Raw genomic sequence first — 576,716 nt, 5'->3', positions numbered from 1 at the left:
TTTAGGAAAACATGAATGAGAGGAATGTGGAAAAATAGACTGGAAAAAGAAAAGCTGAATTCATATCTTAGGATAGAACTACTCAAAAATAACACAGACTATGGGAGTAGAAATTGGATAATGTTAGAGAAAGAGGGGAAAATTAAAAATAGCTCTAAGCTTACGAAGTGATACTGTTTGACTGCTCAGTCCCTGAGCTTGCACACACATGGGATATGAAAAAATTTGAAAAGAACGGCCTCTGTTATTTTTAGTTTTGAGTAAAATCTTCAAATCAAAGCACTCAATTTAAAAAGCAAATTTTTATTAAATAAGAATCGCTACTAAAATGATGCTACAGTATTTATTTCTTGGAATTACAAAACCAGGGGAGCTGTTATTGAAGTCACACTACTTCTTGTATCTGATATGCGAGATCCCTTCTGGTGAGACATCTATGGACATGAACTCTAAGATTCTCAGGGTCTCAGCAGTTCTAGAGGAGAGAGACGGTTAATTGAGATTAAATATAGTTGTTGATCATTTAACGTGACCAGAAACTTAACTTAGCAAATGTAGTGAAAGGAACATTGAACCAGAAATCATTATGCCCCATATGCCATTGATTGGTTAGTAACCTTGGGTAAATCAGTCAATTTCTCATCTGTGAAACCAGAGCCTTGGGCCTACTCAGTGATTCCCAAATACTGGTTAGGCCCATGAAAGAGTTTTCATGAGTATGAGACCAAATAAGTCAAAAAAAGAAGAAGAATGAGGACAGATGGTTACTAGACTTGTCATGGTAATCATTTCATAATGTATGCAAATATCAAATCACTATGTAGTACACCTGAAACTAACATAATAGTGTATGTCAACTACATTTCAATTTTTAAATTGACAGAGACAGTTTTGTCTGGGATTTTTGGCTGGAGTAGGGCAATTATTGTGTCAGTGTCCTGTCTTGCCAGGACGCCCCTTCCTGGTCCTTTAGCTGGAGAGAACAGGTTCTAGTGGGCCTTTTGTGTCTGCACTGTTGGAATTTCTGAGTTGCTGGCTTCCCCATTTCTAAATCAGGGATACAGAAGGCAAAGAGAGAACCAGGGAACTTACCACTGGGCCATTCCTTGGGTCCTGAATGGACCTAGATGGTCTGCCTTCTTCTTACCACCTTTCAGACTTTATAAAGTCCAGGGATTTTAGTTGTACTTAACAAGCAGAATAGGGAAAAGTATGTATATTCCACTTTCCCAGAAGTGGAAGTCAGTTGCTTACATCTGATATGAAATTAGTTAAAAGACCCATCCTTCTCCTTGCATTGTTCATTTACTTGCTCAGTCACTCTGGAGCGCTGAGTGGGAGCCGCACATGTCAGTACAGGAAGGCTTCCAGCTGGGAGGAGCGGCCCTGGGAAGCGGGGAGGCCATGGCCTGGCCTCTTTCTTCCCAAGCTTCTCCTCGGCATCTCCAGCTCTGTCACCAGATGCCATAGTGACTCGGCCAGGTTTCCCCAGACTCAGCTGGAACCAACAGGATTATAGTAAGGCCATGAAAGTAAATATTAAATACCAATTATAGTACATAGCTAAGCTTGTGAATAATACATGAAAGAATTTTCCAGAGGAAAATGTTCTAACAGAGTTTTTTCTTTGTAACATGCCATTTAAAAAACTTTTATTAGAAAATAATCTCCAACTTACCAAAACGTTGCAAAAATAAGAATAATAAAAGGGCACCCATATCCCCTTACCCAGGTTCACCTCTTGCTGTTATTTAACTTTATTCTGTTTTCTTTATTATTTGCATGCTCTCACGTTCTACAAACACACACACACACACACTAATTCCATATGCCACCTGCACTCCAATTGTGTCAACTGATTCAATAATGTCCTTCATAGCACTGTCTGCTCTGGTACAGGGCCCAGTACAGCATCAAGTATTGCACATATTTGTAGAGTCTCTTTAGTGTCCTTTAATCTGGAAAAGTACCTGTGATTGTTTTAAACAATAAGGTGGTAAAACTGTATCTGTCTCATATCATTAATGTTACTTATAGGTACTCTCAGCAGATTGTGAACTTATTAACATGCAAAAAGGTAGAAGTTCAGTACTCTGTAGCAGAAAAGAGGATCTTTTAGCAGCATGTAACTAAATCAAAAAGTGAAGCCACAGCAAAATCATAAAAACCATAATATGGTTGACCCAAAATTAGAAAGTTGTTTCTGTTATTAAGTCAGAATGGAAAGTATTGTTCTTTCATCACTTAAAAGCTTCTGGGGTGAGTAATGAAAGTGCATCTGTACAATCTACACAGAAATTAAATGCTCAGAAAGTTCTAAAATGACAGGTTTTAAAGCTTAGCTAGAAAATTGGTTTTATTCTAACTTGAACAGTCAAATATTCCTAACTTGCCTCTCATGATAAATCCCCTTTGGACATGCACCATAAAAGTATAAGTGAGAGAAGCACAGTATCTTTACTTATTCTAAGCATTGAATTCTGAACTGCCTGTCAATAAAATTATGTTCAAAATTGGAGGTACCATTAGTCTGCAAAAGAATCTTCACCTTTATGTGTCAGGGACAAGCTCCATTCCCTGAGACTTCAGTGGCACTTCTCAACATGCTTTGAAAGTACACGTTTGAAAGTGCAAACGTGTATTCTTAGTATGGAGCAAAACCAAACATTTGCAACCACACTTTATCTTATGGTTCTCATGTGTCAGTGGCTTGCACTGGCTCTTTTGTGGTCTGGACAAAGATCTCTGGACAAAGCCCAGGTTTTTCTTCACAATCAGGACCCGCTGAACTCTGGTTTCATCTCCCGAGGGGCCAGAAAAGCACACTGTTTCTTATTCACTTGAATTTCCATTTTAAAACAGAGGCCTCGCCCTGCTCCTTAGAGATGAAGAGAGAGTACTCTTCTCAATACCTTGGACTGATGAGGTGTGGATTAAACCAGATATTGAAACATCTTTCCTGTTGGGGAAGCATCTTAATCTCTATACTATTTATGCTAGGATCTTAAGCAATGTGACACCTGTCAAGATATTTTCAAAACTGAGTAGTGATTATTTTGGATGAATTATAGCTTCTTTAAACCATATCTCATTTCAGTGATTTTGAAAAAGTTATCTCACTTTTATTTTATATAGATATCTCTGGGCTACTGTATTGTGTTAGGGACAGGCTCCAGAGGCAAGAATGCCCTGATTTCATCCCATTACTAGAGGGCAAGTTACAGAACCCTCTAAGTCTCAGTTTCCTCATCTGTAAGCCGATAACAGTCACAACTTCATGGGATTTTAGGAGCAGTAAAATTTAAAATTAGATGATACACTTAAAGCCAGTATACCTCAGACCCGGGCACGAGGCTCCCATCCTGGACCTTAGACTCTAGGGGACTCTACTCTAACCCTCCTATAGCAGGGTTCTTTCCTACAAAGAGAGGAATCTGGGAAGGGTGGAGGGGTGGCAAGGAAGTGGCCTCTCCCCTCCCTGTCTCCAGTTTACACTATCCCACCTAGAAAAAATTTGAGCACCAAGATTTGGCAGGGACCCAAATGTCCCCACATCCCCTTGCAGGGACCCAGATGTTCCCACATCCCCAGGGCCTTTGCAGCCTTCTTTTCTGCACCTTTCCTCCTGAAGGCTGAGCTCTTGCTGGTGTGAGCATCTCCCCTCCTGAGGGGGCCCAGAGAGTGGCAGTTAGTAAGGCTGGAGGGACTTGGCCCTGTGATATGGGATATTCATATGTCTCACAGTGAGTAGGAAGGGGGTGAGCTAGGAGCTGACTTTTCCTGGACTTCCACGTTCTTACACAGAATGTCGGGGAGCCTGAGCCTTAGGTTCTCCAGGTTGCTATGAAGGAATATTTGTCAAATAGGAGAACAGACTTATTTTAAGTGTTTAGCTTGAATAGTTTTTTTAATATGCAAACACAGAGCATATGACCTCTGTTTGTACACTTGCCCTGGGCCCCGCAAATGTGGGGCGTGAGGATGTGTTGAGGCAGTGACTGACACGTAGTGAGAACTCAATAAATGCCAGCCACCACCATCGTCATTGTCATCGTCATTGTTGCCTCTGCCATGTATAGCATGTAGTCATTTCTCTGAAACGGGTGGGAAACCAGCTTCTTCCCTCAGCCCTGCATCGTGAGATGCCAGCTCAGTTTCTTACAAGAGGCACTAAAGAGACTTTAGACTTTACGGATGGAGTCTTTGGGGCGGCGGCAGGGAAGCAGTGTAACAGTAGCAGGGGTGAGCAGATCACCCAAGACACCTCATGCAGCCCTTTGCTGTTGGCTCTGTTCAGTCACTATCATCCTACAGGTCCCCACTCCGCACAGTTCTCACAAACTCTAATGGCCTCGTTCCCTTAGACCAGGGGTCCCCAACCTCCGGGCCAAGGACCGCTACAGGTCCAAGGTCTGTTAGCAACTGGGTTGCGCAGCAGGAGGTGAGGCCCGGGGAAGCGAGCGAACCTTCATCTGCCTCTTCCCATCACTCCCCGTCACTCCCCGTCGCTTGCCATCACTCCCTGTCGCTTGCATTACCGCCTGAATCATCCCTCCCATGCCGTCTGTGGAAAAATTGTCTTCCACAAAACTGGTCCCTGGTGCCAAAAAGGTTGGGAACCACTGCCTTAGACTATGCATTAACCAAGGTCATTCGGTAAACACAGGTGCGCTGACATTCAGCACTTCAACTTCCTCTTAGCCTCTGCTTCATTTTTCTTTCATCTTTTAAATGTTAGCAATTTTTAAAGAAACTTGAAGGTCGTTCTGTCCTGGGGCAGGCTGCTGCTTAATAAAAGTACCCACAGTCTAATAGCAGCATTTCCATGGGGACTGTATCTTTGTCAGATAGCATTTTATTTCAAGGATTAAGGATTGGTGCTCAAACCCTCCACAGATGATGCCAACAGCCCAAAGATATCTCACTGACTTGCATCTAGGATGGTCTGTACTGGAAGCAGTCTTACAGAATGTCCTAGCATAAGCCTTTGTGTTAGAGAAAACACACATTTTTTTCAAGTCCCAGCTTTTTCAAATGACCTTCTTTGTACGAAAGAAATCCTACCGTCTGGTGCATTTTCAGGAGAAACAGATACAAGGTCTGTCTCCTCAGCTTTGTGAGTGATGTGCCTCCATTTGCAAGAACAATGAGGACCACAGGAATACAGCACTTGGGTTTCATCAAGCTGGGTAATGCTAATGACAGAGACCATTTATAAGGGTGCCTGCCAGCATTCTAATCAATGATATACATACAGTGTTTAATCAATGAGGGCAACTAGTGGTCCAAATTAACAAAGCTAGTAAAACAGGAAGCCAAGATTTGAACCCACATCTGATTTAAAAGCTAAAAGATGTTAAACTCCACCCCATTTTTGTTTGGGAGAGAAGGGCATTTTCCAACCTAATCTATGTCTAGTATAAATAAGACATGTTTATAATTATATCATCAAGAAATTAATTTCTATTAACAAGAAGAGTGTTATATCCTGGAAACAGTGATGACTGCAGTGTCCAGCCAGGGACAATTACACTTTATAGTACTTTACATTTGTTTGCAATAAAATAACACCATAACAATATGATTTGATAAACTCTCTCCAACCTTCAAAATACCAAATAACATGGATTAATACATTCTCAATTCTTTCCACTATTTTATCTTCCTTCCTGGCTGTTCTCTTCACTACCTCAGTCCAGGCCAGGGAACAGATTGTAGAACCAAACTCCTTGGGTTGGGCTTCCAGCTCTGCTGCGTACCAGCTGTGTGACCTCAAGACAAATAACTCAACATCTCTGTGTTTTTTCGATCAGTAATTTGGAAATTACAGTACATAGTTCATAGGGTTACAGAGATGAAAGAAGATAGATAATAAATTAAGAGTACTAAAAATAATGATGATACACATAAGGCTACTGTCATTAGCCTCAGAACTACATTCTTGTTAAATCAACTACCTCCTCAGAGTCATTTTCATTTTCACCTCATTTTGTCAGGAAAATTATCCCAGACTTATAAATGGGCAAAAAGATTTGCTACCTATCCTTTCAGTGGAGTGCTGGTATCTTGTCCAGTGGACCCTCCAGGGATTATCTGACTCTATAGCTGTGGACAACTTTGACCATCTTTGCCTTGATTAGACTATTTTACAATATTGCATGGATAAAGGTTATGAAAAACTCATAGTAATCCAAACATCTTTGTCGTAAAAAATGCCCTCAAATTTTGTGTTATGAATATACAATTGACTTCTACCCTGTGGAAAAGAAAACCTCAAAATATTACATTTTCCCACCCTATATGGTACCAACCACTTTTGCCTGTTAGCAAATATATTTCATCATCCCTAATTTATGGGTATGTGTCTTTGTATGTGTGTTCATGGAATTCTCCTTTGAGATATTTTTAACATCTACTAGTACCTTCATTAATTATTGAGTTAAATTACATATATATATATATATATATATATATATATATATTTTTTTTTTTTTTTGCGTTATGAGGGCCTCTCACTGTTGTGGCCTCTCCCGTTGCGGAGCATAGGCTCCAGATGCACAGGCTCAGCGGCCATGGCTTACGGGCCCAGCCGCTCCACAGCATGTGGGATCTTCCCAGACCGGGGCAAGAACCCGTGTCCCCTGCACCGGCAGGCGGACTCTCAACCACTGAGCCACCAGGGAAGCCCTAAATAAAATATTTGAAATGCGCAAAGCTCCCAAACAAAACTCAGCCAAATGAGTGCCTCTAATATTAAAAATTTTTTAAAACTTCTCTTTTTCTCATCATTTTCTAAACCCGAGAAAGGGCCCCAAGACGGACTTAAGGCAACACTGAGAACTGATAAACTTGTTGCTAGTATTTCCTTCTCCCTTTCTCTTCTCTACTCTTTCCTGCCAACTAAAAATTGGCACTTGTCATCTGCCTCTACAAAAATTAAGTCACAAGCTGCTGTAGCTGCTGACATTCAACACACCCTGAAAGGAGTTCAGAGTGGAGACCAGGAATGACACACTCTGTGTTCTGGAAAAAACTGGCAGAACATGCCTTCAGATAGTTAGATATTTTCAGGAGAAGATTCTATGAGTCCAATTCTTCCATCTCCTCATTTAGAAAAGCACTAAAATCATTAACAGTGACATCTGTTCCTCATGACAAGCAGCAAGTCTCTGCCAAAATGTGTGCTTGACTGCATGTACCCCCTTCACCAAAATCATATATACTACTACTTTCTCCCCCTCCCTCTTCGGAGCAGTTTTTCAGAGCTATCTGAAATACTATCTCCGGGCTATAGCTCTTATTTCACCCCAAATAAAATTTAATTCACAACTCTAAGGTTGTGCTCTTTTTTTTTCAGTCGACATTCTAATGCCGCCGCCTCACCATCATAACAGGTGCCCAGTATCCTATGGGGCTGGAGAACATCCATTCACTGCAGCACCCCCTCTACCCAAACCCCGCCATATGTTCCTCCATGATCCTCACCTTAATAGCATTTAAAAAAAGTTTTTAACATCTTTATTAGAGTATAATTGCTTTACAATGGTGTGTCAATTTCTGCTTTATAACAAAGTGAATCAGTTATACATATACATATGTCCCCATATCTCTTCCTTCTTGCATCTCCCTCGCTCCCACCTTCCCTATCCCACTCCTCTAGGTGGTCACTAAGCACCGAGCTGATCTCCCTGTGCTATGCAGCTGCTTCCCACTAGCTATCTATTTTACTTTTGATAGTGTATATATGTCCATGCCACTCTCTCACTTTGTCCCAGCTTACCCTTCCCTGTATCCTCAAGTCCATTCTCTAGTAGGTCTGCATCTTTATTCCCATCTTGTCCCTAGTTTCTTCTGACCATTTTCCTTTTTTTTTTTTTTTAGATTCCATATATATGTGTTAGCATACAATATTTGTTTTTCTCTTTCTTACTTACTTCACTCTGTATGACAGTCTCCATCCACCTCACTACAAATAACTCAGTTTTGTTCCTTTTTATGGTTGAGTAATATTCCATTGTATATATGTGCCATATCTTCTTTATCCATTCATCTGATGATGGACACTTAGGTTGCATCCATGTCCTGGGTATTGTAAATAGAGCTGCAATGAACATTTTGGTACATGACTCTTTTTGAATTATGGTTTTCTCAGGGTATATGTCCAGTAGTGGGATTCCTGGGTTGTATGATAGTCCTATTTATAGTTTTTTAAGGAACCTCCATACTGTTCTCCATAGTGGCTGTATCAATTTACATTCCCACCAACAGTGCAAGAGTGTTCCCTTTTCTCCACACCCTCTCCAGCATTTATTGTTTGTAGATTTTTTGATGATGGCCATTCTAACCGGTGTGAGATAATATCTCATTGTAGTTTTGATTTGTATTTCTCTAATGATTAATGATGTTGAGCATTCTTTCATGTGTTTGTTAGCAATCTTATATCTTCTTTGGAGGAATGTCTATTTAGGTCTTCTGCCCATTTTTGGATTGGGTTCTTTGTTTTTTGATATAGAGCTGTGTGAGTTGCTTGTATATTTTGGAGATTAATCTTTTGCTTCATTTGCAAATATTTTCTCCCATTCTGAGGGTTGTCTTTTGGTCTTGTTTATGGTTTCCTTTGCTGTGCCAAAGTTTTAAGTTTCATTATGTTCCATTTGTTTATTTTTGTTTTTATTTCCTTTTCTCTAGGAGGTGGGTCAAAAAGGATCTTGCTGTGATTTATGTCATAGAGTGATCTGCCTATGTTTTCCTCTAAGAGTTTGATAGTGTCTGGCTTTACATTTAGGTCTTTAATCCATTTTGAGTTTATTTTTGTGTATGGTGTTAAGGAGTGTTCTCATTTCATTCTTTTATGTGTAGCTGTCCAGTTTTCCCAGCACCACTTATTAAAGAGGGTGTCTTTTCTCCACTGTATATTCTTGCCTCCCTTAGCAAAGATAAGGTGACCATATGTGCGTGGGTTTATCTCTGGGCTTTCTATCCTGTTCCATTGATCTATATTTCTGTTTTTGTGCCAGTACCATACTGTCTTGATTACTGTAGTTTTGTAGTATAGTCTGAAGTCAGGGAGCCTGCTTCTTCCAGCTCCGTTTTTCTTTCTCAAGATTGCTTTGGCTATTTGGGGTCTTTTGTTTCTCCATACAAATTGTGAATTTTTTTTTTCTATTTCTGTGAAAAATGCCACTGGTAGTTTGATAGGGGTTGCATTGAATCTATAGATTGTTTGGGTAGTATAGTCATTTTCACAATGTTGATTCTTCCAATCCCAGAACATGGTATATCTCTCCATCTATTTGTATCATCTTTAATTTCTTTCATCAGTGTCTTATAATTTTCTGCATACAGGTCTTTTGTCTCCTTAGGTAGGTTTATTCCGAGATATTTTATTCTTTTTGTTGCAATGGTAAATGAGAGTATTTTCTTGATTTCACTTTCAGATTTTTCATCATTAGTGTATAGGAATGCAAGAGATTTTTGTGCATTAATTTTGTATCCTGCTACTTTACCAAATTCATTGATTAGCTCTAATAGTTTTCCGGTGGCATCTTTAGTATTCTCTATGTATAGTATCATGTCATCTGCAAACAGTGACAGCTTTACTTCTTCTTTTCCGATTTGGATTCCTTTTATTTCTTTTTCTTCTCTGATTGCTATGGCTAAAACTTCCAAAACTATGTTGAATAAGAATGGTGAGAGTGGGCAACCTTGTCTTGTTCCTGATCTTAGTGGAAATGCTTTCAGTTTTTCACCATTGAGGGCGATGTTGGCTGTGGGTTTGTCATATATGACCTTTATTATGTTGACCTTTATTACATATGACCTTTATTATGTTATTATGTCTACTTTGGCCTGTGTTTTTAATTGGATTGCTTGTTTATTTGATCAGGTTGTATGAGTTCTTTGAATATTGTGGATATTAACCCCATATTGGATAAATTGTTTGCAAATATATCTAAAGGTGCAGCTGAATCCAGGTGAAACCCCTGACTGAGTGAGCCACCTCCTAACAGGCTGAGGAGTTAAGGATGTTCACAGGTGAAGTCCAACAGCTCAATACAGGGTAAGAAAGGTCTGCTAAGAGCAGGAAAATGAGGTGGATTAGGGCCCAAGAGGTAAGCAATACATATTTAGATTATTGTATTGGACAAGTCAAAAGATAGATAGTAGAAAGTGAAGAAAAATCTGAGCAGAACTGATGTCTAAAATGAAATGGGGAACCATGGCATTATGGCGTGTTATGCTATTCAAGTATTTAGGTTTCCCCAACACTGTTTGACCACTGAGGAGAAAGCAGAAAGTTGGGCTGTTTCAGAGTTTGTGACTGGTCAGGCTTGTGCTGCAGAAAATCAGGCGGGAGTTTTCTGCTTATGCCACAGTGTGTGATTTCAATGTTTAGTGTTTTTTTAGGTGGTGGTGGCTACCTTCCCATAGCCACCCTAGATAAAGCTATCTAGCTGTATTAGCGTGAATGTGTGTGATTGTGTGTGACAAAAAAACTCAAACCGACTGAGATAATAGAGGCAATTTGTTTATTTACACAACAGGATTCAAGTTGGCAACATACCTTAGAGGATTGTTATGGGGATTAAATAAATTAATCCTGTAATGTAAATAAAATAGCTTCTAGCACATAATGGGTGCTCAATAAAGGATTTGTTACATTAACATTCTCATCCAGAAGCCATATCTTTGCCTTCTGCCTACCATGTTGTTAGCTTCCTCCTTGTTCACATCCAGTAGGAAGGTACCTGCCTTCTAGTTTCTCTCCCAGGATGGAGAACCATCTTTCTCAAACATCTTACAGCTCATTGGTCTGATTTGGGTCTATACTAACTTCTTTGGCAAAGGGAATGCCATTTACTTATTAACATAGTCTGCCTTTACTAGGACAGTAACTGTGGTTGGAGAAATGGGTTTTCAACCTGGATAGGTAAAGAAGAGCTTACCCTAAGTTTGGGGATGGGGTCCACTTTCTTATCCAGATTACATGTCTATTACATCTCAGGGAGCAGTGGGATATTTGCTACAGAGACAAACACAAAATTCACTCTGATCACTGAAATAGTCAAGAAAAATATATAGTTACCTTAATTAGGATTGAACATTCTCCTAGGCATCCAGGGAATTGTTTTATAGTCACAAGACAGAGATAGGATTGTTCTAAACACACAGCTGGTCCTGCTGCACAATTACTATCAGGAAAACTTGTATTAGTTTTCTTTGGCTGCTATAACAAATTACCCCAAACTTGGTGGCTTAAATTTATTCCCTCATAGTTCTCTAGACTAAAAATTCAAAATCAGTATCACTGGGCTGAATGAAGGTGTCAGCAGGGCTACACTCCCTCTGGAGTCTCAAGGGAAGATTGTTTCTTGCATTTTTCAACTTCTGGTGTCTGCAGGCATTCCTTGGCTAGTGGCTGCATCACTTCAGTCTTCAAGGTCAGCATCCTCAAATCGCTCTCTGCTCTGTCTTCACATCAAATCTCTCTCTTATAAGACTACATGGGTTATATTTAGCCACCCCCCTCCCATACCCAGTTATTCAGGGTAGTCTCCCTGTCTCAAGACCATTAACTTAATTACATCTGCAAAGATTTTGCCACATGAAGTAATATTTACAGTTTCTAGGGATGAGAATCTGATATCTTTGTGGGCCATTATTCAGCCTATTAACTACCTTTAGATCAATTACTCTAAAATAATTATATTCAGTTTCACAGAAACTCTTATATAACCAGTAGCCCAGTATAGTAGGACAACTTTTAGAAAGACATTTCATAATTACTGTATTTCCTTAATTGTAAGACAACCTCAGCTGAAAATAGATTTTGAGAGGAAAAAACTAATAACTATATTATATGTTTACATCCATCCTGATTTTAGAAACATTACAGTGTGGGGAAATTGTGCATTTTAGAATTGAGGAAATGTGGTAATTTATCTTGGTAATAGCACCAGGAAGTTACATCATTTAAACCTAGATGTTTTATGGGTAATTACTGAGATTCTTCTGAAGAGTTATCAAAGATGAGTGGTAATGTTTCCTTGAAAATTTCCCGGAGTAAAATCATCATGACTATGAGTAAAGCATAGAAATCACTCCCTTGTTAGGAATCTCAGAACTATTTCTAGAGATAAATTTTGCTCATTTACTCAGATTTTTCCTTGAGCCACTTCTGCTCTGATCTCTTTTTCCCCTTTTGTAATGATTCATTTCTGTCAGCCACCTTGATTTTCTTTCCCTCATATACTGTAAGGCTATAGGTGAATGAAGGAAATAAGAGAGGACAAAAACAAATTGACTGAGCATACAAGGTTGATTCCTGAGGAAGCATTTATCACCAAGTGGTATTACTTCAGTTTCCTGAATATCTCCTGAATCCTTCTCCCAGTGCCCACTGTGGCGGACAGGATAATCATCACCCAAAGATGCTGACATCCTGATCCCCAGTCTTTGGATGTATGTTGCATGGTAAGGGGAGATTAAGGCTAAAGATGAAATTAAGATTGCTAATCAGCTGACCTTAAAATAAAGAGATTCACCTGGATTATCCAGTTAGGCCCAATGTAATTACAAGGGCCCTTAAATGGGAAGAGGGAGAGAGAGGATTCAGAACCAGAGAGATGACAATATGGAAAAGAGTTGATCAGCCATGCTGGCCTTGAAGATGGAGGAAGGGGGCCATGGCACAAGGAATGGGTCAGCCTCCAGAGACTAGTAAAGGTAAGGAAACAGATTCTTACATCAAGCCTCCAGAAAGGAACGCAGCCCTGCTGACTGCTTGCTTATAGCTCTAGGGGACCCATTTTGAACTTCAGACCTCCAGAATTGTAAGATCATACATTTGTGTGGTTTTAAGCTGCTGAGGTTGTAGTAATTCTTTATAGCAGCACTACTGTGGTTCTGGACAGTCTCCCCCTTTCCTAAGTTATGGAAACACAACCCTGATACGACTTCCAGTCTTGCCTCCTTCTGCTCTGTTTCCGCTCGGCACTCAAAGCTGTCTTTCTAAAATGCTATACAATTGGTCTCACTCATCTATTTATCACCTTCCAGTGACTTTCCACTGCTCTTAAAACAAAGCCCAAGGTCTCTAATGTGACCACAAGGCTCCTTCATGACTGTTCCACTTCCAGACTTCCCTCTATGAGCCAGCCAGCCTGAATTTCTCAATCTCTCAAAAGCCCCACACTCTCTTCTCTCTGGATTCCCTGTTTAGGGGATACTTCTCCCTCCCTGGGTGCTCCTCCTTCTCCAGAGGCTAATTTCTACCTATTCTTAGAGTTTCAGCTTAGCTATCACTGCCTCCTGAAAGATTTTCCTGGTCCCCTCATCTAACTAGATGTCCCTCTCTTTGCTCCCATTAGACTCTGGTCACCACTCTTACAGCCATGTTGTAGTTGCCCAGATTTTCTGCCCTCCTGTAAGCTCCTTGAGGGCAGGAACTCAGACTGTCCCCAGTGCCTAGCACAGTGCTTGGCACATAGCAGGCCCTGCAAAAATATTGGATGACTATACCTATTACTCAGATCACAGAAATGCTTGAAATTAATTTGACCAAAACATTTCAGCTCAGGAATTTCAACTTTTAATGGTTTTGTGTTGGCTCACACATACTTTTTTTACCTTTTCCCCTCCTTCCTCCATTACTTAGAACTGTACTCTCCCCACTTTTTCCAGATCAGGCTTGTGATAATTATCTCAGCTAAGCCCAGCTCTATCCACCATCATACTTATGTGCTTGAAGAGTTTTACAAATCCCCATGCACAGCCTCCAGGTCTCAAATGTGTTTTCCTTCCAAGCACGAACCCCCTGAGATTTATGCAAACAAAAGTGAAAACATGGAGAGAGGGAGAGAGTCCTTGAACCTCCAAATATGCCAACTGAATTGAGTCTAATGTTGAAGGAACTAGAATGGAGGAAGTAATGAAGGTAAAGAAAGCAGAGAATGAAGACATACTGCTCATTTTTAGTTTGCAGAGGAAGTTGTGATTTTAGGCTATTTTCATGTTGTAAAAACCAATTAATCCTCTTTTTATTGTGCTCACATTGTTCAACTGGGGCTATTCTTCAAAGCTCCATAATTAAAAAGCTATCCTTTTTAAATGGATAGATATGAAAGGAAGAAAGGGTTTGCCTAAGGCTGGCTCCCCTAGCAGGATGAGTGCCTGTCATTGTCCTCTGTGGGGTCTAGCTTTGCAGCAGTGCAGACCCAGTGTCATCATCACATTTTCTGCCCACCACACCCTAAATCAGGAAAGCCAGACTGGCCAGATGATTTTGAGTTACATGTTTCCCTGGTTGCATTATGTGCCCTCGGTTCTCTAATTGGGCCCTGCTCTGCTCCTGAAGATGCTCAGGAGATCCTTGGGTGAGACAACAGAGCCCTGAAGAGGCTCCAAGTGTGTTTCTGGCACATACAAACCCTTTTGTTTTACATGCTAACAGCATTTGTTTCGTATGCACTCAGCATATTTGTTCAGATGGGTACTCTTGCCTTCTCCATAGTTTTGAGTATAGGTGTGTTTAATAATTCATGTAGTTCACTTCTTTTGGAAGACTTGCCTTAAAGATAATGAATCATTTCAAATATAAGTTCACAAAGCCATGAATTTAAAAATGAGGTAAAATGACAACTTCCTAATTTCACTCTTTGTTTTCATTATTTTCAGCTCAGAAGTCAATTCTGCCTCACAAGGCCTAGGTATACTACTTATATGATAATTTCCTGAAAGCTCAAGGTTGGAACAGCAAAGTAACCTTCCACTATCCTCAAATAAGTACATGATACACATTAATGCTTTTCAGACATTATTTCACTTGTCTCCTATCAGTCTAGGAGTGGTTTTGTTTGTTTCCCTTGGAGATGGTATAGTTCTTGGGCCCCAAGTCTTTTGCTCAAGTTTCAAGCCTGTTATTAAATACAGCAACTTTAAATTGTATTTTAGTTCTTTATATTTACTTTAAAAAGCTTCTGTAGTTCTATCTTAAGAAATGAAAAAGTAACAGTTTAATATATGGAAGTAAACAGAAAGCGGTTGTCAAAATATTTTGGTGAGTTCTTAGGACATTTTTTCCGAAAATCACTAATGACACATATCTGATATAGTCTAGGCTTCCACAGTTTGAGAAGGATTTCTGTGGAGACATTTAAAAGCAATTGAAATATTCTACCTTGTTAGTTATATTAAATTGAGAATAAACTGAGACAGCACTTTATTGCCATGTTGGGAATGTGAAACTTAAAAATTTATATTTACTCTTATAAAAATACATAATTCTTATACTCCCCTTATATTCTTCATTGGGTGGCAGGACACCAAGCATGCTCTGACTTTATTGGGGAAGCAAAGATTTAAATACTGTGTTAATCCACAGCTGGATGTAGTGGTTGCAGGCACCTTGCTCACATCACGACATTGACTTTTCACAATGATCATCTCAGAAAGGTTTCAGATTAGAAATATATTTACCCTTAAACATGTTAGAGACTTGGTAAATAAACTTTGCCTCTGGATCTTGCAAATATGAGCAAGACAAAGCAAGGTAAGTCCTCTTCTGTACTTAACAATAATAATAGTATATGATAAGTCATCATCTATACCTAATAATAATAATAATACATGTATATATGGTAAACAGTAGAGCAGTCCTTAAAAGTGAAAAACAAAGAGCTAACATGCCAAAAGAGGAAATGCAGTAGAATTCAAAAGAGGATCGATTATTTCAACAGAAAGCAGGAAAAGTTGGGGGAGGAGAGCAAGGAACAGAAGAAACAAATAGAAAGTATAGCAAGATAATAAATTTAAATCCAAAAAATGATAATCTCTAGAGGAAAACAGTCTAAATACTTCAATTAAAAGGCAGATATTATAAGATTGGGCTTTTGTTAAATCAAGGCAAACTATATGATACCCATTAAAAACCTACTCTGACTATAAAGATACAGGTAGGTTAAAAGTAAAAGAATGTAAAGAGATGTACTGTACACATATAATCAAAATAAAACTGGAGTGACGTTATTAAAATCAGACAAAAGAGTTTAGAGCAAGGAATGTTACTAGAGATAAAGAAGGAAACTTCAGAAATGATAACTGGATCAATTCAGAAGACATAAAAAATCTAAATGACTTTGCACCTAATAAAAGAAAATTAAAAGAAGAAATTAGATGAATCATAACTTCAGCTGGAGACTTCAGCTCTCCTCTATCAATCAATATTTGTTACAGTAAATAGACAAAAAATAAATTCTTGATAGGTAAAATGAAAAACACAATCAAGCAATTTTATATCATGGACATTAATAGTATCTTTTCCTCAGCAATAGCAGAAAACAAATTCTTTTCAAGTGCATATATAAATTCTCTAATAAAGTACATATTCTGGGCCATAAAATGATTCTCAAGAAATTTAAAATAATCAAAATTATATACAGTATGTTCTTTTACCATATCAGAATCAAATTAGATGCCAATAGCAGAAAGATATCTAAAATTACCTACATATTTCAAAATTAAATGATTTACTTCTAAATGATCTATGTGTCAGTTTTTAAATATTTCAAAGCAAGTGATTAAGAAAAATAAACAGCACATCACAATTTGTGTTAAATGGGAAATTTATAATGTTAATTACTTATATTAGAAAAGAAAAAAAGTCTAAAATTAAATATCTAAAATTTCACTTTAACAAACTATAGAACATTGAACCCAGAAAAGGTAGAAAAAAATAAGAAAAATGAAAAGAAATATCAATGAAATAGAAAATGAACCAAAAAAAAAAAAAAGGTGGAGAAGTGTCAGAGAAACCAAAAGTTAGTTCTTTAAAAAGATCATTAAAATTTATACACATCTAGCCAGACTAATGAAGGAAAAATGTGAGAAAACACAAATTACCAAGAATGAAAGAGAGGGTATCATTTACAATCTTAAAAGACTATTAAGGGAATATTATAAACAATTTTATGACAAATAAATTCACAAATTGTATGACATGAACAAACTTCTTGAAAGACACAAACTATCAATGTTCATTCAAGATTAAATGGATAATTTAAATAGCTCTATATTTATTACAGGAAATGGATTCATTGCTTAATATCTTCCCAAGAAGAAACCGCCAGGCCCAGATGACTTTACTGGTGAATTCTATATAAAAATTCGTATAAAAATATATAATCTCATTTCTTCACAAAATCTTTCAGAAAAATAGAAGAGGACGGAATTACCAACTTATTTTATAAGGTCAACATTTCTCTGATAACAAAAGTAGACCTAGACTGTTCCAGAAAAGGGAACTACAGTAAATATCCTTGTGAATATGAATGCTGTATATTAATTTTTAAAAAAATCAAACTAAATCCAACAACACAGAAAAAGACTGATGCACTTAGAACAAGTGGGGTTATCACAGGTATGCAAAGTTGGTTTACAATGTATAACTAAATCATAGTTCAACATTTTAACAGACTAAGAAAGAAATGTCATACAATCATCTCAATAGATACAGAAAAGGCACTTGGCAAAATTCAACACTTATTCATGAAAAAATTCTCAACAAACTAGGAACAGAAAATAATTTCCTCAATTTGATGAAGAATATTTAAAAAAAAAACACAGATAACCACCTAAGAGTAACAGACTGAATATTTTCTTGATAAGGTCCAGAAGAAGGTCAGGATGTGTGCTCTTTCTACTTTTATTCAACCTTCTCTGGAGTTCCTAGTCAGTGCAATGAGGCAAGAAAAAGAAATGGCATGCATATGTATTTGAAAGGCAGAAAAGGTGACTGTCTATGTACAAAATCCTAAGAACTAAAAAGTCAGTTTATCAAGGTAATGGGACACAAGATCAGTGTACAGAAATCAATATTACTATATATTAGCAACCAATATTTGGAAATTGCAATTAAAGAATAACCTTTATCATAGTACCAAAAATGAATAATTAGGGTATATTTAACAAAATATATGCAAAACTTGTACATTGAAAATTATAAAACATTGCTGAGAAAAATTAAAGTAAACCTAAAGAAATGGAATAATATAACATATTCATTGAAGAAGGGTCAATTTTATTAAGGTGTCATAAATTCCCAGATTGATTTATAAATTTAATGCAGTCACAATAAAAATCTCAGCAGGTTTTTCTGAAGAAATTTACAAGGTGAATGTAAAACCTATATAGAAATACAAAGAACCTGGAATAGACAAAATCATTTTGAAAAACAAGAAAAAAATTGGAAGAATTACACTACCTAGTTTAAAGACTTCTGTTGAAGTCACATTAGTTAATAGAGTGTGGTATTGCTTTAATCATGGACGTATAGATCAGTGAAACAGAATAAAGCAACCAGAGATAGATCCAAACATATAGGGTCAATGGATTTTTGATAAAGGTCCACAGTAACTGAATGATGGAAAAGTTCATCTTTTTGATAAATGGTGCTGGTAAATTGGGTATCCGTATGAAAACAATGAACCTTAACCTTTACTTCACACCATATATAAAAATTAACCAAAGAAGAGATATCAATGGCCAATAAGCACATGAATAATTCTCAACATCATTAGTTGTTAGGTAAATTCAAATTAAAACCCTAATGATACAGCACTATACACCCACCAAAACGGCTACAAGTTTGGGGGAGTATTCTAACAAAATAGTTCTGATGAGAATGTAAATGGTTTGTATCATTTTGGAAAACACTTTGGCAGCTTTTTATCTAGTCAAACATATATTTACCCAGTATTTCCACCCAGCAATCCCACTCTTAAGTATTTATTTACCCAAGAGAATGAAACACATCTCCACACAGAACTTTTTACACAAATGTTGATAGTAGCTTTAAACATAATAGTCCTAAACTGGAAACAACCTAAATGTCCATCAACTGGTGAATAAACAAACCATTGTATAACCATATAATGGACTACTACTTACTAATGAAAATAACATTGTACTGCTGCATACAACAATATAGATGAATCTCAAAACTATTGTTAAGGGAAAGAAGGCAGACACAAAAGATCATATCCTGTCTGATTCCATTTATGTGAAACTCTAGAAAAGACAAAGCTATAGCAATAAATGGCAGATCAATTGTTGCCTGGTGCCGTGGATGAGCAAAAGAGATTGGCTGTAAAAAGGCACAAAGGAATTTACAGGCATGAGGGAAATGTTTTATGTCTCAATTGTGTTGTGATTACATGAGTATATCAAGAGTTATCCTCTTCCACCATATTCCACACAGGGTGTTGCTCATCACTAGCTTAACACTCAGCCTGGCAAATAATTTAAAATGGCATCCATCAAAAACTTTCCCAAAGATTTCAAGAAATATAAATTACAAAGAGATAATCAGACCAAAGTTTGATGTTTTATTGAGGAACAGAAGATATGCTTAAGATTGAATAAACATTCATATTCCTTCACTGGGAGACAGTTTACCAAAATTTACAGTGATTATCTCTGGGTCATGAGACTATTCTTGACTTTTATTTTCTTTTTAAGATTTTCTTATCTGCGAAATGTTCTATAATGAATGTCATTACTTTAGCTATTGGAAAATGTCACTTTGAAGTGAAAGGACACAGATTAGTGATGTTGATCTTAACAATTAACATTTAGTAATTTTAGATGACATTCTAGAATGAAAAAAGAGTTCTAAGTTTATCTGCAAACTATAGGATGGAAAGAAATGTTTTAGTAATTTCTTTTTATTCTAAAAGTTTATTTTTCTGTTAGACTCAAACAGAAAAATAAAACAGTCCTTAAAGCAAAGCTCAGAATAAGGATATGAAATGAACAAAAATCACTGGCAGTTAATTTTACAGAATTATTGAAGCTGGCTAGATACTTCCATCTCCTCTCTGGTGAAATTATAAAAATAAATCATGTTTTATCAACTGTGCTTCTGGAAGAAACACGTCTCTTGAGAAAAGAAAAAAAATAAAGCTACAAAAATACTGCATAGTAATTTTTGAAATATTTTATCTTCTCATACCAGGCTGAAAGCACTTTCTGCTTTGAAAATATTAGCATTTTGGTGTGAAGACCCCTTCTGCAAATATTCAAAGAATGTTGGTCATTTTTTAAATAAATTGTCATTTTTTAATGTGCACTGGAGAGAAAGGGGAAAATGCAGATGGTTCAACATTTTAATGATTATTTACACAAATGATTGGAAGATTGTTTTTACTTCGATATTGCTGTTTTTTGTAGCAGTTCCTGAGGGAGGGATTCCTCTTCTCCCATTTGTCCCATTCCCACTCTAAGTGCAGGTTTCTAGCGTTTTCCATATTCATATACAGCAGGGGGGAGAATAATTTGGGAAATACAGGGATAAGGTGATAGTATGAAATCACTTCTAACAATGGTCTTTTGCTGCTGCCATGAGCACATTGATTCCAAAGACAATAGTTACATTTGTCATCAGGGCTGTATTTATCTATAACAACCAGTCTGTTTTGTCTGACTTATATTTTTCAAATGAGTACAGTATTAAATTGGTATTCATAGATTACCTAACTGTTCTGCTTCTTCGTCTTTTTGTTTTACTTTTAAAATAATGTAGAACTAGCACTGCACTTTCTCTTTTTAGCGTAGCATATTTTATTTCTGCAGTATGAGCAAAATCATCCCTGGAAAATGCTGCTTCTAAGGTTATAGATTTAATTTTAAGCCTGAGTCAAAGAAAAATGTCAGAACCCCTTTCTTAAAGCTTCAACAAACACGAGTGCTAGCTTTCTTTTTTAGTGTGGAGGCGGCTTTCTTATTTTTACTATAGCTGGTGCATTAAGGCTTGTGATCATATATTTCTGGACACCAGAGAAGAACTGGGACATCTGCCATCGGCTTCCAAAGTTTTGTGGCCATTCAGTTTTGTGACAGTTACTTATTATTGTGTAACAAACTGTCCCCCAAATCAGCAGCCTAAAATAACAACAATCATTTATTTGCTCAAAATTCTGCAAACAGGCGGGGCTCAGTCAGGCAGCTTGCTTCTGCTCCATGTGGTATCAGCTGGGCAAACTCATGTGTTTGCAGTCAGCTGGTGTTGTGACTGGGTTTGGAGCATCCAAGATGGACTTAACACGTATGTTTCACATCTCATCTGTGATGGCTGGAACAAATGGGTGCTGGTTTGGCCTCTCTTTCTTCAAACAGGTCTTTTATCTTCCAGACTCTCCCTCTTTACATGGCTTGCAGTCCATGAGAACGCTGGCTTGGGCTTCCTTGTATGGTATCTCGTGACAGCAAGAGAACAAAAGGTTTGAGGCTTCTTAAAGCCAAGGCCCAGTTGTGCAGCACTGCTTTTGCTATATTCTGTCTGCCCAAGAAATTAACATTGGAAAATCGTTACACCAAGGGTATGAAATCAAAGAGGAGTAACTCAGTTGGAGCCATTTTGTAACAATAAACCCCCGTTATCTTGAGGAATGTTTCTATCATTTCATTAAAGTGGATGCAAATCAGAAGTTATACATATTTTCTCCTTCAGTGACCAGACAAAATCAGCTCACTATTCCTACATGGAGCAGTCCTCCAACAAAACCACAGAAGAAATTCAGTGAGGCTGCCTGAATAAAGTACAGAAATAACCTCTAAGTGAATGGGTACTTGGCTGATTAATTTTAAAAGTCAGTTAAAAATGAAGAATCATAAAACAAATTGCACATAATCTTACACATTTTGTTTTAAACTAAATTGAGCAAATATGCATTCATTCATCAATATTTTAATGTTAAACCAAGGGCTTTTCTCTAAGAGCCCACTGCTTAGAATACACTTCGTCTTTCTTGTATAAACCCACTAATAATGATAATTAGTCATTATGAATCTTGATAGCTTTGAAGCAGAAGGAAAACTTAAACACAGTTGCATATCAATCTATTTAGAGAATCTGAGATTTTTATATTTTCTTCCAGTTTCTTACAGTTGTTTTCCCCATACCTTATTCACTAGCAATTATTTGAGCAATCATGACCTTATCTTTCCACATCACTTACGTAGTTTTTGTAAAAATAACAACTAGTCCTTTTCATACGTGTATTTTATCAATTTATAGATCCTTTAATTTATGCAATTTTGATCAAAAAGTACAACCAGGATAAATTTGGGAATAAACTCAGCTGCCACTGACCAGTCATGCAATTTTGGGAGCAGAAGTGCACAGGCTACTAGAGAATGTTTACTAGGTTGTGGATATCCACTGATACGTTTTACAGAGGAAATGGGGAATGTTTATTAACCTGGTGACATGATGAAGTGGAGATTGTTTAAAAGAGTTTCTGCTGTAGGTGAAATATATCTATCATAGGTAAATTAGTACCAACTGTGAATTTTACTATTATTCACACTCCCTGCATGACTTAATTATTGATTGATTAATGTGGGCTGGTCATCAAAAACCCTGCATCTAAGAATGTAAAATAGAATTCTTTATTGCCTGGTGGTTTGGAGGGTCTCAGTGCTGTCACCAGAAAATTATCCATGTTCCCTTGAATGTTTGTTCACCTAGACGCCCTTTCTCCAACCCCATTCCCATATGGCCTTGCTGCACCCGGTGGTCTGAGGCCTGCTGATGTGTCCCAGTTGTTTGGTTACCAGCCATGTGCAGGATTCCTACCTGATAAAAGGGCTGTGATCCTCAGTTAAACTCGAAGGCCATTTTCTTCTGCCAAAGTATTGGTTTTAGGATTAAAATGTATAAATCAAATAAGATTTCTTTCCTCCTTGCTGTTTTGGACAAACAAGATGTTGCCACGTCCTGAAGGAAACACAAATGTACTTACACAGTCATCGGACTGTGGAAATGACTGGTCAATTTTAGTAGAAACTACAAACTGAAAGAAAAATGTGTTCAAAGAGTTTGAAATTCTTACCTTTCTATTGGTAAACTAAAGGAAGGAATGTGCTTCTGCACAAAAGGAATCCTCACTCAATTTTTAATTTGCTAACCCAGGGGAAAGGAAAGGATTCAAAGAGTTTTGATTAAAACTCATTTAATACATAGAGACTTCTCCTGAGAATGGTATCTGCTAATGTCCTATTGTGTCATCCCTCCTGTATGGAAACTTCACTAGACTCTGATAAATGGACTTTGAGTAAACTAAGTAACATATAAATGGATATTGAAGAACCACTACTGTTTGTATTGTAATGAAATCCACAAAAACATACCTAATCTCAGCTATATATTACCCTACTGTTCAATTATATCTTATGATATCATTTAATAAGATTATTTTATTATAATTCCAAATGGAAAGTGTAGTCAATAAAATTAAAAATAAAATTAGAATTTATTGAATATTACAAAAAAGCACACTTCTTTACATTGCTTATTTGAAAGAACATTTGAAATAGCTCTCTCATGGTTACAGGTAGCCTTTGAGACCAGCTGCCATATATTTCTGGAAGAATTAAAATACCGATGCCATTTGTTACCTGTGTTTAATAAGTAGAGAGAGGTTCCTCTGCTGGAGTGGTGTTGTTATTTTGGGACTTTGTGATAGAGTCCCCAAAATATCCTTTTAATATCACAATTAGAAACTTGAATTTATTTGTCTCTTCTTGTTAATAAAATTACATTCTCACTATGTATGCTGTATTAATTAAGTCAGTAAAGTAACAAATGTATGTTCATTAAATCAAAGAAATTAAATATTATTTAATTTTAAAAATGTACAAGCATTTTAATTCATAGTGATCATATTTATAAATTAAATTTCAAAATCAAAGCACAATTATTTTTATTCAAAAAGGATTTTGTCCATAATGGAAAAGAATATGAAAAAGAATATATATATGTATAACTGAATCACTTTGCTGTACAGCAGAAATTAACACAACATTGTAAATCAACTAGACTTCAATAAAATTTAAGAAAATAAAAAAAAATTTTAAAGTGTTTTGTTTTGTTTTTGGCTTCATACCTCTCGTACACTTCAAAAATAGCTTAGTTGATATTCTGTTCTGTAAGTCAATATGGCAGTTTGGGCAGGATATTCTTTAGACTGTTAAAATGGAGTTAGTTGTGGTACCCACCTCACAGAGTTATTGTGAGAATTAAATGAGTTAATTCATGGGTAGCTCTGGGAAGAGTCACTGGTACTAGTAAACTTTGTGCAAGTGTTAGTTATTACTATTTCCAGAATCCAGACCCATCTCCACCACTGCCCCCACTGGAGCCGCCAGGATCCCCTGCTGGATCACAGTATAACTTCTGCTGGTCTTCCCACCTCCCACTTTTGTCTCTACCCCATCATTTCTCACCTGGGCAGCCTCAGAGATTCCTGGGTCCTTGGTTCAAGTCACTCGTCTGCTCAAAGCCTGGTACCAGTTGATGCCCTCACAAGGTCCAGCCCATCCTCTGTCCCCACCGCCTGTTGCTCCCTCTTGTTGCTTTAGCTTCAGCCATATTGGACTCCACAGGCCCTGCCTATCTGGGTTTTGGTGCTTAATGTTCCCACTGCCTAGAGGGCTTTTCCCTCACATCTGCATGGCTCACCACTTCCTTCTCCATGAGGCCTTCCCCTACCACCCTACAGAAATCACAACTCCCCACCCCCAGCACTTCCTCCCCTTCTTCCCTGATTTGTTATCCTCTGTAGCTCTCATCACCCTCTTACTGTTTTGTTAATTATCAGACACTTTTGTTTATATCCCAGTACATAGGACAGCATCAGGCCTACAACCAATATCTGTTGAATGAATGAATGTTACACATTACACACATCACTAGTACTGTTTTGATTTTGTAATGTATGAATTGTCTGAAATAAGAAGTGTGTTTAACTGGTACACCCAGGGAATCAAAGTCATTGTAGGAGGAGATCCTCAGCTTCCTCATGGCAAATCCATAAATACATCCGCCTTCATTGCTCTCCTCCCCTCCTCCCTCCTGTGCTTAGGATTCCAAGGTCTGGGTTCTGGGGAGGGTAAGGGGGGGCTCACTTAGCAGTTCTACTCCCCCCTTTAAAATTGAATGGCTCCTTCCCATTAGTATTTAAATACTCTCAAGTTTCCCTCATCTTTAAATGAACAAATAAACACAGGTCTCTGCACCTCTTTCTTCCCTCCAGCTACTCCTCCACCCCCTCTCTCTTTTTCTATGTCGTGTCTACCTTTCTGGGGCGGTCGACTCTTCCCTGAGAGAGTTGCAGTGTCCTCTTCCTCTGTTCCTCTCATTGCTCAGCCACCTGCAGCCTCACTCCTGTTCCCAGCCCACCTCTGAAATGTCCCTCCAAGGGTCCCAGCTATCCCTGGTTGCTGAATCCAGCTGACACTTCCTAGGAATCAGCCTCCTGACTGCTTAGCAGACTGTGACACCATTGACACTCTCTCCTCCTTCAAACTCCCTCTTCTCTTGGCTTAAGATACATCACAATCTCTCCAACTACTGTTTTTTTTTTCTTTTCCATTCTAGTTTATTACAAGATATTGAATATAGTCCCCTGTGCCATACAGTAAGACCTTATTGCTTATCTATTTTATATATAGTGTTTGTATCTGCTAATCCCAAACTCCTAATTTATCCCTTCTCTACCCCCTCCCCTTTTGTAACCATGTTTGTTTTCTATGTCTGTGAGTCTGCTTTTGTTTTGTAAATAAGTTCATTTGTATCATATTTTAGATTCCACATATAAATGATATCATATGATATTTGTCTTTTTCTGTCTGACTTATTTCACTTAGTATGATAACCTCTAGGTCCATCCATGTTGCTGAAAATGGCATAATTCCATTCCTTTTTATGGCTGAGTAATATTCCATTATATATATCTATATATCTATCTATATAGATATAGATAGATATAGATATACCACATCTTTATCCACTCACCTGTTGATGGACACTTAGGTTGCTTCCATGTCTTGGCTATTGTAAATAGTGCTACCATGAACATTGAAGTGCATGTGTCTTTTTGAGTTAGAGTTATCTCCAGATATATGCCCAGGAATGGGATCAGTGGGTTCTATGGCAACTCTATTTTGAGTTTTTTAAGGAACCTCCATACTATTTTCCATAGTGGCTGCCCCAATTTACATCCCCACTAACAGTGTAGAAGGGTTCCCTTTTCTCCACACCCTCTCCAGAATTTGTTATTTGTAGACTTTTTAATGATGACAATTCTGACAGGTGTGAGGTGGTACCTCATTGTAGTTTTGATTTGCATTTCTCTAATAATTAGTGATGTTGAGCATCTTTTCATATGCCTATTGGCCATCTGTATGTCTTCTTCTCTCCAACTACTCTTAATCCTCTTTCTCCGTTGCTTTGTCAACTGTCTTTTCTCACTCTAAAATTCTTCTTCTCAAGCTTGTTTTTCTTGAGAGATCTCTTTAGTTTCAACAGCTTCTGTTACAATTTATGTGATGACCAAATTTCAAATCTTTATTTTCACCCCATAACTTTCTCCAAATGTCAGAGCCATGTATCCATCTAAAGTTTGCCCTCTGCACTTCAACCCAGAATATCTAAAACTAAGCTCATCATCTTCTCTCCAAAGCCTGCTTTTTGTCCTTTGTTCTCCTCACACCTACCCTGTGCCTCACCAGAGTGAAATGTTTTCAGTTGCCTGAGTTTTGCTTGGGTGTTGCTTTCTCTTTGGAAAGCCTTCCTTCCTCCTCCTCCTTCTCCTTTTACTCCCTGACCCTGCCCTAGCTCCAACTCTTCTGCCTCTCCTGGTCCAGCATCATCTCCTCCGCAAAAACCTTGGTGAGTGCCTGGTCTTCACCTGTGTTACTCTCTGTTTCAGCCTTCATCACACTGTGTTGAAATAAATTGGTTTTCTTGTTTTTCTTCCACCATGGATGCTTCTTGAGGACAGGGACTGCATTCTTTTTTCTTCTGTGTCCTTTGCACCTAGCAGAGGCCCACCATTTTGTAGGTGCTTGATAATTGCTTGTTGAAAGAAAGACTGAATGAGCATGAATGCATAAGGGCCACATGGCCCTTAGGACAGAGGACAACTTGGTAATATTAAGCAGTATCTCAATGGGACACCTGTTGACATTTTGGGTGGAACAGCTCTTTATTTGGTGAGACTGTTCAAGTCACCCGGCTGCTCAGAGCCTGGCTCCTGTCCTAAGCATTGCAGGATGGTTAACACTACGGGCTCCTGCTCACTCTATGCTAGTCATGCCCCCAAACACTGGAAAACCAGAAATGCCCCCACACATTTCTGATGCTTCTTATGGAGACAGCTTGCCTTGGGCTGGGAAGCTCTGAGCTAAGATTGTACTCCAGGTGGTGGAGTGGGAATACTTGGAGAATCAAAAAGAATTAGGCCCCTCATTGAAACTATCAGATTGTATAGATCTCAACTGCTCTACTAGAAATCGGAAGGCTGATGCTTAAAGAAAAAAATGTACATCTCCACTAGAAATTGATAAGGACATTAAACTATCACAGAATTAGTTAGTTATTGGCACATATTAACCTTATGAGACCTGGTCTCAGAAAAGGCATCTGTGATTGTGCCTTTTCTCTTCCCTGAGTCTATCCACCAACCAGAGAGCTAGCCATGCTTTGAAGTATTATAACAGGGATTCCATGAGCACCTTGATCAATCACACAGGCACCTCACAGAACTTTGAATGTTATTATAACCTTAGACGTAGATATTTAGATTGAGCAGGCCTGTAATTCTATTTGCTGTTGGCATTTCAGAGAGTCTTTAAGAAAAACCACTCAACTGTCCATAAGATCATCTGCCCTGGATGATGAAGGATGACAAATTTTGGAGTGAACTCTCAACACGCACTTTCTTACTGTCATGAAATAGAGACAGTCACTCATCTTTCACAAACAAAAAGCACTTAGTAGAAGAGAAAGTTGTCTTGTGTGTCACTGGGTTAGTGTTGGAGAAATAATGGATGGTACCTTGACTGATGTGAGCAAGTAGAAGGTCGTTGACAGCAGTGAAGAAAATAGTTTGGGGGAAAATAAATAAAGACTGGGGGAGAAGCAGAGCCAGGTGTATCAGCCTGGCACGGGCTCATCAGTGCTGTGGAGTCAGCTGAGCACCACTGCCCAGGGGTCCTGCAGTTGTCCAGGTGACACAGCCAAGTGTCTTCCCACTCCCGGGGAGCAGGTTCAGAATGAAGACAACCACATTTAATGCACAGATTGTAAATGTGTAAGAGGGAGTGGTTTTACATAAATCATTTCATTTGTTCACATAGCAGCCCAATGAGATATCATTGGCCCTATTTTTCAGGGAAAGGGTCTAAATCACAAACATAAACCCAAATCATGCAGCTATTAAGTGCCATAGTCAGAAAACTCACTTAGGACTTCAGAATCCGAATCCAATTTCCATTTTACGTGTTTATTATGCATTTAAGTTTTCTAATGTTTTAATTAAAAGGCTTAAAATTCTCAGTGGATTAGAGATTATTTCCATGACAACTAATTTCTTCCTTTTCCCTTCAGCACATTAAACTATATTTCTGTATTTATTTTGTCTTTTAAACAAAAATTAACTTTTTTCGACCTCAGAACTACTCAAAACATCAAACACAGCACTGTATAATGAATTTTAAAAATTCAATTTACAGAAAAAAGTGAAAAAATAATAGCAAGAGAGTCCCCATAAACAATACAAATGCTGAATAAGACTGTAAGGTGGAAAATACAGTGGCTATTCACACTGGTCTTCAAAAGAGGGCGTGAAAACCTCCAGTCTGCTGCAGTTCGGTGAAGCTTATGTTGAGTTATATCAATGAGGCTCTGTTCTTTTGTGATGGGGTAGGAAATAAGTAACAGCAGGAATTTTTGTATGACACACCTATAGAAATCAAAATCAAGATGAGCTTAAATGTATTCAAAAGATATCTCTTGAATTATTCATCTTTCCAAAAGAAAATACCCTTACTTGACTCTTCTTGGAGACCTCAAGCCCTACTCCAGCTCAAACATGTTTAAAAGGGAAACACACAAAGTGTGTTTTGTTTCTGCCTGAGTCTGTGGTAAATAAATAAATGTATGTATGTATATGTTTTAAGAAAACATTACTTTATAGAAAATTTTAAAAAGTGATACTTTTCCTAAACTGATAGTTAAGAATTATTTTAATGAGATAGAGCTTGGTTTCATAACTAATGCAATGCTTTCACATGATTAGATGAACCCCAAAGGAATTTTCACCTAATGAGATACCTGGTAAGAAGCCATTGCTTCCAGACATTTACAATTACCAGAAACAAAAAATATCTGCACTTTATCCATGTGGAGAGCTACACTTGATAATAGAATCAGTAAGTTGCTATGAATACTAGTAATTCCATTCTTTGACACTCTGAGGCTATTGAAACAAGTCTCTCCTTCACTGTGACCATCCTGAAGTCCTCTCCCTGTAAATTTCATGATTCTGCAGCTGCAGACAGAATCTTTGTGCATAGGTTACATGAAAGGCCTTCTCTGCTTTCAGAGTTTATATTTGTTTCCCTCTCCTAAGGAAAGGATCAGGCTTTAAGAAATTACTTCTGTGATGAGGGAGCAAAAGGTCCCAGGTAGGCTTGTATTACTGCTTGTCATCAAGGAAGCTGTCAGCATGGGAATAGCCTCACTGTGTTCACTGAACATTTCTTAAATCTGTCATTGGTCAGAGAGCTTAGCCTAGCTAGGTAAGTAGATTGAGATAGATAGATAGATAGTAGATAGAGATAGATAGTTAGATAGTAGATAGATAGATGATAGATAGTTAGGACAAACTTCTGAATTGCATTCCTGGCTGTGTGGTGTTCTTATAACCACTTCCAAGATACAGCAAAGTAATTCTTAGACATAAACTGTCCAGGAGAGTTTCTAGGGCAAGGCTTGAGTGGTTTAGCACAAGGGTATTTTGTGCTACAGTCATAGTTATGATATCCACTAGTCGCCTCTCAAAGACAGCACCTGAGATTTGCTGTTCCCTAGTTACTGCCTACAGTGTGATTGGGAGAATAAGAAGGCTCTTGAACTGTCTTTGTCAATTAAAGATGTCCAGAGAGAAGCAGTGGGGCCTTCTGAGGCTCAGTGTGCTTTCTTTGTCCAGCTGCCCCTTATATGTCTCTCAAAACGGTTTCCTAAGCTTTTGTGGGGACCTTTCAAGCTAATGCAACATGTCTTCCCTGGACTTTCCATAGAAACTGGTTCTGCTCCTTGTTAAATTGATCCTCTTAGATGGGGCAATACAGGGGAGCAAGCTTGGCATTTAATTGTCCAGAGACTTGACAAGCACTGATGCTGTTTTTATTACTTGGTCATTGTCTGTCTTGGCTTGTCTACATTAAAAGCCTTATTTCTACTACCTTGAGAGAGAGAGAGAGAGATGGGGAGAAACCATTAAACGCCGAATATGTCTACACTAAATGTAACAAAACAGCTAAGTCATGTAGGAGTGCTGATTTGGCTTTTTTATAGTTTAGAATTAAGGAAGTAAGCTAATTCTCTTCCTTCCTTAATTGGTACAAACTTTCTTTACTGATGTACATACAACCAGTCCTCCTTTGCAACTGCTTCTGAACTTGGCGAATGTTGACCTAGTTTGGGTTTTGTTTTTATTTTTTTGGTTTTGTTTTGTTTCCACATAATTGTGCATTGCTTAAATATTTTTAATAGTGTTTTGCCAGGATTTCAATGCTAAAAACTATATCATGCCAGGCAGAGTCTCTTGGCAGAAGAAGAGGGAAATAAAACAAAACAGAATAGGAAATCAAGAGAAAAGAACCATTTTGGCAGAAACTTTGGCCATTTTCTTTTCTTCGTAATATACTTTCTTTACCCAAGGAATTTCCACCATCTTGTGCAAACAGAGAGCACTGTATGAACAAGTGGCCAGCAGCCCCCAAAAGCCAGAAACTCAGAATCTGAGGCCAGGAGGACTTTCTAATGAAAGAACTTGATAGTAATTTTAACCCCAAGTGAACTAAAATTTATTTAATACTGGTAACTTTGGCCAAGTAGCTCCAAATCATGTATTATTGGATGGTTATTTAAAACTGTAAAATACACAGTATTTTAAAACTGTGTCAAAGGTTTTCTTATTGAGGGAAAATTTACCAATGTTTGATTTTAATAGTGGAATATCTGGGGACAAAAGAACAAGCAAACCGTGCCTAACTTAGAGCTTTTTGTACAATCAAATGACTTACCATATTTATTTTTTCAGGGTATATCTCCCCATGCAAGTGCCCTGAACAACCATGGACACCTTAGAGAAAAGAAGGTACCATCAGAGAGCTCCCCAGCTAGATCCATAGCACGACCAGGCCATTTAAATCTTGCAAATATCCTTCAAGAAGTGGAAGGTCAAGGGGAACTGTAATTTAAACACCTTTTTAGTTACGGCGACACAGCCTCTTCCTAGGGCAGAATAATTGGGGTTTTCAAGCTTTAGGAGGATGTGATGTTCATCTGAATTTATTCCTTCCCTTGTGGATCAGTGACATTTCTCAAAATGTCTTTCTGAAAATACTAGTTTTGAGGGATTTCCATAGCAGTTCTTTAAGGGGTGGAGTGGGATGGGGGAGTTCGCCTGTCAAAGAAAGTTAGAAAATGTTGGGTTAAGCAAAGACAAGTAGATTCCTTTATTGCAGGAGCCTTTAGAGTGTTAATGAACTGTGGAACTTTAAGAAATAGAGACACAGGGTTTCCTGAAGAGTGATTTTTTTTTAAAAAAAAATCTTTATCGGAGTATAATTGCTTTACATTGTTGTGTTAGTTTCTGCTGTATAACAAAGTGAATCAGCTATACGTATACTTATATCCCCATATCCCCTCCCTCTTGCACCTCCCTCCCATCCTCCCTATCCCACCCCTCTAGGTGGTCACAAAGCACCGATCTGATCTCCCTGTGCTATGCGGCTGCTTCCCACTAGCTATATGTTTTACATTTGATAGTGTATATATGTCCATGCCACTTTCTCACTTCGTCCCAGCTTACCCTTCCCCCTCACTGTGTCCTTAAGTCTGTTCTCTATCTCTGCATCTTTATTCCTGTCCTGCCCTAGGTTCTTCAGAACCATTTTATTTTTTTAGGTTCCATATATATGTGTTAGCATACGGTATTGTTTTTCTCTTTCTGACTTACTTCACTCTGTATGACAGATTCTAGGTCCATCCACCTCACTACAAATATCTCAATTTTGTTTCTTTTTATGGCTGAGTAATAATCAATTGTATCTTCCTTATCCATTCATCTGTTGATGGACACTTAGGTTGCTTCCATGTCCTGGCTATTGTAAATAGATCTGTAATGAACATTGTGGTACATGACTCCTTTTGAGTTATGGTTTTCTCAGGGTATATGCCCAGTAGTGGGCATACTACTGGGCTGGGTCATATGGTAGTTCTATTTTCAGTTTTTTAAGGAACCTCCATACTGTTCTCCACAGTGGCTATATCAATTTACATTCCCACCAACAGTGCAAGAGTGATCCCTTTTCTCCACACCATCTCCAGCATTTATTGTTTGTAGATTTTTTGATGATGGTCATTTTGACTGGTGTGAGGTGATACTTCACTGTAGTTTTGGTTTGCATTTCTCTAATGATTAGTGATGTTGAACATCCTTTCATGTGTTTGTTGACAATCTGTATATCTTCTTTGGAGAAATGTCTGTCTAGGTCTTCTGCTCATTTTTGGATTGGGTTTTTTGTTTTTTGATATTGAGCTGCATGAGCTGCTTATAAATTTTGGAGATTAATCCTTTGTCAGTTGCTTCATTTGCAAATATTTTCTCCCATTCTGAGGGTTGTCTTTTGGTCTTCTTTATGGTTTCCTTTGCTGTACAAAAGCTTTTAAGTTTCATTAGGTCCCATTTGTTTATTTTTGTTTTTATTTCCATTTCTCTAGGAGGTGGATCAAAAAGGATCTTGCTGTGATTTATGTCATAGAGTGTTCTGCCCTTGTTTTCCTCTAAAAGTTTGATAGTGTCTGGCCTTACATTTAGGTCTTTAATCCATTTTGAGTTTATTTTTTTGTATGGTGTTAGAGAATGTTCTAATTTCATTCTTTTACATGTAGCTGTCCAGTTTTCCCAGCACCGCTTATTGAAAAGGCTGTCTTTTCTCCATTGTATATTCTTGCCTCCTTTATCAAAGACAAGGTGACCATATGTGCATGGGTTTATCTCTGGGCTTTCTATCCTGTTCCATGGATCTATATTTCTGTTTTTGTGCCAGTACCATACTGTCTTGATTACTGTAGCTTTGAAGTCCAGGAGCCTGATTCCTCTAGCTGGTTCTTTCTCAAGATTGCTTTGGGGCTTCCCAGGTGGCACAGTGGTTAAGAATCTGCCTGCCAGTGCGGAGGAAACGGGTTCAAGCCCTCATCTGGGAAGATCTCAAATGCCATGGAACAACAAAGTCTGTGTGCCACAATTACTGAGCCTGTGCTCTAGAGCCTGCAAGCCACAGCTACTAAGCTCACGTGCCATAATTACTGAAGCCTACGCACCTAGAGCTCATGCACCGCAACAAAGACCCAATGCAGCCATAAATAAATAAATAAATGAATAAATAAATAAAGATTGCTTTGGCTATTCAGGTTCTTTTGTGTTTCCATATAAATTGTAAAATTTTTTGTTCTAGTTCTGTGAAAAATGCCATTGGTAGTTTGATAGGAATTGCATTAAATCTGTAGATTGCTTTGGGTAGTATAATCATTTTCACACTGTTGATTCTGAAGAGTGATTTTTAAGGAAAGACATTTCTCAAGACCAGCATTCCATGTGGGGAAACATGCAGGATTATAACTCATTTATAATGCCTAGTTTATGCCATAAATATTCTGCTTTATCTACAAAGAGGAAAAACTAAAATTAAATTTTTTCTAAAATATTTTAAGTTTAAAGTTTCAGAAATAAAAATTAAAACATTTTGAAAGATTTTCTTTTGAAATTTGAAAGTTACTAAACTAATTTTAATGAGACAATAAGATTACTTTTCATTTTTTGTTTATAAATGCTTTTGTCCCATCGGCATGAGATATAATCCTAAACATTCTGGTTATTCTAAACAGACATAATCCTATTTTATTGTTTCTTATAAAGTTACGGTTGACCAGCTGAGCATATATATACGTTGTTTGACATAGTTGCCTTCAGTTCTGTCTTTCATGAATGCTTTGTCAAGGGCTCTCTTCAAATAGCCCTTAAAGTTAAAAGGTTACTTGTGTTCTTCTAGCCTTTCTGTAATAGAACTGGGTAACTGCAGTATAACGCATCTGCCAATTTACCCTATGAATCTTGGGGTCATATTTACAGAGAGACTTGTGCCTTTTTATACATGTATGTGTGTCCATGTTTTTCTTTAATCCTATCAAATAGAAGCATTGATTTTGGTCAGTTATGGGATAATTGTAACATAGTATATGGTGATAACATTCATCATGGGTATGAAGTAAGTTGTATGCTCAGAATGACCTTAGGTTTCATGATGGAATACAAAATGAAGGGGACTTACAACACAAAAAGTGAATGCCATTATTGTTTTATTGAAGAATACTTTAAAAGTAAAAATCAGTAAAAAAAACTTTTTTAACTTAATTTGAATACTAGGTACTAATATTTAATAGAAATTGCAAAAGATGAACGCTGAGGATGATTGAAGAAGTAGATACTGAGACAGAACTGCCATTTTAGCACCATGAAGCTCCTTAAGAAAATAAAAAGAAATCAAAAAATGAAAGAAAAATGAGTATAGGTATTATAGTATTGACTTAGAATTCAGGACTAGATGGTATTTATTATTTTATTCCACTAGTTTTGGATTTTTACGGTCACTTATTTCTTCATGTGTAGTTCTAAGGACTCATTTTTTTAAAGTTATTACTGTTTTTCAATCTGTTTTACTTAAAGCTGAAATAACAGAAAGTCTGGGAAAATTCCTTCTTATACCTTTTTGGGTCCCTGGATCATATAATACAATAAAAACTGATTTCAAGTATCATGTAGATGTGTATTTTTTTTCTTTGCTAATTTTTTTCAAGAAAAGGAGCCTGCCTACAAAACGATGTTTCATTCTTATGAAAGATACCCTGCAGTTATGTTATAACATTGTGCTGAATGTGGCTCTACACAAGAAGAATGGCAGAGATTCTTTTAAATTTCATTTTCCAAGACGTAAACAAGATATCAACACAATAATCTTCCCTTTTCAAGTCACATAAGTTTCCAGTAACTGTTTTGTTGAATTGGTACATATGAGTTCAATTTAGGAAAAAAAAATCATTTTGAAGGGTGGAAATGACTCCTTTTCGCAATAAAAGGGGTTCAAGAAAAACCAACATAGGAATTCTTTTCTCCAGTTCCACTGCAGTAAGGTCAACTCCTGATGACTATCCCAGCTAATGACTATGCCTTACATTTGTTTGGTACTTTGTTTTCAAAGTATGGTCTTTTCTTTATTTCATGAGAACTGCACAATGAGTGTGTGAAGCAGATCAGAATGAAGAGAAAGTGAAGTCCTGAGAGATGAAATGGCTTGTAGAAGGCCACACAGCTAACTGATGACAAGACGTGGATTGTCACCCTGCTTTAAAGTCTGTTCTTTTGTTTGTTTGTTTGTTGCAAGCAGAATGGCTACATTCTAGGGTAGTTAATTCAATTCAGTAGTTTAAAATAATTATAATTGTTAACATCTGTAAATACCTTCCACTTTACAGCATTTGTCTTATTTAATTTTTAGGGTAACTTTAGCCATACCTATTTTTATCATCCTCATCCCCATTTTACAGATGAGGAAACCAAGGTTCAGAGATCTCATATGACCTTAGCCTAGGCTAGAGCAGAGCCAGGGTTGAACTCCTGCCCTTAAAACTTCTGTTCACTTTCCATTACCCATGCTGGCCAATAGCTCAGCAATCCAAAAGGTGCTTCTGGTCAAATTTAATGATTTGTGTTTCCCATATTGGAGAAAAGCACACTCCTAACTGTGTCTCTCTGAAGGAGATATTAAATTTGGTTTACATTCCTCTGATCCAGTATCTCTAAGTGCAGAGAGGAGTGACCCAGAAAACAGCAGGGCTAATCCACATTTAGATAACTTTGAGCTTTACTTCCACTTTCCTTAAGATATTTATGTTTCTAAGTAGCAGTGGGTCAAAGTCTGGAAGCAGGGAATAATATTTTAACTTTGACTTGATTTGTTTTAGATGTGTTTTGTCTCCCTGCCTTACAACACCATACTGTTTTATTTTTTTTAAGTATGTCCTTTAAAATCATTGTTCTTTTTTAAAAATTTTTGAAACAATGTTCATTCCAAGAATCAAAGTTAACTCTTTTGATGTAAACAAATTAGATTAGATGTGGGCACCTCTACAAGGTAGAGACTGTCTTTATTCCTATTCTGTAAACAAGCAAACTATTCCCCAAGACCCCAGAAAGAAGACCTGGGAATGAACCCAGACCTGTTCGCTCTGAGGACTCATATTCTTTTTTTTTTTTTTTTGAGGTACGCAGGCCTCTCACCGCTGTGGCCTCTCCTGTTGCGGAGCACAGGCTCCGGACGCGCAGGCCCAGCGGCCATGGCTTACGGGCCCAGTCGCTCCAGAGCACGTGGGATCTTCCCGGATGGGGGCACGAACTAGTGTCCCCCGCATCGGCAGGCGGACTCTCAACCACTGCGCCACCAGGGAAGCCCCCTGAGGGCTCATATTCTTCACCACCTCATTCCACTGCTTCCCGGGAGCCACCTCAGAGCTGGAGTATTCCCCAGAATCCTTTATTAATGACTCTCACTGAAATAAATGTGAGATCTTTGACCATCCTAAAACCTCTAAAAATAAGGGGCTAACAGAAAGTTCCATTCCTGTGGGGAAAGTGCTATAGTGCTGGGGACACATTGTATTTGAATCCTTGGACCCATAAGACAGTTCACTATGTTTGAGTCTTTTCACATCAAAAGAACTCTCTGAATCTTAGTACTTTGACTTCTTCCACAAACATTTGTGTTCTTCCATGAAACTGGAAGGTGATCAGCCAAGATTCTATGCAGCATAGTTCCTGTGGAGAGATTGATAAGGAATAAGCTTTCATGAGATATTCTTAATTTATATTAATTACCATTAGCTTTGTTTAGAAATTTAAATATAAAGGTTTTTTTCCTGAAAATAGGCAAAATTAGGATTAGTTTTTGTAGATGAGCAGAAGTCCGTAAATGCCCAGATTAATGTAATAGAATATTGCACATTGGGATGCTAGAAAAAGTATTGTTGTGGATCCTTGGATAAAGTGTTGATGTTTGTTTTTGAAACCAAAGATGAAGAGTTCATGGTAGCATCATATCTTTCCCCATCCCTAAAACTATCTTTTCACTACATGAAATGTGGTTGTTATAATAAACCTTAGAAGCAAAACTCAGAACGAAATGTAGTAGTTTAATAATTGAAAAGTACAGGCATACCTCATTTTATTGTGCTTTGCAGATATTGAAATTTTTACAAATTGGGTTTTGTGGCAACCCCGCATCGAGCAAGTCTATTGGCACCATTTTTCCAATAGCATTTGCTCACTTCATGTCTCTGTGTTACATTTTGGTAATTATTACAGTATATCAAACTTTTTCATTATTATTATATTTGTTACAGTGATCATGATCAATGATCTTTGATGTTACTATTATAATTATTTTGGGGGCACCCTGAACTGCACCCACATCTGATGGCAAACTTAATCAATTTGTATGTGTTCTGACTACTCCACCAACTGGCCATTCCTCTGTCTCTCTCTCCTCCTTGGGCCTCCCTATATCCTGAGACACACAATATTGGAATCAGGCCAGTTAGTAACCCTACAATGATCTCTAAGCATTTAAGTGAAAATAGTTGCACATTGCCCATTTTAAATTTATTTATTTATTTATTTTTGCTGTGTTGGGTCTTCGTTTCTGTGCAAGGGCTTTCTCTAGTTGCAGCGAGTGGGGGCCTCTCACTCTCATGGCCTCTCCTGTTGTGGAGCACAAGCTCCAGACGTGCAGGCTCAGTAGTTGTGGCGCACAGGCCTAGTTGCTCCGTGGCATGTGGGATCTTCCCAGACCAGGGCTCAAACCCATGTCCCCTGCATTGGCAGGCAGATTCTCAACCACTGCACCACCAGGGAAGCCCCCAACACATCGCCCATTTTAAATCAAAAGTTAGAAATGATCAAGTTTAGTGAGGAAGGCCTGTCGAAAGCTGAGATAGGCTGAAAGCTAGGCCTCTTGCACCAAACAGTTAACCAAGTTGTGAATGCAAAGGAAAAGTTCTTGAAGGAAATTAAAAGTGTTATTCCAGTGAACATACAAATGATAAAAAAGTGATATTGTTGATATGGAGAAAGCTGTAGTAATCTGGATAGAAGATCAAACTCGCCACAGCATTCCCCTGAACAAAAGCCTAATCCAGAGCAAGATTCTAACTCCCTTCAATACTATGAAGGCTGAGAGGTGAGGAAGCTGCAGAAGAAAAGTCTGAAGCTAGCAGAGGTTTGTTCATGAGGTTTAAGGAAAGAAGCCATCTCCATAACATTAAAGTTCAAGATGGGACTTCCCTGGTGGCACAGTGGTTGAGAGTCCGCCTGCCAGTGCAGAGGACGTGGGTTCGTGCCCCAGTCTGGGAAGATCCCACATGCCGTGAAGTGGTTGGGCCCGTGAGACATGGCTGCTGGGCCTGCACGTCCGGAGCCTGTGCTCCGCAAGGGGAGAGGCCACAACAGTGAGAGGCCCGTGTACCGCAAAAAAAAAAAAAAAAAGAAAAAAAAGAAGTACATTTCAGTAGTCTAAAGCTGCCATTGATAGTGATTCTCTGATGGATCTGGGCAAAGTAAACTGAAAACCTGGAAAGGATTCACCATTCTAGCTGCCATTTAGAACATTTGTGATTCATGGGAATAAGTCAAAATATCAACATTCACAGGAGTTTGGAAGAAGTTAATTTCAATCTTCATGGATGACTTTGAGGGGTTTAAGACTTCAGTGAAGGAAATCACTGCAGATGTGCTGGAAATATCAAGAGAAGTAGAATTAGAAGTGAAGCCTCAAGGTGTGATTGAATTGCTGTAATCTCATGATAAAACTTGAATGGATGAGAAGTTATCAATACTTCTAATGGATGAGCAAAGAAAGCGGTTTCTTGAGATGGAATCTACTCCTGGTGAAGATACTGTTGAAATGACAATGAAGTACCTAGAATATTATTTAAACTTGGTTAATAAAGCAGTGACAGGATTTGAGAAAATTGACTCTAATTCTGAAAGAAATTCTACTGTGGGTCAAATGCTATCAAACAGCATTGCATGCTACAGAGAAATTATTTGTGAAAGGAGGAGTCAATAGATGCAGCCAACTTCACTGCTGTCTTATTTTAAGAAACTGCCACAGCCACCCCAACCTCCAGTAATCACCATTCTGATTGGTCAGCAGCCATCAACATAGAGACAAGACCCTCCATCTGCAAAAAGATTTCTACTCGCTGAAGGCTCAGATGATGTTTACCATTTTTTAGCAATAAAGTATTTTTAAATTAAGGTATGTATGTTATTTTCTTAGACATGATACAATTGCACATTTAATAGACTATAGTATAATGTAAATGTAACTTTTATATGCACTGGAGAACCAAAACATTTGTCTGACTCACTTTATTGCCATATCCACTTTATTGTGATGGTCTGGAACCAAACTCGCAATATATCTGAGGTATGCCTGTATAGAAAATTGATTTGATAATGAGATATATTTAATGTTTCTTAATCTAATTCTTTGGCAAATTGATTTTCAAGCCAAAAGATTGTGAAAAGAATGACAACCATTATATTTGGGGGAATATTTTTCTTTATATCTTTGGAACAAGCCACACAACTTTTCATTCTAAAAATGGATATTCAGAGACTCAAAATAGCAGATCTCTCTTTTCCAGCTCTCTTCCCAAAGCCCCAAAGAATCTAAAACTCCAGTCCCAACTGATATGACCACGCTGTAATGTTGATACTCCAATTAGAATCTGGGGTTGGCAAGTTATGCACACGTGCCACCCCTTGATGGTAACACATTAATATTAAGGTTACCTCCTTCCTTATCCTTCATCTCACCCTCATTATGTTCTTCTCATCTCTTCCCTGTCCAAATTGTACATGGCCCTTTCCAGGGCTTTTTGCCCAAGTTTTTGAAGATTGCACCCCAAAGCACACCCACCATCCTCCTTGATGTCACCTCACAGTGTCCTGAACTTTCTCCCATATATTACAGCACTTAAGCCACAGGGCCACCATTTTCTGTTGTTATCTATCTTATGCTGTTGTCCTTGGTGACTGTCAATACTGATCCCCCAGCTCCTCTTCACACTTCACTCTGGGGCCTTTCATTTCTATTCTTCTTCAGACACTCACCAGTATGGCCAAACCATTGACCTCTTCATCACTGAGATCTTTTCTTCTTTTAATACCTGAATATTGAAATGTTCCTTTTGACCATAACATCTTTTCTTTTTTACTCTTCCTTTCCTTCACTCCCTATCCCCTATATACTCTGGTCTTTGGGTCATGATTAAGATTGCATCTTCCATCAGCATGACAGACCTCAGCCGAGCTAAGATGGTAACCCCATGCATGCCTGGAGACAAACTGAAGCAAATAAGCAATATATGTAAAATGTCAGAAATACTTGGAATTTGGACATTGGATTTATGAGTGCACAGGAAAAAGAGTACCTACATAGGTCTTTAAGAAGAGCAGAATTAGAGAGATCTTTAAAAGAAAAAATTAATAATTGTTATAACAAAGCATTAGAAAAACTAATGTAGAAAGACTAAGAAAAAAGGTCTAAGAGTATAACCAGTCTCCATAGCAACTGCAGTGACAGCTCACTTAGTGATTCTTCATTAGATAGTGAAGAAACATCTACCTCATTCTCCTCAGAGGACAGTGACACCAATGAAATCTCCTCTAGTTCATCATCTTCAGCCTCCTTCACAAGCTCTTCTTTCTCCTCTGATTCAGACTCAGATTCCAGCTCTTTCAGTAGCAGCAGTACCAGCATGGATGGCAACTCCAAGAATAAACCAACAAAGAAGAGATAGAATTACTCCATCCATATTGGACTGATGAACTGCAAACACTGATGTGATTCTTAGAAGGGAATTTAGGATGTGCTAAGGCCAAATAGGTAAACTGGTCAAAATTTTTAGAGTTTAAAAGTTTCTAAATTTTTGCATTGTAAGAACACAAAAAATATTAATAATGGAATATATATTAAAAATTTTAATTTTAAGGGTGAATCTTGGTTTTCTTTTTAATCTTTAAAATGTATCTTTAGAACTTAATCAAAACTGAATTCCAGAAAACTTGTTTTTGGGATGAATTATTATCTTTTATCCCTGTGACTCAAATGCCATACTTTGGTATATGTTAGTGGAATGTATCAGACATGTTTCCAGGATAGTGCATCAGAATTTCTGGCAGTGAATTTCTAATGAAAGGTTGAAAGCTTTTTTTCTAAAATCAGTAACAAGACTAGGGTGCTCACTTTCACCACTCTTGTTGAACGTAGTGCTGGAAATCCTAGCCAGAGCAATTAGGCAAGAAAAAAATAAAGACATTCAAATCAGAAAGGAAGAAGCAAAATTGTCCATTTGCAGATGACATGATCTTATGTATAGAAAAGTCCAAAGACACCATCAAAAAACTGTTAGAACTAGTAAACAAGTTCAGTAAGGTTGCAGGATACAAAATCAATATACAAAAATCAGATGCGTATCTATACACTAACAACAAACTATTTGAAAAAGAAGTAAAGAAAACAGTCCCATGTGCAATAAGATAAAAAACAATAGAAATACTTAGGAATAAATTCAACCAAGAAGATAAAATATCTGTATATTGAAACTATAGGAAAATTGATGAAAAAAATTGAAGAAAGCACAAATAAATGGAAATATATCCCATGTTCATGGATTGGAAGAGTTAATATTATTCAAATGTCCATAACAGCCAGAGCCACCTATAGATTCAATGCAAACCCTACCAAAATTTCAATATAGAAATAGAGAAACTATACCAAAATTTGTATGGAACCACAGAAGACTTCAAATAGCCAAAGCAATGTTGGAAAACAAGAACAAAGCTGGAGGCATCACACTTCCTGATTTCAAAATCTTGCAAAGTTGTAGTAATCAAAACAGTAGAGTACTAGCATAAAAACAGACACATAGATCAATAGAACAGAATCAAGAGTCCCAAATAAACGCATGCATATATTGGGTTGGCCAAGAAGTTTGTTCGGGTTTTTCCATAGGATGCATAGCAAAACCCGAACGAACTTTTTGGCCAACCCAATATGATCAATTAATATTTGACGAGGAAACCAAGAGTACTCAATGGGAAAAGGATAGTCTCTTCAATAAATTGTCTTGGGAAAAATGGATGTACACATTTGAAAGAATGAAACTGGACCCCATCATAAGCCATTCACAAAAGTTAACTCGAACTGTATTGAGGACTAAACATAAGACCTGAAACCACAAAACCCTTAGAAGAAAACATAGGGAAAAAGCTACTTGATATTGGTCTTGGTAATGATTTTTTTGGATATAACAACAAAAGCACAGCAACAAAAGATGTATATCTATATATACACATCTGTATATAATGGAATACAGCCATAAAAAGGAAGGAAATCTTGCATTTGAGACAACATGGATGAAGCTTGAGGGCATTATGCTAAGTGAAATAAGTCAGACAGAGAAAGACAAATACTGTATAATCTCATTTACGGGTAGAATCTAAAAAGTCAAACCTATAGAAACAGAGAGTAGAGTGGTGGTTACCAGGAGCTGGAGGGTGGGAGACCGGGGGAGATACTGGTCAAAGGGTACAAACTTTCAGTCATAAGATGAATAAGTTTGGGGGAATCTAATGTAAATCAGGGTGACCATAGTTAACAATACTCTATTATATATTTGAAATTTATCAAGACAGTAGATTTTAAACATTCTCACCACCACCACGCCCCCCCCCCCACACACACACAAATGATTTAAGGAGACAAGCAAACTTCCTAGATAATTAGTTTTTTTCAGGAGTTACTGAAATGAGAAACAGGAGAGGGTACTAAAAAGACATACAGGAAATTTCAGATAATCATTATGCTTTTTCTTAATATGAATGGCCTATTTACTCTGACAACAGAGATCACCCCTGAGATGGCATCAGCAATATTAAAACTTCCTAATGAATGCATTTTGACTGTGTAATAAATAATTTAGGGAAACTGGAAGCCAAGTATTGACTTCAGCTCCATCTATAAAGGAATATCGTATGAACCATGTGAGCTGGATTGACAGGTATATTCAGAAAGGAAAAATAGTTAGTAAAATATAGCTTTCCCTGAATTGGCCAGGCAATTGTGATATGTAACAAAGCGTGCATGTTGTTTTTTCATATTATATTGATGAAACCTGAAACCCCAAGGTCATTTGTGTTGAGCAAATGAATAAAATAAGAATGGTTGAATCTGCTGTACAACTAGGTAACATGTCAGTACGTATTCTGTCCAATTAGCCACTTTAGTCTGAAGTCAGAGAAAAGAATGCTTGAGTCCCTTGTGAAAATCATTTGATATTGAGGGCAACACAATAATGACTCTCAGAACTTCTGTTAAGGGTGTTGCAGTTGACACTGGATGGAACTAGGGAATTCTGGTTGCTATGGTCTGAATGTTTGTGTTCCCCTAAAATTCACATGTTGATATCCTAATGCCCAATATGACGATATAAATAGATGGGGCCTTTGGGAAGTAATTAGGTCATGAGTGAGATTAATCCCTTATAGAGGCCCAAGAGAGCTCCCATCCCCCTTCCACCATATGATGATATAAGAAGTCTGCCACCCAGAGGAGAGCCCTCACCAGACCACACTAGCACCCTGATCTCAGACTTTCAGCCTCCAGAACTGTGAGGAATATAGTTCTGTGGTTTATAAGCTACCCAGTCTGTGTTGTTTTGTTATAGCAGTCTGGACTAAGTAAGATGCTGGTTAAACGAGATGAGCAGAGAAAAAATTATTCTATTGATAGGATAATGCAGTATCATTTTCCTCTAGAAATCTGTACTTCCTTAGTCAATTGTGTAAATAAGTACTGATTCTCTATGACCTTTCCCCTAGATCTACAGTTGTCAAATCTCAGTGTCATAAGTATTACTTAGAGTACTTATTACAATTCATGGCCCCAGGCCTTTCAATGATATAGTGGGTGTGGGGCAGGGCCCCGACATCAGCATTCATAAAAAGAACCAAAGGGGATGCTGCTGGAGGTGGTATTTAGGCTACATTTTGAGAAACACTAGTATGTGGGATTTCTTGATCACTTAGTGCTTGATATCATACTAAATGTATCAAGATGGTAAGAGCAAACACATTAAAATAGATTTCCGGGGACAATTTGAGCCAAGGTCACAGCAGCTGGCTCACTTTCCATTATCATAATAACTGTGGTTACTTCGTGAGGTGAGGTGGCTGGGTATGAGATGATACTGGGAAATGTTGCAATAACAGGAGAAATTTATCTTTGCCGTAAATTTCTCTTTGTCCTGATTGTCCACTTTGACTTGGAAGCAACCAGGTCCTAGTTTTCAAGGGTCCAAATGTCTATCACAACATGAACAAAAATTTTTAATGTTTTGCAAGCAAACCCTGCAATCCACCTCTACATTTCTTGCAGGAACCTCCAAAAGGTCACATCCCTCAAAGAGGGATACTGGGACCATGAACAGCTTCATCATAGATTTTTTTAGGAAGAACATTTACTAGAATTCAAAGTGTGTACATTTTCCCAAGGAACATTTGTGGCTTCAAAGGGAATTTTCCCTTTGCTTATCATTACTGACACTTCTTTCTCATGTGCTGAATAAAAGCATTTGTATCATCTCAGTTGCTGGCTCTATCATAAGGAGAAGAAATTTAGCAAAAGCAAATAAAGATTTTACTACATTTTTTTCAGTAATTAAGGACTTGTTAGTTTATCAATTTAGATCAAATTTTCAGCTTTCTATCTAAAGTTTTTGACACATTTATTTAAAGTGAAAGCAGATGCTTGTTTTGTAAAATTATTGACATTTGGGGAAAATTTAAGAAATGCCAGTAACAGAAATAAAGGGCTTTGGTGGTTCACTTAGCAGCAGTGATCCTGGTGTGCTAGGAACTCCCTTAATTACTATGCCCTGGTTGGTTTTTGTTATTGTTGTTGTTGTATCTCAAAACAACATCTCTCTCAATTGAAAAAGATTATTGTTTTCTTTTGTCTGACAGGCTAAGTTGTAAATAGAATTAGACATTACCACTTTTCTAAAATAACAAATTTTCAGAATTAAATTCTAAATAGTCTGACAAAGAATATCTTTCTAAAGCATCCACTTTTTCTACGACTCGACCTCGCAGTTTGAATATGTTCTCCCACTCAAAAAGAGGAAAATTGGATCATGTTCTGTGTAGCTTCCTTCAGGTTGAAGTTTACTGAGTGCATTTCTGGGCAATGCAATGGAAATACAGCATTTGCCCCCATTTTTCTGCTTGACGCTTTACGGAACTGTCTTGAGGACAGGTTCGTGTTATGCGGTGGTGAAGATCGCAAAGCCACACTCACTATAGTTAGAATTATGAGTAGATCCCCTGCAATCCCCCCTCCCTCTCACAGTGGTTTTGCAGGACTAGTCAGGTCACTCACCGGAGAACAATGGGAGGTAGTCGGGTGCCTGCCCCGCCCTGTGTGGTGTGCCTGGCCTTTAACACCTCTCTCCCCAGCTGAAAGCTGAGGAAGGGAATGAGGGACAGTTCTGACGCTGTCTCGTCACACAGCTGCAGGCACGGAGACAGAGCTCACACAAAGACCTCACACAGGGGCTGGCACGGAAGAGGTCCTGAGGAAAGGTTCCTCCTGAGTCCCCTCCTCCCTTACTCCTTTGGCACTTGAGGTCTTCATCTGCTTGGTGAGGTCCCTGCCCTGGACGCCGGCAGCAGAACGCCTGCCCCCCGATGGCCTTGCTCCTGCACCACGTGTGCATGGAGGTGGGCTGGGAGGGGTGGGGGGACGAGTTCCAAGCCAGCATCTCTTCAAAGCACACAAAATATTTATGCCAAGCTTTTCCGTGATTTGAAGGAAAGCGTAGAAACCATGTCCCCAGGTTGGAACCTAGAAGAGAAGGCAGCTGAGACTAGCCTGGTTTAGCCAGGATTCACCTACCCCGTAGATAAAGAGTCATTTTGATGATGCAGTGGAATGCACTTCCCTGGCTTTGGCTCAGGCGGGTTGCTGTCTAAATCCCAGCTCTGCCCTCACCAGCTGTATGACTTGGGTTAGATGTTCCACCTCCATAAACCTCAGTGGCCGAATCTGTGAAAGGTGCACATTAATCCCTCCAGGCTCCTGTAAGGATGGAATAAACACACACAGGCAGTGAGCTTAACAGAGCAACAGGCATGTGGGACGATGCAGTAAATGTTAGCTCCCTGGGCTCCTCCCCGCCCCTTCACTAATTCTCACCAAAAATTTCTACCAGAAGCTTCATTAGCTGATCTCTCCCACAAAAAGGAGGAGCTATTACTATAAAGACAGACACTGTGAAATGCAAATGTTTCCCCTTGAAATGGGATGAATATTCCATTTTTTTCTTGTTCCTGTGCTAATAATACATAGCTAATGCTTATGGTATCTTAACTATGTTTCTGGCATCTGAGCCAAGCATTTTACATCCATTCCTTTTTTTCTTTCTTTCTTTTTTGTTATATTCACTAGCTTTATTTTTTAGATTCCATATATAAGTGATATCATACTGTATTTGTCTTTCTCTGTCTGACTTATCTCACTTAGCATAAAACCCTTCAAGTCCATCCATGTTGTTGCAAATGGCAAAATTGCATCCTTTTATATGGCTGAGTAGTATTCCATTGTATGTATGTATGTGTATATATATATATATATATATATATATATACCACATCTTCTTTATCCACTCATCTGTTGATGGACACTTAGTTTGCTTCCATATCTTGTTAACTGTAAATAATGATGCTATGAATATTGGGGCCATGTATCTTTTCCAATTAATGTTTTCTTTTTTTTCTTTTTTTGAATATGTACCCAGGAGTGGAATTGCTAGATCATATGGTAGTTCTGCTTTTAATTTTTTGAGAAACCATAATGTTTTCCACAAAGGCTGCACCAACTCCAAAAGATGTTAAAAAAAAAAATGGGTGGAAGACCTGAATAGAAATTTTTCCAAAGGAGACACACAGATGGCCAACAGGCACATAAAAAGATGCTCAACATTGCTAATAATCAGAGAAATGCAAATTAAAACCATAATGAGATATCACCTCCCACCTGTCAGAATGGCTATCATCCATTCCTTTTTAATACTTATGAAATTTTTAGGATGCAGGCATTTTCACTATTTCCTTCTGTCTACTTTCTTTGGGCTCTATTTGCTGTACCTTTTTTATTTTCCTGAGATGAAAATTAAAATCACCAATTTTCAGTCTTTCTTCTTTTCTAACGTGCATTTAAAGCTAAAATTCCAAGCACTTCATTAGCTGCACCTTAACAATTTTAATCTGTCAATCTTTATTTTTACTGACCTCAAAATATTTGCTAATTCCCAATGTGATTCTTATTTGAACCAACTGTGAAATTTAGACATACATGCTTAATTTCTAATCAGTTGGAGATTTCTAGTTATGAGATATCATTAATGATATATACCTTAATTTCATTGTTATCAGAATAAATACTCTAAGTGATGTCAATCTTTTAAAATTTGTTGATGCTTGCACTATGGCTTGGCATATGGATGGTTTTGGTAAATGTTCTATTGTGTACGTGAAAAGACTGTTTTCTGCCATTGTTGTCAGCTTGGTAAATTTGCTAATGTGTTATTCTGACTATTTGTATTCTTCCTGATTGTGTGTGTATATGCTTGTTCTATAGCTACTGAGAGAAATGTGTTAAAGTCTCAAGTTGAGGTGGTGTGTCTGACTTTTTCAATGTAAGTATCCTAGTGAGTATGAAGTGGTATCTCCTTATGATTTGGATTTACATTTCCTTGTTGACTAATGATTTGGGGCATTGTTTCATGTGCTTATTGGCTATTTGTACATGTCCTTTGGAAAAATATCTTTTCAGCTTCCTTGCCCATTTTTAATTGTTTTTCTTAGAGTTTTGTACAAATCTTCCTTGATTTATGATGGGATTATATCCCAACAAATCCATTGTAAGTTGAAAATGTCATAAGTTGAAAATGTGTTTAATACTCCTAACTTACCAAACATCATAGCCTACCTTAAAAGTGCTCAGAACACTTACGTCAGCCTACAGCTGCACAAAATTATGTAACACAAAGCCTACTTTATAATAAAGTGTTAAGTATCTCACATAATTTGTTGAATACTGTACTGAAAGTGAGAACAGAATTGTTGTATGGGTACAGAATAGTTGTAAGTGTGTGAGTTGTTTATCCTTGAGATCTGTGGCTGACAGGGATCTATGATTTTTATATATGGTGTGAGGTAAGGGTCCAACTTCATTATTTCCTGTGTGGTTTTCCAGTTGTTTGAGCAACATTTGTTAAAAAGATGATTGTTTCCCCATTTACTTGTCTTGGCACCTATTGAAAATCAATTAACTGTAACATAAGGATTTATTTCCAGATCCTTATTCTATTCCACTGATCTATATGTCTATTCTTATGCCAGTACAACACTGTCTTAATTACTATTGCTATGAAATTAGTTTTGAAATTGGGAAGTGCGAATTCTTCAGCTTTGTTCTTCCTGTTCATAATTGTTTTGGTTACTTTGGATGTCTTGAATTTTCATATGAATTTTAGGTTCAGTTTGTCATTCTGTGCAAAGAATTCAGCTGAAATTTTGATAGGGTCTTCACTTATCTGTAGATCAATTTGGAGAGTATTGCCATCTTCACAATGTTGAATCCTCTGATACAGGAACATGGAATACCTTTTCATTTATTTACGTCTTCTTTAACTTTTCAACACTGTTTTGGGATTTTCAGAGTATAAGTTTAGCACTTCTTTGTTCACTTTATTCCTAAGTATTTTATTCTCTATTATGCCATTTCAGTGGTTTTGTTTTCTTAATTTCATTTTCAGTTTTGCTCATTGCTATTGTATAGGAATACAGTTGATTTCTGTATATTGATTTTGGTATCCTGAAAACTTGCTGAACCCATTTATTAGTTCTAATAGATTTTTAGTGTATTCCTTAGGATTTTTTTATGTACAAGATTATGTCAGTTTAGTGTAGAAAAATGTATTTTATTTTCTTGCCTAATTTCTCTAGCTATCATCTTCAGTAAAAGGTTGAATAGAAGTGGTAAAAGCAGACATCCTTGTGTTGCTACTGATCGTAGGGAAAAAGCATTCAATCTCACCATCTTAGTTTTTTCTTAGCTAAGTATTTGCATTTAGTAATAATCCCACAAAATGTAGATTTACTCCCTTGATTATCCCTAAAATCTGTTCAGGGAAAAGTCATTCTGAAGACTTACTTAAATTTTCTGTAGGGTAATATGAGCTACAATATTCTTCTTGATTTTATAAATTAATTAAGAAATATGTTAGGTTTTAATTGGTGATATTTAAGAATTTAAATAAGATAATAATAACAAAATTGCCTTATATGTACCAGGCACTTTTCTAAGCATTTTAAACTGTTTAATTTTCAAGAATTATGTAGGTACTATTATTACCCCATTTCAAAGATCAGGAAACTGAAGCAAGTGCAAATAAAATAATTTACACAATAAGCTCAGCTAATAAGTAGAGGGAGGATTTGAGTCCAAGAAGTCTGATTTTAGAGACTGTGCTTTTGACCACTAAATAGGAATAGGCAAATAAATCACTTAGTAGAGTCTGTTAGGTAATAAATGCTCAAAAATTGGAGACGTTAACTGTTATTATTATTCTAAGTTAGGCTTAAGATTATTCTATTTTCTTTAGGAACATGTTTCTATGATTTGCAGTGCTACAACAATCCAGACACATGAATTATTAAAATGTTTCTCAATAGCATTCAAAAACAGGAAAACTTAGGGAGGTTTATAAAGAGCTAGAAATATGTAAAATTATAACACTGTGTTTTATTTGTTTAGCAAATTTTTATTGAATTGCCACTACATGCAGATCACTGGAATAATCTCCGGATTAAAGAGGTAGATGAAATTAATATGATATGGGTCTTTCCCTTCTCAGAGTTTATAACCCAGCAAGGATCACAGATCAGTACATAACAACATAAGAGAATAAATGAAAGAAGGGGATGCTGAGTGTGGCCTACCCATAGCATTGGCAAGATGTGATGTTGCAAATGAGAACTGTGGTGCTATAGTATTTACAGAGTTAGTGTCATGCAGTGGTTGAGGAATTGGAGTCAAGTGTGTCCAGATTCAAATCCCAGCATTTTCACTGGGTAAGCAGCTGGGCTACTGGGAAAATGCTGTGACCTCCTAAACATTTTAATTTTAGAATGAGAATAATATTGCCAACTTCAATATGTTTAATGAGAATTAAAACATATTATGCATCATTAAGCATGATACCTGGCAGAAAGAAAATGGTCACTGAATAGGGAACTTTCTGGAGTGCTGGAAATGACTGGGGTGATGGTTACATGGAGATATATATATATATATATCTCAAAGCTCATTGAACTGTACATTTTGTTGCACTTAATTGTATGTAAATTATCTAAATAATTTTGATTTTAAAATTCATCAATTGCCTCTTACAGATTTCTTGGGCTTGATGGCTTTTTTTTTTTTTGTGGTAGGTGGGCCTCTTACTGCTGTGGCCTCTCCCGTTGCGGAGTACAGGCTCCGGACACGCAGGCTCAGCGGCCGTGGCTCACGGGCCCAGCCGCTCCGCGGTATGTGGGATCTTCCAGGACCGGGGCACAAACATTTGTCCCCTGCATTGGCAGGCGGACTCTCAACCATTGCGCCACCAGGGAAGCCCGATGGCTTCTTTTTAAAAAAGTTTTTAAACACTGCTTTCAAAATGGCATGGACCAAACTTGTTAGCCTGAGTCTTCAGTACCTAATGACTCCCCAAAACCTCACAAGCAAAGATAGAGTCTTCCTGCAGTTCAGAGCCTCTGTGCCTCAGGCTCTGCATCTGGTAATATTCCTATACTGCGATGGTTAATTTTATGTGTCAACTAGGAAAGTGTTTTTGGATGAGATAACATTTAAATTGGTTACCCTTGAGTAAAGCAGATTGCTTTCCATAATGTAGTTGAGTCTCATCCAATCAGTTGAAGGCCTGAACAGAACAAAAGATGGGCTTCTCCCAAGCAAGAAGGAGTTCTCCGACAGACTGCCCTCAGACATGAACTGGAATGTCAGCTCTCCGGGGGCTTTAGCTAGCTGGCCCACTCTGCCAATTTTGGAGTTGCCAGTCTCATTACCACGTGAGCCAATTCTCCTCCTTTATATGTGCACACGCTATTGGTTTGTTTCTCTGGAAAACACTGACTAATCCATATACTAAATTAACTTACTTGATGAGATGCATTTCTTTGTGGTGGTTCAGACTTTTAGAGGTAGAGCTTCCTGTGAAAAAGCAATTTCCAATGAATGACTTTGATGACACTTTATGATTTGGCCAAAAAATGTGAAAGGGGGACCGGAAATACTTAAATTCATCATTTGTGTTTATTGCCACGTACTCTAGTGGGGTCATTACATAAAAGGTCAGTAATGGTATAAAATCAAATAAATTAAGCACTGTTAAATCTTTACTATCAAATTGCTGTCTTTTTTTTTTCTGCTGATTTTGAAAAGCACACAAATATATTAATATGAAAACAGTAAACCCTAGGAATTTTCAGCCTTTGTTTTCTAAGTCTACCCCTCCATGGGACAGATTTCCAAGGAAAAAATTGATTAAAAGTTTTCAAATACTTAAGTTGGAAACTCTATTAGCCATAAAATCCATGATCAACTTACCAACACTTCAAAAACAGTAACAACAAAACTTCATTACAAAAGGATATGACCATTGAAGAATTACTTCAGGGGATATTTTAGTGTAAAAGCTGAGTATGTATAAACATGCTGGATTTCTACAATGCTTTGCACACACTCTTTAAATATTTGTTGACTAAAGAAATGAACGACTCAACAAGAAAGCAACATTAAGAGAGCTTATCTTTATATATATATACAGATCTTTATATTTTCTTCCAAAATTTCATGAGTGTCTAGCACTATTGTCTTCAATATCAACAAACTACTAACCAATATTACAATAACTTAAATCAGTGCAAATATGTTAATATATTAAAATACAGTTTATGTTTTAATAACAACCTGATGTTCTAATTGAACAATTGGTCTTGGAATGATTATAGGTTCTAAATTGATCAACTCCAAATTCATGAAAAGTAAACTATTTTTAAATAGCTTGAACAGTTTAGTGAACTCAAAATTAATTTTAGTGTCTTTCTGATGGTCTTTGGATTCATTCTTACTTTGACAATTTTTATAGGAGATGGAAGTTTAAAAAGATTATATATATATGTCTTATATATTTAATAAATAAATTTAATCTTAGTAAATCTCAAGGGAAAGTTGATGTGAAGTTACTGCATTTCACATATTTGAGGTTGTTATTCATTTTAAAGAAAAACCAAAGTGTAAGTAAAATCACGATCTTGTCCTACATCCAAAGATCATGTCCTTTGCCAGTCTTGTTTACTTTAAATGTGATTCTAAAATGCTATGAGATCTGAGAAATAAATTGAAAGTTTGAAAGATTCTTTCTTCAGCATTTTAGGTAATTGATTTTAGCATCAAAGAAGCAGAGTAGCTGGTGGGCATTACTCAAGATTGTTCCCTCTCTGACTTTCATGATCTCATTATCATACTTTGAATTTTATAATGACAAGCACATGATCCTACACTCATGCAAAGTTCAGACAATCTGTTAACAAAAAACCCACTTGACTCAGCATTCTTTAGCAGCAAATTCCTTTTGTGATGACATCATTGTATCATCCCAGCACTTCAGGCACCCACATTGTATGAAATCATTGTCTACAAACCTTTGTCAACTTGTCGCCGCTTATGAAACCCTCTGTCAAACCACCTGTCACTTTTCAGTGACACCGTCTATCCACATGTAGGGTCCATGTTTCCTGTAGATGAACATATTGAGTTATGGGGAGAAGATGAAATAAGCAGCAGCACACATTAGCTGTTATCTCCCTTTCTCAACCCAACATCCTACAAAATGCAGGAATCCCCATATATAATACACATCCCAAAGGGAATTATCTAACAACTGTCTGAAAACTTCTGGGAGAATGTATCTCACTCTTACACAAGAAGACATATTTTATTTTGAGGACAATTGAATGGCTAGAAATGCCTTCTCTACGCTGAGCTGAAATCAACCTCTTCGTAATTTGCCCCTGATAGGCCCTGTCTTCCCACCTGAGAGCCTGTTAAGTGTATGACCATGGCTACCATGTACTGTCTCTAGTTACGTCTTTTCTAAACCAAACACCCTATTTTTTTCTCTAGGTGTCCTCATTTGCCAGGTTTTTCATACAGTTATCTTTCTGATAACAATGCCTTGCCTAGTCTTCAGATTATCTATGACTCCCATTGAAACATGACACTCAGAATCTGAAAAGGGTTTTTGAACTGTAGATCAGTAACTTCAGTGTAGGGAGAGAATGTTTACTTGCCTAACACTGGATTGATCCCGTATATCTATAATCCAACCTGAAATAATACATGTATATTTTTACATTCAGATGACTTTATAACTCATATTGAAAATGTCAGTCAAGATGAAGCTCTGTTCTTACAGTTGTTTTCTTAAATGTGAACATTTGTTAAGTTGTGTTTCATTCATACTGATATAAAACTGAAAGGACCCATACATGTATTTAGTTTCACCTTCTTGCTATCAGCCTGAAATTTTTGGTTTCCTGGAACGACTTCTTTTTTATAGAAGTAGAGTTCACTTACAATATTATTTTATTTTGAGGTGTAAAATACAGTGATTTTATTCTTTTTCAGTGTTGTATATTTTTATTACTACTTATTTTTAAATTAATTTTTATTGAAGTATACTTACTTTAAAATGTTATGTTCAGTCCTCCTGCCGATGCAGGGGACACGGGTTCATGCCCAGGTCTGGGAGGATCCCACATGCCGTGGAGTGGCTGGGCCCGTGAGCCATGGCCGCTGGGCCTGCGTGTCCAGAGCCTGTGCTCCGCAGCAGGAGAGGCCGCGGGAGTGAGAGGCCCACGTACAGAAAAAAAAAAATAATAATAATAATAATGTTATGTTCATTTCTACTGTACAGCAAAATGAATCAGCTATATTTATACATATATCCACTCCTTTTTGGATTTCCTTACCATTTAGGTTACCACAGTGAATTAAGTAGAGTTCCCTGTGCTATACAGTATGTTCTCGTTAGTTATCTATTTTATACATAGTATCAATAGTATATATGTGTCAATCACAATCTACCAATTCCTCCCACCCCCCCTCCTTTTCTCCTTGGTATCCATACATTTGTTCCCTATGGCTGTGTCTCTATTTCTGCTTTGCAAATAAGATCATCTATACCATTTTTCTAAATTCCACGTATATGAGTAAACATACAATATTTATTTTTCTCTTTCTGACTTACTTCACTCTGTATGACAGTCTCTAGGTCCATCAAACGCTCTACAAATGACCCAATTTCTTTCCTTTTTATGGCTGACTAATATTCCACTAACCACATCTTCTTTAACCGTTCCTCTTTGATGGAAATTTAGGTTGCTTCTATGTTGTGGCTATTGTAGACAGTGCTGCAATGAACATTGGGGTGCATATATCTTTTTGAATTATGGTTTTTCTGGGTATATGCCCAAGAGTGGGATTGGCTGGGTCATATGGTAGTTGTATTTTCAGTTTTTTAAGGAAACTTCATACTGTTTTCCATAGTGGCTGTATCAATTTACATTCACATCAACTGTGCAAGAGGGTTCCCTTTTCTCCACACCCTCTCCAGCATTTATTGTTTGTAGATATTTTGATGATGACCATTCTGACCGGTGTGAGTTGATAGCTCACTATAATTTTGATTTGCATTTCTCTAATAATCAGTGATGTTGAGCATCTTTTCATGTGTCTGTTGGTGATCTGTTTGTCTTCTTTGTAGAAATGTCTATTTAGGTCTTCTGCCCATTTTTCGATTGGGTTGTTTGTTTTTTTTGATATTGAGCTGCATAAGCTGCTTGTATATTTTGGAGATTAATCCTTTGTCAGTTGCTTCATTTATTTTCTCCCATTGTTAGGGTTGTCTTTTCATCTTGTTTATGGTTTCCTCTGCTGTGCAAAAGCTTTTAAGTTTCATTAGGTCCCATTTGTTTCTTTTGGTTTTTATTTCCATTACTGGAGGTTGGTCAAAAAAGGATCTTGCTGTGGTTTATATCAGAGAGTGTTCTGCTTATGTTTTCCTCTAAGAGTTTTATAGTGTCTAGCCTTACATTTATGTCTTTAATCCATTTTGAATTTACTTTTGTGTATGGTGTTAGGAAGTGTTCTAATTTGATTCTTTTACATGTAGCTGTCCAGTTTTCCCAGCACCACTTATCAAAGAGGCTGTCTTTTCTCCATTGTATATTTTTGCCTCCTTTATCATAGATTAGGTGACCATAGGTGTGTGGGTTTATGTCTGGGCTTTCTATCCTTTTCAATTGATCTGTATTCCTGTTTTTGTGCCAGTACCATGCCATCTTTTTTTTTTTTTTTACATCTTTAATGGAGTATAATTGCTTTACAATGTTGTGCTCCTTTCTGCTGTATAACAAAGTAAATCAGCTATATGTATACATATATCCCCCATATCCCCTCCCTCTTGCACCTCCCTCCCACCCTCCATATCTCACCCTCCATATCCCACCCCTCTAGGTGGTCACAAAGCACCGACCTGATCTCCTTGTGCTATTCAGCTGTTTCCCACTAGCCATCTATTTTATATTTGGTGGTGCATATATGTCAATGCTATTCTCTCACTTCCTCCCAGTTTACCCTTCCCTGAGCACCTCTGTCTTCAAGTCCATTCTCTACATCTGCTTCTTTATTCCTGTCCTGCCTCTAGGTTCATCAGAACTATTTTTTCTTAGACTCAATATATATATTTTAGCATACGGTATTTTTTTCCTCTTTCTGACTTACTTCACTCTGTATGACAGACTCTAGGTCCATCCACCTCACTACAAATATCTGAATTTCATCTTTTTTATGGCTGAGTAATATTCCATTGTATATATGTGCCACATCTTCTTTGTCCATTCATCTATTGATGGACACTTAGGTTGCTTCCATGTCCTGGCTATTGTAAATAGTGCTGTAATGAACATTGCAGTACCTGACTTTTAGAATTATGGTTATCTCACGGTATATGCCCAGTAGTGGGATTGCTGGGTCATATAGTAATTCTATTTTTAGTTTTTTAAGGAACCTCCATACTGTTTTCCATAGTGGCTGTATCAATTTACATTCCCACCTACAGTGCAAGAGGGTTCCCTTTTCTCCACACCCTCTCCAGAATTTGTTTGTAGATTTTTAGATGATGGCCATTTTGACTGGTGTGAGGTGATACCTCATTGTAGTTTTGATTTGCATTTCTCTGATGATTAGTGATGTTGAGCATCCTTTCATGTGTTTGTTAGCATCTGTATATCTTCTTTGGAGAAATGTCTATTTAGGTCTTCCACCCAGTTTTTGATTGGGTTGTTTGTTTTTTTTGATATTGAGCTGCATGAGCTACTTGTATATTTTGGAGATTAATCCTTTGTCAGTTGCCTCCTTTGCAAATATTTTCTCCCATTGTTAGGGTTATCTTTTCATCTTGTTTATGTTTTCCTTTGCTGTGCAAAAGCTTTTTAGTTTCATTAGGTCCCATTTGTTTATTTTTGTTTTTATTTCCATTAGTCTAGGAGGTGGGTCAAAAAAGATCTTGCTGTGGTTTATATCAAAGAGTGTTCTGCTTAAGTTTTCCTCTAAGAGTTTTATAGTGTCTGGCCTTACATTTAAGTCTTTAATCCATTTGTGTTTATTTTTGTGTAGGGTGTTAGGAAGTTTCTATTTTCATTCTTTTACATGTAGCTGTCCAGTTTTCCCAGCACCACTTATTGAAGAGGTTTTCTTTTCTCCATTGTATATTCTTGCCTTCTTTGTCAAAGATAATGTGACCATATGTCTGTGAGTCAATCTCGGGGCTTTCTATCCTGTTCCATTGATCTATGTTTCTGTTTTTGTGCCAGTGCCATACAGTCATGATTACTGTAGCTATGTAGTATAGCCAGAAGTCAGGCAGTCTAATTCCTTCGGCTCCGTTTTTCTTTCTCAAGATTTTTTGGCTATTTGTGTCTTTTGGGTTTCCAGACAAATTGTAAAATATATTTCTCTAGTTCTATGAAAAATGCCCTTAGTAATTTGATAGGGATTGCATTGAATTTATAGACTACTGTGGGTAGTATAATAATTTTCACAATACTGATTCTTCCAATCCAAGAATACTGTATATCTCTCCATCTGTTTGTCTCATCCTTGATTTCTTTCAGCAGTATCTTATAGTTTTCTGCAGACAGGTCTTTTGCTTCCTTAGGTAGGTTTATTCCTAGGTATTTCATTCTTTTTGTTGCAATGGTAAATGGGATTGTCTCCTTAATTTCTGTTTCAGATCTTTCATTGTTATTGTATACAAATGCAAGAAATTTCGTTATTAATTTTCTGTATTAATTTTATATTTTGTGACTGAGTAAATTCATTGATTAGCTCTAGTAGTTTTCTGGTGGCATCTTTAGGATTTTCTAAATATATAGTATCATGTGATCTGCAAACAGTGACAGTTTTACTTCTTCTTTTCCAATTTGTATTCCATTTATTTCTTTTTCTTCTCTGATTGCCGTGGCTAGGACTTCCGAAACTATTTTGAATAATAGTGGTGAGAGTGGACATCCTTGTCTTGTTTCTGTTCTTAGAGGAAATGCTTTCAGTTTTTCACCATTGAGAATTATGTTTGCTGTGGTTTTGTTATATATGGCCTTTATTATTGAGGTAAGTTGAGGTAGGTTGAGGTAGGTTCCTTCTATACCTACTTTCCGGAGACTTTTTATCATAAATATGTTTTGAATTTTGTCAAAAGAACATTTTTCTGCATCTATTGAGATCATCATATGGTTTTTATTCTTCAATTTGTTAATATGGTGTATCACATTGATTAATTTTCATATATTAAAGAATCCTTGCATCCCTGGGATAAATCTCACTTGATCATGGTGTATGATCCTTTTAATGTGTTGTTGGATATGGTTTGCTAGTATTTTGTTGAGAATTTTTGCATCTATATTAATCAGTGATATTGGCCTGTAATTTTCTTTTTTTGTGTGATATCTTTGTCTGGTTTTGGTATCAAGGTGATGGTGGCCTCATAGAATGATTTTGGGAGTATTCCACGCTCTGCAATTTTTTGGAAGAGTTTGAGAAGGATAGGTGTCAGCTCTTTTATAAATGTTTGCTAGAATTCGCCTGTGAAGCCATGTAGTCCTGGACTTTTGTTTGTTGGAAGAATTTTAATCATAGTTTCAATTTCATTAGTTGTGATTGGTCTGTTCATATTTCCTATTTCTTCCTGGTTCAGTCTTGGAAGTTTGTACTTTTCTAAGAATTTGTCCATTGCTTCCAGGTTGTCCATTTTATTGGCATATTGTTGCTTGTAGTAGTCTCTTATGATCCTTTGTATTTCTGTGGTGTGAGTTGTAACTTCTCCTTTTTCATCTAATTTTATTGATTTGTGTCCTCTACCTTTTTTTCTTGATGAGTCTGGCTAAAGGTTTATCAATTTTGTTTATCTTCTCAAAGAACCAGCTTTTAGTTTCATTGATTTTTGCTTTTATTCTCTTCATTTCTATTTCATTTATTTCTGCTCTGGTCTTTATGAGTTATTTCCTTCTACTAACATTGGGTTTTGTTTGTTCTTCTTTCTCTAGTTGCTTTTGGTGAAAGGTTAGATTGTTTATTTGAGAGTTTTCTTGTTTCTTGAGATAGGATTGTACTGCTATAAATTTTCCTCTTAGAACCGCTTTTGTTGCATCCCATAAGTTTGAGTCATCGCGTTTTTGTTGTCCTTTGTTTCTAGGTACTTTTTGATTTCCTCTTTGATTTCTTAAGTGACTTCTTGGTTATTTAGTAGCATATTGTTTAGCCTCCATGTGTTTGTATTTTTTACAGTTTTTTTTCTTCCTTTCATTAATGTCTAATCTCATAGCATTGTTGTTGGAAATATGCTTGATATGATTTCAATTTTCATAAATTTACCAAATCTTGATTTGTGACCTAAGATGTGATCTATCCTGGAGAATGTTCCCAGGACACACTTGAGAAGGAAGCATATTCAGCAAACAAATAGCTGCAACAACAACACAAAACACACACAGAAAAAAGAAAAAATAATAGAAATAAATTTAAAAACAACAAGAGAACAAATAAAACAATCCAGAAATGAGAATAGTCAATAAATACTAAGCTAACAAAAACAAAATATTAAAAATAAAACAGAAAGCAAACAAACAACCAAAAAAGCAAAGAAAACATAAAATGTACACATAAAAACAATCAAAAACTAAAGAAAAAAGTAAAATAAATAACAAAAACAAGAAAAAGCCACAAAACAACAAAAAAGTAAAGTAAAAATAGAAAAAAATATATATATATTTAAAAAATTAAAATTAAAAAAGCTAAAAAATAATAAAAACAACAGCAACTGAACAAAATAAACAAAAAAAGAAAAATAGTAATAAAAATATTTTCCTGGGGCCTTCCTCTGTCAGTGTCCTTGCTCTCACAGTGAGCTACAGCCAATCCCCACCTCCATAGGAAGCCTTCCAATACCTCTAGGAGGTCTCTGGACCTGCTGTGGGCACTGTGGGACAGCTCAGACTCTGACCTGGCCCAACTTCCACGTGTACTTGTCCCAAAGTCTACTGTTGCAAAGGCTAGACCCGTCTCAGTTGTGGGAACACTCATTGTCTATTCAGGTATTCCACAGATGCAGGATTTACCAAGCCAATCTTGGGGATTTAATCCTTAGCTTGTGCAGCTGCATGGAATGATTTCTGTTCCTATTGCTTAGTTGCACTGCCCCTGGGGCTCAGCTTTGGTTTTGATCCCACCTCTGTGTATGTGCCACCCTCAAGTGTCTGTTCCCCTCCCAGGCAAGAGGGAGCAAAAGCAGCAGCTGCTTGAGGCACACTTACTCACTCAGGCCTGAGTGGGTTGTGACAGCCACAGTTGGGGTGTGTACGAGCTGTCTATGCTGGTGGGACCAGCAGGCAGTTGCAACAGACTGTGGAGTGCTTGCTCCAGTGGGAGTCCCTCCCAGTGCTCACAGAGGCAGCAGCTGGTGTGTGCGGACAGTGGCAGCCCTGCCCCCTGCACACCTCTCAACAGTGGTTCCTCACTTTCCAGGCAGACCAGTCTTCCTCTAGGGGCATTCCCGGCTGCACATCCCCTCACTCCCATCCCCTCTGCCGTATCCAAGCAGACAATAGCACTCCTCTCCCTGGATCAGTTCTCCCAACCCCACGCTTCAACACTCAGCCCCTGCCAGCATCGGCGGCCTCTCATCCAAGGTAGGGCTGCCCTGAGCTGATTCCCAAGGAGGCTTTGGGCTGGATGGCGCTCAGGCCCCTGGAGCCCACTCAGGTTGGAGGAGACCCCAGCCTGAGGGGCAGGTGGGCTCACTCAACTAGGAGCACCTTCCAGTGTCTTCAGAGGCTGAGGAACCCAGAGGGTGGGGAAAGGGATTGTAATGGAAGCTCCACCCCTTCCACGTCCCTCAACAATGATGCCTTGCTTCTATGGTGCCTGGGCTTTTTCCACAGACTTTCCCAGTTGTGGAGGTCCTTACTCCTGTCCCTTCAGGCTGTCTTTTCACAGCCAACTTCTGTCCCTTGCCTGGGTCCACACTCCAAACCCCACTTCCCAGCACCCAGCCCCCCTTCACAACAGGTAACTTACAACTCAGTCTGGAATGCTCAGAGCTGCGGGGTACACCATATGTGCAGTTCTTACTTTGTCCTCCCTTCCACAGACCATCCACTGTGTTCTCCTTTGATCCCCCCAAAGGTCCTTTTCAGTCCCAGCTGATTTCCCCACCATGAGGGAGTTTTTCTGAGTGTGGGGACCTCCTCTCACCTTCAGCTTCCCACCAGGGTTGCTGGTCCCTTTTTTGATTCTTCTTTTCTTTTTTTCTTTTTCTTACATCCTACCCAGTTGTGAGGGGATTTTTCTTGTCCTTTTAGGTGTCCAAATTCTTCTGCTAATGTTCAGCAGGTGCTCTATGAGAATTGTTCCATTTGTAGATGTATTCTTGATGTACTTGTGAGGAGTGACGAATTCTGCATCCTCCTATTCCACCATCTTGACTCCTCCCCCATAATGATTTTATATGTTTATAGATTATACTCCATATAAAGTTATTATAAAATAGTGACTATATTCCCTGTGCTGTGCATTACATCCTTGTAACTTGTTTATTTTATACCTATATACCTCTTAATCCCCTTCACCTTGCCCTTCATCTTACCCTTCTCACTATGCCTCTTCCCTCTGGTACCCCCTCGTTTTTTTCTGTATCGGTAAGCCTGTTTCTATTTGTTATATGTATCAATTTCTTTTATTTTTTAGATTCCGCATACATATAAGTGAAAACATACAGTATTTTTCTTTCTCTATCTTATGTCATGAAGCATAATACCCTCCAGGTTCATTTGTGTTGTTATAAATGGCAAAATTTTATTGTTTATGGTAAGTAATATTCCATTGTATGTATGTATGTATGTGTGTGTGTGTGTATATATATATATATATATATATATATATCACAGCTTCTTTATCATTCTTCTGTTAATGGTCACTTAGGTAGTTTCTGTATCTTAGCTATTGTAAATAATGCTGCAATGAACACTGGGGTGCATGGATCCTTTTGAACTAGTGTTTCTATTTTCCTTGGGTAGATACCAAAGAGTGGAATGGAAGTTCTAGTTTTAACTTTGTGAAGAGCCTCCATACTATTTTCCATAGTGGCTGTACTAGTTTACATTCCTGCTAACAGTGTACCAGAGTTCCCTTTCCTTCCCATCCTCACCAACACTTGTTATTTCTTGTCTTTTTGACAATAGCTATTCTGACTGGTGTGAGGTGATGGTGATACCTCATTGCAGCTTCAATTTGTGTTTCCATGATGATTAGTAATGTTGCGCATCTTTTCATTGCCTGTTGGCCATCTGTATGTCTTCTCTGGAAAAATGTCTATTCTTTTCCTCTACTCAATTTTTAACTGGGTTGATTTGTTTTTGATATTTAGTTGTATGAGTTCTTTATATATTTTGGATATTAACCCATTATCAGATATACCACTTGCAAATATTTTCTCCCAATCAGTAGGTTGCCTTTTGGTTTTGTTGATGGTATCCATCCCTGTGCAAAAGCTTTTAAGTTTTATTGGGTCCCCTTTGTTTACTTTTGCTTTTGTTTCCTGGCCAGAGGAGACAGATCTGAAAAAAATATATTGCTAGGACCAGTGTCAGAGTGTACTGCCTATGTTTTCTTCTAGGAGTTTTATGGTTTCAGGTCTTACATTTAGGTCTTTAATCCATTTTGTGTTTATTTTTGTGCATGGTATGATAAAATGTTCAAATTTTGTTCTTTTACATGTAGCTGTCCAGTTTTTCCAACACCACTTATTAAAGAGACTGTCTTTTTCCCATTGTATATTCTTGCCTCCTTTGTTGTAGGTTAATTGACCATGCTTGCATGGGTTCATTTCTGGGCTCTCTATTCTGTTCCCTTGATCTCTATGTCTGTTTTTGTTCCAGTACCATACTCTTTTTGATTACTGTAGCAGTGTGATTCCTCCTGCTTTGTTCTTTTTTCCGAAGTTTGCTTCAGCTATTCAGGGTGTTTTGTGGTTACATACAAATTTTAGGATTATTTGTTCTAATTCTGTTATAAATGTCATGGGTATTTTGATAGGAATTATGTCAAATCTGTAGATTGCTTTGGGTAATATGGACATTTTAACAACATTATTTTTTCCAATTCATGAACACAGGATATCATTCCATTTATTTGTATTGTTTTCAATTTCTTTCATCAATATCTTAGTTTTCAGAATATAGGTTTTTTACCTCCTTGGTTAAATTTATTCCTAGGTACTGTTTTCTTTTTGATGCAATTGTAAATGGGATTGTTTTCTTGCTTTCACTTTCTTATAGTTCATTATTAGTGTACAGAAATGCAATAGATTTATGTATATTAATCTTGGATCCTGCAACTTTACTGCATTCATTTATTAGTTCTAATAGTTTTTTTGGTGAAGTATTTAAGGTTTTCTGTATTTAGAGTATTGTGAAATCTGCAAATAGTGACAGTTTTATTATTTTCCTTCCAATTTGGATGCCTTTTATTTCTTTTTCTTGTCTGGTTGCTGTGGCTAGGACCTACAATACTGTGCTAAATGGAAGTATTGAAAGTGGACATCTTTGTCTTGTTCCTGATTGTAGAGAAAAAGCTTTCAGCAGTTCTCCATTAAGTAAGATGTTAGCTATGGGTTTGTCATAAGTGGCCTTTATTATATTGAGATATGTTCCCTCTATAACAACTTTGATGAGAGTTTTTTTTCATGATTGGATGTTGAATTTTGTCAAATGCTTTTTCTGCATCTATTGAGATGCTCATGTGGCTTATATTCTTTCTTTTGTTAATGTGGTGTATCACATTGATTGATTTGCAGATATTGAACCATCCTGCATCCCTGGGATAAATCCCACTTGATCGTGGTGTATGGTCCTTTTTATATAGTGCTGAATTCAGTTTGCTGATATTTTGTGAGGATTTTTGCATCTATGTTCATCAGTTATATTGGCCTGTAATTTTCTTTTATTGTAGTGTGTTTGTCTGGTTGTGGTATCACATGAATGCTGGCCTTGTAGAATGAGTTTGGAAGTGTTTCCCTCTCTTTTATTTTTTGGAATAATTAGAGAATAATAGGTGTTCACTCTTCTTTAGATATTTGGTAGACTTCTCCTGTGAAGCTACCCAGTCCTGGACTTTTGTTTGCTGGGAGGTTTTTGATATCTGATTCAATTTCAATACTATTAATAAGTCTGTTCTGATTTTCTATTCTTCCCAATTCAGTCTTGGAAAACTATGTTTTTAGGAATTTTATTAATTTCTTCTTGGTTGTTCAATTTGTTGACCTATAACTGTGCATAATATTCTTAATGATTGTATTTCTGTAATATCAGTTTTAACTTCTTTTTCATTTATAATTTTGTTTATTTGTGGTCTCTTTCTTTTTTTCTTGATGAGTCTGGCTAAAGATTTATCAGTTTTTTTTATCTTTTCAAAGAATGAGCTCTTAGTTTCATTGATCTTTTCTATTTTTTTTTCTTTTTTGGTCTCTATTTTTATTTGTTTCCACTCTGATCTTTACTATTTCCTTCTTTCTGCTGACTTTTGGCTTTTTTTTTTGTTATTCTTTTTTTAATTCCTTTAGCTTGAAAGACAGGTTGTTTTATTTGAGATTTCTCTTGTTTCCTGAGGGAGAACAGTATCACCATAAACTTTCCTCTTAGAACTGCTTTTGCTTTTTTCCCTGGGGTTTTATCTTGTTCTTTCATTTGTAACATATTCCTCTGTCTTCTCATTTTGTTTGTCTTTATGAAATTAGGCTAAACAGTTACTTATCCCAGTCTTGAAGGCATGTCCCTGTGTGGGAGCATCCCAATGCAGTGCCTAGTGACTTTGGTTGGAGAGCTGGATATGAAGTAAGCACAGGCCACTCTTCTCTCAGGTTGTGCTGGCTACCACTACCTTGGTGGGAGGTATGGCTGGAGTCAGAGGGGTGAGACCCAGAGCCAGGTGTGAGCCAGGTGTTCTCCCAGGCTCAATGGCAGTTGCTGCCATGTTGTGGGGAAGGGCTGGGCCCCAAAGGGCTGGAGCAGGAGCCTGAGGTAGCTGGGATTCTCCCTAGGGTGATGTCAGTCTCTACCTTGGTTAGGGGTGAGGTCAGGGCTCCAGGGGAGGGAGAAGCATTTCTCAGCTCATTACCCTTTTCCCTGGTGCATGCGTGTACACAATTGATTGTAATGGTGATCTCTATCTTAGTGGGGAGCAGTGCTGGAACAGGAGCTCAGCATGGGATGGGGTGGGGTGCACTGGCAGGTCAGCCAGAGCAGGAGGAAATTTGCTGTCTGTTGCCTCTGTGCTGGGACTGGGAGCAAGGAATTCTGTGCATGCACCCTTTAAGAGCTGGATCTCAGTTTCTTACAGCTCTCCAGTAAACTACCCTGGTTTTCAAACCAGATAAAGGGGTTCATCTTCCTTCTGCCAGACCCCATGGCCAGGATGCCTAATGTGGGGTTTGAACTCCTCTTCCTTAGAGAGGATACGTGAGCCTGTGATATCCCCTTCCTCTTCTATGTCACCCACTTAGGGGTGTGGATTCTGACTAGATCAGTTCTGCTCCCCTCCTATGAGACTCCATGTGCTTTTTTCTTTACAACCTTGGTAGAAGAGCAATTCTGCTAGTCTTCTAGTCATTCTCAGCAAGAGTTGCTCTATATGCAGTTGTAGTTTCATTGTGTTTGTTGGGGGAGGTGAGTTCAGGGTCTTCCTGCTCCACCATCTTGATCCCACTCATTTGGAACTTCTTGTTTTTTCTGCTGCTAATTGTCTCAATATACTTTTCCAGGTATTTTAATTGACAAAGTTGGTAAGAACACCTTTTATATTTGTTCAAATCATTGATAAATGTGTTAAGCAATGCAGAACTAATGTTAAGCCTTGTGGCATGTCTGTAAGACCCTCTCTTCAAGTTGACTTCTCTCTCAATCAAGATTCTTGGATTCAGTTATTCCATTAGCTATGAATTTACCTACTTTATTATCATCCAACTCACAGTTCTCAGTCTCATCTACAGTGATATCATGATTCTTTGTCAGGTATCTTGCTGAAAGCATTTGCCTGATCAAGGCTAATGAAATCTATTAAAAATATGGTTAGTTCTGTTAATAATACCTCAATAAAGCTGAAAAAATATACTGTTAGTTTGGAATAACATTCTTATTGTTTTACTGATCATATTTCTTATCCTTAGTGATAGGGTGTTCTAATTCCTTCTAGTAGTTTGCCTGTGATTGATATTATGTTCACTAATCTGTTATTTCTGGAATATGACTTTCCAATTCTTAAAATTTGGAAAATATTAGTTTTAAGTTTTCTTAGACGTTTTCTATCAACTATATATTTTTAAAATAATTATGCTATCCTATAACAATATCTTGCATAATGGCTGCATATCTTCAAATACTTTCTCCTATTGATCCTTACTAATATTTAGAAATTCCATGGAAATAAGCATCAAGAAGACCTAGAGTAAATTTTCATCAAATTGGCAGATTTGAACAAGAGGAGTCAGACAGATGGGTGGGTACATATCATGGAGGTGAACCCAGAAAATGTTGCTTAGCCGAAGTAGAGAATTTGAAATGGAGACATTTTCAAAATAAGGTAAGAAGTTGAAGAAAGATTATATAAATGGAGTAGTAAGATACACACTGGAGGCCAAATTTGAATTAGTAGAGAATAAAAAGCAAAAGTATGTTTTGAGGAGGTAATTTTGAAGCACTATGTGAGGAATAAGACCCTTGTGGAAATATGTAGAATATGTGGAATTTATTAAATACATTCTGGTGAGAGTAGCTACAAGTCTGGAGTTGGGCAGAAAGTGTTGAAATGGATTGAATCCATCATGAAAGATTTGGTTGCACTTGGGAACTGTTTGAATGTGAGGACAGAAAGAGTAAGATATAGAAAATTAAAGACCTTAGGACAAAGAAGGGACTTCTAGAGGACTGAGAAGAAGTACAGCCACTGATGTCACTGATAGGGAGACTGGGGAGAGACAAGATTTTAGGAAGCAATGAAATAAAATCAGATCTGTTTTTCATTTATACAGTAATATAAAAACATAAAGAAATATTTGAAAAAAGAGAAAGCAAAATAAATAAATAAATAGCCCTCCCACCAACCACTATATATATATATATATATATATATATATACATACAATTTATTATTTTAGTTCTTCCCTGTAGAATATATGCTTGTGTATTATCATTAGCCCTACCATCTGAATCAAATTTTGCATGGGGCATTCTTCCGTTTTCCTCCCTTTGTGGGGAAATAAAGCTAGCTAGCTAATTAGTCAGGGGTTCTCCAGAGAAAGAGAACCAAGAGGATATATAGAGTGATATAGATAGATTGACTATGAGATACTGTTATAAGATATTGGCTCACACTATTGTGAAGGGTAAGTCCCAGAATTTGTCCTCTGAAAGCTGGAGATACAAGGAAGTCAGTGGTGCAGCTGGAAGGCCTGAGAGGCAGAGAGCCAATGGTGTAAATTTCAGTCCAGATCTGAAGGCCTGAGAAGTGGGAGCACTAAGGGCGGAGGAGATGGACATCTTGGCTCAAACAGTAAGGGACAGAGAGAGCAAGTCCAACCTTTCTTTGCCTTTTTGTTCTATTCAGGTCCTCAGTGAATCAGATGATGCCCACTCACATTGGGCATGGCCTTCTGCTTTACTTCAGTCCATCTATACAAATGCTAATCTCTTCTAGAAACATCCTCACAGACACAGCCAGAAATAATGTTTAATCAGCTACCTAGACATCACTTGGCCTGTCAAATTGACACATAAAATTAACCATCATTCATAGATAGATAGATAGATAGGTAGATAGATAAATAGAAAGAATTCTAAACATGGCCCTGCTAAGGTGCCCATCCCCTGCTTATTTAGTCAAACACTAATCTAGGCACCGCTGCTGTCTAGGAATTTTGCAGATTTAATTAAAGTCTCAAGTCACTTGACCTTATGATACAGAGATTATCTGGGTGAATCCAATCTAATCACATGAGATCTTCAAAAGGCAGAAGGCGAAGTCAGAGAGATTTGACACGTGACAAGGATTCCATGGGTTTGAAGATGGAAGGGATCACATGAGAATGAATGCAGCTGGTTTTCAGAGAGCAAGGAGATGTGACATTGGTCCAATAAACACAAAACCTGAATTCTGGCAAAAACCTGAATGAACTATAAGCAGATCCTCTAAATAAGAACCCACACAACCAACATATTGACTTTGACCTCATGAGACTCTAAGCAGAAAACCCAGTTGAGCCCCAGGCTTGTGACCTTACAACTATAAGATAAGAACTGGATTATTTTCAGCTGCTAAATATGTGCTAGTTAGTCACAGTGCAATATAAACCAAATATTCTCTCTATATATGCAGACACATATTAAATTGTTTACAAATTTATATTCTTTTCTAGTTACTTGTCATCATACTATATAAAATATTGCATGTCTTTTATGTTACTACATGGCCTTCATAAATAATATCTTTGTAACTGCTTACTAGTTACCAAATTCATGTTTCAGAGATTATTTAATAATTCCCCTATTGTTGATCATTTACATTCCTTTCTCTTTTTTGTGGAAATGAATATCTTCATGCATATGTTGACTGAAAAAAATACGCAACCTAAAAGTTGAGAATTATGTTTTATTTGGTGAACAAAATTGAGGACTTAAGCTCGGGATGCAGCCTCTCAGATAGCTCTAAGGGACTGCTCCAAAGAGGTCAGGGAGGAGCTGGGATATATAAGGGCTTTCGTAACAAAGACCTGGTAGTCAGAACATCAAAAGATTACTGTTAATCAAAGAAAATCAGATATCTCAAGTTTAAAAATTTAACACTTTTCTATACATGGAAAGATGCAAGAGTGTGGGCTCACTGAAATCATTCCCTTGATATGCACCTCAGCTATCTGGGGCCAGTATCCTGTGCTTTCTCATCCTGAGTCTCCTCAGGGTATACCACTGGGGGCGGGGGGAGGGTAGTGGCTGCAGCTACTGACTGCTAGATGGCAGGCATCCTGTTTCTATCCTGAGTTTTCTCAGGGCTCACCTTCTAGGCGGCTGTAATGTGATGGCTTGATGGCTGCAACATAATTTGTCTGCTGATATGACAGGCAACATTGTTTCATTGACACATATGACTTCCTTTTTTTTTTTGGTATGCAGGCCTCTCACTGCTGTGGCCTCTCCCGTTGCGGAGCACAGGCTCCGGACACGCAGGCTCAGTGGCCATGGCTCACGGGCCCAGCCACTCCGCAGCATGTGGGATCTTCCCGGACCAGGGCACGAACCCGTGTCCCCTGCATTGGCAGGCGGACTCTCAACCACTGCGCCACCAGGGAAGCCCCACATATGACCTCTTAAAAATGGATTTGGGATAAGCATGTTAAGATAGATTCCTAGTTGAATTCTTGGGTCAAAGGTAATAGGTATTTCATAGTCACCCATACCATTATATGAATGACCAGGTCAATCTAACTAATTCTCAGCTGAAGGTATCCAGGAACACAAACAGTAACTGTGCCTGAAGGTAGAATGAGGGTGAAAATGTCATGAGATGAATCTGGAGAAATAGGAAGCTGCAACTGTATGCAAACTGCAGAAAGTTGTTTTTGTTTTTTCCCTTTTCATGGACTCCTGACAGTGCTATAGTCTTGTGCTACTGGCTCATGTTAAACTTTTTCTTCAGCTTCTTTTCAGTAATGTTTGGCATTTCCTCTTTAAAGTGATACTTCTTGCCTGCTTAAATTGTCACAGTTTGATATTGATCACACCCTGCTAGCTGCTGAGAAAACCCCAGATTAGAAAAGAACCAACATTTGATGAGTAGGGGCATGGGGAGAATGCCAGATTAAATGGTTCATTTCAGCCGTATGTGAAAGATGAACTAGAGAGGAGATACAGAAACGGAGCTGCTCACGAAATGCCTGTATTGATCACAGATGAGTGTGAGAGCTATTCTGTAAAGGAAATAAATGCAAAGGTAGAGGATGAAAGAGGATGCGTGTCTATTGGATCATTTGAATTAATGGGTCTTGAGGGTATGTTTCTTAAAAAAAATTTTTTTTTAGTAAACAAACATTAATTCCCATTGGTCCTTGTTCTAGTTTCCTGTGGCTGCCACAACAAATTATTGCAAACAGTTGCCTTAGAAAAACTATAATTTATTTTCACAGACTTCTGGAGGCCAGAGTCTGAAATCTAGTGTCAGCAGGGCCATACTCCCACTGGAGACTCTAGGCAAGAATCCTTCTTGCCTCGCCTAGGTTCTGATGGCTCCACGCACTTCTCGGCTTCCTTGACTGGTGGTTACATGGCTTCAATCTCTACATCTGTCTTGACCTGAACTTCTCCTCTGTGTCTCCTTCTCTTCTGTAGCTTACAAGGATACTTGTCATTTGATTTAAGGCTCACCCAGGTAATCCAAGACGATCTCATTCTAAATTCTTTAACCAATTACATATGCAAAGACTTTTTTTTTTTCCAAATAAGGACATATTCAAAGATTCTAGGGATTAGGATATGGATATATCTTTTGGGGGCAAAGGAGGTGGGGGCACAGTTCAACCCACTACAGTCCTTAATTTACCAGAGGTCAACTGTTTCAGAAAAGAATGTTTATGGGAGATATTTTATGACTCATCACTAACTAGGGTGAAAAATACTTCCAGAAAGTGGTTCGGCACTAGAACAACTTCCCAGTGATGGTAACCCAACTCCATCTCCCTCTCTATAGCTCCTTCATGGCTGTGAAATACCACCCCTCCTCTTCTAGGCAGGAAGCATGTGTTACCAGAGAGTATCTATTAAGCAATGTTTATATGTTAACATTTCTGGGTATAGCATCTGTCAATTTCCATGGCATAAGCACTCCCACTGTGGCTCATTTCAAGCCACCTGTGTGATGTCACTGAACACCAAGTTGAAAGAATATGCCAGGTTGGATCCAGCACACCACTATCATTAGACAGTATTACTATCAGAACCAGCTTCTATGTCACATGTATTTTTAATTCAAGGTGACTTGTAAATATTTTATCTTCCTTTTCTTATGAAATCACAATGTCTGTAGAGACCAAGAATGGCCACATTTAGTTCAGGAATGTCTAACTTGGTAAGTTAAATGGAAGAAGAGCTGCCTGAAATCAAGCTTCAATGCTTGATATTAGTACTATTTAGGATAAATGCACTGCCTATAAAGCAATAAATTGATTTTCAATATATTATATATCATGTCTTTTCTTCCTGCAGTAATTTCTCTCCATACCTTTAAAAGTGGAGTCTTAATTCCTCCTTGAAATTCAGAGTTATAGGTGAAAGGATAAGAAAGACAAACATGGAAGACGCAGAACTGCAAGACTTCTTTGGGTCTAAGGAAGTTAGAGGTGTAGTTACACAATATTGATATGTGTATTAATTTGAATTCCCTTGTTAATATTTTGGACTTCAAAATTTGCATCTCTAGTTAAACTTAGCTGAGTAACTCAGTAGGAGAAGTTTTAGATGAAAAACAGTGCTCTTTTTGACAATTTCAGAGCAACAAAAAAGTCAGGGAAGTAAAATTAATTCAGGTAGGAAAGTATTGCACTATTGTTTACTGTCATATTCTGTCTCCGGAAGTTACCTTGTGAGGGAATTGATTTCTATCCTTTCAGGAAAAACACCTCCCCTGAGTTTATTTATAAGGCTGTCTTTGAGACCTAAAGTGTTCATGGATTTTTTAAAGCATGTGTTTATACTACACATGATGCTGGAATTAGTGCGCGGGAGAAAAGGGAGATGGTTCTCTGAGGAGTTTGGTGTCACCTCTGTTCCTTTCTTCTAATTGGTCTGGGCAGATGTGGGAGGTGACTTCTGGTCTCCTCCCACTGCAAGCAGCATACAGGAGTTTTCTCCTATTTCTCTCCATCATCTCTCCTGTGAAATCCTAGTAGGATCACTACCTTGTCCTAGTTATAAAACTGAAAAAATCTCACATCTTGGAGTCCCCTTCTGTCCCAGGTAAACCAGGAGAGGACATTTGGTCACCCTAGAGCCTGGTGGGGTTCCTGGAGGGAAACCCAGCAAGGTCATGGGGCACTCCCCATGTCTGTGGTCTCCAGAAGCACCACACTCTCCCAGCTAGCCCACACTCTGCCTTCAGCAGTTTGCTAACATTTCTGGTTTAATATTCCTACTGGTTTATATGGCGTTTGGTAGCGTCTTCCCTGACGCTGCAAGCATCCGTCTCTTGGGTTGGTTGTTTGCCCTGTGACCTCAGTCATCTGAGAGGCTCAAAAAAAGTCATTTGCAGTTTGTCCAGGTTTTTTCTCATTGTAACAGTGGGAGTGATGGTCTTTCCAGCTCTGCATCTTCCAGCTGAAACCGGAAGTCACCTAAGGGTTTAACTAACTAAATCTGAAGTGAACATGGATATGAATTGTAGGTATCTTTGCACGGTTAAATTGACATCAGTGCGTCCAAATATTTAAAGAGTGAATCATCATGCCTGGCGTACAGTAGATGCTCTGTAAGTGTTAGTTCTCTTCTCATTTTACCCACACCCTCAGTGGAGATTATAATATTAAAATTTTTAATCTCTCGTGCATTTTCTTTGTTATTCTTTTTTTAAAGTAATTTAAGGAAGATGAAGAAATGAATTATGCTGGAATAAAGAATTGTCTAGGGAGCTCAGACTTTTACAGCTATGGACTTTCTTAGTTGGCACTGGCAAGGGAGATTAAGGAGATCCTGTTGTGTTGAAATGAGATCATGCTGATCAGGTCTACCTATCAAACAAATGACAATAACCCAAATAATGCCTCAGAAATCAAATTCATTGAGCCTGGCAGGAAGCTCAGAATGCTGACAGCCATATTCAACCTTGGAACTGTGATTTTTTCGAGCTCTCCAAATTCAGCTCTGTGAAATCTGCCCAGTGTTTATAATCATATCTCTAAGGAAACCTCTCCAGGCTTCAGAAAGTAGTACTGATGATTTATTGAGTAGCAGACTTCTTTTTACATCACTTATACAAGCTTTTATAAATCCACAATGAGGAAATGTTCCCCTACAGTGATACAGAAATTTCATCTACACTAGATGCAGGGTGGACACCAGCTTTCTACAGATGATCCAAGCCTCCATTATTGTTCTTTCTTTACTTATTTAATATACATGATATAACCACATTTATGATTGACAGAATGTTCTTATATGGAGGCACTCTGTAAAATGCCCTTACTACAGTTTATTCAAACCAACACTGTTTGGAAAGGGATTTTTTTTCCTTTATTATCTGAGCAGGACCACAAATAATGGCATATAATGAGTACTTACAAATAGTAAAAAGAAAAACTTTAGGTTTAATGCAAAAACATAACAGCATTCTCCTTGCCCAATAGACTCCCTGCCCTGCAGTATGATTCTTTTTTTAACTATTTTTCCAAACTGAAATGCACACAGGATTTTTATTTTCTGGTAAATTTGAAACTCTCTTGTTTTCAAGAATATGTTTATATCTTGAATTTATTTAATGCTGACCTGCTTAAGAAGTTTTCTTAACACTTAAAATTGTTCTATATTTCTGTTTGCTGACTTGTTAGCAACATAATACAAATTAGGTGTTACACACATTAAGAAATTAACAAAAAACAGAAGAGAGTTTAAGAGGGCTTAGCCCTCTTCTACTTTATTGACAAACAACGCCCCAAACAGTCCACTAACTGCTCTACTTATCTTACCAACAATATTCTTTGTCTTTGTGCATCCATTGAAGTTCCCCCAATTCTTCCCCTGCCACATACTGTATATCTATATATAGATTTGTCTCTTGTCACCTGCCAAACTTGCATTCGAAAATGGCAATCCTGATAAGATTACTAGGTAGAGAGTAAACTTTTCACTAGGGCAAATGTACATCAAGTTCAGTTATTTCTGTATAAGTCCACTTGGATGCTAATTTGGAAGAAGTTGTCTAGACTAGAGACACCTGATTCTGCTTTTCCCCCGAACCTCTTTTGCCCTGAGATCTTTGTCAAGACATGTAACCTCTTTATGGTTTAGCTTCTGTGTTTGTAACATGGTAATTTTGTTTAGGCAGCTAAGTGATTTAAAAAAGAAAAAAAAAATTGGATTTTAAGAGATCACACAAATGAAAGGTTTCACTAGACAAATGCAAGGGGGCCTATCGTATGGCTAAAAGTCCTATTAAAGTAAACACCAGCCAAACAAAAATGTGTGATTGGAAAAGAAATTTTCAAGCTTCAACTTACATACATTTATTTAGAGCAATGCATCAATTACTGTGCCCCAGCTTAGTTATTGAGGCAAACTCTTAAAATTTGCTGCAAGATGATTTTCCTTCTAGAATACTCTATTATTTATCTTAATTTAAGGCAAATTTGGATAAATAATGGCCACTGATAATTTCAAAATATCATATTTGCTAGAATGTTGGTGAGTAAACATTTTTATTAAACTTCCACAAATAAAAAGAGATATGAGGTTTTGTGTTTTGTTTTATTTTTTGTTATTATATTCTTTGATGACTGGAGAAAATAGTGAATGGCCCAAAGTTAGGCATTAACAAGAAGAAACTCCTTGTTATTGGGTGTGACCCTCTAATAACAAGGAAGCATCTTATAACAAGAGAGATCAAAGAGTTGTTTTTATAATTAAGAGAGCTCTGGTATTACCAAACCTTCACTGATACAATTTCCAAAGAAGGCAGTGGCCCCTTATCAACGGGTCATCAACCTTAGCTCAAGTCAACACGACGCTGTCACGTGACCGGGGAGGCTACAGGCCAGTGGGAGAGAACCACATGGCCGAAAATGGTGAAGATCCTTTTCTTCACTTTACAAGTTGCTCAGAAGCCTGCACAATCGCCCATTAACTTTGACCAGCTTTTTAAGTGTTAGCAAATTTCAAAAATTTAGGTGGCACTGAATCTCTTCCTCAAAAAGAAAAATAAAACACTATAAACACAATCCTAATTAATAGTGCTTGGCCACCTTGCTGATTACAACATGGAGTTAATGAAGCTCAAATTGGAATTTGTCTATATTTCATACAAGCCCAAAATCCTCAACAAAAACTAGCAAGTTTTAAAATGGGAGTAGATGAAAAACTGTGTATTAGTTGACAAGTCTATCACTGCCGATGGGAATGACGCTTGGTTCCTATTAGTAGTCACCCAGTAGAGGGAGGCATCCTTATATCCAGAGAATAGTACCATAATTATTTTACCTTTTACTCTTTTCTTCATATAAACTCAAGCATCATGTTAAAGCGTAGTTTCAGTCTCTAGATAGTCTCCCCAAATTTTTAACAGCTTTTAGAAATGTACTTTTTGAAAGAAAAGTATTGATTCTTAAAATTTGTTGCACTGAAGGTGATACATAATTGGGTGATATTTTCTCCGGGAGTGCTCCACCACAGCACTGGCAGGATGAAGCAGCTTTGCAGATTTACTAGGAAGCTGCAGCACACAGGGACCTTGGTCTGGTACTGTTGAGTGGAGAGACTGCAGAAAATAAAGCTGGGAAAATGAGTAATATAGGGAGGATTTGATGAACCTCAAAGCTGGAACCAAAATGTTTACCGTATATATCTATTTAATACTGAGGTGACACCAGTATTACATCCATTCACCAAAACCACAGACACCAAAATTGCTTTTTTATCTCAGTTTTCAGTTCCATGCACTTCCTCCTCATTAAATATGCAGTTTATGAATTTTTTCACCTACAAATATGCTGTTCTCTTGAAAGCATGTGAAAGCCTTTGGTAGTGTAACTCTGGATCATGATTTGACATACTTAGGCATTTTTTAATTGAAAAGCACAAGTGATTTCTCTGAGCTTCCTTTGGGCATCGTTACAGTCACACACACACACACACACATACACACACACACTGTAAACTGTGGTAATTCAACCCTCGCTAGAGTCACAAATAGATGCTGAGCATTTTTGTTGGGAGTATTTCCTGAATGCCAATATTCAGGGATGCTTTATTTGATAAGGTGATAACCAAATGTTTTCTAAGCCAAGGTCAGTGTGGTTTTGCAGGCTCAGGTTTTGGCCGTGATGGGTCAGACAAAAGAAGCTGGAAAAATGACCAATCACTTTGTGTGTCAGAGGAAACTGTATGTCTTGAATGCTGTTGCCTGGTGTCTGCCATCTACAGCAAGCAGGAGCAGCACAGCAAGCAGGAGCAGCACAACAAGGTAGAGAGGACACTGTTTGGAGCTGTTTGGGTTCACAAGTAGAAACTAGACTGCACCTGAATGACCCTCCAGCCCACACGCTCACAAGGCTGAGCAGTCTTGAACAGGGTCAGTTGGCAGAGCCTATTTTATGAGCACTTTTGACAGATACCCACTTAATTCCTTAGACTTCCATGTTGAAATCAAATTTTCTTGGCTTATTTTATGGGTTATTATTTCAGTTTGTTTTTAGCTATTTCCATTATGAGAGATTCTCATATTTGTGTGCTTTGTCTTTTGCCATGTTCCTCCTAATATACTGTCTCTTGTTTTCCTTGTAAAAGACAGATAAAACCCTTGTTAGGCAGATGAACCACCTTGTGTAGCAGCTATTATAATTATCTCCACTTTAAAAGGCACACAGCCATTAAATTCATGAAATAATTCAACAAATGTTTTCTGAACAAATGTTTTCTGCTGTGCGCTAGATACTGTGAGAAGCGATAGGAATAGAGGAGTGTTAACAAGAGCAACAAAACAAATGGCACGGCACTTGTCCTCATGGAACTTACAGCCCAGATAGAGACAGATGTCAACCAAACAATCACACCATAACTTATATAAAATTGTAACTGCACTCAACCATGACATGAAGAATAATGTGGTCTCAAAAAGGCAGAGGCAGGGATAGAACATTCCAGGCAAAGAAAGAGTCCACACAATGGCCTGTTGGAGGAACTGAGGGTGAGGGAGTTGAGATGCGAATTCAGGGCTGGTCAGGGAGTGTGTGTGTTATCCTGGCAACAATGGAAAGTTTAGGAGTTTTAAGAAGAGAAGTGTGAGCAATCTGTGCTTTGAAGGGCTCTCTGGCTGCAGGGGGTAGGGCAGTGGGTGCTGGGGGCAGAGCGGGCACCAGGATCCCCAAGGAGGCTGCTGGAGTGGTCCAGATGGACACATGGCCAGGGCAAGATGTCCAACCCCAGATCTGATTTTCTTTCAATTTTATAACATGACCCCCCCCCCTGTAAAGTTATCAGAGACATGTCATTGTCACTAATTTATAAATGGAAAATCTGTGAATTTGTGTCAGGACCATATTATTTCTCAAAAAGAATGCCAGGAACAGTATGAGTGTTTTGATTCTCACCTCACTGCATTTATTTCACAGCATACCAACTAATTTATTTTCTATACAGGAGATTATATGTATAATATATTAGAATATATAGAGATTTCTATATTAGGATATTATATGTGTAATCATATACATTATGATTAAATGTATAATATAATATGTATAATGCCCTAAACAGGACTGGAAGTTCCATGAGGAGACAGACTGCTTCTTTCTGTGTTTACATCACTGTTCTTGAATCTTGCAGCTCGGCATTCAACATATACAGCATTGAAATAAAACTCATACACAGCTTGCATGTTAATATGATATTTACAAATAAATGTAAATATTATAAAAGACCATACCTTTTCTATATTTTTCTGGTAAAGCATCTAGCTGGACTTATTGAAGTCACGAGAACACACAATTATGTTATATGCAAGGTAAAATTCCAAATGACAAAACTATATCATAAAATTAATTATTGAGTTACTTTTAAAATATTATTTAAAAGAAAGTACAAAGACTTTTGGTAAAATGGATTTAAACTTGAACGCTTAAGACAGAACACCATGACAGACTTGAAACAGAAATTATCTGAATATTCCTTCCCTGAAAAATCTTTTTAACACGTGCCTTTTTAAGTTATGTTCTATAACTAACAATATAATTTTCTTTATAAATATGTATATACATACATATATACACACATATTGCTAAGTGCATTAATACATTGATTTTGAAAACAGGGATATTAATGATCATTATGTAGAGGACAGATATATAATGATTAGAATATTGGGCTATTAATGATAATGTACACGTACTGTGTTTCAGGCACTATTCAAAGAGTTTTACATGCATTAATTAATCTAATCTTCACAACAGTCCTATAAGATCAGTACTACTGTTAACTCCCTCTTAAAGATGAATCAACTTATACATAAAGTAACTTGTTCAAGGTCACACAATAAGTGACACAACCAAGGTTTTAACCCAGGATTTTGCCTCCTATATTCTACCCCCGCCCATGTTCAATATTAGTTAATCTGCCCTACCACGTGACACGCTGGCCACAAACCCCACGGAAGCTGGGGCCCAACACTTGCACTGGGTAACACAGACCTTGGAGCCAGATTTCCTGGGTTTGTACCTTAGCCCCAACATTTAAGCGCTCTATGGCTTTGGGAAACTCAGGTAGCATGAATCTCATCAGTACAGAGAGAGAGCTTCACTGAAAACTGATTGCGGAGCGGCAGGGGAAGCCAGATTCCACGATGGCTGCAGCAGTATTCATGGCAAGAATCATGGCTTGCAGGCTGCCCCAGGCAGTCTCGTCTTCCTGCAGCTTGTAGACCGTCAGGCTTACAAGCTGTTTCAAGCACACCACCTTGAGAGTGTAATGTGTTTTTGAGACCATCTGTACCAAATCTGTGACTGAACCCAGTGAAGGCCTCAATACAAATGTTTAAGATTCGGGCAGCACATGTGGAGACCTACTCTTTTAGTCACCAACTGCTGGAGATAGCCTCATAGACAAAGTGCTCCCAAGTCAGCCTGTTCTAGCTAAACAGCTATTGCAGACCCTCATAATCTGACTTCAGAATGGAGACCACCACATTCACTGTCGTGCAGTTGACAGGGTCTTAGTCCTCCAGCCGGGTGTCAGGTCTGAGCCTCTGAGGTGGGAGAGCTGAGTTCAGGACATTGAACAACCAGAGACCTCCTGGCCCCATATAATATCAATCAGCGGGAGCTCTCCCAGAGATCTCCATCTTAACGCTAAGACCCAGCTCCACTCAACAACCAGCAAGCTACAGTGATGGACACCCTATGCCAAATAACTAGCAAGACAGGAACACAACCCCACCCATTAACAGAGAAGCTGCCTAAAATCATAATAAGGTCACAGACACCCCGAAACACACCACTGGACACAGTCCTGCCCACCAGAAAGACAAGATCCAGCCTCATCCTCCAGAACACAGGTACTAGTCCCCTCCACCAGGAAGGATACACAACCCACTGAACAAACCTTAGCCACTGGGGGCAGACACCAAAAACAACAGGAACTATGAATCTGCAGCCTGCAAAAAGGAGACCCCAAACCCAGTAAGTTAAGCAAAATGAGAACAAAGAAACACAAAGCAAATGAAGGAGCAAGGTAAAAACCCACCAGACCAAACAAATGAAGAGGAAATAGGCAGTCTACTGGAAAAAGAATTCAGAGTAATGATAGTAAAGATGATCCAAAATCTTGGAAATAGAATGGAGAAAATACAAGAAATTTTAACACGGACCTAGAAGAACTAAAGAGCAAACAAACAATGATGAACAACACAATAAATGAAACTAAAAATTCTCTAGAAGGAATTAATAGCAGAATAACTGAGGCAAAAGAACGGATAAGTGACCTGGAAGATAAAATAGTGGAAATAACTACTGCAGAGAAGAATAAAGAAAAAAGAATGGAAAGAATTGAGAACAGTCTCAGAGACCTCTGAGACAACATTAAACACACCAGCATTCGAATTATAGGGGTCCCTGAAGAAGAGAAAAAGAAAGAGGCTGAGAATATATTTGAGGAGATTATAGTTGAAAACATCCCTAACATGGGAAAAGAAAGAGTCAATCAAGTCCAGGAAGTGCAGTGAGTCCCATACGATAAATCCAAGAAGAAACACACCAAGACACATTTTAATCAAACTATCAAAAATTAAATACAAAGAAAAAATATGAAAAGCAGCAAGGGAAAAGCAACAAATAACATACAAGTAATCCCCATAAGGTTAACAGCTGATCTTTCAGCAGAAACTCTGCAAGCCAGAAGGGAGTGGCAGGACATATTTAAAATGATAAAAGGGAAAAAACTACAACCAAGATTACTCTACCCAACAAGGATCTCACTCAGATTTGACAGAGAAATTAAAATCTTTACAGACAAGCAAAAGCTAAGGGAATTCAACACCACCAAATCAGCTATATAACAAATGCTAAAGGAACACAAAAGAAGGAAAATACCTACAATAACAAACCTACAACAATCAAGAAAATGGGAATAGGAACATACATGTAGATAATTACCTTAAATGTAAATGGATTAAATGCTCCAACCAAAAGACATAGACTGGCTGAATGGATACAAAAACAAGACCCATATATATGCTGTCTACAACAGACCCACTTCAGACCTAGGGACACATACAGAATGAAAGTGAGGGGATGGAAAAAGATATTCCATGCAAACGGAAATCAAAAGAAAATTGGAATAGCAATTCTCATATCAGACAAAATAGACTTCAAAATAAAGACTATTACAAGAGACAAAGGAAGACATTACATAATGATCAAGGGATCAATCCAAGAAGAAGATATAACAGTTGTAAATATTTATGCACCCAACATAGGAGCACCTCAATACATAAGGCAAATATTAACAACCATAAAAGGGGAAATTGACAGTAACACAATCATATTAGGGGACTTTAACACCCCATTTTCACCAATGGACAGATCTTCCAAAATGAAAATGAACAAGGAAACACAAGCTTTAAATGATACATTAAACAAGATGGACTTAATTTATATTTATAAAACATTTCATCCGAAAACAACAGAATACACTTTCTTCTCAAGTGCTCATGGAACATTCTCCAGGATAGAGCATATCTTCAGTTACAAATCAAGCCTTGGTAAATTTAAGAAAATTGAAATCGTATCAAGTATCTTTCTGACCACAACACTATGAGACTAGATATCAATTACAGGGAAAAAACTGTAAAAACTACAAACACAGGGAGGCTAAACAATATGCTACTAAATATCCAAGAGTTCACTGAAGAAATCAAAGAGGAAATGAAAAAATACCGAGAAACAAATGACAATGAAAACACAATAGCCCAAAACCTATGGGATGCAGCAAAAGCAGTTCTAAGAGGGAAGTTTATAGTAATACAATCTTACCTCAAGAAACACCTCAAATAAACAACCTAACCTTACACCTAAAGCAATTAGAGAAAGAAGAACAAAAAAACAGCAAAGTTAGCAGAAGGAAAGAAACCATAAAGATCAGATCTGAAATAAATGAAAAAGAAGGAAATGACAGCAAAGACCAATAAAACTAAAACCTGGTTCTTTGAGAAGATAAACAAAATTGATAAAACTTTTGACAGACTCATAAAGAAAAAAGGGAGACAACTGAAATCCATAGAATTAGAAATGAAAAAGGAGAGATAACAAATGGCACTGCAGAAATACAAAGGATCATGAGAGATTACTACAAGCAACTATATCCCAATAAAATGGACAACCTGGAAGAAATGGACAAATCCTTAGAAAAGTACAACCTTCCAAGACTGAACCAGGAAGAAATAGAAAATATAAACAGACATTCACAAGCACTGAAATTGAAACTGTGACTAAAAATCTTCCAACAGGGCTTCCCTGGAGGCACAGTGGTTGGGAATTTGCCTACTGATGCAGGGGACACGGGTTTGTGCCCTGGTCCGGGAGGATCCCACATGCCGCAGAATGGCTGGGCCCGTGGGCCATGGCCACTGGGCCTGCACGTCCGGAGCCTGTGCTCCACAGTGGGAGAGGCCACAATGGTGAGAGGCCTATGTACTGCAAACAAAATAAAAAATAAATCTTCCAACAAACAAAAGCCCAGGGCCAGACGTATTCACAGGCAAATTCTATCAAACATTTAGAGAACAGCTAAAACCTTTCCTTCTCAAACTCTTCCAAAAAATTGCAGAGGGTGGAATACTACCAAACTCATTCTACAAAGCCATCATCACCCTGATACCAAAACCAGACAGAGATACTACAAAAAAGAAAATTACAGACCGATATCACTGATGAATATAGATGCAAAAATCCTCAACAAAATACTAGCAAACAGAATCCAACAACACATTAAAAGGATCATACACCATGATCAAGTGGGGTTTATCCCAGGAATGCAAGGATTCTTCAATATATGCAAATCAAGCAATGTGATACACCACATTAACAAATTAAGGAATAAAAACCATATGATCATCTCAATACATGCAGAAAAAGCTTTTGACAAAATTCAATACCATTTTTGATAAAAAGTCTCCAGAAAATGGGCATAGAGGTGACCTACCTCAAGTTAATAACTGTCATATATGACAAACCCACAACAAGTATCATACTCAATGGTGAGAAACTGAAAGCATTTCCACTAGGATCAGAAACAAGACAGGATGTCCACTCTTTCCACTCTTATTCAACATAGTTTTGGAAGCCCTAGCCATGGCAATCAGAGAAGAAAAAGAAATAAAAGGAATGCAAATTGGAAAAGAATAAGTAAAACTGTCACTGTTTGCTGATGACATAATACTATACATAGAAAATCCTGAAGATGCTACCAGAAAACTGGAGCTAATCAATGAGTTTGGTAAAGTAGCAGGACACAAAATTAATGCACAGAAATCTCTTGCATTTCTATACACTACTGATGAAAAATCTGAAAGAGAAATTAAGGAAACACTCCCATTTACCATTGCAACACAAAGAATAAAATACCTAGGAATAAACCTACCTCAGAAGACAAAACACCTGTATGCAGAAAACTATAAGACACTGATGAAAGAAATTAAGGATGATACAAACAGATGGAGAGATATACCATGTTCTTGGATTGGAAGAATCAATATTGTGAAAATGACTATACTACCCAAAGCAATCTACAGATTCAGTGCAGTCCCTATCAAGCTACCACTGGCATTTTTCACAGAACTAGCACAAAAAATTTCACAATTTGTAAGAAAACACAAAAGACCCTGAATAACCAAAGCAATCTTCAGAAAGGAAAATGGAGCTGGAGGAATCAGACTCCCTGACTTCAGACTATACTACAAAGCTACAGTAATCAAGACAGTATGGTACTGGTACAAAAACAGAAATATAGATCAATGGAACAGGATAGAAAGGCCAAAGATAAACTCATGCACATATGGTCACCTTATCTTTGATAAAGGAGGCAAGAATATACAATGGAGAAAAAACAGCCTCTTCAATAAGTGGTGCTGGGAAAACTGGACAGCTACATGTAAAAGAACGAAATTAGAACACTCCCTAACACCATAAACAAAAATGAACTCAAAATGGATTAAAGACCTAAATGTAAGGCCAGACACTATCAAACTCTTAGAGGAAAACATAGGCAGAACGCTCTGTGACATAAATCACAGCAAGATGCTTTTTGACTCACCTCCTAGAGAAATGGAAATAAAAACAAAAATAAACAAATGGGACCTAATGAAACTTCAAAGCTTTTGCACAGCAAAGGAAACCATAAACAAAATGAAAGGGCAACCCTCAGAATGGGAGCAAATATTTGCAAATGAAGCAACTGGCAAAGGATTAATCTCCAAAATATACAAGCAGTTCATGCAGCTCAATATCAAAAAAACAAACAACCCAATCAAAAAATGGCAGAATACCTAAATAGACATTTCTCCAAAGAAGATATACAGATTGCCAACAAACACGTGAAAGGATGCTGAACATCATTAATCATTAGAGAAATGTAAATCAAAACTACAATGAGGTATCACCTCACACCAGTCAGAATGGCCATCATCAAATAATCTACAAACAATAAATGCTGGAGAGGGTGTGGAGAAAAGGGAACCCTCTTGTACTGTTGGTGGGAATGTAAATTGATACCACCACTATGGAGAACAGTATGGAGGTTCCTTTAAAAACTAAATATAGAACTACCATACAACCCAGTGATCCTACTGCTGGGCTTATACCCTGAGAAAACCATAATTCAAAGAGTCATGTACCAAAATGTTCATTGAAGCTCTATTCATGATAGCCAGGAAATGGAAGCAACCTATGTGTCCATCAACAGATGAATAGATATAGAAGATGTGGCACTTATATACAATGGAATATTACGCAGCCATAAAAAGAAACAAAATTGAGTTATCTGTAGTGAGGTGGTTGGATCTAGAATCTGTCATACAGAGTGAAGTAAGTCAGAAAGAGAAAAACAAATACCGTATGCTAACACATGTACGTGGAATCTAAAAAAAAAAAAACAACAAAATGGTTCTGAAGAACCTAGGGGCAGGACAGCAGTAAAGAAGCAGACGTAGAGAATTGTCTTGAGGACACGGAGAGGGGGAAGGGAAGCTAAGATGAAGTGAGAGAGTAGCATTGACATATGTACACTACCAAATGTAAAATAGATAGCTAGTGGGAAGCAACCACATAGCACAGGGAGATCAGCTCAGTGCTTTGTGACTATCTAGAGGGATGGGATAGGGAGGGTGGGAGGGAAGGAGATGCAAGAGGGAGGGGATATGGGGATATATGTTTACGTATAGCTGATTCACTTTGTTATAAAGCAGCAACTAACACAACAATGTTATGCAATTATACTCCAATAAAAATGTTTTAAAAAATGTTTAAATTTAGAAAAACAAAATTTTAAAAATAATATTAGTTAATCCAAAGATACACAGTCTATTTTAACAGTTACTTTTAAGGGAATGTTTTCTCATTTTGTCTTATATAAAACTGAAAGATAATGGACTTGATTTTGTTTATTTGATGCATCTGTTCAGTTGTAGTTTGATATTTAAAACAATAAAGAAGTTAAAGTGTATTACTAATTTTTTAAATGTATAATCTATACTTCAATTCACAGCAGCTATTAACCTTTGGCTTTAATCTGAGCTAATATGTTTATGGTGTTCATGTTATTGAAATTGAATATTGTTTGAATTTCTTTACTGCAAATCAAACTATTTAAAGAAAATCCTCATAGATATTAAATTTAATATACTTCTTCTTTAGATTAAAATTTAAGAGGCAGATACCACATATTTCAAACATTTGAAGATGTTTCATATGGCCGGAAAAACTCATTGTGTATTGCTCTAGACTAATCAGTAAATTTTACGTTAAAATTAAGATATCCTAGTAATTCAAACTTCCACCGGTGATTAAACAGGCTCCCAAAGAGTAAAGAGCATCCAGACGTGGAGATAATTGTGCACAGACTGGATGACCATGTCAGTGGTGATGTAAAAGGCGTGACTGCATTGAGTGCTGAGCTGGGTTAGGTAAATGCTCTAAGATTCTATGGTAATAAGAAATTATTCTTACAAACCCCATATATAATGAGAACAGCTGAAACCACAGTTTTCCTGCAGGTCAAAGTCGGTGAGAAATGATGCACTATAATAGAAATCACCTGCATTCCCTGCAGGCCTCTTCAGCCTCTTTTCATCCACAAGGTTATCTCTGCAGGGAAATTACACATTTCAGCTTCCTCCACTTTGGAATCAGCAACTTATGCTGTATGTGGGACTTTAATAAATAATAGAAAGAAAATGGGTCATTTTGCGAGCTGGTAGTGGCTGTTTGCATGATGGCAATGATTGCAATCATCATTTTAAGTTTTGCATGTGAAGAGAGAGCTTTCTTCAGACATGCAGGAATCTAGTTTTGTGACATGATCTTCGTGTATGTATGTTTTAAAATTTTTATTTAGAGCTATAAAGCAGTCACGGAAACAAATCAAGATCAAGCACAAACCTGGATGAGCATGGGTAGACTCCAACACATCAGAGGTATAAGAAAGAATTTTTAGATGGAATGAGTTTTCTTGGTTTTTCCTTTTATCTTTCTTCTCTCAAATAATTTAAGGCAATAGGTTATTTTCTCTTTGAATTATTTTGAAACAAAAAGAGAGATTTTTGAAAAGTGAATTTAGTGTGGTTTGTGTTTTGCCAAATGTTAACTGAGTACTGAATATCATGACTCCCTTGTTTTGTTTTCTTTTTAATATGTCTTTGCAAATTGGGTACCAGGGTACCATGATTTTATTGATCATAAAAAGAATTATATGTACTTATGGGAAGTATCATTTAATATCAGTTAAATGGAAGTTATTGAACTAAAGTCCTGGTTGGGCATTAATGGGGTTTTGCCCCCGAGGGAACGTTTGGCAATGTTTGGAGAGAGTTTTGGTTGTCGTACTTGGGAGTGCTAGTGGAGTCTAGAGTGTAGAGGTCAGGTATGCTATCAGACATCCTAAATCACACAAATACACTTATCCAGCCCCCAACATTAATGTGACCAAAGTTGAGAAACCAAGTGTTAAGAGTCCAATGTGGTTCCTTTTCTTCACTTCTTAAGTGTCAAGACTTAAGTGTTACTTCAAATATTATTTTGTCATTTCTCATGCATAGAACACTTGTTCTTCCTGGTAAACAAGCTTCCTTTATTCAATAGTAAAAGCTACACTTGATGAATCTTTCTGTCCAGGAGAACTGAAAACAGGAGGGCCACATTGGTTATATCTAATAAAAGCCAAGATTCCTGATTCATTTATTAATCCATTTATTCAACTAACATTTATGAAAGGTATTCTAAGTGTTAGGTACTCTTCAAGGTATGGTGAAGACAGAAATGAACAAAATTCTGACTCCATGGGGCTTTTATTTAATAGAGGAGGGCCCATCGATCAAAACATATGTAACATATGTGCATGCAGACAGACGTGCTTATAGAGATACAGACATGAATGCTGCAGAGAGGCATAAACAGAGCAGGGGGTTGGGGAGTGATGGAGGTAGAGGTTGCAGTTAAAAGTAGGGTGTTTGAGGAAGGCCTCAGTGAAAAGCACATCTCAGTAAAGATCTAAAGGCCACAAGGGAGCAAGGCACTTGGCTATCTAGGAGAAGGGCATTCCAGACAAAGCGAACAACAAGTGCAAAGGCCCTGCGTTACAGCAAAGTGCCACGTGGCTGAGGCAGAGTAAGTAAAGGGTTGAAAGTAAATCAGGGGTGCAGGAGCCAGATCACCGAGGGCTCTGAAGCAACAGCTTTTACGCCAGAAGAGCTGGAGACCTTGAAAGGACTTTGAGCAGGACCTCTCTGGGTCCAACCGAGCTATTGTGAGGCTTCATCTCTCTCAGCCTCTGTGCTCTTCAATCATATTCAAAAGTGTAAGCAGATGAAATGGCAGGGCAAAGATTCGAATGTCAGCCTTGGCTTCTAGCTGTGATGAATACAGTGCTCCCTGGCCGACAGAGCTTATTCATGTGCAGAAACTGGACACTCTAAAGAACATGACACAACAAAACCCCCAGACCAGAAAGGTAATTTATAGCACTGGGGATGAAAGGGAGGCAGGTGATGTGGGTGTGACACTGAGACTGGCAGGCCATGATCAAATAGGGAGCGTGAGGGTGCCGGTGAGCAGAAGCTTCATCAGACTTGCTGAACCAGAATCCTGGTCTCAATGATAGTAAACCTGCAGGACAGGTGCACTGCATCTGATATGGCCCTGTTGATGCCACCAATGGATGGGAGTTATTCTCACTTGACATAAAGGTTCCCTTCTGTCTTGCCCTCAAGTCCTCCTCCCTCCTTCCCTGAGACGGAACAAGGCTTAGGATGAGTTAAGGGCTGAGGAAAAAAGGTGAGGGTGCAGATTGAAGTGAAGCTGAAGGTGAGGGAGCATGATGGGGAGCATTGATGTCTCTGGTTCAAAATGTTTGGAAATAAAAAGAAGTACTTTTACAGTTTGGGTTAGAGTTAAATACCAGATCAAAAAACAGCACCAACATTCTTCATGAACAAATGATAGCATCAATCTGTTCATATCATATTTTCTTCACAAAATATCCTATAACAGTAGTAATATTACCTAGAAACAAGACTTAATTTCTTAGGAAATAGGGAATAAAGATATTAAATCAAAGGTTCTGAACCTACTTTTAATGGCTTCTGTTAGGGAATTTGGGGAGAGAAAATACAAAAGGGACATTTGGGAAACTAAGTAATGCCATATTCAGCCTGGATTTTGAGTGAGGGATCAGAAGAGAGAATCCTGGGGTGACCAAAGGAGATTCCAAGGCCCCGCACTGGATCCTTCAATTCAGGGGAACTTCTTGGAAAAATAATTTGATGACCAACTGCGGCAGAAACATGTTTTGAAAATTCTCAGTTTACATGTGTGTGAACCTTAATAAATATCAGAAGCTAAATGTATGACAAATGTTTGGGTTGAAAAAATGTAATGAAATGTGCTGTCCCAAGTTCTCACTTCTTCAAGATTTTGTTAATCCTCCTCCTTAGACTAAATATTAATAATAAGAACAAATTGTAACTGTGCTTGGTCACATAGAGAAGCTGAGGATTCACTCAATCACAAGGGCAGTTCTCTGTTCGTTCTTTCCTTCTCTCCTTTTCACCTTCTTGACGAGTGAAGCTATAAGGAACAGACACTTTGACACAATGCCTGGGTGGTGATCATAGGACCAATAATGACCGCAGAACACTGTGTGGTCTCTGTGACTCAGGCTCTGCTCTGGCTCTGGACCCTCCCACAGAACACAAGCTTCAGTAGATGTTAGTTCTTAGTCGCAGAAAGCACTTTTACTCCAAGAGATATTTTAACCTAGGATTGAAATACAGGAAGTTGGGCTTCCCTGGTGGTGCAGTGGTTGAGAGTCCGCCTGCCGATGCAGGGGACACGGGTTCATGCCCTGGTCCGGGAAGATCTCACATGCCGCAGAGCGGCTGGGCCCGTGAGCCATGGCCGCTGAGCCTGCGCGTCTGGAGCCTGTGCTCCGCAACAGGAGAGACCACAACAGGAGAAGCCACAACAGTGAGAGGCCCGCGTACCGAAAGAAATACAGGAAGTTAACATTTCTCATCCATAGGTGAGCTTTTTTTTTGGCCACACCACGCGGCATGTGGGATCTTATTTCCCCCACCAGGGATCAAACCCGTGCCCCTGCAGTGGAAGTGCGGAGTCCAAACCACTGGACTACCAGGGCAGTCCCCATAGGTGAGCTCTAAATAGAGAAGAAAGTGGAGAGAACTCATCTTTTTGGAATAGGGAAAACTAAGAGGAAAACTTTGAGACTGTGAAGGAAATGGAGGGTGAATCAGATAAGGGAGAAAATGGATTTACAGCTGTAAAGGGTTTGGAGAAAATTAGTAGTTGACACTGATTGGCAATGACCTAGGGCCTGGTGGATATGATGATGCTAGTTAGGGGGTTAGTTAGGTGGGACAAACAGAGGGTAGGACAGTGTGTTTACCAGGTCAGGAGACAGACAAGTGGGGCTAGAGCACCGTGTCTTCCCTCCAGCATTAAGCATCACATAGGTATGTACTGCCACATGTCTCAGGGACTGGGTAAATTTGCTACTGTTAGTCTTACTTATTCTGTTCATTTTAAAAAACTGAGATTTTCTATTAAACTATACTATGTAAGAGGTACTTATATGTACATAGTTTTGTAAGAGCTACTTATATGTACGTAGTTTTAAGTAAGAAGCTTTAGAATAACTCCACTCACTAGGTATGATACGCTTAGACTCTTTCATTAACACTCTTGTGGTTTCAGAAAACTATTTCCTTCCTTCCATCCTTCCTTTCTTCCTTCCATCCTTCCTTCCTTCCTTCCAATAATTTGAGTCTCTAGCCAAGACTCTAGCTGATGAGAACACTATGAAATTTTAGTCCAGCTGTTACTTCCAGAAGGTTCAACTGATGTCCTCATACCTTTAGAAAGCAGAATAAAAATCTGCTCCTCTGCTATTTAACCTTGTGGTACAACTCTTTTCCTTCACATTCTCCAGCTGGTCAGGGACTTAAAACTGACAATGAGTTTTTCAAGACATAAACTGGCCAGGATAACATAACTCATATAGACAGTGTTTTCTTGGTTCACCCCATTCCATTCTGAGAGCAGTCTTAGGGATCAGGATATAGCTGTTCTCTTCCTCTTCTCTCAAAGGGGACTGGGCGTCTACAAGGGCTCATTATGAGAAAATCTTACCACTGGTTTCAGATGGCAAATTACTAAAAAATCTTGCCAAACTGGAATGCCTAGGAAGAAAAAAACAGTTGGAGGAAATTCAAGAAAAGGGTCATACATAGCAGTTCCTGTACCCAATCCCATGAGACAAAGGGATAGAAGGCCTAATTCTGACATGGGCAAGAGCATAAGCAATGAAGATTTCTTCTCATACTGAGTTCAGGATGGTATATTTTGGAACATGTTCCCATAATCCTGGTGCCAAGAGATTTACATTTCCATGGCAGAGTATATAAAATGCAAGAAAAGATAAAGGATGAAGGAGGAATAAAAACAAATCTTTTAGCATGATTTATGCTTGATTTAATTTCTGGTTTACCATCAGACATTGCTCTGCCCTTGCAAATGGAACATGGAATTCCATTTCTGAGTAATTTGTGTCCAAAAATGCAAAAGCTTACAGAGCTATGGAGGCTTGAGCCTCTACTCTTTATGGAGTAAGATATTTCAAAAATGGCAGATCCTCCAGGGATAAGACATTTGGGAAATGCTATCAAGAGGAAGTGCATGCAGTTCTCCAGCACCAGAAGTAAGGTGTCTGTAGTCTTTGTAGAACCTTTGGGATGATGTGGAGAAAGGGGATGATATTAATTGAGCCAGGAGTATATTATTAGAGCCCTGTTAAGATGCAAACTAAATTCCACTCTAACAGAAGCTTTTCCATTATCTCAATATATCAGAAGGAAACTACAAAGTCATAAATGGATGTCTTTGCCCCTAGGAAATATCAAAGAACTTGGTACCACTAATTCTTTTTTTTTTTTGGGGGGTACGCGGGCCTCTCACTGTTGTGGCCTCTCCCGTTGCGGAGCACAGGCTCCGGACGTGCAGGCTCAGCGGCCATGGCTCACAGGCCCAGCTGCTCCGCGGCATGTGGAATCTTCCCAGACCGGGGCACGAACACGTGTTCCCTGCATTGGCAGGCGGACTCTCAACCACTGCGCCACCAGGGAAGCCCTACCACTAATTCTTTATGAAAACATTTAAACTTATTTTAGGTTTATTACAGGTATCACTAGAATATTTTTTTCTCATCTGAGGTTTTAAAAGTGCTTTTAAAATCATAAATGTTTCTCCTCCAACATATTATGTTGAAGGAAAAATAGTATAATTCTACAACAAAAATATTATACTATAAACTATACCTATAGTTATGTCTCTGATTTTGTTCCTGATACTGTTTCTTTGGACCTTCTTTGTGTTTTCAAAATTATTTTGGCAGAAGACATTAGTCTGCCTTAATCTTGATTCAAAAAACTATCTTTTATTTGATCCGATTGTGTAATTTTTTCCTGTTTTATTAATTTATGTTCTTACCTTCATTTCTCATTTCTTTTGAGTTAATTCTATTGTCCTCCTAACTTCTTGAGTTGGACTTTTATCTCATTAACTTTGTAGCATTTCTTAATTTCTAATACAATCAACCTCTAATATATTAGTCTTCATTCAGGGAGTTTTAGTGTAAAGTGATGATTTTTTTCCAAATTTTATATATGAAGATGCTCATATATACATTGTTCATTGTTACAGCAGCAAAAAGATATAACAATTAGGAAATTGCCTTGCATATTTTGTATTCACCTACTAAAGCATTATATAATCTAAAATGATCAGAAAGCCCATGTGGTAAAATGGTGAAATGATTTAATTGAAAAGTAGAGTACTAATTAATGCTTACCTTTATGAAAAAGAAGTTCAAATGGACAAGGAATTAAAAGAACCAGAAAAATTGTCTCAATGAATAGAAATTTAATTTGGTTTTAAATCTTTTTTGTTATAAATTTTAGATGAATAATTTTCAGAAATATGTGGAGAATTTTTGCCTTCAAGAGGAAATGTTAGTTATATGGACAATCAGTTGTTATAGTCTACTTCATTTTTCCAAACACAGACAAGTGCATTATTGTTATTCCTTTATATGGCATTAGAGTAGAGTGGGTAGAAGGACTTTTTATTTTGATTTTCCTCTTTTGGGTTGGCAAGACTATGTGAGACAAATGCTTCACATAAAGTTGGTTAAGCTGTATGTAATACCACTCACTGCTGGACTAAATTATAGTAACCACTCAGACGTTGAATGAAGATAAAAGAAAAGATGCAGAATGCACATACTAATAATAGGAGACTTGAAAACATCATTTGGCAAGTGGATAAAATATAAGTATAGATATAAAACTTCTTAAAAACTTAATAGGACAAATCTTTTGGATTTATCAGACTACACCTTGACAATAGAGAATATACCTTCTTCACTGTTAGGGAAAGAAGTTACAAATACAAGAATGGGGAATACTAGAATGAACCCTTTTGAGGGCTGGGAAGAGTGATGTCCAACAATAATCTGCGTGGTCTGGGAGGCACTGATCTAAATTCTTCCAATTCCGTAGGCTTAGCTTGAATTCCTTCTCCATAAGACTTCTTGTGGAACCTCTTCCTCCAAAATTTTTCTCTTTGGAGCTGATAGCTCTTATTGCTTTTACCAGTCACCTGAGAAAATATTACCTGCTCATTATTTATTCCTGTGAAATTTGACTCTCACTCCAAACCTCTATTAAAACTCTTTTCTTGGAAGTTTTCACCATCACCAAATTCAAGAGTGTTTTTCTCAGCTCTTAATCTCTTAACCCCATTATTTCTCAGGGCTCCTTGTAAAGGTGGCTGATTCCAGACTGGAAAAGTGTAAGTATAAGATAGGGAATATTTTGTTATACCACAGAGTAAAGAAATATTCAATAAATTGATGGGAAATGTTGTGAGTATAAGGGGTCCATTTTGAAGAGACTCTTGCTGACCAAATATGGTACAATTTGAACAGCAAAATAATTAGGTACAACAATGAGTTATAAACTATTAAAAAATTAAAATTAATGCGTTCATACTGATGAGAGGAGCATAGGAGAGAAGAAAGAGGCAGAGGAGGATGAGGAAGAGATGGCAAACCCTTGCTCACCTTAGAATACCATGTGTCGATGGTAAATGTGGAGAGAGTGCTAGAGCTCAAAAATCATTTTACAAATGTCATTGTAAAGCTTGGGTCAGGCAAGGATCATCAATGAATGGTAAACCCAGGGGGAAATTTTTGATAATGAGTGTAATATTTGTATAGTATTAAAGTGTCTCTCCACAGACGTCTCATTAGTTACAAGAGAAAAAAAAATAATTATATATTGGAGACATCCAGCAATGCTGATAGGTGATCAAATTACATCACCAAAAAGGAAAACGTAGACATCATGTACCTATCCTCAGATGTGATACCTGAAATGGACATGACATTAAAGTCACTTATGCAGTTTTCTGGGAGAGGGAATATAAAGTGAACATTTCTAGGTATATATTTTATATAGAGGATACATAAAAATGTATACTTTATATATATATGGAATACATATATATATTCCATGTCTTTTTTCCCAGCTTTATTGAAATATAATTGACATATAACATTGCATATCTTTAAGATGTACAACATAATGATTTGATACACATATATATTGCAAGTGATTATCAGAGTAAGGGTAGTTAACACATCCTTCACCTCACATGATTACCATTTTGTTGTTGTAGTAGTGGTGAGAACATTTAAGATTTTCTCTCTTAGCAACTTTCAAGTATATAATACAGTACTGTTAACTATAGTCACCATGCTATACATTAGACCCCTAGAACTTATTCATCTTATAAATGGAAGTTTTTGTACCCTTTCACCAACCTTATCTCATTTCCCCCACCCCCTGACCCCTGACAACCACCAACCTACTCTCTGTTTCTACAGGCTCAGTGTTTTTTAGATTCCACATATAAGTGAGATCGCACAGTATTTGTCTTTCTCTGTCTCACTTATTTCACTTAGCATAATTCTCTCAAGGTTTATCCATGTTGTTGCAAATGGCAGGATTTCCTTCTTTTCATGGCTAAATAATATTCCATTTCATAGGTATATTACACGTTTCCTTTATCCATTTATCCATGAGTGAGTGAACACTTAGGCTGTTTCCATGTCTAGACTATTGTAAGTAGCACTGCAATGAACATGGGGGTACAGATATCTCTTCCAGATAGTGATTTCATTTCCATTGGATATATATCCAGAAGTGGGATTGTTGGATCATATTCATATGGATTTATTTCTAATTTTCCAAGGAATCTTTAATGTTCTCCATTAGTGGATACACCAACTCACATTCCCACCAACGCACAAGGGTTTCTTTTTCTCTACATCCTCACCAACACTTGTTGTCTTTTTGATAATAATTATTTTAACAGGTGTGGGTGATAGCACGTTGTGGTTTTGATTTGTATTTCCCTGATAATTAGTGATATTGAGCACGTTTTCATGTACTTTTTGGTCTTTGGAAAAATGTCTATTCAGATTTTTTGCCCATTTTTTAATCAGATTACTTTTTTCTATTGAGTTGTATGAATTCCCTGTATATTTTGCATATTAACCCTTTACCAGATATATGCTTTGCAAATATTTTCTCCCATTCCATATGTTGCATTTTTGTTAATTGTTTTTTGGTGTTTTGTTGTTCTTGTGTAGAAGTTTTTAGTTTGATGTAGTCCCAGTTGTTGATTTTTGCTTTTGTTGCTTGTGCTTATGGTGTCATATCCCAAAAGTCACTGCCAAGACGAATGTTAAGGAGATTTCCCACTATATTTTCTTCTAGGAGTTTTACAGTTTCAGGTCTTATATTTCAGTCTCTAATCCATTTCAAAGTAATTTTTGTGAGTCGTGTAAATAGGGGTCCAGTTTCATTCTTTTGCATGTGTGTATCCAGTTTTCCCAGCACCATTGATTAATGAGACTATCATTTCCCCATTGAATATTCTTGGCTCCCTTGTCAAACATTAGTTGCCCATATTTGTGTGGGCCTGTATCTGGGCTCTCGGTTCTGTTCTATTAGTCTATGGTCTCAATGTCACTACTATGCTGATTTGATTACTATAGCTTTATGATATAGTTTGAAATCAGGAAGTAGGATGCCTCCAGTTTTGTTCTTGTTTATCAAGATTGCTTTCACTATTCAGGGTCTTTTGCATTTCCATACAAATTTTGGATTGTATTTCCTATTTCTGTGAAAAATGTCATTGAAATTTTACAGCGATTGCATTGAGTTTATAGATGGCTTTAGGTAGTAGGAACATTTTAATAATGCTAACTCTTCTGATCCATGAACATGGGATATCTTTCCATTTATTTGTGTCTTCTTCAGTTTCTGTCATAATGTCATAGTTTTCATTATATGACTCTTTCATCTCCTTGATCAAATTTATTCAAAAGTATTTTATTGTTTTTGATGCATGGATTGTTTTCTTTACTTTTTTTCTGAGAGTTCATTCTTAGTGAATAGAAATGCAGTCAGGGGAGAAGCTTCAAGATGGTGGAAGAGTAAGACACGGAGATCACCTTCCTCCCCAGAAATACATCAGAAATACATCTACATGTGGAACAACTCCTACAGAACACCTACTGAACGCTGGCAGAAGACCTCAGACTTCCCAAAAGGCAAGAAACTCCCCACATACCTGGGTAGGGCAAAAGATAAAAGAAAAAACAGAGCCAAAAGAATAAGGTTGGGACCTGCACCAGTGGGAGGGAGCTGTGAAAGAGGAAAGGTTTCCACACACTTAGGAAGCCCCTTCGTGGGCAGAGACTGGGTGGCAGAGGGGGGAAGCTTCGGAGCCACGGAGAAGAGCCCAGCAACAGGGGTGCAGAGGGCAAAGCAGAGAGATTCCCACACAGAGGATCAGTACCAATCAGCATTCACCAGCCCGAGAGGCTTGTCTGCTCACCCACAGAGACGGGTCGGGGCCGGGAGCAGAGGCTCTGGCTTAGGTCGGACCCCAGGGAGAGGACTGTGGTTGGCTGCATGAACACAGCCTGAAGGGGGCTAGTGCACCACAGCTAGCCGGGAGGGAGTCCGGGAAAAAGGCTGGAACTGCCGAAGAGGCAAGAGACCTTTTCTTACCTCTTTGTTTCCTGGTGCGCGAGGAGACGGGATTAAGCACGCTGGTTAAAGGAGTTCCAGAGACGTGAGCAAACCACGACTATCAGCAAGGACCCCAGAGAGAGGCATGAGAGGCTAAGGCTGCTGCTGGCACCACCAAGAAGCCTGTGTGCAAGCACGGGCCACTATCCACACCTCGCCTCTCGGATGCCTGCAGCCCACCACTGCAAGGGTCCCGTGATCCAGGGATAACTTCCCCAGGAGAACACACGGCATGCCTCAGGCTGTTGAAAACGTCATGCTGGCCTCCGCCATCACAGGCTCGCCCCAAACTCCATACCCCTCCCTTCCCCCGGTCTGAGTGAGCCAGAGCCCCTGAAGCATCTTCTCCTTTAACCCCGTCCTGTCTGAGTGAAGAACAGATGTCCTTAGGCAACCTACAGGCAGAGGCAGGGACAAATCCCAAAATGAATCACAGGAGCTATGAGAACAAAGAACAGAAAGGGAAATCTCTCCCAGCAGCCTCAGGAGCAGCGGATTAAATCACCACAGTCAACTTGATGTACCCTGCATCTGTGGAATACCTGAATAGACAACGAATCATCCCAAATTAAGGAGGTAGACTTTGGGAGCAACAATATATATCTTTTTTTCCATTTTGTGAGTGTGTATACATATGCTTCTGTGTGTGATTTTGTCTGTATAGCTTTGTTTTTGCCATTTGTCCTAGGATTCTGTCTGCGCATTTTTTTTGGTTTGGTTTGGTTTGGTTTTTAGTATAGTTTTCAGCACTTGTTATTATTAGTGGAATTGTTTTTTGCTTTGGTTGTTTTTTCTAACTTTTTTTAATTACTTAAAAAAATTTTAATAATTATTTTTTAGTTTAATAATTTTTTTTAAATTTCTTTCTTTCTTTCTTTCTTTTCTTCTCCCTTTTATTCTGAGCCATGTGGATGACAGGCTCTTGGTTATCCAGCCAGGCATCAGGGCTGTGCCTCTGAGGTGGGAGAGACAAGTATAGGACATTGGTCCACCAGAGACCTCCCAGCTCCAGGTAATAGCAAATGGTGAAAATCTCCCAGAGATCTCCATCTGAATGCCAAGACCCAGCTCTACTCAATGACCAGCAAGATACAGTGCTGGACACCCTATGCCAAACAACTGGCAAGACAGGAACACAACACCACCAATTAGCAGAGAGGCTGCCTGCAATCATAATAAGGTCACAGACACCCCAAAACACACTACCAGAGGTGGATCTGCCCACCAGAAATAAAAGATTCAGCCTCATCCACCAGAACACAGGCAAGAGTCCCCTCCACCAAGAAGCCTACACAACCCACTGAACAAATGTAGCCACTGGGGACAGACACCAAAAACAATGGGGACTACAAACCTGCAGCTTGAAAGAAGGAGACCCCAAACAGAGTAAGTTAAGCAAAATGAGAAGAGAAAGAAACACACAGCAGATGAAGGAGCGAGGTAAAAACCCACCAGACCTAAGAAATGAAGAGGAAATCAGAAGTCTACCTGAAAAAGAATTCAGGAGAATGATAGTAAACATGATCCAAAATCTTGGAAAGAAAATGGAGAAAATACAAGAAACATTTAACAAGGACCTAGAAGAACTAAAGAGCAAATAAACAATCATGAACACCATAATAAATGTAATTAAAAACACTCTAGAAGGGATCAATAGCAGAATAACTGAGGCAAAAGAATGGATAGGTAACCTGGAAGAAAAATAGTGGAAATAACTACTGTAGAGCAGAATCAAGATAAAAGAATGAAAAGAATTGAGGACAGCCTCAGAGACCTCTGGGACAATATTAAATGCACCAACATACGAATTATAGGGTTCCCAGAAGAAGAAGAGAAAAAGAAAGGGACTGAGAAAATATTTGAAGAGATTATAGTTGAAAACTTCCCTAATATGGGAAAGGAAATAGTTAATCAAATCCAGGAAACACAGAGAGTCCCATACAGGATAAATCCAAGGAGAAACATGCCAAGGCACATATTAATCAAACTATCAAAAATTCAATACAAAGAAAAAATATGAAAAGCAGCAAGGGAAAAACAACAAATAACATACAAGGGAATCCCCATAAGGTTAATAGCTGATCTTTCAGCAGAAACTCTGCAAGCCAGAAGGGAGTGGCAGAACATGTTTAAAGTGATGAAAGAGAAAAAACTACAACAAAGATTACTCTATCCAGCAGGAACTCATTCAGATTTGACAGAGAAATTAAAATTGTTACAGACAAGCAAAAGCTATGATAATTCAGCACCACCAAACCAGCTTTACAACAAATGCTAAAGGAACTTCTCTAGGCAGGAAACACAAGAGAAGGAAAAGACCTACAATACAAACCCCAAAACAATTAAGAAAATGGTAACAGAAACATACATATCAATAATTACCTTAAATGTAAATGGATTAAATGCTCCAACCAAAAGACATAGCCTGGCTGAATGGATACAAAGACAAGACCCATATATATGCTGTCTACAAGAGACCCACTTCAGACCTAGGGACACATACAGAATAAAAGTGAGGGGATGGCAAAAGATATACCATGCAAACGGAAATCAAAAGAAAGCTGGAATAGTAATTCTCATATAAGAAAAACAGACTTTAAAACAAAGACAATTACAAGAGACAAAGAAGGACACTCCATAATGATCAAGTGATCAATCCAAGAAGATATAACAATTGTAAATATTTATACACCCAACATAGGAGCACCTCAATACATAAGGCAAATACTAACAGCCATAAAAGGGGAAATCGACAGTAACACATTCATAGTAGGGGACTTTAACACCCCACTTTCACCAATGGACAGATCATACAAAATGAAAATAAATAAGGAAACACAAGCTTTAAATGATACATTAAACAACATGGACTTAATTGATATTTATAGGACATTCCATCCAAAAACAACAGAACACACTTTCTTCTCAAGTGCTCATGGAACATTTTCCAGGATAGATTATATCTTGGGTCACAAATCAAGCCTTGGTAAATTTAAGAAAATTGAAATCGTATCAAGTAGCTTTTCTGACCACAACGCTATGAGACTAGATATCAATTACAGGAAAAAAATCTGTAAAAAATACAAACACATGGAGGCTAAACAATACACTACTTAATAAACAAGAGATCACTGAATAAATCAAAGAGGAAATGCAAAAATACCTAGAAACAAATGACAAAGAAAACACGATGACCCAAAACCTATGGGATGCAACAAAAGCAGTTCTAAGAGGGAAGTATATAGCAATAAAATCCTACCTTAAGAAACAACAAACATCTCAAATAAACAACGTAACTTTACACCTAAAGCAATTACACAATGAAGAACAAAAAAACCCCAAAGTTAGAAGGAAAGAAATCACGAAGATCAGATCAGAAATAAATGAAAAAGAAATGAAGGAAACGATAGCAAAGATCAATAAAACTAAAAGGTGGCTCTTTGAGAAGATAAACAAAATTGATAAACCATTAGACAGACTAATCATGAAAAAAAGGGAGAAGACTCAAATCAATAGAATTAGAAATGAAAAAGGGGAAGTAACAACTGACAGTGCAGAAGTACAACGGATCATGAGAGATTACTACAAGCAACTGTATGCCAATAAAATGGACAACCTGGAAGAAATGGACAAATTCTTAGAAATGAACAACCTTCCGAGACTGAACCAGGAAGAAATAGAAAATATGAACAGACCAATCACAAGCACTGAAATTGAAACTGTGATTAAAAATCTTCCAACAAACAGGGGCTTCCCTGGTGGCGCAGTGGTTGAGAGTCCGCCTGCCGACGCAGGGGACACGGGTTTGCGCCCCGGTCTGGGAAGATCCCACATGCTGCAGAGCGGCTAGGCCCGTGAGCCATGGCCACTGGGCCTGCGCGTCCGGAGCCTGTGCTCCGCAACGGGAGAGGCCACAACAGTGAGAGGCCCGCGTACCACACACAAAAAAAATCTTCCAACAAACAAAAGCCCAGGACCAGATGGCTTCACAGGCGAATTCTATCAAACATTTAGAGAAGAGATAACACCTATCCTTCTCAAACTCTTCCAAAATATAGCACAGGGAGGAACACTCCAAAACTCATACCATCACCAGGGTGAGGCCACCATCACCCTGATACCAAACCAGACAAAGATGTCACAAAGAAAGAAAACTACAGGCCAATATCACTGATAAACATAGATGCAAAAACCCTCAACAAAATAGTAGCAAACAGAATCCAACAGCACATTAAAAGGATCATACACTATGATCAAGTGAGGTTTATCTCAGAAATGCAAGGATTCTTCAACATATGCAAATTAATCAATGTGATACACCATATTAACAAACTGAAGGAGGAAAACTATATGATCATCTCAATAGATGCAGAGAAAGCTTTTGACAAAATTCAACACACATTTATTATAAAAACCCTCCAGATAGTAGGCATAGAAGAAACTTACCTCAACATAATAAAGGCTATATATGAAAAACCCACAGCCAACATCGTCCTCAATGGTGAAAAACTGACACCATTTCCTCTAAGATCAGGAACAAGACAAGGTTGCCCATTTTCACCACTAATATTCAACATAGTTTTGGAAGTTTTAGCCACAGCAAGCAGAGAAGCAAAAGAAATAAGAGGAATTCAAATCGGAATAGAAGAAGTAAAGCTGTCACTGTTTGAAGATGACATGATACTATACATAGAAAATCCTGAAGATGCTACCAGAAAACTACTAGAGCTCAATGAATTTGGTAAAGTAGCAGGATACAAAATTAATGCACAGAAATCTCTTGCATTCCTATACACTGATGATGAAAAATCTGAAAGTGAAATTAAGAAAACACTCCCATTTACCATTGCAACAAAAAGAATGAAATACCTAGGAATAAACCTACCTAAGGAGACAAAAGACCTGTATGCAGAAAATTATAAGACACTGATGAAAGAAATTAAAGATGATACAAATAGATGAAGATATATACCATGTTCTTGGATTGGAAGAAGCAACATTGTGATAATGACTCTACTACCCAAAGCAATCTACAGAATCAATGCAATCCCCATCAAATGACCACTGGCATTTTTCACAGAACTAGAACAAAAAATTTTGCAATTTGTATGGAAACACAAAAGACCCAGAATAGCCAAAGCAATCTTGAGAAAGAAAAACGGAGCTTGAGGAATCAGGTTCCCAGACTTCAGACTCTACTACAAAGCTACAGTAATAAAGACAGTATGGTACTGGCACAAAAACAGAAATATAGATCAATGGAACAGGATAGAAAGCCCGGAGATAAACCCATGCACATACGGTCAATTATCTTTGATAAAGGAGGCAAGAATATACAATGGAGAAAAGACGCCTCTTCAATAAGTGGTGCTGGGAAAACTGGGCAGCTACATGTAAAAGAACGAAATTCGAATACTCCCTAACACCATACACAAAAATAAGCTCAAAATGGATTAAAGACCTAAATGTAAGGCCAGACACTATCAAACTCTTAGAGGAAAACCTAGGTAGCACACTCTTTGACATAAATCACAGCATGATCCTTTTTGACCCACCTCCTAGAGAAATGGAAATAAAAACAAAAATAAACAAATGGGATCTAATGAAACTTAAAAGCTTTTGCACAGCAAAGAAACCATAAACAAGACGAAAGGACAACCCTCAGAATGGGAGAAAATATTTTCAAATGAAGCAACCGACAAAGGATTAATCTCCAAAATTTACAAGCAGCTCATGCAGCTCAATATCAAAAAAAACAAACAACCCAGTCAAAAAATGGGCAGAAGACCTAAATAGACATTTCTCCAAAGAAGATATACAGACTGCCAACAAATACATGAAAGGATGCTGAATATCATTAATCATTAGAGAAATGCAAATCAAAATTACAATGTGATATCATCTCACACCAGTCAGAATGACCATGATCAAAAAATCTACAGATAATAAGTGCTGGAGAGGGTGTGGAGAAAAGGGAACCCTCATACACTGCTGGTGGGAATGTAAATTGATACAGCCACTATGGAGAACAGTATGGAGATTCCTTAAAAAACTAAAAATAGAACTACCATACAACCCAGCAATCCCACTACCGGACATATACCCTGAGAAAACCATAATTCAAAAAGAGTCATATACCACAATGTTCATTGCAGCTCTATTTACAGTAGCTAGGGCATGGATGCAACCTAAGTGTCCATTGACAGATGAATGGATAAAGAAGATGTGGCACATATATACAATGGAATATTACTCAGCCATAAAAAGAAATGAAATTGAGGTATTTGTAGTGAGGTGGATGGACCTAGAGTCTGTCATACAGAGTGAAGTAAGTCAGAAAGAGAAAAACAAATACCATATGGTAACACTTATATATGGAATCTAAAAAAAAAAAAAAAAAGGGACATGAAGAACCTAGGGCCAAGACGAGAATACAGACGCAGACCTACTAGAGAATGGACTTGAGGACACAGGGATGGGGAAGGCTAAGCTGGGAAAAAGTGAGAGAGTGGTAGTGTATATATGGACATATATACACTACCAAATGTAAAATGGATAGCTAGTGGGAAGCAGTCACATAGCACAGGGAGATCAGCTCGGTGCTTTGTGACCACGTAGAAGGGTGGAATAGGGAGGGTGGGAGAGAGGGAGATGCAAGAGGGAAGAGATATGGGGATATATGTATATGTATAACTGATTCGTTTTGTTATAAAGCTGAAACTAACACACCATTGTAAAGCAATTATACTCCAATAAAAATGTTTTTTAAAACCCCAAAAAACAAACAAATGAGAAAACTAATCTGCCTCACAATGAACCTCCAGGGACTTCCCTGGTAGTCCAGTGATTAAGCCTCTGTGCTTCCACTTCAGGGGGCATGGGTTTGATCCCTGGTTGGGGAACTAAGATCCTGCATGCCAAGAAGTGAGGCCAAAAATTAAAAACAAAAAACCAAAAAAAAAAAAAAAGAAATGCAACCAGTTTTTGTATGTTAACTTTATATCCTGCAACTTTACTGAATTTGTTAGTTCTAACAGTTTTTTAGTGGAGTCTTTAGGATTTTTATATATAATACTATGCCATCTGCAAACAGAGACAATTTTACTTTTTTTATGATTTGAATAACTTTTACTTCTTTTTCTTGCCTGATTGCTCAATTTACATCTTTTTATATTGTGTATCCATTAACAAATTGTTGGGACTATAGTTATTTTCAATACATCAGTCGTTTAACCTTTATAGTAGAGTTAAGTGACTAAGAGTCCACCATGTTACAGTATTGGAATATTCTGAATTTGACTATGTACTTACCCTTACCACTATATTTTTTTTTTCATATGTATAATCCATGTCTTTATCTTCATGTTCTTTTTGTCATTTCTGGAAGATTTTCCTCAAATTTATCTTCCAGTATTACACTGAATTTTTAATTTTTGCCAGCATGTTTTTAACATCCAAAGTTTTCTTGGTTGTTTGATAATCCCTTTATATTGTCTCCTCTTGCTTCATGGATGCAATATCTATTCCTATCTCTCTGAGGACATGATAGATGTTTTAAATCTATTTTTTTCTCCCTGAACTATCTGTTTCCTCCATGATCCTTTCGTTTGCTTGTCTTGGTCTGTGTCTTTCATATTAGAAGCTTTCTTTTCTATGGTCTCAATTGTATCCCACAAAACTATCTCATTGTGAAATATTTTCAACATATTATTGAGCACCCACTCTGTGCAGTACACCACAGAGGATATGAGAGAGAGGAAGGGACCTAACCTCTAATCTAATGCAGTGGCTGGAAACCCAAGAAAAGACACATGTAAACCATAAACCAAGAGGTTACACAGGAAACTTCCCTGCATCATATGTTTCATTTATTAAAACGTAGAAGGAGGGGGAAGTAAAGAAAAGAGAAGAGGAAAAAGAAGGAAGGAGAAGAAAAAGAGCTTTTAAAAAAGAAAAGAAAGCTATGTATAATGTATATGTGACAAATGAGTGATAGAATATCTACTATAAGAGTCAAAAGCTGAAAGAGATTTGTATGGCTTGGATGATTGGGAGAAGATTAGGAAGCAAGCCAGGCTTGACCTGGTCATTGAAGGACAGACACATATCAAGGCAGAGAGAAAAAGGAAGGATAATACAGAACTCGGGGGGAAACAAGCTTATTTACGAATATGGGATTAAGAAGTGTGTGCTATAAGATGGTGGATTCCAAACACTGGAATCACTCAGGAGGCTTTTAGATTTTGGGTGAGGCCTGAAAATGGGTATTTTAAAAATATACGTCAGATGCTTCTTAGGTAGTCAGCCAAGAATGTGTCCTTGTTAAAGAATAGAATGGAATTGGTTTGGAAAAGTAATCTGGGGACAAATTGTAGCATGCTTAAATTCTGGACTAAGGTGACCTTATGCCTTATCCAAGAGAGTATTGATTATGCTTTTCCTAAAGGTGGTGACTTTACACCCTTGTGAGTGACCAGCAATATTATCAGGCAATTATATGCGAGAGGAGCTAAAGTGGGTAAACTCAGGAGCCAACAGCGAGGAGGTTACTTTATTAATTTAAGAATGAGCCAGTAAGTGTCTGCCCTGGTTTTGGAAGCATGGTTGATGGGAAGAAGCATATAGGAGAAAGACATTTTAAAAATCAAGATGAATGATTGTGGAGAGAACATTGTTGAAGATGAGAAAAGTATAGATTAGTTGACTGGGAGAACAATAGAAATAGTGATGGAAATGGGCAGAAAAAGATGATTTTTTAGGTAAAATGTTGAATCTGGGTTTAAATGAGCTGAATTTCAGGTAACTAGCCAAACCAGAGTTAACTAGCATCACATTTCCAAAGTGAAGAAAAAAATGAATTTTAGACTCCTTATTGGTTGGTGCCCCAGGCCACACCTTAGTTGGCCAGCCTTATATTTGGGCTGTAGTTGACTTTATAAACCCTCCATCATTAAGAGGCTGAACATCATTTCTTTTTTTTTTTTTAACATCTTTACTGGAGTATAATTGCTTTACAATGGTGTGTCAGTTTCTGCTTTATAACAAAGTGAATCAGCTATACATATACATATACATATATCCCCATATCTCCTCCCTCTTGCATCTCCCTCCCACCCTCCCTATCCCACCCCTCTAGGTGGTCATAAAGCACCAAGCTGATCTCCCTGTGCTATGTGGCTGCTTCCCACTAGCTATCTATTTTATATTTGGTAGTATATATAAGTCCATGCCACTCTCTCACTTTGTCCCAGCTTACCCTTCCCCCTCCCCATGTTCTCAAGTCCATTCTCTACATCTGCATCTTTATTCTTGTCCTGCCCCTATGTTCTTCAGAACCATTTTTTTTCTTTTTCTAGATTCCATATATATGTGTTAGCATACGGTATTTATTTTTCTCTTTCTGATATTTCACTCTGTATGACAGACTCTAGGTCCATCCACCTCACTACAAATAACTCAATTTCGTTTCTTTTTATGGCTGAGTAATATTCCATTGTATATATGTGCCACATCCTCTTTTTTTTTTTTTTTTTTGTTTTGCGGTTCGCGGGTCTCTCACTGTTGTGGCCTCTCCTGTTGCAGAGCACAGGCTCCGGACGCGCAGGCTCAGCAGCCGTGGCTCACGGGCTTAGCAGCTCCGCGGCATGTGGGATCTTCCCGGACCAGGGCACGAACCTGTGTCTCCTGCATCGGCAGGCGGACTCTCAACCACTGCGCCACCAGGGAAGCCCGATGGCACCATCTTCAAAAGTCGTAAGTCAAACTGTTGTTACTCCTTTGGAAGCTCACTCTCTTAACTACTCACTGATACAACAGAAATCAACAGAATGTGCATGTTTTCAAATCTTAGGTGGACTCTGTAAATCAAGGTAAAAGCAATGATATAATTGCCCAAAAAATCCATTTAAAGCTTAATTTAGTTAAAAAATAAAAGTGAGATTACTGTAATTATTGTGTAATTACACTAGAAAATGAAAGCTTTTACATTTTAAGTTCAGAATTAAGCTCTCTTTTGTACTTGATTAGGTCCTTTGTACCATTTGTGGAAGAAGCTGGTCTCAGTACAGTCGGCTCTTCCGATTCGGATGCGGAACCGCAGATACCAAGGGCCCGAGCACACTACGTCATTTTATATAAGGGATTTGAGCATATGCAGGTTTTGGAATCCAAGGGGGCTCCTGGAACCAGTCCCCCCAGTGGATATGGGGACTTAAATAATGCATTTGGAATAATCTTCCCTGTAGGCCTGCTAGTTTTATCTGAGCTGTTTCCCTTACTTCATAGTTTCTTATCCATCATGAACCTGTGGGTTCTCAATAAATGCCAGTTGAATGTATCTGGATGTTAAAGGCACCAAGTGAAGGAATCAAGGCTAGAAATTGTCTCCCTGTCTTCTTTGTAGAATAGATGCTCTTGGAGTAGGTGCTCATTTGACAAAATGAAATCAGAAGACACCACACCACATGAATTTGGTTTGGTTCATTCTGACAAGAAAATTTCCAGTGATTCATCTGAGCAATATTTCTCCTTTTATCAATCATAGCTCTGATAAATGACAGTTTCTATTTATAAATGTTTTTGACCCCCTTGTTTAAGCAGTGGTGTGCTCAGAAAGAATGCTATCAAAGGTATAACATCTCAGAGTGTAGTACGTTCATCCATCCGTTAGCTTTACTAAAGCTTTTCCTACCCTTGTTAGAAATTATAAAAGGCACGAATGGAAAATGTCTAATTTAGAATCAGAACCCCATAGAGGTCTAAATAAAGAGTCCTAAATTGTTGCCAATTTTAAAAACAAAGCATAACTCAGGGCAGGAGAATTAATCCCTTCATAATAATCTTACAGAGGTTTTGTGGAGCCTAAAAAGCAGGATTCATTATTCTAATTTAATGGTTCTTAGTACAGCAGAATAAATTAGCAACTAAGTGCCAGGGATCGTCCTAGGCCTCGGGGCTACAGCAGGAAACAAAACAGAAAACTCCTGCCCTTTTCAAGTGTACCATCTCATACAAGGAGATAGGCAATAAACAAATAACTAAAATACCATACTTTATTTTGAGGTACACACCTCAGAGACTTGTCTTACAGCTGCTGTTGGCCTGGCGTCAATCAAGATGTAGCTGTTACTGTCTGTTCACATGCCTCAAAACTGATGAGTGAAGTTAGCATTTTGGGACAAAATCCTGGAGACACCAGCAGAGCACGCTGAGAATGGTGCAACACCAAACTCCTGATGGCACAAAATATGGTGCTGAGTGGAGAGATGCCATGTCAATGGGTGTGAGTTACATGATCCAGGGCATATTTAACTTCGTCTGAATATGACGAAGTTTCAGGAATATCTTAAACGATGTATTTTGCTGATATTTTCCTGTTTGGTTTGCACAAGAGTGATATATAATAAAACCAATGTGTAGATAAGTCTAAAACAGCTCCTTCAGTGAGTGTAAAGTAATTCTGAAGTAATAAAAAAAAGCAACATGTCAGTCTTATAGGTAGTAATTTTTAATTTAATTTATTTCATAATTAATTAAATTAACATAACATTATAGTGTTTCTTGTAACTGATGGTTTCTTTGGTGTGAGGAAATATAATATTTGTTTATTACATGGTAATAGGTGCTTTAAAGAACACTAACTCAAGGAAAAGTGAATAGGTAATGTCATTGAGTGGGGCAGTTTGCAATTTTAATCAGGGTAGCCAGGGAAGCCCTTGAGAAAGTGATCTTTAAATAAGCCTTGAAGAAAGACTGAGCTGTGCAGACAGCTGAGAAGAGTATTCCAGGTGGAGTAGACAACCAGTGCAAAGGCCCTAAGCAGGAGCATGCCCAGCTTATTCGAGAAATAGCAGAGCCATGTGGCTGAAATGGAATGAGAAAGGGCTGAAGTGGTAGATGAGGCTGAACGTTAAGGGGGACCAGCTCACACAGGACCCTGTAGGACACTGGAAGGATGTACTTTGAGATAATAAGGATTTTCACGTTTAACTCTAAATTATACAGGGATCCATCACAGGATTTAAAGGATCACTGAAACTGCTAGATAGAGAAACAGACTGAAGGGAGACAAAGACAGAATCAGAGAGAATGGTTAGGAGGCTATCACCATGAACCAGATGGAAAATGATGGTGGCTTGGACCAGGGTGGTAACCTTGTGAAGATCATGAGAAGTGATGGAATTCTTGACTCATTCTGAGGGTAGATCCAAAAGGTTTTGCTGATAATTTGGATAAGGAATGTGAGAAAATGAAGATTCAAGGTGACTCCAAGTTTTGTTGTCTTAGCAACTGCAAAGATGAGGTTGGCATTAACTAAGATGGGGAAGACATCTAAAAAGAACAGATTTGGATTGGCGTCTCTGGCGTTTGAAGCCGAGGCTTACAGCAGTCGAGCTCCACACCGTAGCAACAGGAGGTGGCTATGAAATTATCACAGGACTACGGGAAATCATCTTTGGGGATCTTATGAAGAACTTCCTATGCATCCAGTTCTACCAAGCCAGGCAGATCAAAGTTTTCCTGTGTTTGAGGCACTTCATTGAACAAAAAGTCCCAGGAACCACACGTTCCACCTGTTTCTACTTGCCACTTCCCCCAAAATTCACCTGAATTAAAGGGATGAATAACAACTGCTTTTGATCACACATCAGAAAAGGACATCGTATACGAAGTCTGGGGTAAGACCTGCAGAAATTTCCCTTAAGCACGTGAAAGCTACAGGCAGCCTACATGTGCAAGTATTTACTATGGTTGGGAATAAGAGGAACAAAACAGAGTTCAAGGAAGTAAATGCATTGCACTTTATAGAATTTAAAGTAAACGTTATATAAAGAGGACACGAGGCAGGAAGATGGCGGAAGAGTAAGACGCGGAGATCACCTTCCTCCCCACAGATACACCAGAAATACATCTACACGTGGAACAACTCCTACAGAACACCTACTGAAGGCTGGCAGAAGACCTCAGACCTCCCAAAAGGCAAGAAACTCCCCACGTACCTGGGTAGGGCAAAAGAAAAAAAAAGAATAAACAGAGACAAAAGGATAGGGACGGCACCTGCACCAGTGGGAGGGAGCTGTGAAGGAGGAAAAGTTTCCACACACTAGGAAGCCCCTTCGCGGGCAGAGACTGCAGGAGGCGGAGGGGGGAGCTTCGAAGCCGCGGAGGAGTGCACAGCAACGGGTGCGGAGGGCAAAGCGGGGAGATTCCCGCACAGAGGATCGGTGCCGACCGGCACTCACCAGCCCGAGAGGCTTGTCTGCTCACCCGCCGGGGCGGGCGGGGCTGCGAGCTGAGGCTCTGAGGCTCGGGTTTCGGTTTCGGACAGAGCTCAGGAAGAGGACTGGGGTTGGCGGCTTGAACATAGCCTGAAGGGGTTAGTACACCACAGCTAGCCGGGAGGGAGTCCGGGGAAAAGTCTGCACCTGCCGAAGAGGCAAGAGACTTTTTCTTCCCTCTTTGTTTCCTGGTGCGTCAGGAGAGGGGTTTAAGAACGCTGCTTAAAGGAACTCCAGAGACGGGCGCGAGCCGCGGCTAAAAGCGCGGACTCCAGAGACGGGCGCGAGCCGCGGCTAAAAGCGCGGACCCCAGAGGAGGGCGGGAGACGTTAAGGCTGCTGCTGCCGCCACCAAGGGGCCTGTGTGCGAGCACAGGTCACTCTCCACACCCCTCTTCTGCGGAGCCTGTGCAGCCCGCCACTGCCAGGTTCCCGGGATCCAGGGACAACTTCCCCGGGAGAACGCACGGCGGGCCTCAGGCTGGTGCAAAGTCACGCGGGACTTTGCCGCCGCAGGCTCGCCCTGCACTCCGTGCCCCTCCCTCCCCGCCGGCCTCAGTACGCCAGAACCCCCGAATCAGCGGCTCCTTTAACCCCGTCCTGTCTGAGCAAAAAACAGACGCCCTCCAGCGACCTACACGCAAAGGCAGGGCCAAATCCAAAGCTGAGCCCCTGTGAGCTGTGAGAACAAAGAAGAGAAAGGGAAATCTCTCCCAGCAGCCTCAGAAGCAGCGGATTAAAGCTCCACAATCAACTTGATATACCCTGCATCTGTGGAATACATGAATAGACAGCCAATCATCCCAAATTAAGGAGGTGGACTTCGGGAGCAAGATCTATGATTTTTTTCCCTGTTCCTCTTTTTGTGAATGTGTATGCGTATGCTTCTGTGTGAGATCTTGTCTGTATAGTCTTGCTTCCACCATTTGTCCTAGGGTTCTATCCGTCCATGGTTTTTTCTTAAAATTTTTTTCTTAATAATCAATTTTAATTTTAATAACGTTATTATACTTTACCTTCGTCCTTTCTTTCTTTCTTTCCTTCCTTCCTTCCCTCCTTTAGACAACGAATCATCCCAAATTGAGGAGGTGGTCTCTGACAGCAAGATTTATGATTTTTCCCCCTTTACCTCTTTTAGTGAGGGTGTATGTGTATGCTTCTGTGTAAGATTTTGTCTGTATAGCTTTGCTTCCAACATTTGTCCTAAGGTTCTATCCGTCCCTTTTTTTTTTTTTCTAAATAAGAATTTTTTAATTCAATAACTTTATTATACTTTATTTTATTTTTACTGTATCTTCTTTCTTTCTGTTTTTCCTTCTTTCCCTCCTTCCTTCCTTCCTCCCTCCCTCCCTCCCTACTTTCTTTCCTTCTTGCCTTCTTTCCTTCTTCACTTCTTTCTTTCTTCCTTCCTTCCTTCTTTCCTTCCCTCCTTCCTTCCCTCCTTTCCTTCTTTCTTTCCTCATACTTCTACTAATTCCCTCTACTTTTTCTCCCTTTTATTCTGAGCCGTGTGGATGAAAGGCTCTTGGTGCTCCAGCCAGGAGTCAGGGCTCTGCCTCTGAGGTAGGAGAGTCAACTTCAGGACACTGGTCCACAAGAGACCTCCCAGCTCCACATAATATCAAATGGCGAAAATCTCCCAGAGACCTCCATCTTAACACCAGCACCCAGCTTCACTCAACGACCAGCAAGCCACAGTGCTGGACAACCTATGCCAAACAACTAGCAAAACAGGAACACAACCCCACCCATTAGCAGAGAGCCTGCCTAAAATCATAATAAGACCACAGACACCCCAAAACACACCACCAGACATGAACCTGCCCACTAGAGAGACAAGATCCAGCCTCATCCACCACAACACAGGCACTAGTCCCCTCCACCAGGAAGCCTACACAACCCACTGAACCAACCTTAGCCACTGGAGACAGACATCAAAAACAGGAGGAACTACGAACCTGCAGCCTGCAAAAAGGAGACCCCAAACACAGTAAGATAAGCAAAATGAGAAGACAGAAAAACACACAGCAGATAAAGGAGCAAGATAAAAATGCACCAGACCTAACAAATGAAGAGGAAATAGGCAGTCTACCTGAAAAAGAATTCAGAATAATGATAGTAAGGTTGATCCGAAATCTTGGAGATAGAATGGACAATAGAATGGACAAAATGCAAGAATCAGTTAACAAGGACCTAGAAGAACTAAAGATGAAACAAGCAACGATGAACAACACAATAAATGAAATTAAAAATACTCTAGATGGGATCAATAGCAGAATAACTGAGGCAGAAGAACGGATAAGTGACCTGGAGGATAAAATAGTGGAAATAACTACTGCAGAGCAGAATAAAGAAAAAAGAATGAAAAGAACGGAGGACAGTCTCAGAGACCTCTGGGACAACATTAAACGCACCAACATTCGAATTATAGGGGTTCCAGAAGAAGAAGAGAAAAAGAAAGGGACTGAGAAAATATTTGAAGAGATTATAGTTGAAAACTTCCCTAATATGGGAAAGGAAATAGTTAATCAAGTCCAGGAAGCACAGAGAGTCCCATACAGGATAAATACAAGGAGAAATACACCAAGATACATATTAATCAAACTGTCAAAAATTAAATACAAAGAAAGCATATTAAAAGCAGCAAGGGAAAAACAACAAATAACACATAGAGAATCCCCATAAGGTTAACAGCTGATCTCTCAGCAGAAACCCTACAAGCCAGAAGGGAGTGGCAGGACATACTGAGAGTGATGAAGGAGAAAAACCTGCAGCCAAGACTACTCTACCCAGCAAGGATCTCATTCAGATTTGATGGAGAAATTAAAACCTTTACAGACAAGCAAAAGCTGAGAGAGTTCAGCACCACCAAACCAGCTTTACAACAAATGCTAAAGGATCTTCTCTAGGCAAGAAACACAAGAGAAGGAAAAGACCTATAATAACGAACCCAAAACAATTTAGAATGGGAATAGGAACATACATATCGATAATTACCTTAAATGTAAATGGACTAAATGCTCCCACCAAAAGACACAGATTAGCTGAATGGATACAAAAACAAGACCCTTATATATGCTGTTTACAAGAGACCCATTTCAGACCTAGAGACACATACAGACTGAAAGTAGGGGGATGGAAAAAGATATTCCATGCAAATGGAAACCAAAAGAAAGCTGGAGTAGCAATTCTCATATCAGACAAAATAGACTTTAAAATAAGGACTATTAAAAGAGACAAAGAAGGACACTACATAATGATCAAGGGATCAATCCAAGAAGAAGATATAACAATTGTAAATATTTATGCACCCAACGTAGGAGCACCTCAATACATAAGGCAAATACTAACAGCCATAAAAGGGGAAATCGACAGTAATACATTCATAGTAGGGGACTTTAACGCCCCACTTTCACCCATGGACAGATCATCCAAAATGAAAATAAATAAGGAAACACAAGCTTTAATTGATACATTAAACAAGATGGACTTAATTGATATTTATAGGACACTCCATCCAAAAACAACAGAATACACATTTTTCTCAAGTGCTCATAGAACATTCTCCAGGATAGATCATATCTTGGGTCACAAATCAAGCCTTGGTAAATTTAAGAAAATTGAAATTGTATCAAGTATCTTTTCTGACCACAACGCCATGAGACTAGATATCAATTACAGGAAAAGATCTGTAAAAAATACAAACACATGGAGGCTAAACAATATGCTACTTAATAATGAAGTGATCACTGAAGAAATCAAAGAGGAAATCAAAAAATACCTAGAAACAAATGACAGTGGAGACACAACGACCCAAAACTTGTTGGATGCAGCAAAAGCAGTTCTAAGGGGGAAGTTTATAGCAATACAAGCCCACCTTAAGAAGCAGGAAACATCTAGAATAAACAACCTAACCTTGCACCTCAAGCAATTAGAGAAAGAAGAACAAAAATACCCCAAAGCTAGCAGAAGGAAAGAAATCATAAAAATCAGATCAGAAATAAATGAAAAAGAAATGAAGGAACCAATAGCAAAGATCAATAAAACTAAAAGCTGGTTCTTTGAGAAGATAAACAAAATAGATAAACCACTAGCCAGACTCATCAAGAAAAAAAGGGAGAAGACTCAAATCAATAGAATTAGAAATGAAAAAGGAGAGGTAACAACTGACACTGCAGAAATAAAAGAGATCATGAGAGATTACTACAAGCAACTCTATGCCAATAAAATGGACAATCTGGAAGAAATGGACAAATTCTTAGAAATGCACAACCTGCCAAGACTGAATCAGGAAGAAATAGAAAATATGAACAGACCAATCACAAGCACTGAAATTGAAACAGTGATTAAAAATCTTCCAACAAACAAAAGCCCAGGACCAGATGGCTTCACAGGCGAATTCTATCAAACATTTAGAGAAGAGCTAACACCTATCCTTCTCAAACTCTTCCAAAATATAGCAGAGGGAGGAACACTCCCAAACTCCTTCTACGAGGCCACCATCACCTTGATACCAAAACCAGACAAGGATGTCACAAAGAAAGAAAACTACAGGCCAATATCACTGATGAACATAGATGCAAAAATCCTCAACAAAATCCTAGCAAACAGAATCCAACAGCACATTAAAAGGATCATACACCATGATCAAGTGGGGTTTATTCCAGGAACGCAAGGATTCTTTAATATACGCAAATCTATCAATGTGATAAACCATATTAACAAATTGAAGGAGAAAAACCATATGATCATCTCAATAGATGCAGAGAAAGCTTTTGACAAAATTCAACACCCATTTATGATAAAAACCCTGCAGAAAGTAGGCATAGAGGGAACTTTCCTCAACATAATAAAGGCCATATATGACAAGCCCACAGCAAACATCATCCTCAATGGTGAAAAACTGAAAGCATTTCCACTAAGATCAGGAACAAGACAAGGGTGCCCACTCTCACCACTCTTATTCAACGTAGTTTTGGAAGTTTTAGCCACAGCAATCAGAGAAGAAAGGGAAATAAAAGGAATCCAAATCGGAAAAGAAGAAGTAAAGCTGTCACTCTTTGCAGATGACATGATCCTATACATAGAGAATCCTAAAGATGCTACCAGAAAACTACTAGAGCTAATCAATGAATTTGGTAAAGTGGCAGGATATAAAATGAATGCACAGAAATCTCTGGCATTCCTATATACTAATGATGAAAAATCTGAAAGTGAAATCAAGAAAACACTCCCATTTACCATTGCAACAAAAAGAATAAAATATCTAGGAATAAACCTACCTAAGGAGACAAAAGACCTGTATGCAGAAAATTATAAGACACTGATGAAAGAAATTAAAGATGATACAAATAGATGGAGACATATACCATGTTCTTGGATTGGAAGAATCAACATTGTGAAAATGACTCTACTACCCAAAGCAATCTATAGATTCAATGCAATCCCTATCAAACTACCACTGGCATTTTTCACAGAACTAGAACAAAAAATTTTGCAATTTGTATGGAAACACAAAAGACCCCGAATAGCCAAAGCAATCTTGAGAACAAAAGAAGGAACTGGAGGAATCAAGCTCCCTGACTTCAGACTATACTACAAAGCTACAGTTATCAAGACGGTATGGTACTGGCACAAAAACAGAAAGATAGATCAATGGAACAGGATAGAAAGCCCAGAGATAAACCCATGCACATATGGACACCTTATCTTTGATAAAGGTGGCAGGAATGTACAGTGGAGAAAGGACAGCCTCTTCAATAAGTGGTGCTGGGAAAACTGGGCAGCTACATGTAAAAGTATGAGATTAGATCACTCCCTAACACCATACACAAAAATAAGCTCAAAATGGATTAAAGACCTAAATATAAGGCCAGAAACTATCAAACTCTTAGAGGAAAACATAGGCAGAACACTCTATGACATAAATCACAGCAAGATCCTTTCTGACCCACCTCCTAGAGTAATGGAAATAAAAACAAAAATAAACAAATGGGACCTAATGAAACTTCAAAGCTTTTGCACAGCAAAGGAAACCATAAACAAGACCAAAAGACAACCCTCAGAATGGGAGAAAATATTTGCAAATGAAGCAACCGACAAAGGATTAATCTCCAAAATTTACAAGCAGCTCATGCAGCTCAATAACAAGAAAACAAACAACCCAATCCAAAAATGGGCAGAAGACCTAAATAGACATTTCTCCAAAGAAGATATACAGACTGCCAACAAACACATGAAAGAATGCTCAACATCATTAATCATTAGAGAAATGCAAATCAAAACTACAATGAGATATCATCTCACGCCAGTCAGAATGGCCATCATCAAAAAATCTAGAAACAATAAATGCTGGAGAGGGTGTGGAGAAAAGGGAACCCTCTTGCACTGCTGGTGGGAATGTGAATTGGTTCAGCCACTATGGAGAACAGTATGGAGATTCCTTAAAAAACTACAAATAGAACTACCATATGACCCAGCAATCCCACTACTGGGCATATTCCCTGAGAAAACCGAAATTCAAAAAGAGTCATGTACCAAAATGTACATTGCAGCTCTATTTACAATAGCCCGGAGATGGAAACAACCTAAGTGCCCATCATCGGATGAATGGATAAAGAAGATGTGGCACATATATACAATGGAATATTACTCAGCCATAAAAAGAAACGAAATTGAGCTATTTGTAATGAGGTGGATAGACCTAGAGTCTGTCATACACAGTGAAGTAAGTCAGAAAGAAAAAGACAAATACCGTATGCTAACACATATATATGGAATTTAAGAAAAAAAAAATGTCATGAAGAACCTAGGGGTAAGGCAGGAATAAAGACGCAGATCTCCTAGAGAACGGACTTGAGGTTATGGGGAGGGGGAAGGGTGAGCTGTGACAGGGCGAGAGAGAGTCATAGACATATACACACTAACAAACATAGTAAGGTAGATAGCTAGTGGGAAGCAGCCGCATGGCACAAGGATATTGGCTCGGTGCTTTGTGACAGCCTGGAGGGGTGGGATAGGGAGGGTGGGAGGGAGGGAGATGCAAGAGGAAAGAGATATGGGAACATATGTATATGTATAACTGATTCACTTTGTTATAAAGCAGAAACTAACACACCATTGTAAAGCAATTATACCCCAATAAAGATGTTAAAAAAAATAAATAAATAAAAATAAAAAGAACAGATTTGGTGGGGATAGCAGGAGTTCATCTCTAAACATGTTCTGTTTCAGATGTCTATTAGTCATCCAAAGGAAGATGTCATGGAGATGATCAGATGTGTGAAACTGCAGTTCTCACCACCAGTCCTTTGTCAAAGTTTCCCCAGTCATCTATGCATTGGCTGCACTGTGTCTTGTAGTTTCCTTTGAAAGAGTAATTGTTCCACTGGATACCATGTTCACATGAACAATATTCCCTGAGCTCTTACATATTCAAACTATCTGATAATACCAAGTCCTGGAGAAAATATCTTACAACAGGATCTGTCAATTTCAGCTTACAATGTAAATTGTTACAACTACTGTGGAGAGTGGCTTGGTAAAATAGTTTAAGATTGAACTTTCACAAACTCTGAGAGCCAGCAATTTCACAACCACATTTCCATCCAAAAGAAAATCTTGACAAATATATTTGAAGACAAGTGCAAAAATATTCATGATAGTATCGTTGCAGTAGCAAAACCTGGAAACAATCCAAAAGCTTTCCAATAGAAGAATAGATAAATCACAGTATATTCCCATAGTGGAATGTTATACAGCAGTCGAAGTACCTACAGCTAAATCCAATAATATGAGCCAATCAGCAATGTACCATATTTCAACTATTCTAACACGTGCAATTTTTCTCATGACATCTCAGAAATCTTAGCTTCCTTGGCAGAACTTTTTTGTTGTTAGTGGTTGTGTCAGGTATAAAGGTGTTTTCCCTTAGCTCCAAGTTCACTCTTCTACAACCAGCCTTGTGACATAGACACTGAGAGACTGCAAAGCCCACTGCTTTCCCAGCGGTCTCCATTAAAAGCTCTGTCAACAGGGGGCAGTAGATGAGGCTTCAGTTCCAGGGGAGGAAGAAGGGGTTCCCTCCTCCTGTCGGCTTCCCCTTTCCTGTCCCTGCAACCTCACCCCCAGCAACCCTTCTTCACAGCAGCAGTGGCAGCTCATTCCTGAAGCAGCAGCTGAATCCAGCTTGTAGTTTTCCCATCACTTGCAGAACCAGTTCGGTAAGAGCACCTCAGCAGAGGCAGCCACCCCTCCTCAGAGGCCTGGGGCCCCTCCTCTGGGCTCAGAGAGGCCTGCATCACCTGAGCAGTGCTGCCTCCTCAGAGGCCTCTGTTTCAGGCCCAGGAGACCCTTCTCTAAGTTTGTCCCTTAGTTTCCTTTGTTTTCTTAGCCATAGGGGACAGTAGCGCCTTCCTACAGTTTCTACCTCTGTGATACCTCAGAGTTCTCATTTTACCCTTTCAGTGGGAAACAACTTTATACCTGGTACCAGTGCTTTAGATCAAATCTCTCTCATCAAATATCTGGTGTGGTTTCTGTCTGACTAATAAAATGGTATATGGACTAACTGTACCCGTTATCATTCATGGGGTATTAGATTTGAAGTTTCAGAAGATCATATACAGCAAAATACATTTACACAAAGTTAAAAGCAAATAAAACATTCACACACACACAATTTAGGATAGATCTTACGTCTGGTCTAAGGAGGCAGAGCTAATCTCATGTATACAGCTGTGGATGCACACATGTGTAAGACAATGTATTGAACTTTGATAGGAGTATAAAAGAACTCTGATTAATCAGATTCCCTAAAGATGACTTCAAAATAAAATTAAAAATTTCCCCTTTTTACTTAAAGTAAGCCTTGGTGGAGTTAGAATTCTTGACTCACTTTCTTTTCTTGAACATACTGTAGATGTTTCTCCACTGTTTTTCATACTGAAACTTTCTGTAACAGAAGTCTGATGCCTTCCTGCTTTTATTGCCCTCAAAAGTGAGTTCATCCTATTGCCTGGCTTCCCAAAAGGCAACGATTCTTTCTATATCTTTAAAGGATTCCAAAAGTGCTTTGTTTTGTATCTTTAGACAACAATCTCACCAAAGTGTGACTTAATGTTGATGGTTCTGGGCCAACTCTCTGTTGCTTAGTATGCCCTGAACTTTCTTTAATTATATGTTAAAATATTCATTCTGTTGCTGTCTTTTGGGTTTCTTCTTTGGAATTCCAATTAAGCATGTAGACTATGCTTTGTTTCACTTCTTCACTTCTGTAGCTGTGATTTGTTGCTAATTCTGTCTCTTTATTTCTCTTTTATTTTGCTTGTTTTTCCCATTTCTCTCCTCTGTGCTCTTCACTGTTGTCAAATCTCCCTCGTGCCGTTTCCAATTTTTTTGTTATTTCTGTAACTTTGTTTTCTTTCCTGAGTTCTGCCATCATCTTCTGTTGTCTGTTCCCCTCTTCCTTGAGTTTATCTATCTCGGCTTTGATATTTGGGATTCATTTAATTTTTTTTTCAAATTAATGATATAGTGTTTGATTATGATTCTTGTCTGCTCTATGGCAATTTTTCCTGAAAACTTTTCTTTGGCTATAGAAATACCTTGCTGTTCTTTCCCACGTATTTTCTTAGAGGATTTTTGGATGACTACTATTTCTATTCTTATAGGGATGACTTCCCTATAAGTTTTGTTGTTGCATTGTCCTGAACCAGCTTTTGTAAGAGGTTAGAGGTGGAGGGATAGATGAGGAGGAATAAGGGCCAAGGTCGCTTTCCTGCCTTAGCAACTTAGAGCGCTACCTCCTCTGTGTATGGTGAGGAATGTCTCCTTTTAACAATGGCACTCTTGTGTAGCCACGTCCTGTCTGCCTCCCTGAACTTACCCTGGTTCAAGGTGTCTTCTGCAGCCAGCTCTACACTCCCCTATGTTCCCTCACCAATTACTGCAACCAGGAGACAGAATCTGCCTTCCACCTTCCAACGTGGTCCCCACACTTTTTGAGTGTCTATTTTGTTGACGCTTTCTGAAATGTGCCAACTTTGGATCCCTCAGGCACCTTCCACACCTTTCTTTCTCACCCTTTCCCAGCATTTCTAATCTCTTTGATCTAATCCTTACTTGCAGCAGTTCCCTGGTAGGGTAGAGCATTCCCCTGCTGAGGGAACACTTCTCTAGAGACTTCTGAGATTCCCTTCCACTAAGCCCCCTGCATCTCCCATTCTTCCCTTGATGTGTCCCACCTGGATTCCTGTGGCCTTGTACCGGTCTCAGCTGTTCTTGGCAGCTCTTCACATGTAAATGGAGTGGATAGGTTTTCTCTGTCTCCTGGCTTCGGTGTAAACAAATTTTGTGACTTTTCAAAAAATTCTTTGTGTGGTTTCTAGGAGGAGTTGAAGCAAGATTCAGAATTAAGCTGGCAGCACATCCTTAACAGAAGTTCTACAACTGTATTTAAAACAGAAAAAAAAAAAAACACCCTGCCATTGTATTCTCTTCAAAATCTGTTTTCGATCTTTCAAAGAAAGATGTGAAAGACAAATTAGGCCAGAGGTTTGAGGCAGACATCGTGACTGACTTGTGTTCATCTCCCAACTGTTTTTTTTTTTTGAGAGTTTGGGAGCAGATAGGTGTGGCAGGAATTGAGTGGGAGTGGCTAAATGGAGTGTTGGGAATGCTTAGGCAAATGCCTTCCCAGGACCAAATTTAGTACACAATTATCATGATTTCGTGGTGATTTTCTTCAATTAAATATGGTGAGAGAAATCAAAGGAGCAGAGAAAGAGGGAACAGAGTGGAACTTTGCCACTGAGCCTGTGAAAAGGAATAGAAGTAGAAAGGTGCCTGAGGAGATTGGGTTCTGAGCCTCAATGCAGCCAGAAAAAAAAAAAAATCTCCCTCAGACAAAAACAGTTACATAAAATTTGGTTCTGAAATATAGTTTCAGAGCTGTACAGTGTTAAGGAAAATTTCACCTTAATTTTGGATGCCTAGGTAAGTAAAATTTCAATCTTAATGTAAAGAGGTATCATGTTATTCATTTATGTCTTACTAAATGAAGTAGCTCTTGCATTTAGCTAGTATGTCTTTTTTTTTTTTTTAAATCAAATGGTGGGACAGAATTAGCCACCTAGATTGTTAACCTCATCACACCTCGGGGTCGTCCAGGATGAAATCATTGCATTACTCAATTATATGCTTATCATATATCAGCATATATCATATGCTTAGTTCAAGCGCCATCCATCTAGTGACAGCAGTCAGAACCGCAAGTCTTGTGCCTTGAAGAAAGAACCAAGTCTCTTTAGCAACAGAAATGTTGAAAAGTCTGAAAAACCCTTAAGATCCAAAGGCCCATAATCCTGTCAGAGGGCAGAGGATATGATTTTGGTTTAGAGACTATTTCCAGAATCTCCCAGATCACAGTTAGGTGGTCACTTTCCACCTCTAAGTCTGACCCCTAATTATTCTGACATCCCTGGCCAGATGCACTGTTAAGTCATTCCAGGGGCCACTGTGAGTAGGTGTCAATGTGACCGCAGGAAAGTGCAGATGAAATGGATCTCCCAGTCCCAGGATGTTGTTCTGCTTTGCAAACACTGTAATGTTTGACTTTATTGTAGGGATTAAGACCTACGATTTAAGTGGTGTAACATCAACAATCCTCTGTTAATCCAATAATGATTCAACGTCTGCTCTTTAGATCCTTTGATTTAGCCAAATGTAATGGGGTTGTTTTTAGATTCCTGAGTTCCAACTACATTAATTGCTATACTTAGACTGCAGCTGTCAAACCTTTAATCCCTCTTTACTGCAATGATATTTAATGGAATTGAATTATATTAAATTACCCTGAATGTTCTAGTCACCGTTCATTTGTACTATATTAATTTTTTAATTTTTTTTATTTTAAAAGCAAACAAACTTTGAGCTACTGACCAGGTTGCTTCATGTTTTCTCATATAAACCTAAAATATAGGAAATAAAATAACACACTGGTAAGGCAAATGGGGCAGTTTCTAAATATTGCTTTTTTTCAGAGAAATTTGTCGCTCCTTAATGGTAGGTAAGTTGTACTGTATGTATGGCACTTTCATAGTGCCAGCTCCCCATTCTCAAGGGCCTCTGGGAAAGAAAGTCCCACGTTCCTGTTCCCTTTCACTACTGTTTCATAGGAATGGGGTGTTTATCTCTCAGCCCATTATCCTGACCGGTTCACCAATCAGTGAATCCTTCTCTGGGGGAGTTGGAGGGGACAGAAATGAGCAGTGGCAAAAACAGAGCCTAATTTACTTGGCAGAAATAAAAGCTGGGAACACTCACCTAAGCTGTCATTTTAATCCTATCCCATGTAGAATAACTGTACGAGGAATAGCCAAGTTATTATGTTCCTACTGGGACTTGGGCTCTAGTAATGACATGATAGAATTGGGTTAACTGTCCCTGTCCTTGAAAGCCTTGTGTCTTAGTGATCTGCGTAGTGCCTTATACGTGGCCCAGAAGGTACCATATAGGCTCGAGAGAGTGATGATAATGAGGTACTTTCACAGGATCAACCTGGAAAGGGTTTTCCGGGAGCAGGAGTTGATGAGCTCACAATGATTTCTGAGAATCTTTAGAGAGCTGGCTGATGCCTGTGACAAATACGTTTTCACTGGGGGTAAAGAGAGTCTGCCTTGTGTTTGGCAAGCAGAGAGAAGAGAAACTAATTTGGTTGAACTAGAATTCTATAAAAGTTTGGCATCTGTCCCTCTATAATTTGATGTGTGGAGAAATGTAAATTTTTTGGACCAGAAGCTGCTGAACCATCATCTTTTTGGTTCCATTTGAATAAATTTTGCAGCTTCTTCATAGATGGTACTCAAATAGAAGTATTTAGAATTAAAGAAGAAAGTGCTAAGGGAACAAATGTCTTAGGCTGAGGACCTGTGCTGGTAGCATCCTTCAACTCAACCAATTTTGTTGTAAATGTGTTCAAGTCAAGTAAATTCAGCTAGAACTGATGAAAGGTTCACTTTATACCCAGCACTACGGAGATGCTGAAATACTTTCTTCTTTATAAACTGGGGAAACTGATACTTCTCAACAATAATGTGACTGAGAGGATTCAAAGGATAATGAACATAAAATGGTAAGAACAGTACCTGATACAGAGCAGGAGCCCGATAAGTATTTGGGGGAACTCTCTGGCGGTCCAGTGGTTAGGACTCCGCACTTTCACTGCCGAGGGCCCGGGTTTGGTCCCTGGGTGTGGAACTAAAATCCCACAAGCTGCCCAGTGTGGCCAAAATAAATAAATAAATAAATAAGTAAATATTTGGGAACAAATGAATGAATGAATTATAGGAGTGGATTAGCCTTCTTGCTCTCTAAGCTATAAATTTTTCTGATTCTCTGAAATAAATCTGGGACTGAGGAGTGAAGAGTCATGAGTTCTGAACTGAGATCAGCTTAGAAAAGTTGGTTTTGGACTCAGGTTTCCTGGTCTGAACCCAGCACCCAATATTTATCAGCTCTATAACCAGGGGCAAGTTACTTTATTCCTTCCCCCTTCACTCTCCTCACCTGTAAAGAGGAATAACAACAGAGCCTACCTTGTAGCATTATTGTTAAAAGAACTTGGAAGGTCTACCATAATGAAAACTCCCCTGCCCATTTGGAGCAATTACCATCCCACCCAACCACTGCTCTCTTCGTTTCCCTGTCGGGTCCAAGTGCCTTCCTCTCAATCATCAGACATGAGCACCATGTTCACAGTCGAACAGGACCCTCTGCTGCTGTAATATTTTGCCTGGAACACAGAGCTCTGAGCCAGTAGCCTGGCCTCAAAGGCCCTTGGTCTCTTACACTCTGGTGACCTTCACCTCTGCTCCATGTCAGCTATCCATTCCAATGGTCACACTGTGGACATTTTTATACCCAGCTCTTGCCCTCTGAAACTTTGAATTCCAGTAGTCCCTCACAGTCTACCATATTTTACTCTCCAAAGTCTCTAACACCCTCCTCCCACTTTACCCATCATTTGACTTCTAACTAGTCTCAATGAGCTTTTCTCCCCATTTATTCCTAGTCCATCATTCATTTACTCTGTCTCATGCATTGAGTCCTCAATACATGTCAGCCCACTTAACACTGGGCTCTCAGAGATGAATACCATGAATGAGGCCTCTGTACTCCAGGAGTTTACATTACTAACAAGGAAAGAAAACAAATAAACAAATACAAAAATATCAAGATATTTTCAAATAATGGTTTATGCTGTGGATACAGTAAAACTCAGAATGGTGAGGCCTAAGAGAGGAGAGAGATTTAGGGAAAGCATTGTCCAGGAAGTACAAAGGCTATGAAGTGGAATAAGCTTGATGGTTCCTAAAACTAGAAATAAGGCAAACATGTGGAGTGTGGTAGATGAGGACGAGGGTGGTACAAGAGGAGGATGAGAGGTGATCATGATTCTGGCTTGCACGTACCCAGGGATTAATCCTTGAGTAGTCTCTCTGACTCATCACCAACACTGAATCCACAAGTCCTGCCAATTTTACCCACATCCCCAGTAGTTCTCAGATATGTCCCCTCTACTCCATCCCTTTGATCATTGTCCCATCTGAAGCCCTCAACCCTCATCATCTCTAATCTAAACTCTTGGAAGAATCTCCTAAATTGCTTCTTGCTGTTAGTCTTCCCTTCTCAAATCCAATCCGATAGTCAACTGCCCTATCTAAAATAAAAATCTGATCCTGTTACTTTCCAATATCTACAGGATATAAAATCCAACCTTCTTCTAACAGTAGAAAGCTCTTCATAATCCAGTAGTAGAGTATAGTGATTAAAATTATGGGTTTTAGAATCAAATGGACCAGAATTCCAGCTCTTCTCCTTACTTGTGAGGGCTTAAGACAAATCATTTAACCAGTCTGTGGCCCAAGTTCCTTTTCTGATGAATAGGGACATAATAATAGTACTGTGGTGAACAGACTCCAAGATTGCTTCCACTTGTTCCCACCTCCTGGTTCTCCCACCCTTGTATAATCCACTCCCTTGGATGTAGGTGGGACCGGCAATGGTTCTAACCAATAGAATATTGTAAAGGTGACAAGATGTCATTCCATGATTACATTACATAAGATATCAACATCAGCCTTTTTAGAGATTCTATCCCTTGCTCACTTTGAAGAGGGAAGCTGCCACGCTGGGGAGGCCCAAGTGACAAGGAACTAAGGGAGGCCTCGGTTGAACAGCCAGCAAGAAACTGAGAACCTCAGTCAAACAGTTCACCAGCAACTGGATTCTGCCAACAATCATGTGAGCTTGAAAACAGACCCTCCTCTAATCAAGCCACAGATTAGACCCCAATCCCAGCCAACATCTGGATTACAGCCTTCTGAGACTCTGAAACAGAGGATCCAGCTAAGCTGTGCTTGGACTCCTGACCCACAGCAAGTGAGATAATAAATATGGATTGTTTTGAGCCACTAGATTTGTGGTCATATTATTTTGCAGTGATAAATAACTAATTAAAATATTTGCCCAAAGCAGGAACAGTTAGTGTCACCAGATATCCATGTGCTTCTCTGCACTTCCCAGCCTCTCTTGCAGTGAAGTTGGGGCTATGTGACTATTTCTGGCCCATTGACTGCAAGTGGAAGTGACTATAAGCAGTTAGGAATGAGAGCACCTCCCCTATCTTTCTTTTCCTCTGCTGTGTGGCCCAGGAGGCTACACGTTCCAGATGTCATGGCTGCTAGAGATTAGAAAGGCTGCCTGACCCACAGTGAAACTTATGAGATGGAAAACAGACTTTTATTGCTTTCCATCCAAGGAAGCAACAGCAAACTGAGAGTTCAGGGTTTATATATTATGGCTGAATTAATTACCTTGACTAATAAAATTATCCCACAAATGTTATCATAGGGTTAACCATGATAATGTACAAAAGTGAATAGCATAGATCATACAAATCAACACTTAATAAATTATACTACTTTTTACCCTGTCTTGTATCTACCTGCCTCCACTTTTGAGCTGTTTTTTAGTTCTGCAAACATACCATGTCATCTCAATCCTCCATGCTGTTCCTCTGCCTGGAATGCCCTTCCCTGGCTGACACATTCTTCAAAATAGTATCTTTCTTGAGTTAGGTTCCCTTTTCTTTCCATAGCAGAATGTTCAGTCCAACCCCTAGCACTGACCACATTGTTCTCACCACCTCCCTGGACAGGTGGTGAGCACCTTGAAGGGAGGGGTCACTTCTGGGCACTTCATAAATGCTTGTTGCTTACCATGTCAGATTTACATCCTTCCTTATTACATATATAGTTAAACTGCATTTTTTTAAAATTTAAACCATTCTCTTTCAGTATCTTCCTATAAACCACCCCCCAGGCACTACTCATAGGGCAATAGCTCTTTATTCACATGAAGAGTATTAATTTCCCATTTTCTTCCATCGCTCTCTACGTTAGACTGAGTTCAATACTCCTTTTAATCTTTCTGTCATAACTTAAATTCTCAACACTATAATCATCTTTCCAAACTCTCTCCTTGTTTGTGAACACAAGAATCACACAGATTGTTCTAGAAAGGGTCCATCATGACCAGGGGGACTGGCAAGCCTGTGTACTCTCTGTGACTTTTTTGTTCTTGAACTCCAGGTTGCTCTCTTAGTCAGCTGCTTGCCTCTGGGGCCCCAGCACCTATCTGTCTTACATTTGTGTGCCCTTGTATCTTCTCCCTCCAACATTCCAGGCTCAAGGTCAACTTGTTGAGAAGGAAATTAATTCTATCTCTCCATTTTCTCTAAATGAGATATGTAATTTGAAATTCTAGCTCTAACCTTTAGTGTGCTCCTTCCATAATGATCCTTGATAATTATGAGCAGAATCTCATTAAAAAGATTTAGCTATATTGAGCTCAGTCTCTCTGTGTCTCAATTTTGCACCTCAAAGTTGGCATAACAGTAAGTGCTAACTCTTGTATAAAACTCACAATGTTCTCAGGAGCTTGAAAAACAAAACTTGCACATGAACCTCACAAGCTTGTTAATGTGTTTGCAACAGATTCACAACAAGTAGAAGTCAAGACAGCTGTTCTGATTTTTTGCTGCATTTCATTTTGGTCTTGGACATCACAATATTTTCCTCCTTAAGATGCATTCATTTTCTTAGTCACTATTCACATCAGCTGTGCATGTGAAATAGAGTTCTCTGTAGACCTGCCATGGCCAGTGACCAGGGAAAAGAGAAAGTATCTCTCATTTAGAAAATTGCACTCCAGATATGATAAATGACACTCAAGAATCAGTGAAGGGCTGAGATGTATCTAAAAGCACCTACATCATGCTCCAGGAGCTTAATAAAGGTAGGATATTATCTTTAATAATATTAATGAAAATGATAACTTTAAATAGCATTGCCCAATTTTCCAAGCATTTTCACCTTATTGCATTAGATCATTGCATAAATCCTGAGCTTAGGCATACAGTGTAATTCCTATTTTAAGATGTGGACTCAGAGAGAGGACTTCCTCATGTTCTCACAGCCAGAGCAAGTAGAGTTGAAAAGATCACCCAGTATTCTCCATCCTGAAGCCACTTCTATTTTCACACAGTAGAGTATTTTTTTCACTATCTTCTCTAGTCACTAATAAAACCCTTTCCAAGTTGTGTTTGATTTTATTGCACAGGAACATCTAAGCAATGATTTCTCATTGGAGGCTTTACATTGGCCAATTGTTGTGCTCAGGGCTACAAAGTGGGGGCCACCCTCAGCTTCTGGAGACTTCTCTCTGGTCCCTGCATGAGGTCCCTATACCTCAGAGCCAGCATGTTGAATCTTTCTCATTCCAGTCTCTCTGACTTACCTTTCTGACCCATCTCTTCTGACTTCTTCCAGCATGAGACTGTCCTGTGGTCTTAAGAGCAGAAATTTTTCTTTGGGTAGGCTCTTCCAAGGTTTCAAAAAGAGAGCAGGGAGTATTAGCAAGTCCACCTGACTAGCAGATCCAAGCCCTGTTCTCCAATATCTACTTCACAGGTAATATGTTACATTAATATTGTCGTCTCTTTATATTTTTAGCTTCCATCTGCTCAACTCCTATGTCTAACTTGCAATTGGCTCTGAACTCCAGTGAGGAAAAGATTGTTATCTATTGGTTTCCCACAAATAAAACATGAACAAGACTAGTAGCTTCTTTAGAATTTTTTTGGTGATTATTTTGTTTGTTTGCTATGCCTTCTGTATTAGTTTTCTATTGCTGCTGTAACAAATTAGCTCAACCTTAGAAGCTTAAAATAACAAAGATTTTGTGGCCTACCTAAGAATTTTTTGTCTACTATGAGGTCATATATATTGTCCCATATGCTTTCTTCTAGAAGTTCTATAGTTTTCATTTTTATATCTAGATCCATGATTCCTTTTAAGTTGATTTTCATGTATGGTATGAGGTAATGGTATGGTTTGGCAAAGGGCAAGGTACATTTTTATTTTCGTAATGTGTATCTAGTTGTTCTATCACCATTTATCGAAAAGACTACTCCTTTCCTGCTGAATTACCCTGGCAGCTTGTCAAAATTCAATTGACTAAAATACAAAAGGTATGTCTAGTATGCCACCCTTTAAGTAAGAAAAAAGGGAACATGAGAAATTATACATGTACTTGCTCACTTGTACAACAGGCACACAGAAAGGATAAACTGAAAACTAATGAGATTACCTACAGGGAACAGGAGACAATGAGTGGAAAAATTGAGGAAATGGGAACAGGGCAGTAGGGACTAGAGGGAGAGGCCTTTCTAATCAGGAGTTTCTACATAGCTCTGACTCTTAGAACCATGACCGTGTTTCACATACGTAATGAATACGTAAGTAATTAGAAAGCAAAGAGGATATAGGAGAACTCAAAATGGAATACGAACAGTAAAAACTCAAACTTAACTGCATTACAAATGGATAACATAGTTACACTAAGGGGATAGGGAAAAAAAACCTAAGCAACTTTGAGAGACAGTATTTTGACTGTTTACTATAAAGCCAAAATCAAAAAGAACAGGAACTGTACACAAATACTGAAAGAAGTGACAGATTAAAAAATGTAAGACCCCATGGTGTAGGATTAGAATTACAGATGTCAGAATGTGAGTTCATGGTTTTTAATATACACACATATAGAAAGATATAGAAATAAATATATGTATGCATGTGTTAGTATGTGTTTGTGTCTATATGTAAGTATATATATGTGTATGGGTGTACATATGTACGTGTGTGTGTGTGTGTGTGTGTGTGTGTGTGTGTGTACACTTCTGGAAAAGGACAGGATTGGGTTTGGGATTTGCACCTGGCCCTCTCACTGCAGGCCCCACTCCCTCCCTCTATTGCCCTGCAACCCACTATCTGCCTGCTCCTTACCCTGCTTTGTGTTTTCTACCATGTCCTTGGCGATGTGAACAGATCTCCCGGACTCAAATGCTAAAGAAACAAGGGTGGAGGGTGTTATGGGGGGGGGATTTTTGCCATGTTTTTGGAGTAAACTCTGTTTTTCCTTAGATTGATTAGCTGCGAGTTGAAAAGTTCCAAATATAATTGCCTTTAAAAATTGGTTAAATCTGGAAGGGGGTGGGAGTCTTCAGCAGTCTGGCAGTCGTTTGCAGATTGTTTGACTTTAATATATTTAAAGAAGCTGTGGCTGTCACCAGGCCTGTGGGAACACTTGTACTATTTAAAATATAAATTAGAAAAATATGCTGATGTACTTGTCTGCCCTAAGGAATTTTCCCCTAATCACAGCCTTCATGCCAATGTAAAAAACCCCACTTGACTGTTCCTCTCTAGACAAATTGGAGTACGCAGATGAAACTTAACTTATGCCTGAAATTCTCTGTCCCAACACAAGTTCATTTCAGAGCTCCCAATAGACAGCATCTCTATCCTTCCTTCTCCTTCTGCTTTTCCCCAACCTGGAGCCGGACGCTCTGCCCACTCCCCTTCCCCACCTGCAGGCATCTGTGGCTTTGCTGTGCTGTCCCTTCTTGGAGTCTTCAGGGGTGTCTCGTGCCCACCCCTGAGGCCATAAGACCCCATCAGGATCTGGATCCAGCCAACTGTCCTGGCCTCCTGTCGTCCCCTCCTCCCCTAGGGCGCCCCTGGTCCCCCCACATTTGCGTCTGCGTTGTCCTGGATCCACCGCACTGCGCTCCCGGGTTTGGTGAGGACTCTATGGAACCCCTGTCAGAGGTCACCTGTTCTGCTTCACGAAGCCTGAGGTACTTTGTTTGTAAGATCGGGGTCCTTTTATAGCATCCTCGCTATTATTGATGGCACGTTGTTTATATTCCCTGCTAACCCAAAGCTCTAGGAGAGCACAGAGTCTGAGACAGCAGAGGTCAAGCGCCTGGCACCCCACCTGGCAGGCCCACAGAAGGCTTTGATAAATAGCAGTTTTCACTGTTTCTCCTTCTACATAAAAAAAAAACAAAAAAAACAAACAACAAAAAAACAGTTACCCACAATGTCTGGCTTTTAGTAGATGATCAATAAATATTTTTAAATAAAGAATGTGTTGTGGCAGAAGTTACTAGAGAGAAATTTGAAACAAGTATTTAAAAAACATCTCTGGACTCAGATTTTCTATTTGGGGAGTCCAGAGCCTGGATATGAGACAAGGACTCTTCTCAACACAGCAGTCATTCAATGCTGTTAAAATCACAATTTTAGGCAGATCACAATTGAGTTTGAACCCCAGGACACACCAGTGACTATACATCCTTACAGTGCCTACAGACCCCACCTGATTTGGTCCCCTACCCTCTCCAACCTCATCTCCTACTTGTTGCCCTCTTTCCCAGTCTGCCCCAGCCATTCTGCCTCTTTGATGTTCTCTTAACCTGTTAGGCATGGTTCTGCCTCAGGGCCTTTGCACATCCTACTCTCTACCCATAATAAGATATTTATGTGGCTCTTTCCCTTCCCTCAGTTAAGTCTTCTCTCAATGTTACCTCCTAGTGAGGTCTTTCGTGATTTTTCTATTTAAATTTGCACACACACATTCACACACACACACACACACACACACATTCCTTATCCTCCTTCCATGCTTTTCTCCCTAGTGCCTTTATTTTCTTCTAATATACTACATAATATATTTACATTGCATATTTTTTCTTTCCTTTCACTTCTATGAAGGCTCTCTAAGAGCAGCGATTTTTTTTTTCACTTTATTATCTTCTACCTCTCTAACCTAAAACAGGACCTGGAATGTGGCAGGTCACATATAAATATGTATTTATTCCATATATATGAATGAAAGGAATGAAAGCAATCAAGTAGAATACCAATTTCCCCTAATCCTCTAAAGAGATGCCCCTGTCATTTATGGCCTTCTCTGTTTGACTACTGTAGTCTCCCAGACGCATTGACTAATGAGCAGCATTTGCGTTGCATTAAGATAAATCACTTTAAATGAATTAATTATTTTAAATTAATTTATTTTAAATTAAAATAAATACTTTCTCATCTCCCTGTGTCTGAACATTGTTGCACAACTTTATCGTTACAATCATAAGTGCTGAAATAGAAGTCTGGAAAATACCAAAATTATAGAAAAAGTTATAATTTGAAGGAAGATTATAAACACATAAAGCAGAATAAAATGTATACTATAGACCACTTTAATTCATCAATTCAAAAAATATTTACAGAGAGTCCATCATGGTCCAGCCCCAGTTCTGGCTGGAGTCGCAGTGGTGAACACAGCAAGTCCCGTCCTCGTGGAGGTATGTCCGCAGACAGTGAACCAATGTGATTCAGGTCAAGGTGAATGCTGGAAATAAAATTAATGTGACGTAAGAAGATAGAGTGTGATGGGATCTATTTTGTACAGGTGGGTCAGGAAAGGGAGAATAGAGAGAATCTGAGCAGAGATCTGAATGAAGTGAGGCAGAAAGTCATGTGATGATAAGGATAGAGTTCTTTTGTTTTGTTTTGTTTTTTATGGCTAAAGGAGCAGCAAGTACCAGTTCCTGAGGCAGGAATGAGCTTGATGCATTTGCCAACCTCATCTCATTCACTGCTACTAGGAGTTTTGTGAGGTCGGCACAAAAGGTTAAGGGACCTGCCCATCTCCAGGGTAGAAATTGAGCTGGTCTCGTCCCTCATCTTTAAATAGATGAAATCAGTACCTTTCTAATGCAGTCCTAGGACTTGCAGCATCAGGAAGATCTGAGAGCTTGCTGTAAAACAAATTTTGGGGCCACACTCCCTACTTAACTGAATCAGAAATTGTGGGGATAGAGTTTTTTTTTTTTTTAATTTAAGTATGGTTTACATGTGATTCTGAGGCACCAAAGTTTGAGAAGTTTTGAAATAATCTCAAATATCTAAGTTTCAATGTTTTTATTAAAATGAAGCAAAGACAAAAAGCTAGATTGAGGCAGCCTCCATGCTAGGATGGCAGAGAGGAAAATATGGAAGGCACTGTTAATTCCCAGCTATCATTTCTCTGCCCCTCTTCTCAAGAAGCATCCTGCAAATCGTTTCTAGCCAGGCACTTCCAGTGTCGTCCTTTTAGAAAACCTCTCTAAATGCACAAATTATGCAAAGATCCATAAATGCTAGGAGCAGCTTTAGGAAATGAACAAAACTTAAAGGGTCAGAGAAAGTGGTATCTGTGGAATCAGCTGCCTTCTTGAATAATCCTCGGCATATACCTAACCTTTCATATCCTAGAGGTTCTGTCTTGTTTTGTTCGTTTGGGTCCATGGTGGTTCAGGAACATGATAAGCTCCTTGAAATTTTGGGCAAAATGGTGTGTGTATGTTCATTTTTCACAGGAGAGGGTCAATAGTTTTCATAAAATTTTCAAAAGTGTCCGTGACTCAAAAAAGATTAAAAAATACTGTATAAAAAGGGTGGTTACTGAACTCTGGCCAAATTGTAAATACAACTTGAAAACCAAAAAGATTGGCTTTCTTATCCCAGAGCTTCTCCGCTTAAACTCAAACATGGAAAATAATCACTTCTGTGGGTGGCATTTTTCTTTGTATACACTGTATATCCTTTCAGGACTTATAACCTCATAAATAGCAATTTCATGCCTGTCAGTATTGTTTCGGCTTAAGAGGGTGGGGTTACGAATTCTGCTGGCCTCATTCCAGACCCATCATCTTGTTTCCAAGGCTTTTGTAGATAACAATAGTCTTTAGAATCCACCTTTTTAAAAAATCTATGTAAGGACACACAGGCACACAAAAATTATAAGTTCTTTTGGTGGTAAATGCTCCTTTCTTTTTTTTGTTCTCCATATATAAACCCCCTTCCTTCTCTTATTCCACGGGCTTCCCTCTGTTCTAATTCTGCTCATAGTGTTTCAGAGTTTTCACCCTAAAATCCAAGTGTCATAAGCAGGCTTGGTGCTGCCATGTGGTCATATAAGAATTCTTTTTTAGGTCATAGAGTCAGGCCACCAGAGATGGAGTTATTGGAAAAATAGTAGTAACCTTTTAAGGGGACGATCTGTACCGTTTGTGGTCTGATCCAGACAGCTCTCATTTAATGTCTTAACTGGGCAGATTTTGTGCCTTATTCTTCTGTCGAATTCTTCTAGATTTCTGGGAAGACAAACATGGTCAGGCTATCAGTTATGGGTTTTTATTGTAGAAAAGAACAAGGAAAAAATGGAAGCTGCTGCATACGTAGGAAGCAGAACCTCATTCATAGTTGTTTATTTGTTTACTTGCAAAGGTCTAATGGTCCAACAACCAATTTGGGGCAGGTGTTGGGGGTGGAAGGTAGCCAGCCCAAGGTATCGAAGTCCACTGTATCTCTGATGAGTTCTTGGGTCTCTGGTCGTCCACCTCCTGCTTTGCCTTTCTTCTGGACTACCTGCACCTACCCACTCTTCTCTCAAACTCATGGCTTCTGTTTACTGCCTTCATTCCTTGTACCTCCACATCTTCACCACTCTACTAACAGGCCATCTTCTTTGTGTGTCTGCAGTTCAAGCACCTCAAAGGACAGGATTTGACTGGCTTGAACTCTCTCCCTCTTGAATACAATGTCTCCACTGGGAAGGCCTCTAGAAGCAGTCCTTTGGACGGACAATCACTGAGTCAAGAGGCCCATTCCTAGGTGAGTGTGGCTACATTTATCACAATTAAAACACCTGTGAATACTTTTACAGGCCCAAGAAAGAAGTTATGAATGGGACTAAGTGCATGGCAAGCTATGATAGAACAATGTCCCCCAAAGATGTCCATGTCCTAATTCCCAGAACAATGAATATATTGCCTTAAGGGGCAAAAGGGACCTTGCAGACTTGATTAGGTTAAGGATCTTGAGATGGGGATATTAGGCTAGATTATCTGAGTGAGCCCATTAAGAGAGAGATTTAAAAATGCTACCCTGCTGGCTTTGGAGAAAGATGGAGGAAGGGGCCATGAGCCAAGGAATGCAAGCAACTTCTAAAAGCTGGAAAAGACAGTGTCCCAAAGGAATGCAATCCAGTGAGACTGTCAGACTTCTGATCTCCAGAACTGTGAGATAATAAATTTGTGTTCTTTTAAACCACTAAGTTTTTGGTAATTTGTTACAGAAGCATTAAGAAACTAACAGAGAGGGCTTCCCTGGTGGCGCAGTGGTTGAGAGTCCTCCTGCCGATGGAGGGGACACGGGTTCGTGCCCCGGTCCAGGAAGATCCCACATGCCACCGAGCGGCTGGGCCCGTGAGCCATGGCCGCTGAGCCTGCGTATCCGGAACCTGTGCTCCGCAACGGGAGGGGCCGCAGCGGTGAGAGGCCCGCGTACCGCAAAAAAAAAAAAAAAAAAGAAAGAAACTAACAGAGAGACCCTCAAAACATTCTCTCTAAAAAAATTTGCGTTTATGAAAAACAGCTTCCAAGGGAATTATAGATGAATACATCTTCATTCCATACTGGACATAGCTTATCTGCCACTTTCCTGCCTATCCACACAGACTTTTCCATTATCTGCTCTCATCTATTGTCTTGGTTCTTACCCAGTGGGGAAACTTTGGAGTCATTTGAAGTTTGGCTGGGGCTGACACTGCCTTCCCCTCCCATTTTCCTGTTCCTGCAGGGAGTGGACATATATCCCAAACTTGGCCATAGTTGTTGACCTAGGGAAAAACACAGAACACAAGCAGCAGTTTCTCTGACAGAGCCATGGGAGAAGATGTTCTCTTTAGTTAGTTGGTGACATATGCGCCATCAGCGTAGGGCTTTATGTAAACATCATGCCTGTGGTGTACAATGAGCCATCTGAGAAATGAAGAAGGATGGAGCCCTGACTTTATTGTTTTAGCCCCTGGACTGAGCTATGCCTGATGTCTGTTCTATTCCTGGTGTTTCTAATTACACAGTTCCACATTTAACGCATCAACACATCTTGTTAGCTTTATTTTCAACATGTATCCACTTGTCACTACCATGATGCTATTCCCTAGCCCAGCTCATCATCGTCTCCCTGGGTCACTGCAACCTATTACCTGGACTTCCTGCTCTGCCATTGGCCCTCTTCACTCCATTCTCAGCCCAGCAGCCACCAAGATATTCTAAATTGTAACTCAGATCACATCACTCCACCATCATGTCCCGTTTTTACTCAGGGTCAAAGTCCTTGCAGTGTCCACAGGACCCCATGTCATCAGCACTCCCCTGCCTCTTACCTCTCTGACTTCACATCCTTCCCGTCTTTACTCAGAGGCCATGTTGCTCATGCTTTAACTTTCTTTACAGTTCTCTTATGATCTAACACACTCTATATTTCATTCCTTTGTCTTAAAAGACATATTTGGTGTCTCGCTGCAAATTACAAAACAGTGACCTTTCCTCCAATCCAACAATGCAGCCCACTGGAATTCAAGTTGTGACTGTGGAGCTCAGATCTGATTTCAGCCCCGCTTGCCCGCTTATCTGAGTCCTCTATTGGGCATCGTGCAAACTGTACAGTGTGTAGTCATGGATATAGAGCTAGAGATAGACATAGATATCGACATATATATCAGCCTGTATCTTTTTTTATTATCTGTTTCCCTACTAGAATGTATACTCCATGAGATCAGAGGTATTTGAATTTTCTGTGTGCTTTGTTAACTACTGTATCCCCAGTATTTAGAACGGGGCCTGATACATGGTAGGAACTCAAGAAATGCTTGCTAAAACAGTATGTTTGTAAGTTTTCTTTTTTGCTTGAGCTAGCCTGAATTGGTTTTCTGTCACAACCAAAAGAGTCCTAATATACCCACGAAATACTCAAATATTTATGTTGAACAGCAGTAGTGACCTAAATTGCTGTCCTCCTGAACAACTAATTTCGTGTTTCAATATTTATGCTTCTTTGAAAATTCTTTCTGGTATTGAAATGAAATCTACCTCCCTGAAAATTCCATACATTTCTTACTTACAGATTAAGCAACACAGAAGAAATTTAACTCTTCTACCACATGACAACCCCTCCAATATTTGAAGGAACCCCTTCAATATTTGAAGGCGACTATTATCACTTTTGTATCTTCTCTTTCCTTGATTAAAACCCCCCAATTTCTTAGCTGTTTCCCCTACAATGTTGTTTTAAAAAATGTCACTCTCCTTATTAACTGTCTTTGAATGTCTCAGGTTTTTTTTTAATTCCTCCAAATCAGAACTGAATGTAATACTCTGAGTTGGATTCGACCACTATAGCAAAGAAGAACAGAATTATCACCTCTGATCTTGAAGATATTCTGCTTTGATTAATGCAGTCTATGATTGAATTAACATTTTTGAAAGTCAAAACGTAATAATAATTTATGTTGAGCTTACCATGAATTAAAACCCTGAAGTCTTTGTCAAGAAGGCTATTGTTGAGCCATGCTACATCCCATGATTGAACAATTGACACTTTGGACCAGAACCATCTGCAGTCAGGTGCTTGAGCTTCTCTCCTTGCAGCTTTCTGTCAGCTTCGTATGTTAAAAAATTCTTCCATTATCTTCATCCAAATCCCTTCCCCCCTCTTCTTCCGACCATCTTTCTTTCACTTGACGGTTCTGAGGCAGAAGGCACCTAAGCTGTTCCAAGCTCACATTCTGGAGCTGGATGGCAAGTCACTCTTACCTGTTCTCTCCCTCATGTCCACCTCATGTCCACCTCATATCCAAGGCCCAGTATCCTCCATGCAGCACAAGTTACTGGTTTTCTGCCTTGGTTCTATGGAATTTGCCTCGAGTCTCAGTTTTCTCCTCCCTGTCCTGCTATGACCTTTCTGGGGGGTATTGGAGCCTTTCTGTTGATCCTCCTTTTGATGAAAGAAGACCTAGTACACAATGGTAAACCATAAGATGCCAGCACCTGCTTGCCAAGACTTGTGAACGTTAGCCAACCCCAATGCCCCACAATGATATTCTGTCTTCCTATTGGGATACTTGATATTTCTACTGAGAACTATATTCAAACCATAATTAGAAATTATTGTTCTTATATAAAACATGTTAAAAACATGAGTAAGTGGAAAAGACAGAAGAAGACCCAATTAGAAAGGTAGGAAGATAGATTACATCCAAGAGAGAAAACCGTTTTAAACAGAAAATTGTCAGCAATGCCAAATGTTGCAGAAAGACCAGAGAATTTGAGCACCACGAAAACAGAACTGTGTTTGGTAGAGTGTCTCTGATAACAGCAGAGAGAAGTGTTAATCCCAATCTTCAGTACAATGGGGCACAATCATCGCACATGTTGAATACCAGTTCAAAGCTGTCACCTTTGTTGGATTGAATGGATCTGTCTTTGGTACCCAGCTACCATGACCCATCCCAGGCCATGCAGGTCTCCAACAGCAAGAGACTGAAATAGAAAACTAGAATTACTGTTCGTACTGACTACCTGCAATTGACAGAATGAGTAGAATCCATTGCTTGCAGGAGACAGAAAATACTCAGAAACTCTTAGTCTTATCCAACAGAATTAGTACAGTCATGAGACTGTGAGAGATATAGAGGCTTCTCAGGACTTCTCAGATCTATGCACAAAGGAAAAGTCAGAGAAAGAACTACTTACTAGAGGTTTGGCATGATAAGCGCTGCTCTCTGGGAGATGCCTCTGGAAACAGGATGTAGTGGGTATTTATCACTTTTCTGCTGTGCAGCATCTAGTCTTTGATTTTAATAACACTAACTGTCTTTAAAAGTGCCCTGCCCTCATCTAGCCAAGGGTGGAAGAGTGACTCATACAAAACAGTTTGATTTTTTTTCCTGGAATTTTGAATCTTGAATGCAGTATAGCAAAGATTGAAGAAAACAAACAAACAAAAACAGCTGATGTTCAGTCACTGCTGTGATAGACTTCTGGGGTTGTCCACCCTCTCTACCCTCTCTGGTTATCCCAGAGTTACCTACTGTCCTACTAATATAGTTCCTACATGATAGTCAGAGTTGGTTCTGTTGCTTGCAACCAAAGAACGCTGATTGACACAAACACCACACCGAGAAGCAGACCAGCTCCTTTTTCATCCCCCAAACTCCAACTTGTACTTCCCTTAAGGAAGCCTTAGAACAGAAAATTCTGAGCACATGCTCCCTCTTTCCTCTGATGGTAGTATTAAAGCAATTTTTCCTCCTCTGACATTGTTTCTCTTCAAGCCACTCATTACCCACAATCTTTTCTCACATGTTGTGGCTTAAGCCACAGCAGAAAACAGAAAGCCTGAAAATCATTTAAACATAAATAGAATTGAATTTGTAAATGAGACAAAATTAGACATACACACATGCTATATACAAAAGTTGGTAATGAAATAAGAACAGACCACATGAGACAAAAACAGTATAATATGTCCCAGAAAGAAATGAGGTCATAATTTTGCCAGAAAACCCCAGCTATAAGGAGTATCTCTTTATTATCACTTCTCTAGCCACACCAAACTTTGAAGGAATGCTGTATAGAATATATTACACTACTTTCTCTTTGTATTTTAGTCTGACATTGTTTCTGTTTACAATTATATTTTTGGCTGGCCTTATTAATTAGCACTGCCAAAACCAATCATGTAACCCCAAATCTGATCAAGTTACAGTCTACAATTGTGGTAGGTGCTGGGACATGCTGACTTTCCATCCAAGTTACCCTAAATTAAATGGCATCTGTTTGATCAGTGAACATCCGGAGGGCATAACCAATGCTCAAGTTAATTAATGTTTGTATGTTTCATTTTTTCCAACAAATTTGTAAGTTTTGAGAAGACAAGAACCAGTGTAGTGGAAAAAGCACAGACTTAGGAGACAGACCTGAATGTGAGTCTGTGTTCCATGCTCTGCCACTTATCACCTGTGTTAAACTCAGGCAGTTTACTTAACCATCTAAGCCTGTGCATCTTCATCAGGAAATGGAGAAAACAGTTGTCAGATATGTTACTGTATGTTAATCCCAATCCTATTTCTTCTGTTTTCTTATCACAATGCCTGATGTAGTGTTCTGCATACAATGGACACTAAGTAAATATCAGGCATCATCCATTCAACATTTATTGAATACTTTGTTCCAGGAACTGCAGTTGGTCTTGGGGACACATCCATGAAAATAGCAGCCTTTGATCAGCCTGCATTCTCTCTCCATCATTGGGAAACATGGCTGCTGCTGGCTTGTGGCGCATGGCCTTACATAACATTACAGTCAGAATGGACTGAAACTTGTTCTCTGTGGTGAGATTCAAAACATCCAAGAACGGGACTTCCCTGGTGATCCAGTGGGTAAGACTCTGTGCTCCCAATGCAGGCATCCGGGGTTCAATCCCTGGTTGGGGAACTAGATCCCACATGCACGCTGCAACTAAGAGACCCCGCATGCTGCAATTAAGACGTGGCACAGCCTAAATGAATAAATAAATCTTTAAAAAAAAATCCAAGAGCACAAACTGATTAAATTTAAGTAGCGTTTCCACCCGGTTCCAATTACCTGTGGCTAGAGATTTCAGCTTCTTTACTGACTGTCTCAACTTGGATCTGTTCCATACTCCAGAGATAATTAGTGTCTGTGAAAGAGCAGATTCCATAAGAAAGCGATGCCTCCATTTGATTCGTTCAGTGGGTAAAGGGACGTGTCCCAGAAGAAAGGGTGTGCATGAGGAAAATATTATTCTAGGGTGATAATACAGCGCATGTCCATGTCAGCATTTCTTAACAGTAGGATTTTGTCTTGCTGGTCTTTTTCATCTACATTCATTTGCACAATGACACATACATATGTGGATTTGTAAGTGTATGTGGAATGGAAGAATATTAAAAAAACAGAGAAGAATTAATTGCTAAATTATAGGGTGATGGTTGTAACTGCAATGCGAGCTCAGAGAAAGGAAGAACAGTGTGGGGTTGGACAGATCAAGGATGGGGTAGGACTTTTATTGGGCCTCCAAGAACAATGTAAGTAAGGTTTGATTAAGTGGGCATGAAGGAGAAAAACAAATATCACATATTAATGCATATATGTGGAATCTAGAAAAATGGTATAGATGATTTGTTTGCAAGGCAGAAATAGAGACACAGAGGTAGAGAACAAATGTATGGATACCAAGGAGGAAGGGGACGTTGGGATGAATTGGGAGATTGGGATTGACATATATACACTACTATGTATAAAATAAATAACAAATGAGAACCTGCTGTATAGCACAGGGAACTCTACTCTGTGCTCTGTGGTGACTTAAATGGGAAGGAAGTCTAAAAAAGAGGGGATATATGTATACATATGGCTGATTCACTTTGCTGTACAGTAGAAACTGACACAGCAGTGTAAAACAAGTATACTCCAATTTTAAAAAAAGTGGGCATGAGAGGAGAAGGCATTATAGAAATAAGCACACTGTACATGTTTACTATTTCCTCACTGTTCCAGTAAGGCCCATCTGCACCATGATTGCGTTCCCCCAGCAATCATGGTGCAGATGGGCCTTACTGGAACAGTGAGGAAATAGTGAAGAAAGATGAAGAAATTGTTGGAGACAGACTATGGGAACACCAAGAAACAGGCAGAGGCTTCTTCTCTGAATGTATTAGCGAAGAGGCAGCCATGTAGTTTCTTGAGCAAGGGAGGGACACATAAACAAATTTAGGAGGAATTACAGTTGCAATGGTGAGGAGATTGGTCATGGAGACATTTATCTGCGAAGTTAACAATTGAGCCCTGAGGTGAGGCCCTGAAACAATTACTGAATTTGGGACAGATTGTATGTCTATAGTAGACGTTCTATTATTTCAGCAAAGGGAAACCCAAAAATAAGTACAAGGTTTCTATAATAAACATGATAACATGGGAATGAGTTAGATGGCATGGAAGGGAGCCATCTGCTGTGGGTTGGTGGGAATAACAAACTTCACTTTTGACATGCTGAGCTCTAGGAGGTGACAGAGCACCTGAATGGAGATCAGTAGATAGCTGGAAATACTACCCTGAATTTCAGTTAAAATCTGAAGGTTTATTTTAGGAAGCCAAAATTATTTTGATTTTTTTTTTTTTTTTGGTCACACAGCATGGCATGCGGGATCTTAGTACCCCAACTAAGGATCAAACCCGTGCCCCTTGCAGTGGAAGCACAGAATCTTAACTGCTGGACCTCCAGGGAAGTCCCTTGATAATTTTATTTAATAAAGATGCATTGAGTCTTTATTACATGGAAACTTCTGGACTAGGTGTCCTGTCAATACAAGAGGATACAATCTCTGCCTTTTAGCCACTTCCCTTCAGTGGGGGCGATGTGACCAGAAAATGCATCACCATGATACTAATAAGCCTTTGGCTTTAGGCGTAGGTTTGTGCTTCTTAATATTTTTTAACTGAAAAGTGGGATTCTACACTAAAGACAATATTAGAAAGTGTTCCTAAAAACAATGGGGCAGCAACATTTGTTTTCATTAGTTGCCATGGCAATTGAGCTTAGCATTTCCTGGGAAAATGTGTACTTAAGACTCTGAGCTAGGCAATATTAAAAAACAAACAACCCAATCAAAAAATGAACAGAAGACCTAAATAGACATTTCTCCAAAGAAGACATACAGGTGGCCAAGAGACACATGAAAAGATGCTCAACATCACTGATTATTAGAGAAATGCAAATCAAAACTGCAATGAGGTATCACCTCACACCAGTCAGAATGGCCATCATTAGAAAATCTACAAACAACAAATGCTGGAGAGAATGTGGAGAAAAGGGAACCCTCTTGCACTGTTGGTGGGAATGTAAATTGATACAGCCACTATGGAGAACAGTATGGAGGTTCCTTAAAAAAATTAAAATAGAACTACCATATGACCCAGCAATCCCACTGCTGGGCATATACCCAGAGAAAACCATAATTCAAGAAGACACATGCACCCCAATGTTCATTGCAGCACTATTTACAATAACCAGGTCATGGAAGCAACCTAAATGTCCATCAACAGACGAATGGGTAAAGAAGATGTGGTACATATATACAATGGAATATTAGTCAGCCATAAAAAGGAATGAAATTGGGTCATTTGTAGAGACATGGATGGACCTAGTGACTGTCATACAGAGTGAAGTAAGTCAGAAAGAGAAAAACAAATATAGTATATTAACACATATATGTGGAATCTAGAAAAATGGTACAGATGAACCGGTTTGTAAGGCAGAAATAGAGACACAGATGTAGAGAACAAAAGTATGGACACCAAAGAGGGAAATGTGGGGGGGGGATGAATTGGGAGATTAGTATTAACATATATACACTAATATGTATAAAATAGATAACTAATAAGAACCTGCTGTATTACAAAATAAAGTTTAAAAAAAAGACTCTGAGCTAGGGCATCCTGAGGTGGCCTTTGTTTGGCTCCAACGATTTCTTAGATTTACTATTATCTTTCACATCATGACCCCAAGTAGGTGAGTTACTCTGATAAAGACAGCTTCCATTTATTAAGCTTGTGATTTTTGGAGCTATACACTCTATGTACATTATCTCTTTTAATTCTTGGAATAGCCCACACAAAGTCTCAAAGTGATGAGTAGCTAGGTTTAGATTACGCAGATAACCTTTCATTCATCCACTCACTCAGAAGATATATATTAAGCACCCACTCCCACCCAGGCACTATATTAGGCCCTAGGGTTAGACGGTCCCTGCCATTGCAGGGCTTACACTCTCAAGGGGAATGAAGACACTAAAAAAATTATTTACAGTATTTGTCATACTGGGAACATATATGTTCCAGGGAGCTCTGGGAATATATATCAGGGGCAGTAAAAGACTTGCTGAAGAAATAAGTAACCTTTAAGCTGAGACTTGAAGGAGAAGTGATATTAGCTCAGCTCAGAGGGGACAGAAAGAGTATTCCAGGCAAATACATTGAAAAACATGTCTGCAAGCTTGGATGTGAGAAAGGACCTAGCTGATTAAAGGAAATGAAAAAAGTTCTGTGTATTTGATCTTAGCATTGGAGGGGCACAGTGGGCCCAGCTGAGCCAAAAAGTTACTGAACCAAGATGAGAATTCAGTCCTGATGGACACCAGTGCCTGCTTTGGACACCTCTCCCCTAAGCCCATTAAAGTTTATAAAGAATCTGGATTAAACTGCCATTTTCAGATATCCCCAAAGCCCGAAAGAAATGGATTTCTCATTTCAGGATCGCAGTGAAGCCCTGTTCAGGTCTGAAGTTCTGAAAAGCAAGAATGGGTTTTTGAATAATGCTTACTCTGGTCAGTTAGGATTTTCCACAAGCAACCATGCTTTAAGATTCAAAGAAAAGTCCAGTGAGTTGTAAGAAAATTCAGAGGGGAAATGTCCAATGTTTTCTCTGGTTGATCAGTTGAAACAACTTGCTGTCAATGTTCATTGTATAAATGACTATATTAAGACTGAAGTTCTAGTTAATATTTTTTTCCCTGTGAAAATTATTCCCATTTTCAGAGTGGTCCCTCTAAGAACTGATATTGTATATCAGACGCCATTATGGTGTCTTTAACCTAGCGAGGGGGTTTAATTTGTAATGCTAATATGATACTTTTCACAAGCAATGTTTTTTTTTTTTTTACAAGCAATGTTTTTATCTCAAAAGTATAGATAAAATGTTTGTGTACCATATAGAACTGTTTTATGTATTATCATTAAAAACTGATTAAACTGAGATTTCATTTTTGTTTTGCCCTTATAGTAAATGAATAAGCCTAATACTGCAAATTCTCAAGGCAGCTTTGGGGAAGACAAGGAAAGTTCAGTCATTAATCATATTGTGAAACTAGACATAGCAGAAAAAGAATTGAAACAAAACTCACTGGACCAAAAATAATCCATATTGGAAGGTGTAGATCTGCCTAGTCAGATGTGAGCATCAAGTAATATTTGTTTTTCTGAGCCATCTCCTGATCTAAAATAGATAACCATGGTGAACAAAACATTATACATTTCCCTTCTGGGCCCAGTAAGTTGGAAATAAAACAACATGCCTCATTACTTGGGTTGGGTTAGTCGGTTGGGTGATTGCTTTGGGTTGGTGCGGGCAAGGTTAGCTGGGTAGAGCTAGTGGGATGGGATAGGTTACTTGGGTTTCTAGAACTGGGCCCCCTTAAGAGAGATTGGGTTGGTTGGCTTGTCTGGCTTGGGATAGGTTGGCGTGCTGGGCTGGGTTGTAGGCTGGCCTGGTCTGGCCTGGGTTCCAGCTGGCTGGGGTATAGCCACAGCGCTGTGAATTCTGCTCCGTCTCCAGTTCTGAGCCAGCGTGTGATGGGGGCGGGTGGGAGCCTTGGCCACAAATAGCTGTGGGGAACACAAACAGTTTGGTCTTCAAAGACCTCAGTGGTGTCGGCTGTAACTTTCCACACGGCCCATCGAGCACACCTCTAGGCTTCGTGTTCAGGCCCAGCTGCGGCTTCCTCTGTGAGCAAACCGCAGTGTGGGGGGCGGGAGAGGTAGGGAGCATGGGAGCTCCGAGCCCCTCCTTGCCAGGCATCCCCCAGCTCACATGCAAGCTGCTCTCTGCCAGGGAGACGGAGATTGACCCCATGGTGGGCAGCATCCCCTCCCTACAGGGGGCCCGCACAGTGTGTGTCAGACCTGGCAGGGGAGGGTGAGACCAAGAAGGACTGCAGGGAGGTAGGAGCCAAGGTGGGGTGATGGTTAAACTACAGGCCTGGGAGATCTCAGGGGTGCCTGGGACTGGTTCCTGCACAGCCGTGGTGGGAGTTGGGCTGGAATTCATTCATTCATACATTCATTCATTCAAAAAACTATTTCTTGAGCACTAGGTGCAAAGACCTGGCAGGAAGGAGTCAAAGGAAGGAGTGTGGGTGATGGCTACGAAGACAGACTTAGTCTTCCTGAATGGCTGGGTCACCCCACTGACCCCTGTTCTCTTACCCCCTCTGCTCAGCCCCCTCTGTTCTCCTTTGAAGGCACCCACTGTGAGCACCTCAGAGCCCCCCTGTGCCCCGATAAGATACGCCTGTGAGCAGACAGACACATGATGGTGGCCAAGCCCAGACAGCAGGGCTTGGCACTCAATGCCCGGTAACCACCCCTGGCCCCCAGCTTCCCTGCCCGTGCTCTTGCACCACACCTCACCTTCCCACCCATGCCAGCTGAGCCGAAGTTAGAGCATCTAAACCCAAGGGACCGCAGAGGCTGTCAAATCTAGAGATGAGGATATTGGGCCCCAGAGTCAAGGAGAGCCTTGCCTGGGACACACAGCAAAATTAAAAAAAAAAAAAAAAAAAAAAAAAACCCTCTTAAATTGGAAGCACTTCTTCAAAACTTCTTATAAAATTCAGCAGTTTAAGGTTAAGGTGAAGTGATCGTTCATATTGGCAGAATTAAATATTACGAGGATTAAATAAAAGCAAAGATTTATACTCTGAGTTTATATATAATATAAATAAAGTGATGGATAAAATCTGAGATTACTGAAATAATTGAACATAATAAATGGATTCTTCAGAGATTTTCATCATCAATGAGCTTTAGAAATTTTATCTTTAAAATTGCTGGAAAGGATTTCTAGATAAAAGTTTGGGTTATTTTAGGAACATGGTAAATGTAGAAGAGCTTGATAAAACTGGGGCTTGCCATGAATAGGTTTCTTTTGAAATTCCTAATAGTTAAGGTGCTCAAGAAATAATACATCAAGACCTATTTGCTTTGCTCCCTCCTCAGTGATGGTCCCTAAGACTCATGAGATCATGGTGAATTGTTCTATTTCCCGTTTCTTTTCATTCAGCCCTTCCCCAAACCCCTGAATTTTCTCCCAGAGAATGTTTCTGCCTTGAGCCTCCTTGTCAAACCGCATAGCCCTGGCCGCTCGCATCAGCCGACCCTGGAGGGCAGCCCCCATCCCTCCCTCCTCCCTCTTTGCTGGTGTGTTCTACACTAAACTCCTGGAACTACTGTTTCTCAGACAGTTTTTATCATGTCATTTCCTGGCTCAGTCTCCACTATTTACTTTCTCTCTCTCTCTCTCTCTCCCCCCTACTCCCCTCTCTGCCACCCAACCCCCGGCTTTGTTTCACCAACAATCAGTTCTCTAACATGGATGGACTCCAATACACTTTTCATGCATTCATTTAGCAAATATTTATCAAGGGATTGGCGACATCAGATTTGTCTTTTGGAAGAGACACTCTGGCTACAGTGTGAAAATTGCCTTGGACGGGGGTGAGGCAAGGGACCCCACGGGGTTTTCTGCTGGGGGCCAGTGCAGGAGCCCCGGCAGGAGGTGAGGGTGGCTTGACGCGGGGTCTTGGTAGTGGAGATGGAGTGAAACAATCGGTTTTGCAATCTGTTTAGGGGGTGGGCATCCCTTATTCCTACTGAATGTGACTTTCCAGACATTCAGTAGTTGTCTCCCAAAATGTTTACCTCCAAGCTCCACTTGCTACTAGATGCATGACCCACTATTCTGTGTAATCTATGGAGAGGACTTTAACCCTGCATACCTAGTTTCTTTATCTGTAAAGTGAACCTAATAACAGAACCCGCTTCATAGAACTGTTTTAAGGCTTAAATGAGATGATTTTAAAGTATTACGCTCAGTGTTAAGCCCATAATAAGAGCACAATCTGTGTTAGTCTCTGTGTTACCACTGCAGCCATTCTTTCCTGATTAATCCCCAACATCCTCAACGCTTTGTTTTTAATGGCTTCAACTATATCTACTCTATATTAATTCGTGTTCTTAAAACATAAAATAAAGCAACTTGGAGGTGTGGCCTCTCTTCTGGTGGTTGGCCCCGGGCTCAGACAGAAGCCCACACGTATCTACAGCCCAAATGGTAATGTGGAAATGAATTCTGACACCTTATGCTACAAATTAGGTTAAATGGATTTAGGGGCTAAGCCATTTTCAATTCCTGCTCACCTTATAATGAGAGAGATTAAAGCACCCTAAACGATGAATACTTTGTCTAATGACCATCTTACTAGGAGTTCAAAGTCTTCTTAAAATAATCATCTAACACTCTCAGAATTGAACTATTCCTTGGGCAATTCTAGAACTGCAATAATACTGTTAAGGTATTCTGTGTACTCAGACCAGCACTTCCAAACGGGCTCTTCCCGCTCACTGGGGAGAATCGGGCTTCTGTCTTTCCTTTGGCGAAGCCCCTTTGGAACCAGTCATCACAAAACACAGACGCACGTCCCATTGCGCTGGGGCAGAGGCTGCTTTCTAACACGCTTAACTGTTCAGCTTCTTTCAACCTGTCTGGAGTGTCTTTTCAGAAGTTTCAGAAGGAACCCAGTGGCAGGATTCCTCCTTTTGAAACTTTTGTTTTTCTAACATAGTGTGTTCTTCTTCTTTGCCGTTTGTAACCACACAAAACATCTCTCTTAAGTGGCGTAATTGGAATCTTAGAATGCTTACTTTCCCAGTGACCACAGACCAGGAGGTGAGCTTCACTGGCTCAGTTACCTAAGACTCAGCAACACTGAGTTCATGGCTTTGAGACTCATGGTGAAGAAATAAATATAAATACAATGTCTTCTTGGAACACCTGTAGACCACAGTTCACTACATAATTTTTATATTATTCATGTATCTGTTTTGACCACCTCACCCATCTTTCTTTCTTACTCTCAGTTTCTCAGTTTTTAACTTAATTTTTCTTTTACTTTTTTACTTTTTCCTCACCATTTTTTAACAATTTACCCTGATGAAACTTTGTTGTTAAGAAATTCCTCTACTACCTCCAAAATTACAATACCAACTAAAACAGGAAAATAAAAGTATCATCATCTTATTATTATAATATGTGACTCAGGGAATGTCCATTTACTTAGAATCATAGAATTTTAGAATAGGAAAGAGCCTTAGAAAATTTGACAATTAAAATACAATTTGGGATAACTAGAATGTTTTATGAATAGCTCATTTTAATTCAGTGAAGAAGTTTTATTTCATTTGTCAGAAAAGTTGTCAAAGCCTTGGAAATGGGCAAGAGAGATGACTGAGGTGTCCATGAAGTACTTATGGAATTGCCTAGCACAATTTCCAGGGATCTGATTCTATGGGGTGTGGACCTTTGATTGTCTTTGACCAGGCTTTTCACAAATCTGTACTGATAGAGTTTTACTTGGATAGAAAACTGATGCTAAGGTAAGTATTTCTTGTCCATAGCAAAGCAAAAGATTGCTATTCCTAGTGATGCACATGAGTTTTATCCAGTAGAGAATATAAATATTTGTAACCTAATTTCTCATTTGACTCAGTTTTAATATCTTACTGCTTTCCTCATTTATCAATGAATTGAATAAAATATTTAAAGAAGCTCATTTTGTACTTATATAAGAATGATGATTTGGCCATTTTGAAAGTTATGCTTTAACACAATTTGTTCCAAATAAGTATACTCTTTAAGATTTTTAAGGATTTTGCAATGTTTCAGGGTTTTCATGATAGACACCACTTTGCAGCTACCTAGGAGAAACAGTACAGTGTAATCTCTGGTTAAAATCCAGACTCTGCCCCATAACAGCTGCTCTCTGGCCAGTTGCTTAGCCACTCTGTGTTCCAGTTTCTTTACCTTTAATATAAATTTGATGTGAAAATTAAATATATGTAAAGCACTTGGGACAATCACACACCATTTTATTGTGATCTGTATTAAGTCACTGTCGAAAACAGTGGAGTCTTACCAAGCATTGTAGATGTTTTTAACTTCTGAACGCTCAATCCTGTCATCAGCAGAGAGAAAACCATTTTTATGATGCGAGCGATTCTTGCCTACCCAGCAGTGTGTGAATAAGTGTGTCTGACCAGAATCAGGGGTCAGTGATCAGGCAGTGCTTGGGTTCTCACCCTGAGCTACATTCCAACTTGGCCTCTGAGATAGCTTTGCAATGCGTCCAGTTGGCTTCCATGAAATACATATCCAAGGATTCTTCTTGTGTATTTCTGGATAAGGAAGGTCCCAGGGGAGAAGCTTGCAAGAGTTTTAGCAGGCAGAAGGGAAGCTGCAGCCATTTGTAGTTAACACACATGGTTGCTGATCTGCTGACTCCCCTCACTCAAGAGAGACAGCTCCTGGGCCTGTAGAAGCTCTACCATCCCCTGAATCCTCCTTCAGTTTTCCTGAAGGTGTATGTGTTCAGTTCTATGCCAAAAGACCCCACCTTCTGCAGGATACACTCATCACCAAGGAGAGGCAACAAGGACAGACACAGGCTTCAGTTCATCCTTGTGGGATCCCAGCCTACTGGTGAATGGCCTTTCCTGACCGTCTATCTTGTGAACTTAAACTCCAGCCCCGGTCTGGGGGTTGCTTAAACAGTCTCTGTAAGGCTGTATGCCTGTTTAAACAAGCCTTGGAATAGCATAAGCCAATCCCTTGTAACAAATCCCCTTATTTATAGTATATAGATGGCAGATAGATGGATGGATAGATAGATAGATAGATAGATAGATATAGTTGGATAGATATACCTACTGATTCTACCTTTCTTGTTGAATTGTGACTCATGCAGAATTTGGTACTGGGAATAGGAAAGCCAAGAAGAGCTCATTCAATTATTTATCTATTCACTTAAAAATGGAGTCATGCTATACATATACATACATTACACCTTTTTCACCTAAAAATATATCATGAACATTTTGTTCTGTGTAAGTACCTCATCAAATTTTAATGGTCAGATAACCCCTTGAAAATAGGTACCATAATTTACTTAATGAAGTAACACTTCCTGAAGCATTCAGTTTGCTTTTAATGACAATATCACAACAAACAATTCTATATATCTATCTCTGTATATTTTTCTGATTATACTCTTAGAATAAATTCCTAGAAGAGAAATTATTTAGTAAAATGATGTGCACAGTTCAGTTTTTGATACATTTGATCAGAATAGTTGTTTCAATTTACTCTTCTGTCAGCTGTGTATAAAAGGACCTAATTCTTCAGAACATCCTTGGTATTTTAAACCAGGGCATCCCCCGGTAAATTTCAATGGTTTGTTTTGTGGACCAAGCTGGATTTGCTGGTGCTTTTAGAGATCTCTAATTGTCAAACGCTCTTCATCAAGCCAATTGCCTGCTTTCCCACTCAGGTCACACCTCCATAACCAATCCTGGAACTCTCCGCATCAGCGAAGGAAGCCAGAACCACTCCAGTTCCAGTTCCTGCCCACCTACAGGAACCTCCATCAAGGCCATCTCTGAGCCTTGGAGACTGTGCTCGTAGTGAGCAATAGCCCATTGCTAGCTGAAAATGTTTGCTGCAAGCAGCTTACTTGGGGTAGCGCTGGTGTGCTTTCATTCACCAGTGTTTGCGAAGTACTAAAGTAACTGGGGATCTTTAGCAGAAAATTCTTGCTGACTGAGAGAGGTGGAACTGCTGAAATCCTCTAAACTTCCACCGCACTTACTCAGAAGCATCCTAATGCATTTAAAGTATTTTCAGAGGATGCTAAGAGGAGTTTGAAAGTTGTCACCAGAGCCTATCCAGATGGCAGTGCTCACACAACTGTTTATTTTCCATCCTGTTCAAAAGGATGTTCTCACACTGCAGGTTTAGAGGAGGCAAGGGGGTCTCAATATGACATAATCCATTTTAACTGTAAGCCATAAGTATCCATTAGAATCTTATCTCAGGGACTTCCCTGGTGGCGCAGTGGTTAAGAATCCGCCTGCCAATGCAGGGGACATGGGTTCGAGCCCTGGTCCGGGAAGATCCCACATGCCGCAAAGCAACTAAGCCTGCAAACCACAACTACTGAAGCCCGCACACCTAGAGCCCGTGCTCCGCAACAAGAGAAGCCACCACAATGAGAAGCCTGTGCACCGCAACGAAGAGTAGCCCCTGCAATCTGTAACTAGAGAAAACCTGAGAAACACAGCCAAAGACAAATAAATAAAATAAATTAATTTAAAAAAATCTCATCTCACCCATACTCTTTTCCTTTCCAAATGTCAAAGAAAACAAGCCTCCTCTTTAAAAAGAAATCACTGTGAAACCTACTCCACAATAAGAACAGCAGTTGAAATGGCTTTACACCATAATCCATGGCCTTTTCTCCTCAATCTTTCTTCCCTGATTCTTTTTTTTTTTTCTTTTCTGGTACGCGGGCCTCTCACTGTTGTGGCCTCTCCCGTTGCGGAGCACAGGCTCTGGATGCGCAGGCTCAGCGGCCACGGTTCACGGGCCCAGCCACTCCGTGGCATGTGGGATCTTCCTGGACCAGGGCACGAACCCGTGTCCCCTGCATCAGCAGGCGGACTCTCAACCACTGCGCCACCAGGGAAGCCCCTCTTCCCTGATTCTTGATTCAGGTGAAGAAACTCCATATCCTTTCTACAGACAGCTACATACAGAAGAACTTCGCATGGATAATGGCAGCATTTCAATGAGTAATGGCTTAAGGAAGTACTGGTTATCCCATAAGTACAATTAAGTGATTAGTCACCAGTATCGGTGTTAATATTAGATGAATAGATTTAAGAGGTTTTATATCTGGCTTGGAGACCAGGAAGAATACTGGAACTGGTGGACTAGGGGACTGAAAACTAATTAAAATAATGGATATATAACAGAGATACAGTAGCATTTTTTATTTCAGAAATGTGAAACTGAAAGAGTCTTAGCAAGTGAGATTTATTTAAGAGACCTGGGAAGCGTACTACTCCTAAGTGGCTTCTTGGATGTAAGATTGCTGTCTACTTATTAAGAAAAATGTTAGGGCATAAAACACTGTGTGTTTGCATGTTGGCAGCCACTTAGGTGAACGTGCCTCTGTTTATCAACAAGGAAACCTCCTCCATCATTTGGAATCACGTGAAACGTTTTTTGGTTTCCTTAAAAATTTCTGATTGGGCTTCCGTGGTGGCGCAGTGGTTGAGAGTCTGCCTGCCGATGCAGGGGACACGGGTTCGTGCCCCGGTCCAGGAAGATCCCACATGCCGCGGAGCGGCTGGGCCCGTGAGCCGTGGCCGCTGAGCCTGCGCGTCCGGAGCCTGTGCTCCGCAACGGGAGAGGCCACAACAGTGAAAGGCCCGCGTACCGCAAAAAAAAAAAAAAAAAAAAAAAAAAAAAATTCTGATCTCTGTTATCCAAGTGATCCAGAAATGACGTTCTTTTTCTCCTAACAGCTTCCCTACTGAGGAGCTCCTTTATAAGCTGCCATCTCTCAACAATACCAATTATTTTTAAGAAAGAAAATTTTTGTCTATAGAAATAAAGTGTGTCCTTCATGCTCAGATATGCTGTGCCTGGCAGCTGGTGGTTATCTCTGGAGACAAAGCAGCTTCTCATTGTCTTGGTGTCCTGCTTGTTAATAGGTAATAATCATTAGGGTATTTCAGGATCTGGATCCAGTAATATGTTAAGAAGGAGAGTTGGGCAGTAAGAAGGAAATGGGTTGAGAAGAGGGGACTTTAGATTTTTTTTCTTTAACTTAGGAGTTTAGCTAACTTGACCAATCTGAAGGCAACTTAGGATGCCTAGGATGAGTACTTGAAACAGATGTCTAACTCTGTTAGGAAATTTTAGAGGCCACTCTAGCTCAATTCCCTCATTTTATAGATAAGTTATGGAAGTGAGGACTTTGACATTCCATTCATCTATAAGCTTTGCCTATTCACTCAGTAGGTGCTCAGTAAATACATGTGCAGTGAATGAGGACACGGATAGAGAAATTGGCTGGATGATGGAACAAAAGAAATACAGAAAAATGTGTCAGGCCTGGCTAGGGGAACTACTCAAGTTAATGAAATTGTTTTCTAAGAGAGTGCTGCTCTGTTCCAAGAATACACAAAACTGAGCAGTGGAAATGATGTGCACTCTTCCGGTTTGAGGAGGCGGTGTGATTGCGTAATCCTTCAGCACATTTGTGGACATCCACCGCCACTCTACTGGTGGGGCTCTGCAAGTGTCATTGGAGACATTTCTGCTACACAGGATGTCGGGTCAGAGTTAACTATCAAACCAGAGCATTGCCCTTTAGGAGCTGACCAACTAAGGTGGGTGACCTCAGTAGAACCATTTATTCAGGATGTGTAAACATCGGCCACCAGATCTGCTGCCAATGACATGGACTCACTGTTTAAGCAGGAAACAGGTTCTACTAAGGCACCTTCAATTTCTGACCTGGTGCCATTGGCAAGATGGTACTGAATGGTGGAGTGAGCACAGCCTGTGACTTTGGGACAGAGTGTCCCTATTTGCAGAACAAAGTAGGGAACAAAGCTATAGTCCTGATCTGTAAACAGCAATGCTCTAACCTCATGATCGCCAAACTTTTTTTGATCATGTACCCTTATCATGCTTCTTTAGCATGAACCCTGATGTATGTACATTTATCTACTTAGAAATTATAGGTGTCTTGTTTTACTAATACAAAATACGCTTCCAAATCAGAAGTATAAAAAGATAAGATAAAAATAAATATAAACATAGAGCTACTGCATTTCTGTAACTCACCACAGGCTGTGGCTGATATTTATAACTTCCTTCTTCCATTACATAGCTCATGTTTCCTTCCCCACCAGTCAGGACATCAGCTTGTCAGGGCTCTTTACCTAAAAGTCTGAATCGTCAGTGGCTCTTTCCTTTATCGGTTGATGTAGTTTTCAGTTAACTTTTATTATAGGAAATCATGGTACTAAGAGCTATCCCAGAGAATCCCCCCGGGTTCCAGAGATGGTCCACTCTGTTCACATTTTCTAGCATCAGTTGAAATTCCTCTTGGCAATCAGGATCAACCACCCTCTCAGATCAACGCCTTTCTTGGCCTGCTGGTATAGTCGTAAGAGGAACTCAAAAAGATGCAACAGCAGAGCCAAACTCCGGTTGCACAGAACCACTGTTCTAAGGATTTCTCTTTTAGAAACCAAGATTTCCAAATCTCAGAAATGAAATTGTATGATAGTTATGGATGTAAAAACTCTGCAAAATGTGTTATTTGGTGTGATAATGAGAGGAGCCATTCCCTCTTCAACGCACTGATTCCTGGACGATCCACGTAGTCTGACTGAGCAAGACAGCACTCCTGATTGTTCCCTGATCAAAAGTATGTACAGGGCTTCCCTGGTGGCGCAGTGGTTGAGAGCCCGCCTGCCAATGCAGGGGACGCAGGTTCGTGCCCTGGTCCAGGAAGATCCCACATGCCGCGGAGCAGCTGGGCCCGTGAGCCATGGCCGCTGAGCCTGCGCATCCGGAGCCTGTGCTCTGCAATGGGAGAGGCCACAAGAGTGAGAGGCCCGTGTACCGCAAAAAAAAAATTTTAAAAAAGTATAGAATCATAACACCTCAAGGTTTTGATGCTATCGTATATGGAAGTCTTAAATTTAATTTTCATGTTGTTTGCTGTAGTATGTAAAGATAAAACTGATTTTAGGGTACTAACCTCCATCCTGTGACTTTGACAAGTTCATTTGTTAGTTCCAGTAATTGTTTTGTAGATTCTTAGGAATTTCTATAGAAGCAATCACATTATTTACAGAGAGAGAGTGTTTTACTTCTCCCTTCTTGATCATTTTTCTTTTGTATTTCTTTTATTTCTTTTTTATGTTTTGCCTTATTGCGATGGCTAAGACCTCCAAGATGATGTTGAAGAGAAGTGGGGAGAGTGAGCATGCTCACTTGGGTCTGGATCTCTGAGCTCAGAGAAGGGGTCTGGGACCCAGACCCATAAGGAGGGCGGGTGCTGATTGGCCGGCGCAGGTGTCTCCAAGGGGTCTTATGAATTTGGATCTGCAGGTGTTACAAACTTACAAGGGGAAACTGCCACCGCTAAGGTCAAGCATTTGGAGAGTGATACAGGAACAGGAAAATTGGTGGGAAGCAGACAGAAAGGAGCAATCCTTTCTTCCTCCTCAACCTTTCATCTCCCTCTGGTGCCCCCTGCTGGCAAACAGAGTCTACCGTGTAATCAGCCAGCAAAACAGAGGTGTGGTTTGCAGAGTCCCAAACCCAACAACACAAGGCAACTACAGGCAGGTGGATTTGAGGCCAAGAGACAATACTTTAAAAACAGGCACCCAGAAAGTACACCTATGGGTTGTTTGATTCAAGCATGCCTTCTCTTCCATCCCAGAGTGAGTCCCAAGAGTCATTAGAACTTTACCTCTCTTCTGTTTTGTTTTCCTTATTCCGAGATTTGTTTGAGAAAGGCTATCATGTCTGCGACTAATGTGGTTTCATTCAGCCCCAAAATCTGCCTCCTAATGAGATGCGAGGAGCTGGCGCTGTGGATTTGAGCTGGCCACCTGAAGCCTCCAACCACTTTCACTGCTAATCTAAATTCAGAGCCTCCCAAGTTTTTTCCTTTATTTCCCCCCCCCACTTTCCCTGACTCATTGTAACTCCCTTTCATTATTCTTGGCCCTGAAAAATGAAAACATTCTTTTTAGCAATTCCTGTGTTAAATAGTATGTTCCATTCAATATACTGTTAGGGCGACCATTCCACCCCTCCCTCCTTCTCACATATGCGTGCATACACATTCACATACATCTCGAGTGTACACACACCTGGGAACATCAGTATATAAAGCTTGACAGGTTTTGTTCAAAGAGGTTAAGAGAATTTCTCACAGTCACACAAGTACAGAGAGGCAGAGTTGATATCCAGCCTCCAGACTGATTCTTAAGCTCTTACCCTTCCCATTTCCTTACACTGTCTCTCTTCTTTTCTTTCTAATACTAAAAATAATAACTCCACTTACATCATTTCATTCTTTGAAGTGTTTTCACGTATCTTCCTGTCTGTGACAATCACAACTCCTCTGGAAAGTAGGGCAGATCATATTATTTTGTCTATGTTGCAATATAGGAAACTTGGCTTATAACATTTCCCAGTAGAAAAAGGAAAACATTTCTGAAAGGAAACATCCAAGTAGCTGTTGATTCTGTCTCCATTTCAATGCACTTTTCATTAAAGCTCATTTAAAATTTTAAAAAAGTAATCCTACATTTATAATACCTGTAGTCTCTTTTACTTTCACTGCTTGTATACTACTGACCACTGCTTTTATTTTTATAGATGGTTTTATTTTCAGGGGAGGGTAGGGGGGTTGCATGTGTAGGATGTGAATATCTTTGCTGAGCTCTTCTGAGTCTGAAACATATCAGTCCAGGCAAGAATCATTATCAGTAGTCAAGTCAGAATGAAATTTGTGTTCAGTTTACTAGTAGAAAACTTTAGCATTGTAAAAGTTTGTTGCCCATAGTGTTCATCAGTGCATTTATATTTTTATTCTGGTACTCTGTTCTCTGCTTGCACTATTTGGGGTCATATCTTTTGGAATATCTTTTTGGTTGTTCACTTTGTGAATGGTTTGGAAGAGAAAAATACAAAATGAAGAGTATGCACTTATTTCTTACTATGGTGTTGGCCTTGCATTACTCCAGAGCTAGGAGAGTGCAGCTATTTATCATTGATGAATCATCCTAAAAACCTTCTCTTTTTCTTATTGAAGTACAGTTGATTTACAATATTATATTAGTTTCAGGTGTACAACATAGTTGTTCAATATTTGTATAGATTATACTCCATTTAAAGTTATTATGAAATTGATATATTTCCCCATACTGTACAATATATTCTTGTTGCTTATTTATTTTATACATAGTAGTTTATATCTTTTAATCCCCTACCCCAACTTGCCCCTCCTCCCTTCTGTTTCCCACTGGTAACAGCTAGTTTGCTCTCCATATTTGTTTCTGTTTTGTTGTATTCATTTGTTTGCTAAAACTCCTCTCTTGTTTTACATTAGTGAGAGTTTGTAGTCCCAAATCCTTCCAGGGTCTTTTGTTTTTCTTTGTGAAATAGGGTAGTTAACTTGCTGCTTTACAAACAACTCTAGTCTTAAACAGTAAATTGGCCATCACGCCACCTTTTCTTAGCTATATACCAGCTGATCCTTATCAGAAACTTTCAGCCAAAAAAAAAATTTCTCTTAAAATCAGCAATGTTACCCTCATCCTTTATGCCACTGGAATGCATAAAATAATGAGAATTTTGTATTGAATGCTTATTACTCTCTGCCTCTCCCTCTTTGCAAATCTTACTGCACTGTGAAGGTTCATTTTAATATGTCAACTTGGCTGGGCCACAGCGCCCATATATTTGTTCAGTCTTCTGGATGTTTCTGTGAAAGTGGGTTTTTTTTTTGGTATGAAATTTTAAAATGTGTACATTTTGAGTAAAGCAGATTACCCTCCATAATGTGAGTGGGCCTCATTCAATCAGTTGGCAGCCTTAATAGAACAAAAATTGACCTCTCTCAATAAAGAAGGAATTCTATCATAAGATTGCCTTTGTATTTGAACCGTAACTCTTCTCTGAGTCTCCAGCCTACTGGCCCACCCTTTCAGATTTTGGTCTCTCTCTCTCTTTCTCTGTATGTACATATATGTATACATGTCTATATATACATATATATGTCTATACATACTCACACACATATATATATTCTCTGTCTCTCTTTATATATCTCTATATATATACATATATAAATATATATATATTTGTATATATAAATATATATGTGTATTTCTCTCTATATATAGATATGTATATATAGATACAGATACAGATATTCCTGTTTCTTTGGAGAATCCTAATACACTCACCTAATTCTTAAAACTGGTAGGTATTATTATCACATTTTCATACGGTGAAACTGAGGCTCAAAGAGATTATATAAATATACCCAAGATCATACAAGTAATACGTGGCAGGACCGAGATTTAAACCTATGCTGTTTTCAAAGTCAGTGTTCCAACTATTACTCTATATATTTGTTCTATGATGCTATGCTATGCTATATTACAATACTAAATCAAATAATCCTCACTAAAACTTAGAAGTGCATCCAAAGAGCCACTGGCATCTTACCTTTCAGAATAATTTTTGAGTTACATGATACAACCCACATGCTGTTTGGCATGAAGTGATTAAACAGTAATATCAGAGATCCTGTTGCCCGAAAATGCTTAATGGTGTTGCTCAGGAAATGCCACATCACTTGGCTAATGGGAGATCCACTTTCAGCTTAGACTCCAAACAGAAAGAAATGAATTCCCCAAAGATTTTAAACATCACTCTTCCTCACAGCTTTGAAAATACACTTAGTACCATCTGTATATAAGAGTATACTACACATTACATTATACTAATCATACTAAACAAAATTATAATAACACAGAGAAAAATTTTGCCACTCCAACACCACAAACATTTCATTTTATGGTTTTCTTTTCAGTGTGCCTCCATAAACATTGTTTGCAAGTTATAGTGATAGTAGTGATATAATTTTATATTCTCCTTTTATCCAAAAAAGTATCTCAGTAGTGGGAAGAAAAATGTTTCTCTTTTCCTGAATTTCAGAAGGAAATTCCAATGCCAAAAAGAAAAAGTTGGTGTTGAAACTTGGATACTCTGTGTAACTAGGCATCTAGGGATAACAATAAAAACAAATTGACCTCATTTACTGGTTCATTTTCTTTGATTTAGTTCACATAATTAGAACTTGATTTACACTGGGAGTGAGTAAAGAAAAGTCAGGAAACCCCAGCAAACAGTGCCTGCTCTACAAGCCATTGAGAACTTCATCTTCTCTAAAGTTAAATTTTAGCCACCTATGCAAGCTTCACAGCCATTCAGTAACCTACTTATCTGCATAAATCTTCCTAATGCTAACCAAGTAAATGAACTGCAATTAGAAGCTTCTGTCAAATTGATTCACTTTACTGTACACCTGAAACTAAGACAACATTGTAAATCAACCATACTCCAATAAAAATTAGTTTTTAACAAAAGAAGCTTCTGTCAAATAGAAAAGGTAAATCAATGGAAAACTGTGATGCTGGAAAGGCATAAAAGGTGTATAGGATTATAGCAGAAGGATATAATCCTTCTGTTCTTCCAGAGACAGAAGTGAATGGATAAATGAGGCTCCTCTCTCTGGTTAGTGGGGACTGAGGTTTTGTGGCTGTGTGTATTGTGCTGTATCATGTGGCCATCTGTTCTGATTCTATGAAAATTAGGGATTCCTTGGGAAAGCGTTAATTTTTACAACATCCTAAGTGTTTCTTGCAAAATAAGTTTAAATTGGTTTGGAATAATGAAGGCACCTATATGAGAGTGATGAATGTCTCCCCGGGGAGCTCTCAGAGAAGCCAGCATTGAACCCTGGGAACTGGTATTAGGTCCCGTCAAAAGCTGACATCTTCACTAATGATCTGGAAGAGGGAGTCAATGGCTCATTAATGAAATCCACAGTTGAAATGAAATGATTGATTGGATGCAAGAAAGCAAAGAAAGTAGTTATGTTGGTCAAATGAGGTGCATCTTATGGAAATTCTCATTCATCCTTTAAGCAGAAAATCACCATCTGAAACTCATTTAATGGGACTAATCAGTCCAGAAAGCACCACTTCCAGCAGAGGCCTGGAGGTGATGCCAGGAAGAAGATTAGACGGGATATGGGAGGCTGAGCCAGCACAATCAGAGCTTCTCTCTGGAAAGACCTCAAGACATTTGGCCAGTGTCCACGTGCTTCCCACAGCTCCTGACATCGAGCCACAGCCTCCGAAGTCCACTCTGCTGCTGTCTGGTGGCCAGCCTGTCCTCTGCCTTCTAGTTCTGGCTGGAAAAAATGGCTCCAGATGGGCTTTCTAGCATTGCATTCAACAAGGCAAAGTTGACAGTGTCCAATACTTTGTTCCTTTGAGGGTAATGACTGGGCCAAGGCCAGAGGTGTGGGTCCAGCAACAGAATGGAAAACTGGTTAGTGTTGCAGTTTGGATTGGGAATTGTCATCTTCATCTCTGGCCCATCCTCCATTCTGAGATGGGTGTGTGTTCTGTTCACTGTCCTTCTGCTCATGGCATTTGCTGCTTCCAAGCTCCCAAGGGTAGAGCATTGTGAGTTCGTTGCCCTGGATTCATGTGCACCCCTTCACTGTCCTGTGACCTTCTGAGGCAATGTGTAAGATTGAAGAATGTAAGTGTCCATCAGTGAAAACCTGTGAGTTTGAAAGGCCTGGTTTCAACCATCTGTTTCCTCCAGTCTCAGGAGAACCCAGTTCTGTTCTCAGGTCTGGCTTTACCCCTCCCTCTCATCTCCTTGCTCCTTCCCCATCTTGAGTGTGAGTTTGACACAGGCTCCTAACCTTGCCCTGAGGTAAAGGGAGCTCAGGCCTCCTGGATTAATAGCCCTTTTACCATCTTTAATAATGTCTCCACCCCATGTAGGGTTAGGCACAGCAAATTTCTCTATCACATCACAGCATCATATAAGTTAATCTTATATTAGGTTTTTAAATCATGAAAATATAGGTTGTTTCCTCATGAGAGCCAGAAATCCATTAAAGGAGACTTTTCCAACACTATTTTTTGGGGCCATCCAGAGACCTTATTTAAGTTTATAGCAATAGCTATTTAATATTTGGAATAGTTACGGATTACTGGCTGAAACTTGGAAGTAAACTATTACATGATTGTTAGGTTACCAAAGAAGAAATAGCAATGGTAGGCAAAATTTTCATCATTTGATGCATTTAAAATCAGACAGTATCCGATGGGCTGTGGATTTGGATGGGGGACCCAGAAACTAGGTTCTTCAGGGTTACAGTTAATTGATTACTGTTACAAAACTGTCTTGGGAGACCAAAATCTCACTTGTAACCCCTCACATCACTTTGGTCTAAATTTCCTTAGCGTGAATCTCTCTTTAGGGCACTGAGTCCGGGATGCACATCCCTTCTTGTAACATAAAGAGACCCATTTTCGAGGCACAGCCCTCTGAGAATGCAGTAGAGTGAGAACGCCCAATACACATTTCAGTCTGGCTCAGCTGTGATGGGCTTAACCGGGGAGGATCCTTCCCTTGGTTTGTAGCTGCTACTGGAGCTAGAACCATTGCTTGTCAAATCATGACTGGATGACCCCATCCAGCTTTTAAGAGAAAAGATCTGACATTTCCCAACCCCTGCAGCCTTTGCTTCTGTTGTTCATGACACGAAGCCTCCACTCTGGCCAGACCGGAGCCCAGTTCTCTGATTCCTGCTCCAGTGGTCTTTCCCTTGGAGCCATCACAGTGGCTGCTGCTGAGATTACATTTAATGTCACCCTCAATTAAACTGACAGGATCCAGTCCTCCCAAACCCCTCCTGGACTGAGAGAAAAGAAGAGGCTTTGGGTGGGAAACTGAAAAAGGCTCTTGTGTTCCTGGCTTTTTTGCAGGTATATCTCTCAGAAAATTGCTGTTTTGTTGTTTCTAGGCCCTGAGCTCACATTACACCAACTGACGCCTGGAAGGATCTGTCAGGCCATCCATCAGCTTTTACGGGGTGAAGAACTTTGAGAAACATGGAAAGCACTCAACAAGTTGGAAATGTTAATGACGTAGTCCAAGTAAACACCAGATCTTCATGTCTGGACATTACCTTCCAATTCCTTCTTTCAGATAAAAATATCATGGAACTCTAATGCAACAGAAACAAACAGGATAGTGTCAGAGCCAAATGCATGGGGAATTTTCCAGAGGAAATTAAAATGTAGTTCCTGTCAACGTTTTTCAGAGAAGCCATTCTTTCTTCTCTGGAAGTTGGATCATATGCAATCCAGAATCATTACAGTCTTTACTGAAGTAATGGGGTATTGGATATTTCATCATATACAAATGAGTTTTTTACTTAATTACTTACTTTCTACCCATACAACGAGTAACATTTGTTATCCAGAAAACAACATCAACAATATAACTGAAACATAAGAAAGGAACCCTCCTAGCTTGTTCAACCCCCTTTTAATTTAGGAATACATTAAGTATATTTTACAAAATCCCTGATGGCTTTTGAACTATTATTTCACTGAGTTAAATTAATCATTACAAGAGCAAGAGATAGAGTTGATGGATAAAGCAAATAAAAATACAGAGCACCCAGATAATTCTGCCTTTCAGATAAGTAACAAAGACTTTTTAGTACAATAAACAAATATTGCATGGGATATACTTATAGTAAAAAAGTTTATCTGAAATGCAAATTTAACTGGTCATACTGTATTTTACCTGGCAATCCTACAATGTATTTTACCTGGCAATCCTACAAGAAACCAATTTCATCAGAAATGCTTCTAGTGTATCAAATATACTGGCTTGTCCTTTAGAAAGTAACCACTCTTTGACAATTAATCTAACTACTTGGAAGTCAGCAAGGAAAATACTAAGAAGGAATTTAAAAAGAGCAAAGGCTGACTATGTAGTCATTGTTTGCCAGGCTGTCACAGTCAATTTACTTCTCTTAATTCTTTATTCTATTTTTATAATAATGCACCTTGATAGTTTTTTTCCCAGAAGGATTTCTTTTTTTTTTTTATTTTTTATAATTTTATTAAAGTACAAATTGCATTTTACTCCCTTCTTAACTGTCCATGATTGTTCCCTGCTCCCTGAATGTTCAACTATCTCACTATCGCGGTCTCTCCTGTTGCGGAGCACAGGCTCCAGACGCGCAAGCTCAGCAGCCGTGGCTCACAGGCCCAGCCGCTCCGCGGCATGTGGGATCCTCCCAGACCCGGGCCCGAACCCGCGTCCCCTGCACCGGCAGGCAGACTCCCAACCACTGCGCCACCAGGGAAGCCCCCCAGAAGGATTTCTTGACCACAGTAAAAAAGTAGAAACATGAGCACAAAAGGACAAAACAACATGAAAAATAAGAATTTCATGCTGATATTTGAAATTGACTACATTGATTGCATTGTTGTAATTTTGTCTGAAAATCTGGTTTCAAATGAGGCAAGTAACATTGTTTCACTTGCTGTCAACAAGGGTACCTTAAATTTGATTTTTAAATGCTTTTTATAACTCTTGTTAAGAAGTTTTCTGAAGATTGTTTTCATCCAAAGAAATTAGTATTTCTAGTTTTCTACTAAGGAAAAAATAAAAATATATTTTTGACTTGTAAAATTATGGTTTTAAACCATCTTCTGACATATTCTTGAGGGTATTATGTTTGTTGAGTTAAATTGCAGAAGGTGAGGCTACATCACTCTGTTAGAGTTGATCAGAAGTAACTAGGTATGAGAGATCCTAAAACTTACAATAAAAATAGCATTTAGGGCTTCCCTGGTGGTGCAGCAGTTGAGAATCTGCCTGCCAATGAAGGGGACATGGGTTCGTGCTCAGGTCCGGGAAGATCCCACACGCCGCAGAGTGGCTGGGCCCGTGAGTCATGGCCGCTGAGCCTGTGCGTCTGGAGCCTGTGCTTCGCAGCGGGAGAGACCACGGCAGCGAGAGGCCCGCGTACCGCAAAAAAAAAAAAAAAAAAACTAAAAAAAAAACGAAACTAAGTGGTCCTTCCTCTTCTACTTTCTGAAAGACTTTTTACAGTGTTGCTATTATGTCACCCATAAGTATTTATAGAGTTCACTAGTAAAATCCTCTGGCCCTTGAGTTTTCTTTATGGAAGTGTTTTAAATTACATATTCATTCAATTAATTTGATTTATTTTGATCTATTTCATTAATTTCTGCTACTATCTTTATTATTTCTATCTACTAACTTAGGGCTTAATTTGTTTATGGGTTTAGTTGAGAAGTTTTCAGGGCAGGATAGCAGAAACTGGCTGAGTGTTCTTAATTTTGGGTGATTTCTTAAGTCAAGGATTAAGGCAGGCAAGATGAGGTTCTGAGTGAAGAAGGAAGTGTTAGGTGAATCACAAGACATTCTGAGACTGCAATTGCACAACTAATAGAGATGGTACTGTAGTTCTTAGGGCCCCCTTTTAGCCATTCTCCAACTAGTCCAGAGCTTGACCACAAAAACAATCTCACTCCAGATCTATGTTACTGTCAGAAACTCTAGATGATTCTGCATCTCAAAATAAGAGTTTGGTAGTAGAATGGGATCTGGCCTTGTTGATCTTTTTGTCAAGTGACAGTAACTGCATGGTAGCACTTAAAACTCTGGGGCTCTATGCTAGGGAATTGTAATATACATGAAGAAGATGGGCAGGAGAATGATTAGCCTTTGTAGAATGCCTTGCAGACACAATCCCAAACTAGTGAACCCAAGCCAAGAACACCTCTCCCAGTGTCCATTTGGGTTTCACCTTGGAGATCCAGACACCATCTCCCTTAGTTTAGAGGTGGTTGTTCTATATGACCAGTGCATCACAAATTGTTAGCAAAGGTACAGGTGCTGCCTAGATTAGCTAATAGGAAGTCAAAAGCAATTGGATTATCCAATACTATGTGGTTAGCTGTGAAGTATCTTTTATAACTTTGGCCAAGTTAAATAATATATTTCTGACAACTTTTCCAATTGTATCAACCCTAATGTAGAATTGTGCATAAAAAGTTGGTAAATCTCGGGCTTCCCTGGTGGCGCAGTGGTTGAGAGTCCGCCTGCCGATGCAGGGGACGCGGGTTTGTGCCCCGGTCTGGGAAGATCCCACATGCCGCGGAGCGGCTGGGCCCGTGAGCCATGGCCGCTGAGCCTGCGCGTCTGGAGCCTGTGATCCACAACGGGAGAGGCCACAACGGTGAGAGGCCCTCATACCACGAGAAAAGAAAATAAAAAAAAGTTGGTAAATCTCTAGAGTATATAATTCATTCTTCATTTTGTAAGTTACTGAATACACACTTCAATGCGATATGGTCCAGAGAAGGTGGAGGGATCTGGAATATGGGAAAGTCTCCAAAAATTACCTCACAGTCATAAATCAGATTTGTGTGTAGTAAACAAGTAAAGACTTAGTGTCCACCTAAGAATAGTAGTCTAGAGGGGTATAGGTACTGTCGGGGTTATAGGTGTTGTTTAAGATGATTGAAATTTGCCAGCTAGACAGACGTTCCTTGAGGAGAGCAGAATTCTTGGTAAAGCTGAAAATCTCTCTGAGGATAACAAGTGGAGAAAAGATAGTCTCAATATGTATTCCTTACTTCTGTGTTGTCCCTAGCTCCAGAAATAGTACCGTAATTTTTTTTGCAGTATTTTGCTGTTTGGGGCCAGGGTCCAGTATTCATATGTTTGGAGTGTAGAGTTAATAATATGGAGGCAGGAGTGTCCGAGGACAGTTACAGACACTTATCATTTGGTCTTTGATTGATTTTGAGGATGAATATAGCAGTTGGGTTTATTATCAGCAGTGTAACACTTATAAGAAAACTGTGAGTTTGACCTTAATAGTTTAAGAGAAAAAATTAAAGTCAGGTGCCACATTACTGAATTTACAAAGACATTACCTCATTTTGCTTTTGTTCTAAGAACATCTCGAAGCGTTTGGTCAAATCTGGTGGGTATATTAAAGAAGCAATTACCAATTCTAGCCTTTGCTTGTGTATGAAATTCCCTATTTCTAGCTAGAGGCTATGAGCAAAATTGAGGGTAATGCAGCAGAAGCAACTGCCTGTGGATCTATCCAGCATGCTGTCAGAGAGAAGTGAAAAGATGTTTTTCAAAATTTCCCACGGATTTACCCTTTCTTTGCTTATAAAGTATGTTAATATCAACTCAGTCTTTACTGAAAATGCAACAAGTGTGGCTCTAATAAATAAGCCTTGTCCCTCATCTTATGTTTTTTATTGTTTTTATTCTATTAGAAGAAACCAGGAGTAGCTAGATCCTTTTCTGAGCCTTTCAGTCCATATTTTAGAGCCAGATGTTAGAATCTCAAGAACCTACTAATGCATTCTAGTTGATTTAGTTCAGGAGGCTGGTATTCTTCGTTTCCAGTAGTGTAGAATCTTGTCTTTTCTCTTGGGACTTGAGGAAAGCCTTTTGCTTAAAATCTACCTGTTCCTCATCCTATTTTGGTGGACTTATTTTTAGAAGAACTTGTACTATGGGGATGGAAACACAGCAGAAGTATATGTTAGAATAGCAGGCTTTGGGGGAAAGGGAAAAGCATCCTGGAAGAAGTGAGAAATAGGAGTTGACACCTGGGGGCAGTATTCAAAGGAAGAAGAGTTAGGGTGGGGTTAGGAAATGACAAGATTTTAGAGGAACCAAAATGTCTTAAGTTTTTCCACATTTTTTGTTATCTTTGTACAAAAAAAAATGCTTTAATGAAGTTATATTGAAGTCAGAATTTCGGTTAGAAGCTTTTTACCACTAAAAAAAGGCAACACAGTGAATACTAGAAATTGTCTTGCCCTTTTGCTCTAAGTTATGTTTAAGATGAACAATTTTGATTATATTAAAAGTTCCCCAAAGTGACCACTTACATTCCAAATTATCTTCAGTGAAATTGCTCCATTTTGTAAGATATGCACAAAAATTTAGGTTATCATGAGAATACATATCTGATGAAGACATTTGGCCTGGGAGGTGTTAATATGTCATGAGATGATTCCATTAGACTCAACAGAGACTAGTCGCAGGTGTCGCCTCTTCGACCCTGTGTCAGGCCCCCATCAGTCTTCAGCCATCTCTGACATCAGACCTGACAACTGTCAGCCTCCAGTAGGTGGAGTTTTTGGAAATTTTATCTCCCAAATCAACTCTCAGGAACACAAAGATAGGTCAGAAAGACAAATAGAACTTGTAAGGTTTCCAGATAGTAACCCAGAACAAAGTTTATTAAGGGATGCTGGCTTGACAAAACCTTGAAATGGTCAGTTATCACAACAAGTACTGAAAAATAGTGACCGGTGTTCATATCACTGAGTTTTGGCTGGGACTTAACTAGAGGGACTTGTGAGAGTTCTCTCTGTTTTTTTGTAGTTCATATACTGATGCTGCAGATATGTAGTGTGGTCAGGTGGGTTAGGGCTGGACTAGAATAGAGTTGGCAAACCCATGGCACTTATTATGGCCACTACCCTTTCCCTACCCGTGGAGTGCACTGTTAATCAATCACTGTCATTTTTTTTTCTGGTCTGGACAGTGTTCCAGATGACCACTATCAATAGATTATATTGGCTCAACTGAGCCCTTACTACGTGCCAGACAGTCTTCTAAGCACTTTATAGGAATTAACTCCCGTAATCCTCACCTCAGTGCTCTTTACAGATTATGTAACCCTGCCCAGAGTCACACAGGTAGTAAATGGCAGGTCTGGGGTTCAATCCCCAGCGAACTGTAACCAGAGCTGATGTTATCAGGGTGCATTGTAAAACAGGTTGTTAAAATATTTAAATACTTCCATAAGGTATTATAAATAGCATCCCTCTGCTGCCTTAGCCTGGTCCCTTTCTTCTGACCTCCTCTCCTAACTCTCTAGCAATAAGGAGTTAATGCCCAGCACAGAGGAAGGCTTCCAGAAGCCAGATCCAGAACCAAGGCTGGGTTCTGTTCTGGTTGGACAGTGTTGGCCACTGCCCATGTCTCATGAGTCATTAAAGATGGAATTTTAAATATCATCTCTGGGTGCGACCCTTTCAGATTTCGGCTGATACAATGTCAGTATTATTTACATAAAATATTTGTAAAGTAATATTAATTCACACATCATACTATAGTAAATAAAACCATAGCAAAATATAGAAAAAAGGTAAGTAAACATATGATAACAACATTACTCTTTTCTAATGAACCTTTAATTATGTTTTTCTAAACCCCTTTTCTCATCACTAGCCAAAGCTCCTTTTCCATTGATGATATCATTCTTGTCACAAGAATGATAAAATTAGGCACCTTTGCTTAATTTTTTTTTTTAAGTTATTTGTCCAAGGTCAAATCACCAGGATCTCACAGACACAGAGTGCTTTTTTTTTTTTTTAAGAAGATGTTGGGGGGTAGGCGTTTATTAATTAATTTATTTATTTTTGCTGTGTTGGGTCTTCGTTTCTGTGCGAGGGCTTTCTCTAGTTGTGGCAAGCAGGGGCCACTCTTCATCGTGGTGCGCGGGCCTCTCACTATCGCGGCCTCTCTTGTTGCGGAGCACAGGCTCCAGACGCTCAGGCTCAGTAGTTGTGGCTCACAGGCCTAGTTGCTCCGCAGCATGTGGGATCCTCCCAGACTAGGGCTCGAACCCGTGTCCCCTGCATTAGCAGGTAGATTCTCAACCACAGCGCCACCAGGGAAGCCCCTGCTTAATTTTTTTTAAGACCAACCCTCTGATTCCATATTCCTCAGTGGAATGAAATCTCACTTTTATGACTCATTTCTGGTGCAGACTATCTTGTTCAGAACAACTTCCCCATCTATCTCTGAGCTGTGTCTTATTGCTTATCAGAAGCTTCTGGGTATCTTTGAGATGCCCCAGGACCAGAGTCCCTGCACAGACCTGGCAGGTCAGTGAAGGTCGGTCTCACCACAGCCTCGGGGAGGCGAGGTATATCCTGGTGGCAGGTACTGGAGTTCCCTCTGTTTCTGTCTTTCTGCACAAACACCCAACTCCTTTTCTATTCCAACATTCCACTTCTTTCCAGGACTCTGATTTTCTGGCTCCTGCATTGAAATAACCACTGGCATTTCCCCCTGTGAACCTTGGCTGTGGACCCATTCTCTGTCTCAATTCCTCCATTCCTCTCTCTACTGCAGACCCCACCTCATGGCAGCTCCCACCACTGACCCAACCAGGCCTGGACTCCATTTTTGCCAAGCACCGTGGGGCAGAACTGGCATTCTTTGAGTTAGTTTCTTCTGAGATATAATTTAGATACAGTAAAGCTTATGAGTTCAAACTCCTCAAGTTGAAGCTGAGCTGTCTACTTGGTAAAATTGAATTTTACAGGGACCAAGTTCATTTTGACATTCAAGCAACATTGTTAAATAAGCAGAGAACCACTTAACAATAACTAGGAAAACAACAAAAAAATGTATATTAGAAATTGTTCTCTTTTCACACTTGAAGCGTAATGAGAAGTGGTCTTAAATTGTAGACATCGATTAATGTTAAAATTTCTCTTCTGTAAGTTTTTCTTTTGAGTAAGAAATTGTGAGCTTTCCTTCTTTGGAGGTCTTAGAACATTTGCAGTAGTTTTAGGCAAGGCTGTCTGGAGGAAGAGCGCTGACCTTGGGAGATTCCTTCCAAAAAGCAGGTAGAAGTGGTTCTAAATCAGAAGTCAGGATTTACATCACTTAGAAGAAGTAACAATGTAGAAATCAAATTGCATTTCTAGTGATAACTGTTACCTACTTCCAGAGTGTGAATCAATTCAATTTCACTTAGAAATTTATAAAATTCTATAAAAGTGTCACTTTTGGTTTTTTTAAGCTTTGAAGATATTTAAAATATACATTGCAATAAAAAAAAGTAAATTTCCCTCCTTCCTGCAGAAAACCCTGAACATCCAGCTTCAGAATATCCTGTCTTCTACCCATTTATGAATGCATTCAAACATTTAGCCATTCCATCAATTAACAAACATCTGATTTGTTACCGTGTGCAGGCAATTTGTTAAGCTCTAGGGGCAGACAGAACAGAGCTGGTCCACCCTCTTGCACTGTTGGTGGGAATGTAAATTGATACAGTCACTATGGAGAACAGTATTGAGGTTCCTTAAAAAAATAAAAATGGGATTACCATATGACCCACCAATCCCACTGTTGGACATATACCCAGAGAAAAGCATAATTCAAAAAGACACATGCACCCCAAGATTCACTGCAACACTATTTACAATAGCCAGGTCATGGAAACAACCTAAATGCCCATCAACAAACGAATGGATAAAGAAGACATGGTACATATATACAATGGAATATTAGTCAGCCATAAAAAGGAATGAAATTGGGTCATTTGTAGAGACATGGATGGACCTAGAGAGTGTCATACAGAGTGAAGTAATCAGAAAAGAGAAAGACATAACGTATACTAATGCATATATGTGGAATCTAGAAAAATGGTACAGATGAACCGGTTTGCAAGGCAGAAATAGAGACACAGATGTAGAGCACAAAAGTATGGACACAAAGGGGGGAAAGCGGGGTGGGGGTGTGGTGGTGGGATGAATTGGGAGATTGGGATTGACATATATACACTAATATGCATAAAATAGATAATTAATAAGAACCTGCTGTATAAATAAATAGATAAATAAATAAATAAAATGAAATTCAAAAAACAAAAAAAAAACAGTGCTGGTCCAGCTTCTGGTAATTAAAAGCCAGTGAAAATGGTTTACAACAGTAAAACATTTAAAAAATGGTTAAATATTTGTAAAGTCCTACCCTTCCTACTGTAAGTCAGTTGTATCATTTAAGACTTATTTTTTCATTGTCTGGGGTGATCTGTATCTACTTTTTACTAAGTTTATTCATACTGTACAGTGGTACATTTACCATTACCTTACATTTACCATTACCTTACATTTACCATTACCTTACATTTACCATTTTAGGCAGAAAACAGGAGAATTTTATCTTTCCACTCTGTCTGCCTGGAATCCACATCACTCTTTTGTTAGGGCTTCTTTAAGAAGGAACTGACTGGAAAACTAGACTGTTTGTTAGCATTAACCCCTTTGGCTCAGTTGCCTCTCATTCTTTTCAAAAAAATGTGTGTGTTGGGCTTCCCTGGTGGCGCAGTGGTTGAGAGTCTGCCTGCCGATGCAGGGGACACAGGTTCGTGCCCCGGTCCGGGAAGATCCCACATGCCGCGGAGCGGCTGGGCCCGTGAGCCACGGCCGCTGAGCCTGCGCGTCCGGAGCCTGTGCTCCGCAACGGGAGAGGCCACAACAGTGAGAGGTCCGCGTACCGAAAAAAAAAAAAAAAAAAAGTGTGTGTGTGTGTGTGTGTGTGTGTGTGAGAGAGAGATATGACATGACACTCCTATAGAATGAGAATAAAACATAATTGTAAAGCCTAATGACTAATTCCTAATTTACCCTCTTTCCAGATAATTCAATGATCTCAGAACACTTCAAGTCCATGTACCCCTCTCACTTCACATGCTATTGATGGCATACGTTTTGTCTTCTTTTTTTTTAAAAAATGTTTCATTGAGAGATAATTTACCTACCATAAAATTCACCATTTTAAAGTGTAAAACTCAATGGATTTTAGTGTACCCTCAGAATTGTGCATCACCACAATATAATGTTAGAACATTTTCATGACTCTAAAAAGAAATCCTGTGCTCATTAGCAGTCACTCCCCATTAACCGGCTCCCCAGCTCCTGGCAACTGGTAACCTACTCTCCGTCTCTATAGATTTGTAAGCAGGTAATTTTCAACTAGATTTAATCACATAGTACCACATTTACAATTTAGATTGCATTCTTGTTCTTCCTCTGTCTCTGTACTTTCATCTGGAATTATTTTCATTCTGCTGGAAGACCACCCATTAGTGTTTCCTTTAATACTGGTCTTCTGGTGATAAACTCTTCCTTGTTTTGTTAGTAAAAATTTTTCTTTCACCTTTACTGAGATGATCAAGATCCCTGGAAGCTGGACTGGAGTTAGAAGTGGTGGTGGACTTCCAGTTCCTCTTATTTCTAGGGTGTGTTCTACAGGACCCCACCCCTATGCCTAGCTGGGGTCACTTTGTACCTATTCTCGGTGGAAACTGAACTCCTTCTTGGTCCCCAGAGGGTGTCAATGCTGGGCTCTGCCTCTTGCTCATCCCTAGGGCAAAAAGGGCCCCAGATGCTGGGCTCATCCTTTATCTTCTCCTGGCACTTCTCTACTCTTAAAAATCTGCTGTTATGAGGCAAGTGTTCTTGCTTAGTCTTATTTTCTATGTATCCTTGGATCTAGTGCTCCACTATAGGGAGGAAAAGTCTGTGGTTTTTTATACCCATGACATTCCTACTTACTCCAGGCTTAGTACAAGGATATTGGTTCACTGTCTCCTACCTCAGAGTTACAACAAATAGAGCAAAGGAGTGCAAGTTCCAGACCTGCAACTTTAAAGGAAGGAAACCAAAGATTTCCTTGAAAATCTAGGAAATAAATATTCTGGGAAAAATAGGTCTTTTCAATACCTTCCTATTTTTTCGCTAGTTCATTTTCACTATAAATTCAGCTTCCAAGGATTTAAAAAAATGTTTTAAGAAGATTAAAGAAAGGGATACCCATTAGTGATAAAATAGCCAAATAGTTTTGCTAGTGATTTCTTTGTAACCATGGGGAAATCTAAAAAAAATTCCTATGAAGTAATTGTTAAAAATTTATGTCCTGTGATGTTAAAGATTAAAGTTTTGGAAAGAAAAATGATTAAAGTTTCCTTGGGAAGCAATTTGATCCTGGCAGTCAAATTACAAAAAAACAGAACAGCTGGGTGACTCATTGGTGATGGAGGCATTCTCTGGCATCAGGAATTGAGAAGTTTCATAATCTTGATCCCATGACTGCAGTGAGGCAATGGTGAGCAAGACAGACTATGGTTGTCCAGAGTTAAATCCAAGTTAGGCTGATAGCCCCATTCTCAGAATGAATGAATGAATGAATAGCTGCTTAACAGCAGATTTTCTATGTTTCCATAATGGAGAAAAAATAGAAGTAGCAAGATATTACTGAGAGAAAAGAGAGAGAAAAATCACCACCACCATTATCATAATCTTTCATCATAGCTAACTTCTACTGAGCACACTTACTATGTGTCACTATGTCAGGCACTTGGCAAAGCTCTTAACTGAGCTCATTCAATCTTCACAGTCACCCTCTGAGGCATTTTCACAGGCTAGGAAGACGGAACCCTGTACAGTACTGGTCAGACAGAGAAAGGCCCAGTTTTCTGTGCACATCCTGACTTTAAACCATTCGAAGCAAAATAGAGTGATTCGTTCAAGAGCAAGTGTGAGTAGTTGGAACATCAAAACTTTGCTACTTCTAGGGAACGCAGATTAAATGGAACCCTCCTTTATTCAAAAACGAGTAATTTTCAATTTGGGGGCAGACAATAAAACTCAGGATTAGATTTAATGATGATAAATTATAGCTAAAACTGTATTAGCCGTTAAGGCACTTATCTGTGCCTAAATTACCGACTTCCTTTAATAAATGGCTCTAAATAGCATTTTTTCATGGATTTTTCACATTTTCTAGGCATCTTATTCATAGAAATACTCTAATATGGCAATTTAATTCTTGTGTGGTAATTTTCACTTATTTGGTAATTTACTTTCAGAATAGTGAAAATTCTTATGGGAGTTTCCTAAAAAACCCCCCAAAATACAAGAAGTATAATCTTCTTAGACCTACTTAAAACTTAAGCAGAAATACATTTATTCATATAGAAGTCTTAACATCTAAAGCTAAAAAATTATATATACTCATTTCATGTGTGAGATTATATATACTATAAAACATATTCATATATTCATCTTTGTATATAAATATGAAAATGCTTTGTAATGCCAAACTTTTATTTTTATGCTTTCGCATTACTTCTTTAGTTTCCATGCCTCCCGGCAGACATATTTCACTGGCTCAGGGATAATAGAGGGATTTCAACTCACAGGCCAACCTGTCCACAGAGTGGCAGTCTGGAGGGTTGTCTTGAGAAGGATTCTAAGACTGCGTCTGGAGTTCACGTGCAAAGCTCTCACAATTGATTAGTCACATTTTTTCATGAGCATAGAAGGGAGGAGGATTTATGGCAAGTTTCCTGGGTTTGGCATCACTGTCACTCGTGATACCACCTCCCAGTAGCTGTTATCTGAATTTTGGGCCACGTATGAAAGAAAAAAAAAACAGCATTTGGGTGTTTCCATAAATACAAATCGGTCAGCAATTCAGCATTACCACGACACTCTGATTCTTAGATGGTGGGTGTAATTCTCATTCTCTTAAAAAAAGTTTGTCAGATGGATAAAACACTCTCCTAATCCCTCCAACTGCATAAGAGGGAAAGAATGAAATCACTGAACAAATGGGAAATGAAAGTGACAGGGTTTGTGAAATAGATTGCAAAGCAAGTATCTCCTACCTTGTCTTCTGTCTGACCGAACAGGCCACAGTATTCAGCACTCATCCAAGAGGTACAAAGAAGACTTAAAATTCCTTAAAACTCCACCACCACCACCACAACAACCTCTGGTTATCTCATTCATAGAAACAAGGTCAACAATAAAATCCTAAGGGCATTTTTCATTTTTTTTTTGTAAGCTGCAGTGGGGCCTGAAAATATTCATTCATATCTCTCTCGATAAATTCACATGTGGAAAAATAGGCCAAGAAATAAGACTTAGCAGCACAGCGAGGAAAGATGGGAGATTGTTATTTCTCAAGGGAAATTGTTTATCTCCAGACAAAATCTTTACTGCTTGGCAAAAAAAAAAAAAAAAAAAAAAATTGGCTTGGTAGGTTCTCCAACTTCTTTAATAATATAGGATGCAAGTCATTGGCTTTTGCAGGTATTTTATCAAGTCCCTTGTGCCCTGAGACTATTAATTTTGGCTGTGCCCAGACCCTCTAAAGAGAGGAGTGGGGAGCGGACCTCAGCACTGTCTGTGAGGCAGGGAATTTCTTAGCAAAATAATTCTACAATTTAATAAAATAAAAATAAATGTTACGCATTAAACACTTTAAAACAAAATGTTACTGTACTACATAGAACATAAAACACTTAATATTGATGACTAATAAATATTTCATATAGACCAGGCAACATTCAGATTCTTCACGTTATTTGTTCTCCTTTTTTGAAAATAATCGTTAATATTGAGCCTCATTCCCTACAAACTGACAATCACACGTGAGTTCCTGAACTTAATCCCCCAGCAGCATTTATGCAGTGGATCTGGGTTTTTATGGGTTTCTTTATTCATTCCTTCTCTTCCTTCCTTCCTTCCCTCCCTCCTTCCTTCTTTTTGTTTTGTCTTGATTTATTCTTATAGCCTTTAAAGATTTTAAGTGGGGGGAAAAAAGAGTTTAACATTACAGCTTTGGGGGTGCCTATTGCTTCTTCCATTCTTCTTGGCTGACAGCTATTACGATTTTTAAAAGAAAAAAGTTTGCATTAAAGAAAACATTTTAAAGTAGAAAAAATAGTATTAAGGGGCATTTGGGCCAGTCTTCACAGGAATGCCCTCACTTCTGATACCAATTGCAAGTTTGGGGGGGGTTCCCAAAACCACCCCCAATTTCAATAATTTGCAAGAGGATTCACAGAACTCACTGAAAACTGTTATACTCAACAGTTCTGGATTATTACAGGGAAAGGATGCAGATAGAAATAAGCCAAGAAAGAAGCGAACAGGACAGAGTCCAGGAGAAACACCAAATGGAGCTCCTGTTGTCTTCTCTCCGTGAAGCCAGGACACGTCACACTCCTGCCATTAATGTGTGACAATATGCACATCGACTGCCAACCAGGGAAGCTCACTCAAGCCTTTGGTACCCAGAGTTTTTATTGGGGCTCATCACATACTGCCTGTATCGCTGACCTATGGGCATCAGCCCCTCCCAGAGTTCAGGCTAATATCTTCGAGGTCAGAACTGATACTCCGTGACCCAAGCTCCCATCATAAACTGCATTGTTTGCCTGTCTGGTGCCCAAAGCCCTCAGCAAAGACCCTCCTGACAGTCAGGATATTCCAGGGGCCTAAAAATTATCTCCTAGTAGCCCAGGGTAAAGGCCAGACCTCTTTAGGTAAGGTTAATTCCTCACTACACAAGTATAAATGACCTCCCTGCCCTTGCCCATACTTATCACTGAAATTTAAAATAATAATACCAATAGTGGCCAATCTTATTTCATCTGAAAGTGTGCCAGAGTCAGTTCACACTAGTTCACAAAAACTAATTGTTAAATATTTAAGAATTTTGTAAGCTGGTTGTTAAACACAGCCATTATAAAAAGTTTAGTTATATACATTTATATAAATTAAACACAAAGATAATAAATGTTCAAAACTCATCATTTTCTAATTATTTTACTGTTAATATACTCTTCATCCCATCTACATCTACTGTATCTATATGGTGAAAATTCTATAGAATGTCATGCATCTCTTCCCATCTCTGTGTTCCGTGATGGTAGCATGAAATTGACTGTGGTTAGAATATTTACACTGTGAAATTCAGCAAATGCTATGAATCAAGACTTTTTTGGATACTCTTTAATTTTGAGAAGCATCTTTCTGTTGATCCAACTATTACTAGAGCTGTTAAGAATATTTTATAGGCTGTGACAACACTGGGATAAATTTCTGATAAATTATTTCAAAATATAGTATTTCTAGAGCTGATGATTCTGATAGAATAATTTTTCTAAAAAAATTAACTCTTCATACAAATCAGTTTATTGTAAGTCTGAATTTAATTTTAAATGTAAATTTATACAATGGCATTTTAGTGTTTCCTCTGACATTTCCTGTAAATTGTGGAAGTTGTACAAGAAACTAAAAGTGACTTTTTGATTTGTATATAATTAAAATGTAAACTAAAAATGTATGCAATTAAAATTTCATTCATATGAAAATATTGTTTTTCTGTTGTGTACAATAATCTTACATTTTAATTTCCATTTCTAAGACTGTGGATATATGCTTTCCAATGTTGTGGCAGTTTTCAAAACTAGAGATTGTAGACTCTGAAGTCTAGTAAGCACTTCATGTGCTTTATTGCAATGTACATGTGTATGCTTTTGTCTTGTAGTAATTTGTTGACAACATTTATTGCCTGAGAGCCAGAAATTGCAAGATCACAGGTAATGTTTTATACTCTTTCGTTTTAATTCTGTGCAGATGCCACAGAGACAAGTTCTGGGGATGAAAGGGAAAGCCAGTTTACCCTCACTAGGAGCCAGCCCCTCCTCTCTCCTGAGACTGCTGCCACCGCTGCTGCCACCAGTCAGGACCCAGGTCTGGGCGCAGCCATTGCTCAGCTCACGTGGCATCCCAGACTCCAATATTTGCCCTGCCAGGTGCTGGGTAGCTTCTTAGAGTGCATGTTGCCTATCTTGCCATGGCCCAACGGGTGGAGTGGTAGGTATATTTCAATTTCCTTTTTTTCCCCCCTATTTCTCTGTATTTTCTTCAAGAACAGGTAATAGTTAAATAATTAAACAAGAATTTATTTTTTGATGTAAATTATGTTATTAGCACTTTTCCTGAATTTCTGTCTTGTAACATTGCATTTGTCCTGCCAACTAAAGAATGTTGCCCACCATCCAGTTCTACAAAAAAATCAAGTCGTTAGCCACTATAGTCTCTGACCTACAATTCACCTTGAGAGGAATTCAGGGTGAAGTTCAGGATGAGGCACTCTGTGTTCTGGGAAAACTGGCAGAACAAGCCCTCAGAAAGTTAGATATTTTCAGGAGAACATTCAGTGAACCAAGATTCTTGCATCTCCCCATACTTAGAAAAGCACTAAAAAGATTAACTGAGATACCTGTTTCTTGTGACTAGCAGTAACCTTCTACAAAGATCTGTGCTTGATTGCACGTACTCCTTTTTTTTTTTTAATTGATGCCTTTTAATTTTTTTTTTTTTTTTTTTTTGCGGTACGCCGGCCTCTCACCAATGTGGCCTCTCCCACCGCGGAGCACAGGCTCCAGACGCGCCAGCTCAACAGCCATGGCTCACGGGCCCAGCCGCTCCACGGCATGTGGGATCTTCCCGGACCGGGGCACGAACCGTGTCCCCTGCATCGGCAGGCGGACTCCCAACCACTGCGCCACCAGGGAAGCCCGATGCCTTTTAATTTTTATTCTTTTCTAATGTTATTGAAGCATAGTATTGATTTACAATGCTTTGTTAGCTTCTGCTGTACAGAAAAGTGAGTCAGTTAAACATACACATATATCCGCTCCTTTTTAGATTCAATTCCCATATAGGTCATTACAGAGTATTGAATAGAGTTCCCTGTGCTGTTCAGTAGGTCCTTATTAGTTAAATATTCTACATATAGTAGTGTGTATATGTCAATCCCAATATCCCAGTTTATCCCTCCACGGTCCCCTTTATTCCCTGGTAACCACAAGTTTGTTTCCTACATCTCAACCTCTGTTTTGTAAATAGGTTCATTTGTACCATTTCTCTAGATTCCACATATAAGCAATATGATATGATATTTGTCTTTCTCTGTCTGACTTACTTCAGCACATACTTTTTTGCCAAAATCACATGTATGCAGACCTCCCCACCAGCTTTTCCGAGCAATTACTCAGAACTATCTGAGAGGCTATAGTCCTCAGCAAGTCCCCAAATAAAACTAAAACCCAGGGCTTCCCTGGTGGTGCAGTGGTTGAGAGTCCGCCTGTCGATGCAGGGGACACGGGTTCGTGCCCCGGTCCGGGAAAATCCCACATGCCGTGGAGCAGCTGGGCCCGTGAGCCATGGCCGCTGAGCCTGCTCATCCGGAGCCTGTGCTCCGCAACAGAAAAGGCCACAACAGCGAGAGGCCCGCATACCGCAAACAAAACCAAACAAAACAAAACCCACAGCTCTCACATTGTGAGTTTTTACTTCAGTCAACAGTTTCTTTATATCCTGGTACCTGAACAGGGTGTATTGGGCTGAAATTGCAGTGGGCAGTAATTTGAAATTTGTTTTATTAAATTATCTACTTGCCCTTGATTTATTTTTAGTTGTGTCCCAATTTCTTTCAGAGTTATGGTCCACATTAATTTGTATGAGCCTCAGAGAAGCCCTTCATAATAATTTATGTTTTAAATTGCTCTGAGGGGACAAAAGGTGTCTTAGAAGGTAGTATTGTTCTAATTACAAAGCCTTTAAAAATAATCAGAGACAAAGTAACAAGAATTAACTTAATTTGCTTTGGGGCCTCTTTGTTAGGCAAGGTGAGTGCTTTACACCTTAAGCAGAGGGATAATGAGGTGCCATATCAGTGTAGACCTTCTCTCTCTGACATCAATACTTTTACACTATTTTTCTGTAACACAGAACCGTATTGGATCAGGAAATGATGGGGCTGCAAAGGAATGGTTTACTTTTATTTTTTTATTATTTTTTTAACATCTTTACTGGAGTATAATTGTATTACAATGCTGTTAGTTTCTGCTTTGTAACAAAGTGAATTAGCTCTATGTATACATATATCCCCATATCCCTTCCCCCTTGCATCTCCCTCCCACCCTCCCTATCCCACCCCTCTAGCTGGTCACAAAGCACCAAGTTGATCTCCCTGTGCTATGCAGCTGCTTCCCACTAGCTATCTATTTTACATTTGGTAGTGTATATATGTCAATGCTACTCTCTCACTTTGTCCCAGCTTACCCTTCCCCGACCCCGTGTCCTCAAGTCCATTCTCTATGTCTGTGTCTTTATTCCTGTCCTGCCCCTAGGTTCATCAGAACCATTTTTTTTTTTTTTTTAGATTCCATATATATGTGTTAGCATACATATATAGTATTTGTTAGTATTTGTTTTTCTCGTTCTGACTTACTTCACTCTGTATTACAGACTCTAGGTCCATCCACCTCACTACAAATACCTCAATTTCGTTTGTTTTTATGGCTGAGTAATATTCCATTGTATATATGTGCCACATCTTCTTTATCCATTCATCTGTCGATGGACACTTAGGTTGCTTCCATGTCCTGGCTATTGTAAATAGTGCTGCAGTGAACATTGTGGTACATGACTCTTTTTGAGTGATGTTTTTCTCAGGGTATATGCCCGGTAGTGGGATTGCTGGGTCATGTGGTAGGAACTGTTTACTTTTAAAAATTAGTTACTTATTACTTTGTCCTTGAGAGGACTTGAGGTATCTCATTATTTTAAAGTACATTCATCCCAAATTCATCATCCGAACTAAATAGAATGGAGATGCCAGTCAGTCTACAGCCAATCTTGATGAAACTCTCTGTGCTCAGAAACCTGGAATCCTACTTAGAGGTTTCCTTCCTCTTTGCTCCCTTTTATTGTCTTTTTGGAGTCCAGCTTTGTCCTTCTTCATTTCTCTCTATTGTCATGGAGAATTCTGATAAGTGTTTTCTTCTAAAAAAGATAACAACTCAGAACAGAACAGGGTGGGCAAGCTGTGCCTCCCACAAGGGTGATTTAAGGGAGAAAAGGCCTGTTCTCTTTAAAAATCTACAATTAGAGGCACTCTTTGGGAGTAAGATATTGTCTCAAGAAAGCCTCTATTAATTGTAGGTAAGGACTGATACATTGGCTTATTACACCTACTATCATTTCAGCAAGGACAAATTCACTGTCTTAGTCAGCTGTTAACTCAGAAGGTTGTTAGACTTTTATGGTATTAATCTTACACACACACACTTACACACGTACACAATTTGAGCAGCTTTGGTCATCCAGCCCAGTACTTAGCATATTGTAGCACAACATATACTTTCGTATATTTTTATTAAGTTAATGGGCAGGTGAAGAAGAAAGGCTGTAGTGTGTTCTTTGGGGAGATGGTTGACACAGGTGTGTGTAGGGTCTGGATATGAAAGCTACTCAGGGTTAAAAAGTTTTGATGCAAGGATGAATACATTTCTCAGTCACTAATTTCTAAGTCACTAAAAAAAAAGTGAAACGGATAAAAACATCCTGACTTGGAATATATTCGTCTTATTTCATTGAGTTTTCAGCTGCTCAGATATATCTTAAATTTTTTAATAAATAAATTGGTGCCCTAAAGAATCACAAAAACATTCAGTGAGTGTAAGAGTGATTTCTGCCTTTTTTTCTACTCTCTTTTTTTTTTTTTTTAGATCATCAAAACTCTTAAGGATTTTGGAAGGATGATAATAATATGGCGAATTTTGTATATATTTTAAGTTTCTCTATCTGGATGCATCAGATTCCAGGTAACTTCAATGACACACAGCAATAGAAATTTACAAGGGCCTCAAAGAGTTAACAGATTTTTCAAACCTGGACAAATTCTACTGATCCTCATCTCAACGGTATACTTAGCTTATTTACATATTATAATTAGTATTTTTTAAAAAAGAAAACAACCGTTCAGAAAAACTGGAAGATGGGAAGCCAAAGCCAGAGGCCTTAAAGCAGTTTGGTTTTTTGTTTTTGTTTTAAATCGTATTGACTTAGCAGGAAGAGTTCAAACACGCTCACAGCGTAGGAAATAATCAGACCCAAGTGACCCACTTAGATGGGAAGAAAAAGTAATTTGCTTGGCATCTCCCAGATTGTTTTAAGAACCGTAGTAAAAAACAAAACGAGGAGGAATGTTTCAGAAGCCAATTCGGAGCCCAAACCCAAACCAAAAATCGAACCTGAGACTTTATAAGGGTGAGCAGAGCAATGGGCGGTAAAGGAAAACAGCCGATGGTTCCTCGGAACAAACCTGGGCAGGGCGGGCAGGAGACGCCCCCGCCAGGGAGACCCTCGCTCGGTTTTCAGAAAGATGCTTCAGAAGCTCCATTTCCCTGCGGTTTCCACCCCCGGAGTCTGCAACCTCTCGTCGCGGGGCGGTGGGGACCGAAAGCCCGGGAAAGAGACCGTGGAGGGGACGACGGGACGCGAGCGCGAAGCGGGGCGGGAGAGCGTGGCCCGCGGGCCGCCCCTGCTGTTGTCCGGGGTGCTGAAAAGCCGGGGACGTCCTGGGCGGCGGCAGCCACTGCTCCCTCCCTGAGGGCGGGCGGGGGGTTCAGGCTGAGCACTTGCTAAGCCCGTCCTGGCCCGGGGCCTGGAGGTGCCCACCAGGAGGCCCTTCCCGGACCCTGCTGGGGTACATGTTGGGAGGCGGAGAGCATCTCGGATGCCCCTTCCCCGCCGCTCCGGGTAGCCCCGCGCGGCGACCCCGCTCCACCTGAGCGCTGACTCTCGCCGCCCGGCGCCGCTGCGCCCGCGGGCTGAGCGCGCAACCAGCCGGGGCGCGGGGGGAGGGTGCGGGACATGGGGGCGAAAGCGGCGCCGGTCCCGGGATTGGGGGGTGGAGGCGATTGAGAGCGGGGCATGCGCAGTGGGGCGGAGGAGGTGGCGATGGCCAGGGGAGGCGGGGGGACTGCTGTTTATTTGCAGCTGGGCCAACTCGGCGGCGCAGGCGGCGGCGGAGCGCGGGGCGCTAGCGGCAGGTCCAGCTGCCGCCGACTATGCCCGAGCCCACCTCCGGGCAGCCGCCGCGCGCCGCCCGGTCCCCGGCTGGGGACGATGCCAGACGCCCGGGAGAGGCCAGGGCAGCGGCGGCGGCGCGATGGTAGTGACAAGCTCTGCCCGAGGCGGCGGCGGGGACCGCGCGCCCTCCAGGCGGCGGGGCTGCGGACTTTCGGCGCCTGGGGCCGCGGCGCTGCTGGTCGGGGCGAGCTGCCTGTGCTACGGCCGCTCCCTGCAGGGCGAGTTCGTGCACGACGACGTGTGGGCGATCGTCAACAACCCCGACGTGCGGCCCGGCGCCCCGCTGCGCTGGGGCATCTTCTCCAACGACTTCTGGGGCAAGGGCATGGCCGAGAACACCAGTCACAAGTCCTACCGGCCGCTCTGCGTCCTCACCTTCAAGTGAGTCCCTCACCCCTTGCTCGCGGCCGCCGCCGTTTCTCCTCAGCCCCAATCCGGGCTGGGAGAAGTTGCGGGACTGGCTTGGGGGCCGTTTCTTTTCTCGCCGCCCCTTCCCCTCCATGCCTCCCTCCTCTCCAGGCTGCCCACGCCCCTCTGCTCAGTGGTCCTCCGCCCGGCTGCTTGGGGCTCCCGGGGCGGTTCAGGAGGCGCGGGCCGGGACTTGGAATTGAGTTTCTCGAGAGTCTGCACTCTGGGCGGGCTGGTCTCTGGGGCCAGGGCTGGGAGGGGTCTGGTGGAGCCCACCCGCCTCCGCACAGCTCACCCCCGTGGTACGGTGGCCAAATGAGACCAGCGCGGGCCCAACGAGCTCCGGGCGGGTGGCTGTGGTGGTGAAGCTTCGAAGTTGGGGGTTTCTCGGCGGCTGCTGGTGAGCTGTGCAGACGGGGAGTGTGTCAGCTCCTTGGGAGTCGTGAGCTGCACAGCGTTTGGGGAGGAGCAGCACAGCGGGCAGAGGCGCTCTCCCGACCTGCAGACTTGGCTGCTCCTGGAGCCTCGCAGATCTTCGGGAAGGGCTCCAGATTTAGACTTTAAAAGGTGCAAAGGAAGGCAGGAAAGCGTGGGATCCTCTGGGGGTCCTGGCGTCCCAGTTGAAGTAGTGTTTCTTTTACAATCTCGGAGTCATGATTCAGCATTTCAAGTGTGAATAAGGTGCAAAGGGAATCGGGAGAACGCCAGGGTTTTGCGAGCTGGAGTATTTTCTTCAATTTAAAAGACGGCTAGCTTCAGGTGGAAGGGGAGAAAGGCTGATGCCAGGGGAGTGCTGGCTCGCGCGTCATGAGCTTGACTCAGCTCCTTATAATTTGGCTCAGCATTTAAGCTTAAAATGTGCTGGACAGAACTGTTGAAATAATATTGGTTCAGTAACATCAGCGTTTTAAGCATTTTCCAACGGGTGTAATATGAACCCGTCTTTGTGGTACTGGTCATTCGAGACAGGGTAAACAGCTTGAAAAGCCTGCCCAGGCCGGGAGGCCGAGGTCTCTTGACAGGTGGCTGATAACTTAGAAAAGGAAACCAGAGCGATTGTACTTAATTCTTCAACTGAAAGTTGAATGTTTTAAGGCGGGTGAGGAAATAGCACATTTGACTCTGAAGAGAGTATTTTATAAACATTTATCCTTTTGGAAAGCGGTTTTGTTTTTCAGCTGAAAGATAATCTCAGCTACTAAGTTGCTCAGTCCGTTTTTTCCCTAAATGTTTCTTAAAATGGCACATTCTTAGATGGCACGATATGTGTATAACTTCTAAATTGACCTGCTTTTTCATTTATTACAGAGGTTTGTTGATTAGTTTAAGGTGTGGTAGCTCACAGCATGAGGTGTGCTGGGCTTATAACAGCCACGGAGACCATCTAGGTCCCTCCTCTGAGCTTTTTCCATGTACAAAGATCAGGGTCAAATGCCTGTGCCCACTTGGTGGAGGGTGGGGAAGAGTGTCTTCACTTCTTGACTTTCTAAAAAAAAAATTTTTTTTTAATTCGTGCAGGAGGTGGCAGGGACAGAAGAGAGAGAAGGGGAGGAAAGGAGTAGACAGTGAGGCAAGGCCGTTGATGAAGAGGAAAGCAGGCGGTTGTGCAGAACAGGGGCAAAGGAGAAGGAGAATTGAGGGGGCAGGGGGCACCTCTTCATTTATGATGCTCACTGGTTATAAAAAGCAGCCTGGTTGCTAAGATGCATTGCTCTTTGCAGAGTGTGTCTTACTGGCTGTGTAAGATATACCTTTTTTTTTTGAGATTGAGTTACAAGTCTAGGGTGCACTAACTGGAAAGTAATAGTGCCTCTTCAGAAAGAGAAATTTAACTAACCTTTCTGTACTCACAGGCATTGATTCGAATAAGATGTGGAGGCTTTCTCATCACAGTCACCTGAGGTGAAACTGCATCTTCCAGCGCAATAGCATGAGGATGGGCATGTATAAGGGACTCCGTTAACGATGTTAGGCCCACACAACTCTGAAGATTGTTGTAAGGAAGGACAGAAAATCACATTTATTAACTATTCAGTGTGAACCAAGCATTGGCCTAGGAACTTTACATAGATCATGACTTTAATGATTTTTATTTTAGGTAATCGGTGAAAACACAAAGTGGCCTTTGAAATATATTCAAACTATCTTAACTGTATCTTAAGCTTGTTTGAGCAGAAATTTTGAGAATTGAAAACCATTCAATTAATTAATGATTAATTTTGTTGTAAGAACACCTAACGAGATCTGCCATCTTAAATTTTTAAGTGCACAATACAGTATTGTCAGCTATAATGTTGTACAGCCGCTCTGTAGCACTTATTCCTCTAGTATAATTGAAACTATATACCTGTTGAACAGTAACTCTTGGTGCCCCTCTCCTCTCATCCTGCCCTTGGCAACCACCATTTTACTATCTATTTCTATGAGTTTGACTACTTTAGGTACCTCACATAAGTGGACTTCTGCGACTGGCTTATTTCACGTAGCGTAATGCTCTCCAAGTTCTTCCATGTTGTTGCACATTGCAGGATTTCCTCCTTTTTAAGGCTGAATAATATTACATCGTGTATATATATCACTTTTCTTTATCCATTCATCTAACGATAGACACTTAGGTTGTTTTTATATCTTGGTTATTGTGAATAATGCAGTGAACACGGGAGTGCATATATCTCTTCAAGATTCCGATTTCAATTCTTTTGGATATATACCCAGAAGTAGGATTGCTGAATCATATGGTAATTGTATTTTTAATTTTTTGAGAAAACTCTATCCTGTTTTCCATGGTGGCTGCACCATTTTACTTTCTAGCCAATAGTGTACAAGGGTTCCAAATTCTTCACATCCTTGCCAATGCTTACCTCTTTTTTTTCATAAAAGCCAACCTAACAGGAGTGAGGTGATAACTCAGTGTGGTTTTGATTTGCATGATTAGTGCATGATTTGCATGATTAGATTTTGATGATTAGTGATGTAAGCATCTTTCCAAGTACCTATTGGCCATTTGTATGTCTTCTTTGGAAAAATGTCTATTCAAGTTCTTTGCCCATTCTAAAATCAGGTTATTTAATTTCTTCTGCTTTAAGTTGTAGGAATTCCTTATGTATTTTAGATATTAACAACATATCAGATATTTGGTTTGCACATATTTTCTCCTCTTCTGTAGGTTGCCTTTTCACTCTGTTGATTTGTTTCCTTTGCTGTGCAAAGGCTTTATGGTTTGATGTAGTCCCACTTGTCTAATTTTGCTTTTATTGTTTGTACTTTTGTTATCACATCTAAGAAACCACTGCCAAACCTAACATCACGAAGTTTTTCCCCTGTGTTTTTCTTCTAGGAGTTTTATAGTTTCAGGTCTTACATATAAATTTTTGATACATTTTTGGGTTGATTTTTGTGTATGTTGTAAGATAAGGGTCTACTTTCATTCTTTTGCATGTGGATAACCAGTTTTCCCAATACCATTTATTGAAGAGACTGTACTTTCCCCGTTGTGTATTCTTGGAACCCTTGTTAAAGATCATTTGACACATATATGTGGGTTAATTTCTCTATTCTTTTCCATTGGTCTATATGTCTGTTTTTATGCCAGTACTGTACTGTTTTAATTACTGTAACATTGGAATATATTTTGCAGTCAGGAAGTGTGGTACCTTTAGCTTTGTTCTTCTTGATCTATTCAGGTTCTTTTGTGGTTAGTATGAAATTTATGATTTTTTTCTTTTTCTGTAAAAAATGCCTTGGGATTTTGATAGGGATTACATTGAATCTGTAGATGGCTTTGGGTGATATGGACATTTTAACAATATCAAGTCTTCCCATTCATGAACATCGGATGTCTTTCCATTTATTTGTGTCTTTAATTTCTCTCATCAGTGATTGGTAGTTGTAAGTGTATACGTTTTTCATCTCTTTGGTTAAGTTTATTCCTAAGTATTTGATTCTTTTTGATGCTATAGTAAATGAGATTGTTTTCTTAATTTTGGATAGTTCATTCTTAGTGTATAGAAATATGGCTGATGTTTGTATGCTGATTTTTGTATCCTGCAACTTTACTGAATTTGTGTATTAGTTCTGATAGATTTTTGGTGGCATCTTTAGGGTTTCTGCATATAAGATCATGTCATCTGTAAACAGTGATAATTCTACTTCCTCCTTTCTGATTTAGATATCTTTTATTTATTTTCCTTGCCTAATTGCTCTACCTAGGACTTCCAGTTCTATGCTGAATAGAAATGACAAGCGTGGGCATTCATGCCTTGTTCCTGATCTTAGGAGGAAAATTTTCAGTTTTTCACTGTTGAATATGATGTTAGCTGTGGCCTATTCATAAATGTTCTTTATTATGTTGAGGTAAATTTCCTATAAACCTAGTTTGTTGAGAGTTTTTTTACCATTAAAGTGTGTTGAATTTCATCAGATGTTTTTTTCTGCATCTATTTACGATGATCATGTGATCTTTATTGTTCACTTTGTTAATGTAGTGTATCACATTAACTGACTTGCGTATGTTGAGCCATCTTGGCACCCCAGTGATAAAAGCCACTTGATCATGGTGTATGATTTTTTTTAATGTGTCGTTGAATTTGGTTTGCTAGTATTTTGTTGTGGATTTTTGCATCTGTGTTCATCAGGGAAATTGGCCTATACTTTTCTTTTCTTGTAGTGTCTTTATCTGGCTTTGCAAACCCATTTTTTAAAAAACACGTTGAATTTTGAGATAATTGTACATTCCCATGCAACTGTAAGTAATAATATAGAAATCCGTCATATCCTTTATCCATTTTCCCTGGTGGTAACATCTTGCATAACTATAGTACACAGTCACAACCAGGGGGTTGACATAGATACAATCCACAGTTTTTATTCAGGTTTCATCAGTTTTACATATATTCTTTTTCTTCTTGTTGAATGTATATTTAGTCTATGCAGTTTTATCATGTGAGCCTACCATCGCAGTCAAGATATAGAACAGTTCTATCACAAAGAGCCTTCATGTTTTCCTATCATAGCTATAGACACCTAATTGATAACAGCTACTAATATGTACTCCATCTCTATGTAATTTTGTCATTTCAAGAATGTTCCATTTAGAACCATACAGAGGGTAAACTTTGAGACTTTTTTGCACTCGGAATAATTCTCTGGAGTTTATTCAGATTGTTGCATGTATCAGTAGTTCATTCCATTTTATTGCTCAGTAATATTCCATTGAATGCATGTATCACAGTGTGTTTAGTTATTCATCTGTTAAAGGACTTCTGGGTTGTTTCCAGGTTTTAGCTATTACAAATAGTGCCACTACAAACATTCATTTACAGGTTTTTATGTGAACATAAGTAGTTGTTTCTCTGGGATACATGTTCAGGAGTACAATTGCTGGGTCATATGGTAGTTGCATGTTTAGTTTTTTAAGAAACTGATAAACTGTTTTCCATCCATCCTATCAGCAGTGTATGTTTCTCTGCTTCCTCACCAGATTTGGTATTGTCACTGTTTTTTATTGTAGCCATTCTGGTAGGTGTGAAGTTGTGGCTTTAATTAGCATTTCCCTAATGGCTGATGGTGTTAAATTTTTTTTCATGTGTCTATTTGCCTTCTGTATGTCCTCTTTGTTAAACTTTCTCTTCATATTTTTTGTTGATTCTCTAAATGGATCTTTTTCTAAATGTCGAGTTTTGCGGTTTCTTTATACATATTAGATATAAATCCTTTGTCAGATATGTGGTTGGTAAATATTTCCTTCTACTCTATAGGTAGTCTTTTGAGCTTCTTAACAGGGTTTTTCCCTGTGCAAAACTCAAACTGATTTTTTTTATTAAAAGTATTATCTTTGATTTAGTGAATGAATGTCACACATACTAACGGCTAGAAATTCCCTTAAGAATAAACAATAAAAAAATTATTTATTTATTTATAAAGATGTGTAATGCTTTTTTTTTTCTTCTTTTTAATTTTTTGGCTGCACCAAAGATCCGTACTGGGGATCTTAGTTCCCTGACCAGGGATCAAACCTTTGCCCCCTGAGGTGGAATCTTAGCTGCTGGACCACCTGGGAAGTCCCTGTAATGCTTGTTATTATAAAGGTACTTACTTGTGTAGAAAGAGACTATTCACAGTTTTTCTCACATAAGAAATGGGCAGCAGTTGAAGTGAGGAAATGGATTATTAGAATGTCTCCTTTTACCAGTTTGGAGGGCAGGGCACAATGGAAAATGAAGGCAGCTTATGAAGGTGCAGTGATTTGTATCATATCAATTTAGCTAACTGGAACTGCGACTTAGAAATTCCTTTCCTGTGTTGTACAGGGCAAGGGCTGGACAGGAGAAATTTCTTCAAGGTTTGGAAAGTGAAGGTGAAGTGGTTACCGACGAGGATTCTTGGCCTCCTTAATCAATAGAAATTGAACTGAGGCCAGACAAAGTCAGGCAAGGCTTTACTGGGGCCCCTGCTGCAGCAACAGGTTCCCTTGCCTGTTCTCGCTTCCAGAGGTAGGCCAGCTTGTTCCTTACAGGGGGTGAGGGTAGGAGTGTGTCCAGGGGTCAGGCCAGAGGGGTGACTTAGGTGGTTTGCCCACCCATTAGGTGGTGTCCGGTGCAGGGGGCGTGCGCAGCGTCCTGCTTGTGCTCAGGGCCCTTCAAAAGTGGCAGTTGGGTTTTTGGTCTCTTTGAATGTTTTATCCAGAATTTGCCCCAGCTGGGCATGCAAGCAGTTATTTTTAGTCCCATATAGTTTCTTTGTATTTTGTTGCTCAAGGAGAGGTTTCTCCAGGTGCAAGCATTGCAGCACTGCAGCAAAGGGTCTCAGGTTCCAGCCTGTCTCAAAGTGGCCATGTTCCCGAAAGTGCAGTCCCACTGCTCACCGCTGGAAAGCCAGTACTTGAGAGGAAAGGTTGGTGGAAAAGAAAGTTTGCTTATTTCGGAGGCGACAACTGGGGGAGAAGGTGGACCCATGTCCAAAGTCCAACTCCCCACTGACAATCAGCGGACAGGAGCTTTTAAAGGGGTGTTTCAGGGATGTATAGGCGGAGGGAGGGGGCCGTGTACAGGAACAGCACAATCAGCTCTGACAGTCATCTTGAACTTGGTCATGCGGTGGTGGTCTGATCAGCATCATCTTGATTGTTTTAAACACAGGGTCAGTCCCAGGGTTGGTTTGTGCCCATTTCTTTGAGGCCAGTTCTTGGAATTGTGGCAGTTTATGTGATGGCTACAGTCTGGTCATCATGTAGTTAACTTCTTCCACCTGATGGGGGTTTCAATATTTACAAAACAGCTCAAAAGATATGGCTCAGGATATTATCTATAGCCCTTGAGGAGGAACTAAAAGTCCTTGACTTTGCTTAATGACTAAACTATTTAGTCTTGTTTGACTGCTTTCCTTTGCTTCTGCATTTTCTCACTTCTCTGATTAAATTTTTTCTTTGACTAAAGATTTTCTACAGACAAAAGGCGTGCGGAGGACATGGGGTCGGGGTGGGGTGGGGTCTGTCCTGGGAAGGCCACATAGGGTCCTGTTCTGTTTCAGCCATGTACCCACTCAGAAGGTGTGTGTAGGTTTGGTGTGTCGCAGCTCATGCTGGTTGCCCCAGGCTTGCTGAGTAACCTGCTCTGGTGTGCAACAGCAGCTAATTCTGCAGCTCCTCCGGAATTCTTCAGATCTCCTTTAGCTACTTGGAATCATAGTGCAGGTATGTGTGCAGCACTGTGGAGACTGCTGGCCTGTTTGCAAGCCACTCCCATAGTTAAAGTTGGAGCCTAGGAGGCTGCAAGAAACAGAAGTGTATTCTAGTTAATCTTTGTGGGTTCCAGTCCCTCCTTCCTTTCCCCTACTTCAAGTCCATCCTTCCTTCTCGAATGCCTGCCCTGCTGGCGTTCCACTTGTTATAGACACAGGAGCAGCAGCCTTGCATAGGCTATGTAAGGAGTTCCCATGATTGTGGAAGGTCAAAACTCTGCAGCAAATTCCTGCTGCTGTATCATTCCTGATCTGCTTCTCTGGTCAAACTTTAACTGATACAAATAATAATTTCTTTGTGTTGCTTGAAGTGAATTTAGAATTCTAATGAATTTCTGTCTCAAGTCAAATCTTCTGTTCAGTCTTTTCATAATCTCATTTCCAAGGACACACAGGAATATTTTTGGACTGTTGTAGAGCAGAATCAAAACATCTGTGAAAACTTAATCTGCAGCAGTAACCTTTTTTATTTTTCTTCTTTATCCTTCACTGGCCATGACATGTTTTTCACTGTGGAATCAGGTGAAGCACATTAAGTCACTTTGTAGACACTGAATTGACACAGAACCAAACCTCGTAATGCCCGTAACGCCCACCTTGAAAAATGGTCCTGATTGATATAAAAGGTGCTTAGCTTTTAAAATTTTATTTCCTTTCTACCCCCCTTTCTCTTGAGGAGAAGCTCCTGCTGGATTGTTAGCAGTGCCATTCCATATCAAGAAGCAAGGAGAAGCTTCCTTCAACAAGAAAGGACCACCGGTTTTTCCATGTTAATGATGGGGAAGCGAAGGCAAATTAAATGACCTCAATTCTCTTTCCAGGTTTAGGCTGTTGAATGATAGTATTCTACTAGTTCGCTATAAAGTTTTATTTTATTGAAGGCTCTGATGGTAATATAAACCAGATGAGTGAAAGTGGCTGGTTTAAAATGTCAGAGTTAAAAAATAGAATATCTTAATATGTGCAGCTGTAAGGATTTGCAACATTTTAATGTTTAGATCTTGAGAGTTTTTTTGCATCAGTTTGCATCTTCTAGTCACAAATGATATGCCAACCATGAAAATCAGCTCTAACTGCTGTGCCCAAAACCTAAAAGAAATGGTTTGATTTGACCTCTATGGGAATTCATTTTGAGATAGTCTATTGCTACAAGACATAATTCTGTTTTCTAAGTCTGTGATAGGAGACAAGTGAAGACTGTTTAGGATGTTTGACTAGATTGTCTAGGATGTTCAGTGATGGATGTAGTTAAGAAAAAATGTGATTGGAGGCAATAAAGATTTTATAGAGAAAAATGAATTAAAAAAGTCCTCTGAAAATTTCATGCCAAACTAAGTTTATCTTAGAAACCCCAAGACGAGGAGGTTAGCATCCTTGCCTGTTAGGATATGCTTTAGACGTAAGATAGCCTTTAGGCTACAGTCTGTCTGGTGGTGTAGGAGGGATAGAAAATGAGAGGAATATATTTCTGTATCATGAGGGTATTTTTTTTTTTTTTTGCGGTATGCGGGCCTCTCACTATCGTGGCCTCTCCCGTTGCGGAGCACAGGCTCCGGACGCGCAGGCTCAGCGGCCATGGCTCATGGGTCCAGCCGCTCCGCGGCATGTGGGATCTTCCCGGACCAGGGCACGAACCCGTGTCCCCTGCATCGGCAGGTGGACTCTCAACCACTGCGCCACCAGGGAAGCCCCAAACATATATACCTTTGAAAGAAAAAAACATTTGCTAAAAATTGACAGCTCAGTTATAGGTATAACTAACTATATTATATTTGGTGTTGATCTGTTCATTTTTGTTATTTACTGCCTCACTTCTGGAAGATTTTTCTTCCGGGACTTGCTTCCTTCTGTGGTCACTGATCTTCCTGCCCTCAGTTTCCTCACCCTTTCTTTGATGCAGTCGCTACTCTGAGTACTATGTGACAACAGAGACTGTAACGGCCTCCTCCTGACCGGCTCCCTTTTGCCTGACCCCTCCCTACGGCTTCCTCAGAGCCAGGTGAGGATGAGTTTTGCTTTGGCCTCAGGGCACCATCTCCCTGCTGCACTTCTGTTTACATTGGTGCCTTGGAACCGCATCCTTTGGTTCTTTATATACATGAAGTGATGACGATTTGCTGATTTATTCCTGGTCCTGGAGGGAATGCAAAAGAAGAGCAACTAAAATGATTAAGGGCCTAAGGGATTCTCCTTAGAGGAAAAACGAGAAGAACCAGATGTCGTTGTTTATTGGCTGAATGATCTAAGACTATGGAAAGCATTTAGAAGTATGAGAGCTGTAATGAAGGCAGGAGGTAAGAAGAAGAAAAATGAACGGGGATATAGGAAGACGGGAGAACTAGAACCGGGCTGTGGAAAGTCACCCGGAAGGTGTTGGAGAACCCATCATTTGAGACACCAAAAACAGAAGATGAGGGGTACATTTAATTTTTTCTTTTCCCAGGTTTATAGTCTTACTGGAAAAGAATGTATGTTGTGTTGCTGCTGAGAAAACTGGATATTTTCTGGCAAGCATGGCAACCATATGCAGCCTTACCTTAAGCTTTGAGACCTGGGTATTGTTGTTCTGAGTATCACCTGTCTTGAATCGCTGGGTTGCTTAGGGCAGACCTCTGGGCTCCATCTCAGATCTGCTGGCTTAAAATATCTTGGGATGGGATTAGGAAATCAGCGGTTGCAACTAGCACACTGGTGATTGAGAATCCAGGGAAGCACTGGGACTCAGTGGAAGTCTATGTTTAATGAGGTTGAGATGCCCAAATCTGCCTGGCATGGCAGAGAAAGGACTCCAGAAGCTCATTGAGATAGGAATGTTGGGGTGCATTTATCACCTCGTCTGCACACACCTCACTCCCACCCTCTGCTGCATTCCCTGAGAGGGCCAGGTGCTTCTCCCTTCATTGAGACATTGAGAAATACATTAGTGAGGGAGTGCCTGCAAGGTTGGGAAGCTCTGTGTCGGCTCTTTTCTGTAGGCCGAGTGTGATGTGGGAGATGCTGCCATTGAGGTGGGTTTTCCGACTCCACTGGGGGTGATGGGAACCTGGAGTTCCAGAGGCCAAGTGACAGAGCTTAGCTGCCAAAGACTAGGTGAGAGCATTTGCTATGACAGGCATGAGGATGCGGTGATAATCAGAATGTTTTGACCCACAGGGATCATTGGTGGTGGCATGAAGTAGTCAGGCGGCCCTCTTAAATGTTACTTGATCTATATACCAGGAAAATTGCAGGTTCAGGGCCCAGAACTAGACACGAGTCACGGCGATGGAACATCACGACCTCTCATGCAGTTTCCAGACCCCTGCCAGTTCATTGACGTACGGCTGTTTGACTGAAATAGAGTTGGGGTCCCCTTGAGGAGGGACCCTAGTATATTCCCTAGTAGAAGTCTCTTGCAGAGATACAGGCTGTTTTTATTTTTTTCCTAAACCAGAGGTATTTTTCAAAGAAGAAAACTAAAAGACAGTAATGGGCTTTACCTAGAGCTCTAGGCTGTGAGGTGTGCATTGCTGGATGAGGGACAACCAATGACTTTCTTCTCCTCTCCTACCCCTCCTCCTGTGGCTGCTTGATGCCAAACTGTGTGACCCTGTGACCTTTCCTGGGAACAGGTGCCTTCCAATTGCTGTGAGCTCAGTATGGCCCACCCCCTTTCTGGGCACTTTTACGAAGAGGCCGAGGATTTCAGACAGAGACGGGGCTCTTTACGTTCTGTTTGCCAAAATCTGGCAGGCTTTCAGCCAGTAGGCATGACTATTAAGATTATTTTAGAAAAAAACGTTGTTTTACTTCCTATTGCTTGGCCTACCTTTATATGAGAAAGGAAGGCTAAATCAAATAAAGTTAGAGATTCTTTGAATAGAAAGAGAAAGATGATCTTTTCCAACTTCCAACTTCATGTAAGTTTATTTGTTCGTCCAGTAAACCTTCACTTAGAATCTACTGTGTGCTAAGTGAGATGGATACAGTGACAAAAAATTAATTTCTAAAAATGTATGAAAATGCTCATAACATTTGAGGAGTGTAGTAAAAGAGTTTTAAAAAACTGATTAAATTCTTTGATGGAAGTACGTTCAGGGTGACGTGGAACCTGAGAGACTGTCCTCTTTAGGTGGTGTTTAAGGTAGGCTGTTATCGCATCTCTGTGTGGACATTTCTGGTTATCCCAAACACCGATTCTAGTTTTAGATCTTACATCTTTCTCTGAGCTGAAGTCTGCCTCTCAGTAGTTAGTTAGCAGGCCCCGTGGCAAACTGTGAGTACTTGAACCACCTAAATGGGCACCCAGGTGTGTCCATGCAGCCACGGAGGCCCAGAGTTGCCAGGTCTTCTAATATTTGAAGAGAAGCTGGAAGTTTTTATATGAAATCACCTGTTTTATTGTGTGACGAGCATGCACCAGGCACTGTGCTAGACACTGGGGATGTAGCTATGAATATGTCACAGAGCCTTTCCCCTGGAGAACTTGGTATCATTTCTGTCTGCCACCTTTCTCCAGGCTGAGTGTCCCCCATTTCCTCAAACCTATCTCCCTGAGACATCACTTAGAGACCCTTCCCCCAGCATCCTGGAGCTGTCCTGTGAAGGTGCTCTGGTTGAAGTAGCGCCCTGAGGGGCTGCTGCCCCACACTGGACACCACCCACGTTCCCTTTCCCACTTGCACAGAGAATGCCTCCCTCTTCCTTATCTCTGTACCTGGTAGGTTCTCCTACTGCTAGAATTCTCTCACTTTTAATCATCTTTCTCTGTTTCTCCTCTCTTTCACCTGCTATGCTGTTAACTCTTCAGTAGCCAATGCTGTGTCTTCTCTTTGTATCTCTGGGCTCCACGTTATACCTGGCATCTAGCAGTTGCTCAATAAATATCTGTTGGAGTGAATTGAAATGAAAAATATTGACTTAGGCGGTTCCCTGACTGTCTATTGGTAGTTTGGTCTGTTTTGGTAACCAGGACACAGTAACTCGGAGCTTAGGATAGACTAACAGCCCTTGGACATACCATGTGTAGAGTTTTAATCTGGATTGCGAATATCTTGTTCTCTTTTATGTCCAAATGTGGGTCTTTACTGTTACCCATATTCTGTCGAATCCTCTTAGAATGAAGTAACAACTTCAAGCATTTAAATTCTTTGTGAAACTCAGTCTCCCAGTACAGTAACTAACTCTCCTTCCCAGATACAGGCCTTCTGCAGGTTTGGTTAGCATATACTATAGATTCGTTTAAGATTTTGGTAAAAATATTGAACAGCTCAGAGATATTATCAGAACCTGTGACGTACCCTGGAGGTCTCCATCCGAGGAGACATTGATTTATTATTCACCACTCTTTGTGTGTGCTCAAACCTGTCTTATTCTATCTTGTATGCAAGGAGATCCTGAGAGAGTCTGATAAATGTCTTTGTTAAAATAAAGATGTCATGCATCTATCACATCCCGTCTCCTATTAACATGTGAATTAGTCAGTTAACTCCCTTTTTGTGAACCCCTGTTGGCGCCCAGAATCAGATTCTTTTTCCAGGGCTCACAAATAGAATAAGTTCTAAAATTTTGTCATCATTTCATCTTAAGCTCACTTGTCTATAATTTGGAGAGTTCTTTCTCCATCTTTTAGACATTTAGAAAACTCTCCTAATTCTAGATTTTTGGTGATTTCTCAAAGCTTAGATTCACTAGTGTCAGGTACCATGTGAGAGGCTTTCACACTGCTACCTCATCACTGCAGTGGTTCCCCATTCAGCAATTAAAAAAACATATTTTGGCATCTACTTGAATTCACTTAAAACACCAGGCACTCTGTCCTAACCAATTTCCAGATATAATCTATATGGATAACATCTGCATATTTTCAGATATGGTACATATGGACACAAAGGTGACTCATGCCTACTATTTTATATCATTTTGGAAGGGGAAAGGAATGTATGTTAATTACCTCATAAAAGTGTGGTAATATAGTACGGTCAGTCGTCTTCAGTGATGCTTTTTACTTTCCAAATGGTTGAATAACAAATAAATTAGAAAAATAATAGGTCTTTTGTTTTCTTTTTAGAAACAGTGCTATTATTTGTAATCCAGAGTTATGATCTAAAGTATAATATGTGTGGGAATAGTCAAATCCATAAGGGTTTTGGTTTATTAGGTGTCTTTCCTTCTCTGTATTGCCGTTTTTGTAATTAACACAGTGAGGTGCATCTTTTAGATTGACAGGGCCATTTCCATCTCTTCCTCTACTCACACTCACAAGACTTCTTGTGGGAGTTTGCTCCCACACCAAGCAATTCTCCGACACCTGCTGGGTGTCCTAGAATTCGATTCAGTCCTGACACTCCCTACCTGGAGTTAGCATCAGATCCGCCCAGGGAAGGGCTTGGTTCTACACGATTGCCCCACTTCAGACACCAGTCGCAAGTACTGGGTCCCCAGGTTACCCCCATTTATGTCTGACCTGGCTACAAGTTGGGGGTTCCCAGAACCCCCTCCTCAGCTTTGATAATTTGCTGTAATGGCTCACAGAACTCAGAGAAACACTTATGTTTACCAGTTTATTACATAAAGAAGGGTATGATAAAGTGTACAGATAAACAGCCAGGTGAAGGGATGCACAGACTAAGGTCTGGAGGGTCCTGAGTGCAGAAGCTTCTGTCCCTGTGGAGTTGGGCTGCATCACTCTCTGGGCATGTTGATGTGTTCACCAACCTGGAAGCTCTCTGAACCCCATAGTTCAGGGAATTTTATGGAAGCTTCATCACGTAGGCATGATCGATTATTAACTCAGCCTCCCTCACCTATGCCCTCCCTGAGGATGGGGGTAGGGCTGAAAGTTCCAAGCTTATAATCGCACGTGATCTTTCTCGTGACCAGCCCCCATCCTGAAGCCATCCAGGAGCCCAGTAAAAGTCACCTCATTAGAACAAAAGACACTCCTATCTCCCAGGGAATCCAAGGGATTTAGGAGCTCTGTGTCAGGAACCAGGGCCAAAGACCAAGGATTAGAACAAAAGGTGCTCCCATTGCTCTTATCACTTAGGAAATTGCAAGGAATTTACGAGCCCAGTGCCAGGAACTTGGGGGCAGAGACCAAATATTAAAACAAAAGACGTTCCTAGCACGTGTATCACTTCGGAAATTACAAAAGTTTTAGGGCCTCTGACCAGGAGTTGGGATGAAGATCAAAATATATATTTCTTACTATATCACAATATCACATATATATGTATATATATTTTTGAATACTTTTCTGGTTATTTCCTTACAGAAAATTCCTAGAAGTGGAATTTTTGGCCAAAAGTTGTATAATTTTTAAAGCCTTTGATACATGTCGACAACCTAGAGACCTTTCAGTTTGGGCACCCACCTACCACATGTGAGATTGCCTGTTTTCTCTCATTGAGATGGGTGTGAATGAATTTTAAATGAATGGCTTAGCTGGTCTGGAAAACTCAGCCTGATGAAGTGAGAAACAGTGTAAAATCAACCTCAGGGGGATGGACTGTCAGGGAACTGCACCCCCGTTCCCCGAGGATAGGGACTTAGTCTTGTCCTTCTCAGAGCTCCGCCATCCTGAGCTTTCTGATTTCCGGCAGCTCTATCGGCCTGTGGGCGTCCTCTTTTACTGGAATGGGAGGGATGCTGTTCTCCCTTCTTTAGCTGGACGTGCCAGTCCCCTAGTTCACTGCCCTTTCCTCTTTCCTTCTGAATGAGGTATTTCACACTGGGCTCCTATCTTAAGGATCTTGGGGGTGTGCGCAGACTCATGGGTCTGTCAACACAGCTGTCTGGAATCTTGCTTTGGAGCCCTGGAGTTGGATCCCTCACAGCAATTCATTTTTCTGGGCTTAGTTAGGACCATGATTACTTCAGTGGGAATGAAAATTGAGTTGATTAAGTGACTATGACATTTAGATTCATATGTCCAAATAAAGCCTGAGATGTTTAAAATTCTGTAGGTTAAAGCTGTGTATGAATCAAGTCAAGTGTTTAGAATATGCATATGCCATCGCTAAAGTTGACTTTTAGATTCTTCATTGTTTTTGGCAAACAGGAGGTGTTTGTGTAGGAGAAGCAGATCAAGAGCATGAGAATAAAGATGTGGTATTACTGTTTTGGTAAACTGGGCTGGAGTCTAGACAGCTATAGGCAGTACCACTTAGGGTGTGTATGCTCTCCCAAGAGAAGAACCCTTCCCTATACAATTGTATCTTTTCTATAACCCTACAGACTCAGTTGGGGACATTCTGTCCTGTTTTTAAATTAAAGGCTACCTTCAGAAGTCTCTCTGTTGTGCATTTCTGTCTTAGGAAAGTGTTTTTTAAGATGTTGAACAATTAATTTCCCTTCTCTTTGTGGTTCTCTTTTTAGTTTCTTTGTTGTAATCCTAGAATTCAGATTCTGAGATCTATAGGAATTTATGTTAGAAAACATTTAATACAAATTCTGAAATGCTATGTTCTTTCTCATCCTTATAATTTCTGCTACAGCTGGTAATTGTGGATAGGTGCCCTGAAGATCCCTTGTGGAGTGGTAATTAACGATGATTCCTTGTGCGTAATCTGAAAATTTGGTTCCTGGTGGCACCGTAGGTGAGAGAACACAGTCATACCTGGTTTGTCTCAACCTTGACCACAGCCGCAGTTTCCTGCTCTCTTTCTAATCTGTGGTGGCCATAGCTCAGACCCACAGCGCTGTGGACTTGCCTCTAACACTCAGCTGCTTAGGAAGAGGTGGCCATGATACGGGGGGGTGTTTGCATCAGCCAGGGAGTGAGGGAAAAATGGGTGGCATGCCTGTCTGCCTGCCTTCTCAGTGAGGCCACAGTTTTCTGAAGTAATATTGTATTGCATTTGCAGTGATTTCTGCAGATAGCAAAATTTTTAGATAGGAAAAAAGTTACACTCAAATGTACAGAATCACCTGATATTGGGAATCATTTAAAAATAATTGAATAACTTATCTTTTAAAATGATGGATTTCCTTTGTTTGTGCTTATGTTCTGTTTGTAGCTAATTCAGTTTTTGTTTGTTTTTACAGGCTAAACATCTTTTTGACTGGCATGAACCCATTCTACTTTCATGCAGTAAATGTCATTTTACACTGCCTAGTGACCCTTGTGCTGATGTACACCTGTGACAAAACTGTCTTCAAGAATCGTGGACTTGCTTTCGTTACGGCATTGCTTTTTGCTGTGCATCCTGTTCACACAGAGGCGGTGAGTGTCATTGGAACTCAATGAAATAATGAAGCAAAAAAGTGATCCTGGGCTTCCTGGTGGCGCAGTGGTTGAGAATCCGCCTGCCGATGCAGGGGACACGGGTTCGTGCCCCGGTCCGGGAGGATCCCACGTGCCGCGGAGCGGCTGGGCCCGTGAGCCATGGCCGCTGAGCCTGCGCGTCCGGAGCCTGTGCTCCGCAAGGGGAGAGGCCACAACAGTGAGAGGCCTGCGTGCCGTGAAAAAAAAAAAAAAAAAAAAAAAGTGATCCTTTTCCCCTTTCGAAATCATGTGAATTTAAAGCTCTACTAAAGTGTTTATCTTTATATATAAATCATTCTGCATGACAGCTTTTCTTTCTGAATGTTCAAATGGCCTTTACTGCACCTTCAGGATTTCACACCTGTTTTTCACACCTGTTATTATTACAGGTGGCAATAAATGACCACAGTTCTTTATCTGCAGAAAATGTAAGTCCTAATGTGTTTTAAACAGCAAGGGGCATTTTGAGATACTTAACGCTGAGTCATTGTTCGTGCTCTACAGTTTTTTAACCTTTTCTCACTCTGCTTTATGTTTATAATATTCATGATGCACAGCTGTAAGTGCTAGGTGAGAGACTATAAAAAGTTGAACTAACGTTCCTCAAGTTAGACACATTTAGGAGACTTACCATCAGTTTTCCAAGTTATTTAGTATGAATTGTAGTTATTTGGTGGATAATGAGAAATTTATTTAGAAAATATAGATAGTTTAGATCTGTGCTCTTATTTAAAATATGGACTTAATCATTCACCAAGATGGCATCATCCAGCTAACCTTGTTTCACATCTCAATAACCACAGTTGGTGTATTTCATGTGTATTGCTAAGGGTGGATGAAGACTTTCCAAGGGGTATGTGGGTACCACAGTTTTAAAAGAATTGTTTCCAGAGGCTCGGATTGCATGCGGACACTTTCCTGCAGCTCACATCTGGGTCTGAGTGCACACCTGGGGGAAAGGTGTCAAATTGATTCTCCTCTCCCTGTTCCCCTTTCAATTGCCTTTTTCTTATTTAAAGAAAAATAAGGAATGTCTTGCATACATTTACTATGCCCCAGGGGTACAAACAGGCACCTTACAATGAAACAATTTGATATATTGGTGTCAGCCAGGTCTCCTCTAATTAAGGCATCATAAACCCAAAGTAGGGCTTCTTGTCTTTTTCTGTCTTTACATATTTCTGTGAGGAATGCAGCATGGCATTAGAAGTAGGCTGTGGTGGCCTGTGAGATTCTGGTTGTCATGGGGATGTATAATATGTTCATTTGATCTGACACAAGAAGTCTGATTTGGCCAATTGGCTTAATAATGAGAAATGGTTAGGCCATATGATGGACGTTTGCCACAAACAAAATTCTAAATCTGTAAGCTCAAGGTTTTGACACAAGTGAGAGTGATAAAGAGCGAGTGATAAAGAAGAAAATTATTTTATAAAAAATTACTTTCTTAAGGGTACTTTTTCCAGCCCTTTCTGGGTATTTTGGACTGAACAAGGTACCTGTAAGTGGAAGACTATTAAGTATAAGTAATAGTCCTTTGCAATTAAGTATAAGTAATAGTCCTTTGCAAAGTCTCAGTCAAGCCTTTTTGCTGTACTTCTGAGAAACTGTGAAAGCAAACGAAACTAATAACAGGTAACTCTAATGATGGGTACACTTCATTTATTTGCTTTCAGCCAGATTAAAGGAGAACCTGATAGAATTGTCTGCTGGTAGATCATTAAACATTATGCAAGATGATAGATCACCATGATTTTTCAAATAACTTGGGTGTTCAAAGAATTAAGTCACTGTATAACATGGCTACTTCTGTCCTCATTTATGTAAGCAGTGTTTAAATACAAAAGCTACGGATAGGACTGATGCCGCATGCTTTCTTATTCTAACAAAAAATAATATTCAGTCATAGATAACTGAATTTATTAAAAAGAAAGCTACAACTGTATTATTAAGAGGTGTATGTTTTATATTTAATAATTATTTATCATTTTTTCTAACTTACGATGTATTTAATAATTGAAAATAATAGTAATTGGACTAATAATACAAAATTGAAAATTAGCACTTAGGTGTTTTGATCACAGGAAATTTAAAAAATAAATTTAATTGCATATGTATTTTTACTACAGAGAGAGATAATAAGTAGAATATTTAAAAATGTAACTATAACACATTAAGAAAAAATGCTGAGGGGGAAATAAAATGGAAATATGAGTTTAAGGGGAAAGGGTGTAAGATGTCTATCATTTAGAGAAGAGCCTGTTCATATTTGTGTAAGGGGGACATGATGAGCTTCAAATTGCTGTGGTATGTTTCAGGTGCATTTGGTGCATTTAAAGGAGTAACATTATGGCGTTATTTTAAAATGCCAGTTTCTAAAATGCACAGGAAGTTAGATCCTTTGAATTATTAAAATTATGATGAAAAATTTTAGATGTGAATTTTAAAAGATGAGAGCAATGCATAAGTTTTCAATATGATTGTTAGATGAAGAGAAATAATCAAGGACCACTACTCCTAGCCATATAGAATATATGACACCAGGTCAGTGGCAATGTTTTAATCTAAGCCCATCAACAATATTATGTTTCTGACAAATAATTTCATAAGTAGAGTTAAAAATTCGTGCTTAGAGTGTCTTGGAGAAAATTTTTGTAGGAAAGAACAAATGAGTAGAATAAGAATGGTCCTAATTCTGTGCTTGCAGAGAGGGAGAGCCTAAAATGCAGGTAATCTCGGGCAGTGTGATCATGAGCTAGCTGGAGTTCTAAGAAAAAAGGAAAATCCTGTTAGCAAAATGACCTGTAAGAAAGGGTTTCACAAATACCGTATGCTAACACATATATATGGAATCTAAAAAAAAAATAATGGCTCTGAAGAACCTAGGGGCAGGACAGGAATAAAGACACAGACATAGAGAATGGACTTGAGGACGTGGGGAGGGGGAAGGGGAAAGCGGGACGAAGTGAGAGAGTAGCATGGACATATATACACTACCAAACATAAAACAGCTAGCTAGTGGGAAGCAGCTGCATAGCACAGGGAGATCAGCTCAGTGCTTTGTGACCACCTAGAGGAGTGAGATAGGGAGGGTGGGAGGGAGACGCAAGAGGGAAGGGATATGGGGATATATGTATATGTATAGCTGATTCACTTTGTTATACAGCAGAAACTAACACACCATTGTAAAGCAGTTATGCTCCAATAAAGATGTTAAAAAAAAAAAGGTTTCAAGCAGCTTTTGTACTAATCGGAAAAAAAAAAATCCATGGTAACACAATTATGGGGACAAAGGAGCCTGAGAGCTAGACATTTATTTGGGGAAAAATCTTAAAGAAACTATTTGCATTCACAAGGAGATGGGGGAGGCATAAGAAGGCAAAGAAATTTGACCTGTATAATAAACTATACTGGAAAGTAAAATCAAGAGACTGTTATTTAATTATAGATATTAGTTCAGGTTTCTAGAAAGGAGGGCAGAGAAATAGAGAAAAAGAAATGTGTGTTATGAAAACATAGTGATACATTATTTAAGAAAAAGAAAAACAGACCATAGTGTGATGAAAGAGGAAGTTAGTAGGATGTGTCTCCTCTTTGTTAAACAAGAACAAAAATGAGACCATAAATTACAGCAGGAAGGATGGAGGGCTTAACTTGCGGGGGGAGGGTTTAGTGTAAACATGTTGATATGATTAAGGATTTGCTTTCTTAATTACGTAACCAACAAATTGTTAAATGAGTGCTTGCTTAGTACAGGCCCTCTGCTAGGTGCCAAGGGGGTATGTGGGTGGGGAGTGGGGTCCCTACCCACAGTTTGTTCATAAGCTCCTAGAAAAGCCAAAGAGTGTACACATAAATACATACAAGACAAAGCAATATGTTGTAATAAAACTGAAATTCCAGAGAAGGGAAAAATTATTTCCAGTTTAAGTAGAGAGGAATAAATTCATTTAGTTATGTAATTTTTCAACAAATATTTGAGTGACTATAATACAGTCAATCAGTGCAGGGCTATAGCAGTGAATAAGGTAGACCTAGAGCTTTCCTCATTGAAGGCCTTGTGATTCTTGGGTTTCCTGACAGTATATTTCTTGGGAAATTTATGTTTTTCTGAATCCCGAATCATGAGAAAAATCAGAGAAATTGGGGAAATGGGGAAATCATTGTAATTCTCCTATGAGAATTAAAAGTTAACAATCATCATAGAGACATTACTGTTTGAAGGAATGCACTTCTGTCCAGTCAAAAGCAAGAGCAGGAAATGCTGACACATGGAGTTGAAGGTTAGGGTTGACGTTTCCACAGCTGGGACAAGAGTACTTAGGAGAAAATTGGTCATGATCTAATCAGCCAGTTTGGCTTTCAGCTGTTGCCATGTGTTAAGTGTGTGTTCCTGGCTCAGTCTGCCACCAACAGAACTCATTTTGCAGGTAAAATAATTAATAAATATAATATAATAGTGATAGTCCAAGAAATAACAAGTTTTGGGGGCAAATTAAGTCCTTACTTGGCAGTTTCCACATGTGATTCTGTTAAGCCTGCTAGGAGATCTGAATGTTACATTATTTGAATTCTACTCAATTATGTTCACTGATTTTTTTCAAATATTTGAATATTTGTTAAAGGAATACGGTTCCCAGGTTACAGCTACCTGCTTGGTGATGGAAACTTGAAGCTTAAGGGAAGAAATACATGCTCTCCATCTCTTTGTATATTTGACCAAGTCCTTTTGTACTTCCCAGCACCCTAGGTTCAGCCTGCATTGTCACGGGATCAAGCCCAAGGGGTGACAACTTGATGTTCCATCTTTGCTTCTTGTTGCCCACTCCCACCCCCTTTTCATTTATTCCATGCTCTCATCACTTTAACCTCCCCTTCCAGGAACACCCAGTATGCTTTCAGGACTCTCTTTCCTCTGCCTGGAATGCTTCTGCATTCCCTCTCTGGCCCAAGATTCACATCCCCCTGTCTTGAGTTTCCTGAAGTCCTCCTTGCTTGACCTTTAAGTCTCAGTGAATAAGGCCAGCCTTTCCACGAAGCCTTCCCAGATCCTACAGTCCAAATTAATGCCTTCAGTCTTCTCATGGCAGTGATTTCTCCCCTTTACAATACATGCAGTTTCCTTGTAACCTCTTAATACCCTCTTTGACTCCTCACCAGATGTTAACTGCTTGGGGCAGGTTTAATCCCTCCAGCTGGCATAAATACCTGGCAAATAGGAGGCACTTGTTAAATGTTTGTTGACCGGCGTGAAACATGCAATTACTGAACAAGATGATGTTGACAAATTGACTCACCGTGTGGCTAGTCTGGCCAGATAGTAGTTGATGACAAGCACCTTGTTTTTAAGACACTAACCCCCTTGCCGCAGAGACCCCAGCTTAACAGGGATACAGAGTAACTGTTCAGTGACTGCTTGGTGGTTTGGAGCTGGCAGCAGAGTCTCTCAGTGTTAGCACTGACATTTCAACCCCCGCTCTGAGCTTCTGCTCCAAGGGACACTCCATTCTTCAAATCTGGGCGCGTCCAGCTGGCACACGCTGCTATTGCTGCTGCTGTTTCCCGGCAGAGCTAACTGACTACAGTTTGAGAAGCAGGGCTTCAGGCGCCTTGAAGGCATTAGTTATGCCTGCCTAGCTTGTGATTGCCTCATTCCAGCTTGCCACACCCAATATCAGCTTGCCAGTCCTGCTGTTGTCTGGGTTGGCCACAGCAGTAGTGCTGTGTTGGGTGTTCCCCTGGGCCCAGACGCCTGGGCCTTATCCCAGGACTTTGTTGCTGGCGAGCTGGGCTCTCTGTTTAACCTCCCAGAGGCCTTGCTGGTGATGCCGCGCTCAGTGCTCAAAGGGGCGGTGCCTGTAGCCTGAGCAGGCCTGGGCTTCACAAGTGAACCATGTGCAGTTGTTGCTTTATGTACTGTGAGTCTGAGCTGGGCCTTGACACCGAGGTGAAACCACACTGTCACTAATAGACATATTGGATTATCTAATAAAGTTAACATAAAATATCATACATGTAAACCTTAAAGTAAAAAGATGGTTTCCATACATCACGCAGAAAAACCCGTCTCACTGTTAAGAGTCTCACCCCCTTTCTCTGCAGGGAAAAGGAAGAAAGAAGGGCATCAACAATGAGTGGGCACTTTGTTACTTATTACATCTTACTTATTACAACAGTAACGTGAGTTAGGGGGTATAATACTCATTTTAAAGATAACAAAACCAAATCTCAGAACTTAAAGATAACAAAGTTGAATCTCCCTCAGTTGGTTAGGGGAGCCTGTATTCAAGCCTTGGATGGTCTAGCTCAGCGGTCCCCAACCTTTTTGGCACCAGGGACTGGTTTCGTGGAAGACAATTTTTCCACAGACCTGGGGTGGGGAATGGTTTCAGGATGATTCGAGCACATTACATTTACTGTGCACTTTATTTCTGTTGTTATTCTGTTGTGATATATAATAAAATAATTATGCAACTCACCATCATGCAGAATCAGTGGGAGCCCTGAGCTTTCAGTTGCTACTCACTGATAGGGTTTTGATATGAGTCTGCAAGGAATTGATTTATTATGGTCTCTGTGCAGTCAGACCTCTCTGCTAATGATTATCTGTATTTGCAGCCGCTCCCCAGCGCTAGCATCACTGCCTCAGCTCCGCCTCAGATCATCAGGCTTTAGATTCTCATAAGGAGCGCACAACCTAGATCCCTCGCATGCGCAGTTCCCAGTAGGGTTCGCGCTCCTATGAGAATCTAATGCCTCCACTGACCTGACAGGGAGCAGAGCTCAGGCAGTAATGTGAGTGATGGAGAGCGGCTGTAAATACAGATGAAGCTTCGCTCACTCACCTGCCGCTCACCTCCTGCTGTGCGGCCCGGTTCTTAACAGGACACAGACCACTACCATCCGTGGCCCGGGGATTGGGGACCCCTGGTCTAGCTCCATGTGTGTGTCATTGCCTCTCCTTTATGACTGCAAAATTTGCTTATTATATGAAGAGATTTATAGGTATATTTCCCAGAAATCTATTTTCCACTATTAATTGTTGATTGATTCTCCAACACACCATGGGCTTCACGTCTTCTGTGATTCGGGTAAGGCTGTTTTCTGTGCCTGAATGTCAAGTCTGTTTATTTCCCTTGCGAATTCTTCCTCATGTGTGACCTTTTCTTTGAAGCATTCTTTGAACCATACCCCGTTTTTTTCCTTTACAGTTTTATTTCCTGGATTTCAAAAAATTAAGAGAAATGTACACGTTTGGAGTAGTGAAATAATACAAAGATTTATAAATAGCCATCTGTCCCCACCCTTCTTCCATTTCAGTCCCTTTCTGAAGTAACACAATAAAAAAATAATTTCAAGCTTAAAAAATGTAGTGACCATACACTCTTTATCCAGAGTCACCAATTTTTAACATTTTGCAGCAGATGTTTTATCATCCTTCCACTCTTTCTCCTTCAATATATAAAAATATTACTTGCTTTCTGAAGCATTTGAGAGTAGGTTGAATAATTCATGCTCCTTTACCCCTTAATAATTTCGTTGTCTATTTTCTAAAACCAAGGCCATTAGTCACTGTTTCTTTTTAGCCTCTTTTAGTCTTAAGTTTTGAACAGTCACCAGTCTTCAGTGTCTTTCTATTATATTATTTATATCTTTAAATGTAACTTAAAATTTATATTAGGAGTATATATAATATACAGTGTTATTAATATATTTGTCTTAATATTGTAATTGACAGTGGTTTATCATTTATTGCTGTCCTTATTTATTATGATGTTCAAATTGTTGCATATTTGGTCAGTGGGAGCCCATTGTTACTGGCTTCTGTGTCCTATTGACATGTACCTGTCATTTTTTGAGCACTTACTTTCTGACGTGAGACGATGATCCAAGTGCTCTTGTATCTCCTGAGTCTCAACCCTGGAATCAGCTGCTTCTCCAAGGGGCCCATGTTCTCTTTAGTGGATAAATGGCCTGTGGTTAGTGTCAGGATGGCTCTTTGCTACTGGGGTATTTTGCTTTCAGACCCTTTTGGTGATGTTGCTAAGAAACACATAGACGCATACATGTACACTCACACATAGTGATGGTGAGTTCATACTCCTTCCCATTCTTGTCTTATTTTTTTCCTAGTGCTCTGTAAACATCCTCTGTTCCATTAGCACTCTGGTGCCCAAAGACTAGCACAGTGTCCAGAACTCAGTCATTGCTCAAAAAAATATTTTTGAAAAAAACCAGTAAATGAATATACTTTGATGCTGTGAATTGATCTTCAATAGAAGAAAGGTTAAAAATGAAGTTAAGCATGAAAATCTTGCCCCTTCCTTCCTCTTTTTCTCCTTCTTTAAAATTATTGTTAAATATAACCAGAAGTGGTTAGTCATATATCAGAATTTAAAGAATAATGTGTTTTCTAATTTATTATTCCTTTCATTCCTCTGAAAACAAATAACATTTCTGTAATGCATTTCTGAAAGTGGTTTTCTGAGGTTTTTATTTTTTCACACTTTCTAGGTGGCCGGAATTGTTGGCAGAGCTGACGTGTTGGCATGCTTGCTGTTTCTGTTAGCCTTTCTCTCCTACAGTAGGTATGTATGTCTAAGAATGCCCTTATCTGTTTACAGTCATGCTGTCCCCTGGGAGTTTCTGGTGTGTGTGTGTGTGTGTGTGTGTGTGTGTGTGTGTGTGTGTGTTGACTCTGAGCTCCTGCCTGAGAGAGGAGGGAGGCTTCTTGGCAGTGAAATGCCCAGTGAGCTTCCTGGAGACCTGGGATAGGAAACCGTCTCCTTACCAAAAGCTAGACTGTTCTCTCTTCCAGCCGCATTCTGAACCATGTCATAGCCTTTTAAAAGGACTGCTCTCCCAGTGCTGGGAAGATAAGCTCTTGCTTCTTGATTTCTCTTACTTGTAGTTTCTTACTGAGAATGGAATTTGAAATCTTAGCTCTGAGCCAAAATATACTGGGTCTAGTCCTCTCTTCTAGTTAACTATGATTTGTTTAATTTCTCCTTTTCATTTTGGTCCTACATTTTGTTTTGTTTTTTTCCTCTTTATTATCCTCATTAAAGTAGCTCAAAGCTTAAAACAACAAGGCTGAATTGAAAGTAGTATTTCTCAACTGTGATTTTCCAATTTGCACATCCTTTCATCAAAATACAGAAGCTTCTTGCTTTGGTAGACTGAAAAACAGTAAAACAATTTCCCATTATTTTGCCCCTTTCCCCCTAACTTGATCAGATTCTCACCTGAGTCGTGACATATCCACATAGGGAAAGGGGTGGGTAAAAAATGAAGGTAGGGCTTCCCTGGTGGCGCAGCAGTTGAGAATCTGCCTGCTAATGCAGGGGACACGGGTTCGAGCCCTGGTCTGGGAGGATCCCACATGCCGCGGAGCAGCTAGGCCCGTGAGCCACAACTATTGAGCCTGCGCGTCTGGAGCCTGTGCTCCGCAACAAGAGAGGCCATGATAGTGAGAGGCCCGCACACCGTGATGAAGAGTGGCCCCCGCTTGCCGCAGCTAGAGAAAGCCCTCGCACAGAAACAAAGACACAACACAGCAAAAATAAATAAATTAATAAAATCCCTGTTTCCACTTCCCACCTCACGTCATTGTAGTCATTGTTTATTTAAAAAAAAAAAAATGAATGTAATGGGGGCAGGTGACTCAGAGGGTGGCCCAGGAGAAAGGGGGCCAGTGAGCCACATTGCCCTGCTTCCTAGAGGGATGCCTGGTTAAGGATTTGTGAACCTTGATCTCTGGGTCAGTTCATTGGCCTATAATCTTATAAAACCCAGTGACTCCAAGGAACACTGTTCTAAACCGGTGGTTCTCAGTAGGGGGCAAATTTGCCCACCTTGCCCCAGGGGGACATTTGCAATATCTGGAGGTACTTTTGCTTGTCACAACTGGAGAGGTACAGCTGGCACGTGAGTAGAGGCCAAGGATTCTAGAGTGTGCGGGACAGCCCTTGTAACAAAGAATCATCTTCCCTAAAATACCAGTAGTGCTGAAACTGAGAAACCTTGTTGTAAACCAGTTTAGAGCTTGGGTCAAAGATGGACTGAATTAAGCTTTATGAAGTTTTGCTTTAAGACCAGAGTCTCTTCTTAATATAGTACCAGGCTTCTAGTCCTGGCTTTGTAATCTCCCACTGCATTGCTAGGTATATAAAAGAGTGTTGTGAAAATATTAAAAATATAAACCCAAATTCAACAGTTGTTTCCTATTTGCTCTGGTGTTAGAACAAGATTAATAATCGCTTTTGAGTTTGAACTTGATCCTCAGCCTTCTTCTCTGTGTTGATCAATTTGGGAACATGAGTGGGCCCGCAGCATATCCACATCTGTGTGATCATAAGCTACACTGTTACAGCTTTCTGTTGTGCAGGCCATTCGCACTTTGAGTAATTTTAAGCTATAAACCAGCTTCGGAGAAAAAGCCTGTCTCCTACAAATTTGGCATATAATTTAGGTGATTGTTCTAAGACATAACAATAAGGGTAAGACGTCACCACTTCAGATATCTTGGCCTTCAAAAGAGTAGGAGCAAATTGGTGTGCCACCTGCGGAAGGAACAGTGGAATTTCTTGGTGTGGCGCTGACTCTGTTTTGTAAGGTGAAAAAAGACTTTACAGCAACTGGAGGGTTTTAGAAAATCCCTGCTGGAAATTATGCTGAGAAAAAAAAAAAACTTTACTTAATACATTCTCATGAAAAACAAATTTAAAACTACAGTTTAGAAACTAATACAACATTGTAAATCAGCTGTACCTCAATAAAAAAAAAACAAAAAAACAGATTAGCCAGAAGAAAAGAAAAAGACTAAAACGTGTATTTTCATCACAGAAATGATGATTGTGTTTGGTATATATCCACTGATTTCTTTGTACAGAAGCATATAAAATACCTTCACAAAAATAATAATAATGATAAACACTTAACATGTAATAAGTCATTTACTGAATCTTCCCTACAACACTGTGATCCCATTTCACATATGAGGGAACTGAGGCACAGGGAGGCAACCGACCTGCCTCATGTTACCCTGTTAGTTAACAGCAGAGCTGTGATTTGAACCCAGGGAACCTGGCTCCAGAGTTCATTCATGTGGCTTAGTAACCTGTTGTATTCACTTAAAATATATTCACCTAAACATCTTTCCATGTCACTAAATACATCTCTGTGGTAGCATTTTACATGGCTTTTTAGTGTTCCTTTGTTATATGCCATAATTTACCAGAATTTTTTTTTTTTTGCGGTACGCGGGCCTCTCACTGCTGCGGCCTCTCCCGTTGCAGAGCACAAGCTCTGGACGCGCAGGCCCAGCGGCCATGGCTCACGGGCCCAGCCGCTCCGCGGCATGCGGGATCCTCCCGGACCGGAGCGCAAACCCGTGTCCCCTGCATCGGCGGGCAGACCCTCAACCACTGCGCCACCAGGGAAGCCCTACCAGAATTTATATATGCCTTAATTTAAGTACCAAATTCAGCATTGTTGGACATTTCCTTTTTTCCATCTTTGCAAATTTTAAATAACACTGTGATGAACATGCTTCAAGAAATCTTTGCTCACCTACTTACTCAGAATACAACGAAATTGGTGCTAGATCTTATCTTTAAAAGGTGGTTATTTCTTAGCGACCCACATTTCTTCTTAGAGTAAAAGCAACTCAACCTTGTTTTTCAGGAGTGTGGACCAGTGTTGTGTTGGGGAATGTTTCCCTCCCACGGCTTCTCCCTTCTTCCTGCTGCTCAGTCTGTGTCTGGGGACCTGCGCTATGCTGGTGAAAGAGACGGGCGTCACGGTGTTTGGCGTGTGCTTGGTTTATGATCTCTTTTCTTTATCCCACAATCATGATAAATCGTAAGTCATTTTAAAGTTTTGCTGTCAAGCAGTCCATGATGTGCAGAGAAGAGTTGCTTAAATCAATAGTTTTCAAACTCTCATTAAAAAAATAGAGGTATAACATTTTGTTAAATGTAACCTCCTCTTAGACTATCATATCGTAAGGCTTATTTCCTTAGGATAAATGCATTATATATGTTTAAACTCTTCACGCTTTTATGAAAATCCATGAGGACTATAAAGTTTTTGTGAGCCCCAAATTTGGAATTGAAAAGTATCATTGCTGATTGCAAGTTTATATCGCCAGATTGTTTTGGTTGCATACTACTGAGAGATCTTGATTCACACAGTGGAGTAGTTACAAATGGTAACAGTCTGTTAACAGCTTGACTTGAATCTCTGCCTTCAAATGCTAAATTAGAGTCGTTTACTTGCTCTAGGGATGATGCTTTTACCCAAGAGTTTTGGAAGGGGCCTTTTGGAATTCCACAGAGGGCCAGTCTAAACCCTACAGGAATAATTACATGTCATATTCAAGTTAAAGAACAAGTTTATTTAGTAGCCTATTTTCATTTAAAAAACTTAAGGTACATTCATATTATCCTGTGGATTATAGATGATAAGAGTGACTAAGGCATATTAAAAGTTCAAGTACATACTATAATTTTCTTCCTCTGTCAAATCCATAATTACTAACAATTTGACATGCAGACACTATTTTTCACTAATTATAAGGCCCTTACATTTGAACTTTTAATAAATGTCACTGATTTATTCTCCAGCCTTGTCCGATGAAGAATTTTATCTTAAAAAAAAAAATCCTGTCTTTTTAGCCCATTCCCTACATCTTTATGCTTCTTGACGTAAAGATAAGAGCAGTGCTAGTGAGTGGCAACAAGCTGAGATGAGTCATTAGATTCTGATCACCTTCCTGCCTGGGCGTACTTGGAGATAATTTAAATAGATTTTAGTGCTCTGTTGGCTCTCTGTAAATCTCAGAGGCATGTAAAAGGAAGGAGCCCAGTTATCATTTTGATCCAAGCTCAAACCAAGAAAGCTGTGAGCCAAAGCACCTCCCCTAGGCTTATATGAGAATGCCTTTCGTCTGTATCCTCTCCACCCGTGGTAGTAATTGCATTGCTGACCTTACTATTTAGAGAGCAGCCTATCCACCCCTCTGGCTTTCCACTTTCTTCTGGCATCCGCTTTGTATCTTCCTCCCATCGTCTTTCTGCTTCGCTCTACTGACAGCAGAAGATGTAGCAAGTGCCTGCAGACCCTTGCCTTTGGTTCAGTCCAGAGATATTTTAACCTCATATCGACTGAAATAAAACACACAACTTGTGGGTTGAGAATTATGTTTTATTTGGGGACATTGCTAAGGACTACAGCCTGGGAGGGCAGCCTCTCAGATAGCTCTGAGGGACTGTTCCAAAGAGGTAAGGGAGGAGCCGGGATGTATGAGTTTTTGCTGAAGAAAAATTTAAAAAAACAACTATATAGTCGAAACTCAAAAGATTAGTGCTAATCACAAAAGATCAGGCATCTCAAGTTAATGATTTCAGTGCTTTTCTATATATGGGAAGATGCAAGAGTCTGGGCTCATTAAAATTGTTCCTTTGATGTGCATCTCAACTCTCTAGGGTCAGTATCCTATTTTTCTCCATCCTGAATTCCCCTCAGGGTGCACCTTCCAGGCCCGCTGCAGTGGCTGATAATATGATAGCAGGCAGCATTCTTGTTTAGCTCATCTTTGAAGTCATATCTCCTCTGGTCTGAGGTCTCTCCAGCCCACTCCTTTTTTCTTCATCTGGTCACTGTTGAGCTAGGCTTTTTTCAAAGAGAATAATTGTCGTTTTTATTCCTTTAGTAATTGTTCTTGACCTTCATTATACCAAACTGCCAGAAGTTCTATTCTATGAAAAAAACAGTACTGCTCATCTGTAGCTTGGATGTTGCATAGCTCATAGTTGGTGGGGTTTCTTTGTTTTAGTAACTTTTAGCTCTCACAACCGCCAGCATCTCTGCATAGGTGGAGGCATTCATTCTTTCCACCCACTTAACACATTCTCATTCTGTGCCTGGCCAAGAATAAGACAGTTAAGATTCCTTCCCTCAAAGAGCAATACTGGGGGAGACAGACGTTACATAAGTAGTTACGCGAGTAACTGAGTACAGTGGTGAAAGTGGTGAGAAGGAACTGAGAGCAGGTAACAGGGAGACCTGGTCGATCACAGTATCTCTTGAGTGCAGGCCGTGTGCCAAGCACTGGGCCACGCCCTTTACAGGTATGAAGTCACTGATTGCTCACAACAACTTTTACCCTCATTTTACAGAGGAGAGCATTCAGGCAGGCATAGAAAGTAACCTCTCCAGAGTCACCCATCCCCTATTGCGACTTCTGTCTGTGTGACTCCAGAGCCACAGGGTTACCCCTGAGCCTCCGTGGAGCACACAGGACAGGGATTTGGAGACCCCCCAGGGCATCTGCATCTCAGATCCTGGGCTCCCATTTGTACCAGGAGACCAGCTCAGAGGATCTGTGTGTATTGGGGGGTCCTGACCCCTTTCAGAATCTCACAGAATCGTGTCCCCTTTTCCCAGAATAACGTACACACAAATTCTTATCTGCTCATTTAGAATAAACATCTTGGTACTAGGTTGTTCTTGAGGTCTTTTCATTGTATGATTCGGGAAACAGGAAAGAAACAACAGAAGCAAGTGTTGGAAGCCCTCTCCTACGTGAAGAGCAATTTATTCCTAAATTTTAAGATTGGACCACACGAACAGAGTTAGATTTCTTTTCTGAGACATCACCTTTAGGAAGAAACATTTTCAGTGAAAGAGCAGCTCCTGAAAGTTAATTTTTTTTCTTTTTAAAAAATTAGCATATAATTGCCAACACACAGAAGATAACGTTCCCTGACCCCAGTCCCTACCCTCTCTCTAGAAATAACCATGATCCTGAATTTGGCATTTTTCATTTCTAGGGCGGTTTGCTTGTTATTACGTCATAAGTACATACCACTGAATATCAAATAGCATTGTTTACATACTTGCAGACTTTATATAAATTGTGTCTCTTGCTTTTCTTTTCATTTAACGTTGGATTTTGAGATCCATCAATGTGGATACATGTGGCTATAGTTTATTCATTTTATCTGTTGTGTAGTATTTAATTATCACAATTTATCCATCCTTCCGGAGTTTGAATTTAGGTTATTTTTACATTTTTGGCTATTATATAGCATGCTTCAGGTAACCTTTGTGTGCACGTACTTCCTGGGGCATAACCACAGAAGTATTGCTGGGGCCACAGATGCATCCACGTTCACTGTGTTGATCTCACTGTGAACTGTGATTTCACTTGTTCACTGTGAGCAAGAGACATTGCTTTTGAAATGACTGGAGTGCAGCAGTGGATGAGAATCCCCTTTGTTCCACATTCTCCCCATCACTTGATAGTATCAGACTTTAAAAGTTTTGCCCAGCTGGTGGTTATGAATTATATCATCTCAGAAGATTCATGAAGGAAAATGTGAGAATACATTGGGGTGGATCAGCTGTGAAAAACATTTCACAAGATCATAATAATGTAAATCCCGAATATCACTTCAACTGAGTTAGGAGAATTCAAATTATATTTATTATGAGAGAAACATATGTGGAAGGTGAGAAGAGGGTGGTTGTGAATGTGTGTGTGTGTGTGTGTGTGTGTGTGTGTGTGTTTGCGTATTGGTGACCACGTAAAAGGGACTGAGTCCTCATCTTCTATGGTAGCAACTCAATAAGACAAGTTCTAAAATTAGTAATAAGATTATAATTTAATCTTATTTTTAAAATATCGTGATGAATACCAGAAACAGAAGAGCTAAAAGACTTGTGGACGGTTGCTTCCATGGAACAGGGCTTGGCGATGGGACAAGGGATTGCTGTTCCTTGTTGCAGGTCTTATCATTCTGTCTGACTTTGTTTCCCCTCCATTCCATGTACAATTAGGAGCAATGGGGTCGTCCATCAGTGCAGCCCACAGCGGCCCGGGAGCTCCCTGCCCACTGTACCGCCCGCGCACCCTCTCCGGGAGAACGGGAAGCAGCAGCGGTTCCCTCACAAAGGAGCTTGGGGTGGCTGCCATACTCCATTGCCACCTGAACCCAAGAGCAGTGGATTCCCTGTGTCTCCTCGAGCTGTGTGGTCCTTGATGAGGTACTGGGCTGTGCTCCTTGACCTTGCGTGTTTTCACCATCCAGCATCACCTGTTGCAGGGGAATCGCTAGAGAAGTGAAGCACCGAGTGGGTTCTTTGTGACACCCGCCCACACTTGTTTCCCTCCTTCTTTCTTTTTCCTTCCCCATCTCCCTTCCTCCTGCCTCCTTCCTTCTCTTCTTTCCATTCCTTCCTTATATTAGAGCAGATGAGAAAGGAGTAGCTGGAAGAAGCAAGTAGAAGCCCTGCTGTCTGCTGTTATTTGGAAGGAGAGGGTGAGGCTCTGAAGCCTCCATTAAGAAATGCAGACATATTGCTGCTTCCCTGTTGGAAGAGCCCTGGGCATCAGAGAGCAAGGCCCCTCAGTTTTCTGGGGGAGGATAGCTCTACCTTCTGCTGCTCTGTCTCTCCCTGCTCTTGGTGTGTGATAGGAATTTATTACAGCACAAGTATGGGAGTAAGCCCAGGGGACACTGCCTCTCAGAAATGTTTTTGAGGGTACAGGAAAATCTTTTTTTTTTTAAAAAAAAAAAAAAACATCTTTATTGGAGGATAATTGCTTTAAAATGGTATGTTAGTTTCTGCTTTATAACAAAGTGAATCAGCTATACGTATACGTATATCCCCATATCCCCTCCTTTTTGCATCTCCCTCCCACCCTCCCTATCCCACCCCTGTAGGTGGTCACAGAGCACCGAGCTGATCTCCCAGGGTACAGGAAAAACTTTAAAGGATTTTCTCTCTTTTTTTGAATCTTTTGACCTAGCCATGAAAATTAACATAGATTTATCAGAACTCATTAAATTAGCTTGCCTCTAAAATAGCTCAAGCCATGGGCAAGTCAGAATTTAATAAAGATGGAAATTTGACTCATACGATTAGTGGTTAAACAGCAGATTGCTATTCTTATTCTTCTGTGCAGTCCCAGAAAACTCCCTCATTTCTGGGTCTTTGTTTCCGATTATTCCTGCGGAAACCTGTCTTTTGGATCGTGCTCCATTTATTTGTTCATCAACAAAGATCTATTGAGTGTCTACCACGTGCCTGGCATGTTCCAGGCACCAGGGATGTCCTGTTGAATAAGGAAGACAGAGTCCTTGCCCCTGTGTAGCTTCCCTTCCCGTAGAGGAGGACACACACTAAGTAACCAACAAAGAATGAACAGTGTGGTGGAGAGTGGTGGGTGGGCCTGGCTGGAACAACTCCATGTTCGTTGGTCAGGAAAGGCCCACAGAATCCTCCTGGATGAGTGGAGGAGCTAACCCTGCTCAGATCTGGGCACAGGGTTCCAGACTTGGGGAAACGAGCAAGTGGGGTTTGGAAGGGGCGAGCTCAGGGGGTGGGCAGGCCCAGATGGGGAAGGGTGTGTTGGCCATGGAAGTGAGTTTGGATTTTATTCTGAGTGGAAAAGGGAGACTTTGGAGGGTTCTGTTTGTTATCGTTGTTGTTGTTTGTTTAATGTGGAGGAAAATGGTTACATTAAGAATGTTCACTCTGGCTTCTTGTAGCGGATGATTAAGGGGCAAGAGTAAAGCAGGGAGACTTTCATACAGACTGAGGGGAAAAGAAAGGGTCTTGGCCGAGGCTGATAGAGACTGAGGTGGAGGGATGTGGTGGATTTGGGATAAGTTTTGGATATACATCTAACAGGACTTGCTGATGTTTGGGGTGAGGGGTGAGGGAAAGGCAGGAAACAAGGCTGTTTGTGTTTCTGGCTTCAATAGTTGGGTGCGTGGTGGTGTCAGTTACTGAGATGGAAAGGCTAGAGGAAAAATACGTTTGGGAAAGGATAAAATCACAGTGATGCTTGAAATTCCTGAGCAAGAAAGCAGAGAGGTAAATAGTCAAAACCTTGAGGATATCTTGACTTTTTCCATAACACGGCATGAAGGAAAAGAAGACAGAATATTTGGGGAAATTGTAAATTTTTTTAAGGAAGGCAGAGGAGGAGAAAAAACAAGAGTTAATCGCACATTACAGACTTTCAAGGAAGGACAAAGGTCAGGCTGCAGTGTGACTGAGTTCCATCAGGGCAGGGACCATGTCGGCTTCTGATCACATTTGTATTCCCAGTTCTTTTCATAGTGTCTGGCTAAGAGTAGTTGCTCAAATATTTGTGAAATGAATAAATTAATGAGTAGGTGGTAAGAAAGTATTGGAATTAAGCATAAATAGAATATTTTCAGTAAATTTGGTAATGAAGGAATGGGGCAAAGGATGTTAACTCCAGGGGTGTTAGGTTTTTGTTTTCATTTTTATTTTAAATTTAATGCGTGTGTGTATGTAGGTAGATAACTTGTAGAGAGTAGAGATGGAAGGTGCAGGAGCAGAAAGGAATAAGATGAAGTATGAATACCAGTGGTGCACTGGTAAATGCTTAATAACTGGCTCTCCAGAGAAAGTAAATCCTGACTGGTGTTGGCCAGTTTCCATGTAAATACTCTTACCATGTAGCTGATTTGAAGCTACAAATGCGACATTGCTGAACATGGAGCTGGGAGAGGTGTGCCATAGCTCACCATCATGAAGCGTTTCCACTGCTCAATGGACAATATATGTAGTAACCTCAAGAGCGTAGATAACAGTAAAATGAAGGAAACTAATTAGGAAGTGATGAGCCTTGAGTACTTATTACCTTTGTTTTTAGCATGATTTACGTTTATAGAATTATTTTAAGATATATATTAATATATACAATATATTTACATACGTATGATTTATTATAGTTATATAATTTAATTTTCAATAATGGCTGTATTTAATAACTGGCCTGCAAAATTTCTGAAAATTTAATAGTCATCTCTAGCAAGCCAGTGTGAGTCAGCTCCAGCACTCCAGTGAAGAAGGTCTTTCAGGAGGGGAAGAAAACTTTATATCTGTGATCCATCCACTATGTACCAGGAGGTGGGCTGGCATTTCCCGCATGTTATCCCATGCAGCCATCACAACTTTCGTGTAGGGTAAACCTTAGAGTTTGCATTATCAGGTGGATATGGAAGAAGTTAAACGATCATTTAAAACGTTTGCATAGGGGCCACCGGTGGCGCAGTGGTTGAGAGTCCGCCTGCCGATGCAGGGGACACGAGTTCGTGCCCCGGTCCCAGAAGATCCCACATGCTGCGGAGCGGCTGGGCCTGTGAGCCATGGCCGCTGAGCCTGCACGTCCGGAGCCTGTGCTCTGCAACGGTAGAGGCCACAGCAGTGAGAGGCCCGAGTACCGCAAAAAAAACAAAAAAAACAAAAAAAACAAAAAAAAACATTTGCATAGTTAGTAAGTGGTAACAACAGGATTAGAACTCAGGCTGTTTGACCCCTAATCCTTTGCTTTTGCCTGTTTGTTATGCTCTGAAGTCCAGCTTCCCGGTTGAGGACTTGGCTTTGGGAAGGAGGCAGGACACTTGTTTCATGCTCTGTGGAGCTGGCTTCCCTGTTGAACTCTCGGGGGTAGAAGATTCTTGCAGCCATCCTTGGGTCAACAAATGAGGCACCTTCTGACTTACTTCGATATAGGGTGTTGGTACTAATACATTGAATTAAATGACATGCTTTTTTTTTTTTTTTTTAACTCCGAGCACCAGCCTGTGAAAGAATTATGTTTTTAGAAAGAATTATGCCTGGAGAGCAGTACGTAGGACAACTGGAACTGGTCGGGGTCTTAGTAAGTTAACATGTTTGTGGGCAAGAAAGACCATTATCCTTTCTTGGAGGGGAAAGTTGTCATGTATTTTCTTTCTTTGGAAAGGAAAGGTGTCATATATTTGACTATAAATTTGATTAGTATCAAAATTATTTAAAAAAAACTGTGTGTGTCCTTTTGTCAGAAGGTAAAGAAAATAAAAGTTCAAAGAGGCAATGTTATTTTAGTTCTGAAGATCTCTGCAGACAGTGTTTAAATCATGGCTCCTTCACTTGATCCTAGACAAGTTATTTTATCTCTGTGAGCCTCAGTTTTCTTATCTCCAAAAGGTGGAACTAATCATGGCACCTTACTCTCAGATTGCTTGTCAGGACTCAAAGCTATAGCCTGCATAATAAACATGTAAATAGGTGCCTGGCCCACAGTAGCCAGTGTGGCAGCCCACAGCATCATTAGTAGTAGCTTAGCATTATGAATATTATTATTCCTGTGTGAGTTTCTAAACACCAGGATGTATCCTGAAACTGGTGAACCTGCAGTATGCAGGCAAGGGATGAGTTTGTGTGAGATTTTTTTTGCTTGAACTTTGAAACTATTTGCTAATATGTATTTACATTGCATGCATGGCATTAGGCTGTCAAAAAATTGGACTAAATACTATCAGGTTAAACATTTTCTGTAGTTACCAAATACAGGAGAATTCCAAAATCTTACTGCAAGTCATTTATTTAGTTTCCTGTTTTTCTATGTGACTTAGTGATTGGCTTATGGGTAGCAAGTACAATGAAGAACCTAGGACGTAGGGTATACACTCTGGAATCAGATGAAATTTCAGTTGATACCACCTTTTACTCAGTTGTTCCATGTGCAATGAGAAATGTTTTGTATGTAAACCTTCCTTCTCCCTACCCTCTTCATTATATCCAGTTCATTCACGCATGGACACATTTTCCCTTTCACCTTAGAAAACTCAGTGAATTCTGCCTGAACTCTTATCCTCGTAACTCATGCCTATATCTGTAACTATATGTAGTCATTTTTCATATAGAGACTTGATTGATTTCACATTTAAGTGACAGTGATTATGGTTGGTGTTGAAGACAGTTCTTGGCTCAATAAATTCTTGCTCTTTTCCTCTTCTCTTGCTCTGCAGCATCTGTCACGAATCATTCATTTGTCAGTATTTACTGAATGCCTCCTATGTGCCAAGTAATGTTTTAGGTGCTGGGAATATATGGCAGTGAAGTAAACAGAGCTCTGCCCTCCTGGAACTTAGCTGGATGATGATCATGATATTTTTACTAAAATGGGCTCGTTTCCTACCTTTGTGGGTAAGACAGCGGTCATATTTTTCACTTCAGTGTGTCTTAAAAGTTTTTCTTGTGTACCTTGCACGGAGGCATGCAAATCAAGAAACTAAGACAGGTTTAGGGTTAGAGAACAGGTTGGCACTAAAGTGAAACTGTTAGATAATTAAATTAAATTTAGAGGACTTAAGGAAGCATATAAATATTTTGACCTTCACTGGCGGAATGAGTCACTGATCTTTCACAAGTGTCGTTTTAATGCTTTACTTCTGTAGGCCTTGCATTGTATTCTTTTTCCCTAAAGTAAGAAATGCTTTGTAGATTAAATTCCTCTGAGCAGGGCAAATGTGTTTCAGATCATTATTAACAGCCTCATGTAAGCTTTGAAAGAAGCTTAGTAAGTTTGCAAAATGAGATTTTCAGGTGACAGGAAAAAAATCTCTGTTGAAAGCCTGAATTACTGATGAATAATTGGGCTATCCCCCCACCATTTTACACACCTTTCTGGTTGACTGATCTCAGATGGGCTGTTTTCAATCTCACTCAGTTACTGCTTTAAAAAAATGAAATGACCAAATGAAAGAGGGGTGGAGTAAACTAAGAGATCTACACAGAAAATACCTCCCACAGTTAAAAGTGAAGTTTGTGGGTTCATATTAATAAATCCCCTCCCCTACTTTAAAGTCTCTTAATGTAAGTGTAAAGCTCAGTGATGAATCCACCTTAAGAACACAAGCCACCCTCTGGAAGTAGGTATGGGCTAAGGTCTTACTTTAAAGAGACTTTGTACATTCTTTCATTGCTGCGGATCATTTTTCCTCATTTCCATTGCTTTGTTTAAAGATGAGCTGGGCCACATTTTGCTATGGAATACTCTCTCTTCTTCAGTGGTGTAAATACTTCAGTCTTCAGGTGTAGTTCTTAGGTGGCTGCAGCCAGATCACTATGACGTTTTGGCACATGATGGTGGTGGAGCTAAGAAAGCAGTAGCTCTCAGGCTGTATTTTATAAAGACAACTGACCAAACCTACTAGCATAATTATTGTTAAAGTTATTTCTTATTAAACAACTTAAACACTGTTTACACCCATGATTCTATCACTTGGACCCAATATCCAAAGGGTATCCTCTCTTGTTACCTTTGGCCCATACATGCCTGAGCTTTTTCATAGCTTGTCAATTTCTTTTTAATATGCTGAACTGACCATAGCTTTTACTAAGACCCTGTAGTGCCTCCTGGTGTGACTGAACTGCAGACTTGCTTAGTGGCTGGGAAGGCACTGGAGAAGGGAGGTGGGTGATTGCTGCAGGCATCTGTCTTCCTATGGAGGACACATTTTCCTGGGAAGGGTGAACAAATGCTGCTGTTTTGCTATAGGAAGGATGAAAATAGTGGGAAATTTATTTTTAAAAACTTAAATAAAAAAGTAATTTTCCAAAAGAACTGTCAGTTAGTGTTATCAGGCTTCTTAATTTTGAACTGTGTTTATTGGGATAGCATCATTAATCTGCCTTTAACGTTCTTTGGTGGGTTGATTTACCCAAGATGGGCTCTCAAGTTCTTTTTTTTTTTTTTTGTGGTACGTGGGCCTCTCACTGTTGTGGCCTCTCCCGTTGTGGAGCACAGGCTCCGGACGCGCAGGCTCAGCGGCCATGGCTCACGGGCCCAGCCACTCCACGGCATGTGGGATCTTCCCGGACCGGGGCACGAACCCGCGTCTCCTGCATCGGTAGACGGACTCTCAACCACTGCGCCACCAGGGAAGCCCTCAAGTTCTTTTAAAGTAGCTTTTCTTAAACATGGAACTTACCAGAGAGGTATTCTCTTATGTGGATAGAGAATTAAAAGAGAGTTTTTTCTGTCACTACTTCCTAACCATTAGTTGAGAGTGATGTTATTCCATCTGAACCAGACCCAGAGTATATGGTAAAGCAGGTATTACTTTGATGAGTTTGCCTGAAAGCTTATTGAAATCTGCTTTGCTTCTTGAACTGAACTCAGCACTAAAATGGATCATTTCAGTAAAGTGTTTCTTGGCTTCGTTCAGAACTTAGCACTAAAAACCTCTTCCAAATAAATCACGTGCTAAGAAGCAAAATTCCTTTTAATTTATGGATAGCAGTTGGTAGAGTTCCTAACTGCTGACAGCCCCTGGTTCATTCTGCTTAATCTTGACTGGGTACCGGCTCTTGGCAATATTCTATCCCCTGTGAATTTCAGTCAGTGGATGATAAGTTCTTTCCTTGCTCAGTGTAGAGCTATCAAGCTTAGGCATCTGCTTTCCAATTGGATTCATGGGGACATATGTTGAAAGAGAAAATTATCAGAATGTAGGCATTTCTGGTTGGCATTCAATTTTGTCACTGCCACAGTAGGCTCTTAGAAGAGGATGCCAGGCCTCATGGTTTCCTATCAGCTCATCAGTCACCATTGGATACTCAACCTCTGTCCTGTGCAGGTTAGAGCCTGGGTGACTTCAAGGACACCAAACATCTTTCCCTACTTTTGCAGAACACAGGTAGGGCCCTTAGGGTGTTGTAGGGAGTCCGCTGCCAATTTCTTTGCTCTTTTAGTTAAAGCTGCTGTCATCCAGCTAATTTTTTTTTTTAATTTATCTTTTTTAATGTAGCCTGCTGAGAGGTTGTGGAGTGATTGCAGTAAAAACAGTATCAGTTCATCTTAACATTGTAAACACTCAGGGGATACATAAATAATTCTTTCATGGGAACATTATTCTACACTAGGCAATATGGTTTCAGATAATTTGGTGGGATTTCCAGTTTGTTGCTCTGAAAATTGTCTGCCACATGTTTTGAACTGCTACTATGTTTTCTAGATTAAATGTGACAATGTTAAAAATGTAAATACTTGAAAAAGTACAGAAACGGGTGCTCTATGAGCTTATTGTGAGGAACAAATGAGTGAATACATGAAAAGAGCTTAACATGGCTATTAGTTGTGGCTTTTCATAAATGGTAGGGCTATATCCCTACCAGCATGCTTATTTTATGCCAAAGACAGTGTGGAAGAATTACTGTTTAGAAATCTTTTTATAGTGGTCACTTTTCCTTTGCTGTATTTATGAAAGTGGTATAGTCTTGATTTGATTTGTTTATGATATTTACTTATTTTCTCTCTTTTTATAAGCTTACAGTATTTTAGAGGAAAATGACTGTAAAAGAAAGAAACATTCTTGTAGCAAAGATGGATTTCATCGACGTTTAGCAGGAAAACAGAATGCCTGTGTTAACACTTCTTTTTTTTTATAAATTTATTTATTTTATTCATTTATTTTTGGCTGCATTGAGTCTTTATTGCTGCGCGTGGGCTTTCTCTAGTTGCGGTGAGCGGGGGCTACTCTTTGTTGTGGTGCGTGGGCTTCTCATCATAGTGGCTTCTCTTGTTGCAGAGCATGGGCTCTAGGCGTGCGGGCTTTAGTAGTTGTAGCACGTGGGGTCAGTAGTTGTGGCTTGTGGGCTCTAGCGTGCAGGCTCAGTAGTTGTGGCACACGGGCTTAGTTGCTCCACGGCATGTGGGATCTGCCCGGACCAGGGCTCGAACCCGTGTCTGTCCCCTGCAGGATTCTTAACCACTGCGCCACCAGGGAAGCCCCAACACTTATTCTTACCTGATGGATACCATCCTCATTATAAGTTGCATGTGTAAAGTTATTCTTAGTTGCTGAGACTAGCAGTGGACTTTTTTTAATTAAAATTTTTTGATGTATTTAGAATTACTATTGAATAAAGCATCACTTTAATAAACAAACCATTAGGTTGAAAATCAAATAATAAAGACAATTTACTAGCTTTTTAGATTGATGACCTTATAGCCATATAGGAAGGTGTGTTTCATGTTGTAGATTTATGAATTATTAATGCTATTCACATTATTCAAACCATGCTCTTTACTACTTTATATATAATCTAGAAAATACATATTGATTTTGAAATCACCCTAAGCAGCAGTCTCCATGAGGAACCTGGCATTAAAGATTTGCTTTTAATGATTTAACCTCCAAAAGGATTGGTAAAGAGAACATAGTATGGGTTTTTAGGGGATGAAGGCAATTAATTATATCATAATTCAGAAAAAAAAAAAAAAAAACAACCACATGCAAACAACCAGCCAGAGTTGGATGGAGGGAAGGAATGTTTGTGTCTTATGTTAAGAGCTAGACATGCCCTCAGTTCTTAATGAATAACCAACCAATGTGTTTCAGTTTTCAAGTGGTAGAGCTTCTATTTCCTGACAGTTAAGTCTTTATCCTAGATTTCTTTTTGTACTTTACCTTTGGTTCCCTTAAGTAATTTTTCTTTGTGAAAGGAATATCACTTTATGAAAGGAATTATGATCCATACTGCATTTATGATGAAAAAATTTTGATTTAAAAGGTTGGTTATTTAATTATAAAACTGCACTTTTAGTTTTCATGTGGAGTCAGGAAGAGACTGTATGTGTATCCTCAATACAGGTTGTTTCTCTCTTCTTTAAATTTTTTAATTAAAAAATTTTTAAATTGAAGTATAGTTGATTTACAATGTTGTGTTAGTTTCAGGTGTACAGAAAAGTGATTCAGTTATATATACATATATATCTATTTTTTCAGATTCTTTTCCCTTGTAGGCTATTATAAAATATTAAGTTTAGCTCCCTGTTCTATACAGTAGGTCCTTTTTGGTTATCTATTTTATATATAGTAGTGTGTATCTGTTAATCCCAAACTCCTAATTTATCCCTCTCTGCCCCTTTCCTCTTTGGTAGCCATAAGTTTTTTTTCTATGTCTGTGGGTCTATTTCTGTTATGTATATGAAGTTCATTTGTCTCATTTCTTTTTTTAGATTACACATGTAAGCGATATCATATGATATTTGTCTTTCTCTCTCTGGCTTACTTCACTTAGTATGATAACTTCTACATCCATCCATATTGCTGCAAGTGGCAATATTTCTTTCTTTTTTATGGCTGCGTAATATTCCATTGTATAAATCTATTACATCTTCTTTAACCATTCATCTGTCAATAGATGAATTGCTTCCATATCTTGGCTATTGTAAATAGTGCTGCAATGAACACTGGGGTGCATGTATCTTTTCAAATTATGGTTTTCTCCAGATACATGCCCAGGAGTGGGGTTGCAGGATCATATAGCAGCTCTATTTTCAGTTTTTAAGGAACCTCCATACTGTTCTCCATAGTGGCTGTACCAATTTACATTCCCACCAACACTGTAGGAGTGTTCTTTGCTTCTCTCTTCCTTATGGCACATAATTTATAGCCACAACGGATAGGTAAACCATTAAGATAAGTCAAGATTGGGTACCAATCTCCAGATATTTTTAAGCAGAAAATACATGTGTGATGATATCAATAGTTGACGACTGAGTACATGTCTTGAACAATAAAACTTGTATCATTGTCCTCATTGCTGTTTTTGAAAAATCTGAACATTGTAGAATTGCTGAATCCTTTGAAAGAGAAGAGCGGTTTCCCAGGTTGGGCTGGACGTAAAGAAACGCACGGTAGTGTAAGGAGCCATGGCCTGGTTGGGGGGAAGCTGAGTTCTGCTCTGATTCTGATTTGCTCTGCTCCTTGGGCCAGTTATTTTACTTCCCTGGATGTTTGTTTTTCTTATCTGTGAAACGACACAAGTGAGACAGGTGGTCTCAGGTCATTTGGCACTCTCTCTGACTATTGGCCAAACTCTTACGAAACGATGCTGTCACTTTTCCTTTTCTCTTTTAGTCACTGCACTCCATCGGCGTGCATGTAGTTCGAAGTTGTATGAGAGTCAGAGGCTGGCCCTGAAGTGAGATACGATAATGGGCTACCCTCGTGAGTGACTAGGCAGACTGTGGAGGAGATTTCACTGGTGTGCATTCGGCTATTTTTGTTTTCCTTTTCCATCTTGAATTCTTGACTACTTAAGTCTTTGGAACTTCAGTCAAATGTATTGATGAGAAATATCAATAGCAAAAAAGGTTAAAGTTTACACATATTTCGCCCTCAACCATCATAGAGGTCATCAAAGCTGTGCATTTGCAAACTGATACCTGTTGACTCTTCAGAGACAGTTTGTTGATTCATTTGATTAATAAACATTTATTAACACTATATACAGATGTCATAGGGATCATTTGCTTACAAAGAACAAAATTTTTAAAGAACTTGTTTAAGAAAAATTGAAGTTTTCGTTAGAAAGGTACACTGGACTCTAATGGCACCCCAGTCAGGGTATTGAACCTGATTTCTGGACACAGGAACTGGCAAACTCAAAACATTTCTTTTTTACATTTTGAAGGGTTCATGGTCTCTCTTTTGCTTTTTAAAATCCATGTTGTTGTCCTTTCCTCCTCTTCTTAAAGACTGACTTTTCTTAATTTGGTGAGTTGCAGGGCTGCCTCAGTCCTAGCTTCATGTAACCTCTCAGTTCAGTTCTCTGTTAAAGATGGACTGGAATTAATGTGTTCTGACTCCAGATTCTCAAAAACAGAGATTCTGATTGGGCCAGCATGGATAAGTTTACACCCCAGTGGGGAAGTCATACAGAGAAAAAGATAATCTTACTGAGGGTGGCAAGTGTGATGATCAATGTGTGTACCCTGAATTGTGGGATTCACAGGATAGGATACCTCAGCCAGCCTGGGAGGTTTGGCATAAACTGAGTCTTAACAGCTGAGAAGATGAACTAAAGGGAGGGAGGGCTGTCTTCTATGTATAAAGCACAGCAGGAGGGAGGACACAGAGGCCTGAACCTGCAAAGTGTGCGTGTGTGTGTGTGTGTGTGTGTGTGTGTGTAACTACAGGCAGCACAGGACATGAGTAGTGGAGACAAGGCTAGGAAGGTAGGCAGGAGCCCCGTCATGGAGGAACTTGGGAGAGATGCCAAGGGCCTGACTCCTGTAAGGAGGGCAACAAGTGCAAAGCAGGCTCATCTCTTTTTTTTTAGATTTATAGGTAAGAAAACTCTGATCATAAAGCCAGATGGCACATCTTATTGAAGGGTGAAGATTTAAAAAAAAAAAAAAAAAAAAGAGTGAAGATTTAAAAATTCAAACCACTTGCTATTAATGATTACACTTTTGAGAATAAAAAGCAGTAGTTCTGAGTTTTTACCGTAAATGAATCCTGCATATTTGTGAAAGCTCAGTATCTTCTCTTTGTCGTTTAAGATTGTATCATATAAAATTTTCTTTACACATTTTTGTAATTTTGGTAGAATTCTCATATTTAAGAAAAATGGATAGGTGACCTAAGAGTACGTTTGCCCATGATAGGGTGAAGCTATGCTATTTACCCACACCTTAGTTGATTTAAGCCTTTTCCATTTATGATCTTCCTCCAAAGAGCAGAAATTAATAGAAACTTCACGGAGGTACTAATCCCTTTCTATTATACATTCAGTACGGTAAGTTTATAATTTTGACTTCCAGTTTCTGATTAAAATCATCTCTTCTTCTTATGTGTATTATGCCCAGGCAGTTATATTTTATATTGGTGCAGATAATTGCTTTTCTACTTGGCAAAGAAAATGAGCAGATGCAAGATAAGTATCTTTTTCTGGCATGATCGATTGGAAGCTCTGCCACCTAATGTTGACTGCATTTTCAGAAGTGATGTAGCAAGCACAGCTCAGCATCAGACTACAGCTGTTAGCTGTCAAGAATTCACTTTGGCAGAGGTAAATTCTGACCAAGTCTGTATGTCAGACTCTTAGTCTCAGAGCTTGAGTGTAAGAAACAGAGTTTAGTTTTCATATAAGGAAAATAGTGTGCTAACTCGAAGCCCTGTGTGGATGCAGTTTTCTCCAAAAGTGATTCTAGAGTTTCCTTCCTTGTTTTACCTTTAATAATGATGGAACAATGGTGTGCTCAGGGTGCGTATATCCTAGAGTTACAAATAGTGGATTTACATCTGCGATTTCTATTTTAGTAGCAGTATGAACTTGGATTAAGTGATTGCCATATGTATAAAATAGGGATAATTAGTAACAATTATTATAAATGGCAGGAAGTATGGAAAGTTTAGCACCGAGCTAGGCACAACACAAGCACTCAATTGCACTTATAGATGGTGCGCTAATGTGAGGATGTCCAGTCTTTCGACAGTTTGGCCTGGGGGAGATAAGCTGTCTGTCTCAATGTCTTGAGAGTTTGGCTTAATTATTCATTACCTCTTTCCCACTGGGAGGAACAGGGAGCCAATATGGAATGCCTATTACAAGCCAGGAGATAAAACCTGGATCAACCTGATAAACCTGAACTGTCACTGTGTCCTTGGGAATTACGTCTTCTCACCACATTTCATATGTGAAAGGCAAGGCTCAAGGGAGCTTGCATAATTTGCACAGAATTGTACAAGTATTAAGTAGAAGATGTAGAATTGAATCCACACGCATCTGATTCTACTGTGTAGGCTGCCCCAGGCTGGAGAGGTCAAGCCCTTTACAGTGTTTCCTGCAAGGATTTATGAGAAACTTCTAGAAAGGACTCTTCTGGGGAAAGCAGAAGTGTCCTGGGAGCATTAATCTGCTTCTCTTTTCTCTGTATCTCCTGGAGCCAGAGTGGCTTTATCCCATTTTGCATGTTGGGTGTTGATGCTCTGCTTGGCTCTCATCCATGTCATCAACACCCTGGAAATAAGGGAGTTTTTCTGTTTAGAGCACCCAGCTCAGCGCTCTTTATATGGACATTCTTCACCTTAACATGAAATGCTGGGTGGGATGTGTCACATTTCATCTGTAAGCAGACATTAAATACCATCAGAAGCTCTCTAAAGTGATAGTGAGCTAGTGGTTCAATGGTAGATGCAATCCTGGGCCCTTAATTATTGTATCTGCAGAGTTTTCTGTTGGATAGTTGTGCTGCTCTGCGGTGAAACTTCTTTATGTATGAGATTATGAAAGAAGGGCTGTGTGTGTGTGTGTGTGTGGGGGGGTAGTATTGCATTATGGACTTCTTTTTTTATTTTTTTATTTTTATTTTTATTTTTTTTGCGGTACGCGGGCCTCTCACTGCCGTGGCCTCTCCCGTTGCGGAGCACAGGCTCTGGACGCGCAGGCTCAGCGGCCATGGCTCACGGGCCCAGCCGTTCCGGGGCATGTGGGATCTTCCCAGACCGGGGGCATGAACCCGTGTCCCCTGCATCGGCAGGCGGACTCCCAACCACTGCGCCACCAGGGGAGCCCTGGACTTCTTTTTTTAAATAAATTTATTTATTTTTGGCAGCGTCGGGTCTTCGTTACTGCGCGCGGGCTTTCTCTAGTTGTAGCGAGTGGGGTCTACTCTTTGTTGCGGTGCGCGGGCTTCTCATTATGGTGGCTTCTCTTGTTGCAGAACATGGGCTCTAGGCACGCGGGCTGCTTCAGTAGTTGTGGCACGTGGGCTCAGTAGTCATGGCTCGCAGGCTCTAGAGCACAGGCTCAGTGGTTGTGACACACGGGCTTAGTTGCTCTGTGGCATGTGGGATCTTCCCGGACCAGGACTTAAACCTGTGTCCCCTGCATTGGCAGGCAAATTCTTAACCACTGCACCACCAGGGAAGTCCCCATTATGGACTTTTGATTGGGACTTTTCAAAGTTAATGAGTAGCTGTGAAAGCATGGTGGTACACTAGTAAGTCATTATTTGTATTTTTTTAAATTTTCAACTTTATTTTTAGAGCAGTTTTAAGTTCACAGCAAAGTTGAGAGTAAGATACAGAGATTTCTCATTTACCCCCTGCCTCCATACATATATAGTCTCCCCCATTATCAATATTACTCACCAGAATGGTTCCTTTGTTGCCAAGGATGAGCCTACATTGACACATTGTATCACTCACAGTCATAGTTTATAATATCACTCACCAGAATGGTTCCTTTGTTGCCAAGGATGAGCCTACATTGACACATTGTATCACTCACAGTCATAGTTTATGTCAGGTTCATTCTTGGTGTTGTAAATTCTGTGAGGTTTGAATAAATGTATAATGACATGTATCCATCATTATAGTGTCATACACAGTATTTTCAGTGCCCTAAAAATCCTCTGTGCTCCACCTATTAATTCTTCTCCCCTCCCCAGCCCCTGGCAATCATTCATCTTTTTATTGTCTCCACAGTTTTACCTTTTCTAGAACATCATATAGTTGGAATCATATAGTATGTAGCCTTTTCAGATTAGCTTCTTTCACCTAGTAATATGCATTTAAGTTTGCTCCATTTTTTTCATGGTTTGATAGCTCATTTCTTTTTAGTGCTGAATGCTATTCTGTTGTCCGGATATACCACAGTTTATTTATCCATTCACCTACTTGGTTGCTTTCAAGTTTTGGCAGTTATGAATAAAGCTGCTGTAATATCTGTGTGCAGGTTTTTGTGTGGACATAAGTTTTTAACTCCTTTGGATGAATACCAAGGAGTTCAATTGGTGGATCATATGGTAAGATCATGTTTAGTTTTGTAAGAAATCACCAAACTGTTTTCCAAAGTGGCTGTACCATTATGCGTTACCCCTAGCAATGAATGAGAATTCCTGTTGCTCCACAACCTCCATCAGCATTTGGTGTTGTCAGTGTTTTGAATTTTGACCACTGTAGTAGGTGGTATCTCACTGTTGTTTTTATTTTCATATTCCTCATAACATATGCTGTGGAGCATCTTTTCATAAGCTTATTTGACATTTGTGTATATTTTTTTGGTGAGGTCTCTGTTAAGGTCGTTGACCAATTTTTAAATTGGGTCATTTTCTAATTGTTGAGTTTTAAGAGTTCTTTGTATATTTTGGGTAACAATCTTCTATCACGTACATCCTTTGCAGATATTTTTCTTCCAGTCTGTGGCTTGTTTTCTCATTTTCTTGACATTATTTTTTACAGGGCAGAAGTTTTTAATTTTAATGAAGTCCAGTTTATCTATTATTTCTTACATGAATTGTGCCTTTGGTATTTTATCTAAAAAGTCATCACTGTAACCAATTGCCATAATCTAGGTTTTATCCTATGTTGTCTTCTGGAAGTTTTATAGTTTTGTGTTTTACACTTAAGTCTGTGATCCCTTTGAGTTAGTTTCTGTTAAGGGTGTAGTATCTATGTTTAGATTCATTTTTTTTGCATGCAGATACCTAGTTGTTCCAATACCATTTTTGCAAAGATTATATTTGCTCCATTGTATTGCCTTGGCTCTTTTGTGAAAGATCAGTTGACTATATTTAGGTGGGTCTATTTCTGAGCTCTTTATTCCGTTCCATTGATCTATCTATCTAATTTTTTTAAATTAGTACCACACTGTCTTGACTATTGTAGCTTCAAAGTAAGTCCTGAAGTTGGGTAGTGTCAGTCCTCCAGCTTTATTCTTCTCCTTTAGTATTGAGTTGGCTCTTCCAGGTCTTTTGCCTCTCCATATAAACTTTAGGATCAGTTTGTCAGTCTCCCCAATATAACTTGCTGGGATTTAGATTGGATTGCATTGAATCTATAGATAAATTTGGGAACAAATGAAATTTTGCCAATATTGAGACTTCCTGTCCATTAACATGGGCTGTCTCTCCATTTATTTAGTTCTTTAAATTCATTCATCAGAGCTTTGTAGTTTTCCTCATGTAACTCTTGTACATATTTCATTAGATTTATACCAAAGTATTTAATTGTTTTGGATGCTAATGCAAATGGTACTGTGTTTCTAATTTAAAATTCCACTTGTTCATTACTGGTATATAGGAAAGCATTTGACTTTTGTATATTACTCTTGTATCCTGTAACCTTGCTACAATTGCTATTAGTTTTAGGAGTTTTTTTACCAATTCTTTTATTTTTCTATATAAACCATCATGTCATTTTTTTAGGTCACTAGTTTTTTATTTTTATTTTTTAGGAAAGGCCATTTAAGTAAGGTTGCTTTTCTTTTTTCCCTATTTTTGGTCTGAGAAACTTAAAATATTCAGGTGACTATAAAAAAAATAATATAACAAACATTCATACTATGTATGGTCATATTTATTTCTGGTCCTTTCTTGGCTTTCCCTAAGGAATGAAGCTGTATTTGTAGAGTTGAAGTCTGCCTTAACATTGCCTTTGGTCACATTCCCTTCACTGTCTCCTCAGGGGCAATGACTGTCCTGTGTTCTGTGTGTACAGGATATTTTTTATGACCGTATCTATTCCACCTAAATTATGCTTCAGCCTCTGGTTAATCTGATCATACAGTCAATTTCCACACAGAAAATGAATTAGAAGATCTATATACCCATAAGAAGCTCCAGGTTTCACCTTGTCTTGATCTCCTTAACTCATAGTCTGTAATAAGCCTGAAGAATATCTAGAATGTCTGGATAACCCAGGGGCTGACTCTTAGCAATACTCATCTCACCTTTTGAAATTTTGCACCTGAGTTACAGGTGCAGTCAACTTTCTGTCATGCCCATCAACTTTTATACTAGAATATTTTATGAAATGTCATCACTTTAATGAGTGTAATTTCACAAGTATTTATTGAACACCTGCTAACCAATGAGGTAACAGTTCTCTTATTGGATATAATACTGAATTCCAATAATTAATCCTCCAGAGTGTACTAACTGTAATTAGTAATAATAGCTAACATTTACTATATTCAAGCACTGTTTTAAGAGCTTTACATATATTAACTCATCTAATCCACATAACAACTCTATGTGCCATTTGATGCCATTATTATCCATATTTTACTAATATGATAATGGAGACAAGGAGGGTAAGTAACTTACCCCACGTAGTAAGTGAAGAACCTGGAAATCATACTTCTGAAGCCTGGCTGCTGAGTCTTTGCTCTTAAAACCAATTCACTATATTTTTCCTCTGCAAAGAGAAAGCTGGTTTTGGTGAGAAATCTCCTAACTTCAAAAAGTGATCAGGTTGTCAGTCTAAGGATGGGACCTCCTTGCAGAATGCTGAGTTATATGCCTTCATGCCGTCATGAGGATCCAGCCTTCTGAGTGGGTGTTGGTATTTCCTCTGTCATGGCCTTTACCCCTGCTCACCTAAACCAGACTCAGCTTAGTTCTGGGTTTTAATGAGAACACGGTGGGTATCTGATTGGCTGTTTATCAATTAGATATTTTTAACTAGCATGGAATAGGCTAATTCTTATGACAGAAGTGAAATACTCTTGAGAAGCAGAGCTCACACAAACAGATCTACCAAATTATGATCTGACTGTTTACTTAGAGTTGGAGTTGCTCCAGAGGTCCCAGGTAATCTCCTTAATCACAGTACAGATTAAAGTGCAAATAGATGTCTTGAGGCAGAGGGATTCACGCCTCCTAGAAATATCTTCCATAATGGCTTCCGTTATAAAAAGCAAAAGAAGAAAATAAAAACTCCAAGTAACCAATTATTGAAATTAAACTTGTTACTTTTTTTAAAAAAATGAGCTTTGTGAAAAATTACTCGTGGCAGTGCAACATGAAAAGCATGGGAAATGTATACTTGTGAAGTCTTTTGCTCAGATTTCTCTATCATGTGATTCATAATACATATATTTTTCTCTGTTTGGTTTGTAGAGCTGTCAAGATAACTTACAGTCTTCTGGCTTCTTGACTCAGGCACCCATCTGCTTACTAGGGGAGCTCAAAGGAAGGGCGTGCCCCATATGAGGAAATGCAGGGGGAAGCCCTGACACTGTGGGAAGGGGTCAGAGGTTCAACCATATGAAAAAAATCAGAGCTTGCCAGTTGTTCTTCAAGTTAGAAAAGTTAGAGACAGGCAAACTCAACAGGGTGTTCAGGATAAACAAATCATCCCTGTGGATGTCACACTTGTTTTTTCCTAAAGTTTAAGAGACAGGTGAAAATGTAAAAAGACAAAGGCAGTTTTGGATTAGGAAAAGAATGAATCACAGTTTAAATAGATGCCTTTTGTTTGCTCAGTGAGAAAGCAGATGTACCAACATATATTTTAAGGCACGTTAAGTTCCTGGGTTAAGTGAAAGAGAACAGGGGATTTTGCATTATGAAAAGGTACAAAGACTCCAGCAGTAATATCATAAGTAAATTAGTTTCCCCAGTGAAGTTTTGCATATATGTTTTCAAAGGAAAATAAGTAAACAGCTTCACGTGCATTCATGTTTTGTGGAAACTGCAATGAAAAAGATGGCCTTGGGTTGTCAAAGCAATGGGAAGCTTCTCAAGAAAAACGGAGTGAGCAGAGCAGTACTGAAGCAGGTGCAGAAAAGAACATGATGTGTTGAGTAGAGAAGAATTATTGATGGCACAGAAACTGAGGGAGAGACTGATAAGGAGTGAATAGAGAAGTAGCTCATAAGAAATTCAAGCTCACACTGAGGCATAAAGCTAACCTGATTGCAAGTTTTGTCAGGTTGCAGCTCGGAGAGGAGAAGGCAGAATGTGTTCAGAAGATGGAAATTTTTATCAAAACGTGTTAATTCTGGAAGAAAAAGAGACATGAGTGCGGTAACAGCTGGGACCTTAGCTTAACTATTAAGACCTGTCTATACCATCAGAATGACTATTAGTCTTTTGTATTAGGGATAAAAATATGTGATAGTAAGTAAACAACTTTCTAGAGGATATTAAGGATTTCCCTTTAATTATGGCTTTTATGTCAACCAAAGACATTCTCACAGTGATTGAATGAGGTCAGGGCAGTCCTGAGCCTGGTGAGGTTGACACTGGTCAGAATTACCCTCCTAGGGTTCTGAGAAAGTGGGAAGGAGAGAGTGAGGTGGTGCCAGAGTCAGACTGCTTGGTTCTGATGCAACTCTGCCACCCATGACGTCTGTGACTTGGAAAATTCATCTCTTTAAGCCTCAGTTTTATCCGTAAAATGTGAATAATTGCGAGCATTTACCTCATAGAGTTATTTTCAGTGTTGACTAGATAATAGTCAGTGCCTAGCATTCTGTATTAAATGATGTGCTAGTTGCTTTTGCTGTACTTATCTCATTTAAGCCTCATAAAAACATATCCGGGGTGGTTTTATTATTTCCATGTTTTACACGTGAGAAAATTGAGCTCAGAAGAGATAGCTTGTCAGGAGGAACACATGTAGTCAGCATTTGAATCCAGGTCTTTCTTGTCCCATGGCCATGTTCACTACAGTGTGAAGGTTAGCAGATACTGGAGCATATTGGGGACCTACAGCTGTAGGTAGGTGGTACGGAGGTACGAGCTTGATTCTGGAGGCCCTTGAGTATAATGGAGTGAAGTGGCTGGGTAAGAAGTCGGTTCAAATCTCTGTTGTTGGCTTGACTTTACATTGCATTAAGAGAGCTGCATACAGGGCCCGTGGGAAGAGTGGCCTCCTCCTCTGGTCGGGACAATGTGCCTTTTTGCCAGATGAGACATGGATCACATCACTCTATGCCAGTAGTGACACAACAAGATCCAGTCCCCTCAGCATGGCTAATAATAGGAACAGACTTAAAAATTTTTTTTAATCTCTTGATATGTGCTAAGCACTGTGAGAAGAGTGTTATAATTTATTGCTTATAGAATCTCTTTGAGACAGGTGCTGTTATTATCAACATTTTATGGATGTGGAAACCCAGAGTGGTAGGTAGCAGAACCAGGTTTAGAAGAGGATCTGTTTGGCCTCAGAGGCAGTCCCTGCATCTTCACAGTACCTTTCTCTTGGCATTTATAGATTGATTGGCTTCAAGCCCATCTGTTTATCTTCATCTCCCAATTCTTTCCTATTGGGAAGGTTTATTCCAGCCAAATGGCTCTCCTCCTTTCCACTGAAATACACCTTGTGTTTCTGGTTGCCATCATTTTCCTCTCTGGTCATTCACCTCTGTACCTTCTCCTTTTCCACTCACCCAATCATTTCTTCCTGCCTTTGAATACCCTTTCCTGAGCAATACAGCCCTATCTGGTTGTCTCTTATCCTAAGGCCCATTGCACTTGGTATTGCTTTACTGATTTTGCACTTATCACTTGCTACCATGTATTTGCAACCTTGTTATATGTGCCCTTTTCAAAAAGATTTCAAAGCTTTTATAGTGTGAATCTTTTTTTAAAAAATCCCAGCTGTGTTTAATACCATGCCCTCTGCATAGAAAATATTGAGTAAATATTCTTCAGTTGACTAATTCAAAGAAAAGAATATTCTGATCAAATGAAATAATCACAATACATATCCTAGTTTATGGGAATTAGAATAAAGTTGTTTGAATGTTGTAGTACAGAAAAAGGAATGAGCAAAAGAAAATAATAGCCAAGATGGGACTTCCCTGGCAGTCCAGTAGTTAAAAAGACTCCGTGCTTCCACTGCAGGGGGCACAGGTTCTATCCATGGTTGGGGAACTAAGATCCTGCATGCCATGCAGTGTGGCCAAAAAAAAAAAGAACAAAAAAGAAAATAATAGCCAAGAAAACCTGTATAGGAATAGAAAGAATATACTGGAACCACATGGGAATCGATATTCTGGTTTAGAAGAAGAAGAATTAAATTAATTAACTGTGTGCCCAAAATCTTTAAATGTATAACAGAAAGTGGTAACTAAAGTGCCTGGAAACATCTGTGTACATGTGTACAGTCATATAGCTATACAATTCATTTCCCACTTTTGTGTTTTAACGGATTCCAAGCATGAACATTTTTTATATATTAATATTATTTGGTTATCATCTTTCAAGTAAATGAGAGGGGAAAATAAAATTAATATTAGATTCAGAGACTTTACAACATTTTCTTATAGTATTTTCTTAAAAAGGAGCAGTTTCTAAAGAGTTTTTTCTGTTCTTTTTCTTATTTTTTCTTTTTTTATTCCAAGGACATAAACTTTACTCTCCATTGCTTTGCTATTATGTTGCTAAAAAGAATCCATTTTGCTATACTTGTAGACTATTATTCACACCATTTCTTTGTTGAATTAAATTCTCTTTTAGTAAGAGCTAGAGTTCCCTGACAGAAAACTGCAGAAAATAGATTTTCATTAATTTGAATTTACTACTCACAAGTTACTCCTTCCTCCAAATTTTCATTCATGACCTTCCTCAAGAATATGTAGAATCCACTCCTATTTCATTTAGTGTTAGTAGAGATGGTCCTTGCAGGAGGACCTACTGTACTTACTGCATAAATCCCTTGCATAAAGCAGGGCATAAAAAACTCGTGCTTTAATGCTAACAAATTCTAACAAAATACCAACAGTGAGAGCCTTCCCCCCTTTTTGAACAAATATGAAGTGGAATTCCTCATTATGCTTCTTCCCCTTTTTATATCCCAAGTGAATCAGTACTAACTTGACCTTTAAGATTTTAGACCCTAAGAAGCATTATTACAGGCTTATTATTCAAACTTGGGAACAGCTAAAGGAGGAGCAGGTGAAAACCTTTGCTGTCATCAGGAAATAATTACATCGTCTTAGTACTAATCCCCACCAACCTCTGCTGCAGGTGGCAATGCTGTCAACCTCTGGCGATCCTTCTCAGAGACGGTTCTAAGTGTAGAGTCTCTGCTTGCTTGCAGCAAATCTGACGGTTTCGGGGAGGGGAGAGTGGGAGAAAAGAATCAATAGCATCTCCTGGTCTCTAAAGAGTGGGTATTATTATTATTATTATTTATTTTATTATTATTATTTTTTGCGGTACGCGGGCCTCTCACCGTTGTGGCCTCCTTCGTTGCGGAGCACAGGCTCCGGACGCGCAGGCTCAGCGGCCATGGCTCACGGTCCCAGCCGCTCCGCGGCATGTGGGATCCTCCCGGACCAGGGCACAAACCCGCGTCCCCTGCATCGGCAGGCGGACTCTCAACCACTGCGCCACCAGGGAAGCCCAAGAGTGGGTATTATTTTAATGAAACTTTCAAGCAGATGTAGAAAGATGATTTTGCAAAGCCTCAAGCTCAGAATTTTAATTGACACATATTACTAATAAGGCATTTTGCTTAATCCACCTGTCTCCTAAGAAACGTGGCTGTTTTCCACCAAACACTTTTTTTAGAAAGCACCAGCCAGGGTCTCTGTGCAGGGGATTCTTCTTTGGCAGATGATGGAATTATGCTGCTTGCAGTGGTTTAATCTGAGGGAAAAGCTGCAAAATTCACTTTCCTGTGTATATTTTTTAAATCTCGCTTTTGGATTCAAATCCGTAGAGCCCTTGTTTTAGCTGTGGCCTCCTTGAGGCTCTGATTGCCTTGTGTGGCTTACCCGCCGCCCTCTCTTAGGCCTCACTGGCATGTCTGCCGTGTGTAACCAGCAGGCTCTTGGTGTGCCCTGTGGCAAAGCGCCTCTGATACAGGATTAAGGCAAAGTTTTAATGAAAAGAGGAAATTATATATATCCATTTAAAAGGGTGTCTTCTCTGTGTCAGACACAGCATGAGGTCCAGAATATAAATTCCACCCGTGCACGGACTGTCATTTTAATTTTACTTCTGTATCTTCAGCCACTGGCATGGGGCCTGGCAGGGTTGACAGGCAGGACTATTTATTGGATGAATGGATGGAGACATGGTGTGTTGGTCAGAGTCACATCAGCAAAGAGATGGTGCCTTCAAATTAGGATAATGGGGGGGGAGGATTATTTGCAAAGGGACTGTTTACACAGGCGAAGGCAGTAACAGCAGAGGAGCAGTTATCACGCAGAACCTGGGAAGAGAGAGTCCTTCAGGAAAGGTCACCTTGAGACAGGCACCAGCCCACCTGAGGTGACCCTGCAGGGAGGGAGTCTGGGCAATAGATAGACTTTCCTCTTAGTCCAGGGCTACCCATTGTGAACTAGAGAGTAGGGCCGCTCACTGATGGAGACCATATCCAGCCTTCTGGTAAAGGTGGCTGGAGGACAAATGAGAGAGATCTGGAATACATGGATGAAATGGCCTGCCACCAATCCATCAGGCAGACAGAGGAGTAAGTAGACATTTTAAGGTAGTTAGAAGAATTTAAAATTATTGAGTGCCCTCACAAGAACCCTATGAGATGGGTACTGTGATGATTTTTACAGATGATGGAAACAGAGAGAGAGGTTAAGGAATTTACCTAGGGTCACACAGCTAGTAAGTGAAGGAGTTGAGATTGAACCCAAGAAGTTTGTCTGCAGAGTCTGTGCTTTGCTGGATTCGAAGAGTTAAGCAGTGTGGTGCTTTTCAAACCTTAACGTGCATGGGATTCTTTGGGGGATCTTGTTTAAAAGTAGCTCTGGGTTCAGAAGGCCTGAGAGGGACCTGAGAATCTGCATTTCTGCCAAGTGCTGTTGATCTGCTTCGTGCAGTGAGAGGTCGAGGACCTGCAGTTAAAAAAGTGGAGTCCACGTCCTAAGGGTAAGACTCTCACTCAGCTGTCTCTGTGCTGCTCCTTCTCCTGATGTGTCACATGAGCAGGTCGGGTGATTTTAAGGCCCAGCCAAGCTTGCAAACCCCCTCGTCCCCTGATTTCAGACTGGAGGGTCCTTCCAGCTGGTCGTGACAGCATAGGAGGCCCTAGAGGGGAGCTGGTGTGGGCAGCCTCCTCCCCACGGGCTGAGTTCACATGACAGTGCTTGAGTTTCTGGCCGGAGAGAGGCTGCTCCGCTATCAGCTGTTTCCTTCCAGAGCTGAAAGGTCTCCCAGCATCTGTCGCTTCTCCCTGTTGCCTCATGGATTCTCATTCTCTGTCACAGCTGATTAGGGGGCTGGATCTAAAAATGAGGCCTGATTCTCAAGGTACCACATTATGTCATTTCTGTTGCTTCTGTAATTGGCACCCCAAATTGTAATATTCTTGCAAAACAACCTCTAGCATCTTAATAAAGCTCCTTATTCTTTTAAAAGTGTTTCTACTGTTGGACACACCTAGAAGATGCTTAGCATTGTGTGGTTTAAATTTTAAGCAGAGTCAGTGCTCAGCCTAAAACTCGTCATTTTCCAATTCTTTTTCCTTTTGCAGTAACTGGAGAATGTCACTGCTGGCACAAGCACCTGCGAATCGAGAGGGATAAAACCCTCTCACTACCAAACATTCACAGCAGTGTTTTGGTTCCCTGTGTTCCCAAGCTTTGTACCGGTGATTTGGGGCTCCCATTTCTCTGTAATCCACAGCTGTATATACAATATGCAAAATAGCAGCCTTCATGCTTCAGAAGATCAGTCTGGGACCACAGTACTGAGCATTTTTCTCTTTTCCTTTTGCTTTGATCGTGTGGTGCTCTAGCACACGTTCAATAAATCACACATTGAATTTTTCCAGATACAGAGCTCCTGCAATATTATGTGTATGGTTTCCTTGTTGTATTTTGACATTTTGGGTGATTAAATTGCATCTGATGATGCTCTCAGACTAATCAGGCCGGAGCAGTGGTGTTATCCCCCTGCTGTGCTCAGCAGTGCCTTCTGGAAGGTTGTGGCGAAGGATGTTTGCTGTCCTGTTACCATGTTTACATGATTCATTATCTCTTAACTACATCTGGTGCTACTTATAAGTCGTGTAGATACTTGGAAGGGTTAATCATTATGTGTACATTTTAAAAAATAAATTTATTTTTTGGCTGCGTTGGGTCTTCATTGCTGCACGTGGGCTTTCTCTAGTTGCAGCGAGCGGGGGGCTACTCTTTGTTGCGGTGCGCGGGCTTCTCATTGCCATGGTTCTCCTGTTGCAGATCACGGGCTCTAGGCACACGGACTTAGTTGCTCTTCAGCATGTGGGATCTTCCCAGACCAGGGGTCGAACCCGTGTCCCCTGCATTGGCAGGCGGATTCTTAACCACTGCGCCACCGGGGAAGCCCATTATGTGTACATTTAATTTATCAATATAAACAAGTCTTTATGAGTGTAGCATAATCTCTATATTGAGGATATTGCCTTACTTGGCTTTCTTTTTTTTTTCTGATTTGTTCTCTGGAATGTTTTTATTTTATGCTTTTGACACCCAGTAAATACTCCTGTTGTGGTTGGAGAGCATCGTGTTGGTATGGCCAGCACTTTACTAGAGATGGGATTTTGGATCCTTAAAGAATAAGAGGTGCAGTAGTGTCAGATATCGTTCTAATGCTTGTGTGTAGAGAGGAGGCAGGAAGGATTCCAAAACAATTGCAGAGAGGCTAGGGCCGCTGCCTTCCTGGGGGAACACACTCGGTCTGCGCCTCTGTGTATATGCTTGTCGGCCACTTGCCTTATTCCCTCTTGAGCTTAAAGAATCAGACTTAGGTAGCAGAGGGCTTTATTAAAAACCTAGGGAGAGCATCTCTGGGTTAATAGTAACATTGGGAGATGGCATAAAATCGCTGTTACTTAGTAAATCACTGGTATTTACTAAGAGAGTAAAAATACTGTATTGAAATGTCCCTGGTGTTTATAAAGAACAGCTTTCATGTTAATTGCTATGTCTTACGGTAAAGATGTCACGTACAGATGGTGAGCTGCTTTGAGATATTGAACAGGCAGAGATGGAGACAGAAATCTGGGATGTTTTCATGAGACAGGCTGCTCCCCCTTCCTTAACTCTCTGCATCTCTGGCTCAGCAGGCCAACGTTCAGGCTGCAGCTCCCCCAGGCTTGCGGGGTGGGTGGTGTCCCCTGGGACCACATTGTTGTTTCCCAGAGCAGTGTTAGAGGAACTAGAACATGGTGTATGTTTTTTAATTCCGTTCAGGCTGAATACTTGGCAACCAACCAGTTGAGCTGTGGAATTCTGAGCCTAGGTGGGTCTGTTTTTAAAGGCTTAGGTCTTAAAAAAGTTGAGAGGCTAGAATGGAATTCTACTTCCAGGAGACAGCCTGTTCTTTGGGTTCAGATGCACTTCTTTGAAATATCATTGGCAGAATTAAAAAATAAAGTTTTGAAGATTGGATTTTAACAATTAGGGGTCTTAAGTGTCATCGTTTTCCCCCTGGAAGTCAGCTCAGTGATGACTTTGAAATGCTGTTTATGGAAGATTGAATGCTGTAGCAAATGGTAAACTATTTTGAAATAGCAGATCAAATAAATATCTTTCCCAAAATGACAAAAACTTTATTACTGGAGCATCTTGTCTCTTTAGGGCATATAATTAATTATGAACCAGGCATAAAGAACATATATTTTATAGTACTTTTGTCATTTATCTGGGTTCTGTTTTATAAACACAGTTATTAACGTAGTCTTTCAATTCTGCCTTTATTATATGAACTGATAATTCAAAATGAGAAATTACTACATTAAGTACTTGGCAGATATACAGCCAAGTTTTTTAATGAATTTTAGGTTATCCTTTGTAATAAAAAATGTGAACTATATGGCATTTTATTTTTTTGCGGTATGTGGGCCTCTCACTGTTGTGGCCTCTCCCGTTACGGAGCACAGGCTCCGGACGCGCAGGCTCAGCGGCCATGGCTCACGGGCCCAGCCGCTCCGCGGCATGTGGGATCTTCCCGGACCGGGGCATGAACCCGTGTCCCCTGCATCGGCAGGAGGACTCTCAACCACTGAACCACCAGGGAAGCCCTATATGGCATTTTAGCTTGTGTTTGTTGGTTCACTTTTTTGTTTTTAATATATTTATTTATTTATTTTTGGCCGCGTTGGGTCTTCGTTGCTGCACGTGGGCTTTCTTTAGTTGCGGCGAGCAGGGACTACTCTGTTGTGGTGCAAGGGCTTCTCATTGCGGTGGCTTCTCTTGTTGCGGAGCACGGGCTCTAGGAGTGTGGGCTTCAGTAGTTGTGGCGTGCAGGCTTCAGTAGTTGTGGCTCATGAGCTTCAGTAGTCGTGGCATGTGGGATCTTCCAGGACCAGGGCTCGAACCCGTGTCCCCTGCATGGGCAGGCAGCTTCTTAACCACTGTGCCACCAGGGAAACCTGGTTCACTTTTATATAATCTTTCTGTTTGTTTTACTTTGAAAGTTAAATTTTGATTAAAGAATTTTATTAAAATTTATTGAAAGTATAAAGAATTAATAATACAGTGGTTCCTGTTGAGTTGGGCATCCTTCCTCCAACCCATTGTCTTCCCAGCCTCCTCAGAGGTAACATTATCCTGAATTTTGTGTTTATTTTCTCCTTTCTTTTCTTTGTGGTTTTACCACATACGTTTATATCCCTAAACAATAAATTTGTGTAAATTGTATCATACAATATATATTATTAGGCAACTTGCTTTTTTCACTCAACATTGTGTTCCTAAGATTAATCTTTGTTATTACTGGTAGCTATATTCATTTCCACAACTGTATAATATTCTGTATAATGCTGTGTAAACTGCGTAATGGCCCTATCACTATTTATCTAGAATATGATGGAAAGAAATTTGGATTCCCAGTTTTTTCTATTGCAAATAGTGCTTTTATAAACATTCTTTGCATGTCTAATGCATATATGTGCCCATGGATTTGTGTAGGTTGTATTCCTACAAAGGACATTTTTCAGGGTGTAGGGCATGTGTATCTTCATCATTAATTACGCCATTTTCCCCCAAACTGATTGTAACAGTAGATACTACATTCAGCAGAGTGTATGTAATCATAATGCTCCATATTCTTTTCAACCCTTGATATTGTCAGACTAGCATTTTGCCAGATTGGTGTGTTGTAAAATATTGTCTCACAGTGTTTTAATTTTTCCCCCTAAATGCTAATGAAATTATTCATACATTTATATGATTATTATAGGCCACTTGGTTTTGTTTTTCCTGTGAAGTACCTTTTCAAGTTTTTTTGCCAAATTTTTTTCTGTAGGGTGGTTAATTTTAATGTAGTTGAATTTATTGATCTTTTCCTTTATGGTTTGCACCTTTTATGCAAAACCTTCTCTATTCTAAAGAAATAGAGAAGAAATCCTTCTCTGTTCTGAGGTCATGTATATGTTCTCCTACATTATTTTCTAAACATTTTTAAGAATAGTTTTGACTTTTATATTGTCTTCATTTTACCTAAGTCTTCCTTCCTTCCTTTCTTATTTTTCATGTGAATAATCAAGTATCTCAGTATGATTTGCAAAGTCCAGCCTTTTACCATTGATTTACAGGGCCAGGACTGTCATAAATTAAATTTCTACATATGTGTTTTGTTTCTGGTTTCTCTGTTGTGTTCCTTTGTCTTCCCAATGCTAATACTACCTACTCTTAATTTTTGTAGCCCTAAAATAATAATTCTAATATCAGCAAAATAGCTACTCTGTAGTTCTTTATAGTTGTCTTCATTAATTTTATGAACCTTTACTGTTCCATACTAAAAGTTATTCAAGGGACTTCTCTGGCAGTCCAGTGGTTAAGACTCCATACTTCCAATTCAGAGGGTGTGGGTTTGATCCCTGGTCAGGGAACTAAGATCCCACATGCCCTGCAGCGTGGCCAAAAGAAAAAAAAAAAACATTCATTACCTAATGACAGGTAATAAAGATTAAAAAAATTATTCAGTAAATGAAGAAATACAGTCACCCTCTCATGACATATGTCCTATTATTGTCATGTATTTTATTTTCATCTTTCTCATTTTTATAAATACCACTGTCTACACACACACACACACACACACACACACACACACACACACACACACACACAGACCTTCAGTATTTGACGTCAGTTCTTTATTTCTTATTGACCTCAGTCCTCCTACCTGTAATCACTTTTCCGCCTGAAAAATATTTCTTAGGATTCCTGAAGTAAGTGTATGATGGTGGCATACCCCTTTAGATTTCTATAGTTAAACTATCTTTATTTCAGTTTAATTTTTGAAGGATATTTTTGTATGTATTTATATCTACATTTGTGTTTCTGGATTGAGAGTTATTTTTTACTCAGCCGATTGAAGATAACATTCTGATTTCTAGCTTCCGTTGTTAAGGTCAAGAAGTCACCAGTCAGTCTATCACTCCTTTGCAATATAATCTGTATTTTCCTTTTGACAACTTTTTTTTTTTTAAAACAGGATTTATATATTTATTTAATCTTATTTATTTATTTATTTTTGGCTGTGTTGGGTCTTCGTTGCAGTGTGCGGGCTTCTCTTGTTGTGGAGCACGGGCTTCAGTAGTTGCAGCACACAGTAGTTGTGGCTCGCAGGCTCTAGAGCACAGGCTCAGTAGTTGTAGTGCAAGGGCTTAGTTGCTCCGTGGCATGTGGGATCCTCCCGGACCAGGACTTGAACCCGTGTCCCCTGCATTGGCAGGAGGATTCCCAGCCACTGTGCCACCAGGAAAGTCCCCCTTTTGACTACTTTTAAGACTTTTTCTTTGGTCATCTGCATTTTCATCTTGGTAGTTGAGATGTGGATTTATTTTTACTTATCCTGCTTGGGATATGTTAGAAGTCCTGAACCCATGGATTGGGCTTTTCACCAATCTCTGTGTGTGTGTGTGTGTGTGTGTGTGTGTGAATTTGTAGCCATTATCTACTTAAATTTTGTCTCTACTTCATGTTTTCTTATCTTTCCTTTAATCTCCTATTGTTAAACTTTCTCACTCCTCCATTTCTGTTAGCCCTGCTTTCAGATATTTTTTTGTCTCTTTATGTTCTGGATAATTTAATTAGGTTTGATTCCACTTCACCAATTCTTTTGTCATTTTGATTTACTGTGTTTGTAAAACTGTTCATGGAGTTTGACATTTCACAACATACTTAAAAAACATTTTATTGAGATATAATTGTCATATACAAAGTGATACATATTTAATATATAACTCATTGGGTTTGGGGATAAGTATTTACCTATGAAACCATCATCACCATCAAGGCCATAAATATCCACTACCTCCCAAAGTTTCTTCCCACCTCCTTTATTATAATTATTAATTTTATGTGTGTGGTAAGAACACATAAGATCTACTTTCTTTACAAATTTTAAATATACAATACAGTACTCTATTATACTTTCTATTTCTAGAAGTTCTCTTTGGTTTTCATTCAAATCTTAGTCTTTTTAATATTCCTTTCCTTCTTAGAAATATTTATAGATTCCTTAGATATTACAGAGCAAGAAAATGTGAAATACCTAAGAGTGCACACCTTGGGCTACTGGGCGCCATTTATATTGGGGGAAATTCACAGAACAGTAGTCCATGTAGATGTGCTCATCACCCCCCTTGCCCATTGTATTATGGGGTATGCTCAGAGATCTAGCATGGAGAGTGATAAAACAATAGGAAAAGGAGTATGGATCTAGGGTTGTGGAATGTTTAAGCTGCAAGACTGGGGTAATATCGCTCCTCTCCTAATATGATAAATGAATGGAGTTCAAACCCTTGGGTATAGCATTATGACATGACTAAACCTTGGCCTTCATCTCTGTTCTGCCACCTCAGTATTCATGGTCAGGGGAACACCAGCCCCTCCCTTAGCTTGATGAGGAAGGAGTCTGAGGTCCAAGCCTGGTTGCAGCTCAATAGCAGACCATTGGCTTGATTTGTAGTCTCAGTAATCTACCAGGATTGACTCTGAAAAGCAGTCAGTTGTAAAAGGATTCCATGGAGCTTTGCAGGAAGCTAGCCGTCAGGGAATCGGTCCTAAACAAGATCATTCTTACTACTCAGTACTAACATACTGATGTAATAACTGCATATCAGTCCTCCTAAGATAAACATTTTTCCCCCATATCTGGCATCTCTGAAATTGGGATGCAGCTTACAGTTGTAATTGTCAGTGTTGTTTTTCTCTTTGCGTTAAATAAAATAACGGTGCATTTTAAAATTGATGGCTTTTTAGATTGATAAAATACAGAATTTTGTATTCTGTTTCAGATAATTTTTATTTATGAAGTCTCTGTGGGTCTCACTTTGGCTTTTTTTTTTCCTGCAGGCTCTCTCATGGTGCTTTGTTCCTTGCATGTTTTTCGATGATTTACTCTGAGCCTATATTTCTTGGAACTTTTTCTGTGTGACTACTTGGATGACTTGGTTGCACAGTCTGCATTTACTTCATTGGCTTGGAGGACAGTGCAAAACCCAGGAGTACTTTACATTTCAACTTGAAGTTTTGTGGAGAATACAGGGGTATGAATTCAAGCTGTGAAACCTTATGCTCGTCAGTTTGTGATTATACTAATGAAGAGAGATTTTCCCCCCTATCCATTGCCAACGTTTATGTCAGTTCAGTTTCCTTGCAGTGCCCTTACCTTGAGAGCATAATCCTTTAGAATCCCAGCCTTATGCAGGGTAAGAGTCTCTTACTGACTCCCCATCTTGGGTGGTCACTGGGCTATTTTCTTTTATTCTCTTGTGCCTGTAAGGCTAAGGACTGGAAAGCTGCCCTACAATTTTGCTTAGCAAATGCTGTTGCAGTCCCCTTACCCTTTTGGTGTTCCATTTGCTCCTAATTTTTGGTCTCTGAGAAGTTCTTACTCAGCTCATCAATATATTTGCAAACTGGATTTTAAAAATATTTTATCTAGCATTTTGTTTTTCCATGGGAGGATCTAGCTGCCACACTACCAGAATGAGAAATTCACCTCTATCTGTTCCAGACTACAGAGATAATGTGGATTGAGCCCTGTGCTGCTCTACGTGACAGTTTAGTTCTTTGAACCACAGTCGCATGTCTTAAGGAACATTTGAATCTTGGAAATTCCATCTGCAATCTCAAAATGAATCTACACCAGATATTCGGATTGTTCCCGTGAATTTCAGGGTCACACTTGTCCTGTTGCTATTCAATGCATTCCTTATTTCTGTGCTCACCTTTCTGCAGGTTGTTAAATGAACACGATGCTGTGAAGATGTGTAGGCTGCACAGAGTAAACATCTCTTTGTCAGTGAAACTTTTAAATTTTTGGAGTGAAGTAACTGACAATCAAGTCATCATCCACCCCTGTTCCCCTACGGGAAATATTATCTTTTAAAATTAATTTCAGTTTATACACCTATTTTGTTTAAGATAAGAATGACAGCTTGACCAGTAAAGTATACAGTTATCAAGATACACTTCTGTGGGAAAAGTAAAGTATACAGTATCAAGATACACTTCTGTGGGAAAAGTACAAGAAGAAAAATGAATTGCAAAATTTCCAACTGTTAAAGGAGAGCTTGTTTAAGTACTTTTTTTAAACAGCTTTATTGGAATATAATTCACATATAGAGTTCCACTTTTTAAAATATTTATTTATTTATTTTATTTGGTTGCACCTGGTCTTAGTTGCGGCAGGCAGGCTCCTTAGTTGCAGCATGTGGACTCCTTAGCTGTGGCATGGGAACTCTTAGTTGCAGCATGCATGTGGAATCAGGTTCCCTGATCAGGGATCGAACCTGGGCCCCCTGTATTAGGAGTGGGGAGTCTTATCCACTGCGTCACCAGGGAAGTCCCCTAGAATTGCACTTTTAATGTTTAATTTTCCTTTCTTTAAACACTTCGAGTTTATTTACATTTGAGAAAAGCCCTGGTGGAGTGTATACATGGCACTGTGTGGCAAAGGAGATTCCTTTTTCCAGAGCAGCAGATTGTAGCCATTGTAAAACTAAAAAACTTTTGTACACTATTTCAATAGCTTATACTTATCAAGTTTAATCAAATAGAAAAATCATTGAAGATATTTTGCACAAAGACAAATTGGTTTTTAAGTGACAGAGTTTATTTTAATACAGGTAATGCTTAATTAAAATACTATATAACATTTATAAACATATATAAACATTTATTGATACTTTATTATGTGTCAGATACTGTTCTAAACAATTTAGTACTGTGCTACCTCATTTGATCTTTACAAGAATACATTAGATAGGTACTGTTATTATTCCCATTTTCTGGATGAGGAAACTGAGGCATTTATCCAAGTTTGCACAGCTAATAGGTGACAGAACCATGACTTGAAGCAATTTAGGCCAGCTCAGAACTGTGCTATCAGCCATTATGCTAAGCTGCTTTTCTGGTAAAATGGTACAGATAATTGAATTGTGGCTTTTAAATATGAAATCATATTTTTTTCTGCGTCTGTCCTATACCTTGTAAAGGGAAGTTACTGTGAAAATTAAATGCAGGTTGAGCTTTCCTCCCAAATTCCAGACCACCTCTCACTATCATGAAGCTTAACTTGTTTTGTACTCATATTTTCCCCCCTCAGTTTTGCTGACTCTACTTTTCTGTGGGATGCTTCTTGTCATTACTTCTAGATTTAGTAAGGTATATTTATTAAGGTATGTAATTTGGGGCCATTTCATTAGGAATGAAAAAGCAAATTCGTAAGGAGCATAGTTTATCTATAACAGATGGAAGCACTTCTTTCTCTATTCGGAAGCCCAGTCTCGTGTTTTCTCGTATCAGTTTTTTCTCCTCAGTTTTACTGACTTCATTGACTTCTCTCTTGGGTGCTCATGTGCATTTCTTCTAGATTTATGAAGGTATATTTTAATAACTCTTAACGATATCATTAGGCATGAAATAGCAAATTAAAAGAAACATAGGTTTTATAACAGATAGAAGATGTAATTTTTTTTTATTATTTAGGCTTTAAAAATACTTAGTATTTCTGAATAGCTGAATGGTATTCAGAAGTCAGTATGAAATGTACAGAAGGGCATTCAGTGAAAATTAAGTCCCCTTGTTGTTTCTACTCTGTCCTTGATAGAAGTGACCACTGTTACCATGTAGCAGGAGAGAGATTTTATCTTCATGAAATCATTTTGTCTTTCTCAGTTTCTTAGACTTACTTTTAAATGCCCCCTACTTGCTTTGTTTCAGCATTTTAATGGTAATAGTCCACGGCCTTATACTGTCCTTTCTTTTCAGTAACAAGTCATCAGATATTGTATTGTTGTTCCCCTGTATTTAATGTGTTATTTTCTTCTAGGTGTGGCTTTCTTTGCGTTTATACTTTATCGGGTTTACTGAATTCTTTTTTTTTTTTTTTTTTTCTTTTTTGCGGTACACGGGCCTCTCACTGTTGTGGCCTCTCCCGTTGCGGAGCACAGGCTCCGGACGCGCAGGCTCAGCGGCCATGGCTCACGGGCCCAGCTGCTCCGCAGCATGTGGGATCTTCCTGGACCGGGGCACGAACCCGTGTCCCCTGCACTGGCAGGCGGACTCCCAACCACTGCACCAACAGGGAAGCCCGGGTTTACTGAATTCTTGAATCTTAAATTTATGCCTTTCACAAAATTGGGGAATATTTTGGCCATTATTTCTTTAAAATATTTTTTCTGCTCTATTCTGTTTCCTCTTCCTCTGGGACTTCAATTATGTGGATATTAGATGTTCCATATTGTTATTGATATACTGTTCATTTTTCTTGATTTTATTCTTGTTTCTTCAGATTAGATCAATTTTTTGATCTATCTTCAATTTTACTAACTCTTTAATATGCTGTTCAGCTCATGCAGGGAATTTGTATTTTAGATTTATATTTTTTTTTAGTTGTAGAACTTACATTTAGTACTTTTTAATCTAATTTGCATTTTATGCTGAGATTTCCTATTTGTTCACTCATTATGAGCATATTTTCCTAGAATAGTTATAATAACTTCTTTAAAATTCTTGTCTCCTAATAATACCTAAGTATCCACAGACTGCCTTTTGTCTTGAGTTTGGGTCACATTTTCCTGTTTTTCATATGCCTCGTGATTTTGGATGGTATCCTGGATATCGTTAATGGTATGTTATAGAGATTCTAAGTTCTTTTATATTCTTCTAAAGAGTGCTGATTTTTTTCATTTTGGTAGGCAGTTAACATGGCTAAACAAACTTCTCAACTCTTTCCTCTGGAATGGGATGGCAGCTGAAATCTCTGTTCCAATCTTATAGCCTGTAGTCTGTTTGGAGTTGTGCTTTGCCATGTATACTGGATGCCAGCCAGAGGTTTGGGCAGAGTTTATATGCAGAACTGGGGACAGTCTTCTGTGGCTTTCTTCTTTATGGGATTTTCTGTCACGTTAGAGCCGACATGGTTGTCCTGGACTCTGTCTTACAGTTCTTCAAGCTGGTAGGACTAGGAGTTTCTATCAGTTTTAGCTGCTCTATGGAGTGGAGCTGATTTTCCCTACCCTCAGATGAAGAACCACAAAAAACAGGAAAAAAAAAAATAACATAAAAAACAGGAAAAAAAAATAACATAAAAAACAGTGCTGTTCCCTTCCTCAGAGTATTGATTCCGTCTGATTTCTGCCTGCTTTTGATCACTCTCCAGTGCCTTCAGTAGTTATTTATGATATTTAGTACAAAATTGAAAGTTGTTTTTCGTGGGAGGCTTTGTCCACTTTGTCCACTAAAGCCTCCTCCTTTCGTGGGAGGCTTTTTTTTTTTTCCATTGTTGGAAACAGAACCTTCCTGTACTTGTTTTGACATTTTAACTTAGAACATGTATAGTAATTGGGAAAACAGTGTTTGAGTGGTTTAATTTATTCCAAGTGATCTGCATTGTATTATAGAGTATTTCTTTTTGGTAAGTGCCTGTCATTTGTGCATGTCATCATAAATCACTTGCAAGTTCAACATACATGTTGCCTAACTGAAGAGTAATTATTGGGTCATTAGTTTATAATGAAGTGCACAACCTTCCACTTACGGAAGGAATGATAAATCTCAAACGTTAAAAGTCCCATAACAATTACTAAATGATTATGCTGCTATCAAGTTGAAAGTGAAGGTTACAGGATAGTACTACTTCATATCTAAAATGAAGCAAACTAAAGACTGTAATTGCTTCAAACTCTTAGCAATTGTTAAATATATTTAGTTTTTATTCAGGAGTACAGGTGTGTTGAACTTTGTTCATAAATAAAGCTGGTCACATTTCCAATGGAATGCCAATTGGTAAATAAGCAGTGATACAGTTGTCAACTAAGGCTGAGCCATCCTAGGTGAGTTCCACAGGCACCATTCATTTCAGAGTTGAATGGACTTCAAGTCATTCTACCAAAATTCTTCAGGCCAGGGAGATGATTCTTGAAACTTATCCCTCGTCAAGGACAGTATCCTAAACGTTTTGATCCACATAGTCTCTAAATTAATTTTGAAAAACCATGGGCTCTGTCTACACTTAGATTGGCATCCAAAATTTTTCTTCATAAGTTTTCAGCACTTACAAAGACCATAAACTCCCATATATTATATGTATTGACAATTTTAAAAAAAATATTCCCTATTTTAAATATGTCTAATGGAATATAAATGCTAAAAGTGATTTGTTACCAACCATCATAAATTTTTTTTTTTTTTTTTTTTTTTTTTTGCGGTACACAGGCCTCTCACTGTTGTGGCCTCTCCCGTTGCGGAGGACAGGCTCCGGACGCGCAGGCTCAGTAGCCATGGCTCACGGGCCTAGCCGCTCCACGGCACATGGGATCCTCCCGGACCGGGGCACAAACCCATGTTCCCTGCATCGGCAGGCAGACTCTCTACCACTGCACCACCAGGGAAGCACCATCATACATTTTTAAAACACATCATTAAGCTTCCCTCTTATCACTTGGAATTTTACATTATTCTTTTCCACTTTGAACTCATATTTCCATTCCATTTGACGTACAGGATCTCACTCTAATATAATACAGTTTTATGTTTTCATTAATCACTATATCATATTTCTTTGCAATAAAAATCTGCAAATAATATGATTTAAAATTTTTCCATGTCCTTAGTCTCAAAGTATTAAAATTTGTGGATTAAGTATATTTTTTCCTTTTTTTAAAAAAAATAGATCTTTATTGGAGTAAAATTGCTTCACAATACTGTTAGTTTATCTTGCACAACAAAGTGAATCAGTCATATGCATACATATATCCCCATATCCCCTCCCTCTTGAGCCTCCCTCCCGCCCTCCCTGTCCCATGTCTCTAGGTCATGGCAAAGCACCGAGCTGATCTCCCTGTGCTATGCTGCTGCTTCCCACTAGGTATTTTACATTCGGTAGTGTATATATGTTGATGCTACTCTCACTTCGCCCCAGCTTCCCCCTCCCCCGCACCATGTCCTCAAGTTCATTCTCTATGTCTATGTTTTTATTACTGCCCTGCCACTAGGTTCATCAGTACCATTTTTTTTTTTTTTAGATTCCATATATATGTGTTAGCATACAGTATTTGTTTTTCTCTTTGTGACTTCACTCTATATGACAGACTCTAGGTCCATCCACCTCACTACAAATAACTCAATTTCATTTCTCATTATAGCTGAGTAATATTCCCCTGTATATATGTGCCACATCTTCTTTATCCATTCATCTGTCAATGGACATTTAGGTTGGTTCCATGTCCTGGCTATTGTAAATAGTGCTGCAATGAACATTGTGGTACATGTCTCTTTTTGAATTATGGTTTTCTCAGGGTATATGCCCAGTAATGGGATTGCTGGGTCATATGGTAGTTATATTTTTAGTTTTTTAAGGAACCTCCATACTGTTCTCCATAGTGGTTGTATCAATTTACATTCCCACCAACAGTGCAGGAGGATTCCTTTTTTACCATACCATTTCCAACATTTATTGTTTGTAGATATTTTGATGATGGCCATCCTGACCGGTGTGAGGTGATATCTCATTGTAGTTTTGATTTGCATTTCTCTAATAATTAGTGATGTTGAGTATCTTTTCATGTGCCTCTTGGCCATCTGTATATCTTCTTTGGTGAAATGTCTATTTAGGTCTTCCACCCATTTTTTAATTGAATTGTTTGTTTTTTTGATATTGAGCTCCATGAGCTGTCTGTGTATTTTGGAGATTAATCCTTTGTCCATTGTTTCATTTGCAAATATTTTCTCCCATTCTGAGGGTTGTCTTTTCGTCTTGTTTATTGTTTCCTTTGCTGTGCAAAAGCTTTTAAGTTTCATTTGGTCCCCTTTGTTTATATTTGTTTTTATTTCCATTACTCTAGGAGGTGGGTCAAAAAAGATCTTGCTGTGGTTTATGTCAAAGAGTGTTTTTCCTATATTTTCCTCTAAGAGTTTTATAGTGTCTGGTCTTACATTTAGGTCTTTAATCCATTTTGAGTCTATTTTTGTGTATGGTGTTAGGTAGTGTTCTATTTCATTCTTCTGCATGCAGCTGTCCAGTTTTCCCAGCACCACTTACTGAAGAAGCTGTCTTTTCTCCATTGTATGTTCTTGCCTCCTTTGTCATAAATTAGGTGACCATGTGTGCGTGGGTTTATCTCTAGGCTATCTATCATGTACCATTGATCTACATTTCTGTTTTTATGCCAGTACTATACTGTCTTGATAACTGTAGCTTTGTAGCATAGTTTGAAGTCAGGAAGCCTGGTTCCTCCAGCTTCGTTTTTCTTTCTCAAGATTGCTTTGGCTATTTGGGGTCTTTTGTGTTCCCATACAAATTGTGAAATTTTTTGTTCTAATTCTGTGAAGAATGACCTTGGTAGTTTGATAGGGATTGCACTGAATCTGTAGATTGCTTTGGGTAGTATAGTCATTTTCACAAAATTGATTCTACCAATCCAAGAACATGCTATATTTCTCCATATGTTTATGTCATCTTTGATTTCTTTCATCAGTGTTTTATAGTTCTCTGAGTACAAGTCTTTTGCCTCCTTAGGTATGTTTGTTTATTCCTAGGTATTTTATTCTTTTTGTTTCGATGGTACATGGGATTGTTTCCTTAATTTCTCTTTCTGATTTTTTGTTTTTAGTGTATAGGAATTCAAGACATTTCTGTGCATTAATTTTGTATCCTGCAACCTTACCAAGTTCATTGATTAGTTCTGGTAGTTTCTGGTGGCATCTTTAGGATTTTCTGTGTATAGTGTCATGTCATCTGCAAACAGTGACAGTTTTACTTCTTCTTTTCCAATTTGTGTCCCTTTTATTTCTTTTTCTACTCTGATTGCCATGGCTAGGACTTCCAAAACTATGTTGAATAAGAGGGGCGAGAGTGGACATCCTTGTCTTATTCCTGATCTTAGTGGAAATGCTTTCAGTTTTTCACCATTGAGTATGTTTGCTGTGGGTTTGTCATATATGGCCTTTATTATATTGAGTTAGGTTGTCTCTATGCCCATTTTCTGGAGAGTTTTTATCATAAATGAGTGTTGAATTTTATCAAAAGCTTTTTCTGCATCTGTTGGGATGACCATATGGTTTTTATTCCTTAATTTGTTGATATGGTGTACCACATTGATTGATTTGAGTATATTGAAGAATCCTTGCATCCCTGGGATAAATCCCACTTGGTCATAGTGTATGATCCTTTTAATATGTTAGATTCAGTTTGCTAGTATTTTGTTGAGGATTTTTGCATCTATGTTTGGCAGTGATATTGGTCTATAATTTTCTTTTTGTGTGATATCTTTTTCAGGATGATGGTGACTTCATAGAATGAATTGGGGAATGTTCCTCCCTCTGCAGTTTGAGAAGGATTGGTGTTAGCTCTTCTCTAAATGTTTGATAGAATTCACCTGTGAAGCCATCTGGTCCTGGACTTTTGTTTTTTGGAAGATTCTTAATTACAGTTTCAATTTCATTACTTGTGATAGGTCTGTTTATATTTTCTAATCCTTCCTGGTTCAGTCTTGGAAAATTGTACCTTTCCAAGAATTTGTCCATTTGTTTGTGGTTGTCCATTTTATTGGCATATAGTTGTTTGTAGTAGTCTCTTCTAATCCTTTGTATTTCTGTGGTGTCTGTTGTGAATTTTCCTTTTTCATTTCTAATTTTATTAATTTGCATCCTCTCCCTTTTTTCCTTGATGAGTCTGGCTAAGGGTTTATCAATTTTGTTTATCTTCTCTAAGAACCAGCTTTTAGTTTTATGGATCTTTGCTACTGTTTTCTTCATTTCTATTTCATTTATTTCTACTCTGATTTTATGATTTCATTCCTTCTACTGACTGGGTTTTCTTTGTTCTTCTTTCTCTAAGTGCTTTAGGTGTAGGGTTAGATTGTTTATTTGATATTTTTCTTGTTTCTTGAGGTGAGATTGAATTGCTCTAAACTTCCCTCTTAGAACTGCTTTTGCTGTGTCCCATAGGTTTTGGGTCCTTGTGTTTTCGTTGTCATTTGTTTCTATGTATTTTTTTATTTCTTCTTTGATTTCTTCAGTGATCTCTTGGTTATTTAGTAGCACACTGTTTAGCCTCCATGTATTTGTGGTTTTTACAGTTTTTTTCCTGTAATTGATTTCCAATCTCATAGTGTTTTGGTCAGAAAAGATGCTTGATAGGCTTTCAATTTTCTTAAATTTTCCAAGGCTTGATTTGTGACCCAAGATGTGATCTATCCTGGAGAATGTTCCATGTGTACTTGAAAAGAAAGTGTATTCTGCCACTATCAGGTGGAATGTTCTATAAATATCAATTAAATCTATGTGGTCTATTCTGTTATTTAAAGCTTGTGTTTCCTTATTTATTTTCTGTTTGGATGATCTATCAGTGTAAATGGGGTGTTAAAGTCTCCTACTATTATTGTGTTACTGTCAATTTCCTCTTTTATGGCTGTTAGCATTTGCCTTATGTATTGAGGTGGTCCTATCTTGGGTGCATAAACATTTATAATTGTTCTATCTTCTTCTTGTATTGATCCCTTGATCATCATACAGTGTCCTTCCTAATCTCTTGTAGCAGTCTTTATTTTAAAGTCTATTTTATCTGATACGAGTATTGCTACTCCAGCTTTCTTTGGTTTCCATCTGCATGGAATATCTTTTTCCATGCATTCACTTTCAGTCTGTATGTGTCCCAAGGGCTGAAGTGGGTCTGTTGTAGACAGCATATGTATGGGTCTTGTTTTTGTATCCATTCAGCCAGTCTTTGTCTTTTGGTTGGGGCATTTAACCCATTTACATTCAAGTTTATTATCGATATATATGTTCCTATTACCATTTTCTTAATTGTTTTGGTTTGTTTTGTGGGTCTTTTTCTTCTCTTGTGTTTCCTTCCTAGTGAAGTTTCTTTAGCATTTGTTTTAAAGCTGGTTTGGTGGTGCTGAATTCTCTTAGTATTTGCTTGTCTGAAAAGCTTTTGAGTTCTCCATTGAATCTGACTGAGATCCTTGCTGGGTAGAGTAATCTTGGTTGTAGTTTTTTCTCTTTCATCACTTTGAGTATATCCTGCCCCTCCCTTCTGGCCTGCAGAGTTTCTGCTGAAAAATCAGTTGATAACCTTGTGGGGATTCCTTTGTATGTTATTTTTTGTTTTTCCATTGCTGCTTTTAATATTTTTTCTTTGAATTTAATTTTTGTTAGTTTGATTAATATGTGCCTTGGTGTGGTTCTCCTAGTGTTTATCCTGCGTGGGACTCTCTGTGCTTCCTGGACTTGAGTGACTATTTCCTTTCCAATTTAGGGAAGTTTTCCACTATAATCTCTTCAAATATTTTCTCAGACCCTTTCTTTTTCTCTTCTTCTTCTGGGACCTCTATAATTCGAATGTTGGTGCATTTAGTGTTGTCCCAGAGGTCTCTGAGATTGTCTTCGTTCTTTTCATTCTTTTTACTTTATTCGGCTCCTCGGCAGGTATTTCCACCATTTTATCCTCCAGGTCACTTAACCGTTCTTCTGCCTCAGTTATTCTATTATTGATTCCTTGTAGTGTATTTTTTATTTCAGTTATTGTGTTGTTCATCTCTGTTTGTTTGTTCTTTAGTTCTTCTAGACCTTTGTTAAACATTTTTTGTATTTTCTCAGTCTGTGCCTCCATTCTACTTCCAAGATTCTGGATCATCTTTATTACTATCATTACTCTGAATTTTTTTTCAGGTAGATTGCCTATTTCTTCTTCATTTATTTGGTCTTGTAGGTTTTTACTTTGCTTCTTCGTCTGTGACATATTTTTTTGCCATCTCATTTTCTTTTTTTCCTTTTTTTAATGAGTGGGATTGTGTTCCTGTCTTACTGGTTATTTGGCCTGAGGCTTCCAACACTGCAGTTTGTAGGCTGTTGGGTAGAGCTGGGTTTTGGTGCTGAGATGAGGACCTCTGGGAGACCTCACTCTGATGAATACTCCCTGGGGTCTGAGGTTCTCTATTAGTCCAGTGGTTCGGACTTGGAGCTCCCACTGCAGGAGCTTCAGCCCAACCCCCGGCTCATGAACCAAGATCCCTCGAGCCGTGCAGGTGGCAAAAAGAAAGGAAAACAATAACGAAGTAAAAAATAGGAAAATAACAGCTATGTTAGAAAAAATATAAAAATAAAAATGTAGATGAAGCAACAACCGGAAGGTATAGCAGAACCACAAGAGTGAAAAAGAGGAGGAGAAAAAAAAAATGGTAGAAATGGCCTTGGCTGTGGAGGGTGGAGCCTAAGCAGGGGTGAGGATCAGGCGGTGGGCAGGGCCTATGCTTAGTACCAACAGGGCTGGAAAAGGCGGGTCTGGGGTGTGGTGGGTGGGGCTTAGGCTCAACAGAATAAAAGGGGCCCAGGCATGCCCCTCCCCCCAGTCTCAGAGGGCGGGGAACCCCATCTGGGAGCCCAGCAGGCTTCCTTGGTGCGAGTGGGTGGGGCAAACGCCCTCTAGGACCAGAGGAGCGGGAAAGGAGCAGAGGGCGTTTGCGTTTGCCCCAGCCACTGAAGGTCGGTGAGCCTGCTGAGCTCCCAGGCCAGTCCACCCCCTCCAAAGCCCCCTCTGGGCCACGTGGGTCCTGGGGGCCTAGGAGGGAGGCTGGGGAGATCCCCTCTTGCTCCTCCTGTCCTGGAGCTCCCCTCCTGCCTGCCTCTCCTGTTCTCTCCTGTCCTCCCTTCTATGCCCGCAGACCAACCAGCCGGAGGGAACCTCTGAGGTTGTAGGACCTGGCCCGAGAGCCGGGCAGACTTCCCCAGCTGATTGGGCAGGGGAAACACTGGGCCCTCTCCCCCTTGATCTGAGCCCCTGAGGGTCCCTCTAGGCGTGGGAACCCCTCCCCCTCTCAGCCACCCCTCAGGGGCGCCACTTCTGTATGGCCTCCACTTCTCCTGCCCCCTCAGTCCCCCCACGTCCTACCGGTTTGCTTGGGGGTTCTTTCCATCTCCTTGGGCGTCGGGGTCCCAGCATCCGGGTGGCACCCTAGTTGTGCGGAGACAAGAACTCTGCATCTTCCCACACCGCCATCTTGACTTGCCTGGATTAGGTATTAATATTCAGTTTATTAAAATATATTAAATAATGTATCAAAGTAGCATAGTACGGTAGTTAAAAACACAGACTCTGGAGCCAGAGTTTAAATCCTGGCTCCAACTCTTGTTGCTTTATACCTGCAGTTGCCTTATCTGTAAAATGGGGATTAAGTATGATATTAACCTAATACAAATGTTTTAAGGATTAAGTGAGTAAATACATGTAAAGTGCTTAGAATAATTTCTAGCTCATAATAAATATTATAAAGTGTTTGCTTTATTACTCTGTTCATACTTATTAAAGATGAAAAGTAAAATATTATTGGAAATGCATCTTTTAATGAGATGGAGGTATCTTTTAAACATTTTTTTATAATTAGCTCATGTATTAAATGATGAATATTATTTATTGCCAGAAGGAATCTGGGTTCAGCATCATGGTTATCTCAACTTTTCATTTATGTGCTTAGAGTGAGAAAACTTTTTATATAGATAAATAGATGAGAATGAAAGGAGTCTTGATACAACAAAGTTTCTCAATTCCTTGAGCTCCTTTTGGATTATGTGCCAAAAAATCTCTTACTGATCTTTTCTCAAATATCATTTTAAACGATCATTCAGTGAATGACTCCATTCACTCCTGCTTCAATTTGTTGAAAGCATTCAATTGGAAACCACTTCACTTAGAAAATGATTTTTCTCCAGTCTTCATAATCCTTTTCTTTTGCAGCACCAATACCAGCATTTCTAATTATACTTTTTTTTAGGTGCCCTGAAAGCATTTACCTTCCAGACAGTGCACTATTGTAACACAGGCTGGGAAAGAGATACCATTTCTTGTACAAAGAGGGTGTCAGGACTAATGTGAAAGGGCAGGTGTAAGCAGAGAACTAGAAATGTCATCTGGACTGTACTGCTTCTGAAATGAATCAATTTTGGGAGTCTTTGTGGACTCTGGTCCTTGTGCCCTAGTTTAGAGATCATGGCTCCTGGGGCCATCCCTTTTCTGTGAGCAGTGTGAACCAGGAACTTCACCGTGCTTGGCATCTACATGCCAGCTTGGGTTTCCTCTCTGGATCTTGCTGGTTTGTGAGCTTGGGAGAGGGCAGGTCAGTTCTGTGGTTCTTAAACTGTGCTCTGCAGATGTATGGGAGGCCCCAGACTCTTTTAGGGGATCTGTGAGGTCCAAACCATTCTCATAATAGTAAAAGAAGGTATTTGTCTTTTTTACTGTTTTGATATTTGCATTGACAATGCAAAGGCTGTGATGGACAAAACAATTGGCCTCTTATCGCAGATCAAGACAGTGGCACCAAACCGTGCTAGTGGTCCTTGTATGTACTGCCACACACACTTGCATTTTAAAAAGAATTTTCTGTTTTCACTCAAGAATGTTCTTGATGAAGCAGTAAAAATTATTTTTGTATTACACCCTAACAGTTGAGTATATCCCTTTTTAATATTCTGTGTGATGAAATTGGCAGTCTGCACAAAGCACTTCTGCTGTGCACTGGAGGGCAGTGTCTGGTGGAGAAATATGGTGTGATTGTTTTGAGTGGAAAGCCATGCTAGCCACTTTTTAAAAATGAAACATTGTTTTTAGTAGAAAGACTTACTGACAAACTGTGGTTATTCAGACTCTGTTTTTTAATAGGCATTTTCTCCAAAATGAGCAATGAAACTGACACTTCAAAGAAAACAACTGACAGTATTTATTACTAGTGCTAAAATTCAAGTTTTCCAGCAGAAATGAGAATTTTGGAAAACTTTAAACGGACATTGTGAACTTAACAAACTTTCCAATACCAAAATGCTTTCAATGAAATTGGTTGTGACATTAGCAAATAGAATTTTCTAGATATTGTATAATGAAATGTGTAAACATTTTGAAACTTTGTGTAATTCAGTGACCTAATATTTTTCAAATGACCAATGCATGATATTATTACAGAATCATGCATGGGCCTATTAGTCAGAGTTCTCCAGAGAACCGAACAAATAAGGTATATATATGTATAGCTAGAGAGAGAGATTTATTTTAAGGAATTGGCTCTTGCAATTGTGAGGGCTGGTAAGTCTGAAGTTTGCAGGCAGGCCGGAAGGCTGGAAATTCAGGTAACAGTTTGATGTAGTTCTGAGTACAAAGGCTGGAAAACTCAGGAAGAAGTTTCACTTTGCAGTCTGGAAGCAGATTTCCTTTTTTCTCTGGGTACCTCAGTCTTTTTCTCTTAAGGTTTTCAACTGAATGGATGAAGCCCACCCACATTATGGAGGGTAATCTGCTTTACTCAATGTCTATTCATTTAAATGTTGTATTAATCAAACCTACAAGAAACCTTCACAGCAACATCTAGACTGGTGTTTGACTGAATAACTTGACATCATAACCTAGCCAAATTGGCACATAAAATTAACCATCACAATAGGTAAAAGAGCTATTCAGAGTTCAAGATAGACCAGTGGATTCTGCATTGCAGCTAAGCTCTAATAACACTCGTTGAGTGATGTATTATCAAAGGATACCCACAATTACCTAAAAAACTATGAAAATACTACCTTTTCCAAATTATACCTGAGGAAGGACAGATTTTATTCCCATACTTCCACCGAAACAACATATAGCAACAGATTGAATGTGGAAGGAAAGACAGAATTTTAGTTTCTGTTCTCTTCTATTGAGGCAGCTAGTTAAATTTACAAAAATATTTTTAAAAATTCTACTCTTTTCACTAATTTTTTTGGTTTAGAAAATGTCGATTTTTAAAATAAAATGTTAATAGGCAATGGGTTTATTGTTATTGCTAAGGATTAAAAATTAAGTTTTTTTTTCTTTTTAGTTAGAACACACAAAAATTCTTTGGTTTCTTCAGTAATTTTTGCATGAAAGGTGTCCTTAGACAAGAAAATTATTTGATAATTGGTACTTTAATAAAAAGGAGGTGATAGGTTGGGGAAAGAATAATTCTCATTAAGACAGCAACACATGTGAGGATTAAACTTTTTCTTGAGGTGTTAGTTAACCTGTCTGAATACCTGAGTGTTTAATGAGTGTCTTTACGTAAAACTGATTTGCAGGTCCCACAATAGTGTTGGCGGTAGGGCTGCCTGACGTGAGATGAATGCTGGTTAATTGGAGGACTGGCTTCCTGGTAGGATTTGTTTGAGGAGAAATCCATGTTCTGCTGGGGCATAGTGACCTCCTGTGAAAAGCTTCCTAGATGCTAGTGCACAGACTGAAACAGGGCTGCTTTGCAAAGTGACTCTGAGAGCATTTGCCAAGTGCTTGCAGAATTCCAACAGCTTTTTAAGGTCCTGCCCCCAGCCTCAAATCCCTGAATGTCTCCCACTGCTGCTCCAACTATTCAATCCTCCTCACTTCATTATAGCAATGTTAGAAATATGGTGCCATATGCAGTTCACAGCTTGAGTTAAACCGGTGACATCAGTATTTCAATTCAGTGATCTTCACTTTCGGTATTAGAACACAGAGGGTAATGTAGATCGTATTGACGTGTTTCAGGGGAAAGGAAAGCACAGTGCTAATGCAGGGGAACTCATAGAAACCCATCAATAATCCTTTCTAGTGTTCCTTTCCAAATCATCACAGAAAACTAGTTCCTGTGTAAATACTTCCCCTTCTTACCTTGTAAAATATTTAACTTTTATATTTCCTTCTGTAAGAATGGTTTTCTAAGGGTTCAGGTGTGTTTTGCCAAGGCCATTTGAGGTCCAGATTGATGACAAACACTGGGCTCACCATCATTTTGCGTCTCAGTCACATGGTTCCTGAGACACCCCTGAGATAGGAGTGCAGTTCGATGGCTGCGGAGAAAGAGCAGCCTGCAGACTAATTGGTACACAGCGGGAGCACGAGCAGCCAAGTGACTTACGAGGCATCCGCTGTGTCCTAACGGGCAGGAAGATGCTCTGCAGACCCCGGCAAGGGGGTGCAGGCTGCGTCTGGAGTAGCTCGGTCTGGAAGCCAGCTAGCAGTGCGGCAGCTGCTTGATTAAAGAGCGTTGTTCAGTAGAAATGAGGGAAACAAGTGAGAGAACAGAAATAGACTCTAACTTCTGTCTGAGCAGAGGTGGGGAGAGACGCGTTTCAGTGGTGAGTGTGATGGGGTGCAGTAGCACGACAGCCCTAGCCAATCCTATCCCTCTATCAACTCTGCTCTTAGCAGCATTTCAAGGTATTTTACCCTCACGCTGTAGATCGTCTCTGTGGTGACAATGAGACTCCTTTTGTGCCATCGGAGTGCACTTCTGGCTTTTCGAGGTGCTGTCTCCACTGTGTCATTAGACTCCAGCAGACACCTCAAGAAGCCTGTCTCTCAAGTTAGTGTACAGGAAGGAACAAGACTTAAATTAGGAAAAGCATTTTTTTAAAAACATGTAACTCTAAAGGCATTGTAAAATTTTTAAACAAGCTTTGGAAGGCATGTGTGTATCTGGCACAGTGTGGTCCAGTTATGATCGGCTCCATTACTGACTGGCATTTAATCCTGCGGAGGAAAGAAGGGCAGAGAAAGGTAGACAGGCTTCAGGAGATGTGGATTTTCTCTGATTTCTCTTCCATTTTTCTGCTCTCTCTTTTGAAAGTCTTGAGATTTTTCATTCACAATTTTTCTTTTGAATGTGCTCGTATTTTAAAAAGTGGAACATGGATATGACTTCTTCTTCCTTATCTGTGTCTAATGTGGAAATATTTTCCCTTTTCTTCCTTTATTCCTTTTCACTCTCTTGCCTACATTATTTTCCTAACACACGAGGTATTGCACTGAAGCTCTTTTACATGGATTTAGATGTATGTTTGGTTTGGTTTGGGTATGTGTGTGTGTGTGTGTGTGTGTCTGTGTGTGTGTGTGTGTGTGCACGCACGCACGCGTGCATGTGCTCTAACATGGAATGTATCTTGTCTTTAGAATTTATTCTGCTGACCCAGGTTTTTCAAAGGACCTGCCAGTCTGGGTCCACTGGAGTCTGCTTGGAAATGTGCAATGGGGTCCTGTCCTGAGTGGGATTATGGGTAAAATATCGTTATATTAAGGGTCCTTAACTGGGTCCAAGGGCTTAGAGAGTCCCATTGCAGCTCTGTGCAACTTTGATTTGTTTTCACACTGTCAGATGGGCCCAGTGGTTAGAAATCACTTTTGGTGGTTTTGGGTGGTCTCTGAAGTAACTTACAACCAGATTGTTTGTTCCTATGATTTTCAGTGTCCATTATAGCTGGATTTTCTCTGTGCCTTTCATATGTATTTATTTAGTAAATAAAGTACATTAAAATTTTGTTACTTTTCCTTGTTTTAAATTTCTCATCCCTTAACTGTATTTATTCATTCACTTATTTATTAAATCCTTAATGTATAGGCACTGTACAAAAGCAAAGGCCATGTCCCCTTAAAGTAAATCAGGTCACCTTGTTATACAGTCTTTTTTTTTTTTTTTTTGCAGTACGCGGGCCTCTCACTGTTGTGGCCTCTCCCGTTGCGGAGCACAGGCTCCGGACGCGCAGGCTCAGCGGCCATGGCTCACGGGCCCAGCCGCTCCGCGGCATGTGGGATCTTCCCGGACCGGGGCACGAACCCGCGTCCCCTGCATCGTCAGGCGGACTCTCAACCACTGCGCCACCAGGGAAGCCCTATACAGTCATTCTGCAGTCCTATGTCTTTCCATTTCAGCTGTTATCACAGTTCATAATTATGTATTTATGTGATGTCTCCTTAAGGAGACTGAAAGCTACCGGAGGGGAGGGCCTGTGTCTGCTTTAGAGAGCCCAGTGTCTGAACAGGGGTTCGTTTCATATCCGTTGTGAATAAAGGGTCCCCAGGAATTTGAGTGCTCGGCTTGGCTGTGTGCTGTGGAGCTTGATCCCCACCCTCCAGGAGCTTGTAATGCAGTGGAGGGGGGCGAGAGGATGTGTCTGAAACCTCTCAGTTGTCAAGTGCTGTGGTAGGTGAGAGATGGGGGTGCCCAGCAGACAGGGAAGGTGTGTCAGTGGAGGGGAGGGGAGGACATGGGGGACAGAAGAATTTCAGAGAGAACAGTTCAGACCCAGCTGGAGAACAGGATGTGGGGTGGCCCCACGGTGCAGAGCCGTAACCCAGGGATAGCCTAGGAGTCTACAGAGTTTTCCTAGTGTGGGGCTGTCTTCCATTGCCTCTCTCTTAAAATCAGGGCTTGCTTCAAGAAGAGCTAGCAGCTCTTGGTGATTTGTGTTGGGGAAGGGGCTTTCGAAAAGGAAAAAGGGAAGTGCTGGGAGTAATAGTGGCCCTCTGACCCCTGGCCTAGTAGCACAGGAAGCCTGAGCAGAGGAGGGCAAGATGGTGTGTGTGTGTGTGTGTGTGTGTGTGTGTGTGTGTGTGTGTGTGTGTATGGGGGGGACTGGGGAAGTGAAGATAGCACAAGGCAAGATCCTGAAAGAAATTGCACGTGGTAGCTAAGCATGCCTTCTTCTAGAAGGGAATGCAGAATATACGTCGGTCAAGCTACATCAAGACTCGGGGACTTCACGAGGACCAAAGAAATGGTTGCTGTGGCAGAACTGGTCCCAGGAAGGGGTGTTCCCATGCCTGCCACGGGGTTTGGGGCGGGCTGCAGCATGGCGCTAAAACAAGGCAATCCCCAGCATATTCCCCAGCCACCTCTCAGGATCCACAAAGTAAAGCACAGCGATTCTGTGGGGAGTGAATCTTCTGCCAAGTAATTGTTTGCCATAGGGTCTGTTTGACCCCGTAGGACCCAAGGCCTCCAGGCTGAACCGCTTCTCTTCTTTAGGGTCTGCGCCCTTTTGCTTTCTTCTGCCTTCACCCTAACACCCATGTTTCCCACATACAATGCAACGTATTTTTTCACTGCTGTTTTCAGTCCTTTCACTCTACTGTTCCCTTCTTTATGCCCACTGTTTTTTTGGACACAAACATATACACAGGCATCATCAGGAACAAAATGGTGTTGTAGAAAGAGAAATCTCAGCACAGAAACTAAAGTTTACCCAAAACACCTATGTGAAATGTCATCTACAGAATTAACAGAGAACTGATTCTAGCCATGCAGTGTGAAAAAAAATATATTTTTATGGATGTTCATCTCTATGTGGTGTACCATTCTTGGAGTTGGTGTTCCAGATGAAAGCATCTGCTCCAAACCCTGTTAAAGTACTTCCAGAATCACCTCTTCACATCCCCACATTTCAAGGGGGAAGCCAAAAATGTAAATTAATGACTTCAGACTAAATCCTGGAGCTAATGGCTTTACCTGACTGGCATTGTGGCTCATTCAGGAGCTGAGATACATTTTTCATTCTTTTGGAGCAGAAATAAAATGAGTGTGTAATGGTTGGGCAGAAGGAAAATGCAATTCCTTTATGTCTCCATATATAGGGAACCACAAACGGGGTGGTATTACTTTTGTTCTTGTCTCTGCCTTTAATGTCCCCGGCTGCCCTCTGGGAAGCTCTTGCCCTTTGGGAAATGCACGTCCCTCCTCACCTAGAACCTTCTCTTCCTGCAGGGCTCAGGTCAGATTTCGCCCTCTCCATGAAGTGCTTCCTGGGTACCTGTTGCACCTTCCCTGAATGCTGATGGCATTGTTGTTTGGGTACCATGTGCTGACTTAATGTGTGGGGTGACAAAATTCTCTCCTGCCTCTGAGCCAACATCTCTAGTAGATTGCTTTTATTTCTAGGAAGCCTAGGGAGAGTTGTAGGAAATATACCCCGGGCCCCAGGGGAAGCAGTGAAAATAAGAAAAGAGATAAATTGTAATGGGAATTACAGCTTTCCTTTTTATAGCTTTTTATAGTTTATATGATGCTCTTTTTTCTGGCCCGAAGCAGACATATCTTGGGGATTAGAAGCTTCGGTAATGTAAGGAGTAAAACACATGGTTATGATTCTTTGGGATCAACCTGCACATCCTGAGGTTTCTCTAGGGTAAGCTAGACCTAGCAGCCAGTGACTGGAGAAGAATGCCCTGAGCTTGGCCAGTGGATCAATTGTAGACTCTCGGGATTCGAAGAGACCTTGGTGGTCATAGAATCAACCCCTCCCATAGCACCCTCTTCAGTGTAGCTCCATCTGAGCTTGGCCTCTGCTATGAACTCTGAACAACCTTGGCCTCGCTGCTTCCTGAGGCTGCCTGTTCCTCTGGGATGAGGAAGATTTGTCTGACCCTTCTTCTACCAATAGTCCTGCAGATATTTTCAGGCAGCATTTTCTCTTCCTCAGTCATTTCTTTTGAAGGAGAAACACCTTCACATTCTTTAGCTTTTCTGCATATACCAGTTTTCCATATTCCATATGCCATTCTCCATAAACCAGTTTTTTTCATATACCAGTTCTTGTTATTCTGGTCGGTCTTCCTTAGATATGCTGTAATTAATCAACATCTCTAAGAAGTGAGATGCCCAGAGTTTTAATTCTACTCCAAGAGGAGTAGAACTTGCTTTTTTTTCCTTACGGACTGGGGTTCTGTTCATGCAGCTGTATGGGAGGAAAAATAACTTTCCTTTGACTTTTCTGAGTTCTTGGGTGAGACCCTATAATACAAAACAGATCAACAAGAGAAAAACAAACAGAAGTTTATTAACACGTACACCTCATGTATTCATGGGAGATACCTAGGGAAAAAATGAGTAATTCAAAACAGTTGCTTAAAACTCTGGCTTATATAGCATCTTCAACAGAGAAAAATAAATTCATAGAGAAATGATAAGACAAAGGAAAGCAGTTTTAGGATTCCAGGGGCAGCAACTATGGGAAGGTAAATATATTGGAGGAAGCTAACAGTAGAGAAAGGCCAGTTACTGAAGTTTGTTACGTAGATTCCTCTGGTGCTGTCTCCAGGTTGGTAAGGGTCTAAAGTTGTCTACAGTGATGAACTTTTGTCCTTCCTGGTAGAGAGGGGAGGAAGGACACCTTTGAAAACTTATGTCTTGCTTTTAGGCAGATAGTGGGAGGGCAGGGAGCTTTTCTTACATCTGCTTCTCAGTTGCCTTCGGGTCAAAATAATTCTTACGCCAAAGTGGCATATTTTGGGGTGGCATATTCTGCTACTCTTCACAGCCTAGTGTCAAGTCTTCGGGCCAGACAGACCACTTGAGGGTCACAGTAAATGTACTGTTAGCAGCACCCTCCCCCGCAAGATCTTATATTCCCATTAAGCTTCATTTTCCTCCGCTTCTGCGCATTACCTTTGAAGTTATAAAGTTTTAAATTTGGATACTAAAAAATTGTCCAATTGAATTTCAGTTTACTAGATTTAGCTCCACTCTTGTCTGTTTGAGATTTCTTTGGGTTTTTATTCTGTTAATTACTATAATTACTCATTATAGTAATTACTGTCATCTCTCCCCCAGCCTCCAAAGTTGCACCGTCTTTAAGAATCCGGGGTGTTGAAGTAACCAAGTAGGCAGTTTCCTTGTGAAACGACTTCATCTGCATATGCCCCTGAGATTCATTCCTTTCCATCCTGACTTTCCATCATCAATCATTTATTCACTTGTTTTTTAGTCCTTCTAGGTGCATGGTTTGAAATTAAGCCACTTTGCTTTCTGATGCTACAAAGCTGGACTTGACAGAACTTGCTGTTATCTTTTAATAAAGCATATGAATGTTTTCTCATTAAAGTGTCATGGTATTATATAATGAAAACCAAGAATGAATTTACAAATATAAAATTGGTTTTAACTGAGATCAGTGAAATCTATAAAATTATCATTTTTAGCTGATAATCAGGTACCAATTATTATAAGAAATCAATCTAAGTAAAGCCATGAGTCTTGGAACAAAGTAATTGTGACCTCAAAGTTAGTTTCCCAAGAGGTGTTAATGGCGGGAAATATAAAATGGTTTCAAAGAGTTTGTACAAATTTATGAAGGACTGAGCCATGAAAGTTTAAAGAGAAACTCTGCTAAAGGTAACCTCTAAGACTGACAGCCAGGAGCATAAAACAAGGGGGCTGGACTGGACGATAGAGTCCTTCTCAGCAGAATAAGTTCTGATAATTGTACAGCTCTCATTGCCTCATTGTGGTTTTTGTTGGCAAAAAAATGCAGCTTGGGGTCAAGCAAAATCTAATCAAAGTTAGTGACACTTTTGAAAAACCAACCAGATTCTTCGTCAAATTAAGTCAGTAAAGAGAACAGTTTACCGTATTTTGCAGGCTGAATTGGATGCTGCCAACAGTAAGATGCTATACGAATCCTTAAACCAATCATGGAAATTTGCAGTGAAATAATTGCTTTTTTAAAAAAAATATTCTCCTGATAATGACAAACTTCAAGCTTTTTCTGGGTTTAATCGATTAAGAGAAAATTCTTCCCTTTTGAAAGAAGATTTTCTAGGTTGCTACATATCAGTAAAAAACAGTGATTCCCTGAGGACCTCACATGACTTTTTCATGCTTTCAAAAGGCAGTTTTCCTGACTTTGTTTTTCTCTTCCCACATCTTCATCTTGTGCATCCCAAGCACTGGCTATTGGTTCAGACTGATTGTTTATTTTTTTAATTTAAAAAGGGCCACAGTCTTTAACTGCTTGGTATGTTTGTGTTTTTTTTTTTTTTTTTTTTTGCGGTACGCGGGCCTCTCACTGTTGTGGTCTCTCCCGTTGCGGAGCACAGGCTCTGGACGCACAGGCTCAGCGGCCATGGCTCACGGGCCCAGCCGCTCCGCGGCATGTGGGATCTTCCCGGACCGGGGCACGAACCCGCGTCCCCTGCATCGTCAGGCAGACCCTCAACCACTGAGCCACCAGGGAAGCCCTGTTGTTGTTTTCAATGAATGCATTATCCTATGTTCTGGATATAGCTGCCATCAGATGATGAAGTATAAGAAGACCAAAAAAAAAAGCGCACAGGCAATTCCCATATTAGAAAAATTGTACTTTATATTAGAAAAATAGAAGGATTCTGTCTCATGGAGTAGAGATTGGAAAGTTCTTTAATTAATGTATAGTAGAATCCAGGTTCTTGGTATGTCCTCCTTTGAAAACTCAAATTAAGTTGCTTTCACCTTTACTATTTTCTTAGAGCTATATGACTCATTTTTATGTCAAAAGAATAATTTTTTATTTAAAAATTAGATACGAAGTTCAGAGAAAATCATAAAATCGTGACTAACCATGAAAAAAGCAGAATTGTGTATGAGCAAATACTTCCAGATTGACACGGCATGAATATTTAGAGACCTTGCTTTGCACAACTGTTACCTGTCTTTTTATATGATTCCCTTTAAAGAAAGTACTTCCTTAGTTACAAACCTAGTTTCTCCATCTCCTCCCATTTCTGCCTTGGAACACAATAAGGCATTCCTGAATTGAACATCTTGTGGGGTCCAGAATTAAAGATCCAACTTGTTCATGTAAACTCTCATCTCCTCTCAGTCTTGATGGTAGATTTATAACCCCATCTATCAAAAAGTCAAAATTCTGTTTCCCATTCATCCTAATAAAGCAGCAGGAATTTCCTGGAGGGAATGCTGACAAGCCTAATTGTTCCCAGCTGGAGAGTAGAGGGTTGGTTCCAGCGATGAGGTTTTTAACCCTTTCCTTCCCAGTTTCCCTTTGATCTTATAGGGAGGTGTCAGGGCTCCAAGGATGAGTAAGAGAGATCATTAAGATTTTCATGATAGTAATGATCTGTCCATACTCTGGCAAGACTGTGAGATTCTGACTTGAATTTGATAATATGGTGATGATTAATACCAGAGGTCTAATTTCAGGCAAGAGTGTAGGTGCTGAAGTATGACTGTGTTTGGGGGGGTTGGGGAATCAATCAAATGAGACACTGGAACAGCTGAAGAAGAAACGTCTTTCCCTGGTGTTCTACAAACTTCTACAACTTAAAAACATGAGAAGAAAGGGGACACTTTATTTGTAAACATCTCTAGCAGAGATGTGGTAGGACACATATGCTAGATTATTTGTAAAGGTGGTTGTGTAGACACTGTACCCCTTAAATATAGAGAAGGCTTTCCAGTCCCCCATCACTGTCATCATCCTTGGACACTGTCTGAGATGTGAAAGGGTGCCGTGGTGGACACTGGGAATGCAGAGAGCCTTACAGTAGAATCCGGGGAGGCAGACCTTTGCAGGCAGGGGCTATTCCAAGTGCAAAGTGATGAGGGAAGAAGGGAAACTCAATTAGTGTGTAGTAGACAATAGAACCGGTAGGCTTAGGGCTACAGGATTGTGCTCTTGGTTTCTTTCATTTCTTCCTTCCTTCATTTGACAAATACATGGTGAGAACCTACCACCAGCCAGGCACTGCTCGTGGTTCTGGAAATAAATTGATAAACAAAGCTATGAAGTCTCCTGCTTGCATGAAACTTCTAGTTCTAGTTTTTATAGTGCATGTGTGTGATTTCTAAGAAAACTTAAAACGTACTTCTGTAGAATTTCATGGTTTTCCGAAACCCTTTTACATCCTTTCATTTTATCTTTCTTTAAATATGAGTAATATTTCTTCTGTGTCACTTATTAATAAAGCTATTTTAAGTTCTTCAAGTTTATTGTAATGCAAATTAGAAATAAGGAAATGAAAATTTTAAACGTTTAAAAATAAGTAATGTTAATTTGCACGAAGTACCTTCTCCATGTATTAAGGGTTTGTTTTTCTTTTCTTTTCTTTTTATCATCCTACCCAACCTCAGCAGAACTTAAGTATCTAACTAGCACGTTAATGATCCTAGGGAAACATTAGCATTTAAAGCTATAGGTTGATAAAATATAATAAGTTTTCATCCTTTTTAATAAGAAAAGTAAGCAAATAAAAATTGTAGGTTTTAACACTTATGGTTGATTCTTAAGTTTATTTAAATTTTTCATCTTAATGTATGTTATAGTATTTGAATCATGCAAATTGGGAAGGGGTCATGTGCTGTCTTTGAAAAAACATAAGTCAGGAGCTCTAAAAGAAATTTAAGATCCATGACTTTTTCTTTTAGTTTTCTTGGAAATGTGTATTATGGGAAGATTCAAGATCATCTGCAAAGAGTGGTGTAATGTGGTGTAACTGGGGGGAAAAAGGAATAACATTAGTATTGGTGAGGTTGCCTCAAATTTTTGCAGACCAAAAGATTTCTTTTGATATTCTTTTGAGTTTCTCAGTATCCTTAAAAGTTTAGATGGGGACTTACCTGGCCGTCCAGTGGTTAGGACTCCGTGCTTCCACTGCAGGGGGCACAGGTTCAATCCCTGGTCCAGGAATTAAGATCCCACAAGTCCCACAGCATGGGCAACAAATAATAATAAAATTTAAAAAATTAAAGTTTAGATGAAAAAGTGTAGAAATGTATTACAGTATTGGCAAGGTTCCTTGTTTAAGGGTGGGGTAGTCAAGGTTGACTGTTTTTGATTTCTAGACACATCCAGAAGTTAGGTTTAAAAAGCTGTTGGCTCATTTTTAAAACATTTAATAATAATGTTATTCTTTTGTTCCCTCCCTTCTTCCCCATTAAAGCAGTAGAACTCTGTACTCGTGTAAACTGCAGTGACTCAGACCTAGATGTGTGTGACTGCTCACATCCTTTCCCCAAACACAAACTAATACATATATAAAAGACTGAGATAATAGTGCTTCTGATCCTGACAGCTATGATAAAATATTGAGATAAAGAGCAGAATTCCTTTTTATATTTTTCCTCAGTTAATTAAAATACTTTATTTCAGTATATTTGATGTATTCAAATATACCTCCGTGGAAAAACACCATTGGAAAGTTATAGGAACCATGGAAAACAACTGCTATCAATCAAAAGGAAAAATTTGAAAAAAACTAAAAGCATGGGAGAATAATATGCAGCTGACTCATGCTTCAGTGAACTATTTTTATTTCAGTCATGGAAAAGCTTGCTTTATATGTTCCCTTTAGGCCATAGTCAATGCCATCGAAAGATCTACTACCAGAACTTAGGTTGAAGACATAGGTGAAAAAAAAGGGAACTATTTTCCAGTCAAAAGTTAATCAGTAGGGTGGCAAAGCTGCCTTATTTTAATGTGGGTAATGTCAAGTTCTTTAAAAAACTTTAAAACTAATCTTTAGATTATGTAGTACAATGAGTAGAGTGTGGCTTTCCTAGAAAATATGTCCTCATTCAAATCCCTGGAATCTGTGAATGGGACTCTTTTCATGGAAAAGGTTTTTGCAAATATAATTATCTTGAGATGAGGTCATCCCAGATTACCCAGGTGGGCCCCAAATCCAATGAGAAGTGTCCTCATAAGAGACAGAAGAGGAGAAGGTCCTGTGAAATTGGAGTGGCAGAGCTTGGAGTGATGTGGTCAGAAGCCAAGGAAGACAAGGAACGTTGAAAGCACCCATTAGCTGGAAGGCACATGAAGGGTTCTTCCTGAGAGCCTCCAAAGGGAGTATGGCCATGCCAACACCTGGAGTTTAGGGCTCTGGCCTTTCTAAATGTGAGGGAATAAATTTCTGTGGTTTTAAGCCAGCAAGTTTGTGATAATTTGTTGCAGCAGCCACAGGAAACTAATACATACAGGGTTAACCAAGATTCATTGAGCAGCAGTGGTATGTTAGTTGTGATACAAGCCATTGGGAATACTGCCTGGTGCCTACAAGAAGCTTACCCAAGTATAATGAGTCAGACGTAGGATGCGGCATTACTGTACAGTGTGAAAAGGTTTATTCCAAAGATATACAGATGTATATGAATAATGGGAACATGGAAAGGATACCACCATTTTTCTGAAAAATGTCAAATTTAGGTCAGCTGCAAGCAATGCTTGGTTTATAAATGAAAGCATTTTTATAAAATAAGCTATTCATAATATATCTATTAATAATATAAAAAGATGCAATCAATAACCTAAAGCCTTGAATTTGATGAATTTTTAAGCTGGAATATATATACTACATGAAGGAGATATTTCAGTCTGCTCTATAAATACTAAGAGAACTAAAGTGTAACATCCAATGTGCTATGAATCTGCCTGGGCATTTTAATGCCTTTCCAACTCAGGCTGTCAGATTTTTTTTTCATGAAAATATATCTCTAGTTTTACAATGGAATTCACTGAATAGATACTTGTCATAGTAATATTTATCACTACCATTTAAAAATGATATACTCATAGAGTATTTTTAAAGCTTTATTGAGGCATGATTTACAAACTGTAGAATTCACCTATTTTAAGCATACAGTTACAATCTTTTAAATAAATTTATTGAGTTGTGCAAACATTACTACAATCTAGTTTTCGAACATTCCCACCACCCCAGAATGACCCCTTGTGTTTATTTGCAATCATTTCGATTCTAGCTCTAGGCAACCACTCACCTGCTTTCTCTTTGTAGATTTACCTTTTCTAGACATTTGTATAAATATAATAATAAAATAAGTTTTCTTTTGTATCAGACTTCTTTAACTTAACATAATGTTTTTGAGGGTTATCCATGTTATAGCATATTTCATTATTTCATTAGTTTTTTATTGCTGAATAGTTATTCAGTTGTATTTTGTTTATAAATGTCTTGTTTATCCATTCACCAATTAGTAGATATTTTGGATAGTTTCATTTCAGACCATTATGAATAATCCTGCTGTATACATTTGCATACAAATATTCATATGGACATACTTTTTTTTAAATGAATTTATTTATTTTTGGCTGTGTTGGGTGTTTGTTTCTGCCCACAAACATACTCTAGCTGCGGCGAGCGGGGGCTACTCTTCATTGCGGATCAGAGGCTCTAGGCGTGCAGGCTTCAGTAGTTGCAGCACGTGGGCTCAGCAGTTGTGGTGCACAGGCTTAGTTGCTCCGCAGCATGTGGGATCATCCCAGACCAGGGATCGAACCCGTGTTCCCTGCATTGGCAAGCGGATTCTTAACCACTGTGCCACCAGGGAAATCCCTGAACATATGTTTTTATTTTTACCTTTTTGGAGGAATGAATAAATACCTAGGAGGGAAATGGCTGGGTTATATAGTAAGTTCATGTTTTCATTTTTGCAAAACTGTTTTACAAACTGACTGTGCCTGTTTACATTTCCCACCAATAATGTAAGAAGGTTTCAGTTGCTCTGCATCTTCACCAGTATTCCTATTGGCTGTCTTTCTGGTTAAGGCCATTCTAGTGGGTATGAAGTGGTATCTCGTTTTGACTGATGACTAGTGATGTTGAATGCTTCCTTTAAGGTTATTCAGGTGAACTTTGGTTCTTAACTCCTGTCATTGGTCTTCAAGACTCAATTGTGTAATTTTTTTTCCTAACCAAGAATGGCATAGAACACACAACAGGAAAAGGAAAAGGTATGAGAGGAATTGAGGAGAAAAAAATGAAATAAAAAGGATGGTGCGGGGGCTTCCCTGGTGGCGCAGTGGTTGAGAGTCTGCCTGCCGATGCAGGGGTCATGGATTCGTGCCCCGGTCCGGGAAGATCCCACATGCCGCGGAGCTGCTAGGCCTGTGAGCCATGGCCGCTGAGCCTGCGCGTCCGGAGCTTGTGCTCCGCAATGGGAGAGGCCACAACAGTGAGAGGACCGTGTACCGCAAAAAAAAAAAAAAAAAAAAAAGGATGGTGTGGGAAAGAAATTATAATAAAGTACACGCATGATTATGGGAAAGGGCAGGAGAAGGAAGAGTATATAAAAAAGAAAAACTTGTGTTGTTTGGAAAGCCAAGTCATATTAGAATGGTATCAGTGAAGATAAAAAACACATAAGTACATTAGAACCATTGGTAACTATTTGAACTTTGTCTGTCTAGGGTAATGACAGTGTCATTAATTTAAATCAAAATGTGCTCAGGAGCTAAGAGTACTTTTGAGTTATTATCCATTACACTTGTCTAGTCTCTGCAAAAAGACCACATTCTCATTTATTCATAGCTTCTTTCTTTGATGTATTAAGGCCTTCTTCTGTTATGCCCTTTCCTTCAGTGAACTGTCACCTTTTGGACACAGTGTCAGGTCTTCTGTGGTCACTGGTGTCCATCTGAGCTTCATAGTGTTGTGCCTGAATAATCCCTAATTTCACGTCCTTTCTTCCCACTAACACACGTGCATCTGTGCAGCCCATTCTGTCTTGCCCTTTCTCTGCCTCTGCTGCCTTCATCAAAGACATGAGTACATGATTTGGGGGGCATGGGTTTGTTTTGTTTTGTTTTGTTTTTTTACTTTGGGGCTCAGGAGGTGTTAACACATAATCATAATGCCTCATGAAATCTGCTCAGGTATTTCCCCTGTGAATACAAATACTTGAATGATTGAGAATAGTTTCCTCAGTTTTGGCTTCAAGTGATGGTCAGCTGAAAAGTCATGGTAAAGAATACAAAATTTAGAGTTTTCATCTTAAGCCAGCTATTTAATCCTGGCCTCAAAGGGTAGTATAAAGATTTTTCCAAAATGTAGTTGAATAAAATGCCTACTCACATTTGAAAGACTTTCTTAAAAAACTCAAAGAATAGGAAAACACACATACTCTTCAGTGTTTAATTTTGTTTGTCACCAAATTAACATATGTGTATATGTGAGCTGTGAAGATCAAGTACTGTGACTATAGTTTTAATAAATAGACAAGAACTTACATATATAAATGAATGTCATGTATTTTGAAATGAACCATCTTGGCTATAAACTTATTTCATCCGTTTTGCAGTTCCTCCATCTTATTTTGGACTTTCCATCAGTGCCAGTTTACAAACCAAATGAAAAAACTTATTTCATTACTTTATTGTCACACCTCATATATAAGATGCAAAAGCAGTATGCCTTAGTAATTGAGATTATAAATGGAGATTCCTATCTCATATATTGCCTGGTACTTGGTTCAGCCTGTTTTGAGATAGGAGCATATGTTTACCTTCCATCTCATCTCATAACAGAACCAATAAGTTTCAAATGAAGAATGCAGGGATTGCAGCAGTTACTTCCTCTGCATCTACTAGAATTTAGTACCAAGCCCTTTTTACCACCTATTACAAAAAAATTCTCTAGGAGGCTATGAGAGGAGTCAGCATGCATTTTAACGATAGACACTTTAGCAAATTGTCTTCTGGGAGGTATGCGTTTCAAAAGGTGTGCATTCATTCCATTATCTGTTAGATTATCAAGCAGGACCAACACTGATGTGTGAGTGGCTGTTGGGAGATGCAGTCTCGTTCAGGTAAAGGACTTCGTTAAACATGCAGTGATCTGTCCACTTTGTTAAATATGCAGTGATCTGTCCTATCACAGTCAACAACATTTTCAAGAACACACAGTTGTTACTGTGCAATAGAGATGTGAAGATTGAAGCCATTTACCTTGGCAACCGAGCAAGCCGTTGGTGAATAAGTGGCTTCTGGGGGAAGGGGCTCCTCCACAGTAGATGAGAGAGGACAGATTATGGGAACACAGAAGGGGGCACGTTTACTCACTTATTCATCATAACAGTCCTGGAAGATACTTATCATTAATTTTAAAACATCCAGACATGCATCATACATTTAAGTTTTCAATGTTCAGGGAAGTATTAAAAATCTCTATGCCTTAGTTTTCTCAACTATGTACCTTGTAAAAGTTAGAAAGCGGAGAGATGAAGTTCAAGGTCCAGAGCCAGCCACGTTATATATATTTTACTAGGAAAAGAATGTACGTGGTAGAAGTTCAACTGCATATATTGAAGACACACACACAACACACACACACACACACACACACACAACACACACCCCATGGATTAAACAAGATAGAAGCTTATTTTTCTTGCGTTTAAATGAAGCCTAGAAGTAGGCTTCACAGAGTTTTCTAATTCTCTTTGTTCTGCCAGGTTTTTTCAAGTTCTCTGTTCTTCGACTGCTAGGTTATGAGGCTCAGGGCTCACCCTTGTAGTCTAAAATAGTTGCTAGCACTCTGGCCATTACATCCAAGTTCAAGGAGACAGGATTGAGGTTGGACGCAAATAGGATTCTTCTCCACTCCTTAAGATTTCTTAGTAGGTCCCCCTGACAATTGTGGTTATGTCTCATTAGTCACATGCCACACATAGCCATAAGGAAGGATGGAAAATGTTAATGTTTTAGTTGGTCAACAATGAGTCCAGCTAAGAATTGTGTTTCTGTTACTAAGAAAATGGGGAGAATGGATACTGGAGGGAAGGGTATAGTCATAAAATATAACTGTTATTTTCCTGTTTTTTTACTTAGAAGCTTTGTCAAGTTATTGAGTCTTAGTTCTCTCATCTATGAGAAGAGGATAATCCTAACCTCAAAGGGTTGTTATGAGTAAGTAGCAAAAGAGGTAGCACATGCACAGCACCACTGGGTAGTGCTGTGTCCCATATCTGGCGACACTTGGCTTAGGGAAGGCCCAGACTTGGAGCTTCCTGACGAGGGGCCACACTGGCTGGTCAGGGACATGGATACCTGAGACCTGACTGCTCCGATAGAGGAATTGCACCTCTCCAGGCTGCACAGAGCGGCAGAGATGGCACCAGAAGACTGGTTTATTGCTGGACTGTTCCCTGTGGGGAGCAGATGTCTGGCAACCTCCTTTTTTGGGTTACCTAAGACTCTTGTTTCTTGGTAGAATCAGAAAGGTGGAGGGAGTTTCAAGAGTGTGATATGGGACTTGGCCACCAGTTGTTCTAATTTAATTTGAGAAATGAGATTGTGACTGACCAGGGTTCTCGGGCTCCTTAATCAATAGAAATTGATAAGAGGTTAGATAAGAAATTCAGGCAAGGCTTTATTAGGACTCATGATGCAGCACAAGGGAGTGAAAACAGGTAACAGATTCCCTTGCTCGCTCCCGAGGTGAGATGAGCTGGGTCCTTACATGGGGTAAGGGGAGGGGTGGGTGTAGGAGTCAGGCTGGAGGGATAGCTTAGGTGGTCTGCCCACCCCCTTAGTGGTGCTGTGTGCAGGGTGCGTGTGCGGTACCCTGCTTTTGGCTCCTGGATCCTCAGAAGTGGCAGCTGGGTTTTTGGTCTTTTTGTATCTTGTTGTTCATGATTTGCCCCAACTGCACATGCGCACAGTTATATTCAGTCCCTTGTAGTTTCTTTATATTTTGTTGCATGAGGAGATGTTTGTCCAGGTGCAAGCATTGCAGCAAAGGGGCCCAGGGCCCAGCCTGTCTCAAGTTGAAATTGTGAAAAGCCTAATTCAGGGAGAGAAGAAGGTTTGATGTCTGAAACTGAAGCTCAGGGATGGTGCCTGGCAGGAGATGATGGGTTGGAGAGCAGATGTGTGCCAGAGAAGGGAGCCAAGTTTGCACGTTTCTTCCCAACTCCATCTTTAGCGCCATCACATGGATGCCTTGAACTAAAGTCATGGAGGGAGTGTTTACACCACATAAATCAGCAAATGATACGAACCAAGTCTTTCCGTCCACTTCTCATCTCCCCACCAGAGCCAGTTTACCAGTAGACTAGTGTTGAGAGGCATTGGCATATCTGTGACTGCTAAAGTCTTGAAACTGAATGAGATCATTTAGTGCTTGTGTTTATTAATATGATAATAAAATATGGTAATGAAAGAAGTCTGGGAATGGTGTTTTTCAGGGTGGGTGGAAGGAGAAAAGCCACAGAAGAGTTTCAGAAGAAATGAAGAAATGTTTAGGGGAAACTAGAGGTAAAGAGTTTCAGAGAACCAAAGAGAGTAGAGATTTCTAAGAAAGAAGGTTTGATAAAGAATGTCACATGTAGGCAAGATGTCCATGTGGGTTAGGCTATTAGATTGTTTGGGGACCTTAGTGGAAGTTTTAGTTTAGTGACTTGAGCACATGGATTGAGTTAGTAAAATTCAATAGCTGTGGATTGGTGAATGAGAAAAGTGAACACCTTTTTTTTTTTTTTAAACAATTCTACTATGTAACAGTCTACAGTTTTAGATCATAATAAGCATGAATTGAAAGAATGGTTTGTTCAACTTCTGTAGATGCTGTACTACTTTGCTTATAAAGGAGGGAACCGATTTAGAAAGTTTAGAAACTTGATTTTAATCTTGGTTTTGTGGCTACCCATCGATGTTGTGAGCATGTACGGCATAACACTTAAAAGCAATTTTCAATAAATAATTGTACTCATTTACCAAGCTTCTTAGCAGTATTATTTGCTCTACTGTCTATCAGACTTCTTTGTCTTTTCTTGTTGACAGTTGTGTTTTCAATAGGAAATAATACTCGTTAAAACAGTAATTTGCACTTTTAAACATCAGTGATCAGGTTTATGAAAGTTTTTTGAGAACCATAGGTATATAGAATGAGATTTTGTTCCTTTACTTTTTGTTTTTTTAAAAAAACTGGTTTTAATTTAGGGGGGAAAGCAAAAGTGAATCTTTAAGCACAAAAATCTTCATGTATTGCATTTAATATTGGTTTTAATATTGTGTCTTCCTGGAAGGTTTTTCTTTCTAAAGTAAATTTGGAAACACCAGATACTATACCATTGCATTTGAACAGAGAAACACAGGAAAAATTACATAAAAGTGAATAGGGCAGTTTTAAATTTTGGAATATAGACTTCTTTGTACTGTGCCTGGGAATTGGTTTTCTGAATCTTTGTGCCAACAATATGGTACTAGTTGATTTATTTTGCTGCTGCTGAATAATATTCTTGTTATCTAATTAGGAAAATCTTTTCCTTGAGTTGAACTAAGTTTCATTGACAATGTCTGTGAATCCATTTTAGTTGTAAAAATAAAAATGTGTTTTGGAAGAGGTGATCTTTTCATCCTATGCCCAATTACTCTTCTTAAAAAGTAGTTTCTTCAAATGGCAATGGAAAGAGCTGTTTGTAACAGAAAGGAAAAAAATTTTTGGAGTTTTATTAAAAATAGCATGATATATCTGAACAGCAAGGGACTTGTTACCACATTTTCTGTGTAACTAGTGAGTTGGAAAATTCTCTATGTTCACTCTAGCCAGTCCTTTGCAGTAACAGTGTTGGCAAGTGATGATGATCACCGCGTGTGTCTGTGTGTGTGGTGATGGAAGCATGCCTTGTGCTCAGTGCTCTCACTGTATTTTCTCTCTTAATCCTCACACTTAGAGCTCAGAGCTAGGAAACAGCAAAGTCAATATTTGAATCCAGGTCTATCTAACTCTAGAACCAGAGATCTTATATGCTATTTATACCAAGGTTCGAGCAGTATATCTTTAGCAGAGAAAGAGGGTCAAAAAAAAAAAATAAACAAATGAAGCATTTCCCAATGACCCTAGTCTGATATATCTTAACATTAGAAAATGAATCAGACATGAATTTGTTCAAAGCAATTTATGGCTAATGTAGGATTAAAAAGAAAGGCAATGGGGCTTCCCTTGTGGCGCAGTGGTTAAGAATCTGCCTGCCAATGCAGGGGACACGGGTTTGAGAAGATCCCGCATGCCATGGAGCAACTAAGCCCATGCGCCACAATTACTGAGGCTGTAGAGCCCGCGTCACAACTACTGAGCCCACACGCTACAATTACTGAAGCCCATGCACCTAGAGCCCATGCTCCGCAGCAAGAGAAGTTGCCGCAATGAGAAGCCCATGCACAGCAACGAAGACCTAAACGCAGCCAAAAATAAACAAATAAATAAATAAATTTATTAAAAACAAGAAGGAATAATGATTAAAAACAGAATTAAAATTAAGTGAAAAAAAGGCAAGGCCATCTTTTTGTTGTTATAATTGTTATCTTTGGATGCGATGTATATAGTCAAATGAGTTAAACTACATATATTTTCTCTAATATGAGAAAATCTGGATGAAATTATTTACTATTAGTTTTGCTCAAACTTGTAAGAGTTTACAAATATTTGAGGTTCAAATTTTCTTTTTAGCCTTCTTTTTCTCTAACTAGTCAATAGCAATAAAACAGCTCTGGAAATCCCATATTTTACTCAGAAAAAGAATAAAAGTGGAAAATTGACTGGTTTCTTTTTTAACCATTCTGTCCCACCAATGCTGTCTTTTTTCTATTTAAAGTGATAAGAAATAAATTATTTTCCGTTTACTAACTAGCTACCCTGTTAGTGAAAACATTGTAATTCTTTAATAATTAGGTAAGGCTATTTCAAGCTCTGCTTTTTTCAGGTATGTTAAATTCTTTTTCTTTCTCATCTTTTGTGGGACTTTCTGCTCCCCATGAACTTGAATTATCTAAAAAAGAGGATTGTACAGTACATTTAGCAGCACTTTTCAGAAGCACCCTGGCAAGAGAGATCATGGTTTAGTGTATGTTTATGTTACACACAATTGACTATATATATATATAGACATGTTTAGCTGTTGAGGTTTATGTGGAGCTTTGGTGAGTATAATTTAGGTTCAGATGTTTGAAGGTTTTCTTTAAATTACTTCTCTCTGGTTTAGAATGACAATGTTTATCCCAATTTTACACATCTTCTATTTTTGTGGGTCTTACATTAAGTTTCTGGATGCTTTTGGGAAGAGTAATATAAATAAGTTTAACTTTGCTTCTTAAAAGTCAAAGTTTCCACTGATTTCAGTTGTAAACCGTCTGGGCAATTGAATCCCAAATCTGGTATATTAAAGGATAGAAGACAGGAGTTCTGAAAATTCAGTTGCTGACAACAGTAACCAAATCCAGCTTGTACTCAGCTTTTCAAAATAAGGTAACTGCAGATGCTGAATCTATGATTTTTTAACACCTGTTCATGCTTTGAGCTTAATGTTCTTCGATGAGGCAGCATGACACAGGGAAACAGACATGAGGTTTAGAATTAGATTAGCTTGATTTTTTAAAAAACTTTTTATTGTAAAATACCTAAGAGATTCACGGTAAGATGCAAAGATAGTAAAGAGGTCCCTTTCACCCCTTCACTCAGTTACCCCCAAAGATGACACTGTACCTAACTATGGTACAATATTAAATGCAGGAAATTGACATTGGTACAATGTGTGTGTATAGTTCTAAGCCATTTTATCATGTCTGTAGATTCATATAAGCACCATTACAATCAAGCTACTGCATTACTCTGTCAACACAAAGAAGTCCATTATGCTGTCTCTTGTAGTTATACCTACCCTCTACCCTGTCATCACCTTAAACCCTGGCAACCACTAATCTGCTTTCCATCTCTGTAATTTTGCCATTTCAGGAACATTACACTAATTGAATCATATAGCATGTGGCCACTTAAGATTTTTTTCAGCGTAATGTCTTTGAGATCCTTCCAAGTTGGTGTGTATATCAGTAGTTTGTTTCTTTTTATTGCTGTGTAGCGTTACTCGGTATGGATGTACCATATGGACTTACTAGAGTTTGTTTAACCATCACCTGTTGAGGGACTTTTTTTCAATTTTAGGCTGTTAGAAATAAAGTTGCTATGAACGTTCATGTGCAGGACACATGTGTCAACATAAACTTTCATTTCTCTGGCATAACTGCCCAAGAGTGCAATTGCTAACTTGTAAGTGTATGTTTAGATTTTTAAGAAACTGCCAACCTGTTTTCCAGACTGACTGTACCACTTTATATTCCCTCCAGCAATCCTCCCCAGCGTTTTGTATTGTCACCATTTTTTATTTTAGCTGTTTCAATAAATGTGAAGTGATATCAGTGTTATCTCATTCTGGTCTTATTTTCATCTTTCTAATGACTAGTGACATTGAACATCTTTTCATGTGTTTATTGGCCATCCATAAATATTCTACAGTGTAATATCATTTCATGTCCTTTGCCATTTTCTAATTCGATTGCTTGTTGTTTTTAAAAATTTTTTAACTGATGAATTTGGAGAGTTATTAATATAATATAGATACTAGTCCTTTGTCAAATGACTATCCTAATTTTAAAAAAAAGACTATTTATTATGGAAAATTCCAAACCAGTACAGAGTTAGATAAAAAAGAATAAAGAACCCTCGTGTACACATTTTTCACCTTCAACCATTATCAGTACCTTCTATACCCTTAACTTATTTTGAAGCAAATCACATACCTTATATTATTTAGTGTATACACATGTCAATAGGACTCTAAAAGGACTCTTAAACACAACTATAATAGAACTGTCATATCTAAAAAGAACACTAATTCTTAATACCATCAAATAGCCAGTCATTACATTTCCCCTTTTTTTTCATGTTTTTTCACTTGTTTGTTCTAGACAGAATACAAATAATGTCTATACATTGCAGTTGATTGATAGGCCTCTAACATCCCTGTTAATCCATAAGTAGCTACTCTTTCACTTTTTCCTTTTCTTTCTTGTTTTTATTTTTTGCTTTTTTCAAAGATAAACACAGCCAACATTAGTTGAAGTAGTGAAAACAGATTTTATTCAGTAACTACTGATGGTAGGGGAAAGAGGTGAACTCCATTTCAATTTGTGCAAAGGTGATTGGGCATTTCAAAGGGAGAATGAGGTGTAGTGGGGAGGGGGAGAGAGTGGAGACTCAAGCAAAAAATTATGAAGGATTGGTAAGTGTAAATGTGATTAGGCTAGTTGTGTCTGCTAGCTGGTAATTACTGAAGTGAGGATTTTATCCTCCCACAGAGACTTTATCCATCTCACTTTTGCTGTGGCTTTTTGTTTTTGTTTCTGTTTTTTTTTTTTTTTTTTCATTTTGTCCTTTGATGCTTCCCACAGTCTGCATTTTGCTGAGTGCATCTCCATGATGTCGGTTAATGTTTTCTTCTATCTGCTGTATTTCCTGTAAATTGATAGCTAGATCTAGAGGTTTGATTGCATTCAGGCTTTCTATTTTTGGCAAGAATACTTTGTAGATGGTGTTGTATACTTCCAGGAGAAAATAAATAATTCTGGTTGTTTTTCTTTTTGTAAAGTGAGTTGCCTTATGCCTAGATCCATTATTTCAGTAGGGATTGGAAAATAGTGCTATTCTAATTCTATCATTCTCTATTCATTCATTAGCTAGAATATCTACCAAGAGAAACATTCCTTCATGAAATATTTGGTTACCCTGGGGGTACAGTTTTTATAAGCAACACAGATGCTTGATTTTTGTGCTTTATTTGCTAGTTTTTCTGTTGATGTTCAAATGTCCATCTTTGGTCAGTGGAAGCTTTCTCCAGGTTGGTCCCTAAGTCCTTTTGATGCAGCCATGGTTGTCTTCCCTGATATTCCAGGTATTCCATGATCATCTTATACATTTTCTACCCTAGACCTGGAAACCCATTTCTCCAAAAGCTTGTGGTTCATTTTGTGAGTGATGTATAGGACCAAAATTAGGGCTTTCACAGTGCCCATTGCTACTGAATAATGACTGTTTCTAGGACTTTTCAGTGGCAAGTTCTGTCAAAATTGATTATCTTTAAAATATGAAAGTAGGTAATGAGTTCATTCTGATACTTTCAATTCACATTTAGAACTGCAAGGCTTTTGACCTCACCGCATCCATGGTGCATCTCTATCTCCCTTCCTGCCACTGAAAATTGTGGCTCCCAACACCACCAGCATGATTACATATTCGTTTTACCCCACATTACTCACATGACAGTCTCAAAATAACAAAACCAATGCGACCAGGAACAATATGATTATTAAAAGTAGTTTGTGAGTTTTTAATAATTCTTTTTGTTTTTAAAGTATATGGTGTGAGGTATATACCGTACAATTACTGTTTTAAATTTACTTGATATAGTTCCTGTCTGTATAGTTATGGCTCATTTGTTGCATGCTGCTTTTGATTTTTAGGATTTGTTATTTTCTTGGCTTTGATTTTGTTTTATAATCATATAAACACTGCTTCTAAATCTACAAAACAAGGTCACTCAGAGAGGTCTATCCCAGTCCTCTCTGCTCCGTTGGCTCCCTCTATCTGTAGGTAACTCTTTCTTCTTTTTTCCTTCTTTATCTTCACCTTTTCCTTCTCTTTTTCAGTTTAGTTTAGCTTTAATTTAAAGTAAATAATTCTCCCTCCTCCCATCTTAAATAAGCGGTAGCATATTATACTTTTTTCTCACTGAGTAATATATCCTAGAGACTACTCCATAGCAGTATATTAGGGTCATCACTATTATACTGTCATAGCTCCTTAAGAATTACCGAGGTAGCCCAAATGATTTCATTTTTGTCTGCTCTTTAGCCTTTGCTTTTCATATCTGCTTTTGAAGATTCTATCTTTACATATTTTTAACTTTCTTGTTTTGTTTTTTGTTTTTTTATGGTATGCGGGCCTCTCACTGTTGTGGCCTCTCCCGTTGCGGAGCACAGGCTCTGGACGCGCACGCTCAGTGGCCATGGCTCACGGGGCCAGCCGCTCCACGGCATGTGGGATCTTCCCGGACCGGGGCACGAACCCGTGTCCTCTGCATCAGCAGGCGGACTCTCAAACACTGCGCCACCAGGGAAACCCAAGATTATCAAATTCTTTTTAATTTCTGGTGTAAGCTTGATTTGAATTTAGCTTTAAAATATCAACCTCTACTACAATCAACCAGGCAGCTTTATAGTCCAGTAAATTCAGTCGTTACAGTTCCATTGATTGCACATGTAGGGGACTCGGTACAGTTTTAATGGTTGTTAAACACTTGTTGCTTCCTGCTCTCCCTTCTTCTTTTTGTTATTTTAACAAAATGGTACTGTAAAGAATACCTTATATTGGCTTATCCAAGTAGAAAAGATTTGTCTGACAGCTAGAAAATATGGATGAGAAAATTCTAGTTCTCATGTTTCCAGAATTAACAAGCTCAACCAATTAGTAGATATCTTCCAGCAGAGAAACACTTGTTTTTGGTTAAACTCTCACTCATAAGAAACAGCAAGTCATGGATTAAGAGAGAGAGTGTGTATGTCTATAGCAGGGAGAAAAAAACTAATTTTGCAGAATTTATGATTTGGTTACTCCTTAGCATTTTATTCTACTTCACTCCACTAACCTGCTAGAGGATGGCATACAGGGTGACCTTCTCCTCCTGGTTTTCCCAGGACATTCCCAGCTTGGGCACTGGAAGTCCCATGTCCCAGCAAGCTCCTTAGTACTAGGAAGACTGGACTGGTTGGTCACACTTGATGTCAGTCCAGCCTCGTGTATGGAAATCTCTAGGCTCGGGAAACTTCAGACTAGACAATTTTCAGAGGACTTTTAGTTGGGCTTAAATTTAGTTTAGGACAGGAAAAATGCATTTGTTAAAATAGCTGTCTCAAATTGGGCCCTGATATCAGTGGGGTTTGTAAAGGGAGTGTTAAGACTTACATTATCAAGATTTTTAAATTTTCATTTTGATGAATTAAATGCCTTCTGTGCAAAACACTAGGCTGAATCTACAAAGGAAACTCAGCTGAGTTAAGACAGAAAGAAGCACTATTCTTTAATTGAACATTAAGTGACTTTGCACATGGTTTGGTGATTGGAAACATAGCAACACTGTGGTAGTATGTCAGTGAGAAAATGAAATTGGCTGCAAAGGAAATGGGAACTATTAAACAAGTGGCTCTGGAAGTAATTAGGACAATGAAGCTGTCTAGTGGGTATTAAATAATAATGGATCAGGGCAGCTGTTGGTCTGTAGCGGAATTTATGTGAAGGGGAAGAAGCTGTGTGGGCACGAGGCATGTTGGGTGGTTGATGTTTGGGCCAGGGCACCTTTTGCTCTTTGGGGTGAATTAGGAGAAAGGCCCCCTTCCTCAGGGCAGATGCAGCCAGCACCGGGGCGCACGGTTGTTGATTGGCGCATGAGCTGGATTCCAGCCCTTTTAGTCCCCTCAATTCCACTCCTCAGTCAGCTCGCTCATGCAAGAGCAGCCTGCATTTGAGCATCTGACTTCAGTATCCAAGCTGAATTAAAGGAACCCCATGAACAAGAAGAATGCCAAAAGCCAAATGAAAGCTTGGTCTTCTAGGAAAATATTTTGTTTCTTTGCCTTCTCCTTCCAAGAAGGAGGGAGCTGATAGAACTTGAGAGAGATGAAACCCTTTTTCCATCCTTCAGTGAGGTGAGCCTCATTGAAATCCTTTCAACAACCTTGTAAGGTAGAAATTATAATGACCATTTTATGGCTGAGGTTCCCGAGACCAAGGGAGATTAACGGGCTTGCCTCGTCTCCCAGGTTCACCATGTCCAGCATCCACTGTATATCAAGGGAGGCATAATTTGAGAGCTTAGGATGAGGGACCCATAGAGATTTCACCTGGCAAACAAGGCATCATATACAGAGATAATTAAAACTTAGAAAACTGTGATATTATAACAGTATTTTCTAAATGTTTAGTTTGGAACATATAAGCAAAATATAAATAAATATAATTAAACGTGAATATATATATGAATAATATTACAGGGACTGGAAGTTCTAGTTCCTTTGGCAACTTTTCTACTTAGGCTTTTTATAGTATGTTTAAAATGTAACCCTTAGGTCTAGAAGGAAATTAGAAGAAAGTTTTAAAAATTATGTAACCCAAAGAAATATGCATTTGAAAAAAATGTAGACAATTATTATGGATTCCTAACTTATGCAATAACAATAGACATTATATGCAAACATTAAAACTGACAATTTATATGACTAATGGTTGTTTCTATGTTATGTGTACTCTGTGCTAAGAACCGCTGTGATTCTTGTTTTTACTGTGAAATCTTAGTTATAGCTGTCTCCTCAGGAGCTTTCAGTGTGCATGAGCTTTGGAATTTAAAAACAAAACCAGATTGCCCAGAGTTGAAGTATTAAAAGTTTTGAATTTTTAGTAAATGTCATAACATACATTACCCTCAATGTAAAAAATGGAGTTCCAAGGAAAATAAAACTTGAATCCCCCAAAGTAGGGTTCTTGTAGGAAAAGTGAATTTTAAAAATGTTTGCCAAAATCACACAGGAATGACTGACCCCCCACTTTCTGGTCCTTGCAGCTCCGACAGTCAGTCCTCCTTGCCTTAAATATAAAGGGCTTTAGGGGTTGGAGCCAGTGAAATGGGATGTCTCTGGATGTTTGTTTCTCTTCTCCTGTGTCACCACTGCTTATGTCCCTGTGAATGGTACTGGGTTTCCTTAGGCCACTTACTCTGCTGCAGGCCTTTGACCACAGCAAGGGCAATGCTGCAGGGAGGTTATTTATTTCAGGAGTAGCCATGGTCTGCAGGAAACCCAGTCTGCCAAATGTCCTCCTTGGCCTCTACATGAACTCAATGAATGGAACCATGTGTGCTTGGGAGCTTCTGGATTTACTGTCTGTTGTTATGAGTTGCTACAGTGTGCGTGAGGATGCGGCGGCGGGGGGTGGGGGTGGTGAGTAGGCTGTGCAAGGCTTTAGATTGAAAGCTGGATTGGAGAAAGTGACTTTGTAAAGGTTTAAGTGAGACTTTCTCCTCTCCCTGCCCTAAATCTAAGCTGCCTGGATCTGTAGCACAGACCCCAGCCTAAGTTCCTCTCCCAGTTACAAGCATGAAAGTGGGATAGAGAGAGACCTAGCTGGGCCAACCTGGCCTCTGTTCTACATAGATGCAACAGTGGAGGAGAGACCAAGAAAGGATGCTGACCTGTAACACAAGATGGCCTCTCCCTTTAGCAGTGGTGGCCCAGTCTATGTCCTGGGTACCTAGGGAGCAGGTCAGAGTTGGGACTGTGGGGAGAGGCGGTCCTGCTCCAGGTACTTAAAGAGCCCTAATGACAAGGGTGACACCAGGTGAGGAAGCTTAGGGGAAAGGTAGCTGCCTGGTTGAGATGGCTTTGCCCATATGTGGCTAAGCAAAAGGCAGGTGGAATCAACATCAATCATATTTAGGTATATTCTACTGCTGTTCAAGCCATCAGGGTTTTATAGTTTCAATTTAACTTTTCTGCATTCAGATTTCAGACACTTGACTGTGAAACACTGAGGAGTGCAGCAAGTACAGGTGTAGTGGCTCCTTTGCTGTGTTTGCAGGGAGCCCTCATTGCCCAGGGCAGGCTGTGCTTACTCCAGTCCCTGTGCAGCAATATGGGCACCCCTGCTCTTAGCCCCTTCTGGCTTCCCCTGCTCTCCCATCTTTTGTCTCTCTAGGCCCAGGTCGAGTCTCGCCTATTCCCTACATCCTCCCTTCCTTTTCCAGCCCATGTTGATTTCTTCCTTCTCTGAACTCCTTTAGTCCTTTATCAAGTGAACTGCTCCTTGGGGCTGTTAAGAAAGTACAGAAAGGTTGGTGTAGCGTTGAGACGTGGGCTAGGGAACCAGGTGCATAGGTTCAAGCCCCAGTTCTTCTAATTACTGGCTTTATGATTTCAGGAAAGTTCATTCACTTCTTTATGCCTCAGTTTCCCCATCTATAAAATGAGAATAGCTATAACACCTGCTTCATAGTTGTTATTTGTTGTTGGTGGTGGTGTGTGCGTGTTTAAAGAGTTAATGCATGTGCTTAGAACAATTTCTGGCCTATGTTATGCACCTAATAAATGTTAGCTGTTATGTAAATGTTAAATGTATGCATTTAATCCTTTCATATATTGCTTCTAATATTCAATATTTTGCTTGTTAAATTGAATATTGCTGGGGAGAGGGTTTAAGATAGCAGCATTGGAAGATCCTGGACTCACCTCCTCTCATGGACACAACAAATCTATAGCTACATGTGGAATAATTAATTCCCTCTGAAAAGGACCAGAAAACTTGATGAACAGAGTCTCTACAATAAAGGGTGGAAGGACAGCATTGAGATGGGTAGGAGAAACAGAGATACAATCTTGTCAAAGAACAAGCCACACCCCAGCTGCAGCAATGCACAGTCCGAAGGAGCATAAAGGTATGGATCCTTTCCCTGAGGAGAGAAAGATCCAAGCTCCACATCAGGCGCCTCAACCCTGTAATTCTGCACAGGAGAGATGAGGTCCCAAAACACCTGGCTTTGAAAGCTAACGGGGAAGACACCCAGGAAAGCCATAGAGCTACAGGGGATGGAAACCTGCTTTTAAAGGGCTTACATGTAGACTCACTCTAACCAAAAACCAGTATGAAAACACTATATTAAAAAAATGCATGGGGCATTGGTGAAGGGGACCCACTTACTAGTCTTGAAGCATCTGCTGGAGAGGGATGCTCCCCAGGAACTGAGACAATGGTGGGGATCATTTTTATGACCTCAGGCTACCTTGCTAATTCTGGCACTGGCAGGTGGCATTTTGGAAATCTCCATCTAACCTGTTAGCACCAGTACACACGTCTTTCTGAGAGCCCCACATGCCCCTGCACCCTCAGCCGAGCCTCATAGCCTGCCAGGCCCTGCAACTGTTTTGGAGGCCAGCCCCACCCACCAGCATACCACAGCAGCAGCCATGGCCCCATCTCAACTAGAGGACACATAGCCTACATAGGGGACCTCCCTTGAATGGGAAGGTATAACGTTTATAAATGTATATGCACCCAACAGAAGGGCACCGTGATATATAAAGCTAATATTAACAGACTCAAGGGAGAAATTGAAAGCAATACAATAGTAGTAGGGGACTTTAACACTCCACTTATATTAATGGATAGATCATCCAGACAGAAAATCAATAAACATCAAATGAAATGATACATTAAACCACACTGACTTAATTAGGTATATAGAGAGAATATTCCATCCAAAAGCAGCAGAGTAGATTCTTATCAAGTGCATATGGAAGATTCTCTAAGAGAGATTACATGTTAGGTAACAAAACATGTCTAAATAAATTCAAGAAGATTGAGATCATATCAAGCATCTTCTCCAACCACGATGGTGTGAAATTAGAAATCAATCACAAGAAAAAAACGGAAAAAAATACAAATGTAGAGATTAAACCACATGCTACTGAATAACCAACAGGTCATCAAGGAAATCAAAGGAGAAATAAGAAACCTAGAGACAAATGAAAACAGAAATTCAACATATCAAAATCTATGGGTTGTAGCAAAAGTGGTTCCGAGAGGACAGTTCATAGCAATACAGGCCTACCTCAAGAAACAAGAAAAATGCCAAGCAAACAGTCTAACTTTACACCTAAGGGAGCTAGAAAAAGAAGAACAAATGAAGCCCAAAATTAATATAAGAAATGAAATAATAAAGATCAGAGTGGAAATAAATGAAATAGTGACTTAAAAAAATAGAAAAGATCAACAAAACAAAGATTTTTTGAAAAGATAAACCAAATCAACAAGCCATTAGCTAGACTAACCAAGAAAAAGAGAGAGGGCTCAAATAAATAAAATCAGAAATGAAAGAGAAGTTACAACTGATATCACAGAAATGCAAAGGGTCATAAGAGACTGCTATAAACAATTATACACAAACAAATAGGGCAAAGTAGAAAAAAATGGATAAATTTCTAGAAACTACAGTCTTCTTAGACTGAATCATGAAGAAATAGAAAATCTGAATAGATCCATTACCTAACAAGGAGATTGAAACAGTAACCAAAAAGCTTCTAACAAACATAAGCCCAGGACCAGACAGCTTCACTGGAAAATTGTATAATACATTTAAAGAAAATTTAATACCTATTCTCAAATTCTTCCAAAAAATTGAAAAGGTGGAAAACCTTCCAAATGCATTTTACAGAGGCAGCATTATCCTGATTCCAAAAACAGACAATGACATCACAAAAAAAAGAAAATTACAGGCCAATATCCTTGATGAACATAGATGGAAAACTCCTCAACAAAATATTAACAAACCAAATCCAACACTATATTAAACGGATCATACACCATGATAAAGTGGGATTTATTCTAAGGAAGCAAGGATCGTTCAACACCTGCAAACCAGTCAACATTATACACTACATTAACAAAATGAAGGATAAAAATCATATGATTGTCTCATTAGTTGAAGAAAAAACATTTGGCAAAATTCAATATCCATTTATGATAAAATTTTTCAACAAAGTGGGTATAGAGGGAACGTTCTTCAACATAATAAAGACCGTATATGACAAATCCACAGCTAGCATCATACTCAACAGTGAAAAGCTGAGTGTTTCCTCTAAGGTCAGGAACAAAACAAGGATGTCCACTCTCGCTGCTTTATTCAGCATAGTATTGGAAGTCCTAGCCACAGCAGTTATATAAGGAAAAAGAAAGAAAAGGCATCCAATCTGGAAAGGAAGAAGTAAACCTGTCACTATTTGCAGATGATATGGTACTATATATAGAAAATCCTAGACTACACCAAAAAAACTGTTAGAACTAATAAATGAATTCAGTAAAGTTACAGGATTCAAAATCAATGTACAGAAATCTGTGGTCTTTTTATATACTAATAATGAAATATGAGAAAGAGAAATTAAGAAAACAATTCTATTTACAATTGCATCAAAAAGAATTAAATACTTAGGAATAAATTTAACCAAGGAGATACAAGACCTGTACATTGAAAACTGTAAAATACTGATGAAGGAAATTGAAGAAGATACAAAAAATGGAAAGATAGTTCATGTTCAGGGATTGGAAGAATTAATATTGTTAAAGTGTCTGTACTACCCAAAGCAATCTACAGATTTGGTGCAATCCCTGACAACATTTCAATGGCATATTTCACAGAACTAGAAAAACTAATTCTAAAATTTGTATGGAAACACAAAAGACCTCTGTCAGCCAAAATAATCTTGAGAAAGAAGAATGAAGCTGGAGGTGTCACACATCCTAATTTCAAGCTACACTACAAAGCTATTGTAATCAAAGCAGTATGGTACTGGCACAAATACAGACACATAGATCAATGGAACAGAACTGAGAGTCAAGGAATAAACCCACTCATCTATGGACAATTACTATACAACAGAGAGCAAAGAACATACAATGAAGAAAGGACAGTCTCTTCAATAAATGGTGTTGGGAAAACTGATGCAAAAGAATCAGATCAGACCATTATCTTACACCATGCACAGAAATTAAGTCAAAGTGGATTAAAGACTTGAATATAAGACCTGAAACAATAAAATTCCCAGAAAAAAATGTATACAGTAACTACATTGACTTTGATCTTAGCAAAGTTTTTTATGATTATGATATGTTTTATGATATGATTCCAAAGGCAAGATAAAAAATAAAATAAAAAACAAATAGGACTACATCAAATGAAAAGCTTTTGCACAGTAAAGGAAACTATCATAAAAACAAATAGGCAACCTACTGAATGGGAGAAGATATTTACAAATTATATATCCGATAAGGAGTTAATACCCAAGATATATTAAGAACTCATAAAACACAACAAGAAAACAAACGACCCAATTAAAAATTAGACAGAGGATCTGAATTGACATTTTGCTCAAGAAGACTACAGATGACCAACAGGCACATGGAAAAACGTTCAACATCACTAATTATCAGGGAAATGTGAATCAAAACCACAATGGGATATCACCTCACACCTGTTAGAATGACATATCAAAAAGACAAGATATAACAAATGTAGAGGATGTGGAAAAAAGGGAACTGCTGTACACTACTGGTGGGTCTGTAAATTGGTGCAGCCCCTGTACAAAACAGTATGGAGATTCCTCAAAATAATTAAGTAGAACTATTAATACTATATGAACCACCTATTCCACTTCTGGATATTTATCTGAATATCACAAAAAATATTAATTCAAAAAGATTTCGGCACCCCTCTGTTCATTGCAGCATTATTTACAATAGCCAAAATACGGAAACAGCCTAAGCATCCATGAAATACTCCTCAGTCATTAAAAAGAATGAAATCCTGCCATTTGGACCTTGAGGGTATTTTGCTAAGTGAAATCAATCAGACAGAGAAAGATAAGTAATGTATGATTTCACTCATATGTGGAATTTTAAAAAAAAAAAAACAACGAACAAACAAAAAAACAAAAACTTATAGATACAGAGAACAGATGAATAGTTAGCAGAGGAGGAGGAGTTGGAGTGTGGGGGAAATGGGTGATGGGGGTCAACTGTATGGTGACGGATGATAACTAGACTTGGGGTGGCGATTACTCTGTAGTGTATACAGACGTTGAACTATAATGCAGTAACCGGAAACTTATATAATAAAAAAATTAAACATTGTTGTTGGAATAGCTTGTTGTTTTTCACAGAGATGTAGTTGTAGCAGCCTTTTTGTTAATTTCCTGAATTGATCAGGTATCTTCTGGTATCCTGAATTAACATCCTTTAAAACATGTTATTGATACGTTTGTACTTCGAGAGTAGTATTTGAAATTTAATCATCTTCCTGGAAGGTGAAAACATATTCAGTTGGCAGTGATTGAAAGATAGAAGAGCATTGATGGTTAAGAGCACAGGGTGGTTTTATATTCTGACTCTTCTGGCTTACTACCTGTGGGACCTTGGGACAAGTTACTTGACCATTAATGCCTCGATTTTCTCCTTGTAAGAGGAAGATACTAAGAGTGTACATCTTATAGGAATGTGCTAAGGATTATACACATAAGAACTGTGCCAGGGGCACAAAAAACTTTCACTACTATTATTGTTAACAGAATGTGTGTTTCTTCAGTTTACCAGGACAATCCAATATCAAATACTCTTTTTCACTAGCTTAGTTGTACTTGAATTTCTCCGCCCACTTATCCCAATAAAGGGGATAAAATCAGAAGGTGTGATGATAGTTTGTCTGTTTTTAATCTCTTTCTTAGTGCAAAAGTTTACTTGTGTATCTGCACAAATATGTATTGCAAGTAGCAGTGATTTCATTTCCATGGGTTTCTTAGAGACTCTGGTGTACGAGTTTGGACTGATGGGCATAAAGGAAAACCCATAGCAAGTGCTGTCTTTCAGCATCGTTGGAGACGAGACAGTGAAAAGGCATGCAGTCGGGCATCAGAAAAGTCAATTCTGGTTTGGATTCACTGCTCACCAGGTCTGGATCTGCAAGATGAGGCCAGTGCTGTCTGTCTGGCAACCTCATGTGGATCTTTGGAGGATTAAATGTTAGACTGGATTGAAAAGCCCTTTGACATAGAAAATGCCAGACAAATACGTAATATGCATCTTCTTGTGATACGTTCCTATTATGGCAAATTAAATATTCTGGTTAGTATAAAGATTTTATGCATGCACTAAATTAATGACCAATTAACATAAAATTAAAGTATGTTAAGAAGAAACTTAACACCCAAATCATACTGCTAAATAGATGTAACAACACAAGCTTTTCTTATTTATCCTTATGAAAAGGTCTCTCCACCTACTTGGACTAGAACCTCACATCTGTTTCTAAATCTGATATCTCAGGAACTTCCAGAATAAGTTCTGTCCACCATGTTCCCCTTTGGACTTTTGGGCCCTTTGCTCTCTGTTATGGACCTCAGTGTGGACACGGTACCAGTGTCATACAGTGCCGATGCCCCACTTCTGGAAATCAGATTGGGTCATCTCTGCCTCAAGCCCTTCACTGACTGCTCACAACCATCAGAAAAAAGCCCAGACTCCACAGTGGGATGTGAAGGACCATGGTAACGTGGCCCCAGCCTGCCTCTCCAGCCTCCCCGCTCAGCCTTCTGCCACTGTTAAATCCTGCAGCTAGATGACCGTCTCTCACTTCCTCATCCTGCTTCCCAACTCTCAATCCTAGGCCCCGTATATGTGTTTTTCACGTTTTCTCCTCACCCAATTCACCCCTCCTCTTCCTCAGGTGTCAGCTTCATTGTCCCTCTCTTGGGGCATCCTTATCTCCCTCTCCGTTTCTGCTTGCAACTCCTCCCTGTGGGGCTGGCTGATCATATCACGGTGCAGTCACACCCTCCTAATCCTGTTCACCTTCTCCTTGTAGCCATCTCTTCTCATTTAGAATTTCTGAATCAACCCACTGTACATGGAGTTTGCATTTCGACCTGCAACAATCACTACATACATTAACGTTTAAATGGATACCTCTTAAAAGACGCCTCAAGGATTGTGCACTGCCTCAGCCCATTCATTGGTATGAAAAGTTTTTATTATAGGTTTTATTGTAGATCGGTACTAACTGATAAAGATGAACTTTATCATTTTTAATTAAGTAGAAGTCACTGTGTTGTTACCAAGCAGAAATGCCATTTAATAAATAATCCGTGTTGAAAGTGTACTGAATAAAGCAACTCCGTTTTACTTTTATGCTATGTCGAGTAGCGGGTGCTGTGGATTTGGGTTTGGGTCTCACCTCTGCCACTTGCCAGCTTCGAGATCCTGAGTGAGTACCTCCTTCAGCCTCATTAACAAGGTGGGGACAAGTATGGACTCACAGCGCTGGTATGAGAACTAAATGAGATTTAAAAGGTAAAGCACTTAGCACAGTGACTGACATATATTAAATGCATTAAGTATCCCCTATTATTAATGAATTGAAACTAGCCTGCTACTTTAATGACAAGCAAGAGTGATAATCACCAAAACTGAATTTTTGGTTTACATATAAAAAGAATAAGAATTGGTGCCTCTGACTAAATTCATTGCAGCAGGAATGTAAATTAGCCCCTCTGACTAAATTAATGAAGCCTGAACTCATTGACCTTTGACACTAAAGGAACGTGACCTTTTGCAAGTCAAATAACACTTTGGGGCTCTTTTTCTTTTCACCTGTAAAACTACCTGAGCTGTTTCGATCCCTTCCATTTCTAGCTCTGATTTTCAGAATGGTTAAAAGAACTGAAATCATATCCCCCTTTGCCTTCTCTGTCTTTATTTCCACTATTCTATGTGTGATAATCTAAATATTTCTTTGCAAGTAACCTGCTGAGCTGAGTTTAAATTTTCAAGAAGAAATGTTACCAGAGCCACAGAATGGGGTACTGAAAGTCACTTTGGGTTTCTGAGTAGATTGAACTTAGAAATTCATTTTATCTTAAAACAGCTCCTTCCCTTTGGAATCTGCATCTGAATATCAAAGAAGACATCAAAAGTAGTTCTGCTCCTCTATAGAATGCCACTGGTTATTGCAATTTAGGTGAGGCGCTTTATGGGTTCAAGGAGAGTGCAATCAAAGAGAGAAACCGAAGACACTTAAATTTCTTTTGTTGTTTTTGTTAATCTTTTCATCTTTTCTAATGTGAGCTATGTCTTTGCTACTTTGGTCAACTGAGAGATCTTTTCTCTCTCTGTTTCAAAGAGAAGCAGGATTTCTAAACTCCTACTCTAAAAAGCCCTGAATTCAAATTATTTTTCTTTCTTTCTTTTTTTGGTCATAGTATGTGACTCTTTGTTAATTTTCTTTACTACCTTGAAAGAGCAGGAGAAATTAAATCAGTATGACAGGTGTTCTAGAAGGAATTTTGTATATAGCTTTCTATAATTTATTAGTATATTGATTTTTTAAAAATTATTTATTTTGGCTGCGACAGGTCTTAGTTGCAGCATGTGGAATCTTTGTTGCGGCATGTTGACTCTTAGTTGCGGCATGCATGTGGGATATAGTTCCCCAACCAGGGATTGAACCCTGGGTCCCCTGCATTGGGAGCACGGAGTCTTACCCACTGGACCACCAGGGAAGTCCCAGTTTATTAGTGTATTACTAAATAGTAATAACTTGTAGCTGAGATATTTGCCACTGGAGCTGTTATTAAGGCAAAAATTATCAGGTTTCTGAGAAGGGCTGGATAGTCTAATATAGTATTCTCATTTAATCCACCAGGAATCCTTCAGCTCACTGTCCAAACCCCAAGCAGTGAGTTCGTATTTTGTACCCAGTCTAGCACTGGAGGGTAAGGAAAACACAGATAAAGAAAAGAGGGTGAGTGGGGGCAGATAAATCTTTTTAAAATTCTGTTAGGGTCCCTAAACATTTATTGATCATCTTGCTGTATGTATCAATTAGCTATTAACACAATAATTCTGTGTTAAAGTTCAGTGACTTAAAATAATAAGCATTCATTTAACCCTCAAGATTATGGGGTTGGAGGCTTCCCTGGTGGCGCAGTGGTTAAGAATCCGCCTGCCAATGCAGGGGACACAGGTTCTAGCCCTGGTCTGGGAAGATCCCACATGTGGCAGAGAAACTAAGCCCGTGCGCCACAGCTACTGAGCCTGTACTCTAGAGCCCGCGAGCCACAACTACTGAAGCCTGAGTGCCTAGAGCCCGTGCTCTGCAACAAGAGAAGCCACCCCATGAGAAGCCCGCGCACCGCAATGAAGAGTAGCCCCTGCTCGCAGCAACTAGAGAAAAGCCCGCGCGCAGCAACAAAGACCCCACGCAGCCAAAAATAAAAATAAATAAATTTAAAAAAAAAGAAAAAAGATTATGGGGTTGGTGACTTTGTTACCGAATTCAGATCTCGGATACGAGAGACAAGCGCTGGTAGAGACAGAAAAGTTCCTTTTATCAGAAAGCTGGTTATCTGGGGGAAAGGCGGACTTGTGTCCCAAAACCATCTCTGAATGTTCTGCGTGACTCTGAAAGTTTTTAAAGGGAAAAAGGGGAAGTAATCTCAGTTAATCATTGAAATAGGGGGTCAGGGTCATTGCCATCCCCCACTGTGCACAGGCCTGTGGGCCCCCTGTGATCTTTTTTTAGATGCTTATCTTGTTCACACAGTTTGTTTATGAGATTACTGAAGGGGAAAGCTAGGGAAGAGATCTGGTCATCTGTTCGTTACTTATTCTTCATTTCTATTTCTTTGATCTAAGGAAAGAACCAACAGGTTAGGCAAAGTGTTGTGTGATCAAAAGATTTGAAAGGTTTGGGCCAGAAGTTAGTTAAAATATAGCTTTGCTAAAGTGACAAGACAAAAGGGACCTCCTGCAGAGAGTTCTTTCCTGAAAAAAGCTGCTTACAACTTCGGGTGGCAGGTTGTCCTGGTCTCACCTAAGACCTCTCAATGGCATTTGAGGACCGAGTATCTATGGAGGGTAACCTCAGTGAGAAGTCCCAGTTAGCTCTGAGTATTTGAACATGATCAACTGAGGAGGTGGGTGTTAGTAGTTAGAAAATTTGGGGTCAGAAAACTTGGGGTGTGAGGTGCACAGGTTAGGAAATTCATTTTGGATAATCTTGATCTTACTTTATTTGCCTAAAATCAGAAATCGTTAAAAATGCAGAATTTGGTAATGCCGATACCCCATGCTAATGTTAAAATATTTTTTTCATGTGCATCAGCAAATTTCAAGGGTCTGCTTAAAAGTGAGGGATCAACTAGTATTTGCTTCACCCTAATTGCTGGGCATTCCTTTTTTTAAATGTCAGTAGGTTTTTCTATGTTTTTCTTTATTTGTCATCTTTGATGTCATCAGTTGGTGAGAACATCCAAGGATCATAATATTTTGAACCTGAGAGGGACCCTGAAACCACTGAGTCTAACTGTCATTGATATAGCAAGGAAATGAAGCTCCTGTAGATTTCTACCAAGTTATGCAACAAATTAGTTTGAAGCACAAGAATAGAACCCTGGACCCTTGCTTCCTATTCTAGTGCTTTCCTCAGTGGTTTGGTTTTGTTGTTGGCATGTTCTCTGGCTTTGCAGGGAAAACAATGGAGAATTTGACTGAAGTTGAAAATTAGCAGTGGTGGCATTTGCATATCCTTGTGTTTCTAAGTCATGCTCAGCTATATTAACTTGTGATTGAAATGAGTAGCTGAGATAATCTGATAATATGGTTAAGTATTACTTCTAGTTTTTCAGTGTCCTCCTCTATTAAAAAGGAATTACAGGCTTCCCTGGTGGCTCAGTGGTTGAGAGTCCACCTGCCGATGCAGGGGACGCGGGTTAGTGCCCCGGTCCGGGAAGATCCCACATGCCGCGGAGCAGCTGGGCCCGTGAGCCATGGCCGCTGAGCCTGTGCGTCCAGAGCCTGTGCTCCGCAACGGGAAGGGCCACAACAGTGAGAGGCCTGCGTACGGCAAAAAAAAAAAAAAAAAAAAGGAATTATAATGTTCTTCCTCAAGGAATTGTTGAAATTACAAAGAAATTAGTACATCACTTACGTTTGTATCTGATACATATTATTTGCTATTTTTATTATTATTATTATTTGTTGTTTCTAATTCACAGACATCATGGACTAAGGGGGAAAAAATTCTACTGTCCAATTTCATTGTAGGAGGGAGAGGAGGAGAAGATGCAGAAAATTCACCTCTTAGACTGCTCCGTGTATGAGCTAGTAACCTCAGCCTCTGACCTCGTGCTTACCACAAAAGGGGGGCCATGTCATTTTGGCTTATTTTCTCATTTAATTTTGGTCAACAACTGGAAATTGAAATCTTGAAAGGAGGTCATTTTTTTCAGCCACTGCTCCCTGTGTCGTTCTAGGCTTTCATTGCTTTGGGATGCTACATTTAAAGAGTAACTTATCTGACACCTTTAACTGAACTTTTTGAGGAAATAGAACTTCTCAAGGAGGAAGAATTTGCAAACAAAGCGACACTTTATAAATGTCTCTGAAATAACCATCACAGTGAGCTTTCAGTGAAACAAAATATGAATTAACTAAGTTTAACATCTGAAACCCTGTGGTTTGTTTTATATAAGGCAAACCACTTCTAATTTTTCCAGTGTGTTAAAATAAACAAGCAACAGAGGGAACCTGAGAAATGAAGTTTCTAAAAGCAGACCAACCCAAGAAGGACTTTTTCATTCAGAAGTGTTGCAACCCTTTTCCTTCCCACGCTGCCATTCCCTTTCCCTTCCTGCTGCCACTTATCCACACCCTGTAAAGGAATAGCAGAAATGTCCAGGGTTGGTCTTTGTTGAGTTGGCCTGAAAATGATGGTGATAGAGGGGGAGCTGAGAAAATGCACGTAGCAGTGCTTTAACTTTTTGGAATCACAGACCTAGCTGACACTGGAGATCAAAGTCAAGGACTTTGTCTCAAAGAAATGCACAGATGCAGACATACACAAAATCTCCTGTGCAGTTTCAGGAAGCGGTAAACTCCCTCAAGCCCATTTCAGGACAGAAAAGATGCACCTGCCTCCTGAGAGCTGATAGTATTCCTGGCCTTACTCCTTGCCAAGCTCTCTTTTGAGAGCTGAGAGAAGAAAGAATTTAAATGTAATGCTTGGTGGTGGATCCAGTCCAGAGCTTGCTAAGAGGTGGCTCTGTGTACTGTTTTTTGGAAGAAGAAAAGGGAAGCTAGAAGGAAGGGACTTGCCCCTTAGTGACACTGTCTCCTCCTTACGGTGCCACTTGGATGCACTTAGCTGTAACAAAACAGGAACCACGTGTATTTTGTAAGCAGTCAAGTTAGACATTTCTTTGTGAGCTGCTAACCCACTCAGGTCTTCAAAAGGATCTCTCTCCTTATAGAACATCCTTGCTGTGTGAAGATACCACATTCAAGTGCAGATTTTAAGAGTTTCTGGGGGAGGATTCCTTTGAGGAAAAATTAGACTAAAAAAAGTAAAAGAAAAAAATGAAAAAAGGCAGGGGAAACAAGGATGAGGTGGGAAATGTTTGCTGGATTATGTGGTTCAGTTTGACTTTTTTCCCTACACTTTGTACAGAAATTTGCCTGTAGGTGAAAAGGACTTTAGGGTTTCCTGAAGTTTGTTGACAATCTCCTCTTGCTTCCCTTTCATCATCTTTATTAAAACCAGCCAATCACATGTCTTCTATGTGGATGAGTACAAGTGGGTGAACTGTGGGAGATGCAGGGTCCACACAAGTTGCTGCCCCTCTAGAAGTGACATTCCTGTAACCTAGTCTGGTTCCAAAGGTCATAGGCAGATGAGGAAATTATCCACTGCATATGGGTGAGCTCTGTTTGACCACCAATGCTTAATAACTTTGTTACCTTGGATAAATTACTTAACCTCATAAAATCTTAGCATCCTTTTTTTTTAGGGGTAAGACATTTGTGAGCTAGTTTGTGGGTGGAAGACATTATCCCTCTCAAATTACATTCAGTAGGCAAATTAAATCTTATTTTGCTTAAGATCATCCCTGTGACTAGTGTAATCATATAGTTGCCAGAATACCTGGGTTATTTGGGATTAGATGGGATAGTAATATTTATAGCTAACTAGTTTACAGTTAGGTTGTGTTCCATATATTATCGCATTTATTCTTCACAACTTTCCTGTGAAGTAGATACTATTATTTTCCACTCTTTTATAAGTGAGAAAGGTGTGCAGAGATGTTAGAAAACTTGCCCAAGATCATGCAGACAGTAGGCAGCAGAGCTGGGGGATTGAAACCCACGTGGTCTTGTTCCAGAAGCCATGCTCTTAGCTATGATCCTTTCCAGCCTTCTTTTGAAAGGAAAACATTATTTGTGGTAGACTCTGACACTTATTTAAGATGTTTTTTTTCTTTCCTGTTTCAGGTATCTGACAGCAAGCCGCAATAGAAATTTCTTGCTTACCATGAGGCCATTCTTAAAAAGGGCCATTTTGGTCATAAGTTATGTAAGTACATATATGCTTTTGAAATAGCTGATAAGAAATATTTCACTTTAATTTGACTCAGAGACATGATCCAGATTGTTTGAGTCAGCAGTAGCGTCTAACAATATGATCTTAAGATCAAAGAATTTACACGCTATAAATGTTACAAAGCCTTGGGATGTATGTATGGAAGCATTCTAGGGATATGTGAACTCAATGACACCAGCAGTATTAACTATAATACTTTTCGTGCCGTTTTCAAGGTGCTGATGCTGTGTTGTCTCTGCAACACAAACCTGGCTGTATCGGTTATCTAGTGCTGCACTTATATAAAAAGCATTCATGAAGTAAGCCAGTGACATTCATGGGAAAAAGTCCAGGCTTAACTACCTCCCAAAATTAATCTTTACCTTTTATTGAAGCAAAGATTTCCCTCTGACTTTATCAGAAACAACATAATTGGTCCTATTGAAATGAGAATGACATCTAGAAGGTCTGTGTGGGTGCATTCTTCTATAAACAGAACTTATCGCCACAGAAGTGTCTCTGGCCTCTGGTTTTCTTATGCATCTTTGCAACAGGATAGCACCATTCAGTGATAAAATTCCACTGAGTAGACACAAAAGGTGTTTCTTGGGGTTGTTGAAATAACTCTTGCATGAGTGGTCTGCTCCAGAGCATTTGAGAGTTGGAGCACTTCCAAATGTATTTATTCAGGACACAGAAGTATCATCTATTATAGTTTAAGTTAACTTTCATGGGGCTCTGTGAGAGGGATGGTTAATAACCTGGGCATTGGAGACCAATGACATGGGTGCAACTCCTGGATCTTGTAATTTACTAGCTGTGGGATTCTGGGCAAATTGGGAGGCCTCAGGTGGATGGAAAGCCTTCAGTGGATAACAATGGATAACAGCTCATAAGTGCTTGAAACTGATGACTGTTATTAAGATTTGCTTGCCTTTCCATCCTCACCTTCATTGTTTACTCTTCCCTCTACCCAATTACTTTCCTACTCATCTTCAATGTTAGGATTTTACAGAAATGCTCACTAGGAAAAGTGTTTGTAGATCAAAATATTTGTAAAGCATCTGAAAGTATCCTCCAGAAAGGTGGGGCTTACTCCCGACAATCAATGAGTTTCTTACCAAGTCTTCTTTTCTCTGAAGGTTATTGTTGTTCTGTACTTCCGTCTGTGGATAATGGGAGGATCTATGCCCCTCTTTTCAGAGCAGGATAATCCAGCTTCATTTTCACCTTACATTCTTACAAGGTCAGTAGAAATACATTTTTTTAAGTTTACTTGGTATTTATCAGGTTGTTTTAAATAATCTTAAACAATGTGTTGTCTTTGCATTTTAAGGAAAGAAAGGTTGTGTTCTATTCAGGGCATGTGGAGAAAAGAAACTACTGTTTAGATGTTTGGAATTCTTTTCAACAAATGGTGCTGTTTTGTCAATATTATTGGTATTGTTCTCATATTGGTATATATTTGTTTACTCAACAAGCATTTTGTTAGCACTTATCAATAATAAATATCTATTGAGGGACTTCCCTGGCGGCACAGTGGTTAAGAATCTGCCTGCCAATGCAGGGGACGCGGGTTTGAGCCCTGATCCGGGAAGATCCCACATGCCGCAGAGCAGCTAAGCTCGTGCGCCACAACTACTGAGACTGCACTCTAGAGCCCGTGAGCCACAACTACTGAGCCCTCGTGCCACAACTGCTGAAGCCCGCGTGCCTAGAGCCCGTGCTCTGCAACAAGAAGCCCACGCACTGTAACGAAGAGTATCCCCTGCTCGCCGCAACTAGAGAAAGCCCATGCGCAGTAACGAAGACCCAATGCAGCCAAAAAAAAAAAAAAAAAAAAAAAGCTTTTGAGTGGCTCATATGGCAAATGTTACAGGACAATGCACTGAGAGGTGTGTAGAGGTTGATTGGACATTATAACTACTTGTAAGGTTAAAATCAGCAGGGAAGTTGAAAGTGGCGAACAGAAATGAACAACAATTTTTGCTAAGATACAGTCAATTATATCTTACCATTTGTCCTTAAGAGATTTAGGATAGTGGATCAAGAAGTGACGTTGACCAATGGATCTTGATCATTGAGAGGGTTTTAATTCCTTACCCAATCTGCTGTGATGTACTTCTGACACTTTCAGATATAATTATATTTGACAGTTTTCATAACGTTTCTTCAGGATATATTATTCTATAATGTTTATACATTAAGGTGTACTGTTCTTAAATTTTCATAGTTTTATGTTCTTTTTAATGTCTAATATCATTTTTGTAATAGTGACCTTCCCTTTTCTGTGTTTGCAAAGACATAATAAATCTGAAACCTTGACCAACAGCACATTTATATTTCAGCTTACTTGTCTCTCTTAGGGATGGGAGATTGTTGGATTTTGTTTTTTTTTTTTTTAATTTTTTTTTTTTTTTTTTTGGTACACGGGCCTCTCACTGCTGTGGCCTCTCCTGCTGCGGAGCACAGGCTCCGGACGCGCAGGCTCAGCAGCCATGACTCACGGGCCCAGCCTCTTCGCAGCATGTGGGATCTTCCCGGACCGGGGCACGAACCCGTGTCCCCTGCATCGGCAGGCGGACTCTCAATGACTGCGCCACGAGGGAAGCCCGGATTTTGTTTTTATAAAGCCAGGCTTCCTTTATTTCATTCATTTACTTTATATGTTTTAATTGATAAATTTCTACTCTTTTTTCATTGTATGTTCTTCTTTTTTGTTCTCAGTGTTTTCTGCCTTTCTAAAGACTATTTTCCATTCAAAAAGGATACTTCCAATTTGTTTGACCCATTTTTCTAATAAATGTTATGTCACAGTTGTTTGCATTACTTGCAACATCTATTTGTGTTAAAAAGTCTTGAATATGCTTCAGAAACCATATGGTATACAGCTTCCAGTGTTGGCTTATCCCTTTGTGATAGTCTAGAGACTTATAAATTGTTGTTTATGTCTTATATTTTTCAAAATATTGTTTAATTAGTCCATTCATTAAGCTTGACGTCTGTAGCCAGCTTTTTGTTAATATTGCAATCTACTTGTCCTTTTAGGTTTCTCTCACTGGCTTTCAACATCTCCAGGGCTCCTTGTCTGGATATTTTTAGCTCATTGAGAAATTGTTTCAGGTTCTGCAGCTCCTTCAATAGCTATTTTCTGCCTTTAAGCGAAAAAAACAGCTTTGCCAAATCCTGGTCTTGCTTTTGGCTCCATTTCCCTTGGCCCTCGGTTGGTCTCCCTCCAAGCTTTCTTGTCTGCTGAATTTGAGCATTCATTCTTGTCTTTATAGTTAGATGCAGCCCATTCCCCGAGCGTACCAGTCTCCAAACGCCAAGCTGCGCAAAGCAACAGATGGATGAGAACAAGAACGTATTGCTCTCAACTCACCAACCAGTCATTTCATTCTTATCTCTGTCATCAGTAAACACGTGCCTACACCACTGTCCTTGGTGTCAGGACAAGGTGCCTTTGGTCTCTGGCTCACTGCCCTTCTGTCTATACCATCTTAGCTGCCAGGGGGGTCAGGTTGCATTTTTATTCCTGCTGGTGGTCAAAAAAAAATTCTTTGGTGGAACCTCTGGCAGAATTAGCATCTTGGGCCGGTCATTCACCATGTTCTACCTTTTTCACTTCCAAGGTTTCTACGTATTTTTTCTGAGGGGTCTGATACACATTTCATCCAGGACTTTCTGTCTGTGAATCCATCTGAATGACTATTCTCAGGCAATTCAATCAATATAAAGTGATAGAACAGAATATCCTAACATCTTTATATTCTCCCACTTGTAAAAAAAAAAAAAACACGTATCTTTCTGTTTTTGTGTTTCATCCTTAAAATACTTAGACACCCTGGGACATTTCAGTGACAGTTGCTGTAAATGGCCTTTCACGTTCCTCTAAGATAGCTGCATTATAATTGACTCTTTTAAGCATCCAGAACATTGTCTTTAATTCCTTTCCTGAGTAAAGTTTCTAGTCTTCTTGCATAATTGTTTGACCTCTGGTATAATGATGATTCTTAAACTGGATTACCTTAGTCTGTTTCCAATTCTGTTGGCTTTTTTTTTTTTCTTCTCATCAGCTGTACAGTTTAGCTATGATTTGGCTGGCTCTGTGAATCTGTCTTTACCAGTCAAAGGTTTGTCAGTCAGCTATGTCAATTGATCTCGTTATTGCTTCACATCTTTTACTGGATTTATAAACTGAACAACTTTTATAGCATCTTGGCTTCTATCTTGCAAGGATATCTTCTTTTAAAGTAGGTATAATAACTTTATTATCAGGTGAGAGTTTTCCAACTAGCTTTCTCTTCTCTTAATAATTGTTATAGTTATTAATTACATGTAGTTTTAAAAAATATCCTAATAGATTTTAAAAGTTGCTCGGGGGCTTCTCTGGTGGCGCAGTGGTTGAGAGTCCGCCTGCCGATGCAGGGGACACGGGTTCGTGCCCTGGTCTGGGAAGATCCCACATGCCAAAGAGCGGCTGGGCCCGTGAGCCATGGCCGCTGAGCCTGCGCGTCCGGAGCCTGTGCTCCGCGGCGGGAGAGGCCACAACAGTGAGAGGTCCGCGTACCGGAAAAAAAAAAAAAAAAAAAAAAAGTTGCTCGGTCAACTCTTTGGTTTTTGGTTTGTTTCACATGACTTCTTCTGATTTTAGTTCTGAGATTCCTTCTCTTTTAGGTGATCCATTCCCATGTGTTTAGCTAAGAGGAAATACCCCGCCATTTTCTGCCTAACAAAACAGATGCAAAATTGTGGTGGTATGCTCATGAGAAACCTTTGTTAAGAAAAATTATCTCAGACATGAGAATAAGAAAAAACATGACCGTGGCATTCACTGTAATGTAGAACATTGTTTTACAAACCTAGAGGAATACAACTTTGGTTGACTTATTATTCACACTTACTGTATTTTACAACTCTGTCAACTTAGAATTTTATGTATAGAAATCTGACAGGTGTGATTATTTCTTTTCTCTCAAGTAGAAAATAAAATTTCAAATGTTAGTTTTATTGCCTTGCAAGACATTGGGCAAATTTGTATCTAATTCACCAGCCTCATTCCTTTTTATTTTTTCATGAACCATGAAAACTTGTTTTTCAAATTTAGTTTGTATATATCGACACATATATACTTATATGTTTCTTATATATATTCAATTTATATTTATATTTAATAACAGCTTGAGATATAATTTAAATGCATATAATTCATCTGTTTAACGTGTACAATTTAATGGTTTTTAGTATATTCACAGAGCCGTGCAGCTATCATCACAATCAAATTTAGAACACCTCCCCAAAAAGAAACCTCATATCCATTAGCAGCTGTTCCCTATTTCACCCCAGTCCCCCGGCCTTAGACAACCATTGACCTACTTTTTATCTCTATAGAATTACTTATTTTGGTTATGTTATATCAATGGAATCATATGATGTGTGATCTTTAGTGACTGGCTTCTTTTACTTAGTAAACTGTGTTCAAGATTCATCGTGTCATAGCATACATATATTAATATTTATTTCTTTTTTATTCTGCAGTAGTATGCCATTTTATAGATACATCACTTTTTATTTTACCCTTTATCTGTTGATGGACGTTTGGGTTGTTTCCATGTAATGGAATGTTTTGGCTATTATGTATAATGCTGCTATGAACATTCATGTACAAGTTTTCGTTTGAATGTATGTTTTGATTTCTCTTGCATATGTACCAAGGAGTGGAATTGCCAGCTCATATATGTTAACTCTATATTTGACTTTTTTTTTTTTAGCACAAGGATGTTTATTTATTTTATTTTGTTTTATTTTTTTGGCTGCATTGGGTCTTCATTGCTGCGCACGGGCTTTCTCCAGTTGCAGCGAGCAGGGGCTTCTTTTGTTGCAGAGCATGGGCTCTAGGTACGTGTGCTTCACTAGCTGTGGTGCGTGGACTCAGTAGTTGTGGCGCATGGGCTTAGTTGTTCCAAAGCATGTGGGATCTTCCTGGACCAGGAATCGAACCCTTGTTCCCTGCATTGGCAGGCGGATTCCCAACCACTGTGCCACCAGGAAAGTCCTCTATATTTAACTTTTTGAGGAACTGCCAGACTGTTTACCAAAGCGGTTTTACCATTTTACATTTCTACCAGCAGTCTGTGAGGGCTCCAGTTTCTCCACATCCTCTTCAACACTTGTCTTTTTGACAGTCTTTTTGTTGTTGTTGTTTTAATTATAGCCATACAAGTGGGTGTGAAATGGCATCTTATTGTGGTTTTGATTTGCATTTCCCTGATGACTAATGATGTTGAGCATCTTTATATATATATATTAGCCATTTCTATATCTTCTTTGGAGAACTGTTCAGATCCTTTGTCCAGTTTTTAATTGGGTTATTTGTCTTTTTATTATTGAGTTATAATAGTTCTTTATACATTCTACATATGATATTTATATATTCTACATATATGATTTATGAATATTTTTTTTACCTTTCTGTGGGTTATTTCACTTTCTTGATGGTGATCTTTGAGGCACAAAAGTTTTTAATTTTGATGAAATCCAATTTATCTGTTTTTTGGTTGTTGTTACTTATGCTTTTGCTGTTATATCTAAGAGGGTTTTGCCTAACTCAAATTCTCTTCTAAATTGGCTTTGTCAAATGTCTGATTCCCTTATTAATAAGTTATGTAAATTTTTAGTCTTCACTGTGTATTTGTACAGGGTTATGTTTTTAATATTTTTTAAATTGTACTTTGATACAGTTTATGTTAACAGCATTTCGGAGGCCATTTATAATTTGGCTTTTAATTTTTGTCCATTGGGCATGTCCAATCAACAAGATAGATCCATACAGAATTGGGGGAGGGGGTCATCATTATTCAGGATATGCTGGCAACAAGCCCTTAATATTCTACCTTTCCATTTTATTCCAAACATTCAGATTGTATTAACTGTCAGTAATTCTATGGGACTGATCAATAACTTTTTTTTTTTTTTTTTGCGGTACGCGGGCCTCTCACTGTTGTGGCCTCTCCCGTTGCGGAGCACAGGCTCCGGACGCGCAGGCTCAGCGGCCATGGCTCACGGGCCCAGCTGCTCTGCAGCCTGTGGGATCTTCCTGGACCGGGGCACGGACCCGTGTTCCCTGCATTGGCAGGCAGACTCTCGACCATGGCGCCACCAGGGAAGCCCAGATGAATAACTTTTTAAATCTGTAATTGAGATTTGTGTGGATCAACTGAATGACATGACATTGAATGATACATGTTTCTGCTTTTGACTTGAGAAGAAAAGTGTCATTAGAAGTTGAAGAACAGGGCTTCCCTGGTAGTACAGTGGTTAAGAATCTGCCTGCCAATGCAGGGGACATGGGTTCAAACCCTGGGACACGGGTTTGGGTCCAGGAAAATCCCACACGCCGCGAAGCAACTAAGCCCATGAGCCACAACTACTCAGCCTGCGCTCTAGAACCCATGGGCCACAACTACTGAAGCCTGTGCGCCTAGAGCCCGTGCTCTGCAACAAGAGAAGCCACCGCAATGAGAAGACTGGGCACCGCAACAAAGAGTAGCCCCTGCTCGCCACAACTAGAGAAAGCCTGTGCACAGCAACGAAGACCTAACGCAGCTGAAAATAAATAAAATAAAATAAATTAATTAAAACCCGAAAAAGAAGTTGAAGAACAGAAGAAGTGTTGTATTTTGATTGCACAACTTTTTCTCGACAAGCAAGTTGGAAAATTTTGCCCTCATATGTCCAAATCCCTCCCATCCCTTGTGGAATTTCTGTAGAAACAAGAGCTAGAAGTTTTCACCAGAGGTAGAAGGGAGTGAATGGAGACAAAAACCATGTACTAAAACAGACAAAAACCAAAACAAAACAGGTTAGCGATTTTGGAAATTTGAGATTGGAAAATTTTGAAATTGGATTTAAATGTAGAAAGGGGCTAGAGCCAAGTGTTGTGGGTGGGTTTTGAGTAAGAATCCCAAATTAAAGATTAAACCAAGAACAGTTGCATGTTGGGGGAGGTGGAGGGTGAGGCTGAGGGCCAGAGTGATTGTCTAGATCTGTGGTGTCCACTACAAGAGCCACGAACCACATGAGGCTACCGGCTAGTCTGAACTGAGATGTGCTGTAAGTATAAATAAAGTACACACAGGATTTTTTTTTTTTTTTGATTTGATTTTTGGCTGCGTTGGGTTTTCATTGTTGCACGCGGGCTTTCTCTAGTTGCGGTGAGTGGGGGCTACTCTTCATTGTGGTGTGAGAGCTTCTCATTGCTGTGGCTTCTCTTTGTTGCGGAGCATGGGCTCTGGGCGCGTGGGCTTCAGTAGTTGCGGCACGCAGGCTCAGTAGTTGTGGCTCACGGGCTCTAGAGCGCAGGCTCAGTAGTTGTGGCTCACGGGCTTAGTTGCTCCATGGCACGTGGGATCTTACCAGACCAGGGCTCGAACCTGTGTCCCCTACGTTGGCAGGCGGATTCTTAACCACTGCGCCACCAGGGAAGTGCCTACACAGGATTTTGAAGACAAAATTCTGTAAGAATAAAAGAATCCAAAATACCTCATTAATACATTTATATTGATTATACCCCATAAATTATATACATGTTGAAATGATATTTTGAGTATATTCTTGAAACAAAATATATTATTAAATTAATTTACCGTGTTTCATTTTCCTCTCTTTAACATAGCTAATAAAACCTTGAAATTATGCATCCTTTTACTATATTTCTTGTGGATAGCACTGGCCTAGAACAAGTGCTGGGGTTCTTGGCTTAGCTCTGGGAGAAGGACAGGGAGGTTGGAGGACTGGCTAGTGGAGCACACCCAGCGCGCTCTGCAGCCTTCCTCTGCCTCTGGTTTGGGTGGTTTCTTCTAGTCTGCCAACGTGTGTTTCACTCAGCTGATTCTGAGTGGTGGAGGGATTTTATTGCACTCCATCTTTTGGTGTGACGACTAACTTAGTCCCACCTGAAAAAAGTGTCCTTTAGGGACCAAGATCACGGGTGCTCATGACACTTCTTATAAATGACCACCCAAAATTATGCCCTGACTGCAGCTGTCCCGGGCTTTATGATTTTACTCCAGCCAGATTGCCAAACCTGCATGTGTCTTGAAAACACTTGTGAATCGTGCTGAAACATCAGTGCTGGGGTCCAGTGCCCGAAGATTCTGCTTTGGTGGTTATGGTGGACTTGCATTTGAGGAGTCATGGAATAGGTCTGTGTGCAGCTTGTTCTGTCAGAGAATTGTCATTTAGCCCAGAATTTACTTCTTTCTATGTGTCTCCTTAGAAATGTGGTACCGTGACATTCAATTTTGGAAATCTTGGATAAAAAATAAAAACAAAAGTGGAGGTTAAGTATGGCTTCTGCATAGAGCTGGACCCTGCAGAAGGGATAACATTGTTTCCACTACTAAGGTGCCTGCCTGCTGTCTAGTAACTGGTTTTCTGCCTTAACCAGATTCTAAGAGAACGGAACATAAAGCAGTATATGCTTGACCGAAGAAGTATTGCCTTTCTAATATTAAAAATGGTTGTCTTTCAAATCCAGGATATAGATAAAATAGGATTTTTCAGTGAATGTAAGGCCTCCTATCAGCATCATGTTTTTTCATGAGATGTGGTCCTGGATAAGCAGATGGAATATATCTTCTTAAGCAGATAGATGTGTTTCTGCTGTTCAGCTATCCAGACAAAGTCTTGTATTACTTGTTGGAAGACATCAAGGTATGAAATAATGAGATTAAGATAGAACTCAACATTCTCCTTCTAAAGAAGCTTCTTTTTCTGTCTCCATTTTCAGCTGATAATTTCAAACAGGCACAAAACTTTAGGTTTTGATTGTTACAGCCTTAGGGCACTATGTCTTAGTAATGTTTATAGCCCTTAAAGCCCCTAACATGGGGGCTATCTTATAACATAACGTATCACTGAACAAACTGAATGAAAATTTAAATTATTTTTTAAAACAAACAAAACCACCCTGTGCTTAAAGAGAGTCGAGCAAAAGTCGCTGCTTTGTTTTCGCGTCAGCAACTAGCAGGGCCTTCACACATGAAATGAAACTGAAGTTATTCTGATTTTTAAAGCAGTGGTCACCAAACTAGAGTGAATATCAGAGTCACCCTGGGAAGTATGCTAAAAATAAGATTTTCTGATTCAGGTTGGAGAAATTCTGATTGAATGGGTCACAAGGTTGGGTGAGAGATTCTGTATCTGATCAGCAGCCTAATTGTTTTGGGGGGGAGGAGGAGGTGTTACCCTTTCTGAAATCCTCAGGTATGAACTGTGTCCTCTGTAGCTGAAGAGTGCTCTACAAGGTGTGTATTGTCCCCATCGTGTATTTTGTATCATGTTCTTAGAAACATAGCTTGGGGATGAAAGAGATGGTCAAGGTCACTGAGTGTAGTTTCCCAAACCGAAAGGACACTATATAATAGTAATTCCTCTAATTGTCTTAGACCCCTGGAATGAAGGGGAAAAAAACGAAGAAGAAAGAGGAGGGAGTCAGAAGAGGGAGACTGTGGTGGTAGCAAATTCTACCTGTGGACTAGGGAGCAGGGCTGGGAAAGGCTGGTCTAGATCACTTTACGGCTTAAAGAAAATATAGAATGCTTTAAATCTACTTACTGTGTTTCCATTAGAATATTAAATCCATGAGAAGCTGATAAAAATTAGAGACGATTCTTTTATTTTTGCTAACAATGGAACATAAAGGCAAAACTTGCTTTTCATAATGAATAAAATGCCAAACCCAAGCTTTTAATTTGATTCTACTTCTTGCCGTATGATGCTCTAACAAATATTTCCGTCAGTGCAGTCATCTATTTACTGTGTTGGAGAGGTGACTACACGCTGGTTTTAAGTTTGTCAGCCCTGCTTCGACTAAAATTTAAAGGTTTGTTGTGGTTTTTTTTTTTTTTTGGTATAAAAGTTCAAGTTCATCCAGGTTGCACTGTTCAAGAAATAAGTCAGAATCTCAGGCAGGTGTTTCTCCATGAAATACCAGTATTTGACCCATCATATTTCCTTTCTACATTGTATGAGGAACCAGAAAACCCTGTCTTGTATGCAGGGTCTCCTATGGGTCTCTTGCGGGGCATTGAAGAAGTCTGCCTCTCTAAGGCTGTTTCCCTTGCTGCAAGAAGAGTAGGGACTGAGTTGGGATCAGGTAATCCCTATATGCAAATACTTTGTAAGCTAGAAAATGCTGTACATGCCTAAGGGATGTTCAGTGTTGTTGGATGTAGTTCATTAATAGACCACCGGGATTCTGTGTGGAATCTGGAACCTGCGCCTGAGGTATATATGGTCAGCAGTTGGTATGTTTGCTCAGTGGAAGTTACACCTGAACGTTGATTTGAAATAAAGATGTTAAATGCTTTATAGAGAGAAACAGACTCTAGGTAAGAAATGAACCTAGTATTTATTTTGCAGAAAGAATTATTTACCTTTTTAGAGATAAATGGGTAAGAAGTTGCTGCTGGAAGTCTTAGATGTTGAAATTCATATTTTCTGCTCTGAGGAGACTGTCTCTGTTAATAAGATAACTGTATTAATGGTGCATTTAAAAGGTCAAAGAGACTTAATGGCATTTCAGATTCACTTTATAGTTTATCCATGGTAACAAGAATTCTCATTTGGACTATTATTCATTGCAGTTTAATGCAAAATAAGAAAAAGTAAGCTTGGCATAGCTTTATAAGGATGCTCTGTGACATGTGAGGGGAGTGAGTGCCTTTACTCAGACACTCCTCATTACTAGATGGTGTCCCAGTAGCCAGCGTTACACAAGGTGCTGAGGGGACTACACAAGGGCAGAATCTTCAGTCTGTGCCCTTTAGCTACAAGTGTGGACAACTGGAAGTCTAGCAGTTATCTTTTATGGGACTAGAAAAATATATAGTTGTCTCAGGCCAAGATAAAAGTATCTAATTTAAATATTTTTAGAGTTTTAGGCATTATTTTACTATCAGGTTAATTTCTGAAAACCTATCTACTTAAAGAGCTGTGTGCTGGGGAAATAACTATAAATAAATAAGACTCAACCCTGTCCCCGAGGAGCTTCTGTTTTAGTGGGAAGACAGGCACATCATCAACGGGAAGTTACAGGGCAGTGTGTAAGCCCCGAGGCTGTGGGAGCTCATATAGGGGACTCCAGCCTGGCCTGGGGGTCGGGGGGAGTGGTAACAGGGAAAGCCTGTCAGAAGAAGTGACACCTTTGTTGGGACCTGAAGAATCAGGAATTGGAGTTTGGCCAACCTGTGAGAGTTGATTCCGAAAGATGAGGTGAGCCAGTCAGGTGCTGCTCTCAGGAGTTTGAAACCTAAGAATGAGGCTGTGAAGACTGAAGTGACAGGTGTGTGGAGGCAGGAGGAAAGGAGAGCTGGGCAGCCCTGATGACCATGCTCCAGCCTCAGTCATGAGAAGCATGACTAAGGAGCCCCCGAGCAGAGGGAGGAGATGAAGCAAAGGCTAAGAGAAGCAGAGCAGCCGTGAAGAAGGCCTGTGGCCTAGAGAGAAGCCTACCTTTCTTGTAGCTGCTTGGTTCTGATTCCTAAGAAGTCTGGTTTTGCTCTTAATTTCCTGTCCTCTGATTCTTATGGGAATTTAAAAAATAACTCTCCCTTTAACTTGTTTGATTAGACCATTGGTCCTCATAATCTGGAAGAACTTTAAAAACAAAACACAATGAGAAACTGGCTGGAGAGCCCCTTGGATCTCTTTTCCTATTTCATGAGTAGTTGGAAATGGTCTTGCCATCTCTGTTCCCAGGTGCTAAAGCAGCAAGTATCAGTATTCAGTGCTACTTACGGGCCTTTGCTCATGGATGGAATGCCCCAAGGGCAGGCCTCAGCACTTGTCTGGCACCTTCTACTCTGTTGCCACCAAGGAGCTAAGGGATGAGGGCCGTAGACAAGCTTCTACCCCAGCCATTCAGCTGGGTTCGCCTTGTAGCTTTCTGCCCCAGCCCTGTGTGCTGGGGATCAGGGCCTGCTTCCAGTCATCCCATCCTTGCCTATAAATTGTTTTCCCTGATTTTCTTTTCTTTTGTGTCACCTGTTTTTGTTCCACATTACCCATTGTGACATTCAACCATGTTGTTGTATTCATTCTCATTGCTGAATGGATTTCCATTCAATGAATATACAATGTATGTATCGATTTTTATCGTAGATGGACATCTGGGTTGTTTCCAGTTTGGGGTGTTAATAGTAGTGCTGCCCGTGACATAGAAACAACCTAAATGTCCACCGACAGAGGAGTACATAAAGAAGATGCGATGTGTGTGTGAGAGTGTGTGTGTGTATAAATAAACACAATGGAATACTACTCAGCCATAAAAAGAATGAAATAATGCCGTTTGCAGCAACGTGGATGGACCTAGAGATTATCGTACTAAGTGAAGTAAGTCAAACAGAGAAAGACAAATATCATATGATATCACTTACATGTGGAATCTAAAAGAATGGTACAAATAAACTTATTTACAAAACAGAAATAGACTCACAGACATAGTGAACAAACTTACGGTTACCAAAGGGGAAAGGGGGGGAGGGATAAATTGGGAATTTGGGATTAACAGATACACACTACTATGTATAAAATAGATAAAAAACAAAGACCCACTGTATAGCACAGGGAACTATTTTCAATACCTGTACTAAACCATATTGGAAAAGAATCTGAAAAAGAATATAAATGTATATATATATATACACACATACATACACACATATATAACTAAATCAGTTTGATGTACACCTGAACCATTGTGAATCAACTTACTTCAATAAACATTTAAAAAACTAATAGTGCTGCTATGAACAATCTTGTAAATGTCTTTTGGTTAACATATGTGTGCAGCACTGTTGGGTAGGAACTTAGGAGTAGAATTGCTACATCATGAAGTATGCATTTATTCTACTTTCATGAAACTGCCTGAATTTCTCCAACATGGTTTAATCAATTCACAGGAATGTTTCAAAGTTCCAGTTTCTCCACATCCTCACCAACATTTGACATATTTTTCATTTTAGACATTTTAGCAGGAGTCATCTTATCATTTGTATATTATACATTTTTAATCCCGTACTCTAATTTACCCATATTTTTAACTGTCCTCAGAAAGTGTCACGTTCGTTTACAATTTCAAGCCATTTTTGTTTGGGGGTCCTGCCTGGATTCTCTATCTGCCATCTTTCCACCTATTTAAATTCTGCATAGATTCTGGGAGGGCATTTCTTAATCCTCTGTTTTTCATTAATCTGTCACTTCTTAGAACTCCATTGAAATTTGGTGTCTATATTTCACTATTACCCAACCATGTAATATGTGCATGTCTTCTCACCACCGATGCTGTGAAAATGTCCTTGTGGAAGATGAGGGCTAGCTCTGATTACCCTTCAGCACCTGTAAAAGTGCACAGAGTAAGTGTTCAACATTTATTGAGTTCATGTCAGGGTCTCCTGTTCATTGAGAACTTAGTTCAGTAAATGGCTTTCTTTGGCTAGTCCCAGGGAAGGTTATAAGGAGAAGATGCTGATGATGACAATAAGCAGGTTATGCCTACAAAGGCCTGTCATTATTTCTGGGATACAGTGAAACTATGGAGATCTTTTTTTTTTTTTGGCGGTACGCGGGCCTCTCACTGTTGCGGCCTCTCTCGTTGTGGAGCACAGGCTCCGGATGCCTAGGCTCAGCGGCCATGGCTCACGGGCCCAGCCGCTCCGCGGCATGTGAGATCCTCCCAGACTGGGGCACGAACCCGTGTCCCCTGCATCGGCAGGTGGACTCTCAACCACTGCGCCACCAGGGAAGCCCATGGAGATCCTTTTGAAGCACCAATGGAATACAGGAGTTGTGAGGATAAAAATAAGGGAGAGCCTAGGGAGGGGCAGGACAGATCACCAAACCCAGTGGACAGAGGTAGAGTCAGGGTGAGGTGGGGTGCTCCACTCTGGAGGTACCGTGGCTATTTTGACAGTGTTAGCCAATGCCCTTCCCAAGAGGATGCAGTGTGTATACAGTGCACCCAGTGTCCCGTATTTATGAAATGGTGGAGGATTTTGTAGATGAAAGAGAAAGAAGGATCTTTTGAGCAGAAACATTTCTATATAAAACAAGCAAGTGCTGCATGTTTCTGCTTGCAGTGCATGGTTTTTTCATATGTACCTATCATAGGCATCTTTATGTTAGCCTCATTTTATTTCTTAGCCAAAAAGGTTTTTTCAAAGACAACAGAATTTATGTATATTTTAGCAGTTAAAGCACTCTAATTTTTTTCTTGATAAAAATGAAGATTTAGGCCTTCCCTTGTGGCGCAGTGGTTGAGAGTCCGCCTGTGGATGCAAGGGACACGGGTTCGTGCCCCGGTCCGGGAAGATCCCACATGCCGCGGAGCGGCTGGGCCCGTGAGCCATGGCCGCTGAGCCTGTGCATCCGGAGCCTGTGCTCCGCAACGGGAGAGGCCACAACAGTGAGAGGCCCGCGTACCGCAAAAAAATAAAGAAGAAGATTTAGATTTAAAGAGTGCCACACTATTTACAATAGCCAGGACATGGAAGCAACCTAAATGTCCATTGACAGATGAATGGATAAAGAAGATGTGGCACATATATACAATGGAATATTACTCAGCCATAAAATGGAATGAAATTGAGTTATTTGTAGTGAGCTGGATGGACCTAGAGTCTGTCATACAGAGTGAAGTAAGTCAGAAAGAGGAAAACAAATACCTTATGCTAATGAATATATATGGAATCTAGAAAACTGATACTGATGAACCTAGTGGCAGGGCAGGAATAAAGACACATACGTAGAGAATGAACTTGAGGACACAGGGTGAGAAGAGGAGGCTGGGACGAAGTGAGAGAGTGGCATGGACATATATACACTACCAAATGTAAAATAGATAGCTAGTGGGAAGCAGCCGCATAGCACAGGGAGATCAGCTCTGGGCTTTGTGACCACCTAGAGCGGTGGGATAGGGAGGGTGGGAGGGAGTCTCAAGACGGAGGGGATATGGGGGTATATGTATACATATAACTGATTCACTTTGTTGTACATCAGAAACTAACACAACATTGTAAAGCAATTATACTTCAAAAAAGATGTTAAAAAAAAAAAGGGCCACAGTTTGATTGGTGCCATTTGATGCCAGTTCTCCACCGGCCTCATTTTCCCTTTCATGTATTTCATGCTGAAACCTCTTCATTCATTCCTGGATTATGAATGAAAATACATCACTAAGTTGTTTAAGCTGAATTCCTGGCTTTTTGTGCTGTATATTCCATTTTGTTGCCAGATATTCTAGTGGCTTTCCTCCTGTTAGCAGAATTCATGGTAGAAAATTGGTAAATAATTCATTTTATTTTTGCCCCTGCTTTAAAAAAGAAAACCCAGTGGGACAGAGATATTCAAAGATTGTTTTATTTCTGAAATTTTTGCAGAAATAAGCAAGGTGATTAGTTTGAAATGTAATTCATAGTCAATGAGTTAAAAAGAAATACATCAGTTGCTGATTACAGCTAGCTCAACTAGCCCTCTCAAATGTAATTAGCTTTCGGGGTGACTCCAAGTGGCTTCTTTGTGCTTAAATTTGCAAAAATTTTCCAATGCTGTTTCAGTATTTCAAATTGTATTTAAGGAGTTTACTTGCAACATTTATCTGAGTTCATATGCACAAAAGGTAGGTGTATATTTCTGAGCTAATGGAGATAATATATATATATTAAAAAGGGCAATTCCGCTCCTGGCTATATATCACAAAAAAACCCAAAAAACACTACGTTGAGAAGATACATGCACCCCAGTGTTCATAGTAATAGTATTTACAATACAAGATATGGAAGCAACCTAAGTGTCCATCAACAGGTGAATGGATAAAGATTCTGTGGTATATACATACAATGGAATATTACTCAATCTCATAAAAAAGAACAAAATTTTGCCATTTGTGACAACTTAGATGGACCTGGAGGGTATTATGCTTAGTGAAATAAGTCAGACAGAGAAAGACAAATACTGTATATCATCACTTATATGTGAAATCTAAAAAATAAAACAAACAAATGAGTATAACAAAACAGACTCACATACAGCACAAACTAATGGTTATGAAAAGGGAAGGGGTGGGGCAATTTAGGGGTGAGGAATTAAGAGGTACAAACTACTGTGTATAAATAAGCTACGAGGATACATTGTACAGCAGAGGGAATATAGCCAATATTTTATAATAACTTTAAATGGAGCATAATCTATAAAAATTTTAAATCACTATGTTGTACACCTGAAACTAATATAATATTATAAATCACCTATACCTCAACAAAAATAAAGGAGGGTTAGTTAAGTTAATAGTGTTGGGTTGTTAATAGTTTTGACCTTTCTAGTGTTATAGGAAGGTGAAGTTTTAGTTCTGTGGTTTACTTTTCTTTTTTGACCTATTTTGCTTATAATCTGTGTAAAAAGTCACAACTGAGTGTTTAAAAAAATATGTAAGTAACTACATTGAGACTGTAACTTTTAAAAAATGTTATTCTTGATATTTGGTTTTTGTCAGTATGGTATTGCAAGTCTAGAAAATATAAGAGACTGAATGAAGACAACTTGCAGGGCAAGTTCAAAATGTGAACTGAACATTAAAAGTTTCTGCATGGTGTTTGCAGCTATTCCATGGTCAAGCTGCAGCCAGACTTAAGAAAGCATTCCTGTTGCAATTCTGTTGCCTTTATCACTACTTAAAAATTGTTTTATTATGAAAAATATTAAATATGTACAAGAGTGGAGAAAACGGCATAAAGAATCCCCACCTACCCTTTATCCAGTTTTCCCAGTCCTAGTTCACGGCCAATCTTGTTTCATTCATACTCCCACCCGGTTCTTCCGCGTCGCTTCAATCCATCATTTTGAAGCAAATCCCAGACATAATCTCATTTCAAATGGGTATATTTTCATATGTATTTCTGAAATACAAGGACCCTTAAAGACTTAGAACCACAATACTGTTATCATGCTTTAGAAATTAACAGTGATTCTCTATTATCATATATCCAATCAGCGTTTCATTTTTTCTGTCTCATAAGCAGTTATTTTTAATAGCAGTTTGTTTGAATTAGCAGCTAAACAAAACCTGCAGTTTGTTTGATATGTCTCTTAAGTCTCTTAATTTATAGGTGCCCTCTCCCCTTTTTTACCCCTCCCATTGCAATGTATTTGTTAAAGAAACTGCCGTCATTATTTCCATGGAATTCGTAACATTCTGGATTTAGCGTATTGCCTCCCTGTGGTCTTATTTAACATGTTCTGGTGTTTTCTGTATTTGATGTAAACTGGTAATAAAGTGCTTGGTTAGATTCAAGTTTAATTTTCTTTTTTATTTGACAAGACTGCTTCAAATACAAAAGCAGCCCATCAGCTTTTTGTGTATATCCATCAGGAATTAGTCTCCCTTTCTGTGATGTTAAAATTGATTAGTAAGTTCTAGGCACCTGATTTAGCCTGATCCATCCATGATAAAATACCCCATCAGCTTTTCACCTCATAATTTCAGCAGCCGTTTATGGTCATTGCCTAGATCTATTATAGCAAGAAGGAGAGATACTATTTTTTAAAGTAATTTCTAAGAGTTGGGATGTAACCGAGTGACATAGCTGTGTGTGACTCTCCTGCTAAGTTTGGTGGTTGAACATTCTCCTTTAAAGCCAGGTCATGAAGAATCTTTACTGAGCTAAGAAGTATATAGCATGAGCTTAGAAGCTCTGTGAAAAGAAGAAGCCCTAAGTGACCCAGTCATCATTCTGTGGAGTTGGCATTCTCACGAGGCAGTTTCACAGGCCCAAACCTAAAAGGGATAAGATAACTTGTTTTTATCTTTGATAAATAACAAAGCTTGGACTTCATCAAACTTTCAGTATATACTGCACTATCTGTACATTCATATTTTATTTAAAATAACAACAGGGAGGGGAGTGTTGAGAAATACCATTGAAATATCTGACCCATTTCTCTGTTGGGGTTTGAGAGCAAAGGCAGTGAAGAATCCCCATCCCTGAGCCTTTCCTGATCATTGCTAATGATTTCTCCATGGCCAACCTTGGAGGAAGAGGAGGAAAGGGAAGGAGATAGATTGGAAAGGGCTAGGAGGGGTGTTCTAAACCAGAGCTACTTACTGAGAGGAATTCAGGGTGAATTGACTCTTAACATTGGAAAGTAGCCTAGAAATTATCTGATCCAACTTCTTTGCGCATCCAAGGTTTCCTCCAACAGGATCTGGCGATGAGGGAGCTCTTCTCTTCACATTCTGAGCCCTCATGGCACTCATCTCCTTCTGCCTCTTTAATTCTGCGTATCTTATTTTCACTATTGGATTTTACATTCCTTGAGGGCAAGGGATTTATCTATTTCTCTGGTTTAGTCCCACGTAGAGTGTCAAAGATAAACACAGCTGGACATTAGTTAGAGCAATAAGAACACACTTTATTCAGTAACTACTGACAGTTCAGGGAAGAGCTGAGCTCCATTCTGATTTGCACAGGGTTGACTGGGTATTTTAAAGAGAGAATGGGAGGGGCGGCAAAAGGGGCTCGGCAGAGTCAGAGAAGTAAGAAATTACAAAGGATTGATCGTCTAAGTGCATTTAGGCTATGTCTGCTGGCTGGCAGTTATCAGAGTTAGGATTCTGTCCTCCCACAGTCTGAGAGACAGGCCCCTTCCTCTGATGATTACATTTTAAAGGAATGACTCTCAGGTCCTTGAGAAAGACAGTTCTGAGTTGTAAGAGGTACATGTTCCCAACTGTAAGTCCTTTGTAGTAAGTGCTCTAAGAAAGGGAGGTCAGGGGCCTTTTTGTCAGGGATTAACTAGAAAAAGGTAAATTCTCCTGGCAATGATGATCTTTCTCAGGCAGGCAGTTTAGTGGAGGGGCTGGGGTCATCCCAGGAACATGGCCTTATGCTGCTAAAAGCCATACTAGAGTTTGGTCATCCCCTAGTGCAGAGGCTTGGGTGGAGTTTGTTATATGCTGAAAGTTCTGCAGTTTTCAAGGGTCTAGAACACAAGTTAAAGAATTTGTGTTTACTGAACAAATTTAAGTAAATTTAGTTTCTTCTACACTGAAAGGAAGGGGGTCAGTTAGAATGCTTTAGTGCCTAGACACAGCCAGGAAACAGGAGTAACATCCCCATTCATAAATTTCCTTCCCTAGGTCCACCTGGCTATTCTTATTATCAAGGACAGCTGTTAACTTCCCTCCTCTTAAAGCCTAGCCTCTCAATTTGTAAGAGACTTTATCTCCTTACCACAGATATTTTTATTTTTTTGAAATAGTTCCAAATGGATCAATCTATTATAAAATGGTTAATATTTTCATATCTCCTGCGGGATTTGGGGCACTATTAAAAAGGGACAGGTCAAATGTCTCTTACCCAGGGAATAGTACCCAATAGGGCAGCATTTCATGTCATATGCTTTCATTTATACCATTTTTCTCAGTTGTTATGTATTTATTTATGATAATTTTTAAATATAGGTCATGGAAACTGTGTCTTATTCATCATTGAAAGGCCAGCACTTACCACAGTGACTAGCAGCTATTAAATAGATTCCAAAATGATCAACTTAATGACTAAATGAATGAATGACTTTCCATCTTACCTTGTCTTTTCTATAACATTGATAGTATAGAAGTGCTATTTAATAGAAACATGGTGAATGAATGTTTGCAAAATGTCATGGATCTCGAGTTATGTTTCAGTGACTCTTCTTCTCTTTGTAGATTCCTTACCTATTCCTACCTCTTGGCCTTCAACGTGTGGCTTCTGCTTGCACCTGTTACCCTGTGCTATGACTGGCAGGTGGGCAGTATTCCTCTGGTAGAGACCATATGGGACACGCGGAACTTAGCCACCATCCTTCTGGCAGTTGTGATGGCCTTACTGAGCCTTCATTGTTTAGCAGCCGTCAAGGTAATTTTCTTAAGATTCAAATGAATTCTGCGTTTCAAGAGAGATACTCTATACTCAGTAACTTTTTTTTTTTGCAAGGGGGTGTGGGTCTAAGTTGAATTTACTCATTCATCTAAAAAACTTCGTGTATTTAAAATTTTTCCAGAAAGGTTATATATATTTTAAAGATCTTATCGGGGTTAAGAGACCAAGGTTACAATGTTTGCAAATGAGAAACTTTTTTCTTGCAGTGTTTGACTCATTTTTGACCTAATTCGTTTGATTTCATGTAATGATAAATGAGATAATGATAACATGTTCATAAGTGCTTAAATATGGTTAAGATTCTGCTTACACTAATAAATGCCTGCCTGAGTTGGCTGGGTGATTCTCACTTCAAAAAAAAAGATAATAGTACAAAACTTTATTAAAAGTTTTAATATTGGGAACTTGGAAAATTATTGGAACGTGGAAAAAATTACTAAATGTAACCATTTCAAAAATGATCAAAGACAGCAAAGAACTTGAAAATATTTACTTATTAAAAACTGCTACTGCCTTGTATAAGATGCTTCTTGCCTGAGAATATTCCCATCCTCCCAGATCTAGTGTTAAAAACTCACAGGTTGGGCTTCCCTGGTGGCGCAGTGGTTGAGAGTCCGTCTGCCGATGCAGTGGACACGGGTTCGTGCCCCGGTCCGGGAAGATCCCACATGCCATGGAGCGGCTGGGCCCGTGAGCCATGGCCGTTGAGCCTGCCCGTCCGGCACCTGTGCTCCGCAACGGGAGAGGCCACAACAGTGAGAGGCCCGCATACCACAAAACAAACAAACAAACAAACAAACAAACAAAAAAACCTCACAGATTTACTGGCTGGAGGTGGCTGATTTGGTTTGGGAGAGTAGCAGAGCAGCCAGCAATTTAAGGGGTAGATTTTGGAAGCAAGAGAGCTGTAGAAGGGCTGAGATAACACTCTCCGTGCATTCACGGATGAATGAGAAAACAACATGTGCACGTGGGACATCCTAGAAAGCGCGAGCAAAACTGAAAGCCTGGGGAGACTTACTTATTTGCTGCAAATTTGAATGAATTCTTCAACACAAGTGCAGGTTGGGCGGCAGAGGGTGGAAGCTTCACTGGCTTTAGTTGTCTGTATATAACCTCTGTTGAAATCATTGGCTGATCACAAAGCTATGCAAGAACAAGAGAGATTCCCCAGAGATCCAGGCAAAAGAAAGAAAGAAACAAATAAAATCCCATTGAGCAAAAATTTCAGCTCTCTACATAAAAAGAGATTTTTCAGTTTGAATCCAGGCAAGTTTATCATATATTAAAACAGGAAACCATCAAATTTCAGAAGAACAAAATAGAATAGAGAGGGCTTCCCTGGTGGCGCAGTGGTTGAGAGTCTGCCTGCCGATGCAGGGGATGCGGGTTCCTGCCCCGGTCCGGGAAGATCCCACATGCCACAGAGTGGCTGGGCCCGTGAGCCGTGGCCGCTGAGCCTGTGCGTCCAAAGTCTGTGCTCTGCAACAGGAGAGGCCACAGCATTGAGAGGCCCGCATACCGCAAAAGAAAAAAAAAAAACATTAGAATAGAGAGTCACTATGGTGTATGACACACAATGCCGGGTTTTTAATTAGATTACTGGACATGTAAAGAAATAGGTGACCCAAAGTCAGGAAAAAATAGTCAGTAGAAAATGGAATAGAATTCACATTCCAAAGATAAACTCACATTTACAAGCTTAACTGATTTTTAACAAAGTTACCAATGTAATTCAATGGGGAAATATAAGATACTGAAATAACGAATTATCTGTAAGGGAAAAATGAGAACATTAACCCTTAACTCATACTATACCCTTAGAAAGTATCTCTAAGTGGATCATAGTCCTAAACAAAAGAGTTAAATAACACCAAAAATTCTAAAAGGAAATAGAAAATCTTTGTGAACTTGTGTTAAGCAAAGATTTCTTAGGATACATACGGTGCAAATTATAAAAGAAAATGTTGATAAACTGGACATCATCAGGATTAAAAACTCTGTTCCTCAAAAGATAACGTTAATTAAATCAAATGGCAAGCTACAAATTGGGAGAAAATATTTGCAAAACATATAGCTACAAAGGACTTGTATCTCGGATATTTAAAGAGCTCTTAAAATTCAATAATTAGAAGGCAACTCATTAAAAATGGACAAAAGATTCAAATAGACACTTTACAAAAGAAGATATACAAAGGGTAATAAGTACATGAAAAGTTGCTCGGCATCATTAGTCATTAGGGAAACTCAAAACCACAAAAAAGAACCACTATACACTCTGTAGAATGACTGTGATTAAAAAGGTTCACAATAGTAAGTGTTGGCTAAGAATGTGGAGCAACTGGAAGCCTCGTACATGACTGATGAGAATGAAAAATGGGTCAGCCACTTTGGAAAAATTCAGCAGTTTTGTAAGAAGTTAAACATAAAAATAAGCAATTCTGCTTCTCAGTATCTACTGAAGAGAGATGGAAACTTATGTCCATACAAGAGTCTTACAAGTAAATATTCATAGCAGCTTTATTTATACTAGTTGAAAAATAAAGATCGTCTAGTGACCTCACCTTGGGAATGGATACACTTAATGTGGTAAATTATTGAAAAATGTAAAGGAACAAATAATTTACTGACACATAAAACAACAAAAATGAACCTCAAATACTTACCAAGTGAAAGAAACCAGGCATTTAAGATCAAATACTGCATAATTCCATTCATATGAAATGTCTGTCATTATAATTCTGCCTTTTCTAGAATTTTATATGGCTAGAAAAGGCAGAATTTTAATGACAGAAAACCTGGGGTTGGGAATTGACTGTAAAAAAGACTTGAAGGAACTTTTGGGGATGTGAAATGTTGTCTAAAATTTGATTGTGGTTTTAGTTGCTGGATTATATTACATTTACCAAAACTCATCAGAATATACACATAAAATGGGTGAATTCTATTGTATGTGGATGGTATCTCAACAAAGGTGTGTTTTAAAAAAAGATTAAAATGTTACAAATAGATTAAAGGCTAGAATGAATACAGAACTTAAAGTAGAATATAAAACACAATATGTGATCCTGAAAATCTGATGAAAAATATTTTTGTTTTTTTATTTGAGGTGAAATTTGCATAACATACAATTAAGCATTCCAAAGTGTACAATTTAGTGGCACTAGTGTGTTCACAATGTTGTTTACTTACCTGTTCTATTTCAGAGCTCTTTCATAATTTCATTAAAAACACCCCATACCCATTAAGTAATGACTCCCAACTCTCCCTACCCCATCCCCTGGTAACCTCTGATCTGCTTTCTGTCTTTGTGGATTTGCCTATTCTGGATATAAAATAAATTATACAATAATTACAGTAATACAATATGTGACCTTTTGTGTCTGACTTCTTTTACTTTGCATAGTATTTTTTTTTTTGCGGTACGCGGGCCTCTCACTGCTGTGGCCGCTCCCGTTGCGGAGCACAGGCTCCGGACGCGCAGGCTCAACGGCCATGGCTCACAGGCCCAGCCGCTCTGCGGCATGTGGGATCTTCCCGGACCGGGGCACGAACCCGTGTGCCCTGCATCCACAGGCGGACTCTCAACCACTGCGCCACCAGGGAAGCCCTGCATAGTATTTTTGAAGTTCATCCAAAGTTGTACTGTATATCAATACTCTGTTCCTTTTTTGACTGAATAATATTTCATTGGATATATACCACAGTTGGTTTATGCATTCATCTGTTGATAGACATTACGGCTGTTTCCACCTTTTGGCTAGTACGAATAATGCTACTATACACATTGGTGTACAAGTTTCTGTGTTGGACATACTTTTTCATTTCTCTTAGGTGTATATTTAGGAGTGAAATTGCTGGGTCATATGGTAATTCTGTTTAACTTTTTGAGGAACTGTTTTTCATAGTGGATGCACCCTTTTATTTTTCCACCAGGAAAGTACAGGGGTTCCTATTTCTCTACATCTTTGCCAATGTTTGTTATTTTGTATTATTTTATTTAAAGCTGTTCTGGTGGGCATGAAGAGGTATCTCACTGTGGTTTTGATGTGCATTTCCTTAATGATCAGTGATGAACATCTTTTCATGTGCCTTTTGGCCATCTGTGTATTTTCTTTGGAGAAATGTCTATTCGGGTCCTTTGGTCATTTTAACAAGGTGTTTTTTTATTTGTTTGTTTTTATAAATTTATTTATTTTTGGCTGCATTGGGTCTTTGTTGCTGCACGTGGGCTTCCTCTAGCTGTGGCAAGTGGGGGCTACTCTTCGTTGCGGTACGCAGGCTTCTCACTGCGGGGGCTTCTCTTGTTGCGGAGCACAGCCTCTAGGCGCACGGGCTTCAGTGGTTGTGGCACATTGGCTCAGTAGTGTGGTTCGTGGGCTTAGATGCTCCATGGCATGTGGGATCTTCCCGGATCAGGGCTCAAACCCGTGTCCCCTGCATTGGCAGGCAGATTCTTAACCACTGCGCCACGAGGGAAGCCCCTCTGGTCATTTTTTTTAATTGGGTTGTCTTTTTGTTGTTGAATTGTAAGAGTTCAGGATATTAAATTTCCAACAGATAGATGATTTGGAAATATTTTCTCCCATTCTTTAAATTGTAATTTCACATTCTTGATAATGTCTTTTAATGCAAAAAAGTTTTCAATGAAGTCTAATTTATTGTTTTCTTTTGTTATTCATTGCTTTTGGTGTCAAATCTAAGACTCCATCGTCACAATCGAGGTCATAAAGATTTCCCACTCAGTTTTCTTCTAAGAGTTTTACAGTTTTAGCTCTGATGTTTAGGTTATTGATCCATTTTGACTTAATTTTTATATGAGCACAGATTTCATCTTCTCGGTAAGGGCTACCATAACTACCCTATTTAAAATGCAATCACATACCCTCTGCTCCACATCTTACCTCCCTTTCACTTAACTTTTTCTTCACTATACTTCCAGTTTCTAAGATGCTATATAATTTTGTTACTTTACGTAATGTCTATTTCCTCCAACTAGAGCATAAACCCCACGAGGACAGAGATTATTTTCTGTTTTGTTCAATGCCATATTTCTAACACCAAGAGTTTGTCACATCCAATATTTATTAGCTAAATTTTATTGTTTGCCACTCAATATACATTATCTAAATGAATAAGATCATAAAAAGTTAGAAACTCTTTTTCAGTTTTGGTATGCAGAACCTTTTGCTTAAGTGAACTGTATTTAAAGCCTAAAAAAGACTGTGCTCAATACTGGTGTGAAATGTTTGGGAGTCAATATGAGGTTTGTTTTATTAGCCTTTCAGTGTGGTTTGACGTGCCTGCTATACTGGTATTGATCTGCAAGAGCAAATGTGGTAGAGTGCTGGACTGGTATGTCAGGAAGGGGTTTTCTTGACACTCTCCCAGCTAACTAAAGGGAGTGGTGAGTCCCCATAGGCTGTCACCTTGGTCAGGTTATGTTAAAGTTGGACCTTCATGCTGGCAGTAAACCCCTGCACATTGGCGAACCTTGGCCATCCCCAGAGTGTCTGTGGTAACATGATGAATGAATGGAAACTTCCTTGTTGGAAGGCTGTTAATCCTTTTCTTTCATGGAATTTGTTCCAAAATCACTTTACTGCATCAGGAAAAACGTTGGCAAAGCATTCCAGCTGTGGTGATAGTAAGATTTAGCTCTTCTGTGGTGGCTTTCATCTTGAAAATTCTTCGCAAACATTAACTAAAGCCTCTGGCAATTCTTGGAGGCTACTTGCCCTTTCTACTTACACATTGGAAGGTCTTAAAAATCAGATTCTCCTGCTAATTCGTAAGCTCTTGAAGCGGAGATAATCTTGGTTATTCTATGTGGTGATTAGTTACTAAGGACAGGATCCTAAGGGCTCTGACTCCAAGACAATACACAGTAGAATTAAGATTTTATGAAAATAGAGGTCTTGCTTTGCAGACATTTTTCCGTGCTAAAAACGAACAGTGGATGAAATGTTTACAATAATGTCAGCAAAATAAACACAGCTCTGTCCACCTAGAATATTTCTAAATGATGTGTGTACTGCATCAATGTGTTGAATTGAAATTACTTTATAATCCCTGGCTATTTCCTTCAATTTTGAGATAGTGAGTCCGTATGATACATTACCAGGGGAAAAAATGATTGGATAAACAAGCATAAACATTGAGTCCAGGGAATCACGGAAAATATTTCTTTTATTTCACCTTTGATGGATTCTCAATCATACAAAGGCCACCTGGGCTTATGGTCAGGGGAGAGTATGTTCTTTTTAGCCTCACTACTTCTTCCTCTTTAATTCTCTTAATGTTGATTGTCTACTTGTGGCCAGGATTACAGCAGGGAACAAAATGAAGGTCTTGCCTACATGGAGCTTACAGTTAAACACTTAAAATTTGTTGTTACATGCCAGGTGTTGATAAGGGCTGGGAGGAGGTCAGGGCTGGCCTCACAGATATTATGGCATTGAGCAGAGATATAAAGGAAGTGAAGGAATGAGCCATTTGGCTGTTGGGGGAGGGGTATTTCAAGTAGAAGGAAAGCAAGTGCCAAGACCCTGAGGCAGGAAAGTAGTGGAGTGTTCACAGAACAGCAGGGAAGCTGACACAGCTGCAGCAGAGGGGTCAAGGGTAGAGCCAGGTGAAATGATGTCCAGGAGATGATGGAGTATGTGTGTGTGTGTGTGTGTGTGTGTGTGTGTGTGTGTGTGTTCGTGCACGCGTGTGTGCACAGGATCAAGCCTAGGTCTTTTAAGCCTCTGCCTACTTTCTTTTTACCTGCCATGCTTTTTCCACAGGGTCTCTGACTCTGTTAACTGTTGGATGGTTTTGTCTGATTTTCTTGTTGATAAGGTCTGGCCATGGAGGGGAATGAGATGGGGAAAGAATTCAGGTCCTTTGTAAAGAATCTAGATGTTTCTGTATATGTGTTTGTGGAAGATAAGAGGTGAGGGTTGAAGGAAAAGGGCAGCCTTGGGGTCCATAAGGCATCTATAAGACATACAAATCTTTCTTTTGCTAATATTAACCAGCTTTGGGGCAATATGTATGTTTACAATCTTTGTTTCTCCTCCAATTTACCAAACTCACTTCTTTCATCCTACCTTGTTATCAACCAGGGCACTGGAGGAGGGGGATATAATCTACTCTGATACAATTGTATTTATACTTAATTGAATTTTTCTGGAAAATATTTTGACTTTACAAAGCAACAAACTACCACATGTAAGAAATAAAACAGCAGTTATTTCCCAATTCCCAACCACACCCCGAGACCCACCCTCTGCAGGCCTGCTTTGAACATTGGTCCTTGTACATTTTTACACTTATTGAAAATAAAAACAAATTCTCTCTTTTATACAAGTAAGTTAAGTTACACACCATTATAAACCAGACCCTTCTAGGCCACTTCCACAGCCAGTTAGAGTGTCCCTCTAGGTAAGCAGCTCAGAGAGCAGATGTCTGAATTTTGACAAGCTTTTGTCCAGGGTTGAGTGGAAGAACTAGGGCTCAGAATCTGAGGGTTTTCTTTCTCTAGAAATAATCACAGAATTAATTTAAAGAGTGTTTCTAATTTGTCCTATTTTCATGGCATAAGAAATTTAAGACCTCAGGGAGTAGTTTATTTATCATAAAAGAGCTCACTTGCATCTTTGAGAATTTAAATGTGAAATTTGTCTTATTCTGTGCCTCTCCATCACCTCCTTCTCTTCACACCCTTTATTGACGAGGAATACATTTGAGCTTATATTACATAATGTAGAGAACAATCTAGAAACTCATTATTGGATTGAATTTTTTTTAACAATGAATTTTAAAGTGAACTAATTTGCTCTCACTCATTGTGATGAGGATAATCTCTCTGTTGGAATGTATGTACAGTAGAGATAAAGAGCACTTAAGCCATGGAGGCTGGTTATTCCATTCTCTTCTATGAATAGTGAATATTTATAGACCAAGAGAACAATAGGCCGAAAATGTACTTGGGTTTTTCTTACAGACTGTGCATCATCAGACTGTTGACTTGCAATAAAATAGTGACATATGTCAGGCATGTCAGGAAAGTTTGGATTAATTTGGATTGTTTACAGGAGTTAATACCGTTGGTCCTACTCTTTATACTTGCCCTTTTCCCATGTCCTTTAATGCGATCTCCTGTGTTACAGAGGAAGCACCACTAAGTTATATTTAAGAGTAATTTATTTGTTATTGATTCTTTATTACATTCTCACAAGGTATCTTGAGATGTTAAGATATTTTTTTATATCTTTTATAATACGGGGCATGCTTGTAAAAAAGTAAAACATGAGGAAAAAAGAGGAAAGTTAACGATACCCAGCTTTCCCAATAATAACCTCAACAATGAGATGTCTTTTGAGAACAGACATTAAGCAGTGGAGGTCCACTCCCCCAGGTATGAGGCTTTAAGGGTTGGTTTTGTTTGGTTTTTTTGTTTTCCTTTTCAGTAGAGGTCACAGCTTTGCCCCAGATTTTCCATTCATAGTCTTCTACATCATTCCCTTGAAACCAGCACCAATCATCGGCTACGTCTCTGGGCCCTGGAAAACAAGTCAAATTCTCAGGTCTGCATAGGGATGAATGTGCAGCCTGACCAGTGGAGGTGACCACCAGTGACAACTTGGTGGAAATGGAGAGGCTGAATCTTCTCCTTCGGGAGGTGGCTGTGTTCTTCTCTGAGATCTCCCTTCATGCCTGTTCCCAGCCTTGCTCTCGATTAGCCTCCATGCTAGTGTGTATCACAGCCTCCAGCAACACACCCAGTGAAAGAGCAGACAGATGGACAAATGGAGACTGTCAGCCTTAGATCTCTCTTTCATTAAAACGCCCACACAACTCAACAGGGGGAGAGATCGGAAAGTGATTATTTTCTCATTGACATTCTTACCTCATTCCCAAAAGCACTTGGCACAGAAGGAGCTTATGAGAATAAGCATAATACAATAGGGCAGACCAGGAGATGGCAAACTTTTCTCTTTCTTTTGGCAAAGAACCAGACAGAAAATATTTGAGGTTTTGTCATACAGTCTGTCACAACTATTCAACTCCACCAGTGTCGCATAAATTAGCTGACCCCTGCTGTAGAACATTGTACTACCATAAATTCATACGGTTGAACTGAACACGCTTTCAGATTTCTGGAAATTACTTTGTATTTAGCTTATCCAAATAGTACGTTATGGTATTATTGTGTCACATAGATCACTGTGGAATAACTCTTTTAAATTCCAGAATAGACATTATGAAACCCGGTAAAATAAGCATCGTGTTGTAGTATACCAAATGGTAAGATAAAATTGAACTTGAGGAATGAAGATTGCATTTAATGGTTAATGGCTTTGTGCCAATATTAATGGGGTTTTTTTTCTTTTCTTCTGGGCTACATTTTTCTTTTCAGTTTCCATTCTCTGGAAGCTTCACGTTCTCCATCCTTTGTCCTCAATTCATGAGAATTCTCCTCATACTATTACAGGTCCAATCTTTCCAGCTCATTTACAACCCATCCTGTTTGTCCTGCTTTGGAACCCCTGCAATCACTGATAGAAGAGGCCCTGTGATGTCTTGCCATGGTCCATCTGTCTGTGACCACCAGTGCTTTGGGAGGAACCATTGTCTGGGATGTCTCTCTGTCTCAAATTTGGCCAGCCTAGTTGATCCAGGCTCTTCTTACTGCCCTCAACTGGCTTCTCCACCTGCCACTTTTACCTGTGGTGATAATGTCCTACTACCGGGTCACAGTTTTCCAAGGCAGTACCTGTAGTCAATTTTGGCCATGCGCTAAAGCTGAGATTTCTGTTTACGTCATTTTTCTGATGAAAGTTGGAAAGTGAGCTTACCACTTCATCAGATGTGATATTGGAAAATGGAGAAGTTGAATTTGCACCTTATTTTAAAATGGAACACATTTAAAGATCCATTGCTACTGCCTCTTCCCACATACTTTTACATCACTGCTTTGCCATACATGATACAAATTGTGGCTTATGTTCTGTCACTCTAATTTCATTTGGTAGTCTACTTTAAATGCATGACCACCAACTTCAGGTGGGAGCCAGGCCCCTCCATGTAAGAGGCAGCCCAGGTGCGGAGGAGTACTGCCCCAAGTTCCAGATCCAGAGTCCTGAGGCTGGGACGAGGGGAGGCTGCAGAGTGGAGTGATTACCACGGACCTGAGTCAGGCCAGGCTGTGCCCCTGACCCGTGTGAGCTCACCTTGTTCAGCCCTGTTCTTGCACCGTAGTTATTGTGAGGTTGAACCATGGCAAACCACACTGGACACTCAGCACAGTGGCTGGCATGTGGGAAACACTGAGTACCTGACAGCTGTTTTTGTAGTCCTTGTCACCATCACCATCATCGAGAAATCGTCACAGCTCAAAGTCAGGAGCGCGATAAGGCCTCTTGTTTCCATTTTGTAGGAATAACCAGTCTTGAAAAAACGTAACCCAGTTGACTTTTTTTTTTTGCGGTATGTGGTACTCTCACTGTTGTGGCCTCTCCCGTTGCGGAGCACAGGCTCCGGATGCACAGGCTCAGCGGCCATGGCTCACGGGCCCAGCCGCTCCGCGGCATGTGGATCTTCCTGGACTGGGGCACGAACCCGCGTCCCCTGCATCGGCAGGCGGACTCTCAACCACTGCGCCACCAGGGAAGCCCGAGTGCTTTTTTTTTTTTTTTTTTTTGATTCTGTATATTTCAATTTACAGTCATGCTTTAGATCATCAAAAAATATTTATAACACTGCTGAAGATTGATCCTGCCCTCCCACCTCCCTTTATTCCTCCATCCTAGGTAACAGAGGTTTAAATTCTTGACCTAAGAGCTAAGAGTAGTAACATACTTGCAGGTGTTTAATGTTTAAGCGTATTTTGGAATTTGGAAGTAGATGTGTTCAAATATCATATAAGGGCAGAATCCTAACATAAAACTACTCTATCTAGTTCAAAAAATGAATGTTTATCAAGAGAAAGAGAATAGTGACAAATATCACTGACTTCTGTACAAATGAACATTGGAGTTATCACCTAAACCTCCAAACTATAGAAATATGATAGATGTTTTTAAGGGTATTTGAAAGTTTACCAGAATAAGCAAGATACAAGAAAAGATTTGTTTTCTTTTATTGTTGTTCTTAAAACCTGTTACTGTCATTACCAGATTTCTCCATTCCACTCAGTGCTGGGTATTGGAACAAAATAGCCATTGGAGATGCATCTTTTTATTCAGTGGCTACCTGAAAATCAGAGGCCCTTGTGCAGTCTTCCCAAGGCATTCTTTGTTGTCTATTACTAATATGTCACCTGGGAAGTCATTTTTCCTTGTGCTGCATCTGAACCTAATGCAGATCCTTCTCATGTTTGGTGTAGTACACGGTTCGGTTGCACTGCTCTGCTTGGCTTTTGATCTGGGCCTGGCAGGAGTTTTTTCACATCCTTAAATAATTTGTTTTATTCCTTGCCTTCACACGGCAATTACATTTTCACAAGTCACACTCTTTAATAAGAAAATGACTTACCTACCCCTCTGATGTTTATACCTTAGCTGGAAGACTAACTGAATTTATTAATGGAAGAATTTTAGATAGTTGCATAATGGAAAAAAGGAATTTTCAGACATCAGTAACAGCTTTATTTATTTTTCTTGATTGTATGCTTTATGATTCTCAGCAAGATTTTATAGTCTGTATTATTATTTGCTTTTACTCAGAATAATTGTCACCTTTTGAGTGATAAGCTTAATTTTTAACACATTTTACTATTTCTTTTAACTTAATGATTTATACACTCATAAAAGCAACTCATTACCACTTAGCCTTGCAATGCTTCTGATTGTTTTAAACTCTTAAAAAGACATTTTTGTAACTCCTGAAGGCATTCTGTCATTATTTCCATTGAGAATGTGACATTTCTATTTAAAGGAGCACACCCTTTCCATATTGTTTGAAGAAAACCATGAAATACGTAATTAGGATGCCCAAGACTAAAAGCAGCTAAAACAAGTTCCTCTAAACAGAAAACCCAATGGAAATGCTTATTGTATTGGAAAATACAAAGGAGACTGAAGTGATTGATTGCCAGATTCTCTAGGTGGTTCACTCTAAGTACAAAGCTCAAGGAGCCTATAAAGGAGTGATAAATGCAACATGGGGAGAATCAATCCCCTCATTAAAAAAGAAAACAAAACTAAACTAAAATGCCTTACTTTTACACATGCTTTGCCTAAAGAGGCAGCATGGAGTATTAGAAAGAAAACGAGTTTGTCATACAAGCGTTAACGTTTCTATATTTACATTATTACACATCAAAATGTTGACAATAGGGTCTTCAAACTTTTTTCTCACCTAAAATACAATCAGAATAAATAAAATAATATATATGGTACATGGGGTTGTTCAGGAAGGCAAGTGCTGTATAAATGCACTTGAAACACATGGTGTTTCAAGTCAACATTCTGAAATTTAACTCCTGAACTTACCCGTTCATTGTTTCCCTGACCATGATTTCCCACCTTTGTGCATCCTACTAGTTGCCCAAGCCAAAATTCTTGGGGTTTTCTTGTTGCCTCTCTGTCTTGCTCATTAATATTACATTCAACCCATCAATAAATCCTGTCAACTTTTGTTTCAAAATATGTCTAGAATCTGACCACTTCTCAGTGCCTTCACTGCTATCACCCTGGTCCAAGCCATTCTCTCTCACCTAGATTATTGCCATAGCCTCCAACTAGTTGGCCTGCTTCTACCCTAGTGCCAGTGGTCAAGAATATTCTCAGTACAGTGACTACCATGATTCTTAAAAATGTAAATCAGATCCTGTCTTTCTCGTACTTAAAATTTTTCAGTGGCTCCTTATTTCTCACAAGTAAAAGTCATAACTTCTATAATGGCTGAAAAGGTTTGACATGCTCTGTCCCCATTATTTTTCTGGTTTCTTCTTGAATTCATTTCTTCCTATGAAACGAATACTGTGGCTGACTCCTTCATCTCTTGCAAGTCTTTGCTTAATTGCCACCTTCTCAATGAGGCGTACTCTGTCCACCATGTTTAGAATTGCAACCCTCTTCTTGTCCACCCACCTTATATTGCAGATACCCCTCACCAGACTATCTTTTTTTTCCCTCTCTGGAAAGGCAACGTTTTGTGTGTGTGTGTCTGTTTTGCTAACTGATGTATGCCAAAGAGCCTAGAATAGTGTCCGGAAAATACAGAGAAGATGGAAGTTATTGATTGCTATATGCTTTAAGTGATTGCCTGTAAGCACAATGCCCAAAAAGACTAAAAAGAGAAGGCAATAATACATATTTGTTGAATGAATGAGCAATCAGTGACAGTGTTTTACCAAGGGCCTCATTGCTAAGGTTGGAAAAGTTACCAAGAATACTTTGAGGAAGCAAAATGTTAGGGGGAGTGTCCTGTAGTATCCTTGATGCTCCTGTACTTTGTGTGTCTCATAGGCAGAGGCCAGGAATCTGAGTAGCATGACCAGTTGCAGCCAGCAGCCACATTTATAGCTGTGTGTTGGAAATAGAAACTGGTCTTAAAAGCTGACAAGGTATTTAGAGACAAGCAGAATAAATTTGTAAGGGCAGGAAGGTGCATTTAGAAAGGAAAAGCCTACAGGAAATGATAACGTATTTGATATTTAATTTATCGATCATTCATTTGTTCCAAAAAATATGCTGAGGGTTTCCCTGGTGGCGCAGTGGTTGAGAGTCCGCCTGCCGATGCAGGGGACACGGGTTCGTGCCCCGGTCTGGGAAGATCCCAGATGCCACGGGGTGGCTGGGCCCGTGGGCCATGGCCTCTGGGCCTGCACGTCTGGAGCCTGTGCTCTGCAACAGGAGAGGCCACAACAGTGAGAGGCCCGCATACAGCAAAAAAAAAAAAAAAATATATATATATATATATATATATATGCTGAGTATGGAGAATAAAAATAGAAGTAAACCCAGTAGCTACCTTGAAGAGCTTGGTTTTCTCCACTTTCAGTCCATCCCCCCAGCTCTGAGAGAATGATCCTTCTAAACACGGATATGCCTCTCACCTGCCAAGAAACTTTCCTGCTCTTAGGACTTGTCCTGGCGGGAGCCAAGACTATGCTGATGGATGGCTTGATAAAGTTCTCTAAATGTATAGTGATTTTTTACATGGAAATCATCTATTCTACATCTACGAAGGATGAGCGACAGAAAATGTATTTCAACTGTAGCATGAAGGCTATGAAAGAGATGTAGGGAATATTTGGCAGACAGTGAGATGATTTGGGGGACAGGTTATAGAAGCTCCTAAGATGGACACTTTTCTTTTTAACTTCATTCTGCTTGAGCAGTTTATACCAGCATTTCTCAAAATAGGTTCTAGCATCATATACGTCATTAAGTAAGGTTACTCTAAATAAAGATCCTGCATTTCAGAAGCACTAGGTTTAGAGAAGTTAAATATATTTTTCTTTACTGAGGGACTTCACAAAACCTTTACTGTGCTCTAAGCAGCCTTTTGAGTTTTTTTTTTTATTATTATTATTGGAGTAAAATTGCTTTACAGTGTTGTGTTAGTTTCTGCTGTATAATGAAGTGAATCAGCTATATGTATACCTATATCCCCTCCCTCTTGGACCTCCCTCCCACTCCACCCCCATCCCACCCATCTAGGTCATCACAGAACACCGAGCTGAGCTCCCTGTGCTACACAGCAGGTTCCCACTAGCTAGCTATTTTACTCATGGGAGTGTATTTATGTCAAACCTAACCTCACAATTTGTCCCACCCTCCCCTTCCCCACCATGTCCACATGTCCGTTCTCTACGTCTGCATCTCTATTCCTGTCCTGCAAATAGATTCATCTGTACCATTTTTCCAGATTCCACATATATGAGTTAATACATAGTATTTGTTTTTGTCTTTCTGGCTTATTTCACTCTGTATGACAGTCTCTAGATCCATCCACATCTCTACAAATGACCGATTTCATTCCTTTTTATGACTGAGTAATATTCCATTGTATATATGTACCACATCTTCTTTATCCATTCATCTATCTTTGGACATTTAGGTTGTTTCCATGTCCTAGCTATTGAGTTTTTAAATGGGGTATATAGTAAGTGGCATTTCTCAAATTTATTTGAATTTGGAAACTTTTTTAGGGCCTTCTTGCAGGATCAGTGTTATGATAGCATGTTTTGGGAAGTATTGACTTGGAGATATCAGGGCTGGTGGCTAAGTGAATTTTGAGAGTCCATTCTTGAGCAGTGTTTAAACACTTCCTTGCTGCCATATATGTACCTTCAAAAACAATAGCCACCACCACAGCATCAACAAAATAATTTTCATATTATTATCCCTATAGCAATACCACCTGAAAAAGTGAGAGGTACAGCCTTGGACCAGATTCCTGGAGCCTTGGTTTTCATCAGATTGAGGCTGTAATTAGAAATTTGGATGTGGGTATTTGATGCAATGACTGTGACTGCTAAGGTTCATGATGGGATGAGGATACTGCATGGCCATCCATCAAATGCCATAGGTTGGGGAAGTGAGTATTACCTTGAGTAACTGATTCATCCCTATATGAAGTGACAGTTTTCCAAGTGAAACCAAAGTGACATGGCATGTATCTCTGCACATGTAGTGCTCCCTGTAACTGGAGAGAGCTAAAAATTGTATCTTTATTTGCTTCACTGTTGATTTAAAAAGAAGGTGCTTGACAGAGTACCTCTATGCCTTACCTGAGTGGAAAGCGAGCTGTCCTTCCCACAGAACATAGGTCCTTTCATGGAAACTTCTTGTAGGAAGGCTGGAGGACAGAGAAAAGACTTCCTGGAGCTTCATGATAAGCTAGTGTGTGACTGTTTGATAATAAATGGTTGTACTTTTGGCAGAATTTCATGTAAAGCCTGCTTTCATTTTTGTGTCCTCTCTGGCTCTGATTGCCAGAGGCCAGCAGTATTTACAGAAGGACGGCAACTTTCGATGGCCAAATTGGCCTAGTCAGTTTGTAACCCAGCCCCCTGGCATTTGGTATTAAAAAGTGATTAACTGGGAAGAACATTTATTAACATCAGCCTCCCTGGCATTGCCTTGAAAACTGTCTCCATTCCAAGGCACCATAATCCCCTTTGATGTGGGTGACTTTGGCCAGTGAACTGAACTGAAAATTCTAGTTTTCTGCCTGTTACAGATTTGGGTGCTCACTCGGACAGTGTCTTTGCTTGGGGAATAAGTCAATGCCAAGGCTTGTTGGAGAAACACTTTCACCCTTTGTTTTTCTGTCTAGAAGATTTTTTTCTTTTACCTTGTAAGAATGTCCCAAGGGAAAAATGACTCTCAATTAGTGATACATGGTCAAATTCTTGCTTTTATGTCAAGCCTTACATAGATCATATTATGCTGCTTCTCTCTTAGCTACATGTTAGAGATTTATGCTGTTGCTGTTTGGTGGAAAGCAGGCCTGATGAAAAAATGATAATAGGTGTTGGAATGTCTGAATTTGGAAAATTACAAGTATTTGATACTATTTTAAAACTTAGAGCCTTTGTCTCCATCCTTTGTTACATTCATTAGTCCATTAAATTTGCCCTTTTAGGCTGTGGTAGTTAGGCTGTTCAGTTAAAGGGAAGGGGAGATGCACAGTTAAAGGGAAGGGAAGAGCATTACTTAATCATGTCAGTTACTTGTAGAAAAGAGCTTTTAACAACTTTGATAAAAAAAGATGATCCGGGCTTCCCTGGTGGCGCAGTGGTTGAGAGTCTGCCTGCCGATGCAGGGGACATGGGTTCGTGCCCCGGTCCGGGAAGATCCCACATGCCGCGGAGCGGCTGGGCCCGTAAGCCATGGCCGCTGAGCCTGCGCGTCCAGAGCCTGTGCTCCGCAAAGGGAGAGGCCACAACAGTGAGAGGCCCGCGTACCGCAATAAAAAAAAAAAAAAAAAAAAAAACATGATCCACTAGGCTTTTATCACCATATGTTTCAGAAGCAGGAAAGTGGGTCTTATCCAATGAGATCCAACCTATTTTGATTACAGAAGATATTTTAATTTTGGATGAGCACATTGATGGAAAACAGGAATCAAATCCATTATTCATAGCAGTTACTTCAGAAGCTCAATTGGACAAGTAAAAATCCCTGTTTTTAGCTGTTAAGAGAGAAGCTTACTAAATTTATTATTACTTTCGTATCTTGTAACCTTGAAGTAAGCCAAACATCTCTCTGTAATTTGTTTGATAAAGTAGGATGAATTATAGTCTTTAAGAAATGCTGCTCTAAAATATTTTCATCTTTACTGTGTGAAACTGTGTGGGATTTTTGTGGTTCCTTCTCCTTATTCATTTTAGATTACAGAGGGAAGGGACTGTCCTCTGTGTGACAATCCCAAGTGGGTAGATGAACCATACTTCTGAGTGAGTGTGACTCATGGTGTGAAAAAGTAAAAATCTTGTCTCTTTCTTAACAGAAAATAAGTCTATAGCATCCTGCTTTGGAAGGTTTTGGCAAAGGGACATCTTAGAAATATTTAAGCGGTAGTCATAGGTAGAAGACCACTTCTGCCAAGTGTGTATATTTTCACGGGAACAAAACTATTTATGAAAATGCATCTAATTTATCCTCTGCCTCTTGTTTCCTCATCATCAAAGCTAAATTCACACATGACTTCACTTGCATGTTTAAATCCATCCTGGTTCTTAATTGAATTCTTACAGAGGGAAAAAATTGGTTAATTGCAGCAGCCTCCCTCCCACCTAAGGTCACTTTATTAAGGTATAGTTCTTTTTTTTTTAAGATTTTTTTTGATGTGGACCACTTTTAAAGTCTTTATTGAATTTGTTACAATACTGCTTCTGTTTTATGTTTTGGTATTTTGGCCACGAGGCATGTGGGATCTTAGCTCCCCGACCAGGGATCAAACCCACACCCCCTGCACTGGAGGGCAGTCTTAACCACTGCACCACCAGGGAAGTCCCAAGTTATAGTTTTTAACCAGGGATTCGGCTGCATTACCTGTGTCATCTTTGTTTCACTAGCCAGAGCTGGAAGCGGGGAGTATGATGGAAGACCTGGACTGCTAGGTGGTGGCCTTTTCCCCTCTCTGCTCTGGACAGGCTCTGGGCACAAGACTGAACTTCTGCTGACACAGGACCCCTGTCCAGTGTACTACTGATTCTTCTCTGGACAGGGCCTCCCCTGAAGGCAGAGGTATCTAATGGGGGTTCTGATGCCTCCCCTCAGCTCCTCCTTTCTCCTGAGTCCACCCAGATAGCTTTGGTCTCAACACAAATGAACACATAGCTCTTAGGGCTACACTACTGTTTTGATTTTCCAAATCCACCCTCCTGAGTGAATACCTGATATAAATATGAATATCACAGATGCTACAAAAGTAAGTGGTTATCAGAGAAAGACAAATATTGTATGATTTCTCTTATATGTGGAATCCAAAAATATAACATACTAGTGGTTACCAGTGGGGAGGGGGAAGAGGGAGGGGCTATCGAGAGGTAGGGGGCTAAGAAGTACAAACTTTTATGTATAAAATAAACTACAAGGATATACTGTACAACACAGGGAATATAGTCAATATTTTATAACTAAATGGAGTGTAACCTTTCAAAATTATGAATCACTATACTGTATACCTGTAACTTATATAATACTGACCAGCAACTATACTTCAATTAAAAAATAAATTTAAAGTTTTTTAAAGGTTAAAAAAAAAGGAACAAGTAAGTGGTTATCACAGTATTACATTCCTGCAAGATTTAGACATAAACAGTTGAATGTTAAAAATGGATGTTAGAGCAATAAGCTCCAGAGCATGTGTAGATTTAAAACTTAGAAGGCTTTTGTCCACTCAGCTTATTCATTACGCCACTGTGGTCACTAGAATATGAATGTTCTGTTATTTTCCTTAATAAGAGGGTGATTTCATCACAGTATTTGATTTCTTATGTCAAAAATAATCATTATCCCCCCTCAAGTCTTCTTAAATATAATTTTGACTTACAGTTCAGTAACTAAGATCAAATAAATTATGTCTTCCCCTGTTGTGGCTGTGGACATGGACATGTCCGCTCTTCCAGAGGCTGGTTGTCAGAGTGAGTAGGTGGGCCACCTGCAACCATTTATTGAAACAGAATAATTGACAAAGAACACACGTTCCATGCAGCATATGCTGCTGCATCCCTGCAGATTGTAGAATACTCGTGTCGGCGTTTATTTGGCAAAGGGACTCAGGGGTGAGATTTCTGGTCTAGCTCAGCAGTGCCTTACTCGGTAACCTCCAAATTGCTGGGTCTTATCTGCTCTGTGGGTTTCTGCTACAAAACTAAGAGGCAGCAAAGGGCTGAAATCAGCCCCCCCACGCACACAGTTGACCTTGCCTTGGGATCCCAAAGCCACATGGACTGTGGGGAAAGGACAGGCGTTGGGGTGAATCAGACCTCAGTTTGAAACCCTTGTTTCTCACTAGTTGGATCAACTTAGATAAGTGTCTTAAGCCCTCTGAGCTTCAATTTCCTCATCTATAAACTGGGGATAATTACCTACATTGTAATATTATCATGAAATGTCAGTGGGACAGTCTCAGTCAAATGTCTGGCATATGGTATGTGCTTGAGAGATGCTTGTTTTTCCTTTACTCTCTAGCATTTGCAACTTACCAGGTGACTTTTATTTCCCCCTCTGCATGAGTCTCTCCCATAGCACAGGTGTAATAATTTACACGTTGAACATGACCTTAGAAGAGATCTTGTCTTGCCCCTACCTTTCATCTCTCTAGTCTTCCTCACTTTTTTTTTTAAATACATGTTTCTAGTGCTTTTTCCATTTTTGTTCAGAACCACAGAGAGAGAGGAAGAAAGTTCATTCTCTACTTCTCCCATGTCTCCATAAATTCCTGTAATAGTTTCATTCTAATCAGGAAAAGTTTTATTGAACAACATTTTTCTAATTTACTTAATTCCCTTAACTCCTTACTAGTACTTGATTATTAAAATGAATGGTGACATTCACAGAAAAATAGACAAAATGAAAAGGCAGAGGACTTTGTACCAGATGAAGGAACAAGATAAAACCCCAGAAAAACAACTAAATGAAGTGGAGGTAGACAACCTTCCAGAAAAAGAATTCAGAATAATGATAGTGAAGATGATCCAGGACCTTGGAAGAAAAATGGAGGCAAAGATCGAGAAGATGCAAGAAATGTTTAACAAAGACCTAGAAGAATTAAAGAACAAACAAACAGAGACGAACAATACAATAACTGAAATGAAAAATACACTTGAAGGAATCAATAGCAGAATAACTGAGGCAGAAGAACGGATAAGTGACCTGGAAGACAGAATGGTGGAATCCACTGCTGCGGAACAGAATAAAGAAAAAAGAATGAAAAGAAATGAAGACAGCCTAAGAGACCTCTGGGACAACATTAAACACAACAACATTCACATTATAGGGGTCCCAGAAGGAGAAGAGAGAGAGGAAGGACCAGAGAAAATATTTGAAGAGATTACAGTCGAAAACTTACCTAACATGGGAAAGGAAAGAGCCACCCAAGTCCAGGAAGTGCAGAGAGTCCCAGGCAGGATAAACCCAAGGAGAAACATGCCGAGACATGTAGTAATCAAACTGACAAAAATTATAGACAAAGAAAAATTATTGAAAGCAACAAGGGAAAAACAACAAATAACAAACAAGGGAACTCCCATAAGGTTAACAGCTGATTTCTCAGCAGAAAATATACAAGCCAGAAGAGAGTGGCAAGATATATTTAAAGTGATGAAAGGGAGGAAACTACAACCAAGATTACTCCACCTGGCAAGGATCTCATTCAGATTCGACGGAGAAATCAAAAGCTTTACAGACAAGCAAAAGCTAAGAGAATTCACCACCACCAAACCAGCTCTACAACGAATGCTAAAGGAACTTCTCTAAGTGGGAAACACAAGAGAAGAAAAGAACCTACAAAAACAAACCCATAACAATTAAGAAAATGGTAATAGGAACATACATATCGATAATTACCTTAAACGTGAATGGATTAAATTCTCCAACCAAAAGACACAGGCTCACTGAATGGATACAAAAACAAGACCCATATGTATGCTGTTTACAAGAGACCCACTTCAGACCTAGGGACACATACAGACTGAAAGTGAGGGGATGGAAAAAGATATTCCATGCAAATGGAAATCAAAAGAAAGCTGGAGTAGCAATACTCATATCAGATAAAATAGACTTTAAAATAAAGAATGTTACAAGAGACAAGGAAGGACACTACATAATGATAGAGGGATCAATCCAAGAAGAAGGTATAACAATTACAAATATATATGCACCCAACGTAGGAGCACCTCAATACATAAGGCAACTGCTAACAGCTATAAAAGTGGAAATTGATAGTAACACAATAATAGTGGGGGACTTTAACACCTCACTTACACCAATGGACAGATCATCCAGACAGAAAATTGATAAGGAAACACAGCTTTAAATGATACAATAGACCAGATAGATTTAATTGATATTTATAGGACATTCCATCCCAAAACAGCAGATTACACTTTCATTTCAACTGCACACGGAACATTCTCCAGGATAGATCACATCTTGGGTTACAAATCAAGCCTTGGTAAATTTAAGAAAATTGAAATCATATCAACATCTTTTCCGACCACAACGCTATGAGATTAGAGATCAATTACAGGGAAAAAACGTAAAATAAATGGTGTTTTTTGCACTAGACTGATATTTTCCAATCATGCCTCCTCTAAAGTGCCTTTTAAAAGATTTTTGTTTTTATTTTTCTTTAAACATTTAAAACACACCCTGAATGTGACACATATTTCCAAATAAGGTTATGAAATAGTTCATTCTCACTTGAGTAAAACAATATGAGAGCTTCCCTCTTCACCTGGTTTGATCGTGAAACAACATAATTGTGTGCTCTTGTGAAGATAAGAAGTTTCAATCCCACGATCTATCGTTGGCAGGAAGATTTAGACTATTGATTAAAAACAAATCAAACAAAAGACTCTGCAAAAAAATGAAGTCCACAACCAAGGACCAGAAATCCAAAGTGTCGTTTTATGAATGCTCTTATTTTAATCTCCCTTCGGCTCTGTGTTCATTAGTGCATCTGGCAAAGCTCCTCAGTGAAGAAAGCTTGGCGTGGGAAAAGCAGTGTTTAAATTGGCTCAGAGAAGATAGAGTGTACAAATCTACTTTTGTCTCCGAGGAGGTATAATTTCTTCATTCATTTCCCCTTTAAAAATTTTTTCCATGTGCACTTATGAGTAAATTTTAGGGCACATGAAAATGAGGAAGTGATATCACCAGCCTGAACCAAGGAGTGTGTGGGTTGGCAGCCATGCTCTTGAGATCCTGAACCAAAGCTATTTTCTCTCCCAACTTGGCTTATTTCGTTGATTTCAGACTAGGGAAGAAAAAAGCTGCAAGTGGTACCTTTCCATGCTTACATGTGAGATGCGAATTGTGTTTATGTCATGGGTGGACTGTCCTTCAGCCTCTCGTAGTGTGGCACTGTGGCCACTGGGCCTAACTTAGGGTCCCGGTTGACTATATAATCATCAAGGAATTTGGCACTTGCGACTGAGGCTCTTAGAATCAGCTTTCAATTTTTCTTCTTCTCTCTACCCTTGAGACCATCCCAAGATTCCTCTTGCCTCCTGAGTTACTGAAATGGAGTTCAGATTCTAGATCTTGTTGGAATCATTAAGAAGTGGTCTGTTGCATTTCATATTGTAAGAGCAGTAAAAATTCAAAACTTTCTCCTCTCCAACTGCTGAGAGATTGGTCTCAATATCATTTGCCAGATAAAAGCTCTCTTAGATTGGTATTTGTCTTTACTGTTTTTATACAACATTTAGAATTTTCTATAATTTCAGTGGCCTCAAAAAAGGGTGGTTCACCCAAGGGCTGAAACTTAATGGAAATACAACAATGCAAGGATGGGACCAAGTCAGGAGTGGTCTGGAGCCAGCTCCTAATAGCTCACAAAAGCCAGTGTTCTGACCCTTCTTTAGAATCCACATCTCTGCTTCCATCTGCACCGCATGCTCTTCCACTGTGGTCTATTAGTCAGAGCCCTGGCAGGATACACAGTGCACGGCCCATAGGGTGACTGAAGAGTTTATGAAGGGACCTTTGCAGTGATGTGGGCAGAGTGGAGCTAACATGCCAAGGGACACCTACCAGATGGCCTGAAGGGTCAGAGGAGGGAACTGTCACCAACACCAGGTGAGAGCTGTGACCATGGAGAGGATCCCCAGACAGGAGCTGTGCCTGGAGACAGGCAAACTGAACCACTGTCAGACAGATGTGAAGCAGGGAGGGGCTGTAAAATTCAAAGGAAAATATAGACAATAGTGAAGGTCAAGTAGACAGGAGGGCAACCCGGGGTGGGGGGCGGGGGGGAAGAAGTTCAAGGTACATTTGTGCAGCGCTTAGACAGAATCCCATTGGCCCAAACAGCCAAGCTCTTTCTCTCTCTCTACTTCTGGCTTGCCCCTTCCCATACTGGTCTTGAGTTAGTGTTCTGAGACCAGTTCTCCATCCATTTCATGCAGTCTGTATTATCGTCATTTGGGAGCATCTAAGGGCTTGTGTAGGTTCAGAGCTCATGATGTTTTAAATAAACCTGAGCCTCTGATTTGCTCAAGTGGAGACTCACCGATGCATTTCCTCTGGACACTAATAGGGGTTTGGGGCTTCAAAAAATTCTTAAAATATACAGAAGCAGCACAGGGAGAGCCCAGGTTCCGTTCCGCAGGAAGGAGACCTGAAGTCCTGTGCAGCCTTGAGGAAAGTTTCTCACAGAAATAACACAGTACAACTGCTGATTTGCAGTTGCAGCTATTGTGAAGAACCCAAAGGTCTCAGGCATTTGAGTTTACAGCAAGGATAATAATATTCAGCTCCACAGAATTGTTGTGAAGATTAAATAGAATTTTTTAAGCTGGCATAAGTTTGGGTTGCCTGCTACAGGGTGGCAATTTGGGAGTCACTTAGCAAGAGAATGAGCCTAGCTCACTGCCCGGCACCCCCAGCTGAGTAACTGGGATTCAGAACAAGAGATGAGGCAGTACTGTGCAGTCAGATAAAGCAATGGGGATTTAAATTGATTAAATAACTTGCCTTCCTCAGTTAAAAAGAATTTCCATCATAATAATAACAGTGATAAATTATTGACTATTTTAATACATTGAAATATTCACAAAATTAAAATTGAACTTCAATAATGTGAAAGATGTCACTTTTCCTAAGCAGAAATGTCCCACGACCTTGCGAGACCAAGTAGTAGTTAGTAGCAATGAATGCAATTAGAGAGACATAGAAGCTATGCATGTATCCTGATTAAAAGTACCTCACTGCTGTCGGTCAGCTCTGTCAGACCCTTGTGAGGTACTTTGGATGTTCAAGGACTTCTCACCCCAAATTAACACTGCAAATACTGTGTTTCAGAGGGTTACCAAAACTACAAGTTTTCCTTAGTGAGAAGTCTCTAAAATGAACCTCAGTGATGTATATGCAACTTCCATCACTAATCTTTCTTATTGCAACACAGTTTGCTGAATGCCAGTTATGTATGTGCCAGGTATCTGGATAAATCTAAGTGAGACGGTGACTCCCATCAAGGAAGGCATAGTCTAGTGGAGGAAGTAGACCCAAAAACAGTTGAGAAAAGAGGGCCTGGTAAGTATGCAGCCCTGCCAGTTGTCAGCTTGGAAATGCCTTACTCCCAGGGCTGAAGAGGGAGCTCTACTGTCATCAGCTTCCCTGAAATTGACAAATTAGATGCAGACAGCTAGAGTCTAGAGCTGCCAAATACATCCTTAGGATTGAAATATAACCGTGCTCTACGCAGAACTGTAAGAACATGCTGAATGCGCTGTATTATTTATGTGACACCTGTTTAGAGGTGAGAGAAAATATGATGATGGGAATGATGGTAATAATTACTATAATGAGGCCTGTTCTCTGCTGTTCTGGAAGGAAGCAGCCTGCAGTAAATGTTGTCTGGGTTGAATGGGACAGGGAGGCATCCTCTTCTCATGACCACTCATCCACACACTGCTGGCCACGTGCATATGCGTGTATCTGTGTGTGTGTGTGTGTGTATCTGTCTGTGTGCTTGTGTATGTGTCCTCACCTATGACTTGTTCTTTGAAAAGGAAGCCGGGAGTAGGAAGGGGATGGGATAAACCAGAAGCGACCAGGCTAGACTCAGATTCTGGAGCTGGTGCTCCTCTGAGGTAATTTATGTTTCTGAGAAGCTCACTGCTTTTCCATTAGCGGCTCTCAGCTGCGTGACTGTGCTGATGGTGGCCGCGTGATTCTCTGGGCGCCCTAAGAGGTATGTTAAGGGATTTTTCTCTCTTTGCAGCTCAGGGGAATGCTTTTCTGTATCCTCCCGAGCCAGGAAAAAAGTCAAGACTAACACCTATCAGAGTGAATCTATCACACATTTTTCCTACAGATGCAATAGGTATCAGTAACCTCTTTTTTGTTTTTGATCATCAAATTAAAACTCAGAGAAGTAAATTAATTTGTCTGAAGTTGCAGTTAATCAGACAATGTGTATTGTTATTATTGGCTGCATTATTAGCTGTTTTAATTATCATGTCTTTTCACCCCCTAGTGTATTTGGAATCAATTTCCATTTGCCTCTTTTCCTAGAAATGAATGCACTCTGTGTACTTTGGAAAATGCCACGCATTTTCTCTTTTTCCCACACTCTTATTTTGTTTGCGTTTCATCTGTTAGGGTGAAATAAGCTATAAATTATTTAGCCAACTTTGTCACATCTGTGATCCACAGGACACAAAATTGGATTCTCTCCCAGTCTTTCTCATTCTAGGAAAGTCAGCCATGTTCATGACATATTTTTTCCCTAACTTTACAACTTTCTGCTTGGCTGATCAACTTGCAGTTTAAAGAACTATATTCTTGAATATTTTCTACCTCTCTTGACTGAATGGGGAGGAGAGAAGATTATCATCAGTTTAATTTGAGACTCAAGAATTTTTTTCATGAATGTTATTTTTCTTGAGATAGTGAAACTTCATTGAGTTTGGGCACTGTGCCACTGTCTTCAGTTGAATGTTTTGAAAACAAAGTAAAACACCGCATAAGACAGCCCCTCTGGTAGCAATGTGGAGTGGTAGGCTCTAAGCTCACAACTCCAATGACGTGGACTTTCTCTCTGATCAAGAAACCTTTGTGTTGATCCAGCTGCACTGAGCTGTGAGCCTCACTTACCTCATTTAATAGTTGACACAGGGAAGGCCTAATTTCATTCCTGCTCAAGGTGACTAATGGTAGCAGGGCCACAACTGGAACATGGACATCAGCTGCTGGACACTGACTTGCTTTTCTTTCTATGCGTGTAGGACCCTTTACTCCATCCTTGTTGCCTGTAGGTAAAAGTCAACTCCACACAGAGCACACAACACCCTGATGGTTTGTCAGCTGCCAACATGTCCAGGGTTATTCCCTGCTTTGTACATTCTGTATCTTCTGCCCGAATGCGCCTCACTGTGACCCCCTCCCCCTCCCCAAGCCCACCACATCTACCTTGTGAGCATTCATTCAATTTTCAACCCCAGATTGTCCCCCCTCCACCAGGAAGCCCTCTCGGTCCTCTCCCCTTCTCACACCCAGTTTTCTGTCTCACATGGAACATTTATTCATTTATTGATTTATTCAACAAATATTTCTAAACACTAAGTGCCAGGCACTGAGCTGAGCACAAACCACGCGCCACTGAACACAACTGAGCAGCTCCTGTCCTCATGGAGCTTACAGTCTGCTGGAGACGTTAATTAAAGACAGTGAGCACACAGATAAATACGTAATCACAACTGGGATGAGGGCCAGGAAGGGAATAAAGGCCGTGCCTGGAGCCTGCAGCCCCATCTCCGCACCTCCAGCAGCGGCGGCAGCTCTCGGGACCGCCTGCTGCAGGGGCTCCGGGACTGGGGAGGGAGGAGCCCGAGGGCGCCTCTGTGCTCCCCGGACACCGGCTCCTCCCAACCTACTGGCTCCCCAGCTCGGGCTTCTGCTGAGTAAAGGCCGGAAACATACGACACCACAGTGAGGAAGGGCCTTCGGTCAGGCAGCAAGGGGTGACACTGGGGATGTGAAGGCGACGCCTCTTTCAGATCCGCAGTGAGGGCTGATCTCCAATAACCGCAATGAGGTGGGGAGGCGCCTCACGGGGTAAAACACGATCCAGGGACCTGGATGGTGACCTGGTCAGAATTCTCTTAACCCTTGCCCTTGCCTCCATGCTTAGGATTAATTAATAGGGGGTATTACATTCTCTTTACAAATCTTTAAATTCTTGGACTGAAATATACCCTGTAAACTGAAAGAAAAATCTAAATTACAAAGATAGCTTGCAGTTTTTAAATATAAGGAACTTGTTACTTCTCACCTGTTTTATTCCTTCAATTTAAGTGGGTCATAGAAAATACAACATTATTGTATCCATTTGAGTTGAAGGCTTGTTATGCAAAATTTTTTCTTCTTCTTTCATCTTTTAATTCTAAAGAGTGTGGTTACTCTAGGTAAAAAATGAGATCATTACTTACGTTCCCTTACTTTTAAAGGAAATTGTCCAAATCACATTTGTTCATATGGAATTGCTCTTAGAAACTTTGTTATTCAATATTTTGTAGTCAGCAAAACAAAGATTTTAATAAAATCCAGGTGACAACTGTCTCAAGATGTTTGAAATCTTTTACTTTGTCTACTTAAAATATTAGTAGTTGTATTAGGGAATCTTATATATGTTTTAGAAATTCTTTTGTTTAGTCTTTCACAATTATTAAAAGTAATAGGCTATTTTAAAATGTTTATAAGAAAAAATTTAAAACTGTAACATGGAAAGTTCTATTTGGTTTTTCCCTTAAACTTTTTTTAAAAAGAAAAAAGTAATACCATCCAATACATTTAGGTTTGTTTTAAATAGGAATTCCTTCAAATACATCTATTTGGAAATACACACTAGCTTTTACAGTGCCCATTACAACATATTATTAGTAATAAATAGAAATATTTTATGTTAACTATAAGTGACAAAAATCTTTACAAATTAATATATACAGTGTAAGAGAAAGGTGTTCTGTCAGTTTAATGATTTATTGTAATGAATTTTGATTCCAAAAAATTTCATGGAATAAATGCTTGCTTACTGGCTTATTTGGAAAGATGCTAAAAACACCTCAGCTCAAATGATCTCCCTCATTGGTGCCCCACATTTCACCATTTGCATTTAATTTTCTTCATGCTAAGCTTTGCCTCTCCTGGTGGGCTTTGTGTGGGTTTTTTTTTTCTTCTTCTTCTTTGTTTTTGTTTGTTTTGCTTTTAATGTGTTCTGTTTCTGAGAGGACAGTAATTCTCCATGATGCCTTAGTGAGCTTGATCCCACCCAGCTGCTTTGCTCCCAGGAATGAGTTGCCTGGGGGCACAGGGACTCTAAAAGGAGCCAGACCAAGAAGCAGGATGGCTGTAGGGCCAGCCCAGAATAAGGAGTAATGGTCACTGATCATGTTAGGCAAATAGCAGATGTTCTGGGTGGCAAATGTGTGTCAGGGGTACATGCGACTATTTTCATGAGCCAGAGGTTTTAGCCTGAGGGCTTTCTCTGATGAATTCAGCACACTAATCAAAAGGTTTACATTGGTCTAATTTATTCATTCCTTCAATGAGAAGTTGAAAATGAAAGAGATGGTTAAATGCTGACGGAAGTGGAATTAAACCCAGATTAATTTGTCCTCCACTATTGTGTGTTTCAGAGATTGGAGCACAGGGAAGTTTTGGTGGGCTTGTTGTTCCTGGTTTTCCCGTTCATCCCAGCCAGCAACCTCTTCTTCAGGGTGGGTTTCGTGGTGGCCGAGAGAGTGCTATACATGCCTAGGTAATTACCGCTCCTGGATTCCTCTTTACCAGACCAACACTGATGGCTCCAGAGAGACCGTTCTTTGTGTGTATGACAGATCTTTGCGGTGTTTATTACCCCAGCTTTAAAAACAGCCAAAGAGGAAGTTGGATGAGAATATTGACCAGAGTATATTCAGAATTTTAGCAGCAATCGTTTACCACGACTTCTTTGTTCAAGTATCTGTGTTTATTAAACATAATTATAGTAACTTTCTAGAAATATTTGTTGATTTGGATAAAATTATTAACTGTGTTAAGTAGCATGATTTTAATTAACTTCTATCTTCTTTCTCTCTCTTTCTTTGTTCTTTAATTTAAAAATAGGAACAATCTGAAGGAAACTTGTCCTTGAGAAAAAAATTGGTTAAAATTATATAGGGCATTCAGACTTGTATGATTACATAATGCCACTTAGCTCTGAATATTTGAATCGTGCTGAAGTTTGTCTGTTCTCTAGTCTTATTCAAATGTCAGCATTCCAAGGCCTGTTTCTTTTCAAAAGCCTGAAAATGTCCCTGAAATGGTTCTGCCGTTTATCCATTGTGTGACCTTGAGTAGCACATGAAGATTTTCTTTTTTTTGCACCCATGTTTTCTCATTTTTAAAATAAGGATTTTATTAAGCTTCCTAAAATTAAGTAATTTGATGAATTATACATAAGAATGAACTTTTCTCTTTAAAAAAATTTTTTAAGACCTTTTTATTTTTTATTTTATTATTATTATTATTTTTGGCCACACCACGCAGCATGTGGGATCTTAGTTCACCGACCGGGGATCGAACCCATGCCCCCTGCATTGGAAGGCAGAGTCTTAACCACTGGACCACCGGGGAAGTCCCAAGAATGAACTTTTCTAAAAGGCAACAAAATAAATACAGTAAACCAAAATATTATCAGGAAATTATTCATTTTTATTTCTTCATTTTGAGTTAGAAATTTAAGTTAATTTTAAACTTAATTTAAATGAGATTAATTTAAGTATTAAATAGTAAAATTTATTACATTTTTGGATATTGAGTTAGAAATTTTAAAATGCATATAATTAGAAATGAATTTCATAACCTTCGATTCCCCCCCAGAGTAAGTACCTAACAGCTTTCTTAAGACTTAACAGCATCTTGTTTTGACTTGGTTAAGGAGAGTGTGGCCCTTAATTTTCTTTATGTGTCTACAGCACAGTTTGGGAAGGAGATTATTTCTTGATAAAAACTATTTGATGAGTACAAAAATACGAAATTTCTTTGCGTTCTATATTGACTTAAAATAACAGGCTTATGAAGGCTTGCCAGTACTGAGGAATATGGAGGGCAAAGGAGGACCTCAGTGTCTGTTCCAGACGTGTTTTTGCTTAGAGCAGCTGAGAGTGGCTTCAGTCAGGTTTTGTCTGTAGGACTCCTGATTCCAAGTGGAATCTGTATTTATTCTTCACTTAACAGATATTCACAGAGCGTCTGTCCCAGGCATGCTCTACTATAATCTGAGGCTGCAAAAATAAGTGAATCTCAGGTTTTTTCCCCTCAAAGAGTTTATTAACTGCTGATTAAAAACAAAATGGTGTCTTCCACTCTAATCGTTTAACAGAGCTGGATAGTCTTTAAAATAGTATCATACTCAGTAAACATTAATTGTATCAAAACTTTTATTGAACCTTTATTATAGGTCAGTCACTATGCTAAGCATGTTATATTTATTTTATCAGTTAATTCATGCTGTATGTGGTGGCTCATAGCATGTTCCTGCAGTCAGAGTGTGACATGAGTGTGATGTCACAAAGCCTCTGTTTCCTCATCTGTGTCAAATGAAGATAATAGCACCCAACTCAGTGAGATTTTAATGGCATTAAATGGGATGGCCATTTATAAAAATGTTTTGTATAAAAAACTTATAAAATGCTTTATACTGTACATGTTCAATAAATAGCAAGTGTTATCGCTGATATCAGCTTTCTGATGTAGCTAATACCATTATACCCATTTTACAGAAATAAAGCCTGGGCTCTGAGAGGTTAAATAACTTGCCCAAGTGACATAGCTAGTAAGTGGCAAAGCCGTGGAATAGAGATCCTTGTCTGCTGACAGATCTGGCACCTTCCAGGTTATATTGCTTCTCTGATAGTAACGTCTCCTCAATTGAAAAAGATGAAGAAAATACGAACACAGTAAAGTACTTTCAGCTCAACTCCATTTGGAAATCAGCGCAGGATACTTTCAAGAGTCCTGAGATCTGAATCCACTTGGTGTTCTGAGTGCATGTGTGGTAAGATTTTCTAATCCAAATACAAGAGAAAATGTTTTGAGGGACATAAAGGGCTGGAATTTTAAACAAGAGGTTAAATTTCATTCTTCTGAAAGAGAGCCTCAGGTAAACATTATAGAAGCCCATAATATTGTCATCAACCATTTGTGAGCTGTCTTATGTAAAGTCAGGGATTTCTGTCGCCCAGGTAGGTGTGTCCTCCAAACACCCAGAGAATCATGCCAGCTCTGGCTCTTCCTGTGCTGCCATATCTTCAATAGAACTTTTTGTGACTCCATTTCTTTTCTCTAAAACAGACAAAGTCATGCCCTGCCCTTTTTCCACTAGGAGTAAGCTGATTTGGATTAAAATAAAAGTTTGAAATACAAAGAAAACATCAATATTACCAAGAGCAAGTGCCTGCCTCTCAGAACCCATTTGAATTTTGCTGCATCTGGCAAACTTGGTGCAGAGTCACCCAAGATCAATTTCAGGAAACCGGTCTTCATTAAAAAGATGGCTGCCCTTTTCTCTCCAAGTTCCCGCATCTGTGCATCGTCGTGCTGATGTCAAGCACCCATCGTTTTCCGAGGGTTTGTCTTTACTGCCCAGCGTCTCCTGGATTCATATCCATATCATCACTGTGCCCAGCCAGGCCTCTTTCCCCCTCCAGAGCCGCGGTCTTGGCAGATGCCAAGGCCATGTGACTAGGAAGTGGAAGTGTCTCCTGCCCCTTATAGATGGTCCTGGAGGCTGAGGAAGAGGGCACGTCACTAGTCCAGGTACACAGCTCTGAGCACAAACCTGAGAGTTTAACTCAAATTTGGGGGAACTGGGGTTGGAGGAAGCCGAGGAGTTTTTGAGAGAGCCATTGTACCTCTCACAAACCCCAGCCTTCCTTCACAGTCATTGTTGTAAGTAGCACCATAAGGGAGCTGTTTTTCTTTGTTTGTTTGTTTGTTTAATTAATTAATTTATTTATTTTTATTTTTGGCTATGTTGGGTCTTCGTTTCTGTGCAAGGGCTTTCTCTAGCTGTGGCAAGCGGGGGCCACTCTTCATCGTGGTGCACAGGCCTATCGCGGCCTCTCTTGTTGCGGAGCACAGGCTCCAGATGCGCAGGCTCAGTAGTTGTGGCTCACGGGCCCGGTTGCTCCGCGGCATGTGGGATCTTCCCAGACCAGGGCTTGAACCCATGTCCCCTGCACTGGCAGGCGGACTCTCAACCACTGCGCCACCAGGGAAGCCCCAAGGGAGCCGTTTTAATTATGGTGCTGGATTCCATTGTTATCTAAAATTGTGCAGCTGAGTCAGAAATCAAAACCTATGTGGGGAAACTTCTGTGCTGTGGCTTTAGAGAGTTTCTAATGACTTCATCGGAGGCAGTTTATACATGCTGACAGTTTTCATGAAAATGGGGACTTTTCTCCAAAAAAGATTTTACTCAGCAGAGACCAGCCTCCCCCATCTCAGTGGAGAATGGTAGACAGTTGGGTAAGGAGCTGCTGGAATCTTCCTCAGGGCTGCAGAGAATGTTGCAGACGCTGCAGGCATTCCTTGGAAGGTGCCAGAGCACCAGGTGATGCCCGGTGCATTTAATAAACCTACACGCTGGCTTCCACGATGCTGAAGGATGTGTCCAAGCCTTTTATACACACGGGAATCTTCTCTGCATGGAAGATTCTCTTCTCTCCTTCCATTATTGACCTTGACAAGAAAGAGCCATTCTCCATAGCATTCGTACCCAAGTGCTTTGAGGAAAACATGTACTCTGTGGCTTTCTTGAAAATTCAAATCATCATCTTTATGCAGAAAATCCATGTTGTCTCGAAAACTTCAGCAAACAAGAGGAAGATGAAATAGAAAGCTCAGTTGGTAGGTGAACTTCCTACTCATTAAATATTCAAGGTAAGGAGCAAGTTTCCAGCCTTGGGATCCCATCCATGAACACTACAGAGGTCACGTCCACCCTCACCGAAGCCCAGGCGAGTTTCCTATATTTTTGGTATTAAAATATCCCAGGGAGCTGGCTTGGCCATTTTACAAGAAAAGCCCAGAACGAGTCGGACCAACAGTGCTCTTTCATCCTCTGCCTTTCCGCCTGACAATGAACAAGCCACTTAAATCTTCTAGCTTCTGTTCTCCCTCCATCCTAACCTAGCACAGACCCAAAATATCACCTGCCTCTCACTTGCACTTTGAAATCTGTGGATAAAAGGGACAGAAATGGGCAATTTATTTGGCACTGCATGGCTTTAGGGTCAGAGTTTTACCACCAAAAGAAATTGGAATAATCTTTTCTTCTGGTGATAAATGCCAATTTTATGGATGTCTTTTTTGAACAGGCAGGAGAGTTTGGGGCTTAAATCATTCTTTCACAGAAGTTTTGATCTCTTATTCTTATCTCAAGAGAAGCATATAATTCAATGGCTACTTTTTTGTATTTTATAAAAACCACATTAGAATGCTTCAAAGGACTAAAATTTCTTAGAATCGATGAAGCAGAAATAGTTGTTGAGAGCTCTCCAATAAAGTTGTAGAATGTGATCAGAGATCCATTCACATGCCAGATTAAGGGTGATTTATTCGCTTCAGTGCCAAAGAGCAAATTCCTAAACTACTTTAAGAAAACATGAATGAGTGGAGAGGGGAAAAGAATGGACAGAAGTAAGTGAAGGCAGAACCAATATGTGGATGGAACTGATCAAGAAAAACTGGGATCACAGAAGGAGAAGTTAGACCACCTGTGTTTGAGGGAAGAAAGAAAATTTTTAAATTGCCCTACTCTTAGAAAGAGATGCCATTTGTTTTGTATAGTTCCTAAGCTAATGGACACATCAGACATGGAGAAATGGAAGACAAGTGACTCTTTTCCATATTCAATTTTGAGAAATACCTTCAAATCACACCTATTAATTCTAAATGGAATTTTTAATCTTACGCAGGTTGCTATTGAAACAGTACTGCAGTATGTATTCCTCAGGATGCAAAGTGAGAAATGTCACCTCTGAAAGAACACGACCCCTGTTATCTGACACTGGGGATCCCTACTGATGAGCCATCTATGCACATGCTTCTTCAGAGCTGCTGGAAGAGAGTGATGATTATTTGGGAGCAAATCAAACTTTTGCCAAATACTCAAATCATCAGAGAAATCATTTGATATCAATAAAACCTTACTTTAGCAAATCCAGTCGAAGGAGAACTGACCTGGGAATCAACACAGCCCAGTCTGTCCTGTGCTGCCTGGCTGTCCTGGGGGAATCACTTTCGTATCTGTAAAACCTGAGTGTTGGCCTTGCCCGGTAATCCCCTAATGTTGGTTAGATCTTCGTGCCACAGTTGTCTCTGGACTGGCCAAACTGGGGGGTGAGGAGAGAAAGAAAGATAATGCAGTGAGTTTTTCATAAAGTTAAATCAATTCATTTAAAAAATTATGAAATTATATGTTTCCTATATTTTTGGTATTAAAATATCCTTTCTCGGGCTTCCCTGGTGGCGCAGTGGTTAAGAATCCGCCTGCAAAGGCAGGGAACAGGGGTTTGAGCCCTGGTCTGGGAGGATCGCACGTGCCGTGGAGCAACTAGGCCCGTGCGCCACAACTACTGAGTCTGCGCTCTGGAGCTCGAGAGCCGCAACTACAGAAGCCCACGCGCCTAGAGCTTGTGCTCCACAGCGGGCGAGGCCACCACAGTGAGAGGCCCGCGCACCACAGCGGAGAGCGGCCCCCACTCACCGCAACCGGGGAAGGCCCGCGCACAGCAAGGAAGACCCAACACAGCCAAAAATAAAAAATAAATAAAATAAAAATAAATAAATTTAAAATATCCTTTCTCTTCCTGCATGATGAGAGCAGGAGGGGATATACAGCCCTCCATTAGTTCCTCCTCCCCCACCCAACTCCCTCCTTTTGGACATTTTGCTGGTTTGGGAAATCTGAACTCCAGTTACCATAGTGCTGCATGGTCTCGAAGGTCCCTTTCAGCTCCCAAGTTCAACTCTTTGTGACTTAGAATAACCTTGTGGAAAGCATGAATTTTTCCTCTTAGGAGCTGAAACACATATTCGTCCTGCTCAGTTTCAGCAAGATGCCCAAGTAGGGGAAGGGGGACATGTCCCCTGGGGGGAGGCAGGAGCAAAGAGGAAGTTCATCTGCCACAAGGACAGGCTCTCTGAAGGGCCTGGCAGTGGGCACTAGGGGATGGTCTGGGCAGCACTGGTGGGGGCCTCCTCCGTGAGCTGATAGGGTGTCCTCATAAGCAGCAGGAACATGTGTTGCTTAGAAGTTCCCATGGACAAGCATCAGTGAGGAGTATGTGCCAGTAGGAAATAGGAGCCTAAACACTGGGGCGGGGCAACAAGAGCAATGGCAGATGCCCCGTCCATGGGGCCATGGTGCAGGCAGCTTATCAAGAGAGGTTGCAGCCATGAGAACAGGTCAGACTTTGTGTATCCGTATCAAGTCGTGAGGAGAGACTCAGGAATTGTGCTGCAGCCTAATATCGAAACCGGGCTCAGAGCACAGGTAAGGTTGCTCACAGGGTGACTGGCACTGAGTCCAGTGTGTCCCTCTGTCCCCCTACACTGGGTTTTCAAAAGTCCATTAAAGTTGTTCCTCAGAATACCATGGGGTAAGGATGGGAAGATTTGACTTCAATGTGTTCATCCCCTTGAGACCTGAACTCAGGAGAGGAATGAGATCTGGGAGGTAGACCTTGTCCGGTGAGGGCTACTTTCCAGGGCAGTGCCCAGGTAGGGAGGGTCCTGGGGCTGCACGGGACTTGGTAATGGTCACCAGGTCATGGTGAGGGTGAGTGCTGTATGAGTTCTTCCTTCCAGGAAGGAAGCAGCAGGGCTTTGCTGAGGGACTCAACTGACTGTGTTACAAAATTGGAGATTGTAGGTCACATAGAACAGAGCAATGGTGGGAATGAGTGAGCTGAGAGGAGGTCAGTGTGCTCATGGGCTGAGGATCAGTTGGCCAATCTTGTGCTCAGCCAACGGCACAAAGTGAGGATAAACTTGAACAGTTATTTACTAGACTGGAATCATGGCCTTACTATTAGAGAACCCTGTTAGTTATAAAAGATGAATGTTTATGTCCGAGTCCTTAATGGAGAACAGCAAATGTCTTGGAAACCAGGATTTGAACGTAAAATTTGGAGAGTAGAATCTGAATTCAGATGAGACTAAATGGAATAATATATGTGCAAATTGCTATAAGCTATGCTAGGTAATTGCAAGTCATTATTTCAGTCTGCCTTGTACAAATGAGGAGATGGGGTGAGTCAAAGTGGAAGGAAATCAACGTAGCAGAGTATAGGCCTCTCCTTCCCAGCCCTTTTCCCCCTCCTCCTTCAGTACTATAAACCTCTGTTTCCTTTTTATCTTCATGCGCTCAAAAGTGAACAACCCCAAAGGAAAAAAAAAACTCAGCTCATGACAATGAGAACAGATTGGTGGTTGCCAGAAGCAGGGAATGAGGGGTGGGCAAAATGGGTGAAGGGGGTCAAAAGGCACAAACTTCCAATTATAAGTTAAATAAGTCCTGGGCATGTAATGTTTAGTTAATAATACTGTATTGTATGTTTGAAAGTTGCTAAGAGAATTAGATATTAAAAGTTCTCATCACAAGAAAAAGAAATCGTAACTGTGAGGTGATGCGTGTTAACTAGAGTTATTCTGGTGCTCATTTTGCAATATACAGAAATATCAAATCATGATGTTGTACACCTGACACTAATATGATGTCATATGTCACTTATATCTCAATGTTTTAAAAAAGTGAACACCCCTAACTTAGCAGGCTAGCATTCTGAAACATAAAACTGGAAGAGGTTATGAAACGTGCCCCTGGGAGTGGAGGAGAGACTAGCTTGTGGGTATCACACACCCAGTCACCTGCCTGGAGGGTGTGAATGGATTTAAGTGTTGCCATTTCAACCTCCCTTCCATTAAGACCCCTTGTCGTTATTAGTGAATCTATTTCTTTCCTTTGCTCTTGGATTCTGTGCTGGGAAATACATCTCAAACCAGTGACTTCTTATACAAATTTTAGTAATCTTAAAATATCCTCCCCACTGTTTTAGAAACCTGGATTGTCTTGCCCTCATGAGAGTTGGGACCACCATTTTGTATGTTTGTGTTTTCTCATAATACCCAGAAAAATAGATGCTTCATTGGAGAGTATTGTAGAAAATTAAAGAACACTGGACATATGACACAGCATGTACAGTCAGGTCTGTGCTAATATAGGGGAAGAGACGAGGGGACGGCAACAACTAGTGAATTGTCCATTAATGCCTTTGCTTCAAAAGTGAAGATGCCTGACTCTACGGTGGTTTATGGAAGAAATGGCAGCATTCAGGTCCTAGAGCTGAGTATACCGTACGAGGGTTGAGAAAGGTTGTTTTTCTGACTTTTTAGAATTAGATTCAGAGTGACTTGGGAGGTGGTTGGCTTTGGCCAAAAGGCCTCTCAGGCCCAGATGGAAAATTTGTTGTGGCTACTGGAACCAGGCTGAGAGGGAAGTAAGCCAGGCTCGGGTGAAGGTGCTTGCGAAGGGAAACACCGCACCCCGAGTATGAACAGTACTGCTGGTGATAAGTCATCTTTGGGCTCGACTTGGATTGATTCATTTTTAAGTTCACTTTTGTTTCCATGTTAGTTTCCGGTACCTTCCACCGCAATGTTCAATCACACTTAGGAAGCAGCCCCTCTTACATGCAGGTGCTTAGCCTGAAAAAATGAATAAAACAGTACTCTATCCTTAAAAACTGGCCCGAACTTCCAAACACTTAATGCTTTATTTCTTATCAAAGTTGAATACAAAAGCCTCTTCATTATGCGTTAATTCACCGAAGAGTTTATGTTTTTCATTTCCTTCACTTTCACAAAGATAGACAGAATAGAGAAAGATTTGAAATGGATCTAAGGGAAGATTTGCTTAGTGCTTTTTGTGGTCGAGGTTTATGAACGTTCATTAACTTAAATATGTGGCCATATGTATTTCACATATGACCAGTGTACCTTGTTTTCTTCAGTAGTTTGTTCTATAAAAATGATGTATGAGTCATACCTTTCAGAAGCCAACAATATCGTACAAGGTATTTTGAAGTTTTAAGGGTGTTCTTGGTGGATGCTTTTAAAAGACTTACAGTTGTCCTGTAAATTAGACAGTTTGGGTCAATCTGGACTTTGATAAACTAGGTTTCTTGAGGTGTATTTACAGATCTACCACATATTTTATTGATGTAGTAATACACACACGAACACATAGACACTGCCCTTGAGAACACGGATACCTTGTATTCAGTTCACAGAGCACACCCACATATATTATTTCATTTACTCCATGCAACAACCTTTCAAGGTAGCTGCATTTTAAGCTGCCTTGAAGGCAGGCAATATTTAGCCCTTGTAATACAAACAACTAAGGCCCGATAAGGCTCTGTAAGGAAGTCTGTTGCACAGAGCTCACCAGTGGCAGAGAAGAACCCAGCTTTCTAGACCCAGTTCTAGACTCTTTATTCTCCAATGAAATCCTTCTCCTCGCTGCAAACCCCCAAAGTCTGCACTAGAACACTTTTGTTCCACTACACCTAGTAGTGCTCTAGTTACCTTAGGAAGTTACTACATTTACAGGAGCCAAATACAGAGTTATCTGTTTCCACCTGGAATACATGTAAACTGCACATTCCCTGCCTTCTACTCTATTTAGCAGAAAATAATGCCCTCATAATATTGTTATTATTATAACATAATATTAGTGCTATTTATTGTTTAGTGTGTATCATCAATTGTGCACAGTGTAAAATTATTATTCCCTTTTACAAAATAAGAAAATTAAGAACCGGGTAATAAATAATTTGTCTGAAATCAAACAACAGTAAGTGTCAGAATTGAGAGGCAAACGGGTTTTTTTCTGATCCAGACCCTGCCTTACTTACCACTGGAGGTCTCATAAATTTTAGAGCTGGTAGGTGAGCTGGGAGGTTGAGAGGAAGCATGTCATCTTCAAAGAGGTGAAAGAGAATTAGCAGGCTCTCAGGAGGTGAAAGCAAAGGGTTTTTCTCCCAGTTTGCTCCATAGGTAATGCCGAGAAAAGAACAGAACAAATCTATTTACGGAGAAGTGAATGTAAAGAAGCTTTTCATACCCAGCCCAGCACCCCTAGGATGGGGAGTTAAGGAAATGCATGAGAGATACCTTTTTCTTGGAATGTGAATAAACTCTCACATCCAAATGCATTCAGTCTTTTGGGAAATTTCCCCATCCATCAAGTGTTTGAGATAAAAAAGAAAAGGCAAGAAATGGGGACACTAATGAACCTGGGCCAGCTTCCAGGTTCAATCTGATCTGAGGAGCCACCATTGTCTCCCTGGGGCTTCCTGTGCTATAGCGTCAAACAGCTATTTGGGGCTCATGGTTCCAGGGCTTTATTGTTTAACCATTTGGGGTCAACATTCATGAGACCAGAATAAGATCTGAAGGTCAGATAATTTGCCAGATGGGGATTCAACAGATCAACATGAAGTTCATTAGGGACATGTTTCATTTAAACTATCTAAAGTTGGGAATTTTTTAGAGTAATAAAATAGGAAGAGTGTGTCTGTCTTGTATCATTAATGCTATTTATAGATACTCTCAGTGGGTTGTTTGAGCTTGTTAAGTTAAAAGGTAGAATTTCAATTCTACTTAATAGCAAAACACTTCTCTTTGCTGCATATAATAAAACAAAAAGTGAAGCCGTAACAAACATCATAAAATACTTGGCCCAGTCATAGAAAATTGTCATCTCTCCAGGGTTGATGTAAATGGGAAGGGGAAATGTTGTTCTTTTATCACTTAAGAGCGTGAAAGTACATTTGTACTATCTACACGACGACTAACTACTCAAAGTTCTCAAACAACAGGTTTAAACATTTTCGATTCAGATTTGAAAGGACAGACGTTGTTGATTGATATTTCCTATTCAATTCTCTTTGGATTTGCATTTTTTAAAGGAGAGATGCAGCTTTCTTTAGTTTTTATAAGCACTGTGGGCTGAGCAACTTGTCAGTAAAATCCATTCAAAATTGTAGATCCCTGTGGCCTGTGAACAAGAGATCATCTCTGTGCTGCTTTCTCTGGGACAGCCGTGGTGCCCCTCAAGCGTGCTTTGAAAATGTTTCTCGGTACTGAGCTAAGCCATTCAGCAGCCAGCTGGGCTCTTGGTTCTCCAGGTTATGATGTTGGCAGTTGTCAGTGGTTTACACTGACTCCTTTGGGCTCTCTGGGGAGGTCTCTGATCAGAGCCCAGATTTTCCTTAACCAGGTTAAGCAGACCAAACTGGAGTCTGGTTTCATTTCCCTGGAGGTCAGAAAAGTATGTAGTTTCTCATTTGCTTGATTTTCCACTTTCAGAATGAGGACTTGCCCTGCCCCAGTAATGGAGAGAGCAGTCCTACCCCCCTGCAGCTGAGATCTGCAGTAAAGCAGATGTTGAAAGATGAAATGTCATAATAGAGAAGCATCTTAATCTCTGATATTGTGTTCAAGTTTTTAAGAATGTGATACCCTCTAAGAAATTTGCAAACTTAAGTGGAGATGATTTTATATGGCTTAGCATTTCTTTAAACCATATGTCAATACAAGGACTTCTGAAAAAAAATGATTCTGTTACTTGATCCCGATGCCTGTGCTGAGTGGAAGGAATGGTATTCTCCTTCGTTTTGGCTGTAGCAGGGCTCAACAACTGCGGCCTGTGAGTGGAATCTGGCCCATCGCCTGTTTTTATAAATACATTTTGTTGGAACACAGCCATGCCCATTCGTTTACATAAGTGTCAATGGCTGCTTTCCTGCTACGAAGATAGAGTTGACTAGGAAGGACAGAGCCCATATGGCCTGAAATATTTACTCTCTGGCCTCTTACAGAAAAAGTTTGCCCACTCCTGAATTATAGCACAGTGTTAGGGCCGTGGGACTTCTGATCTGACTCTATTCCTAGCTTTTGGAGCTATGGGCAAGTTATTTAAGTCCTCTAAGCTTTAGTTTCCTCATTTATGAAGTGGGAGATACTGAGGATTGAGTTTTTAAATTAGATAATATATTTAAAGCCAGTACTGTCCTTGTTCCAGACCCTACAAGTATTGGACAGGCCCACATAAAGATCTTAGCACAGTGCCCGACACGTAGGGAGTACTCAACAAACATGCAAACGTACAAAATAGCTAATCTGGTTGCTGTCATCTTCATTATCCTCCTGTTCTGCCACTTGGTGGCCGTTGCTCTGGAGCTGTTGGAATCCCAGTGTTTCCCTTCCCCACCGCTCTGCCAGATGACAGCTGTTTCCTACAAGGAGGCAGTTAATGACCATTGAGATGTCATGTATGGAGTGATTGGGAAGGGAGTAGGTGAAGCTGTGTGATAAGGTGTGAGGAACACAGCAGTCAAGGCAGAACCCCAATGTCAGGACAGCAGGTGGAGTGTGGGCTCTGGAATCCGGAATTCCGGGGGTTTTGTCTTTGCTCTACTGGACATGAGCTGTGTGACCGCATTCAGCAAATGCGTTCGCTTCTCTTCTTCAGTGTCTTCAGGAGTTTAATGCTGCTAACAGTGACCCCCAGGGATATAAGGATGAACTGAGCTCCTGTAGAGAATGTACTCGGCACAGAAGATGTGCTCGATTAACATTGCTCCTCAGAGATGCTGCTTTACGAACGCAGGGGGAGAAGAGAGCGGCCACTGGGGATCTGGGTGCCTGCAGGGTGCGCCCCCTGCATTTCAGTATGCTCTTCACATGTCACGTTTTCAGTGAGGCCTCCCCTGACCGCCCATATGAATATCTCACCTTCCTTCCCCTCCTGGTCTCCCTCCTTCGCTTTCCTGCTTGATTTTTCTCCACCTAATGTATCATATTCAGTGTGACCTACTCTGGGTCTTACTTGCTTGGTGGCTGTTTTCCCATCCATGTGAGTTCCAGGAGGATAGGAATGATTGTTTTACCCACTGATAACATTCTTGGTGCCTGTGACAGTGGCAGGCACATAATCTGTGTTTTACTCATGATTGTATTTTTAGTGCTCAGCATACTGCCAGTCACATACTAGAGAGAGAACAAATAATTCATTGAACAAGTAAATGAGTTATATTAATTTAGGACTTCTTATAGTATTAGTGTCTGACTAATATAGGATTTCTTTACACAAGCTTGCTTCATTGTTAAAATATTCTATAATAATTTGTATTATCGTCTTTGGAAAGAAATGAGTTTTGACTAAAATACACACAGCACAATGAGTACAGACTAAATGTGTTTTTCTGAGGCCAGTCGGCAGGCAGGAAGCCTCTCTGCAGGTGCACAGGTGATGCGAGGGACCACATTCCAACCACCAAGCCTAAGCTTTTAGAGATGTGCTATCAACGTGCCAAAGCCCCACTCCGGTAACGTGAGGGATTCTTCGTGTCTGTTGGCAAAGCTGAGCCAGAATCAGCATGAGAATCGGATCAGTGCAGCTTGTCTGTGATAGGCTGCACGCTGTGAGGCTCAGAAGCCCGCCTGTGGGAGGATCTTCCTTCAGCGTAAGGACTTTGGCCAGAATGGGGATATACTAGGTGGCACGTCCGGAGACCAAACTCAATGCCCCTTGGTGACCAGCATCCCTTCCAGGACCTGATAGTCCCCCCCAGGGACTGTCTCCCACAAAGCCTCAGGGTCCAAATTTGAACACATGGTGCCAGTAGGGTTATACAATGTCAGGAACATAAGGGAGCCTGAGTCAGAGGGTCCAGTCAAGACCCAAGACACACAGGATGGACTTTTCTGGATGCCTGAGCTGCAGAAATTCAGGGCAATGTGAGCCTGCAGGGTGAACCTGTCATTCTCCACACTTGTGCCAGAGAACTAGCCAGTGTGCCGGTAGAGCCCATTTGAGCTCTAACGTGGAAATGTGTCAGACAGGGCGGGTTATGTCTGTGTTTTCTATCACAGGACAAGCTCTGTTTGAAAAGTTAGTTGCATGGGATGGAATACTCAGGGGCCTCCATTGCACCCCAAAGTCACCTGCTTCTCCGCCCTCTTTTCCAGCATGGGCTACTGCATCCTTTTCGTGCATGGAATGAGCAAGCTGTGCACATGGCTGAATCGCTGTGGGGCTGCCACCCTGAGCGTGTCCACTATGCTGCTGCTGCTGCTTTTCTCCTGGAAAACCATGAAACAGAATGAAATTTGGCTGTCGAGAGAGTCCCTATTCAGGTATGACTAGAGGGTTAAAAGGGAATCTCTTCCCATTTATTTCTTTGCTGACGCATTTGTTTCCAAACAAACGAGGCGACATGCATCTGGCAATATTTATTAATCCAGAAACGTTTTTTAGTAAAGTTTTAAATGGAAGATGTCATTTTATTTTGGGTTTTAACTTTAATTTTTTAAATGGTATTCTATAAAATTTTACGGGAGCTCACTGTAAGTGAATTAATGGAAATAAGGCTCATGGGAAGGTTTTTGGGTCTGTGAATTGAGATGGAAAGTCTTGATAATGAGCTGGGCTGTAAAATCAGCCATCAACAAAATAAGATTGGTCAGTAAGTCCAATGGCATTGTTCAGCTGAGTGAATGAGAAAGGTGAGCGCACAGCAAGAAGGAAGAGAGATGCAGAATATTCCAGGATATTAAGTTGTGATCTGTAATCTAGTTGCTTTGTTTTGAACATTAATCGTGAGCAAGGAAGTGAAAGACTTTTTCATCTCGTGGTAGGTTTTTATGTGGTGTAGAAGCTGTTTCTGAATATAACAATGCCAGTTTATAGCCCTAACTTGTTGTAAAGTATAAAACATCCTTTGGGTTGCTCATCATGCCATGTTTCTGGGCTTAGTCTGTCTCCTTAATGTCACAGCCCTGGTGACCTTCACCTGGCCTCCGCGGCTCAGCCACACCTGGCCTCCCAGCAGTATTTCCCAGTCTCCCAGGGGTCCCCAGTCTTTGACCCCTTCCAGCTTCTGTCCTCACTTATGACCCAGTTGGCCAGTTCTGTCAACGTGGTTTTTATTTGGTTCCCTAATCAGCCAGTACCCAACACTTATTCTTTGGAGGCAAACAACTGAAACAGAGTTGGAATCACTTTCAAAAGCAGAAAATATGGAAAGAGCATAGGAGAGCGCACAGAATTGGGGAGTAGGTGAGGAAGCAGGCATGTAGCAGACGGGAAACAGGTGTCTGGATAGTCTGTCTTGAGGGGACCTGGGCACCTGCAAAGGAATGAATGGAGGGTAAATGTACCCCAGTTTTCTCTCTCTTCACATCACAGTCCTGAGCTTAGGTCGTGTGCCTGCCCCTTGTCCCCACTAGGGCACTGAGATGACAGAACTGGCCAAAGACGCTCCCCTGACTTCCATGGGGGGAGTTAGGGCAGGCAGAACCCCTGGGCTTCCACTGAGATGTCACAGCAAGAGGGAATTCCCCACAGGAAACCCAAGCACCGGAAAAGGACACAGACTCTGGACTGCCAGAAGTGAGTGAATGAGTGAATGAACGAATGAAGGAGTAAGACACATGTTCACTGTACTCCTCTACCGTTTTAAAACAATATATCTGATTTTGCTATTTGGCAATTTAACTTTCTTTAATAGAAAAAAAATTAGTCTGGCATGCATGCACGTCTTATCAGTTTATTTACTGTTACTATATCATTATCATTGTCACCATCATTACTTCAGGGGGTACTATAGGGACCTGTTGCCCTGTGGGGTTTTTTCTAGGAATTGTATATCACTTTTAGGCTTCAGATTCTGTTCCGTCCCCGTTATACCCCCGACCTCAGTGCAGTTCTCACAGACTACAATGGACTTGTTCCCTCTTACTGCCCACTGCTGAGGTCATTCTGTAAACACAGGGGCATGGAAGTTCAGGAATATAACTTCCTCCTGGTTTCTGTTGGCTTAATTCATTTTTTCTTTCACTTTCAATAGTCAGTGCTTTTATGAGAAACTTTAAAATGATTCTGCCCCGTGTTAAATCCTTTCCTTGAATAAAGGTACTAAGATTGATTGTATTTTCTAATGATGTTTACTGCTTAATCAGTGCAACTCTGAGGAAGGATTTTGGCAGACAGCATTTTATCTCAAGGATAACAAGTTAGTGTTCAAACCCTGTACAGCTGATGCCAGCAATTTAAAAAAATGGAAAACAGAAAAACAAAAATCTCATTGACCTTGTATGCAGAGGCTTCTGGTTTTTTAGATGGAAGCATGTAGGAAGTGAACAGTTGATTACTAAAACACAGGCATTCCACATATGTGCTTAAAGAGACTTTGTGTCTTGAGAGGCCTTTGGTGATCAAATGGAATTTTGTGTAATGTGCAAATCAAAGCTATCAATAATTTTTAGAAAACTTTTCCTGTTATAATTTATTTATGTCCTGGGGAAACTTTTAAGTATCTGAGGCTTTAAGTTTATTCTTTTTCCTTCAAGACCAGCTGTTTATATGTATTCATCTTTCCTGAGTAATGTTCAAATCAGTTGAACATTTACCAAAAATCTTTGAGGCAAGATAGGATTCGTGGCTGGTGTGGGGTCTGGAATGAGGCTTTCTGGCTTTCCTCCAAGTTCTACCATTTAATAGCTGTGTGATCGTGGGTGAGTTACTTAACCACTCCATGCCTTAGTTCCTTTATTTTAAAATTTAGGAGTTTGGGATGAACATATACACACTACTATATATAAAATAGATAACCAATAAGGATGTACTATATAGCACAGGGAACTATATTCAATATCCTGTGATAAACCATAATGGAAAAGAATCTGAAAAAGAATATATATATATACATATACGTATATGTGTATAATTGAATCAATTTGCTGTACACCTGAAACGAACACAACATTGTAAATCAGCTATACTTCAATTAAAAAATAAATTTTAAAAAAGGAAAAATGTTTTAAATTTAGAATAACGATAGTGTCTATCTTCTGAGTAGAGTATGTGAGAGATGCATAGGGCAGTATGATAAACACTGTGTCAGGCTTTCAGATTCTTGCTCTGCACTGTGTTCTAGGACATGAGAGAACAGGGCGTGGGGCGAGACACTAGAGGAGCCTGAAGTCTGGATGGGAGTCAGACACATGTACACATTTTAATGTAATGTAGCAGGTGGTAGACAGAGGCAGAGCAGGGTGCTGTGTAAGTGCAGGCAGGTGACTGGGACCAACCCAAGCCTTCAAGGACCATTCTCTTGTAGACCTGAGCTCTGTCTGGAAGGATAAGGAAAGCCTAAATTAGCCGTAATGGCCCAAACCAAGAGCTGGCCAACTAAGAAGAAGTTGCAGTAGTTCTAGATGAGGTGATGTCCTTGACAGAGGCCCTGTTTCTGTTTTCTCCTCTCTTCCAGACTATCAACCCATTGACCATCCTAGGTCATATGGTCTCGTTGAGGCCTCTCTAATTATATGGAGTGGTTGTGCTTGGCAATACTATGAACGATCTTACAGAATATCTTAGGACAGACCTTTGTGTTAGAGACAATCCAAATTTCAGTCAAATTCCAGGGTTTCCAGCTGAGGCCTCCTGTCACAAAAAAGATCCCACTGAGTGATGTATTTTTAGGAGCTACAGATGGAAGATCCCCCTCACAGCTTTGTACTTTTATTGGCAAAAACCTCACACACAAAAGCACAAGAACCCAGCACTTGTGTCTCATCAGAGGCTCAGAGAGAGAGTAGTTTGTCCAAGACGAAATCGCTGTGAAAAGGAGGTGTCAGGTTTGAACCCAAATCTGATGTAAAAGCCAAAGAATACATCTACTTCACCACACCTGTGTTTTGCTTTATGTTTTCTAACTTAAGCTAATCCCAATATAAACAGAGAAAGACAGAGAGACAGAGACAGACAGAGACAGAATGAGAGATGTTCATAATCATAGCTGCAAGGTACGTTTTCTTTAGTTCCCAGAACAGGAGATTATTCTGCTATCTAACCTGAGGAGAGGGTAAGTGCATAGCTTCTAGTGATAGCCCAGACTTTTATATTTTGGTACCAAAATAACACAATTTGATGAAATCTTTTCTTCCCACGCCCCCAAATCTTCAAAATACTTAGAAAGACAAAGCCAGCATGTTTTCTTTTGCATCCAGTTTGGGGTCTCTCTTAATCCCATTCATGAACTATTTAAGTGATCCGTGGACCACCAGTTAAGAATTTATGGCCTAGATCTTCTTCCCTCCCTGTAGGAAATACATTTCTCTTTCCTCCTCTCTGAATTGCTGAGCCAGAGAGATAAGCAGACCTCCCAGGGCAGAGAACATAAACCAGGGATTGGCAAATTCCTTCGTAAAGGCCAGACTGTAAATATTTGAGGCTTTGTGGGCCCTATGGTCTCTTTTGCAGCTGCTCTGCCATTGTCTCGGGAAAGAAGCCAAAGACATCTATGTAAAAAGGTAAACACATTGATGTGTCTGTGGCCCATCAGGCCATAGTTTGTTTACTAGTGAAATTCTAATGTTTCTAGTATCTTGCGGTACCTTTTTGGTTTATCAAACGTTGACCGACTTCAGGAATGATTGTGACCTTATATTGATCTTGGTTGAAATCTCTGCTCAACTACTTAGTCTGTAACCTTAGAAAATGGTCTTAAGCTCTCTGAGCTTCAATTTCCTCATCATATGGGAGGTACAGTAATACTACCCATCGGATAGGTTGTTGAAAGGGTGAGAGGAGGTAGCCCATGGAAATGGATGCTTAGCTCAGCACTTGATTCAAAATGAGCCTCCATAAGCACTGGCTAACCTGACTGTGGCATTGGAAACCTCAGGTTAAACAGGGTCACAATTGAGGAGAGCCATAAATTCTTACTTTCCTTTCCTGTTAACCTCTGGCTGAACATTTTTTTTTAAATGTTTGTTTTCTAATCAGGAATTTGGGGGTGATTCTCCTGACCTATTGTTCCAGTAATGCCAACAAAACAAACTGATGTTCTACAAACTTGGAGAGATACCTGATAGAAGTGGCTTGATAGCTCTGTTATTTTTCAAGTCTTCTGCAAACGAGAGGTGTGAGGGAGAAATGCAAAGTGCATGAATTAAGATCCTGAGTTCGAAGGGAGACCTTAATTCATAATCCTTGTTGTAGTTATTAATAGGATTTGGGATCCAGCCCCATAACTTATGAATCCTACATTTCCTTATGGAGTAAATATGTGTAAGGCTGCACGTTCTGTTAAGACAGTTGGGACGACTCAATCACAGCATCCCAAAAGCAAACTGATGAGGCTGACCCCGGAAGGAGGGAGCAACTTGGCCAGTCAGAGTGACCTGGAAAGTTTTGCCTTTGGTCAATTGTTTATTTTCCTTTTTTTCACAAACTGTTTATTGTAAAATGAGAGACTGGAAAAACGTAGCAGTAAAATATCACAGAGAGAACGTAAAGGTCAAAAACAACAATGGGAAAAGCAGTGTGTTCTTAGAATTTCAGTTACTCCACCCATGCCTGCTTGCCTGCTACAAATATTATTACTTCCATCCTGCCATCACTGAACAATGCCCTCATCTTAGCAAGGACGCTTTTCCACAGGCTGAACTCGGGTGAAACATAGTAGAGCAGCTATGCTAATCACACAGAAGGGAGGATCAATTCCAGTAAATATGCCAGTTATATCTATGCTGAAATCAAAGTTACTTTAAAATCTCCCTGTACCATGCACTATTTAGTTCTGCATAGAAAAATCAGACACTTTCCTGTATAGAAATTGGATTTTTTAAAAAGCCATTACTATCACTCTGAACTTGGTCCTGCCCCCATGACCTAATGTACTTTGGGTAATGTCCATTTGAAATGTTATATTAAAATTCTAGCTTTGTGTGTTAGCTGGTGAGCTTCGCCATAAGGTAATTGAAGGAGATTGATGATTTCACTGGCATCCAAATGGCAGCATTTGTAAATCTTTTGTCTTGGGTCAGTGATTTCCAGTGAGAGGATTCCTCCAATCTCCTCCGCGGAGTCCAATCCTGGCTTCCAGTATGCAGAGTTTTACATGGGTATAATGGGGTGAGGGAGATTCCACTGTTCAGAATATATATTTTCACTTAATCTACCTTGGAGGTACAGCTCTTCTGGCCCTCGACTGTACCTGTTGTTCCTGATCTCTCTGATTCAACTTTTCTAGAGAGTAAACGTCCTGCCTTTTGCTGGGATGGGGAAAGAATAGAGGAAATAGTCACCTGGATGTGCCTGGTGGGGAAGAGGATCTGGGGTCTAACTGCTGTTAATACAGATTTACAGCCCATCTGTTTCCAGCCGCACCCCACACACAACAAAACATCCTAGCTACTGCCGTGCATTTGACATCACCATAACAGCTCTGTGTAAGGTGAAGTCTGCTGCTGTCACGTGATGCTGCCCTTGGGTTGGTTGCTAGCTGCCCACACTCCCTGTAAATTCTCTCCTCTGGAGAGTTCCTCACGCACTTGGCCAGTGGATTTTAGGTGGAACAGTCTTTGCTGGTCCTAAGGGACTGGGCTTTTTTTTGCCTTTGAACATTTTAATTTATTTCTTTTTGAATTAAACACCATTTTTTTTTCTTGGTTTATAACGTTAAGGGGCTGTTATTTCAACAAAGGTTACAATACCCTGACGTATTATCCTAACAGGTTTAATTTGTATGGTGTTCCCCTAGTGTTCTTACCTTTGAATTAAAAATTAAATGAAAATATGTCACCTAGAAGAGGAAGGGCATTTAAAGTTCAGTTGCCGGAAACTAGGTTGTTATCCTTTCTGCTTCCTCTCTGTCATCACCTCCCCCATTCCAGCATTTAACCCATGTAGGTTCCAGGAGTTTTCTTTCCAGACAGCCCCCAAACCCATCTACCCCTGCCACCACCTCCTTGCAGGTAAGGGAACAGGGACTCTAGGAGCAAAGTCCTTGGGTCAGAATCCCGTCCCTGCCAGTTACCAGCTATCTGATCTCGTGCAGGGTGACTTTGTGAGGCAGTTACAAACGACAGCATGTCTTCCTCCTTGTGTCATCTATAAAGCTTCAGTGTTACCCTCTGGGGCTCCCCAGGTATCCTGTTTTACCAGCTCGAGCACACTAACACACTCACCACTTAAGCAAAGTTTTTAACCTTTCTGAGCAAAACCTCCTTTCCTTATCTGCAACTTGTAGAATAATCATACCTGTATTTTTTTTTTAATTAGCCCTGGTTTATTACATGGGAAGCGTTTATCTCCAGTAAACCTTAGTAGGGAAGTCAGTCTACAGTCATCCCTCTTGTAATGATTTATTTTTATAGACAATCTCAATTTTTTTTTTAAAAAAAGGAAGGCTATAAATGAAGGAAGGAGGGAAAAAACTGAATTAACCTGAGCATGCTGGGTTGTTCCCCCAAAGACTCATCTCTTACCACATCCTGCCACCTCTGCTTCATGTGCAGTCAGCGTGTTTGTTTAGTTGTGCACAGTTGTGCACAGCCTTCACTGTTTTCCACAGAAACATGTTTAGTAACTCATATAATCCACAAATTTTGGAAGACTTGGCCTTGATGGATGCAATGGACATTTCAAATACAGGTTCATGAAACTGTGAGTAAAACATGAAAGAAACTGACAACATTCTTAAGCAGTACTCTTTGTTACTCATTTTTTAAAATTTATTAATTTTTAGGTCTGGAGTTCAGACTCTGCCCCACAATGCCAAGGTTCACTACAACTACGCCAATTTCCTGAAGGACCAGGGTCGGAACAGGGAAGCCATCTACCACTACAGAACGGCCCTCAAGTAAGCAGCAGATGGGTGTCGGCTGTTGTGTTTCTTAGGCCCTTGTTTATTTCACTCACCCCTCCCAGTATTTGGGGGGTTGTTTGTTTCTCTTGACAGTGAACATCTCCTTGGAGATGGTATAGATCTGGGACTCCAAGTCTTTGGGCTCAGTGTTTGAGTCTAAGTCTACCTTGCTTTTAACTTTTAGTGTTTTCTTGTAAAAATTTCCATTGCTACACATTATGCAGTGAAGTGACACAGTTGAATACACATATACAGACCAATAAGAGTTGGTTGTCAAAAACATACTCGTAAGTTCTCAGGATATTTACTCCAGTGAATTCCTCCCAATTTAGGCTTCCCTCTTTACATAAATATCTAAGAGGGTTTCTATAAAGACATTGGAGTATAAAATAAAATACTCTGATAATTGTATTAAAGAGAAGGAAAATGAGGAGACACTTGACTACCGTATTGGGAATATGTTAATAAGGTATGTATATACATAAATATATATATACAGTATATGCTTTTCTAATGTTTTAAAATTTTTTTTTAATTTAAAATATGAACAGCCCTGACACTCTCCTTATACTCATCCACTGAAAGAGAATATACCAAACATGGCTTTAGAGATGACTTTTAAGGGAAATTCAAATTTAAGGTCTGCGTTACCAGCAGCTGTCTGCATTGCTCTTAGGTACTCTTTTAAATTGCAACTCTGACTTTCAAGGTAGTCTTCCCTGAGAGATCCCAGATAGTAAATGTATTTAACCTGAAACGTGTGGAGGCGTGATAAGCAAACACAGCCTTGGAATCTCCCAATGTGGGCAAATCCTCTCCTTTATTGAATAATGTGAAGCTCACAGGAGTTTTTCAAAGAGGTTTCCATGCCTCTGCAGTATGTCCCACATTTGGCTGAATTTTCGGTTACTGTTCCACTTTGGGACATGCTCTAAAATATGTGTACCAAACAAATCATACATTTCACTGAAGTTCCCTCTAAGGATTGTCTCAAAGCTTAGTTTGAAATTGTCATCCTTAAAGTAACTGACCTAATTTTTAAAGTTATCCTTTTGAACAGTGTTCTACCTAAGTACGTTGTTCATCAATCAAATCTTTTAGACTTTAGGACCTGTTGTTTAGTATTCAGTATGGTAAAAATTTTAAACTGTACACATCAAGTTCCCTGCTAAATACTTTTCCAAAGATAACAAGAAATATAAATTCAAGAGGAATAATTGTAACAAAGATTTTTATTGAGGAAAGAAGTTTTTATTAAGAAATAGAAGACATTTTTAAAGATTTAATAAAGGGGCTTCCCTGGTGGTGCAGTGGTTGAGAGTCTGCCTGCCGATGCAGGGGACACGGGTTCGTGACCCAGTCGGGGAAGATTCCACATGCCGCGGAGCGGCTGGGCCCGTGAGCCATGGCCACTGGGCCTGCGCGTCCGGAGCCTGTGCTCCGCAGCGGGAGGGGCCACAACAGTGAGAGTCCCGTGTACCGCAAAAAAAAAAAAAAAAGATTTAATAACGAATCATATTCTTCACTGCAAGCCAGTTTATGCAGATATTTCCAGTGCTTATCTCTGGTTGTTGAGATTACGGTTTAATTTTTTTCTTTATACTTTCTACTGTGCTTCAGAGTTCCACGATGAGCATGTATTATTTTTGAAATGAGGAAATGTTATTTTTAAAAAGGCATGTTCCCCCCCGGACCCCCCCAAAAATGATACAAATGAACATATTTACAAAACAGAAACAGACTCACAGACCTAGGCAATAAACTTATCGTTACCAACGGGGAAGGTTGGAGGGGAAGGATAGATTGGGAGTTTGGGATTGACATGTACACACAGCTATATTTAAAATGGATAACCAACAAGGACCAATTGCATAGCACAGGGAACTCTGCTCAATATTCTGTAATAACCTAAATGGAAAAAGAATTTGAAAAAGAATAGATATCTGTATATGTATAACTGAATCACTTTTCTGTACTCCTGAAACTAACCCAACATAGTTAATCAACTATTCTCAATATAAAATAAAAATTTTTTTAAAAAGGCATGTTCCTTCAAGGGACATTTAAGCAAATAAAGCGTGTTTGGGCTTTAATAATTAATTAGCGTTTCATGATTTTAGGTGGCATTCTTAAAGGGAAGAAAAGAGCAGTAAGTTTGCCTGAAAAATATTGGTTGGAGGGAAGTATATCAGTATCTTTTAAAATTTGTTTCATTCGAACAGACTATTTTCTGTGAAGTTCAAACAGAAAAATAAGGCAGACCTTAAGGTACAGCTTGGGGAAAAGGTGTAAATTAAGCAAAACTCTCCGCCAGCTGACCTTACAAAATTACAGTAGCTGGTTGGGACTTCCACCGTCAATAAAAGTAAATGTTTGCTTCAGCAACTGTCCTTGTGGAAGAAACTTGTCCTTGAGAAATGGGGTAAAGACAGTTAAAGCTAAGAATATACTACATAGTAATTAGTGAAATATTTCATCATCTCAGACCAGGCTCAAAATATTTCTGATTTAAAGTATCATCATTTTTGTTATGGATACCTCCATGGTGAAATTTCAATGGATGTGGTGTTTTTTGTTTTTTGTTTTTTTAATTTAAGTAAATTGTCACTCTTTGTGTTAGAAAAGGAAAATACTGGGACCATTCATCATTTTGATGATTATTTATCCTAGATGACTGGAAGACTGCCCTTCCTTAAATATAACTCCTTCTCTGTGGAGGTTGCTAACACAGGGATTCCTCCCTTCCCAACTGCTCCACCCTACTTCACCTTTGGTGTATCTTGATGTTTTCCACGTCTGCAACAGTAATAAAGAGAATGATTAGGGAAATGCAGGATTAAAGGTGGTATTATCTGAAATCAGCCCCAACAGTTATTCATTCCTGTTGTAATGACTGTATAGGTTCCAAAGGCAATGGTGATATTGGTCATTAGGGTTGTATCTATACCGATATCTTTTTGGCTGGCTTACAGTTCTAAAAATAACACTGTATTAAATTGGTAATTATATATGACACGAATATTCTTCTGCTTTTTAACTTTATTCTATTTTTTAAATGTAAAAATACCACTGACTGACTTCTCCATTTTGGTGCACCTCAGGTATTATATTTCTGTAGTACAAGGGAGATCTCCCCTGAAAAATGCTGCAGCTGAGGATACAGAGTCAGATTAAGACCCAAATCATCAAAGAAAGTTGTCAGAATACTTTCCTTAAATCCTCCATAAACACAAATGTAAGCTTTCCTTTCTGTGAGGAGTGGCTCTCATATTTATACCTAATGGGGTGTTAAAAGTTTGGGATTGTTTATGCTGGAAAATCAGAACACCACTGGTGGAGCTACCATATGCCTTCACAGCTTTCTGACCATTGAGTTACTCTCGACAAGGTTTCTACTATTTTCACCGCGTATGATGGGAGTAGAAATGTTACTGGAAGAGGGGCCCCTTCCCAGGTCCGGAAGTGGGCTCTTGTCTAACACCCAGAAATGAATAGCCCGAGGAGACACACGTGCTGACAAAGTAAAAAACTTTATTGGGAAGGGGCGCCCAGGCAGAGAGCAGCAGGGTAAGGGAACCCAAGAGAACTGCTCTGCCATGTGGCTCGCAGTCTTAGGTTTTATGGTAATGGGTTAGCTTTCCAGGTTGTCTCTGGCCAATCATCTTGTTTGTGCCCACATTTGGTCTGACTCAGGGTCCTTCCAGGTGGTGTGCGTCTCTCTCAGCCAAGGTGGATTCTAGCATGAGGGTTTCTGGGATGTGGGCAGGACATACTATGGCATCTCCTCCCTCCCTCCTTTCGGCCCCTCCTGAATTCTCCTGGTTAGTTTTTGGTGGCAGCACTGTGTTCCTTATCGGGACCTCCTGTTGTGAGACAACTCATGCAAGCACTTATTAACGTGCCTGGCCAGGGTGGGCGGTTTCGGTCAATGGTTCCCTAACAGAAAATCCACCCAGCCATTCAGCTCTTCCTATACAGAAACTCCCATGAAATGACTCATTCAGTAAGCCCAAAAGAAAAGATAGTGGCCCTGCCCAAATAAAGTGCAGAAGATATTGAATGTGTACTTGGCCGGTAGCTTGTTGATTACCTTAAAAAGTCAGTTAAAAGTGAAGAATCATAAAACAAATCATGTGCACTCTTGAATGTTTTATTGTACCCTAAAATTTTACGTGTATGTCCATTCACCAAGTCTTCTAATGTCAAACCAAGTTTTTTCTTTGAGTAAGAGTCTACTGATTAGAATCTGCAAAAAATACAACCACAGTTCATTTCTGTCGTGATCATTTTTAAAGTGGAATCAAAATGTACAGGCTATCTGAGATTTTTCTGGTTTTTCTCCTCCAGCCTTTTACAATTAATCTTACATCGAATTCAACGGCAATTTTTTTGAGTGACTTCCCTTTTTTGAGTATTTCCAGAGTATTTTTTAGTTTTCATAAAAATCACAACTCTGTTTTTTACTTTTATATTTTATCAGTTTGCAGGGTATTTCATTATATTGTGCAATTGCAATAAACAACTAGAATAAATCTGTTAATAAGAACAACTGGCTCTTAGCAGTCATGTAGCTTAACTTAAGGGAGCAGAAGGGCCCAGGCTTATAGAGAAGGTTTATTATGTTATAGGCATCCACCAATATGTTTTACAGAGAACAGAGAACATCTGCAAATCTGATGACACAATTAAGAGACTTTTAAAAGAGTCTTCATTATAGGTGATAGAGTCTCATGGAAATTGTTTTTCATCTTATAATTAGATTTCTTGCAAGGCTCAATTACTGGTTGGTTAATACGGGCTGGTCATCAAAAACCCTGAACCTGGGAATGAGAATAGAGTTCACCTTTGTTCAGGTGGATCAACAAAGTCTCTTCACTGTCAGCAGGAAAATGCCCCATGTTTCACTGAACATTTGTTCACTTAGATGTCCTTTTCCCTCCAGCCTCTACAGTAAGCCCCTGTCATACCTAGACTAGCTGATGCGCCCCTGGTGGTTGGATATCAGCCACATGCAGGATTTCATCCTTATAAAAGGGCTGTGATCCTCAGTCACCCAGATAGCTATTTTCTTTTCACAGGTATGGTTTCACATGAAATACACAGAAATCATCTAAGGTGTCCCCCCTCCCATAAGTCCTATTGAGTAGGAGGTGCATTACCCTGCCCTGAGGGAACTCAGGTGTGTTTGGGCAGCCTTGGTATCCTTAGAGGGGCCTTGTCCACTCCTAATGTATCTGCTGTTGATGTTTTAAATAGGAAATCTGAAGGGAAAGAAAACTGTGTTCATGGGGGCGGTTGAAGTCCCTGACCAGGCTCTTCTTATTGGTATAACTAAAAGGAAAGAAATGTACTTTTAAAACTCCTGTACAAAAGAAGTCTACAATTGATATTTAATTGGCTAACTCGTGGGAAAGGAGAAGCTAAAATCTTTCTGATTGGAATTTTTTAATGCATAAAATAGAGACTTTTCATGATAACGGTACCCACTGCTCTCATTCTTTGTATTCCCTCCTGTGTGGATAACTGGAAGTCTACAAAGAGACTCCATTAGACTATAAGAAGTGTATGTGGGAGAAGAAAGTAATAAGACAATGATTATTGAAGAAAGCCATATTGTTAGAATGTAAAAAAATCTAACTATGTCTAATGAACCCACTGCTCATTGATGTCCTGAGTATATCAATAAGATTATTATAATTCCTTTGAAAAATGTTGTCTATAAAACTGGTAGAGTTTGACCTTTTTTTTAATCAGGATTTAATGATTATTTAAGAAGTCCTTCTTTACCCAGGCTATTTTGAATGAACATTTAAAATAACTCTCATGACTACAGGTGGCCTTAGATACCAGCTGCCATATATTTCTGGAAAGACCGAAAATTCCAATACCATTTGTTAACCAAGTTTAACAAGTGGAGAGGGGTTCTTCCGTTGGTGTGGTACTTTTATTTATAAATGTCTAAATATGTTTTCCGGTAGCACAATTGAAATCATGTTTGTTCCTTTTTGTTGATGAAATTATATTCTCACTATGTATATTTTGTGTTAATTAAGTTTAGCAGCTTTTTTCACTAAATCCAAGAAATTGATTTAGAAATTCATTTAGAAAACTAGAATTTTAGTCATATTGTGGCCATACTTACGGACTATATTTCAAAATGAAAGTTCTATAATTTATATTCAAAAACATCTGCTCTCTCTTTTTTCTGCCTTAAACCACCATTTCACTTCAAAACCTCACTGCGGTTCCCCAGGAAACAAAATCCAAGGCAGAGATTAGCAAGCAGGAAGTTCATTAAGGAGTGCTCTCTGGAACGCCAGGGAAGCAAGATGGGCAGAGGGGGAAGGAGAGATACAGTGCATTCGCAGGGGCTCAGAGGAGCCCTTAGGGAGCTCTGGAGATGGGGTGGCCCCTCAGAGTTGTCATGAAAGAGATGGAACCTTTATACCCGCTATCAACCAATCACTGGCCCCAGGCAGAGAAGAGTAGCCTCGGGTAAAGCAATGCCCAGAGAAGAACTCAGCTGTGAGCTGTCAAGTGCTCACACTTGAGGGGTATCTGGGTGGTATAAGACAGCACCCACTACACTGGCTTAATTGATGATTTCTTATATAAGTAAATATGACAGTTCAACAGAATATCATTTAGATTTTTTGTTAAAATGAGAAGAGTGGTGTTACCTACCTCATAGGGCTGGAATAATTCACATACAAGGTGTAAAGCAGTGTCTGAATACCTGGCCATGATAAACTCGGTGAATGTTATTAATACACCCCCAATCGGACCACTTCTCTCCACCTCCACTGCCCATCATCTCTCACCTGGATTACTGCAGTGTTCTCTGGTTTCCCCCATTTTCACTTCTCCTTCCTCCCCTCCTTCAGTCTGTTCTCAACCCAGCAGCCACAGGGAAGTTCATAGTAATCCTGTGCTCAGAACGTTCTGCTTGCTCTGAGAATCAGGGCCCCGTGCAGTGGTCTCCACGTCCTGCACCGTCTGGTCCCGCTGCCTCTCAGACCTTACCTCCTACTACACCTCTTGCTGTCTCAGCTCCAGCCAGACGGGGCTCCAGGCACACACCAGTCGTCACATTCTTATGGCAATTGGAAAAAAAAATGCATGACCTAAAAGTTGAGAGTTACATTTTATTCCGGGGACAAAACTGAGAACTTAAGCCCAAGACACAGCATCTCAGATAACTCTGAGAGACTGCTCCGAAGAAGCAAGTGGGCGGATCCAGGATGTATAAGGGTTTTTGCAACACAGACCAGGTAGTCAGAACATCAAAAGATTACTGTTAATCAAAGAAAACCAGTTATCTCAGGTTAAGGAATTTAGTGCTTTTCTGTGTGTGGGAAGATGCAAGAGTCTGGGCTCACTGAAATCACTCCTTTGATATGCACCTGAGCTATCTGGGGCCAGTATCCTGTGCTTTCTCTTCCTGAGTCTCCTTGGGGTGCACCATTGGGGGTGGCTGCAGCTGCCGACTGCTAGATGGTGGGCATCCTGTTTCTATCCAGAGTTCCCTCAGGGCTCACCATCTGGGTGGCTGTAATGTGATGGCTAGATGGCTGCAACATCCTTTGTTTACTGATACTGGCAGGGAACATTTTTCATTCACACCTATTACAGAGACTCTGTATTTGTCCTTCCTTCTTCCCAGAACACTTCCCCTCCTTCTCTAAATGGCTGCTTCCCTGCCTCCCTTCAGGACTCTTCAGGTGATGTCATCTTGTCTGCGAGGCCTACCCTGCTCTCCCTGCCAACCCCAGCATACCCTGTTCCTCTGCTTCGCTTCATTTTTCTCCACTGCAGTTTCCACCCTCTAATATGCTTACACACATCTAACACCCCTAGCTACTGCCCATTCCCATTACATGCCAGTGGTGACCCCCAATTCCTGAGGTGGATCTTCAGGATACACACGCCTTTCCCTCCCCACCCCTCATGATGTCCTTGGTTGGCACTTATTAACTGCAGACATGGACACACCCTTCCTACCCACCACTGTCTTTTTTTTCTAAGTCAATCTAACAGCCAGAGTGCTATCCATGCTGCGAAGTGTTATTACAATAAAGATTCTATGAGCACATTGATCTGTCACATAAGACTTTGAATCTCCTTACAACCTTGGATGTAGCTCTTAAAATTGTGCGTGTCGGGAATTCCGTTTGGTGTTGAGCGTATCGGAAAGGCTTGGAGGAAATTGCTCTGGTGCCCGTGAGGATCATTTGCTTCAGATGATGAAAGATTGACAGACTTTGTTGGAGTGAGTGCTTGACAAGGAACATTCCTACATTCTTAAAATGAAGAAGGCCAAATGTCCTTCACAGCTGAGCACCTGCGGTGTGGGACAAACGGATGGATACAAGACAACCTGAGTGTGCATTGGGTTAGTGATGAAGAAATAATGGAGGTTATTTTGACTGATGGAAGCAAGTCAGAGGCCTTAGCAGTGAGGAGAATGATTTTTTGGAGGATGAGAAATCCACATGAAAAGAGAGCTGGCAGCTTCCTGCTGGCATGGGTTCATTAGGGCTGTGGAGAGAGCCAAGTACACCCACCCAGAGGTCCTGTAGCCAACCCCAGAACATCAAATGTATGGAGTGTATCAGGTATGAGGGTGGACATCTTATATCCACCATCCTATTTGTTCACACAGAGGATTAATATGTTATGGACCTTATTGTTATAGAGAGAGCAACTAAAACACAGACATAAGTTCAAAATCACACAGCAAGAAAGTCACCCATGGCTTCTGACTCCAATCACAGTTATATTTCCACTCCACCAAAGTAATTTCCCATTCATCTGCCGCAAAAACCAAAGTTCACCATGGTCACCCCAAGCCCTTGAGAAAAGGTAAAATACGTTCACTATTTTCTATTTAAAAGAGCAAGGAAGGGGCTTCCCTGGTGGCGCAGTGGTTGAGAGTCCGCCTGCCGATGCAGGGGACACGGGTTCGTGCCCCGGTCCGGGAAGATCCCACATGCCGCGGAGTGGCTGGGCCGGTGAGCCATGGCCGCTGAGCCTGCGCGTCCGGAGCCCGTGCTCCGCAACGGGAGAGGCCACAACAGTGAGAGGCCCGCGTACCGCAAAAAAAAAAAAAGTGCAAGGAAGTATTTAATTCAATACATTTCCCAACCTCCAGAGGAAAATTCTCAGGAATCAGGAAAATTCAGCCACTTAAAATGAGTCATTTCCTGAAGGCATGGTTTTACTCTAAATTGTTTTGAAAAATCAACTGGGCAGAGTCCTCCTGGATCTCTACTAGAGGTCATCCATTGTGAGAGATCAGGTAATTCAGTTGGCCCCTCACTGGAGTGTGTCATACTTCCCTAAATTGCATTTGAAGTTTTTTTCCAAGACTGTCTAATGGATGGGAAGGAGTACGGTACAAAAATAAAGTGGCAAGACTTGCTGCTGGGTGTTAATGGCGATTTCAGACAATTAAAGAAGCAGACTGGTAAATGATCAATGTCATTCTGGTGCACTTTAATGACATGATGATTCAAATTTTAAAATCAGGCACTTGAGAAATGGCAGGGACTAGAATGAATGAAAATATGCTGCAGCTGCTGCTGACTCCTGAAATGAAGTTGACTTTGGGTATTTTTTAGTTCTGTGAAATTTGGATCTCATGGTTGAAATTTTTTCCCAGTCATGTTTTTCTTTTGGATTCTTTTTTTTTCTCAACAGGAAATAGAAAAAATAGAAAATAAACATCTGACCTTAGCATACTTAACCTCAAATAAATTAATGTGTGGAATGAAAGTCAGATAAATAAATCAGGGTGTGTATATTCTGAAAGGAAATTGCAAAGGGGAGCACATGATACATACAGTCTTGCTTGAACAATGAAATGCCTTAGAAGGTACTCTAATAATGAAAAAGTAATAGAATTCTTAACTTTTGAACAGATTGTACAAAATTTAAAGTAAATGACTGAATAAAATATAAAACTAAACTTTATTCATATACATCTTATCTCTATGGATCTTTAGTTGAGATTGAAGCTTAAGAACAGTAGATGGGAGAGCATGTATCTGTGCCTTAAACACTTACTGGATGTTGTTAGTTCCAAATAGCTTCCCATGATACTGTGCTTTTTAGAGATACCATGAGTACTTTGTATGGCAGGAGACAAGTTTTCCCAGCGAAGAAGAATCTCAGCCACGTTTCCTGAGTATTGACTTTATTTCACTTCTGTCACTGAGAAGTAGTTTGTATAGGATCACAGCTGAATGGACTGGCCCAAGGATAGAAAGGGAAATTATTCTGAATGGAAGGTCTAATTGATAGCAGTATATTTATTTGCTGAAGGTTGAATGACTCATGGATTGTTTGGGAAAATAAATAGATTTACAGGAACCATCTGACTTTTAACACTTAAGAACACAACTCCTGAAAATATTTCTTTTTTTAAAAAAGTAATTTATTTTTTCTTTAATTTCTCCCATCCTCCCATTCCTCAACTTTAAAATAGTAAAATAATTCTACTTGAAGAATTAGAAGGTTAAATGAGATAGTATATAGGAAAGCACTCTAAAATGTAAAGTATCATTAATACATGCTAGGTTTTTTTAGACCCATTTTCTTTTGCTCCTGCCTTCTGTTTTTCACTTAGGCAACTGTTCCCTCACAGTGATGATTTCCTGTTAACATGTTGCTGATATTCATGCTTCAGAGATAAGTTGCCTGGGAATGGAGGAGAATAATAATGTCCTTAACTACCTACTTTATTAATTCTGCTTAAGGAAAGGCCACCAGATAAAAAGTAAGAAGCCCTTCAATGCTCAAATGGGAATATAAATCATAGAGAATATAAATTGAGAATATAAATCATACAGTACTTGAAAAATATTCTCTTCAGCTTATAGAATTATATCTCTATGCCTAGATTTCTTTTTTAAAGAGAAAGAATAAACTTGCTTATACCCCAGAACTATTTGACGATATTATACATTTTCCCTATAATAAATTTTAAAAATTTAACTCAGTGAAATTTTAATACATAATAATAAGGAAATAGTGAGAGAGCCCCCATATACAATATAAATGTTGAGTAAGACTGAGAAAGAAAATCCAGTGGCTGTTCACACTGGTCTTAAAAAAACAGGCCTGGGGCTTCCCTGGTGGCGCAGTGGTTGAGAGTCAGCCTGCCGATGCAGGGAACATGGGTTCGTGCCCCGGTCTGGGAAGATCCCACATGCCGCGGAGCAGCTGGGCCCGTGAGCCACGGCCGCTGAGCCTGCGCGTCCGGAGCCTGTGCTCCACACGGGAGAGGCCACAACAGTGAGAGGCCCGCGTACCGCAAAAACAAACAAACAAACAAAAAAAACAGGCCTGAAAATTACCACTCTTCTCCCTTTCAGTGAAGCTTTTGTCAAGGTTCTTTACATGGGGAAGGGAATAATCACTACCAGAACTTTTGTAAAACATACCTGTAGGCGTCAAAGTCAAGACACACTTAATTTATCCTGACAATTGATGTAGCAACATAGACATCTCTTAAATTATTCATCTTTCTAATAGAGAATTCCCCTCTTGGAGCCCTCAGGGTTGAATTAGACCCAAGCTCATTTAAACAAGTTTATTTAAAAAGTAAACACACAAAAATAAGTTTCATCCTTGCATAGGTCTTCAGTAAACAAGAGAAGAGTATATGTTTTAAGAAAATGTCTACATCTATATAAAAATCAAAATTAAAAGTGATAAATTTTTCTTGACCTGCTTAAAGAATCTTTTTTATGAAATTCAGCTTTGTTTCATAAATAATGTAATGCTTGCTCATGATTAGGTGAACTTAATCAGATGCCCAGAGGGAGGGGCTGTTGCTAGCAGATCTTTACTATTACCAGGAGTAAACAATATGACACATTTTCCAGGTGGAGGACTGTGAGTGGTAATAGATTCAGCAAATCACTATAGATGTCAGCAATCCCCTTCCTGGACAGGTTGGGACTCTGTTAACACAAAGCCTCTTCGCTGCCAGTGCCCGACCACAAAGCCCTGTCCTAAGCTTGGAGCACAAGGCATGCTAAAGACCTTTTTTTCCCTCGTAGTATTTATATTTGTTTCTCTTTACTTCCCTTCTCACAGCTTGTTTCTGTTTTTGAGAGTTCATTGTGAACTTATGTTCTGTTTCTGGTTTGAAAAAAAAAGAGAGAGAAAAATTTTTGTAGTCAGTGAACTTGGAAAGTATTATATCAATACATGCATTCCTTTAAATTTATTTATTTATTTATTTTGGGCGGCGTTGGGTCTTCGTTGCTGCGCGCGGGCTTTCTCTAGTTGCGGTGAGCAGGGGCTACTCTTCGTTGCGGTGCGCGGGCTTCTCGTTGCGTTGGCTTCTCTTGTTGTGGAGCACGGGCTCTAGGCACACAGGCTTCAGTAGTTGTGGAGCGTGGGCTTCAGAAGTTGTGGCGCACGGGCTTAGTTGCTCCGCGGCATGTGGTATCATCCCGGACCAGGGGTTGAACCCGTGTCCCCTCCATTGGCAGGCGAATTCTTAACCACTGTGCCACCAGGGAAGTCCCCATGCCGTTTCTTTAAATGACAGTGGGATGGTGATAAATTCCCAAAAGGTGGGCTGATAAGCAGCAGGAGAGGGCAACTGCGTGACAGGGAGCCCATCGTAGATGCTCTTATTGGATTTAGGCTGTCCTTTCCCATATTTAGTGCTTTCACCTCAGACATTTATTTTGAGGGCTCCAAAGCCTATAAAGAAATAAGGAAAAGACCAAGTTTTAAGAAATTGCCTCTTCTGGGAAGGCAGAGGTCACCAGGATGCTTTCTCTTGCTGTTTGTCATCAGAGAAAAAATAAGAACTGTTCTCACCATGTTCACAGGACCCCCCTCTTAAATCTTTTGGAAGTCAGAGAGCTTTGCTCAACATCCAAAAATTTTTTTTAATTGGAAGAATTAAAGTCCTGGCTGTGATATGCTCTCTGTAACCATTCCCAAAGTAATTCTTAGACACAGCTTCCCAGGAGGCTGTTCTGGGCATGGAATGAGTGGGCAGGTACGAGAGCATCTTCTCTTAGCTCTGTTGTCCTGTAGATGCATCTATGAGAGAGCACCAAGGACTTGTGTACCCCAGGAACTGTGAGGGTGGGTGTTAAGGGACTGGTACCAGGTACCCTCAAGTTGTCTTTGCTAATTAAAGGTGACTAGAAAGAAGCAAACACATTGTGTGTGTGTGTGTTTTCCCAACTTCCTCTCATAATGTATCTCTCCCAACAGCCTACAGAATTATTGTGAATAATTAGGGCTTTCAAGCCTTGGGAGGACGTAACATTCATCTGAATTGATTCTATCCCTTATCAGTCAGGAGGAGCATTACACAGATTGTCTTCCTGAAAATACTGAGGGATGCTAATAGCTGAGCTATAAGGCAGTAAGGAAGGGAGGATTACATGGTCCAATAAGCTTAGGAAACTCTGGGTTAGGCAAAGATTTAAAAAGAAAAAAAAAAAAAGCTATGCAGCTTGTCTTCCTTGGCCTTTTAATAGGAACCCCTTCTGTCCCCAAATTAAATTGATCTTCTTAGAAGGTACAGAACAGGCTGGGAGGGGGCAAGCATGGCGTTTGATTGTCAAGAGACTTGACAAGTACAGATCCTGTTTTTATTACTTGGGCATTATCTTGCCTTTCGTACATTAAAAGCCAGCTCCACAAGCTTATTCAAAATCCTCTGGGTGACAGAGATGGAGTGAGCCTGTTCGACGACTAAATGTATCGGCTCTGAGCGCAGCAGAATCAACTCAGCTGTGTGTGCAGCAGCAGGCTGGTTTGCCTTCCTCATAGTTTCTAGTTAAGGAAGTAAACCGATTCTCTTCCTTTCTTAATCACCATAAATTTGCCTTGCTGATGTGTACGCAGTCCTCCTTTACATTTGCTTTTTGAACATTAGGATCGCTGTTTTCACGTCATTGTGCCTTTTGAAATTTTTATATGTTTGTCAGGATTTTCATTCTCAACCACTATCAGAGCAGGTGGTGTCAAATAACAGTAGCGGGGAAATGAGACAAAATGGAATAGGAGAGTCAAGGTGGAGAGCCGTTTGAGGGAGAAAGTTTATTTGTATGGGGAGACGTTTGTATCACCTTCTCAATAATGGCGGTTTTACTGATGCTCCAATTCAAATATATTCATGAAGATCCCTCATCCAGGGAACTCCCAACATCTTGTGTAAATAGTGGACATTATACAGGCAGCTAGTCAGCAGTCCCGCTAGGCCAGAAAGTCAGCACCGGTGGCAATGAGGATTTTCAGTCAAAGGAAGTTGAAAGTAACTGTAGGCTCCAAGCTAAATTTATTCAACCCCAGTAGATTTGCATACTATTTATTTTTGCACTCTTTGGGGGTAATTTAATTATGCCATCATGTGTCAATTACTTGCTTTCCTGCCATGTTTATTTGCCTGCAGGTGCACAAACGGTTGACTGTTAAGATGTGACATAGACATACCATTAAAATAAAGGAAGAATTCAGTGTTTCATTTTTGTTGTGGCATACCTGGGGCGAGGAGTGGGGTGTGAAGAACAAGCAAATTGTGACCAACTTTGAAGTTTTTGAACAATCATGGCTTAATATTTCTAATTGTTCAGGTTGTATCCGCGCCATGCAAGTGCCCTGAACAACCTTGGAACACTGACCAGAGACACAGCAGAGGCAAAGATGTACTATCAGAGGGCTCTCCAGCTAAATCCACAGCACAACCGGGCTCTTTTCAATCTTGGGAATCTCCTTAGGTAAGTAGAACGTGTACCTTTGATCAGAAGACCGTGTAGTTTCAAGAAATCCTTTCCTTTTCAACACTCATTTGGTTGTGGTGTTATCTCCTCTTCCTAGGGCAGAATAGTTAGGATTTTCAAGTTTTGGGAGGATGCAATATTCATCTGAATTAATCATCCCTTATCAATCAAAAAGAGTATTTCCCAGAGTGTCTCTCTGGAAGTATTAGTTCTGGGAGATGTTCATAGGTTGTCTGTAGAGAGCTGGGAAGACGGAATGGCTACATGGACAAATAAACTTAGGAAATGCTGAATTAAGCAAAGATAGTTCCTTTATTGCAAGAATCTTTAATATGCTAAATGCCCTGTGAATATTCAAGAAGGGAGTATGGAACACAGCATTTCCCAAAGTCAATCATTTTTGGTAGGCATTTCCCAAGAATTTCATGAATATACTTGGGAAAAGTGCTGGTCTAGGAAAAGCAGCAAGCTCTAAAGGTGAGCATAACCACAGCTCATGCGCAGTTCGTGCTATAGGTAAGAAACAAACTGAGGCTTTCTTGGAATTAGCAGCGGTGACTCTTGCTCTCGGAAGACATCCCAGGCATAATCACTGGTGTTTGCTTTTCACTCACTGCCCTGGAAAAGACTGATAGTGCAGTTAGTCTCCCTGAAGACAAAGGGGTACTTTTGCATCTTGTATTTTTATTAATATAAAGTCTAGGCAAGTTGGTGATGGCAATGTTAGTGGTAGTAGTGGCGATAATGATAGTGGAAATGGTGGTGGATATGGAATTTAACTTCTACGCTTTAAAAAACAGATTGACATTAGAGAAATGCAAATCAAAACTACAATGAGGTATCACCTCACACCAGTCAGAATGGCCATCATCTAAAAATCTACAAACAATAAATGCTGGAGAGGGTGTGGAGAAAAGGGAACCCTCTTACACTGTTGGTGGGAATGTAAATTGATACAGCCACTATGGAGGACAGTATGGAGGTTCCTTAAAAGACTAAAAATAGAACTACCATACGACCCAGCAATCCCACTACTGGGCATATACCCTGAGAAAACCATAATTCAAAAAGAGTCATGTACCACAATGTTCATTGCAGCTCTATTTACAATAGCCAGGACATGGAAGCAACCTAAGTGTCCATCGACAGATGAATGGATAAAGAAGATGTGGCACATATATACAATGGAATATTACTCAGCCATAAAAAGAAATGAAATTGAGGGTTTTGTCGTGAGGTGGACGGACCTAGAGTCTGTCATACAGAGTGAAGTAAGTCAGAACGAGAAAAACAAATACTGTATGCTAACACATATATATGGAATCTTAAAAAAAAAAAAAAGAAAAAAGCTCTGAAGAACCTAGGAGCAGGACAGGAATAAAGACGCAGATGTAGAGAATGAACTTGAGGACACAGGGAGGGGGAAGGGTAAGCTGGGACGAAGTGAGAGAGTGGCATGGACATATATACACTACCAACTGTAAAACAGATAGCTAGTGGGGAGCAGCCACATAGCACAGGGAGATCAGCTCTGTGCTTTGTGATTACCTGGAGGGGTGGGATAGGGAGGGAGGGAGGGAGACGCAAGAGGGAAGAGATATGGGGATATATGTATATGTATATGTATAGCTGATTCACTTTGTTATAAAGCAGAAACTAACACACCATCGTAAAGCAATTATACCCCAATAAAGATGTTAAAAAAAAAGATTGAAGACATCAGAAATGGGAATAAAAGGGTGAACATGGTTAGAATCAGGGAGTAGTGATGCATTTATCTGTGCTTGTTAGGTTGCTGACTGTCCACACACTGACTGAATTGGTTTCCTTGTCTCTGAACTTCACAGAGCACATTTGGTACCTTTAGGGCTAACGGTTTGCTTTGTTCTTTTATCCTCTCCCTAACAGGATGGGCTTAATTGCCACAGTACCTCAGTGGATGCATCTTCTTCACATTCTTTTTTACTCCTTGAATTTTATTGTATTTATTTTTTTTGTATTTTTTTTAAACATCTTTATTGGAGTTTAATTGCTTTACAATGTTGCGTTAGTTCCTGCTGTATAACAAAGTGAATCAGCTATATGTATACATAATATCCCCATATCCCCTCCCTCTTGCATCTCCCTCCCACTCCTTGAATTTTACATATGCATAGAGATATTAGTCCTTTTTCTTAGTGTGCACATGTGTTAATGCATGTTCTTATTTAATCCCATTTGAACAGAAGCATTGGGGAAAGTAATCACAGAACAGTCTAACATCACAGAAGGTGATAGGTGCCATCCCAAGTCTGAAGTTTTGTTTAAGAACGGCTTTATCCATATACTGGAGCACAAAATCAAGGGAACACTCTACCAAAGTAAGGAAATGCAAGGAAAGTACAGTTAAAATGAAAAAAATAAAAGTATAAATCAGCAAAAACTAAATGAACTTAATATATTTTTTTAATTAGACAGTTTAGGGAATTCCCTGGTGGTCCAACGGTTAGGATTCTGCACTTCCACTGCAGGGGGCACGGGTTCGATCCCTGGTCTTGGAGATCTAAGATCCTGCATGCCATGTGGCCAAAAAAAAAAAAAAAATTAGATAGCTTGTTAAAATTTTATACAAATTGAGAGTGATGAAAAACAAGTAAATGAAGAAGTACACACTGTGACAGAAAAGCCTTTTAGCACTAGTACGTTCTCTTTAAAAATAAGAGCAAATCAAAAGCTGTGGGGAAAATGTGTTCTAGTTATTGTAGATAACTGTTTACAGGTCAATAGGGTGCTTTTACTTTACTGTTTTTATGAGGTCTTATTTATTTATGTGAAGTTCTAAGGACTCATTTTTAAAAGTCATTGTTGCATCTGTATGTGTCCAGCTTAGAGCCCAAATAATTTAATGGGTGGATAAATCCTGTTCATGTCTTTTGGGATACCAGCATTATATAGTACTGATTTCAAAAATAGTACAGATGAGTATTTTTTTTTTTTAACAAAGAAACCAGCTTTGATGGCCTGGATACAAAATGAGAGTTCTTGTTAGGAATGATATCCTACAGTTGTGATTATCACACTGTGTTGAATGTGGCTCTACTTGGAAATGGTGGCAGAGATTCTTTTAAATTTCATCTTGCCCAGACCTGAACGAGAGATGCATACTGCAGCCTTCCTTTTTCAATTCACATATTATTGCCTCTGACTATTACCTTGAATTAGTGTATGTGAGTTAAGAATACAAGGAAATATGTTTTGGAACATAACAATGGCTACTTTTCACAGTAGGTGGGGCTCCTAGATACTCAACATAAGATTTTTCTCTTTTTCAGTAAAATCAACTCAGTGATTATCCAAACCAAAAACGCTCCACATTTGTATAAGACTCTGAGTGCTTTTTTTAAAAAAATAATAAAGGCCGGGGCTTCCCTGGTGGCGCAGTGGTTGAGAGTCCGCCTGCCAATGCAGGGGACACGGGTTCGTGCCCCGGTCCGGGAAGATCCCACATGCCGCGGAGCGGCTGGGCCCATGAGTCATGGCCGCTGAGCCTGCGCGTCCGGAGCCTGTGCTCCGCAACGGGAGAGGCTACAACAGTGAGAGGCCCGCGTACAGCAAATAATAATAATAATAATAAAGGCCTCCCAATGACTCTTTTAGATAGGGAAGAATAGGAACCAAGAATAGGAACCAAGGTTAAGTGCCAGGTACAAAGTCACCCTTGTTTACCTTCTGCTCTTTCACATTAAACAGAGAGCAAAGTGGCTCCATCCGTGTAGATGAGTCTTAGAATCCAGTAGAATAAAATCATGATAGTAGCTAACATTTATGTAATATTTTCCAGTTTACAGACAAATGGGTTTTATATCCATAATTTAATTTAATCTTTAAAACTACTGTGAGAGGCATTCTCATCCTCATCCCCATTTTACAGATGAAGAAACCAAGGTTTAGAGATTTCATATGACCTTGGCCCAAGCTCTGCTGACCCAGGATTGATTGCCTGCCCTGTCCTATTCACTTTCCATTACCCATGCTGCCCAAATAACTCTCCAATCCAAAAATTACTTAATATTTAGCTATTAAATGGCATGTGATTTCCTTTTGGGAGGAAGGAACTTCCTGTTTTTTTAATCAGGAAACAGTAAGGTTTGTTTCCATTATGTCCTTTAGTAGCAGAGAGAGGTGACCCAGAAAACAGCAGAACTAATCCACGTTCACTCCACGTTGGATCTGCTTTCCTTTCTGCTCTAACTGGCAATGGGTCAAAGGCATAAAGAGGATAAGAATATTTTAAATATGTTTTTATTTGATCCGTTTTACTATTTAAGTTTTATACCCTATCTATGTCTCGTTAGGCAGCTAACTTTTAAAAATTGTGTTCTTTTTTGTAACCTAGAACTTCATGCTCCTTCAAAGAACCCAGGTGATCTCCTTAGATAAGAGTTTAGATTTGATCATCCCTGAGTGAAGGACACTATCACTTTTCCTCTTTTATAAATGAGAAACTAAAATTTGGAGAAGGTAAGTTAGGTGCCAAGGTCCCTTAGTGAGGAAATAGAGTTTGTGGGAATTGAACCTCAAACTTTCTGTCCAAGTACCCTTGCCCTTAATCACCACACTCTACTGCCTCCTTGTGGCTCATCTCAAAACTGAGATACAGCCCAGAGCAGCCCTGCCCAACAGAAATACAATGACAGCCAGAATCTATAATTTAAATTTTTCAGGTAGCCATATTTTAAAACATAAGAAGGTGAAATTAATATTAATAATGTATTTTATTTAACCCCAGTATATTCAAAATATTATCATTTTAACATAATTAATATGAAAATTAATTTTTAAATTGAACATGTAAAAATATTAATGGGATAGTGTACATTCTTTTTTACAATTAATATTTGAAATCCAGTGTATGTTTTACACATACAGCATACCTGAGACTAGTCATATTTCAAGTGTTCAATAGCCACATGTGCTTAGTGGCTGCTATATTGGACAGCACAGACCTTTATTAATGACCTTGACTTTGAGAGAAATGAGTTTTTGTCCAGACCAGAAACTCTAAATAAGATGTGATTCTGTCAGAGCATCCCAGAAACCTTAGAGCACTGAGGACAAATTCCATTTGAATTCTTGGAGTTATATGACAGACAGCTTTAGACCTGTTCACAGCAGTGCATGTCACTGACTCTTATCCAAATATATTTGACCTCTTTCATGACCATTTCCCTGGACTTTGAAGCTAATCTGTTATGATTCTGTACAGCACGTTTACAGTGTGACAGATTGATAACAAACAGCTTTCCATGCCAGCATTCTTAGTTTATATTAATTATTGTTGGCTTTGCTTGGAACCTAAAATGTAAAAGAAAATAGGCAAGATTAGCATACAGTTTTTATGGATGAAAGAGCAGAAATCCCTGATGGCTCAAGAGAACATAATAGAATACTTTAATTCAGGGCATGGGAAAATGCTTCTGTGACTGCTTGGGTAAAACAGTGTCTGGTATTTGCTACTGAAACAGCATATTTTCATTTTAAAGAATTGTATTGTCCCTCCCATTGCCAAAATTACCTTCTATTCACATAATAGGATATGGGTGTTATATGGGTGTTACAATAAATCTTATAATCAAAAGTCAGAAGAAAATGAAATAGAATTTCCAAAATTGAGCTATTTAGCAGATGAGTTTGATAACAATATACATTTTATTTTCTTTAGGCGAATCCTTTAGAAAATTGAATTTCTAAAGAATAAAAGGATGTGGAAAAAAGGGTAACCATTAGCTCTGAAATAAATTTCAATGTTTGGGATAAATTTCCTTATAGCTTTGGCATTAGCCACACTGCCTTTTATTTCATAAAAAGGAAGTTTATACACTCAAGATAGCAGTTCTCCCCTTTCTCTACCTTTTACCTGAAACCCCAGAGAATCCAAAATGCCAGCCCACTGGATAAAGAACAACTTTTTGAGGTCCTTCTCACCACATTAGGATGTCAACTTTGGGTGGGCAACTTCTGCATCCTCCTCTTGGAATAAAATCCTTCTCCCACCCCCACTCCCATGGTGACCTGTCAACATCCAGGTTACCTCCAGTCTTACTTATCTGTAGTCTTAACTCCATTGCAATTTCTCCTCGGGGGTCTTTATGTAGTTCACACCTGTCTCTCTCCAGGTCTTCTTCTCCAGCTCTTTTGAAGCCCAGTCCAGCAGCTCATTGCCACCATCTCCATCCTCATCAGGGCCATGTCATAGCCTTGTACATTACTCTGCAACCTTTAGTGAATTCGGTTGCCTCCATCACCCAGCTCCTCTGCTGCCTTCCCTCCAGGGCCTGCCACTTCTGCTCTACCTTGACCATTCACCGACATGGCCATGCCATGGGCTTTTTAATTAGGCACACCTTTTCATTCTCTAGTGCCTGAATTCTGAAAGGTTCCTCTTTGCCCTTCACTTGTTAACCTCTTCCCACCCTTCCCTTCCCCTCTCTGTCACTCCTTCTGACCCTTGGAAGGGGTCGTGGGATAACAACCTGCCACCTCCAAGCTCTCTCTGTGCTCACATTGTCTCTCCCTTTAAGACCTTGACGTTGACATGACTCCCTTCTGGGAAAAATGTTATTTCCCTCTTACTCCCTCATTCCTAGTGGCCCTGCTCTTTACTATTGTTAGAACCTCTGTTCTGATTTTTATGTGTATAATGTGTAATCCCATCTCTCAGTTATCTGATCTATTTCATTAATGTATGTGACATCAGCTTAGACTCACACCTTGACCATCATTTACTTGCTCAACGGTGCCTCCAACTCAAGGTACCCGCCCCCATTGCCTGCATTTTGTAGGCAGACCAATAGTTCTCAACTTTTTCTCATTATCACTCCTCTCCCCACCCCGGGAACCACTTTAAGCCTTTTTCCCTAATCACTCCCTCCCCCAATTAAATAAATACTCAAGGACAAGATTTGTTAGGTAGTGTCAAGCTTTGAGAGACTGAAGACCACTGTAATAACTAATTTTATTTTTATATGTAATCTAACATTATCTTTCACTGCACTGCCCCCGCTCCAAGATGCGGTGTCTCTGTATGTGTGTCCTAGACCCTCATCCAGTCACTCAAGTGTTGGAGGTAAAAACATACATCTGAGTCTGATGGGGCCCTTACAAAACTCTGAAGACAGCATTGTGGGGGAAAAGCAGGATCAGGAGTTAGAGCTATTAGAAATTCATCCCTTACGGTCTTATAATACCTCCCAAATATTTTCTGTTTTCCTAATATAAGTATCCTTTGTTCCCCTCCTCAGTGCCTATGCACACACCCAGGAGATGACATAATCCTTTACTTTTACTAAGAATATTCAAGTCATTTAAGGTTAATTTTTGCAGCTTCCCTTCTTCCTACCTCATTTCTTACATATTCCTAGATGTCCTCTTCTTTTGTTCTTCCAAGGGAGGAAGGGTTGTCTTGCCTCCCTAATAAGCCTAGTGCTCACACCTGTGGTTATGTGGGGGGTTTTTTGCTTTTTTGTTTTTTTTGTTTTTTGTAGTACGCAGGCCTCTCACTGTTGCGGCCTCTCCCGTTGCGGAGCACAGGCTCCGGACGTGCAGGTTCAGCGGCCATGGCTCATGGGCCCAGCCACTCCGCGGCATGTGGGATCTTCCCGGACCGGGGCACGAAACCATGTCCCCTGCATCGGCAGGCGGACTCTCAACCACTGCGCCACCAGGGAAGCCCGGTTATGTGTTTTTTTTAAAACTGAGGCATAATTAAATGCAAAAGTGCACAATCTTTAGTATTTGGTACAATGAGTTTTGGCAATTTTATATACTGTTGTAATTACCCCCAAAATAACATAGAGAACATTTCACCCCAGAAAGACCCCTCATGCCTCTTTCCAGTAAATTTCTCCCTCCCCTGAGGCAATCATTGTTCAAATTTTTTCACCAGAAGCTAGTTTTAGCTTGTCATAGAACTTCATTTAAAGGTGAACATTACATATATACTTTTTTGGCATCTGGATATTTTCTGTAGCATGATTTTTTTGAGTCTTACCCATGTTGTTGCATGTTACGTGTTTTTTTTTAACTGACGAGTAGTATTTCATTGTGTAAATATGCTGTAATTTGTTTATCCATTTTCCTGTGGGTAGATACTTGGTTTGTTTATAGGTTTGTATGTTTAGTATTCTGGGATAAATACCTAGGAATAGAATTGTGGGTAGATGTATCTTTAATGTTTTAAGAACCTGCCAAATAAACAGTTCTCCAAAGTAACTGTACCGCTTTTCACTCCATCAACACTGGTGAGAGATCTACTTGCTTAGCATCCTCACTAACATCTGGTGTCATCAGTCTCTTTTATTTTAGCCATTAGTCATTAGTGTAAAATCCACATGTGTTCTTGATTCTCTTTCTCTACCTTTCCCTGTCCATTATCATGGGCATTCTCTTAGGTCTTCAGATTCTTCCCATTGCACAAACTTCCACATGCCCCACATTCCCCTGGGGAACGTCTCCGTTCAGCTACTCCCTCAAGTGGTTCTCCTCACTCCTTCCTTTCTCTGATCAAATTGGTGAGAAGAACGGTTGCCACTTGGTGCTTCTCCTTTCCCCCCACCTGTTCATTCAGCCTCCGGTGGAGCTGCTCTCTAAACATCAGCTGTGAATTCCAAAGGTTCTCTGGGCTCTCACTCCCCATGATTTCTCTGAAGTGAAGAATAGGATCCTGTTGACCTCCCACTGTTTTTGAAGCTCTTTATTTCATTTTTGTATTATAACGCGTTGTTTCTTTTCCATTTCCAATATCTACTCTTCTTCCTCCCTCCCTCTAAATGTCATTGATTCTCCATCACATACACACATACAGTCCAAACGTATGAACATTCAGGACTTCCCGTAATCCTGCCACTTTCTTCCTTATTTTCTGCTGCTCCCCACAATGTATAAACCCAGACACCCAGCCAAACTGACCCCTGATCACTGTTTGAGAAATAGAAACATGCAAACTACATTTGAGAGAATATTACAGAGGTTTTAAAGTAACAGCTCTTCTAGTTCACCCAAAATATTGTTTCATTTGCATTTCATCATCTTATATTCCATGTCTGTACAAAACTGAATTATCTAGGGAATGATGAGAACGTTTACCTACTTCCTCAAGATTTGGGAGTTATTTGTATCTAAACAGATTGCTAATTATTAAAATATTTTTGTAAGTAACTCTCCCCCACCAAAACTCTTCTCAGTCATGCTGTGTTTACCAATGATTTGAGCATGAGTGAGTTGTTTTAAATCCATAGTGTGGTTTGCAAGGAAGGAGGAAGGGTCCCTTTTCTCAATCCTTGCTTTTGCTGTGATGGCTGCAATAAACACTCCTGAGGCCAGAAGACAGTTCTGCACAGGAAGTACTGTCAGGGAGAGCAAGCTTTAATTTTACGCTCTTGAAGGCATTGGAAGGTCATCATTTTCTTTCCTTGCATAAATATTTCTGACAGAGGATAATTAAACAGACCAGACTGCTTTGTCAAGTATAGGAGTTTTCAGTGGTCTTTCCTGTCCGGAAAATCATTTTCCCACCCCTTTAACTCTCATAATCTTTCCTGGCCTCATTTGCAATCTAGTGCCCTTAAGCTCCTGTGCTGGGGAATGACTTGGAACAACTCTTGACTCATAGCTTAAAGAAGGTACAAATCAATTAAAAGAATACTAGAAATGCATGTATTCACTGGAAATTTCTTCTTGCATACATTGTCTTACTTTAGATAACCAGGCATATCAACTTTTTAATCACAAACCCAGTAGGAGATCAACTTTGCCCTGACACAGGCTAAATTCAGAATGTAAGTTGTTAGAGAGCCTCAAAAAACTTTCAAATCTAAAAATGCTCTGTGTAGACCAGGAGGAGAAATACCAAGGACAGAAAGAGAAATATGCATGTTGTCTGTGTCCACTCCGACTCACGCTTGCCTGTGACCTGCGGGGGTCTGTCCCAGGAAGCACCTTGGGGAGGTGAAGGAGGCTTTAAGGCTCCCTCCCTTCTTGCTGACTCCTTACTAATTCTGCCAACCTCCCTCCGTCGTACAGGGCCCACCCTGGTGCTTTCCTTCGGTGCCACCACTGCAGGGCTGACTGCCCTCAACCTTTCTGCCACCTCTCCTCCTCCAAGTGAAAAGGACAGTAACACTTGAATGACAAATTACAAAGCACCTCCTCACGTCTCATGAACCTGCCCACTGAGTGTTTGTGGAGGGCAGGCACCTTCACTCCCCTGTTACAGCTCCGGGGACGGTGAGGGAGGTCATGTGACACGAGCTGTGAAGTGGGACCTCTAGAGCCAGCCATTCGGTTACATCCCGCGGCCGCGCTGACTGTCTCCCCATGCTGTCCTCAGGAACAGGAGTCGTGGAGCTTAGTGAGCTTGGATCTCAGCTCTACCACATAGCAGTGTGTGACCTTGGGAGAACAACTGGATCTTGCAATGGCTCCAATCCCTCACTTATAAAGTAAAAATAGTACTAGTAACCAGGTCCTCCATGAGTCCTAAACAGGAGAATGCGTGTAAGTACTTAACGTAGTTCCTAGCCCCCAATAAAGATGAAATAAGCCTTAGTTATTATTAATTATTACTAGTCCAGGGGTATAATTCCTCACTTCAATTTGAAGCTCATCTTCTTAGTATAAAGTTAATAATACATCAGAAGGAGGCAACACATTTTCTTTTCCTGCTGTTGAACAGTTTCAGGCAATATTCAACCTCCTTGAGACTCAGTTTCCTTCTCTTCAAAATAAGAGACGGGACCAGGGGATTCTGTAAAGCTGTCTAGCTGCAGGAATCTATGGTTTTAACCATGACTCCAAGGTTCTAATCTCTTTACTGAAATGTAAATGGAAGATCAGAAAGGAATTTGGAAGTCCCTTTTCTTTGCAGAGGCAATATTACCTTGGAGCAGCATCCTGCCTTTGCTGAGAAATCAGTGAGGCTTCAGGTAGAAAATCCAGATGAGACTCCAGCTGGAGAGGGGAAGGAGCCCAGGGAGCTGCCAGGGACTGCATCACCCCACGCGCACGATGCTCTGCTAAGCACGATGCCCTTGCGTGTCTATCCCACAATTACAGGAGCCTGGAGGGATTAATGTGCACCTTTCACAGATTCGGCCACTGAGGCTCATGGAGGTGGAACATCTAACCCAAGTCATACAGCTGGTGAGGGCAGAGCTGGGATTTAGACAGCAACCCGCCTGAGCCAAAGCCAGGGACGTGCATTCCACTGCATCATCAAAATGACTCTTTATCTACGGGGTAGGTGAATCCTGGCTAAACCAGGCTAGTCTCAGCTGCCTTCTCTGCCAGGTTCCAACCTGGGGACGTGGTTTCTACGCTTTCCTTCAAATCACGGAAAAGCTTGGCATAAATATTTTGTGTGCTTTGAAGAGTTGCTGGCTTGGGACTCGTCCTCCCACCCCTCCCAGCCCACCTCCATGCACACGTGGTACAGGAGCAAGGCCATCGGGGGGCAGGCGTTCTGCTGCCGGGGTCCAGGGCAGGGACCTCACCGAGCAGATGAAGATCTCAAGTACCAAAGAAGTAAGCGAGGAGGGGACTCAGGAAGAACCTTTCCTCAGGACCTACTCCATGCCAGCCCCTGTGTGAGGTCTTTGTGTGAGCTCTGTCTCCGTGCCTGCAGCTGTGTGACGAGACAGCGTCAGAATTGTCCATCGTTCCCTTCCTCAGTTTTCAGCTGGGGAGAGAGGTGTTAAAGGCCAGGCACCCCACACAGGGCACACCCGACTGCCTCCCATTATTCTCCGGTGAGTGACCTGACTCGCCCTGCAAACCCACTGCGAGAGGGAGGGGGGATTGCAGGGAATCTACTCATAATTCTAACTATAGTGAGTGTGGCTTTGCGGTCTTCACCAGCACATAACATGAACCTGTCCTCCAGACAGTTCTCCTATGTGGCTTCCATAAAGAATCAAGCAGAAACACTAGGGCAAGGGCCTGTAAACTAGGTTTCCATTGCATCGCCCAGTAAACTAGAACATAAAAGAGGCTACTCAGCGTAGGATCCAATTTTCTTCTTTTCCTTCTACTAGGAAAGACAGTAGAGCCACAGAAAAACATGTGCTCTGAAAAGATAGCCTTAGTCAGACATCCAAAATTTGACTTTCACAATTCAGTTTTTTCAGAGGAGCTGGTAGAGTCTATCAGCACCCCCTTCCCCACCCCAAATCAAAGTCTTTTCCCTTTGTGAGAGACATTATTTCTGAATCCAACAACAACAAAACACCCCAACAAAGGAATGGTAGTTAAGAGACTGCCTGGCATTCCAAGTTCACACTGGTTAATAGGAAATTTTACTACTGCCAAGGGGATTGCCAAATCCATTTATTTCTGTTATTGCATTTCCCAGATTCTCCCAAAATGTCAATACTCTTTCAAAGCAAGCATCTGCTTTCAGTTTAAATGATGTGTCATGAGATTGTATACAGGAATCCAAAAAGTTTTCTAAATTGACAAACTTAACAGGTCCTTAATTACTAAAAGAAAATGTGCTGAATTTTCTAAAAATTGCTTTTAGAAAATTTGCTTTTTCTAACTATCTGTCAGTGAGACCGAGCCAGGAAAGTGAGATGAGGCAAATGTTGTTACTTAACACACAAGAAAAACAGCCCCACTGCTGTATAACCAAAGGGAAAATTCCCTGGGAAACTACAAATGTTGAATGCCGAAATTTGCATATTATGAACAAGATCTAATTTCTACTTAATGCTTCTCTTACGAATTCAATGAGGAAGATGTTATTGGTCCCAGGGACCCCTTCTCAGGAAGTTTAGCCTTTTGGAAATTCCTGGGGGAGACTTAAGGGAGCAGAGTTTTGCTTGCAGAATATTAGGAGATTTTTACTTCTGTTGATGCCTATATGGCTAACACCAGCACTAAGACTTGGATGCACAAAAGCGGGCATTCACCACAGAGCTTCTACGAGAGAGAAAACTGCCTCTTCCAATTGCAGCGTCACCCTCCAGGCACCTCCACTGCAGCCTCCCCACATCACCTGGCGTCCAGAAGTATCGCCCATCCGGGCAAATCAACCAGCCACTGTGACCCTTCTCTTTGGCTCCGATTGTTCCAGAAAGTCTTCTTTCTCCTTTTACCTTTCCTCATCCTGTTACATTTTAGTCTTATATCAAGGAACAACTGATCAGGCAGACCCCACATAGTAACCAGGGCAGAGTTTCTAAAGCAGAGGCTGAAGACCACCCTCACCAGAATCACCTGAGGGGCTTTTTAAGATTTTTAAGAATAATGATTCCTTGGCCCTGCCTCAGACCTACTGAATCTTATGAAGCCTGGGATCCTTCATTTTATCAAACACTGAATGATTCTTAAGCACTAAAATTTGAGAACAGTTGATCTAAGGAAAAAGTGAAGATAGAATACTTTAGGTCATGGAGGATTGTCGATCATCGGCTGGTGACTTTCTTTGGCAGATGAAGACATTCAGGGTGCAGAGAGGCAATAAATATTTCCTAACCCAGGAGCGCTTCACTCCTCCCTGCTTCTCCCATCTACCCAGGGATCTCTAATAGTTCCATCAGTGTCTGCTGAATCCTTCACAGAAGCTCAGACAGACCTCAGTGTCCTGAGTGTGACATGAGTTTCCAGAGGATCTCAGAGTGTTCCTTTCTGTGACTCCAGACAAAAGGTGTGCCCGTGCCTAATTGGACGGGGGGTGTACTGAGGCTTCATTTTGTCAATTTATTCACCTGTTATGAGCTACGTACTTCAAGCTTTTTCTCTGGAATTCAGAAAAACAACCTGTGGACTTGGTTACCTGTATCACATGCTTGGTGAATTCAGAGAAAGATGTTATTTTCATATTTTCCCCCTTTTGAATTGACTTGTCAATTCAGTCTAAATGGCTAACAGAGTATTCCTATATAGAGGGGGCTTACATTGACGATGGGCTTTGGATTTCACTAAACTGCCTGTTATAGAGCCAAAAGAATGCATTAGGGAGTTTTAATACTGTCTAATGCTGGCCCAGGGGTGATCTGTACTGTCAGAATACAAAGGTAATTCCCATTATTAAGAATTTTGTAAAGTCTATTTGAAATTTTCTGCCTCTCTTGTTATTCCTTTTTACATGGAAATAACTGCTTAAAACTTTCTTTTCTAAGAAGCTTTCCTGGCGTGGCTGAAAAAGAGGTTCAAAATTGCTCCTAATTCTTTCTTGCTTAAATATTCACCTTTAGCCATCACCCCTGCAAAATGAAGACCTACTCCTTTGTGTGGCTCTAATAGCAGCTGAGTGGATTCTGAACTATCAGTCTGCCGTTTAGGCCTCCTCAGCTTGACATTTGCCTTAGAATGAGGTTTTTAGGGGTTTTGACTCTGCTTATTACTGGGTTATTTTACGTTTAGTGCAGTGCTATTCAGTTGTGTATTTTTTGTTTGTTTGTTTTTGCGGTACGTGGGCCTCTCACTGTTGTGGCCTCTCCCGTTGCGGAGCACAGGCTCCTGACGCGCAGGCTCAGTGGCCATGGCTCACGGGCACAGCCGCTCCACGGCATGTGAGATCTCCCCGGACCAGGGCACGAACCAGCGTCCCCTGCATCGGCAGGCGGACTCTCAACCACTGCGCCACCAGGGAAGCCCTCAGTTGTGTATTTAATGATGATTTTTACACCCAAAATCCATTATGGTATAAGACCAGACACAAGAAAAATCACTCTAACATCTAACTTAAATTTCTCATGAATAATTTGAAATGTGAAAGTACTGATATATTACTTGTGAAGGAATTTCAAAAACACCACATTTTTAAAAGTGTGTGTGTGAGGGGGAGGTGACTTCCCTGGTGGCGCAGTGGTTAAGAATCTGCCTGCCGATGCAGGGGAAACAGGTTCGAGCCCTGGTCCAGGAAGATCCCACATACCGCAGAGCAGCTAAGCCCGTGCACCACACTACTGAGCCCGCGCTCTAGAGCCCGCGAGCCGCAACTACTGGAGTCCATGCCCCGCAGCAAGAGTAGCCCGCGTAAGAAGCCCACGCACAGCAATGAAGAGTAGCCCGCGCTCGCGGCAACTAGAGGAAGCCCGCGCACAGCAACGAAGACCCAACGCAGCCCAAAAAAAACAAATTAATTAATTAATTAAAAATAAATAAATAAAAGTGGTGGGGGGGGAATATAGGTTTTAATGGGTGATTTTAGAAACATTAAATGAGCTACTAAAAGCCAAAATATATAATACCTACTGTGTGCCAGAGACGCAGGGCGGACAATTTGCCTAAGGGAGTACAGTTAGGAAATAGTGGAGATGGAGTCATAACCCAGTCATTCTGGCTTTTGAATCTGTGCTTTTAGCTACTCTTCAGAGTTAAGCTGGAGAAGCTGCTTAACAGTGCCTGCTAAATAAGAAGTGCTCAATAAATAGAAGCTATACTTGTAATTTTCTTATGAGTCTAAGGCTTGGGACGCTTCTCTTTTTCTAGGATCACTTCTACAATATTGAAAAAGCTGTAGAAACAGAAATATAAAATAGAGAAATATATCATTCTCCTCTGTTATTTAAAAAGAAAGCTTATTTAAGGAGATTTACGAAGCTCTAGGAATAAAGAAAATATTAAAACCATGGTTTTAAAAAAATAATTTAGCGATTATTGAATTTCTATTTGGGCAGATCACTGGACTAGTCTCTGGGATAAAAGAAGTAAGATTAATAAGATATGGGTCCTGCCTATGAAAGAGCTTACAACTTAGTAATGGTCACAGACAGAGCACATGACATTTAACAGAGTGGATGCAGAAAGGCCAATCATGGCCTGGTGATGGAACACACGAAAGTTGAAGTTGCATGTTCGAATCCTAGTGGTATAGTGGCTGTGTGGTCAGGGCAAATCGTGTGAGCTCTCCAAATCTCAGGTTTTTATTTTTGTTGGGGTGGTGGTTGCTAGTATTGTTTTCTAAATCTTTATAATGGAGATAATTTTGCATAATTCATAATGCTTAATGGGAATTAAATAATGCAAAGGAATCACTTAACTCTGTCTTTAGCAGAGAGTAAATGTTCAGCAGACAACTACTGTGAAACCTGAAGCTTTAAAAACCTACCTGGGTGGCGCCCTCACCGATAGACTCCCACCCCCCCGCTGAAGGCACTGGGGCAGCCCTTCAGGTGCTGTGCCAGGGCCTTGCAGAAGCCCAGTGGGCTCAAGCCCAGTTACTGCTCAGAATGTTGAGCTGAAGAACAAAGGGCAGCTGCCCCCTTGGAGGCCAGAACAAGGCTTTTAATAGCGATTCCCCTATCTTTTCTTCTTAATGGAGGCTCAAAAAGAAAATCAAAATTTAAGAAAGGTAGCATCTATATGGTTTTTGATTGTGTTGCATGGTTAGGAGCTCTGATAAGGGGATCACCAGAGCTATTAAAAGGCCCAACCTCAGAACACTAAGGCCTTTACAAAAGCACCTCAAGTGATTTTAAACCTACAGTGAGGGCAGAGAAGCAGTGGAGTACTGATCTCTTAGGTTCTGTAGAATAGATACCAAAGGCGACTGAATCTGGCTGGACTAGTACCCACTCGTCCACACCACTGGGTACGTTTGGAACATTGGTCAGGACCATACTATAGAGGGTTTTAAACTAAGAGTCTATCTGTAAGCAGTAGGGCATTAATGAAGATTTTTATATAAGGGAATGTGTTGAGAGCAAAATGTATCTTTTAGTTGTCTGTAAATAGAAGGAGGAGAAAGAGGGAACTAGAAACAGGGTGTGAACTAAGCTGTTAGCAAGCACAACTCAGTAAGATGCACTCTAGGCTGCAATAATCCAATAGAATTGTAGGAATATTGCCCTTGTTTTTGAATATGGGATAATTAGCAAAGAAACATGGGCCATAATGCAGATATGAAAGGATGCTATTGAATTCAGAAACAGGTTGCAATGAAGTTCAATTCTCACGTGGTAATTCCATTACTATATGGCCAAGGAAGGTTCTATTTAGGTGATTATTTGCTGTAAGTTATTGTGTCAAAACCACACCAATTTCATAAACTCCTACCAAAGGGTGAACAAAAGAGAAACCACAGAAGAAATATATACCTTCCCTGCTATTCCTCTTCCTTTCAGAAACATAAACAGCAACAATAAATTTACCACTTATCCATTTCTTGGGCTTACTTAAAAAAACATTTTAAAATATCTGTCAACTTGGCTTGTGCCTGACCCCTATTGGGCTCTAATGACTTTCAAAGGCTCCCAGGGAAAAGCAGAGTCATCCAAGAGTGCAGAGCTAAGAGGAAAAATCTCATCTGCCCCAGTTTTTGCATCTCGTAATAGTTACATACCATGTGAAATTACATGATGAGATGTTTTTTGAAAGTATATCAGTCAGGGACTTACCTGGTGGCACAGTGGTTAAGAATCCACCTGCCAATGCAGGGGACGCGGGTTCCAGCCCTGGTCCGGGAAGATCCCACATGCTGCGGAGCAGCTAAGCCCGTGCACCACAGCTACTGAGGCTGCACTCTAGAGCCTGCAAGCCACAACTAATGAGCCCGCATGCCTACAGCTACTGAAGCCCGCACACCTAGAGCCCATGCACCACACCAAAGAGTAGCCCCTGCTCGCCACAATTAGAGAAAGCCCACACACAGCAATGACGACCCAACACAGCCAAAAATAAATAAATTTATTTTTTAAAAAAAGTATATCAAGTCAGTCTCTCAAGAGATTAATAGAGGTACAGTTTTTCATAAAGAATTCGAGTTCCCTGTACATAACTTTGATGCTAACTTTTCCAATATGTCACATGAATGTGAATGGACAACCTCAAGTATTTAGATTCACTCACTGTAGTAGTGGTAATTAACCTCACTGAGTTTATATATGAAAGATTAAGCTGTCATTCTAACTGATGTGAGTCATAACAAATGAAAATCATTAACTCTTTGCTATCAAATTGTTGTGGCTTTTTCTCTGCTGATTTTAAAGAATATCCAAGCTAAATTATGTCCTGAGGGGCTTAATTTTCAGACTCAGTTTCCTAAATCTATATCTTCCTTTGGATTTTGGGAAAATTTCCAAATTAATGTTAATAAAGATTTACGAAATCCTTGGAGGAAGACTTCTTCTAACCATGAAACCAATAGTTAAGTTACCAGGATTAAAAGTAAGTTTTCAGGGTCTTCCCTGGTGGCACAGTGGTTAAGAATCCGCCTGCCAATGCAGGGGACATGGGTTCGTGCCCCGGTCCGGGAAGATCCCACATGCCGCGGAGTGGCTGGGCCCATGAGCCATGGCCGCTGAGCCTGCGCGTCCGGAGCCTGTGATCCGCAATGGGAGAGGCCACGACAGTGAGAGGCCTGCGCACCGTGATGAAGAGTGGCCCCCGCTCGCCGCAACTGGAGAAAGCCCTCGCACAGAAACGAAGACCCAACAGCCAAAAATAAATAAATAAATTATAAAAAAAAAAAAAAAAAAAAGTAAGTTTTCATAAAAATAGAACTACCATATGATACAGCAATCCCACTACTGGGCATATACCATGAGAAAACCATAATTCAAAAAGAGTCATGTACCACAATGTACATTGCAGCACTATTTACAATAGCCAGGTCATGGAAGCAACCTAAGTGTCCGTCGACAGGTGAATGGATAAAGAAGATGTGGCACATATATACCATGGAATATTACTCAGCCATAAAAAGAAAGGAAATTGAGTTATTTGTAGTGAGGTGGATGGACCTAGGGTCTGTCATACAGAGTGAAGTAAGTCAGAACGAGAAAAACAAATACTATATATGTATGCTAACACATATATATGGAATCTAAAAAAAAAAAAGGTTCTTATGAACCTAGGGGCAGGACAGGAATAAAGACGCAGATGTAGAGAATGGACTTGAGGACATGGGGAGGGGGAAGGGTAAGCTGGGACGAAGTGAGAGAGTGGCATTGACATATATACACTACCAAATGTAAAATAGATAGCTAGTGGGAAGCAGCAGCATAGCACAGGGAGATCAGCTTAGTGCTTTGTGACGACCTAGAGGGGTGGGATAGGGAGGGTGGGAGGGAGGCACAAGACAGAGGGGATATGGGGATATATGTATATGTATAGCTGATTCACTTTGTTATGCAGCAGAAACTAGCACAACATTGTAAAGCAATTACAAGATGTTAAAAAAAAAAGCAGTTTTCATTTAAAAACATGTGCCCATGAAAGAATTACTTCAAGGTATATTTTAGAAACGCAAGCATATGTAAACATAGTGGTCTTCCATAGAGTTTTACAGACACTCTGAATGTCAACTAAATGAATGAATTGACAAGAAAGCAGCACTGAGAGAGCTATAATGCCAGTTTCTTATAACCGCACAACTTTAAAGCCACATCCCAAAGATGAGCCACTTAACGACACAGGTGTTACACCTTGATATCAAGGGCAGGACTATGTATCGAGAGGAGCCAGAGTTTGAGGTAGCTATACCCCATTAAGGAGAGGATAGTGTGGACAGCCACCTCCCCTGGGAAATAGCTAACACAATGACAAATGTTTTCACGTTTGCTACGTTGAATAGTGTATTGAATGCAAGAGAGACATTGAATGCAATGCCTCTGCTGGAAACATGACCTTTTTTTCAAGGTCTGTGATAGGAGGCTGTCTTCTACGTAAAATCGTCTTGTAACATGTTGCTTCTAGTAATTGGAACTCAAACGTATGGAGTCAATACTAGTTTTCCCCTATAGATCTTCATCCTGCAGAGCCTGAAGCCCTACACAGGGGTTCTATATAGCAGGAGCTACTCTCAGCTGCCTTTGATAGTTCAGGGAGCCGTGCTACTAAAATCTCAATGTGAGTACAAATTACCTGAGAATCTTTTTAACATTCAGGGTCTTATTCTTTAGGTCCAGATGGGGCCTGAGACTCTGTACTGCTAACCAGCTCCTAGGTGATGTTGATGATTACTGGTCCATGGTTCACACTTCGGGCATCAAGCTCATAGGAGGTGGATTTCTAAGTAGTTAGAATAAGCAAGTATAGTGTGATGGAAGAGCACCAGATCCTGACTCAGAACACTAGTTATGGAAATATGATGAGTCACTTGACTTTTCTGAATCCAAATTTTTCTCATTAGAAAAATGAGTATAATAGGACAGTAATACCTGCTGCCTGGGATTGCTGTGAGAATTAAATTAATGATGTTATGTGAAAATTGACCAGAGCATTTGGTACATATTCATTGTTGAATAAATGATTGTTGACCCTACGTAGTAAAAACATAAGCACACAGTTCAGTATTGGTAACTCATAAAGTTGGGGGACCCTTAGGCTGTGTGCCCTCCGTAGTTCCAGTGGTTCTATTCTTCATTCCACCTCTTCTGCAATTACAATGTCTAGCATTTAGCAAGTGGTCAGCGTATGTGGAATTGTATTGATGGCAAAGTTGATCACTGCCAGTGTACATTTTTGGCTTCGGGGATACTGATATCAGGCTAATGACACAGTGTTTCCCCATGACACTAACAGGAAAGAGAACTTTCGCCCAAAATAGTGGTAACAACTTTGAAGCCTCGAGTTCTCTTTAAATAAAGAATGTAATCACTGGGGGCTTCCCTGGTGGCGCAGTGTTTGAGAGTCCGCCTGCCGATGCAGGGGACGCGGGTTCGTGCCCCGGTCCAGGAAGATCCCACATGCCACGGAGCGGCTGGGCCCGTGAGCCATGGCCACTGAGCCTGCGCGTCCGGAGCCTGTGCTCCACAACGGGAGAGGCCACGACAGTGTGAGAGGCCCACGTACCGCAGGAAAAAATATATATATATAATCACTAGGAGAAGACTAAAATGAAGATCATCAGCCCGATTTTTAATAAAAATATGAGGATAAAAGAACTGATCATTCTTTGCCAGCCAGTAGTCACAGTATCTTCTAATTTCACAAATTATGTGTAAAAGGTATCTCTCTTGATAGAAAAGCAAAGATGAATGTGGGAAGTTTGGCTGGCTTGTTGCTGATAGGTGGCTCAGACCCCATTAGGAGCCAGCCTGCAGAGGTGCAGTTAGTACTGCAGGGGTTCAAACCATCCTCCACATGGTTGAAAACTGGCTCCCATGCCACCCAGGTCATGTGCCCCAAATTGCTCCTCTGAAGGTCAAACTTTCTGCTTAATAAACTTGTACATTTTTAAATAAAACTCTCAAGAGCACACAGCGAGAAATGGAAGGTAGAGAAATCAGTGAATAACCTGCAGTGTCATTTATATCTTAACATCTCTTTCCATTGAGAATTCAGAGACAGAAACTTAATTAGCACCTGGAGGAAGTCTAATGTAATTCATTTGCAGTAAAATCAGAGTGAATCCGTTAATCTTTGCTAAAAGAAATGAGATTTTCAAGTCTAATCAGAGGATTTAAAGTTTTATTAAAAGGTGTTCTTTTTTACCCTCTTATAACCTATAGGTCTCAGGAGAAAAAGGAAGAGGCTATCATCTTACTGAAAGATTCCATTAAATATGGTCCCGAGTTTGCAGATGCATATTCAAGCTTAGCTTCATTACTGGCTGAGCAGGTAATTGTTACCATTTAGTTTCACATAATATTTTTAAATGTTTCTGTTGAATATATAAATTAATATTACACAGATTTTTATATGTATCATTTAACTTGTAAGCTCATATTAGACAACTGATCTCTATGTCAGTTTTCTTCTTGATAGAAATTACAAACCTAGTTTTCTCACTCCAGTATTCTTTGTGTATGTAGGTGGCCTCTAGACAAAGATGGTCCATTATATAGGCCATTGCTCTATTCTCCATCACTTTGGGACAAAATCTAACAAGAACAATACATGGTATTTGCTGGTTTTATTACTACTCACTTATATTTTTCTGGGGAATTGCTAATGGTCTAAGATCTCTGAACTCATTATGGAACCAATTACCAATAATCTTATAGATCCTATGTCTTATAACTGTTAGAAGATCACAGAGTCTTGTAGGACAGGCTCCTAAGAGAGAACATTTCTCACGGCGTAAAGCAGAGGGGTATTTTGATTCCCCCTCATTCTTCTCACTGTGTCTAAACCATTTGATCCCACTTTTGGTGTCCTGGATGCATGCCCCCTGCTGTGGGGAAAACAAATATAAGTTGTCTTCTCTAAATTGACGATATAGTTTCGTTGACACACATAAGTGCCCACAATAGAAGGTAGATTCTGCTATCCACACAATTGCCAGATTGTCTTTAAAATTAAACTTAGCACCTTTGAAAGATGCCCTGCAGCATTGGCTTAAATATAATGAATGATTTGATGCTGCATGTCAGGTACAGAGGGGTGCAATTTGCGTTTCAAAAACTGTGGAGGTTTCACCAGGAAACAAAATTAGGACACTCAATGAATATTTAAGTGTCAGAAATGATAAGTCTAGTTGTCTTGCTCTAATATTCTCCATATAGTGTAGGTGGGCTTTAGACAAAAGCCTGTGTCTGTAGTGGATGATTTTTTTTTTTTTTTTTTTTCACTGCTGTGGCCTCTCCCGTTGCGGAGCACAGGCTCCGGACGTGCAGGCTCAGCGGCCATGGCTCACGGGCCCAGCTGCTCCGCGGCATGTGGGATCTTCCCGGACCGGGGCCCGAACCCGTGTCCCCTGCATCGGCAGGCGGACTCTCAACCACTGCGCCACCAGGGAAGCCCTGTAGTGGATGATTTTAATACCTGTTTTAGCACAATGTTTAAGCTGAAGTGACGGTCGCCGTGTTCTATGGTATACACGGCAGTCCTCAGCTGCCTTTGGCTTGTGTTGAAGCAGACACAGTGGGAGTTTCCTGAAGAAAAGATTGATTCCATCATTATTCTCTTTTCTCACCTCATCCTGGCTCCTTCATTTTCATAGGAAGACCCTCCCTGCCTCTGCCTGGTTGGGTGTCTTGCAGCTACTCAGACAAGCCGCACACAGAGTTAGGGCCTTTGCACTAACTGTGCCTTTTGCCTGCAACACTGTTCTGCCAAACGTCAGAGTTCCTTCCTCGTCTCATGCTGGTTTCTGCCCACATAGTTCCGTATCAGAGGGCTGTCTGTGATTACCCTTTCAGAATAACTCCCTCACTGCCCCACATGTTTCTCTGTCTCCTGGCCCTGGCTGACTTCTCCCCAGAGCATTTATCACCATCTAACATACATCTATTTGCATGTGATCTTTCTCCCACCACTAGAATATTTCCGCGAGCCAGTCTCCATGAGAATGGCTGTCTCTTCTACTCAAGGCTTTCCCCCCACGTCTGTCACGTTGTATGCAAGCAGTAAATACTGAGTGAATAAATGAATGGATATGAACTGAAGACCATGTAGCACCTGCAATCCAGTACGTGATCTAGATTTTACTCATATTTGAAGTAGGGCTGGGCATGTGGGCCACCATGCTGTTTCATAACGGAACTGCGCCTCACGTCGTGCCCTTGTCCTTCACTGAGGGACAGCGTGAGGACAGCCAGGTGAAACTACTCCTTCTAACTGCAGGGTTGGGGCGGGGTTGAGGCCAACACCTGTTACATGGTTCACTGGCTTCTGAATGAGGACTCGAGGGAGAAATTTCTGTCATGTCTCAGTATTAGGAATGGCCAGCCTTCTCCTGAATTACACGTTTTTTGCTTTATTTTTAATCTAATGCATGAAGGACCTTACAAATGCTAAGAAAATCAGTTCTAGTTTCATCCCCCTTGGGCCCCCCTCCGACTAACCGCCACCTGGATGGGATAGGCTGCTTTTCTGTGGGCGCTGCTTGTACTTGGTTTATCATTTTTCTTAATAATTTATTTTATTCAATTTGTGCTCTATATTTTTGAAAGCTGCCTCCGTTTCTCTGTAAGTGAATAAATAAAGCATTGCATTGAGTTCCCAGTCATATCTTTTTTCACAACTTGGCGGGACAGATAGTGAACACTGAAGCGCTCTTCTTGATGCAAATTACCCTGAAGGTAAATGACAAAGTCACTCACCTAATACCAGTGACGACACGGTGTGTTGTTTTGGGGGAGCTCTTTACAGACATTCACACAGTTCCATCTTCCTATAGTGCCGTCTTTTCTTTCTCTCCTTCTAAATCATCCTCATATTTCAAGATTCAGTTCAACTTTCACGTCCTCCGCCAACACTCATCCACCTCCCCGTCACATGGGAGTTGTTCGATTTTCCTCGGAGCTCCTGTGACATCTTTGGGAACATGCATCAACTCACAAACCAACAAACTCACAAACCAATCATATATTTTTATGTCTTGAATTAACATCTGAACTATAGTTTAAACAGTTTGTCAGGCTTATTTTTCCTCACAAGACTGCAAGTTTTATAAGAAAAGCCTTGTCTTCCTTGTATGCCTGTTCCTTCTCTAGGGCTCAGGGTACTTCACTGTATAAAGCAGGTGGGTATTCATACAGCATCTCTGGACTTAATGCACTTTGGAGGTCAGTTCCCCTGTGCTGTGCTATTAGGAGCATTTGACAGTGAACAGGTCGGCAGCCTGATTGTAGACCCCACTTCATAGTACAGACTATGTACAGACCCCACTTCCTTGCCTGTACAGACTCTGGTGAGGAGTGCTTTACCTCTCTGAGCCTCAGTTTCCAAATCTGAAAATCGATAGCTATATGGATCTAACATTTTAAGAGTGTCTAAAACTATCCCTGTAACACCAAGTGCTAATGAATATTTTCATGAATAACTTAAGGCTCCACTTTAATTAGTGCTGTGGTTTCTATACAAATAAAACATTAACATGTTAATATTGTGAAAAGCAATTTGTTTTAGTAAATACTGTATCCAAAAGTTTCAAGTTGTATTCCTTTTCTAAATTGATGAACTCCAAATTCATGAAAAGTTACTTTTTTTTGTTTGTTTAATTAATTAATTTATTTATTTTTGGCTGCTTTGGGTCTTCATTGCTGAGCGTGGGCTTTTCACTAGTTGCAGCACCCAGGCTTCTCATGGCAGTGGCTTCTCTTGTTGCGGAGCACGGGCTCTAGGTGCGTGGGCTTCAGTAGTTATGGCACGCAGCCTCAGTAGTTGTGGCGCACGGGCTTAGTTGCTCCGTGGCATGTGGGCTCTTCCTGGACCAGGGCTCAAACCCGTGTCCCCTGCATTGGCAGATGGATTCTTAACCACTGCGCCACCAGGGAAGGCCTAAAACAATACTTTGAATCATTTCCTAATGATAGATTCCTAGAAGTTGAATTCCCATATCAAAGAGTATCAGCATTTCATGACTTTTGAGATGTGTTACTAAACTGCTTTCTAAAAGAGTGGTACCAATACGCTGTGCCACCAGCAGTGTGCAGCCTCTAAGTCTTGAATGTTAGTGGAACATTTAAATGGAAATAGCATGTGGACAGATGACAGTGGGAGAGATCAGGGCTAAAGATAGATTTAGGACTTCAAATAAATGAGTCCATATTATGAGTAGGTAATCCCTCTGAGGGGAAAATGAAGAGTAGTGTGGGGAGGAAAACCTTCAAGAATTTTTAACCTTCTCATTTTGTAGATAAAAGTATGAGGTGCACAGAATTAAGTACTGCTCAAGGTCATACAAATAACTAGTGTCAGGACCAAGACTGGAGCCTGGTAACTCGATTCCTTCCCCACTGCTCTTTCACTGTATGATGCTGGGGTCCCATGATTGGACTGTGGTAATGGGGCTGTAGTTAATGAGGTTAGGTATACAAGGGGCCAGGTGGGAGGGGGGAAGAAAAATGATAGAGGAAACCTCATAACATGAGTTGTCATAGATGTTAGATACATAAAAGGATCCAGAATAAATTTGCCCCTCTGTGTCTACTGCAGCATAGAAGTCAAGAAGACAGGACAGAAAATAAACTCTTAGATTTGAAGTCTGGATGGTCTCTGGCTTACTAGCCTCTTTTGGTTTTCTATTAGCATTCAGAACTGGCTGTACTCCAACTTCACAGATAGGATTGTAAACATTTACAAGCCCACCATCATTTTTAACTAGCCTACTCTTGCCATAGATTATATAGCTTGCATTACACTAGCAGTAAAGGAAATGAAGTTAACATAATGACTTGATCCACTGTACATTATTGCTAGCCCCAGGTTTATAGCCTATTGAAAAACTCAATTAATTAATTTGATAACACTTAAAATATTTTTCTTTTATATATTTTGGGATATGACTTCACCTGATACAAGAATGAAAAGAAAATTGGAACAGTAAAATATAAGTTAGAAATATAGATCAAAAATAAAAGAGGTCCACGGTCAGTGTCTCTTCTTTGACAAGTGCCGTCTTTTGGGTAGATTCAGGCACATATACCATCGCATTTGTGGTCAGGTCACCTTGCGCTGAACCTTACCGTAATAATTTATTGATTAAATTATTCAGCACATATTTATTGAACATTTAGGTATCACCAAGTATTAGAAATTGCTGAAGTAGCAAGGTATGGGCCTCAACTCATGGAACTTAGAGTCTAAAAGGTAAGGATACTCTTAAGTGAAGAATTACCACCCTTTCCCCAATGTCTAACCCAGTTGTAACAAAAGGGCAAAGAGAGAATAGAGTACCAGTGAGAATGTTATAGGGACCTAACCTAATACAGGGAGCAGTGAGCGCTGGCCAAAGAGTGATATTTAGTCTGATACCTTAAGAACTTATAGATATCAACAAGATTAAATTATTAGGAAAAGCTTTCTGGCTACAGGAATTAGACCACCGGAGGGCTGTCGGGTGGGGAACAGTACGATCCCTTCCTCCTATGGGAGGAAAGTCATGTGCCTGAAAGTGCAGAGAATGAGGACAAAAGGGCATGAGAAGAGTTTGGAGATGGAGAAAGCTGCAATTCTATGTAAATTTAGCTTCCCCTCACTCTTCCTGGTCTCTTGACAGTGTGACACAGCTGTGGTCGCTTACACTTGTCATAGTGTTTGCTCTTTAGCTTTTATTTTATGATTCTTGGCATTTCTTCTTTAAAGTGATCATTTCTTTCTTTCTTAGATTGTCACAGGGTGATATTGATCACAGTCTGCTGGGCGATGAGAAAATTTAGGATTAGAAATACCTAACATGTCCTTGGTGAGGAGGAATGCCAAGTTAATTGATTCATTTCAGTTGAATGAGAAAGAGAATTAGACTTCAAATGTTGGCGGCACGTTTCTCGTAAACGTCCATGTCAATGACTGATGGGGGAAGAACTGTTTTGTAAGGAAAGTAAAAGCAAAGGAAAGGATGAGAAAGCAGGCATCTTTGCTTTATGTTTTGAGCCGCTGTGTCTTAAAGAGTTGCTTAGCAAAGTCATTGACATGAGTTTAAACATTCAGTTGTCCTACACTTCCCAGGTTTGTAATAGTCATTTGGCTAATGGGGAGATACACGATAGCTCTGTGTGCTCGTATCATTGGCCAGAGTGAAAGTACTTATGGAAAGCAGCTCAGACGCATGGCCATGATGTCAGAGCACAACCTTCCAGCCCCATCTCTGTAGGTCTTTCACCACTTTGGAACATCACACCCTATATCTGCCATACAGTAAGAACATATGTTACAGGCCATTCATTACGCCAGTGGTTCACAGAGGGTTGACCGGGGACGCCTGAGGTCCAAGAAGGCCTGTGCAGTTTTTATAATACTAACAAGTAATTTGCCTTTTTTTACTCTCATTCTCTCCCCAGTGTACAGTGGTACACTGGGGCTACATGATATATTCACAGTCATGAAAAGAGTATGAAAATATTCTCCCCTTTCCAACTGAATGTCTGTGTGAGACCAGGTTTCTTCACATACTTCAACTAAAAAACATATAGAAACAGATTAGTACAAAAATAGATACAAGAACCCAGCTGTCTTCTATCAAGCCAGACATTTAAAAGACTTGGAAAAATAGAAAATAATGCCACTATTCTCACTATTTTTTTTGGCTTTGGAAAATATAGTTATTTTCTTATAAATGTGTTATTTTTTTATTATTCTAAATAAATAATAAATATTAGTTTATTTATTAGTTTATTAAATAAAAATTTCTCAGCTTCATTCCTGTTATGGTACACATTGATAGATGTAGACCACATAAACAAAGCTCTTTGGGGTCCTCAGTACATTTTAGAGTGTAAACCAAGAAGTTTGAAGATTGCTGCATTGAGCCCATGTCCCTTTGTCCTCCTGGTTGCTGCAACTTGAACTATAAGAAATCTTTTCCAAGTGTATCAGTTGGCCCAAGAGAATAAATGACAGTCAAACGTCCTTTTTCAGATCTACTTTTCACTTTCTCCTCCTTGAGGTAAAAAACATGCCATATCGGTAATTACAGCATGTAAAACATGGAGATGTTGATGGTGTTTTCTCTATCCCGCGAGGCCCATTTCATTTCCACCCCACTGAAAATGCTTTTGAGCCTTGGAGAGAAGCCCACGGCTGCGTGCTGCCCATTTTTAACCATTGCCCTCGAAGGCCGATTTCATGTTGAGGCAGCGGTTGGTTGGGGACTCTGGTGACAGTATTATTTGTCAGAACCGTTCTCTGGGTCACAAGCATTTTTAAGTAAAGTTGTCCTATCAATAGCTCGTATTCATTTCCTCTGGATCTCACAAATCAGTAGAGACTGGGAGTGATCCGCTTAGGTGAGGACATCTAGCCAGATGAGGTAAATGAAATTGAACTTGAGGGATTAAGGATACTCCTTTTTAAGATAAATGCATTGCCCTTCCAGAGAAGGTGGAATTTGTTTTAAATAAACATCTAGAAGGTATTTTTCTCCGGCAGTGGTGGTCCCTTTAGTTTTTTAATAAGTGGAGTTAATCATTCTTTGAAATTTACAGTCAAATGAAAGGACAAGAAAGATAGACATTGAAAACATTTGTCATAGAGCCAGAGTCTTGAGACTGTCCTTGGGGGTTACCGAAGGTATGGGATGTGATTCCTTGCTCTAGACATGGATGGTCTTTTAAATCCCATTACTTCTTTGGACTTTGAAAATTGCATTCCTGTGGAGACCCAGCTCATAAACCCCAAAATGGGTTTTAGATGAAAAAGGTGATCTCTTTGCCTATTCTGGAGCAACAAGAATGTGGGGAAAAGGTAAAATTAAGTCAGGTATAAGAGTAATTGCACTTGAAAACTGTGGTATCTGACTTTAGCAAGTTAGAATGTGAGGACGTCAATTTTATTCCTTTCAGGAAAAACACCTTTCAACTCTCCCACAGTTTGGTTATAAGGATGTTTTAAAGATCTCAAGTAGCTGCAGATTTTTTTCATGCATATCTTCGTATTACACAGCTGCTGGTGTTAATGGTAGCCAGTGTTTCCAGGCATTTGGTTTATGACAGTTGCAGAGAATCTGTCTATATAAACACCAGTCTGGGTATCACTCCTGGTTGCCTTCCAAGAACCTTGTGCTTCTCCTTTTGTGACACTGTCACCGTATATCACAGTGTCTCCTTGCCTGAATCCCTCTCCGTTGTCTTTGTGGGCAGGATTGTCTGTCTCACCCACTCTTCTGTCTCCATTATATACTTGACATGTGGGAGGTGCTATTACTTATACCACTAGGAGATAGATGCCAAAGACGTGGGGCTGAATAAAACAAAATACATCTATTTAAGGAGCTCAAAGACAAATGAACTAAGGAATACAACTCAATGTGAGCAGTGTAGTAAAGAGGTAAATACAGATGCTCTGGAGCTCAAGTGCCCTGGCGTTGCTACTGAGTCCACGTCAGGCATCACAACCCTGTCCACGTGGCATTTTAGCCTACAGTTTCAAATTCCTTTCCCATCAAATCTCTTTAGTTAACTCCATATGAGAAAAAAATAACTAACTTGGGTGTTCTTCCTTTTAATTTTTCTTAATCATCTTCTGATATGGAGGTCAATAAACAATTTCTTAGAGGCAACCAGAAAATAAAATACCCTGGCTAATCCTAAACTAGTTAATCAGTTCCTAAAAATCTTGAGTTTCTTGTGTTACCATTTGACCAGTGTTAGTGTTTGACACTAATGCCATCTATTTTTAAATGTGCTCATGAAATACTACTCCTAGTAGTAGTAATAAGAGTAGATCTTCCCAGACCAGGGCTTGAACCCACATCCCCTGCACTGGCAGATGGATTCTTAACCACTGCACCACCAGGGAAGCCCCAGCATGTATCTTTCTGAATTATAGTTTTGTCTGGATATATGCCCAGGAGTGGGATTGCTGGATCGTATGGCAGCTCTATTTTTAGTTTTATGAGGAACCTCCATACAGCAGCCCAATTCTTAATTACTATGCCATGCTTTCTATAGCAATTACAGAAAACATGTGCTGAATGAATGCGTAAATGAATACATATGCAATGGTACTCTCTATTACTTCGATTGGAGTCTTAGGTAATTTGTGTCTCGCCTGTCTCCATTTAATACACACGCATGCACGCTCACCAATTTGCTAGATCTACAGTGGGTGATACCTTCAGAAAGTTTTTCTTTTCTTCAGTAGATTGAAAGAAGACATTTTGAGATTTTTCATTCATCTCTAATTTTCTTTTGAGTTTGACAGTTTGTTGAGCTTGGCAACTGGAAAACACACTTTTAGAAACATGGAAATCCATTTTTGCTGGACTATGGATTTGTAATTCAAATAAGAGAAATTTGCCAAATTCAAACCACACTTTGTTCCCTAAATGGTACTTAAATATGTGGATTTGAAGAGATGGCATTGGTCATTCCACAGGAGTCAAGTGTCTTCGCCTTTCTGAGTCAAATCAGATTTAGGCTTCTTGACTTATTGCTAAGCACTCAGGACATTTTTATTCAGAAACTCAAGGTGTCAGGTCTGAGAAAAATGATGCTGTACATTCTCTTTTCATGTGTCTGGTTGAATGCTTAGTAGTAGTAACTTCTGATAAAATTATGGACGGTGTCCATGATCAGAGCACATGAAAGGAAAAGTTGCTTTGTGATTTATGCCAAACCATTGCCTTTCACCTGACCTTCATAGCAGTACTAGCAAACTAGGAAATGGTTTACTTGTGAGTAATTGTTAGAACCTGGGTGATTTCATTTCATTTGATTCATTAATTAGGTGTTACCTTATACATTGTAAAAGAAAGTGTGACATGACAATCTCAGATGGTTGTGGAAAATGTGCCTAAAAACGAATTCAGAATTATTGAAGTGTGTTAAAGTGGATTGTTAGAGTAGAAGACCAAAACAACTAGAAAAAGATCCCCTGAGGCTGTGGCAATTGATCTGGGCCTTGCCACAAAGGGAGGAGTTGGAGGTGTGCCTTTGAGGGGCCCTATATTCCTGTTGGAGGCAACAGCTCAGAGGTGGAAAGGGCGGGGTGATAAGGGAAGTAACGAATGGTTTGGTGGACTACAGAAATATTTAGAGTAAACAAAGGATAAGGCAAACCCCTCCCATAATCAACATCAGCCTCCCCTCCCACTTCCTTCCCCAAAACCTCCCCAATAAATCATACAATATAAGTAAGAGAGCTAGCTATGCAAATGCAGCTGTGTCAGATAGCCAGGCCTCCCTATCTCCCAGTGAGATTGCCACCTCGGAAGGCATTCCTATGTGAATGGATCACACGTATTTTCGTCCAGAGAGTTACTGGGGTGGAGGGCATCCCATTCAAATATCCATTTTGAGGCTTTTTCCAACTGTAGGGCAAATCCTTCCAGTACTGCTTCTTAGTAAACATCAGCTGGTTTGCGCTGAAGGAGCTAAACACAAGTATGAGTCTTTGGTATGTGTGCAGTTGGCACTGACTTTAATTCAAAGTACATAGTGTTTGGACTTCCCTGGTGGTGCAGTGGTTGAGAGTCCGCCTGCCGATGCAGGGGACATGGGTTCGTGCCCCGGTCTGGGAAGATTCCACATGCCGCGGAGCAGCTGGGCCCATGAGCCATGGCCACTGAGCCTGCACGTCCGGAGCCTGTGCTCCGCAACGGGAGAGGCCACAACAGTGAGAGGCCCACGTACCGCAAAAAAGAAAAAAAAAACAAAAACATAGTGTTTGATCTTGGCGCCTGTTGCATAACAGATGCTCAGTAAATTATTTTCTGCTCTTCCCACTTCCATTATTCAGTTTATTGTTGATTTTTTAAAAAAACTTTCTCATGTATTTTTCTTTGTTCTCTTTTAAAGGAGAGGTTTAAGGAAGCTGAGGAAATATACCAGGCTGGAATAAAGAACTGCCCAGATAGCTCAGACTTACACAACAACTATGGAGTTTTCCTAGTTGATACTGGTAAGCGAGATTAAAGAGAACCTGTTCTGTGGAGATGAGATAATATTATCTATCAAGCTAAATGGCAACCACGCCAATAATGCCTCAAAAGTAGAACTCACTGGGCTTGGCTGGAAGCTCACACCGTTGACAGTCACATTGTACTTTGGGGCTGTCATTTCTCTAAATCTTCAAGCTCAATTCAGTAAAATCTGCCGGTTCTTATAATCAGATTGCTAAGAAAATCTCCCCAGGTGGCAGGAAGTGGCCTTGATGATTTAATGAGCAACAGTCTCCTTTGAATAGCATTTATACAAGTTTATAAATCTATGATGATGAACGTTCTCTACAATGATGCAGAACCTGCCTCTGAATCTATTTACTGGCAGATGGTAAATACTTTTCTACAGCCGATTAAAAAGTCTTAAATTGTTTCATTGTTCTTTATGTGATACATACTATAGAAAATGTACCATTATAATTGGTAGAGTACCCTTATAGGACAGCTGCTATATAAAATACACATTACCTTATTTAATGTAAAACTTTACTGGACAGGAATTCTGTTTTCTTTATGGTTTGTACCCCACATACTGTTGGCATGTTATGAATACTTGTAAAGAATGAAAAGATGCTTGAATTTAATACAAAAACACTGCTTTGTTCTCGTTGACTATTAGACTACCTGCCCTGCAATAAAATTCGATTTTAATTATTCTGTCCATATGAAATGCTCAAAAGGGTTTTTATTTTCTAGGATATTTGAAGCCCTTCTGTTTCTTAGGACATAAATTTACATTCTGATACACCTAGGAAACATCCCTCATTTTCACATGTAAAATTGTTTCTTAGTGCCACCTGCTGGTTCTTTGGCAACATAATAATAAGTTAGGTATCAAAGATTAAAAACAAACAAAAAATTGAAGTGACCATCTGTTGGCCTGATCTAGCCCTCTTCCTTCTACTTCAACAACAAAATTTCCCACCCCAACTCCTAGTCCCCCAAAATCTCACTGACCACCCTCTATATTTTCCTACCACTCCCACTGTATTCTGTTTTTATACTACTGAAATTCTCCCTATCATGACCTATACATAGACCTCTACGTACGTAGTCTTTTTTGGCACTTCCTAGTCAAACTTGCATTCAAAGAAGGTAGACTTGAGAAGATGTCTGTGTGGGTAATAAACATTCCATTGCCGTGTAGAGCTTCAGACTTGTCCACAATTCATTCACTTACATATAATTTCACTAGGAAGCTTCTTTGGGGAACCTTATCATACTAGAGAGACTTGATGGTAGTCCTGACCTTTATTCTCACTTCCCCTGGGATTTTTGTCAAGTGTCTTAATGTTTTTGCACTTTAGAGCCTGTATCTGTAAAGTGATAATATTTTTTTTAATATCTTTTAAATCCCAAGAGGCAACTAAGTGCTATCAAAAGGCAGCTAAATAGGATCAAAATACCTGCAAAAATCATGAGATCATTTAATTAGTGTTTTAAAATATACAATGCATTGCACAAATGCAAGGTGATATTATTTTTATTTTTAAAGTCCCATTCAATAAATACCCTCTAAACAAAGATGTATGATTTAAAAAGAGATTTGCAAAATACAGAAGATGCTGCTTCTTTAAAGCAGTGCCTCAATCACTAGGTTGTGGTATAGTAATTGTGACAGACCCTCAGAAATTACTTCAGGACAGTTTTCTTTCTATAACAGCCCATTCCACTTTTTGTATAATGAGAAGCAACAATATCTTACATAAATGCCAATCATTGATAATCTCAAAACATCATATTAACTAAGGCAGTGGCCAGAAACCAGTTTGACTAAAATAATACATTTAATAAAAGAAACAGGTTTTAGTTTTTACTGCTTTTTTACTACTAATTTCTTTGGAAGTGAAAATGAATAGTGAAATGGTCCAAAGTTAGGCAGTGGCAAGGAGAAGCCAAAATGTGAGCTCATTTACAAACTGAATAATTGGTGGTATGGCTGTAGGAAAAAAAGATCATCAGAAGAGAAATTAAAGAGGCCATGTGTTTAGGGACTTCCCTGGTGGCACAGTGCTTAAGAATCAGCCTGCCAGTGCAGGGGACATGGGTTCAATCCCTGATCCGGGAAGACCCCACATGCCGTGGAGCAACTAAGTCCGTGGACCACAACTACTGAGCCTGTGCTCTAGAGCCCGTGAGCCACAACTACTGAGCCCGCGCTCCTAGAACCCGTGCTCCACAACCAGAAGCCACCGCAATGTGAAGCCCGTGCACCGCAACCAGGGAAAGCCCGCGTGCAGCAACAAAGACCCAATGCAGCCAAAAAAAAAAAAAAAAAGTCTGTGTGTTTTATAATTAAGGCATGTTCTGCTCTTACCAACCTACCACCTGTTGATTACAGGCTCTCCAGAGAAGGCAGTGACCCATTACCAACAGGCCATCAGACTTAGCCCGAGCCATCATGTAGCCATGGTGAACCTGGGGAGACTCTACAGGTCACTGGGAAACAACAGCGTGGCTGAAGAATGGTACAAACGGTAAAGTTCCTGTTTTTCACTTTGTAAGTCATCCTAAGACCTCTGCAATTGGCCATCAAATTCTTAGTTATTTGGAACAGATGCTTTCAGAATACTAGCAAATTTTGCCAATGCAGGCAATACAGATTCTCCTCTCCAAAGAGAACAGTACAATAAATGGCACTTTGGGGATAAATGATATCCCACTTAATGACTTTTTTGCCTGCTGGTTAAAGCATAGTGCTAAACCAAGGTTGGAATTTAATTCCCATTTTAGTTAGTCCATTGTTTTCTGTTGAAGCTAAGGACTACACCCAAACCACAAATAGAAATTTCGAAAATGGATACAGATGAAAAACTGTGCATACATCAAAACAAGTCTATCACCATAAATGGGAAAGATCCTTGGGGCTCAGTTTACGTATTGGTGGGTCACTAGAGACATGCTTATAGTCAGAGGCTGGCACTGTGATCTTTTTTTAACATTCTTCTTGATATAAAAACAACAACCATGTGGGAGCAGAGTCTCAAACCGGGTACAGTGGTCCCTAAATCTAAGTTTCAACCTTTGGAGATGTACCTGTTAGAAGAAAATTGTCCATTTGTTTTCTCAAAATTCAGCGCCTTGCAGGTGACACGCAAAGCTGAGATATTATCACCGTTGGGAGCTCTATATTACAACACTGGCAGATATGAAGAAGCTTTGCAGATTTACCGGGAAGCTGCATCCCTTCAGCCTTCCCAAAGGGAACTCCGCCTGGCACTGGTGAGCAGATGGACAAAAGAAAGGAAATGGAGTAGGAAATACACTCATGGCATGCAATACAGGGAGCTGTAGTCAGTATGCCTCAAAATGGGAACTAGAACACTATACTATATCCATTTAATGAATATTCATATAACCAATGTTAGAGCCATTCACCAAACACATGGACCCTAAAAACGCTATTAAGTTTTTGTTTTGAAATAATTTCAAACTTACAAAAATTTGCAAGAATTTTAAATAACTCCCATATACTCTTTCACCCAGATTGATGAATTTTTAGCACTTTGATGCATTTGTTTATCATCCTCTCATGTATGTATGTATGTGTATATGTACACATATGTATGTGCATATTTAGGTATGTGTATGTGCATGTACATACTATTAATACATGATATTTTGTCTTGAGCCATCTGAGAATTAGAGATCTCATACCCTTTATTTCTAAATACTTCAGCAAATAGTTCCTAAGAACAAGGACATTGTCTAACCTAATCACAGTACAACTATCAAATTCAGGAAAATTAATATCAACAATATTTTTTATTTCAATTTTTGGATCATTACTCTTCCTTTCCCTTAGATTTTCAGTAAAACAAACTTGTTATCTTGTTATAAACACAGTGTTCTGTTGAAACCATAGGAAAAAATTTCTCTTGACATAGTCAACTTTTTTAAAAAGGCACAAGTCACTGAATGGCTTTGATGTTCCTGCCATTCACACACAAATGCATGCACATGCCTAAACAAAGAAACAAACAACATAAACTCTGGTAAGTCAGCCTTCTCTGTGAGTCACAAAGCGATTCTGAGCACTTTTGTGGGAAGCGTTTCCTGAATGCTTTATTTGATAAAGAGTGCTTTATTTGCTAAGGTGATAGCCAAGTACCTTCTAAGCCAAAGTCACTGTGGTTTCGCAGGCTCAGGTTTTGGCCGTGATGGGTCAGACAAAAGAAGCTGAAAAGATGACCAATCACATTGTGTCAGAGGAGACTGGGTGCCTTGAATGCTATCGCCTGTTGTCTGCTATCCACAGCAAGCAGGAGCAGCACGACAAGGTAGAGAGGACACTGCTTGGAGTCGTTTGGGTTCACAGGTAGAAAATGGGGTGCACCTGAATGACCCTCCAGCCCGCACGCTCACAAGGCCGAGCAGTCTTGAACATCGTCAGTTGGCAGAGCGTATCTTCTGGGCACTTTTCAGATACCTGCTTGATTCCTAAGATGTCCCCTTGAGACGCTATTTTCTTGGTTCATCCTTGGTCTGAAGATTTTATGTGGTATTATCTCAGTTTGTTTTCAGCTAACTCGATAATGATAAACACTAACATTTGTATGCTTTATCATTTTCCATGTTCCCTCAAAGATATTTTATAGACTCTTTATAACAACCCTTTAAGGCAGGTCAGTGGCCCTGTGTTGCAACTGTACTGTTTATCTCCATTTTAAAAGTCACATGACCAGTAAATACATGAATTGATTCAACAAAATATTTATTGAATGCCTGCTATATGCCAGACACTGTGGTGGGCAGTGGGAATAAAGTGGTGTGAGGAAAAAAAAAAAAAAAAAAAAAAACATTGCCCTTGTCCTTGTGGAGTTTACAGTCGAAGAGGAGACAGAGATTGAGCAAGTAATCACAAAACCAGTGTGGAATTATAGCTGTGCGCAGTGATGTCGTGAAGAGCAGCATGGTCCCTAATGGGCATATAATCAGGGGACCCAAGTGGTCTGGGTGGTTAGGTTCCCTGCAGAGTGATGTGAAGTTGAGGGCTGAGTGATGAATAGGAGTTATTAAGCAAAAAGGGGCAGTGAATAGCGTTCCAGGCAAGAAAAAGCACATGCAAAGGCCCTGTGTCAACAGTAAATGGCCTGTCTGAGGAATGGGCGTGAGGGAGCAGGGCGCCTGTGAGATGTAGCCACCAAGGTTGCTGGGGACTCAACCCCAAGGCTTGGGACCAGGGCAAGGGTTTTGTTCCTTTTCCTGGAAGAAGCTTTGGGGTCTTAAGGAAAAGAGCAACATATCAGATTTGTGCTTTGAAGGGCTCTCTGGCTGCAGAGGGTGGGCCAGTGGGTGCTGGGGGCAGAGTGAGCACCAGGGTCCTAAAAGGAGGCTGTTGGAGTGCTCCAGATGGACACATGGCCAGGGCAACACAACTGACCTCAGATCTTGTTTTCTTTCAATGGGATCACACGGCCTTCCTGAAAAGTGATCGGGGACATTTCATTGTCACTAATGTAAATAGGAAACCTGGAGTATAGGGAAATTATTTTGTCAGGGCTATTTCATTCCTTGATGAGAACATCAGAGAAAATGAAAAATGTGTTCTGATTGTCACTCACCACACTAGCTAATATATAGGAAACAAAAAGTATAGATGTTATCGTTTAACTTAGTTTTTCTGTATCTAACCTACATTTATAGTGTCTTAATTTCTAAACTGTACAGGCACTTGATGCTATAGACAAGGCTCTGAAGCTGAAACCAAAGGACCCAAAAGTTGTATCTGAACTTTTTTTCACAAAAGGAAATCAACTAAGAGAGCAGAACCTTCTTGACAAAGCTTTTGAGGTATAAAGACTTGATAAAATTGTTATTAAATTCATGGATTAAAATTAATACTCCCTCAATCTTTAATGAAGCATATACATTAAAAGCTAAGATCGTTGCCATGTTTTGTGGAGTGAATTTTCTGATTAATTGACATAATAAGTTTAATTTTTTATAATTGAGCCTCTGGTTTTTGGCTATTAGGAGTTCGACAATACCTCTGCATTATTTTCTGAATTATCACTTTGAACCTGATGTTTAAAGCATTCTGCATTTTGCCCTCAAACCAACTTCCCTCTCTCTCTCTCTCCTCCCCTCGTTCGCTCTTTTTCTCTCTGTTTGCCTTCAGTAACCCTCTATTTCAGCTGGACTAGTGCCTGAAGAGCTTTGGTGTTCCACACATCCTGTAACATTGTGCCCACACCACCCCAACCCCCTGCAGATTCCCACTCATCTACCAACACAGGCCTGTGTCCTCCCTCAGGAAGCCCTCCAGACCATCCTTTCTCCCAGTGACCTTGTTGCCTCTGAACTCCTAAAACAATACCTCTACCAGTCATTTGAAAGTGTCTTTTTTTTTTTTATACAGAAGGTTCTTATTAGTCATCAATTTTATACACATCAGTGTATGCATGTCAATCCCAATCACCCAATTCATCACACCAGCACTCCCAGCCTCCCGCTGCTTTCCCCCCTTGGTGTCCATACGTTTGCTCTCTACGTTTGTGTCTCAATTTCTGCCCTACAAACCGGTTCATCTGTACCATTTTTCTAGGTTCCACATATATGCATTAATATACGATATTTGTTTTTCTCTTTCTGCCTTACTTCACTCTGTATGACAGTCTCTAGATCCATCCACGTCTCAACAAATGACCCAATTTCATTCCTTTTTATGGCTGACTAATATTCCATTGTATATATGTACCACATCTTCTTTATCCATTTGAAAGTCGATGGGCATTTAGGTTGCTTCCATGACCTGGCTATTGTAAATAGTGCTGCAATGAATATTGGGGTGCATGTGTCTTTTTGAATTATGGTTTTCTCTGGGTATATGCCCGTAGTGGGATTGCTGGATCATATGGTAATTCTATTTTTAGTTTTTTAAGGAACCTCCGTACTGTTCTCCATAGTAGCTGTATCAATTTACATTCCCACCAACAGTGCAAGAGGGTACCCTTTTCTCCACACCCTCTCCAGCATTTGTTGTTTGTAGATTTTCTGATGATGCCCATTCTAACTGGTGTGAGGTGATACCTCATTGTAGTTTTGATTTGCATTTCTCTAATAACTAGTGATGTAGAGCAGCTTTTCATATGCTTCTTGGCCATCTGTATGTCTTCTTTGGAGAAATGTCTATTTAGATCTTCTACCCATTTTTGGATTGGGTTGTTTGTTTTTTTAATATTGAGCTGCATGAGCTGTTTATATATGTTGGAGATTAATCCTTTGTCTGTTCATTTGCTTGCAAATATTTTCTCCCATTCTGAGGTTGTCTTTTCGTCTTGTTTATGGTTTCTTTGCTGTGCCAAAGCTTTGAAGTTTCATTAGGTCCCATTTGTTTATTTTTATTTCCATTACTCTAGGAGGTGGATCAAAAAAGATCTTGCTGTGATTTATGTCAAAGAGTGTTCTTCCTATGTTTTCCTCTAAGAGTTTTATAGTGTCTGGTCTTTTAGGTATCTAATCCATTTTGAGTTTATTTTTGTGTATGGTGTTAAGGAGTGTTCTAATTTCATTCTTTTACATGTAGCTGTCCAGTTGTCCCAGCACCACTCATTGAAGAGACTGTCTTTTCTCCATTGTATATCCTGGCCTCCTCGGTCATAGATTAGTTGACCATAGGTGCGTGGGTTTACCTCTGGGCTTTCTGTCTTGTTCCATTGATCTATGTTTCTGTTTTTGTGCCAGTACCATATTGTCTTCATTACTGTAGCTTTGTAGTATAGTCTGAAGTCACAAAGTCTGATTCCTCCAGCTGTTTTTTTTCCCTCAAGACTGCTTTGGCTATTTGGAGTCTTTTGTGTCTCATTACAAATTTTAAGATTTTTTGTCTAGTTCCATAAAAAATGCCATTGGTAATATGATTGAGATTGCATTGAATCTGTAGACTGCTTTGGGTACTAGAGTCATTTTCACAATATTGATTCTTCCAATCCAAGAACATGGTATATCTCTCCATCTGTTGGTATAATCTTTAATTTCTTTCATCAGTGTCTTATAGTTTTCTGCATACAGGTCTTTTGTCTCCCTAGGTAGGTTTATTCCTAGGTATTTTATTCTTTTTGTTGCAATAGTAAATGTGAGTGTTTCCTTAATTTCTCTTTCAGATTTTTCATCATTAGTGTATAGGAATGCAAGAGATTTCTGTGCATGAATTTTGTATCCTGCAACTTTACCAGATTCATTGATGAGCTCTAGTAGTTTTCTGGTGGCATCTTTAGGATTCTCTATGTATAGTATCATGTCATCTGCAAACAGTGACATTTTACTTCTTCTTTTCCAGTTTGTATTCCTTTTATTTCTTTTTCTTCTCTGATTGCTGTGGCTAGGACTTCCAAAATTATGCTGAATAATAGTGGTGAGAGTGGGAAACCTTGTCTTCTTCCTGATCTTAGAGGAAATGCTTTCAGTTTTTCACAATTGAGAATGATGTTTGCTGTGGGTTTGTCGTATATGGCCTTTATTATGTTGAGGTAGTTTCCCTCTATGCCCACTTTCTAGAGAGTATTTCTCATAAATGGGTGTTGAATTTTGTCAAGAGCTTTTTCTGCACCTATTGAGATGGTCATATGGTTTTTATTCTTCAGTTTGTTAATATGGTGTATCACATTGATTGGTTTGCATATATTGAAGAATCCTTGCAACCCTGAGATAAATTCCACTTGATCATGGTATATGATCCTTTTAATGTGTTGTTGGCTTCTGTTTGCTAGTATTTTGTTGAGGATTTTCGTATCTATGTTCATCAGTGATATTGGTCTGTAATTTTCCTTTTTTGTAGTATCTTTGTCTGGTTTTGGTATCAGGGTGATGGTGGCCTCATAGAATGAGTTTGGGAGTTTTCCTTCTTCTGCAGTTTTTTGGAAGAGATTGAGAAGGATTGGTGTTAGCTCTTCTCTAAATGTTTGATAGAATTCACCTGTGAAGCCATCTGGTCCTGGACTTTTGTTTGTTGGAAGATTTTTAATCACAGTTTCAATTTCATTACTTGTGATTGGTCTGTTCATATTTCTATTTCTTCCTGGTTCAGTCTTGGAAGGTTATACATTTCTAAGAATTTGTCCATTTCTTCCAGATTGTCCATTTTATTGGCATAGAGTTGCTTTTAGCAGTCTCTTAGGATGCTTTGTATTTCTGCGGTGTCTGTTGTAACTTCTCCTTTTTCATTTCTAATTTTATTGATTTTATTGCTCTCCCTCATTTTTTGATGAGTCTGGCTAATGCTTTATCAGTTTTGTTTATCTTCTCAAAGAAACAACTTTTAGTTTTGATCTTTGCTATTGTTTTATTTGTTTCTATTTCATTTATTTCTGCTCTGATCTTTATGATTTCTTTCCTTCTGCTAACTTTGGGTTTTGTTTGTTCTTCTTTCTCTAGTTCCTTTAGGTGTAAGTTTAGATTGTTTATTTGAGATTTTTCTTGTTTCTTGAGGTAAGCTTGTATAGCTATAAGCTTCCCTCTTAGAACTGCTTTTGCTGAATCCCATAGGTTTTGGATTGTCGTGTTTTCATTGTCATTTATCTCTAGGTATTTTTTGATTTCCTCTGATTTCTTCAGTGATCTCTTGGTTATTTAGTAGCGTATTGTTTAGCCTCCATGTGTTTATGTTTTTTACACTTTTCTCCCTGTAATTCATTTCTAATCTCATAGTGTTTTGGTGAGGAAAGATGCTTGATATGATTTCACTTTTTTAAAATTTACTGAGGCTTGATTTGTGACCCAAGATGTGATCTATCTTGGAGAATGTTCCATGTGCACTTGCGAAGAAAGTGTAATCTGCTGTTTTTGGATGGAATGTCCTATAAATATCAATTAAATCTATCTGGTCTATTGTATCATTTAAAGCTGTGTTTCCTTATCAATTTTCTGTCTGGATGATCTGTCCATTGGTGTAAGTGAGGTGTTAAAGTCCCCCACTATTATTGTGTTACTATCAATTTCCACTTTTATAGCTGTTAGCAGTTGCCTTATGTATTGAGGTGCTCCTACGTTGGGTGCATATATATTTGTAATTGTTATACCTTCTTCTTGGATTGATCCCTCTATCATTATGTAGTGTCCTTCCTTGTCTCTTGTAACATTCTTTATTTTAAAGTCTATTTTATCTGATATGAGTATTGCTACTCCAGCTTTCTTTTGATTTCCATTTGCATGGAATACCTTTTTCCATCCCCTCACTTTCAGTCTGTATGTGTCCCTAGGTCTGAAGTGGGTCTCTTGTAGACAGCATGTATATGGGTCTTGTTTTTTGTTTGTTTGTTTGTTTTGTTTTTTTGCGGTACATGGGCCTCTCACTGCTGTGGTCTCTCCTGCTGCGGAGCACAGGCTCCGGACGCACAGGCTCAGTGGCCATGGCTCACGGGCCCAGCCACTCCGCGGCATGTGGGATCCTCCTGGACCGGGGCACAAACCCATGTCCCCTGCATCGGCAGGCAGACTGTCAACCACTGTGCCACCAGGGAAGCCCCATGGGTCTTGTTTTTGTATCCATTCAGCGAGCCTGTGTCTTTTGGTTGGAGCATTTAATCCATTCACATTTAAGGTAATTATCGATATGTATGTTCCTATTACCATTTTCTTAATTATTATGGGTTTGTTTTTGTAGGTCCCTTTCTTCTCTTGTGTTTCCCACTTAGAGAAGTTCCTTTAGCATTTGTTGTAAAGCTGGTTTGGTGGTGCTGAATTATCTTAGTTTTTGCTTGTCTGTAAAGCTTTTGATTTCTCCATCGAATCTGAATGAGATCCTGCCAGGTAGAGTAATATTGGTTGTAGGTTCTTCCCTTTCATGACTTTAAATATATCGTGCCCCTCCCTCCTGGCTTGTAGAGTTTCTGCTGAGAAATCAGCTGTTAACCTTATGGGAGTTCCCTTGTTTGTTATTTGTCATTTTTCCCTTGCTGCTTTCAATAATTTTTCTTTGTCTTTAATTTTTGTCAATTTGATTACTATGTGTCTCGGCGTTTTTCTCCTTGGGTTTATCCTGCCTGGGACTCTCTGCACTTCCTGGACTTTGGTGGCTATTTCCTTTCCCATGTTAGGGAAGTTTTCGACTATAATCTCTTCAAATATTTTCTCGGGTCCGTTCTCTCTCACTTCTCCTTCTGGGACCCCTGTAATGCGAATGTTGTTGTTTTTAATGTTGTCCCAGAAGTCTCTTAGGCTGTCCTCATTTCTTTTCATTCTTTTTTCTTTATTCTGTTCCACAGCAGTGAATTCCACCATTCTGTCTTCCAGGTCACTTATCCGTTCTGCCTCAGTTATTCTGCTATTGATTCCTTCTAGTGTATTTTTTTATTTCAGTTATTATATTGTTCATCTCTGTTTGTTTGTTCTTTAATTCTTCTAGTTCTTTGTTAAACATTTCTTGCGTCTTCTTGATCTTTGCCTCCATTCTTTTTCCAAGGTCCTGGATCATCTTCACTATCATTATTCTGAATTCTTTTTCTGGAAGGTTGCCTATCATCACTTCATTTAGTTTTTTTCTGGGGTTTTATCTTGTTCCTTCATCTGGTACATAGCCCTCTGCCTTTTCATCTTGTCTGTCTTTCTGTGCATGTGGTTTTTGTTCCACAGGCTGCAGGATTGTAGTTCTTCGTGCTTCAGCTGAGCCTTTAGTTTTATTTAAGGTGACCACTCCTAAAATCATGACTCAGTGGTGAGCATGCCCTTTGATGCAAAACAACAGGCAAAATATTAAAAGTATACCTCACGGCTCTGACATTTAATGGGATACATGTTATTCAGACCAAAAAAAAAGTATTTGAGAAATAAGTAACTCTCTTCAAACATTTGAAGACCTTTTATAAGGCAGAAGAAAAAGAAAGGCTTTCTAACGATTAAAATTATCCCCTGGTAAAATATATGTCCTTAAAGAGATACTGAACACCAGTCTCTGCAAGAATTTAAGCATGGGCTGAATAATCAGATCAGATTTTGTGAGAGATATAAGGTGTTTCAGAAACTACTCTAAGATTCTGTGATTATAAAAAAAATTTTCTTACAAACTCCATTTATAGTGAAAAAGGCCGAAGAGCACCATTTTCTTGCAGATCGAGGCCAGTGGGAAATGATGCACTGTAATAGAAATCACCTGGACTCCGGGCAGGCGCCTTCAGCCTTTTTAAGTCCAGAGGTTAGCTCTGCAAGGAAATTACACATTTCAGTTTCCTCCACTTTAGAATCATCAACTTAGAAAAATAATAGAAATAAAGGGGACATCTGTGAACTGGAAGACTGGTCATTTTATTAACCATTTTAATTTCCACATATGAAGAAAATGGTTTCCACAATCTGTAGTGTTAAAGATGGGTTCTCGTTTCCCAGCCTGAAGATATTTCTTATGTATTTAGAGCTATAAAGTGGCCGTGGAATTAAATCCAGATCAAGCACAGGCCTGGATGAACATGGGTGGAATCCAGCACATCAAGGTAAGAAAATAATTCACTTCCATGTGAACCAGGTTTTCCCTTTGTATTTTCTCTTTCTTCTCTTTTAAAAGATTGAGAAACTATTGTTAATTTCCTCTTTGAATTAATTGAATACTGAAAACATAGGTGTTCAAAAATGTAATTAGACAGTTTTATGTTCACTTTGTATTATCTCGATATTGAATATCATGAATCCATTTAAAAAATAAATATATAAATTAGATTTCATGATTTTGTTTATCATAAAGAAAATCATATGTACTTAAGTATCATCACAGAGCAGAGAAAATCTGCTATAGGAAGTAAAATTCTGTTGGCGCTACGCTGATGTAGCTTATTTTCCTGTGGCTTAACTCATTGTCAAGATAAAGTATTACTATTTCCTATACTTAATGTATCTTTTATTCCCTGACCTACTGAAAAACAAGGCTGTTTGTTTGTTCTCAAAAGAAAAAGCTACCTTTGACTGAATAATTGAAAATTACCCTTGGAGGACTATTGTCTATAATGAAATCAAAGATTCACTGGCATTCATTCATTCATCCAATTCATTTGACAAGCATTTATAGAGAATATCCTATGTGCCAGGTACTCTTCTAGGTACCAACAATACAGCAATTAACACATAAGACAAAAATTTCTATCGTCAGGCTTCCCTGGTGGCGCAGTGGTTGAGAGTCCGCCTGCCGATGCAGGGGACACGGGTTCGTGCCCTGGTCTGGGAAGATCCCACATGCCACGGAGCGGCTGGGCCCATGAGCCATGGCCACTGAGCCTGTGCGTCCGGAGCCTGTGCTCCATAACGGGAGAGGCCACAACAGTGAGAGGCCCGGGTATCGCCAAAAAAAAAAAAAAAGTGAAAAAAATTTCTATCGTCATGGAGCTAACATTCTAGTTAGGGGGAAATAGGCAATAAGTAAATAAACACATACATACATACATACATACATAGAATATATCAGATGGTTATAAGTGCTATGGAGAATAAAAGAATGAAAGAAGATATGGAGTGCTGGGGGTAAGAACTGAAATTTTAAACTGAGGTGGTTAGGGAAGGCCTCAGTTAAAAAGTGATGTCTGGGGCTTCCCTGGTGGTGCAGTGGTTGAGAGTCCGCCTGCCAATGCAGGGGACACGGGTTCGTGCCCCTGTCCGGGAGGATCCCACGTGCCACGGAGCGGCTGGGCCCGTGAGCCATGGCCGCTGAGCCTGCGCGTCCGGATCCTGTGCTCCGCAGCGGGAGAGGCCACAGCAGTGAGAGGCCCGCGTACCGCAAAAAAAAAAAAAAAAAAAAAAAAAAAAGAGTGATGTCTGAGTAGAGATCTGAAGGGAGCAAGCCACTTGGCAAAATAGGGAAAGTGCATGTGCAAAGGCCCTGAGGTGTGAGTGTGCCAGTGTATTTGAAGACTAGGGAGAAGGCAAATGAGAGGAAATGATAGAAGCTGGGTCAGAGAGGTCACAGGGCCAGATGATGCAGGGCCTTGAAAGGAATTGTAAAGTCTTCAGCTTTCATGCCAAACAAGTTGGGGTCCTTGGAGGACTTTGAGCAGAGAAATGCCATGGTCTGACATGTTTTGAAAGGATCACTCTTGTTTAGCTAACTTATTTTCAGGCTTCTATCAGTCTTTACCCTGACAAAATAGCGAGATAGTGATTAGAATTTAAACAAAGCCTAAATAGGGTTTACGATTAAGTGGGAACTGCTCACTCTGAGAAACACAGTAAAACAAAAAGGTGATCCATGACTATACAGATGGGAGGGGATAATGGGATAGTTACTCTGCAACTATTAGCCTTGATCTAATAGAGGAACATTGATGGCAAATCCAGTCATGACATCTATCAGAGCCCAATAAACCAAGCTCTGATCTTAATGACATTCTAGGGTGTCCAGCAGTATCTAGTTGGGAAACATAGAATGAACTTACTTTTAAAAACAGTAACGTAATAATTTTAAATATTTAAATAATATATTAAATAGTTGCACTTTCAGGTAATACACTTAATATGTTTTTAGATGGAGTGCACCTGCATTTAAAGAAATGGGTTCAATTGTTAATTAGATAAAGTACAATAAATGCACTCAAGAGTGTTCATTAAGTCTGGAAATAAAGAGAAAATAGTACATTTATTGAACTCTTTCAGATTAACAAGTGAACCCATTGCTTTAAATTTAGAGGTGCTTCCCCTGCAAAGGTATCTGGAGATTGAAGAAGGATTTACTGAGTGTATTATTTCAAAATATAACAAACACACTGATTAAAAATTAGTTTATCTTTTTTCATCTTGTGGCCATAATGTATTAGGTTGAACAATATAAAATTGCCATGTTTGTAATTTTAAAATGTTTAATTTTAAATGTAAATTCATATGATGCAATCCAATACAAATATATGATGCAATCCAATACAAATATATAGACCATAGATGCAATCCAATACAAATATACAAATATATATGGATGTAGTCATTTTGATGTCACCGTTAGGGTGCAGGATTATCATTATGACGCCTTCAAGAACAACCATTAACTTTCTGTGACCTTTGCATTGCCAGGAAGCGCATGCATCAAGCAGTGTTATCCCATTCCTGGGCCGCACTGAGCCTGAGCCTGGGTGAAGCTTAGGAAGGACTGAGGGCTGTGCAAGGCTGAGAGTTGGAATAAGGCTTTGCAAGGAGATGACACAAAGAGAGAGAAAAAGAGACTTGACTCTTGCTCATACTACTTGGAAATAAAAGATGATATTTTTCATGAAGTTTTATGTAAAATGAAATGGATGGACCAAAAAAGTTACAGTACATTCTTTTTTTTTTTTTTTTTTTTTGCGGTACGCGGGCCTCTCACTGTTGTGGCCTCTCCCGTTGCAGAGCACCGGCTCCGGACGCGCAGGCTCAGCGGCCATGGCTCACGGGCCCAGCCGCTCCGCGGCATGTGGGATCTTCCCAGACCGGGGCACAAACCCGTGTCCCCTGCATTGGCAGGCGGACTCTCAACCACTGCGCCACCAGGGAAACCCCTACAATACATTCTTTATAATCAAAGAGTTGCATCACCTGGGCCATATCACAAAGTACTATTTTCAATCCTGCCTTATGACATTAATGCATTTTCTAGAATGAAACTGGCCAATAGAACTTTCTGAGATGACAGAAATGTTCTATGTCTGTACTGTCCAAGGTAGTAGCCACTATCCCCACATGGCTAATGAGCACTTGAAATGTGCCACTGAGCAACTGAATTCTTAATTCATCATAATTAACTTACACTTAAATAGCCGCATATGACTAGTGGCTATCATAGTAACTAGCACATTTCTAGAAATTGGATAATTCAAATTCCCTATCTAGCATCTGGAAATCAAGGACGTTGAATTAAGGGCTATAACTTGTTTTAAAAATTAAGGCTTCCAGGGCTTCCCTGGTGGCGCAGTGTTGAGAATCCACCTGCCAATGCAGGGGACACAGTTTCGATCCCTGGTCCGGGGAGATCACAGATGCTGTGGAACAACTAAGCCCATGCACCACAACTACTGAGCCTGTGCTCTAGAGCCTGTGAGCCACAACAACTGAAGCCCACGTGCCTAGAGCCTATGCTCCACAACGAGAGAAGCCACTGCAATGAGAAGTCCGCGCACTGCAACGAAGAGTAGCCCCCACTGGCCGCAACTAGAGAAAGCCCACGCGCAGCAAGGAAGACCCAACACAGCCAAAAATAGACAAATAAAATAAATAAATTTATTTTTTAAAAATTAAGGCTTCCAGGGCTTCCCTGGTGGCACAGTGGTTGAGAGTCCGCCTGCCGATGCAGGGGACAGGAGTTCGTGCCCCGGTCCGGGAGGATCCCACATGCCGCGGAGCGGCTGGGCCCGTGAGCCATGGCCGCTGAGCCTGCGCGTCCGGAGCCTGTGCTCTGCAACGGGAGAGGCCGCGACAGTGAGAGGCCCGCGTGCCGCAAAAAAAAAAAAAATAATAAGTCTTCCAGTTGCATCAAGAAAAGAGCAACTTGAGGGAGAAAATAACTCTATGATAGATCTTTTTGTGAAAGGACAGAGAAAGCTGGTGATCAGAGGAGATGCCTGGCACCAGGCTAAGACCTAACTTCAGAGAAACCTCTTGGGAAACCGATTTCAAAATCAACCGCAGTAGGAACACAGTTTTGAGAGCAATCTAAGAGCCACAGATGTTCAGTTATCTGCACCTATGTGCTAAGCTTAATAAACATCAGGAGACACTCTGAAGATAAATACTTGAATTGAAAACAATAGTAATGTCACTAAATCCAGGTTCTCATTTGTTCAGAAATCTGTTCAGCCTCTTATCAGAATCAGTGTTAATAATCAGAAATATTTTCATTTGTGCACATGCCAGCTCCTGGATTCCCAATGTGCAGTTATCTGTTCTGTCATTTTTACACTCCTTTTCACCGGTATGACAAGTGAATACCATAAGAAATAGGCAGTGTTTACTCATTTACACGTAAATAGTCATTTAATAATAACAACAATGACAGCATCGGATTGAGTGCTCATTATATGTGAGGCAGGGTCTGAGGTCTTGACACGTGTTCATTCACTTGGGAGGTAATTAAGCATTCAACAAATATAGGTCGCTATTGCTACATAGTACTTTCACTCCAAGAGGTACTACTTTAAATTGTGGTGGAAATTTAGAGAGTAACTAGTTTTCATCCACACGGAGCTGTAACTGAGAATAAAGCACAGCAGATGCTTGTTTTTGTGGAATGGAGAGATCTCTACCGATCTTGGTTCTGAGACTTAGCAGCACACAGATATGAAAGGGGATTGACCATACGGAAGGAATACATTTAGTGGCAGAAAAGAGGCTGGAAAAAAGTTAGTAATTCTGACTAGTTTGTCAGTGACCTTCTGGGACTAGGCACACATGGTTGCCAGTTAGGGAAGCATTGAACAAACCAGATGGGGGCCAACAGAGGGGTCTTTAGCAGGTCCAGAGTGACATACCTTCCCCCCCGCCTTTAGAGTATCCAGCAGACATATTGTCACACACCTTGAGTATGGGATAAATTTGACTCCATATTATTTATTATCAGTTCTTTTTATTTTATAAAAACTTAGATTTGCATTAAAGCCTGTATTAGGCAAAAGTTGCTTTTATGTTTTAAGGTGAAGATTAAAATACTTCCTACCACTAAATAGCTGTAGTGGACTCCTGAACTATTTACTTTTTAATCATTACTCTTGAAATTTCAAAAACATCTCTCTCTCTCTCTTTCTCTCTTTCACATACCCACACCCACACACACACACATACACATGCACACACACACACACACACACACACACACCCCTCTCCCCCAACCCAACCCTCTTTCTGTCCTCCTCCCTCTCAATATGAATTTCCAGTGCGTTGGCTCCACTTGATTACAAAGGAACAGTGCTAACCCTATGAGAGTGCTATGAAATTATAGCTTCATACCCTGTATTAGTAGAATTGGAAATCTGTTTTGCTGCCATTTAACCTTATCCTTCACATTCTCCATCTGGTCTGGTACTTAAAACAAATGGATTCTCAAAGGCACCAACAGATAAGGATAAAATTACACATGCAGACAGGGTCTCCTTATGAGGATGTTAATGTTAAAGTGGACGAGAAGGTCTGTTTTTTATCTGATGGATCAGAATATAATTATTCTCTTTCTTTTTCTCAACAGGGAAACTACGTGTCTGCAAGAGCTTATTATGAGAGAGCCTTACAGCTGGTTCCAGACAGCAAACTGCTGCAGGAAAATCTTGCCAAATTGGATCGTCTAGAAAAAAGATTACAAGAAGTTCGAGAAAAGGATCAAATGTAGCAGCATTTGACCAAGTCTCCAACGGACAGTACTGGTGCCTTTGGAAGAGGAAGAACTGACAGACGGAAGCCTTGCTTACACATCAGTTGGGGCACAACCGATGAAGTTTTCCTCTTACTCGAGTTCAGGGTGGCACATTTTGGGACACTTGCTGGTAACCCTGTGCTGGGGACTTGCATTTCCATGAAAGAAGACAAAGAGAGCAAAGCAAGGGCTGGAAGGGCCTGAAGGAAGGAAAACAGCAGCTACACGTTTGACAGACGTTTGTTTGCTTTAATTCCAGATTTCCATTCATATGTCTGTCTGATTTTCCAACCTGGAAATCTAATTCCATTTCTTAGTGTAGGTATTTGTGTCTCAGAAACAGAGGCTTGAAATGCTATGAGTGCATGGCATCTCTTCTTTAGGAGAGGAGCTATTTCAGAGAGGGTAAATCCTCTGGGATAAACCATTGGAGAAATTCTACCAAGAGGTAGCTCATTTAATTCTCCAGAACTAGAAATGAGTATCTAACAGTGTTTGTAAAAACCTTCTGGAATATATGGGGAAAGGGGCTATTGTAAGATAAAGCTAAGTAAGGTTTGTCTAATATCCTTCTGAGGATAGTGCTAGAGCCCTATTGAGAAGTAAATTAAATTCCACTCTGATACAAGCTGTTTTCCCATTGCCTAATATGTCAAAAAGGAAGCTTCTGGAATTGTGTATGAGTGTTCTTATTCCTAGGGAAAAATCAAGGGTCTTGCTACCCCTGACTCTTCATGGAAATGTTTTAAATTAATTTTATTACAAGTATTACTAGAGTAGTGGTTCTGCTCTAAGATTTCATAAGTGCTTTTAAAACTCGTAAATGTTTCTGCCTCCAAATATATTGTTATTTTGGTGGAGAAAAAAATAGTATATTCTACATGAGAAATATTAAAGATATTAATTGAGAGAAATGTTCTACTTTACTATCTTAACACTCAGACGTTCTGAGATTATTTTTTGAAAATATATTTAACCACTGAGGAATCTTTATGGTAGATTACAGAAATCTTCATAGACTCTAAATAGATGGACAGCTCTATTGATTTGTCTTCCTAGGCTTAATGAAAATTCTGTGCTTAGAACATGAATGATAGAACCTGCAGTTCCTGGTTCTGTATTTGTAATTTTGGAGATTTCATGGAGAATGCTCAAAAAATCTAGGAAAAAAATGTCTAAATTCATAACTTTAAAATATATATTTATAGTTAAAAGATAGGGATGGCAAAGTTGAATTTACAATTTGTCTTTTAGTGTTATTTATTCATAACTTATAAAATATTTAATATATACACACTTTTTTCCCTGTACATAGTGGTTTTAATAGCAGTTTTCACAACTGATCATACAAAAATTATAAATCTAAATTACAAGGTAGTTAAGTTTTAACAGCCCCTAAAAAAATTTGTCTTGACTCTTCACTTGCTAAAGCTAAAGAAATTAGGAATCAGCCTTCAGTGTTTGGGAGGTAATATATTTTGAAATTGAAGAAATTGGAATACTGATTCTCATTTGGTTTTCATCATAAACTTAAAAAAAAAACAAAAACCCACTCTGGTCAGTGCTGTTCCTGGCTAAGCCAGGTGTCATACACATGTAGGAGCCTGAAGACACGCGTATGTCACACGCTCAGGCCAGAGCAAGAAGCCTCCTGCTTCTTTTCAACCCCAGTATCAGAGACCACTGCCTCTCTATGTTGTTATTATTATTTTTTTGTCAAGGTAAATCTAGATAAAAGGAGGAAAAACTTCTTTGGAAAGGGATGATGCCAGGAATATTTTAAATGCAAAGGATTACGGAATTTGAATTAGCAAATTCTGTTTGTGTGTATTCTGTTTGTGTGTATCAATAATCCAATAATGTATATAGTACCACTCTGATCTTCTGTTTCTAATAGTCTTTTAATGTTATATATCATAAATGTATCCAAAATTTCATTTAAAATATTTTTATTCCCTCCCAAATTATACTTCTGTAGCCCTAAGGTCAAGAAATGTACTAATTTATTGTAAAATAACTACTCCATCCCCAAAAGGAAAAACATGAAGCCCTAGCTAAAAACAATATCTAGGACTTTAATTACAACTTTTTAGTTTTAGTGTAAAAAAAACTCATACTTAGAAAGTTAATGGAAAATATAGAGCCCCAAATTTTGAAAAGCAATTACGCCTTACTTGAAGGGCTGCTAAAGATAGGCGAGTACATTTGTTGGAATAATTGAAATGGCTATTACAGCCTAAAAGTTTCTGAGAGAAAATGGTCACTGGCCTTCAGGAGACTTTTCCTGCCTTCTTTTGGGTGCTTTTCTCTCTTCCTCTGTTCTCTGTCTCTCTATTTCTCTCTCCCCCTCTCTCTCCTGCCCTCTCTCCCTCGCCCCTTCTCTCTCTCCCCCTCCCTCTCTCTGTCTTTCTCACTCTGTCACTCTGTCTCGTTCTTTCTGCACTCACTGGCATCTCTTTGAACGTTAAAAGTAAGCCTGTTTGTTGGACCAGATATTTCTGTCCTGAGTTAATACTTTCACTTATATGTGGCCAGTGAAATACTTTTCATAGTTGAGTGGTGCCTATAAGAAAATAAATCACATATTATTTTTCAGAGATATTAAGTGTATTTTATAATTATTTTTATTTGCTCTTATAACATGAAATAATATGTGGAATTCATCCTTATCAAAACGAAAGTGGAGTGCCCTGGCTACTCATGGAGATGAATCCAGGTTCCCTTAACAGAAGCATGCTTGGCTGTGAGTTGATAGCCCCTTTCTGAGATGGAATTGCAAAGCCAGCTTTGTGGACATGCAGTCTCTGTAGACCCTCAGAGTCCTGCACTCAGAAGCACCTTGTGTTTGGTTGAATTCTCTGCTTGAAGTTCTCAGTAATTTTTGAATAATTCCATTTTGCACTGGGTCGTGGGTAGGAGGGAAGGTAGCTGAGGACAAGACAGGAGTTGCTTCAGTCTAGCTGAACACTTGATCTAATGAGCAGAGTTTCATTTGTGACTGTTACCCTGTGCAGCATTGGCTATTTTGTCTCAGCTACACTTAGAGTTCCTTGTGTACATATATTCCCCTCCTACTGCCAGTCTATCTAACCTGTCCTTCTGTCTGACCAGAACCAGTTCTCCTTGCCTTCAAATTCTCCAATAAGTGGCAGTCCTTTCACATGTCCTTCGACATGGAGCCACGAGAATGGCTTTACAAGTTTATGTTAACCTTAAGAATTATTCAGGATTTTAAAAACTGATTCAGATGTTTTCAACCTGTTAACGGCACTCGTAAAACATGGTTCAGTGATGTAACGTAAGTGAACTAAACCAAAGATTTAAATACCTTGGAGGAAAAGAAATTTTATTTTAGGGAATCCTGAGATATATCTTTTAGGCCTGTTTATTTTGCAGCCCATCAAAAAACAAAGAGGATTATCAGCGCTTTGACTCCAACTCCCCACAGTACTTCACAGCCCCCAGTGTACGAGTCTGACGTGCCTAACATGTGGTACCTCGGTTTGGTGCAGGGTTTTGCAGTGGTTGTGCAACTGCGTTTCAACAGGACTGAGAAAATCCAAACCTTTCCATACAGGGTTTTGTATCGCCTCTATTAAACATTCCAGGCCTCCCGGATTGAAGAGCCGGGTTCAGCTGATAGCTGAGCTCTCGCCCCTCACACACAGGTGCTTTGGCCCTGGTGGATTTGAGGATAACCTGCGTGCACACCTTTAGGAATCCCTGGACCCTGGCCACCCAGGTTATGATTCTAATGTGCAGTGAGGCATTTGACCTTTATATTTACAGAATTCTTGGTTCTCAGATGGACAGGGATTGCCTTGCCATTTGCACGTACTGGACGAGGCACCCGGTATATAAAACTCATATTGTTTATGACTCATAGAAGGGCCCATGACATAAAGCCATGTTCTCTATGCCTCCCTCTTTCTTTAGGTTACGCATGTCAGCTTTCGTTAATTATTTCTTAATTGTACTCATTAGAATCAGTTTTTAAAAAAAAACAACAAAAAAAACTTTTTCTCTGATTTGTGACGGATTTGCACTTTAGATCAATAAATCCAGAGGGTATTAGTAATAACACTCAAAGCAAATGTAGTTATAGGTGTTCTGTTTATTTTAATTTTTTTCCTGGTTTCTGAATCACATTTACTTTGATTAAATTGTATGTTGGTATCTCCCAATAATAGCAAAACTTAACTATCTAAATGGCATCTTTTGGCATTTTAAAAGTAAATACCTGTCAAATCCTGTATTTAGGCTGTAATTGAATAGGATGAAAACTTACAATGCCAAAAACTATGGAGAAATATAACTGTTTATGATTATGATTATTCTTGAAGTTTTCAGTGTGAAAAATATGTTGAACAGTTCTTCCAAAAATAGCACTTCCTTATTTTTTTTTGGTAGTCATATAACTTAAAGAGAAGAAATAAAATAACTTCAATCAAAGCTATGGTTTACTGTCAGTAAAATAAAATGTCACAACAGAATCAATATCTATCAATTGGCTCATATAAAAATGTTCCATTTTTATCACCAAGGATCCTTTCCATGAAAACCTTTAGGGCATATAACTTGTAAAATTAGCACCCATCATAATATGCAGTCATTATCAGTTTGTAAGTTTAGATCAGCATTTACCACAAACTGAAAAGAGATGTCTATGTCCAGAAATCCAGGAGTTTTTTCCCATTCTCAGTGGGGCACGTGGTGCATATTTGTATCACTTTAGACTTTGCCAATGTGCATAATGTCCTTCTGGGGTTGTGTTGCTGGTCCATAGGAGGGGTGACCCAGTCCAAGAACCAGGAGATCTGGATTCTAGTCCTGCTCTGCCACCGAGGTGCCGCCTCACCTGGGACAAGTTACCAAGTGTCTCAGTCATGTTTATTGTCCATTAAAGGAGTGGTTACTCCTATGGACCTATCCAGCTCTGTGAGTCCCCTGAATCCAAATGCAAAGCCCTCTGCCTCTGAAGAGATAACTGATAAGTGTTGCCCTTCGTTTTAGAAATTCTTAATCATTGCAGCAAAACACATACACAAACAACCCTAAAAGTGACTGAACTGCCCAAGTACTTTACTATGGCAGAGGTAACTACTCTTATTTTGCAGTCTGTACATATAAAAATTAGCGATTTTTTTACGTTTCTAAGGAAAAGAGATTTTAAAACATTTCCTCCAAAGGAACTAAAATATCTGTATTTTAGCCCCATGGCTTGCTTTTACAATGTGGAAATCGTTTGACTTGCTGTGACTCACCCATCCCTCCTTTTGTCAGAGGAAAATACTTACATCATGTTCTTGATCAGTTGTACATAAATGTACATTTTTGTTACTTTTTCTGTGCCAGTTAGAAATATATCTCCCATAAAGTATTTCTCCCATTTAAGTCTGATTATGTACACTTTGCCTAGATCTTTCCAAAATAAAATTTATGTAAATGTCTATTTTATATAAAATATGATGAAAATAATTATGTCTTGTTTCAATCTCTCAAGTGCTCCGTGATTAGTACCCACTGAAATCCATGTCACCAGTAGGTGCCTGCTTTAAAAAGAAAAAAAGAGTATCCTTCTTCCTTTCCCCATTCATTCATTCATTCATTGCATTGTTCTGTGTGCTTTATGTCTGCTCTCTTTTTCATATCCCACAACCACTGTTTTCAGTGCTTACCCATTCCAGATCTTTTCCCCTCATCTTACTGAGATGCCTTCACCTCTTTCTTTATGGAGTAAATACAAGGTAGAAAACCCTCAATATCCTGCACTCAGTCATCTACAAACTTAACCTGCACCCAATTCTCCCCTCTCTCCTGTTGCTACAATGAAAGAAGAGGGCCCTCGGCCCTAGATTATCACATCTTGTAGAAATTCATTCCATTCTTTAATCTCTTTCTTCTTCCTTAACTTCTTCCTTTTTCTGGCTCTCATCAATTCTGTTCTATTTTAAAAACACAGATACAGGGCTTCCCTGGTGGCGCAGTGGTTGGGAGTCCGCCTGCCGATGCAGGGGACGCGGGTTCGTGCCCCGGGAACGGGAGGATCCCACGTGCCGCGGAGCGGCTGGGCCCGTGAGCTGTGGCCGCTGAGCCTGCGCGTCCGGAGCCTGTGCTCCGCAACGGGAGAGGCCACAACAGTGAGAGCCCCGCGTACCGGAAAACACACACACACACACACACACACACACACACACACAGATACAGGTAGCCACCATCAAGATCCCTTGAAAACAATCCTTCCTTTATTCCTTTTCACCTCTGGCTGCTACTGCATCTCTTTATGCCCTTCACAGCCAGACTATTTTGAATAAATTGTCTTCACTCATTCTTTCTACTTGCATCCTTCACATTCTCTCTGCAACCTAGTGAAATCTGTCTCTGCAACAAATATTCAAATCAAGTTGCTGTTTCTAACGTCACTAATAATCACTTTAGTGCTGATTCCTAGGTCTTGTGGGACTTGGGAGAGCGTTCGAGAGTTTAGATCAGTGGTTTAGCGGGAATGGAAAAACATATTTTAAACAAAATATTATTTACCCCATGACTTGCTCATTGTTCATGGGTTAGTCTCCCAACACTCCTAAGTTTACAACTGTGCTTAGAGCTGGGGCTTCCATCAAGAGTCTTGGAAGGCCTCCAATAGCAGATCATTATTTCGCTGCCCTAATGAAGATATATGTTCAAATTCAAGGCAGATTTCCCAATCCAATTTGGGAAAGTCCAGCCCACTCTGCTTGACATCCTTTCCTTTTCTGAAGTGTTCTGGTTTGTTTTGTTTTGTTTTGTTTTAAAATAAGAGAACCCTTCCATTTGGACCCTTCAAGGTCACCACAAACCCAACATATTTAAACCATCATCTTACTAGCAAATTTAAATCTAAAACTAATGACCTGGCTTTTGTTATGTATGCAATTCGTATTGAATGGCTCTTTTTCTACTTAATGGAAAGGCATTATTTTGTCAAGCCAGAAAGGGATCAATCTCCTGTATAGAAGGACAAGGTCTCACTTGAGGCTGTGAGTTTGAACTCTGGAAACAAAGGGAGCTGTGATGTAACAGGAAATGAAACAGTGCCCAACCCCATGGAGACTCCCAGGTGTGAAACACACCACTGAAGATCCTGCAAAGCTGTGTGTGTACCATGTGCACAAAACTACAAGGGGACAGGGTCTGTAAGCTTCATGAGGTTAGCCATGAACTTGAACATCGTGGGTCCAACGTGCACAGCACATGTTCATTTTTTCTTTCCTTCTATTTTATTTTGTAACAGCTTTGTAGTGACTTTAATCTGACCCTCTCTAGCTAAGAAGAAAGAGAGGAGTTTGCGTCCCTTTGGAGGGTCTGAGCTTTTATTGGAGAGTAGTGTGCCCCTGGGGCCACAGATGGTTATGGTAATAATCGTGAGGTCACTACAGTGAAAGCGAAACTCGGAGATGAGAGTGGTGAGGGCCAGTCCCCTCAGACAGCCACCACCTGGAGAGTTCTTTTACAGCACTCAGATGTAGCAGTGTATTTTCAGAAAAGAGCAGCTTACCTTACCAAGTCCCCTCCTGGTGTGCCCTAGACACCCAAGCTTGAAACCCAGGAGTCATCTACTCAGTCAAACTGCCATCCAAGTTGTGACTATTTTATTTTATTTTATTTTATTTTATTTTTTTTTTTTTTTGCGGTACGCAGGCCTCCCACTGCTGTGGCCTCTCCCGTTGCGGAGCACAGGCTCTGGACGCGCAGGCTCAGTGGCCATGGCTCACGGGCCCAGCCGCTCCGTGGCATGCGGGATCTTCCCGGACGGGGGCACGAACCCATGTGCCCTGCATCGGCAGGCGGACTCCCAACCACTGCGCCACCAGGGAAGCCCAAGTTGTGACTATTTTAAATAAATACTTAAAATGGTGCTACTCTCAAGAACAATTCAGTCCAACAGAACTGTTGATGATGGCAGTGTTGCATATCTGTGCTGTCCAATATGGTAGCCACTAGGCACAGGTGGCTATTGAGGATCAGAATGTAGCTAGTGCGACTGAGGAACAAATTTTTTTTATTTTAGTTAATATTAATTTTAATAACCATACATGGCTAATGTCCACTCTATTGGACAGTGCAACTTAAGAGCTTTTCCGTGTTGTAAGACTTGGGACATAAAAATCACGGAAACCCCTTTTAGCTTCATAAGGCAAGAAGGCTTGAGATGGTGTGTTTCAAGTTTGGGTGCCAATCACATTCTTGAAGCTTTTTGCCAGAAGCTTCCCAATTCACCTGCTCCCTTCTGCCCCTCTCTGACTGTCAGCTGCCTGTCCCTGGACCTGCATTCCCTCCACCTCGACTGTCTCTGTTTTCCTGTCCTTCTGTCTACCACCTGCCTGTCTCCCTAATTTGTTTACCCTCCTACCTCAAGAAGCTTTTATTTCTATTTAATACAAAAGTGAAATAACTGGGGCTGGGGGACTGGTGTCTAGGTTAGTTAATATATATAAAATGTTCACTTAGCCTTGCCCTCATTTTTTGATAAATTATAAATCAATTACAAATTCTGGCTTTATTCCTCTCCCAATCTCAAGCTAACTCGTTACAAATTACTTATTAGAAAATAATTATTGAAAAAATGCTGACATGATAATCCTGCTACTGGATTCATTTTAATACTCTTAAATGCTGAACCCTACAGTTTTGGTCCATTCCACTGAAGTTGATGATGCCACTGAGAAAAGGAACGGGGTAGAAACCTGATCTTTCACATCCACTCCCTTTGAAAACTTGGGAGTGTCACGGTCTTCAACAAGCTTCTTAGAAGCAGGGTGGTACCTTTACATACTCAAGTTTTCACGAGTCCTCCTTTCAGAGGTCAGCCTGCCTGTGTCTTGCATGGGTGCCCAGCTTCCTTGACCCTGGGCTTGGGCCACACTCCCTGGTTGGGAACAGAATTCACCTGCGCTGAGCGTTCTAGGCCACTGATGCCCTTGCTCCCGCATCTGGCCCAGGCTCACCCTCGAGGTCACCTCGCATCTGTCTCCAGGGGCGGAGGGCGGGGGCGCTATGACACCTGGGCGGCCCGAGAGCGGCCAAGGCTCGGCTGGTCCTGAGGAGGGAAAGCTGTGCGCCCGGCTGCGCGACAGGTGCGGCCCCTTGGCGCCGCGGGAGGGAGTGAAGAGCGCGTGCGCTTCCGGGAGCGCGAGCCCTGCGGCCGCAGCGCCTCTCCTCGCCGGCGTCTGAGGAAGACCGACGGGTCCCCGCGCGCGGGCGCCATGCGGACGCCGCCTGCGGCTGCTTCGCTGCTGCTCTTGGTGCTCGCGGTCCGCCCCTGGCGGAGCAGAGGTGAGCCTGGCGCTGGGCGCCGCCGAGGCTGCGGGCGGCTGAGCGCCGGCAAGGGGACTTCATTCCTCCCCAGGGCAGAACAGCCAACTGTGCCCAAGAAGGGCCTGGGCCGGATTTTCTTCTGCAATCCTTTGGATTCTGGAGTTCAAGTTTTTAGGCACATCTGCTAATCATGCTTGTGCTAAGGATTCTCCTCCAGGGAAAGATAACCAAGTAGAAGTAACTTAAAACCTAATAGCTCTGTTCCGGAGCAGCATATGTTCTCCAGTATCTTTCATTCCACCTAAATTATGTGATGCTCACCCTCCCAGAGAAAGCCCCGAATCCATCACCAGAGGGAGAGGGCCTCATGCAGTGCCCAGGTCTTTTTTATTAAGGTAGCTCAGGCTGTAAAGGGCAGAGGGAGTGGCGAGGCAAGTTCTAGTCAACGAGTCAGGGGTATCTTGAGAAAAGAAAGGGGATAGCCTGCAGCTGAGTGACACCAGAACATCTGAGCCAGGCCAGGAAAATCCGAACGTGGAAATCAGGATAAAATGAACGCTTACATAAGATGCCGTGTGTGTGTGTGTGTGTGTGTGTGTGTGTGTGTGTGTGTGTGTGTGTGTGATCACACATATGCTCTCCCACACAGGACTGAAGTGCGGAATTCGTGCTGTTGATTTGAAAAGTACGGAAACTATCTTGGAATCGGGGTTCTTCTCTAGAGTTACTAGTTGGGGAAATTCAACAGTTGGTGGACACCCGTGGCAGGTGGGTATAAGAAAGACATTGATTTCTTAATGAGAAAACGGTGAATTATTTCCTTTCTTTCAAATACTACAACTCCAGGTTAACATGTAATTTTTCTCCAGACCCCACTTGACCTCACTGTCAAAGAGTTTATTTCATAGGAGATCTCTTCCTAACCAATTTATATCAGTGTCTTAATGTGACATCATATTAGAAGAGTTGATTTCAAATGTTTCTGAAGGAGACGACATCTGTGTGGAGATGTATATTAGTTGTGTTCATAACTTTTTTCTTGGGCAGGTCTCCCTGAAATTAGGTAGGCACCACTTCTGTGGAGGAAGCTTGATTCAAGGTGATCTGGTGGTTACAGCAGCACACTGCCTGGCTAGCCTCGATGAGTAAGTTGTGGATTTCCATTACTTATCAAACCTTGATCCATGGCAATAGGATTGGGAGATTCGACGCCCTAAATACCATACAAGGTTCAGTCTTAGTCCCTTTCTTAATTTTTCCCTCTGGTCTACCTACCCACTGACCTTCCTGATTCCCAGAAACTTGTGTATATCCCAAGATTTCTTGTGCTTCCTACTCTACTAATCAGAGACCCCAAAGATCCCAGACATCATCTATGATCTGTGGAGTTAGTGGTGGGGTAGGGGTGATGGTTACTTATTTTAATAAAGTATTAACATCAAATGTTGAACAGATGCACTAATGTTCTAATAATCTGAGTTTCAGTAATTAGGAGGGGAAAATACTGTGGAAACAACAGATACTTGACTAGATTAGAAGAGGGTACTAGTAAAAGGAAAAGAAGGACAGTTCTAGGAACAACTTTCTATCTTGCGTAAAATGGTAGAGCATGTATAGACTGGTTTATGTACAAAAGAAGACACAAATATTTTATGCAGAAAGACAATTGACGCTAGGGGAAAGGGTTCACAGAATGTAAACACTCTGTGATTGAAAACCATGACTTTTTATAGATACCTATAATTTACAGGGAATTATAACAATTGATAATAATCACTAATAAAGATACATCTTCTTTTAAGACTTAGAAATGCTTAAAGGTACATTAATCACTTTCATTTAATTACATGAAACCAAGACTGTCTTTCCTGGGGGAGACAGCTAGACTTATTGAAAGATTTTTGTTTGGTTTTAGGAAGCAAATTAAGCATCTGACTGTGACTGCTGGGGAGTATAACCTCTTTCAGAAGGATAAGGAGGAACAGAAAATTCCTGTCTCAGAAATTATTATCCATCCTAAATACAACAGACTTGGATGTATGAGTTTTGATATTGCACTGCTATATCTAAAACACAAAGCCAACTTTGGTAAGTAGGGAGTGTTGGAGTACAAAAAAAATATAATGGAGGGCTTCCCTGGTGGCACAGTGGTTGAGAGTCCGCCTGCCGATGCGGGGAGCGTGGGTTCGTGCCCCGGTCTGGGAGGATCCCGCGTGCCGCAGAGCGGCAGGGCCCGTGAGCCATGGGTGCTGGGCCTGCTCATCCGGAGCCTGTGCTCCGCAACGGGAGAGGCCACAACAGCGAGAGGCCGGCGTAAGGTTAACAAGCGCTGAACAAATGTTAATGGTAACAATATTTTAAAGTGGCAATGAAATCAGGCAATAACCATCAATTCCACAGTCAAATGAATATCAGAATGTGACAAGTAATTTATTTAAATAACACCTCCTTAATATCATCTTTCTAAGCTTCTCATTGCCTAGTTGCCTGTTCTAGCTTCCAACAATTAAAATGTGACACAGGAGTCTGAAATTTCTGAGTGAATGCTGGAGACTTGCCATGTCATTGCTAAAATCTGTGTACTTTTACTTTAATATCATTATACAAAGGTATTTTATTATAACCCAGGAAGTTAGAGATGGGAAAACACCATATTAGTTTCATACACTATAATTTGACAGCTTCACTATGACTCATGATTTGAGAAAATTGGATAATTGTTAAATCTGAAGAACTCAGGTAAAGAATATTGTGAATACTCTTCAGCCATAAAAGAGAATGGAATCTTGCCATTTGTGACAACGTGGATAGGAACCTGAGGGCATTATCCTGAATGAAATAAAAAAAGGCAAACACTGTGTGATCTCACCTATATGTGGAATTAAAAAAAAAAAAAAAAAAGCTGATAGATACAGAGAACACATTGGTGGTTGCCAGAGGTGGTGAGTGGGCAAAATGGGTGAAGGGAGTCAAAAGTTATAACTTCCAGTTATAAAATAAGTCCTGGAGATAAAAATGTACAGTATGATGACTATAGTTAATGATACTATGTTACATAGTTGAAAGTTGTTAAGAGAGTAGATCTTAAAAGTCCTCATCACAAGGAAAAAGATTTTTGTACCTATGTATGGTGATGGATGTTAACTATACTCACTGTTTCACAATACATATAAATAACAAATCATGTCATAAACCTGAAACTAATATAATGTTATATGTCAATTATACCTCAGTAAAAGTGGGAGAAAAAGTATTGTAAAGAATATCAGATGGTTAATTAATAAAATTGTTATATATTTTTAAAATTATGATTTAGAAATTTTCCTAACAAAGTCTGCAAATACAAAGTATAGGTCATGGCACCTACAAACAAATGCATTTCCATAAATACGAATTATATAATATAAATTATATAGCTTCAAGCTGAGTCTGTACAATATGTCTTGAAATGTCCATGGCTGAGCAAAATAATCAGCTTTTTTTCCTATGTTTTGGAAGATTGTAGACCTCAGGGAACAGTATTATTTGGAGAAAATGGGAAGATTTGTTATCCCCATTCAAAAGAGAGCAACTATTCTCATCATCGGTACGTAACCCTGGTAGGAATGATCCCTGGGTTTTTCCCCCAAATCATGCCATTTTAAGGGGCCATGTTTTGGCAATTTTATCTGGTATCTCAATTACTTTATTTGATTAACATAAAACCCTAAATATTTTATCTGGTATTGGATGACAAATATTTGCTAATTGGTATTTCTGATACCTGTTAGTATGAATCATCAGCATTAAGACTGGAGCTTACGAGGGGAATTCCCTAGCAGTCCAGTGGTTAGGACTCCAGGCTTCCACTGCAGGGGGCCCAGGTTCGATCCCTGGTTTAGGAGCTAAGATCCCACAAGCTGCGGGGCACAGCCAAAAAAAACTAAAAAAAATAAACAAACAAAAAAAGACTGGAACTTAACCTGAATTGATGTATTCAAATATCTAACATTAACAGCAGCTGGTAGTGAGATTGTTTTGGGAATCTAGTGGTTAATCCTGTCCCACTTATTTCTGTAATAATTGTAATACTTTGTTCAGTGTTGCCTATAAGAGGGAAAATAGTTCATTATCTATAAGCTTCAGTATCTTAAAAAAATTTTTACCTACCTTGTCCTCTATATGGCTAAGAATATCTTTAAGCTTTAAAAATTAATTTTGCAAATATCTCATTTTCTTAAGTGTTCTACATTCATTTTTAAAATCGCATTGAGCATTGAAAGGTATTCAAAGGTAGATGAGAGTTCTATGAGTTTATAATCTGGTAGGAGGAAAGAGCTGGACAAAAATAACTATACTATAAAACAAGGTGAAATAAGCTTTATAATACACACTACCAAGGTGTGTTGGTACTATTGACAATGGAGAGAATAATTCCTATTGCAGTGATTTGTGAGGTGTGTGTACTGTGGTTGGGAGGGGTAGAGATGCTTCAGTTAAGGGGATGGTATTGAAACTAGACAGTGAAGTATAGTTATGATTTTATTGCTCATGACGTCTTTTGTAGCTCTAACATATAAGAGATTTCTACAGATCATGCCAGGCAGAGGGAATTGTGTATAAGAAATGTCAGGAGGTGAAGAATATCAGGACTGTTTGGACAGTGTGTCCCAGTGCAGCTGGAGAACAATGTTAATGTAAGCAGGAACTGGGGTAGCAGTCGATGATGAAGATAAAAAGGGCTTAATTGTAGAGGACCTTGAATTCCATGTGAAGAAGCTTAGACTTTATGCCATGGGCAATGGGAAGTCAAAATGGTGGTGAGATTATAATTTACAAAATTAATGTAAAATAAATGTAAATATCCATTACAAGTATAGGACAGAAATGATGTGGCTTAATTGCAGCCCATATTTAAAAGGCTTATTAAGAGTCTAAGTTGACTTTCTGTGAGTCAACCTAGTAATAATATAATACCAATAAAGCCTTTGCCGTGTTTGCTTAAACTTTTAGACGAATAGCATCCAGAGTCCTATTCTGTTAGAGTCCTGGGCTGGGGTGTAGGCAGGAGGTCTCTAGATACAGTCGTTAGAGAGGAACATTGATAGGCTGGAAATTACCTGAGGGACAATGACCAAGATCAAAAGAAATTCAAAACAGTGCCTTGGGAGATGTGGTGGAGGGAACTAGGAATATATTCATTCCAAAGAAGACTTGACAGGAGGAAGGAACTGTCTTGATTTATCTGAAAGGCTACCATTGAAGCAGAATTGGACTTCTGATTAACTGCTGAGCTGAGAACAAGAGCAGAGGGTAAATGTTAGAAGAAGGTAGATTTCAGGACAATGTAAAGGAGTTTCTAATTTGAGAGATTTCTGAGATTTAATGGCCTGCGCAGGAGATAATGAATTTCCTTTATAAGTGGATATTTGAGCAGAAGATGGATGGCTATGCGTGAGATTCTAGAAAGCATTTATCTATTGGATAAGATATACACAGATGACAGACAATTTACCCTCAAAGACAGAGAACTTGTGATTCAATTTAGATGAAGTATTGAAGAGATCTCTGCAAGAAGGACTTCAAGACAGAGGGTGTTCTTAGTAGTATCAAATATTGCAAAAGTCAAAATGAGTTCAGATAAAATGTGATTGGATATGGTAATTCAAAAGTTAGGAACTGATTCAGTAGAATTGTAAGGTTAGAAGCTATATTCACAATGCATTAAGTGATGTTGAAGACTTGGTACCTCTTCACCAAATAGTAAAAATTAATTGAGGCCCTAAGATGTGTCAGGCACTATTTTAGGTGCTAGTTATACAGCAGAGAATGAAACAGACAAAAATGTTTTCCTTTGCGGGGCAAGTTGTGGGGTGGAAAGTGGGGATAATACAGATAATATTACATACAGTAGAAGATGGTAAGTGCTGTACAGGAAAATAAAGCAAGAGGGAGGGGTAGAGAGTGCTGGGTTGTGCAATAATTGGGGAAGATGCTCAGGAAGACTGCACTATGAAAATGATGTTTGAACAAAGACTTGAATGAAATGAGTGAGGCCATCAAACGATCATCTTGGGAAGGGATATTCCTGGCAGAAAAAAAAAATTAGCACTTAGCTAGAGCTAAGTGAGAGAGGGCGAAAGTGGTCATGATTATGAGTGGCCAAACTTATAGAGCATAAGAAGGACTTTGGATTTTACTGTAAGATATGGAGCCACTGGAGGACGTTGAGCAGAGGAGGAACATGATCTGACACATTTTAAAGGATCTCTTTGGCTGTTGTGTTGAAAATAGACCATAGAACAGGCAAGAGCAAGAGCTGAAAGACCAGCTCCTGCAGCAATCCCGGTAAGGATGAAGATAGCTTCGACCAGGTTTGTAACAGTCGAGGTGGTGAGAAGTGGTAGAGCCACAGGATTTGCTAACAACTTGAAAATTTGGGTTTCAAGAGAGAAAGACTTAAGATTGTGTTGAAGGTTTGTGCCCTACAGGAAGGAAGGAGCTGCTATTGTTTGAGATGAGGAAGACAGTTGAGCAGTGAAGAGAAGGAGGAAGATGGGACAGTGGCTTTGGGTAATAGGGCACTAGGATTAACAGAAATGGGGATTTTGCTTTTTGAAGGGTAGGGCTAACTGTTCTTATGGGCAGGAGAGAGAGTAAGAGTGATTAGTTAAGAGAAATACATATGTATGTGAAGGAAGTTTCATGAGAACACAACAAATAAAGATTTAGCTTTGGAAAGAAGGAAGATAATTCCTTTCCTGGGAAAGGAACAGAAAATGCCAAGGTAATCTATGGGATATTTGAAGGAATTTGCACTAGATGCTGTCTTAGTAATTGTTAAGCTTTGAACCGCTTCATGTTTAGAGAATGAAGTTAAGATTAAATAGTTAAGATATTAAATAGCTTGTAGGGACTAAAGTAAGAAGTCAACTAAAGGCAATAAGACTTTCAGCTACATTACAACTCAATATCAGCATGAATTTGTACCATATTTCAACACATCGAAAACAGACTGGTTGTTCATTGTTATTTTATGTACCACCAATCAAGAAAACAAAATACCCAAGATTAGGAGATCTCCATATAAAAGTGGGACACCTATACCTTCAGTGTAAGGCTATACAAGGCATAAGCCCACTCATGTGGAAAGTTACATGCCTCAACCTTGGAAATGGATGTAGGGAGGAGTACAAATCTTCCTGAGAATTCGAATCATAAGCTAATATTCATGCAAGTCTGCAGTCTAAAATTTTCACCACTAGTGTAGTCTAAAACACCTCAAGCAGAAAAATTAAGTAGTATGCAGTCAACCCCCAGGTGACTGGCCAAAACTATTACAAATCCTCTCTTGAAACACTCTTTCAATACATTGATTGTAAGACTAACATTGTGAGATCCTTCTAACCGAACTTTAAGACTCCATTGTAAGATCCTTCTGATTTTAGAATGTTCAAATGTGAAAAGACGTGTCTTAGAAATGTAATAAGGCATGGAGCCAATTTACCTACTTAGTGACTCCAGCGTGCTAAGCAAACTTGAATGATGCAAGAAGGGTCTTTTAAATTCCAAATGGAGTTAATTAGCCAATGGTAAGGGAGAAAGAGATAATGTGAAAGTGAAGCAGGTAGTTATAGTCTCTCCAAGCCTGCCTTTATTCTGGTAGGTGGTAGCTAGACTCTCAGAAATGGCAGATTCATGGCATTCAGATGGTCTCCTTCCAAGGAAAATATTACATCTTTTAGAGCCTAGAACAGTGCCTGGCATATAATAACTGCTCAATAGCTATTTGAATGAATAAATCAATGATTAATTCTGGTACCCCTCTCTCACTCAGCTTGACTAGACCTCAGAATCCTTTTAATGCAGCAATCATTAAAATAACAATAAATCAAGGTTGGCATGTGACTTGAAATCTATTTTCCATCTTTGAGTTAGAGATTTTTGAATTAGAAAATAATATGATGAAAACAGGAGAAAGCAGTGGCCTTTGAAGTCATAAAGCCTAAACTGTATTTCCCATTATATGTGAGATGTGATGACTCTTTCAATATCAATGCCAGTTTTTCTATTTGGAGAAGGGGGAGTAATTTCTCTCCTGCCTACCTCAAAGGGGGGTAATGAATCCCAAGAAGGAAGATGGATACGGAGTGCTTTTCCGACTAAAGTGCTTAGAAAAGTGGGCATCGTCATATTTTAGGCAGCTTATTGCTTTTTAACTCAAAGTGATTAAAAAGTAATTTTAATAATATTTTAGGCAGTCTATTTTTACATCTAGTTCAGGATGATGAGCTTGAATAGAAAAAGCGTAAAGCAAGGAGTTTCTGGTTAAGTAGAAGGTGTTTGGTGAGAATTACAGTGTTTGGTTTTGGAAACTGGGCATAAAAGGGTTGGATAACTCCTACAGTCCTGAGAAGTTATTACTTGAAGGGCAATGGGACAGTTAGCAGGTCTAAGGTTGTTGATAAAGACTATGGAGCTTTAGAAGGAAGCTCGTTCTGACATGTTAGGTTCCAGATAAGATTGCTTTGCACTCACTCACTCACAAACATAGAAAATGAACTATGGTTACCAAAGGAGGGAGAGGGGTGAGGAGGGATAAATTAGGAATTTGTGATTAGCAGATACACACTACTATATGTAAAATAGATAAACAACAAGGACCTACTGTATAGCACGGGGAACTATATTCAATATCTTGGAATGACCTTTAATGGAAAATAATCTGAAAAATACATATATATATATATGTATGTATGTATAACTGAATTACTTTGCTGTACACCTGAAACATTGTAAATCAACTATACTTCAAAAAAATTAAAAAGTAAATAAATGAACAATTAAAATCATGACAGAGGGTCACTTGTCAATTAAAAAAAACAATTACTTTGAACTCACATACATGTGAGCCATAGAAGACCCTGAGAATGTCTGGCCGATTGGGATTTCTTTTCTTGAGTAAATAGTATGAATTCATGTAGAAAAATAAAGGTAAATGATTGTGTGTTAAATTATGTAAACTACTTTCAAAATGTTTAAACATGTTTCTAAAGATATTTGTAAAAGGTCACAGCTTACCTTCCTGGAAGTTGGATAACATCGCAACTACAGGGATTATGACTTAGGCTGACCTAGGAGGATGTGGCTGCTTTGGGGTAAAATATGCTGCATGGTCAATCCATAATTCATAATCCATAATTCAACTTCTGGGTGAATATTATGAATTTTCAATTAGACTAATAAATTAGAGAGATGAATCTTAGGTTTCTTAAATTCGTAGATCAAAATTCTTGCATTTTATAACTAAATGAAATTTAAAGGGTGGTTTCTGACATTCTCTGATTAATACTGCTCCATTTCTTGGAGAAATGATGGCAATTTGAGCATAAACAAATTATTCTCACATAAAGAATTTCCTTTGCCTTTTACCTTCTAATATCCTGTAAAATTTTAGTATTGAGTTATGAGCTAAACCTCAGATATTAGATCTTATTTGTCACACTTGACTCTGCCATTTATTATACTTTCTTCACTTTCTCCTCTGCAGCTTATGTATCTGGAAAATAATGGTACCAGAAAATAAAATTATCCTAATAAAATTTACAAGCTTAGACATAGAAAATCAAGTTGAATGTGACCATGACTCTGTATCTTTACAATCAAGCAGTGGAGTGCTTATTAGTGAGTATGCTACATTTATTTTCATTTGTCATTTTAGAGTATCCAAACAGCCAAAGAGGGGCTAAAGGATCTGAAATTAGATTTCTGCACACAGGGAAATTATTTCATTTTGCAAACTGTGCCCTTTTGAAGGGGCCAAGAGTGTGTGTGGTAAGAGTGGAAGCAAAGACCAGCATATTTCCTGAGGTTTATCGATTCCTTTCTCAAGTTTAATAGCAGTGTTGAACGAAATTGATCTCACAATTGTCAGAAACTTCCCTTCAAGGCCATGTCAGTTTTTTCCTTCTTACCACAAAAGCGGGTGCATGGTTGCCAAATCTGGTACAGACAGAAAGCATATGGAAGAAAACGTAAACCATTCATAACCTTACCACCTAGAGGTAAATGCTGCTAACATTTTGATGTATATTTATCTATACATATTAACTGTACACACTGAACTCTACCTTGTTTTATAATGTTCTTTTTTCTCATGACCATAGGTAATTTCATGTCATTTCATTTCTTTTATTGAATACCTCTTATAAGCTATGTAAGCATAACTGATATATTTACTTTAATTGAAATATTATGTGTTAAGCGTGATAGAAGGTCTCTGGAGCTGGCATAGACCTCGGTCTCTAGGTCTCCATATGGCCAATGATTAGTATAAATATCTCTTCAGAAGTATTTGACAGAATTCTATAGTCAAGGTATTGTGCTAAGGGTTATAATATTTATTGACTAAATGATTTCATGCTTCAGGCCTTTTTACCCAGTAATCATTCTTTAAACCAATCATTAAACCAGATATCATACCAAGTACTGAGTGTATACAGAGTAAAAGCAGTCTCTGCCCTACTGAGCTTGCAGTTTGGTGAAGTAGATAAAGGTGTACCACAAAGTAGGAAATGGCGTGGAGTAGGATATGTGCCGTGGGGTTCAGAAAAGCTCTCGTTTCCATTGGTTGTCAGGGAATGTCTATGGAGAGCTGGACTTTGAGTTAGACCCTGAAGGATGAGTAGAATGTGGACATGTGAGATTGGGTATGAGGAAGTAAATGGAGTATAAATTATTGAAGCAGAGTGTAGGATGAATTAAAGGGACTACTGTATACTTTGGTGTATTTAGAGCAGAGAGTTCATGGAAGGGAGTATCAGAAAAGCACGTGTCTAAGTTTGTTTCCATCATTTTTCAGTAATCTTATTTCAATTTCTTTTGCTTTTAAGGTAAGGTCTGTGGAAATATATTGCCCTCACCATTGCTGACAGAGACCAATGAGGCCACAGTTACCTTTGTTTCTGATACAGACAACAGTGGCAGCAGCTTTGAGCTTACCTTTACTGCTATACGGAAGAACTCAGAAGCAGGTAGGTATTAAATCAGGCATGCAATTCCCTGCTGTTTTTCTGTGATATGAGGGTGAGGAAGAGGGAATGCCTTTGTCTATTCACCTAGGATTTCCACAACACCTCCATAGGTTCAGGATGTGGGAGTGGGGCTGTGCTGGTGGTGGAAGGGATGATTCACTCTGCCGGCTATCCTCACCTGTATCCCAGGAATGTAGGGTGTCACTGGTTGATTCATGCTCCAGAGAAACACATTATAAAGGCAAGCAACTAAGGAGACCTTTACTTCATCAAGAAATTAGCTGTGTGTGTTTAGCAGAACTTGCTTCATCAGGACTGTTAAATTGTCTTATGATTAAGATCTTCTATTTGCTTTTTTTTTTTTAACTCTAAAAGGGGATCTTTGTATGTAGTTTAAAATGTTTTAACAGTTTAAAAGAGACTAAAACAAAAAGTAAGTCTCCTACTCAGCTAACTCCCATCCTTCTTCCTGAAATCAAACACTGATAAGTTTCTGGAATATCCATAGAGAGAGATTCTGAGCATTTTCAAACATGTATATATTCATATTGCTTGGCAGTGCTTTCTCTACTTAAAAATATCTCAAGGATCTTTCTAGATAAGCCCAGAGGGCTTCTTTACAACAACTGCATTAAATTATATTGTGTGATGTCCCTTAATTTCTTACACCAGTTCCCTATTAACAGACTTCTAGTGAGTTGCCAGTCTTTGCCCATGCCAGCAATGCTGGTATGTTCCTGTGTCACTGTTTTTGGACGATGTGGATGTATATAATTCCCAGAAGTGGACTCACTGGGTCAAAGGGTTTGTGTCTTTAAATCTGGTAGTAATTGCCCTCCAAAGAGGCTGCAGCTGTTTACCCTTCTACCAACGGAATATGAGGGCGTCACTGAGAGCCCTTTAACGTATAGAGGGAAACTTTAAAAGTTTGTATCTTCTCTTTGACCACTTCTCTGGTTATGTTTATAATTTATACAGCTGACATTTGAAGACCTTAGTATTGAATTTAACCAAAACGGTACTCATGCTGTTGTGATTTATGGTGATCCTGAAGAGGAACATGGGTTGGGTGGTAACATTCTGTCCTTTAAATTTAATCTGAAAAGTATGAGACAAAGCAGAGTAGTTGGAGCATTGGCTGGCTTCCTTGGATACCATGAGGTAGAGTGGGGATATGAATTTCTTATACTGGGAACTCATGATGCCATAAAACTTTAGCTTTGAAATCTATCACTTCAACTGAGTTACCAGTAAAGTTTTTAATAGAAACATGCAAAATTTGAAGAACGTTTCAGAATATTTGGAAGGTGAAAAGGAGGTCCCAGGGAAAAAAGAAAATGTTAACACAGTAAAATTTTAGCAGCGATTTAAGGTAAAATTTTAAACTTTTTTTTTCTGTATTAATCCCTTCAATTGCTGATATATTCATTTTTATGTCCAAGAAAAGTAACCAGAAAAAAATTATTCAAAAATTATTCAAAGCTATAATTTCTACGTGAGCCCTAAAAGTTAAATTTTGAACTAAATCTTCAAATATACTTTCAGCTTTGACCTACCAATTTACTGTGTATGAAAAATTATCCTTCTGGCCATGTTGCCACATCCTTAACACCTACTGTGTGTCCCTCAGCTAGGTGTAGTGTGGGTTGGAGACCAGGAATATAGATAATTTTGGAATGTTTATTTGGATAGTCAGAGCAGGTGAAGGGAGCCCAATTCCCGGATGCAACAGATCGGGACCCATATAAAGTGGGGTTTATGTGTTACCTATCATATAAAGTGTAGCCATGCTCTGTTTGGAAGGACGAATACCAAGTTTGGGATTTTCTTTTTTTTTTTTTTTTTTTTTTTTTTTTTTGCTGTACACGGGCCTCTCACTGCTGCGGCCTCTCCCGTTGCGGAGCACAGGCTCAGCGGCCATGGCTCACAGGCCCAGCTGCTCCACTGCATGTGGGATCTTCCCGGACCAGGACACGAACCCGCATCCCCTGCATCGGCAGGCAGACTCTCAACCACTGCGCCACCAGGGAAGCCCCTGGGATTTTCTTTAATTCACCTCTTCTCATTGTCTGTAAATTAACAGTCAACTGAGGTTTCTATGCATACTAAAAGTCAGATATTCTTGCCCTATCTATAGAGTTTTTCCTGCGAGATAAAATTATAGTACATTGTTATCTTGAAACTAGTGTTTGATTCCCACGTGAAATGGAAGGGTACAAAGCAAAGTTGGAGAAAACAAAACTTTTTGGAAGAAAATTAATTGGATGATGTTTTACCTCTGTTTTCTGATTTTTAATTTTTTGTAACTATAAAGCAAAGTTCCCTAAAACTTTTACAGCCAAGCTTTGTGAAATCTTGAATGCTACTCGGGTATTCAGTCCTGGTAATATGATGGTGATTCATTTTAAAAGTGATGGTGAAAAGAATTTCCAACGCTTCAAGGCTAGATTCAGCGTTTTACCCTTAGGTGAGTATAAACACTTGTATGATTGTGATATTTTGCTTATGGAAATGGTTATAGGGAAGATAATTTAACCATGTTTACCTAAATTTAGGGTGCTTGAATCACCTAGGTAGCAAAATTAAAATGCAGATTCCTGGGCCCACCCCCAAAGATTTTGATTCTGTAGATGTGGAATGGGGCCCTGGAACCTGTGCTTTAAAAAGTACTTCAGATGATGCCAAGAAACTATGTCCACTAGATGATCAAAAAAGATTCCAAGCACCTTATATGAAAAGGAGATAATTCAGATTTGAGAGTGTAACTCAGAAATGAGATTGGCTCTGTTTTGGGATATTTGAGGGCTTTGAAGGATTAGTATGATTCTAGTCATTCTAGAAAATAAAGTAGCTTTTACTCAGACAAAAGGAATATCATATGCAAAGACCCTAATGTGAAAGAGAATGGATGTTGTACAGAAAACTACAAATACCTCAATTTTGTTGCAGTTTTGGAGGGAATGATAAAAAAGGCGAGAGTTAGATCATGATGGACACAGGATATTAAATGTTAAGTACCACAGTGACAGCATATCTATTTAACATTTATTGATTACTCACCCTGTACCAGGTATGGACTAAGCATTTCACATGTATTATTACATTTATTCCTCAGTACAAACCTAAGAGGTTTGTATACTGTTCCCCTTTTCACAGATGAGGGAACAGAGGCTTAGGAGTTCAATAACTTTCCCCAAGGTGCATAGCTGGCACGAGGTGGAGCCAGAATTCAAACCTTAGTGGTAATGTAGAAGATGGCATTAGAGGTCAGGGGTGAGCTCACTCACAAGGAGAGTAGTGAGGACATCATGGTAAGAATTTATTCTGACATTGCTTGATTAGTTATGTTGTGGGGAAGGAGATATATGAAGAAGAAAAATTCCAGCATGATTTCCAGGATTCTAACTTGAGTGGCTGCATGGATTGTGGAGTCATTAAATGATACAGAGAAACATAACAAGACCATCTTGACTGTTAAAATAAATTGATTCCATTTGAGATATGTGGATTTTTATGAGCTTGTGGGAGATTCAGATGGAGGTATCCAGCAGTCCTAGAATTAGTCCTAGATCTAGCAGTCCTAGATCCAGAATTCAGGAAGGAGATTTAGATCGAAGATGGACATTTGGAAGTCATATATATGTGAATGAATAAAAATAGGGCTATGAACAGTACTTTCGTGGAATATCTTTCAGAATGAAGAATAGGATCCTGAAATAAAGACTGAGATTGGGAAAAGATGACCATAGATATATTTTTTAAAAACCAGGAGAGTAATTTCATGGAGCCAAGGAAGGAAGAAATGCTTAAAATGGTACAACAGGGATATTATGAGATATATGACCAAATCACATGTATGGGATCTGACATAACATTTGAAAGATAGTAGTAGTTAGATCAACTTAAGAGCAGTTCTATGATTGACCATGTAAGCAAGTAGGGTCAGCTACTATAGGCTACTCTAAATATTTTCAATTAATATTTTTTTCCTCTGCAGATTCATTAAACAAAATTGGATCAACGTCATCTTCCAAAACCAATGCTGTATCTTCTACAAAAGATATTCCATATGGTGAGTTGATGACCATGTGATTCTTATCTGTTTAATTTCCTTTCTTTAACTAGATGTCTCTTTACAGAAACCTCATCTTGCACTGATATAGCTTCACAGTGAGCAAGAATGAGTTTTATATTTAAGCCCGTGAAATTTCCAGAACCCTGTTTGGGTTTGAGTATAGACTTATAGATAGAGGGAAGAAGAAATAAGCTTTATGACAGGAAAAAAGAGGTACAGAGAGCATTCCTTGTCCTCATTTATTCCTATGCAAACTTAAAATATCTTCCTAAATTCTATGTTTAATATGATTTTGCATTTGGGGGCAAAGGGTGAAAACAAAACTTTTTTGTTTTCATTTTTTTAACACACTTGCAACTCTTAACTTCATTATAATCTTAAGTGTCTGGTTAAATATTACGAACTTTCATTGCTCTGTATGCATGTATTTCATATGTTCTAGTTGATGGGTTTTAATATCAATAGAAAGTTGCACAGGGAGCTATAAAGAGGGAAAATTGTCTGCCTCTTACGGGGGAGTCAGAGAAGACTTTATGGAGAAGATAGTACTTGATCTGAGTCACAGCAGTATTCCAGACAAGAGAACAGCATTTGGATGTCTGAGCCAATTTGGTGTGTTTGGGGATTGGCAAATGGTTTTATACAATGAGAAAGAGAGATTAAACAAGGATGTATAATAAAGAACCTTGTATCCTTTGCTAACAAACAGAATTTTCCTACTAGAATGTAAGTTCCATGAGGGCCAGGATTTTTGTCTACAGTATGCTGTTCATTGATATGTCACCAATGTCTAGAACAGTGCCTGGCAACACCAAACCCTAAATAAATATTTGTTAAATGAATGAAGAAATATAATTTTTTAGGCCAGTACCTAAAAACCTGATTGCTTAGCAGAGTCACCTAGGCAAGCTTTTAAAGTCGGATTCTACAGAGATGGGTCTTAGGAATCTGTATCTTCATGAAACTCATCTGATATTTGGGAATTACTACTGTTGGCTATGGCAAGCCATTGGGGGAGGAGTGTGTTCTTAATTATTTCAGTTGGATGGGTCATTAGTTTGATCTCCTTTGCTGTAGGTGTCTGTGGCATCCCTCCATTTAGTCCCCAGTGGCTTTCCAGGAGAATTGCAGGAGGGGAGGAAGCCTGCCCCCACTGCTGGCCATGGCAGGTGGGTTTGAGGTTTCTAGGCAATCACCAGTGTGGAGGTGCCATCATCAGCTCTAGCTGGATTCTGACTGCAGCCCATTGTGTGCAATCGTGAGTGAGACTGATGATATTTTACTAATGTATTCATGTACCGTACCTAGGACATAAGTAAAATTGTCTAACTTCTAAAATCATCCAGACTAATTCTAAAGCATGAATCTTCCTTTCAGTGTTTCTGCCCCAGGTCCACCTAGACTCTATTTAAACAATGTCAGTGAGGAAAAAGCAAATCAAATCTTGAAATTGTTCATCCCATTTATGGGGATCTCTGATTATGTTAAGCCCAAGTCTGCTTCTCTGTAGCAGAAACTTATTGATCTAAATTTACTGCAGTTCCAGAAAACAAGAACTCAATTTCTTTCTTTTTTCACATAACAGCCCTCTCCCATTGCCTTAACTTAATCCTTAAGCTAAATGCTCATTGTTCTATTGTTTGTAATTCCAGAGGCCTCACCATGCAATGTACCTTACCCTGGATTGGTTTAGCGCTGTTCCTTTTAAAGTATGGTTCACGACATTGGAGAGCACAGTAGGATAATCCACACCTTCATCACTGAACTTTCTGTGTTTTTAAATTGTAAACTATGCCATGATATGAAAAACTGTACATAATATACATATGTAATCTAAAGAATAGTTAGTAAATGTATATTTGTGTCCCTACTACCTAGCGTAAGAAGGACCTTTACACTTTCCTTTCAAAACCCCTTAGTGCCCCTCCCAAAGAGGTAAACACTATGCTAAATTTTGTGTTCATAATTCCTTTGCTTTTTTTTTTTGTTTTAACATCTATGAATCCCTAAAACCAGTATATCGCCTTGTTTTTCCTGGTTTTGATATTAATATAAAAGAACTATAGTTTATATTCTTCTGTGATTTGCTTTTATCTTTATAACATATATAGATTAAATCATGTGGGTGTGTGTAACTGTAATTAATTCACTTTCAGTCCAGACTAGTTAAGGCAATCACTTGTGGGTTGGTTCTGGACACTGTAAATTTAAATACTCCCGAGGATAAACAATAAGGTCCTACTGTATAGCAGAGAGAACTATATTCAATATCCTATGATAAACCATAATGGAAAAGAATATTTTTTTAAAATGTATATATATATATATATATATATATATATAAAAAAACTGAATCACTTTGCTGTACAGCAGAAATTTACACAACATTGTAAATCAACTATACTTCAAAATAAATAAATAAATAAATACTCTCCAGATGATTCCAATGTACAGCCAAGGTCCAGAACCCTTCCCTGTCCCTGACTCCATCTTGACCCCTCCCCTGCTTGTCCCCGGTGGACCCACCCCCTTCCTCAAACATGCTGTGCTTGTTCCTTTCACAAGGTCTGTGTAGTTGCTGTTCCCTCTGCCATTCAGGACACCAAGGTGCATTTAGTTGTTCTGTCTCCTTCGCCTCCTCTTGGCTCTGAGTCTCACTGACTTTCCTTGTTTTTGATGACCTGGACAGTATTTAGGAGTACTCATCTGGTATTTTGTAGAATGTACCTCAGTTTGAGTTCGTCTGATGTTTTTCTCATGGTTTTACTGGGATTATGGATTTGGGGGAGGAGGAACACAGAGGCAACATGCTCTTCTTATCACATCATATCAAGGGTACAAGGTGTCAACATGACTTCTCAATGATGACGTTAACCTCCATCACTGGCCCAGGCAGTGTTTACCAGGTGTCTCCACTGTAAAGGTGCATCTTCCCCCCATCCTTACCTACTCTTTGGAAGCAAGTGGCTAAGGGTAGCCCACACTCAAACAGTTGGGCCTTAAGCTCCACCTTCTTGAGCGCAGAGCTTCCTACAAAAATTATTTGAAATTCTTCTGTATGCGAGATTTACCTCTTCTCTTCCTTTTATTTATTAAATCATGTATTTATACCGGTGCGGACTTGAAAATATTTATTTTTATAAATACTGTATATTTATTTTGTTGCTCAAATTGTTCCAGCTTTGACTACTGTGAGTTCTTTCAGAGTGGCTTCTTGTCTTTTTGATATTCCCCCATCCTTTGTGACACTACAGGATGCTCCAGGTTCATCTTATGTATTCCCCTCTCAGTCCTAGAAACAGCCATTTCTCCCGTGAGCCCTGGTTCATTTTATTGGAGAATGGCATGAGAAGTCAAGATCTGGGTGCTAGGCACCCTGCTTGCTACTAGGGGGCTATTGTTTCTAGGCCCTCTTAGCTGAAAGAGCTAGAAAATGTAAGTATGCATACTAACTCACTTATATAAACATATTTATCTATCTGTACCTATATTAAAGTAAACATGAGTTCATGCGAATATTTCCAACTCAATCCAGTAACCACATGGTTCATTCTAACACCTTCTGCCCTTGGAGAAGCCATTTTATAAGAGTTCTATCAAAGTGCATTTTTATGTACCATGGAAAAGCCTCAGTTATAGCTGACTAATTAGTGAAAATTAATGCATTAGAGAAAACAGCTATTAGTATTGATACCAGAGGCACAGCAGAAGCTTTGGCAGACTCCCTTGTCAAATAGTTTAGTCTGTTCCTGAATTAATGTCATGGACCATGACTCCTTGCAGCAAGATACAGAGCACAGCAAACCATTCTTCCCAAGGTAGAATATTCAACTTGATGAGTCAATTGAGATTAATAAACAGAGTCAGCTAAAGATGTTTGTGAACCATTTAAGTTAACCACAAAAAGAACTTGTGTCCAATATCATTAGTGAACCTTCTTGGTTTCTTTGTAAAATTTCATTAAAATAGTAATGATGTTTGTTTTAAAAGGCAGTTAAATAAAGTTATCAGGTAAAATCTAAACTACCTTCTCCATTTCACTAATCCATTCCGCCTCTCTGGAAGTAATCAATATTAAAATGTTTTAATTATCTGATTTTCCATTAATGTTTATGCACATTAAATGTACTTTGTAGTATTTTATAATTTTTTGCACAAAACATTGTGCCTTGTATTTATACTGATATGAAAAATGTCTGTGCACCTCATTTTTTCTTTAACTTTTCATAGTTGCCTAACTTACTTGACCAGAAAAATATCTTTTTGAAGCTTGAACTATATAGATCTTTACCCCAGAAGTGTTTGATACGCTGGTATAACCGAGGTAGTATGTTCCCTTCATGCCTTGCCTTTAGGGAACTCTTCAGCTGATTCCTTCAAGGACTTGCTTCTCCCTGCCTCAACTTCATCAATCTTATAGACATCCAGGGCTCCATCCTCCATAGAAGGGGACTTCTGAGTATCCAAATCCACTGAGAAGGCAGGTTTGCCATGTGGGATGAGCCAGTTGAGGAAGTGTGCAAAATCTGGGAGCTGAGATAGACATCATTTTTGCTGGCATTGCTGGGTAGTGCTCCAAAGACAATAAGGACGACTGACAGCAACACTGTATCACCTCCCATATACTACTGTCCCTGGCACTGGTTACCCTTAGTATTAGTTCTCAAACTTCAGCAAACATCAGAATTGCCTGGAGGGTTTCTGACTTAAAGTCTGGTGTGGGGCCGGAGAGTCTGTATTTCTAACAAGTTCCTGGGTAATGTTGTTCTATCCTTAGGAAAAACCTGGTGTGTTCTTATTTTGCTGACTCCACTCTGGTCTTCGTGATCATGTGGGATTTTTAACTCACTTTAGGGCACTAAACTCACTTTGCAATTGTGCATTGGAATCTTTCTGTCTCAAACCTAAATCAGCTTTTTTTTCAATTTCAGCCCCTTTCTGTAACTTAGCAGTTACTCTTTCTTCTCCTGTTGCAGTAAGTGATACATGTCCCATTGTTGCGTTGGGGATGAGGCCATAAGGATACAAGAAATGAAGCTTGATCATGGGCAAGTGGGAAGAAAGGCTAGAGAAATTCATAAATTGATACCTTCAGTTATTGTCCCATATTGGAGAAATCTCAAGCTTTATTGCTTTATAAAGTGTACATTGTGTTGTCATATACTTTTTACAGTGTTCTCTACCAAATAAAAGGATATTTGATGACTGTGCACAATTTCTTCACTAGAGATTGTGAGCTACATTATCAACTCTACCATGATGTTTATTATTTCTTTGTATTGTGGACACTATTCTCTGTATAAAAAGGTAGCATGAATTTGTCATCAAATTGGTCGCCTGAACACACGCCGGGACACCCCTTGTCTCAGCCAGGGAGGTTCTTTTTCCACTCGGATTCACACAGCCAATCATGAAACCAATGCTGAGACTGGGACAGCAGAAGCTTTGTTCAATGGCAGAAGAATGGAGAAGTGGGAATTTAGTTCGAAATTCAACTTCTTAACCCAATTCTGGTGGAGACATCATATATATAGGAGGGTCGAAGTAAAAGGGAGGGAATTGGAAAGAGTGGGAGGAATATCCATGACTTATCAGAGAACAAGGGTGTGGTTTGGACCTGGAACTGATGCAGCACTCCATTTCAGTCTTGTATGGGCTTTTCCAGTGTTGTCATGGCAACCATTAACTGTCATGGCGCTGGTGGGTACGTCATTTAGCTATTGTATTACAATGAGCGTATAATGAGGTCCAAGGTCTAGTGGAAGTCAAATCTTCCGCCATCTTGAGGCTAGTTGGGTCTAACCAGTTCTTGTTTTTCTCTTTGGAGCTTCCTCCTGAGACTTAGATACGAGCAATTGGTTTCCTTTCAAGGCAAGGGCAGGGGTATGATTCTAGGACAACAGCTTGGTAACAGCTTTAAGAAATAAGTTAGTAATGATTTAGAGGGTGACTTTGAGAACAAAGTTGATCCTTCCATTAGAGTGCATGACAGATAAGAACAATGATAATAATAAATGGCTACCATTATGGAGTCTTTACCATCTGTAGAGTACTTGCCAGGCACTTTACCTAAGTTAGTTCCCTTAATAGAGGCACATTGAAACACATGAATGAGTCAGACTCATCATGCAAGAAATTGAAATGAGCATGGTTATGACTAGAGAGAAGATGCCTATGTGTATTAAGAAACATCTCCTTTGAATAAAGTGTATTGAAAAATAAATTCAATATATTTTATTGAAGAAACAGTTTTGAGAAATGAAAACTTAATCTCTGAGCTGAAGTGACAGTGTACTTCTGGCAATTGAGAGACTCTTTACTTGGATATTTTTTCAACTGAAGATCTTTTTTTTAAATTTATTTATTTATATTTGGCTGCATTGGGTCTTCATTGCTGCACGCAGGCTTTCTCTAGTTGCGGCGAGCAGGGGCTACTTTTCGTTGCAGCACGCGGGCTTCTCATTGTGGTGGCTTCTCTTGTTGTGGAGCACAGGCTCTAGGTACGTGGGCTTCAGCAGTTGTGGCTCGCGGGCTCTAGAGCGCAGGCTCAGTAGTTGTGGAGCACAGGCTTAGTTGCTCCGTGGCATGTGGGATCTTCCTGGACCAGGGCTCAAACCCATGTCCCCTGCATTAGCAGGTGGATTCTTAACCACTGTGCCACCAGGGGAGCCCTGGAGATCTTGATGTGGCAAATTAATGGATGTACATTTAAATTTTTAAACATCTTTTTGAAGTATATCAGATGTGTGCAAATCTTTAGTACAGTTAGAGGAATTTACACAAAGCAAACACCCATGTAACCAGCACCCAGATCAAGAAACAAATAGGGGCCCCCCTCGAGCCTCTCCCAACAATCACCCCTCTAACAGGAATCAGTGCCCTGATCTCTAACACTATATGTGAATTTTACCTATTTTTGAATTGACAAATTCTTTTTTAACCTGAGTTTCATCAATTCTGGTTCCTGTAATATAATGTTTGGATACTTTTAACAGTAAAACATGGACCAGAATCTACCTCATTATGAAGGTAACTTTTTTCATGCATTCCTAATATCACTATGAAATTAAAATAAGCTCTAACTTTTCTTTTTTCCTTCTTAACTTAAAAATAGTCTTTGGTGATATTTGATAAGGGCTCCAAAGACATTTTATGGCCAAAAGAAGGGGGCAAGATACACAATTATGAACTTGTTCTCAGGTAGGTCAGGAGGCAGAGTGTAGCATTGCTGGTTACACAAAGGTGCCAGACAGGGTAGTGGGTGGCCCCTGACTGAACTGAACAGTGCATGTTGGTAGGGCCAGAAGGGGTTAGACCAAATGGTGAAAAATGTGTTTTCATGACAAACTTTTGTTGTTCTTCTCTCTCCAGGAAAAATAATCCACTCTTGTGGACCATTGTTGCTGGAGACCATGACAGAACCTTGAAGGAACCAACTGAGCAGGTGAGAAATGGTTTTAATGGTTATTCTGCCTAAATTTTCACATGCCAGGGAATACATTTAGCTAAAACATGTAGTTATTAATCCCCTAATGCCCTCGTATACTTATCATTTATACTAACATTTAAAGATACCATTTAAGATCACATTTAATCTGAAAATTAGGTGAGGTGAGTCAGGAAGTGCAAATTCAGGTCCATGTACACAAGTCCACCATAGTCTGGTTTTTCCAGGACCACCAGTCCTCAGAAAGCAGTGCATGGACTCCTGTAAATTATTAACAGAGATTGCCCTTTTTAATTTAGTACAAAGTCATCTTCATTACTGATGTGTGGAAATGCAGAGATTTAAGATTATTTTGGACCAGTATACAAGGAAGTTGTTCAACTCATTGACTTTGCCTTGTAATCTCTTGCTTGCTAACAATACAGGTGAGAAGGGCAAAACACATTGTGGTGCACGAAGACTTTGACAGACTGACCTTTGACTCTGACATCGCCCTAATACAGCTGAGCTCTGCTCTGGAGTTCAACTCAGTGGTGAGGCCAGTGTGTCTCCCGCACAGCACCGAGCCTCTGTTTTCCTCTGAGATCTGTGTTGTGACTGGATGGGGAAGTGTTAGTGAAGGTAAACATTTTACTTTTGCATAAACATCACTGCTGGTTGAGAGTTTTGAGAATGTGTCATGGAAATGATATTAAGTAGTATCTGCTTTAGCCCTTCTTCCTTCTGAAACATTGAAACCATGTTTTATGTAGCTGTAAAGCTCATCAAATTAGAGAATGAGCTGTTTTATATTTTTCCATCAGGGTGACTTAATCATAGGTAGGCTAGATCTGTGAAAGGCCAGATAGAAGTATTTTATGCCTTGTAAGCCATGTGATCTCTTTCACAGCTATTCAAATCTGCCGTTGTAGCACAAAGCAGCCATGGACAATATGTTATAGCATGGATGTGGCTGTATTCCAACAGAACTTGTCCATGAGTCTTAAATTTTATACAATAATCTTGTCACAAAATGTTATTCGTTTTTTGGATTTTCTTTTCAACCATTTAAAAAATGTACAAATCAGAATTAGTTGATAGATTGTAATAAATAGGCTTGGGGATGTAATAACTAGGCTTGTAATAAATAGGCTTCAGTTAGGGCCTGGCATGAAATTGGCCTGTTGGCTGGGGTTTGATGACCCCTGGGCTAGATTCTAGATTTCTTAAAGCCATAGTGAAATACTGAAAGATCTGAATGGGTTGATGTTTGTGTCCTGCTTCTTTTCACTGTATAAAGTTATTTTCTTTTATATTTTCCTTCTGTTTATATGTCATTTAAAGTCTGTGAGCTTGCAGATGTAGAAGACAAACTTACGGTTACCAAAGGGGAAAGGGGGCGGGGAGGGATAAATTAAGAGTTTGGGATTAACATATATACATTACTATATATAAAATAGATAAACAACAAGGTCCTACTGTATAGCACAGGGAACTAAATTCAATATCTTGTAATAAACTATAATGGAAAAATTTATATATAAACTATATATAGTTTATATATAAACTATAATGAAAAAGAATATATATATATATATATATATATATATAACTGAATCACTTTGCTATACACCAGGAACTAACACAACATTGTAAATCAAATATACTTCAATTTAAAGAAAAATAATGATAAAGTCTGTGAGCTTGAAGGAGGTGAGATATCTTTGACCTCATACAGTATTCATGTTCTCAGCTTACTGTGCTACCTGCAGCCAAATTGCATTTTCCTAAAATCTTCACCAACCACCATATGAGGAGATTTTATCCTCCCATTCTGAAAATGAGGAGATTATGGCCCTGAAGTCTAAGTAATTTGCTAAAATTCCATGGCTAATAAATATCAAAAGTGGGATTTAAAATCAGTGTGGCTCAGCTGATAAACCTTGAATGGCTTATTTGTTACATTTGGAATACAATCTGAACTCCTAGCCCAGCACTGAAGGCTCTGCATTGGACCTCCCCATACTTCTCCAGCCTCAGTTCCCTTGTTGGCTGACCTGTGTCTTCTTTCTTTCTCAAGCTCTGTGCTTTGTTTCCTTGGCCCCGGAGCACTCCTATTCCAGTCTTCTCACAGCCCCTCCTCATTACTCCATCCTCAACTCAAATCTTCTCAGACCCCTTTCTTGCAGCAGGACTGTCCTTCCTTCACTCTCTGCACTACCTGGTTTTATCATGTCCTTCCACATAAACGGACTTAACATATTTTACAGAATCATTTTCTACATCCCACCCCTTAGAGCGGGAGCCTCTTGAAGGCAGATCTCTGCCTAATTTACTGCTCTCTCTCTCCAGGACTCAGCATTTACCTAGCATAGAGGAAACAGTAAATTTTTATTGACTCACTGGCCTCAAAGCCCTTGAATAAATGTGCCTGTTCTTTAACATCTCCAACCTTCACCAACTCCATGACCACCAGACGACGGAGGTGGTTACAGTTTTATAAAAGGTGAATTCAGTCTTTTAGTCTCAGAGAGAAAACAAGTTCTCAGTTTTGAGACATGGTAATAAGCAACATTGTTAGGGATGGTCCCTGAAAAGAGGATTTTAAATACATTAAATTATCTATGTATTAGATTACTACATTAAAAAAATAATAAGGGCTTCCCTGGTGGCGCAGTGGTTGAGAGTCTGCCTGCCGATGCAGGGGACGGGGGTTTGTGCACCAGTCCGGGAAGATCCCACATGCCGTGGAGCGGCTGGGCCCGTGAGCCATGGCCACTGAGCCTACGCATCGGAGCCTGTGCTCCGCAACGGGAGAGGCCACAGCAGTGAGAGGCCCGCGTACCACAAAAAAACCCAAAAACAAACAAACAAAAAACACTAAAAAAAAATAAGATTTAGAGTCGGACCTAGGCTAGTTCTGTCCCATAGGTGCTGTGTGATTAAATCTTCAGAGCTCTGGCTTTTTCATGTGTGAGATTAGTGTGACAGCCCACCTCACAATGTTGTTGTATTAATAGCTTAGAGTAAAAAGCTTTATAAATATATTAAGGAACTATTTACATAAATGTAAATATAAATAAAATATAAGATACTATTTACATAAATGTAAATTAATTTTTATTAATTTTTTTCAAAAAGCTATAGGGCTATCAAATACTGAACTTACCTTTTTTTAATTAGTCATAAATCTAAAGTGATAGAATAAGTCACGCAGAACACGTGTTAACATAGACCTGCCTGAGGGCCAGGCGGGAGAAGAAATTCTTTAGTGTTCATCATCAGTGTCATCTTAAATTAGAGCTGAGATTAGGCCTCAGTGATAATAAAGGAACAAGAGAAATATGGTTTTGTTTTATATGAGTGCTACCGAGTCCAAGCTCACTCTGCTCGCCACACGACAGTCCAACGAATCAGAGACGAGGCAAGGAATACTTTATTCGAAAAGCCCGCAGACCAAGAAGACAGCAGACTAGTGTCTCTGAAAAGCCATCTTATGGGGTTTGGCCAGTTTCTTTTATAGCACAGAGAGGGGGAGGAGATGAGGAAGTAAAGTAAAATGGCCATAAGTTTTGCAAATATCACCTGGAATGGCCAGCCTCCGGGAGGGGATGTGTTAATTTCTTCTTTCTTGTAGCCATCCACAGGTGGGCAGAGTCCAGATGCTCCCCCTAACAAAGGCACTTTGTTTTAACATTCAGGCAGAGGGGCAGGGTTCCCCGAGGCAGGCCATTATGTACAGACAGTATCCTTTCAGTGAACAAAAGCTGCGGAAAGCAAAGGTTAAAGTAAAAGAAACAGATCCAACATGTAGTCTGATTTGGCTCTTCCCTGTTACCATTGGAAATCATATAAATATATTATTGTTATGTAGTTATAATATGTTTACGTAAAATATTTTACAGTTGACCTTTGAACAATGCGGGGGTTAATTCAAGTGTCATTTATAGTCAGCCCTACATACCACAAACCGTGTAGTACTGCAGTATTTACTATTGAAAAATATCTGAGTATAAGTGGACTGGTGCACTTCAAACCTGTGTTGTTCAAGGGTCAACTGTACCTGTAAAAATATATGAACATATATATTTATAATATAAATTATCTGTGACACCAATTCATATCTTACTGAATTTCTCTTTCTGAATTCTTAATAGCTATATTTGAAACACTGAAATTTAAATCAGAATTAAGCTAGAAAAAAAGTGTTTCTGATCTTGTTTCTCCTGCCAATGGATTTTCTTCACCAAGATGTCACATCTGGAAATAAAGATGTCCTGCACAAAACACTGTGTTTGGATTCAGAATTCTGCATCAGCTTAGGCAAAACCGAATGATGGCAGCTGTGTCGGTGTAGAGCAAGTCTGAACTTAAATATATTTCTTTAACACCACTTGTTGCTTACTTCATTATCAAGCTCTCTTTCTGAATCTATTTCTTAGATGGTGGCCTAGCGAGTCGCTTACAGCAGATTCAAGTGCTCGTGGTAGAAAGAGAGGTCTGCGAACGCACTTACTATTCTGCCCATCCAGGAGGGATTACAGAGAAGATGATCTGTGCTGGCTTTGCAGCATCTGGAGGGAAAGATGTGGGTCAGGTGAGAGCATTCTAATTTTGCAGAGGAAGATAGAAAGTTGTCATCTGTTGGAGATTCTCCTTAGACAGGAAGAATCTACTCTCAAAGCCACAGACAAGCATCTTGGCCTGTGCCTGCAGCATCACACCACACCCCTACTCGAAAGCCAGTAGGACAACAGGAGGAGTGAATTACTTAGTCCAAACTTGCTGAGATGGCAGAGAGGAGACAGAAGCAGCCATCAGTCAGAGGGGAAGTGGGTACACAGAGGAGCCCATAAGAAAGTAGGAGAGGGCAACACCACTGAACTGGTCTGCAGGTGGGAAGATGTGTTCAGATATACTTAAAGCTTTGGTAAAAGGGGAACGAGCAAATGAGGATTATAAATTAGTGTATCCTACTTATGCCTTAAGAGTTTTATTGTTTCAAATTATTACTAAACTCCTGGGTACTCACACTTAATTTTCAACCACAGAATAAAATAAAATAATCATGAAGAAAATGAGAACCTTTGAAAAAATGGTTTTCATATGCAGCGGAAAACAAATCACAAAGCAGTAGTTTAATTTTAGTGATATCCTAGAGGCACGAACCTGTGCAGATGTATTCACACGTCAGTTGGACAAGCATGCTATTGGCAAGTTCAGAATCAACTAGGAAAAAGACAGGATGTGGGCAAAAGGATTACAAAACACCAGCTTTAATATCCACAAAGCCGACTGAGGAATATGCCTTAGGTATGCAACCAAAAAGTGTTTCCAACACTAAGCAGCCCACCTTGAACACCTAGTCTGGACTTGAGGCAGCCTGCCTAAGGGAAAGTTGGGGTCTGTAGAGCAGACACACTTCTCCAGATTGTTGTATCATTTCATATTGGTCTAGAGTAGAGAGGGAAGAAAGAATGAATCTTGAGTTGCAGCTTTTTGATAGTCCTCCCCTGCCTCCCCACAAACGCTCCCCCCACCCCCCTGGCTACGAAGAAACAGAAACCAATGGATACCACCTCTATGGGGAGAAAACTGGGCTTTAATCTGGATAGAAGTCTTTGCATTGGCAAAAATGAGGAGAGAAGGAAGGAGGTCCCCTCTTAACATTGAATATAAATTGAGTGTAGTTAAATCCTTTCCTTGTGTCAAGCACTACCCAAATTCTGTTTTATGTTGCATATTGTAATTTGCATTCTTCAGAAGCAGACTCTGAGAGGAGGATTCAAGGGCAACAGTCTGCTTAGAAAGTACAAATATCACTGGTAGAAATGTGAGGAGGTGGTACAGGGAAGGGAAGGCAGTCCATCTATTGATGTGCTATTAATGTGCTATGAAGCCAACTACCACAGGGTGGGACTGAGCTGAATCCTGCAGTGAAACTCTGGCAGTGATGCAAAACACACTCAGTATATTTATCCCCTCCCCTTGGAGGGGTGAGGGAGCTTCCCCAGAGTCACGGTTAGAAGGCTGCAGGGGAGCATTTCCCACAGTCTGAGCCGCCTTATGGCTGTGGTGGACAGGGCAAGGGCCCTCAGGCACACAGCCGGCATGGACTGGAAGGTCCGAGGAATATGGGAAGGGCACTCACACCATCTGCTAGAGGACATTACTGTTATATTATAAAAATCCAATAGAAAAGTACTCTGAATTAATGTGTTCATTCTCCCCCTTTTGAGGGATGGTTTTTCTTTCTTTTTCACATCAAGAAAATTACAAATGGCTCTGCTGTCTCTGTCATGTTTAACAGCATGTAACATTAAGGGAAGAGCTTAATCTATCAAGAGAGCAAATAGGTCCATGTCAGAGGTGACCCAAATACCATAATCTCGGTTGGTACCTATATTTATTTCAGCTACATCCAGCTGTCACTTTCGCTGCAGTGTGACCAAATTTACAGCCACTACAAAGAAAGGAAAATAGGAGAGATTCTGACTAGATGTGGCTAGCTTTCTTTTATAAAGAATACTGAATTACTAAAAGGGTGACTTCAGAAACTTGCTTTGATGAAACAGACTCTAATATTTCTATCAGGTAATTGGTTTTTACCCCAAAAAAGGGTTTTTACCCTCCTGTGCATACTCAGGGGTAATGGACCTGCTAATGTAATTTCTCATCCAGGAAGGTGAACATCAGAATGTTGGAATGCAGAGACATGGGAGTTTCAGATACACAGTGTAGAATCCCGTGGTTCTTTGCTCACAACAAATTTTAGATTTTTTTTTTAACCTCAAGTTCTTTGACCTACCATTGATCTTTGTCTTCACAGAGTGACACATGTTCTGTTCTTGCTGACTTTTCCAGTCTAGTTCTTATTTCTCTCCTCTTGCTTACTATTTTTCAGCCACATTGATTGCCTTCTGACCTCAAACTTGCCACATCCTTGTCTAAGTTGGGGCCTTAGCCCAGATATTAATTCTGCATTAAAACGCTATTCCTCCAGGTTTTTGAAAATCCACCTCCTTATTTTTCATGTACGAGCTCAAATGTTATTGAAACTACAAATATATACATGCACGTGTAAGCATACACACAGCTACCATTGTTCTCAACTTTTCACTCTGAGTATTTCCTTTATGGCTATTATTACCATCTAATTTGTTTATATTCTTTTCCAGAATGCCTGGCTCACAGTAGGCACCGAATAATTTTTAAAATAATCAGTAGGTACCATTTGTTTCTTGAAGATTTACCATGTGCGAGGCCCTGTAATAAGTGCTGACCATAAAAGATAAATTAGACAGGCTTCTTCTGTATCACAAAATGTTTGTAATTAACTGAAAAATTCTATATTGTGTATGTGTTCGTACTGAATGAATGAGTGAATAAAAAAACACCTGATTTGACAAATCAGACTATTTTCAAACTGGAAGGGCCTCCTAAGTATAATCTTAAATTATGTGGGAAAAAAATTAGGCCCAGAGAAAATGTTAATTGTTCTACATTACAGATTAAGGAATCGGTCTCCTATTCCCAGTTCAGGATTTCTCCTGTGAAATTCTCCATATAAAATAAACACTTATCTCAAATATGTTATCAGCTCAGTTTATTTTATAAGAAGACAATTAAATTAAAGGTTTAGTTTGGTCCTAAGTACATTTGTGTCAAAAAAAAAAAAAGCCCTGATAAAAAATCAGAAAGGCTATCTTAAAAAAATGCAAATCCTATGTTTTAAAGCTTGTTTTTTTTTCAGTTTTATTGAGATATAATTGACATATAAAATTTTATAAATTTAAAATGTACAATGTGATGATTTTGATACACTTAGGTATTGTGAAATGCTTACCATAGTAGGGTTAGTTAACACCTTCATCACCTCACATAATTATCATTTCTTTCTTGTGCTGAGAACACTTATGATCTACTCTCTTAGCAGCTTTCAAGTAAGCAATACAGTATTGTTAACTACAGTCACCATGCTGTACCTAAGATCCCTAGAACCTGTTAATCTTACAGCTGGAAGTTTACACCCTTTGACCAGCATCTTCCCATTTTTCCCACTTTTTAGGTCTCAGGTATATGTGATATCATACAGTAATTGTCTTTCACTGTCTGACTTTTCACTTAACATATTGTTCTCAAGGATTATCCATGTTGTCGCAAACGACAGGATCTCCTTCTTTCTCATGGCTGAATAATATTCCATTTTAGTATTCAGTATTCTCATGGCTGAATAAATAAACAAATATACATATACACACACACACACACACACACACACACACACACACACACACACATATATATATAATACACACACACATATACTCCATACATCTTCTTTATCCATTCATCCTTTGACAGAAAAATAGGTTGTTTCCATATCTTGGCTAATGTGAATAAAGCTGCAGTAAACATGGGGGTGCAGATACCTCTTCAGTATCCTATTTTTATTTCCTTTGGCTATATACCCAGAACAGGGATTGCTGTATCATATGGTAGTTCTATTTTTAATTCTATTTTCCACAGTGATATACCAATTTATATTCCCACCAATGGTGCAAAAGGATTCTCATTTTTTCCACATCTTTGTAAACACTGTTTATTTCTTGTCTTTTTGATGATAGCTGATCAAACAGGTATGAGGTGATATCTCATTGTGATTTTGATTTGCATTCTCGTGATGTTGAGCACATTTTCATGTACCTGTTGGCCATCTGTATATCTTCTTTGGTAAAATGTCTATTCAGATCCTCTGCCTATTTATAAATTGCATTTTTTTGTTATTGATTTGTATGAGTTCTATAATTTTGGATGCTAACCGCCTATCAGATATATGGTTTGAAAATATTTTCTCCCGTTCCATGGGTTGCATTTTCATTTTGTTGATTGTTTCTTCTGATGTGCAGAAGCCTTTTAGCTTGATGTAGTCCCACTTACTGATTTTTGGCCCTGTTGCTTGTGCTTTTGGTTTCATATCCAAAAAAACTGTTGCCAAAAACAAAGTCAAAGGAGCTTTTCGGGCTTCCCTGGTGGGGCGGTGATTGAGAGTCCGCCTGCCGATGCAGGGGACACGGGTTCGTGCCCCGGTCCGGGAGGATTCCACATGCCACGGAGCGGCTGGGCCCGTGAGCCATGGCTGCTGAGCCTGCGTGTCTGGAGCCTGTGGGCCGCAGCGGGAGAGGCCACAACGGTGAGAGGCCCACGTACTGCAAAAAAATAAAATAAAAGGAGCTTTTCCCTGTTTTCTTCTAGAAGTTCTGCCATTTGGGGTCTTATGTTTAAGTCTTTAATCTATTTCAAGTTAATTTTTGTGGTGTAAAATAGGGGTTCAGTTTTATTCCTCTGCATGTGGTTATTCAGTTTTCCCAACACCATTATTGAAGAAACTAGTTTTTCCCCATTGAGTATTCTTTGCTCCTTTTTCAAATATTAGTTAACTATATAAATGAGGGTTTTTTCTGGGCTCACAATTCTGTCTCATTGGTCTGTGTGTCTGTTTTTATGCCAGTACCATGCTGTGTTGATTACTATAAATTTGTAATACATTTTGAAATCAGGAAGTGTGATGCCTCCAGCTTTGTTCTTTCTCAGGATTGTTTTGACTATGTGAGGGTCTTTCTGGTTCCATGTGAATTTTAGGATTTCTGTGAAAAATGCCATTGAAATTTTGATATGGACTGCATTGAATCTATAGCTGGTTTTGAGTAGTGTGGACATTTTAACAATATTAATTCTTCAAATTCATGAATGTGGGATATCTTTCCATTTCTTTGTATCTTTAATTTTTTCATCAAAGTCATAGTTTTCAGTATAGAGACATTTTACCTCCTTGGTTAAATTTATTCCAAAGTATTTTATTCTTCTGATGCTATTGTACATGGGATTTATATATGTGTGTGTGTGTGTGTGTGTGTGTGTGTGTTTTGTTGGTGTATAGAGACACAGCTGACTTCTATATTTTGTATCCTGAAACTTTACTGTATTCATTGATAAGTTCTAACAGTTTTTTGGTGGAGCCTTTAAGACTTTCTGTATAAAAAGACTTTCTTGCCTGATTGCTCTGGCTAGGACTTTCAGACTGTATTGAATAGGCCTGGTGAGGGTGAGCACCTTTGTGTTATTCCTACTCTTAGAGGAACAGCTTTCAACCTTTCACTGTTGAGTAGAGTGTCAGCTGTGGGTTTGTTATATATGGCCTTTTTTATGTTGAGGTATGTTTTATTTACACCCAAGTTGTTGAGAGTTCTTAATCATGCAAGAATGTTGCATTTTGTCAAATGCTTTTTTGTACTATTGAGATGATGATACGATTTTAACTTTCACATTTATTGACTTGTGTATGTTGAACCACCCTTGCATCACTGGAATAAATCCCACTTGATTATGGTGATTGATCCATTTAATATACTGTTGAATTCAGTATGCTAGTATTTTGGGGGTGTTTTTACATCTATGTTCATTAGGGATATGGGCCTAATTATCTTTTTTTGTAGTGTTCTTTTCTGGCTTTAGTATGAGGGTAATGCTGACCTCATAAAATGAGTTTTGGAGTATTCCCTCCTCCAGTTTTTGGGTAGACTTTGAGAAGAATTCTTGTTTAAATGTTTAGTAAAATTCACTAGTGAAGCCGTCTGGTCCTAGGCTTTTCTTTGTTGGGATGTTCTTGATTATTGATTCAATCTCCTTTCTTGTATTGGTCTGTTATGATTTTCTTTTTCCTCTTGATTTGGTATTAGTAGGTGGTATGTTTCTAGGAGTTTATTTCTTCTAAGTTTATCCAATTTTTCGGTTTATAGTTGTTCATAATGGTCTCTTATGATCCCTTGTATTTCTGTGGTACCAGTTGTAATGTCTCCTCTTTCATTTCTTTTATTTGTGATTTCATTTAAGTCTAAGTATTCTAAGGTATACAAATTCATAAAAATAAATCTTTAAGAAATTAAAGAAATATATTATGAATAAATTATTGATTATTCCTATTCCAAAACTGAAAGCAGGAGTTCTGATTAAAGCAATTTTAGAACATGTTTTCTTGGTGTTCCAGGGAGATTCTGGTGGGCCATTAGTATGTAAACATGAAAAAGCTCCCTTTGTCCTCTATGGCATTGTCAGCTGGGGAGCCAGCTGTCCCCAACCAAGGAAGCCAGGCGTATTTGCCAGGGTGAGTGTCTTCTTGGACTGGATTCAATCCAGAATCAAAGGTAAATATTTTTCAGATATTATAAAAAGGTGCCTCTTTTTTTTCGAGTGGGTTTGGGAGAGGTGAGAGTGATGGAAATCAGCATTATGAAAGAGAAGACCATAATATAGTATTTTATTTATTTTAGTTTCTAAACACATTAAAATTTTGTAAGAATAAGTTCTTCCTTAGGCAGAGTTATGGTAAAACTGACATTTCCTGAGGCTGCTTTAATCCTAGATTTGCATTCTCTTTGAAAAAAATCTGCTCTGGAACAAACTACATTTTGTCCTTAGGCTTTCATCTTTATTTACTTTTAACATGTTCTCCCCAGATGCAGGTCCTGTTTTACTTCAGATAAATAAAGAAAACAAAATCTTAACAAGACAACAATTGCCACCACCCACACCTTCAAGAGACAGTGCATCTGGGCCAGGTAGTAGATGTTCATGTTATGCCATTAATATAGCTAGTAAGAATTTAGCAAAAAACATTGCTCATCTGGGTTCATTAATTTTCTTTGGAATACCGTTAACTGTGTCTTCATTCTGGTTGGTAGTTTAAGCTGAAAGACAGGAGAGTTGTTATTGTTACTGTCTATGGATCTTTTCTACCCCATAGATACAGCTGTTACAGGTAAAAAAAAAAAAAAAAAAGTCTTGTGGTTGTGAACAGTGCTTGAATTTTGGAGAAGTTCATAGAATTATTCTGACTTCTGAGCTATTTATTGCTACATGAACAAAGGCCCTTAGGCCCTTAGGCTTTCAGGTATCTTGCTCTGGATATTAGATGACCAAGACGAGTATCAGTGTTAGTGTCTCTCTTAACTCTCCCCCAATTGTCAGTGTCTGTTTGCTAATAATATTTTTAGTTAAAAGCAAAAAGGAACTGGAGATTTAGATGTCTGTGATAGATTTATAAGAAGATAAAAGTTCCATGATACCATCATTCTTGGTTTCCAAATGGTCAGGATCTTTCCCTTTTCATCCATCTCTGCCCCATCCACTCCCATATACACTCAAGCCCAATAGACAACTAGAAAGAGTTGGAGGAAAATTGAGAAGGACGCAAGAGAGAAGGGGGAGACTTGCTAGAGTGATGACCTTCAGTAGAAGAAAGTGGATGAGATCTAGTGTCCAGGTGGAAGGGCTGGTCTTGGATAGGAGCAAAGTGCAGTTTATCCATAGTTGCCAGATGGAAAGAACAATATTTAGGCACTGCTGCTGTTGTATGGGTACATGTGGGAATGGGAACAGCAGTTCTCCTCTAATTGCTTATATTTTCTTAGCACATGAAACAGAGGATTGTGGGAGAGGCTCTGAGGGTTTTGAGAGAAAAATGAGAAAGTAGTAAACAGTTCTCGAAAAAAGTGACCAAGTGCATGGAATATGAAAATGTTGTAGAATTGTTTGGCAGCATAAAAGCCTCTGAGATGAATGATCATAAATTTAGAGGGAGACTAATCAGTTAGTTTGGTTGTATGTTTTCCTCTGGAGACACTGAGGCATACCACATAGATGCAGCCCAGGTGGAGAGTAGATTCAATCACAGTGGGTTTTTCCAAGTATACAAGAGTATAAGGGAATTGAAAGTGTATATGAGGAAGAGATTAAAATGATGGATGGTTGAAATTCAAGCTAGGAAAATAGTGAAGCAAGGAGGAAAAGTTAAGGAACAAGAAAAGGTGGTGGAATAGATGAATTACAAGTCTCAAAAGGTGAAGGAGCATTGGTGTAAGCTGAAAAATAGAAGGTTGTGGTTGGAGATGGTGGTTCTTGAAAATGAGTTTATGCAAGGCTTACAGTTATTGCTAATGACCAGGTCTCTAGGGGCTGACCCTTTGGAGAAGTGAATGAGGTCAGGTGAAGGAAAAGATCATTGGAGGAAAGTTGAGAGACTGAAAAGATTCAGTGCTGGAAACATCATCTGTATGGCTACTGAAATCAGCAAGATATATGGTAGGAATAGTGTTAGAGAAAATGACTGCTAAAATCTTCTAGGAATGAAGTGGAGTAACTCAGGGACCAGTTATGGGTGGTAGGTTCTGACAACACAAGAGTCAGGAGTCAAAGAGTCATATTTAGATTAAATTAAATATGGAATTGGGGTTGAGATGGAAAGCAGACTTAGGTTTAAGATCATAAAACCTAATGATTTTGATGGTTTAACTGAATAATTTCAATGAGTGCCAAAGTAAGTTAATGCATGTTAAGCACTTAGAATAGGGATGGTATGACCCATGATGAGGGTCAATAAGTGTTGTGGTGTAGTGACCATCAAGTGTGTTCTTTGAACTGTCCCATTCAGACTATTAGAAAATGAACATTGTTAAAATGCAGAGAAGATATTTCTCATTTGTATGTGTTCAGAAATACTTATGCATACCAAAGAACTTCCAAAGTTTTACATATAAAAGGGTATTGTTTTGTTTTACTTCTATGAATATTCTATGAGAAAAAGTGTTAGGATTCTGCCATATTTAACACCTACCCACTCCCACCACTTGCTTTTTACACAAGGGAATGAATGAATCTTAGCAATGGTTTTTTGAAATTGTTACCCCATTTACCAAAAATAACGAGTGGTTGGGACTTCATGACTTTATATGATTCAGTTCCTTTTCTTGATCTCAGTCACAAGCTCCATGAATGTAATCATTTGTCCCAGCAACATAAGTGCTCAGCGAAGTCAATGAAGCTTTTAGGAACAGACCTTCAGTTGCATCTCAAAGAAGGAAAAAAATGAAAACAGGCTGGGATTAGAGGATGCAATGCAGTCCACTGTGCATTTTCTAAGAAATTTTTAAAATTCAGTTAAAAGTCATTTTAAGTAATTATTGTTTAAATTATACATCTACAACCTCATTTCACAAAAGTAGGACACATTAAATGGGATGATCATTTTACCCAAGAACTTGTAACTGATGGTAATTGTTTTAATTTTCTTCTTGCGAGCCTAAATTATTCAAGTTTATGATAAAATCTCATTTTTCTTTGTCTTATTTATGTGGTCCCTGGTGTCCCTATGTTCTGAATCATAGGCTGTTACTCTGAAGTGGAGCTGGAAGAGCCCAGAGGCTTTTTTTCCTCTCCAAGATATCCACTGGATTATAGAGGAAAACTGGAATGTTCTTGGGTGCTCAGAGTTTCACCAAGCAGTATGGCAAAATTTACGGTTGAGTATCTGTCACTCCCTGGGTCTCATGTGTGTGGCGATTCAGTTCTGACTATTTATGAAGAAAACCACAATGAGAGAAGGATGTCAGGTAAACCTTAGGGGCATTTATACGTTGTGTTGGGAGCCTTTTCTGTGTAGGCGGCTTATGTTCAAAGGGAGAGTTTGACTTGGTAATAATACTGAAATGTTGATTCATGTAGTAGGCGTGACTTTTTTTCTAGGCACATTTAATATTTTCAAAATTTGAATTTACAAAACAGGTATACTAAAGGTTGAGTGGAAGTGTTTGTATGTATGTGTATTCGGAAAAAGAAAAAAAATACGGGAGAGCCCAACTTCTTCAAACATAGCAGAACCATGCCAGAATGCCAGAAATGTGTGTAAGACAGAGGAGGGGTTAAGATAATTAAAAATCATGCAGGGGGTAAGGTGCTGAATTTTCAAATAAAGCAAAATACATTAAAGGCTTTTAAAATGGTAGAATTAAAAAGATTTGCTAATAACATGCCAACTGTCATCTCATTTCCTGTACAGGCAAACCTGGTTTTGTTCAGCAAACTTGCCACCTGTTCTTTCCTTTTTTTTGCGGTACGCGGGCCTCTCACTGTTGTGGCCTCTCCCGTTGCGCAACACAGGCTTCAGACGTGCAGGATCAGCGGCCATGGCTCACGGGCCCAGTCGCTCTGTGGCATGTGGGATCTTCCCGGACCGGGGCACGAACCCGTGTCCCCTGCATCGGCAGGCGGACTCTCAACCACTGCGCCACCAGGGAAGCCCACCACCTGTTCTTTGTATAGGTGTAACACAGGCTTTTTGGGTGTCAGTAAAGGGGGAGGTGGGAAGGTGTTGGAAATAATTTGGTTGATGGGGATACCTGGAAAGAAAAGTTTAGGTATGTTACTCTGAGTGTGTGTGATTCACACACAAGTGCACGTGCTTGATTCAGGAGTATACGGAGGCCAGGGAATTGCTTTGAGGTTGAGATTTTCTCAGGATAAATTCTGAGAGATTGAATTATTGACTTAGAAGGCTCAAACATTTATTTAAAGGATCTTTCTTTAGAAATACTATCTCATTTAGACTGCAGAGAAAACGATTAACTGCCTATCCCCCATTGCACATTTTTCCCCTATGATCAGATTACCTTCCCCATCCACCCTGAGTAAAATGCTCCTTGTAGCTGCAGTGAAATCCAGACTCCCTAGTATGACCTTTTGCCTCGCTCTCCCTTAGCTCATCATGCTGTCCCCTCAGGGCCCTTGTCCATCACCACCTCTCCCAGCTATTCAAAGACCTCTTCCTCATGGGTCTTAACTAGAATGTGCCTTCGTTTTTTTTTTTTTTTTTTTTTTTGCTTTGACATTTTTTAGTATAATTTTAAAGGTTACTTTGCATTTACATTTGTATAGCTGAAACAAAATACTGGCTCTATTCCCTATGTTCTACAGCACATCCTTGAGCCTATCTTACACCCAATGGTTTGTGCCTCCCACTCCCCCATCTCTATATTGACACCCTCCCCACTGGTAACCACTAATTTGTTCTCTATATTGGAGTCAGCTTCTTTTTGTTATATTCACTAGTTCTTTTTTTTTTTTTTTTTTTTTTTTTGAGTATAACTGCTTTACAATGCTGTGTTAGTTTCTGCGGTACAATGAAGTGAATCAGCTATATGTGTACCCATATCCCCTCCCTCTTGGAGCTCCCTTCCCCCACATCCCACCCATCTAGGTCATCACAGAGCACTGAGCTGAGCTCCCTAGGTTCCCACTAGCTATCTATTTTACACATGGCGGTGTATTTATGTCAAACTTAATCTCCCAATTCATCCCACCCTCCCCTTCCCCACCTGTGTCCACATGTCTCTTCTCTACATCTACGTCTCTATTCCTGCCCTGCAAATGGGTTCATCTGTACCATTTATCTAGGTTCCACATATATGAATTAATATATGATATTTGTTTTTCTCATTCTGGCTTACTTCATTCTGTAGGACAGACTCTAGGTCCATCCACATCTCTACAAATGACCCAGTTTTGTTCCTTTTTGTGGCTGAGTAATATTCCATCGTATATATTCACCACATCTTCTTTATCCATTCATCTGTGGTTGGACATTAGGTTGTTTCCATGTCCTGGCTATTGTAAATAGTGCTGCAGTGAACACTGGGGTACATGTGTCCTTTTGAATTATGGTTTTCTCAGGGTATATGCCCAGTAGTGGGATTGCTGGGTCATATGGTAGTTCTATTTTTAGTTTTTCAAGGAAACTCCATACTGTTCTCCACAGTGGATGTATCAATTTACATTCCCACCAACAGTGCAAAAGGGTTCCCTTTTCTCCACACCCTCTCCAGGATTTATTGTTTGTAGATTTTTTTGATGATGGCCATTCTGACCAGTGTGAAGTGATACCTCATTGTAGTTTTGATTTTCATTTCTCTAATAATTAGTGATGTTGAGCATCTTTTCATGTGCCTCTGGGCCATCTGTACGTCTTCTTTGGTGAAATGTCTATTTAGGTCTTCCGCCCATTTTTTTAATTGGGATCTTTGTTTTTTTGATATTGCACTCCATGAGCTGTTAGAATATTTTGGAGATTAATCCTTTGTCCGTTGCTTTGTTTGCAAATATTTTCTCCTATTCTGAGGGTTATCTTTTCATCTTTTTTATGGTTTCCTTTGCTGTGCAAAAGCTTTTAAGTTTCATTAGGTCCCATTTATTTATTTTTGTTTTTATTTTCATTACTCTAGGAGGTGGGTCAAAAAAGATCTTGCTGTGGTTTATGTCAAAGTGTGTTTTTCCTATATTTTCCTCTAAGAGTTTTATAGTATTCGGTCTTACATTTAGGTCTTTAATCAATTTTGAGTTTATTTTTGTGTATGGCGTTAGGGAATGTTCTAATTTCATTCTTTTACATGTAGCTGTCCAGTTTTCCCAGCACCACTTATTGAAGAGGCTGTCTTTTCTCCATTGTATGTTCTTGCCCCCCTTGAAATAAATTAGGTGACCATATATGCGTGGGTTTATCTCTGGGCTATCTATCCTGTACCATTGATCTATATTTCTGCTTTTGTGCCAGTACCATACTGTCTTGATTACTGTAGCTTTGTAGTATAATCTGAAGTCTGGGAGCCTGATTCCTCCAGCTCCGTTTTTCTTTCTCAAGATTGCTTTGGCTATTCGGGGTCTTTTGTGTTTCTATACAAATTGTAACATTTTTTGTTCTAATTCTGTAAAGAATGCCATTGGTAATTTGATAGGGATTGCATTGACTCTGTAGACTGCTTTGGGTAGTATAGACATTTTTACAATATTGATTCTTCCAGTCCAGGAGCATAATATATTTCTCCACCTGTTTATGTCATCTTTGATTTCTTTCATTAGTGTTGTATAGTTTTCTGAGTACAAGTCATTCACCTCCTTAGGTAGGTTTATTCCTAGGTATTTTGTTCTTTTTGTTGCACTGGTAAATGGGATTGTTTCCTTAATTTCTCTTTCTGGTTTTTCATTGTTAGTGTATAGGAATGCAAGAGATTTCTGTGAATTAATTTTGTATCCTGCAACCTTATCAAATTCATTGATTAGTTCTAGTAGTTTTCTGGTGGCATCTTTAGGATTTTCTATGTATAGTATCATGTCATCTGCAAACAGTGACAGTTTTACTTCTTCTTTTCTGATTTGTATTCCTTTTATTTCTTCTCTGATTGCCATGGCTAGGACTTCCAAAACTATGTTGAATAAGAGTGGCAAGAGTGTATATCCTTGTCTTGTTCCTGATCGTAGTGGAAATGCTTTCAGTTTTTCACCATTGAGAATGATGTTTGCTGTGGGTTTGTCATATATGGCCTATATTATGTTGAGGTAGTTTCCCTCTATGCCCATTTTCGGGAGAGTTTTTATCATAATTGAATGTTGAATTTTATCAAAAGCTTTTTCTGCATCTATTGAGATAAGCATATGTTTTTTCCCCTTCAATTTGTTAATATGGTGTATCACATTGATTGATTTGCATATATTGAAGAATCTTTGCATTCCTGGGATAAATCCCACTTGTTCATGGTGTATGATCCTTTTAATGTGTTGTTGGATTCTGTTTGCTAGTATTTTGTTGAGGACTTGTGCAACAAGTCCTAGGTCCCACAGAGCTCAGAGCGGGGCTCAGAGGGCCGCGGACCCAGTCTGGGAGCCCAGCCGGCTTCCGGCGGCCCAGTTGGGCAGGAGAAATGCTAGGCACACTCCCCCATGATCCTCGAGCCCCTAAGGGTCTCTCCAGGTGAAGGAACCCCTCCCCTCTCCCAGCCACCCCTCAGGGGCACCAGTCCTGTCCAGTCTCCACCTCTCCTCCCCTCTCACTCTCCCCACGTCCTACCTGGTTGCTTGAGGGTTTCTCCCATCTCCTTGGGTGTCAAAGTCCCCCACCAACATCCAGAAGGTGCCCTAGTTTTGGGGAGATGCAAACTCAATGTCCTCCCATGCAGCCATCTTGACTCTGCCCCCCGACTAGTTGTATTTTTTAGATTCCACATGTAAGTGGTATCCTACAGTATTTGTCTTTTTCTGTCTGACTTATTTCACTTAGCATAATGCCCTACAAGTCCATCCATGTTGCTGCAAGTGGCAACATTTTGTTCTTTTTTATGGCTGAGTAGTATTCCATTGTGTATATATATCATATCTTCTTTATCCATTCATACTTAGGTTGCTTCCATATCTTGGCAAGTGTAAATAATGCTGATATGAACTTTGGGGTGCATGTATCTTTTTGAACTGGTGTTTTTGATTTTTTTGGATATATACTCAGGAGTGGAATTACTGGGTCATATCGTAGTTCTATTTTTAGCTTTTTGAGAAACAGTCATACTGTTTTCCACAGTGGCTGCACCAATTTACATTCCCACCAACAGTGTTCAAGGGTTCCCTTTTCTCCACATAGAATGTGCCTTCTTAATGAGGCCTACCTGATTGATGTGAATTTCATCACTCCCACCTTTGTACTTCTCAGTGGCCCTTCTCTTGGCATTATTGTCTTCTAACCTATGAGGTTGTTTCATGTTTTTATGTCAGCGTCTTCCCTATTGATATGAGCTTCTCGAGGACTGAAACTCATCTCTTCACTTCAGGGATCCCCAGTCCTTAGAACGTTGCTGGACGAAATGAAGGCATTTAATAAATGAGTGACTGATTGAAAGGTCACCTCCTTAAATAGGCCTTCTTAGTCTTAAGTAGCATCATCCTTCACCTCCCACAGTCGTTTTCTATCATATTCTGTTGGTTATTTCATTTGTAACAGTGGTTTCTATTTGAAATCATCTTCTTCACTTATCTGACTCACATGAAAGCTTCATGAGAACAGGGATCTGGCTATTTATTTTTCCCTACTATGTCTCCCCAACTTGGGATAAGAGAGACTCAGAACATTTTTTTTTTTTGCATGAATACATATTGCTAAATTATTCTTCAGAAAGACTAAATCAGGGACTTCCCTGGTGGCACAGTGGTTAAGAATCCGCCTGCCAATGCAGGGGACATGGGTTCGAGCCCTGGTCTGGGAAGATCCCACATGCCATGGAGCAACTAAGCCTGTGCACCACAACTACTGAGCCTGCGCACCACAACTACTGAGCCTGCGTGCCACAACTACTGAGCCCGCATGCTGCAACTACTGAAGCCCATGAACCTAGAGCCCATGCTCCACAACAAGAGAAGCCACTGCAATGAGAAGCCCACGCACCACAATGAAGAGTAGCCCCCACTCGCTGCAACTAAAGAAAGCTCGTGTGCAGCAACGAAGACCCAACGCGGCCACAAATAAATAAAATTTTAAAAAAAATAAATAAATATATTAAATACTTGTTTAAAAAAAAAAAGAAAGACTAAATCATTTTTCACTGCCATTAGCAATGCATAAGAACCTCTTTCACCATGCCCATAACCTGATATTATCAATTTAATAAGCATTTGTACTTTTTAAAAAATCATTAATGAGGATAAATTTTTTTCATGTGTTGGTTAGCTATTTGTATTTTTAAATTTGTTGTCATTACCATCTATTTTTAAATTTGAGTATTGATCTTATTATTGGTTTATAAGAGCTATATATATGTATATATATTATATATATATATAAATACTTTTTCCTTTGTCATAAGTTAGAAGTACTTATTCATAAGGTTGTCGTTTGCCTTTAAATTTTGTATATTTATATGTTGATGTAAATATTTTTAAATTTATTGGTTTAAATACAGTCATATGTGTCTTTGATCTTTGTTTTATCTCTTTGCTTTTATTTTTAAAAATTAATTTCTCAATCCGAGGTCGGAAATTTTTTAATTTAAAAAAGCTTAATCCTGCTGAAATATATTTTCTCATATGGTAAAATGGCCTTATGCCTGCTTTCTTTTTTCAAAAAAATTATTTTCTCCCTAATTTATAGCTATCTTTATCATATACCAGATTCTCATATAGAAGTAAATGATTTCTGGGAAAACTTGCCTTTATCATTGTTCTACTGAAAACCATGTTTGACTTTGTTGTGGATTACCTGGGGAACCCCTATAATTTTTCAATGTAGCATTTCTTTGATTTGAAATTCTCAGCTTGAAACTTCTGGAGTTGTTCTCTCCTTCAGATGATAGCTAGTGGAACTGTAGGACTATGATAGAAACATTACCTCTTACTCAAGTCAGGTAGTATTCTAGTACACTGTAAAATGCTATGTTTTTCCCTGTGGGAGCCAGAAACCATTCAAGAGCTGCGTTCATCTCTTCTTGCTATAAATAAATATTTGCTCATTCTTCAAATAGTATTTCAACATCATTTATCCTAAGATGTTATGCCAACTAATGTTTTTTTCTTCTTGTATATAATCTTCTCCCTTCTTTCCTCCCTACAAATATATATGGAACACCTACTGTGGGCCAGGGACTGACCCTTCTCGGTTGTGGGCATCCAGTAGTGAACAAAATGGACAAAAAATATCCCCGCCCTTACCAACCTTATATTCTAGTTGGGGGAGGACACATATTACAATAAAATATATAATATGTTAGACAGAAGGGCTGGGGGAAAATGACGTGGGAAGGGAGAGAAGAAGCATCTGGGATGCAGGTGCCATAGAGTTATATGCAGTATAACTGGCAAAAGTCTTTCTGAGCAGGTGACATTTAAATAAATGTTACAGAATGATATTGAGTTATTCTTAATAGTAGGTGACTTTGATTCTAAGAAAATCAAGGATTCTTTCTATACCTTTTTAATCAGCCCTCTGAATCATTTTAGAATTATGGTTATAATTTTATGTTCTGTCTTTGACTTAGGTTCTTAAAGTAAAGTGATCAAAAGAAGATTGGATGTAGGGAAAGAATAAATTTTCAGGTCGAAAAAGTTTTCCATCATGGATTTTCACAGTGATATATTTTTAATAAATAGCTTACTTTTCTAGGAGAAAAATGGCACATCAGCCTTATTTTAAAGATAAAATAATTTGCTACTTATTGTCCTTCAAGGGAGCAGTGTGACATAGTCGACTGTAATAGGTATTGAATTTTTGAACGTGGCTTCCAATCCTGACTCCCCACCATCAGTCTGTGACTTTGGGTGAGTCATCTGAGTTCTGGAACCCTGCTCCTCATTTGGCAGAGTGGAGTTTAAGTAATTGCTACACCTAAATTAGAGAACTGTTAAAAAAGCAAATGTTGTTTTTTTTTTTATCAAATTTGATTTTTTTTTTTTTAACCTAGGTGAATTATGTGGGAGAAGGCTTTACCCAATGATTTTCATGAGCTCTGGACCACTGGTGAGGGTGACATTTCATTCCCGTGTGCAAGGTGCTTTTGGCATAAATTATATTGTCTTTAGAGTCCAAGGTATGTTTGGTCATTTAGTAAACTTATAAAGTTAAAAATCAATGTTTTTGTTTTTAGGAATATTTCAAAACTTACACATTGTTTTGTAAGAAAAATTGTCTCTGTGGGGAACGAGCTTATGTTTGAAGGGAAAATCTATTTAAGTGATCTGAGATTGGTCTGGTCCAAGAGGAAAAACTACTCAGTAAATAAGCTGATTGACTTGTAAATCATTCAGAATTGTGATTTCTGGACGTGGCTAAGATATATTGATTGCAAGATAGCATTTTTTATTGTGATTGTGATTTTACACCACACTGATCCTTTTCTGTAGCCATAATTCTTGTGGATTGAAAGATTTGAGTTCTAAATCTTAGCTGGCTGATTAGCTCTGGACAATTTATTATCTCTGTATTAGAGTTTTCTTTATAGTGATATTATAATAATAAAAGGTTAGAATGAGTTGTGAAAACAAACTAAACAAATAGTAGATGCTAGCATTATAAATGTAAACTCATGCAATTCAGAGTTTTCAGACTGCATTTTCAAACATGTCATTAGTGAGGTTTCTGACTCTTGATGAACGTAGGTAACCAAGAGCTAGGTTCTCTCTTTGGCACTGAAAAGCATTGCAGAGAGACAATTGGAAAAATGTTAAGTGAGTAATAAAGAAAAGCATGTATATCATAGGAAAGTTTTTTCCTAAAGAACTATGTTATGAATATTGCTTTTAACAAATATCAAATGATATCACATATATATATTCACATATATATATATATATATATATATAGTAGAATCTAAAATATGATACAAATGAACTTATTTACAAAACTGATACAGACTCACAGACATTGAAAAGAAACTTGTGGTTACCAAAGGGGAGAGGGGAGAGGGGAGGGATAAATTAGGAGTTTGGGATTAACAGATACAAACTACTATATATAAAACAGATAAACAAGAGGGAACTGTATAGCACAGGGAACTATATTCAATGTCCTGTAATAAAACATAATGGAAAAGAATATGAAAAAGAATATATGTGTGTGTATATATATATGTGTATATATATATATATATATATATATGTATTTATATATGTAAAACTGAATCACTTTGCTGTACACCAGAAATTAACACAACATTGTAAATCAATTATACTTCAATAAAAAATTTTTTCAAAATGAATATTGCTTTTAGATGGAATTGTGCAGGGAACCTGCATTTTCTATAGTTATCACACTTTATCTTCCATAGACCCTAGGCTGTGCCAAAGATAATTTGAGAGAGGTGCTGGTTTTCTGTATCTTTTGAATGTTGCAGATAGAAAATTTTTAGTGAAACTAACTACCTCCTGTTAACTTTTTTCTAAAACAGGGAGGAAAGCTGATAGCTCTGAGCTGAAAAGGCATATAACAAGCCTCTTTAAAATTAGTTTTACCTCAATCCCTTTTCTTCTTTATTTTTAGGTCCAAAGAGCAGTAAAACTACCAAATTTCTTCAGAGTTCAAACCAAGAGCATGTGACCACTTGTGACGATGTTATTCTTACCAAACCAACAGGAATCATACAAATCCCAAGATATTTTCACAGAACCACTATGAGGTGAGGAAAGAATGTTTATACTACAATGGAAGAAGTTCATGGATGATCCCTTGACAAGCAGGGACATTTGTTATTTGCTTAAGGCATTATTTTCCACTTCCTTCCCTTAAAGAATAGACTTTGAGATAATCCCTTATTTGAGGCCTTCAATATATGATAACTGAATGTAAGATTACATTAATAAATACTGTTGATAAATTGTACTTTCCTAACAAAAGAGACTATTTATTAGGTAAAGTGGAAAGTCAAATCTCTATCAAAGAGTTTTGGAGATTGAAATAATGTACCTAAAAGCTTCTTGCACATAGTAGGTACTCAATAAATGGTTCTTAAAATGCCACAGTGGAGGGGGCTTCCCTGGTGGTGCAGTAGTTGAGAGTCCGCCTGCCGATGCAGGGGACACGGGTTTGTGCCCCAGTCCGGGAGGATCCCACGTGCCGTGGAGTGGCTGGACCTGTGGGCCATGGCCGCTGGGCCTGCGCATCTGGAGCCTGTGCTCTGCAGCGGGAGAGGCCGCAGTGGTGAGAGGTCTGCGTACCGCAAAAAAAAAAAAAAAAAAAAAAAAAAGCCACAGTGGAAAGAGAACGTTCCCTGAATTAAACATTAGAATAAATTTAAAATGAGAAACAAAAAAATTGAAGATTCATATAGTATCAATCCTAAGTAAATTTATGTGATTTGGGGAAGTTTGGGACAAGAATACTTCTTTAACTCTTATAGGCTGCCAATCAGAATTTATAAAATACAAGTTATTGATCAACCATTCACCATAACGGGTGAACTTTTGACAAATTCAGTATTAGAAAATATTTTTAATTGTTATAGTTTAAATCTTTTTTTCACCTTAAGCACAGAAGAAGCAGGTAGAGTCAATAACAGTGACTCACTGAGTGATGCATTGAATTATGAACAAAGTAAACAACAACATATGCTATTTAGAAGTCATTTCTGACTTTCTTTCATCTGTGCTACAGCTGCCACTGGAGATTATTGGCCCCTTCAAATCACATCATTCGCCTTGATATTGTCAACTTCCAGATGCAACCAATGCCCTTGGCCTGTCAGGGTCACCTGTTGGTTTACGAAGGATTTGGATCAGGCAAAAAATTAATAGGTAACTAATTTCCTGTGAAGAACTATGCTATTGATTTTCTTTCACAAAATATTCTTAGAGTGTTTTATATTCAATGTGTGAATTAGAGATGACATAAATTAGTCTCTTATGTGATATTGAAATAGCCTTACTGTTACTATTTTTTATTGTAATTGAAATTAACGTAACACTCTCTGATTAAGTTAAAAAGGAAACCCAACTATATGCTGTTTACTTGGGTCATACCTAGATTACACTTGCCCAGAAATACTAAAAATAAAGGATAAACAGTCTTAGACAAATGTAACACAAGAAAATTGAGAATATAATATTAATCAGGCAAAATAATGTTCACAGGAAAGGCATTAAATGGGTTTGTCAATTAGATAGTAACCGAAAACCTGATTACAGTGACTTAAATTTATTATTCTGAAAGAAAGAGAAATCCAGAGGGATGCAGATGCACCACAGCTCAACAGTTCAACTCTGTGAAGAATGGCATTACTGCAATTCTCTTGGCCTTTTCCTAATGGTTCCATAATGGCTATCTCAATTGTCACCATTACACTGGAGGAAAAAGGAAGAAGGGGCACAGGGAAGGATTATCATCAAGGAGAAAGCAAATACGTTTCCAGGAATCCTGTAGCAAATTTAAGTCACTTTGGCCAGATTTGTCACATGGCCATACCTAACTGGGAGATGACTAGAGAAAAGGGAAATGGAAACAGGGTTTGGGCTGGCAGACTGATGTTACCCAATATACCCGGATATAGCAGCTTAGAGTTCTGGAATCTGACGGTCCTGCGTCCAGTAGATCACAGTTCTACCACATAGTAATTCAGTGACTTTGGGAATGTTCCCAAAGCTTTCTAAGAATCACTGTCCTCATTTGTGACATGAAGATAATCTACCTGTAACTTTTTGTGTGATTTAAAAGAAGAGACACTCTGCGATCACCAGCACACACAGATACATGGGCATTAAAAATTCCCAATTTAGGGCTTCCCTGGTGGCACAGTGGTTGAGAGTCTGCCTGCCGATGCAGGGGACACGGGTTCGTGCTCTGGTCTGGGAAGATCCCACATGCCGCGGAGCGGCTAGGCCTGTGAGCCATGGCCGCTGAGCCTGTGCATCCGGAGCCTGTGCTCCGCAACGGGAGAGGCCACAACAGTGAGAGAAAATTCTCAATTTGCTTAAGTCAGAGATACAGATGCCTAAGGTAACAAGGTGACTCCCAGAGGGAGAGGATGTGTGGCATTTTCCTGGCCTTTGACTCTTTAGAAAGGACCCAGATGCCAGTGTCACTCTCCATGTAGGTAGAGCCCTGCCAGAGTTGATAAAATAGCCAATTGCTAACCCACTGTCCTTTTATTCTTCGGGCTTACATTACCATCCCAGAAGCAGGTGTATTAACAATCTTTGTGTTTCTACTTAAGGGAATGTTAGTAAACATGGAGCTTTCCTGGTTCCTGAGTCAACATAACATCAATAAGGGCTTAGCTTCTTGTGGGGAGACTATAGCATCTAGGCCCAGTATCCTTGGAAATTATCTATGCTTCTTGCCTTACAGAATACCTGTTACTTGTACTGCTTCATGAGATTAATTTGAGAATTAAATGAGAGAATGCATGTTAACCAATATAAAAGAAACCAAGTTTCTGCTGTGTTTGAATTAGAATTATACATTTTAATTCATATTCTTAAAATTGTGGTGCTTAGAAGAAAAGATTAGACTGTTGTTTCCCTATTGCCTCTCCATCAATGGGGTGTTGGAGAACACACAGTTTGGAAGAACAAAGAAATGAAGAAAAATGGAAAACAGTACATTAGTTATATCAGTTATAATTTATAGAATTAATGAACTATATATCTGTTGTTCTTTACTTAGAATTTGTTCTTTACTTAGAATTAGTTCACAAAACATGTAATATTTCCTATCTTCTTCCACAAAAATTTTATGACTATTTCAATTTTTGCACATAAGACTCATAGCCTATAGGAGTTAACTCAATATTTGAGGTCAATAGGTTATTGAATGAATATTTTTAATATAACCGACTATGCTATATCCCAAGAATGCACGAATAGTTTAATATTGAAAATGTATTATCTATCTTAAAACTAGGTCAAATCAGGAAAAAATAGATATAAATTAATGATACAATAATCGTATCCTCAAAACCATCCCAGTAAAAATTAGTTAAAAGATATAATGGAAAAATCACTTCAGTCATAATTAGCAACAAAAACCATGTAACTAGGAATAACCTTAAAATGAAATGTGAGTTTTATTGTGCAAATGTGAAATTTACACACACACACACACACACACACACAGATCTGAATAGAGAAAAGACCATGTTCTAAAACTGGAAGACAAAATTAACATTAATTCACCCCAAATTAATTTATAAATATAGCAAAATCTAGCAAAATCCCAATGGGAATTGTTTTTGGAGAGTGAGGAGGAAATTGATAATAACTCTAAAGTTTATCCTTAAAATAAACAGAACTAACTGAAAATGTTTTTGGGGAAAAAATGACCAGATGATGAGGTGAATTATCAGTATTAAAACATACTTTAAAATAATGATAATTAAAACAGGGTAGTACTGGTACAAGAATAGACACACATGACTAGAAATAAATAGACCAGAAGGGGCACAAGAAACTATAAGGCATTTATATGTGATAAATTTGGCATTACAAATCAGGGAGGAAAATATAAATTATATTCTCTCTCACCTCATAGAACAGTTGATTAAAGAGTTAAGCATTTTTCTTAAGCCACTAAAGGTTTAAAAAATAAGCAATTAGTTATGGATGGAGAAGGATCTTCTTGTGTAAAAGCAATCGAAGAAAATAGGAAATTATCAATAGCCTCCTTTATAACTAAAAACTTTTCTTCAACAGAAACAAAATTAAAAAGCAAATAACAAACTGAAGATTTTCAACAACTCTGAGAAAGGCTTAAGGTAATTAATATAGGGAATGTTTACAAATCAGTATTAGAAAAGCCCACATCTGTAAAATAAAATTAATTTACAGGCCCAAATATCTTTGACTCAGCCTTGAATAGATTTCGGTTAAAACCAGAGTTCCCAAGGCTTTTGAGTCTTTTGTTCATGTTCCAAAAGAATTACAAACTATTGACCCAAGTGATTTTGAAAACAAAAAGCACTGGATTAACCCTTAACCGTTTTTGATAGATAAGAAAGGTTAATGAATATTTGCATATCAGTTACTATACAATCTAAATTAAATCTCTCCTTATTTTGTCTCTTGTCACAATGAAGTGATCCTCTGGCCATCTGTTTACTAAAAAGGGCAGTTTTCCTATAATAGTGAAAAGCTTAACAGTTCTAGAATTGTTGACTTGAAACTATGTGTGTTATAACTGCTTTTGTTAGAATGTTTGTTTCAGAAAATACCGTGTATGAACAGTTAAACTTAGAAATGGTTTGTCACAGGGAGCAGATTTGAATCATCAACCTTATGATAATAAACCCTGACTCAACAATTGTAAAGCACAGCTATATTCCTTTAGAATTAAGAGGATCCCTAACATAAAACAATTTTTAAATAGTACAATAAGAGTTTAATCAATTAATTTTAAAACACAATTCAGAATTATTATTTTCCCAGATATACCTTAATATAAAAATGGGCAAGTGATCTGAATGAGCAATTCATAGATAAATAAATACATGTGAGAAAAAATACTTAGCCTCTTTAAAACGGAAATGAAAAAAATTTTTACCTACTTAACTGACAAAAAAGATTTGAAGAATGATTATACTTAGTAAACAAAATGCAGTGTAACAGACATTTTCAGGTTGTTGTTTAGGTATAATATGTCGTATGCTTTCTGGAGGAAGATATAGAAATGTTTTTCAAAAGCTATAAATCTATAACCTTTTATTCAGCGTTTCTATTTTTACCCATATTTATAAAAAATATGCTTTACATTTATGTGTAAGATATTCAGTCAGCTGGTGTTATTTATGATAATGGCCAAAAAAAAAAAAAGGATCTAAATAGGAAATTGGTTAAGAAAAGTATAGTAAATCCATAGGATAAAATATTATGCCACCACTAAATAAAATATTTTCAGCTAACTTTTTTAGAAGACAGAAAACTCTTACATGTAATATTGTAACTGAGCAGAATCCTATAGGGCCTTCCCGGGACAGGCCTTCCCCCCCATATTCTGCAAATTTCCTGAGTTGTTTTAGATGTGGACCACCAACACCCCCCCCACCCCACCCCCCCCACTAAATGGAAGATGTTAACTACTTGATGACCATGAGCACAGAGCCCCAGGCCTCCTGGAGCCTAAGGACTGATAAAGTTAACCCCCGTGACATCACCCTGTTCCCTCATCATCAGGCAATCAGAGAATTGTGCACAATCTGATCACATACCCTGCGACACCCCACCCCCACCCCACCAACCTGACTTTTAAAAATGCTTTCCCTAAACCCTTCGGGGAGCTTGAGGCTTTTTAGGGCATGAGTCTTGCATGGCCTTGCAGTAAACCTTTCTCTGCTCCAAACTCCGACATTTCAGTTTGTTTGGCCTCACCATGCGTCGGGCACATGAACTCGTGTTAACAATATTAAGTGAGAAGATTGGAATGAAAAAATTACACAGTATATTTTAATTTTTTTAAAAAAGTGCTATATATGACTTAAGTAAAGGTCTAAGGGGAAACACACCAATATGTTTAAGTGGATATTTCTAGATTGCAAGATTATAAGTAATTATTTTTTAAATTCTCCAAATTTTCTCCAGAGAATGGTTAAACATTCTTATCTTAAAGAAAACTATAAAGAGCAAAAGATGAGGGACTTCCCTGGTGGAGCAGTGGTTAAGAATCCGCCTGCCAATGCAGGGGACACAGGTTCGAGCTCTGGTCTGGGAAGATCCTACATGCCATGGAGCAACTAAGCCTGTGTGCCACAACTACTGAAGCCCGCATGCCTAGAGCCCGTGCTCCACAACGAGAGGCCACCACAATGAGAAGCCCGCGCACTGCAACTAGAGAAAGCCCACGCGCAGCAACGAAGACCCAATGCAGCCAAAAATAAATAAATAAATAAAGTTATTTTAAAAAAATAAATAAAAAGCAAAAGATGAACGAAAAATGTTTTGTTCTAGAAGCTGAACTAGATTCATAGGGTAGCAGTTACAGAGAACTTCATGACAGCAGTCTGGCTATTACCAGCAGCCTCACAAGAGAGAGAACCATCAGTGAGGATCAGTCTCCATCATCTTCTGAAGGATGCTTTAGAAATCCAGGGGTGATGGGAGGTTGAGTGAAACCATTGCTAATTAGCCCTAGGATTCTGATTCACAGGAGACCTCTAAGAACTATTGCCTAAAAAAATTTCATTTACACCAGCTAGTGGTTTTGACTTTCATGCCAGTTACTGTACCTTGCCTCTTATTCATTTGGCTGTGCTGTGGATAAATGAAGGTTTTATGTAGCTAAGGCTCAAATATACTCCCTTATATGTAGTTATTTCAGTTGGGTGACAAAAACATTTTTTTAGTTCCCTGATGACCTAGCTAGACTGAAACCAGCCTCTGTACCTCGAGACCAAATTAAATCTTGGAGACAGTTTTGGGTGAGGTAGAAAAGAATAGCTTTATTGCTGTGCAAGGCAAAGGGGGCCACAGTGGGCTAATGCCCTCAAAACCATGTGTCCCCACTTGGAGAGGGTAGTGAGAAGTTTTATAGTAATGGTTTAAAGAGGGCATGATCAGCTCGTGGACATTCTTCTGATCGGTTGGTGGTGAGGTAAGTAGGAGTCAGCATCATCAACCTTCAGGTTCCAACTAGTCTGGGGCCTATGTGCTTGCAGGGCAGCATACCATGGTTAATTGTTAACTTCTCCTACCTGGAGGGGGTTTCAGTATCTGCAGAACAGCTCAAAGATATTGCTGTGGGTATGCGTTGACGGGGAGCCAGGACCTTGCCCCAACCAGGCTGTACTATTGTTTCTCCTGACAGTTTGTTTCTCCCTGGTCTCGCATCCCCTCCCTTTCCTCATTAGCAACTGCTTGAATCTGCCCTTTGAAATTCAGGGAAGGTCATGGAGGCTGAATGGAGGCTGTTTCCTGTAATTCAAGAAACGGGGACACAGAAAGCCTTTGTGCTCAGGAGCCCCACAGGGCCCTGCTCGGTATCAACCATGTTACCTTCTTTTATATTATATGGCTTTAAAAAGACCTACCTAAGTATTTCAGACAGTACAAGAACTGGATACAGTGTCCTAGTTGGTTTGGAACCACTTTCTTAGAACTGCTTACACTCAAGAATCTGGAACATCTCTCTCTATTCTAATTAGGTTTTATTTTGCTTAATTTTCCCATTTTTATATTGTTGGTAGGGGATACAGTATAAATTTGTATTAAAAATAGGATTTTTTTCCTTTCACTTTGCTCAATAACTTTGCCTTGATGAATAGTAAAAATTTATTTATTTTTTTTGTCTAGGAAATCTATGTGAAGGAGATTCACCTTCATTAAAATCTCATGGTCCTCTTATGATGTTGTTTTTCACATACAATGCCAGTTTGGCCATGAAAAAATTTTCTTTGAGATATTCTTTTCATATGTCTGGTAAGTCTATTACTTTTTTCATATTTGTTTTTGTGTATGTTTGTCTTATTTTGCTTTATTAGAAAATATGTGTTATCAAATAAAGAGACTTGAATTCTTTATTTCATTTGTCAGCTATAGGGGAGAAGAAAAAAACAATATTTAAGATTGTGACCTCTGTGGAGGCCTCAAGCTAAACCTCCTTAAGGCATAAGATTGATCAGATTTTTCATTTTTTCTTACAGCAACTAATAATTTTGTCTAGTTTTCTGTATACTTGGAATATTGTAAAAATACAGTAGGAAACTTTTATCCTTAGCCTAAAAGTTTCAAGTAATTTTTCTATTTTGAAATTCATTTCCTTAATGTACTAATATCAAGAGTAATTGATTCTTTTTTTAACACTTGTTTGGTGGATAGTTCATATATATTAGTTGTAGCCAGATTATTGAAAAATATGCTTTGCCCAACATTCCTATAGTTTTGGTGAAGGGATAGACAGCATTATGAAAATTGGAACTTTTGCAAATTATGGAAATTGGGTATCATGGAAAAAGCATTTGCAATTATGCTTAATTCTGAATAGTTATTAGAATTGCTCTAGTCCTTAAGATTAATCAATTCATACTCATTAAAATTGTTAATTGGAATACAATTGTAGAAATATTTCTACAAAAAACATTATATTTTTTAGTCTGATAATGTGAGAAATGTTGTATGGAGAACACAAAGAAGATTTGCATCAAGTTCAAATTATGTAAGTGAAAGCATACCATACGGGGCTAACATAAAATAGAATAAAATCTCACATTTAAGCCTTTAATTATTCAGACTATCAACAAATTGTTTTAAACTTATGCCAGGCCATGTTTAAAGCACTGAGGATTCACCAATGAGCAAGACAGTCCCTGCCCTAGAAGAGTTTATAGTCTAGTGGGGGAGATAGTCAGTAATCTGTAAACAGAGAAGGACAGAGATTGTTGCTTAGCACCCAGTTCTGCCATGATTAAGCCACTGCAGTAGCTGATGGACAGTGTATTCTGTGCTTCAGAGGGAAGAAACTAAGGTGATAACAGGATGCTCTGTGCTTTGGAAAAGCAGGCCCCTTGCATAATTAGATGTATATCTCAGGAAGAATTTTAATGAACCCAGATTTTGCATTTTCCCATACACAGAAAAGCACTAAAATCATTAACTTCAGATCTCTGTTCTTTGTGACTAGCAGTAGTGTTTTATCAAGACATGTGCTTGACTGCACATATACCCTAGCCAAAATCACATTTAAGCTGGCTTCTCCCCCTACCTCTTCGGAACAGCTTCCTCAGAGCTACTGGGTGGTTGTCCTCAGTAAGACCCTGAGTAAAACAAACTCATAGCTCTTAGGTTGTGCATTTTTCTTTCAGTCAACTAATCAAATAATCTCAGAAAAATATAGAGTGAAAAAACAACCATATTAAGTTTTGAAGGAGATATCTTATTTAGTTCGGTAAAGGATGGGCGTGGAATTCTAGGAAAACTTTAATTTCTTTGTTCTCTTACAGCAAAACACCTTTTTTTTTTTTTTTTTTTTTTTTTGTGGTACGTGGGCCTGTTACTGTTGTGGCCTCTGCCGTTTCGGAGCACAGGCTCCGGATACGCAGGCTCAGCGGCCATGGCTCACGGGCCCAGCCGCTCCGCGGCATGTGGAATTTTCCCGGATCGGGGCCCGAACCCGTGTCCCCTGCATCGGCAGGCGGACCCTCAACCACCGCGCCACCAGGGAAGCCCAGCAAAATACCTTGAAATGTATTTCTACTCACTGTCTACCCTTTTACCCTTTCATTTTTTCTTGAATCCATTCCCATAAGCCTTCCTTTCTTACCATTCCCCAGACAGTGTTCTTGCCAAAGCTACCAGTGACCTCCAAATGTTCAGATCCAACAGTCACTTCTCAGTCCTAATAGCTGCATTTGGCACGGATAAGCTCTTCTTCCTTCTGAAGTTTCATTTGTCATGGCCTCCAGGAAACCACTGTTTCTTGGCTATCCTCTTACTTCACTGGTCTCCTTGGAGTCTCTTGGCTGGTTGCACCTCCTTTTCTCTACTATTAAAAGTTGAGGTGTCCCAGGACCCAGTCCTTGACTTTCTTTTCTTCTCTGCCTGTAGTCACTCTTAAATGATCTCACCCAATCCCTAGTTTTAAATACCACTTTACACAGATAACTCCCAAAGTGTATCTCCAGTCCCAACTTCTTCTTTTTTTTTTTTTTTTTTTTTTTTTTTTGCGGTTCGTGGGCCTCTCACTGCTGCGGCCTCTCCCGTTGCGGAGCACAGGCTCCGGACGCGCAGGCTCAGCGGCCATGGCTCACGGGCCCAGCCGCTTCGCGGCACGTGGGATCCTCCCGGACCGGGACACGAACCCGCGTCCCCTGCATCGGCAGGCGGACTCTCAACCACTGCGCCACCATCTGAACTACAGTGCTATATATCCAATTGCCTCCCTCTTCATTTAGATATCTAATAAGCATCTCAAACTTAACATGACCAGAATTCAAGTCTTGATTTCCTACCCCTGTCTCCAAATTCTTCCTCCACCAATCTTCCCCACTTCAGTAGATGGCAACAACAGTTCAATAATTAATTGCTCAAGCCATTATCTCGGTCATCTTTGACTTTTCTTCTCACATCTCTCATTGGATTTAGTTAATCTGTAGGCCTTCAGCAAAACTGATCTGGAATCCAACTACCTCTCAACATCACTATGACATTCTGACACAAGCCTTTTTTTAGTCTGTTTTACTCATAACAGCCAGAATAATCATTTTAAAAAGAATAATTCAGATCATGTTACTCCTCTGCTTATAATCTTTCAATATTTTCCCTGCTCACTCTTAGTAAAAGTCCTTACAGTGACCTATAAGATTCTGTATGATCTGGCTCTTGGCTACCTCCTTGACTACTTCTCCTGCCATTTTCCCCAGCGCTCACTCTACACCATCCTTCCCGCTGTTCCCCAGACACACCAAGCATGCCCCATGGCTGTTATCTCCAAAATGTACAACATGCCTAGCAAATAGATGATGTTCAAGAATTGTTTGAATAAAGGAAATGACATCCTAGCTGGGGTAGATTAGTGAGTAGAGAGTAAGGAGGTAGCTCCCTATCTAATAAATGGGTAAGAAATACATCTGTTTTGCTTATAGAAATCCCTTTGGCTTAGAGCTAAAAGATGAATAGAAGTCAACTCAGCAGACTTCGTACACATGTTCAATTTCTGTTTTCAGATAAACATAGAAAAGCTTTAGTGCAGACATTTTTCTAACAACAGCAGAAATGTAACAGATTTACCCCATGTGTGAGGTTTGTTAAAGATCTGACTCATCATTCATATTCTTGAGATTACAAATTAAAATATATCAGTAGAAATTGTTATATCTATGTGAGTAAAATATATAAAACCATTAAAATGTATGTGCAATATTTAGTAGTATGGAAAAATATTCACAATTGGGGGTAGGGGAGGTTACAATGGTGTAAAATGAAATACAATTAAAAAATGTATATACTATAGCTTAGGAAAAAGCAGGAGTTACATTAAAATATGAGTATTGGTTATAGGATGGGACTACAGGAGACTTTTATTTTCTTCTTTGAAATCTGTTTTTTTTTTTTTTTTGAAATTTTCTACAATGTAAATATATCACTTAAACAAAAGAATAAAATATAAAGTATTACATAGGATATATTGACCTTGAATATTCTCTTATTCTAGATTCTGTGAAAGGAAAAATTAATGGTAAAGAGGATAAAGGAGGTAAGGAATTGGCTTCATTGTCTTGGCTTTGTTTACCTGATATTATGGAAATAAGAGTGAGGAATATCTTTGGTGCTAAACACTGTTTAGGAAGAAGTATACTCTGGCTGCTATCAAAAACTTTCAAGTGTTGTGTCCTTATTCTATTTGCTTTATAGTGAAATATGGACTTGTACTAGTTTTCTGAGTGTCAAACTTTGGGGGTGGTGGAGACCTGGGTCAGATCACGGAGTAGAGAGTAACAAGGTAGCGCCCTATCTAATTAATGGGTAAGAAACACGTTTTGTTTATGGGAGTTTCCCTAACAATTTTAATTCTATTATTCGTTAACATTCTTTCCATATATTTTATGTCTTTTGGATTGTGCATGTATCTCTCTCTCTTTTTCTTTTTTGGCTGGGCCATTGCATAGTGAAACAAAAATGATAAGATTATTGATGAAGTAAATGTTTTTGAATGACATTAACTTTAGGTTGGGTAATACCTAGAGCATTTGGAGTAAACCCAAAATGTCACTGAATTCCTCAATTCTCTTTTTGGTGTAGTAGCCCCTTGGCCCTTGTGAACCTTCATATCCTAGTTTCAACTATCTGAGAGTAATCCAAATTTCCCTACCAAATAAATGATTGTAATTTGAAGTGTAGGCTGAATTTTAGGAGTGTTTAATTTACTCGGGGATTTAGAAGATTGTGTGCTAAAAATGAGCAACAAAACTACATTGAAATGTAGATATGGTTGACTTAGTGGTTCACAGTTTGTGAATTAAAGTCAAAGAACTTTAACCTGTCTTCTTTTGGGAGGTGTCAGTTTTTCAAAACAAGTCATTTAAACCCTGGGTCACCATATAAGAAGCTATGGAAGCAAAAAAAAATAGTGATAGAACTTTATAAAAGTATACTATAGTTTAGGTTTTAATGACCTAGTTGTAGACATTAAAACCAGATCCTTCATTATTGCATTAAATGTTTTTTTTTTTTCTTTTTGCCTCAAGGATGTCCAGTATTGGATTTGATTCCAGTTAGCTCTATTGAGATCACATCTCCCAATTATCCTAACACTTATCCTAACATGCTGAACTGCACTTGGACTTTTTATTCTATGTCAGGAAATAAAATGAAAGCAGTGATTAAAGGCTTTTTAACAGAAGAATCTTGGAACTGTGAATGGGATTACTTCAATATTTATGACGGACCAGATCAGCAATCAAGATTACTTGGTAAACTGAACTTTCTTAAATGTCCTGCACTGAGTGGCATTCATATAAGCATTTATATAATCATATATATGGAAACCATGACCTATATTTGCCTTTAGAATGATATCATTTGTTGTCAGTGATTCTTCATCAGATCCTTCATCAGAATCCTGAGTATTATTGAACACAATGGGATGAGCATGAGGCTGTACTCACTGGATCTTGACCTTTAACTCCAGCTCTTTTTTTTTTTTTCCTGCGGCACGCGGGCCTCTCACCGTAGTGGCCTCTCCCGCCGCGGAGCACAGGCTCCGGACGCGCAGGCTCTGCGGCCATGGCCCACGGGCCCAGCTGCTCCGCGGCACGCGGGATCCTCCCGGACCGGGGCACGAACCCGCGTCCCCTGCATCAGCAGGCGGACTCTCAACCACTGTGCCACCAGGGAAGCCCCTCCAGCTCTTTTTGATTTCATCCAGTGATTCCTATCTCATTTTACCATTAGGGAGCACACTAATTTTGTTTTTCTCAGGAGGTCATATGTTTTAAGAGGTTTTATTTCCTAAACTTCATTTTTAGGTAACTTTTTGAAATTTGTTTACTCAAGTTTCATCCTCACAGTAAAGGTGGTTAGACCCAGCGTAAATTATTAAAAGGTAAAGGTCAATTAACTTGAATAATCTTTGGAAATTTATTGACCACATGGTGTCTACCATGTTTGGATGTCAGGCAATATCTTGTTCTAAGACTGACTCATAGAGGGAACTTTTCCAAAGATTTTGTAATTCAATATTGTATCACCTTCTCCAATCTCCAACCAGTTCTGCCAATTAGGACACCATTACAATCCACCTATCACAAAGGGCAAGAGGAGAGGTTTTTTGTTTTTTTTTTTAAATTTTTATAAATTTATTTATTTATTTAATTTTTGGCTGTGTTGGGTCTTCGTTGCTGTGCGGGGGCTTTTCTCTAGTTGCAGCGAGCAGGGCTACTCTTTGTTGTGGTGTATGGGCTTCTCATTGCGGTGGCTTCTCCCGTTGCAGAGCACGGGCTCTAGGCATGCGAGCTTCAGTAGTTGTGGCATACGGGCTCAGTAGTTGTGGCTCATGGGCTCTAGGGTGCAGGCTCAGTAGTTGCGGTGCACGGGCTTAGTTGCTCCATGTGGGATCTTACTGGACCAGGGCTCAAACCCGTGTCCCCTGCATTGGCAGGTGGACTCTTAACCACTGCGCCACCACAGAAGCCCCAAGAGGAGAGTTTGTTTGTTTGTTTGTTTTTGTGGTACGCAGGCCTCTCACTGTTGTGGCCTCTCCCGTTGCGGAGCACAGGCTCCGGACGCGCAGGCTCAGCGGCCATGGCTCACGGGCCCAGCCGCTCCGTGGCATGTGGGATCTTCCCAGACCAGGGCACAGTCTCTCAACCACTGAGCCACCAGGGAAGCCCCAAGAGGAGAGTTTTGATGCTATCTTTTTCCAGGGACCTTAACCACTCCTATGATATTCTAGGATTTATAACTCCAGTAAGTTCAGCAATGTGCTTTGAAATTCCAAAGTTATCTAAATTTTTTCTTATCAACGAGTTTGGTTCCTGCCAAGGATTCTAAAGCAATTGAGAGTATGGAGGCGGAGGAGATAACAAAATATCAAGCTATCAGTTCTCCATAAGATTAATATGAGGTGTCTATAGCATCCAACCATACAACCCTAACTCTTGTGAATGCCTTTCAACCAGAGACCCTTGGAACATACCTGGAGTTGAACAAGTTAGATTTATTATTCATTGTGGAGAGGGAAAACACATATCCTGGAAAACCATGCGTTGTTAAAAGGGTGGTAGAGAGAACCTATTACAGTACTTAGGCTTTGGTTGGGTAATTTTGGAGAAGGTCTAGAGAAGTGGACTTTGCTCTAGATTGCTTGCAGGAAGTGGGGCAATTTTATGATTGGGTGTATCAATCATAGGGAGCCCTGACTAGAGTAAGGATAAAACTGTAATTGGTAAAGACGTAGCAAGCTCTCATTTCAGCCATGAGAGGTCAATGTTTGATATTTTTGTTGGTTACAGATGGCCTTGTTTTTGTCTCATTTTATCATAGATTCAGAGTCTTGTCTGATGTTGATGTCCTGTGAGATTGTTTATGTCCAACATGAGAACACAGTCCAGCTGTGAGTGTTGGACCAGTTCTTGGATGTCAGGGCTGCATTTCTCTTTCTCACTCTTTAGTATTCCTCAACCTGACAACATTATTCCTCTTTAAAAGTTCTGATTAATCAAAAATTCATGGGTGTCAAAAGATTACAAATGAGACAACTAATATTTCTATAATTAGCTTATATAATTCTATATAAAAGTGAGGACACTATCACTAGTTTGCTAGTTTATACAGTTTTATTTCATATACTTTTATGTACTTACATAGTTTTAGTTCAGTGAAATATGCAATTTCTATAAGCATTGTTAAACTGTTGAACCCTGAGCCCCATTGCTACTCTCCCAGCTAGTTAGAAGGGCTAGCCCATATGTGGAACCACATTGTCTATATTCTCTTAGTTATCTTTTCTTACTAAATCTTTTTGCTCACCTAAATAGAATTTATCAGTTTTTAGCTAGTTTTTAATTATTTCTGTGAATGTAAATGGAGTGGTACACAGCCTCCAAGTTGTCTTCATTGCAATGCTTTTATAATATTTTAATGAAAAGAACTTAGCAAAATTAACATTCATCTGGTCTTCCTCCTTCCATTTACCCCATGAAGGTAAACATCAGTAACCAGTAAACACCATATTAAACGTACAGGTTAAATTCATTCATGACTGAGCATTTTCTAATGTGATAGGCACCTTGAAGAAACAATGGTAGACAATTCAGAAATGATCACTGCCACCTTCTTTTGGGAAGACAGATGATAAAGAAGAAGAAAACTAGTAGCAGTATTTAACAATAAATAACAATCAAATAATTATTGATTGTCAACGTAATCTGAAGGAAATAAGTTGCAGCAGAAGTATGGAATAATAGTGGGTAAACAGTTGCTTTAGTTAATATGGTCACAGAAGATTCAAAGAATGAAAAGGAAACAGCCAGGCAAGGCCAGAATAGCAGGTGCCAAGGTGTCTAGTACCTATCTGACCTTACCTCCTACCATTCTCCCTCTCCTTCACCCAAAACCAGGCACACTGGCTTCTTTATTCTTCCTCAGACTAACCAACCATATTCCTGCTTGGCCCCAAGGTGACTTCAAGGTTCACTTCCTCAGTTCATTCAGGTGTCTGTTCAAATGTTACCTAATCTAAGGCCTCTTCTATCACACAATCTAAATAACCCTCCTCCACTTTTCCTTCTTGGCATTTATCATGACCTGGCAGCATATATATCAATATTTATTTGTTTAGAATCTGTTTCCCTCCACCAGAATGAAAATTTCCTGAGAGCAGAACTTAGTCTCTTGTTCACTGCTGTATCTCCAATGTCTAGAGCACTCCTAACACTTAGTAAATATTTGATGAAAAAATAAGTGAGAAAATGGCCTTGCAGGTGGGAAGAGCTTGGTAACTTGGGAAACTATCAGAGGTCAGAGTTGCTGGAGATTGAGTGAGTACAGACAGGAATGAGGTGAGGTTGTAGAAGATGGAGGCTTTGCCTAGTTGTGCAGCTCAGGTTATGGTAAGGAGTTTGGATTTTATGCCAATCCAATGGGAGGTCATTAAAGGTTTTTGACAGGGGAGTAAGTTGAGGGCTGCTATGACTGCCATGTTGGGAGTGGATTTTAGGGTGACAGGGTGAATTATGTCTGCAGCTATGAGGCTATCATGGTAATCTAGACCTACACTAATCCATGTTATAATCCATGTCTAATCCATGTTGTCATTTAAATTCAAATTAGTTAAAATGAAATGAAATGTGGTATTAGCCATACTTCAAGTGCTCAATTGCTACATGTAGTTTACCATACTGGACAGCACTCATATTAAACTTTACATCATTGCAGAATGTTCTATTAGTACTGTTTTAGGTAATAGATAATGTTGCCTTGAAAGAAGATGGCAACAAAGGAGTACAAGTGACGTGGACAGATCTGGAGATAGAACTGATAGGATTTCTTGATGGATTGAATGTGGCATTAAATCTGCAGATCAAGGATGGCTCCTAAGTTATGGTATGAGGTTTTTGGAGGTGGTGGCATTTACAGAGATGGGAAATACTAGAGGGAGAAATAGATTTGTGGGGAGAGATCTAGCCATGTTAAATTTTTAATGACATGATACATCTAGGTTGAGTTAGCAACAGGGAGCTAGAAGCAGAACTCTTAAAGTTTGCGCTTGAGATATAAATTTGAGAGTTGTCAGCTTCTTATAAGTTTCCTTAAGTTATTCATTCTCTGACTTCATCAATCTCCTCTATCATTCTCATCAGTTGCAAACACATTCTAGTATTACCCATAATTCAAAACAAAACAGAACAAGAAATTTAGCTGTTGCCCCATTTCTCTGCTTCTGACAGCAAAATTTCTCACTTTCTTAGAGGGTGATGGATATAGAAAGTTTATGGGATTAATGGCGAGAAGGTCATGGAGAGAGCAAACAATTACAGCAGGGAAATACTAATGGATTAGGATAGATAGGAGTGGTGATTTAGAAAGTAGGATGTTTGAAATCAAAATTTCAGAAATCTCAAATGATTACAGAATTTCAGAGCAGTGTTGGTAAAGAATAAGATAAAAGAAATAAGTTCCCTTGTGTGGTCAAATTTAGGGTTGGCACTGAGCTGGCATTCACTAGCTCAGTCTTACAAATCGTCATAGTCAATGTCCAGTCTGTCTGGCTGTTGCTCCTGCCACACTGGCTATTAGATATCATCCTTGGTCAAGCAACAATTTTAAGGAACATTAACAAACTGGAACACAGAACATAATGGCCAGGATGCTGAAGGGTGTGGACACCTGGGCATGTTTATCTTGGAGAAGAGAGAAGGTTCATAATTTCTCCCCTTCAAATATTTATGGAATTCTCATAGAGACTCTCAGGCCAGGTATGAAACTTGTTCTGCCTAGTAATATCTAATAGTTATTGAATGTTTACCATTATTCAGGCATAGTCTTAAGAACTTATAACTCTTAATCTTAATAGTCATATGGAGGTAGGTTACATTATCCTCATTTTAAATATAAGGAAACACAAATATATTGAGTAACTTGCCTCCAGTGACATAACTAGTAAGTAGAGAAAGTTGGATTAAAGCCCAAGCACTCTGATTCAAACACTTATATCCTTGGCCAGTCCACTAACCATGTGGCCATCATTACACTGATGCCTTTTTTTTTTGTTTGCTGTTCGCGGGCCTCTCACTGTTGTGGCCTCTCCCGTTGCAGAGCACAGGCTCCGGATGCGCAGGCTCAGCGGCCATGGCTCGTGGGCCCAGCCGCTCCGCGGCATGTGGGATCCTCCCGGACCGGGGCAGCAACCCGTGTCCCCTGCATCGGCAGGCAGACTCTCAACCACTGTGCCACCAGGGAAGCCCATACTGATGCCTTTTGATTCAACATGAGCAAGAACTGTCAAGCAATTAGAACTGTTCAAAAAGAGAAAATGCTCATAAGTTACATGTAATATCTTCAAATCCAGGTTTCATATGTCCAAGGGTATTTTAGAAGGAACTCCATGTTAGGGGCTTCCCTGGTGGCACAGTGGTTAAGAATCCGCCTGCCAATGCAGGGGACACGGGTTCAATCCCTGGTCCGGGGCAGATCCTACATGCCACAGAGCAACTAGGCTTGTGTGCCACAAGTACTGAGCCTGCGCTCTAGAGCCTGCGAGCCACAACTACTGAAGCCCGTATGCCACAACTACTGAAGCCCACGTGCCTAGAGCCTGTGCTCCACAACAAGAGAAGCCATTGCAATGAGAAGCCCGCTCACGGCAACTAGAGAAAGCCTGCACACAGCAACGAAGACCCAACGCAGCCAAAAATAAATAAATTTAAAAAAAATTTAAAAAAGAAGAAACTCCATGTTATATGAAACATTGAACTAAATTATCACTAAGATTCTATATTTAACCTAGTTCCTTACTTCTCATTCAGCCACCCATCTTAAACCTACACATTTTGTAAATGTGTTATCTGCATTTCTATCTAAGCCATTAATAGAAATACTGTACTTCGCAAAACCAAGGATAGAACCATTTTCATACCATTAAGACCTTCCCTTCAGGTTAACATTGTATGGTTATTTAATCAGCTGTGAAACTTCCTAGTCATATAATTATCCACTTACATTTTATATCTGTTCACAGGGACATCATAAAGTACTCTATTAAGTGCTTCACTGAAATCAAGATTCATTAAGTTTATCTCATTCTCCCTAGCCACCATCTAATTAACTCTTTCCAAAAATTAAATTAGGTTAATTTAATATGGCATGTAAAGGAACACATGCTGGTTGCTCGTGACCACTGATTCCTTCTTCAAGTGTTCAAAACCCATCTGTCTAATAATTTGCTGTAAAATTTTGCTGAGGTTTATTTTTATTTAACAAACACTTATAATGCTTCATAAATATAACTTCATATAATTCCATGTATTTTTTTAATCTCCATTATACAGATGAGAAAATTGAGGCAGAGAGATAGGTTAAATAACTTGCCTAGGGCTACATAGCTAATAAATGGCAGAACTAGCCCAAACCAGTAGTTTGGATATAGAATCTGAGCCTGTAAGGACTAAGCTACACTACTTCACTGATACAAGACTTTGGAAATCCTCTAGCCTCCTTGTTTTTCTCTGTCTCCTACGCATCCCCCTCTGCCAACTCCCAATCTCCTTTTTGAAAAAGAGAGTAACATTTTCCCATTTCCATTATTTTAAAACTTCCAGAGTGTTAGCTGACTCTATGCAGAATGCCTTTACTTGACATGGTGCATCCCAAAAGTACCCCATCACATCCAATTCACCAGATTCTCTGAGCATTAAGAATGATGTAGAGATTAACTATTGCCCTATTCCCCATCTTTCTCAGATTTCTTAGATAACATTATCTTTAAGAGAAATCAGTAGTGTATCATTGTTTTATCTTGAGATAATTTAAGTTACAGCCTGTACAGATAAATTACAGCAAATGGCCTCTCACTATCAGGACCATCTTTGTGACAACTTTTGTGTTTCTGAATTAGGAAAGGATCATCATTAGTCTGTATTTAGGCAGCCTGTGTGTCTTAGTCAGTTTTGGCTACTATAACAAAAATGCCATAGTTTGGGTAGCTTAAATAACAAACATTTATTTCTCACAGTTCTGAAGACTAGAAGTCCAAGATTTGGTGTCTGGTGAGGGCTTGCTTCCTGGTTCATAGCCATCTTCTTGCTATATCCTCACATGGCAAAAAAAAAGCTGGGGGGGGGTGGTTTGAGAGCTCTCTGGGGTCTCTTTTATAAGGGTTTATAAGGCTCCACCCTCATAATCAAATCACGTCTCAAAGGCCTCACCTACTACCATCACATTGGGGATTAGGGTTTCTACATATGAACTTTGGGAGTATGCAAATTTTTGGTCCATCGTGCTGTTCCATTACTTCTATTTCTCTGTCCATTTATCTTCATCGAAATGCCTCTACCTATCCTTATGACCAAAGATTGCCATATAATTATATATCATTTCCAAAGCAATTGCTAGCCCAGTCTTTTCCCTTTATCTTTTAAAATCTATACCCTTTTATCGTTTCAATCAAATCATGAATTTCATCCCACAAATCTTGATCTTACATTATTGATAATCATTCCTTTGTCAAGATTTGTTTGGAATTTAATGTCCCCTCTCTCTCTTCTCCCTCCTTTACCTATGTAACTACACAGGAAAAGTATTTTAATTATCGAGTATATCTCGCATTGCAGCTCATTTATGTGGCTCCAAGAAAGAATTTGTCTTGATATCCAGTGGTGCTTACCTAACTGTGAATTTTAAGACTGATGAATCTGTGGGAGGAAGAGGTTTTAAACTTATTTTGGAAGATATGACTCAGAAGCAATCACAGAAAAGCAGTATTGGGATCCAACTGCCTATTAATGGTAAGAAATTGTTTTAAAACATTTATTAATGCAGGTACCATATATGCCTTAAAGTAGAACCTGGGGCCCACTGATTTAGGAGTCACTGGTAGTCAGTCACCTTGCTCTAATACTAAAAATAGGATAACTTCATTTCCAACCATTCCTTAAGGCATGAGAGTTTGGTGGTTCAGGTAGATCATGTGAGGTAATAAGGTTAATTGGGGTGAGTATGTGTCTATATGTGTGTATGTTATTTTTATTTAAGAAATAATGATAAACATAAAAGTCAGTCAGTTGCTATTTAAAAGATCCACTGGGGCCATTCAGGCTGAAACAAGGGTAGAGTTCAGTGTGTTTCCATGTCTCTGTTAACATATTTTTTATTAAGTAACTGCCTCCCCACCCCCATGAAGAGCCCTCAAAAGGAATATTTTAGCTGAACCTATACTAACTTCTCTGCATAAAATAGAAACAAATGTGCTGATTTTTATCTACTTATCCTATCTAATTTTAAGCTAGAATTCCATTAGTTGTGCTTAAGACTAAGAAACCTAATGAATCTATTATTAGATTTTCTTGATTGGAGTGTAATTGCAGGAAGAATTTAATCCGTGTGAATGCAAAGTTCTTTTTGATGTCGCTCTATCTTTCCTAGGATAGTGGAATGAATGGGCTCTCCTAAGAGTCCTGGATTTGAGCTGTAGACTACTGAACCACATCACCCTATAGGTGTGATTTTTAATTGTTAAAGGGATGCTCGCCCAATTGACCCTTCTTCTGTGTCCATTGCTTTTGTCTTTCATCACTATATCTCTAAACTGACCCTTTATTCTCAGTAAAAATATTTAGCCTCATTTTTTTAAGTATTTTAAAGTAAGTTGAATACTAATAAAATATTGCTGTTATACATGTGTACAAACAGCCCAAAAGTCTGAGTTACTACATATAATGTGGATTACAAATGCAATAAAAAACATGCAGTAATGCAGTAAACCTTAATGCACTAAAAACATGTTTGAGTAAATACCTTTTGTGGGTTTTTTCTCCCTAAAATCTAGGATAATCTTAATTCTGAAGAGTCTGCATATTTTTTAGGCATATGTATGTAAAAGGAAGAGGGAATCCATGTGTTATACATATCTGAAAAGAAATTAGAAATGAGTTTTGACATAAGGATTGAATAAACACAAATCCACTATGCTAGAAACTTTTTGTTTTAAATAGATTTCTAGTGTAAAAAAAAAATCTCAAGTAAAGAATTCACAAGTGATCATATCTTATCATTCTGAAATTATATGGCTATGGAGAGGCTTAATTTTCTTTATATTTAAGTCTCTTGTTATTCCCTGGTAAATTTCTTTATAAATCTGAGAATGGAGTAAACACATTGGTAGAAATTTCCCCTATGCTTTTCCTTTATATAAACATTTTATTTTGAAGTATTTTGATGTGTCTAGGTATGTTATACTGGGATAACACAAACGATGCCACAGAAAGAACAATTTCCAGTAATTTCATGATTAAGTGCAATACTTTTTTAAAAATTGATTTGTGTTCTGATTCGTCTAAAGACGTATATATTAATGCTTTAGTTAACTATTGATTTTTACTCATTTAAAAGCAATGGAAGAAAAGATGAGTCTCATCTCTTGCAAAGAATCCTAGTTTTGAACCTACAAAAGAAGTAAATGCCTCCATTCTGAGATTTTAATAGACTTTCACAAGTATTGCTATCTGATGTTTTGTTGTTACTTTTCTAAGGGCTAACAGTAGAAAACAATACCAGAAGACAGCCAGCCCAAGACAAATGTGGAATTCCTGTTGTTGACCCATTTCTCATGGAAGGATCTGAGAGGAATACAAACGTGTTGCCAGCCAAGCTTGGGAAGCCCAGGGTGGTTGGTGGCCGTGCCGCCCCTGCGATGTCGTGGCCCTGGCTGGTCAGTCTGCAGCACCAAGGACAGCATTACTGTGGAGGTGCTCTGATTGGGAGACAGTGGGTCCTGACAGCGGCACACTGCAACTTCAGGTGTGGGCCCAAGTGGTGCAGGGTTGGGGACAGCAGGGCGGTGCAGAGCTATTTGAGGGTCCACAGCGGGTGCACTCCTTCTGTTCTCCCCATGTCACAAGAAACATTAAGCATCAGCTCCCACTGATACAGTCCCCATCTTGCAAATGAATGAACGTGTTAGGTTTATGAAATTTTCTGTGCTTCACTAATACACTTACTACTAATAGCTTTTAATTTTAAAAGCAGCTTCCTGCCTCTAGGTATAATTTAATTAATAAGTAACTAACAACACCCGCCCATCCATAAAAATGAAGGTAATGATGTCTCAACATTTTTGCATCAGTCTCTCAGCATGGTGCCCAGAGCCGAGGGGCTGCTCAAATGTGGCTTCCTTTCCTCCTTGCTCTCCTCTATGGACTGTCTGATGATCAAACCCAACCCTGAAATAAATATGTAAAGTTTCAAAGAATTTTAAAGAATGTCCTTTAAAGGAAATTTTTTTTTTTCTTTGACTTTATCTGAATCTTGGTCTCAATGTAATATGGAAATATCTGAAAACTCCTTCCTCAAAGGAGTCTTAGCTTGACGTTTTTAATATTATCTCCCAGAAGTAGTGAGACAGTTGACACTGTCATACAATGTCCCATAGCTGAATGAGTAGATATGACATTTTCAGGGTCTCTAAAATTGGCTTTATAATGAAAGCATCTGCTCAAATAACATGGTGAGCAGGAAGCTTCAATGAACCAAAAACTCAATTTCTTTAGTATTCCCCAAGTCTTACTTTTGATATAGCTAAATCACAAGAAGGCATCCTTATTAGGGCAGTTTTCAGACTTTCATGTGCTTAAACTTACCTGGGGAGTTTGCTATAAACAGAATCTTAGAATATTAATCCTGAAATTTGATTTGCTGAGTTATGTCTGGGATTCTGCATTCTTAATACACATGCCAGATTTAATGCATGTGGTCCCTAGACATTTCTTTGAGAAACATCGTATTAGGGAGTAGAGTCACTATAACTTTCAGGATAGTTTCAGTGACCATCACATAAGTACATCATATAATGCATAATGATTATAATACATAAAATCATTATCTTGAGGCATCATGAATCTTAATTGTCAAAAATATATTGTACTAAATCATTTTATTTGATGTTATGAAGGCAAGAAAGTAGATGCTTTAAACATTTTATCAAGGATTGAATTAATCAGAAACTCCCATTTTCTAAGAATTCAGGATAATAAGGATATTAATGTAGATTAAAAATTTTAAAGAAAGTTTTGGGGACTAGATTTTGGCAATAATATAACTGGAGTATAGAAGCAAAAAAAATGTTAAAGAATACATTCTTAGTAATTCTGAAAAGTGATGGCCTCATTAAAAGTGGTATCTATTTCCTCACTCTCTTTTCTTATGACAAGTACTGTCACAGACAACCTGGTAATAGGAAGAAGTTACTTGTGGAACACACGAGACAGAGATTTGATACCCGTGAAAGCTGTATATACTCACCCCAGCTTCACACAATTTCCTCCCAATGATGATATATGCTTGCTGCATCTGGAAAACCCTGTTGAACTAGGTCAGTATGGATAACTCTTTTCCATATTTTGAAACTTTTATCTTCCATCTTGCTTAGAAGTGCTGTATGTACTTTTGAAGTTAAATAATTATTTTAAAATTTTCTTACATTCTAAGATACTTTCTCTAAAAGCTGAAGTATCTGCATAAACATTTTACTGTTATGTGTATTTAATTGACAGAGGTCTAGAGAAGATTTCAGAGAAGTATGTTTTTAACTTTGTCCTATATATTCTCCTGAGACTCTTTATGTTCTATGAGGTTATCCCAAATACTTAGAACATCAGTTTGAACCACCAGATGTTTAATTTTCTGTGCCTTCATAACTTAGTAAAATCTTGGTTTTTAAAAAAATGTTTACTTAAGCCAAAGCTAAGTGAAACTGAGGCATTGTTAATCCTGGCTCTGTCAGGAAGTAGCCATGTGATCTTGGGCATGTTATGTAACTTCTGTGACCTTAGCTTTATTGTTTGTAGAAAGGGAATGGCAGTAACCCACCTACCTACTTAGCACAGGTGAGCATTCAGTGGAAAGGTGTATTGGGGGGAATGTAACTAAGATCTGTGGATAGTTCCCACTTTCACACCCAAGCCTTTCCATGACATCACAGGGTTCTGGGACAGTTTTCTTCCTTTGCTCCAGTTCTCTCCTCTGTTTCTGCCTATAGACCTCCCCTTGTATGTCTTTTCGGTGCATTCATCCTACAAACCCCCAATCATGGTTCAATCTACCATTTGCTTTTCATGCTTTTAAAACTGAGTCAGTGAGAGCATTTAGAACAGTGCTTCTTAACCCTGACTACGCATTATCATCCTCTGAGTTGCTTTAAAAACAAAACAAACAAAACTATCAGCCCAGATACATTTTGGAACAATTAATTACAATCTCAGGATTGGAGCTCTGACATCAGTATTTTTTCTCTTTATCCTGCTTCTTAAATTTATTTTTAGTTAAACTTTCAATGCTGAGATAACTGTAGATTCACATGCAGTTATAGGGAATGGTACAGAGAAACCAAAGTACTTTTTAACCTGGTTTTCACGAATAGTAACATCTTGCAGGATTTGACATTGATATAGTTGAGATACAGAACATTTTTGTCACAGTAAGGATCGATACTGTTGCCCCTTTATAGCCACACCCATTTCCTTCCTCCCCACTCCACCCTCCCCACCCAGACTTCCGTCAACCACAAATCTGTTCTGTTTTTATAATTTTGTCAATTCAAGAGTGTTACATAAATGGAATTATATAATATGTAACCTTTTGTGATTGACTTTTTTCCTGGGCATAACATCCTGGAGCTTCATTTATGTGGTTGCAGGTATCAGTAGTGCATTCCTTTTAATAGCTGAGTAGTGTTCACAGTATGAATGTTTAACCACTCGTAACGTTTAACCATTCATTTGTTGAAGAATATCTGGGTGGTTTCTAGCTTTTAGATATTACAAATAAAGCTCCCACGAACATTTGTGTAAAGGTTGTTTCCTTTTTTTTAATTTAAATAATGCTGGATTGACTATCCTTATGTGTACATTTTTCCAGGTCTATGACTGCCTTAAGATAAATTTCTCGGAAGCAGAAATGCTGGATTTAGGGCATAACTGTTTTCAAGACTCTTGATGTATTTCTAAGTTATAAACACAGCTGGATGTGGAGTACAAGTCAATACATCCCCCTCCTCCATCCTGCCAAATGATGCAATCTGGCAATATCTGTCAGTTTTTAAAGTGTGTGCCTTGTGGTCCAGCAACTCAATCGTCCAGGAATACTGGCACAAATGCACAGATGCATGATCTCAGAAACTTGATGCAGCTTATAAGGGAAAAAATTAAAAGTCTAAATGTTTTCCAATGGGATTTAATAAATCGAGGTACATTCATTACCTGAATACTATATGCTATTAAAAAGAATGATGTAATAATGATGCCATGTAAATGGCATGATCATAAGCTAGTAAATGAAGAATATCAGAATAAGAAAAATGGCTGATTAAAAAAATATGTTGTTAGTAGGAAAATGTTATTTAGCTCAAGGAAATTTGGGAGAAGATACGATAGAGCAATGATTATCTATGAAGGCAGAATAACATAAGATTTGGCACACGCGTAGAGAGATGAGTAGGAAAAGAATAGACAAGTTACAAACAGTTTTATGTAATTTTATTAAGAGATAGCAGTAAAAATAAAGAACATATCATTGATATAAACGGCCTATGACAGCAGATATGCTGATGCATTTAAGTATGTAAAAATCTGGATGAAAATGAAGTTATATAGCCTGGGAAAAAGGGAAAACAAACACAAGAGCACTGCATTCAGTGTGTGTATGTGTGTGTGTGGGGGGGGCATATATACACACAGACACACAAACCCACAATATTTATATATACACAGATTTTGGTGATAAGAAAAAATGTAAATGTATAATGTATCAATATATTTTATAATAACCTGTGAAGATAGAATTAGATATAAAAATACTTTTTAGCTGTAAGAATACTTTAACAGTTAAATTGCTACGTGTTTTTCCCCGTTCTTCATATAACATAGTTGAAAAAAGAAGACAATTATAGGGACTTCCCTGGTGGTCCAGTGGTAAAGAATCCACCTTACAATGCAGGGGACGCGGGTTCAACCCCTGGTCCGGAAACTAAGATCCCACATGCCACGGGGCAACTAAGCCCGTGTGCCACAACTACTGAGCCTGCGCGCCTCCACTAGAGAGCCTGCGTGCCACAAACGACAGAGCCCATGTGCCCTGGAACCCGAGAAAACCCACATGCCACAACTAGAGAGAAGCCCGCATGCCACAACAAAGAGCCCACGTGCCGCAACTAAGACCCGACACAGCCAAAAATAAATAAATAATAAAAATCTTAAAAAGAAGACAATTATATTCTTCTCCACTCTCATCTCAAATTCAACAAGGTGATGTCCTGAAGGCACACAGGCAAAAAGACAGATGCACTTTAAAAAATGGTTATGGATGAGAAGCCCCACATTTCAGTGTAGGGCATGTGTTTCTGTTTTCCTAGGAGGATATGGAAATACCTGGAGCAAAGTGGTAACATGTATATTGGGATGATCCCCTCTGAGTAAATAATAGGTGGAATCTTCTGGAAGACTTATTAAATTACAGGGTTAGAAAGGGTACTGTTAGGCCAAAGTAGGTATTTTTAGAGCCATCACTGAAGAGCAAACAGTATAGACAATGTTAATATGAATCTTACGGACTAACTGATATTTGCGTTTTTCTTTCTCATCCTTTTAATTAGGAAAGTTTGTATCTCCAATCTGTTTGCCAGGGAAAGATGATAAAATAAATTTACTTTCCAAATGTATGACTGCTGGATGGGGAATAACTGAACCTCATCGTGAGTATATTTTATTACCTCTTCTAAGATTAGAATCCAAACAAATATATGTGAAGTCTGAGTATACTGTTTACTCATTTTCAATTTTTCTGTATTTTTAATAGGAATGATAGTGGAAAAATTTTTTCATAATGGACCTAAAGGTGACTGGTTGGGTTTTAGGCCATCATATTCATTAATACAAGTTCACTGATACTTTTAAAAACTGTGTTGGTAAATGTCTAGTGATGTTATTACCTAATAAATATTTGTGTATGCACACACTCACACACATAATTGTTTTCACAACAGTGTAGATATTTCTATTTTGAAAACCCATACTTGAAGATATATGAGCCTATTCTTAAAGCTGTGAGGCATTTTTCTGAAATGATAGGCTGGTATAAAAGGTAAATGGGTAGATATGATATCACTTATATGTGGACTCTAAAATATGACACAAATGAACTTATTTATGAAACAGAAACAGACTCACAGACAGAGAGAACAGACTTGTGGTTGCCAAGGGGGAGGGGGGGCAGGGGAGGGTTGGAGTGGGAGTTGGGATTAGCAGATGCAAACTATTATATGTAGAATGGATAGACGACAAGGTCCTGTTGTGTAGCACAGGGAACTATATTCAATATCCTGTAATAAACCACAATGGAAAAGAATATGAAAAAATATACATATGTAATAACTGAATCACTCAACTATACTTCAATTAAAAAAAAAGGTAAGTGGGTAGAAAGATTATGTGCAGATATTCTAGTCCATATAAAGATCAAACCCATGACTCTGGTCTCACATACACCCTATTCTGCAAATGAATTAACTACCTACAAATATCCAATAAACTAGTTATTTAGAATGCAATTTCAGTTGTCAGCTTCCAGTCAGTGTCAGCACTTAACCAGAATGTCTGCTCAGCAGAAGTCAAATCAAAAGAATGAGAATGTCGTGAAACCAATGAATTAAAGTATAGACTTAATATGTAAAAAATGTATATTGTTTGCTTTATCAACAACTGATTTGGGTGTAAACTTTGTCTTTTTTGCATAAAGTGATGTTTTTATATCTTCTGAGGACTATACTAAAGACAAAAGAACCCACATAAAATGTTTTTCATTGTTTCTGTTGTATAAGCCACTGTGGAGTGATTATATTAGTTTTTTAGAAGTCACCTAACAGCATCACTATAGTGCTGAGAGGGGCGAATGGGTGGGATTTAACTCTCGGAGTCTGTGTATATATAAGGCTATTTTTGTTTTATCCTTTAATATCATTTGCCTATGTGTTTTTATTCCTTTTCTACTAGAAGATGAATTTCCTAAAACTGTGCAGCAGGCAAAGGTACCACTGATTAGTAGTACATCTTGTCGAAGCTACTGGGGACTGGATATTAAAAATACCAATATATGCGGAGGGGCTGCAGGATCATCGTCCTGTATGGTAATGAAGGCCTGCACTGATGAGGGCAGGAGTTTTCTCCTCAGTGTGTCTCATGAATGGGTGTTTGCTGACCATAAAAAGGTATAAATGTATGGTAGTTTTAAAATGAAAAGTGAGAGGAGTAAGTACATTGCTAAATTGATGTACTGTGATTGCCAATTTGATATTTTTGTGGATTCTATTCTCAAAAGGAATTACTTGTTCAATTGCTAGGTTCAACTATGTGAAACTGATAACTTTCAACTGTTTTTGATCCACAAAAAAATGATGATTTCTTGTGGTTCAACTTCATAGCTGTATTAGGTAGCTCAAACTACCTACTTCCAGTAGCACTGAAAATATAAAGATGCTTTCACGTAACTCAAAACCATCATTTAGTCATTTATATTAGATGCTTGAAACTTTCTGCATGGCACAGTCTATTGTCAGCATAAAATAAATTTATGCTAAATGTTCCTTTCAGCCTTGCCTTGAAAATGTAGATTTTGATTTGATTCAGAGATCTGTAACATCAGCCAACTACCTCAGTGGTTGTAGTTCCCTATGCTATTATGAGCAGAAATCAGAGATGAGAGTGACTTACACACTGTCGGATCATCCCCTGCAGTTGGGGGTTAGTGTCCGCCATGAATCGTGCAGCCAGGAGAATGAACTTCTCTTTTTGCTGGTTGCAGGGAGATTCTGGAGGACCACTGCAGTGTGCCCAGGATGGGCAGTACAAGCTCATCGGTATTGTGAGCTGGGGCAGCAGTAATTGCCATCCTGACGCACCAACGGTCTTCACCAGAATTTCTGCTTATAGAGACTGGATCACATCTGTCACTGGAGGAGAAGCATGATCACTGGAAGAGCAGCATGGTGGAATTGTGTTCCTAAGTGGGAAAGGAAATACATGACCGCCTACCTGAAAAATACGTCTCTTGTCATTGCTAAAAAACTCAATGTCACTGCCCCCAACCCTTGTCATTGAGAAGCTTGGATTTGGTGTGTACATACATTCAATATTAAACATTGGTCACAGAAAGCTAATGTTGGTTCATGCCTCCTGGGAACTTACAATCTTAAATGTCATTAATTTCAGGTCTAGTGTACCATGTACTATATGTCAAATTTGAGTACCATCACATATACTTTTACTGTTTTTTTAATTTGGTTAACATTGGAAGATATGGAGATGTTATTCACTCCATATAATTCTTTTTTTTTATTTTAAAGATTCTTTTCTTTTAAGCTTTTTAAAAAAATTTATTTAATTTACTTATTTTTGGCTGCACTGGGTCTTTGTTGCTGTCCGTGGGCTTTCTCTAGTTGCACCAAGCAGGGGCCACTCTTCGTTGTGGTGTGCGGGCTTCTCTTGTTGAGGAGCACAGGCTCTAGGCACACAGGCTTCAGTAGTTGTGGCACGTGGCTCAGTAGTTGTGGCACACGGGCTTAATTGCTCCGCAGCATGTGGGATCTTCCTGGACCAGGACTCGAACTGATGTCCCCTGCATTGCCAGGCAGATTCTTTTTTTTTTTTTTAACATTTTTATTGGAATATAATTGCTTTACAATGGTGTGTTAGTTTCTGCTTTATAACAAAGTGAATCAGCTATACATATACATATATCCCCATATCTCTTCCCTCTTGCATCTCCCTCCCTCCCACCCTCCCTATCCCACCCCTCTAGGTGGTCACAAAGCACTAAGTGGATCTCCCTGTGCTATGCGGCTGCTTCCCACTAGCTATCGGTTTTACATTTGGTAGTGTATATATGTCCATGCCACTCTCTCACTTTGTCCCAGCTTACCCTTCCCCCTCCCCATGTCCTCAAGTCCATTCTCTAGTAGGTCTGCATCTTTATTCCTGTCCTGCCCCTAGGTTTTTCTGACCTTTTTTTTTTTAGATTCCATATATATGTGTTAGCATACAGTATTTGTTTTTCTTTCTGACTTCTTTCACTCTGTATGACAGACTCTAGGTCCATCCACCTCACTACAAATAACTCAATTTCGTTTATTTTTATGGCTGAGTAATATTCCATTGTATATATGTGCCACATGTTCTTTATTCATTCATCTGTTGATGGACACTTGGGTTGCTTCCATGTCCTGGCTATTGTAAATAGATCTGCAATGAACATTGTGGTACATGACTCTTTTTTTTTTTTTTTTTTCATGACTCTTTTTGAATTATGGTTTTCTCAGGGTATATGCCCAGTAGTGGGATTGCTGGGTCGTATGGTAGTTCTATTTTTAGTTTTTTAAGGAACCTCCATACTGTTCTCCATAGTGGCTGTATCAATTTACATTCCCACCAACAGTGCAAGAGGGTTCCCTTTTCTCCACACCCTAACATTTATTGTTTGTAGATTTTTTGATGACGGGCATTCTGACTGGTGTGAGATATCTCATTGTAGTTTTGATGTGCATTTCTCTGTTGAGTAATGATGTTGAGCATCCTTTCATGTGTTTGTTGGGCATCTGCATATCTTCTTTGGAGAAATGTCTATGTAGGTCTTCTACCCGGTTTTGGATTGGGCTGTTCTTTTGATATTGAGCTGGCAGGCAGATTCTTAACCACTGTGCCACCAGGGAAGCCCTCACTCCATATAATTCCTAATTTTACTCACATAGAACAGTGCCCTATGCGCAGGTTTACAGGAATGGTCCCTGTAAGTTTCACAATTTCAGTGAGCAATTGACATTTAAGAAATTATTTATCAGGCTTATCATTTGATTTTTAAATTTTTAGATAAAATCTTAGGATATTTCACTTGTTTATAAAACATTTATCTGAACTTCAGCTGACCAATACCCTCATCTCTCTAGGCTTAGCCAAAAACTAAGGAAGGTGCCTGAGCCTGGATACTTAATGCCAAAGCCCATCACAGAGATATATAATACAGAATAAGAAGTCTGAAGCAACTATTTTTTCTTATTTTCCACCAAAATTTATCATTTGGTTTCCAAAATTACAGCATTCAAAAAAGGAGGATAGTTTTAACTTTTTAGGTAAGCACAATATAACCTAATCAAAGAACAACTCATAAAGATATTAGCAAAAAATAAATACTTTTTTTCCTTTCTTTCTCTGATCTCCCTTTCTCTCACCCCCCCTGTCCCTACCCCTCTCTTTTTCTCTTTCTGTCTCTCCTCTCTTTTGCAAATGCTATAAAGGGAAAATATTTTGAATTTTTTGAATTAGTATTTACTAAAAACCTCTTACATGAATATTGGTCTAAACTGCTTTAATTAATTTAAATTATACTCTTTGATAGGGACTCAGTAAATTGAAAGATGAGATTTACAATAAGGATTCTCTAATTCTTATGTTAATTTGTTTTGTACCATTTTTACTTTGTCTCATTGAATTTCTCTCATCTTTTCAATCAGATAACATTAAGGGGGGTTAAAGATGGGCTGTATTAAAATGTCAGGCCTGTCTAAAGCTTTCTTCTTCACAGTATGATCTGAAGGTGGTTAATTTTGGTACTGGCACAATCTCTGACCTCCTGGGACAGTGATCTGGTGGTGATGCTTGAGGGCTCTGTCAGCAAAGGACGAAGGGTTAGCATTCCATGTACTACCTAAGGAAGCTGCCTGACTTTCATACGAGGGTCAGAGACTGGTGCTCTGTTTTCAGCTTGAGTTGGCAGTAATTTTCAAATTGTTCTGTATTTAATCTTTTCCCTATTGAATAGAACTGTGTTAGACTGTTTTACTATGTTAGACTGTTTTACTTGCCCTTTCTCTAGTTGAAAGCCAATTTAACTCAGGAGGGACATAAGCTTTATTTCTTACTTTGACTGTTTCTTCTTCCCAAGAACTCTTTTTTATTCTTTCATTTCAAGGTCAAGCTCTATGTGGATTAGACTACAATCAATTTTGTAAATTGATATAGTCTGTACGGGTTACATAGCCAAATTAAAAAAAAATTAGAGACCTAATAACCTAAGTTTTCACTCATGTGTGTATTTAAAAATGTCCTCGTTGAGCACCTACTGTGTGTCAAGTAGGGGCACCTTGAAAAAGGAAGTTTCCCTTATCTTAGCATCTCATTCTAGTGGAGAAGAACAATATACAAAGGTAATTCCAATTCCACATGCCATGGGAGCTGCCAGTCTAGGGGGGAACAACCAACACTTTCTGCAAGGATGGATGGAGGTTCTGCAGGAGAAGTAATGTTTGAGCTGAGTTTTAAAGCTCAAGTATTAGTTGATTTGATTTTTGTTTTATGTTTTAATGTTTTATACACCAATATCTTACGTTAAAGAAATCTGTATCAAGCTCTTTTCCTATTAACAATTACACATACTCTGAATCTCTCCTGTCATTTGGATTGTTGGAACATTTTGTTATTCATTCTTAAGCCATAAATTGCATTACTTCACTTTCTCTAACCCTCCGTCTTGTCTTTTTTTTTTTTTTTTTTTAAATATTTATTTACTTATTTGGCTGTGCTGGTCTTAGTTGTGGCACGTGGGATCTAGTTCCCTGACCAGGGATCGAACCCGGGCCCCCTACTTTGGGAGCACGGAGTTTTAACCACTGGACCACCAGGGTAGTCCCCTACATCTTGTCTTTTTCATAAAATTTTCAACAATATAGTTCCAACATTTCATGCATATTCTTTGTCAATTTAACAGTCAACAACTTAAGCCTGACAAGTGTCTAATTCTCACCAAAGATTAACAGCTTTGGGCACTTACCTGATTTCATCTTGGTCTCAACTTTATTATCAGTAGCATGATCACTTTCATTTTTCTATCCCCCACAGATATTTATAAAATAAGAGTAAATTTAAACCAAATTGTCAGATAGTGGTAACACAAACAACTGCTGGGGCCAAAATAACTAAGAATCTCTTAAAGAGGCAAAATGAAGTGGGGGAATTATAACAGAGGCAATTAAGCTAGAGTAATTAAGACAGGGTGGTATTGCTGCAGAGATAAACTGATCAAGAGAACAGAATACAAAAGCAAGAAATAGCGCCATCTTACATTCTCTAAATTGGCAAAATGCATAGTGTGACAAGATAAACAGATAATGAGAATGTGGAGTGGAGGGGAACTCTCCTCACGGCTGGGGGTGGGGTGCAACTCAGATAACATGGGTAAAACTGAAGATGCCAATGTCTTCTGAGCCAGCAATTCTACCTCTAGGTAAATGCCCTAGAGCATTGTCTTCAACCATGGCTGCAATTAAATGAAAACATCTGGGGCATGGAGGGGGGTAATTTTTTTTTTTTTTTACTATTTATTTATTTGGCTGTACCAGGTCTTAGTTGCGTGGCACGTGGGATCTAGTTCCCTGACCAGGGATCGAACCCAGGCCCCCTGCACTGGGAGTGCTGAGTCTTAACCACTAAGGCACCAGGGAAGTCCTAGGGGTAATTTTTTTAACTCCCTACATGATGCTAATGTGCAGTCAGGTTTGGGAACAGTGTCCTAGGAAAGTGATGCAACCATGACCACTAAACATGTACAGGAAAGTTTATAGAAATGTGAATATCAGCAAAAGCCGGACTTCCCAATGTCCACTAGAGAAGCATGGATAATCAAAATCTATATAGTATACTCACACAGCAGTAAAATATATGACATTCCACAGGCTCTTTAGGTGAATCTTAAAAGCAATGCTGAGCTTAAAAAGCAAATTTCAGAAGAGTAGTTACCTTATAAAGCTCAGAAACAGGCAAAATTAAACTGCTTAGGCTTCATATATGGTTGAAAAAAATGCCAGGGAAAATAACCCACCATTCAGAGCAGTGGGCGGGGGGTGTGGGGATAGGATGGAGGAACCACACACAAGTGGTATTAATAATTTTCTAGTTAAGTTGGTGGTGGTTTTACAGATGTTTATGATCTTGCTCCATAACTTACATAATACTTCTGTGTACACAGTATAAGTATACTTACAGACCTTTTAAATAATACTAGCTTCTCAGCATAGAACCTATTCTTCTCTCCAGGTAATTAGAGTTCCACACTCATTCGGAGCATTATACCCTTGCATTTTCGGCAGTTCCCTTTGCCTAGAAAGCACAAATTGTCACTGACACTTGCATTCCCTGATGTCACTATTTAACTTTGCTTAGTTAACACTGGCAATTACATTTTCTACCATCTATTCTCTTCCAGGGGAAAAGGGTTTAACATTTGTTTATCTTCTAGGTGCCAGATATTACTTGACATTTCCATTTAGGTCATTTAATCATTAAAACTAATCTTATGAAAATGTTTTGAATGTAATATTAATAACCCCTGGGAATAGGGATTAAGTGTTGGTTCTGAAACCAGAGTTCTTGGGTTCAAATCCCGCCTTCATCGCCAACTAGTGTTATGACTTTGGGCAAGTTAGTCTCCTTATACTTCCATTTTCTCATCTATAAAGTGGAGGTAATAAAAAAACCTATTCATACAGATATCCTATAGTTAAAGGAGTTTATAAATTCAAACCACTTAAAAAAGTGGCTGGCACCTAGTAAACTTTCAATTCATGTTAGTTATTATTTTGTGCATTTTTCTAAAATAAAGTTTTAAAGAGGATTCCCCCCCCGCAACCTGACCTTGGATCCTTTAAAAAATACTTGAAGAGAATAGTTAAAAAATTGTTACATAGGGAGGGTGGGAGGGAGGGAGACGCAAAAGGGAAGAGATATGGGAACATATGTATATGTATAACTGATTCACTTTGTTATAAAGCAGAAACTAACACACCATTGTAAAGCAATTGTACCCCAATAAAGATGTTAAAAAAAAATTGTTACAAAAATGGATGAACCTCAAAATCATTATGCTAATTGAAAGAAGCCAGTCGCAACAGACTACATGTTAGGATTCCACTTACATGGAATGTAGACAAATTTATAGACAGAAAGCAGAACAGTGGTTCCCTAAGGTTATGGGTAAGTGCAAGAAATAACAAAATGGGGGTGATGGAAATGTTCTAAAATTAGATTATGGTGATGGTTGCACAACTGCATAAATTTACTAAAATCATGGAATTGTACACTTACAAATTGTTTTTTAAGGAACAGTTCCAGGATTTTTACTTTAATGGCACTTTTATCAGGATGGGTAAAATCTGATTAAACTCTCATGTTTGAATGTAGTCAAAATCCAGCAATACACTGTTATGTGTGCAGGCAGAGGCTATGTCATATGTTACTTGGGGAGAGGTTGATTTTATTAAGCCTTGCTGTTCAAGAATACAGTACAGCTTTCTAATTTTTCTGTTCTTTTTTATGTCTCCATTTTGTTTTTCAAAAATTCTCTTCATAATTTCCCTAAGGATTTAATTGGGGGATGACAATCCCATTAGGCTACCTTAGTAGCTTTCCATGTGCCAACTTCTTTACATATATTAATTTAATTCTGAGCGCAATTGTATCAGAAAGGCATTCTCTTTCCCATTTTACCCATGAGATTGAAGCTAGGGAGGCTGACTTGTTTTACATCAAACATCTGGTTTCAGAGAAGAAATAACACATAGATTTTTCTGATTACAGACTTTAATTACTATATCACATGGCTGATGGGTGTTTTCAGAAGATAATGTAGGCAAGAGTGTGGAGTTTGGACTGGGGAGATAAGACTGGGAGCATGGAGAGATTGGAATTGGGCTGGCTTCATTCACATACTTGAACATGAGAAGGAAAATAAAATGGAGAGAGGTAAAAAGAAGACTTACGTGTAATAAGGGAGGTTCAGTTTTCAGAGAGCTTAAAAATAGTATAAATTTCCTTGAATCCACCAGGAATTACTTGCCAGCTGCTGGTTAAAAAGACGTTACTACAGTAGTTTGAAGGAATTAGGATTTTTATTCTCTTACTTAAATGGAGTCAGGCAGCTGATAGGCAGCTCTACAAAGTTAGAGGGCCTGCAGCTTTTCCTGTCTTCCTCCTCCACCATCCTCAGTGTATCAATTCAATCCTCAAGTCATAAAATTGCTGCAGGGCTCAGGTCATCGCAGTCACATTCCAAGATTGGAAATGAGGGAGGGCAAGGAGAAAAGGGGATAAATGACTTTCATAAAAGCCCTACTCAGTGACTATTATTTACATAACTACCTGCCAAGCCTGGGAATATAGTTCTTCACTTGGGTTTACTGTCCAGGATTCTGGTTCTAAAGAAGGAGAGAAGAGTATTTACATGGCAACCAGAAGTCTCTCCCACATATCTAATTATAATACTTTGCATTAATTTTACTTTTATTACCTTTTCTAAGAATAGTGCAAAAGAAAGTCAATTAAAAAGTGATACTGTGATTGTATAAAGCAAAAATTATAATTCTTTATTTCACTGCTATCCTTTTCCCATTTCCGCTAGTTATCATTTTTAATAGTCCAGGACATCTCATAACAATAGTTGGAGTTTCAGAAGGAGAAAATAGAGAAAATGGAGGTGAGAAATTAATCAAGGAAACAAATCAAGAAAACTTCCTAGAACTTAAGGGTATGTGTTGTCAGGTGGAAAGAATGCACTGGATGCCTAGCACAAGAGTGAAGACGGACCCAGATCACAGATGTCACTGTGGAGCTTAAAGGCACTGGGGACAAGAAAATTACATAAGATTCCAGAGAAAAACAGGTCTCATACATAGGGTCAAGAATCTGAGTGGCTTTAGACTTCTCATCAGGAATATTTAAATGCACAAAGATGCTTTGCCATGTGGACCTCTCCACTGGGCTTCTTGAGTGGGCTGATGACAAAACAGCTGCATTTCCCCAAAGGATGATCCAAGAGAGAGCAAGGGGGAGCTGCACTGTCCTTTATGGCCTTTGCTAGCCCCCTTTAAACTTTATAATAATTGTTTTTTTTAATTCATCCTGGACAAATCATATAGTTTAACTGAATCAAGCCTATCTGCTTGGTGTATAGACCAAAAAAAAAAAAAAATTAATAATTTCCCAGCCTCATTTTTTCCATCTTTTGCCTCCAGATGAAAGACTCTAATGGGTTCCTGTGTGTTCCTTCAGCATGGACTTGGCTTAGGATAGACATGACGTTAATGGCTTCTCCTACCTCAGACTCAGCAATCCCCATCTCTATTATGATGGGAGTGCCAAAGGGCACTCAATGTGCTATAGAGCATCACTCTTATAGATGGATGTGATACCAAAGCAGCAGCCTCAATCTGTGTCAAGGACTCAGATCTTTAATGAGGTTCCCCCAACCTAATTACCCTCCATTAGAGGAAAAATCAACTTCTGACCAAGTTTACTCATGCAGACTGGTTCATGAGACGGTGGAGGGCAGGGGGGAACAGGTCTGACTGGCTTCTTACCTTCTAAGACCCAGACAGGGAGGAGGGGGACCTCACTATTGTTGGTTCAACTATCCTTTACTTAGAAAAACAAGTTTAATTCATAAGAGTATTTGTCAGGTTAGGTCCTGTTGAACAGTAAGATATACAAATGCATTCATAATTTTTAGTCAAAGCATCTGAACCCTGACCATGTATTATTTACATATTTAGCTGCTTCTATATTTTTTATATGATAGGAAAATCAACTTATGGACATATTTCATATATGGGATGGAAATTATTTGACCTTTTTAGCTCAACATCAGTGGTATATAATCATATCAGAAAATGGAAAAATGTCTTCTGCTGTGCTCAGTTGAAAGTTGATTTTCTTTCTGTCATATCATCCCGGGTTTTTTTCCTTTCTAATTATGATAGTTTGTCACATACATAAAAATCACAGAGTCTGGTGTACAGCATGAAACTGGAAATAGTCTTAATGAAGGAAATTGACTGGTCACTGGGATTGGTAGCTAGTGACTGAATCTGAGGTTAGTGGTGCCATTGACTTTTGTAGATACAGTGCAGAAGAAATAGATTTGGGGTAAATTATAACATCCACTTGGGATATATTGAATTTGAGGTGTTTCTGGGGCATTCATATAGCAAAAAGTATTAACTTACCTTAATTTTGTTGCTTACTTGCTAAAACTTTTATGCAAACTACAGAGAACTAAAAAAAGAAAAAAACAAACAAAAACCAGTATGAAAACACCTTTTGATCATTTGCACAAAATACAGGTTGTTTAGCACCAGTTGTTAATTCCCAATCTAACATCTATCTCCCAGTTCTCTTTTGTGGGCAATGTTACCAAACCAGGTTCGTTTTACCTAGCGCACAGCAAGCCCAAGTGCTGAGATGCTGAGGTTTGCAGCAAAGGCAGGGTTTTTCCACACGGCAGCCAAGCGAGGGGGCTGGAGGGCAAATCTCAAATTTGCCTTCCTGAAGGCAAGGGGCTCTCCGGGTATTTATGGAATAAAGAAGCAGGGCGGTCTCAGTGGGGGAGCATGGAGAAGGGTGATGGGAAAAGGTGAGGTAATGGTCATTCTGTGCAGGCCTAACTAAGCTATGGGCCACTGCACCTTCAAAAGGTCACCAAGTGGACACTCCACATGCCCAGTTGTAGGGTTGGTGATCCCATCCAGCCTTAACCAGCTCAGCTTGAGCTAGACACAGATGACCCCAAGTTCCTTGAAAATAACTCGGGCAAACATCTTATTGTTTAGGCTATGTGCTGCTTGGAGGACAAGCAAGTCTTAAAATGACCTTGATTAGTGAAGGCAGGTGAAACGGATTTGACTAATCATTACCCACAGTTTCATAATACATAATGGACATATTTTTTTTCCTTGGAAGCAAATTGTTTTCTAGATATAACTACACCAATAACATAGGATTAAGTACTCGCCCCTCTTTCTAGTTAAGCAAGGTTTCAATCTTCAGGAGGAAATTTAGTCTTGATTTAGTATTATAGGAGATGGTGAGCTGTTTTTTAAATAAGCAGGATCAAATTAGTCAGTTTTGTTTCACTGGGCCATCCAACTCTTATGGGATAGTTGTTACCCTGAAAGTAGACTACTCTAGAGACCAGGCATCCAGTGTAACTAAGTGAACAACAACCAGCTTCCAGCCACACAAGACCTCAAACAATCAGACCTACAAAGGAAGGGCTGATGGTGCATTTGTGGCTAAGATAAAGAAGCACTTTAGATATGTATTAACTCATTTAGTCCTTATAAAAATCTTTGAGACATTATAGTACAATTTTATAGATGAAGAAAAGAGGACAAAATAATGAAATAATGTGCCCAAGGTCACATGCTAGTAAGTTATTGAACTGGAATTTTAACCCAGGAAATCCTAGCTACAGTGTCTATGATCTTAGACATCACATTATGCTTCTTCATAAATATGTGAAGGAGGCAGAAACTTTATATCAGTTTAGAGTTGGTTTAAAGTTTTTGGACTAATCCTGAAATGAAAGTCTGGAAATGAAATTGCATCAGTGGAAACTCTTTATCTGCCCTTATTTTCTAGGACAGTTTAAATTTAGTAAAATTTCATATTTCAATAAACGTTAATTCAATAAACAAAATGATGACTGCTCCTTCGAAAGGCAGTTTAGTCTTGTGGTCAAGATTTCCCTGCCTCTCCCAGCTATCTGACATTGGGTAAATCACTTAACTGCCACTTGACTCAATTTCCTTATCTATTAAATGGGTAAATAATGTTATTACCGTACACAGTTGTAAAAGATTAAACGAGATGAGGAAAGTAAAGCATATAAATATTGCTTACTGGGGAAGAAAAATCAGTGCTTACCATTTAAGAATTAGTCATTATTACGCTTTTGTTAGAATTTTTGGTCAATAAATCATAAAATTAAAAATCTCAATGTTTGGAAAATCTGGTAACACATGGGCTTGCTCTTGAGCCCTTTTTTTCCAAAGTCCCCTCTGTTACCTCTTATAATATGAAGTGTTAGGGAAAAAAGGTGAATGAAGTATTAATTTTCTTTCTCAACAAATATTCGAGTGCATAGAAAAGTATTGGTGATATAAGAATGAGGAAGACACATGTGATTTCTTACAGAGCTTACCATCTAGAAGACAAGAAAAACATTTAACAAATAATTTAAAAGCGTTACCTGTGCCTGGAAAGGAAAGTTTAAACGTTCTTGACAGAAGAAAATAAAGGGGCACAAAACGTGGTGCAGAGTTTGTAAGAGTAATACGGATAGGGCTGCAAATGTTAATTCCTGCGCCCAAGTATCTCATTCCTAACGAAGTACTATTAGAGGAGTTGAGATTCTTTCTGTGGTCTCTAAGTATCCGTTGGTAGGTAACAAAGCTCTCCTTGGAGAAGTTAATTCCTTGCTAGCCACGTGGTCACAAGTGAAATAAGTTTAAACCTCCATTCTTCTTAGCCGAGCCCCCTTAACTCGGCTCACACCTCTTGATTCACAAAGCACTTCGTCAGCGAAAGGAATATCGCGAGAACTCTACACCGTTTCCCCGCCCCGCCCCCCCCGGCTGACGTTTTCCACGGTGGTAGTCGCTTTTGTTCTCGCGATATTTCCGGGTAAACGGGAGCCCGGGCGACCGGGCTTCTGTGAAACATGGCGGTCGGCTGGGACCGTAGGACAAGGTAAAATACTGAAACCTCGCCGGGTGCTGTTTTCTTGTTTGTTCCAGGGCTGTTCAGGGCATGAATGTGGTTAAAGGGGTGAGAGCCCGTCATAGCGTTAGCTCCCTGTCTTAGTTCCTCTCTTCCGGAGAGCGGGCCGGACCGGGGAGCCGGTCTACTTACCTTCCCCGGGGTCGTTACTGGCAGGACCCTGGGCAGCGCTGCGCCTGGAAGCTCCCCTTTTCCTGGTCCAATGTCTCTCCGCTGTCTTCCAACTTGAAGGAGTTTAGCTGCGTCCCCATAGCTGCTGACCCTGGCCCATTGCTTCTCACAGTGCCCCGTGCCCCGGTGGCTCCTCCCGTCCGCAGGGGCGGAGGGTCCCGCGTTGTGAAGACCAGCCTGATAGTGTCCCGATCGTCCCGGGTGTCTGGCTCCCATCCCCATTTCAGATACCAAATTCTTCGCAGCAAGTTGTGCTCTCTAAGAAAGAACGAGGTCTTGGCCTCGCCTCGGGAGGTTCGCACGCCGCTTAGGAAATTGAGAAAGGGGCAGGGCAGGGTGAGATGCTGTAGGAGAGACAGGTCCGAGTGTCACTACTTTTCTGAAACCCTTGAAGAGTTAAGAAGCCCTTGTTAGATAACATGTCAGCTCGTGGTAGAGAATAGCTTTGGGTATTGGTAGTATTTAGAATTAATAGGTCATTGTTTGAGAAAACACGTTCCAGTAACTTTTATATTTAGGATTTAGTGCCCTCGAGACAACACAAAGTTACAAAATACCGGTTAAAATGATGCAAGACTGGGTTTCAGAATCAGTTAAAGATGAAGATACAGAAGCAGATAAAGATACAGTTAAAAACGGGATTTATTTATTTGTTTGCAGTTGTACTTAGGTATTTCATTGAACTCTAGTGTACAGCCATTATAAAGAAATGAATTAGGCTTGTTCACTGAAGAATTCAGGACTTATGTTTGTTTACTTAATTTGTTTATTGATATTTCCAAATTGATGCAATTATTCCAGTTCTCTTAGAGGAAAAACATGAAAAAAAAATTTCATGGTTTTCTTCGGGGGGAGAACGTGGGGCGGAATTTCTTTCTTTTTGATGATGAACTTCAATCACAACTGACTGCTGTAATTGGTTGAGGGTACAAATCATAAAAATATATCAAGCTTGAAAGTCTCAGAGGAAATCAGTACTAGTTTGGAACAACAGCATCAAAAAAGAATTAGAAAAAATAATAAATTTCTTTGAGGATTAGTCATTTAATTGGAAGAAATAGTGAAACATTTTTAATAGAAGTTACTCTTTAGGCAGTCTGTGCATGCTCCAAATCCTATTCAACAGTTTTTCTATATTTATTCTGATTCTGCCTCTTAATGTCATGATGGGTAAATTAACCTCTTTCTGTCGTAGTTTCCTTATCTGCAAAATGGGAATAATAATAATACAACTCAGAAAGTGAGTGGTGATGATCAAGTGAGCTAAAACATACAAAACACCTAGAACAATGCCTGACATACAGTTAACTTTCATTAAATGTTAGCTCTTGTTATTTTTAAATTTTTGTTTTCTAACTTCTATACCTACTCACAAAATGTTGCCTTTGTTCTTAGTCAAAATATAGACTGAAGAAGATGCTTTTATAAGTAATTTCTTGGATTCCAAAATTGATTAAACTCTTCAGTCTATATGGTTAAAATGTCCTTAAACTCCATCTTCCAATTGCTTGCTTTCTTAAGCCGTTATCCTCTCTTAATTACTAAGGTACAGATTCCTCTTTCTACTACTCCATGCAGTCTTACTTAAGTCTAGGTCAGTTCTAGGTCATTTCTGCCCTAGGTGCCTTGTTAACCCATTCTCCTTGCTTTTGGAGACCTTCATTCTGTTGTCAATATATTTCATGTGGGCTTCGCTGGTGGCCCAGTGGTTGAGAGTCCACCTGCCGATGCAGGGGACATGGGTTCGTGCCCCGGTCCAGGAAGATCCCACATGCCCCGGAGCAGCTGGGCCCGTGAGCCATGGCCGCTGAGCCTCTGCGACTGGAGCCTTTGCTCCGCAAAAAAAAAAAAAAAAAAAAAAATATATATATATATATATATAATTTCATGTGTCTCTGACCTTTTCCTCACACTTTCCTTACTTGCTTAATTCAATTAATTTAATTCAATTTTGTATGCTTTTATTGAGTAGTTACTGTAGTCAAACCATTCTTTGAGGAGGAGGATGTTTGTCTTTGCTTCATCTTGCTACTAGGTACTTACAAATTGTTGTGTTGCCATCACTCTATAGTCTCTTCTTTTAACTTTCATTCTATCAATTTGTATAATCCTCAGTCTATTCATGTTATTATCGCCTAACTTCACTTTCCCACCTTCCTAAAGACTTTAACATAAACCTCAAATATCCTACAAGTCTTTGCATTTCTTTTGAGAATTAGAAATAGATATTTATCAAATGACTCATTTTTATCTTGATTAAAAACTGTGAGGTAACCATTATGTCTCCCTCCCTCCTTTTAAAACAAAATTATAAAAGAATTCTGAGAAGTTGAGGATCTTTTCAAATTCATCACATAGCTTGTAAGTGCCTAGAAGTCCCCCAAGTGTTTTTGATCACAAAAAACTCACATTTATACCATCTTACTTGGCTTCCAAGTAAACCTTTTTTTTTAAATCACTTGGAAGTTTATTAGATTTGTTTGAATTATGTTAGTGTAAATAATTTTAAAAACAAAATGTAACTCTGTTGTAAAAAGTTTTAAAGTAAAAAGAATGAGTACTTTTTTGATGTCTAGTGTTTGTAAAGTGAAACTAAGTTATCTTTCATAAAATTTATTGTATTCTAATGCAATATTGTCAAGTAGTTTAAAATTACATATAAGTCATAGTTTTGCTTTTCGTTTCTGAAGTTCAGTGATAGCCTGGATAATATTTGTTCCATCTCCTTTCTCATTGTTATTAATGGCTTGTGTTAGTTTCATAGGACTGCCATAACAAATTACCAACTGGATGGCTTTAAAAACTAGAAATTTGTTCTCTTACAGTTTGGGAGACTACCAGACTGAAATCAAGGTGTCAGCAGGGCCATACTCCCTCTGACAGCTCTAGGAAAGAAACCTTCCTTGTCTCTTCTAGCATCTGGGCAATCCTTGGCTCCTTGGCTTGTAGATACATCACTCTAATCTCTGCCTGTCTTCACATGGCATTCTCCCCTGTGTGTCTGTGTATTCTCACATGGCCTTGATAAAAGGGCACCAGTCATTGGATTTTGGGCCACCTTAATGCAGTATGGTCTCTTAACATCTTTAAAAACCCAAATATTTCCAAATAAGACCCATTCACAGATACCAGGGGTGAGGACCTAAAAGTATCCTTTTGGGAGACATAGTTCAACTCACAACAATGGCCATGTGTATTAACCAATTAAATATTTCTCATATTGTTAAATATACATTAAAAATAGAAGTTAGCTCATAAAGTGTGGGTAGCAGAAGATAAATTATGCCTCCATTTTTGTTTGAAGAAGTAATTAAACTTAATTCAGCAGACCATAAAAGTGTCATGAATTCTATATTTTAATTTTGGCAAAGCATCTGATAGTTTCATTATATTCACGTGGACACAGATGATGAAATACTAGCTGTTTGACATTTCTTAGATTGAGTGTTGATAATGTGTCTCTGTGTTCCAGCATGAAAGGTGGTTTCTTATTTCTTATGCAGTTTTTCAAAGCATTGTCTTAGTCTCAGTTGTTATCAGTGACTTCCTGGAATTTGCTTGTTTTATTTTTTAGTATACACAACAGTTCAGGAGAGAAATTGAAGATATGATACTGGACTGGAGATTGTCAAAGTATGAAGAGCATCACCAACTAATGGGCAAAGGAATCTAGCATAATGGCTCCTAAATTTTGTTAACCAGTACAAAAAAATGTATAGAAAAAAATCAGGGAAAGGGGCTGGACTTAAGGACTGATATAGAATTGCAGTTTTTTTTTTTTTTTTTTTTTTTTTGCGGTACATGGGCCTCTCACTGTTGTGGCCTCTCCTGTTGGTGAGCACAGGCTGCGAACGCACAGGCTCAGCGGCCATGGCTCACCGGCCTAGCCGCTCTGCGGCATGTGGGATCTTTCCGGACTGGGGCACGAACCCGTGTCCCCTGCATCGGCAGGCGGACTCTCAACCACTGCGCCACCAGAGAAGTCCTAGAATTGCAGTTTTTAATTTTATTAAAGAAAGATATCCAAAAACAAACAAAAAACTTTATCTAATTTTATCATTTCATAAAAGAAAGGACATTTGACACATTAAAAAAAAGGAAGGAAATAATCTCAGAATAAAAGACAGATTTTTAAACTGAATAAATTTAACTTAAAAAAAGAATCCTATATTGTCCTTGTTTTTTTTCACTTAGGTACAGACTAGAAACTTTTGTAACAGAATGGCAGTTCTGTGGTTCTGGAAACCACTGATCTAGGGTCTTTCTAAATGCATTTTTGAAAATGTCTGACTGAGCTGGATGGAGAGGCAAATAGAGTGGGAATGGGAGCAGTGGAACTGAATGACTGGGAGGAATCCAAGGGATTGAGAACACAGGGAAAATGAAGAGTAGATTCTTCCCTAGTGAGGAAATTAAAGAGCTGGCAAGATAATTGTTTCTGCTCAGAGAGGAAAATTGGTGATTTGGATATTAGAGGTGGAACAGTTTTAAAAGTTAAGAGGAGCCAAAGCATGGCCTTGTTCGTGTGTGGCTTTGTATAGAATTAAGATGGAAGTCACTGGAGAATATCTGTTAGGCTTACATGGTAAAAGGATTATCATTTTGAATGAGTGCCCGAGACTGAGTGTCATAGGGTGGTGATGGAATGGGGAAGAAGTGCAGTGAATGATCCAGGTGCTGAAGTCATTAAGGAAGTTCTAAATATATCCAGGTGTTAATGGAAGATGAATCAAGTGCTGAAGTGAGTTAGTGTACACTGTGGGTTGGAGTATGGACTCTGGAGCCAAGCTGCTTGGCAGTGAATCCAGTTTCTACCACCTGCTGTGTGGGCCTTGAAAATACTTGACTGGGGACTTCCCTGGTGGCGCAGTGGATAAGACTCCGCACTCCCAATGCAGGGGGCCCGGGTTCAATCCCTGGTCAGGGAACTAGATCCCACATGCATGCAGCAACTAAGAGTTTGCATGCCAAAGAGCCCGTGTGCTGCAACTAAGGAGTACAGAAGCCACAACTAAGGAGCTGGTGAGCCGCAACTAAGGAGCCCGCCTGCCACAACTAAGACCCGGTGCAACCAAATAAATAAATATTAAAAAAAAAAAAGAAAATACTTAACTGTCTGTGCCTCAGTTTCCTTATCTATAAGTGAATAAAAATAGTACTTTGTAGAGTCCTTTAGAGGATTAAATGAATTTAATATATGAAGTGCTTCAGATAATACCTAGCACATAATATGAAAGTTAGCTATAATTCTAATGTAGTATGTGTGTTTATTATTATTATTAGAAGATAGACTTGAAAAGGGAAGAGATGGTTGAGATATCATGTTAAAACATGCTACTTCTTTACCTGTGAGTCTCAGAAATGAAGTATGATTCAAAGATAATTACCACCAGGAGAACGTTATGTTTCATAAAGAGCAGGTAGAAGGATTGCTTTTAGAAAAACTGGAAGTTATTGGATGACTTGTTCATATCAGAACAGTGGCTCTATAGAGTAGATTGGCAGGTATTCGAGGTGGAACGAATTTTTGGTTGTAGGTTAATGCTGAGCTAACGAATGGGACTGGAGCAGCAGCAGAGTGGCAAGGTGCTCCACTGTAGAATAGAGCTGTCTTAGCAGAAGGTGAGACACAGCCTGCTGTTGTCCACCTTTCTATCCCGGGATGGGGGAGAGGCAGTGAGAGTGCCCTATGCATGCCCTCAGGGTCAGGCCGTGGAATCGTGAAAACTAGGAATGGAAGAGCCAGAGGCTGGGAGAGAGCCAAGTGAGTACACTAGTTAGATGATTAAGGGAGGAGTACCGGATAGGTTATATGAAGTGTTAGAGGGTTGGTAAAACTAGCTGCTTTCCATATCTTTATACGTACATGTAATTTACAAGAAAGCATTTATAGAGCTCATTACAATATAGAAAATTTAGAAAGTAAAATTCACAGTTTTATTCATTTGCTCAACAATGCTATACCTACTATGTGCCAACCACTGTTGTAGGTGCTAGGGATATACTGTAGTGAGCAAAACAAAAATTCTTCTTGTAGATCTTATATTTTTACATATTTACTTATCTAAGTATGACTGTTTTGATTGGAAAGCTGTGCTACCGTGAGTTTTTCTGGGGAAATTTCCCACCTTCCTTCTTTCCTTCCTTCCATAAATATTTATCAAGTAACCTGCTGTGCATTGGAGATACAAAGATTAAGTTAGACATGGTTCCTGCCCTAAAATTACAATGGAGAAAACAAAATTAAACAAGCAAGTATACATAGTGTGATAAAGGCACAGTGTTCTAGGAGGCCATGCTATATAACTCATATCTTTGAGGTCATAGAAGTTTTTTTTTTCCCCTGAGAGAGATATTTAGACAGACTTGAAGAGTAAATAGGAGTTAGCCAAATGTAGAGGTGGGGGAGTGGGGGAAGGATATTTATAGTAGAGAGAATAGCATGTTTAAGGAATAGAAAGTGATTTAGTATGGTTGGAACTAAGACTTTGAGGGATTGGGTTTTGAAGCGAGGTAAGCAGGGCCTGTGTTTTGAGTGCTTTGTAAACCATGTTAGGATAGGGTCCAAACTCTTTAAATGTAATGGGGACCTATAAAAATATTTTAAAATAAAATTTATATGATCAGTTTTATGTATTAAAAATATTATTGATTGTTGTGTGGAGAGTGAATTGAAAGATTGAAGATTGAAGCAATGCAGAGATGGATTATGGCAACTGAGACTAGGCTCCTAGTAAGGAACTTCTCAATGGGCCTGGAAAAGAAATGACAGATTTGAGAGAAATTTAGGAAGAGTTTAAGTCTAAGGATGCAACTTATGTTTCTAGCTTGTGCATTTGGGTGCATGTGTCATCATTAACGAATATAGGGACACAGGAGGAGAAACAGGTTTGGTAGGGTGAAGTATTTATTTTTAGACTTGTTTTGTCTGAATTGTCTCTGGAATGCCCTAATGAAAATGTAATAGAAGACAAAAAGATATACATGTCTGCAGAAATATTTGGACTGGGAATAAAGATTTGAGAGGAATCAACATGTAGATAGAAATGGAAGGGATGGGAGATCACTTGGGGGAAGTGTGGAGGTTGGGAGGAGGGCCTAGTGCCCTCTGAGAGGAAGAAGAATCTGCAAAATAAGCCAAAGAATATCTTAGAGGTAAAACAAAAATCAGGAGTATAGTATTACCTAAGCCAGGGTAAGAGACTTTCAAGGAGAAAAAGAAGTGATGAATAAGTGAGAAAATACATTTTCTCAGAAGCAAAATTGATTAAGGGCTAAAAATTGTCCGTTGGGTTTGGTACTAAGCAAGTTGTTAATAACCTTGCTGAGAGCAAATTTAGTTGAGAGACAAGGAAGTAGTCTCAATATATGAATACGGACAACTCATACCTTTAAGTTTTGCTGTAGATATGCAGCTGGAGATCTATACAGTAGTTGGAGTTGGACTTGAGCTTACGTGGAGAGTTTTGTCTTAAAGATAAGCGGCTTGAACATATTTATTATTTAGCCCCTGTAGGAAAGAATGAGTATAAATTGAAAGATGGAAGAAGGATCAGTCTTGGTGCCGTTACTGCTAAGCAGGTACAGAAAATAAATTTGATTACTGAGTTGAACAAACTTGAGGAACATGGCTTATGCTTAATAAACACTCAGAAGCTTAATTTACAGATGAGAAGAGCAGTTTTTTGTTTGTTTGGTTTTTTTTGCAGTATGCGGGCCTCTCACTGTTGTGGCCTCTCCCGCCGCGGAGCACAGGCTCCGGACACGCAGGCCCAGCGGCCATGGCCCACGGGCCCAGCCGCTTCGCGGCACGCGGGATCCTCCCGGACTGGGGCACGAACCCGCATCCCCCGCATCAGCAGGCGGACTCCCAACTACTGTGCCACCAGGGAAGCCCGAGAAGAGCAGTTTTATAACTGTCATGGGGATCAAACACTGTCATCTCTTGTCTACATGTTCTCTTTTTTCCTTAGGAAAACCATATACATGAAATGCAAAATTATATTCTGAAGGCCACTTTTGAGCATGGAATCAGCAAGGGGAGTTAGTTGGGTATTTATAATGGCAAATGAAATCAACCCATTAATGCATTTAGCTTCACTTTAGGGCAGTGGCTCCTTCATGGACTGATTAGTAGTGCCTCTGGTTAGGTCCTGCTCTCTTTTGGACAGTGTTCATGATTACTGCCAGTTTTTACTTCCCTGAGTCTCCTTTTTTCTCCATGAATGCTCTTTCTATGGTCTGTTCTTTCTGTATTAATCCTACTTAGATTTCAGACAAGTCTTTCTGCTTTCTTCTAGAGACATTCTTTTAGTGACTTTTTCAACCATTTAACTTATTCTGTTATGTGTTGATTTTATCAATACAACTTTGATTTCTGGTAATGCTTGTAGTGTCACCTATAATATTATTTATATAAATCAGTCAGATAAAAAAAGTATATAAAGGGCTTCCCTGGTGGCGCAGTGGTTGAGAGTTCGCCTGCCGATGCTGGGACACGGGTTCTTGCCCCGGTCCAGGAAGATCCCACATGCTGCAGAGTGGCTGGGCCCGTGAGCCATGGCTGCTGAGCCTGCGCGTCCGGAGCCTGTGCTCCGCAATGGGAGAGGCCACAACAGTGAGCGGCCCGCGTACCGCAAAAAAAAAAAAATTATGTAAATATTTGAGATTTCAGTTATTTTTATGGCTAGCATATTTTAGATGTAGTTGGCATATTGATCAAAAAGAGAATAGCAAGCAATTTTTAAATAATATTTTTATTATAAAAGCAGATAATTTGGAAAATCCAAAATTTTGTAAAGAAGACAAAATCCTCCCATGATCTACTTACAACATTTTGTGTATAGGCTTTCAGTTTGTTTCCCATATATCTTTTTCCCTGTCTCCCATAAAACTGGCATATGGCCTTCTGGTCTTTGCTTAATGTATTATGAGTATTTTCTTACATCATTAAGTGTTTTCTTTTATAAGATTTTCAGTGTTTACATAGATTTAGAACTTTTAATTCACTGTAATTTGTATATTGGATACGAGGAGTTCGTTTCTATCTTCAATATTTAAAAATAGCCATACAAGAAATATCCTCATCAAATTTTTGTGCACAACACAGATATTTTCCTTCGGATACATTCCTAAAAAAGGAATTTACTTAGAATAAGAGCGGTGAATATTTATGTTCTTGTTAGCAGTGTATGAGCATATCTACTTTACTTCATTGTCATCCATTAATGGGAATGTATTATTTGTATGTGTTTTGTTAATTTCATAGGAGAAAAACTTTATTTTAATTTGTATATTCAAATATTACAAATGTAATTGAATTGATTTTCACTTTTTTTGGCTATTTAATGTGTTTGTGTGTGTAAATTGCCTGTCATTAGTACTTTTTTGTCAGGGTGGAAGTGGAGAAAAAAGAGGTGTGGATAAGTGTTAAGCTTTTTTTCTCAAGGAGGAATAAGAATGTTACGTTGTTCCAAGGACATTTTTCAGTTATCTAAAAATAAAAGAAACCTTTTAATCTTTTTTGGAGGATTCATTTATTCATTTTTTATTCCTTAGCATGACTATATGAAAGAAGAAGAAGGTTTTCCTGAAGATGAGGCGACTGAATCGGAAGAAAACCTTAAGTTTGGTGAAAGAGTTGGATGCCTTTCCGAAAGTTCCTGACAGCTATGTAGAGACTTCAGCCAGTGGGGGTACAGGTGAGTATCAGTTCAAATTAAAACTCCTTCAGTAAGTGCAACTTCTAAGTTATCAATCAAGAGCATACAGAAATGTAGCCATGAGAAAGAACTCATCAATGAACTGTGCAGTAACTTTATAGTTGGTCTGTCCTCATGCCACACTATTTGCCTTAATTTTATTCTTATATATATTCTTTTTTGCATCCAACCCAATGCAGTCTATGCATTTAGCAGTGTTTATTAAAATATTACTGAACAAATTAATCCAGTTTTACTGCTTTGGTGCTCTTGAGTTATGTATACGTATATTAACAAGATTATTATATGTAAATAGAATTGAAGTTGTTTAATGATGTTGAAACTGCCTCAGTCTGTTTTGGTTAAGAATAAGTCAATTTAGACATGATAATAAAAATTCTTAAATTTCACATTACTGAAGAGAGGCAGCATAGGGTAATAGTTAAGAGCTTAGACTTTGGAATCAGACTGTCTATATTTAAATTCCACCTCTGCCCCTTCCTAAATACTTGATCTTGAGGAAGTTAATCTGTCTATGCTTTAGTTTCTTCTTCCATGAAATGGGGATGCTATCAGTATTTGCCAGGTAGAGTTGCAGTAGCAATTAAATAAATTAATATTTATAAAATGCTCAGAGCAGTGCCTGGTACAGATAGTAGTATTTGTTAAATAAATAAATAATGAAATATATCAGAAAAATATGCAACTATAACAGTATTAACTATTATTTCTTTCCCCATGAAGAGCTGATAAGACAATATACTTCCCATAAGATTGACATTTCATTTAGTAAAATGTATAATAAATTGCTTGCTATTTCTAATCTCTTGTGATTAACTTTTGTTAATGAAAATAGTACAAGTTCTTGATGCACAATCCATTTTAAGTGCAGTTTGTCATAGTATATGATAGTGCTTTTTCTTTTTGTTAGATCTTTTAGTTTTATAAATGAAGTGAAATACTTAGGAGCTTTCAAAGTAGAAAGTTTTATTAGAGATTTGGAGATGTTATTTGAGATTCTGACACAGATTGTTGTGGATTCTTAGGATCTAAGAAATTAAGCTAGTTTTTTTTTTTTTAATTGGACTATAGGCATGGATGCATTTTTAATTATGAGGGGACTACTTTCAAATTTGTGTTGTGAAACTTATGCTTACTTTCATCATTTATCTTATCTGTGACACTGCTATATATAACAAGGTAAAAGTTTTATGTATTTGTAGAATTTTGACAAATCTATTTAGTGAGAAATGTCCTTCGTATTGAAGAAATAAAATGCTTTCTCAATAGTGCAAATGTTTGTGTTCATTAAATCTTCATTTTTGAGCTGTTTTAGAAAAAAATTTATAATGACTATTTTAAGAAAAACCTTTTATTGTATTCATTCATGTGGCAATCATATTAGGGTATTCTTTGCTAATTTTAATCTTACTTAAAATGGTTTCCTGCTGTTTACCTTTTAAAAATTGTTTTAATTCTTTCCTTTTTTGTTGGTTTCTCAGTTTCTCTAATAGCATTTACCACTATGGCTTTATTAACTATAATGGAATTTTCAGTATATCAAGATACATGGATGAAGTATGAATATGAAGTAGACAAGGATTTTTCTAGGTAACTTTTTTTTTGAAATACCTTTAGATTTAAATTGCTCTGAAGGTAACATGTTAAAAAAAAAAGTCTAACCTTTTATACTTGGTTTATTTTAATTCTGAAGAAATAGTACTGAAAAATCCTCATTAATTGTATGCATTAGGTAAAACATTTTAGAATAATTTGAATACTGGTTAAATTCTAAGAGAAAGGTTCTCTGATTGAATATGCATTTGTTTAAAAAGGTTAGGAGAATATGTTTTTCCTTAGATGTTGAAATGACGGAAATTGTTTGATGTTTTGAAATTGTTTACTCTTTAGATTTTGAAGTATCTTACTGATCTGTGTGAACTGGAAAGTAAATTGTCTAAGGTTACATTGTTTATGCTTATAGCTTGATTGTTGTAAATTGTGTATAAACTATATTTTAAGGTAAACAGCATCACTTTTAAACCTTTGAAAATATTAGTACCTTAATTAGGAGACAAAATATACTTTATTTGTATTATTTGTATTTTTTAATTGATTGAAGATAACAGGTTTATAATACTTAGATTGCACTAGATAGCAGGAAACATTTACTTCTCAATTTCAGTTCCAGCTCTGCCATTTACTAAGTATGTGACTTTAGGGAACTTACTAAATCTATTTCTGCGTGTGCTTCAGTTTCCTTTTCTGTAAAATGGGGATACTAATTATAGTACTTTCCTCTTCAGGTCAGTGAGAATTCAGTCAGTCAACATTTGTAATAGTTGCTGTGTAACCTTGGGCAAGTCATACAACTGACTTCTTTCGGGCCTCAGTTTCTTGATCCATAACATCAGTGTTATTCTTAATGCCATTAGTTTTTAAGGAATTTGTTGTTTTTCTTATTTTGGTTTTTTTTAGCACCAATGAAATAATTTTTATTCTTTCTAAATGAAGTCATGTAGTTCACCACATAAGTGTAGTGGGGATGCCTAGAAGCCTGTCTGCTTGACCTCACCCTCTTCCTATAAATCTGAGCCTAAACCCCAGGGTTATTTGGAACACAGTTTGAACTCTAGACTACTTTAAGACTCTGTGAAGTTCTAAAAATCTGTACTCCCTATTGAAACCGGATGAAAATTATTAGAGTGAAAAAAAGTTTTGATAGGAAGCGCAGGACAGGACTGATCCTGATTGTACTCATTCTGTTATTCATGGCACTGATTCTGATACTTGAAAATTAATTTGATTTGAACTAAATATTTGAAAATAAGGCATTGGTTGAGCCTTTTTAAAAGGCCATGCAAAACTTTAAGAATCAGGTTTTGTGGGGTTTTTTTTTCTGGTAATTTGGGTACATTCATCTTGAGTCACACAGACCTAGTTTCCAATATGCCACTTCAGTAGTTAAGTGGTCTTAAGCCAGGCATTTATTTAAACTGCCGTAAACACCATTGGCTTATTTGTAGAACTGAAGCTATCTACTTTATAGGTCCATGGTAAGGAATAAAGAGGATAGTATTTGTAGGACATCAGGTACAATGCCTGATGTCTGGTATTTATTTGGTAAATAAGGAGAGAAAGGCTTTCAATTCCTAACTTTTGATTTTGAAAGTTTTGTATTGTTTAATGGCATAGTCTACGTAAGGTTTATGTAAACAGAGGTTAATACTTTTTTCTGAGTTGCTTGGACTTACTAATTGTAGAATTGCCATTAAAATGAAGGATACTGTGTTAAAAACTTGTGAAATCAGAAAGACTTTTGGAATTATTACAAAATAGGATTTTTACTTTTAAAGTGCCTTTGTTTTGCCCATATGAATGCTATCCAAGTTCTAATTGACATATTTTATTCTGTATGAAGTCCAAGTTTTTCATAGATCAGTTGATTTATATTGATCATGTTTTGTTGATCAATTGGTAGGTTCTAATGTTTCCTTTTTGTCTTTTAGCAAATTGAGAATCAATATAGATATTACTGTTGCCATGAAGTGTCAGTGTAAGTATGTGTTTAACCTGATGATTGCATATATAGATTATGGTTTAAACAGTTGCTAGTAAAAAGTAAAAGCCACTGGTTGTTTTAACTTTATTTTTCCTTTATGATATCTTAATTTAAGAATACAAAGTGTTTTTCTCCCCAGCTTGTATTCTTTAAATTTCTTCTCCATAAAGAGATTTAACTTTCACATTAGTATAATTAAAATGAAAGAAAATTGGAGGAAATTTTTATAAATCGAAGTTCTAGTTTAGGTATATCCTTTATTTCTTTCTTGTTTGGCATACTGATTTTTACATCCACATTCCAGAAACATATCCTCTTTCACAGTTTCAATTTACTACCCTTTACTTTTACTTCTGCATATTAAAATACAGATCCAAATCTTTTGAGTTAATGGTGATGTTACCCTTTTCTGTTTTCTTCGCTGGCTTCACTTAATTATACTGGTAGAAGTGGAAAAATGTTAATATGCTAGATAGATAATGTTTGAATCAGTATAGTTCTCAAAAATGAGGATGCTTTTTCATCTTAAATTGTGTCTTAAATTACTGCTTGAAAAGTAGAGACCAAGAATTCAGTAGTTCAGACAAAATTTTTTAAAGTGTGAAATCATTTTATCCAATTAAGGAAATTAATTTCTAAAAGATTTCATCTAAGAACAACCTTAAATCTCTTTTCCTTTTCCATTTATTTTTTCTTATGTTAGTGGTTAGTGGATATAGTTTGACTCTCAGCATAGAATATAAAACTTCTAATTCTTTTCTATGCAGATATTGGAGCAGATGTATTGGATTTAGCAGAAACAATGGTTGCATCTGCAGATGGTCTAGTTTATGAACCAGTAAGTTTGATTTACATGTTCTTTTAAATAGTATGCTTTGAGGAATTGTTCCCTTGAAGACAGTTTTGATATTTGCTTTTAATTTTGTCTGAGCTAGTTTTTTAAAAATATATTTTCTTAATTCAAAAGTAGTATACAACATTGTAAATCAGCTATACTTCAGTAAAAAATAAAACAAAAACAAAACAAACAGAAATATTCCATATTCTTTGTAAACATATAGGGGGAAGAAAAAATTATATCTAATTACCAAATTATGTAAATATAATTACCAAATTATATCTAAACCAAAGCCTTGTTAGCATTCTGGATAAGCCTCTATAATCTTATACTTATTTTATATTTTTTGTTAATGCTTCCTAACAGTTTCCTTTTCTCTTTTATACAGTTGCTATAGTGATGAAATTTTCTTCTTTTCTTCTAATGATTTGGAAATTCTATGTCTTATTTGTATTCTTCTTTTACCAAATTTAAGTTCTTAAAAACGTTTGAGCTATATTTCTCTTGTAATCAAGAATGAAGCATTATCTAAGAGGAGAAATTTCATATGCATTTAGTTCTTCCTCTCTCCTTCACACCTCCATTTCCCAGACCTAATGAAATACTGACATTCTCTTATTGTTTTCATAGTACAAGTTGTGTGTAATAGAATTAATTTGTTAGAAAACACCATCACATTACAGGGGCAGGTATCACATTACAGGGGTGGGTGATAACAGGTCATGATCAGAACTAGCCCTAAAGAAGCTTTAGAAAACAAAGCATGGAACTCCCAGCTACTCTGCCTTGCTGACTGCTCTGTTGGCATTGTGGTACTTATGTTTACCCATGCGTTCTTGAGTTGTTTTGTTTACCATTGACAGTTGTGAACCCTCTTTAAACAAAATTGCAAAGTGAAGACTAAAGGTGATGGAGGAGGATTAGAAGTAACTGAATAGGTGGAGGAGAAAAAAGGGAAGCTCTTAGTTCAGTTTTGATTACCAAATTATTTTTAGTTTACATGAACAAAATATATTTATGCCTTTTGATACACACTTTTAAAATAAAATTTTCTAAAGAAAAAGTAACTTTTGTTACTGCCACTCTGAACCACCCTACTTCCTACCTCCTGTATTGCCACTCAAAAAATTGATATCAGTAATTTTAAATGAGGTTAAGAACCTTACAAATTCAGGTACCATGTTATTGCATGTTAAACTATTATCTGGAAATTTAGATCTAGGTGATTATTATCAGACACTAACATTTGTATTCTGTTTCATACTATTTTAGGAATAATTATTCAACTTTATGTTTTATTGCTTTTACTTTCTACCCTTCTTAGTTTCTTTATTTTTGTTTATCGTTTTGTGAGGGACTTTTTGTGACTTCTTTATCAGCAAGAATATGTGGGTTATGTTTTATGACAGACCGCCTATGTCATTCTGTTCTCAATACATGTAAGGTTGGCTGAGGATAGAATTCTTGCTTTATGGTGTTTTACACTCAGAACTTTATAGACATTCCTTTATTGCCTTCTGGCACAATTTTTTTTTTCTTTGTAGGTAACATATTTATCTACTTATATGCTTTTTTCTTTTACTTTTGAAATTCAAATATTTATCCTGTATATCCAAGTGTGGATCCCCTTCAGTTATTTTTGGCTTTTGATGGTATTAATGATCTGAAGTTTTAAGTGTTATTTTGCTTGTTTGTTTGCTTTAATGATGTTCAGAGTAACGGTTTTACCTCTGTTTTTTAAAATTCTTATCAAGTGATGTTGAATTTCATGGAGTGGTTCTCAATATTTTTATCAATTCTTGCATAAGATGCATATTTTGAACTTTATCTGTGAGTTCTGGGAGATGACCTTGATCCAGCAGGATCAATCTTTTTTTTTTCAATGCCTTCATTATGTTTTAAAATTCAGTGATTATATTTTCCACCTTTGATATATTGCAGATCACTCCGTTTTTTTCTGTCTTCATGATGATAAATCTCATTGAGAAATAATTAGAAAAACTTCACTTTTCTTCTTCTTTTTAGAAATGGTATCACAAAGGAAAATTAGCCCTCGGACCTCAGATTTACCACTTCTTTCAAATTGATGAATCTTTTTGTCTATCTAGCTATCTAGCTATCTATTTTCTTGTTCATCTTTAGGATGGGAAAATAAATGGCCAGTTAACTGACTGAGAGTTGAGATAGACTTGAGTTATGTCGGTTCCCTTTCCCTCCCCACCCCCACTTTTTTTTTTTCCAGACGTAAATGAAAGGAGAAGGATATATAGTTTAGATATACTGTGTTTCTTCTAAGCAAAATTAGAGTTTCAGATGCTTTTGAAAAGAAAGGAGGAAGTCACATTGGGTTCAGGATGGCAGAGTAGTTCACCAGGGCACCCCACATTTCCTTTTCCGTATTTGTTTTGACAGGTTAAATTTAGCTAGGGTAATTCCTTTTTTCTTTAACTGGTGTGACTGTCCTCATTAGCAGCCAGCTGTAGCAGTAGTTTTGCTTAATTTAGAATACAGTCCAGGTCACATGTAAGCTGGGAATAATAATGCTGTGGAATGCCCTTTGTGATGTGGTCTCTGGTACTCGATTGAACTGCTAGAAGTCTTCTTAGGATGGTGACTGTCTCTTCCTCAAGTGTCTTGTTATCTTTTATCACCTGTTTTCCTCTGTTACTCTGAATTGGGGATTTACTGCTTACATGGATTTTCCTGTCCCATGAAATAAATTATGTGTTGGGCTCTTTTCTCAATTTAGTGTCCCTTGTATGCTGTCTTGCATAAGTTTTTGATAATTTCCAACATATGGATACTATTTAAAATGATTTAAAATAATGATACAGTTTGTGTCCTCATTTTTCTGTTTCTTTGGACATTGTGAGAATTTGAGGAGATAATCATCTTGAACTTATCCACTAAAATTTATTTATGCTGTTTTTCTAGCATTCGCTCCATACTGTCTGTCACTCCCACTCTCTTCACGTTTATTAAGTCTCTGATTTTTTTAATAAATATTTTTTCTGGACAGCTTGTCTCTTCAGCTAGATTCTAAGCTCCTGAAAAGCAATTACTTTATTTTTTCTTCTTTATAGCTCACAAAATGTAAAGCATAATGCATTGCAGGTATTAGGCACTGATGAATATGTTAGAATTATGTAATTGTGGCAGGATCTTTGATTATTCCATTTTTGATTATTCCATTGTAACAGCTTCTGCCATTTCTTTCAATCATTTGTAGAAGAGGAAAGTTTTATTTTAATTTAACTGTCATGAACTAAAAGTCATGTCTTAGCCAGAAAGTTAGAAACTTAAAAATATGTAATTGTATATTTTTATCAGTAATTTTTAAAACGTTTAACAGTGTTTCTGGTAAGTATTCATTCCCTTGTCCTAATTTATATTAAAATATTTAAGAATTATTATTAATGTAAAATTATTTGAGATAATTTTTACTTGTTTTTAAATTTTCACTCATTCTTTTAATATGCAGTCTGAATATTAAAAACTTAATTCTAATAATTTTACTGGTTTCTAAACCATGATCACACAATATGCTATGATAGCTACTATTTATTTAAAGAAAAGAACTACTTTTAGGGATGTGAGAAAGTGAGGAATCTGACATAGTTGGGTTTATATACTGACCTTCATTATCTGTGATTTTTCAAAAAATTTTTTAATCTTTTGAGTTCTTTTTTATATATAAAAAGGAGAGAATAATAACAAACTCACAAGGTTGTTATGAAGGTTAAGTGAGATAATGATTTAAGTAGCATAGTGCCGAGCACAAAGTAGGCCACTCAGTAGTTCTTTACCCGCTGTGTTAAGCACTATACCGAGCAGTTTGGGGAAGTCAAAGGGTGAATCACATAGTCCCTGCTGTCAGTAGTTTTATTCACAAGGTAACTGGGGAGCAGTTGCATGTAGCCTCATCTGTTTGCCATGGTGTGTTTTATAGCACTTTCTTTGTGTGCTGTGCTGTGAAAAAGGTTGGGAAGCAAGGTATAGACAAGTTCAGCAGGAGGAGTAATCAAAGTAATTTCACTGTAATCATTAACCTAGAGCAAGTGGCATATAGAATTTAGACTGACATTAGGGTCACAGTTACAGGAGAGGAAGGTTCCAGGTTGATATAATTAAATAACCAAAGGCACAGAGGTAGAACTGTCTGATGGAATGAGGGGTTAAAGAGAAAGGATTTATAGTGAGAGAGTAGTAGGTTAGGGCATGATTATGGAGGGATCATTAATGATATTGATAAGTTAGAAAGTAGAATTAATATGCCTTGTTATAAATCGCCTTTTAAAAATCAAAAGTGGACTTTTTGTTGGAAAGTTAAATTGTGGGTATTGCCACAAACTGTGAGAAGTTTGCCTCTTTTCCTCTGATTCTACAAAGTAGCTAAGTTTGTCTTTGAATTGGTGAACATAGTGCCTAGATAAAATTTCTTGAATTATTCTTTCTTGATTAATACATGTGGGAATTATAGTGACATTGTTAGGTCATTTCAAAACTTTTTGATTTTATCATGGTATTTTCCTGGCAAGAATATGGGCTTTGGATGCTTGAATATTATACTTAAGCTGTATGTCTTTTTCATTTCTTCTTCTCTTTTAAATACTTAAGTTTCATGCTGGCATCATTTAAATGATTTTAAGTCTTAAAATACCATTTTGTACATGTGATAGATTGCATTGCATCCATTCCTATAAATGTAGATAACTGTAATAGAAAAATATTCGCAATTAGTGAAATTTCTTTATACTACTTCTGAGTAAAATTAAAAATTTTTTAGTTTGACTTATGGAAGATTAAATGTAAATTATGAATACTTGTTTTTAATGTTATTATAAATTTGTTCCTTGGTCAAAGAAAATTTTAAAAAATTATGATATAAGAGCCAAGAGAATTTGACAGTGCTAGTGATTATGTTTTCCTTTATTTCAGGCAATATTTGATCTTTCACCACAGCAAAAAGAGTGGCAGAGGTAACAAGTAAACAAAGTATTGTGGTCCATAGAAATTAGATCATGCTTTGTCTATTTTGTCTACTGTATATTATTCATAGATTAATATATTTATCTAGGCATTTCTTTGGATGAAATATTAGCAGAATATAGTATATAATATAATCTTTACACTTTCAAAGATTTTATCAGATCTTAGGAAAGTCATATAATCTTTAATGCACTTTGAATCATAAATACATTTTAGTTTTCATTTAAAATTGTATTAACTATTTAAAAAATTTTAAAAGCAATATATGATCAAATTTGAATATAAAGGATATAAAGTGAAAGTAAAAGCCTCCTCATCATTCTCTAAACCTAGTGCCACTAACTGGTGGTAATAACCAGAGTTAAATTTCTTGTGTAGCCTGCTACAAATATTCTGTTTGTGTATAATTTTCTACATGTTTCCATATTTGCTTATGTTATTTTTTTCCTAATACAAATGGGGTCATTCTATACATTTGTTTTATAACTTTCTTTTTCCAACCTAACCTTATATTTTGCACATCTTCCCACTTAAGTACATATAGTGGTACCCTTTATGGATAAGCTATAATTTATTTAATTGGATACTTATCGATGGGCATTTAGATTGCTTGCAAAGATTCTAATATCAATGCTCAGTGAAAATTCTTGAATCTAATTCCTTGTGTGAATGTATATATATATATATATATACATATTCCTCATGTACTTGAGTGAATATATGTATATATATATAAAGTTTCTAGAAAAGAAATTTATCTTTTAGAGTATATTTAATGTTTTGATAAGTTCTCATGACAAGGAAGAAAATTTGTAATGGTGAGGTAGGTGGTGGTTGTTAACTAAACTTACGGTGGTAATCATTTCACATATATACATCTGTCAAATCATATGTTTATACCTTAGTCTTATACAATGTTATATATTAGTAAAACTGGAAAAAAATTTTGATAGATAATGCCAAACATCTTCCCCAAATAGTTTCATTTATATTCCAAAGCTATCAATATGTGAGAGTACTTGTTTCTATACAACCTCACCAACAGTGGGTATAACCAGACTTTTTTTATTTTTGCCAATTTGATTCGTGAAAACTGGTATTGTACTTGTTTTAGTTAGCATTTCTTTGTAAATCAGTTTAATATCTGTGGATTATTTTTTTCCCATTTGTATTTTTGTGTGTGTGAAACTAATTGCTCATGCCGTATGCCCATTTTGCTTGATTGTTTTCTTAATAACTTTAAATAATTTTTTTTGTTGTTTTGTTTGTTTTTTGGCTGCATTGGGTCTTTGTTGCTACGCAAGGGCTTTCTCTAGTTGTGGCGAGCGGGGTGGGGGGGTGGGGGTGGGGGTGGCGCTGCTCTTCATTGCGGTGCTGGGCTTCTCATTGCAGTGGCTTCTCTTGTTGCGGAGCACGGGCTCTAGGCACACGGGCTTCAGTAGCCATGGCTCGTGGGCTCTAGAGTGGAGCGCAGGCTCAGTAGTTGTGGCACACAGGCTTAGTTGCTCCGCGGCATATGAGATCTTCTTGGACCAGGGCTCAAACCCATGTCCCCTGCATTGGCAGGTGGATTCTTAACCACTGCGCCACCAGGGAAGCCCAATTTTTTGTATATTAAAGAAATTAGTTCTTTGTTTTAAATAGTTACCCCATCCCCACTCTTTTCTTTCTTTTTGTTTTCTAGACTATGTCTTATGCTTAAAAAGGCATTACCTAATTTAAGATTATTACAAAAAAATTTTTTTACCCATTTTTTTTTTTGTTTCTTTCTAGTCCCTCAGTACATTTCAAAGGCCTTTCTCTTTTAATTTCTACTTTCACCATTTGGAGAGCTTTTAAAATTAAAGTTGAAACGAATGTATTGAACAAAATAACTGAATATTAGGTGTCTCTGGGCTTCTAGCGCTTTTAGTAGAGAGCCATCCAGAGATGAAATACATTACTTTATTCCAGAAATGTTAAAGTGAGAAGTCTCCTTTCATCTAGAATTTTATTTAGTGTTCAAGACTAGTAGTAAGTGAGAGAAGAGATTGTGTTTTTACTGTTAAAATGATAGACATTTTCCATCGTAGTAGAATTTTCTACATCCTTTTATATATGGAATATAAACTTGGGTATTTATTGGTATATTTGAGGCAGAAGTTATACACGTATACACACACACACACACACACACACACACACAGAGTTTGGTGTCATCAACCTCTTTTCCCACTGCCCAGCACTAAAAGTTAAACTCTGGAAACAGAAGACACACATACAGCATACAGTTTGGTGTCATCAACCTCTTTTCCCACTGACCAAGCAATAAAAGTTGAACTCTGGAAATACAAGACATGCAAAAATATGAAGCTTTCAATTTCTGTTAGCATTAGATCTAAAGATTTTAAGTCTTTGTACGTGTAAATCTGAAGATGGGATCTGGCCTCTTGAAGCTTCCTAGATTATCATGTTCTGCTTCTAAACAAATATTCTTGAATGGATTAGAGATGCCTAAGACCTAACAACCTGAATAATGTGCATACCAAAACGTTCTTTACCTGTAGAATTTGCTAAAAGATATTTAAGTTGTCTTTCAATTGTTCTGCTTTCTTAAAATATTTAGGATCCCAATTAATCTCTTTCCTTTAGTAAAAGGAAATCTCAAAGCCTAGACATAGCCTTCCTGATTACTGTTTTTTATTTATACTAAATTTACAGTATAAAAATGACTTTTTATTTTAAATAGGCCTGTTACCAGTGTTCTTAGTGGGTGGTACATACGTATTTTATCTTTATCTCTCGCTTGCACTTCTAAAAAATGTTTATTATATCATTATGATGGGATGTGAAATATATTCTCATTTACATTTGCTTCTTCTTTAAGTTCCTATGTTTGTTAATAATTTTTCCAAGTTATTTATGTGTGTGTATGTATGTGTATATATATTTTAAAGACTTTTTAAGAGTATTTTTAGGTTTACAGCAAAACTGAGTGAAAAGTACAGAGTACCCAAATATCCCCTGCCCCCACCCGTGTACAGCCTCCATTGTTATCAATATCCCACACCAGAGTAGTACATTTCTTACAGTCTATGCACCTACATGAACACATCATTATTGCCCAGAGTCCATAGTTTACGTTAGAGTTCACTCTTGGAGATGTACACTGTTTGAGTTTTAACAAATACATAATGACATGTACTCACCATTACAGTACCTGTAGTTTTACTGCCCTGAAAATTCCCAGTTTTGTCTATTCATCCCTCCTTTCCCTCTGGGTGTAAATTTTGTACTTGCTGAGTTTGAACTGTGATACAGGTGACTTTGGATGTTAGTTATATAAAGATATAGGTTAAAGGATATAAAATAGGATTATATCTAAAGATACAAAGTTATTGTTGAAAATGTTAGAAATATTAGAGAGAAGAAATACTTTTATTCTTGGTTTTGTTCTTCAGAATAAGTAATTTCATGAGTTATGTAAATGCAACAATTTTGTAAAAAAAAAAAATCTTCAAGCAACTAATGTGTTTTTAGTGGCAAAGTATATTTAAAAAGAAAATCTAAGCATGAGTTCTCAAATGAATACTTTGTTCTCTATAATCCTATACCTTATATGCTGATGTTCTTTTTAAAAATTATAGGTAGAATATAATAGTTCGTTTAGAATGGTCTTGTCATAGGATAAAGTTCAGGTTTCTTTGGAAAAGGCAGACACTAGGTGATATTAAATGTCACTGTGGCCTGGTTTGTAATGAGAATTGGATGCTCCTGTGTGGATTTAACCCCCAGTAACATGCCCCTTTAAGTCCATCACATCTATTATGTGGCCCCTTATTTGTCTCATTCTTTGTATCTGTAACACTTTATTCAGTGCCCGACAAAAACTAAGAATTTTGTTATTGCTGCGTGCATGCATGAAAGATGAATTTAGATATTCAGGTGAACAGAAGTTCTTTCTTGGTGACCCTGATTCCACCAATAATGGACATGTAATTAGTGTCCACACATTCATTACTGATGGAATTAGACAGACTTAAGGACCCCAGCTGTTACACCTCTAGCCATACTCCCTCACTTTTCCTGCTTTCAAGGAAATGACCAAAGAATACTTGGGACTTTATTTTAGAATAAAGTTATGTAATAATAAATGTATGGCTTAGCTAAGTCAACTACCTGTGTTATTTTTAAAATAGTGTTGGCTTTCTCTGTGTGTCTTACTGTATTTGTTAACTATTGCTTGTTTTTGTATTTAGGATGCTACAGCTGATTCAGAGTAGACTGCAAGAAGAACATTCACTTCAAGATGTGATCTTTAAAAGTGCTTTTAAAAGTGCATCAACAGCACTTCCACCAAGGTGGGAGATTTTGTGAGACTATTTATTAAGAATTTATTGGGGCTTCCCTGGTGGCGCAGTGCTTGAGAGTCCGCCTGCCGATGCAGGGGACATGGGTTCGTGCCCTGGTCCGGGAAGATCCCACATGCCGCAGAGCGGCTGGGCCCGTGAGCCATGGCCACTGAGCCTGCGCGTCCGGAGCCTGTGTTCCGCAACGGGAGAGGCCACAACAGTGAGAGGTCCGCGTACCACAAAAAAAAAAAAAAAGAAAAAAAAAAGAATTTATTGTGACATAATTTTAGTGTTGGTTTACTCCTCTGAATCTTATATTTCTTAGAGAAAATGTAATCATTCTGTATGATGAGATGTCTTTTTTTTTTTTTTGGCCGCACCGTGCGGCATATGGGATCTTAGTTCCCCAACCAGGGATTGAACCCGCACCCCCTGCAGTGGAAGCGCGGAATCTTAACCACTGGACCGCCAGGGAAGTCTCAAGATGTCTTTTTTACTCTTAAATTTATGGCCTATGATACTGATCAGGATTATCCCAAATATTATTTTCATTTTTATGTGTGTATGGTATACCTTCATATAAAATTGTACTAGGTTTTAAGAACAAATTAATTTCATTTACCATTATGAAGATGTATAAAGTTTTGTTAGGAATTTCATGTTTTTATTTCACTTTTTGTCTCTTTTATAGATTAGAAGAGCTGATATTTGGAAATGCTATAATCATGAAAATGATCATTTAAATTTAAAAATATACAGAGGTTTTACATTTGCTTAGGAAGAAAATGTTATTGTCTATTTGAAGTTAAGTGGCATGCCCTTCCCTTACTCATTCTTTTTCCCAACGCTTCCTGTCCCCTAAAGTACCAGAAACATGATAAAAGCATGTCTTTGTTGGACTAGTAATTCTTTACTTTTAATTTTTCTTCTCTCATTAGACTTAGTCCTCTGGTTAAATTTGAATGACCTTGAAATTTTATATTTGTGTAAATAATACATATATATAATAATTATATAATTTTTTTCATTTTGTAGATGTTTTTTAATAAAAGTGTAGACTTCAAAAAACTGCTATTCTACTTTTGACATTTAGAACATTATCTAAAAATTGATCTTTAGGGATTTTTTTTTTCCCATCTATAAAATTTTCTCACCAGAAATATGGTGACTATATTGAATACGCTGTAAGTAATTCAAATGTATCTTGTTGTAACAGGGAAGATGATTCATCACAGCCTCCAGATGCTTGCAGAATTCGTGGTCATCTATATGTCAATAAAGTAGCGGGGAATTTTCACATAACTGTGGGCAAGTATGTTCTTTTCACTTACTGAAAATACTTTAAACAAGTTGGCAGTTTGGTTAAAAGTAAATTCTTTGTTAATCAAATAATATATAACTAACCACTAGAGAACTCTTAAAATGTATATTTTTTATGTCTTCAGCCTTCAACCTCAGGATAGAGAAGACTACTAACTTTAAAAACTACTGCTTCAAAACAAAAGAAAAATAGTCATGTCATATTTCATATATTAAAATATATAAGTTGTAGGTAAATATGAATTAAAACCTTCAGCTTGCCAAGTTTTAGTAGCCAGAAAGCTCTTACCTAGACATTTCATTAATTTGTTCATTTTGTTGGATATTAGGTTTTTGTTTTGTTTTTCCTTTTGGTGATCCTCATCAAAATATAATCCCTGACCAGTACGAGACAAGTATTTTGATGTAGTTAGAAATATGTCTGGGATAAAGTTAAATTGGGTAAAAGTTAAGGAAAAATATCAGACCACCTGCCTTCATGAGCAGAACCCAACACAGAAACTGTCAGATAATAAACACTTGGTAAATTCCTGAATGAATAAATAGATTCTCTGATTATCTCCTCTCTCTTTCTCTGCTTTTCTCCCTGCCTTCCTTCCTTCCATCTAGACTTGCAAAGCTGAACAATTCTTCACTGCAAAAGAAGAGTATTTTTTGAGTACTTGCTATGTGCAAAGTACCATGGTAGATACTAAAGATGAAGCAGTGAAAAACAGAGAAAGGGTTTTTGCCCTTATGATGCTGACATTCTGTGAGAGAATCTGAATTTTAAACAGTGAATTACACTAATAATTATTTAATTATAGTTGTATTGAAGTTATAAAGGAAAACTATGGCTGATAAGAAACTATATAACAAGGTACCTGACCTACTCTGCAAGTCAGTGGAGGCTTTATTGAGGGAAACCTTTGAACACTAATGGATGGTTAGGAATTTTATATATAAAAGGAGAGAATGGCATCTAGACTGAGGGAAAGGCCATAGAGCAGGACAGAGCGTGGCTGGAGATTTTTTAAATATATAGAGACAGCATTAGACTTCTATGCAAAATTATTTCAGTGTTTACAGTGATCAGATCAAATCAGGCATTTGCTTTGTCTTTGTTTTGTTTTTTTGGCCGTGCCACATGGGTTGTGAGATCTTACTTCCTCAACCAGGGGTTAAACCCGGGCCCTCGGCAGTGAAAGTGCTGAGTCCTAACCACTGGGCTGCCAGGGAATTCCCTGCTTTGTCTTTGTTATCCCACTCTTCTTAACATTCATGTTTTGTTGTTTTGTTACTGTTGCCAGGGCCTATTCTCTCCATCCCCAACCTGTAGATGGGAACCTTAGAATTTCTTGGTATCATATAGTCAACAAATGATAGTTGGCTCAAAGAAATTTAGAAGGTTTTATTGCACTTCTGAATAAAAACAATATCCTACTCCAAAACTAACTGAAAGAGGGAAACGTTGACAAATATTGGAAGAACTTCTATATTTTGGCCTTTGTTCTCAATTTCACTTACCTCTCCATGTGATAACTCATCTTATCAATAAGAGAGGCCAAATGGAAAAGCATTTGGTTTGTATCCTATCCTTATCTTATCTGGGATTTTGAAAATCGGGAATGTCAACTCTAAACCCCAGTTAAGCAAAATGTTATCTCCCAGCAAAAATACCTGGATTCCAAAAAAGTACTCAATTACTACTATTATAATTTGAATTTCATTAATAAGTTTGTAAAAATTTGTTTTCTCTCTTGTTATGTAACTACATAATATCTTCAGTTTTGCATCTTGGCCCACAAAACCTAAAATATTTACTGTCTGACTCTTTACAGAAAACGTTTGCCAACCCCCAGTTTATTGCATTACTGAGATGAGATTTACCTACTTAAATCATGGGCCAAGTATGTTGTTATATTATTTTATACTAAGAAAATTATATAACTTAGGAAAGATCCCCTTTATGATTTTAATTAGTTATGTATTTAAATGTTATTACTTTAATCTTTTCTTCCTCCTTTCAGGGCAATTCCACATCCCCGAGGTCATGCACACTTGGCAGCACTTGTCAACCACGACTGTAAGCAGTTTCTGAAATTTCTTTCTGTGAAGATGTCCTTGCAAAAAAAGTGTGTTTTTTAATTTTTAGTGCAGGTGCGAGGTAGGGCTTTGGAAGTGGGGTATGCCGAAAGAAGATATCTAAAGGAGAAAATAAATGATCTAACTTATTGACTAATCCATTTTCTCTTGTCTTTAAGCTACCTATATTTCTTTTTAGCCATAGCTCAGAAGTTGCTGAGGTAGGGAGAAGCACCCTTGGTGTGCTTTATATCACTTAGTACACATTTCTGCTAATTTTTTTTTTTTCTGATAGTTTTTACAGATAGTGAAGAGAATATATTTGAAACTTGTTTAAATATGTAAATTTAAATCTGGACATTTACACACATATATAAAGTATTCAAGTTAGTTTTGTGTAATGATTATCATAAAACTTAGTTTTTAAAGTCTCCTTTAGACAACAAAAACAAGTAATTCCATAAAAAACAAGTTTAGTTACATAAATGTGCTAAAGCAATAGTGTGTATTAAAAATATACCTGATCAGTTTCATGGACATCATCTCAGTTCTTCTAACACAATCCTGTTTCTATATGATGATTTGGACTAGAAAAGACTTATTTTTTTGTTTATCAGAATTAGATGTCATATTATTTCTTAGATATTAATTTGTATATAATTATGAAATTTGCGATATAGCATTTTATCAGAATGTGTTTACCTCTATACATATAATTCCCACATATTTGCATGCATTTTTCTTAAAATAATATGTTTTTAAATGCTATATTATTATACCAGCAGATTTTAGATATTTTCATTTGAGAATAGGTAAGAATGTGAACTAATCTGTAACATGTAGTTTTGAATAATTTAATTTCTCTACTTAATTTTTTTTTTTTTTTGCCTCTTAGCTTACAATTTTTCTCATAGAATAGATCATTTGTCTTTTGGAGAGCTTGTTCCAGGAATTATTAATCCTTTAGATGGAACTGAAAAAATTGCATTCGATCGTAAGTATTTAATAATTACTGTTGGACTTTGCATGTAAGCAAATAGTTCTTATAACTTTGATATTAATACATTTTAAATAAACCTCTTCCTTAACCCCCTTGTAACAGATAAACGGATAAATCTTGAAGTGGTTTAAATGGCTGATCATCTTTAAGTGGAGATGTGTGTAAGAGAATTTGTTCTAGTAGTGGATGAATTTTAAATGGTAAAAAATGAGCCATGGAACAGAATAAGAAATTAGTCAGAAGTAGTCAGGAGAAGGAGTAGAATTTAAAGGCTCTCTAAGTATATGAAAGGTTAATGTATTAAGAGGGCATAACTGCTTTTTCATGTTCAACAAAGAAAGAATAAGAACAAAAGAAAGTTTGAACATTATAAGAAAAATTTTCTTCTTTGTGTAGGTTCAGAGTTCTAAAATCTATACAATATTTACCATATCAGAAACCTCTCTAGAGAATTTTACAGACATCAGAAACCTAGAGTTCTTCTAGAATGGTTTGGTATTAACACAGTCAGAAGTAGTACAGATACCTTTTATTACTGTTTGTTTTAACCATCTATTCCATTTAAAATTTCAGTTTATGCAAATATGGATGGATTATTAAGGAATTAAAAGGTTTTTTGGTTTCTGATGTTTGTTTTTTGAAGATTTTTGGTTGCCTTTCTTCTTAAATAGTCATATTATATGCCTTAAGGACGTCTAAAGCTTCCTGTGCCACTAGGAATTCTAGCCTTTGCAAAACTGTAATTAAGGATTTCATTTTTTATTAATTCAAATAGATTTATTCATGTTCTTTTCAGTATTTTACTCTTTTAGCATAGTGTCGTAATCATACATTAAACATGTTTTATTTAGAATTCATGAGTATTTTATGTTTGTGTGGGAATGTTTCACTCAAGGAAGCTTGAGAGTACTAAATTTGGAAATGTGTGAGTAGAAACATTCTGAGAATTACAAGCTTTGTTCTGTGTAATCTCATCTTTAAGTATGTGTTCATTCTACACCAAAATACATTAAATATTACAAGAGATGCGCAATTGAAAACATGTTGGTTAATACTTTGTTTCAAGATGCTAAAATGAACTATACATTTTTGTAAAGAAGCAGATCTAAATATGAACAGATTAGTTTTCAAAAGGCTCTTTAAATTTACATGTTCAGGAAGACTAAGAGGTGTTTAGAATTATTTTATAAAATGGCATGAGATGAATGTCAGTAGGTTATTCAAAGCTTTAAAGCAGGTATACTCTTCTCCTTCCTAATATATGTTCTATTGGGCCTCTTTTTCGATAAAGAAAAAATTCAGCATTACAGATCTGTTGGATTCAGGTAACTACCCTCTCCTTCATGTAGGAATTTTGAGGGGATTACTTAGCAGTGACATGTTTAATGCTGTGCAGATTTGGACAGACCTATAGCCTTTGGAACAGTTTGTGGCTTGCAACAAAATCTAATGCAAGAGCATTTTCCCCCTGCCTGGCCATTAAGTTATCTAACAGACTTATATATTAGACAAATAGGTCTTCAGCAGTTCTCTCTCCATAGCTTAAAAGGTTTCCAATTTTCCCTGTCAAGTTTCTTTGACCCGCTTTGGCTACTGTTCATTGCATTGGACTTCATTCCGCACGTGGTGAGATTTCCTTTGTCTCTCATTTTTTTCCCTCAAGTCTAATTATCCCACCCATGTGTACAGCATTGGTTATAACCTCACCACTCTCAATTTCATCTTCTTTTTCATAAATACTTCGTACTTGAACACCTTCTCCGCTCATTTTTAGCTTATTTTTGTTTATGACGTAATAGAGATATTTGTAAAACACCTCAAAAATAAGCACAGATTGAGCAGTTCACTTTACATCAGAGAACAACTCAAAGGATGAAAGATCGTCCACAATTGATAAGCCATTTATTGGTGGTGGACAAAGTTGACACACTTGCTCTAACATTATCTGTGGTAATATTTAGGATTTAAGTTGAAATTAATAATAGAACTGGCCAAAAACTGTTTTATGTTTTTGAAAGTTATAGTGGTACAAGTGGTAGTTATAGTGGTAGGTGAAATAAGAAATGGTGAAGTTGAAACAGGCTTTGCTTTATTTTGTTAGAAACTTGTTTAATGTTAGTGTTGAAGAGACCATTAGTCTTACCTCTCCCTTCTATCTACAATTTTAACTTTCCCTCTCCTATTCTGAATTACAGTGAGATAAGAGACAGAGAAATTGAACTGATGGAAATAAAAATAAAAATTAATTCATGCTAGACACATGAAAGTACATACTGTATACCTCCATTTATATGCAATTCTAGAATAGGCAAAACGAGTCTGTAACAATAGAAGGTAGATTAGTGGTTGGCCTAGGACCAGAGGTAGAAGGGATTGACTAAAAAGGGGTTCAAAGGAACTCTTTGGGGTGATTAAAATGTTTTATATTTTGATAGTGGTGGTGATTGTATGGATAAAAACATTTGTCAAAATTTATCAAACCATACATTTAAAATTTATATATTTTATTCATGTACTCAGTTGTCATAGACAGTTATCACCATGTGACGTGAAGTACATCGCAAACGTAATGAGGCCCTATTCACTTAACCTAGCTGAAACTATAGATAGATGTATCTAGTTCTAAATTTTCTAGAATGTAGACCTAGAGAATTAACATGTTTTGTATTATGTGAACTGTTAATTGCTTAAAATTAATTAATAATTAGTAATATACTGGTGTTTATGACTTGTATTAAACCTATAAATGCCTAATGACTATATAAATATGATCATTTTGATTACGTAGTAACCCCAGACCATCATTGAGTAATTTCTTTGCTTATTTTCCTACTGTAGTATTGATTCTTTGTATTTATCCAAAGGCTACATTTTGGTTTATATATCCAATAGCTAATTCAGTTTTGGTTTATTTATTTCTGTTCAGATATTAGTAGAAACTGAAAATGTGTCTTGTGGTGGTTATGCTATTATAACTTTATTTTTATTAGTTTCTGTACTATAAAGAAATGCTTTTATTTTCCATATTTTATAAAAGGATGATAACGATTATAAAAGATATCTAACTAGATAACTAGCTCATCTTTTTTGACATCTTCTAATAGATGTGTGTGTGTGTCTGTGTGACTATTTTATGCTTACTGAGAACTTGTTTTACCAAATGTGAATATATTGCTTTCATTGATTCTTTTATAATATTTTTTTGTTAGACATTAAGTTATAAGTAGCATTAAATTTCAGATTAGATGTATTTAATAGAAGGCTGATGTATTTGGCAGTAGTTTCATTGCTACTGGATTGATGAAAAAAACCTACATTTTGTTTTTATTCTAGACAACCAGATGTTCCAATATTTTATTACAATCGTGCCAACAAAACTCCATACATATAAAATTTCAGCAGACACCCATCAGTTTTCTGTGACAGAAAGGGTAAGTTGAATCCAACTGGTAAAATTATTTTTTTAAAGCATTTTATAGTCCCGCTACAAAATTAGTTTGGAGTTTCAGGTAATGCCCTCCCCCATTTAAAATTTGAAATGCATTGACATTTTATTTTAAGTCAATAAAATATCAGAAATGGGTATTAAGTATGTTTTAGAGTAAGAAAAGAAGTAGATTTTAAAAATCTGGAATGTTTTCCATTCAATTAGTAAAAAATTATTAAACTATGATATTAATTATTTTACTCTTAATATCTTAATACTTGTTTTCCCATGTACTGGTATAAGCAGTTTTTTTTAATCTGCCAGCAGATTTTCTGATTTCTCTGTTATTTATTTTTTACTTAATGTATCTACCCTGGGACACGCATGGTTATTGTGACTCAGATAGCAGATTTAGAGGGTTTGCCTTCCTAATTTAGGGCTTCATATTCATCTGATTGAGAGGACAGACGTTCTGCAACCTTAGGGTGGAGTGGCCTTATAAGTAAATATTGATAATGAGAAGCAGAATTTTGGAATTGGGCAGTTTAACAGATTTCTCACTTACTCTGGGACCATGTTTTCTTTCTTTCTTTCATTCTTTTTGTTGTTAATTCTTTATTTTTATAAGCTATGTTTTCTTATTGTGTTCAAGAATGGTGAATATTCAAATACTAGTATCCAGAAGAATTCCAGAATTTAAGTGCTTTTAAAAATTTGCTTTCGGGCTTCCCTGGTGACGCAGTGGTTGAGAGTCCGCCTGCCGATGCAGGGGACACAGGTTCGTGCCCCGGTCCAGGAGGATCCCACGTGCCGTGGAGCGGCTGGGCCCGTGAGCCAGAGCCGCTGAGCCTGCGCGTCCGGAGCCCGTGCTCCACAACGGGAGAGGCCACAGCAGTGAGAGGCCCGTGTACAGCAAAAAAAAGAAAAATAAAATAAAATTTGCTTTCCTCCATATGAAATTTTCCTTTGATAGTCTTATAACTTGTGTTGACTATGTCCTCAGTAATTGTAGAGTTTTCCTTATTCTTGGGAAACTAAATACTAAAGTTTTTAGGGGTGAAGTGTCATGTGTTTATAACTTTTCAAATGGTTCAGGAGGAAAAATCAAGTATGTGTAACTCCGTGTGTGTGTGTGTGTGTGTGTGCGCATGCTCACATGCAGAGAGAAAGAGAAACTAGGTAAAGTGTCTACAAGTATATATTGTGCTTTTTAGCATTTCTTTATGGGTGGGGAGATAACCATTTCTCACTAAGGTTGGCAACACCTGAAGGTCAGGCAGTCTACACAGCAGCACGACTTTGGGGAAAACAGGCATGCATACATTGCTAAGGAAAATGGCATAGTCTCTTGGAAGGGAGTTTGGCAATATCTGCAAAATGACATATGCATTTACCTTTTGCCCCAGCAATCCCACTTCTAGAAATTAAATCCAAAGATACGGTGGAAAAAAAGTGATGTTGTATATGAGATTATTCGTTTTGTTACTTGTAATGACAAAAGACTGGAAGCAACCCAAGTGATACATCGACACAATGGAGGAACATGCAACTTTAAAAAAAAGAGACAGAAAGATATCTATATACTGATACGAAATTATCTCCAGGATGTATTTTAAATAACAAAAATAAATTAACAAGAAAAAAAAAAAGAATCACAGAGCATTTGACCTTTGTGGGATGTGTTAGTACTGATAGGACAACTACAGTGGTTGTATTTCACTTAAAAAAAAAAGGAGTAACTGGAGTTGGTAGAGTGGAGGATGAGAAGGACAGGGCTGACCTTCATTGGTCCTAGACCAAAAGCGAATCATTATGAGTCTTTTGTTATGTAGACACCGTGATCCCTAAAACAATATCCACTCACATAGGTGATGACAATATATTTATAATTTTGGCAAAATATTGAACTTATCAGAACTTAAAGATGAAGTCCCTTTATATTGGAAACTTGATCGATGTCTTATAAGGCTCTGTTGTGCTAATAGGCAAAGAGGTTTTGTAATGCCCACATGAAATTGTTTTAATTTCCCACGTTACTTGTCTTCCTAAAGCTTGCAGTTTAGTTACAGCTTAGTAAAAACAAGTAGGGCCTGACACAAAAATCATAGCAAAGCACTGTGGTAGCATAGTTGTTTCATGCTATAATAGAAATTTGCAAACTTGAGTTTTGAAGTGTAAACAGAATGGAATGAAACAATATATTCTCACTCAGTGTGCACACTGTGGTAGGTTTATAATTTTAGTTACGCTCCTTTCAAGAAAAATTTCCTTTAAAAACTGAACCAGTAGCTCAGATATTGATATCTTTCAAATTAATGTATTATGTTTTCTTCCTGTACTCCATCTCATATAGTTTAAAATGAACAACAGCAATTGAAATTGGTTTTAAATCTTATCATTCAAATGACAGGAAGTAGATAGAATTATTTTGTAAATTCTTAGCAAAGAAATAATACAAAAAGTATGTCAAAATAGGAATGTAGTTTTCATTGATTTGGTCAATGAGGAATGTGCCATATAAACTCTTGAGTTTAGTAGAAACCTTGTAGATGTAAAGTGACCTTTTTGAGAAAACAGTAAAAAATGATTCTGTTCTTTTGATTGCTTCAAAAGCTAACCATACAAAGAATACAGAATAATTTGCTTATTTCTGGAGAGCTTGGTCTAGTAGGACAATTCATAAAGAGATTTGGATGTCCCTCTTGTTCAGGAGGGCTGGAGGGCTTCATATTGACTGTATACAAGTAACCTAATGATGTGAATCCTGTTTGTCTCTTCCTCCTCTCTCTCCCCTTCCTTTTGCCTTCCTTTAGGAACGTGTCATTAACCATGCTGCAGGCAGCCATGGAGTCTCTGGGATTTTTATGAAATATGATCTCAGCTCTCTTATGGTGACAGTTACTGAGGAGCATATGCCATTCTGGCAGTTTTTTGTAAGGCTTTGTGGTATTGTTGGAGGAATCTTTTCAACAACAGGTTAAGATTCATTCCTTTTTTTGTCTAATTTCTAAAAGTTCTGCTAACATTAAAAATCAAGATGCTTTTACTTAAAAGGGGAAAGAAATATACACATTCTCATGTTTTGATACTTAAAGAACTTTTTCTTTAAGATTTAATTTCAGACCTCAAAAATTGTATTGATTAAGCATTACACATAACTAAGTTCACTGCATTCAGTGATTTATGGGAGATTACTTAGTGTGCTAGAGAGAGCCTAGGATTGGACCCAAGTTCTGTCATTTACATGGTGATAGCTTTATGTAGGTCACCTAAATTTTCTGAAATTGTTTTCTCTATATAAAAATGAGAATAATAATATCTAACTTGCAAGTGTGTTATAGGATTAGATGAGAAAATGCCTAGAAATAGTAGATACTTTGAATGTAAATTTTCTTTTTCAGTTAAGGTATTTTTAACTGTACACAACGTAAAATTGTATTTTATGGTATGTTGAACTATGAAATATGTGAAACCAAATTTTTAGTCAGTAATGTTTTTATGACTTTTGGTCTTTTCGCCATAAGATTATGGGATTCTCTCAAAGATAACTTGCAGAATTGTAATTCTGAAAATTTGATAGTTGAGTATAATAGATAAGGAAACAGTTCCTTTTTTATCCTAACCTCTATTTAATATTACATGGGGTTTATATAGTTTGAATTATATTTTTAAAATGGATGAATAGCTTTTCTTATGAAAGTTTTTATCACTGCTTTATTTAGATTCATTTAAATTTATGGTGCTAGTAGTATTTATTTTTCAAAATTGTGTAGGTGTGAGACATATTAAGCACCTTTGAAAAGATTGCTTTGTCAAGGTCATGAATTATGTGGCTTTGTGATTTTGAAAAGAAATTCATTTATTTTAAAATTCAATTGTCTTGATATTTTTGACTGTGGAAGTGAATAAAGCAAACTGTTTCCTTCCTTATCTATTCCTTTATAATAGTTTTTTATTCTTACTTACAAAATTAGGAAATGAATAACTTAGGAAGAAATTTCATTAAAAGCATAATTTAATTAAAAACATAAACTTATTTTTTATTACAGGCATGTTACATGGAATTGGAAAGTTTATAGTCGAAATAATTTACTGTCGTTTCAGACTTGGAGCCTACAAACCCGTCAGTTCTGTAAGTGGTGTAGTGTAAATGGTGCTGATCTCTAAGTCATAGTATCATTGTTAAATCTAAATAGTAGCTCTTGGCGCCCAGAAAGAAATTGCCCAAAATAAAGTGTTGTGTTTAGAGGAAATAGTGTAAGGAATGAAACTAATGCTTCGGTCTTTTTATTCCTCCCTAGGTTCCCTTTGAAGATGGCCACACAGACAACCACTTACCTCTTTTAGAAAATAATACACATTAGCACCTCCCAAGTAAAGGAGAAAAACTTTTTGTCTGAGATGTAAAACGTTTTTAATAATAAAATATTGTGCAATATATTCAAAGAAAAGAAAATATGAATGAGAAGCAGGAATCACCCTAGGGGAAAAAAAAAAAAAGAAAAAAACCCAAACTGAAATCCTATGTGTGTTGTGTCTGTTACAAATGTCCTAGAAGAAATTATACAGCTAATCTAATCAGTGAATAAGCCCAACTGGAATATTGCGTTGAAGATGACCCCTTCTGATATTTTCATAGCAACGGCAGTATCGAAATCAAACCTTGCTTCTTGATGACAAAGAGCCTGAAGGAAGAAGTCAAACCACATCTAAAGAAAATGGCATTGATAAGTGCAAATGTTTGCATCTGTTTGTTTTTAAAAGATATGATGTCAGAATAAAATATGTAAAACATGTGGAAAACTAGTCTAGACTTTAAAAAGTGTGGTCAGGTCACATTGTTAATAAAGGAAGAGAGGGCGGGGCCCCTGTGTTATAGCCATATTACTGTTAAGCCATAACGACAAGACCATTTATCCAATAATTCAGTCTTAGGACGGTTACTGCTTTTCTTTAAACTCTGGCGATTGACTTTTCTGATCAGGGCAGGGTCGTGAAAGACTAAGGTGAATTCTTACAGGGGCAGGTACATAGATGCTATAATATGTAACAGAGGTATCATTCACAAATTATATAGTGGGCACTTATACAGGGAGAAGAAAGCACATGTTTAAAAAAAATGCTAAGTTTCCTAATCTGATCCTTATTATTGGTATACTTTGGGAACAGGGGGTGAGTAATAAAAAGATCAACTACTAATGATGAAAATTACCAGTCTGTAAAAGATTAAGAGGATAAGTAGCATATTTTGTGTGTGTTGTGGTGAGTGGGCAACAGGGTAACTTTAAATAAAATAGAAGCATGAGGCAAATATTTAAGTAAGACAAGATAATGTCAGATCTGAGAGATTATAATATTAAACAATGTCCGTTAAACTGTAAAACTGTATTATGAAAGAAGTATCTGCATTCAGAATGTCCTGAATGTGATTGATTTTGTATTAGATTGTGTTGGTCTAGCTTTCTTACTATTTAAGGATTGATTTTAAATTTATACACTATAAAAGATTGAAAATAATGAGAGGGGTATATCACTCAGGTGCTGTTAAAAACTAAATTTGGAATATGTGTGCCAATATCATTTTTCCTTTTGTAATACTTAATGATAGTAGAGGAATCATCAACCAGTCTTCATGGTTTAAGTCATTTAGGGAAATGGGGAGACAAAATTCCAGGTAAGTAACAAGGCCAAGACTAAAAGACAAGATTTAAAATGGTGGTTTTTAGAGAACAGGCCATCACAAGTTAGAGTTTTTCAAATTGCATTCTTTTCAAAGGTAAAAGAAAAGTCAAACAGTTGGGGCAGATAATGTAATGGAGAGAAGGAGAAATACTGATAAAACTACTTTTCATTCAAGCTTATGTGGAATGGTATTTTGCAGATAATAACAAGTGTCATTGTTTAAGATATACAGTTTATCACTGAGCCATTAAATTAACTGATTAATATAGGTAACAAACATGCTTTGAAAGGTTTTTGAATTCAGAAGATTCCAAATAATGAATGGTCGTCTCCGTATTTCTCATTTCTTTTCTTCAGATACTATTTCCAATGAAGGTAGACTAGGAAAAGGAATTTTAATTAGAATTAAAATTTTAGCTGTTTTAGACTGAATGTCGGTTCTGTGAATCTGCTTGTCAGAAAGTTCAATTAAGTTTCAGGGTTTTTTTTTTTAATAGGAAAAATATTGATTTAGAATTATTTTCTTTCAGTTAGGATTATGACAGTTAAGTATCTTTAAGAAGGATTTTAAAAATTATTCTCGTACTTACATATGATTTTTAATTGTTTCTGTGTTTTCCAAATACCATATTAAAATTTTAATGGAATTAATCTGTCCCATTAAAACTGACTATAAAAGGAATTTCTTTGAAGCAAAATCCTACTTTGCCATTGATTTCCATTTTAAAAGTTAAGAAAGGTTTCCACCTGAAACTCCTCAAATAGGGTCAGATTTGGGGCAATCAAAGTATTAAGATTCTGACCAGCCCTTTGTATGATGAATGATGAAGTATACTTGCATGTTAGGATTTATTAGGAGTTTTTGACCTCACCAAGTGTTTCTTTTCCATTGCAGAGAACACTGTACTGGCCTATTATGTAGCCTTGGTGTGTGCCTGGGGTGCCTCCAGTAGGATACCCAACTTTATTACTCAATCCTCTTTATTAGGGCATTCATAATATCTATATATATATTCCATCCTAAATATTTTTAAGAGTTGAGATCTCAAATTATGTGAAATGTGTTTTTTTTAAAACTGTGTTTGCATATATTGGCCTATAAAAGGAGATGAAACGTTTAGGTGAATAATTCTCTGCTACAGTATTTGTACACCTCAGACTACCTCCTGGTAAAAGCTTAACTCAATATGAGAAGTACAAAATTATTTCTAATTCTCAACTTAGGTGATTAATACTACACTTTTCTCGTATACATTTTATGATATAAAGCACTGAATTTTTATAATAAATAATTTACTAATGCAGACAAAGTTTACAATCTTTAATACTAACTAATTTTGGAATTCATAAAGGAATGACTAAGATCTCCTAATTTTTTAATGGTATAAGTAGACATATGTTATGCATTGTCTTTTTATGTCTTAGGTTAGTAATTCAAGTAACAAAATAAATTTATATGCAACCCCCTTGCTTCAAAATTTAAAATTTTGAATCTTAAACTTCAGTTCGAGATGCATAATTTTGAATGTTCAAAAATTACTTAAACATGACTCTTAGGATCTTTAAAATCTCATCATGCCCTTTAACCTAGTACTTAAGTTCCTCCCTTTCTATTTGGAGCTGTAGCAAACCTTCAAAGTGAGTCACCTTTTGTCAGCACTATCCAAATAGATCACTATTTGTTCACTACCTTATGGTATGATGTCTGGAGTAATATCCAAGTAATTTCTTTATTGTAGTTCCCCCCCAGCCCTTTTGAAATATTTTAGTGACAGTATCACTTATCATTATTTTAAGAGTAGGAAACAAACTGCCTTGGATTTTTTGGTTTTCTTGTAGTTTTTTTATTGTGTTGTTTTAAGAGAAAAAAACCATAAAAGACTCATTTAGTGTCTCAATCCTGAACATTTGGACTCTAAATAAAATAAATTGTACAACTTCTTTGTCCCTTTACGATCATGTACCCCCAGATAAGGCTCAGTTCCTCGTATTTTTCTTTTTCCTTCTAGGAAAACTACA

General features: G+C 39.1%; 3 protein-coding genes across 5 annotated transcripts; all 3 read left to right on the top strand.

Moving 5' to 3' along the window:
- Nucleotides 1-181,890: 181,890 nt before the first annotated feature.
- Nucleotides 181,891-441,945, top strand: TMTC1 (transmembrane O-mannosyltransferase targeting cadherins 1; the record flags this gene model as incomplete). Of its 2 annotated transcripts, XM_082666290.1 has the most annotated exons (20): nt 181,891-182,207; nt 198,999-199,176; nt 207,733-207,806; nt 210,904-211,080; nt 215,062-215,268; nt 303,092-303,173; nt 304,322-304,425; nt 323,944-324,133; nt 352,974-353,095; nt 367,423-367,590; nt 374,991-375,104; nt 389,723-389,866; nt 411,304-411,412; nt 421,975-422,077; nt 424,459-424,594; nt 425,195-425,339; nt 426,260-426,397; nt 427,788-427,910; nt 434,465-434,542; nt 440,233-441,945. In XM_082666290.1, the coding sequence occupies 20 exons, from the start codon at nt 181,906-181,908 to the stop codon at nt 440,371-440,373; spliced, it is 2,835 nt and encodes a 944-aa protein (XP_082522416.1). In that variant the 3' UTR covers nt 440,374-441,945. The 2 variants fall into 2 exon arrangements, with proteins under 2 accessions (XP_082522416.1, XP_082522415.1); XM_082666289.1 differs by lacking the exon at nt 427,788-427,910 and having other exon boundaries at nt 181,906-182,207.
- An 8,382-nt stretch (nt 441,946-450,327) lies between these two features.
- On the top strand, nt 450,328-525,982 carry OVCH1 (ovochymase 1; the record flags this gene model as incomplete). The annotated part of the gene is made up of 21 exons (XM_082665300.1): nt 450,328-450,462; nt 450,742-450,839; nt 451,610-451,782; nt 453,193-453,280; nt 459,224-459,357; nt 460,566-460,706; nt 460,817-460,947; nt 461,393-461,435; nt 464,704-464,778; nt 465,859-466,039; nt 472,153-472,225; nt 472,654-472,849; nt 476,650-476,804; nt 483,255-483,411; nt 483,730-483,825; nt 486,430-486,654; nt 494,308-494,433; nt 495,882-496,017; nt 496,992-497,131; nt 525,010-525,143; nt 525,818-525,982. The coding sequence occupies 21 exons, from the start codon at nt 450,328-450,330 to the stop codon at nt 525,980-525,982; spliced, it is 2,802 nt and encodes a 933-aa protein (XP_082521426.1).
- Nucleotides 525,983-537,514: 11,532 nt separating this feature from the next.
- On the top strand, nt 537,515-573,818 carry ERGIC2 (ERGIC and golgi 2). Of its 2 annotated transcripts, none has more exons than XM_082665573.1 (14): nt 537,515-537,582; nt 547,342-547,484; nt 549,041-549,095; nt 550,994-551,040; nt 551,814-551,884; nt 556,823-556,863; nt 561,112-561,213; nt 562,421-562,516; nt 564,534-564,589; nt 565,484-565,582; nt 568,922-569,019; nt 571,829-571,991; nt 573,065-573,147; nt 573,317-573,818. In XM_082665573.1, exons 2-14 carry the CDS (start codon nt 547,379-547,381, stop codon nt 573,377-573,379), a joined length of 1,080 nt encoding a protein of 359 aa, XP_082521699.1. In that variant the 5' UTR covers nt 537,515-537,582; nt 547,342-547,378; the 3' UTR covers nt 573,380-573,818. The 2 variants fall into 2 exon arrangements, with proteins under 2 accessions (XP_082521699.1, XP_082521698.1); XM_082665572.1 differs by having other exon boundaries at nt 548,987-549,095.
- The last annotated feature ends 2,898 nt before the right edge of the window (nt 573,819-576,716 follow it).

This window comes from Grampus griseus (genome assembly GCF_964374135.1).
Source record: "Grampus griseus genome assembly, chromosome: 11".
NCBI classification, from domain to species: Eukaryota; Metazoa; Chordata; class Mammalia; order Artiodactyla; family Delphinidae; genus Grampus; species Grampus griseus.
Note: the sequence above shows the minus strand (reverse complement) of the source record. Positions and strands in the feature narration are given on the sequence as shown.

Bases quoted from the DNA above. Each gene is read 5' to 3' on its own strand.
- ERGIC2 (XM_082665572.1), top strand. From the start codon at position 547,379: ATGAGGCGACTGAATCGGAAGAAAACCTTAAGTTTGGTGAAAGAGTTG. The intron at 565,583-568,921 runs GTAAGTATTTAA...TTTTTATTCTAG, and splicing joins TGAAAAAATTGCATTCGATC to ACAACCAGATGTTCCAATAT. The intron at 571,992-573,064 runs GTTAAGATTCAT...TTTTTATTACAG, and splicing joins AGGAATCTTTTCAACAACAG to GCATGTTACATGGAATTGGA.